At 39.2% G+C, this 458,752-nt stretch overlaps 6 protein-coding genes, 1 long non-coding RNA gene and 1 pseudogene across 23 annotated transcripts; 6 read left to right on the top strand and 2 right to left on the bottom strand.

Moving 5' to 3' along the window:
• The first annotated feature begins 27,464 nt into the window (after positions 1–27,464).
• Positions 27,465–62,111, top strand: SAV1 (salvador family WW domain containing protein 1). Of its 2 annotated transcripts, none has more exons than XM_003831732.5 (5): positions 27,465–27,825; positions 30,086–30,529; positions 50,699–50,969; positions 54,867–55,010; positions 60,372–62,111. In XM_003831732.5, exons 1-5 carry the CDS (start codon positions 27,732–27,734, stop codon positions 60,571–60,573), a joined length of 1,155 nt encoding a protein of 384 aa, XP_003831780.1. In that variant the 5' UTR covers positions 27,465–27,731; the 3' UTR covers positions 60,574–62,111. The 2 variants fall into 2 exon arrangements, with proteins under 2 accessions (XP_003831780.1, XP_034793416.1); XM_034937525.3 differs by lacking the exon at positions 60,372–62,111 and adding an exon at positions 55,240–55,321.
• A 964-nt stretch (positions 62,112–63,075) lies between these two features.
• On the bottom strand, positions 63,076–163,233 carry ATL1 (atlastin GTPase 1). 4 transcript variants are annotated; one of them, XM_034937522.2, is made up of 15 exons: positions 162,906–163,233; positions 135,548–135,720; positions 107,715–107,962; positions 104,700–104,834; positions 104,132–104,236; positions 101,903–101,953; positions 100,163–100,219; positions 82,439–82,531; positions 81,272–81,410; positions 75,046–75,173; positions 73,869–73,925; positions 72,520–72,591; positions 67,299–67,730; positions 65,742–65,756; positions 63,076–63,520 (listed from the first exon to the last, which is right to left on the bottom strand). In XM_034937522.2, the coding sequence occupies exons 2-15, from the start codon at positions 135,579–135,581 to the stop codon at positions 63,410–63,412; spliced, it is 1,677 nt and encodes a 558-aa protein (XP_034793413.1). In that variant the 5' UTR covers positions 135,582–135,720; positions 162,906–163,233; the 3' UTR covers positions 63,076–63,409. The 4 variants fall into 4 exon arrangements, with proteins under 4 accessions (XP_034793413.1, XP_054953543.1, XP_054953544.1 ...); XM_055097568.2 differs by having other exon boundaries at positions 162,412–162,912; XM_055097569.2 differs by lacking the exon at positions 65,742–65,756 and having other exon boundaries at positions 162,906–163,169.
• On the top strand, positions 123,554–127,724 carry LOC129393809 (small nuclear ribonucleoprotein G-like; annotated as a pseudogene).
• On the top strand, positions 127,816–139,750 carry LOC134728958 (uncharacterized). Its single transcript, XR_010109803.1, has 2 exons — positions 127,816–134,809; positions 137,492–139,750. It is a non-coding gene; the product is annotated as an uncharacterized LOC134728958 (long non-coding RNA).
• MAP4K5 (mitogen-activated protein kinase kinase kinase kinase 5) lies at positions 163,137–279,977 on the top strand. 5 transcript variants are annotated; one of them, XM_055097565.2, is made up of 32 exons: positions 163,137–163,334; positions 163,624–163,840; positions 190,966–191,023; positions 209,622–209,712; positions 210,178–210,242; positions 213,383–213,438; positions 219,494–219,541; positions 219,630–219,672; positions 220,648–220,720; positions 226,991–227,122; positions 229,124–229,186; positions 231,624–231,705; positions 232,962–233,078; positions 239,156–239,234; positions 246,912–246,970; positions 248,260–248,327; positions 249,628–249,670; positions 250,557–250,710; positions 251,720–251,817; positions 251,986–252,027; positions 252,941–253,025; positions 255,314–255,393; positions 255,682–255,742; positions 257,748–257,862; positions 258,222–258,280; positions 260,583–260,686; positions 261,077–261,254; positions 266,382–266,450; positions 266,887–266,979; positions 269,664–269,734; positions 272,457–272,512; positions 275,537–279,977. In XM_055097565.2, the coding sequence occupies exons 2-32, from the start codon at positions 163,733–163,735 to the stop codon at positions 275,622–275,624; spliced, it is 2,538 nt and encodes an 845-aa protein (XP_054953540.1). In that variant the 5' UTR covers positions 163,137–163,334; positions 163,624–163,732; the 3' UTR covers positions 275,625–279,977. The 5 variants fall into 5 exon arrangements, with proteins under 5 accessions (XP_054953540.1, XP_063452268.1, XP_063452269.1 ...); XM_055097564.2 differs by having other exon boundaries at positions 163,149–163,382; XM_063596198.1 differs by lacking the exon at positions 269,664–269,734 and having other exon boundaries at positions 275,537–275,629.
• A 19,801-nt stretch (positions 279,978–299,778) lies between these two features.
• Positions 299,779–367,700, top strand: CDKL1 (cyclin dependent kinase like 1). Of its 4 annotated transcripts, XM_034937526.3 has the most exons (9): positions 299,779–299,949; positions 336,416–336,537; positions 350,474–350,546; positions 353,306–353,396; positions 354,278–354,478; positions 356,458–356,540; positions 360,866–360,922; positions 363,068–363,238; positions 365,320–367,700. In XM_034937526.3, the coding sequence occupies exons 1-9, from the start codon at positions 299,779–299,781 to the stop codon at positions 365,425–365,427; spliced, it is 1,077 nt and encodes a 358-aa protein (XP_034793417.1). In that variant the 3' UTR covers positions 365,428–367,700. The 4 variants fall into 4 exon arrangements, with proteins under 4 accessions (XP_034793417.1, XP_008955349.2, XP_008955347.1 ...); XM_008957101.4 differs by lacking the exon at positions 363,068–363,238; XM_008957099.4 differs by lacking the exon at positions 365,320–367,700 and having other exon boundaries at positions 363,068–363,629.
• Positions 365,471–383,327, bottom strand: DMAC2L (distal membrane arm assembly component 2 like). 5 transcript variants are annotated; one of them, XM_034937530.2, is made up of 5 exons: positions 383,223–383,326; positions 373,950–374,061; positions 372,808–373,016; positions 371,358–371,573; positions 365,471–369,907 (listed from the first exon to the last, which is right to left on the bottom strand). In XM_034937530.2, the coding sequence occupies exons 2-4, from the start codon at positions 374,054–374,056 to the stop codon at positions 371,398–371,400; spliced, it is 492 nt and encodes a 163-aa protein (XP_034793421.1). In that variant the 5' UTR covers positions 374,057–374,061; positions 383,223–383,326; the 3' UTR covers positions 365,471–369,907; positions 371,358–371,397. The 5 variants fall into 5 exon arrangements, with proteins under 5 accessions (XP_034793421.1, XP_008955342.1, XP_034793422.1 ...); XM_008957094.4 differs by having other exon boundaries at positions 371,402–371,573; positions 383,223–383,312; XM_034937531.2 differs by lacking the exon at positions 371,358–371,573 and having other exon boundaries at positions 372,721–373,016; positions 383,223–383,327.
• A 130-nt stretch (positions 383,328–383,457) lies between these two features.
• On the top strand, positions 383,458–453,159 carry L2HGDH (L-2-hydroxyglutarate dehydrogenase). 2 transcript variants are annotated; one of them, XM_034937524.2, is made up of 11 exons: positions 383,458–383,597; positions 392,573–392,688; positions 393,422–393,573; positions 401,332–401,463; positions 411,540–411,702; positions 417,050–417,084; positions 426,272–426,439; positions 427,685–427,842; positions 430,120–430,251; positions 448,348–448,560; positions 449,476–453,159. In XM_034937524.2, exons 1-10 carry the CDS (start codon positions 383,458–383,460, stop codon positions 448,541–448,543), a joined length of 1,392 nt encoding a protein of 463 aa, XP_034793415.1. In that variant the 3' UTR covers positions 448,544–448,560; positions 449,476–453,159. The 2 variants fall into 2 exon arrangements, with proteins under 2 accessions (XP_034793415.1, XP_003831781.1); XM_003831733.4 differs by having other exon boundaries at positions 448,348–453,159.
• Positions 453,160–458,752: the final 5,593 nt, after the last annotated feature.

The raw sequence follows: 458,752 nt of genomic DNA, 5'->3' as shown, positions 1-458,752 counted from the left end.
TGTACAAGCTCTTTGCCTGCTGCCATCCATGTAAGACATGACTTGTTCCTCCTTGCCTTTCCTCATGATTGTGAGGCTTCCCCAGCCACGTGGAACTGTAAGTCCATTAAGCCTTTTCTCCTGTGTAGATTACCTAGTGTCGGGTATGTCTTTATCAGCAGCATGAAAACAAATACAGTAAATTGGTACCAGTAGAGTGGAGGACTGCTGAAAAGATACCCAAAAATGTGGAAGCAACTTTGGAACTGGGTAACAGGCAGGGGGTTGGACCAGTTTGGAGGGCTCAGAAGAAGAGAGGAAGATGTGGGAAAATTTGAAACTTCCCAGAGACTTATTGAATGGCTTTGACAAAAATGCTGATAGCGGTATGAACAATAAGGTCCAGGCTGAAGTGGTCTCAGGTGGAGATGAGGAACTTGTTGGTAACTGGAGCAAAGGTGACTTTTTTTTTTTGAGATGGAGTTTCACTCTCGTTGCCCAGGCTGGAGTGCAATGGCATGATCTTGGCTCACTAACCTCTGCCTCCTGGGTTCAAGCGCTTCTCCTACCTCAGCCTCCTGAGTAGCTGGGATTATAGGCATGCACCACCACATCAGGCTAATATATATATATATATATATATATATATATATATTATCCAATGCCTATACCCCCACTGTGTTTAGGAAGTAACTAATTTGCTTTTGATTTTAGAGGCTCATAGGCAGAAGAGACTTGCCTTGCCTTGGATGAGACTTTCAACTGTGGACTTCTGAGTTAATGCTGAAATGAGTTACTTTGGGGGGCTTTTGGGAAGGCATGATTGGTTTTGAAATGTGAGGACATGAGATTTGGGAGGGGCCGGGGAGGAATGATATGGTTTGGCCAAGTCCCCATCCAAATCTCATCCTGAATTCCCACATGTTATGGGAGGGACCCAGTGGGAGGTAATTGAATCATGGGAACAAGTCTTTCCTGTGCTGTTCTTGTGATAGTGAATAAGTCTCAGGAGCTCTGATAGCTTTATAAGGCACAGTTTCCCTGCACAAGCTCTTTCTCTTTACCTGTTGCCATGCATGTAAGAAGTGACTTGTTCTTCCTTGCCTTTTGCCATGATTGTGAGGCTTCCCCAGCCACGTGGAATTCTAAGACAATTAAACCCTTTTTCCTGTATAAATTACATACTACCAGGTATGTCTTTATCAACAGCATGAAAATCAACTAATACATCTAGTAACAGATTCTAGTGAGAAAGAAATTTATGAATACCAGATAAAAATTTTAAAAGAATTAAATAAGTTCAGTGAGATACAAGAGAACACGGATTAAACAACACAAAGGAATCAGAAAAACAATTCAGAATATGAATGAGAAATCTACTGAAGAGAGATATCATTAAGAAGAACCAAACAAATTATGGAACAGAAGAATTCACTGAATGAAATAAATATTTCAAAGCTCTAACAATAGACTAGATCAAGCAGATGAAAGAATTTCAAAACTTGCAGACAGATCTCTTAAGATAATCCAGGCAGACAAAGTAAAATGAATGAAAAAGAACAAACAAAGCCTACATGATATATGGGATACCATAAAGCAACCAAATATTCAAATTTTTGGTATTTCAGGAGGTGGAGATAGAAAGCCTATTTAATGAAATAACAGCTGAAGATTTACACATCCAGATATAAGAAGCTCAGAGATCCGCAAATAGAATTCAGAACAGTTGTCCTCATGGCACATTTTAGTCAAACTGTCTAAAGAAAGCCAAATAAAAACATAATTCTTAAAAAGGGGGAAAAAAAGCATCTAGTGACTTATAAAAGAACCCCAATCAGACTAATAGATTTCTCAGCAGAAACCTTACAAGCCATGAGAGAATGGGATGAGATATTCAATGTGCTGAAAGAAATAAAATTGCCAGCCAAAGATAATATACCCAGAAGAGTTATCCTTCATAGTTGAAAAAATAAAGTATTTCTCAGACAAGCAAAAGCTAAGTGAATTCATCACCCCTAGAGTAGTCCTAGAGGAAGTACTTAAGGTAGTCCTATACCTGGAAGCAAAAGGACAATATCTACTGTCATGAAGACACAAAGGTAGAAAACCCACTGGTAGAACAAACACATAAGTAAGGAAGAGTGAGGACTCAAATGTTGCCACTACAGACAGCCACCAAACCACGATGATAAATAAGAGAAAGGAAGGAACAAAAGATATGCAAAAAATCAACAAAGAAAATGATAGGAATAATCTTCATACATAAATAATGACCTTGAAGGTAAACAAATTAAACTTTCTACTTAAAAAATATAGATGGAAGCCAGCTGCAGCACCTCACACCCGTTATCCCAGTACTTTGGGAGGCCAACCTGGGAGGATCCCTTCAGCTCAGGAGTTCAAGACCAGCCTAGGCAACATAGTGAGACTTTGTCTCTACAAAAAATAAAAATTAAATAAATTATCTGGGTATAGTGGCATGCACCTATAATCCCAGCTACTTGGGAGGCTGAGGTAGAAGGATTCCTTGAGTCCAGGAGGTCAAGGCTGCAGTGAGCTGAGATCATGGCACTATACTCTAGCCTGGGTGACAGAGCAAAACACTGTCTCAAAAACAACAACAACAACAAAAGATAAAGATGGGATAAATGGACTTTAAGTGACCCAATTATATGCTGCCTACAAGAGCTACATCTCACATATAAAGACAAATATAGACTGAAAGGGAAGGGATGGAAAAAGGTATTCCATGCAAACAGAAACCCAAAGTGGGCAGGAGCAGTTATACTTAAGTAAAACAGACTAAATTAAAAACCATAAAAAAAAGATAAAGAAGACCATTATATGATAAAGGGATCAAGTCAACCAGAAGATATAATTCTAACCATATATGCACCCAGCACTGGAGCATCCAGATTTGTAAATATATTAAGTCTAAAGGGAGAGAGAGACTGACACAGTAGTTGGGGACTTCAATGCCCTACTCTCAGTATTAGATCTAGACAGAAGATTAACAAAGAAACATTACATTTAAACTGCACATTAGCCCAAATTGTAACAGACAATTACAAAACATTTCATCTAACAGATATAGAATATATCAGCATGTGGAACATTCTCCAGGATAGGTCATATGTTACAACATGAAACAAGTCAACTAATTAAAAAAAAAAAAAAGTTGACATCAAGCCAGACACAGTGGTTCACTCCTACATTTCCAGCACTTTGGGAGGCTGAGGTGGGAGGATTGCTTGAGCTAGAGTTTGAGGCTAGAGTGAGCTATGATGGTGCTCTGTACTCTAGCCTGGGTGATAGAGTGAGACCTTGTCTCTATGATGAAAAAAAAAAAAAAATACAAGGGGAACTTTGGAAACTATACACACAAATGGAAATTAAAACATGCTCCTGAATGACCATTGCGTCGAGAAAGAAATTAAGTAGGAAATAAAGCTTCTTGAAACAAGTCAAAGTTGAAACACAACATGACATAACCTATAGGGTACACCAAAAGCAGTGCTAAGAGGAAAGATTATAGCAGTAAACCCCTATGTCAAAAAAGTAGAAAGTTGATTTCAAATAAACAATATACACCTAATAGAACTAGAAAAGCAGGAACAAACCAAACCCCAAATTAGAAAACAAATAAGGTCAGAGGAGAACGAAATGAAATAAAAACGTAAAAACCAATACAAAAGGACAAAATGAAAATTTGGTTTTTTTGAAAAGATAAAGTCAACCAAACTGTTAACTAAATCAACCAAGAAAGCAACAGAAGACACAAAATCAGAAATGAAAACGGGGACATTAAAACTGATACTACAGTTGTCCAACAAAACTTACAACACTGATTTGTTCTAAAATAATTATCCACAGATGCTTTCGGATATCCTGTATACATAATAAAGTCAACAAATAGTATGAAAGTTTTATTTTATACTTCAATACGTATAATTTTGTTGGTTTTATTTCTTTTAATGGATGAGCCAGGACCCCAAATATGTATAAAAGTGAATATTCTGCCTATTAAAAAGAGATTTTTAACTCTTGCAAATATAGATAGAATGATCAACCTTAAATGTTTCGATAGCTTAGCTACTTTTTTTTTTCTTTCTTTCTTTCTTTCTTTTTTTTTTTTTTTTTTTTTTGAGCGTCTCACTCTGTCTCCCAGGCTGGAGTGCAGTGGTGCGATCGCCGCTCACTGCAACCTCCGCCTCCCAGGTTCAGACAATTCTCCTGCCTCAGCTTCCTGAGTAGCTGGGACTACAGGCATGTGCCACCACGCCCAGCTATTTTTTTGTATTTTTAGTAGAGACAGGGTTTCACCATGTTAGCTAGGATGGTCTCAATCTCCTAACTTCATGATCTGCTCGCCTCCCAAAGTGCTGGGATTACAGGTGTGAGCCACCTCGCCCAGCCCAAGTTATCATTTTCGTTGCAGTTTTCTCTTGCTATTGAGAAATTTAAAACTATACTGTTAGATTCTGTTGGCCCATATGTGCTGCAGCTTTTAGGTTTGCCTTAAATACAAGCAGGATTATTTATAGTAAAATACTGCAAAACACTGTTTAACAATAAAATACAAGCATCCAAAAGATGAATTCAAACAAGGGCCTAAAGAATGAAGACACCATGGTAAGAAAGATTAGTGGTATGTACAAAATGATTTAATCAGATAGTTAAGTCCCCTCAAAGTCTTTATCATAAGTATAAAGTAGGGGCCGGGCACAGTGGCCCATGCCTGTAACCCCAGCACTTTGGGAGGCCGAGGCGGGCAGATCATGCGGTCAAGAGATTGAGACCATCCTGGCCAACATGGTGAAACTCCATCTCTACTAAAAATACAAAAATTAGCTGGGTGTGGTGGCACGTGGCTGTAATCCCTGCTACTCAGGAGGCTGAGGTAGTAGAATCACTTGAACCCGGGAGGTGGAAGTTGCAGTGAGCTGAGATCGCGCCACTGCACTCCAGCCTGGGTGAAAAAAAAAAAAAAAAAGTATAAAGTATAACAAAAATGGTTTGAACCTTGTCAATTCCTAATAAGAAAATAGGTTATGGATAGCGGAGATCTAGGAAAAGCATTGGAATATCATCATTCTCATCTTTCACCTAAAGGAATCATAGATCTTGTCGAGTATTGAGAACTATAGTTAAATATTACCTAATTACCTTAATATTTTAATATTTTAAATCTGAGCACCTTTCAGGAACTAGTATATCTTATGTGAGAAAAATGACACCTTCATCTGTACCTTAAATCCTTTAATTTCTACTCAAATTTTTTATCTTCTGTTGGGTTCAAAGACAACAGTTTAAATTTAATCATTAAAAATAGCACACCATCCCATTTCACTATAATATTCTTACCTAGCTGTCTCTCCTTAGGCGCTATTTATTTATTTATTCTCAGAGATTCTGCATGTGGTATTCTCCTAACCTTTACAATGGTTCTCTGTAATTGGATATTGTGAGATAATTTTCTTCCTGTATTTTAAGAAATGTTTTTGTATTGCTTTCATAGTTAATGCAAAAAAGTTTTATAAAGATATTTTGATTTTAAAATGGATTTATTAATCAGTTTGAAAATCTAAAGTGTTTGGTATTTATAAATATGAAAAGTTTCAAGGAAATTTTCTGAAAAATCTCATAGGTTTTCTTTATCCTTTTCTTGTCAGAAAAGTGTATTGGTGCCAGCTTTTCAGACACCGAATTGGCATTTGTCACAATATAAAATTAGTACACTTTGTGTGCAAACTCTGTAAATATACTGGCAAAGCATCAGATTTTATTTAAAACTATATTAATGGCAACATTATTTGATATAAAAATACCTGGTACAACTAAAATGCCCATATGCAGAAGTGGTTAAATCATGCTACCTCTACATAAAAATTTAATATATTAATAATTTTCAAAAAGTAGATTTGTATGTACTGATATGGAATGTGCCTCAAGAGACCTATAAGTGAGAATTAGGTTACAGGACAGTGTATAGAGTTTAATCCATTTTCTGTAAATAAAATATGATCAAGGAGAGAGAGAGAAAGGGAGACAGAGAAAAAGGATCATGAGGGTTATAGTTTCTCCCCTTTAGGGCATCACAATGAGACTTAACAGTTAACTTTGATGGGCTAAATAATGCAGCAGATAGATGTTCTTCTTTTTAACTTTTTCTTTGTAAAATGTAATAGTCACATAGAAAAAGTACATAAAACTTAAGCACAACATTTAACAAATAGAATAAAATAATTAATCACCCCAGTTTTTTAGGAAGGTAGAAGTATTACCAGGTTCCATCTCACTTCTCTTGATTCAAAACTCTTTTCCGGCTAAAAATAACTATTAGCCTAGATCATGGAGAGGCGGAGCAAGATGGCAGAATAGAAGGCTCCAATCATTCCCCGACAAAGACACCAATTTAACAACTGTCTACACAGGAAAAAAAACACCTTCATAAGAACCAAAAATCAGGTGAGCCCTCACAATACCTAGTTCTAACTTCATATCACTGCAAGAGGCTCTGAAGAGCTAGAAAAAACAGTCCGAAATAGCTGATGCCACCCCTCTGCCACCCCTCCTCCACCCCTGGCAGCTGGTGTGGTACAGAGAACATCTCTGGGCATGGGGGGAAGGAGAACACAGCAATTGTGAGGCACTCAACTCAGTGCTGTCCTGTTAGAGCAGAAAGGACCAAACTCAGCTGACACCTGCCCACAGAGGGAGCATTTAAACCAGCCCTAGCCAGAGGAGGGAATCACTGATCCCAGTGGTAGGAACTTGAGTTCCTGTAAACCTTGCCACTGAGGGCTATAGCGCTCTGTCTCCAGGTGAACTTGAATGGCAGTTGAGCACATAAGGACTGCAACTCTTAGGTGAGTCCTAGTGATGAACCAGGCCCAGAGACAGTGGACTGGGGGGACATGTGACATATTAAGAGACCAGCTAGGGTGGCTAATGGTATGCTGGCATCACGCCCTCTCAAAACCCCAGGCTACACAACTTGTGGCTCCAAAAGAGGCCCCTTCCTTCCACTTAAGGACAGGAGAGGGAAAAGTGGGGGAGAACTTTGCCTTGCATCTTGGATACCAGCTCAACCACAGCAGGATAAGGCACTGGTCAGAGTTGTGAGGCCCCCGTTCCAGGCTCTAGCTCCTGGAGGACATTTCTAGACACAACCTGGGCAAGAAGGGAACACACACTGCCTTAAATAAAAGGACCCAGCCCTGACAGCATTCATCGCCTGCTAACTGAAGAGCCCTTGGGCCTGAATAACCAGCAGCAATACCCAGGTACTATGATGAGGCCTTGGGTGAACCCCTAAGACTCTCTGGCTTGAGATGAAACTCAGCACATTCCCAGCTGTGGTGGCTATGGGACAAAACTTCTGCTTGAGAAAAGCAGAGGGAAAAGTAAAAGGGACTTGGTTTTATACCTTAAATACCAGCACGGCCACAGAGAGGCGAGCACCAAGTAGGCTCTTGGGGTCCCCCAATTCCAGAACTTGACTCTTAGACAGCATTTCTGCACCTGCCCTGGGCCAGAAGGGAGCCCATTGCCTTGACGGGTGACTCCCAGGACAGGCAGCATTCACCACAAGCTAACTGGAGTCCTAGCTATAGTCTGGCAGCATTCCTCATGGGTCTGTGGTGGGGGCCATGGGGAGAGGCTCCTCTATGTTTGAAAGGGGAGGAAAGAGTGGGAAAGACTGTTATCCAGCTAAGTCGCAGTGCAATAGAACACCAGGTAGACTAAGTTTTTTGACTCTAGTCCCCAACTCCCAGATGGTATCACTGCACCCACTTAGGGCCCAGGCAACCTTGCTTCCCTGAAGGGAAGGACACAGGCCTGGCTGGCTTTACCACTGGCTGATTATAGAGCCCCAGGACCTTGAGCAAACATAGGCAGTAGGCAGGGAGTGTGTTACAGCAGGCCTTGGGCAAGACCCAGTGCTATCCTTGCTTCAGGTCTGACCTGGCACAGTCAAAGTGGTGGTGGCCACAGGGGTGCTTGTGTCATTCTACCTTCAGATTAAGGTGGCTCAGAACAGACAGAGACTCCAGTTGGGAAAAAGTAAAGGAAGAGAAAAAGAGCCTCTGCCTGGTAATCCAGAGAATTCTCCTGAATCTTGTCCGAGACCATAAAGGTGATATTTTGTAAGTCTTCAAGAATCACAGTGTTACTGGGCTTGGGGTGCCCTTTAAAGCAGATACAGCTTAGATCACAACACCCAAGTCCTTTCAAATACCTGGAAAGCCTTCCCAAGAAGGGCAGGTACAAATAAGCCTAGACCATGAAGACTACAATAAACACTGAACTCTTCAATGCCTGGCCACCAAAGAACATCTACTAGATAGCAATACCATCCAGGAAAACATCACCTTACCAAATGAGCTAAATAAGGCACCAGGAACCAATCCTGGAGAAGGGGATATGTGACCTTTCAAACAGAATTCAAAATAGCTGTGTTGAGGAAACAAATTCAAGACAACACAGAAGGAATACAGAATTCTCAGATAAATTTAATAAAGAGATTGAAATAATTAAAAAGAAAAGCAGAAATTCTGGAGCTGAAAAATGCAATTGTCATACTGAAGAATACATTAGAGTTTTGTTTTGTTTTGTTTTTTAAGATGGAGTCTTGCTGCGTTGCCCAGGCTGAAATGCTGTGGTGTGATCTCAGCTCACTGCAACCTCTGCTTCGAGGTTCAAGTGATTCTCCCTCCTCAGCCTCCCAAGTAGCTGGGACTACAGGCGTGCACTACCACACCCAGCTAACTTTTGTATTTTTAGTAGAGATGTGGTTTCACCATGTTGGCCAGGCTGGTCTCAAACTCCTGACCTCAGGTGATCCACCTGCCTTGGACTCCCAAAGTGCTGGGATTACAGGCGTGAGCCACCGCTCCCAGCCTGGAGTCCTTTAATTGCAGAATTGATTAAGCAGAAGAAAGAATTAATAAGCTTGAATACAGGCTATTTGAAAATATACAGGAGACAAAATTAAGAATAAAAAACAATGAAGCATGCCTACAGGATCTAGAAAACAGTCTTTAAAAGGGCAAATCTAAAGCTATTGTCCTGAAAGATGTAAAGAAAAATATATGGGTAGAAAATTGATTCAAAGTGATAATAACGGAGAACTTCCCAAACCTGAAGATATCAATATCCAAGTACAAGAAGGTTATAGAACACCAAGCAGACTTAATCTAAAGACGACTACCTCAAGGTACGTAATAGTCAAACTCCCAAAGGTCAAGGATAAAGAAAGGATCCTAAAAGCAGTGACAGAAAAGAAACAAGTAACATACAATGGATCTCCAGTACATCTGGCAGCAGACTCTTCAGTGGAAACATTACAGGCCAGGAGAGTGTGGCATGACATCTAAAGTGCTGAAAGAAAAAAACTTTTACCCTGGAATACTATATCCAATGAAAACATCTTTCAAACATGAAGAAAAAAAGACTTTCACAGATAAACAAAAGCCGAGGGATTTCATCAACACCAGAACTGCCCTACAAGAAATGCTAAAGGGAGTACTTCAACCAGAAAGTAAAGGATATTAATGAGCAATAAGTAATCACCTGAAGGCATAAAACCCACTCATAATAGTAAGTAGACAGAAAAAAAAAACACAGATTATAATACTGTAACTGGTATGTAAACTACTTTTATCCTAAGTAGAAAGACTAAACAAGGAACCAACTGAAAATAATAAGTAGAACAACTCTTCAAGACATAGTCAGTACAATAAGATACACAGAAACAAAAAGCTAAGAAGCAGGGAATGGAGTTAAGGTGCAGAATTTCTATTAGTTTTATTTTTGCATGTTTGTTTATGCAAACAGTGTTGTTATCAAGTTAAAATAATGGGTTATAAGATACTATCTGCAAGCCTCATGGTAATCTCAAAACAAAAAATATATAATGGATACACAAAATATAAAAAGCAAGAAACTTCAGGTAAGGCATGTCTGACAGGAGCAGAAAGCAATAAGCTATATATATATATTTTAAAATAAATTTAAAAAGGAAAATAAAAATGGAGCAAGAAACTAAACCATATCACCAGAGAAAATCCCCTTTAATAAAGGAAAAAAGGAAAGAAAGAAGGAAAATAAAACCACAAAATAACCAGAAAACAAATAACAAAATGGCATGAGTGAGTGTTTACCTATCAATAGTAGCATTGAATGCAAATGGATTAAACTCTCCAATCAAAATATGTAGAATGGCTGAATGGATGAAAAAACAAATCTGTTGCCTACAGGAAACACTTCACCTATAAAAATACACATAGACTGAAAATAAAGGGATGGAGAAAGATATTCCATGTTAATGGAACCTAAAAAAGAGCAGGAGTTGCTATACTTATCAGACAAAGTAGATTTTAAGACCAAAACTAGGGCTGGGCGCAGTGGCTCATGCCTGTAATCCCAGCACTTTGAGAGGCTGGGAGGCCAAGGAGGGTGGATCACAAGGTCAGGAGCTCGAGACCATCCTGGCTAACACAGTAAAAGCCCATCTCTACTAAAAATACAAAAAACTAGCCGGGCACAGTGGCGGGCGCCTGTAGTCCCAGCTACTCGGGAGGCTGAGGCAGGAGAATGGCGTGAACTCGGGAGGTGGAGCTTGCAGTGAGCCGAGATCATGCCACTGCACTCCAGCCTGGGCAACAGAGCGAGTTTTTTTTTTTTTTCTGACAAGGACTAAAACTACAAGAACAGACAAAGAAGGTCACTGTATAATGATAGAGGGGTCAATTCAACAAGAGGATATAGTAATTTTAAATATATACACACCCAACACTGGAGCACCCAGATATATAAAGCAAATATTAGAGCTAGAGAAAGATAGGCCCCAATATAGTAATAGTTGGAGATCAACACCCCACTTTCAGCCTTGGACAGATCATCCAGAGAGAAAAGTCAAAAGAAACAGTCTTAATTTGCACTATAGACTAAATAGATCCAATATCCAAACTGAATATCCAAATTGAATATCAAAATCAAGAAAACTATTAGAACTGATAAATTCAGTAAAGTTACAGGATACAAAAGTCAGTAGCATTTCTATACGACAACAGCAAACAATGTGAAAAAGAAATCAAGAAAGAAACCTTATTTACAATAGCTACACATAAAATTAAACACCTAGGAATTAAGCAAAAGAAGTGAAAGATCTCTAATGAAAACTATAAAACACTGATGAAAGAAATTGAAGAGGGCACCAAAAAAATGAAAAAATATTTCATGTTCGTGGATTAGAATAATCAATATTGTTGAAATGTCCATACTACCCAAAGCAAGCTACAGATTTAATGCAATCCCTATCCTAAGATGGAGGGGGGCAGGGAACTGGAGGAACAACATTACCCAACTTCAAATTGTACTACAGAGATATAGTAACTAAAACGGCATGGTACTGGCATAAAAACAGATACATAAACCAGCCGGACATGGTGGCTCACGCCTGTAATCCCCGCACTTTGGGAGGCAGAGGCAGGTGGGATCACGAGGTCAGGAGATTGAGACCACCCTGGCTAACACAGTGAAACCCCATCTCTACTAAAAATACAAAAAATTAGCCAGGCGTGGTGGCAGGCACCTGTAGTCCCAGCAACTAGGGAGGCTGAGCAGAAGAATCGCTTGAACCCAGGAGGCAGAGGTTGCAGTGAGCTGAGATTGTGCCACTGCACTCCATCCTGGGCAACAGAGTGAGAAAAAAAAAAAAGAGAGAGAGACACACACATAGACCAATGGAACACCATAGAGAAACCAGAAACAGATCCATACAAGTACAGTGAACTTGTTTTTGACAAACATGCTAAGAACATACATTAGGGAAAAGGCAGCCTCTTCAATAAATGGTGCTAGAAAAACTGATTATCCATATGCAGAATAATGAAACTAGATCCCTATATCTCACCATATACAAAAAGTCAAATCAAAATGGACCAAAGATTTAAATCTAAGACCTCAAACTATGAAACTCCAACAAAAAAACATTGGGGAAAATCTCTAGGACATTGATCTGGGCAAAAATTTGTTGAACAATACTCCACAGGTACAGGCAACCAAAGCAAAAATAGACAAATGGGATCATATCAAGTTCAAAAGCTTCTGCACAGCAAAGCATACTATCAAAGTAAAGAGACAACCCACAGAATGGGAGAAAATATTTGCAAACTACCTAGCTGACAAGCTATTAATAACCAGAATACATAAGAAGCTCCAACAACTCTATAGGGAAAAAAATCTAATAATCCAATCAAAAGATGGGCAAAAGATTTGGATAGACATTTCTCTAAAGATATACAAGTAGTGGCTGGGGCAGTGGCTCACTGTAATTCCAGCACTTGGCCAAGGCAGGTGGATCACCTGAGGTCAGGAGTTCAAGACCAGCGGGGCCAACATGGTGAAACCCTATCTCTACAAAAAAAAAAAAAAATTAGCTGGGCGTTGTGATGGGCGCCTGTAATCCCAGCTACTTGGGAGGCTGAGGCAGGAGGATCACTTGAACCCGGAAGGCAGAGGTTGCAGTGAGCCGAGATCACATGATTGCACTCCAGCCTGGGCGACAAGAGCAAAACTGCATCTCAAAAAATATACAAATGGGAAACAGGCATATAAAAGGTGCTCAACATCACTGATCAGAGAAATGCAAATCAAAACTACAACGTGATATCATCTCACCCCAGTTAAAATGGCTTATATCCAAAAGAGAGGCAATAACAAATGCTAACAGGGATGTAAAGAAAAGGTAACCTTCATACACTGTTGGTAGGAATGTAAATTAATAATGTCACTATGGAGAACAGTTTGGAGGTTCCTCAAAAAACTAGTAATAGGCCAGGCGTGGTGGCTCAGGCCTATAATCCCAGCACTTTGGGAGGCCGAGGCGGGTGGATCACGAGGTCAGGAGATTGAGACCATCCTAGCTAACACGGTGAAACCCCATCTCTACTAAAAATACAAAAAATTAGCCAGGCGTGGTGGCGGGCACTTGTAGTCCCAGCTAGTCGGGAGGCTGAGGTAGGAAAATGGCATGAACCCGGGAGGCGGAGCTTGCAGTGGGCCAAGATCGCGCCACTGCACTCCAGCCTGGGCGACACAGTAAGACCCCATCTCAAAAAAAAAAACGAATATACCTGCTATATGATCCAGCAATCTCACTCTTTGATATATACCCAAAAGAAAGGAGATGAGTATATCCAATAGATATCTGCACTCCCATGTTTGTTGCAGCACTGTTTACAGTAGCCAAGATTTAGAAGCAGCCTCAGTATCCATCAACAGATAAACAGATAAAGAAAATGTAGTACATATACACAGTATATATGTCTTAAAAAGAATGATACCCTGTCATTTGCCCCAACATGGATGGAATGGGAGATCATTATGTTTAGTGAAATAAGCCAGGCACAGAAAGACAAACATTGCATGTACTCGTTTATTTGTGGGATCCAACAATCAAAACAATTGAACTCATGGAGATAGAGAGGAGAAGGATGGTTACCAGAGGCTGGGAGGGTGGTGGGGGTCTGAGGGGTAAGGTAGGGATGGTTAATAGGTACAAAAACATTGAAAGAAAGAATAAGACCTACTATTTGATAGCACAATGGGGTGACTATAGCCAATAATAACTTAATTGTACATTTTAAGAAAACTTAAAGGTGTAGTTGGATTGCTTGTAACTCAAAAGATAAATGCTTGAGGGGATAGATACCCCATTCTCCATGATATACTTATTTCACATTGCATGCCTATATCAAAATATGTACCCCATAAATATATCTATGTACCCACAAAAATAAAAATAAAATACATTTTTAAAAATGAAAGTAATTAGCCTAGCTTTTATAAGTCCTTTATTTTTCATCATGTTAGCAACTGTGAAATGTATTATTCTGCATTGCTTTTTTTATGTAACATGATGATTATAAGATTAATCCATATTGTTTGCATTAAGATATTGTTTACTCATTGTAATGGCTATTCACTCATCTGTGAACATTGCACAATTTATCCTTCCTAACAGAAATATCCGCTTCAAGTTTTATCCTAAAACTAGAATAAAGCTGTTTTTTGTTTTGTTTTGTTTTTTTGAGACGGAGTCTCGCTCTGTCACCCAGGCTGGAGTGCAGTGGCATGATCTCGGCTCACTGCAAGCTCCACCTCCTGGGTTCACGCCATTCTCCTGCCTCAGCCTCCCGAGTAGCTGGGACTACAGGCGCCCACTGCCACGCCTGGCTAATTTTTTTGTGTGTGTGTATTTTTTTCACCATGTTAGTCAGGATGGTCTCGATCTCCTGACCTCGTGATCCACCCGCCTTGGCCTCCCAAAGTGCTGGGATTACAGGTGTGAGCCACCGCGCCTGGCCAGCTGTCTTAAATATACTTGTAGAAAAAAACTGATACCACACATATGAAGAAGATCAGACACTGTGATGAACAGCTATATACCAACAAACTGGAAAACCTACAAGAAATGAATTCCTGGACACATACAACCAACCAAGATTGGAACAGTAATAAAAAGTCACTCAGAGAAAAGTCTAGGACTAGATGTCTTCACTACGAAATTCTACCACAAAAAACCAATACTAATTCTTTTCAAACTATTCCAAAAGATTGAAGAGGGAATTCTCCCCAACTCATTTTACAAAGCCAACATTGCCCCAGTACAAAAAAACCAGACAAGGATACAACAACAAAAAAGAAAACTGTAGGCTAGTATCCTTGAGGAACATAGATTCAATGATCCTCAAAATACTAGCAAACCAAACCCCAGCACATAATACACCATGATCAAGTGGGATTTATCCCAGGAATGCAAGTATGGTTCAACATACACAAATCAAACATGGTACGTCACATCAACAGAATAAAGGACAAAAACTATCTTAATAGATGTAGAAAGAGCATTTAATAAAATTCCACATACCTTAATAAGAATTCTCAACAAACTAGGCATAAAAAGAACATATTTCAACATAATAATGGTCATATATGACTACCCATAGCCAAAGGCATACTGCACTGAGAAAAGCTGAAAACCTTTCCTCTAAAAACTGGAACAAGAAAAGGATGCCCACTTTCACCACTCCTATTAAACATGGTACAGGAAATCCTAGCCAGAGCAACCAGGCAAGAGAAATAAAAGGTATCCAAGTTGGAAAAGAGGAAATCAACTTATTCTTTGCAGATGACATAATCATATTTTTAAAAACTAAAGATACTCCCAACAACTCTTAGATCTGATAATATGTTAGAACAACATAGGTGGAAAAAGAATGAGGAAAAATGTACAATTGTGATAGGTTAAGCATGATCTATGTTCGATTTCTACATATTAATCTGTATTGTATATTTCTATTTCTTTCCTTTTTTTTTTCAAATTGCTTCTCTCATTTTGGTAACAAAATGGCACTGCTAAGCTTACTTTCAAAAACTTTTTTTGTTTATTGACATCCTATCCTATTGAAGGAACTTTTTTTTTTTTTTTTTTAACTCTAACACATGCAGTATCATACTCAACCTAACTCAGAAGGCTCAAAGTAAAATTCATGCAATTCCTTTTTAAAAACTCAGGTCAAGTTTCTTTTGAAGTTTATCAACACTACTGAAGTTTGTCAACACCGTTAACACTTTTGTGAATCTATCAGGTTCAGGATACCTGTATGAGATGAAAAAGAGAAGTATTGGACATGTTTCATACCCTAGAAAAGTTTACAAGCTATTTAAATGAGGACATACCCATTAAAAAAAGGTAAAGATTAAAGAGACATTCAATCATCAGGGAAATGCAAATAAAACCCACAATGAGATATCATATCACTCCAGTTAGAATGGTCATTATCAAAAACAAACATAATAAATGCTGGTGAGGATGTGGAGGAAAGGGAACTCTTATACCCTGTGGGTGGGAATGTAAATTAATATAGCCATTATGGTAAACAGCATGGAAGTGCCTCAAAAACTAAATATAGAACTATTATATGATCCAGCAATCTCACTACTGGGTATTTATCCAAAGAAAAGGAAGTCAGTATATCAAAGAGACATCTGCACCCCCAAGTTTATTGCAGTGCTAGTCACAATAGCCAAAATATGGCATCAACCTAAGTGTCCACTGTCAGGCCTCTGAGCCCAAGCCAAGCCATCGCATCCCCTGTGACTTGCACGTATACATGCAGATGTCCTGAAGTAACTGAAGATCCACAAAAGAAGTAAAAATAGCCTTAACTGATGACATTCCACCATTGTGATTTGTTTCTTCCCCACCCTAACTGATCAATGTACTTTGTAATCTCCCCCACCCATAAGAAGGTTCTTTGTAATTCTCCCCACCCTTGAGAATGTACTTTGTGAGATCCACCCCCTGTCCGCAAAACATTGCTCTTAACTTCACTGCCTATCCCAAAACCTATAAGAACTAATGATAATCCACCACCCTTTGCTGACTCTCTTTTCGGACTCAGCCTACCTGCCCACAGGTGAAATAAACAGCCTTGTTGCTCACACAAGACCTGTTCGGTGGTCTCCTCACACAGACGCGCATGAAATCCACCAACATATGAATGGTTAAGGAAAATGTGGTATATATACACAATGGAATACTATTTGGCCATAAAGAATTAAATCATATCATTTACAACAACATGGATGGAATTAGAGGACATTATATTAAGTGAAATAAGCTAGGCACGGAAAAATAAGTAATGCATGTTCTCACTCATATGTGGACACTAAAAAACTATACTGATTACTAGAGGGTGGGAAGGGTAGGGGAGAGGGGAAGATAGGGAGAGGCTGGTTAATGGATGCAAAACTACAGTTAGGAAAAATAAATTGCAGCGTTCTATGACACTGTAGAGTGACTATAGTTAGTAGTCTATTGTATATTTTCATATAGCTGGGAGAGGACTTTGAATGTTCCCACCACAAAGCAATTATAAATATTTGAAGTTACAGATAATGCTAATTACCCTGATTTGATCATTACATATTGTACACACGCATCAAAATATCACTCTGTACTCCATAATATGTATGTGTCAGTTAAAAATTTAAAAAGACAGGCATTCACACACTGCTGATAAAATTTGGCAATCAAAACCCTGAAACCATTTGCAAACTTTTCGTATTAGTTTCCTGTTGCTACCGTAAAAACTACCACAAACTTACTGGCATAAAACAACACCAATTCATTATCTTACAATTCTGGAGATGAGAAGTCCAAAATCAGTCTCAGGAGGCTAAAGCCCAGGTGTTGTTGGCAGGGTGGCTGCCTCTGGGAGCTCTGAGGGCAGAATCTGCTTCCCTGACTTCTTCAGCCTCCAGACGCTGGCTGCCTGCTTGCCTCACCTCATCAACCTCCTGCTTCTATCCTCATGTCTCCTGTCACCAGTTTCCTGACTCCCTTTTATAAGGACTCTTGTGATTATTTTGGGCATTGGGCCCACCTGGATACTTCAAGCTCATTCTCTCCATCTCAAGATCCTTAACTTCTGATCACCCACAGTTCTATTAACTAATTACATCTGAGATCATTTGGCCCTAAAATGTAAGGCTACCCATACTCTAAATTGACAACAGACTATTCTGGAAGCTCTGAACATCAATTTATCTGAAGACATTAGGCCTCTAATAGCACTGTGAAATTAACAGTAAAGCACATCAGTGAAATACAATATTTGAATATTATTACTAACTGATTTGGAAATCTCAATAGAAGTTCTAGGAATTCAGAAGCCTCTGAGTAATACATGAATCATAAGAAAGAAATCTATTTTTATGCCTTTTATTTATGCCGCCATTCCTCTTCCTTCTCTACTACTTGCAGGACAGTCCCTTCATCCTGTTTCAATGGCTTAGTTTGTTGTTTGTTTTACCATATTCCATGTTTTCTAACATGCGACCTTTACATTCCTTTCTCAATTTCTTTACTTCCACCTCTACTCCAACTACAAGCTAATTTGGTCACACCTGATAACTATTTAAAACTCTGAAATTCCCCTCTGACCACAACCTCCTGTTCATCCCCTCCCATTTCCTCACTCCACTGAATCTGCTCTTTGTCTACATTGTTATTTCTAGTTCCTCAATCCTGATCAGCACGAAATAAACAGCATTGCCAGCCAAAGGCACAGGATTTTGACATTCAATGTCCTGTTTAGACCTGTCTTGACTCAATGTATAATTTTGGTTGTTTTTAAAGATACTGAGCTCTTTAAACTGAAATTTTTTAAGATGCAGTAACATGAGAAAATGCATGACAAAGTTTGGTTTCCTTATGTTTTATTTTTGAAACAGGGGCTCACTCTGTCACCCATCCTGGAGCGTAGTGACACGATCACAGCTCATCACAGCCTCAACCTCCTGGGCTCAATTGATACTCCTACCTTAGCCTCCTGAGTAGCTGGGACTACAGGCATGTTCCACGACACTTGGCTAATTTTTGCATTTTTTTTGTAAAGACGGAAGGTCTCCCTATGTTGCCCGGGCTGGCCTCAAACTCCTGGGCTCAAGGGATCCTCCCGCCTCAGTTTCCCAAAGTGCTGGGATTACTGGCATGAGCCACTGTGCCTGGCCTGGTTTCTTTAAAAACCCTATTTCTCACCATTGTTTAGGCTTTTCTATAGTTAAATGTATTCAATGATTACCACCTGTTCATTTACAGCTACTTCTCCAATCCTGAGTTTCAAATTTTGACTAATCTCTTGGTTTGTCAAAATCAAATCTAATCTCTTTGTTCTCAAAGTAGGTCTTCTCAGAAGGGCCCAAAATGCTGTATTTCCCTGAATTTTCATGTCTCATTGCTTTTCTTTTTTCACTGAATCTTCTGCCTTTATCACCTTCGTAATTTGTTCTAACACAGATTTCTTAAATCTCATCTTTTCCTAGGTAGCTTCCTTTTAGAGTCCTCTAAAGGCCAATTTCACTCTGGATTGATTGCCTTCCAGGCTTGCTATACAACCATGATACTGAGACTAAAATTACTTTCCTGAGTTAGATTCACTATTTCTTGAGTCCCTATTTTTCTGTTTTTGTTTTGTCCTTTGTGTGAGTTTATTCTCTCATTTTTTTAAAACTTATCTTCTAAAGTAACTTACTAGAATAGGATACATGAAAAGTATACTTTCTGAGTCCCTTTATTTCCAAAAAATGTCTTTATTCTTTTATTTTTGATTGACATTTGGATTTTGATTCACCTTTTTTGATGGGTATAAAATTGTAAACTAATTTTCCCTCATTTATTTGAGGGCATTGCTCCATAGTCTTATAGAAATCCTTGTTGCTGATGAAAAATCTGACATTAGTGTGATTCTCATTCCTTCATAATTGATACTTTTGTCTTCTGTTTGCAGGATACACAAATGTCAGAATGCTAAGATCTTTTCACTGGAACCTTTCAGGGTCTTCCTTTTATCCTTAATGTTCTGAAATTTCACAACACATTGAGACACGGATCTTTTTTCATTTATTTCGAAGGGCACTTGGGATACCCTATCAATTGGGAAATTCCTCCCTCTCTGAAAAAATATCTTGTGTTCATTTTTGATGATGGCATCTTGTCACCAGACCCCTACTGATTTCAGTAGGAATGGCACCATGTTTGAGAGGCCGAAGAAGAAACTGGAGCCAGCAAACAAGACATAGGACTTATTGAGGGGACTCATATACAGGGTAGTCCAGTGGCAGTGGGCTGGACAGGAGAACCACTGCCGTCTGTAAAAAGCGCGCAGTTTATGTAGCATTTTCCCTTAGCACCCTCCTCCTAACAACCTCCACCTGACAACCTTCATTTAACCCAAAACAAAGGACCTCAATCCTCCTGGAAGGCCTGTCTTCCATGGGATGGGCTGGGGATTCAGATGTTCCTCATAGATAAGGAATGAATCTCTGGGTTGGCTACTCCCAAATTCCTTAGCTTGGAATTTCGAACACACATTCTTCTGAGATCATAGGGTCATTCTCAGGGTATGTTTAAGTTATTGCTGTGAAGTGAGTCTGCCATATACTTCTCCATTTTCTCTGTTAACTCTTTCTGGAACTTAAGTTTTCAGGATATTGGGCCTTTTGTATAAAGCCTATTTCTCTTTTCTGTTCTTTGAGATTTCCCATCTCAGTCTTTTTGTTCTGTTTTCTGGGAGATTTGCTCAACTTTATCTTCCTAACTTAGTTCTGAAAATTCTACTTTGGCAACCCCTATCTTTAATTTCCAACAGCTCTTTATTGTTCTGATCTGTTTCTTTTTCATAGCTTCCTATTGTTTTATGAGTGCAATATCTTCTTGCAAATCATCCTGTTGATAGTAATAAGCATTGTTGCTTAAAGTACTCATTTATACTCTGAATTACCTGTTTTATTTGTAGTCTATTTTTCTGTTTATGTTGCTATCACTCATGTTGCAAGTTTTCCTGAAATTTCTGGTGATCCTTGATTGCATACTTATATTTTAGAATGATACATTAGAAAAGCAAACACAGGCACGGTGGCTCATGCCTCTAATAATCCCAGCACTTTGGGAAGTTGAGGTGGGAGGATCGCTTGAGCCCAGCAGTTTGGCACCAGCCTGGGCAACATGGTGATATCTGGTCTCTACAAAAATGTAAAGATTAGCCAGGTGTGGTGGCATGCACCTGTAGTCCCAGCTACTTGGGAGGCTGAGGTAGGACGATGGATTGAGCCCAGGAGGTTGAAGTCGAGATTGCAGTGAGCCGTGATTGTGCCACTGCACTCCAGCGTGGGTGACAGAGTGAGACCCTGTCTCAAAAACAGAAACAAAACAAAACAAAAAAGCAAACACTTGTGAGTGTGCTATTTGAGGGATCAGGGCCTACTACCCGGACGCTGCTCTATGAGATTTAGTTCTTTGGTTTGTAGGATATACAAATGTCAGAATGCTAAAATTTTTATCATAGGGCCATTTAATTTATCCAAAAACAGAACCTGAAGATCCCTTTTCAAGGGAATAGGTGCCTAACACCTGAAATTCTATGGGGGTGGACGTCTAACTTTCAATTAATGGCTCTTCTCGGCTCCACGTTAGTTTCCTATCTTCCTTAATTAAACCAGGTGCACGTGATCCCAAGCCTCGCCTCGGCCTCTGGCAATATGTGCTTCCATGAGCATCTTCGGCTGTGAACTAAAATACTTCATCCTGCTTCATTGTCTCTTGATCTCCTCCCACCTCTTGCAACCCTATCACTCTTCATCTTCTAGACATTTATTAATGTCACATCTACTGATCTGATGGGCTATTTTGTGTTCTCATAATAATTATAAGTTTATTCTCTCTATATTCTTTCACTGTCAATTAACTGGGGTTCCAGGAGGGAGAGGAGATATATTTATGTGGCCAGTCTCCACATGGAATGGGACATTTCCATTTTTTTCTTAATTTTTTACATTCTGGCTCTACTGAAGAAGTTCTGTTTAAACTTCTTCCTTGAAACTATTTCAAATAGATGTATTAAATTCAATTTTTAACACAATCTACCTGATAGGATCCCATAGATTGAGGGCTTAGCCCCACAAGATTGCCCCACTTCAGATGCCAATCGCAAGCCCCACATTGTGACCTGTGTTTCTGACCCATCAGCTATAAATTGGTGTTCCCACAACTCCCTTCTTGGGTTTTATTAATTTATCAGAGCAGCTCACAGAACTCAGGGAAAAACTGTGTTTACCAGTTTACTAAAAAGAATAGAATAAAGGATACCTGTGAACGTCGAGATGGAAGGGACACATAGGGAGAGGTATGGGAAAAGGGGCATGGAGCTTCCATGCCCTTCCTAGGAATGGCAGCTTCCAGGAACCTGTGTGTTTAGCCATCCAGAAACTCTCAAAAGCCAGTCATTTGTGGTTTTATGGAAGCTCCAATATGTAGAAATGACTTAGCACATCATTGGCTATTGGTGGTCAACTTAACCTTCAGCCCCTCTCCCGTCCCAGAAGGTTGGTGGTGGGGCTGAAAGTCCCCACCCTCTAATCCTACTTTGGTCTTTCTTGGGTGACCAGCCCTTATTCTGAAGCTATCTAGCCACCAGTCATCTCATTAGCATACAGAAGACACTCTTCTGGAGATTACAAGGGTTTAAGAACTCTATGTCAGGAAACAGAGATGAAGACCAAATATATATTTCACAACATCACGAAGCCAAGTAAAAACTGATAATTGCAAAGAATAGTTTAAAAATAAAGTTGAAAGTGGCTGAAGACATGGCCCAATTCTGGAAGCAAAATAAAAGTTTCTACGGTCAGAGAAGTCAAGATACAGAAAGAACCAGAAGGACAGACAACTGAAGTCCGAGGCCAGTGCTGCCAAGAATAAAAGACTCATTTCGGCTTTCTGTCAAGGTTTCAGAGGACCTCTAAGTCTAGGCAATAACAGTACATAAGAACAAAAGCTAAGCTCAGAGACACCGAATCTCCCAGCTTCGACTCCTTTTCATTAGAATTGTGATACTAAGCTGGGCGCAGTGGCTCACGCCTGTAATCCCAGCACTTTGGGAGGCCAAAGCCGGTGGATCACGAGGTCAGGAGATCGAGACCATCTTGGCTAACATGGTGAAACCCCGTCTCTACTAAAAATACAAAAAAAAAAAAAAAAAAAAAAAAATTTGCTGGGCACAGTGGCGGGCGCCTGTAGTCCCAGCTACTCGGGAGGCTGAGGCAGGAGAATGGCGTGAACCCGGAAGGCGGAGCTTGCAGTAAGCCGAGATCGCGCCACTGCACTCCAGCCTGGGCTACAGAGCGAGACTCCGTCTCAAAAAAAAAAAAAACAAAAAAGAATTGTGATACTAATTCTTTATGTTACTGGGGGGATGATTCATCTTACATAACAGGAGTTTAGGAACCCTACTAAATTGCTAATATTAAGCAATTATATAATATCTTCAGATCTGTGTAGACATTACACACCCTTATCCTTCATAGGAAACAACCAAAGTTTCTGCCTAAAGGACACTTAGGAATTTACCCTCTCATATTTTATTTTTTATTTTTTTGAGACAGAGTCTCACTCTGTTGCTCAGGCCGGAGTGCAGTGGTGCGATCTCAGCCCACTGCAACCTCTGCCTCCCTAGTTCAAGCGATTCTCCTGCCTCAGCCTCCAGAGTAGCTGGGATTACAGGCACACATCACTACACCCCGGTAATTTTTGTATTTTTAGTAGAGATGGGGTTTCACCATGTTGGCCAGGCTGGTCTCAAACTCCTGACCTCAGGTGATCCACCCGCCTTGGCCTCCCAAAGTGCTGGGATTATAGACGCAGGCCATCTCGCCCAGCCCCCTCCCATATTTTAATAGCAAATTTTTGGAGACTTGAAGAGCTATAATTGGCATAATTATTACATCTTCCTGAGACAGATTAAGTTTATCTTGTTATGTGAAGAAGAAGAGTGAGCTGGAGAGTAGGCTAGAAGTTCCTCTCCTTTTTTCCTTTTTTTTTTTTTTTTCTAAGGCGCCATATGTAGGGCTTATTTCCATTTTGGTTGTCTTTCTTGGATAATCTTTCACTGAATGGTTCACCCTTTAAAATTTTACATGCTTCCAAGGAGGAAGTCAACATAGCATAAAGACCTTAGCTGTCTTTGAAAGTAACAATCTGGCACGAAATTTTATTTTTATGCTAATCATGATTTTATATAATGCTGATATTTTAATATTTTCTTTAATACTTGAATAAAGAACAAACTTTTTAAAGTAAGAAAATCACCAACATTTCTCTTATCCTATGAAGGTAAGTTTTTATTTTTGCATATTCCCTTCTGCCTACATGGCAGAAAACTCCAGGACTGAAAGACACTTTAGAAATCAAAGGGTTTGGCCGGGCGCAGTGGCTCACGCCGGTAATCCCAGCACTTTGGGAGGCCAAGGTGGGTGGATCACGAGGTCAGGAGATCGAGACCATCCTGGCTAACACGGTGAAACCCCGTCTCCACTAAAACTACAAAAAATCAGCCGAGTGTGGTGGCAGGCACCTGTAGTCCCAGCTACTCGGGAGGCTGAGGCAGGAGAATGGCCTGAACCCGGGAAGCGGAGCTTGCAGTGAGCCGAGATCGTGCCACTGCACTCCAGCCTGGGCGACAGAGCAAGACTTCGTCTCAAAAAAAAAAACCAAACAAACAAATGGTTCACTTTCTTCATTTTCAGATGAGACAACCAAGAACTCAGAATGCTATGAGGTTAGCCCAGGGTCATACCTTATAGGCTCCACTAAAATAAATTTTAATACTAAATTAATTTTTAAAAAAAGTTGTTAAAACATGAGAAGCTCCCTAATTGCCAGTTTTCTCCACTAAGAATGTAACTGTAAGGGGAAAAAGAAATCTCTATTATGGAATGCAGTATTAGCATTATTGAAGGCAATGTCTGGAGAATTACAGCTCCATAGAACTACAGCAAATCTGAATTCCTTAATAAAAATTCTCAGAAGTCAAGGAATTTCTAGAAAACAAACATGAATTCAAAGCTTTTAGATTTAAGGATTCAAATTCAAAGTTCACATATTTGTTCTGCATTGCTATAGCTAATGCTGCCTGCAGATTGTTGATTCTGGAATGTACCCTCCTTGATAAAAAGGCAAATTAGTTGTCTTAAATAGAGCACCTAATTAAGGCTTTCTCTCTGCTATAATTCACAGAAATTAAATAGCATTGTAAAAGGGAGTACTCTCTAAGGAACATAGACGGCTTTCAAAACAACTGTTAGAAACAGTATGGACTCACATTAGTGGGATTCTGAATGTTCCGTAGCAGTAAAGAGCCCCAAACGGAAATTGAGGCTGGCCTGGTGGCTCACGCCTATAATTGCAGCACTTCGGGAGGCCGAGGCGGGCAGATCACTTGAGGCCAGGAGTTCGGGACCAGCCTGGCCAACATGATGAAATCCAGTCTCTACTAAAAATACAAAAAAATAGCCGGGTGTGGTGGCGGGCGCCTGTAATCCTAGCTACTCAGGAGGCCGAGGTAGGAGGATCGCTTGAACCTGAGAGGCAGCAGTTGCAGTGAGCTGAGATAGTGCTACTGCACTCCTGCCTGAGGGATAGAGCAAGACTCTGCCTCAGGGGGGAAAAAAAAGGGAATTGAAAACTCCAGTTCTGATGCTATTCTGTCATTAACCAGGAATGTAATCTGAGGCAAAACACTTAATTTTTCTCGTTCCTTTTTGATGTTGATGAGGTGAGCCTAGGCAATCTCAGAATTCTTTTTCAACTATAAAATTCTAGGATTCTTTCCTCCGCACATGTGAAAGGTGTCCCCGTACTTCAGGCTCTGGGAAAACTCCAGGTGTGAAGAGTTGCCTTTATTAACAAGATGCTAATATCCTTTTGTCCTTCTCTGAGGTAAGCCTTAGGCAGAAACCTGGCACTTCTTTGGCTCCCCCTTCCTCCTTCAGCTCCCGCCTTCATACCCTGATGTGTAACAAAACCCCATTGTGCTTTCACTTAAGTTTCATCACTCTTTCTTCTCCCTGCACACTATCAACGCTTTAGGACTCGTCCTTATTTCTGAACCACAGGAACAAGTAACTGTTTTTCTAATGTTTCTCTCAGAGTACACTCTGCTTCTAGTGAGTTCCAATTCTGTTTATTAAGATTTTCATACCCATGGCAGTGATTGATACTCCCACACCCCATATTCAATGTCAGCAAATTTGGTTGGCTTTCTTTAAAATATGTCTAAAATATGTCCACTTACCTCTCCACCTATTATTGCCTGGGTCCAAGCCAGCAATAACTTCTGACTGATCTCCCTTTTGCCCTTAGCTCCATTGTCTACTCTCCACACAGCATCCAAAGCAGTCCTATGAAAACATTAACTCAGATCATGTCACTCCTCTGCTCAAAGTAACATTCCTTACAATGGCCTACAAAGCCCTAGGTGCCGTGGCTATTGTTACTCTCTAACTGCATTCCCCATTCTTCTCCCCGTCTTTTCCAGTACATAAACCCTCTTACTGTTCCTCCAATCTGCCAGGAACATGGCCACTTGCAGCGACTTTGCACTTGCTGTTCTTTCTGCCTGGAATATTGTTCCTCCAGTTAGCTGCATGGCCAATTTCCTCACTCTGTCACTTAACTCCAATGTCACCTCCTGATGAGCCTTCTCTGGTCCCTCTATTACCCTCTCTAAAATTGTGAGTCCTCTCTTATTTTCACTTCATCACTTATCACTATCTAACATAGTATGTTTTGCTTATTTTTTGTCATTTTTTTTCTCTTTCCCATGACAGTAGGGATTTTTGTCTGTTTTGCTTATTGCTCTATCACAAACACCTAGCACAGTGCCTAGCGCAGTGGGTAATGAGTATTTTTTGGTTAATGAATGAATTGTGGGAGATCTGCACCAAGGGAACATATGGAGACAGACACTAGATCAAATGTCTCCTTTGTTTGCTCATGGTAAAACATTTGACCATCTTCTTAATCTTACGTGGTAAAAAATTCCATGTCTTTTGTTAATTGTGATATATGTCTTAGATCTCTTGTGAGATGTTTTAGATCTCAGGGAAAGCATTCCTCACTATTAAAGCATTAATTTGGTCACTAGGGGATGAATCCAATCTTATTTTCCAAATGTTATCCTGTACATTTGGCAGTCTTGCTAAGTTATAGAGAAGGAAGTAGAGTCTATTATTTTAGATAGAAAATTCCCGGTCCCGACTCGCAGTGGTCAAAGTCCTCAAAATTCTAAGATCATAACACATAACGTCAGGAGGAAATATGTGGCTATTAATCATACTAATGATAGTGATGATGCAATAAAATAATTGTAATATGCTAACACCAATTGTATCTTAAAAATAGGTACTGGAAATTCCATCTTGCATTCTTCCGTTTTTTCCTGTTATAGAAAAACGCACTCCCTGATACTCAGTAGAGGATCAACTTATTTCTAGTTAATCAGCATGAACGTTTCCAGCAGAATAGATGCTTTGGTGTAGCACTTGCCTGGGGGTCATGGTTAGCATTCCGCATTTTTTAGAGAGCTGAATTCAGCAGCCTAGAAAACATTAGAAAGAACACCTTCAAACAGCGAACAACGTCTTGGGGGAAGACAGTCACTGCCTCCGTTAGAGATCCCGAGGAGATGCAAAAGCAACAACAAAAAAAACTCGTGGAGAGTAGACTCCACGACATGCGCATGCGACGAACTCCCGGACTCAGCACGGCAGGTTTCGTCCTTCATCTTCTCAGTCGGCAGGACCTGCTTCTCGCTGAGGATGAGTGAGGACAGCTGCAGCTCGGCGGGGACGGCCCGTTAGCCTAGAGCGCCGGCACCCGAGTCCCGCCGCCGCAGCCGCGCCTGGAGCCGCGGTGGGGGAGGGGCAGCGGCGGCCCGCGCTGCGTCGAGCTTCCCAGAATTCCCAGCGGCCGCGGGGAAAGTTTACGGGATGTAGGCGGCGGCGGCGGTAGTGGTAGCGGTTATCCGGCGGCCCGCGGCGGACCATGGCCCTGGCCCGGCGTCGCTGGGCTTTCCTCACGGCGTCCCCGAGCAGCGTCGCAGAGCGGGCCGACTTCCGGGAAGGAACTGACCAGCGACTGAGCGGCGGCCGGCGCGCTTAGCGCCCTGAACATGCGGCAGTCCCTGCGGGCGACCCCGGGCTCCGGACAGGCGGCGGCAGAGGCGGCGGCTCGGGAGGGAAGGAGGCGGCGGCGCCGGCGGAGGTGGCGGCGGAGACGGCCGGCGCCCGGCGCGGAGCCCTAGGGAGGCAGTTCAGCGCGGCCTCGGGCCTCGTCGAGAAGGATGCTGTCCCGAAAGAAAACCAAAAACGAAGTGTCCAAGCCGGCCGAGGTGCAGGGGAAGTACGTGAAGAAGGAGACGTCGCCTCTGCTTCGGAGTGAGTGTCAGGCGGGGCGTGCCCACACCTGGCCCAGGCGGCCAGGGGCTGCGGGGACCCTGGCGGGGGCGCCGGCGGGTCTCCAGGGCTTCTCCTTCGTCCTTGGTCGCTGTGAAATACTGGTTTTGAGATTTTCTTGTGTCTGAAGTGGTATTCGTTGATTGAAAGCCCATAAGAGTAAGAAACTTGGGTTAGTCCCCCCCGCGCCTAACCCCCCCAAGAGCACCCCCTAAAAATAACAGACTTCCTCGCCCCACCAGGCAGAGTTGTTGGTTTTGAGTACTGGAAGAGAGAGTAGGAAACATTTAAATTGCTTATCACCTAATGCTATAGGAGTAAAAGTAATTAGACAGGGACACTTTTTACTCTTTTAGATGCGTCGAGATGTGCGTCATGTTTGCAAACATTGCGGGTGTCTCTCGACTGTGCTGCAAGTTGTGCGAACTCTGGGGCAGAATTCCTTAGTCCTGCTGCCGGATGCAGACTTGAGAAGGTGAAAAGCACACCGTCGTTCTTGTAGCCGCCACCCAAAGCCTCATCACTCTTACACGCCAGAGCAGAGAGCCAAAAGCCTTTGTATTTGGCTATATTCGTGAGATTCCAAGAAGGCAACTCAAAGTAATTTCTGTCGTATTAGAGAACCCGCCCCCGAAAAGTTTTTTCTTTTAATAGAGTAGATCCCACTCCCAGTCCTCACCTCCGGTCCCCCGCTGCTTTTCTTAATGTAAGTATTTGATTTTTGAGTTGAATCTCTTGCATTTTTAATTCTTGTGTGTTCAGGACATTTGTGAGGCATGGAGCTGGTATTTTGGTGCTCTTACTGCGCCCCGGGCCCTTTGCGTAAGTTTCCTTCTTGGAAGCTGGTAGTAACCTTGTGACTTAAGTATCACCTCATATTGTAATTGGGAAAGTTAGGTTTCTAGTATTTGCCCAAGATCACACGGATGGGAGAGCATGTTTTTCCATCATAACCACATTGTCAGCCTTCCAGATTTATGGTGGTACTTGCAATACTTTCAACAAAATATATGTCAGTTGAGTACATCAGTAACTCGAAACTTGATTTTTAAGTTTTTTTTTTTTTTTTTTAACAACTTGGTTTTCAGTCACACATGCAGTTAGGTTTCTGGCTGTTTTTAAGTGATAGCTTGCTGTTTGCTGCAAATAAAGTTTATCAGACATTACTTGAAATCGTGAATTACGTTTGTCACACTTTTTTATTATACTTTAAGTTCTGGGGTACATGTGTAGAACGTGCAGTTTTGTTAATGTTTGTCACAGTTAAGCAAATAACTTTTGATCTACTTTGTTTTGTTGTCGTTACATCAAGTGTTGAGCCTTATTTATTCAGATATTTGTTTCTGTCCAGTGTTAGTTTCTGAAGCTTATTAATATGAGTGTCTCCAATATTGTTTACTTGATGAGTAATAAGAGGGTCTCCATATTCAGGTTTTTTTCTTGTTTTAAAGGTATTTGCTTTCTAACTAGGAATGTCTTAAGCTGTTTTCAAGTTTCGTGTTTAAAAGTACTGTATCCTAAAAGCTATTGTTCTATTATCTACTATTTTGAATTATAATTACATAGTTTCAGGCTTGGTTTTTTGAGCCAGTTCTACATTTGTGTGCTTCTTTGAAATGAGAGCTTTTTATTTTCAATTTTCATACATAAATTTTTGGCTTTCTAGCTTTTGATTACTGTGCTAGTGCTAGGTAATTCCAAGAGAAGAAAGAGCTACTAATTTTTTAATTTTTAAAGGAATCCACTTTTACATATTTGGGAGTAGCATTAAGTTCTATTTTTGAAATTGTGTTTGCTTCAAGAAGGATTTTTGGCAGTTTCTAAAATGAAGTGAGAACAACAAAATAAACTACTAGCTTAATTAACTAGAAACTATCAATTTGTTAGATTGTTTCCTATTTTTATACATTAATTCATGAGCATTTCATTAATGTGTAGTTCATAGATAAGATTATTGGTATTTTATCATACTATGTATGGTAGTATGCAGAATACATTTCATTCTAGCTGAGCTTTTACGCATAGTCCATTAATGCAAGTTATATAAATTCATTTGATTGGGAAAATATTAATCTTCCTCAATTTAAAATGCCCAAATACCATCCTAAACCAAAACTTAAAATTGTGTTTTCTTAAGTTGACTGACATTTTGATTTTGGGGTGGTAGACATAAATGAACAACTTTCGAAAACTTTTGTTACTTACTGATGAAAGGGTAATTTTATCCTTTGTTTTATTGTAGATCTTATGCCTTCATTCATCCGGCATGGTCCAACAATTCCAAGACGAACTGATATCTGTCTTCCAGATTCAAGCCCTAATGCCTTTTCGACTTCTGGAGATGGAGTGGTTTCAAGAAACCAGAGTTTCCTTAGAACTCCAATTCAAAGAACACCTCATGAAATAATGAGAAGAGAAAGCAACAGATTATCTGCACCTTCTTATCTTGCCAGAAGTCTAGCAGATGTCCCTAGAGAGTATGGTTCTTCTCAGTCATTTGTAACGGAAGTTAGTTTTGCTGTTGAAAATGGAGACTCTGGTTCCCGATATTATTATTCAGACAATTTTTTTGATGGTCAGAGAAAGCGGCCACTTGGAGATCGTGCACATGAAGACTACAGATATTATGAATACAACCATGATCTCTTCCAAAGAATGCCACAGAATCAGGGGAGGCATGCTTCAGGTAGCTTAACATTATAAATAATATAGTAGTTTATATTTATTGACATGTCAATTAAAAAGATGTTCTTTTCTAGATTTTCTTGGGACACGAACAAATACTACTAGCGAAATGTTTTTCCACTTTGCTCGTCCTGCTTAAGCCTGTGTGCAAATAGTTGTTAACCTACACTGAATGGAAGAGTCCTTGTGACCATTTATTTTATTAACTCATGTTATGTAAACTTGGTATTTACCTCAAGGCTGTCTAGACTCTTAATGCTGTGACCCTTGAAAACCTAGAGAATTTAATGTCTCCAGTTGGGCTGAATTTAGGTTTAGGTTTGGTAGAATAATGGGAAGGGTAAGTCTTCAGAGACATTTGACTGAGTCCTCAGAGACACTTGACAAACTTGGGAAAGGAAAGAAGAATAGGAACAACTGGGCATGCTCAGTGATACCCTGAGCAACCACATTACTTTGCTAGATCCTGCACTTTTTCTCTGAACAAAAAGTAGTTCAAGAATTATTTCCTGAGTTGATCAAAAAGACTTATTGTCATATGGTTAATTATGTATTGAGCATGTCTTTTTTTTATTTTTGTAACAGACAAAAAATATTACCATATAATTTAAGAAAAGAAGGTACTTTCCATATCTCCTGAGTTGGAGATACTTCTGAAAGGAGCAGAGGAGATGGGAGAAATGTACAGTTCTACTTTATTTCTGAAGTCCTGGTTTTACCAGATAAAATGAAGTGAGATGAAAATTAAACTTTCTTGTCTGATTGTTTTTTTCTACCAAGTTATAGACTTTAAATTTTGGCAGGATAAAAATAAAATGTGAGACAGATTTACTTTTTGGCTCACATAACTTCAAATAAGGCGACTTAAAAATGGTTTGGAGCATTAGTATTTTGACTGTAGAAAAAATTTATTCATTTAGTATTAACTGTTCATGTGTCTAGCGTTTTCCTTCGGTCTGTGGGTCTCTGCTTTCTGGTACCTTATTTGTCTAGTACCTTATTTGTGGAAACAAAACCAATCTATACACAATGGTCACAGAACAATTGTTATACTTTGTGATACTAACTGTAAGTGCAACAGGGAATCAGAAGAGAGATGAGTATAGGCTGGAATACTTAAAGAGATGATTCATGGAAGAGGTAGGACTTGGAGTGGGCCTTGAGCTTGGCCTTTAGATTAACAAGGGCCAGAAGAAGGACATTTTATGTGGAAAATTGGGAATAGCACAATGAAAACAGAGTAGGCATGGTTTAAATATAAGGAACAGTGTAGTTCTGCCTGGTTTGAAGAAATAAGATGTAAGGTCGAGTGGAGATTTGTGGTTCAACAATAGGCTTAGATTTGAGTCAAGTGGAAGCTCTTGCACATTTCGGAAAGACAAGTGATTTTATGAAAGCAGTGTTTAAAGATTAGTTTTGTACTAGAATTAAGGGTAGATTCCTAGAGAAAAGAGGATTGCAAGTACCAGTGGGTACCAGTGGTAATAGGAAAAGGCAAATCTAGGATGCTTTTAAAGGAAAAATGAGAATTAGAGTTTAGGAGAAAGCAGATCACTGAAGTTTTAAAAATAATGTGGAATAGTTGGTAAGAACAACTTATTTTATGAAAGCTGACATCAGAGTCTCACTGGAACATTGTAGAAGAGAGGTTTTCTAGGCATGTGGAAATGCAGTAAGAGGCATGGGTAAAAGCACCTTTTAGTTTTTAAGGAATTAGGTTAAAGAATTAGCTGCATGCTTGAGTGTTTATTTTGGTTATTTCTGATATGCAGTTCTGAACCTCAGGAATAATTTGTTATCTAACTAAAATAGTTTTAAAAATAAAGCTCATTTATATTTTCTTCTAGAATAATAACTGCTTATTACAGGAAATTTGCAAAATGCAGAAACGTAAAGGCAAAGTACCTGTCCACCAGAGAGCCTCTTAGTATGTTATTTTCTTCATCTTTTTCCATGCCAAATTCTTTTTTTACATGGATGTGATTATATAATATTTTGTACAGTTTTCTGTTCTTTTTACTTGAATGATTTTCTTCATGTTGTATACTTTTTATGAGTGGTTTTAATGACTGCGTAATCTTCCATTTGGTGCATATTCAGTGGTTAATGAGGACTTGACCTATACTTCAGAAATTTGGAAAGAGGAGAAGTGGGACATGCCTAAATTAATGGGACTTGGCCACTAATGGGGTTTGAAGGACAAAGGAGAGGGAAGAGTCAGATAGGATTAGCACAGCACATGACTGCCTAAGAGATGCTCACAAAAATAAACGGCTGAATGAGTGAATGAACCCAGCGGTTTTAAATCTGGAGGCTTAAGACAGTTTTTGGTAGCTGAGGGAGAACAGAAATAGCTATGTTTACTGTTAATATAGAATATGTGTTATTCTTTGCATTCACCTTTCCCACCTATATTGCAGACGTCACTGATAGCTTGTAATACTTTTCTACCTGAGGTTTAAGTATGTAAATATGAAGAATTAATAACAAGTTAAACTCTTGTTTTGAAAATCTAATTCACCAAATATAATTGAGGAAATACTATAAGAACTAAATCTACTGATCCTCTCTTAGGAGCAGTTTGACATAATTTTTGTAAGTTTAAAGACAGACTTTAAAGCAACTTTCCAGTCACAACTTCAAAATAAAGTACAAGTTAATTGCATACGTTTTCAGATTCAAGTATGTCATTAAAAGAAGAAGATTTCAGGCTGGGCACGGTGGCTCACGCCTGTAATCCCAGTGCTTTGGGAGGCCAAGGTGGGTGGATCACGAGGTCAGGAGATTGAGGCCATCCTGGCTAACACGGTGAAACCCTGTCTCTACTAAAAATACAAAAAATTAGCCGGGCGTGGTGGCAGGCGCCTGTAGTCCCAGCTACTTGGGAGGCTGAGGCAGGAGAATGGCGTGAACCCAGGAGGCAGAGCTTGCAGTGAGCTGAGATCGCGCCACTGCACTCCAGCCTGGGCAACAGAGTGAGACTCCGTCTCAAAAAAAAAAAAAAAATAAATAAATAAATAACAAGATTTCAAAACACTGATGAAAAAAATTGAAGAGCACAAAAACAAATGGAAAGACATCCCATGCTCATGGGTCAGAAGAATTAACATCATTAAAATGACCATGTTGCTCAAAGTAATCTACAGATTGAATGCAATCCCTATTAAAATACCAGTCATTTTTCACAGAAATAAAACAATCCTAAAATTTCCACAGAACCAACAAGGAGCCCAAATACCCAAAGTAATCCTGAGCAAACCGAACAAAGCTAGAAGCATCACACTACCTGTCTTCGAAATAAGGCTATAGTAACCACACATAAGGTTATAGTAACCACAGATAAGGCTATAGTAACCACAGTAACATGGTATAGAAAGACACACATAGACCAATGGAACAAAATAGATAATGCAGAAATAAATCCACATATTTACAGCCAACTGATTTTTTTACAAAAGCACCAAGAACGTGCATTGGGAAAAGGACACTTTCTTCAATAAACGGTGCTGGGAAAATTGGATATCCACATGCAGAAGAATGAAATCTGACCCTTGTCTCACCATATGCAAATTCAACTTGAGATGGATTAAAGACTTAAGACCTGAAATTATAAAAGTACTAGAAGAAAATGTGGGGGAAACACTTCAGGACATCGATCTAACAAAGATTTTATGGCTAAGACCTCAAAAGCACAGACAACAAAAACAAATAGACATATGGGACTATATTAAACCAAAAGGCCTCTGCACAGTAAAGGAAACAACAGAATGAAGAGACAACATATTGAATAGGAGAAAGTGTTTGCAAAAGATTCATCCAGCAAGGGACTAATATCCAGAATATGCAAGGAAGCCAACAGTAAGAAAAACAACCCCATTAAAAAGTGGGCAAAGGACATGAATAGACGTTTCTCAAAAGAAGACATACAAATGGCCAAAAGGTATGTGAAAAAATGTGCAACATCACTAATCTTCAAGGAAATGTAAGTGAAAACCACAGTGAGGTGTCTTACCCCAGTCAGAATGGCTATTGTTAAAAAGACAAAAAAAATACTACTAGTGAGAGTGTGAAGAAAAGGCAACTGTTACAGACTGTTGGTGGGAATGTTACAATAATTAGGACAGGCCCTGTGAAAAACAGTTTGGAAATTTCTCAGAAAACCGAAAACAGAACTACCATATGATCTGGCAGTTCCACTACTGGGTATCTATCTAAAGGAAAAGAAATCAGTATATCAAAGAAATACCTGCACTGCCATGTTTATCATGTCATTTGCAGCAGCTTGAATGGAACTAGAGGTCATTATATTAAGGGAAATCAGGCACAGAAAGACAAGTGTCTCATGTTCTTACTCACATGTGGGAGCGAAACACGTTGATTTCATGGAGATAGAATGATAGCAGAGGTTGGGAAGGATGGGAGGGGAGGTAAAGAGAGGTAGGTTAATGGGTCCAAACATACAGTTAGATGGAATAAGTTCTAAGGTTTGATAGCAGAGTAGGGTAACTACAGTTAACATTTTGAAATAGCTAAAAGAGAGGACTTGAAATGTTCCCAACACATAGAAATGATAAATACTCAAGGTGATGGATACCCTAAATACCCTGACTTGATTATTTCATACTCTTTACATGTATCAAAATATCACATGTGCCCCATAAACGTGCAAATATTATGTATCCAAAAAATGCTATAAAACAGTGTTACCACCTGACTGGGCTCTTGTCTGGTATCCAAATAGAGCAGGACTCTGAGACAGCAGATACTGTAAAGAAGAAAGAGTTTAATTATTGCAAGGCAGCTAAGGAGGATGGGAAATGTTTCTCAGAGTCATCACCGCAAGACTTGAGAAGCTAAGATATTTAAAGATGATTTGGCAGGCAGGGGGCTAGGGGATGGGTGCTGGTGATTGGACTGGCATGAGATCATAGGGTTATCAATGCTGTCTTCATGTGCTGAATCAGTTGCTGGGAAATTGGGGAGTCACAAGACCAAGTCAGTTCCTTGGTTGAGTTCATGGAACACTGGTCCATTTGGTGTCAGTTGGTCCACTTGTAAGCAAAGTCTGAAAAATATCTCGAAACCAGTCTTAGGTTTTACAGTAGTGTTTGTGACTGCCAGTTACTATGGAAAGAAAGCTGGGGAAAAAATGGCAGGTTACTGTTTAAACCTATAGCTTAGCAGAAAAGTTTGCAGGAGGTGAGATCACCAGTGATCAAAGTGGCCTGGCCTGTTTGGCCAGTCCAAATTCTGGAAACCATCAAGGGGGTCTGTGTGATCTAGGATCATTGTTTTCTTGTTCTTCTCTTCTATTTTCTTTTTTGAGACAGAATCTTGCTCTGTTGCCCGGGCTGTAGTGCAGTAGCATGATCACAGCTCACTGCAGCCTCGACCTCCGGCTCAAGCAATCCTTCCACCTCAGCCTCCTGAGTAGCTGGGACTACAGGCATGCACCACCACACCTGGCTAATTTTTTGTATTTTTAGTAGAGACTGAATTACAGTGTTGCCCAGGCTGGTCAAAATCCCAAGCTCAAGCAATCTGCCTGCCTTGGCCTCCCAAAGTGCTGGGATTACAGGCATGTGCCGCAGCACCCAGTCTGGATTATTGTTCTTTAAAAGAAACAGGTTCGTTAATCTTATGGGCAGCCTGCCCAGGGGCTGCCACAGGAAGACAATTATTAGTGACTGCCATTTGTTGAAATGACTTTGCAAGCAGTCATACATGGAGGTGGAAAAAGAGAGAAGGAAAATATTTTATCAAAATTCAGGCCCCTACCGTAATTTTAATCTTGAGGGTGTTTTTAATTTTATGAGGGAGGCTTCAGCAGGAGTCAGCAAGCTACACCCATAGGCCAGATAGACTTGCCTCCTGCAATACAATAGTTTTATTGGAACACACATGCATGAAATAAGATTTGATTTCATGGACTAGCCAAGACCTTGTTATAATGAGACAGTAAACTTCTGCCTTCGAAGTCTCATCCCAGGCTCTTTTATATCAGATTGCGTTAGGTTTAAAGAAAGTTGCAGGTAGTTGAAGAATCTCGGGTAATAAGGTATCTCTCCCAACCAAAAAAAAAAAAAAAAATCTTTACAGCAGTTGATACACTGCTTGAGAGCTTGAGAGACTTCATTTGATAAGATTCATTTTTATCAGGGCAATATAGATTTAATGTTTTACCTTGTAGAAAAAAGTAGTACTTTTTTTGAAGGAATCTCTAAAGTTGCAGGGAAAGATTAATAACCAATTACATGCCAAACAGAAAAGCCTAATAACTGCCTCTTCCACAAGGGAAAAATCTGAATATGAGACAGTAGCTGAAAGTTTCTTGAATTTACCTTGAGAAGACTTAAAACATATTTTTAGGATTTATGCTGAATAAGGTTCAAGGAATTTGAATGACTAGAAAGGAGAAAGTAAGTTTGTAGGAGGATAGGATAGGTTTGTGCGATAGATTTATTTTCAGAAACATTCAGTTTTGATTGTCATAAGCATAACAAGGTTGGAAAATTTGTTTTGTAATGACTTAATGGCAATAGTAATTCCTGTCAATTAGTTATTAGATTTTCAGGAAACACCTTGTGTCAAGGCTTAAATTCAGCTTATTGTATTTAGTAGAAGCACAAAAACAAGTTGTATAATCTCAGAAAGTTTTAGAGCCTAGAAAGTTCTACGTTTAGCTGTAGAACTTTCAGATTAGAAAATTTGACCTTTAATGTTCTTGGCCACATACCAGTCACGCACTTACTGTATGTGCCAAAGAAAGGAATCCTGCTGTTAACAGGAAGTCTTTAGTTGGAATACTAAAGGCAGATTGAATTCCTTTGTTTTGCGCTTAAATTTTAGTTCTGTCTCAAAAACATTTTTAAACGTTTAAAGATGACTAAAGAAATCAGGATACAAAAATCAGACTGAAAAGTGTGGGCTTTATCAAGAAATACTGGATTTGCAATTACTCGGGTAATGTGTAAATATTTGTGTAACCAGAATCTTTTGAGGAGGGGTTGATAATCTTTAGAGACACCACCTTTTCTGTATTTATTTTGCAGAGGAAGGGAGAAAGCATTTGGTTGAGTTTAATACTTAGATCTTTTTATCAACATCTTGATTATAACACACGCTAATAATGTGTAGTATCCATTACTAGGGACCCTGTGGAACTGTATTAGAGCTCTAGATCCATTTTATTGTCTGTAGCCACTACAAAATTTGGAAACCGGCCTATTTGAGTCTTATTCATAATGGTAGATCTCATAAATATCTGCCTGGTTGTATGAGATTTAAGTTTTTTGGCACATCTACTGATAGCTGAGAGAGAAAATAATATTTTATCTGTGTCTTCGACTAAGTCATATGTTTAGTGTATGAATGTTTTACTTTGTATTAATAGAAGGTGTTTGTGCAGTTAATTCCTGCACATAGAAGCTGTTTTGAGGATTGATTATGAATCCAGTTTATTACTTTCAAGGACTACTTGAAATTACAGAAAGGTAATTTTGTTCTTGTCACTCAAAAACTGAAGTTATCATTTTTTCCCACTGATTTGGATCAAAATTGGTGGCTTGCTTTTTCTTTTACTAGTGGTAGTCATATTTTTCTTTAAAGAATAAATAACAATTGATCTTTTGTTGCTGAGATTACATGGTTAGTAACAGGTTTGCATTTGACCTTATACCACCTGTGTGACCACTGGTAAAATAATTCACTTGAACCTGTTTTCTCATCTGTAAATTGGTGGTAATAGTACTACCTCCTAGAGCAGTTTTGGCTATGAAATAAGACATATGGAAAGGGCTGGGGATAGAATACACATCCATAACTGTTTGCACATGTCCTTTGTAAGAGTGAGTGATTCCCAGCACTTTGGGAGGCCGAGGCAGGTGAATCACAAGGTCAGGAGTTCAAGACCAGCCTGACCAACATGGTGAAACCCCGTCTCTACTAAAAATACAAAAATTAGCTGGGCATGGTGGTGTGTGCCTGTAATCCCAGCTACTCAGGAGTCTGAGGCAGGAGAATCGCTTGAACCAGGGAACCCGCGGTGTGGAGGGTGCAGTGAGCCAAGATTGCGCCACTGCACTCCCGCATGGGCGACAGCGTGAGACTCCGTCTCAAAAAAAAAACAACAACAAAAAAGTGAGTGTTTTGTGTTCTGTGCTTTTCCCACATACTTGGGATGTTGGTTATTGAAGTTTGAGCTTTCTGGCTGAACTCATACTGGAGGAATGATTTATTAGAGCTTGACATAGCTTTTTTATTTTTTAATCTTCTGGATCTGTTTTGGTAATGCTTTATGCTTTAGAACAGTGGTTTTTTTTTTTGTTTTGTACTGTACATTTATCTCAATAGATTTTGTAAAATTATCACAAATAATAATTTGAAAAAATATATCACACTTTGTGCTTTCAGAAAGTACAGCTGGGGCCGGGCGCGGTGGCTGATGCCTGTAATCCCAGCACTTTGGGAGGCTGAGACGGGCGGATCATGAGGTCAGGAGATCGAGACCATCCTGGCTAACACAGTGAAACCCCGTCTCTACTAAAAATACAAAAAATTAGCTGGGTGTGGTGGCGGGTGCCTGTAGTCCCAGCTACTCAGGAGACTGAGGCAGGAGAATGGCATGAACCCGGGAGGCAGAGCTTGCAGTGAGCGGAGATCGCACCACCGCACTCCAGCCTGGGCGACAAGAGTGAGACTCCGTCTCAAAAAAAAAAAAAAAAAAAATACAGTTGGGGTATGTTTTGAAATTATTAATAGATATCTCTAAAAAAGTTTAGGAATCATGGCTTTACAGGGCATTGGAGTTTTTTAATAGCGTTAGTAAAGCTGATGTGCCTATTTGCAACTTTTTGGGTACTTCATGGCTCCTTTATCAAATTGTCAGGCTTTAAAAATGAGAGTTTTTACAGAGAGGTCTTTGTGCTTCCTTTAAATATGAATCGCAAATTTATAGTCAGATATGGCTTTTGGTACCTAATGTTGTTTAAATGTAAGAGTACATGTGGTTCTAGATTTAGGCAAGTTCAGTACATATATGGAAATATGAGTTTTCTTGATAGATGAAATTGCCACAAACTTTTAATACTCTCTAAACATGTATAGTTTTTGTTTTTGTTTTTGAGACGGAGTTTCGCTTTTGTTGCCCAGGCTGGAGTGCAATGGCACGATCTTGGCTCACCGCAACCTCTGCCTCCTGGGTTCAAGTGATTCTTCTGCCTCATCCTCTCGAGTAGCTGGAATTACAGGCATGTGCCACCATGCCCGGCTAAGTTTGTATTTTTAGTAGAGATGGGGTTTCTCCATGTTGGTCAGGCTGGTCGTGAACTCCTGACCTCAGGCGATCCACCCACCTCGGCCCCCCAGTGCTGTGATCACAGGCATGAGCCACCGCACCCGGCCCTTGTATTGTTTTTAATTACTATAAAGGCTTTTGTTTTTAGGCAGGGTACAGTGGCTCACGCCTGGAATCCTAGCACTTTCGGAGGCTAAGACAGATGGATCACCTAAGGTCAGGAGTTGGAGACCAGCCTGACCAACACGGTGAAACCCCATCTCTACTAAAAATACAAAAAGTAGCCAGGCATGGTGGCAGGTTCCTGTAATCTCACCTACTCGGGAGGCCGAGGCAGGAGAATCGCTTGAACCTGGGAGGTGGAGGTTGCAGTGAGCTGAGATTGCACCACTGCACTTTAGCCTGGGGGACGAGGCTAGACTCTGTCTCAAAAAAAAAAAAAAAAAGGCAGCTTTTGTTTTTAATAATGCAGTATTTAGAATTTTGTTTCTATTATATATTTCCTGAGGGAAGCTCTGTTAGCCAAAATATTATGGCTTTTATAAGTAACTCATATAAGTACACTGAATTGACTATACATTAGAAAAAATTGTTACATTGTTATGCTTGGTTTTGGCTGTAAAGCATTTTTAACATAATGAACATATTACAATGTAAAGTAATTTTGTGTTTCTACGATGTGATATTAAAGTCATTTGCTGTGTACATGTGTTTCATACATTGGCTTCTTTTCCGTTTAAATATTTTCTCTTTAAGTACTGAAGTTGCTTAAACTATACGTATTAAACTTTCAATTGCAGTTTAATAGAAGCCTAAGGTCAGTTTCACCAAAAGGCTTGTTTTGTTCTGTTTTATTGTCACCATCTTTTAAAAAATTGTATGTTAGCTTTCTTTTGAAAGGGTACCAAACAAGGGTGATCTTTATTCTGTTTTTGTTCTTACATCCTTTTTGCCAGAATACTGCATAGATAATGTTGTGTACTTTCTGTTGCATAGGTTCCAGTGACATATAATGACTGATTTGTCTGTGATGTTAAGATGCAGCCATGGGTACAGATGTCAGCTTAATTCATCCATCATCATGAAGTTCTCCATAAGCCTTTTATCTGTTACTGGTTTTTGGCAGCCATTAATGATCATTGGCTAGCACTATTACAGGCATACCTCATTTTATTGTGCTTTGCTCTATTGTGTTTCGCAGATACTGTGTTTTTTACAAATTGAAGGTTTGTGGCAGTCCAACAGCACGTGCTCATTTCATGTCTCTGTGTCACATCTTGGTAATTCTTGGAATATTTCAAACTTTTTTCATTTCTGCCTGTTATGGTGATCTGTGATCAGTGATTGCTCATGTTACTATTGTAATTGTTTTGGGGCATCACAAGGAATTGCACTTGTGTGCAAACTAAACTAAAATAAGAAATGGAGCCTGATGATGTGACTGCATTGCTGCTGGTCTCATGATAAAACTTGAACAGATGAGTTGCTTTTTATGGATGAGCAAAGAAAGTGGTTTCTTGAGATAGAATATACTCCTGGTGAAGAAGCTGTACATATTGTTGAAATGACTAATGATTTAGGATATTAAATAAATTTAATTGATAAAGTAGCAGTGGAATTTGAGAGGATTGACGCCAGTTTGAAAGAAATGCTACTGTGGGTAAAATGCTGTCAAACAGCATCACATGCTACAGAAAAATCTTTCTTGAAAGGTAAAGTCCATTGATGGAGCAAACTTCATTGTTGTGTTTAAGAAATTGCCACAGCTATCCCAGCCTTCAAACACCACCAGCCTCATCAGTCAGCAGCCATCAATATGGAGACGGGACCCTCCACTAGCAAAAAGATGCTGTGAACTCACTAAAGGCTCAGATAATCATTAGCATTTTTGTAGCAATAAAATTTTTTTTATTAAGACCTGTACTTTTTTTAAAGATATAATGCTATTGCACACTTAATAGACTGCAATATATTGTAAAATATAACCTTTTTTTTTTTTTGAGATGGAGTCTCACTCTGTTGCCAGGTTGGAGTGCAGTGGCACGATCTCGGCTCACTGCCACCCCCACTTCCCAGGTTCAAGCGATTCTGCTGCCTCAGCCTCCCGAGTAGCTGGGACTACAAGTATGCGCCCCCAGGCCCAGCTAATTTTTGTATTTTTAGTAGAGACAGGGTTTCACCATGTTGGCCAGGATGGTCTCGATCTCTTGACCTCGTGATACACCTGCCTCGGCCTCCCAAAGTGCTGGGATTACAGGTGTGAGCCACCGTGTCCGGCCGTAAAGATAGCTTTTAGATTCACTGGGAAACAAAAAAATTCACGTAACTCGCTTTATTGCAATATTCACTTTATTGCAGTAATCTGGTACCAAACCTGAAATATCTCCAAAGTATGTCTAAGTGTTGCAAATTTTGATACTTGAATTCTGTCATTTCTTCTTTATTAGTTGGAATATTATAATTAAGGACTTTATCAATTATTTGGTTGCTGTTCATATAGGAAAGAAGGGTTAAATGCTAGATCTTTTCCTTTGTTTGCTATTTCAGAATGATGAATTGATACCTTAGCCACCTACAAAAGTAACCATGAACTCATGGATTTTTAACGCCAAGCTTTATTTGGATTTTATCATTTTTTTATTAATGTTTATTTTCTGTTCTAGGATTCATTCCAGAGTGTACTGCATTGCATTTCATTGTTGTATGTCTTTAGTCTTATTTAATCTATGCTAGTTTCTCAGTCTTTTGTTTTTTATGACCTTGACAGTTTTGAGGAGTACAGAATGTTTTGTAGATTGTACCTCAATTTCAATTCTTTTTTTTTTTCAGTTTCTTTTTTTTTAGACATCTCCCTCTGTCACCCAGGCTGGAGTACAGTGGCGCAATCTTGGCTCATTGCAAACTCCACCTCCCAGGTTCAAGCAGTTCTCCTGCCTCAGCCTCCTGAATAGCTGGGATCACCGCCACGTGCCACCACGCCTGGCTAATTTTTGTATATTCAGTAGAGATGGAGTTTCGCCATGTTGGCCAGGCTGGTCTTGAACTCTTGACCTCAGGTGATGCACCCGCCTTGGCCTCCCGAAGTGTTGGGATTATAGGCGTGAGCCACTGTGCCCAGCCTTTTTTTTCAATTTAAAAAGTCTGATGTTTTTCTCATGTTCCATATTACCATGTATTTTCCCTGACCCAGAAGCCATTTCTCCAGGATGAGCTGGTAGATTTTAAGATTTTTATACTTAGTTTTAATTATTGGTGTGGTAATTCCTTTTGATGTTTAAATTGCTGCTTCTTTGGTGGCAGGAGCCCTTTCAATGTTGGTTCCTTTTTATTTCTCTTTGCTTTCTAATGTGACTAGATGTTCCAGGCTCATATTGTGCATTTTCTGCCTCAGTCCTGTACTCAACCATTCTAAGGATCCCTGGTTCCTTTGGATGGGGAAGTAGTATTCAGGGGTTGCACGCTTGTACTCATTGCTATTTGGTGGATTAATGCTTGTAGACCTTTTCAATGGACATATCTGGGAAATATGTTTTGTTGCTTTCTGGAAATAGAAATTCATTATGAGTTCATACTGTTGGCAGTTTAAGATTTCCAAGTTTTTACTTTTAGCTTTTTAAAAAAATGTTTAATTGTGATAAAATACACATAAGAAAATTTACCATCTTAACCATTTTTAAGTGTACAGTTTGTTGGCAGTAAGTATATTCACATTGAGCTACCTTCTTTTTGCCTTAGGTTTTTATTTTTTTCTCATACTGAAAATCTTGGTTCCTGTTGACAATTATGTAACTATTCATTTGCTTTATCTGTAGCATAACTAGCTTTAAAAAAAGTGTCATCGACAATATGATTACTGAATAAAACAGAAGATTTCTTTGTAGTTTATTTTTTAAATTTAGGATATTTCCCAATGAGGAAGTACAATTTATTGTGTTGAAAATTCTCTTTGGGCTGGGCACAGGGGCACATGCCTGTAATCCTAGCATACTGGGAGGCCGCGATGGGAGGAATGCTTGAGTCTAAGGGTTTTGAGACCAGCCTGGGCAACATAGTGAGACCCCCCTGTCTTTACGAAAAATAATGAAAGAAATCAGCCAGGCTTGGTGGTGCATGCCCCTAGTCACACCTACTTGGGAGGCTGAGGTGGGAGGATTGCTTGAGCCCCAGAGGTTGAGACTGCAGTGAGCCGTAATTGTGCCACTGCACTCCAGCCTGGGTGACAGAGTGAGACCCTGTCTCAAAAATAAATAACAATAAATAAGTAATACATAAAATTCACTTTGAATTAATTTTTCTGACGTATGCTTTAGCTGCTTCATGTACTCTTAGATTTGTTTACTTCATTTTGTTTTCACTTTTTAGGGATTGCTTTATCTAAATTTTGATTTAATTTTGTTGTAAGTTACATAGGATATTTAAAAGATTGCAAAATCAAAATGATAAAACAGAATACATTTAGAAAATTAATTCTACTCCTGTCCTCTTCCACCCCATTTCCTTCCTCCCCCTGTAAATACCCAATTTTATTAATTTTTGTTACATACTTCATTGCAACACTTTATGAAAATAGATACAAATACATATATATGTAAAATATGTATTCATATTCTCTTTCATATGTGTTGTTTTAGGTTTCTGTAGCTGTAAAACACATTACTTCCAAACTCATTGGCATAAAACAATAAACATTTATTATCTCAGTTTCTGTGGGTCAGGATTTTGGAAGCGGCTTAGCCAGGTCATTCTGACTCAGGATCTCATGAAGTTGCAGTTCACACACGTCAGCTGGGGCTGCAGTTATCCGAAGGCTTCGCTCTGGCTGAAAGATTCATTTCTTTCTTTCTTTTTCTTTTTTTTTTTTTTTTGGAGACAGAGTCTCTCTCTATTGCTCAGGCTTGAGTGCAGTGGCACGCTCTCGGCTCACTGCAAACTCCATCTCCCAGGTTCAAGTGTTCTCCTGCCTCAGCCTCCTGAGTAGCTGGGACTACAGGCATGTGCCGCCACGCCCAGCTAATTATTTGTAATTTTAGTAGAGATAGGGTTTTGTCGTCTTGGCCAGGCTGGTCTCAAACTTCTGACATCAGGTGGTCCATCCACCTTGGCCTCCCAAAGTGCTGGGATTACAGGTGTGAGCCACTGCGCCCGGCCAAAAGATCCGCTTCTAAGTTCACTCACAAGGCTGTTAGCAGGAGGCTTCAGTTCTGGCTGAAGGCCTCAATTCCTCACTCATGGGCTTCTCATGATATGGTATCTGGTTTCCCCCAGAGTGAGTGATGAGAGAGCAAGTACACTTGACCAAGGCAGAAGCTGCACGGTCTTTTATATCCTAATCTGAGAAGTCACACACCATCCTTTCTGCCATAAACTACTGGTCACACAGACAAGGGTGTGAATCCCAGGAGGACAGGGATAATTGGGGCCCAGGTTCACCTTACTGGCTGGCTACTACATATATGTATATATGGTGGTGTACTGTCCAGACTCTTTTTTCACATCATACATCCCTAATATTATTCCAGGGCAATAAATAGAAATCACCTTCATTCGTGTTTACAACTATATAATATAGTACTCTGTTCTGTGCGTGTAATAGTGTAATCATCCAGTTTGCTATTATTGGACATTTGGTTGATTTCTAGCCTTTTGCAACTATAGATGTTGCTGCAGTGACTAGCCTTATGCATATGCATTGTATATTGTATTTAAATAAAAACAGTTTCTTAAACCACATGTCAATAACCCGTATTTATCCATACACTTACATATCCTTCTTTAGAATCTGAGTTTGAATTGAAGCATTTACCTTAATGTTAAAGTTTCTTCTAAATTACCTTTTGTCAGTGGGGTCTGTTTCATTTGCCTTTCTTTAAAGGTAAACTTGATGTTTTCATTTTGCCTTAGTTTCCAGCCAACTGTAATTTTAAAAGCTCTTCAAAGTCAGCTGGGAACTTTTGACTAGTAGATGTTTTGCTCTGGCATGGTACTCCTTCACACCTCAATGGTCACCCAGTCTTTCTTATTTTGACCATTCTGAGATATTCTAAATTTGGCAGTTAGGGCCTTGGGTTGACTGGCAGTCTTCTGTTAACACACTAACTTTTCATTTAAATGCTGTATCCTTGTACCTTTCAGGCACAGGGATTCAAATTTATGTTAAAATTTTGTCTGGGGTGCAACTGTTACAAATAATGAGGATTAATAATAGTATGAACCACATACTGTCTTCCTAGGACTGTGTTAGAACATGCACCAGCAATGATAATACATCTGTATTTGCTGCCTAGTGGCTAACAGATTTACTCTCTTGATTATAAAAAACACCTTCGTTTCAGAACTAGTAAAATGTGGGAGTGAAAGAGGCAAAATAAGTCCAAAAATCAAGGAAAATATTTATGCAGTTTCTGTCTCGTTGATGTGTGTATCTCCTCCACTAATACTACACTGTCTTTATTACTGCAGCTTATTTATTTAACACTTACTATGTGCTTTATTCTGTAGACACTGTCCTAGAGACTGGAGATGTATCTGTGAACAAAACAAAGATTCCCGTCCTAAGAATCTTCTTTGTGGGATTCTTGTAGGTAAATAAACAAACTAAAATTATATAATAAGTTAAAAGGTTAAAGTGCTTTTTAAAAAAGTAAAACGGTAAGTAGAAGCTCAGCAGATGTAGATTGCCATAGTAAGAATAAGCTTCCTTGAGACATTTGAGAAGAGGCTTGAAGAGGGTGAGAGTGAGCCAAGAGAATATCTGAAGGAAGAATCTTCTAGGGAGAATAAACAGCCAGTACCTGCCGTGTTCGAGAACAGCATCCAGGAGGTGAGTGTAGCTGGAACAGAGTGAGCTAAGGGTAAAAAAAATATCAGCTTAAGTCAGAGAAGAAATGGAGGTCTGATCATCAGTAGGGCTTCATATTGAAAGTTATACAAGAGATAACTTTCATCAAGTAATGAGACAGTAAAGATAATTTGTACCAAATATCAAGGAAAAAACTTACTGAGCTCAGCCAGTATCACCAACCTGTGGTGAACCAAATAAATACTTCTTGTTTTAAGCCACTGAGTTTCGGGGTGATTTGTTATACATATGCTATTAGTATTCTCTTTTTTTTGAGACAGAGTCTTGCTCCGTCGCCCAGGCTGGAGTGCAGTGGCGCAATCTCGGCTCACTGCAACCTCCGCCTCCCGGGTTCACGCCATTCTCCTGTCTCAGCCTCCCAAGTAGCTGGGACTACAGGCGCCCGCCACCACGCCCGGCTAATTTTCGTATTTTTAGTAGAGATGGGGTTTCACCGTGTTAGCCAGGATGGTCTCGATCTCCTGACCTCATGATCTGCCCGCCTCGGCCTCCCAAAGTGCTGGGATTACAGGCATGAGCCACCGCACCCGGCCAACTATTAGTATTCTTGTGTGAGAATAAAATTATGCAGCCAGATTATTCTTTTAAAAAATATAGTAAATTTAACTTTTTTCAAGTTACACAGTTCTGAGTATTAACATATGTATAGATTTCATGTAATGCCTGCGTAATGAGAATATAGAACATTTCAAACACCCTCTAAAATTCCCTTAGGTTGTCCTCTTATAGTCAACTCCTGTCCCTCACCTCCAGTTCCTAGCAATCACTGTTTTCTGTCCTAGTAGTTTTGTGTTTGGAAGAATCTCGTAAAAATGGAACTGTACAATTTGTAGCCACTTGAGACTGGCTGCTTTCCCTCAGCATAATACTTCTGAGATTCATCTTTGAGATTCTTGCATGTACCAATAATTAGTTCCATTTTATTCCTGAGTAGATTTCACTGTACAGTTGCACCACAGTTTGTTTATCCATTCTGTTAAAGGACATGTGTGTCGTTTCCACTTTGGGGCAAATATGAATACAGTCATTGTAAATATCCACAAATAGGATTTTGTGTGAAGATGACTTCTCATTTCTCTGGGGTAAATATTTGGGAATGGGATTGCTGTAGCGTATGAAAAGCATATGTTTAACTTTATAAGAAATTGCTAAGCTGTTCTCCAGAGTGACTGTAGCATTTTGCATCCACACCAGCAGTGTATGGGCATTCCATTTGTTCTGTATCCATGTAAGCACTTGTATTGTCAGGTTTTGTTTGTTTTTTTTGGCCATTTTCATAGATGTGTATTGTCATTTCATTATGGTTTTAATTTGCATTTCTCTCACGGCTAATTATGATCCTGAGCATTTTTTCACGCGCTATTTACCATCAATATGTTGTCTTCGGTGAAGTGCCTGTTAAAAATTCTTACCCCCTTTTTTTTTTAACTGGGTCGTTTTGTTTTCTTCTTCTGTTTTTGTTTGGAGAGAAGGGGTTTCACTCTGTTGCACAGACCGGAGTGCCATAGCTGTTCACAGGCATGATGATAGTGTGCTGCAGACCTGAAATCTTGGGCTCAAGTAACCCTCCTACTCAGCTTCCTGAGTAGGTTGAACTACAGGTGCGTGTCACTGCACCAGGCTCAGGGTTGTTTTCTTAATGTTGAGTTTTGAGAATTCTTTGTATATTCTAGGTCAAAGTTCTTTGGCTAATAATGTGATTTGCAAACATTTTCTCCCCGTTTACAGCTTGATTTTCTTTCTCTTAGTGTCCTTCACAAGCGTTTTTAATCTTGACAGAGTTCAATTTAATCAGTATTTTTTCTTTATGAGTTGAACTTTCAGCATCATGGTAAAAAAAAAAAGTACTCTTTATCTAAACTCAACTCATGAAAATTTATTCTATTTTTTTCTTGTAAAAGCATTATAGTTTTAAATTTAGATATATGATCTATTTTGAGTTAATTTGTATGTAAGGTGGCAGGTATAGGTTGTGATTAGGTTTTTTGCATATGGATGTCCGGTTGTTGCAACGTCATTTGTTGGAAAAACCTTTCCCTGCTATTGCCCTTTCACCTTTATAAAAAAATCAGTTGACCATGTCTGTGTGGGTGTTCTTCTGGATTCTCTGTTCGGTTCCATTTATCTATTTGTCTGTTCTTCTGACAATACCGTACTGTCTTGATTAATGTAGCTTTATAGTAAGCCTTAAAAATCAGGTAGTGTGAGTCCTTCAGCTTTATCCCTTTTTCAAAAAAATTGTTTTGGCTACTCTAGTTCTCTTTTGCCTTTCAGTATACATTTTAAAATCTGTTTAATAACTATCTGTATCTACAAAAACTTCATGGAATTTTTTTTTTTTTTTTTTTTGAGACGGAGTTTCACTCTCATTGCCCAGGATGGAGTGTAATGGCACGTTCTCAGCTCACTGCAACCTCTGCTGTCGGGTTCAAGCAATTCTCCTGCCTCACCCTCCCGAGTAGCTGGGATTACAGGCATCCGCCACCACGCCCGGCTAATTTTTGTGTTTTTAGTAGAGACGGGGTTTCACCATGTTGGTCAGGCTGGTCTCAAACTCCGGACCTCAGGTGATCCGCTCACCTCGGCCTCCCAAAGTGCTCGGATTACAGGCGTGAGCCACTGCGCTCGGCCGGAATTTTTATTGGAATGACAGTAGTCTCGCTTTATCCATGGTTTTGCTTTCCACAGTTTCAGTTACCTCTGCAACTGCAGTGTGAAAATTGATGAATATGGTACAAGATCTTTCAAGAGAGAGGGAGAGAGATTACATTCACCCAGTTTTTATTATAATAATTGTTCAGTTTTATTGTTAATCCCTTACTGTGCCTAATTTATAAGTTAAACTTCATCATAGATACGTATGTATAGGAAAACACACAGCATACACAGGGTTAGGTACTATCTGCAGTTTCAGGCATCTACGGGGGGTCTTGGAATGGATCCCCCCATGGATAAGGGGGGACTCCTATAAAGATAAAGATAATTTCAGGAGAATTGACATCTTAACTTTATGTCGAATCTTCCAATTCATTAATGTGATAGGTTTTTTATTTCTTTCATCAGTGTTTTGTAGTTTTTAGCATATGGATCCTGCACAATTCTTTGGAGCTATTATAAATGATATTATCTCAATAACTTTTGTTTCCAGTTGTTGTTTGTTAATATATAAATATTAATTTTTGTATGTTGACCTTAACCCTGCTACCTTATGCTTACTTAATAATTCTAGGGCACAGCCAGATTACTTTTAAGAATTTGTAACCGGGAATGGTTTTACAAGTTCATTTTTGCATTTTTTTTAAAGCTGAAATGTCAAATCTTTAATCAGGGGAAATTTTCTTTTTCCCACTTTTCTTTTGGCAGTATACATACTTAAGTAGCTTTACTGCTACAGGTTGATTATCCCTTACCCCAAAATGCTTAGGACCAGAAGTGTTTGAGATTTTGGATTTTTTTTTAATTTTGGAATATTTGTATATACATAATAAGATATCTTGGGAAGAGATCCCAAATCTGAACATGAAATTCATTTATATTTCATATATACCTTCTACACATAGCCTGAAGGTAATTTTACATAATATTTTAAATAATTTTGTGCATAAAACAAAGTTTTGACTGAATTTTGACTATGACTCATCACATAAGGTCAGGTGTGGAATTTTCTGCTTGTGGCAACATGTCAGCTCTCGAAGTTTTGGATTTTGGAGCATTTCAGATTTCAGATTTTTGGATTAGGGATGCTCAACCTGTTGTTAAGTGTTTGTATGGCCTGTTGATGGAAGCATCAGCCAAAAAACCCTCTACTAATTTCAAAGTCTAGTTCCTCCCCCTTTTTATAATTCCTTAATAGTAATACTGACTAGTTTTATGAAAACCATCATAATGGGCATAATCATGAATTTAAATAGAAGAGTACAATCAGGATAGTTAATGTTGTGACTTTGCTAGCTGGTACATTTTTTGCATTGAATAATTATTCTGTTTCTTCTCTATCATTTTCTCTTTCCCCGTAGGTATTGGGAGAGTTGCTGCTACATCTTTAGGAAATTTGACTAACCATGGTTCTGAAGATTTACCCCTTCCTCCTGGCTGGTCTGTGGACTGGACAATGAGAGGGAGAAAATATTATATAGATCATAACACAAATACAACTCACTGGAGCCATCCTCTTGAGCGAGAAGGACTTCCTCCTGGCTGGGAACGAGTTGAGTCATCCGAATTTGGAACCTATTATGTAGATCACACAAATAAGAAGGCCCAATACAGGCATCCCTGTGCTCCTAGGTACAGTATCAACTTTATTTTCAACTTTTTGTTTCGGGATTGTCTAATGTTGGATTTTGAACTGATATTTTCATCTAAGAGAATAGCATCCTAAAGCTTGAGATTTGAAAGCCTTATATTTCAAAATTTACATTTTTCTCTGGACATACATTTAGTAATAAATGACTTTAATAAGTTAAAAAATACTTTTCTCTTTAAAAAAACCTCAAAAACAAGATCATTGTTCTTATGATCAGATTCTGCTGTAGTAATGCCAGAATGTTTTTGTTATAGGTGTCCAGAAAATTAAATAATTAAAGCTTCTGCCTTCTTACACTTAAATTTTTACAAATAATACAGACCTACCCCCTAAGTCAGAATGTACAATTGAATTATAACATTTTGCTGTTTATTCTATTTCAGACATGATTGTATGTTCTGTTTCTTGCTATTACTAGACAAGAAAGTGAAAATTGGGACTGAACAAAACATCCCATTTCTGTTTAATAAATATAGCCAGTAATTCTTTGTGCTGTTTTGATTGATACTGGGCTGGGTAGATCTGCTTTGTTGCCAGACTTTTAGCCCTGTGCTGCCTGATAGCCAGTTGTCACATGTGGCTGTTGAGCCCTTGAATGTGATTAATATAAATTGAGATGTGCTGTAAGTGTAAATACACACTGGATTTCAAAGTACATAAAAGCTAGTATTAGTTTAGTAATGAAGTTGCAAATATTTCAAATTAACCACATTTGAGCTTCAAAAGCTGAGCCACAAGATTAAAAATGAGTAAAATATCATCTGCATTTTGATAAATGTTGCTTAGTGTCATCTGGCATAATACAGTTTTTTGGTTATAGTGGACATTTGTATTTTCTTAGAACCATTAAAATAGTTATGAAAATGTGTTTTAGTATTATCAACTGGAAAACTAAGCTTTATCATTATTGTGTTGTTTTAATTATTTTACATATTTGGATTTATTAATTCAACTTTGAAAATCTGCTTTTTCCCATGATTCCATGTAGTGGCACCCAATCAGTGTTTATTCAACTACTGAGGTTGTTGTCCTTTGAAAGAATCAAACCTGTGGTGTGGTCATCAGGTGGCAATGATTGTTGCAGTCCAGATAACCAGATTTGAGAGTTTACTTTTCTGTTTGTTGACATGGTTTGGCTCTGTGTCCTCACCCAAATCTCATCTCAAATCGTAATCCCCATGTATCAAGGGAGGGACCTGGTGGGAGGTGATTGAATCATGGGGGCCATTTCCCCCATGTTGTTCTGGTAGTGAGTTCTCACGAGATCTGATAGTTTAAAAGTGTGTGGCAGTTCCCCCTTCTCTCTCTCTCCTGCCACCACGTAAGATGTGCCTTGCTTCCCCTTCACCTTCTGCCATGATTTAAGTTTCCTGAGGCCTCCCAATTATGGAACTGTGGGTCGATTAAACCTCTTTTCTTTATAAATTACCCAGTTTCAGGTAATTCTTTATAGCATTGTGAAAATAGACTAATACAATCATCATTAACCTTATGTTATTACAGAATTTTAATAGTTTTTTAAAAGCAATTTCATAATTAGTTAATTTACTTCTCTCAACAACTTGGTAGAAGTTGAACAAGAGAGAATAAACGCTGCCCTTAAGCTCACATATGTAGTATTAATAGTTGTCTGGTTGTCTATCTTAGGCCAATCCTTATACAAAATTCTTGACTTACATTAGGTCATTTAATCCTGAGAACAACCACCTGTGGTATGAATTTATTATTCCACTTTTACAAGTATGGAGGCTGAGGCTTAGGGATAGGAGGAGTTTTGCTTACATTTACATAGTTTGTAAGTGTTAAAGCTGAGGTTCAAATCCAGGCGTACCTGACTTCAAAGTCCCAATTCTTCTTCACCCCCAGTTGTACTATCAAAGAACATTTTCCTTTGAACCTATTTAGGAAAGAAGAGTTGAAGATAGAATTCGGTTCCATTTGCATATTGATCTTTTAAAATTGTTCACCACAGCATAATCTAACCTTATTTTAATCCCAGTTTAGTAAACAGTGACCTTTTCTAATATACACATGCATTTTTTTCTCCCCATTGTTATATATACACCACATTTTCTTTTTTTTCTCCCTAACTTTTATTTTAGGTTCAGGGGTACACGTGCAGGTTTGTTACATGGGTAAATTGCATGGCTTGGGGATTTGGTACAGATTATTTTATCACCCGGGTAATAAGCATAGTGTCTGATAGGTAGTTTTTCTTTTCTTTTTTTTTTTTTTTCTGAGATGGAGTTTCACTTTTGTTGCCAAGGCTGGAGTGCAGTGGCGCGATCTCAGCTCACCTCAACCTTCGCCTCCCAGGTTCAAGCAATTTTCCTGCCTCAGCCTTCCGAGTAGCTGGGATTACAGGCATGCGTCACGAAGCCTGGTTAAGTTTTGTATTTTTAGTAGAGACGGGGTTTCTCTATGTTGGCCAGGCTGGTCTCGAACTCCCAACCTCAGGTGCTTCGCTGCCTCGGCCTCCCAAAGTGCTGGGATTACAGGTGTGAGCCACCACGCCCGGTCCCTGATAGGTAGTTTTTCAATCCTCATGCTTCTCCCATCCTCTGCCCGCAAGTAGGCCTCAATGTTTATTGTTCCCTTCTTTGTGTCCATGTGTACTCAGTGTTTAGCTCCTACCTGTCAACATGTGGTATTAGTTTTCTCTTCCTGCATTAATTCACTTAGGATAATGGCCTCCAGTTCCATCAGTGTTGCTGCAGACGACATGCTCTTGTTCTTTTTTATGGCTGGGTAGTATTCCATGGTGTCTGCATACCGCATTTTCTTTATCCAGCCCACCATTGATGGGCATTTAGGTTGATACCGTATCTTTGCTATTGTGAATAGTGCTGCAATTAACATATGCACACGTGTTTCTTTATGGTAGAATGATTTCTATTCCTTTGTAGAAATAGTCCCATTAATGGGACTGCTGGATTGAATGGTAGTTCTAAGTTCTTTGAGAAATCTCCCAACTGCTTTCCACTGTGACTGAACTAATTTATATTCCCACCAGCAGTGTATAAGCATTCACTTTTCTTTGCAACCATACCAGCATCTGTTATTTTTTGACTTTTTAATAATAGCCATTCTGACTGATGTGGAATGGTATTTATTTCATTGTGCTTTTGATTTGCATTTCTCTAATAAGCAGTGACGTTGAGCATTTTTTCATATGCTTGTTGGCCACATATACACATAAATCTTTATGTTTGAAGGTGCAGACCCCTTTCGGTCTAAAATAGACCCTTTTGGCCGCTTCGAGTTCAGCTATTAACCTTCAGGTGGTTCAGTGCTTTCCTTACACTTTCCCATATAATATCTCCACTGCCCACAGCATACACAGGCTATTAGAACTAAAGTATGGTCTTTTTTTTTTTTTTAATCTCTGTGACTTAAAATAGGTTCTGATCAACTCTGACTCCCATATGTTCTCTTGAGTTGGTAAAAGTTGAAAAGTTATCTGCATTGGATAGAGATACTTCAAACACAATACTCACTGCTGCGTCACTACATATCCTGACCCCCATTTTCAGCCTACAGGAGGAAGGAAACATCCTTTCTTAGAAACTGTCAACCTTTCTGATATGAATTTACAGCTGATGACTATTTCTTGTGGGAATTTACTATTCTAGTTTTAAGCCTTTGTATAAAGGTTAAAACTTAGTTCTAGCTTTTTCATATCCTCCTTTGAACCTGTTTTTGAAAAGACTAAATACCAGCCAGAAGAAATATCTTAAAAATACATTATCTTTTAGGTGGTGTAAGTCAGTTTGGACAGAAGGCACACTGAAAAATGCTTAAGTATTATTTGTTCTTTATAATTTCTTGTTTAGATTTTAAGACCTTTATCCTAAAGAATGTCACTCCTTTCTTCTTAGTGTACCTCGGTATGATCAACCACCTCCTGTCACATACCAGCCACAGCAAACTGAAAGAAATCATTCCCTTCTGGTACCTGCAAATCCATATCATACTGCAGAAATTCCTGACTGGCTTCAAGTTTACGCACGAGCCCCTGTGAAGTAAGTACATTTACAGCACAAATTTGTTTGAGGAGTGAGTGAAGGGCTGAATGGAGTCTCTGGGCTGCTCGATCCAAGTAGTGTGCCATATTTTACTCTTAATAATATTCGGCTTCTAAGTAATACTTGACTTGAATAAAGGATGTCATAGTTTATAATGTGTGAAAATCATTAATTAGAAATATTAGTTCTTCAGACATTTATAGAATCTTCATTTCTTTGTGTGCAGGCCTCTGCTATTAGGGATACAGGTAAGAAACTTACATTCTCATAGGAGAAGATTAATTTGTAAATAAGTGATACAGTACTTGTGATAAAAGTAAGGACCTGGGCTTGGCACAGTGGCTCACACCTGTAATCCCAGCACTTCTGGAGGCTGAGGCAGGAGGATCTCTTAAGTCCAGGAGTTCGAGACCAGTCTAGGCAACATAACGAGAGCCCCATTTCCACAAGAAAATTTTAAAAATTAGCCAGACTTTTTGCATGGTCTGTAGTCCCAAGTACTTGGGAGGCTGAGGTGGGAGGATAGCTTGATCTGAGGAGTTCAAGTTCAGCCTGAGCAACATGGCAGGACTCTGTCTCTATAAAAAATTTAAAAATTAGCAGCATGCTGTGGTGTATGCCTGTGATCTCAGCTACTTGGGAGGCTAAGGTGGGAGGACTGCTTGAGCCCAGGAGTTTGAGGCTGCAGTGAGCTATGCTTGTGCCACTGCACTCCAGCCTGGGTGACAGAGCATGAGAGACCCTGACTGCCCCCCTACTAGTGCCAAAAAAAGGAATGATAGCAGATGGCATTTTCTTTCCTATTTTCCTCTTTTCTTTCTCCCTTGATACCACCTGACCTACAACTGTATGTTTGTATGCTGATTCTAAATCGTACATAATATCTGTGTGAGTTTTTATTTTCCTTAAATCTGGAAGAATATGTGCCTAACTGTTAACCTTAGTATTTCTGGGGGTGGATATGGTTGAGGAGAGTTATTCTTTCTGTTGTATGTTATTTCTACTCTATAGTCATGTTTAATAAGAAATAGCATAATCTTTCCTTTTGGGGGGAAGAGATAGTACTTAAATGGAATTCCTGGTTTCTTACAGAAAGAAACAGATTCCTGAAGATTATAGTCTTTTTGAATTCTTTGGTTCTGTGAGCTAACTATAAAACTCAAGGAAACTAGCAAATAGGTTGTAACTCTTCCAAAATGGGCCAGACTGACAAAAAGGGAGCAAGTACTATACTTCTTTACTGTTTAAAAACTTAAACAAGAGGTCTAGAAGCCTGTTGCTTTCTAGTTGATTCTAATTAATGTTGCTGAAGGGGATGGAAATGGTTAATATTCTATCAACAAGGGGTGAGTGGTTATCTATGAATTAGATAATGAAGAATCAATTATCACAACAAAAAGAGACATTTTTGCAAAAAAAATTTGCATGTTTCTTCCTTTTGTTTTTCAGACAATTGAGAATCTGAAATTCTTTAATCCTGAAATTCTTTAATCCTATCTCTCACAGTAATTTACCAACACAATTTTTGCATATACTTCTAAAACTCGATTTAGAAACAGACTGTGTTTTAAATTTGTACTTAATTTTTGTAAAGTTATGTTCCTGTGTCTGCTCACAAAAGTCTATAATGCTTGGTATAACTGTACTCAAGCTGAACTATAGGATAAAATTTTAAAAGTTAGGCCGGGCGCGGCGGCTCACGCCTGTAATCCCAGCACTTTGGGAGGCCGAGGCGAGTGGATCACAAGGTCGAGAGATCGAGACCATCCTGGCTAACACAGTGAAACTCTGTATCTACTAAAAATACAAAAAATTAGCTGGGTATGGTGGCATGCGCCTGTAGTCCCAGCTACTCGGGAGGCTGAGGCAGGAGAATCATTTGAACCCGGGAGGCGGAGGTTGCAGTGAGCCAAGATCGTGCCATTGCGCTCCAGCCTGGGTGACAGAGCGAGATTCCATCTCAAAATAAAATATAATAAAATAAAATTTAATCTTTGACAGCAAAAACATTGTCAAGAACATATTTACTTTGTTATTTCTCACACACACACACCAAAACACTAGTCCTCAGCAGTGTGTGGCAGGGGTATTTTTTATTCCAGTGGCTTGGCAGTCCTGTAGTGTCACCATTGACCCTGCTCTGGATACAGGTGAAAAAGAGGGAGGAGTGGACACAGTGTTATGGTGGGTGGGTGCAGGAGACTTAGGCTACATGGTGATACCTGGAGCTGAGGATAGCAGCACTGTTGATCTTGAAGTCAGCATGCAGTGTGGACAGGTTATTTTTGGTAGCATTATAGCAACTGGCATTTGTATATATGGGCTATTTATAAGTAGTATTTGAATAGAATACTGCCCTAGGAAAAACAGAGCAAAAGAGATGCTAGAAGCATGGACTACTGGAGTGTTTTACACCCAATTTTCGGAATGATTTACCTGTGTATATACAGTATAAATGACCAAAAGTTAAACTTGTGGAAACAAATTTCTTGGCTAGTTAAGAAGGAAAGAATGGGAGTTTATACTTTTCAGAAAAAGAAGGAACACTTAGGTGATTATAGGCAGAAGGGTAGTAACTATGTAGAAGCAACAGAGGAAAGAATTTGGAATAGGATTTCCATTCCATGCTTTGCAGTTTTTTCACATCTGTGCCCTTCTTGGAGTGCACTTTCTTCCCCCAGAAGGATTTTCTCTAATCTGATTTTGTTGCTTCTACCCATAATCATACTCTTGATGCTGAATGCTGATTGGCAAGTCAGAAACTTGGCCAGGCATGGTGGTGCCCCTGTAATCCAAGCTACTTGAGAGGCAGAGTCAGGATTGTTTGAGCCTAGGAGTTCTGGGCTGTGGTGCACTATGCCAGTCGGATGTCTGTACTCTTTGGCATCAGTATGGTGACCTCCCAGGAGCAGGGACCACCAGGTTGCCTAAGGAGGGGCGAACTGGCCCAGGTTGGAAATGCAGCAGGTTAATACTACTGTGCCGATCAGTAGTGGTATTGTGCTTGTGATTAGCCACTGCACTTCAGCCTGGGAGACATAGGAGATCTTCATCTCTTAAAAAAAAAAAACCAAAAAAAACCTGACAATATTGTTTGAAGGTTTTTTCTTCCTTAGACAAAACTCGAATACTTATACAGAATGATATTCATGTCTTAAAAATAAGTATAATATTTACCATCTTATTTTTGTTCTTTGTTTTCCTTGCTAGAAAGTACACAGATGATAGATTAGTTTAACATTGTTGTAGTTCACCTGGTATAAATGGTAACCATCTTGATTTAGTAGACATTGCTGAATTGCCTCTTAGCTAACTCTGGGAGATTAAGATTTTTTGTTAGGAATTATGAATTTGTTTCCAAGGAGCACATAAAATCTTAAGTTACAAGAATGGTGGATGTTCTAAGAAATACCTTATAACTGTTTCTTCATGGAGGCTCATTGAGTATTTCTTACAGTATCACTCTAATTTATGTTCACAAGTAGTTGGAGTTTCCCATTAAAAAGAACAGAGCTTCCTACCGAAGAAATCTACATCTATTAATAAATTTGCAGCTCTCAAGTAACTGAGTAAAATTGGGAGTCCAATTAAATATATTTACCTTCCAGTTTTTGCATGTTGTATTACTGACATTTCTGTTACACATACTCAAGTTGAATAGAAACATGTCAAAATGCCAAGTATAGTGGCTCACACTAACTGCTCGGTATGTTTTCTATCTCCCTTTTTTTAAATCTCATTTAAAAATATTAGACAGTCCTTTTGAAAGAAAATGGTATAATATCAAAGAACCACTGGGTAGGAAATACTATAAACGATCATTAAAAATAATGCTAGAGTTTTCAATCAAAGCTTCCTATTATGTCTGCTCTGCAGTATGATTTGAGAGGTATAATTTCGGGTATAACATGCGTTTCCCTAATTCAAGTTCTTTATCTAGTCTTAGTGGATATTAACATTGAAAACCACTATTTTGAAGCATCTTGGTCCATAGTTCTCTTCCTTTTTGAACTTTTAGTCACTAAGCACTTTTGCAAGAGGTAAAGAGCCTCTTTAGGTTTTAGTGTTTTTCATCTTTAAAATGAGAATGTTAATTACAGTGCTGTCTTCATCACATACTGAAATGGAACTATGTAGCCAACTACTAAAGGTACTACTGCTAAGCAGGGATCTACTTACCACTGAAAGACTACTAACGGTCTTCCATGATATATGTAAACAGAATCTTTTGTGAATCCTTCACCACACTGAAACCTTCTATAGTCTACTTATTCTCTCATTTTAAAAAGTTTATTTCCTTCTTTAGTTTTCCTGTTTGTTTTTTTAGATGCTGTGTACTCAGCCTCAAGAATACTTAGAGCCACGAATTGAGGGTTCCTCTTCATTTCTCCTTCTGTTTGGTTCCTTGTTTGCTGTTGTGAATAGCATTCCTCAAAAAGATCCATCAACATGAATGATGCAAATGACTGTCCATTTTTGTGCATTATCATTTGCAAGCACAATATGGTCTAAAGTATTCTTAAGTTCCTGACAGTTAACTTTTGATGAACTTATAAGTAGCACAAAATATGTTCTTCAGAAATTATAGAACCACTGTAGTTTGAAATCTGTGTTCAAGGTTGTCTGGTGTTAATATTAGAATAATGGGTAATTTAAAGAAATAGGTATTCTTTAACTTAAATTGAAATGAAGTAATATTAGCAGTTTTCTCCTTTCCTTAGAAGAATTATATGTAGGCCGGGCGCGGTGGCTCCCAAAGTGTTATCCTAGCACTTTGGGAGGCTGAGGTGGGCGAATGACGAGGTCAGGAGATTGAGACCATCCTGGCCAACATGGTGAAACTCTGTCTCTACTAAAAATACAAAAGTAGCTGGGCATGGTGGCGCATGCCTGTAATCCCAGCTACTTGGGAGGCTGAGGCAGGAGAATTGCTTGAACCTGGGAGGCGGAGGTTGCAGTGAGCTGAGATCACGCCACTGCACTCCAGCCTGGCGACATAGCAAGACTCCGTCTCAAAAAAACAAACCAACAAAGAATTATATGTAAATAGCAGTTAATAACTCACATTTTTAAAAAACTGATTTATTTATTTTTAGAAACAGGGTCTTGCTGTGTTGCCCAGGCTGGCCTCAAACTCTTGGGCACAAGCAGTCCTCCCACCTCAGCCTCCCACCTCAGCCTCCCAAGTAGCTGGGACTATAATAGGCACCACCACTGTGCCCAGTTATTTTTAATTAAAACTTATGGTTTGTTTAGTTATAAATAAAGTTGACATTTTAAAAAACAGACTAGTTTCTTGCTAGAAATACATGTTTATGTATATGTTGTGAACATATATATGATGGTGTTTTAAAACAGATATGACCACATTCTGAAATGGGAACTCTTCCAGCTGGCTGACCTGGATACATACCAGGGAATGCTAAAGTTGCTCTTCATGAAAGAATTGGAGCAGATTGTTAAAATGTATGAAGCATACAGACAAGCCCTTCTTACAGAGTTGGAAAACCGAAAGCAGAGACAGCAGTGGTATGCCCAACAACATGGAAAAAATTTTTGAGCTGATTTTTTAAAAATTTAAGTTTTGTAAGAGCTTTAAAATATTTTCACAGATAAAAAATTGCAAACAAGTACTCTGGTTAATAAATGCTGCTTCCTTTGTGGAAATTATAAAATTCTAACTTTACATGTATTTTGTTATTAGAAATTTTCTTTTATTGAACGAGAAAAATTAGTCTATCATTTTAAGAGCCAATATGGCAAACACTTTCAAATACTGTATATTAGGAAACTGTTTTGGTATTCTTGATGGAAAAAAATGCAGCGGAAATGTCATTATGAACAGATGTTAAATAGGAAATTATTACTTGTTAACTTCTTACAGCAGTAGTACCTTCTTTAAAAAAAAAAGAATCTGCGGTATTTTTTTAAAAAAATGTTTACTGCTCTAGTGTGAAATATTGTCTGGAAAGGGATGGTTTAAATATTACCATGATGTAGTTGAAATATAAAATAGGATTTGGAACCTTATTGTGATAAATATTTATATATGATGTATGTTTGTCTCCCCTCTCCAAAGTAAGGAACCCAGCTGGGCGTGGTGGCTCACTCCTGTAATCCCAGCATTTTGGGAGGCCGAGGTGGGTGGATCGCTTGAGTTCACGAGTTTAAGACCAGCCTGGGCAACATGGTGAAGCCCCATCTCTACAAAAAATACAAAAAAATTAGCCGGGTATGATGGTGTGTGCCTCTAGTCCCAGCTACTTGGGAGGCTGAGGTCAGAGGATGGCTTGAGCCCGAGAGGCAGAGGTTGCAGGGTCAAGATCGCACCACTTGCACTGCAGCCTGAGAGAGAGAGCCAGACCTTGTCTCAAAAAATAAAAAATAAAAAAAAAAAACAAAATAAGGAATCCTTTTAAAGCATGTTGAGAAAGTATTTTTTGGTATGAATGGGTGAAGGGCCTTTTAATCTTTCAGAAATACATATAAGCAGAAATACTTAGCCTGTATTGGGAAGGTGCGGGAAACTCAAAGTTGCTAACATCATCTTCCTTATTTTCAGCCAGTGCTGTTACTGCATTTAGCATGGCTCTGACGAGGCAGTGGAGAGTTCCTGACAGCATAGCATACTGCCTTCTGACAGACTGGGTTAAGCTACCAAAAATGACAATCAGGGATTCAAAAAAAATTTTTGGTCATTAAATCGAATGTATATTATTAGTTTTAATTTTCTAAGTATTTATCACAGGACTTTAACACCATATATTTCCCTCCCAGTGTTTCTCCCCCTTTTGGTTTAATAGTTAAAACATTTTTCATAATTAGCGCTGTACACTTGATTGCAAACAAATTGGTGATACTTCTAAACTATAACTATAAATCTCTAGAATTCTGTGAATTTCAACATTATTTGAAGTAGTTCTTCAGTTATATTTACATGTGTTGTAAATATGTAAATATACTTTTAGCTTAGGAAGTCTTCCAGAATACAAACTACTCCCAGTTAGATATCAGTGAGTTTGAATAACTGAAGAAATGTTGACAATGTTAAGTGTTTGATTTTATATAACAAGCTTATTAAATATATTTTTGTGGAAACTAAGCGCGTGGTTTTTGAGTCCATGTTTTAGACATAGTGCTGTATTTCATTTTTCTGTTCAAAAGGCCATAGACAAAGGAATCAATATAATTGAAAGGGGTAATGAAAAGGGGTATTGAAAAATGAAAGTATGGCTAGTGGAATTTTATCACTGGGAAAAGATAATTTGCTGAACTTGTGATCAGACTTTTCTAAGATGTAAGTTTATATATCTTATGAACTCCCACACTCCTCTGTCTTAATTGTTCTTTCCTGTCACTTCTTACTTTATATCGCTACTTAATTATGGTGTAGCCATTTCTGTGACAGTCTTTAGAAGTTACTCTGTTTTGGACCTCCTAGATAAGTGTTACTTTTTTCATTAACACACTTTCCTTCTTCCTCTAAGAAGTCTGTTCAGTGAAACTCCACTAGAGATTTTAGTCATTAAGAACTAGAAGTTACCTAAAGGAATTAGCATGTTTTGTAAAATAGAAACTAAAGTTTGTACTGATGTCAACATTAAATAAAATGCATCTTGAGTCTAAAAAAAGAGATACACCTTCATCATTCTATATCAGCACCTCTGATTTTCAAATTCAGTAAGCATTTGTTTTTAATCTTAGGAACCAGAGTAAACTTTAATAATAGTTCACATATTAAAATAATAAACCTATGAAGAATACATTCTTTATGTACCAAATGAAAAAATATACAATGCAGTGAAACTCACATATACAAAGTGATTTTTTGTGCATTTTTTATCAAGAGGTTTATATTCTATTAAACCATGTAAAAGCAATATCTGGTTTTTGATAAAGCAACTGAAGAATTCTAAAATGTGCTTAAAAATAAGATTGTGATATATATAAGATGATACAGATTAAATCAAGCCTGCTGAGTTATGATGCTGTGTTTTAACAAATGGCTATGTGAAATAATTTAAAATTTTTTCTGTAGAAATTAAATGAGCATATCCAAACGTGGAATATCACATGATTTAATTATAACCCAGTAGTAGAATTTAGTAAATTCAAGCAGAACACGTGTACTGTTATCATAAATAGACAAATACTTTATAACAGCATTTTTGAAGAAAAATCAGAAAATTGTACATGTTAACAAAATAGTATAACCATGCATACATACATCTGCTTATTAAACACTGAAGTAAAAGAACTAATCCAGTTTGCAGTCTTCAGAGGTGTTTAGTATTTTACTCTGTTCTGATGGAAGCACTTTGAATGTTTGCATGGAGACATAAAACTGAATATTTAATTGACAATTGGTCATGCACCTGTATTTCTTAAAATTTGGATTACATTTTTTTCTTTTCTGATTGTTCAGTAGATTCCGACTTTGGTGTAGGGAAAGCTTGATGATACAGATGTCTGTGGGTTGCTGCTGCACTGTAAAGCTTGTACAAAGCCTAGAATAAAAGCATCAAGATTATAAAACATTTTATTAAACACACAGATGTAAATTTTTTTCCTTTTTAGTTTATCGTACTGTATAAAATTTAGCATGTTGAATTTGAAATCTTTTTTAATCGATATATAAATTAATATCTTAAAATTCAAAAGTATTTTCAACTCCTCAATGTGTGCATTAACACTTTTGTGTGTTGACCTTTGTGGTGAATGTTTTTATTCTCAAACTGTGTTTCCTTTTACCTTGCATACCTCTTGGAGCAGTGAGCTTCTACTTTGCCCCAGGGGTGTGCTGAAAATTCAAATTGTGAATATTAGCAGTTTTAGATGAATTGTAAGACCTCATAACTTCTGATTGGCAGTAACTATTATGCATAGCTAGGCTACTTGCTTTCTGGGCTTCCAGTGTTTTCCTGAGTGGGGCCAATTTTATTCTCCATCATTTACTGATACAGTCATGCAGCTAAGCACATATAGTGTCCTTCCCCCAGCACAGTAGGATCCTTCACTTTACACGCTCTTGCCTTGTTTCCATGACTTAGCTAATATCTTACAAACCTTATTCAAAAACATTACCTCAGCAAGCTTTCCTCATTTAAAACTACCTCTTATTGTTCTCTGTGGGTTTTTAATGATGTTTGAATCATAGGAATTTCTGTGTATTGTATACTGCTTTATATAAGTGTTTATAGATATCTTTGTTTCCTGGCCCCGTTAGCTAGTGTCTAAGATTTCATCCCCTCCTCTGACTTTCACATACTTGACAGTCAGTTACAAATGACTTGTCTGATTTAGTTCTGGAGTTTGTAAAGAGTCTTTGAATATTTTTAAAAGCTGCATAAAAGCTTGAGATCCTTTAAATAGTAATCTGTTCCCAGGAAATTCCATTAATTTTTATCATTTGTGAGTCTGTATACCTACTTTCTTTGGATCTGTTTTTTTTTGTTTTTTTTTTTGTTTTTTTCTACTTTTTGAGTTGGAATCTCACTCTCTCGCTCAGGCTGGAATGCAGTGGTGGCACGATCTTGGCTCACTGCAACCTCCTCCCAGGTTCAAGCTATTCTCTTGCCTCAGCCTCCCCAGTGGCTGGGACTACAGGTGCCTGCCACCACACTTGGCTAATTTTTTATATTTTTAGTAGAGATGGGGCTTCACCATGTTAGCCAGGCTGGTCTCGAACTCCTGACCTAACGTGATCCGCCCACCTCAGTCTCCCAAAGTGCTGGGATTACAGGCATGAGCCACCGCGCCCGGCCTTGATTTTCTTATGGCATTACGTCTGTATGGTACCATCTTCAGATCTGTGAATGTATATTGGTGCAACATAGTATTGTCTTCCATTATATTCGGATTCTAAGGCATTCAGTTTAATTCTAATTCTCTTATATTTTTTCTTCAGCTTTGATTTACAAAGTTGAAATTTGCTTTTGCTTTTTTAATGAACTTGCTTACTGAATTTTGCATAAAATAACTTCTTATTGACTTGTAAATAGTAAATGGTATTTGATTCGAGGACATAATCCAATTATATGCCACAGTAGAAACTGAGGAAAGAATTATCTCTATAGTTGTTCAAGATCAGCTTTGCTTCCTGAAGATAATGACCTAAATGATTCCAGAGTGGTAATTTTTCTTAGTGTAACAGATGATTCCTTCGTGGATGCCTAGAGTCTTTTCTGAGATATGTAGTGTTGCACATGTGCGGTAGGAGAAATGAACACTAATTTACAGGTCAGGCCTGAGGTCTGCCAAGAAAGAATACATACTGGCCTGGGCCCTGCTTAAAGTGGTATGTATTACTGTCAGTCAAAAGCCAAAGTTGAAAACAACTTCTAAAAGTTGTAGCTACATTTAAATACCCTCCAGTAGTTACATTTCCTCAGGTTTCATAACTGCTTGCTTTACTCTGCAGTAGAGCAGAGTCCACCATTTCAGAGCTTAAGAATTTTGAAATTTTCTACACATTCATGAAACAAATACTGATGATATTCAATTCTTACGGTTTTTGTGTGTGTGTAGATCAAATCATACATGATGTCTAGAAAAAGCTAAATATTTTAAGACCATGTTAAAAATTCACAATTACAAATTTAAATGTTAGAAGTCACCAAAGATTGTTCTAATCTACATAAAGACATCTTTTAATGGCTAGTCAGTTTATAAAATAATATCATAATGTTTACAAATATATAGCTCTGAATTTTAAAAAATTTAACTTACCTCATTTGTACTTCCCTGTGGCAAAGGCAGATTAAAAAGAAAAAAGAAAAGTATATATCCTGCTTTATTAACAGCGTTATAATATTCAACTTTGCTTACAATATTAATTTATGAGCATTTAAGAACAGAACAGATACTTCTGCAGATTTTTCAGTTTAGATTACATATTTTATCAGAATCTTTGAAGAACTCAATTCTGTATTCCTCATAGGTTTTAGCATAACATAGTCTAGGAGGGTTTTGACATTGACCTCAACCCCGCTTAAATCTTTTGTGGTTGAGGGACTATTTCAGAAAGTGGCTCAGAGGATCCAGTTTTTATTTCATTCATTTCCCATTGTGCTACCACTAGTTTATCTCAGCTAGATCCTTCAAAGGCACGTTACAATTATGTTATAAAGTATATATAAGTATTTTTTTTTTTTTTTTTTTTTTTTTGGAGACGGAGCTTCACTCTTGTTGCCCAGGCTGGAGTGCTGTGGTGCCATCTCGGCTCAATGCAACCTCCACCTTCTGGGTTCAAGCGATTCTCCTGCCTCAGCCTCCCGAGTAGCTGGGATTACAGGCATGCGCCACTACGACTGGCTATTTTTGTATTTTTAATAGAGACGGTGTTTCTCCATGTTGGCCAAGCTGGTCTCGAACTCCCGACCTCAGATGATCCGCCCACCTTGGCCTCGGAAAGTGCTGAGATTACAGGCGTGAGCCACCGCACCCGGCCATAAGTATGTTCTTAATGCTGGAAGAATTGTAGCTATTACCTGCTGCCTACTGGTACAGAGACAATCTGAAGTAATCTGATACTGCTTTTGGAAGTTTTTAACTAAAAAAGAATGATATGACAACTTATGATAGTGGTTCAGATAGCTCCTAACAAAGCTAATGCTAATCAAATCATAGGTTGTAAATATGAGATAATGTTAACACAAGTCATAATTAGCTAAATAAAAGCTGTTTTCTCTTACAACTTTTAATAGATATAACATTTTTAGAATAATAAAAAGTAGGCTGGGTGGCTCACGCCTATAATCCCAACGCTTTGGAAGGCTGAGGCGGGCAGATTGCTTGAGGTCAGGAGTTTGAGACCAGCCTGGCCAACATGGTGAAACACCATTTCTACAAAAAATACAAAAAATTAGCTGGGGATGGTGGTATGCACCTGTAGTCCCATCTACTCGAGAGGCTGAGGCACAAGAATTGCTTGAGCCTGGGAGGCGGAGGTTGCAGTGAGCTGAGATCACGCCACTGCACTCCAGCCTAGACGACAGAGCAAGACTGCCCCCCCACCCAAAAAAAGAAAAAAAAAGTATATATACTACTAAACTGATGTATTTTTTTTTAAATGCTGAAATGTTAACTGGAAAATAGTTGTGTAGGACTTCACATTTTACACAGTATTATATAGTTAGTTGCTTCTATCTGGGCAGGTCATAACATTCTTGATGACTGGGGCCCAATTCCTGTTGATGTGTATTTCCAAGATCTAATGCAGTGGCTGGCACATGGATGACATTCAAATGTGTGCTGAATTTAGTTGTGAATTAAAGGTGTTCTTACCTGGTCCCACAGAGCTGCAGCCACCTGGTCTATTACAGCTCCCAGCTCTCGGTATTCTCCAGAGTACCGGATATATGCCCAAGTGCACAGGGTGATAAGGGTCAGTCCCATTATCATATTGCATAGGCTAGCTATGATGTCCAAACCAATGAATCCAGTCACACCAGCAATCACATATGTGATAAAGATGACTACAAACAGTGTGGCTGGGGTACGAGCTGCATGGAAGATATTTTTGCTATCATTGTGCTTGATATATTGGATGTAAAGTTCATCTATTTCACTCTCCAACTGCTGCAGGTAACGCCGGCTAAATTCTTCCCCACCCATCTTCTTCACCCCTCGGAATAGCTTCACAGATTCTTCCTTAAGTTGCAGGTGTTTGGTCTGCAAGTCATTTGGGGCCAGAAATGGTTTGTCACCACCACAAATCTGTATCAGATAGAGAAGTATTTGTTTATGCAATGCAGAGTAAAATTGGCAACTGTATCAAAATTTTTCACTTAGCTAGTTGAGTTTGTTAGAATACGTTAATAATCAGGAGCCTGCATATATGTTTTGTCAGCCCACATCTTTCCACCCCCTATCCACGAGGCATGACTATAAATGGGACTGGCATTTTATAGGTGGCTTAAAATCATTTTAAATTTTTCTCTTTTTGACGTGGAAAATAATATTTATTACTTAATCCAAGTCCTTCAAGATGAAAAGACGTGTGACACAACATGAAGTGCAAACTGAGTTCATTCACAGAATGAATCCAAATCTAAGAAAACTACGTATATCCAAATTCTAGGAAATCTAACTACACTGAAGTCATTTTAACCAATGAAGTTTAATAAACGATCAATGCTATAAAGCTCTCAAAGTAAACTGTGAAATACATTCTTTAGCAGTTTTACTGATTTTTGTTTGAATGGAGCCAATTGAGTATTTTCTTCCAGAAACTAAGTTAGGAGTATATTAAATGTTCTTGAATAACATTTTCAATTTTTTGAAAAGTTACAAGGGTAATCTCAGTTAACCATACCATTCACTTTGGTTACAGGCATGCCTCAGAGATAATACATGTTTGGTTCCAGACCACTGCAATAAGCAAGTCACATGATTTTTTAAATTTCCTAATTCATATAAAAGTTATGTTTACATTATATAGCAGTCTAGTAAAGTGTGCAATAGCATGTCTAAAAACCATGTACATAAGTTAAAAACACTTTATTGCAAAAAAATGCTAAGGATCATCTGAGCCTTCAGCACATCAATCTTTTTGCTGATGGAGGCTCTTGCCTCGATGTCGATGGCTGCTGACTGATTAGGGTGGTGTTGCTGAAGGTTGAGGTGGCTGTGGCAATTTCTTAAAATATGACAACAGTAAAGTTTGCCATATTGATAGACTTCCTTTCATGAAAGATTTCTCTGTAGCCTGGGATGCCGTTCGACAGCATTTTACTCATAGTAGAACTTCTTTAAAAATTGGAGTCAATCCTCTCCAATCCTGCCAATGCTTTATCAACTAACTTTATTTCATATTTTAAAGCCCTGGAAAGGAAAAGAGTAGGGGGAAGGGGATGAAGAGAGGTTGATTAATGGGTACAAATAAAGCAGTTAGAAGAAATAAGACAGTGTTCAATAGCTCAGTAGGGTGACTGTAATTAGCAATAATCTATTGTACATTTCAAAATGGCCAGAAGAGAATAATTCGAATGTTCCTAGCATAAAGAAATATTAAGGTGATAAATATCCCACTTTCCCTGATTTGATCTTTACACATTATACGGATGTATCAATTTATCATATGTACTCCAAAAATATGTACATCTATTATGTACCAATAAAAAATATTCTAAACCCTTTGTTGTCATTTCAACACTGTTCACAGCATCTTCGCTAGGAGTAGATTCCATCTCCAGAAACCACTGTCTTTGCTTATCCATAGGAAACAACTCATCCGTTAAGAGATTACAAAATTGAGTCACATCTTCAGGCTCCACTTTTAAGTTCTCTTGCTGTTTCCACCACACCTGCACTTCCTTCCTCCACTGAAGTCTTGAACCCCCCTCAAAGTCATCCAGAAGGGTTGGTATCAACTTTTTCCACATTCTTGTTGATATTTTTGCCTCCTATAAACCACAGATTCTCTTCATGGCATCCAGAATGGTGAATTTCTCCTGGAAGGTTTTCGATGTACTTTGCCCAGATCCATCAAAAGAATCACTATCTGTGGCAGCTATAGCCTTACAAAATGTATTTCTTATTAACTTTTGAAAGTCAAAATTACTCCTTGATCCTGGGCTGTAGAATGGATATTGGGTTAGCAGGCATGAAAACATTAATTTCCTTAAATACATCTCCATCAGCGCTCTTTGATGAATAAGGTCATTGCCAATGAGCAGTAATATTTTGAAAGGAATCTTTCTTTGTAGGTCTGAACAGTGGGCTTAAAGTATTCAGTAACCCATGCTGTAAACAGCTGTACTGTTACATAGGCTTTGTTCTTCCATTAATAGCGCACAAACGAGTAGGTATAGCATGATTTTTCTTTTCTTTTTTTTTTTTTTGAGATGGGTCTCGCTCTGTCGCCCAGGCTGGTGGTGTGATCTCGACTCACTGCAGACTCCACCTCCTGGGTTCACGCCATTCTCCTGCCTCAGCCTCCTGAGTACCTGGGACTACAGGTGCCCGCCACTGCGCCCGGCTAATTTTTTGTATTTTTAGTAGAGACGGGGTTTTACCGTGGTCTCTATCTGACCTCGTGATCCACCCACCTCAGCCTCCCAAGGTGCTGGGCCTCCCAAAGTGCAGGTGTGAGCCATCGTGCCCGGCCTAGCATGATTCTTAAGTGCCTAGAATTTGGGGAATGGTAAATGAACACTGGGTTCGACTTAAAGTCACCAGCTACAAGAAAGTCAGCCTGTTCTTCCAAGCTTTGAAGCCAGGCATTGACCTCTCCTCTCTAGCTGGGAAAGTCCTGGATGGCATCTTCCAATAGAAGACTATTTCATCCATATTGAAAATCTCTGTTTACCGTGGCCACCTTCATCACTGATCTCAGGTAGATCTTCTGGATAACTTGCTGTAGCTTCTACATCAAGATTTGCTGCTTCACCTTGCACTTTATGTTACGGAGATGGCTTCTTAAACCTCATGAACCAAAAACCTCTGCTAGCTTCCAACTTTTCTTCTGCATCTTTACCAACTCTTCAGCATTCATAGAATTGAACAGAGTTAGGGCCTTGCTCTGGATTAGGCTTTGGCTTAAGGGCATGTTGTGGCTGTTTTGATTTTCTATCCAAACTAAAGCTTTCTCTGTGTCAGCAAAAAAGCTGTTTCACTTTTTTATAATCTGTGTGTTCACTGGAGTAACACTTTTTTTTCTTTTTTTTTTTTCAGACAGAGTCTCACTCAGTCGCCCAGGCTGGAGTGCAGTGCAGTGCAGTGCAGTGGTGCGATCTTGGCTCATTGCAACCTCTGCCTCCTGGGTTCAAGCGATTCTCCTGCCTCGGCCTCCCGAGTAACTGGGACTATGGGCATGTGCCACCATGCCTGGCTGATTTTTGTATTTTTAGTAGAGACAGGGTTTCACCATGTTGGCCAGCCTGGTCTCAAACTCCTGACCTCAAGTGATCCACCTGCCTCAGCCTCCCAAAGTGCTGGGATTACAGGTGTGAGCCACTGGGCCCAGCCTGGAGTAGCATTTTTAATTTCCTTTAAGAACTCTTCCTTTGCATCCAACAGCCTGGCTAACTATTTGGTGCAAAGGCCTAGCTTTTGGCCTATGTCAGCTTTTCATATGCCTTCCTCACTAAGCTTAGTCATTTCTAGCTTTTGATTTAAAGTGAGAGATGTGTCTCTTTGAACTTCAACACTTAAAGGCCATTGTAGGGTTATTAATTGGCCTATTTTCAATATTGTTGTGCCTCAGATAAAAGAAAGGACTGCAGAGAGGGAGGGGTGGCGGAACTGCTGGTTGATGGAGCAGTCAGAAAACACATTTATCGATTAAGTTCACCATCTTATAACAGCACAGTTAATGGCACTCCGAAACAATTACAATAGTAACATCAGCAATCACTGATCACAGGTTGCCATAACAGATATAATAATAATGAAAAAGTTTGAAAAATTGTGAGAATTACCAAAACGTGACACAGACATGAAGTGAGCACTTGCTGTTGGAGAAAGGGCGTCAATAGACCTGCTTCACATAGGGTTGCCACCAAACTTCAATTTGTAAAAAGTGCAAGAAAGTGAGGCTCAATAAAATGAGGTATGTATGCCTGCATTTGAGATTTAACTATATCGAGAATTCTTTCATTCTGATTGTCCTTATAAACAATGCCACTCCATATACTACATTTTCCTTCATTCTAAGACTTCAATTTGAATGCAATTTTAATTTCATAACATTTTGTTTTTTGAGACAGATTCTTGCTCTGTTGCCCAGGCTGGAGTGCAGTGGCACAATCTCAGCTCACTGCAACCTCCACTTCCCTGGTTCAAGCAATTACCCTGCTTCAGCCTCCCAAGTAGCTGGGATTACAGGTGCGTGCCATCAGGCCTGGCTAATTTTTTTTTGTTATTTTTAGTAGAGATAGGGTTTCACCATGTTGGCCAGACTGGTCTCGAACTCCTGACCTCAGGCAATCCACCTGCCTCGGCCTCCCAAAGTGCTGGGATTACAGGCATGAGCCACCGCACCCAGCCTAATTTCATAACATTTTCAAGAGAAAATAATATCTATCACAGTAGTACATATACACAATAATTATTAGATCCATCCTAATTTGGAGTGTTAAAATGAGGAAATGTAATAAATAGAAATATTGGCCCTTAGGGTTTTTTTTTTTCCTAAAAGTTTTCATCTTTAAGAGAAATACCAAAATTGTGGAATATAAGGAGGTGTAGTGGCGAGGGTACCACACGCTATTTTGGCTACTAGATTTTATAAATAGTGGAAAGACCTGGCACTCCCCCCAAATATGTGAATAGGGATATATTACAGAGAGAGGCAATTCATTTAAAATGCCTTCAAAATTGTGCACACAATGTTTTTAAAAATATTTCAGGAATATAATAAATAGACATGTGATACAGGCTGAGGAAAAAGTCAAAGCCACCTCATTGCATGTGTGTACAGTGTAACATGGAAGAAAAAAGAGAATGAGTTGCATGAAGAATACTGGTTTTGTTTAAGACAGAATTTAAAATATTTAACTCTTACCTCTTCCATTTTTTTGTTGTATGTATCCTTGGCAGTTGCCACGGCTGCTAAATTGTTAGCTTCTGCTGTGGCCTTTGGACAAAGTACAAAATATGATGTAAAATGCAGTTCATATTGATTAAACTTCCACAGGCAGTTCACATTTCAGAGTATCATGTGCAAGAAATGTGCAAGAAACCAAAGTCCTCAAAATAATTTAAAACTGTTACAATATTTCTACTACACTTTAAAAAGTAGTAAAAAAGTTTCAAAAATGCATAAACAGATTTTTACTCAATACACTATACTTCTAAAATGAATTTTCATTTGGAAGAGTTTTCCTCTCAAAAAATATTTTTTAGCCTGCCATTAAATGCTGGGAAGAAAAAAATCATAAACCCAAACTCATGGGGAATAATACATAGTACATTTTATAAATACTAAAATACACACATATATCTAAGGACTGCTGCTGATAGAAGAGTGTATCACTGATAACAAAAAGGAACTATTAAGAACTTACATTTTAAAAATATGTAAGGAAACTAGTTTCTCCCCTTTTAAAATTTATTTATTTATTTATTTATTATTATTTTTTTTTTTTGAGACTGAGTCTTGCTCTGTTGCCCAGGCTGGAGTGCAGTGGCGCGATCTCAGCTCACTGCAACCTCCATCTCCTGGGTTCAAGCAATTCTCCTGCCTCAGCCTCCCAAGTAGCTGGGACTACAGGCTTGCGCCACCACGCCCAGCTAATTTTTGTATTTTTAGTAGAGACAGGGTTTCACCATGCTGGCTAGGCTGGTCTCGATCGCTTGACCTCGTGATCTGCCCGCCTCGGCCTCCCAAAGTGCTGGGATTACAGGCATGAGCCACCACGCCCGGCCAAAATTTATTGACTTATTTTTTAGATATGAGGTCTCACTATGTTGCCCAGGCTGGACTCAAACTCCTGGGCTCAAGTGATCCTCCTGCCTCAGCCTCCTGAGTAGCTGGTCCTACAGGCACATGCCACCGTGCCTGGCTCATTTTAAAAAAATGTTTGTGGAGACCAGTTTTTTAAAACTTGCACCTGCTTTTCTACTGTGTGTTACATGTGTGAATCTAAATCATAATAGAAGACTGTTGTAAACAAATTTAGTGCAAAGAGAATGAAAACCCTTTGGTATAAAGTGTTTGTGTCTCAACACAAGTGAGGCTGCAATATGTTTATGTGAAACATGTTTAGATGAACACATAAATAGGTAAAGTTATTAGGCAAATAATCTTCCAATAAATTATTCTGTCTAATATTGTTATTTGGTTATTTCTGACAGCCAGAAATCTTAGCCTTAGTCACGTGTCTTAAAACATGCCTCCTCATTAATAAATACCTGTAACATGGATTTGGGATGTGGTAATTCTTCACCTTGATAGATCTTTATATAAGCCTAAAAAAAAAGAAAAAGATTCATGTTCAAGCAATTCCATTCAATATTTCCTCTAATTCTATGAAATTGCATTCTAAGTTCTTGACATTTCAAAAAATATTTTCAGGAACTTATAACTATTTTATCTTTCTCATACTTAAATTCCCTTTTTTCTTAGTTCATGTTGTTTCCCTTTCCTGAAATGCCTTTTTCAAACATCTCTGTCTGCCAATCTGGCCCTTCTTAAAGGCTCAACTCAATGCCACTCCCTTTAAAATGTTCTTAGACCCCTCTGCCGGGAGTAACCGCCCTTTTCAGTTACCTGTAGGAATCTGTACCCTGCTGATGTCATAAGCTTTATGGAACAGACCCTTGTGAAGGTCCTGAATCTCCTACCAAATTGTAAGCACCTCCACAGTGTTACACGCAGTAAAAATTCATATTTTAGATCAATAATATGACATTTATTGCTGACAATCATGAAGGTAAACAGATCACACAGAACCTATATGATAGCATATTAAATGACAAAACATGAATTTTTAAAATTGATATTTTAATCCTTGGAGCATCAGTCCACAAGTGGGTTGGTAACTGAAATTCTCCAGGATATATACGGGTTGGTAAAAAGTATTCAGTGCTGGTAAAAAGTATTCAGTGCTATCTAAGGAAGGTAAACAGGTAAATGCAAATTTAAAATAATTCCACTTCATATTGGCTCTTGGTGCAGAGAGTAAGAAATGGGGAAGTATTTTCTTCGGTAGGAAGGTATCCCCTTGGGGAAAATCTTCAGAATTATGAAGGTAAAATTCAGAATAGACCATGGACCCTGGGAAACACCCCATCCCCCCAAAAGACTTTTCCAACTCTTACATTCATATTTCAAAATATAGTTCCCTCAAGATAAAAGGGGACAATAATGTTACCTATATGTAGTTTCCTCAAAAGAATAATTTCAGAAAGTAAGCTTTCTGAAAGGTTTTGAAAAAGCTTTTTCGAAAGGATTTTTAAAATCCTTTTTATAGATTCCTCGTACCTTTGCTCCTGTATTATCGGGTCTATAATTTTTGTTTATAGAAATTACGATCCAATATATGTCAAATCTAAGTACCCACAAATGCTCTAGAAATGAGAGTGATACCTTGAAGTACTCCACCAGACCCCGGCAGGTGATTTTATTCCCATTGATCTCTTTAATATCTAGGCTCTCGGGACTAAGTAGCCAAGGAATCAGTATTTTCAAGTTTTTGATGAATTCATCATCTATTTCTACAAGTAAAAGCAAATCCATTATTATTTTTGGAATCCTTCCCAGTCCTCCATGCCACAGAATAAAACATCCTTTGATCTCCCCCATTTCCTCCCCAGTGATAACGCCATCACTCACTTCCCCATCACTTAAGCGACTCCTGAAACCTGCTCTTCTCAGTGAATGATTCTCCTTGCCCAAATTTCCACTCCCATTTCATATGTATCTTGTCTTCCACCTATAAGTTAGCTTTCTTGATATTATAAGTTAGCTTGCTTGATTTTACATGTATGTTTTGTATGTAGCCCATTCATATAACCAGTTCAAGTTTTGTTTTTGCTTTTTTGTTTGTTTGTTTGTTTTGAAATGGAGTCTTGCTCTGTCGCCCAGGCTGGAGTGCAGTGGTGCAATCTCAGCTCACTGCAACCTCTGCCTCCTCGGTTCAAGCAATTCTCCTGCCTCAGCCTCCTGAGTAGCTGGGACTACAGGCACACACCACTATGCCCAGCTAATTTTTGTATTTTTAGTAGAGGAGGGGTTTCACCATGTTGGCCAGGATGGTCTTGATCTCTTGACCTCATGATCCTCCCGCCTCGGCCTCCCAAGGTGCTGGGATTACAGGCATGAGCCACTGCGCCCAGCCATAACCAGTTCATGTTTTAAGTCTTGTTTGTGGTTTTATATATATAGGCTCATAAATGGGGAAGAGACCAGATTTTTACTGGCTTATTATAATGCATTCCCTCCAGAAAATGTATCCAAAAATTGCTCCGTGCATAGCGTGCCCACCTTCTAAGAACTGTACAAAACTGGGTAAGCTGTGGTAACTGCACTGCAGAGTTCAAAAAGATAGTGACAATGATGCTACCTCTAGTGGTGGAACTCAGCAACACAAAATAAAATAGCAAGAAAAGGCCACTTAAGCAGATGAGAGGTAGTATGAGTATGTAGCTGTCATGTTTGATATAATTGATTACACATAACCCAAGCTGTAGCAGTAGATTAAAGCTTAACATTACAGACTTAGCAAAGTAATATAGAAAACAGATCACGAGAGAAGTCTTCTGAACACAGGGATAATTTCTTAAATTGTTATTTCAAATATATGGAAAAACTGGGGCCGGGTGCAGTGGCTCCCGCCTGTAATCCCGGCACTTTGGGAGGCCGAGGCAGGTGGATCATTTGAGGTCAGGAGTCTGAGACCAGCCTGGCCAACGTGGTGAAATCCTGTCTGTATTAAGATATAAAAATTAGCTGTACACGGCTGGGTGCAGTGGCTTACGCCTGTAATCCCAGCACTTTGGGAGGCTGAGGCGGGTGGATCATGAGGTCAGGAGATCGACACCATCCTGGCTAACACGGTGAAACCCCACCTCTACTAAAAATAAAAATAAAAAAAATTAGCCAGGCGTGGATGGCATATGCCTGTAGTGCCAGCTACTCTGGAGGCTGAGGCAGGGGAATCGCTTGAACCCGGGAGGCAGAGGTTGCAGTGAGCCGAGATCACGCCACTGCACTCCAGCTTGGGCGACAGAGGGAGACTCCGTCTCAAAAAAAAAAAAAAAAAAAATTAGCTGTACATTGTGGCACATGCCTGTAGTCCCAGCTACTCGGAAGGCTGAGGCAGGAGAATCGCTTGAACCCGGGAGGCGGAGGTTGCAGTGAGCCAAGATTGTGCCACTGCACTCCAGCCTGTGCGACAGAGCAAGACCCTGTCTCAAAAAAAGAAAAAAAAAATATATATATATATACACACACATATACATTATATATATATGGAAAAATACACATACTATGTAAAAAAGCAAGATCTGTCCAGTGACTTGCTTGATTTCTAAGTAAATTCAGTAACTGCCTGTAATTTTTAAAAATCTAAATTTTAGCAGAGTTAGAGTTTTCAGGCTTTGGGGTTGGTGATTTTGAAGGCCTTAAAGATTCAAAATTTAAGACTGTGTTTTCATTTTCCTCTTTATTATAGCCCCAGTTATAACATTGGGGCTACATTGAAATACTATTTTATGTTAGAATTTGTTTTCTTTACTTCTTTTATAACACACACAAGCATGATGCTGGCTATCTTTCCAAGTTATTTTGTTTCATGTTTTGTGCCACTTTGAAATTCTAGTGACCATGATTTACAGGTACTTGCAGTGGAGTTTATTCACTTATTTTGCTGTTTGCATTGTACCAATTTTCACTGATAATTTTGCTTTGTACTATATATAGATTTATTATTGTGGTTTGCTTTTTAGTTACTAGTATTCACTGGACTACAATACTGATATTTGTATTTATGTTACCACGTTCCTGTTTTGTGTTTTATTGCCTGCCATGTATCTGTATTCAATGACACTAATAGGTTTCTTTTTTGCTATATGATTTTACGTTTTTTCATCTTTAGCAGAATATTACTATACATCTAGAATGTATGAATTCTTCAGTTTCTGAATAAAACAAAGTTTTCTTCTTATAAAACCACTTTAAAATCACTTTCAGAACTTGTATATAAATTTCTGCCCCCAAACATTCCTTATACAATTGGAATGGAATAAGATACGACTGTGTGTTAATGCACCAGCAAGTGTGGTAATTAATTATCATTACAGTAACCAGCATCTAACCACACATTTGGATTAAAAATGTGTCTGAAGATGGCAGTAGCCCTCTTTGTTCTCACTGGAACCAATGCTAGGTATTCCAATTTTGGATTCAGAAAATAAGAACAATATATTCATAACATACGTAGGTGGTGAGCTCTTGCTAATGTTAGTTGAACACAGTAAAGACATGAACCAGAAAATCTGCAAACCAGTTCAAATCGATTTGCCGAGGGGCATTAATAAGCTTTGGCCTTGCAAGTGGTCAATTAATATATATGAATAGCTGATTCAGAATTATGTTCAGTAATTTTCTTCAGTAATTTTTTCCACAAGGGCAAAATCTTCCAAGGACTTTAGGGGCTTGGTCAATGTGGTGGTTACCTGACACAATAATTGAGAATACGATGTATGCTTTATAAGAACTCCACAGGGCAGATGCACTAGTATAGTATTGCTGTATAAATTAACAAAGGAAGATATTTTCTCAGGATTTCCTGATTCTGATAAGTGATTGGAAGCACGCATTTCACTATGCATTCTCAAGTCTTAACTGCAGCTGCTAAGGAAGCAGCTCCACATCTTATAATGTGGCTACCTGCTCATTCTACATATGGTACTATAACGCAGAGCAACCTCAAAAGAAAAAAAAAAGGATAACTCCTTGTTATTTAAAAAATTGTATTTGCTATGCTAGGGTAGGTATTCAGTAAGCACCCAGTAAAAGCTGGTTGAATGAAGCATAAATGAATGTAATTCAGTGCCTTTAATCTTTTTCATTTCCTTTTGGGAAGTTCTTAAATTAACAGTAGTTAAACTTAATCATATTATTTATCAGTTTTTAATAACACTAGAAATAGGTAAGACAATAATAATTGCAATACTTTGAGGGACCATGAACAAATAGTTATTATAACAATGATTACTATTGATAATGAGCTAGAAAGTTATTTCTGTGTGTGAAAGAGTATATGAGAAACTATTATCAAAGAACAACTTTTGTATAATTGTTTATTCAGAGACTTTTCTTCACCAGAGGCAACCACTGAGATGCCAGCCCTCTGGAGAACATCACAGTCAGCTGACAAGACATCCTGGATAGAAATCACACCAAATTGTAAGATTCAGGGTGGGACAGAAAAATAATGTAAATAGCAGACTTTCAAAACTGCCCAAAGAAACACGGAGGCAAAGTACGATATTTCTGCACACAAGAGGGCTTTAGCAGCAGTCCTGTAAGACATAAAAGTCTCATTAAAATGGAACTTTTATGGAAATTGAAGCTGCCTTTCACTACTCTTTTTCCTAGGCAAGGCACTTTGGTAAACTCATAACTTATAGTTAACTGTAAACCAATTGTGTAGGTCAATATATGCATAGAAGTGAATAAAATTTGATGGAGAACAGATGTCTTAAAAAGTGGAATTCTGGCCAAGTATGGTGGCTCATGCCTGTAATTTATCACTTGAGGCCAGGAGTTCAAGACCAGCCTGGGCAGCATAGTGAAACCCCCATCTCTGCAAAATAAATAAATAAATAAATAAATAAATAAATAAATAAATAAATAAATAACCGGCCATGGTGGCACACTCCTGTAGTCCTGTTTGGGAGGCTGAAGCAGGAGGATTGTGTGAGCTCAATAGTTCAAGGCTGCAGTGAGCTATGATCACACCGCTGCACTCCAGCCTGAGAGACAGAGCAAGACCCCATTTCTAAAAAAATAATAATTGCCTGGGTGCAGTGGCTCACACCTGTAATCCCAGCACTTTGGGAGGTCAAGATAGGAGGATTGATTGAACCCAGAAGTTTGAGACCAAGCCCTGGAAGCATAGCAAGACCTCATCTCTTCAAAGAATTTTAAAAATAAATTAGCTGCACATGGTGGTGTGTGCCTTTAGTCCTAGCTACTTGGGAGGCTAAGGCAAAAGGATGGCTGGAGCCCAGGAGTTCAAGGTTGCAGTGAGCTAGGATCGCACCACTGCACTCCAGCCTGGGCCACAGAGTGAGACCCTGTATCTAAAAATAAAAAATAAAAATAATAAGTAGGATTCTGCATTTGCATGATTTGTCTTAAACTCTCTCCGTGAGCTCTTTCATTGCAAAATGTATCAGTTAATCTAAGAGCTGTAGCTGTATACTGCAGTAATGGAACAAGCCACAGTAATTTTTAGTTCCAATAAAGGGCTGTTGTTGAAGGCGCACCCCTCCTCTGCCTGTTTATGTCTCCCAACTCCAGAGAAGAAAGAGAAGCTTTCTCTTTATGTAAGAAGGCTTTCTTTATGTAATTTATTCAAAACACATTAAAGCCATTAGGTAATTGCACAATACTGAGATCTGTGCATCCACTAGTGGGTTGGAATTCATAAGTGTGACAGTGAAATTATAGGAGCCTGTCATCCATATGTACCATATGCTTACTGCTATCTAGTCTGTGGTATGAAAGTAAGATAAAATGTATATAACCACCGTGCTGATTAATGATCGAGAAATTTGGTATTGTATTTATGGTACTAACTGCCAAAGTTAAATATAAGGTATCTGAGAGTAAATGTCATGGGTGCAGGGACAAAAATAATTCATTTGCTTTTCAAATCTGCCAGTTTTGTAAAACTGAATACAAGTTATATTGTCCTTTCTTTAAAGTAATTTTAAATCCCTCTGACAACAATTGTGCTGAAAAGCTTGTAATGCCACTGTCTCAATCCTGGCACGATGCACAAAGGCCACAGTAAATTAAACAAATATCTGAATTCAGTGGCATATTCAACACTACGCTTTCAAGTTAAAAAGTCATGTCTTTGAACAATGTCGTACTAACTACAAAGCATATGTCTACAGACCTGGTGGATATCTTTTGGGAAAGATTAACTTCCATTTCCTCAGACTCCTACCTCCCCTCCTGCTCTTGTTTGTTTGTTTGTTTAACAAGTCAAGCTGCTTTGGAATCATGTAACAATCAGTCTTCTATTAAAGACATAATTACATCCTATAAGTATACACTATTTGAAAAACACTCTAGTGCTTTTCTTTTAAGACACTGGTCCTCTTCTTCTTCCACACAAGATTTCATTTTTAGTGAAGTTTTTAATAATTTATAATTAAATTCTTTAGGAGCAGTTTTAAAGAGCATTTCTTTCAATCTCTAATTACATAACTTAATACAGAATTCCAATACTATAGACATCTGTTTTCCTTTTTCATGTAGATAAGGAAAATTAAGCCTAAAAACATTAAGGAGCACTTCTCAGTGCACAGAGATAAGAAGGTGAGGGTTACTGCCTTCTGGCTGAACTCAGGATCCGGCCTATTTTTGCAGGCAGTGTATACATCCAGCGCCCATAGAATCCCACAGTTCACCAAGGAGGAGCACCAGCCCAGGATGCCCTATTCTCCTGACAATTTCTAATCATCAGCCTCCTATCAGTGGATAAACTAAACTATCAGCCATAAGCCCAACAGATAAAATGACATTTTTATAATCAGACTAAGTGATGCAAACATATTCATTAAAAGACACAAACCTTTCAATTTTCCATCAAAGTTTGGATTGGTAGCTACTTTTAAGCCAGGATGAGGTAGCAGAAAACAGGAAATGTTGGTGAAACAGGAATGGATGTGTTTTCTGACATTCTGTAGTTCTTCATGCTGGTTCCCTGAGACCTGCAGTAAATCATTCTGAAGTTTAAACTACTTTCATCACAAATTATGCAAAGGAATTCTGTGGCATCTTATATTTGCTATGTCTGTTTGGTCCCACAATGATGAAAATGACACGACAGGGCTGCTACTAAAGAAAGAAGAAAGTCTTGGGTGGGTTTGCCCACACAGAGCCGTGTCTAAGTATAGAAAACGCATGGCATAGTTTTAATTAACAAGTGTCTACCCTTATGCTAACTCAAATGGACCTTCCCATTTTTTAATACAAATTAGTGGGGTTTTAATCTGGCTAGTTTCTACAAATTCAAATTTTAATTCAAAGCACTCGTAGGAGCCACAAAGAGAAAGTAGGATATTTCTACTTTCTTTTTAGTAGATATTCAAGACAGCCTCCTATCACCTGGTAAGTGTACATTTAAATTCTAGAATGGAATCTGAATAGTTGGGTGTAAGTAAGCTTTTACTTACAAGCTAAATCACCCTCACCTCCCACTTTATGTAAATACATATTTGATAGTTTTTAATACAGACAAACTTTTATGACTGTAAACCTAATAAGTTCAGAGATCCCAATTTTCAAGGAACATTTTTGTAAATTTTGATCTTTCTCCCTGATTTCCCAGTAGGCACTTTTGGTGATATCTGCTCAGTGTAACAATTTGTACAGTATTGAACTAGCACGACACAGAAAGTGGAAGGTCTTCTAATTTTACATTCTGTGCTCTAAGATTGACTCCAGGGATTTCAAAATTAGATATTTGTTACATTGGCTTTGAAACCTCTATTAAAACCTGAATCTTGATATTTGCAGTCAGTCTTGAAGTGGTTTAATTCTTCAAAGTAAAAGTTTTATCTTTAGGAGTAACTTATTGTTTTATAGATATATACAAAGAATTCTTCACCTGTGTCATTAATATCGATAACAAATGAGATTGCGGCTAGTGGCTACTGAGTATCTATTCACCAAATGATCCAACAAAAATAATTCCAGATTATTAGTGAAATTTCATGCACCTAAATATCTAACAAACCTTGAGGCGTTTTTCCAAGAATTTGGCACCACCATCGGCTCCATATGAAAATTCGTATGGGAAACTCCAGTCTCGAACAAGAAATATCAGACTCTAAAAAATAATAAGAAAGGATTGATATGAGGACTTTAAGGTGCCTCCCTTTGCTTTATATGGAAACCAGTTATAATATCACTGTCATTTGAATATCGTTCTTTCCCACATTGCTGAATTAAAAATCAAACATAAAACCTTTGAAAGTGTCTGGGCAGTCTCTCCCCTATGAGATCATCCTACATATTTCCATTAAATGTGAACAGAAGGCTGTGTACAAAATGCCAGGATGAACGCACCCCACTGAGAGATGACAGAGATGACTCCCAAACTGCCTGAATGGAGCTATGTCACTATAATCAGATTTTGTGTAGAATATGTTCCTAGGAATCTTCCTTTCTGATAGGTATGGCTGAATGCAGGCATAAGATATAAGATCAGCTTTTCTTTTATAAAGAAATTGTTTTAATGTTTTTATAGAAATGATATGTATGTATGCTCATCATAAAAAGTTCAAACTAGTTAGCAAAGTCCAGAGAGAAAATTTAAAAATGCACCCCAAGTCCCATCTCCTGGATTTAACGATAGTTAACATTTGGTGAACATCATCCAGTCATCTCCCTAGGTACATACACAAGTGGAAGAGGGCTAAAAGAAAGAAAAAGGAGAAAAACAGTTTTATAAAAAGTAGAACTGTTTTGTATGTGGCATTTTAAATAAAAAGTGTTAAAATGCACTTGAAATTAACTGACTAAAAGGAAGATGAGATGACATTTCAAATACTGCTGAATTTCAAGTAAATGATTTTTTTACCATTAGAAGTTCTAATAAATTCACTTGAAATTAAGAACAAAGATTTTGGAAAACATTGAGCTGGGAGTCATGTGTTTAACCTTTTATACCTTTGAATGGAATATAGTCCACATACAGAAAACTGCACATTAAGTATATAACTTAATGAATTTTCACAAACTGAACACATTGTGTAACTAGCACCTAGATCAAGAAACAGAGAATGTCCAGCACTCCATAAGCCCCTCCTCCTGCCACCCTCCAGTCATGACCCCTTGCTCAAGGTTAACCACGTGCCTGACTTTTAACAGCATCAGTTCGTTTTGCCTGTTTTTATAATTTGCGTAAGTGGAATAATACATGATACATGATACATTCTTTTGGTCTAGCTTCTGTCACTCAAAATTATATTTGTGAGATTATATTATTGCATAATTGTTCATAATTCATAGTCATTACCGCGCAATTTCCCATTATGTGAATAATGATTAATTCATTCTGTAGATGGGCATTTCAGTGTCTCTAGTTCTTGGCTGGCATGAATAGTGCTGCTATGAACATTCATATGTCTTCTGCTCTTCTTTCTGTGTCTTCTTTCTTTTGCGTTTATAACTAAAGCAGAATTACTGGGTAGAGAGTGTGCACATGTTCAGGACTGGTTGATATTGTCCGTTTTCCAGAGTACCAATTTATAACCTTACCAGCAGTCTTAGAGGGTTCCTGATGCTACACATCCTCACCAATGCTTGATATTCTCTGTCTTTTTAATTTTAAACATTCTGGAGGGTGTGGTTTAGTAGCCTAGCCTATTTTGTTCAATATGCATTTCCCTGATGATTAATGAAATTAAGCACATTGTCATATGTTTGTTGGCCCTTTGTGTTTATTCTTTTTTGTGAAGAGGCTGATCAGGTCTTTTGTCTTTACTTATTGGTTTGGAGTCATGCTTTTTAAATATATGTTTCACCTTTAATTCCCTGCCATAAGAAAATCAGCATTCTCAGATTTCCTCTTACCACTCCTCCCTTCCTTCTATGTTTTACATGTCATAACTTTGAGATAAAACCAAAAGCAGTTTGAGTAAACATGTTTAAAATGTAATAAACATTGAAAGATACTACAAATGCATATGGAAATTACAAGACAATTTATATATGTACTATTGCTATGTGTTCCCATATCATCCTGAACTTCCCCTATTATAACACTAGAATTTGGTGGACTTCTTTCAGTTGTAAGTAATGAAATCCAATTCCAACAAGTTTAAGCAAAAAAGTAGATAATTGGTTCTGTAATTGGAAAGGTCAGCGGTGTAGGTGATTTCAGAAGGATTTGGGACACTTAAGTGACATCAAGGCTCTTTCTCTCTCTGAACAGTCCTCTCTACATGATGGCCAAGATGACCACTGAGATCCAGATTCACATCCTGCTAGCTTAGCAACACCAGTGCAAGTCAGTTTTTCAAGACAGCTATGTCAGGAAATTTCCAGGAATGGGCCCAATTTGATCATATGCCCAGTCCAGAAATAATCACTATGGTCAGAGGGATGGGATGGTCTGAACTGTCACCTGTATGTAAGGGGTGAATGTCATCAGGTTCACCTGAACCAGAGGGAATTGGAAAGAGGAGTTCTATTGCTAGAAGGGGAACTAGATGGAAAAAGAAATAGATAACTCCAAACCATAATGTTATGGTGCATTATTTATAGACTGTAAGCCTTCTAGAGGCAAAAATTGAATCTCTTTCTTGATCATTATAGTATCCTTAACATCTAGTACAGCGCTTGGCACAGAATCAGTGCTTAATACAGATTTGTTGAATAAATCATTTTCTCATTTTTTAATTATCAATTTCACAATGTCAGGGTTTAAAATATTTACACTCTGCTCTGTACTCACAATATTCAAAGTTGTTTGGCTTTAGTGTTATATTTAATTGAATTCACTACATCAAAAATCCTTTCACTGTCAACTTCTCCATACCTGAGCTCTTATTTTGAATAAAATAAAAGTGGGCCAAATTTTGCCATATGGTTTTCCAAGAAGCAGTATTAGGATTGCTGTATTTCCTGAGTACTCACATTCTTGAGCATATCTTCTGTTGCTTTCATAGTTAATTAACAAATTGGCAGGATATAAAAATTCTTAGGGTGATTCTTTCAAAACCTTGTCAATTATCATTCATCTGTCTTTTTCCATGGAATATTGCTATGGAAAACTCTGTGTGGATCCTTTCTTCTTAAAAGTTCAATAACTTTACTAAGTATATTCTCATATTGACTGGAATGTATCAGTTTTCCCTAGGGAAATAGTATGAAGATTCAAGTTTTATTCGAGAAAAGTTTTTTCTATCATCTTTAAATATTTTTCCTCTATTACATTTATTGTTTCCTCATTTGTTTCATTTTCTTCTTAAGGGGCTCTCATTATGCGTATGTGGTAGAGAGGCGGGTGTGAATCCAGGTTTTATGGGGCCTGAAGCTTACATAATCTGTGGGGCAGAGTGGGGCAGAGGAAAACCTCTGTAAGAAAAAGAATGCAGAATTAGGCTTGAAAGTGAATATTTATTTAGAATGAGGAATATAAATTACAAATTCAAAAAACTGGCCAGTATCACGAACAAAAAAAATCCAGAAAAATAACTAACATAACTTTATAACAGTTTTCTTTCCCCCAAAGGTGTTCCAAGTTCATTTCCTACCTTAGACCTAGAACGGGCATTTTTCTAAGAAGCACTGGTTTCTTTTAGTAGAATATGGTACTTCAAGATTATAATGCTCAAAGTGCTGCTGCGTTGGTCAGTGTTTCTAGACCTTTCAGTGGGCAGAGCTAGAATAAAATTGTGTGTGGTGTGTGTGTATGATAAAATACCTCATAAATTCATATTGACATTCCCAATTCAAATTCAGGACTATAGAGTTTCCACTGAATGTCTATATTATATCCATATCTCCTTGTCCAAGAATCTTGAATCAAGAATATTGATTCTTAATGCATCAGGGATGGTTGAATTATGATATCCCATAATTACTCATTTTTTCAATGCTCTAATACATACACAACAGCCGCAGAGTAGCAGTACCAATACCACCATCAACTACTATGACTACTTAACGAAAGTTTTTTTTTAATTTGGCACATGCTCTCCTCGTTCTCCTACTTTTTAGTTTATCTATTCATTCATTTATTTAAAGAAAATAGAGATTACATATGATGTTCTCTCCCTTTTGTCCCGCATTTAGTCTAAGTTCCGCAAACAAATATACATTTAATGATCACTCCTAGTCCTTATGTCATCTTTGCTGATCTGAAATTCATTCTTTAGTAGATTTTGCATTAAGGGTCATGGGAACAATATTCCTTGGATTTTTACATGTTGATAATAGTTGTGGCCCTTTATGCCTGAAAGTCAGTTTTGCTGGATGTCAAATCCTTGAATCACATCTTTTTTCCTTAAACAGGGTCACTTTTAAGTGGCGTGTGATTATGGATCTTTCTGGCTCCCATAAGATGGAGCCTCTCCTCCCTCTTATTTTGTTTTGTAGATTCTTGTGGGGAGAGGAGGGATTCTTGTAGAGAAAAGAATTAAAAATACCCACATCCACCCTCTTTAAGTAGTCTGCTAACTTTAAATAGATGTCCATTTTTGCCACAATTTTTGTCAAAATATAATAATTTGTATTTTGAACATTTCTTGCTAAAACATGTATTTTGAAAATAGATGTTAGCTGGGAAGTAATTTTTTCAAAATAGAGGTTCATGAACCAGGATAAATGAAACCAAGTATGTGGATTTGGCTGTATTTTGCATTTTTCTTGGGAGCTTTAGCCTCATTTCTTGGTCTTTTTCACTGGCCATCTTCCCAATTCAAAATAATGAGGACCATGTGTGGTATAGAAGCAAATATAAAGTTTCATTTTTTAAAATTAGCAATATATAAAGTAATCATGAAATTAATGGCAACGTTCCAACTCCCAGGTTTCCTGCCTGATGCTCTCATCCAGTGATGTGCTGATAAACTGGCTCTCTGACAAAAAAACAAAAGCCTTGATTTGTAGCATTTGCCAATTTCTGTGGTGTAAATATACCCATCATGGCTGATTCCAAGCTATTAAGAGTTTAATAACTGGTTTATATAATTCCTGAATATTTAATAATTGGTTCTCATGAATGGGGATGAGCAATTCCTACTGTCCCCCACCCCTCCCTAGATAATTTATATGCTTTTCATTCATCATGTATGGATTTCTATGAAATTCAGTCTTTATGTCAAAATCCATCAGTTTTTCTACACTGCAGAATCTTGATTTGCTCATGTATGAATATAGGTAGAGATAAAAACCAAGAATACAAATTAGCCTAATTTGCTCAGATAAAAACATATGAAGCCACAAACACTTTTTTAAATTAAATTCAGTCAGGCAACTGGGTCAAATGATGGACCTATACTATACTTAGCTTACAAATGAAATAATCATCTAACTTTTTAAAATCATGACAAATTTTATTAGCGTCCCTTTGGAGACTATATCTTTCAGGAAATTATTCAAAAGGAGTATTACAGCATGACTTGGTAACAGTGAAAAACTGAAATAAATCCAAATGCTCAACAATTGAGAAATAGCTATACAAACTATGGTGCATTAATATAACACATAGCTATTAATAAGTATGTAGAATATATCAACACATGAGTTGACTATGTCAGTATAAAAAGCTTATATGAAACAAATGTTATCTGAAAAATAACAGTAAATTTATGTGCACATCCATTATAAATATATGAAATTATTCCTACACTCACCGGGAAAGACTACATGTTCTAAAACCATACAGCCAGTAAATATCTGAACTGGTTTTTAATACATGTAATCAGTTTCTAATTTCAGTTTCAGGTAAAGGTAAACACCAGAACTGGTTTTAAACCCAAAGTAAGTAACACTTACTTCAATCAACAACCCACACAAAAAGCCAACAGAGAGCCTCATTGCTTTAAAAGTCAGTCAAGTAGTCAAAGACTCACTCCAGAAAACTTACTGTTTTCACCTCTACACCCAACACATTTAACAAAAGACATATTCTCAGACTGATGTCAACCCATCTTGCTTCCATAACCCACAAAACTCCAAAACACGCCCCTGACGCCTACATGTGGTCATCAGTTGGCTTTGCTCAATGAGACTATGCCTCACCAGCAGAGCTCTATAGTTCACTAAGCAATAAGTTTAGCTTTGTTTTTTTAAGTCGTATTTTGAGAGATGGTCTTATCCTTTGCCAATTCTGGACGTCTCATTGTACCATTTTTGAATGCCTTCACTTGGCAGCATCCTCTGTGACTCTTAGACTTACAGGTGCATTCTCTTTCTGCCTTGTTCCCAAATTCCATTTGTCCTTCAATTTGCTTCCAGGTGAATCTGTCTCAACAACAATCTGAGTTCTGATTTGCTTCATTGAGCTCTTGTTGCTAAATTAATTTGTTATCCTAGGATTTTGTAACCATATCGGTCTTTATATAGGGTCATTAGTCCTAAGTGTTTGCATAGAGTAATTCAAATTTTAGTGTTGGAAGTACATTCACTTGATAAATAATAAGACCTAATTTTTGTATAAAGTTCTTAGAACTTTTGGTTTGGGGGCACACCATTCAGTGAATATTTTTGCCATTAGCCTGCTTATTCTTTTGCTGCTTGCTTTGCTTTCTTTTATTTGACAATTTGTACAAAGTCTTGTCTCATGTGTTTTTGTTTTGTCTTGAATTGTTTTGTATCACTGAATGAATACTAAAGTCCTCTATAAAGAACAGATGGAAGCATAGGCCTAAGAAGTCTTCAGTCCCATTCACACTGCCCCAAAGACTAATGGTTGGAAGTCTGGTAGGCTGGCAACCAATTTATGCAAAAGTAATTAATCAAATTCTGCCTTAGGTTCCCTACAAAACCTTCAAGAGGACACTCTCTGTCTTTTCAATGCGTGAGTCACTTTGTATAGCACATAATACAAAATCAGTAATTGTCAGATTATTGATCATACAACTCTGTCCTAGCCTCTGCTTGCTTAAAGAACCCAAAACACTTCTCATGAGCACATACTATTGATTAACTTTTATGTTACAGGTTTATATCAAAACTGCAAGCTCCTCCTGGAAGAATTTCTGCTTCCTATTTCTATTAAACAACAACACTAATTTTTGTATCAATAATAGTAAATATACTTTTAAGAAATGAGAATAACTGTGGCCATTATGGTGAACTTTGGACATGTAAGAATAAACAAGTTAAGAGGAGCTCTTTAAATATTGAGACAAATACCAAACACTCATTAGTTAGCTGCTTCAAATAATAAACTGAGGCCTCAAAATAAAATGCTGACTCCAAAATGCAGTCTCTACATTTGACACTGTAACCTTCTGAAACCTGCCCTCCTTGCATTTCTTTTCATTCAGTTTTATTTTTACCACTCAATACATCCCTTCAATTCCTTCTGCTCCTTCCCCTGACCTTCTAAACAAGCTACTTTTTCCTCAGAAATTTTCACAGGAAAGGAGTGGGCACACTGCCCAAATCTACTTAAAACTGCTAGATCAGAAGGCTATTCTACAGAAGTTGAATTTAAACCCTGGTCTTGAGCTGAGTGTTAAGGAATTCTTTTAACCCAGAAAGATAAAAATTTGTTGCAGACTTGTTAGATATTTACTGTCCTGAACTATCAGTTCTGTTCCAACTAGTTCACTTAATTGTTAGACCTTCAGGTGGGAAAAAATGGTTAAAAACAGTGGGATAAGAAAGACCAGGAGAATACTTAAATAACCCAGCTGTTTATTAAAACATAATGATAATACATTTTAACAATTTAGTGGCCTTTAGGGGGCAAGAAAAATAAAAAAAATTACAGAAGGCTATTTCGGAAGACTTTCTCTTAAATATCAATTGGACAAAGGTTCTAAATTATAAATAAAATAGGGATGAATCAACAGGAAACTTTAAAAATTGACTTCAGGAAACTTTCAGACATAAAATATGAATATGGAAGAAAAAACATATGAGGCTCAGATATAAAATATAGACTCAGAATAAAAAGGTTGAATGAGAAATTGTCAATTTAGAAATCTCTAGTATATCACTGACTTTTCATAGGCCTTGGGTAATTAGCAAAATAGAAATCAAGACAAATTTGTGGTCCTTCAGATAAAAACAAGACCAAAATATCCTCTGTTCTCTATGAATCAGGAACCTATAGATAGGGAAGTCTATGGATATTGCAGGCAGAAAATCCACTGGAAGAACCAGTGTCCCAAAGCAGCTAAGTATACCTATAATACGTATGATTTACAAAAAAAAAAAAAAAATGAATCTTTGCACAAACTCTCCAAGGATATGGGCAGAAAAATTAGAGACAAGCTAATAGGAGGGCAGATCAATCCTTCCAAATTATCATAAATCTTTCTTTTTTATTAAAAAGAAAATCCATGATAAGTATTAAATCAACAACATCAAAGACTCAGTGCCTTTTGTAGCCCATTGCTTGATCCAGTAACCAAGGCTTATCTTCCTTGCCTCAGAGCAGTTACAGCCTCATCTAATTACTTGAAGTATCTACAGACCATGCTCTAGGATCACCTTTAAATTTGATGGTACCACATACAGTACAATCACTATTGCTAACTGAAAACACCCAACATTTTTCTGTTAGTCTTAACTAACGAAATATGGTATTTTCTTTTTGTATTACCACCCATCAGTGTGACACTTTCAATGCAGCAACTCTATACCCTTAACCATTGAAGGAGAATTTCATAATTGTGTTTCTCCAGTTCAAGAAGGGGCCATGCCCAGTATAAATATTTTGGACACTCTCACGTCAACTTATGACTTAATATTGTTTGGATATAATTCTTACCTTAAAAGTATAAAGGACATAGTTCTTACCTTAAAAGTATAAAGAGACAATACTGGATATCTAATAGTTGCTCCAGATCTTGAATCCAGGTCTTCCAATTTCGAGTTGTATATGCAAACTATTTACAATCCCAAATATGTATATACTACCCCCTTAGTGAACATTTATCGTACACATGCTTTATGAACAGCATGGTAGGTGCGCTAGACTTCAAAAAGTAAATGACAAAGTTCTTGCTCATAAGTCATTTTTAATTTAATCAATGAGAGGGGATAGGCACATTAAAATGTAAGACAATAAAATACAGCTTAATAAGTGGCTCAGATTAAGATAGCAAAGAGAAGCCCTAAAAGATGGTAGTTAAGTGCAAGGGCCCTGAGCTGTGGCCTAGGTTGAGGTCAGCTCTACAATTTAAAGATACATGTGACCAAGAGTAAGTTTCTCAACTACTCTCAGCCTCAGTACTTCTCATTGGATAGAAAAATTAAAGACGAGAATAAAGAAGGAGTGGTAACATTAGTTGTTTTATAGAACTGTCATGATCAGTAATTTGAATAATGTAAGAAAAATGCTTAGCACAGTGCATGGCACAAAATAAGCATGCAATAAATTGCTGTTATTGCTCTTCTGGACATTTCAGGTACCTAAATGTAGAAATTGGGAGAATCCTAGTCTACACCACTGACCTAGTTCTATGTAGCCAGATAAGCATTTCTTCTAATCCATACAGCTCTCAGATCACCTAAATTGCTCTCTCGACAGAACATGGGATAGGGTAGATAACTTCCTCAGCTGTCTTTTTCCATATCATTTCCTTTAATTTTCAGCCCAAGCAGACAGACATCAGCCTTTCATTTTCTCAGTGAGGTCATGCATTTATCAGGTATGACTTGGCAGTTATAATCATCACAGATATTTGACCAAAGATGTTTTGTTTCAAAGTAGCTTAAATCACTATCAAAGAATTTTTTGTGCAAATGGACATTCTCAAATCATGGGAATAAAGGGTCCTCAAACATAATTAAGCAAACTAGAGTAAAATAATTCCTAATTGTCCTGTGTAGGCCCAATTTGAATAAGAAATTGTGAGAAACAGTACTTGTCCTAATGTAATAGAGTATTATTATATGCTTCCCCTTCTATTATTTTTCAGCAACCTTCAGTTTCACTTAAAACTGGCACAGACTGATGTGCTCACTAATAATTACATCTCCACTGAAAGGAATGTGAAGAATTGAGTTTTTACCTTTATCTCACAAAGATAATTTGAATCTCTGTGTAAGGTCTAAGGTCTTGCTGGGCTTTTAAGTGTATGAAAATGGTTAATAAACATGCTATAGGTGAAAACTGGGCTGAATTAACTCCAGAAAGTGAAGTACTTGACACTGAGGACATGGAAGAGAAGATAATAAATGTAAATAGTCCTAAAATATATGCTCAAGAAAGAAATAAGCCTTCTAAGAGAAGTCAAGTTTGTGTGAAGGAAAGTTTTTTCTTAGGGTTTATGCTTCCTACTTTCCTATTACAGGCCAACCTTAATCTACTAACTATCTGTACACAGAAATGTACATAGAAATGGTGCCCTATCTCTCTGCTACCAGAACCTTCTGCCATAGATGCTGTCTGCTGGAGTGTGCCCAGTGGCTAAATCTGTCCTCAAATATGTGCTTGAGAATGACATAGAGAGTGCAGATTCCCTGGTCTAAACACAGGGATTCCAATTCAGCAGAACTGTGGCATGGCTCAGAAATGATTCTAACCCAGGTGCCTAAAACACCTGCTTCTGCATCAATCATCAAGACTACAGATATGCTGCAGCCCCATCTCTTCTCTGTGAGCCATACAGCCTAAATCCTGCTAAAATTCCCAACTACCTCAGGGCTCTGGGCCTCAAAAAGGTCCAGAAATCATCAAATATATTCAGGACTCTGCCTTAAAGGAACCAAGGCTCAGGAACATCGTGACCACTATTTAAATTTGCTCTAGATTAAACAGGATTTTGCAGACCGGCCTACTAGAAACAGACCCACCATGTCGAAATGCCACTGAGAAATGTATTGACATCTAAAACATGAACTCAAGTGAATCTTGAGACTATAATACACTTTAGTAAATGGGAATGTTTCTATTTCTTCATAGCCTACCTAATTAGAAGGCATGAAGTGATTAAATCGTAAACTCCTGGGCTGCTATTGCCAAAGGGTACATTTACAGGTATAATACAGGGTCCTCTTAGTAAGGGGGATCTGTTTTTAGCATAGACCCCATAACAAGCTTACTGTTGTTAGCACATGACGGAGTGGAAACCCTCTCCACCACCACAGCCCAGTAGAACTGAGAGGACAAGAGTGACAAGCACACACACAGAGCTCCTCAGAGTCATACAAGTGGAAACTGAGCCTTTCCTGGGGAAACAAGTAACTGGCGGCTGGTCATTTAGCAGAGCATTAGAGGAAGACAGCCTTGCTTGGTGTTGATAAGCAGCCTGCATTTAGAGTGAACTTCAAATAATGTCTGACAACATCAAAAATATCCAGAATTAGTCGTAGGGATCCTGCCCCAAGGATGTGATCATCCCAATACAGAGCAATGTGGGGCCAGGTGTGGCTCATGCAAGTCTAAATGACCAAGAAAGAAAAACTCATAATATACCAATATAGACACAAATCTATCGCATGTGACAAGACATTTTCACTAGGTTCTTAGAGCAAACTGGGTGTTATTACTCAAATAAAACTTGCACAGTTATTACATACAGCCATGTTTAAATTAATGGAAAAATATTGTCATTCTCAACAAAAACTGGAAGTCCTAAGGTAAAGAAGCTAATATAAAGAACCTAGTTATTTTATAGATAGATATGTTAATAAAGTAGCTCCTGCCAGATTTTTATACTTTAAATTCAAATGCTCATAGTGAGCAAAACAGGTGAGAAAATAACTAATGTCACTTAGAGAACTCTATACTGTGTCTTAATGTGACTTATACTTCCTGGGCGTGCTACATAGTTTAGAGCTGGCTCATTAGAGCTTGCAAAAAACAGTTGTTAAATTTTGAGGAATTTTTGCAAGTTGGTTGACGTCATGGTAGCTTGAAATTGGCCATGGTAAAAGTATTTACACCATAAAAATTAGCAAATAATATATATCAGGCTCACCTCCTCCCTCCTCCCCAACCAGTTTTAAACATTTTACCAGCACACCACTGGTTACACTTGCACTTCGATATTGCTTTTAAACTGAATTCATTTAGCTTTTAATTCTCTCTTTTAAACCATGGTTTTTAAATACACGAACATATTTTTGTTTGCTTGATTACAGCTTGATATAAATTGGTTTTTTAAAGAATCAAGTTAATATGTTAATTCAGCTATTCATTTTCCTGGCTAATTGTCTTCATATTTGTTGTTTATTATAGGTCTGTTTATTATTCATAATTGTACTGTATTTCAGAGTTAAGAATTCTTCTATTTTAAATTTGTTTAAATTAATTTTGTCTATTTATTTATTTTTTGAGATACGGTCTCACTCTGTTGCCCAGGCTGGAGTGCAGCGGTGCAATCATAGCTCACTGCAGCCTCAAACCCCAGGGCTCAAGTGATCCTCCCACTTCAGCCCTGCTCCAAATAGCTGGGACTACAGGCGCTGTAGTTCTTTGTGGATTTTTTTCTTTCACTTTTTGTAGAGATAGAGTCTCACTATGTTGCTCAGGCTCATCTCAAACTTCTGGTCTCCAAGCAATTTTCCTGCCTCCTCCTCCCAAAGTACTGGAATTGCAGGCATGAGCCACCACACCTGGCCTTAGTTTAATTTTAATATAAAATTATTTTTAAAATTTCATTATCCCCCACCTTACTTTCTCAGGCAATGTTTAAAATTTCCCCACACTTTTACCCAAATGAATAAAGCTGTTAACTTATCAGAGAGAAGAGGATAGAAGTGACCTGCTAAAAAAGATTGCTAAATCGAAATTTCATTTAAAAGTTATTTTACTTTGCAATTTTTTGCTATGCTTTTTCTAATTGAAATTTGAATTATTTAACTCATATATGTTTTGAAATTCGAATGTATTTGCATTTTATCTTTTGATTTTATAATGTATAGTATTTTTTGTTTTGGATTTGGTTGATTTAATCTAAAATACTATAAAATAACTTTGGATGCCATCTTTACTACTTAATGAGCTTCGCATTTCAATTTCAGATAGTTAACAGTTACAAGTCCAAACATGTTTAGGAGTCATTGTTGACTCAGTCAGCGAAAACTTTTTTCTTGTCACTGACATTTCATAATGTCAACAGTTTACTAACTAGGGTAATCTCTTAAAGTTTTTTTCCATTGTTTGTTTTCAACTCTTTTTTTTTTTTTAACCAAAAGCCGCAACTCTATCAATCTTTATCTCTCATCTATTTTATTAGAGCATTGATTGGTCTTTTCCAGTTTTAATGTTTCTGGCAAAATGTAAGGAGCAGTGACATCTGCTGGTAAGACCTAAAGTCTCTTTCTGTAATTTACAATGGAGTTCCCTACTCTGGTTTGCCAGTGGTTCTGAGTAACAAGAGAAGAAAATCAAAACAATAGGCTATTACCATATAGCACTTCAACGATCAACCTAACAAATGATAAAAAAAAAAAAAAGACAACAGTATCTAGTAGATATTGTAAATCACATAGAAGACTGCAAGCAAGACTGGTTTTATTCTACCTCACCTCCTCCCCACACCAGGTTCCTGAGCCCTCGGGAGAATTCATACCCCTTCATCACAGCATACATCATCTCTCCATGCTACTTTACTTCATCATATTTTTCCCAGATCCTCACTCCCATTCCTCAACTATTCATTCCCACCCACGCTCACTTTAATATATATTATTTTGTGTATGTACAGCATTTTAAATATGCATAAATAGTATCATGTTATAAATCTCACACTTTTTTCTGCTTACTTCTGTACAAATTTTAACACTCTATTCATGCTACTCTATGCACTTCTGGTTCATTGCCTTTAGATGTTGCAAAGTATTCCAGAGTATGCTTTTCCCCATATTTTTATGTATCTGCTCTGCTAGTGATGGACACCTAAGTTGTCTCCAAATTCCTGCTACTATTACTCTATCAATAAATATCCTTATATATTTCCTCTGCTCCATGGAATGGCTGCTCCAATCTGCACTTTCAACAATAGGGCCTGAGTGTTCACATTTACCCAAATCCTAGCTTTCATTGGTATTATCTCCATGTTCTACTTTTTGCCTATTTAATGAGTGTAAAGTGGTATTTCATTGTTGTTTTAATATTTATCTAATTATCAGTGAGACTTGACATCCCTTCAAAAATGTATTAGCCATTCAGGTTTCCTTTCTGTGACTTGTCTATTAATATTCTTTGCCTGTTTTCTGATTGGGAACCAGGTTTTGGTTACTTGCAAAAGTTTCCTGTATGTTCTGCTTAGTAATCTTTTGTTGACGTTGACATTGTCAATATCTTCTACCAATCTGTTCATTTTGATTATAAAGTCATTTGATAAATACAAATACTTAATTTTGATGTAGTAATATGCATCAGTTTTTTACTACATGGTTTATTTTGGAGGGTCTAATAAATGTTTCTTCACCTCAGTTCAGAAAAATATTCTCCAGCACTTTCTTCTATTAGCTTTATAGTTTTAACTTGCATATTTAGTTCTTTGATCCATCTGGAGATTACTTCTATTACAGTATTTAGTAAAAATCCAGCTCTTTCTTCAAATAGTGAACTTGTTTTTCCAAACCCAACTATTAACTCATTTATTTCCCACCAGTTTATGATGCCACCTCTATTGACTACCAGGCTCCCATATACATATGAGTGTATTTAAACTGTTTAGTTCCACTGAGCTTTGCTCTTGTATCTGTGTAGGACCTCACCATTTTCATTGCTATGGCTTTTTAGTGTGTATTGAGCCCTCTAATTTAGATCGTCTTCTTAAAAACTGACTTAAGGCCGGGCTCAGGGGCTCACACCTGTAATCCCAGCACTTTCGGAGGCCGAGGCGGGCAGATAACCTGAGGTCAGGAGTTCGAGACCATCCTGGCTAACATGGTGAAACCCCATCTCTACTAAAAACACAAAAAAATTAGCCGGGCATGATGGTGGGCACCTGTAATCCCAGCTACTTGGGAGGCTGAGGCAGGAGAATCGCTTGAACCCGGGAGGCAGAGGTTGCAGTGAGCTGAGATCATGCCATTGCATGCATTCCAGCCCGGACAACAAGAGCAAGACTCCGTCTCAAAAAAAAAAAATAAATAAATAACCTGACTCTTAAATCAAAACAAGACTTAATTCTTCCATATGAGTTGTAGAAAATATACAAAAATCCTATTGTAATTTCAATTATAATTGCACTGAGTTTGACTAATTTGTTGAGAATGAAATTCTCCACAACATTAAATCATACCATCTGTGATCATATTATATCTCTTTGGTTTATACAATTTTTTCTCTATGGTCTTTAATAGACCTTTGAATTTTTCTCCAGAAAGGTCTTTATATTTTGGTGGCTAATTACTAAAGATTTTTGTTTTGTTTTGCTATTGTGAATGGTATATATATTTTAAAACTTATATTTGCTAGCTGTAATTGCTGGTTTTAAGAAACGCTATTGGCCGGGTGCGGTGGCTTACGCCTGTAATCCCAGCACTTTGGGAGGCCGAGACGGATGGGTCATGAGGTCAGGAGATCAAGACCATCCTGGTTAACATGGTGAAACCCTGTCTCTACTAAAAACACAAAAAAATTAGCTGGGTGTGGTGGCGGGCACCTGTAGTCTCAGCTACTCGGGAGGCTGAGGCAGGAGAATGGCGTGAATCCCAGAGGTGGAGCTTGCAGTGAGCCGAGATCGCACCACTGCACTCCAGCCTGGGCGACAGAGTGAGACTCCGTCTCAAAAAAAAAAAAAAAAAACACACTATTGACCTTTTAAAATTTAAAAATGTTATCACATAATATGATACCTACAAAAGAATGCATGTAACATATATATATGCTATTAAGCAGATTAATAAAATAAATACTTGTGAACCCACAAACCCGCTTAAATAATTGAAAATGCCAATAACATTGAAGCTTCCTGTGTGTCCCTTCCTGATACATCCCCATTTCTCCTCTCCGGTAGTAAATACTACTTTAATTTTGCTTTTTAAATAGTTTTATCACACGTGTTTATATTCTTAACATATTGTTTAGTTTTGCTCATTTTGGACCTTTATAAAAAATGCTATCCTACTGTAAATAGTCTTTGGCAACTAGCTTTTTTCCAATCCACATTATGTTTTTAAAATTGATCCATCCTGAGACATATAGCTTTTATAAATGTTCTTTCTTATTTTCATTAGGTTTTGTCTGTTATTCTTTTTTCTTTTTTCTTTTTTTTTGTTTGTTTTTTTGAGACAGAGTCTCACTCTGTTGCCCAGGCTAGAGTGCAATGGTGCAATCTTGGCTCACTGCAACCTCCACTCCCAGGTTCAAGTGATTCTCCTGTCTCAGCCTCCGGAGTAGCTGGAATTACAGGTGCCCGCCACCATGCCCAGCTAATTTTTGTATTTTTAGTAGAGACAGGGTTTCACCATATTGGTCAGGCTGGTCTTGAACTCCTGACCTCAAGCAATCCACCCACCTTAGCCTCCCAAAGTGCTGGGATTACAGGTGTGAGCCAATGTGCCCGGCCTACTTTTTCTTCTTAATTTGTACTTATCACTAATTTTCTGCCTTTCTTCTTTTCTAATATAAAACTTTTATGGCTATATTTTTTTCCCTCTAAGTACCATTTTCATGATAGCATTTAATGTTCAATATGTATGTTTTCTTTCAAGCACTCAATTTGCAGTATTTTCATGTAACTATTATGAGTTTAACTTAACCCATGAATTATTTTTGAAGTGTGTGCTTAAATTTCCAAAATATGCTTTTTAAAATGAGCACTTTCTTACTAACTTTTAACTAAATTGTCCTATGATGACAGAATGAGGTCAGTATGAATTCAATCCTTCGAAATTTGTGGAGACCTGCTTTGTGGCTTAATACGTGGTAAATTTTTGTACATACACCTTGCATGCTTAAGAGTAATGTGTTTTCTTTGTTACTTACACTATTCTATGCATGTACCATAAAGCAAGCTTGTTAGCCCTAGGTTTCACATCTTCTGTATTGTTACTCATTTTCTGTTTACTTGACTTATCAATAGTTAGGAGCTGTGTTTCAGTGGATTTACTTATTTCTTCTTATGGTTCTATTGATCTTTATATATTTTGAGGCTATTTGTCATACAAATTTAGAATTTTTTTTTTTTTTTAAGAGACACCGTCTCTCACTATGTTGCCCAGGCTGGACTCAAACTCTTGGGGTCAAGTGATCCTCCCACCACAGCTATCCGAGTAGCTGGGATTACAGGAATGTGCTACCATGCCTGACTAGAATTCTTGTATTTTCCTGGTGAAATAACCTTTTATTATTATGAACTTCTCTATTCTAAATAATTCTTATAGACTTGAAGTCTCACAAAAATATAGACACTTGTTTTCCTTCACTTAGTATGTGCCTGATATATCTTTTTCTATCCTTTTATTTTCAAAAGAACACATTCTTATGTTTAATACATCTCATAAGATATGGCTGGATGTTTAATTTTTGTACGTAAATGAGGCTGGGCCCAGGGGCTCACACCTGTAATCCCAGCACTTTGAGAGTCACTTTGAGTTCAGGAAAAAAAAAAAGCTGACATTTTGCCTGGAACCAGAATGCCTAATTCATCTTTCATTTCCACATCTCTTTTTTAAAAAATAATTCTTAAAAATTCGATTTCCTCATTTCCATCTCATTCTATATTGCATCAAATAGCATAAAATAGTTCAAAAATGGTTTCTCAATGAAATAAAAAGAGAAGGAAACATGACCCTAATTAATATACCTGGTTACAGTCTTCAGGAAAATCTAGTAAGAATTTACCATCATTTAACACTCGCTCACCTGAAATGGCTTCAGGAATGTTTCCTCCATTGCCAGTCTGCCATACTCAGTGAAAAGCTAGAAAAAAAATTAAACACACACACATACACAGAGAGAGAGAGAGTGAGAGAACTTTAGCACCTGCAAAGTTTTAATTCTTGGCTTTCTTTCATTTACTTTTCCCTCTAGGTATAACAGAATATTATATTAAGAAGATTCTAATAATCATTTTCAGGAAATAAGCATTGGATAGGTAAAGCAGAGCCATGGTAATTAGATATTTAAGAATGAAAGACATAAAGTACATTTAAAAATAAAATTTCCATTTTACTTTTAAAATGGAAATTGTATTTTTAAAATTAACACTTTTATATTTTAAAATGAACACTTTTTATATCTAGAATGTGGGTTAATTTTTTTGTGGGGGACAAAACAGAAGAAGGAAACATGCTAAATGACCTTTAGAAGCAGAACTTGCATAAATTAGACCAGAGAGCTGTAAACTATGTAGGATATATTTACAAAAGCTGTTGCCTGAGGAAATTTAATGGCACAATGGCTTGGATTACTACAAAAGCATTAGGCATTTAGCTTAAGAAATGGAGAGTCCTTTTCCTTTCTTTGTCTTTTTTCTTATTCTTTTTCTTTTTCTTTTTCTTTTTTTTGAGACAGGATCTCACTCTGTCACGCAGGCTGGAGTGCAGTGGCATGATCTCTGCTCACTGCAGCCTTGACCTCCCTGGCTCAAGTGATCCTCCTACTTCAGCCTACTGAGTAGCTGGGACCACAGGCATGCGCCACCACACCTGCCTGGCTAATTTTTGTATTTTTGGTAGAGATAGGGTTTCACCATGTTGCCCAGGCTGGTCTCAAACTCCTGGGCTCAAGCAATCTACCTGCCTCAGCCTCCTAAACTGCTGGGATTACAGGCGTGAGCCACTGCACCCGGCCCTGGAGGATCTTGAAATGAATTCGAAAGAGAAGAAACATATACTGTGCCCAGAGCATAATAAACCTGGAGAGTTGTGCTCCTTAGTCCTGGGAACTTTCTCAGTACTGTCGCCAGTTGTAAACCGAAACTCTGCTTCTTTGTTTCTGCTCCTTTTGGAGCAGTGATTGCTCTGTAGTTTTCCTGAGGCTAGATTGAACCTTATCACCTCAGCTGTGTGTTTTTTTTAAATGTCTGTGACTTGCAATGTGGCTCTTTTTCTAAAAATATATTAAATTTGATGTTAAATTAGGGAGAAAGGTAGTTACTTATTGATATGGTTAGGCTTTGTGTCCCCACCCAAATCTCATTTTAAATTTTAATCCCCATAATCCCCACGTGTCAAGGGAGAGACCAGGTGAAGGTAATTGAATCATGGAGGCTGTTTCCCCCACGCTGTTGTCGCTGTTCTCGCCATAGTGAGTGAGTTCTCACAGATCTGATGGTTTTATAAGGGGCTCCTCCCATTTCGCTTGGCACTTCTCCTTCCTGCTGCCTTGTGAAGAAGGTGCCTTCTTCCCCTTTGCCTTCGGCCATGACTGTAAATTTCCTGAGGCCTTTCCAGCCGTGCTGAACTGCGAGTCAATTAAACCTCTTTCCTTTATAAATTAACCAGTCTCAGGCAGTAATTACCAGGCAGCTAACTGGGCCAATAGTTCCTGTTTAAACAGCAGAATCAGAATCTGATTATGTTTTGAAATCATTCCCCAAAGTTCTGCTATACATGTTCCAAAGACTACCAGATACACAAAAAGGAAAATAAATATTGTTACCTGGAGGTGCTGAAGATCATCCTCCTGGACATTTTGGGATAAGTTATATACCTTGATAAAGAAACAAAATTACAATGATAAGATAATTGGCATCATCCTAAGCACTTACTTCATCATTCCCTACTTTTAGAAATATCAGTTACCACAAAATGGACTCTCTTACATACATGCTTACATGATATTTGTAAGATGTTGAGAGAGACGTAAAATAAGCTTGAGAGACAATAAGGAATGTACAATGATTATAAAATGGTTCCAGAAATACAGTAGTCACCTGCTCTGGAGATGGAATATTAAAATTACTTTATGAACCTAATTTACGCAATTAGTCAAAAAAACTCATTCTTCCAAGCAAGACAAAATAATAACAATCTAAATCTCAGCAAGCCATATGGAAAATTTTGTTTTGAAAAATCATGTTGACTTCTTCACAATTAATCATTTTATTTATGTCTATACAGAGTTTCATCACATGGAAGTTAGGTTCTGAATATCATGCTCACATCCTTATATATATATGTGATAACAGCATTAAGATGACATTTTTTGAGGGAAATAAATATCATTAACTTCAAAGAAAAGGAGGCTTATATATTTATGTACTGATATAAAAAGAATGCTCTGTATACTTATTTAAATAACAGATCATCATTTCTCACATAATTTAAAAAAGTCATTACTAAGGAGTTAGCAGATTTTTCTCTGAAAATATTCAATGTATTCAGGTCAAATATAAATAATGAGTAATACTGAAAAGGCAAAGTCAATCTGGTTTAAATAGGCTTGTATAAGTATGGCTTACACTGTGAATTACAATAAATTAGATTAATTTAGTCAGTATTTTAAAGGCTTATACAATGTGTGTATTCAAAATATCATATTGTACATTATATATATACATATATATACACACACATATATATATATTTACACATATATATATATATATTTTTTTTTTTTGAGACGGGAGTCTCGCCCTGTCGCCCAGGTTGGAGTGCAGTGGCGCAATCTCGGCTCACTGCAAGTGCTCTGCCTCCTGGGTTCACGCCATTCTCCTGCCTCAGCCTCCCAAGTAGCTGGGACTGCAGGCGCCTGCCACCATGCCCGGCTAATTTTTTGTATTTTTAGTAGAGACGGGGTTTCACCATGTTAGCCAGGATGGTCTCGATCTCCTGACCTCGTGATCCGCCCGCTTTGGCCTCCCAAAGTGCTGGGATTACAGGCGTGAGCCACTGTGCCTGGCCAATATATATAATTTTTATTTGTCAACTGAAAGAAAAGTTAATTTTTAAAAGTTGATTAAGTAGGTTATAACCATGACTTTTTTTTTATGACTTTTACTTTAAAGTCCTTTATTTAATAAATTCAGTCTTCCTTCCTCCTTCTGTTTACCCTGTCTTGGTTGTCCTAATCATATATGACGCCCTTGTTGCTGGTTCACTAGCTCCATTCTCTATGCTTGCTTATAATTTTAGTCTTGACTCACTCATCCTAACTGCTTTGCCTTTTCTGCCTTTTTAAGCTATCTTACCTTTTTTTATTGATCTGCCCTGTTCCTTGGCCACTCTCTTTTTGCTTTTGCCAGTGGATTGAAAATATCTAAAAATAGTCTTAAAATCTTTTATGCTATGGATTCTATGGTTCTAATAAAACTCTACAAGGATTTTCAGGACAATTTAGAAAGCCCACAATAACCTCAAAAATAAGACTTTTTAAAAAGTGAAAGAAAAAAGGAAAGGAAAGATAAATTTTATATATAAGATATTTACTTTCCTAAATGTACATTAAGGTGTTTTTAAAAGCTATGAACACATGTAAATGTTTTTACATTTAGAAATGTTTCTACTGGCTATGTAGAACAAAATTTATATTTATAAACACTGTTTCATTAAACATAACTTATAATAGATGGTCTCAATGTATACGCATATAAGATTTATGTTACTGAGTTTATTGTAGGCTTTAAACAACAACAACAAAAATCCCAATAAGATAATATGACCTTTTCTAACCAAAGCAGTCAATATGAAAGTTTGTCAGTAATTAAACTACAGTAACAAAAACAATTCCACTCTTATAGAAATCACGAGAACTGGTATGCTAATTGAGTCAAACAATATATATGATTCCCAATTTCTGTTGTTTATCTCATTATAACATGTATGTAGAAACACATATACTCATAATTTTTAGTTAAAGAAACATCATCAAAATGGGCTTATTTCATACCTGTATTGAGCTGATCATTGTGCTAAGGGCAAATACTGTGGCTGAATCTCTCAAAGTTGACTGACTATCAAAGGTTCCCTGAGTATCCATCAATAACACTGCAACCTACAGGCAAGAAGAGTACATTATTGATATTTTATAGAACATCTAGGTCATTAGGGTTACCATAATATTAATATCATAAGAACTAAGGCAAACCATTATTAATGAATACTATTTTAGATAATTTCTTACACATGCCATGAATGCCACAGAAAATAAAAATATTAACAGCTGATTACTATTATAAGTAATTTTTACTAGTAATCCAACGTAACAGAAACTTTATGTAGCAGTGAAACAAAATACAGATGTTACTTGCTGATCTGCTGTTCTATCATCGTTATAATTTCGCCTACTCTGATCACAAGAAAGGGAAACAAAGATCATGCTATAGGATGCTACCCCAACTTTAAGCTTCATGTCAAATGGTCAAAATTAATTTTCAAAAGTGCAACTTCAAGGATCCTAAAAAGTAGTAACTGTTATAAGTGAAAACTCAATTTTATTTAGGAAGTTAGCATCATACCTTTTTACCATCAGGTTTATTGATAAGGAAGATTTCACTCCATATCTGAATTCCTGTGGTCTCTCGTTCAGATCCACCTCTCCATGAAAAACCAGTCAATGGTTCATTGTAGTCTCCAACCCAATCAACTGATTCCTATAAAATGATAAAGTCTATGATATGGAACTTGATATGTGTGTATAGTTTTTTCCATTCATTCATTCTGATTCTTATCCCTCTCCAATTCTAGTTAAAAGGAAACAACATATGCACATCTATTGCATTGATACAATCACTTTATTCATCCAAAAAATAATTACAGAGGAGCAACCATCTGCCACATTTTTGATATGTCCTGGGGATATAAAAATGAAAAGATATCATTGCAGACCGGAGGAAATTCACAGCCTAACAGCGAGACAGACATGCAAACAAACCATTATGATGCAATAAATGCATGCCAAAATGGAAGTATATATAATGCATAAATGGTAGCATAGAAAATAACTAACTAACCATTGGTCAGGCAAGACCACATAGGATGTTTGAGCTAAGACTTGAAAAATATTTAGGAATTTTCCAGGGAAGCAAATTTGGAGAAGGCATTCCAGAAAGGAAGGCAAGCAGGCAGGCAGGCAGAAAGGAAGGAAGTAGGGAGCATATTATGCTTTGGTTTTGTGGGAGGAGGAAGCAAGTAGCAGGAAGAGGCTGGACAGATGGCCAGATTCTGAAAGACCTTGTAAGGTCCTTAAGGGAGTCAGATTTTATCCTGCAGGCGACGGAAAGTTATGAAGAAGCAGAGATGAATTATCATCATAGTTGTGGTAGAAAGATTCTAGAAGTAGGTAGGGCTGGTTAGTAGGGAAGGGAAATGATAGCTAGAAAAGATAAAGGTGGGGGTGCTATAATAAAGGTCAAAAATATGACTGAAGGCCTGACCAGGGCCAGGACAGCAGGAAGGAATAGACAAGTACTGATACAGGTGGAGTTTGAGAAGCCAAAGGAAGACAGAATAGGAAAAATTATCAATTGTTTAAAGGCTGAAGATCAAGTTGGATAAGGCATGGAAAATATCCCATAGATTTAGTAAGTCAGTAATTGGTGACCTTGGTTGATAGTAGTTACCCCCATTTTGATATCTGTTACAGAGAATAAATTATTAGTTTTTGGAAGATCTCATTAGATAATTGTCCAATCTAAAACCTTACAGTAACGAATGCAGAGGAATTTGGGAGAGGACTACTTGGACTGATAAAAAATCTACATAAACTAATTTAAAGAAAAATGTAGGAAATACATTTTTCCTACATGATAGGAAATTTAATTATATCCTATCTTGTTCTAAAAGGCATTTTAGACCCTTATCGAGAGCTTTGGTTCTTCTGTGAATTTGTTCTATTATCTGGCTCAATAACCTATTCAATCTTATTTCTTCTTCATCTCCAATACTTAATTTCCACTCTAGGGAAGAAGGTGTACACTCTGTTTAATACATATATCATAATTATTCCTCATAGTCCAGAATGTCCATTCTTCCTTTTCTGGTCCAGATCCACACATCTTCAAAATCTATTCTAACTCCCAATATCTCTATGAAGCTTTCTCCAGTTACTTTTGCCTACAATATGCCCTTCCCTGAACTACACTTAGAAATACGTCGATCAGGCTGGGCATGGTGGCTCATGTCTGTAATCTCAGCGCTTTGGGAGGCCGAGGCAGGTGGATCACAAGGTTAGGAGTTTGAGACCAGCCTGGTCAACATAGTGAAACCCTGTCTCTACTAAAAATACAAAAAATTAGCCAGGTGTGGTGGCACATGCTTGTAATCCCAGCTACTTGGGAGGCTGAGGCAGGAGAATCCTTGAACCCGGGAGGCAGAGGTTGCAGTGAACCAAGATTGCGCCACTGCATTCCAGCCTGGGTAACAAGAGTGAAACTCTGTATCAAAAAAAAAAAAAAAAAAGAAAGAAAGAAAGAAAAGAAAAAATATATCTGTCACCATATCACCATGTAATGATGCTCTAAATATTTCACCTATTGTTATTCTGTCTCCTTGGCCAAACCATGAGATGCCTAAGTGCAAAATCTATGGTATGTTTTCTTTGGTATCCACCATAGTGCCTAGCACAATCTAGGACATTTAGCAGGTAGTCAATAAATAATTACTATTGAGGTAGAAATTGAAATTTTTCCAATAAGCTATTACCTGGAAAAATGTCTTGGGATGCATACTTCAATGAATAAATCGTGATTATTATTAATTAGCATAATAACATTCACTCTGAGTCAATGATCTACATTGAGATATTCATAAAAATCCTAAGCCTGAAAAATAACCTTGAAGGACAAGGAAAACATACCCAGCTAATTTTTGTGTTTTTTTTTTTTTAGTAGAGACAGGGTTTCACCATGTTGGCCAGGATGGTATTGATCTCTTGACCTCGTGATCCACCCACCTCGGCCTCCCAAAGTGCTGGGATTACAGGCGTGAGCCACAGTGCCCGGCCAGCAATTTATTTTCAAATGCTTCAAAGAATAACTTGGAGTGATGGCTGGAAAGAGGGATGAATAGATGGAGTCATAAGTGATAAAGCAGGAATACTAATGTTAATGGTAGAATCTGGGTGGTGGATACCAAGATGTTTAGTATAAAATTTTTTTTAACTTTGCTATATGCTTGAAATATTTCATACTAAATGTTGGGAAAAAGTGATTACAATACAAAAATTATGTGACATTTTAAACACTATAACATTTAAGTCTATAATCAGAATATTCTGTGCCTATTTTTAAAAGAATAAAAATATAAGTTATATTCTAAGGGAAATGCAGCAAAGCAGCTTCAGAGAAAATTGGTCTGTGTAGTTTGGTCCCCAAAGCACTGAGGTTGGAATGGTTACACCACAGCATTTCTTTAGCTGGTTCATATATAGGGTACATAATAATAGAAATGAAAATTTTGAACACCATGAAATAAAAACATGAAGTGACAGAAGCACAGAAGAAAGAAAACTTTTTAAAGTACTTCCTGCATACCTGGTTGTACATGTATCTCAACATGAAGTCCATCAGGAATGATTTTCCTTTTCTAAATGCTCCAGCAACAGATACAGCAACAACCTCCTTGTCTCTGACAGCCTCTGAGAGAAGGATCCGATTTAATGCAGTTTCATCTAACTCAAAGGAATGGTCATCTTTGACAATGAGGACTTGGACTGGTCCTGCCTTTTTCACTGGCTCCTCCTCTTCTGAGCTCCATTCATATGTCTTTTCCGAAAATCCACCTGTTGAACAGAGCAGTGACTGGTTCAGCTAATCATCTCAAAGTGCCAAGAAATGTATATGTACCTCTTAACTCTCAAACATCCGACACAGGAGCATACTGGAATTATAAATGCTCATTTTATGCTGGGTGCAGTGGCTCATGCCTGTAATCCTAGCACCTTGGGAGGCTGAGGTGGGAGGATCGCTTGAGCCCAGGAGTCAAGAGCACCCTGGGCAACATAGTGAGATCCTGTCTATACAAAAAATTTTAAAATTCGTCAGGTGTGGTAGCACGTGCCTGTGGTCCCAGCTCTCAGGAGGCGGGGGTGGGAGGATCACTTGAGCCCAGGAGGTCAAGGCTACAGTGGGATATGATTGTGCCACTGCACTCCAGCCTGGGCAACAGAGGGAGACCCTGTCTCAAAAAAGAAAAAGAAAAAAAGAAAGAAAGAAAAGAAATGTTTGTTTTAATGACATATTTTAATGTCATTCACACTATATCCCAGGAGGACTTACATTTGTTCTTTCTGATCATATGGCTGAATCAAAAAAATTTTTCAAGAAAACTCTAAGTCAGTGCAGATGTCTCTGTCTGCTGAGTCAGAAAGAAAATCAAAGCAAAGCACTCTACTTTTGGAGCAGAGGAATAAAATGGTTGTAGTTCACACTTTCTTTATCCCCTAGAAATAGCTTATTTACATAAAGGATCCTTGCAATACTTTTTAAAGCTGAACATATATAGGAAGAAATACCTAGAAGGGCTCAGAATCACAGATTCTCAAGCATGCTATTGGTATTATTATAGATGAGGAAATTAAAGCCAAAGATGTGACTGACCTTGCCCAAGAGATGGAAATGGAATTTAGAAGGAGGGAAATGGTAGACTTCCTCATATAGGATTTCTATATCTTTCTCATGTTATTTATTTAATCTTTGTAATGTTCCAGTACGGTATTTATTATTATTTGTATTTTTGACACATGAGAAAATTAAGAATCTAATTAAATTTCCCAAGAGCACAACTATTAGAAAGTGACAGATTACAGGTCCAAGTTCACATGGACAGTAACTGCCACACTGGGATTAGATTGCAAGAGTCAAAACTTTCATCCCAGATCTTTCTACTACAATAAAAAAAAAAAATTCTGCCTCTTTGGTAGCAATCAAATAACTTTTGGACAACACATATATAGGCTCGTTTGCTTTGTATCATAAGAACAGAAAGTCTATACATACACCAATTAATTCCTCAGATCAGATATATGACCTAGCCTCAAAGAAACCCTCAATAATTGCTATTGTAGAAACCTTAATCCCCAATGTTAGAGATGAGGCCTTTGGGAGGCCTTAGATTATGCTTAGATTAAGTTACAAGGGTCTCCCATCATAGAGTTAGTTCCCTTATAAGAAAATTAAGGAACCAGAGCCCCTTTTCTCTGAATTATGAGGATACATGAAGAAAGCAGTCTATGAACCAGGAGGAAGACCCTTACAAAAAAACCCAGCCCTGCTGGCAGTCTCATCTCATCCAGCTGCCAGAACTGTGAGAAATAAATGTTTGTTGTTTAAGCCACCCCAGTCTATGATTTTCTGTTACAGCAGCCCAAAGTGACTAAGACAATGATAATAATTTTGAAACAAACTGGACTCTTAAATAATCTTTTATCTAAATTTTTGAAAATATCTTTAGGTAGACATTCTTCATGATGTCTATTTGATAAGAAGTTTTATAACTAGATAAAAGCAAGGCAATCATCTCTTGGCATAATTTTAAATAAGTCTTCAGATCACATTGATATATATATATCACATTGATAACTTTATTGCTGTTCATCTATAAAATAATGCTATTGAAATACTGAAAATATATAATTTTAGTTTTGCATGAGTAGAGATAAATATACACCACTACTTTCTGAACAATCATACAAAGCATCTAAAGACAACAGACCATTGCCTATAGCCACGAATCAGAGTTGTTCTCTCTGCAAAGTTAAGAAAAGTTCACTTTTTATCTGAAAGATAATAGCTTCTATATTGCCATTTCACAGGTGCTGGAGTCAGAGAGCCTTTGTTTAAACCCCAGCCTTACAATTTACAACATAAAGTTGTGGAAATTATTTAGCTTCCCAATGGCTCACTATGCTCCATTTTAAAAAGATTCATAATGGTACCCGTATCAGAAAGCCTTTGTGAAGACTTAACAAAGTAATTTCCATTAAATAAAGATTGAAGAATCTGACAAATATTACATGCTTAATGAATGGTGACTGTTATTAATACTATTATCTATTCATGTCTGATTACAGTCCTACCTACCACCTAATTTCAGTCTCAGTACAAAGGCCCTTTTTGAGAATAGCAAATACACATTTTATTTGATGACGCTCCTTGCCTATGATTTAATTATGATCTGAGCACACAAATGTGAATCACAGACCCTAGCTAGACATAATATTTTGGATAGAGAAACAGCTTTGGGGCAGAAAACTAGATCATAACTTTCTATAGACTGAAATAATTGTTTGTAACAAACTACACATATGCAAAAGGTACTGGAGAATGCACATAGAAATGGAATTTCTGGGTTGTAAGTTTTTCAAATATTCAACTTTAAAACATGGAGCAAAATTGTCTTTTTCTAAGTGGCTATATAAATGTTTCACTTCCGCCAGCAATTTAACATCCTATTGATCCATATCCTTTCTAACACTTGGTTTTATCTGACTTTGTTTTTGTCAATTGCAGAGGTATAAAATGTTATCTCACTGTGGTCTTGATATACATTTCTCTAATTGCTAATAAGATAAGTATCTCCTTTTATCCGTTTTTCTATTAGGTAGTTTGTCTTTTTCTTACTGATTTGTATTTCTTTATGTATTTTGAATGCTATCCCTTTGTTAGTTACAGGCATAGCAAGAGTCTTCTAGTTTCTAAGAGTTTGCCTTTTCATTTTCCTTAAGCTATAATTGATGAAAAGGCATTCTTAATTTTAATGTAATAGATTTTATTAATATTTTCTTTTATGGTTAACATTTTTTATACCATGTTTAAGAAATGATTCCACATACAAGATCTGAAAGATAGTCATATATATTTTATTTTATTTTATTTTATTTTTATTTATTTATTTATTTATTTATTTTTTTTGAGACAGAGTCTCTCTCTGCCGCCCAGGCTGGAGCGCAGTGGCGCGATCTCGGCTCACTGCAAGCTCCGCCTCCCGGGTTCACGCCATTCTCCTGCTTCAGCCTCCTGAATAGCTGGGACTACAGGCGCCCGCCACCTCGCATTTTTTATTTTTTATTTTTTTATTTTTAGTAGAAACAGGGTTTCACCATGTTAGCCAGGATGGTCTCGATCTCCTGACCTCGTGATCTGCCCGCCTCGGCCTCCCAAAGTGCTGGGATTACAGGCGTGAGCCACCGCGCCCGGCCAATAGTCACAAATATTCTTCTAAATTTATTTGTTTGTTGTTTTTTGAGACAGGGTCTCACTCTGTTACCCAGGCAGAGTGCAGTGGTGTGATCTCAGCTCACTGCAACCTCTGCTTCCTGAGCTCAATCGATCGTCCCACCTCAACCTCCCGAGTAGATGGGACTACAGGCACACACAACCACCAAGTCCCACTAATTTGTGTATTTTTTGTAGAGATGGGGTCTCACCATGTTGCTCAGGCTGGTCTCAAATTCCTGGACTCAAGTGATCCACCTGCCTTGGCCTCCCAAAGTGCTGGCATTACAGGGATGAACCACGGTGCCCAGCCTTTTCTAAGTTTTAAAGTTTGCTTTTGATACTTAAGTTCCTAGTCCATCAGAAGTTGTTATTTGTAGGGTGGAAGATAAAAGCCATTTCTTTTTTAAATATGAGAAACAAATTTTTTCAGAGCTCTGTCAAAGCCCCTTCTTTCCTCAAGTGGTCTGCCATGAGATCTTTGTCATAAGTAAGAGTTTTACACACATACACACACACACACACACATACACACTGACTCATTTCTGAGCTCTCAATTCTGATCCATTCATCAGTTTCTCTACACCAGCACCAATATGACACTATCCTAATCAAAATAGCTTCATAAAAAGTTATTGAATATAATATGGCAAGCACCTCCTATCCTTCTAATTATTATTGGTCTTGGCTATTTTAACCCTTTCCATATAAATATTAAAATCAATCTGTTAGTTGAACTCTTTACTGAAGTTACATTTATAGATCAGTTTGAAATGAATCAGTACCTTCATGCTATTAAGTCTTCTAATACATTAACATGATCTAGCTCTCCATCTATGTTTGGTCTTTACTTCCCTTTGGTAATGTTTTTATAATTTGGGGGGAGTAGGAAGAGGTTTATTACATTTAGTCCCAGGTGCACTGTAGTTTTTGTTGCTAACTATGACTGGTTTATTTGTTGTTGTTTTAGTTATACTTTCTAGTTGTTGTTTGGATAAAGAACTATAATTAGCTTTAATGCATTGGTCTCATATTGAAGCATTTACTAAACTTTATTATTTCCTGTAAAATTTATGTAGATACTTTTGGGTTTTTTAAATGTAGAAACAGAAATACAATTTTCAAATAATGACAGTTCCCAACTTTTCAATCTTTATGTATGTCTTTTCTTTTTCTTAACTTATTAGACATTCAATGCAATGTTGAATAGAAGGGGTGATAATGGGCATAACTTTTGATTTCAGTAGGCATAACTTCCTGATTTTAAAGGGAATGTCTCCAATATTTGCCTATTGGGGTTACTTTTGTTACAGTTTTGTTGGGCTTGGTTTGGTAGATACATTTTATCATATCAGATGAAGGAAATTCTATGTGTAGTTTACTAAGGGTTTCTAAAAATCACAAACAAATAATGGATTTTATCAAATAATCTCTTCTGCATCTATTGAGGTGATCATATAGCTTTTCGCATCCAACGTATCAATGTAGCAAATAATATATATTTGCACTTTTTATATAAACCTAATAGTCTCAGGGTATAGTATAATGTTGGATTCAGTTTGCTAAGATTTTGTTTAGGAATTGTGCATGTATATTCATAAATGAGTTGCCTATGACTTTCCTTTCTTATTTTGTCCTTGGGTGGTTTTATTATATAAGTTATGCAAGCTTTATAAAATGAATTAGCAGCTGGGCATGGTGGCTTACGCTTGTAATCCCAGCACTTTGGGAGGCCGAGGCGGGTGGATCATTTGAGGTCAAGAGTTTGAGACCAACCTGGCCAAGATGGCGAAACCCCGTCTCTACTAAAAAAAAAAAAAAAAAAAACACAAAAATTATCTGGGCATGGTGGTGCGTGCCTGTAGTCCCAACTACTTGAGAGGCTGAGGCAGGAGAATCACTTGAACCCAGGAGGCAGAGGTTGCAGTGAGCTGAGATCACACCACTGCACTCCAGCCTGGGTGACAGAGTGAGACTCCGTCTTACGGAAAAAAAAAAAAAAAAGATAAAAGTTTGAATAAAAGATTGGAGTGAATGGTTCTTTGAAATTTTGATAGAACTCACCTGTAAAACTTTGTGAACCTGGTGTTTTCTTTGTGAGATGATTTTTAACTGTCATTTAAATTTCTTTTGTTGAGATGGAGACTCACTCTGTCACCCAGGCTAGAGTGCAGTGGCGCGATCTCGGCTCACTGCAACCTCTGCCTCCTGGGTTCAAGCAATTCTGCCTCAGCCTCCCAAGTATCTGGAACTACAGGCACGTGCCACCATGCCCGGCTAATTTTTTGTATTTTTAGTAGAGATGGGGTTTCACCATGTTAGCCAGGCTGGTCTCAAACTCCTGACCTCAAGTGATCCACCCGCCTCGGCCTCCCAAAGTGCTGGGATTACAGTCATGAGCCACTGCGCCTGGCCATTTCAATTTCTTTAATAGTTATGATTGCTATTGTGATATTAGTACCAATAAAGCTTGATAGTTCTTGAGATACTTCTAGTTCATTCTATCTTTCTAGGAATTTTCTTTTCACTGTCTTAAAATTCAGACAAAAATCAGTAAATATGCCGATTTGAACAGCATCATTAGCCAGCCTTACCTATCTGACATCTAGTAATTATAGAACCACACATTCTTTTTAAGTTCATATGGAACATTTACCAAATAGCCTAGGTACTGGCTTATAAATCAGATCTCAATAAACTTCAAAGAATTACAATAAGAAAGAATATGTTATCTCATCATAAAGGAATTAAACCAGAAATCAGTAACAAGAAGATATTAAGAAAATCTCTAAATGTTTGGAAATTAAGCAATAAATCTAAATAACCTATGGAATAAAGAAGAAAGTATAATGAAAACTAGAAAATATTGTGAACTAAATGATCTGATGAATGTTCTGATCTATTTGTCAATTTGTCTTTGACAGCACCAATACTACACTATATTCATTAAAATAGCTTTATGAAAAGCCATTATATGTTAATAGGACAAGCCCTCTTATCTTCTAATTTCTATCAGTCTTGGCTATTTTGACCCTTTTCATATAAATATTGAATCAATATGTTAGGTCATAGTATCTTATTTATACTGAAATATTTAAAATATGACATATAAAAAACTTGCTTAGAGGAAACTTACACTTTGAAATGCATAAAGTAGTAAAGATGTTTGAAAAAAATCATAAGCTAATATCTATGTCAAGAAACAGTAAAAAGAATATCAAATTAGATTCAAAGACAAGAAAAGATAGGAAATAATGGTCAAAAATAAATGAACTAGAAATCAAGATCAGTGAGATTAACTTAATAATATAAGACTGATCAAAGAAAATAAGAGAAAAAACCCACAAATTACTCATATTAGATATAAAAAAAGATACTATAGATCCTACAGATATTTTTAAAATAATATGGGGATATTATGAGTAATTTTATGACAATAAATTTGATAACTGTGATGAAATGAACAAATTAAAAGTATCACTTATAAAAAAACCACATAAGACAAATAACTATGAATACTGTTATACCTAGAAAAAATTAAATTCATAGGTTAAAACCTTCATGCAAAGGAAATTCCAGGCTCAGCTTCCCTGGTGAACTCTTCTAAACATTTAGAAAACAACGAAGAGCAATCTTACACAAACTTCTAAGAAACAGAAAATAAGAGACCATTCTCAACTTATTTTATAATGTCAGACTAACTCTGATACCAATAACTGACAAGGACATTATAAAAAGGAAAATCATAAGCCAGTATCTGTTATCAAGATAAACTCAAAAGCTCTAAACAAAATATAGCAAATAAAATCCAGACATAAATTTTTTAAATATCACAAACACATGGTATCTATTATAGGAATTCAAGGTTAATTTAACATTCAGAGACAATTAACATAATTCACCACATTGCATAACAGAGACAGACATATGATTATTTCAGTAGATGCATAAAAGTAGGTATGAAAATGTAATAGTCATTCCTGATTAAAGAAAGGAAACAAAACCAAAAAAACCTCACGGCAAAGTAGGAATAGAAGAAAAAATTCCTTAATCTAATAAATGGTATCTACAAATATAGCTAATGTTACATTTACTGTTAAAATACTGAAAGCTTTCTCCCAAAGTCAGTGAAAACCCATGTTCAGACGCAAACCTGCCCAAATATGTTTATAGCAGTTTTATTCTTATTTGCTAAAAACTGTGAACAACCCAAATTTCCTTTAACTAGGGAATGGATAAATAACCGTGATACATTCAACTTTAGAGCTGACTCTAAAGACATAGAGAAAATTATCTGGGGTAATGGAACAGTTCTAAATATTGATTGTGGTAGTCATAACGTGATTATATAAATTTCTCACAAGTCACAGAGCAGTAGATTAAAGAAGTTAATTTTACTGTATGTAGATTATAACTTAATTATTTTTAGTGAGAAAAAATATTTACATAGCATTATAAAACCTGATCATCTAGTAATCAATCTAAGTGATGTGTTGGCAAATGTTTAATAACCAGCTCTTAGCAGTGGGTAGGTGGGGAAAAGTCCTGATTTGTGACATTTGCCAATTTCTGTGATATAAATACTACCACCATGGCCCACTTTAGTCTCACAATGTGATTTACTGAATGTGGAGCCAGGAAGAGATGTACCCGATCAGTTCTCATGAACTAGTAGGAGCTGGCTCCAACATACCACTGAAATCTAATGAAAGACATTTAAGACCTCTGCAGAAAAATATAAAACATTACTGAAAGAGGGATATACATGTTCTCAGATTAGAAAGCTCTATATTGTGAATGTGTCGATGCTTCCCATTGATCAATAGATTGATTATAACCCAAATCAAATTTTCAGCAATCTTTCTTGTACAAATTAACAAGCTTATTTCTCTGTTGCATAAATCTTTATTATGCAAATTAATAAGCTTGTATGGAAAGGCAAAAAGCCAAGAATAACAAAGACAACCTTGAAGAGGAACAAAATTGGGGGACTTACACTAACAGACACCAACAGATAATTAAAATCTACAGTAATGAAGACAGAGTGAAATTATCACAAGTATAAACAAACAGACCAACAGAAAAGACTACAGACCCACACATATACAATCATCTGATTTACAACAAAGGTGCCACTGCAATAAATGAGAAAAGGAGATCTTTTCAATAAATGATGCTAAATCAATTGAATATTCATGTGTGGGGAAAATGAGCCATCACCCTTAGCTCTCACCATACACAAAAACCAGTTCCAAATAAATCACAGACCTACGCCTGGTGGAGGAGAAGTGGACAAAAGACACAAATAAGCAACTGACAAAACCCACAATATTAAATGACTCCATACATATAAAAAGATATTCACCATCATGCAAATAAAAATGAAAAAATATATTGATAACTTTTTCACATATTGGATTTACAAAGATCAAAAGTGTAATAATTCTTTTCATTAGTTCAGATGTAAACTTGTACTCACAGATACCACAGGTGGGAATTAAAATGATACAGCATCTTTGGGCTGCAATTTGGCAAATAACTATGAAAAACACATATATATGTATTCCTGACCCAGCAATGCTATTTCAAAGAATTCATTTGCAGATATACTCATACATATGCAAAACACCAGAAACAATGTAAATGTCCATCAATGAGGGACTGATTAATAAATTATGGGTCATCCTCTTGTGAAACATAATTGTAAAGAATGAGGAAGTTCATTTGGAAAAATTGCCCAATATATATCATAAGAAATAACTCAATATAATACAGTGTGTACAATATGGTATAATTCTGAAAAAAAAGTGTGTGGGAGAGTGTGTTTGGCATGTTTAAGAATAGCAAGTAGTACAATATGCATGGAGCAGGTTGAAAAGGTTATGAGGGGCCAGGTCAGGAAGAGTAAGACAGAGCACAAATATGAAAGGATTTGGAACAGAGTGGATATTATGGGTGAGAGTAATGGAAAACACTTCAGTGGATGTTGGTATCTGATTATCCTTTCCTTGTCTGCCTTTGTATACTAGGTGTGGGTTAGGTAGATAACTCTGAACTTTACATTTATATGTTCAAGGCTCTTGAAGAGTTACACATGGAATTAATGAAGAGGAGGGAGATTGTCTATTAACCATGACTTACGTAGGCTACAAAATAAAACAAATACCTGAGTTGTGATATTTGTTTATCACTCAGTATCAAATACTGAGATGCTTTATACAAAGAAGTCTCATTCTGTCTATGTAAGCAAAATACCATATTAAATATTCCTTCTTGGTATAGAGACTTTTAAAAATACAGAAATCATTTGTTATTAAATGAGGGAATAAATAAGAGAATAGAATGAATTTGTGGAATATTTATAAATATATAGCCATTAGTTTGTATGTCACTTAAAGTTAAGAAAGAAACCTATCATTAACATCAGCCCATACATATAATTATGGTAATCAACATTTACATATAAAAGTGTTTAGAAAAGCTACAATCTAAATGTCTATCAACTAATAAATGGACAGATAAAATGTGGTATATCCATACAATGAAATATTATTCAGCAATAAAAAGAAATGCAGTACCAATACATGCTATAATAGGATGAATCCTGAAAACACTATGTTAAGAAGCCAGTACCAAGGACCACATATTGTATAATTCCATTTACATAGAAATGTATAGAATTAGGCAAATTTATAGAAACAGAAAGTAGATTGGTGGTTACCCAGAGCTGGGGAGTAGGAAGGGTATGGAAGGTGATGGCTAACAGATATAAGGTTTCTTCTGGGAGCTAATGAAAATGTTCTGAAAGTATAATAATTTCAGAATTACATATACTAAATATACTCTGAATATACTAAAACCAGTGAATTCTAAACTTTAAGTGGGTGAATTATGTGGAATATAAATTATATTTCAATAAAGCTGTTAAAAAACTATTTAGAAAAACTTCAGTTTCTGTAAAATAACAAAACCGAAAAACTAGACTAAAAATATTTAGAGAGCAGAGACTGTCTTATTCATCTTTGTATTTCTTAAAAATGTATAGCCTGGGCACAGTGGCTCAGGCCTGTAACCCCAGCACTTTGGGAGGCCAAGGTGGGGCAGATCACAAAGTCAGGAGATCGAGATCATCCTGGCTAACACGGTGAAACCCTGTCTCTACTAAAAATACAAAAAATTAGCTGGGCATGGTGGCACACGCTTGTAGTCCCAGCCACTCAGCAGGCTAAGGCAGGAGAATCGCTTGAACCCGGGAGGTGGAGGTTGCAGAGAGCTGAGATTGCGCCACTGCATTCCAGCCTGGGCGACAGAGCAAGACTCCGTCTCAAAAACAAAAACAAACAAACAAAAACTTATAACAGAAGTTTACACACAGTAGGTGCTCAATAAATATTTACATAAATTTAATACAAATAACTGAAAAATATTGGACTTCAGGGTATTACTAAGAACAAATATTATGTACTCGACTCATTATTTGTAACTATATATTATCTACACAATAAATATTATCCTTGCTAATCTAAAATAGGCTGGGCATGGTGGCTCATATCTGTAATCCCAGCACTTTGGGAAGGTGAGGCAGGAGGATCGGTTGAGCTCTGGAGTTCGAGACAAGCCTAGGCAACATAGCAAGGTGCCATCTCTCCAAAAATATTAAAATATTAGCCAAACATGGAGGCACATGCCTGTAGTCCTAGTTACTCAGGAGGCTGAGGTAGAAGGATCACTTGGGTCCAGAAATAGCAGATTACAGTGATCTATGATCATGTAACTGTACTTCAACCTGGGCAACAGAATGAGACCCTGTCTCTAAAATTTTTTTTCATTCAGAAATCCTTTGGAATGCATAACAAGTTTCCTCAGCACCAGATTTCTTTTTTCTTAAATATGTTTTGCTAAATTAAACTCAGTTTCAGTTCCCAGAATACTGTGCAAATCCTAAAGAGAGAGGGGGCAGGAAACAGGTCAGAAGTAAACCAGATGGAAACTAGCACTTTACTATGAATAATACAAATGTACAGCTCACAAGGAAGGAAAGAACCAACTATACAGATGCTCCTCAACTTACAATAGGGTTACATCCTGATAAAACCATCGTACATTGAAAATATATGTTGAAAATGCATTTGATACACCTAACCTCCTGAACATTACAGCTTAATCTACCCTACCTTAAACATCCTCAAAATACGTTAGCCTACAACTGGGTGAGATAATCTAACACAAAGCCTATTTTATAACAAAGTGTTGACTATCTTATGTAATTTATTGAATACTGTATTGAAAGTGAAAAAAGAATGGTTATATGGGTACTTGAAGTATGATTTCTACTGAATAGGTATTGCTTTCAAACCATTGTAAAATTGAAAACCCATAGGTCAGACCATCATAAGTTGAGGATAGTCTGTATATCATTTCACCTTTTTATACACTTGGTCTTATATTCAATCACTATAGGGACTTAGGGAACTTTTTCATTCTATGTGGTGTTCTGAGTTACTGGAAGCTGGCACTCAGCTACTGAATTTAGCCATGTAGAAGGGGAATCTTCAAAAACGTCAAATGTGGAGAATAATCATATTCATATACTAGAAATGTTGTGGAAGTGTATTTCTAATTTTCTTAATTGTAAACTTTGTAAAAAAATATCTATTTTTCCAGCATAAACTAAGTAAGATGACAAACTCTGGGTATATTGCAGCCATCATAGAGAAAAAAACATACCACCAAGGAAACTATCTCTTGGCAACTAAAATTAAAAAGAACTGTTAGTTTTTCTTAAACTATTTATGTCTCTTCCTAGCAGTAGAACTTAAAAAGAATGACATAAAAAACATTGTGTGAATGAAAAACTGAGAATGACTTCCAAAGTAACAGCAAAAGAGTTTATACAGAGACAAACAGAGATAAGGAAACAAAAACAAAATACTAACTCATAAATGTGAATCTTAAGAATGTTAGAGCAACAGTAGAGATATGGGATTATATGTAATAGATCTCAAAACACTTCCGTACAGACTCTCAGATAGCTCTGCTGTTAATGATAGCCTTGAAGAAGAGGGTTAAAAGGATTAATGCAGATCCTGCAACATGAAGGCCCTGGAAGAAGTTAAGTCAGTCATTTATATAACAACCTATTTATTTATATTGGACACAAAAGAATTCCATAAACCATTCAATGGATGTCTCTAGAAGAACAATGACATGATGATGAGGGCACTGTGTGTGTGTGTGTATGTGTGTGTGTAGAAAAGTAAGTCACTAATAAAAATAGAAATATAAATGGCTAATAGACATGGGGGGAAAGCTAAGTCTTTCCAGTAATTAAAGACAAACTAATTAAAATAGATAGCCTTCCTAAATCAAGGACCAGAGACAGGGGAAAAAAGAGATAGTCTTTTTGGCTATCATAACTAGTAAAAGCTTATATATATATGTATATATACACATATATACATATATACACACATATATACATATGTATACACATATATATACATATATACACATATATATACATATATATACACACACTCAGTATTGAAAACAATGAAAAACATTTAAAAATACACATACCTTTTAATAAAACAATTCCATGCGTATTTATTTACATAGAGGTTCATGACAACATTATTTACATAGTGACAAATTGGAAACAATCTAAATGTCTAACTGTAGGATACTGTAAATAAATTATTTCACAGCTCTATTATACAAGATATGGAGCCATTCGAAATCATGGTATAGAAAAAAACCTAATCATAAGAAAATATGTTCACATGTTTTAAGAAGAACAGATGGAAGGCACAATTCCCGCTAAGAAAAACAAATACATATGCCTTTGTAGTCACTGAAAAAAGTCAGTTTTAGACACAGTTGTTTTCTAAAGAATTACCTGGTCCTTTAATCATCTTTGAGTCAGCTATATTGAAAATGGATGATTACTCTTTGTGCTGAATTTTGTCTGTGTCATGCTCAATCATTCTAAGCTGTTCTCTATATTGCAGAGATTGGAAATATACTGCAGAGACTGAAACTACAGCACTACAATTCTTGCAATCCTTTCTTGGGAGAGCTCTTGTTTAGATTTTGCCAGTGAAAAGCATTCATGACTTTTGGAAGACAGGGTGAAGGAAAAGCCATTATTGCCTTCTAACAGAAAGAATAGATAAGTGAACTGACAGCAGCCATGAGACTTGCAGCACATGGCAAAGGCACAGAACTACACCAATTTGTGGACAGTAGCTAACACTTCCACCAGATAATCAGGCACTTGGAAGAAATATGTGATAGAGCTTTGGAACAGGCACGGAGTATAAGGATATTCAGTCCCAGGTGAATGTCCTCCAAAGGGCATTTACTGCTGAGGAGCCTCTAGGTAATTAGGTACACAAGGTGACTCATTTTACGGATATCAGTCAGTCTCCTTCCCCAGCTACCCCAGCTCAGTAGTACCAGAAACTAAACCAGCAAAAGAAACATAAAGCATCTACATTAATATCAGATAAAATAGACTTCAGGGCAAAAAGTGTCATGAGAGATAAAGAGGTTTGTGGCATAAAAATAAAAGGTTAAACTTATTAGGAAGATGTAACAATTCCACATTTGTGTACACTTAACATAGCTCAAAGGTCTATGAGCAAAATAACAGAACAGAAGGGGAAACTGACAAATCCACTTCATGTTTTTTTAAAAAACATATCTGAGAACTTTAAAGTATCTATCAGATATCAGTATTTGGTAGATAAAGCAGTCCAAAATCAGAGTATAGAAGATATGAACAATACTTTTAGTAGGTTTGAGCTAATGGACATATATTGCATACCGCATCAAAAATCAGGAAATATGAAATGCTTTTCAAATGTACATGAGATATTTATAAAAATTAAAAATGCATTAGTACATAAATCGAATTTCAACCAAGTTCAAAGCATGGGTGTTCTATGAACATGAACTGCTCAGTATTGTAGCCAGTAACCATATGTGACTATTTAAATCAATCAAAAATTAAGTATTTGGTCCTCATTCTCACTAGCCACATTTCAAGTGCTCAATAGCCACATATGACTAATGGCTACCATATTGGACAGTGCAGACACAAAACATTTCCATTACCATAGAAAGTGGTGCGATACAACATATATTCTGACTATAATAAAATTAAGTATGAAATCGAGAACAAAACATTAATTTAGAAAAATCCATACTTTTTCTATATTCATGGGTAAAAAAAATATTATGGACACTGATATGGTCTGGCTCTGTGTCCCCACCCAAATGTCATCTTGAATTGTAATCCAAATTGTAATTTCCATATGTTGGGGGCAGGACCTCGTGGGAGGTGATTAGATCATGGGGGTAGTTCCCCCATGCTGTTCTCATGATAGTGAGTGAGTTCTCATGAGATCTGATGGTTTTGTAAGGGGCTTTTACCCCATTAGCTCTGTGCTTCTCTCTCCTGCAACCATGTGAAGAAGGATGTGTTTGCGTCCCCTTATGCCATGATTGTAAGTTTTCTGAGGCCTCCTCAGCCATGCAGAACTGTGAGTCAATTAAACCTCTTTCATTTATAAATTACCTAGTCTAGGGTATATCCTTATAACAGCATGAGAATAGACTAATATGACACAGTAAAATACTTAAAACTGAACAATAATAAATCTACTACATATCAACATATATAGGATACAGCAAAATTGTTATGTAGAAAAAACTTATAGCCTTAAATGCATAGATCAGAAAAAGAAGAAAGGCTGAAAATGTATGAGCTCAGTATCCAACTTCTAAGTTACAAAGAATAAAATATAGAATAAACCAAAAAAAAAGTATAATAATAGAGATGCACAGAAATTAAATAAATAGAAAAGAAAAAAGGAGAAATCACATGATAAAAGATATACTAAGGAAGGTACACATAAACAAAATTAAGCAGAGAAAATAACAGAAAACTTAGAACAATCTTATGCCAGCTTGATGAAATGGATAGATTTCAAGAAAAATGTAAATTACTAAAACTGACTCAAGAAGAAATAGAAAACTTTAATTATTCTATAACCAAAACAGAAATTGAATGAACACTTCAAAATCTTATATGGCAGGTCCAGGAGGTTTAATAGACTAGTTTTCTCAAACTAGATCATCCTAATCTTACATGAATTCTTACAGAGAATTTTTTTAAAAAAGGAAATGTCCCCTACTCATTTTATAAAATTAGTATAACCTTGATACCTTGATATCAAAGTCAGACAAAGAAAGTGCAAGAAAGGAAATTCAGTGATCTGTAAGCCCACAGAAAAGACACCATGAGCAAAGCTTACCCTCTGGATTTAAAAAAATTTATGGACAAGAAGTTATAACTGAAATTAAATGGTGGCAGACATGTCCAAGGAATATTGTGGGGATTTGATCCCTTTATGAATCTTGTGATAGATAAATGTGTGGAGATGGCAACTAGCGGGCAACAAAACAATATTGGAATGGTGGTAATGCAAGGAAATAGTACCATCATGTTAGAAGACTTGGAATGAGTATAAATAATGACCATTCAGCAGAGAAATCCATGTCGCCTCTCCAAAGGGCCTGTTAAGTTAGGTAAAAATTATGTAAAAATTAGGTCATGTACATTTTCATATTAGACTTTTTGTTAAATAAACTTTTGTAATAGTCAAAAAAGAAAATTAGTTGTAAACATGCTTGCAAATATTGTAATCTAAAGATTAGCAAACCCAGTAATGTATTAAAAAAGGAAATACAACATGACTAGCCTGGATTTATTCTAGAAATGCAAGATCACCTCAACATAAAAAATCTATTAATCTAATTAAACATATTAACAAACTAGAAAAGAAAAACCATATAATTATTTGAATGAATGCAGGAAAGGCATTTGTTAAAATTCAATATCCAGTGATGATTTGTAAATACTAATAATTATGAATAAAGGAGAAATCTGATGAAGTCTTAATCTGATGAAGTGAGACTGGAAAGAGTTCTGAGAAGAACTCTGGAATCCATTAAAAACTTGAAACTTCCAGGGATAAGCTTGGATAGTAAATTGCAGTTAATTTCAGTCAATTTTAGCTCTTAGCTTAGCAGGAGCTACGCATCCCATATCTCCCAGTCCCATGGCAGGCAGCCATGCATGTGTTCCTGGAGCAGCTTGAATGCAGGTTGTGGGAGCCAAAGTGGGAATAAGAACCCCTGTCCTCCAAAATTTGGAGATCTGTATTCTGGTTGATAATTGCTGCTTCTGATCATGGAGGTGCAGATACAGGTGAGCTGTCCTTGTTGCACACCCCACCTCTCATTGTTGGAAGCCCCTCCCACTCTAGCTCAAGTGACTTCCAGGGGACTTAAAGGGCAGGTTCCTTTAACTACCCCTTCATTTTTCTTTCCCTCCCACTTTTGAAAACCAGACACTAAAGACTAGGACATTCAAAAGCAACTGCATACACAGAGGAAATTAGTTACTGCCCAGGGAAAGGCACAGGCTCAGAAAAGACCGTGAAGATCTTAAGTTTACATCTCAGGCTGATCCTTGACATGGAGACATCCTACAGCAATTAAAACAAAAAGAAAAAATAGCAAACTGTGGGAAAGAGAGAAATTCTGACTTCCAGAGTTACCACATTATTAGTTTCAAATGTCCAATTTTCAACAAATCACAAAGTATACAAAGAAAGAAGAAAGTACTGGCCATTTAAGGGAAAAAAATAAAACAGAAACTGTCCTGGAGAAAGACAATATGGCAACCCTACTCAACAATTACTTTAAAACCACTGTCTTATAAATACTCAAAGAACCAGCAGAAGACATGGAGAAAGTCAAGAAAATGACATACAAACGAAATACAAATTTCAGTAAAAAGACAGGAAACCTAAAAATAAACCAAAAAGAAATTCCACACTGAGCAAGGTGGTTCATGCCTGTAACTTAAGTACTTTGGGAAGGTGAAGTGAGAGGATAACTTGTGGCCAGGATTTTGAGGCTGCAGTGAGTTCTGATCATACCACTACACTCTAGCCTGGGCAACAGAGTGAGACCCTATCTTTAAAAGAAGAAAAAAATAAGCTTAAAAATATAATAATTGAAATGAAAAATTCACTAGAGGTAGTCAGAGACAGATTTGAGCAGACAAAAAAAATCAGCAAACTTGAAGATTAGGAAAATAGAAATTATCAAGTCATTGAAGAATAGAAAGAAAAAAGATTGAAGAAAACTGAATAGAGCTTAACAAACCTGTGGGACACCATCAAATGAACCAACATACACATTGTAATAGTTACAGAAGAAGAAAAGAAAGAGAAAGTGGCAGAGAGATTATTTGTAGAATAATAGCTGAAAACTTTCCAAGTTTGATGAAAGATAAACATCTGAGAAGTTCAGCAAATTTCAAGTAGGATGAACTCAAAGAGACCCACATTGAGACTCATTATAATCAAACTGTCAAAGGCCAAAGACAAAGAGAAAAATTTGAAAACAACAAGAGAGAAGTGACATATCACATATAAGGGATTATTAAGAAGATTGTCAGCAAATTTCACATCAGAAACTTTGGAAGCAAAAAAGCAGTGGGCAGACATAGTCTAAGTGCTGAAAGAAAGAAAACCTCTCAACTAAAAATCCTATATCCAGCAGCCCTGATTCCTCAAAAATGAGGAATAAATTAAGACATCCCCAGATAAACAAAAGCTGGAGTTTGTTACCACTAGACCTGCCTTTCAAGAAATGCTAATGGTAATCAGTCCTGCATGTTGAAATGAAACGACACTACACAGTAACTTAAAGCCATATGAAGAAATAAAAATCTCAGTAAAGGTAAATACATGGGCAATCATTAAAGGTAGTATTATTTTAACAACAGTTTGTAGCTTCATCTTTGGTATTCTATATGGTTTAAGAGACTAATACTTTAAAAAAAAACTGTAAGTCCAAAAGCTAATATAATAATACTTGTAATTTTGGTCTGTAATTCCACATTTTGTTTTCTATATAATTTAAGAAAGTAATGTATTTTTTTTTTTTGAGACAGAGTCTTTCTCTGTTGCCCAAGCTAGAATGCAGTGGCATGATCACAGCTCAATGAGACAGAGTCTTTCTCTGTTGCCCAAGCTAGAGTGCAGTGGCATGATCACGGCTCAATGCAGCCTCAACCTCCTGGGCCCAAGTGATTCTCCTACTTCAGCCTCCTGAGTAGCTGGGGCTACAGGCATGCACCACCACACCTGGATAATTTTTGCATTTTTTTTTTTTGTGGAGAAAGGGTTTTGCCATGTTGACCCGAATTCCTGGTCTTGAACTCCAGGGCTTGAACAGTCCTCCCACCTCATCCTCCCAAAGTGCTTGGATTATAGCCATGAGTCACCATGCCCAGCTGAGAAACTAGTGCACTTAAAAAAAAACAGTTACTAGTTTATGTGTTTTGGACACGCAATATGTATACTTTTATGATACCAATAACTGAAAGGGGTGAGGATGGACATGTAAAGGAGAAGAATTTTTGTATGTTATTAAAATTAAACTAGTATAAATTCAAATTAGAGTGTTACAACTTTAGAATGTTAAATGTAATCTCCATGGTAACCACAAAAAAAAGCTAGAAAAATGTGCACAAAGGGAAATGATAAGAGAATTAACACATTACACTATAAAAATCAACTGAACACAACAGAGAGTAATGCGCAGTAATGCAGGAAATGAGAGACAAAAAAGCTATAAGACAAATAGAAAACAAACAGCAAGACAAACAAAAGTCACACCTTATCAATAATTACTTTAAATGTAAACAGATATAAACTCTCCAATCAAAAGAAAGAGATTGGCAGAATGGATTTAAAAACATGATCCAACTATATGCTGTCTATAAGAGCTTTGCTTTAGATCCAAAGACACAAGCAGATTGAAAGTGGTAGGGTGGAAAAAGATATTCCACGTAAATATAAACCAAAAGAGACTAGAGGTGGCAATACTAATATCAGAAAAGATAGCTTTTAAAAAACCACAGAAGTTAACAGAAAACAAAGAACTGGTTTTTTTTTTTAGAGACAATATCTTGTTATGTTGTCCAGGCTGGAGTACAGTGGCTAGTCACAGGCCAAATCATAGCACATTACAGCCTTAAACTCCTGGGCTCAAGGGATCCTCCTGCCTCAGCCTCTGGAATAGCTGGGACTACAGGCGCATACCACCATACCTGGCTAGGACATCATATACTAATAAAAGTTTTAATACAGCATTTGAATATATAACAATGACAAAAATCTATGTACCTAGGAACACTGTATCAAAATATATGAAGCAAAAGTTGACAGAATTGAAAGAAGAAATAGTTCTATACTAATAGTTGGAGACTTCAATATCCTATTCTCAATAATGGATAAAACAAACAAACAAAAAGGAAATAAAGACGTGCAAAGAAATAGAGAACTTGAACAACACAATGTGCCAACTAGACCTAACAGACAAATACAGACATTCTAGCCAACAACAATAGAATACACATTTTTCTCATGTGTACCTGGAACATTCTCCAGATAGACTATAAGGGAGTCCACATATTAAGTCTCAATACATTTTAAAAAGATAGGTATAATACTAAATATTTTCTTCAACCACAATGAGATGAAGTTGGAAATCAGTAACAGAATGAAAACTGGAAAATTCACAAATTTGTGGCAATTAAACAACACACTCTTAAACAACAAAGGATCAAAGAAAAAATCACAAGAGAAATCATAATATTAATTGCTAATCAAAACTACAATGAGATATCACATCACATCCATTAGAATGACAACTATTTTTTAAAAAACAGAACATAACAAGTGTTGGCGAAGATATGAAAAAATTTAAACCTGTGTGCACTGTTGATGAGAACATAAAATGGTACAACCTCTGTGGAAAACAGTATAGCAGTTCCTTAAAACATTAAAAATAGAATTACCATAAGATCCAGCAATTCCACTTCTGGGTATATACCCAAAAGAATTGAAAGCAGGGTCTCAAAGGGATACTTGTACACCATGTTCATAGAAGCATCATTCACAATAGCTAAAATGTGAAAGCAACCCAGTGTCTGTCAACAGATGAATGGATAAAAAAATGTGGTGTATACTTACAATGGAATGCTATTCAGCCTTAAAAAAGAAGGAAGTTGTGATATATTCTACAATATGGATGAAACTTGAGGACATTTTGCTATGTGAAAAAGCCAGTAAAAAAAAAAAAATGTATCATTCCACTAACGTGAGGTACACAGAGTAGTCAAAGTCATAGTGAAAGAAAGTAGAATGGTGGCTGCTAGTAGCCATGAGGAGGGATGAGGAGTTACTGTTTAATGGGCACAGAGTTTCAGTTTTGCAAGATGAAGAGTTCGGGAGATAGACAGTGGTGATAGCTACACAACAGTATTTTACTTGTGTACTAGTATCATGGAACTGTACATTTAAAAATGGTTATGATGGTAAAATTTATGTTATGTGTATTTTACCACAAATTTTAAAAACTGAAAAAAAATTAAGTGTAAAATTTTTAAACCAGATAATATAGAAGACGATTTTATAACTTTGAGGTAAGAGAAGATTTTTTTAAAATATAAAAAGTACAAGCCATAAAGGAAAATATTGTTTAAATGGACTACGTTTAAATACATAATGTCTATTTATTAAAATACAACATAGAGATCAAAGTCATGCAAAAAGTGGTAAAAGAGATCTATAAGACAATCAGCAAAGGACTTATATAAAAAATATGTATAAAACTCCTACAAAGCAAGAAGAAAAAGATAACCTGATTTTAAAATGGGCAAAGGGCAAACAGGCACTGAGGAGGAAATGTGAATGGACAATAAATATATGCTCACATCTCACTGGTAATCAGTAAAATGCAGATTGAAACTACAATGAGATACCATTTCAGACCTATCATATTACCAACTATGGGTAAGGATGTGGAGTGAACAAAATATCTTGTGGAAAAATGCACACTCTAGATTCCCTTTATATTAGGCTCTTCAAATGTAAAACTAAATAGTATATTATTTAGGGATATATATATTTATTTATAGCTAAACTGTAAAAATTATCAAGAGAATTAGAAACTTCAAATTAATGAAAGTGTTTACTTTTGGAGAGGGTAAGAACAGGTTGTCCTGGCCGGGTGCAGTGGCTCACGCCTGTAATCCCAGCACTTTGGGGGGCTGAGGTGGGTGGATCACCTGAGGTCAGGAGTTTGAGACCAGTCTGACCAATCTGGGGAAACCCCATCTCTACTAAAAATACAAAAATTAGCTGGGTGTGGTGGTGGGCACCTGTAATCCCAGCTACTCAGGAGGCTGAGGCAGGATAATTGCTTGAACCTGGGAGGCGGAGGTTGCAGTGAGCTGAGATTGCACCATTGCACTCCAGCCTGGGTGACAGAGAGAGACTCTGTCTCAAAAACAAAACAAAAGAAAACAAAACAAAACAGATTGTCCTTAAGGAGAGGCACACAAGGAGTGACAAAATATGGATAATGTTCTATTTCTTTGGCTGGGGGGCACAGGTGCTCATTCCTTTTTTAAAACTGAACACGTTTTACATGTTATTTTGTATACATATATGTTTCATAAGAAATTTTTATGTAAAAGAGGAAGACCTTCCAAATCTAAAATCTTTTTTTATTACTGGAAGTACTACACAGTGGATTATTTCCCTGGTGATCACAGGTTCTGCCTACAGTGTAGCCACTGATTCTAAAGATAATAAAGTCTGCAGAGTCTGAAATGGAGCAAAGGTGTAACCCTTGAGTCATCAAGACAAGGTAAGCAGATGTTAAGTATAAAAAATATACATAGGAAAAGTATATTTGAAAAGATGCAGGGAAGGCAACTTAAAAAATGTAGGGAAGGAAAATCTACAGTACATGTCTTATATATAGTACATATCATACAGTACATGTATGACCCAGTAGAATTTTTTTTTTTTTTTGAGATGAAGTCTCATTCTGTCACCCAGGCTGGAGTACAGTGGTGCGATCTCAGCTCACTGCAACCTCCACCTCCTGGGTTCAAGTGATCCTCCTGCCTCAGCTTCCCTAGTAGCTGGGATTACAAGCATGCACCACCACGCCCAGCTAATTTGGGGTGGGTTTTTTTTTTTGTTTTTTATTTATTTATTTATTTTGAGATGGAGTCTCACTCTGTGGCCCAGGCTGGAGTGCAGTGGTGCGATCTCGGCTCACTGCAACCTCTGCCTCCCAGGTTCACACCATTCTCCTGCCTTAGCCTCCCAAGTAGCTGGGACTACAGGTGCCCACCACCACAACCGGCTAATTTTTTTACATTTTTAGTAGAGATGGGGTTTCACCGTGTTACCCAGGCTGGTCTCGAACTCCTGACCTCAGGTGATCTGCCCACCTTGGCCTCCCAAAGTTCTGGGATTATAGGCATGAGCTACCGTGTCCAGCCTAGACCAAGTAGAAATTTTATATTGTTTTAGAAGAATTAGGTATATAGAAGATGAGGTAGGTAAAAAGAGACAGTCTCATTTCAAGAAAAATAGAATATAGCCAACTGGAAAAGAAAGAAGATCATGAGGTAACTATAGTACACTCAAGATTGTTTTAAATCTTTCCTCAAAACCAGAAACCTAAAAATTAATTTTCCACAAATGGCTTTTCAACAAATAGGCATTTCCTACACTTACTGTGAAGCTAAGATAGTTATTTTTAAAGGTAGTCAAAGCTGATACTTTGCTGCGAATACTATTGTTCTTTTTTCTTTTTCTTCTTCTTTTTTTTTTTTTTTTTGAGACGGAATCTTGCTCTGTCGCCCAGGCTGGAGTGTAGCGGCGTGATCTTGGCTCACTGCAACCTCCGCCTCCCGGGTTCAAGCGATTCTCCTGCCTCAGCCTCCCGAGTAGCTGGGATTACAAGTGCATGCCACCATACCTGGCTAATTTTTTGTATTTTTAGTAGAGACGGGGTTTCACCGTGTCAGCCAGGATGGTCTCCATCTCCTGACCTCGTGATCTGCCCGCCTTAGCTTCCCAAAGTGCTGGGATTACAGGCATGAGCCACCACGACCAGCCTAGTGCGAATACTATTTTTCTAAAGCAGTTTTGCACTATCTGTTTCTGTTACATTGTAGAAAACTCAAATTCCCAGGTGGTATCCCAAGTTTTTAAGCAACTTTGACAAAAACAAACAAACAAAGTATGCATTTCTGTTTTGTTTCTGGTAGCACTTAAGCTCTGACCAAGCAGTGCAAGACTGCTTTCTGGGCTACTGTTTCTGATACTTATCTGTCCCCTTTATTTTCCACACGAGCACATTCTTTGCCTACTTCTCTAGTCCAAGTGATCAAATTTATACAGCATTGATTTCTTATATCAGCTTAATCCTAGATAAGCTTGTTGTGGTACCTTTTGGCATACTATTCCTTGTCCTCATCGCATGGACTGTGGAAGCAAACAACTCTGAATTTGAATACTAGATCTATAACCTAGAAACTATGGTACCTCTGGCAAGTCATTTATGCTCTCTGAATCTCAGATCTCTTATACATTCAAATGATTAATAATAACAATGCCTATTTTGGAAGAATTGACTTTTATATGCTTAAATTTATTCAAACATCTTAAGAGTAGATTTAGGTACAGATGGTAGGATGCTCAGTTCTACTCAGACTCGCTTCCCAGTTTTATCTCTGGGTATGGTCTTCAAACATCGTCCTCAATTCTAGCAGTCAGCAGAGATGCTTTTCTGCTGTGTAGCTTTCATGGTCCCTGTAAGACCTACAGGTCTCTAGCTACTAAGATAAAAACACCTGTCATATGGTCCTTAGATTCCTTATCTAAATTTTAGCTCTCATGCTGATTTTGCAAATATCTTTCTTGCCCTTTTCTTGGAAATCACTGTATTTTCTCATTCTGGATTGTCTACCTTGATGCCTTTTTCTTTCTAACTTGTCTGAAAAATACTTACTTAGCTAGATAAGGTCAGTTCACTGTCTTCTTTTTTAAGCTCTCATAAGATTTTTCTCATGAGAGACCTCTGTCTACTACAAGGATCTGTTTTCTCTATTATCTTCACACCCCACCCCATTCTCTCCATGAAAACATTCCACAATATCATGTTATAGAAAATAAATTAGGAAAAAAACCCAGATTCTAATTTCAGTCCTTTTACTTACCAAATACATGACTTTCACCAAATCATTTAACTCACCTCTGAGTTAGTTTTTTTATCTGCAAAATAGTGATATGCCCTAAGACACATACTTGAGGTTGAAGATCAAATGCAATAATGCAGATGAATATGCATTGAAACTGTAGTTCTATAATATAATACAGAAGGTATTATCCATTCAACAAAGAGATAGAAGATAAAGGAATCTGAATTCAAACTGCCAGAGCAGGAATCCTGGGTCAATCATCTACTAGCTTTACCTTTTAATATGTAAAATGAGTATTACAGCACCTATTTCATATGACATTAGCTTAATGATGTTGGCTACTATTGCTGTTACTAAATGCCTACTGTGTGTTAGGCATTCTATTAGATACTGGTAATAAAATGGAATTAAGACTGACAGGGCTAAAATCTGTGCCAAAACCTCTATCTCCTACTCCATCTACTACGTTTTCTAAGTCATTTATGTCATATGTACTTAACAGCAAAGAAAAATCTAAGTAGTAAAGCATTTCCACAGAACATCAAGATAAGAGTCCAGAATTCCACTCTTTCTTTTCTATAATAATTTCCAGTAAACACTATAGTGATTCTAGTATTTCTTTTCCTAATCCATCACTTGAGTTGAAACTTTCCTGATGACTTCTGGGTAAACTATCTGAGATGTTTCTATCAAATGTAAATAATCTAAGGTAGTATTTCTCAAAGTAACACCTAAAGACCATCTGCTTCCCAATCACCTAAAATGCTAATTAAAAGGCAGATTTCTAGGCCCTCTTTCAGATCTATTGATTCCAAAGCTCTGGCTGGAAGATGGGAGAGTCTGCATTTCCAATAAGTCCCTGTGTGATTTTTATGAAAACCGGATGTGAGAACCATGTTCCCAAGAGGAAAAAACTTCCACTACATAAGAAGTTTATAAGGCCGGGCACGGTGGCTCGCTCCTGTAATCCCAGCACTTTGGGAGGCCGAGGCGGGCGGATCACGAGGTCAGGAGATCTAAACCATCCTGGCTAACATGGTGAAACTCTGTCTCTACTAAAAATACAAAAAATTAGCCGGGCACGGTGACAGGCGCCTGTAGTCCCAGCTGCTCGGGAGGTTGAGGCAGGAGAATGGCGTGAACCCGGGAGGTGGAGCTTGCAGTGAGCCCAGATGGCACCACTGCACTCCAGCCTAGGCGACAGAGCAAGACTCCATCTCAAAAAAAAAAAAAAAAAAAAAAAAAAAAAGTTTATAACCAAAGGAAATTCTGCACAATAATGATCCAAAGCTTCATAAAGGAGAAAAATTTTAATCCTCAGAATACATTTTCACATGCTTCTGTTAACAGGGTGGAGACAACAATTCATGGAGACTGAGACCAAAAGTGACTTGAATATACGCACCCTAATTGTGTGTGTTCAATAAATTCCTATTCTAGAGGCCAAGAGAACGGGTAGAAAGGGGATACACTGCAAATGCTTACTTAAATTTCAGAAGAAGGAAATAAAACTTATTGCAATAGTCAGGTAGGTCTGTTAAAACTGAAGTTTCATGATCTCAGAAAATGGAACCACTTTCTCTTAAACTCAGCTAAGTCATGACAGACCTCCCCGCTCCAACTCTCCATGCCTACCACAAACCTTGGATAATCTCCCAAATGTAAACCTTGTCTACCGTATCCTGTGACCATTAGAACAATCAGAGGCAAGGAGATACACGGTCTTTTGATTAAAGTAAACTGAAATAACCAATTAAAATTTACATTTGTGCCTCTCGCTCAAATAAACAGTTATAGAAGAGTTCTCACTGAGATGTGGAACAGAATCAAGCAGCTCTGAACTTTTCAAATAATAACAATTGTTATTTCCAAATAACAATTTCTAAATAACAAGCTGATGAACAAAATATTTATTTACCCACCAAGCCACAGTAGCCTGAGACATTCTCTGGTTCAGATAATAAAATAAATGCCTTAGAGGGCTTTCGTTCCTAAGATGCTGGTGAGTTTAGCACTGTGACTGCAAGAAATCGGGAACCTACGACAAAAAGACGCCCAGCCTGCCCACACTAACCGTCCAGAACTAGGTCTGGAGCAGCAAAGCGGGCGGGGCCGCGATTTCTCCCGCATCGCTGCGCCCGTTCTTCTCCGCCTGCGTGAGCACCGCCCACCCACTCGCGGTGTGAACATACTGGGTCTCGCCTCTCCTTTCCCCTCCCCTCGGCCTGGTGCTGAATCATGAGCCCAATGTCTCCAAAAGGTAAAATCAAAGAACAAAGCCACCCTTGGGGCTGGTCTGAATGGGGTACCACGTCGGGGTGGGGCAGAAGGCTGGAAACCACAACTTTGCTCTCCTTCTTCCTCAATTCCCCCACCCAACCCCCAAATTAAGAGGAGTACTGCAGTGCTCAGGAATTCCCAAGAGGGTGACCCTTCTCCCAGTTGCTCGGTCTGCTACCGTCCGTCCGGGACCCGGCGCGCTCCGCCTCATTGTTCCAGCGCGCCGCCCGCCGCCCGCCGCCGGGAGCCCGCGCCCTGCAGGGCCAGCGAGTTGGCGGCTCCCGGGGAGGGGGGTTGGGGCTTGGCCTGCTCTAGATCCCCGACCCCTCGCCCCTCTGGGGCCGAGTAACAACAGCCCCCTGCCCACCCCCATAGCCTTCCTCCCAACCGATCGCTAAGGCGGAACCCACAAGTCCCCGGAGGCGCCTGGTGGGTGCTGTCCAAATGCTGGGAGGAGGCGGGAGGGGGGTGGGGAAGAAGGAGCTGGAGGCCCGGCCTGCGCGAAGCTGCAGCCCTCACCCCGACAGCGCGATTCGGTGACGCGGGTACCGCTCGGCCATGGTTCCTCCGCCCAAACAGGGAGCAGCTCGGCTACGGCCCGTCTCCCAGCCGTGGACGCAGGCACCTAGCAGCCCTTGGCCCTCCCTGTCTCCAGAAGCAGAAAGTGGAGGGCCAGAAGACCCCGTGCAGGCTGCAGAAGTTCTCATTTGCTACTCACCCCAACTGTTTCTGTCCCTGCGGTTCTTGGCCATGGTGGTCCAGGAGCTGGTGGCGGTGAGGCGCTGTCACTGCGCTCGCTGCCTTCTCCGGGGCCGCAGGTTGCTGGCGGTGGGAGGCTCCGTGCCCGCGCTGGGCGCAGTTCGCTCAGACTCTGAGGATGTTGCTGTGGCGCTGGTGGGAAGGAGTGGGGAGGAAAAGGGAGGAGAAAGCAGATGAACCAAGCTCAGCATCACAAGCCCGAGTTCACACAGATACCAGCGTCACACCCTCCCTACCTCAGTCCACCCCCAGACCGTGAAGACAGTGATAGACCACGTACTGCAACATTTTCAACGGAAAACACAAACAAATAAACAGCACCCCCCTCGAACACACTCTCAAAGAATTTAACAGCGTTATCAGAAATACACAAACCGACATACTGCATGATTCTGGATGTTCAAATACCTGTTTCAAGCACGGTTATACATTAATACAAACAAGCTGGCAACATTTATATAGCCAAAGTAACTAAAATAATGTGCATTTATCTACGAGGCACCCATTTTTTTTTCCATTTTAAAAGCAAGGTCATGTTAGTAAAGAGGGTATCATGCATTTTTGTATATGTATACTGAGTAGTTTGTCTTAAAATTAGAATAGCAAAATTTATATCAAGAAGATCAAGATAAATGAAAGCTGTAGATTCATTACTATCTGTAACTCAATATCCACTGGGTAAAATTTCCCACTAGATTTGCAAAGATAAGGTCCAGACCTATAGTCCAATAGCAATTATTTGAGCTGAAATCATACTACATAGTCTGGGTATGGGTGGGCCCTGGCAGCCATAAAGGTTGCAGACAATTTTGAAAGGAAAAGAAAAAAAATAAAAATACTTTCAATCTTTCCCTTTTCACTGCTTTCTCTCTGCTACAAACTTAGTTGTTTTCAGTAACCTGGAAACACTGTCCCTTTATACTACCTCGACCTCAAGATACCATCATGCCGTCCCTTACAGTTTCCTTCTGCCATTTGGTTGTTACTCACACTCTCTACTGATCGGTTCTTAGGAGATCACTGCCAGCCTCTTAATTACCAGATCCATGATCTCTGCTAATTCCTCATGGTAAGCAACTCCTCACGCTACACTCTCTCAATGTAATTTACTATGATGGCTTCAGACAGGACCTCCATGCTGATGATTCCCAAATCTATACTTGTAGTCTTCTGCCCTCTAGAAGAGAGGACATTATACCAGAGGTGTGTTTATAACTGCCTAAGGTTATCCTCACGTTGTTTTCCTACTGACATTTGAACATCAACATATCTGAAAACAAACTCCCCCACCACTGCCAAATCTTATGCATTATATTTCAGTTACTGGTTCTAGTGACTGCAGAGCCGTGAACACTGTAACCAAGTTTACAACATGGTTTTAATGAGGTCTGTGCTCAACAGAGTTGAAATGACATTAATGAAACAACATAGGAAGACAGACATTATCTCATCCTTATACCTATAAACCAAGTTCATAGAACAAAAGAGAAGTGTGGTCTGCTTTTCTTCTTATATTCCTTTACTATCATTCTCAGCTTACATTCCAGCCTGAAAATCCCTTTCATATGAATCCCATTTTTAAGAGTACAATAGATTACACACAAAAAAGAAAAAATTTATATAATTCAACACCTATGCCCAATTGAAAAAGAAATTAATTTTTAAAAAACCTGTTGTGTTTATAATTAGTAAGTAATCTGCAGGTGAATACTTTGAGACTGTGTGAATCACAAAAAAATGCTTAAATAAATAGCTCTCTGTATGTGACTTTTTGTACTATTGGCCAATAACTTTTCATCCACTGATTTTAGCATCCATTGATCCTTGCCTGAATCAATTTCATATTAGTGATTTTTTAAATGGAGGCTTTAAAATCATTATCTGTTGTTTGTTTGTTTTCCAGACACAGTCTCCCTCTGTTGCCCAGGCCGGAGTGCAGTGGCGTGATCTCAGCTCACTAAAACCTCCACCTCCCAGGTTCAAGCGATTCTCATGCCTCAGCCTCTCAAGTAGCTGGGATTACTGGCGGTCGCCAGCACGCCTGGCTGTTTTTGTATGTAGAGACGGGGTTTCTCCATGTTGCCCAGGCTGGTCTCAAACTCATGAGCTCAAGCGATCTGCCCACCTCAGCCTCTTGATGTCATGTCTTTTAAATTAAGTAGCTGGCATTCCCTCTCCCACTTTTCTATGTTGAGTCCCTCTATAAATTAATGGAAGCTTTTTAAAAAATTGTGTTATGCATCACCATTCTTTTTAATGCCTAAATTCCCCTAATTTGGCCGAGGGTCAGCTCGTGTGTCCTTTTAACATTGTCCCTTTTTGTCTTTGAGCAGTTCCCTGTATTCTGGTACAAGAAAATGTTTCAGTTTCCTTTGTATTTTCCCTGTCTTAGAACTAGAATAGCCATTTCTCCAAGATGCTCTGGCTCCTTTTAATGAGAAAAGGTGTTTAGAAACCAAGACGTGGGTGCTAGTTGTGCTCATTGCTGGGTGAAGATCACTGTTTCTAGACCCTTTCAGTGGACATTGCTAGAACGCATCTTTTTAATCATAAGTTTAATCTACTCTGAAGAAATACCTCAATAGTATGAAAATATAAACATACGTGGTTATGTATTACATTACTTTTTGTTATTGTAAAATGCTGGAAACAACCTGAATGCCCACATATAGATGAGTGGTTGAATACATTATAATACATATATGCAATAAAATGTTATGTAGGTGTGAAAAAGAATACAGAAGATCTTTATAAGCTAATACAGAGTGATTTCCAGAATACAATGTTAAATGAGGAGGAAAAAGTGCAAATAGTATACCATTCCTGGAAAAAGAAAAGGATATGAAAAAAGTATCCATTCATCTGTGAAAAATAAATACAGCAAGACTAAACCAGAAACCAATGAGATTGGTCACCTACGGGAGATGGGTGGGAATAGGGTAGAAATAATGGAAGAATGGGAAGAGGGTAGTAGGGATTAAGGGGACTGATATTTCTCTAAGTGTAATGCTTTTATATAACTCTGAGTCTTAGAACAGTAATGTTTCACATTCTCCAGAATAAGTTTTAAAATGCTTACTATGATGACTATAATCAAAAAGATAATAACAAGTGTTGGTGAGATGTGGAGAAATTGGCACCCTCATAAACTGCTGATGGAAATATAAAATGGTGCAGATACTTTGGGAAAAAGTCTAGCAGTTCCTCAAAAAGTTAAACATAGAATTGCCATATACATTAGCACTCCTAGATATACACCCTAAAGAAATTACAATATATGTCCACAAAAAAACTTGTACAGGAATATGCATAACAGCATTATTCATAATAGCCAAAAGGTGGGAACAATCCCAGTGCCAAATAACTAGTGAATGGATAAACAAAATGTAGTCTATCCATATAATAGAACATTATTTGATCATAAAAAGTTATTGAGTACCAATATATGGTACAACATGGATGGACCTTGAAAACATTATAGTAAATGAAAGTAGCCAGCCACAAAGACCACATATTATATGATTCCATTTATGTGAAATTTATAGAATAGGCAAATCTAAAGAGGCAGAAAGTAGATTAATTGTTGCTTAGGGATGGAAGAAAGGAGTGGGAGGTTGGGGAGAAATTGGAGAGTGACTGCTAATGAGTATGAGGTTTCTTTTGGGGGCAATGAAAATGTTTTAGAATTCATCATGAAATCAACTTTGCACAACTCTTGGGTATACTAAAGCCACTGGATTAGGCTAGGTGCAGTGGCTCATGCCTGTAATCCCAGCACTTTGGGAAGCTGAGGTGGGAGGATCACTTGAGGCCAGGAGTTCGAGACCAGCCTGTACAACATAGAAAGACCCCATCTCTATTAAAAAAATAGAAAAACTAGCCAGGTGCAGTGATGTGCACCTGCAGTCCCAGCTACTCAAGAGGCTGAGGTGGGAGGATCCCTTGAGCCCAGGAGTTCAAGGATTCAGGCCACTGCACTTCAGCCTGGATGACAGAGCAAGACCCTGTCTCAAAAAATGAAACAAAACAAAAAAACTCCACTGAATTGTACAATCTAAGTTGGTGAATTTTATGGTATGTGAATTATGTTTTTAAAATACAAATGTTTTTAAAAAGTCAAAAGTCAAGTTCATTTTAAATCAGAATAAAAGAAGAAAAGGTATTACTCCATTTGAACTTTAGTACTTTAAATCCTCTCTCTTCCTGACTCTTCCGGGATGTTACTCCACAAACTATTCTCTTCCGCCTGTATCCTCAATTATTTTTTCTTCCATTGGTTCTTTCACCATGCTCATTTTCCTCCATCATAAGTAAAGGGCTCCCTCAATCAGAAGTTTCTCAATAGTTGATGGTTCAATTTGTTCCTTCCCTCTATAAATAGCAATCTTAGAAAAGTATTTATGTCAATTAGAATGCTTTTGGCGGTAACTCAAAATGGCTTAACCAAAAAATGACATTTACTTTCATACAACAATTTGTTTAAAGATAGACTGGTTCTATGGTGGTCAGTTCATCAGCTCAGTGGTATCATGGACTATATTAGTTAGGATATAGCTTTGGCTACTATAAAAATTCTAAGGGCTGAAATAAGACAAATATTTATTTTGGTCTTATGAAATAATCTGAGCATAAGCCATCCAGGGATAATACCGTGGCTTCAAAATATGAAGGAACTGGCTGGCCACAGTGGCTCATGCCTGTAATCCCAGCACTTTGAGAGGCCAAGGCGGGCAGATTGCCTGAGCTCAGGAGTTCGAAACCAGCCTGGGCAACACGGTGAAACCCCGTCTCTACTAAAAAATACAAAAAATTAGCCGGGATGGGTGGCGTGCACCTGTAGTCCCAGCTACTCAGGAGGCTGAGGCAGGAGAATTGCTTGAACCCGGGAGGCAGAGGTTGCAGTGAGCCAAGATCACGCCACTGCACTCCAGCCTGGGTGACAGAGCGAGACTCCGTCTCAAAAACAAACAAACAAAACAAAACAAAACAAAAATGAAGGAACTAAAGTTCTTCATGCCTTCTTCCATCTTTCACTTGGGGCTTCTATCATATGTTCCATGATGGCTGCTGTAGTGTGGGCATTCACATTTTCATTCTAGCCATACAGAAGGGTAAAAGGGAAGAAGTGAATATATCCATTCTCTCTAAGGGTACAACCCAGAAGGCGCACACATCATCTCCACTCAAATACCATTGACCTACCATGTCCCACCTCATTGATAAATATACCGTATATGCAACAAAAATTTTGGGGTCTAATACTAAACAAAGAAGGGAAATAGACATTGGAAAATAACCAGAAGACTTTGCCAAAAAGACAAAGGTGCACTCTACCATCTTCCATGTGTTGGTGTTATGAGAAAAATCCAGGACTGTATAGAAAAATGTTCTCCCAAGCTGGGAGGGAACCAAGAGACGGAAGAATGACTCAGACAAGTCCAGCCCGGCGAGTGGATGAGTTTGTGAGGACTTATACAGGACACTTCTGGGCAGCAGCAGGATAGCTCTAGAGATCCATGCCACCTCCCATCTCTAAACTGCTTTTAAACAAATTTTCTGTAACTTCTTTGCCTACTGTGTTTGAGCAATGAGATTGTTTTCCTTGATAAGTTCTCAGATACCATCTGAGATATTTGGGTTCTCAGGGACACCTGCTCCTCCAGTGGGCATCATGGTCTTGGCTCACTGCCCAGCCTTCCCCATTCAAGCAGTGGATGTACACCTTAAATAACCTAGTGGGGACACATCACACTACAATCCACCCCATTCCCCAGCTCTTATATTCTTCCCACCAATCTTGCATGAAAGTCCTTGAGTGGGGTATGAGGGGAAGAACTATACAGACCTATAATGTATAGCCATGGCTTGTGCGTACAAGCCACATCTACAGTATACAAAACATCATAAAAAGCAGAAGCTAACTACAATTATGATGCCTGTTAGCAAAACGTAACTCCAATGAGTAGGTAAATTGTGTAACCAATTTGAGAATGAGTCAAATAAGCTTAATCGGGTTATATAACGAATTTGAGTTGACAAATGATTTAAAACATTTGTGACACTGTTCTCTTCATCAGGCATATAGGCACAACAGGTAGTGCCTCTAAGGGTACGTATTGGTTTTTGTGGATTAAAAAAAAAAACTTTTTAAAAATTTCAATAGTTTTTGGGGAACAGATTTTTTTTGTTACATTAATAAGTTCTTTAGTGGTGATTTCTGAGATTCTGCTGCACCTGTCACTGGAGCAGAGTACACTGTACCAAATATGTAGTCTTCCATTGCTCACCCTCCCGACCCTTTGCCCGGAGTCCCCAAAGTCCATTATATCATTCTTATGCCTTTGCATCCTCATAGCTTAACTCTCACTTTTAAGTGAGAACATACAATATTTGGTTTTCCATTCCTGAGTAACTTCACTTAGAATAATGGCCTCCAACTCCATCCAAGTTGCTGCAAAGGCCATTATTTCGTTCTGTTTTATGGCTGAGTAATATTCCATGGTGTATATATACCACATTTCCTTTATCCACTCATTGGTTGATGGGCATTTAGCTTGGTTCCATATCTTTGTAATTGTGAATTATGCTGCTACAAACATGCGTGTGCATTCATCTTTTTCACATAATGACTTATTTTCCTTTGGGTAAACACCCAGTAGTGGGATTGCTGGGTCAAATGGTAGTTCTACTTTTAGTTCTTTAAGGGGTATCCATACTGTTTTCCGTAGTGGTTGTACTAGTTTACATTCCCACCAGCAGCGTAAAAGAGCTCCCTTTTCACCACATCCATGCCAACATCTATTTTTTTTAATTTTTTAATTATGGCCATTCCTGCAGGAATGAGGTTGTATCTCATTGTGGTTTTGATTTGCATTTCCCTTATAGTGATTTTGAGCATTTTTTCAATGTCTGTTGGCTGTCTGTATATATTTTTTCGAGAATTGTCTATTCATGTCCTTTACCCACTTTTTTTTTTTTTTTGAAACGGAGTCTTCCTTTGTCACCCAGGCTGGAGTGCAGTGGCACGATCTCGGCTCACTGCATTCTCCTGCTTCAGCCTCCTGAGTAGCTGTGACTACAGGCACACACCACCATGCATGGCTAATTTTTTGTATTTTTAGTAGAGACAGGGTTTCACCATGTTTGCCAGGCTGGTCTTGAACTCCTGACCTCAAGTAATCTACCCGCCTCAGCCTCCCAAAGTGCTGAGATTACAGGCGTGAGCCACCATGCCTGGCCCCATTTATTTATTTTTGTTTTTGTTGCATTTGCTTTCGGATTCTTAGTCATGAATTCTTTGCCTAAGCCCATGTCTATAAGAGTTTTTCTGATGTTATCTTCTAGAATCTTTGTGGTTTCAGTTCTTAGGTTTAAGTCTTTGATCCATCTTGAGTTGATTTTTCTATAAGGTGAGAGATGAGGATCCAGTTTCATTCTACATGTGGCTTGCCAGTTATCCCAGCACCATTTATTGAATAGGGTATCCTTTCCCCACTTTACGTTTTTGTTTGTTTTGTCGACGACCAGTTAGCTGTAAGTATTTGGCTTTATTTCTGGGTTCTCTATTCTGTTCCATTGGTCTACATGCCTATTTTTATAGCAGTACCACGTTGTTTTGGTAACTATAGCCTCATAGTAAAATTTGAAGTCAGGTAATGTGATGCCTCCAGATTTGTTCTTTTTCTTACTACTGCTTTGGCTATGTGGGCTCTTTTTTGGTTCCATACAAATTTTAGGATATTCTTCTAGTTCTGTGAAGAATGATGATGGTATTTTGATGGGAATTGCATTGCATCTGTATATTGCTTTTGGCAGTATGGTCATGTTCACAATATTGATTCTACCTATTCATGAGCATGGGATGTGTTTCCATTTGTTTGTGTCATCTATGATTTCTTTCAGTGTTTTGTAATTTTCCTTGTAGAGAACTCTCACCTCCTTGGTTAAGCATATTCCTAAGTATTTTATTTAATTAATTTTTTTTTTGCAGCTGTTGTAAAAGGGATTGAGTACTTGATTTGATTCTCAGCTTTGTCATTGTTGGTATATAGCAGTGCTACTGATTTGTGTACATTGATTTTGTATCCCGAAACTTTACTGAACTCATTTATCAGGTCTAGGAGATTTTTGGATGAGTCTTTAGGGTTTTCTAGGTACATGATCATATTATCGGCGAACAGCAACAGTTTGACTTCCTCTTTTCCAATTTGAATACCCTTTATTTCTTTCTTTTGTCTGACTGCTCTGGCTAGGATTTCCAGTACTATGTTGAGTAGAAGTGGTGAAAGTGGGTATTCTTGTCTTGTTCTAGTTCTCTGGGGGAATGCTTTCAAATTTTCCTTGTTTGGTATTGTGTTGCCTGTTGGTGTGTCATAGATGGCTTTTATTACTTTGAGGTATGTCCCATCTATGACAATTTTTTGAGGGTTTTGATCATGAAAGGATGCTGGATTTTATCAAATGCTTTTCCTGTGCCTGCTGAGATTATCACATAATTTTTGTTTATATGATGTATTACATTTATTGATTTGCATATGTTAAACCATCCCTGAATCCCTGGTATGAAATCCACTTCATCATGTATATTATCTTTTTGATATGCTATTAGATTCAGAAAGCTAGTATTTTGTTACAATTTTTTGCATCTATGTTCATCAGAGATAATGGTCTGTAGTTTTCTTTTTTTGTTATGGCCTTTCCTGGTTTTGGTATTAGGGTAATACTGCCTTCAAAGAATGACTTAGGGAGGATTCCATCTTTCTTTATCTTTTGAAATAGTTTCAGTAGAATTGGTACCAATTCTTCTTTGAATGTCTGATACAATTCGGCTGTGACTCCATCTGATCCTGAAATTTTTTTTTTGGCAATTTTTAAATCATCGATTCAATCTCACTGCTTGTTATTGGTCTGTTCAGAGTTTCTATTTCTTCCTGATTTAATCAGGAGGGTTGTACATTTCCAGGAATTTATCCATCTCCTTTAGACTTTCTAGTTTGTGCACATAAAGGTGTTCATAGTAGCCTTGAATGATCTTTTGTATTTCTGTAGTATCAGTTATAACATCTTCCATTTTGTTTCTAATTGAGCTTATTTGGATCTTCTTTCTTCTTTTCTTAGTTAATCTCACTAATGGTCTATCAATTTTGTTTATCTTTTCAAAGAAACAGCTTTTTGTTTCATCTGTCTTGAATTTTTTTTGTTTCAATTTCATTTAGTTTCTGCTGTGATCTTTGTTAATTTTTTTTTCTGCTGGGTTTGGGTTTGGTTCTTGTTTCTCTAGTTCCTTGAGGTTGTCTATTTGTGCTCTTTCAGACTTTTTGATGTAAGCATTTAATGCTATGACCTTCCCTCTTAGCACCATTTTTGCTGTATCCCAGCGGTTTTGATAAGTTGTGTCACTATCATTCAGTTCAAAGAATTTTTAAATTTCCATCTTGATTTCATTGTTAACCCAAAGATCATTCAAGAGCAGATTATTTAATTTCTATGTATTTGTATAGTTTTGAGGATTCCTTTTGGAGCTATTTTCCAGTTTTATTTCACTGTGGTCTGAGAAGATACTTGATATAATTTTGATTTTCTTAAGTTTATTGAGACTTGTTTTGTGGCCTAAGGGCACATATCTTTTAGTCTCCATTGAACTGGCAATCAGGCCTCCCTGCAGAGACAATCCCTAGTGAGCCTGGGTTGCCTTATTGGTACTGTTGAACCAGTCACTCCAGTTCTGTCAGGCAAAAGGCAGAATATCCCAAGGCATACCATTGCAACTTAACAAGGGGAGGAATCCACATACCCCACAATAGGACTGGTGGCTGACCGCTGCTGTAGTCACAGCCTAGTTCAGAAGACATTACCAGCTGCCATGGGTAGCAGAAACAAGGCAAACACAGATGTTCAGTAGGGACCCTCATGGGTATATCTACTCCTTGTAACATTATTACTGCTATATTTTCTCCCATTGGCCCTATTAATGAGGCTGCCACAGGCTTCAGTTCTGGCTTACAGTACCACACATGGCTTCCCTCTCTAGGAGTGGGTATAGTAGCCAATTGGTAAGCTTCCAGCCTTGCCTATGCAATCTGCACTATGACCACTCCAGCAGGCATCAGTGCTGCTGATGTTGATATCATAAGGCTCTCAGACCTCTCTCAAAGAGTACAGCTGGGATCACTTATCCTCCAGCAGCCTTCATTCACCCTCCAGCATCATAAAACCTGAAGGTCCATGTAGCCATCGCCACTTGGCAGATCCACTGGTGTTCTTAGGAGCACAGTATGGCTTCTGCTTCAGAAGCACAGCTCAGTGTCTCAGAGGTAACACTGAGAGTTTGCGGGGCATATTTTACAGGCCCATTCATACGGAATGATGCCAAGTGTGTTAGTGGGTAACTCTTTTAAAATTTGTATGGCTTCAGGGAGATTCTTAGTCCAGGGAACTTAGCCATTCTGGGACAGTGCATGTAATTGGGTTTTTAAAAGGCCATTCCTTTTTTTTCTATGAGTCCTGCCCCTGTTGGGTTATATGGTAGTGGAACCTCCAGTCTATGGTTTGTTCTGATGCCCAGTGTTGGATATCGTGGCCCATGAATGGGAGCCCTGATCATTATATATTCTTCGTAGCATGCCATATATGACACTAAGAGCAGTGAGACACTTGATGGTCTCCAGCTGGGTGGCATGTTTTATTGGGAAGGCCCCAATTGTTGTGTAGTAGTAGCCCCATTGTTGTGTCCACACAGGTTAAGGTGTGCCTTTCCCCACAATTCCAGGGCACAGGACCAATACAATTGACTTGTCAGTCCTGTGGAGGTTGTATGGCTTTATATATGTGACTTGGTGCAGAGGGAACCCTTCTAGGTCTCAGCTGTGAGTAGGTCTCACAGTTCTGAACAGCTGCTAGAATATCTGCATAGAGGATGGAGATGCCTGCTGCCTTTGCTGTGGCCCACCCTGTGGCTGCTCTTATGATGTACCTATATGGTTATATGGTGTCAGTATCCATTTGTACCATGACCACTGACCATTGGTGTTGGGTGCCTTTGCTAGACCCATCAATGTACCAGGTCCTAGTGGGTATTGGTGGGGTCCCCTTATATACAATGGTTGGCCTGGTAGGTGGTGCCATTGCCATCTTGGCTCCCTCCACTTGTTCAAAGTGAATGGGTCCAAGCACCTCCTGTAGAAGCTGACTTTAAGGACTAGTACACAGGGCACCCCTTTCTTGTAGACAGGCATGCCATTTCTGCAGGGTGTGTAATTGTGCCACCCCAGAGACGGGCTTGGTTAGAAAGCCTTCCACCCACCTTTTATGGGGTAGGCAGTTTTTATTGTGTGGTCTGCTTTCTGGTGGTGATGGCCTCTGCTTGTTGCAATGCCCTATACACGGCTAATAGCTGTTGCTCTAGGACTGTATAGTGGGATTCTGCCCCCTTTCATAATTGAGACCAGGCCGGGTGCAGTGGCTCACACCTGTAATCCCAGTACTTTGGGAGGCTGAGGCAGGCGGATCACAAGGTCAGGAGATCGAGACCATCCTGGCTAACACAGTGAAACCCTGTCTCTACTAAAAATACAAAAAAATTAGCTGGGCGTGGCGGTGTGTGCCTGTAGTCCCAGCTGCTGGGGAGGCTGAGGCAGGAGAATGGCATGAACCTGGGAGGTGGAGCTTGCAGTGAGCCGAGATCACGCCACTGCACTCCAGCCTGGGTGACAGAGCAAGACTCCATCTCAAAACAAAGAAACATAATTGAGACCAAAACCCTACAGTTACCATTCCCATTGGCTGCTTTTGCCACAAACCCTAAGTCATCCTTGTGGCATCTCTAGTGACTTCTAATACAAAAGGATCCTGTGGCAGTGGGACCTCTAGTGCTTGGGCTTGTTTCACCAATATTTTTGCTTTGTCAAATGGCTCTTGCTCTATGTGTGCCCAATCCCATTTTTTACTCTTCTTCATTAGGGTGTACAATGGGCTGAGGGTTTGTGCCAAATGAGGAATGAATATCCTCCAGTAGCCCAGTAAACCTAGGAAAACCTACAGTTGCTTTACTGTCTGGGGAACAAGCTGCTGTACTATCTTATCAGTGACAGCTCCAGGTATGTTTCATGTCTTAGTTGACCAGGTAACTCCCAGGAATTTGGGCCCCTATCCTGGGCCCCTGTATCTTTTTGGGGTTGGCTTCCCATCCCCTGTTCTTTAGGCCATCCAAGGTGGTTTGTAGGGTAGTCTCCAGATCTGCAAGAGACTCTGAGGTTAGCATGATATCATTAATACAGTGAAACACAGAGACTGAGGCAGGCAAAGAGAGTCTAGATAGGTACTATGCAACTATACTGTGATAGATGGTGGGGTTGTGCAGGTATCCTTTTGGTAGTACCTGGCAAGTCCACTATTGGCCCTCCCAAGTGAAGGCAAACTGGTCTTGTAAATCTTCTGCTAAAGGAATACTGGAAAAGGCATAATCCAAGTCAATCATAGCATGGACACTTCCCAGCTTAAGGACTACTTGCTGTAGCAGTTGAGTAATATTGGGTACAGCAGCAGATACAAGCAGCACCACCTCATTTAGCTCATGGTAGTCTACCATCATTTTCCAGGTGCCATTTGGCTTTTTCACAGGCCACACAGGGCTGTTATAGGGGTTCTGGCCTATCTGTACCTTATGTAACTTCTGGATTGTTTGGGTGATCTCAGAATCTTCCCCTGGTAGGCAGTATTATTTCATCTTCGTTGCCTGCCTGGGCTAGGGCAAGTGTACAGGCACCCATTTGGCCCATCCCCTTTTTGTTCCTTGATTTATTTTCAGACTCCGTCCTTGTTTTTATTCAGCTCACAGAGGTCCACCAATGCTCCCCCTACATAACAGATTTCATTTCCCATTAACAGGTACAGAAGTACAACCAATGCCCTCTATTATAACATTTTTTTTTCAACTGGAAGTCACTCAGACATTCACTGAGTACCTAAAATAATTTTAAGATTTTAAATTACACAAGAGTTCACCTATAAGCATTTATCTCATTCATATCTATTCAATTCATTCGTTTTTAGCAGTTTATCTGGATGACTCATGAGAACTGAGATATTAGACAAATCTAATCACTATTCTAACTTATGTTCCTGTTAACCATTTTTATAGCCTGTAAATATAAGATGTTCACCTAAGTAAAAACCTTTAAGTTCCCCCCTCCCCCTGTGTCCATGTGTTCTCTTTGTTCAACTCCCACTTATGAGTGAGAAACACCGGGGCCTGTCGGGGGGTGGGGGGCTAGGGGAGGGATAGCATTAGGAGAAATACCTAATGTAGATGACGGGTTGATGGGTGCAGCAAACCACTATGGCACGTGTATGCCTATGTAACAAACCTGCATGTTCTGCACATGTACCCCAGAACTTAAAGTATAATAATAAAAAAAAACCTTAAACACATGGGCATTTTGCTGATAATTCAGAAGATTTTGTTACTTTCATTGAACCAACTATATTAAATTAGTCTTATTTGTCAAAAAAAAAAACCACACAAACAAAGATCATTCTGGTTTTGGCTGGGTTTACAGTCTTATAACTTTCATGTCAAACTCTGACATCTTAAAATATCTAGCAGAGGCAAATATAAAACTTACCTAATCAGTAAACCTAGACAAAAATGTATGCGGACAATTCTGAAGACATTTCTATTTTATTTTACCAATAATTTTAAATCCAGCTTGTTTATTAAAGATTACTAAATTTACATAAACTTAAAAAGTACTTGACTTTACCTTAATGCATGAGTACTCATTTACTTATAAGCCAAGTTGGTAGCATGTCAGACATAACATATAACACATGTACATACCTATAAACATAAACATGTATGCTCTCTCACACACACACACGCACACACACACACACCCACTACCTTTTACTTCAGAACTCTAGCCATGAGATAGTATTATAAACTCATGAGACTATAAAGGATAACTGGATCCAAATTATTTTTGACAAAATTGGGACCCCTTCATATGGCTAAACTTTATTTGCCTAATAGGTAATCCAATGAAGGCTGTGGACAAAAATTTGGGGTAAAGTAGTTTTCATAGCAGTTTGATTTTTTAAAAAACTTCTTTTACCCTCTTTTTTTTCCTTCAGTTTCAAATGAGTTTCTAACATTTACATTTTAGTTAGAATTGTCTGAGCTGTGTAAGAAAAACAAAATCCCCAAGTGGCTTTGAATTAGCAGTACCATAAACAGTGAGTTTTATTTCAACACCAGTAGTTTAATAACAACAGATTCAAAGCAGGCAGAAAAGAAAAGAGAGAAATAGAGAGCTTCAGAAGATCTGATGAACTATAGCTGAAGGTGAAACATTTGAGCTCTGGATTTTCCTTGCTGTAATTTGGCCATCAGTTTAAAAAGGTGCACAAGGATGAGTCATAATATGTAACCAGCTGGCGTCCTAGAAAACCTGGCATGCCTTTGAACTTCCCCATGTTTTTGAAAACATAAGCTACAGGAGTTCCAACCCTTCCTCCCTTTTATCTACTTTCTCCACCAAATCCCCAACCAGGGCCGACATGGATACTCGCATGTGCCTTTCTAACTGCAGCTCCTCCCTTAACTTTTGTATCTATTTTTCCTGCTTTAACAATTTCTCAGTAGCCAGTCTTACCACAGCAACAGCACATCTGCTATCCTTATTGTACTTTAACATCTTAGGTCCTTGCATTACATGCTTACTCCCCACTGGAATTTTCTAAGCATCCCTGTACTCAAGCAGCAGCCCACAAAGGTCGAGCAGTTGGACTATTTCACCCCACATGGATGCCGTCGACCACCGTGGGATTCCCACTGCAGACACCCCTTCCTGAATCTCCCTTTGGTCTCTTAGATCCTGTTTGTGATGCCAATTGTTATAAGAAAAGCCCAGGATTTTATAGAATAATGGTCTCCCAAACTGGGAGGGAGCTGAGACCAAAACGTGACTCAGACAGTTCAGATTGGCCAGTAGATGAGTTTATTAGGACTTACATACAGGGCGCTCCTGAGCAGCAGCAGGACAGCTCTAGAGACCTGTGCTACTTTCCATCTCTAAACTGCCTTTAATTTTCTGGCTCTTTGCCTACTGTGTTTGGGCAATGAGACTGTTTTTCTTGGTAGGTTCCCAGATACTCTCCATGATGTTTGGGTTCTCAGAAACACCTGTTCCTTGGCTGGGCATCATGGCCTTGGCTCACAGCCTGGCCTTCCGAGTTCAAGCAGTGGACACACACCCTTCAGTAATCTGGTGAGGGACCTGTTACATTATAGTTGGCTTCCTTTTTTTTTTTTTGAGAGTGGGTCTCACTCTGTCACTCAGGCTGGAGTGCAGTGGTACAATCATAGCTCATTGCAGCATCCATCTCCCGGGCTCATGCAATCCTCCTGCTTCAGTCTTCTGAGTACCTGCATTTATAGCATCATGCCACCATGCCTGGCTAATTTTTTCCCAACTTTTAGTAGAGATGAGTTCTCACTATGTTCCCCAGGCTGGTCTCAAACTCCCGAGCTCAAGCAATCCTCCCACCTCAGCCTCCCAAAGCTGTGAGATTACAAGTGTGAGCCACCATCGCCCAGCCACCTTATTTTCTAATGCTGGCTCCTCTTATGTTTTCAAAATGGCAGTTGCCATTCTAGTCACATCAGAAGCAGACATCCATGCCTAGAGACAGAATAAGTCACGTCTGTGTCTTGTGTACCCTGTTAATAGCAAGGAAAACCTTCCTAGAAGCACTCCAGCAGACTTTTCCTCCTGTGTCGTTGTCCAGAATTGTCCAAGCCTAAACCATTCCTTTAATAAGAAAAATGAGGCTAGACCAATCAAGATTTATTCCCTAAGACAGGGGAGTGTCTCAGTCTCCCCTGATGGACATAGCCACTTGGAAGAGATCAACAAAACTGTGGTTCTGATAGTAAGGACAGAGAAAAGAGGGTAGTTATTGGGCCCAAGGGCCAAAGTGATCATCATGGCTTCCACTTTCCCATAACCCTTAACTCATACCTCATCTGGTGGGGTCACCCAACCTTAGTCTCAGAGGATCCAAGTCCTTAGTGCTCTCATCTTCATTGGGTTGCTTCAGTTTCCCACTGTCCAGTAATATTAGAGATGTGAATACTAAGAGACACCCTAGTGAATACCTGGGATTCCAGACATAGTCTTCCTTGTTTCCTTTGTGGAGCAATAACCAATTTCCCCATGGTAGTTAGAATCAATCACCCCAACCAGTACAATGACCCCCTTCTCTAACTGTTGATTTAGTGATCTGAAGACTCCAAAATAGCCAGATGGCAGTTTCAGCTTCCCATTAAATGGAATTGTGACCATGTCATCTGGGGAAAGTATCAATCCCTTGGGCACTAGGGCCTCCAAACTCACCAAGTCCAATCCTATAGGGACAATATAATAAAGACAAAGTTGTAGAGAAAAAAAAATTCAAGAGAGTTATTAGGAATAATAGAAGAGCCACTCCTACCTCTGCCTCTTGGTTCACAGGCCCATGCATTCTGAATATTGAGTAGATGACAACATATAATGGTGACTGGGTTGAGTCTTATACTACATCCTTACAGGGGTTTTCTCTCAGCCAGCACCACGATTGATCCTTCTGCATACTTTCCTCTATCCTATCAAACTAGCTGTTCCTGAGTGATGGGTAAGATCAGTTAATTCCATGGGCACGACTCTGCTGCCACACTTCTCTCATAATAAAATTACTTTCTTGCTCAAAGATATTTGTGATACATGGTGATAAAACAAGGCATTCCATAAGCCCATGAATTGTGGCACTAATAGAAGCTTTCCAAGCAGGGAAGGTAAACCTCTACCTAGAATATGTATCTATTCCCATGATGACAGGTCACTCTTCCCTCTATAATGAAAGGAATCTAGTGAAATTAAACTGCCACCAGATGGTTGACTAATCTGTCAAGGGAACAGTATCATACTGGGATCTCTGCAATGGCCTCTGCTATAAGCAGATTAATCACTCCATAGTGGCAGTAACTGAATTATCCTTGGCAAGTGGAAGTCTACATTGTTGAATCTAATGTTAGCTTACATTCCTATTGTCACGTAGGCCCACTGAGCAAGCACTAGAGTGACTGTGTAAAGAGGCTGATTGACACCTGGAGAACAGATCTTCTTGTATAACTATCGAGATGGATGCCCTCTGCTGGGCAGTATTGTAGTTCACAGTTATTTTCACATTCTGGGCAATTTTAAGAATCCATCCATAATACTTCTCCCACTGACTTCCTTATCTCAAATCTTCTTCCTTCCAAGTAATTGACCAACCTATTAGCTACTGTGCCTAAATCAGTACAGATCCATACCTCAGATCAACTCTTCTTCCTAAAAAAGAGGACAACCAGATGTATTGTTCGAAGTTATATCCACTGGGAGAATTTCTCCTCCTCACTATCTTTCAGGGCCACCCCATTATGGTGTGGGCACAGAATTCTGTGGCTCTCTGCTTCAAGTTGGTGCTAGCATATTATGCAGACCATTAATAAACCAAGCCTAAACTTTTTCTTCCCCTGCTAAATGGCTATGAGCCTATAGATAATGGGTTGAAAAAAAAACAGGTGGCAAAGAAGTAAGGGCAGGTCCAATGGACATTTGTTCCATATGATTTACTTGTGTCTTCCAGATCATCTCAGGCCACCTCAGTGTATACTCTTCCATTTGACAACGGAATTCTGCTGCCCATGTTCAACTTACGATCCAGTAAATTAGGTAACACCCAATTTCTTTTATTTTTTTAATTTTACTTTAAGTTCTGGGATATCTGTACAGAATGTGCAGGTTTGTTACACAGGTATACATATGCCATGGTAGTTTGCTGCACCTATCAACCTGTCATTTAGGTTTTAAGTCCCGTATGCATTAGGTATTTGTCCTAGTGCTCTCTCCCCTTGCCCCCAACCCCCTCCCCGACACTACAGGCCCCCGGTGTGTGATGTTCCCCTCCCTGTGTCCACATGTTCTCATTGTTCAACTCTCACTTATGAGTGAGAACATGCAGGGTAACTCCCAATTTCTAAAGAGCAGTTAATGTCACATAGTTACTTAGTATCCTGTGGTCAGGAGTCTAGCCTCTACTAAGACCTAGAAGTAAATCAAGAGTTGCCTTTCAAACAGACAATAGCTGTCAGCAGATAACAGCATATTCTTTTTTTTTGAGACGGAATCTCGCTCTGTCGCCCAGGCTGGAGTGCAGTGGCGCGATCTCGGCTCACTACAAGCTCTGCCTCCTGGGTTCATGCCATTCTCCTGCCTCAGCTTCCCAAGTAGCTGGGACTATAGGCACTCGCCACCGCACCCAGCTAATTTTTTGTATTTTTAGAGAGATGGGGTTTCACCGTGATCTCGATCTCCTGACCTCGTGATCCTCCTGCCTCAGCCTCCCCAAATGCTGGGATTACAGGCGTGAGCCACCGTGCCTGGCCAACAGCATATTCTTATACCAAAATCCTAGGGGTCTGCATTGGGATTCTCCTACTGGGGTTGCAAGAGACTCCATACAGTTTCCTGTTTACCATTGGGTCTGCTGAATCCTAAAGCCTAAGTGTCAGGGCAGCTTGCATCATAGCCTTCTCTGTAGTACATTATGTAATTCCAAGTGATATGAACAAGGTGGCAGTCATACAGGGTACATGGGTCAAAGAGTAGCAAATGCAGTACATTGTCTCAAAATACAAACAGGCCAAACAAACACTGTGCATCTTTAAGGTGGGTGATACAAGGTAGAGCACTACTTCCTTGTTAGAAATTTCACTAATGTGTCAGGTTCCTGAACTGGGTTTATCTCTCGTTCTCTGGTATTAGTGGTATTTTTTAAAGTATGTAGGGTGGTTGCTACTTCCTGCAATTGTAGGTGCAATTTGCATAATGTTATCAGGATAAAAGACTACCATGATATTCTACTGGATATCAAGGAAACAAAGGTCCCTCTGGAATGATACTCTATCATAGAACAGAAGTCTTTAAATATCCCTGAGGTAGTACAATGACAGTGCTGTTGCAATCATGTGAAAGCAAACTGCTTCTGATTATTTTTGCTGACGGGAATTGAAAAGAAAGCTACTTTCTAGTTTTCAAGTCAATAGCTACCTTCTAGGTGCCAAGAGCTGTTCTGATTTGCTCTAGTAAAGATCCCCCATATGTGGAACCACAACTATGACTAGCATCAACATTTGATTAAATTTTAATAATCCACATTCTCCAAAACTAATTTGGCTATTGCACAAGCCAAGAGGAGTTAAAAGGAAAAGACTTGTATCTTTCATATCTTTAATGGTGGCACTAATCTCTGTAATTTCCCTGGAGATCAAATTTAATTTTGGTATTCTACTTTGGCATGGGTAAGAAGTTAGCTAGGGAGGTTACACTTGTTCCTACCTATCATAATAGCTCCCTAGAAACCTAATGTAGGAATTCTGCTACTCAATATATCTATACTCACATATATTTTGGGACTGGAAAAATAACTCCAGAGTGGATCTTTAGTCCCACTTGACTTTCTTAAATCTCTACTTTAATCACTGGAATTTTGGCGGTATTTTGAGACTGCAGAGATTAGTATTTAGAGCTAATATCAATTAACCTCCAGAATGTATGAGAATCACCCATTCCTTAGCTCACAATCACCCTGGTAAAAGGCTACAAGTACCTCTGGAAATGGCCTTAGGGAAAAGTCACCGTTTATACCTGGCTGCACTATGGGACTCTCCCTCAAAGACATCCGCCCTCACCCTTAATTAAGGGACTCCAGGTTTGTGAATTGGTTTATGTCTAAGATTCTGGTAATATGTCTTGAATCTCTATTACAGAGATTTCAGTTAGGTTTCTACCAATCAGTCCCAGGATTTTTCCACCTACATATGTCAAATGGCACTTAAGTAGGCTGATGGTTTTATTCATTCCTAGAGACTCAGGGATTAATAGGATACCACCACCTATCCTTGCAATCAAAACATCCTGATTTCACTTCTTCCTGAAGGTTATTATAGTAACTGTGCTAAACATGTCTTTGACAGTTGAGCCACCTGACCTCTACCAGGATATAAAATCATGGATCCCAGTTTCAATGTGGGCTCCCGATCATCATCTCTAATCCACTGAGGGCAGCCACAGAAGAATCTTTCAAGGATATCTGTTCTCCCTCATTCAATGCCTTGAAAAGAGAAAATTGTATGGGCCCTCCTGGGCATGGTATGAATAGAGTTTGACTAAGCAGAATGACTATAACAGAGCAAATCCAACATCCCATCTCCCTAAACCTTGAGATTCTTTCTTCTACAGTATGCCAGGGAAATTCTGGCATCTCAGCACATAGATTGTAAGCTATTATTGAGAACAAGCTTCTAGTAACCCACTTAGAAGGACTTCCAGATGCTCAAGTCAACACAGCAAATCTGAATCCCAGGTAAGTATTTAGCAAGATCCTACAACTTCTTCATTGTATAAGCTCTCCTCCAAGAGCATTCTGTGTACTTCCCCATTAGGGCTATACTGAAACTCTTTCTTCTAACTCATGTTTAAAGTTCTAAGCCTCATTCATATCTGCTCAAATGCCCCCATCCCATGTCATAGGTTCTAGGCCATCTCCACCAGTGCCCTTACCTTAGCATAACAGAACTGGGTCTCACGTTTAATTAACATTGCAACTCCAAAGCCTTTACAGTCAGGCCCTGGACTTGATCCTCAGCCATATCTTCCCCTTAGCTATAAGAGATAATGGATTTCTTCAAAGCTGTCAAGGAAGTTTTCTGATTTTCTATTCATGCCTGGTATTTGGAACCCAAAGCTATTTGTCTTGTTTTCATGTACTCTCACAGAAGCAGTCAGAAGAGCCAAATGACACAATAATTTTAGTAAACCTCACTGTTACAGCAGCTAAGTGCTAGAGATTGATCTTTCAATGTTGTGCCCTACACTGACACTCCATTTCATGTCACTGCTGATAGTTTGAGTAATTGTGATGCCACTCCATGCTATAGAATACCACTGTTCCATTTTCCTTGGCAAGTAGTTTATACAAGTAATCATCAGGTATGTGAGTGATATCATCCTAGAAAGCCATTTTGAGAGTCTCTTTTCTGAGACTAATTCTAATCCCTATAACTTTATCAATCGGGTTTCTGGGAAGAAAAAGCACAGAAAGAGAATATAATAAAAGGACCATTTATAAAAATAAAACTGGGCACAGTGGTGCGCACCCATAGTCCCAGCTACTTGGGAGGCTGAGGTAGGTGGATTGCTTGAGGCCAGGAGTTTGAGGCTGTGGTACAGTATGATAGCACTTGTTAATAGCCACTGCATTCTAGCCTGGGCAACAGAGCAAGAACCCATCTCTAATAAATAAATAAATGATTAGATGACAGGGTTAAGTGAATCACCAATAGATAGTGAGGAATCCCGAGATTAGCAACAGTGGAAAGCCATTATTATCCTTGCTCTGCAGAGACAAAGAAAAGGAGAACTTACTGGAATCCTGCAAGAGCTATGCAGCTGTAAGATAGGATCCCAGCCAAGCATTGTAGCTTTTTCTGCTCATAACACTAGTCTACATGAGGTGTGGGCAAACTTTGGGCACCCTTTTGAACATACCTGTTATTGCGTGAGGAAACCAATAAGGAACAGTGTAAGATTATTTGTAATCTGCTATCTTTTCTTAGCTATTGAATTTGCAGACAAAATCAATTTGTGAGTTGAATACAGAAATCCTTCTACCAATTTTCACATAAACCTTAAAACCACTCTGACAATAAAGGTTAATAGAAACAGCTTTTTAACTGTATTAGTCCATTTTCACACTGCTGATAAAGACATACCCAAGACTGGGCAATTTACAAAAGGAAGAGGTTTAATTGGATTTACAGTTCCACGTGGCAGGGAAAGCCTCACAATTGTGGCAGAAGGCAAGGAGGAGCAAGTCACATCCTACATGGATGGCAATAGGCAAAGGGAGGGCTCATGCAGGGGAACACCCCTTTTTAAAACCATCAGATCTCATGAGACTTATTCACTATCATGAGAACATGACAGGAAAGATTTGCCCCCATGATTCAATTACCTCCCACCAGGTCCCTCTCTCACGTGGGAATTCAAGATGAGATGTGGGTGGGCACACAGCCAAACCGTACCATTCTGCCCCTGGCCCCTCCCAAATCTCATGTCCTCACGTTTCAAAACCAATCATGCCTTCCCAACAGTCCCCCAAAGTGTTAACTCATTTCAGCATTAACTCAAAAGTCCACAGTCCAACATCTCATCTGAGACAAAGGCAAGTCCCTTCCACCAATGAGCCTGTAAAATCAAAAGCAGGTTAGTTACTTCCTAGATACACTGGGAGTACAGGCATTGGGTAACTACAGCCATTCAAAATGGGAGAAATGGGCCAAAACAAAGGGGCTACAGGCCCCCTGCAAATCTGAAATCAAGTGGGGCAGTCAAATCTTAAAGATCCAAAATGATCTCCTTTGACTCCATGTCTCACATCTAAGTCATGCTGATGCAAGAGGTTGGTTCCCATGGTCTTGGGCAGCTCTGCCCCTGTGGCTTTGCAGTGTACAGCCTCCCTCTGGCTGCTTTCATGGGATTGAGTGTCTGCAGCTTTTCCAGGTGCACGGTGCAAGCTGTCAGTGGATCTACCATTCTGTGATCTGGAGGACAGTGGCCCTCTTCTCACAGCTCCACTAGGCAGTACCTCAGTAGGAACTCTGTCTGGGGGCTCTGACCCCACATTTCCCTTTCGCACCGCCCCAGCAGAGGTTCTCCGTGAGGGCCCTACCCCTGCAGAAAACTTCTGCCTGGACATCCAGGCATTTCCATACATCATCTGAAATCTAGGCAAAGGTTCCCAAACCTCAATTCTTGACTTCTGTGTACTAGAAGGCTCAACACCACGTGGAAGCTGCCAAGGCTGGAGGCTTGCACCCTCTGAAGCCACGGCCCCAGCTCTATGTTGGCCCCTTTCAGCTGCGGCTGGAGCAGCTGGAAAGCAGGGCACCAAGTCTCTAGGCTGCACACAGCACAGGGACCCTGGGCCTAGCCAACGAAACCACTTTTTCCTCCTAGGTCTCCTGGCCTGTGATGGGAAGGTCTGCCATGAAGACCTCTGACACGCCCTGAAGGCATTTTCCCCATTGTCTTTGGAATTAATATTCAGCTTTTCGTTACTTATGCAAATTTCTGCAGCCTGCTTGAATTTTTCCTCAGAAAATGGGATTTTCTTTTCCATTGTATTGTCAGGCTGCAAATTTTCCAAACTTTTATGCTGTGCTTCCCTTATAAGACTGAATGCTTTTAACAACACCCTAGCCACCTCTTGAATGCTTTGCTGCTTAGAAATTTCTTCTGCCAGATACCCTAAATCTTCTCTCTCAAGTTCAAAGTTCCACAAACCTCTAGGGCAGGGGCAAAATGCCACCAGTGTCTTTGCTAAAACATAACAAGAGTCACCTTTGCTCCAGTTCCAACAAGTTCCTCATCTCCATTTGAGACTACCTCAGCCTGGACCTCATTGATATATCACTATTAGCATTTTTGTCAAAGCCATTCAACAAGCCTCTAGGAAGTTCCAAACTTTCCCACATTTTCCTGTCTTCTTCTGAGCTCTCCAAACTGTTCCAACCTCTGCCTGTTACCCAGTTCCAAAGTTGCTTCCATATTTTCAGGTAACTTTTCAGCAACATCTCACTCTACTGGTAACAATTTTTTTTTTTTTTTTTTTGAGACAGAGTTTTGCTCTTGTTGCCCAGGCTGGAGTGCAATGGTGCAATCTTGGCTCACCACAACCTCTACTTCCTGGGTTCAAGCGATTCTCCTGCCTCAGCCTCCCAAGTAGCTGGGATTACAGGCATGTACCACCATGCCTGGCTAATTTTGTAGTTTTAGCAGAGATGGGGTTTTGGTCAGGCTGGTCTCAAACTCCCGACCTCAGATGATCCGCCCACCTTGGCCTCCCAAAGTGCTGGGATTACAGGCATGGGCCATGGCGCCAGACCTCAATTTAATGTATTAGTCTGTTTTCATGCTGCTGATAAAGACAAACCTGAGACCGGGCAATCTACAAAAGAAAGAGGTTTAATTGGACTTACAGTTCTATGTGGCTGTGAAGCCTCACAATCATGGCAGAGGGCAAGGAAGAGCAAGTCATGTCTCACACGATGGCAGCAGGCAAAGAGAGGGAGCTTGTGCAGGGGAACTCCTCTTTTTAAAACCATCAGATCTCGTGAGAGTTATTCACTATCATGAAAACAGCATGGGAAAGACTTGCCCTCATGATTCATTACCTCCTACCTGGTCCCTCCCACAACACATGGGAATTCAAGATGAGATTTGGGTGGGGACACAGACAAACCATATCAGTAACATATCTGATGATCAATTCAAACTGGATGAAAGGGATATTGACTGCCTTCCTCACCTCTCCTTTTTAAAACTCTCATCCTAATGACCTGATACTAATCCTGAATGAGATACATGTTCTATTGCCATCCAGAACAAATTATATAAAAATTGCCCTATATTTGGAAAACATGGTTTATGCCTCAAAAGACAAGTGGCCCTAATTAGTAAAACAATAGTTTAATAATAATTATTTAAAAATCCAAATCATAATTGTGGCAATGTCTTCCAACATTTAATTGATTTCTGTTTAACAGATCTATAGAGCAGTCAACTGAATCACAGAGTTACATGTTGAAATTAGTTTATGTTGGCAGATTAATCAGGAGATTACCAGATTGCTTAAATCTGTATGTTCAATAGACTAAAGTTATTGTCCTTATGCTCTGTCCTTTCACACTTGAAGGTTTAATTAGCCATTTTGTCTTGGATAATAAATTGTGAACCTTAGCTTTATATAAGATAAAGCATTTTATGTCTCCCAATTCTTTTTTATTCAGCCTTGGCTAAAGTTAGAGCTGAAATTAGAGGCCACAGATTACAGTCAGCATTTTACTGAAGAACTTTCAAAGAAGGGAAGTACATTACAAAGCATGTGGCAAACCATTATCGTATATTATAATGATAAGGGTAAAAGCTGAAAAATATTTATGTGTCAGCATGAAGATACTAAGAATGCATGACAATTAGGTTGGAATTAAGGACCTATCAAGCCATATTTATTCTTATTCCATACCTTGTCATATGAAATTGGGTGGTTTGTAAGAAACTCTCTGGTCAGTTACCATGACATAACTAACATATTATTACATAAACTTCAACCTTGAAATTGTTTGCTTAATTGTCTAGGATGTAAAATTAAATTTACTCAGTGTGTATTTAAGTAAATTGAATTTGCATTTCTTTACAAAGCAACCCACTTCACTGATCTTGTTAAAATTAACTCAACCAGTATTTTAAAAATCCTTAAGATTCTTTTGGAGTTAGTATAAAACAAATGTTTTCCTCTTTGCATGAATTGCAGTACAAGTAAAATAATGATTATAGCAGATATACAGAGTCTTGACTTTTTAACCACCACATAGAGTCTTGACTTTTTCCATGCTATCTGCCTCTAGGTTGATGGTCAAAGCATATGGATCTGCCATTACTGGCAACATAAAATATCTGCACTCCAGGGTCTTGTTGAAGCCTATGACCTCAAACATTTCACTGCCTAATTCATTTTAAATGCTGTATTTCAAGAATAACATGCTTAAAGGATTGTCAGGATATTTGTCCTCGTCTCAAACTGGGCATTCAGTTTCTACTTTATGAAGAAGGCTCATTAAATAAAATTTTTGGAAGTCTTTGCATTAGGAAAATATATGCCTCTTCTTGATCAATTGGTTACTCTTGATCTCAAAAACACTATAAAATCCTCTGGTTGGCCGAGTTGTCACACTGTTCTGGTTTCGTATTTTCCTTCTCTTTAACTTCATACTAGTTTGCCCACTTATTTTTATCTTGTTTTATAGTAAGTGTTTTCTGTGTGCTGCCTGAAATTCCCTGGAGTAACACAAGTGTAAACATGTAAGAATAAATATATTTCAGACTAGATCAAGGATCAGTGCTTATATGGCCAGAGGAAAAAAATCTCAAATGAATCTATGACAGTAAACAAGTGCTAAGATACCAATAGAACATTTGAAGAGATTTTGAGTCATCGAAGCCAAAAGTATGTGCCCACCAAAACAAGTGCCAAGAATCTTTGAAAGAAGGAACTGTTCTTCAACAATTTTTTCAATGCAGCAAACACATAGGCTTTGTCCATGGAGCATGTAAGTCTGGGCTTACTTATGTTCCCCAAATAAGTGCCCTTTGTGTGTGGAGCACAAGAAAATACATATATGCCCTGTCCTGTTAAGGTGCGAATTTAATTTCTACATTATACAATTATCAACAATAAAGAGTATTGTCAATTACTCCTTATTATACATTATACAATTATCAACAATAAGGAGTATTTTAATTCTCAAGAACAGAATTAAAAATTGGGTGTTCAAAGCCACATGCCAACATCTCCAACTTGCTCTTTTATGATGTTTCAGTCACTAAATGCAGTGGCTGAGTGTTATCTGGCTTTTCTGTTCAAATTCTCTATGAGGCTCTAGAAATAACTTAGCCAGTATAATGTAACACTGGCAACTTAATTTCTACCTTCAGAGCAAGACTGGAACTGAAACTGCAAAACAGCTTGTGAAATATCAGCCAAATTACTTCCCCGAACTCCTGTTCCATATATGCTGTGCATTGTTAAGTATTTTAAGACCTCTTATATTCGATAACCCCCTTTACAATCCTGTAAAACGCTTTATAAACACTTTCCTGGGTGTCAGATGCAAAATCTTACCCTCTTCAAGCTGCAGATAAGGACACCGAGATGTTGCCAAATATGCTGTTTTGTCCCAGAGCACATACTGAGGAAGTGGTAGAACCAGAACCAGTCTGTGACCCCTTTGTTTTACTTTTGCGGAACTCCTGATCTCATTAAAGGTGCAATACCAGCGATGAGACACTGCGTGTGCCCAACAGGGACAAAGGTCATTGAGCAGTCCTAGGAATTCAGACTTTCAGAATTGTCTCAGAAGAACTAAGTAGAAGGCAGGTTGTGCAGGTGTGCAGTGCAGCCTCAAACTGGTACCACCGGGAATGGTTTGCAAAACAGGAAGGTGCAGTAGGGTGTGCCGGGACTTAGTTAACCTGGCACTCCCCCACCTCCTTCCCCGGCGCCCCGCTGCCAGGTTACTTCTGGCCCGGTGCCCTTAACGTACCTTTTCCGTGTTTAACTTGGAGGGCTACGTTCCCATCGCCCTTCTTCCTCTACCCGTCACCCTACAGGCCTACCTGACAAATGTGGGGACGGTTTAGCCAAGGCCCGTTGGCCCACGAATGCCCAGGGGTGTGCCTTATTTCTGAGAGTGGGAGGGAGACAGCCCAGGCCCTGCAAGGACGCGCCCGGCTAGGGGGGCGCGGTGGCGCGGTCGGGAGGGTGTTGTGTTCTCAGCAGGCCTCAGGGCGGCACTCTGGTTCTGCGGCCGGAGTGCTCGGGCGGGCCGCTGGGCGCCGACCCATGCTGGCTGGGAACGTGTCTCCCGGTGACGCAGCCCCGGGTGGGGAACGTGGTGCGGCGGCGGCGGCGGCGGCGGCGACTGTACGCGCCTCCGCCGCCCCCGAGAGGACGCGCCGTGCAGCGGCTGAGTGGCGGCGGCGGCGACGGCAAACCCGGAGCTGCCGGCCGGCGCGGGGGAGGAGGACGCGGGTGCGGTCTAGGAAGTAGGTCCCGGGCTCCGCGCTCAACAAAGACGGGGCCGCCCCCATTAGGTACCGAGCCGGCCCTGGGCCCCGGCTGGCGGGGAGGCCTCGTCGGGCAGTTCGCGGGCGGCCGGGGAGGGGGAAGGGCCGCAGACCGAACGGGGATACGGGGCGCCGGGGGCCCTTCCAGGCCCCTTTCTCTTCCACGGCCCCTGGCGGGACGGAAGGGAAGGGGCCGGGCCGCGAGGGCGCGGGCCGCTGGGGGTCGTAGCCTGCGACGCCAACCAGCCTTTGCTCGTCCCTCGTGCAGACGGAGCTGCGGGCGGAGGCTCCATGTTGGGAAGCGGCGCCGTTCGTGCTTGTTAGCGGGAATCCGGGAGCCGCGGGGTGAGCTGGCGGGGGCCGGGCCCTAAGTGAAGATGGAGGCCCCGCTGCGGCCTGCCGCGGACATCCTGAGGCGGAACCCGCAGCAGGACTACGAGCTCGTCCAGAGGGTCGGCAGCGGCACCTACGGGGACGTCTATAAGGTAAGTGAGGCTGGCCGTGCTTTTTTCCTGCGGTCGACTGCGTCCCGGGAATGGGGCCACTTTCCTGCGAAGTACTGGGGCGAGAGGAGGATGCTTTTACTGTTGCCTCTTGGGGAGAAAGCGGCCGGGGTCCCTTTTACTCGGTTCTGAGCACCCTCGACTCATAGCTTGTTCTAATCGCTACCAACAGGCAGAACTAACCACACAGTTGCAAACCGCTGTTGCACTTTTTTTGTGGTTTAAAGGCTTTTTAATAGGGCTTATTTATGGTATTGAAGGGAATTTGAATCTGCCTGTGGAATTACACCGAAGGATGCTCTAGTGTTAGCATGGAAAAATGCTTCATGGAAGATAGACAGGAAAGAATATTGACATTCAGACATTTGCATTTTTTTAAAAAAAATTGTTTCAATGGATGAGTTTGACTAAAAAAGCCATATGAAACTCTGTCTCTGAGCTTTAACTGTAAGCAAACTAATATTGGTGACGTGTATGCAAGCATTATCCCATATAAAAAGATGCTTTTCCTGGTGGAAGTTTGATCGTTTGTTTTTGGTTGGCGATAAAAATGTGATATTAACTTGCTGGGTTTTGTTTTACTTTAGCGGTTCCTTTCAGGGATTTATAACATCCTATAACCAAGAGTGGATATGAGCTGCTGTCTTTGTATTGTGCTGTTTTGTATTACTTAAGACAAACGATGAGAGTAAGTTACACCTAATTTAGGATTTTAAAAAACATTGTAGAGAAGCAAACCCAATTCCCCAAATCCGCTGAGTTCTTGAATGGTTCAGAGGAAAGAGATTGAGATTGCCTTATGCTTTTTGTTGTGTGTTCCAAAAAGGGAGCATTAGTGCAGCCTATGAATATTAAGGGCAAATTCCTTTGCTTTTTGCAACGGCGTTGTTTATTGGATTTGATCATGATATATATCACATTGTGCCAAACAACACTTCTGCATATCGCTGAAGTGGTTTTGTGTCATTTGGGTAATTAACCAGTAGATTCCTCTGGGGTTAGGTTGTTGTTTTGCACAGGTGGTTCCCCTCTTTCTACTTACTTTTAATTTCCTCCCAATTAATATTAGCATTTCAAGGTAGTGGTATTATAGCCCTAGCACTGTTTGATTCTACTGAGATAGACTGTAATGGATAGGCTTTTTATTCCTTAAACAAGCATTTGAGTCTTCTGTACCAGGCACTGGTAGAGGTACTGAGGTGATGAATTGTGAGCAAGGTTCTGGCTCTTACCTTGTGAATACCTTCGAACTCAAAGTGTATGTTTGTAACAATCCTCTTCTTCTTTATGTAAAATTAGAGGTAGTTAACTTAGTTGTTTATCCAGGGATTAGCCATTTTGTGGAATGCTCTTTAGAAAATTGAAATTCCTATTTCCTTTCTCAGTCTCATTTTTTAGTCATCTTTGTCTTATGATTCACTGTGTGTTAGACGAGTTCAATTTAGTTCATGTTAATTTACAATAGTATAAATTCTACTTGTATATATTCTCTTCTCCCTACTACAATAAAGTTTTAGGAGTGTTTTTCCCATAAAGATCTTAAGACCTCCACCCTTTTTCTTCATAGATATAGTAACTAAAGCAACTCTGGAGCAGGATTTTATTCATGCCTGGGAAAAAGCAAAGATTATATTTAAGGGGCAGCTAATGCCTGCCTTTTACCCTGGTGCCTTCCTGCCCTAGTCTCTCTTCTGCAGTTCCCAAACAGAATCAGAAACCGAATATTCATCATACTCTACCTTCACCCCTTAACACATGGTCCCCTACCCTCACAATGTTGCTTCCTCTACCCTCACAATGTTGCTTCCTCTACCCTCACAATGTTGCTTCCTCACACTTACATGTATATTCATTGCACACTAGGCCAGCCTCTGATTCTAAACATCCTTAAGGCGTTCTTAGCTCCTTGTCTTTTGTTTTCCTTTGTTCTAATTACTTGGAATCACCTTCCACCCCTCCATTTCCACCTGTTGCTGTAATACCTGTCCATGAAAGCCTTACCCAAATGCTCCTGGGCAAGACAGCCCTTCCCTCTTATTTCTCAGCCTCATCTACCACTCTCCTTAGTCATTCTGCTCTAGTTACACTGGCCTGCTTGCTTCTCCTTAAACATGATAAGCATCTCCCCATCTTTGGGTCCTTGTTCTTGCTATTTCCTCTCTTCGTAATGTCTCCCCTTCACCACCGCCCCCCACTATATGGCTTGCTCCCTTCCTCCTTTTTTTCACATCCTCCCGATCTTCTTTTCCTACTCTATTTTTTGCTTTGTACTTATCACCAACATAATGTTTTACTTATTTTTTTCTTGTTTATTATCTATCTTGATTCACTAAAATACTCCATGATGGCAGGGATTTTAATCTCTTCACTGCTCTGTCTCTGATTATGCCTGCCACAGAGTAAGTACTTCCTAAAAATTTGATGAATAAATGAATGAATGAATATCAGACTCTGTCACTTAGTTCTCTGAGCACATGCTATTGACATCATAGCACTAAGTTAGCATTTAATAGTCTATGTATTCCTGTAATGCCTTCTGTTTGTCTGTTTGTTTGGATACAGGATGTCGCTCTGTCCCCCAGGCTAGAGGGCAGTGGCGGGATCTTGGTTCATTGAAGCCTCAACCTCCCGGGCTGAAGTGATCCTCCCACCTCAGCCCCCCAAGTAGCTGGCACTACAGGTGTGTGCCACCATGTCTGGCTAATTTTTGTATTTTTTTTTAGTAGAGAGGAGGTCTTGCCATGTTTCCCAGTCTGGTCTCGAACTCCTGAGCTTAAATGATCTGCCTGCCTCGGCCTCCCAAAGTATTGAAATTACAGGCATAAGCCACCACATCCGGCCCTGTGATGCTGTCTAATGATACCCTGCATGTGTATTTTTATTACAAATTTCAACTATTTGAGTTCTCTGGGGAAATATTTCTGAAAAACTATTTTATAGTATATCCACTATCAGTGATCTAAGTCCTATAGAATTTTGTCAGTTTAAATTTACTCCTTAGTATGCCTAAAAACACATAACCTGAAACTGTAGTGCTGAATTTTTTAAGCTCTGGGCAATTAGAGTAATTTTGCTATTTATCACTGTGTTTCTGATGAGCTGAAAATCCTAGGACGTTTTAGAAGTATTTTCAATGTAGGATATAAACTAGTGAAATACCTGCAGTAAAGAATAATGAAGGTAAATTAGCCACTGTTCTAATCAGATAATATCCCCCTGTGTTTTTGAGAGAGGGTCTTGTGCTTTAGGCTGGAGTCCAGTGGCACGATCAGCTCACTGCAGCCTTGAACTCCTGGGCTTAAGGGATTCTCTCTCCTCAGCCTCCTCAGTAGCTGGGACTACAAGTGTGTGTGGCAACATGCCTGGCTAATTTTTTTTTTTTTTTAATGTAAAGACAAGGTCTTCTTGTGTTGCCCGAGCTAGTCTCAAATTCTTGACCTCATGTGATGCTTCTGCCTCAGTCTCCCAAAGGGCTGGGATTAATAGGTGTGAGCCACCAAGCCTGGATTTTTCCCTGCCTTTTTTTTTTTTTTTACACCTTAGGTATCTTTTGAAGCAGAAGCTTTAAAGGACTCTGGCTTTGAGATTCTTCATAATTTACTTTTATGTTCATCAATACCACAGTTCCCCTCTGAAGCTTCCATCTTTCCTGAGAATCCCCAAGAGGGAGAGTTCAATCTTATATTGGCTCTTCCTTGGTTGAAAGAAGAGGAGGAACATAAAGATTCTTTTAGATAAATGGAGTGAATCATTGAGGGCAAGAGCAGGAAATGGTAGAGGGGAAAGAAACACAGAAGAGAAAAGGAATTTGGTGGATGGTGGATGAAGGATTAAATGTCAACTGAGCAGCTTTTATTTGTAATTACTGTAAAAATGTAGATCTGCCAGCAGGAAGGATAAATCTGGAGATTTAGATTCTCAACTACCTCTGACCACAAGGATCTATAACAACTACAGCATCATGATACAGTTCATAATCAGTAGTACAAGCCATTTGGGCAGTCCTTATCCAAATATTTGTATCAAAATTGCTTCCAGCCTAGATTTCAGAGAAGTTCTGGCAATCTGGCTTTTTATTTTTTTTTATTTATTTATTATTATTATTATTATTATTTTACCTTTCATAGAATATAAATTTAGACTGGGCAATCCTATGAATTTTTTTCTAACCTTTATTGCTTTATCTGATTGATTATAGAAGAATAACATGTTTAGTTCCCAGAGGACAGAAACAGATGTCTCTTGCACATCTTTGTAATGTAACAAACAAATGCTCAATAAATATTTGTTGAACAAATTAGTTGTAGAAAATTACTCAGAGATAGGTACTGCTAATAATTTAATACAGTTTATTTCAGGCTTATTTCCTAAATGTTTTTAAATCAATATTTCCAAAATGGCTCTTATATTTAATTTATGATTGGGAATATGATACAGGTCTTTTTTCTGCTTGATTGAAATGACCAGCATTTTCCCTAGTCGTTAAATATTCTACAAAAGTACATTTTTTTTTTTTTTTTTTTGCATGACAGGGTCTTGCTCTTTTGCCCAGGCTAGAGTGCAGTGGTGTAATCATACAAAAGTACTTTTTTTTTTTGAGACGGAGTCTTGCAGTGTCGCCAGGCTGGAGTGTGGTGGCGCAATCTCAGCTTACTGCAACCTCCTGACTCCCTGGTTCAGGTGATTCTCCTGCCTCAGCCTCCTGAGTAGCTGGGATTACAGGCATGCGCCACCACACCCAGCTAATTTTTGTATTTCTAGTAGAGACGGGGTTTCACCATGTTGACAAGGATGGTCTCAATCTCCTGACCTCGTGATCTGCCCACCTTGGCCTCCCAAAGTGCTGGAATTACAGGGTGAGCCACCACACCCAGTCAAAAGTACTATTTTTAAAGGATCCGTTGAATGAACCTTCATTTAGTTAATCATTCTAAGTTGCATATTTGTTATTTCTAGTTTTTAAACTTTTTTTTTGCAATTATAAATGATGTTATAATTTGCGTAGAAGTCTTTGTCATGTAGTCTTATCACTAACGTGGGTTCCTCTGGATGCTAGATGAATTAGGTCTGCTATGGGGAATCTCCTTTATGTATGCCTTCACTTTCTTTTCCTCCAGCCAAGAGTCACCATTCTGGAATGGCTTTAGGCACTTTGAAACATATCCCAAGATCCCATTTTATAGAGACAAAGCTTAATGTATCATCACACTTCTAGAAGCATTCATTCATTAAAGAAGTATTTATTGAGTGCTGACAATGTGTTAGGATATGGGGATGCAAACATGAGATGAAGTACACTATCAATAAGGAACATATGGTTTAGTCAAGAAAACAGACGTGGCCAGGCACAGTGGCTCACGCCTGTAATCCTAGCACTTTGGGAGGCCAAGGCTGGTGGATCACCTGAGGTCAGCAGTTTGAGACCAGCCTGGCCAACATGGCAAAACCCCATCTCTATTAAAAATACAAAAATTAGCCGGGCATGGTGGCAGGTGCCTATAATCCCAGCTACTTGGGAGAGGCAAGAGAATTGCTTGAACCCGGGGGTCGGAGGTTGCAGTGAGCTGAGATTGCGCCACTTCACTCCAGCCTGGGCAACAAAAGCAAAACTCCATCTCAAAAAAAAAAAAAAAAAAGAAAAAAGAAAGCAGACATGTAAGCAGTCATAATTTGGTAGAAAATTATGTGCCATAGGAGAGAAGTGGAAGAAATGCCGAACTCTGCTTTTATTGGGGATGAAGGAAGGGAGAGAGAGGAGTGTGAACCAAGGAAGATTAACAGAGGAAGGAACGTTAACTGGATTTTTAAAAAGAAGACCAGTGGTTTCTAGGTAGAGAAGATAGGAAAAGATATTCCAGGCTTTGGGTATGGTATGTGCAAACACCTGGAGGCTTGAGAAACCGTGATGAGTTTTGAGAGATCTGCATCTGTATTCATTCCAGGTTCAGTGTGACATCTGGCAGAGATGTCATTTCAATTATTTATTTTTATTATTTTATAGATGGAGAATAGAGGCTATTTTCTGGCAGGAAACACCAGCTAATGGACTCCATGTGTCATATCAAAGAATTTGGACCTTTTCAATTATTTATTTTTATTTTTTTGAGATAGGGTCTTACTTTGTCACTTAGGCTGCAGTGTAGTGGCATGATCTCAGCTCACTAGACCCTCCGCCTCCCAGGCTCAAGTGATCCTCCCACTTCAGCCTCCTGAGTAGCTGGGACTGGCACACACTGCCATGCCCAGTTAATTTCTGTATTTTATTTTATTTTTTTGTAAAGGTGGGGTTTCGCCATGTTGCCCAGGCTGGTCTTGAACTCGGGGGCTCAAGCAATCCATCCACCTCTGCCTCCCAAAGTGCTGGGATTTTAGGTGTGAGTACACTGTGCCCGGACTAGAGAAACACTTTTTAGGAGGAAATATCTTACAGTGTAGTGTAAGGATTTTACAAAGTGGCTAGAAATGTAGAGACCAGTTCCCGAATAATCCGGATGAGAGTTTATGCAAGACTAAATTTAGGCCCTGGTATAGAAGATGAAAGGAGGGGATGGATTTGAGTCATATTTAGAAGATGATCAAAAACACCTGGTAATCGGTGAGGGGCAGGAGGAGAAGGGTAATTGATGGCATTTAGAATTTCTGGCTTGAGTGACTACATTGATGCTATCAACAGAGTTAGGAAATACCAAATATGTGGAGTCTGGATTTTGTGTTTGGTTTTGAACATAAGGCATTGCATAGGTGAATGTGTCTGGTAGGTGGTAGGAAATGCACCTCTGGCCTTGAGAGTTCTGGACTGGGGATACAGGTTTGGGAGTCATCATCACTTTATGGGGTGGTACCTGTGAAATACAGGTGAGGTCACCCAGGAGAGTTTGTAGGAGAGCTGAGGAAAGGCTGTAGCCTTAGAGGGGTGGCAGAGAAAAATAATATATTGAAGATATCTGAGAAGAAACAAAGCGGTATGAGGAAGTTCTTTTCATAGGAACGAAAAGTTTCAAGAGATCATCTCTATCATCAGCTGCCTCCATTCTTGTTCCTGTTTGCTCTAACTGCAATGAGGAAGATGAATTCATTCTCCAAAAAATATAAATCTGAAGTTTTGTGTCATTTCTCCTTTATTTCCCTTGTCCGTAGAATAAATTCTTAGAATAATATTCCTATTAAGGCCCTGCTTATCCCAATACCGTATCCATACTGAACTTTCAGTTCTTTATATGCACTCTACTCTCTGTCTTTCAGATTTTTGCAGGTATTCCTTTAGAACACTCTTTCTCTTCCATCTTATCGCCTACTCTTTGGGTTTCTGTTTAAACATTACGTTTCTCGGTGGGGGGGCTTTTCTGTCCCTTAGAGTAGGTCACATCTAGCAGCTGTATGTTTTCAAAGCTCCATGTACATTTTTTATCATGATACTCATCATTTATCACTTCTCATTTTTGCTTGTCTTCCTGGTAGACTAAAACTGCATGAGAACAGAGATCTTATGTTTACTGTTGAAACACCTATACTAGTATATTGCCTAGTATATAGTATGTGGTCAATAAATATGCCTTGAAGGAGTAAGCAGCATAGTGGTCATGTAAGTAAGGAGTTGGAAGGGTTCATTAAGAGTAGAGGAGTTGAGGTATGATTGGTAAGTGAGGAAGTAGAGGGAATGTAGCCTGCTCTCTGAAGCAGCTTAGCTATGACAGGAAAAAGAAATGAGGCACACAAATGTTTCTTCTTGTTTCAGGGTTTTACTTTCATCAAGACTGAGTGATTACAGCATTCAGTTACCATTCTTTAAGTTTGTCGTATCACCCAAGTGTCTAAGAGGATTGCTGAGTTTAGAGATGGAATTCTACAGAGAAGGAAATCAAGACAAAGAATTTGGGAGGAATTGATAATTCAGAAAGGAGATAAAAGGAAAAAACATAGGATGGATTTTTAGGGACTAGAGTAGGGGATAAATGTAAAAACCTCCCTCCCTTTCTGATCTGGAGCCTTGTTTGTTTATTTCCAGTCCTAGTTGTTCCACTGCGAGCATGGTTAGAGTGAGGCATGTTAATGAATGGGAGCTGGGATGGAGAACTGGGAGGACAGGATGCAAAGGAGTATTTAACATTCAACAAATACTTATAGAAGGCCTCCTATGGGGCAGACACTGTTGTGGGGCCTTGTGATACATCTAGTGAACAAAGTGGACAAAGATTCCTCCCCTCATGGAACTCACATTTTAGTGGGGGGAGAGAGACAACAAACATAATAAACACATTGTATAATACGTTACAAGGAGATTAAAGGTATGGAAAGAAGAAAAGGTTGAATGGTTAAGGAGGATCAGGAATGCCTGAATGGAGTGAAGAAGGCAGGTTGGGGAATTATATAAGGATGGTCAGGGTAGGCCTCATTGAAAAGTTTAGATTTGAACAGACTTGAAGGGCATTAGGGAGTTAACCAAGTGGATAACTGGGTAATCAGAGGAAGTCTTAAATCTCTTTCTTATTGAGTCACCGGAACCTGTGTCTGCAGCTGAATTCTAAGCTTAGGGGCAGGCATATTATCTAAGACACAAGCATTGCCATCATCATGCCTTATTGACTGGTGCAGGACCACAGGTCATTGTGATTTTTATTTATTTATGATTTTTTTTTTGAGACAGAGTTTCACTCTTGTTGCCCAGGCTGGAGTGCAATGGTGTGATCTCTGCTCACCGCAACCTCCACCTCCCAGGTTCAAGCGATTCTCCTGCCTCAGCCTCCCTAGTAGCTGGGATTACAGGCATGGGCCACCACGCCCGGCTAATTTTGTATTTTTAGTAGAGATGGGATTTCTCCATGTTGGTCAGGCTGGTCTCGAACTCCCGACCTCAGGTGATCCACCCGCCTCAGCCTCCCAAAGTGCTGGGATTACAGGTGTGAGCCACTGCGCCCAGCCCATTGTGGTTTTTAATTAAGTTCAGCAGTTGGTTGTAGGTTACCAAGTCTTATGTTATTTTTTTAAGCATAAATTTGTAAGCAAAGAAAATGTAGCTGTTTCTTATGTCTTCTCTCCACCAGTATACTTTGATCTTTAAATATTAAGAGTCTAGTCCAATGCCTAAAAATCTGAAGGTAATAGAAAATAGATGTATGTGATGTTATTTCTCTGACATTTGATATCAAAACATCACCTTTCTTATTTTTTGATAGTAACACAGCTGAACTATATGAATATACTGTCCTTTTTGTGTCCTGTGTCTGAGATTATCAGAGACTCTTGGTTTTCATATTTGAGTGAGAGAGTGAATAACTTGGAAAAATAGCTTAACAGTAGAAAATAAGAGATGAAGGATTGTCCTTCAAAAACTTTAAATTATATTTCTTATTAAATAAATGTTATGTTAAATGTTGTATAAGGTCACTGCGAAAATAAAACATGTTTTATTGGGATGATGTGCTACTGTTGTGGATATTTACTATTTTAAAAGTCATCTGGGTAAAATCTTATTATTTATTTTTCTTACTGTTCAGAGGTAGCCTTATTTTGTGACTGCCTAAAGAGAAAATATGGTTCTAATGGTGAATGTGAAGCTCTGAACCATACCTGGGAGCAAAATACATGTTATGAAAACTTTAAAAGAAGTAAAAAGTACTTTCAACTTGGTGAAGATAGACATAAAACAGTGCCGTCACTAGTGCAAGTATAGCGATGCATCACTAGTATAGTCCCCAAATTGACTTGTGGATACAGCTGCAACCTTGGGCTTATTCATCTAGTATTCTAGTTCTTTGTTTACATAGGTTTAGCATTTTCACTTTGATCTTCATTTCCAGTGTAATTTATGAAGACAAATGGGATAGAATACAGATTGACTTAGATTTCTTTTTTTAGTTTTGCTTTCAAAATTTAAAAGGGTTTCACTTGTAAACTAACATTGTGGTTTCAGACCAAGAACACAGAAGGAAAAACATGAACTCTATTAACAAGCGATACTTGTGTTTTTGGGGCTTTGTTGTCAGTTTGAGAACTTTGACTAAGATAAATGAATTCACTTGGTGGTATTGGACTATTTTGAGTATTTGTATATGGAGAGTGTTATTAGAAGGCTATTGCTTTCCAGTGACGTGAAGTACTAGTCAAGTTTGAGAGGGTAGATGACTCTCTGAGAAGGACAAGATGAATTTAGGCCTAATATAATTTTATTTCTGTTAAATATAATCTCTCATGGAGATTTTGAGGTGATGATGTGGGAAGCCCAGCTGATAGTCAGATCTGTCCTTGGAGGTGTTTGGGCTAGTGAGTCATACTGGCCCCCGCCTTCCAACATTTTTATGAAAATGAAATTGGATTAAAATGACTAAGAATGACTAATGTTTGTATAACACTCTCATGATCAGTGTGTGATTTGTTTCACACGATAATCTAGTGAAGTAGGTGGAACAGATGTGCTATCATCCCTATTTTACCCAAGAAGAAACTTACTGTTACCCTCAATCTTACTGTTAGTAGATGGCACTGTAAGGACTTGAATCTAGATCTTCTGATTCCAGTCTCTGCTCTTTCCATTATTCCAAGCCACCTTAGGACTGCATCTTTAAATTCACTACTCTACACATAGTCCTTAACACATTGTCTGCCATGCTGTAGGCACTATACATAGTATGGTCAGATGAGGCTTAGAAGCCTTACCCCTCTACTGAGAAATGAGGGATTTATGGACTGATTTCAATACTTAAAACTTTAGGTCTCAGCACCAGTTTTCAGATGCACTTCTTCCTGGTTATCACTTGGTCATTACTCTGACCCTCATGTTTCCATTCAGAGCCCAGGCTTGATTTACCTTTACTATCAAGATGACTTTGCCCGGGTGTGGTGGCTCACACCTATAATCCCAGCACTTTGGAAGGCCAAGGTGGGTGGATCACCTGAGGTCAGGAGTTTGAGACCAGCCTGGCCAACATGTTGAAACCCCGTCTACTAAAAATACAAAAATTAGCTGGGTGTGGTGGTGGAAGCCTGTATTCCCAGCTACTTGGGAGGCTGGAAGTGGGAGAATCACTTGAACTGGGAGGTGGAGGTTGCGGTGGGCAAAGATCGCGCCACTGCACTCCAGCCTGGGCAACAAGAGTGAAACTCCATCTCAAAAAAAAAAAAAAAAAAGATGACTTTGCCGATAGCCACCTTACAATACAAATAACTAAAACCAGAAACGGTCCCGTTTTTGGTTGCTGCATGTTCTTCCTGCTGTGCCTTCTCTTGTCCTCATTTTGTTGGAACTTTATATTTATGTTTATTGTTAATTAACTGAGTCCTATAAACTAGGCTCTGTAATGCTGTTATAAATTATAAAATGTGAATTATTTCAGGCAGATAGAATAACCTGCCTTAAGTAGCATTAGCTAGTTTTGTTTGCTTCTCTCTGATTTAGGATAATTAGGACTGCCTGAGAAGGATTGTGACTTCCAGCTTTGTCTTTTTTTGAGACAGAGTCTTGCTCTGTCGCCCAGGCTGGAATGCAGTGCCATGATCTCGGCTCACTACTACCTTCACCTCCCGGGTTCAAGCAATTCTTCTGCCACAGCCTCCTGAGTAGATGGGACTACAGGCGCACGCTGCCATGCCCGACTAATTTCTTTCTTATTTTAGTAGAGACGGGGTTTCACCATGTTGCCCAGGCTGGTCTCGAACTACCGACCTCAGGTGATCTGTCCACCTTGGCCTCCTAAAGTGCTAGGATTACAGGCGTGAGCCACCACGCCCGGCCAAATTTTTGTATTTTTAATAGAGACAGGGTTTCACTATGTTGGCCAAGCTGGTCTTGAGCTCCTGACCTTGTGATCCACCCGCCTCGGCCTCCCAAAGTCCTAGGATTACAGGTGTGAGCCACCACGCCCAGCCCCAGCTTTGTCTTATGAAATAATGTGTTATTTCTCACATGCATGCATCCCTTTGTTGGTGCCCCGTGCCTTCTTGACCCCCTTATTAACTCTTCATGTATCCAAATCAGAAAGAATCATGTGTAACTTAATATATTTTTAAAGACATCTTTTAATGAACTAGTTTTGCATTTTCAGCTTTGGTTCTTCATTGTAATACATGCTAGAGATGTTTGGGTCCTTTACCAGTTTTTTCCAGGAATTGTTTCCTGTTATTCTTAATGTAGTAGTAAAGATCTACAGGTAGGACTCACCTTCCTATATGTTTGTCTCTCTCTTCTTGCCTTGGCATAGATAGCCTTCTTTTACCTACCTTTTTATTTTCAAAATACATTTTAAGTGATACATGTTCATTTTTTATTTTTATTTTTATTTATTTTATTTATTTTTTGAGATGGAGTCTCACTTTGTCACCCAGGCTGGAGTACAGTCGCACAATCTCGACTCATTACAACCTCCGCCTCCCAGGTTCAAGCAATTCTCCTGCTTCAGTCTCCCGAGTAGCTGGGACTACAGGTGCGTGCCACCACACTTGACTAATTTTTGTATTTTTATAGAGACAGGGTTTCACCGTGTTGGCCAGGCTTGTCTCAAACTCCTGACCTCAGGTGATCTGCCCTTCTTGGCCTCCCGAAGTGCTGGGATTACAGGCATGAGCCACTGTACCTGGTGATACATGTTCATTTTTAAAACTATATAGGAATGAAAAATTACTTGTGTCTCCTTTACCAAGAGATAAACATTCCCAGCTTTTAAAAATTCATATTAAGGACATACGTATAAATCATAGAATAGATACGTATAATAATATACAGTATATATTATATAGATGTATATGTGATAACGTGCTTTTAAATTTAACAATATATAACAACTTTTTGTCAGTAAATATACATATTTAATACTTGTGTATTATTTTCTTGTATAGTTATATAATTTTTAATTCATTATATACAAACATACGAGCAATTGCCTCCAGTATTTCTTTATTGTAAATAATGCTGGGATCAGTATCCTTGAACAGATTTTTTTCACACAATCTTAATTATTTCTTTAAATAAATTTCTAGAGCTAAATTTCCTAAATTGTCTTAAAGGTTTTGGTGAATTTTAACCAATTATTCTCCAAAAAAATTTGCACCCATCAACAATGATTGAGAGTTCACATCTTCCCTACCCTGAAACTCAAGCCCTTTCCTCCCTTTCCTTTGCCATTAAGACCTCCAGATAATTAGTTCAATTTAAGTAATCCTCTGTAAGTAATTCTTCTTTTAATAAAATCAGTCTGTGTTAGAAAAGAGTTGGGAGAAACCTTTTCAGAGACAGATGAGTATCCTAATAGATTGGGCGGAAGACCTGAGATTGAAGTCATGTGAACAGATTTTGGGTCATTCTAAGGGAAGGCTTTAGGCTCTGAATCTGTCTGCCTGGGAGTGGGGAAATTGTGCAGTATAGCCTCCTTCCGTGGGATGGGAAGCACCTGTCCAGACCTGTATAATTGTGTGGAAGCCAGCCTGGAAGTAACTTGCTCCACAAAAATTAAGGAGTTTTGCACCGCATGTTCTCGCTTATAAGTGGGAGTTGAACAGTGAGAACACAGGGACACAGGGAGGGGAATAATACACACTAGGGCTTGTTGGTGGTGGGGGGCGAGGAGAAGTAACTTAGAGGACAGGTCGATAGGTGCAGCAAACCACCGTGGCACACATATACCTATGTAACAAACCTGCACATTCTTCTGCACATGTATCCTGTAACTTAAAGTAAAAATTAAAAAAAAAAAAATTAATGAGTTTGGGAGCTAGCAGGGAACCTGTGGCTGGCACATAGTGCATATAACCCCTACCTTGTCCTTTACAAATGGTCATTTATAACTTCTTATTTAAATAATAAGGATATACTGTGTTTGGAAGTAGTTGGTCTTTTTTTTGGACGTTTTAATTGCTAGAGAAAACTTTCTTATATGGATCTAAAATCTGCCCCATTGAAACTCAGGGCAGGTACAGATATTTTTATTCATCTTAGTAATTCCTTGCTGTTACTCTACTAATATTATCCTTGTATCTGAGGTACCTGATGCTTCAGAGGTGCTCAGTGAATAAATGTTAACTTGATGTAGTGATTAAAGCCTTTCTTTTTCCCAAAATGATTTATAATAAAAGTAAAATGAAGCACTTTCTTTACTCTTGTCAGAGGATAAAATATTGCATTCTGTTTTGGATCGAACACTTTCAACATTTATTTTTTGTTTTATTTTTTGAGACGGAGTTTCACTGTCACCCAGGCTGGAGTGCAGTGGCGGTATCTTGGCTTACTGCAACCACTGCAACCTCCGCCTCCCGGGTTGAAGCAATTCTCCTGCCACAGCCTCCCACGTAGCTGGAACTACAGGTGCCCACCCATCATGCCCTGCTAATTTTTGTATTTTTAGTAGAGACAGGATTTCACCATGTTGACCAGGATGGTCTTGAACTCCCGACCTCAAGTTATCTACCCACCTCGGCCTCCCAAAGTGCTGAGATTACAAGTGTAAGCCACCATGCCCAGCCTCAACATTTATTTTTAAAACTTAAAAATATTGTAGGCTGGGCGCGGTGGCTCATTCCTGTAATCCCAGCACTTTGGGAGGCCGAGGTGGGCGAATCACCTGAGGTCAGGAGTTCGAGACCAGCCTGGCCAACATGGTGAAACCCCGTCTCCACTAAAAATACAAAAATTAGCTGGGCGTGGTGGCACGTGCCTGTACTCCCAGCTACTCTAGGGCCTGAGGCAGGAGAATTGCTTCAACCCAGGAGGCAGAAGTTGCAGTGGGCGGAGATCACGCCACTGCACTCCAGCCTGGGTGACAGAGTGAGACTCTGTCTTAAAAAAAAAAAAAAAAAAAAGTATTGTAATTTTGTAGAAACCTGAAAAAAAGAAATGTTGCCTTTGTTGTCATGAATCTAATGTTATAACTACTATCATTTTTGTTGGACATCAAACTTTGAGCACATAATCAAAGTAAATAATAACTAGACTGGTGGGAAGGGTCTAGAATTTATATGGCATGGCATATTGAAAAATTTGTGTTTTGTCTGTAGGTAGAAGCAAACTTATATTTTTATCTGAGCAGAGTTAGAATTAGAGCTTAGGCCTCCTGACTTTCATAGGGACTCAATACTTATTGAATAAATTAATGAATTTAGAGATCTGAATTTGTCATATAGTAGAAGGAGTAGGTTAAGTCAGTGTTATCTTACAAACCAAAACTGGGACCACTGAAGAGAAATTATTGGATAATATATTTGCTTATCGCAGAAAAGCCTTTATACAACTACAGTTATACTAAAAATGAATGTATTAGACCACCATAGATTAAGTAGAAGAGATTTGCTCTTTAAAAGAGAGATTAGATTGGATGACTTTTAAAAAATTCCTGCAAACTGAGATTCCAGAGAATAGTGTCTCTGTAATAGTTTCATTTTAACTTTGTCTATTTTCACTATTCCATAAGTGTGGCTAATTTTTTAGGATTCTGTTCTTGATCCTCCTTTCTTCTGACTACTTATTCTAAGTAATCTCATCCACCTGCCTTCATTCAGTAATGTTGATGATGCCCAACTCTGTTTTCAGTCCAGGTTAGCTCTTGTTAAGCAGCTTATAGGATATCACTAGATTGGTTTTCCATAGCAAGTTAAAATTTTAAGTATGTCCAAAACTGAGCCCCCATCTGTATCCCTCTCCCCGCCACAGAATGTGTGCTTCCTCCTAGGTTTGTCATCTCAGTAAATGGGACTACTGTCTACCCAATTGTGCAATCCAGAACAGGAATTATTCTTGACTTGCTATTTCTTTATGTTTCACAGATAGTTTACCAGTTCCTAATGGAGACAAGCTTGGATTACAGTATGGCACTGGAAATAGAAGGAAGCGTGTGGATTTGGCTTATAAGTTTAAGCTGTCAGGATTTGCTGATATGTCAGATGTGAAGAGTGTGAAGGAAAGAAATAAAGAATGACCTGGATTTTGGGCTTAAGTGAGTGTGGTGGATACGGTAAATTTGATTTAGATTAGGAAGATGTGGGAATGAAAAAGTTTGTGGGAGAGGGATAATCGAGTGTTCTGTGTTAGACACATTAATGTTAAGGTGCCTGTCAGGTTTCCATGGATGTAGGAGTCTGGAGCAAAGTGAGGAGAGAGATGTGCCCTAGAAATAGATGGTTGGCTGCATAGGTGAATGTTAGATAAAGAAAAGATGCAGTTCCGTGATCAGTTAGGATAGGTGAGAGAAGAGGGGTTAACAAAGAGGCTGAGGGATCATTGAAAGTTTGAAGCAAGAGGAGTGGAATAGTTCTTATAAAAAGTGGAAAATAAAACCTATACAAGAAGTTGTAGTTTGGGATTTGTGTTGATTTGAAAGTAAGACCAGTTAGCATGATTTTGTCATTTTTTTTCTAGTAACTGTTAGCTATTTGATGCCAGTGTGGGATTAGTGGATAATTGGAATTAATCAAGATTAGGATTTTGCCAGGCTAGTACAATAGAGGGAAGAGGAAGTTTAATCCTGATAGGTAAGGGAGGATGTATGGAGTTGAGAGAAATAATTGGTGGTCATGGAGAAATGCATTGGCAAATTGATGAGGTGGGAGAATGGCTGGAATGGGAGGACTAGAATAAGTGAGCTGAAAGGATAGGAGATAGTGATTAGAAAGGAAGTATAATGTTAATTAGGTCAGGGAATGAAAAGTCAGAGTAGTTCCGGATATTGAAGTCACTAAGAGTGGTGGAGGCAAGAGAAAGGATAGAGAGGAAACTGTGAACCAGGGGTCATAAAATCTTAAAAGAATAAGGATGACTGGCTAGGCACAATGGCTCACGCCTGTAATCCCAGCACTTTGGGAGGCCAGGGCGGGCAGATCACAAGGTCAGGAGATCGAGACCATCCTGGCCAACATGGTGAAACCTCGTCTCTACTAAAAATACAAAAATTAGCCTGGCGTGGCGGCGAGTGCCTGTAGTCCCAGCTACTCGGGAGGCTGAAGCGAGAGAATTACTTGAACCTGGGAGGCAGAGGCTGCAGTGAGCCAAGATTACGCCACTGTACTCCAGCCTGGGCGACAGAGCGAGACTCCATCTCAAAAAAAAAAAAAAAAAAAAAAAAGAATAAGGATGACCAAGAAGTTAGTATATGATAGCTACAGGAAGATAGGCGGTGATACATTCTGTCCTGAGCGTCAAAGGAATCTTAACTTTCACCATTCCCTCTTTATACCTTTATATTCCCTTAATGCAAGGTAGTTTTGCTCTTTTAGACTGCCCATGTTTTCTCTTGTCTTTACACCTTTGCCTGGAATTTTGCTATCCATAATCTCTTACCCACCACTCCTCCCAGGAAAGTCTTCTATTAGGTCTCAGTTTAAATTTACTTTCTCCTGGAAGCTTTTTCTTCAATCTAGTTTGACTGGGCTCAGAATCCTCCAATGTTGACTTGTGTCATCTTTGAGAGCATTTTTCACACTCTGTAGTATTTACTGTTCCCTTCTCTGTCTTTCTAACTGATAAAAGTTTTCGGAAGACAGGAACTGTTTTTGTTTCATTACATTCCTAGTATTAACACAGTACCTGGCACATAGTAAGTATTAAGTAATGTTTGTTGAATAAATGAACCAGTTAAAAACAGTGTTTCAGCCGGGACTAGTGGCTCACGCCTGTAATCCCAGCACTTTGGGAGGATGAGGTGGGTAGATTACTTGAGGTAAGGAATTTGAGACCATCCTGGCCAATGTGGTGATACCCTGTCTCTACTAAAAATACAAAAAAAAAAATTAGCCAGGCCTGGTGGTGCCTGCCTTAGTCCCAGCTACTCAGGAGGCTGAGGCACGAGAATTGCTTGAGCCTGGGAGGTGGAGGCTGCAGTGAGCTGAGATCACACCACTGTGCTCCAGCCTGGGTGACAGAGCAAGACTCGGCCTCAAAAAAACAAAAACAAAACAAAACAATAACAGAGAAAGCAATGTTCCATAAAGTATTGAGTATAGAGGTTTTACAGCCTATGACATAGTTGACTTTTCACTTTTATTGTGGATTAATCAGCTACTTTGTATTTTTCAAACCTTATGGGTGCTGTGTTGCTTCTTTTGTATTGTAGATCATGTTCTTAAATCTGGAACACATAATTATGACCCTGAGAAACAGTCACTGGCCACTGGAGATAGCTTGTTAAAAATATTGAGATGTCTGGATTTTCTGATGTTATGTTATAGAATAAAGGGGCATATTTAAAACTGAAGTCCACAGTTGGCTTAATGGAAAAGTTTTGTGACCCTAAGAATGTGCTGGGAGAAAGTTGTCTGGGGTAGGATGAGAGACCCAATGTGAAGAACAGAGAAATACAGGAGCTTTTTCATTTTTCTTCATGATGATGGTCTTGGTTGCCATAGCTTTTAGATGGCTGTCCTTACTTGCCGGTTTTTTTTTTTTAGCCCCAGTTTATAAAAAATTATCTTTCAACTTCATGAATACTAGGATGTATTACTATGTATTGATTCGTGTCTTCCAATTCTGTGTTGAAACCTTGTAGGTAAAATGTTTAGACTTTTCTTCATTAATTTTTAGTTTTCATTAAAAATTTTACAGCATGTAGAAGAGTTCATAGTTTACAAAACTGGCAATTGCATAATATTACTGAAGTAGAAATGGCTTAATTAACATCTTTCAATTTTTTTTGTTTGTTTAAGTGGAAATCCATAGGTAACTTTTTACTATTAGTAAGATTGAAGACTGGAGGGCTTGAGTTGAAATACTTCCTTCGTAGTAAATTGACTTGGAAATATGAATTAAGAGATGAAAAGGAATTGCATTAGCAATGCGAATAGAAAATTAATTTAATTGGAATGATTCTATTGTGGATTTTATAGTGATATTGATTCCATTCATTATGAGTTTATCTTTTCCACATAATAATTTCAGTTCCTGATTAATAAGAGTTAAATAAGACCTGTAACTGTACTGTTTTATTAGATTTCTAGGTGTTTAGTATATCTTAAGTCTGAGTATTAGTGTATACCAAAACCCTACTAACATGAATAGGAATCAGAAATATAGTTAGATCTTTTTTGTGTAGTTGCCGTTGTACTCCAGTTAGTTCCTTTTATAAACATAATGCAGGATCTTTCAATTCTTGTGTATTAAAGTTAAAAACAAAAAGAATTGAGAGTATCACATTTAACTTGTTGGAAAGAAATGGTGGATTTCAAAAACTGGTACTCCAAAACTCTTTTGGATTATAGCGCGAATTTGTATAGTTAAATTTCTGAAAGATCTCTTTAGTAAATTGAATCTGTAAGGTCTCTGTTTAGAAGATCTCTTTTTCTGAAAGCCTCTTTGCCTTTCATTATAAAAGAGCCTGGTACTGCTTTCTGTTTTAAAAATCCAGCTGGAAAATTACAGAGCACAAACATTTGCCCATCGGTTCTTCATTTGGAGAAAACAGAAATATGTCTTCAAGATGGAGGCTGACATTTAAGTATTTATTCCTATCAGCGGGAGCTGTAGTTTGTATTTTTTGCATTTTACTTCTGTAACCACATATAATATATCTTGGCTTCTGCGTGGTGTAACTGTAAAACACCATCTTTATTTTATGTCATTTTGTGATTGTTGTTCAAATCCTCCAATGATCTGTTTCTGAGCCCCTCAGAATCTCTAAAAAAATCAAGGTATCCTTGCCTTTTCTTTTTGGCTCCATTAAATTGAAATATAAATGGTTGACTCTAATAATAAAAATTGGCTCATAAATGTGTCTGAAAATGTGTATTCTTTTCAAAAATAATTTATCTTTAAATTAATAGACAATTTTTTAGTGCAGTTTTAGATTTACAGAGTAATAAAGCACATAGTACATAGAATTACATTTAGCCAACCCCTGAATTCCTGTATAGTTTTGTCTTTTATTAATTGCGTTAATTTATAATCTTGCGTTAGTGTGGTACATTTGTTATAATTATTGAACCAATATTGATATATTATTAACTATAGTTCATAGTTTACATAAAGATTCACATTTTGTGTTGTATAGTTCTATGGGTTTTGACAAATACGTAATGAGATGTGTCTATCATTACCATTTCATACAGAATACTTTCACTCTCCTAAAAATCCCCTGTGCTTCACCTATTTGTCTCTTTCCTTCCTCCCCTAAACCCCAGACAACCATTGCTTTTTACTGTCTCTGTAGTTTTGCCTTTTTCGGAATGTCATAGAGTTGGAATCATACACTTTGTAAGCCTTCTTAGACTGGCTTCTTACACTTAACAATATGCATTTAGGATTCTTCCGTATCTTTTTGTGGTTTCCATTTCTTCTATTATTAAATTTAATTTAAAAAAATTGACAGTTGTACATATGGGTAAGATTCATAGTGACTCATAGTGATGTTTCAATACATAAAATTTGTAGTGATCAGGAAAATTAGCAAATCTATAATCTTAAACATTATCCTTTCTTTGTGTTGGGAACATTTGGTATTTTCCTGGCTATTTGAAACTATGTAATATGTTATTGTTAACTATAGCTATCCTGTAGTAGTAGTATAGAACACTAAAATTTATTCTTCCTATCTAGCTATTGTTTTGTATACTTTAACAAATTTCTCCCTATTCCTCCCTTCCCCCTACCCTTCTCAGCCTCTAGTATTCTCTGTTCTACTTTTTACTTTTATGAGATTAACTTTTTTTAGCTTCCACATGTGAGTGAGAACATGTGATGGTTAACTTTCTGTTCCTGGCTAATTTCACTTAACAGAATATCCTCCATTCCATCCAAGTTTCCTCAAATGACAGCATTTCATTCTTTTTTATGGCTAAATAGTATTCCATTTTGAGTATATATAATCAGATTTTCTTTATTTATCATTGTTGGACACCCAGGTTCATTCTGTGTCTTGGCTGTCGTGAATAGTGCTGCAATAAACATTCCACTGTATGGATTTACCACAGTTTGTTTATGTATTCACCTATTGGAGGACATCTTGATTACTTCCAGTTTTGGGTGACTGTGAATAAAGACTGCTTTAAACACTTATGTATAGGTTTTTATGTGGACATAACTTTTTAGCTCAGTTGGGTACATGCCAAGGACTGGGGTTGCTGGCTGGCTCATAAGGTAAGACTATGTTTAGCTTTGTGAGAAACTGCCAAAGTATCAAGGTTTGTGTTCTGTCCATATGTGTTCTTAGGACTCAACCTAATTAAAAGTTTGGAAGGATATACTCTAAACCATTAACAATAGTTATTTTGGAAGATGAGATTGGGATGTAGAGGGACTGTCATCTTTCACTGATTTATATTATTTTAATTTTTCTACCACAAAATCTTACTTTTGTAGTAATTTTTTCCAAATAATTTTCTTCAAAATACTTTAATTCATCATAGTATGACTCAACATAAGTGAAAAAAGTAAGACTATTTAAAATAATGTATTGTCAGTTTCATAGCATTTTCTAGTTGTGGAAGATTTTAATTTTTTTAAGAGAGCAATAACCTTCCTACAACCATGATTGTCTATTCAACAAATTTGTAGAGCATCTACCATGTGGCACAGCCTTTCAAAGGATCATGCCTAGAGCTAAGATGACAACACACTTAATCCAGCCTTAGGATACCAGGGAGACTTCCTGGAGGAGGTGATAACTAAACTGAATTCTGAAGGACGAGTCTGAGTTAACCAGGCCAAACGGGGAGGGAGGCGGGGAAAGGAGAACGTACCAGAATGAGGACAGTTTTCAGATCAGAGACCGAGCTATTCACTTCTGATTAATCTGACTAAAATCAGAATTAATTGTTCCAAACTCTCAGAGAAGCATATTAGATCTTTTCATGTTGTTGACTCTTGTTTAATAATTGGTAACCGAGAAGAATGGAGTCATTTTCTTTTGGTTCCTCAAAGTAAGTGGCAGTGAATGGCAGAATGCATTGCCCAAATGCCTGTTTTTGCTTGGCATAATGAATTGCCTGAAGATATTTTGTTGTTGAAAATGTGTTTTAGCATCAGTCATTGTCATATGAGTTGAACATTGTATTCCTTACCTGAAATGTATAATCTTGAATTTTTCAACCGTCACAATTTGTGAGTGTACTTTTGTAACTTTCTTGTGCCTTTATGGCACTTATACTTAAATCTTTCTTCTCAATTTGTAAACTTATACTGTATGTTCAAAGATGTTTTTCTGTTTTCTGTAGGAGTCCTGCGAAAATTTTAAATGAAAAAACAATTTAAATGATCTCTTAGGTGGATAGGGAAAGAGGGAAAACCAGGGTACTGACATTTAGACATAGAAGTGGCTATTATGTTTGCTAGATTATGACGTGAGTTAAAATGAGAGTTCATTGAATCTGTGTTTTTTTTTTTAATTCCAGTTCTTTAGATGGATTTTAAACATATTAGAAGGCTACTAACTTTTATTCAATAATTTTTTTCAGAATGTTTAAAATACTACTGTTTTCTTTGGATCAAATTCAACTCTAAGATTATTTCTTTAAGACATTAAATGTGTAATAGTTCACCTTCTGTTACATTGAAAATTATCACGGAGAAATTTAATGTGAAAGAGGATTAGTATATTGCTTTGTTAATCTGTTTTCAGTAGATTATTTTGTTAATCTATTTCAACAAAAGTTACCACTGTTGCTGATCTGTTAAATATTACACAATTAATACTTTTCTCTAGTATCTGTTGCATTTAAAAAAGAAAAAGAATTCTCGAATTCTGAAAAGGGGCACTGAAATATTGTCATCAGAATACATTAGGTATTTCTCCTAATGCTATCCCTCCCCCTGCCCCCCACCCCATGACAGGCCCCTGTGTGTGATGTTCCCTGCCCTGTGTCCAAGTGTTCTTTTTGTTCAATTCCCACCTATGAGTGAGAATATGTGGTGTTTGGTTTTCTGTCCTTGTGATAGTTTGCTCAGAATGATGGTTTCCAGCTTCGTCTGTGTCCCTGCAAAGGACATGAACTCTTCCTTTTTTTATAGCTGCATAGTATTTGATGGTATATATGTGTCACATTTTCTTAATCCAGTCTATCATTGATGGACATTTGGGTTGGTTCCAAGTCTTTACTATTGTGAATAGTGCCACAATAAACATACGTGTGCATGTGTCTTTATAGTAGCATAACTTATAATCCTTTGGGTATATACCCAGTAATGGGATCACTGGGTCAAATGGTATTTCTAGTTCTAGATCCTTGAGGAATCACCACACTGTCTTCCACAATGGTTGAACTAGTTTACACTCCCACCAACAGTGTAAAAGTGTTTCTATTTCTTCACATCCTCTCCAGCATCTGTTGTTGCCTTTTTTTTTTTTTATACTTTAAGTTCTAGGGTACATGTGCACAACATGCAGATTTGTTACATATGTATACATGTGCCATGTTGGTGTATTGCACCCATTAACTCTTCATTTACGTTAGGTATATCTCCTAATGCTATCCCTCCCCTCTCCCCCCACCCCACGACAGGCCCCAGTGTGTGATGTTCTCCACCCTGTGTCCAAGTGTTCTCATTGTTCAATTCCCACCTATGAGTGAGAACATGTGGTGTTTGGTTTTCTGTCCTTGGGATAGTTTGCTCAGAATGATGGTTTCCAGCTTCATCCATGTCCCTACAAAGGACATGAACTCATCCTTTTTATGGCTGCATGGTATTCCATTGTGTATAAGTGCCACATTTTCTTAGTCCAGTCCATCATTGATAGACATTTGGGTTGGTTCCAAGTCTTTGCTATTGTGAATAGTGCCACAATAAACATATGTGTGCATGTGTCTTTATAGCAGCATGATTTATAATCCTTTGGAATGGAGGGATGGAGGAAAATCTACCAAGGAAATGGAAAACAAAAAAAAGCAGGGGTTGCAATCCTAGTCTCTGATAAAACAGACTTTCAACCAACAAAAATCAGAAGAGACAAAGAAGGGCATTACATAATGGTAAAGGGATCAATTCAACAAGAAGAGCTAACTATCCTAAATATATATGCACCCAATACAGAACACCCAGATTCATGAAGCAAGTCCTTAGAGACCTACAAAGAGACTTAAACTCCCGCACAATAATAATGGGAGACTTTAACACCCCACTGTCAACATTAGACAGATCAGCGAGACAGAAAGTTAACAAGGATATCCAGGACTTGAACTCAGCTCTGCACCAAGCAGACCCAATAGACATCTACAGAACTCTCTACCCCAAATCAACAGAATATACATTCTTCTTAGCACCACATCGCACTTATTCCAAAACTGACCACATAGTTGGAAATAAAGCACTCCTCAGCAAATGCAAAAGTACAGAAATTATAACAAACTGTCTCTCAGACCACAGTGCAATCAAACTAGAACTCAGGATTAAGAAACTCACTCAAAACTGCTCAACTACATGGAAACTGAACAACCTGCTCCTCAATGACTACTGGGTACATAACGAAATGAAGGCAGAAATAAAGATGTTCTTTGAAACCAATGAGAACAAAGACACAACATACCAGAATCTCTGGGACACATTTAAAGCAGTGTATAGGAGGAAATTTATAACACTAAATGCCCACTAAAGAAAGCAGGAAGGATCTAAAATTGACACCCTAACATCACAATTGAAAGAGCTAGAGAAGCAAGAGCAAAAACATTCAAAAGCTAGCAGAAGGCAAGAAATAACTAAGATCAGAGCAGAACTGAAGGAGATAGAGACACAAAAAACCCTTCAAAAAATCAATGAATCCAGGAGCTGGTTTTTTCAAAAGATCAGCAAAATTGGATTCTAACTCTTGACTCACCCCTGGCAGCCGGATGGCCTTGGGCAGGTCTGCTTTACTAAACTAAGTCTTTTTGTGTTTAAATAAATAGAATTAAGTAATGTATATGAAAGTTCCTGCAAACTGTAAAGCATTACAAACATAATTGCCATCATTATTACGGAATTCATCTTCTAACACATTTTATGATTTACTGAACAATATGCCCAGGAAGTCAATTATCACTGCTTGTTCTGGCCATATTTTTTATACCTGAGTCTCACTGGCATGTGAATTGGCTGAGAGGTGGACAGGCTAAATCTATGTGCACATATCCTTTTATGACCCAAGGGAAATTTTAGGAATTAGAAGAAGACCTGAGGCTAACAGACAATTCTTATGTCCAATGGCAGAAAGAGGAGAGGGTAGGAATGGTGTGAGGCTTCTGGCTGACCCCTGCTCTCCTTTTTGTAAATGTGTTCGTAGTTAGGAGAGAAGTAACTGTAACTATGAAAGAGAGGAGTTAAAACGCCTGCTCTTCTTTCCTGAGACCCCTTCTTACCGTATTCAGTAGATTTAGTGAGGAAAATGTGAACTTATCACAAAGTAGTTGCAACTTCTGCTGTTGAAAATTATTTTCTTGCCAGGCCTGGTGGTTCACTGTAATCCCAGCACTTCAGGAGGCCAAGATGGGCAAATTACTTGAACCCAGGAGTTTGAGACCGGCCTGGGCAACATGGCGAAACCCGTCTCTACAAAAAGTACAACAGTTAGCTGAGTGTAGTGGCAGGTGTCTGTAGTCTCAGCCACTTGGGAGGCTGAGGTGGGAGGATCACTTGAGCCCAGGAGGCAGAGGCTGCAGTGAGCCAAGATCCTGTTGCTGCACTCCATCCTGGGTGACAGAAGTGAGACCCTGTCTCAAAACAACAAAAACCAAACAAACAAAAGACAAATTATTTTTCTTTCTGTTTGTGTCTTTTCCTCTGTATATCTCTCCCCCATTCTATTCTTTTTCTCACCCTCTGTATGTCATTTTTAAAAGGATCTCTTTGAAGGCACTCTTCCCTACTTTATCATTCTTCTATTCCTTTCCCTTTTTCTCTTCTTTCCTCAGATAATTTGACTTATTTAATTTGGCAGATTAGTATAACTATACTTTTCTATTTTATCATGTCTTTTTCTTGTTTTTTTCTGCCATTTGAAAGTTGATATTCAAATCTAATATAGTAAATGAAAAAGGTCATAAATTAGTAAATTCCATTTCCACATATGATATACCACGGGGTACGATGAAAATGAGCACTCATATTAACAAAGAGAGTATAGTGGTAAAATGTTTTTAGACTATTTGATGGTATGTGTTCATATTCACAACCTTTGACCTAGTAATACCGTATCTTAGAATCCATTTAAAACAAATATGTCTTAAATAATGAAAAGACTATATGTAACATCCTTTATGTCCAGCAATAAAGAGGATTATTATATGGACTATGTTATAATCATTTAATTTTCACCAACAATAAGTTTTGGCAGACATGGTTTTAACATCCAAGGTTTTAACATCCAAGGTCGATGACAGTAAAAATTCGCACAGTGTTTTAGAGCAATATGGCAACATACCCATTATAAGTCCACATACCTTTTGGTCTCACAATTGTATGTCTAGGTTGCCTTCCTTATAAGCTGATCTATGGTAAAATATTGGTAATGATATTCATTGCAGTGCTAATTATAGTAAGTTTGTTGATATTTTGTTAAATAGTAAATAGTTTCTCTTCTAGATATTTAACTGAAGGAAATAAGGCTGTGGATAGATACAAAGCTAAGATATATGTATCCCTATTTTTATAACTTGAAAATAATATTAAAATTGTAAATGCCCAACAATAGAGGGTTGGGTAAATTATATATCCTGTCAGTGGAAAATCAGGCAGCATTTGTAATCATGTCTTAGAAGACTATGATGGGGTCATCTTCTTCCATAATGCACATGCATATATATATGTGTACAAGAAAAGAGATGCATGTACACTGAAATGTTCACTGTTTTTCTCTAGGTAGTTAGATACAGATGATTAAAATTTTTAATGACCTATGATTATGTTTTCTGATATAAATAAAACCCATGAGATTTTTAAAATTAAAAATATTAACTAACCCGAGGCTGAAGAAAAGCCTTGGAGGAAGTAGACCAAATTTTAAACAGGAGCTGTTTTTGAGTGGTGGGACTATTGGTAATTTTTTAAACACTTTTGTGTCTTATCTATATTTTTCTTTAATGGGAAAATGAGTTTGCTCAGCATTTTATTGGAAATATTTTGTTTTTTAGTTTTGATGAAAGTATGGTTGATAAGCAATTAACATAGTACCAAGTAATTTTAATGTAATTAACAAGCTTTTTAATTAACAAGATTTTTGTTTTTATTTTATTTTTAGGCCAGAAATGTACACACAGGAGAGCTGGCTGCAGTAAAAATCATTAAATTGGAGCCTGGTATGTGTTAAAACCCTCAAGACAATTTTTGAGGGTTTTCCATATTTCTTTCCTTGTTTCCCTTCTTCCCAAAAGAAGTCTTTATATGTTCTATCAGGTCAGTAGAATATCTTCAATTAAATTACCCTGAAGGTGGTTAGTTAAAGGTAAGTTTGATGTGACAGTTTTGTTGCCAAATAAAATTTGACATGTACACATTCAGAATTGGAAGACACATTGACACTGTTAATTTTCTTTTAAGATGATAGTGAAGTATTTGAACTTCAGGTTTAGCTTTTATGAGAATTTGATTAGGAAAGTGTTCAATGATTTTTTGGGGTGAATATTTGGGATAATGACATTTGTTTGTCAGCTATTCCCTTTGATTGATTTAGGTTTGTTAATTCTGGTCTTAGCTTAATGCTTATTTTATTAACACTTCTGTGTATCAGAAGACTGCTTGTTTCAAAACACATTGAATAGTTTGCTTTGAAAATAAAACTATAGTCCTGGAACGGTTTTATGATTTTGATATCCTAAAAGTTTCTAATGAGTGCAGTAGTAGTTTTTGACCAGGTAAGTGAATATTTGGTGGTATGTTCATTTGCTGGTTCATAAGCGTAGGCACGTAGGATTAGTTTGTGACCATAATTATGCCAGTTTCCTAGTTTGAGCGGTTAAAATGACTTTGCATTTCAAACACAGTATTTGAATCATTATACATGTGATTCATTAGAGAGATAATAGTACTGAGGTAGCATATGCTGGAACACTTTAAAAATAAGCTTTCAGATATGTCCCAGTATCTTTTTTTTCCTGGCAAATAGAAATTGCTATAATAATACTCTTTTAGGATCCTCTTATTAAGTGCCACCTAATAAGTTTAAAATGATCTCCAAAATGTCACTAACACAAATAGGGAATATAACAGAACTATACAAGCCTTTGCCTGTCCTGGAAAAGTCACTAGAGCAAATATTCAAATTATGTTCAAGGATGGTTATTCAAGTTATGTCCAGGTACTGGCATGTGCTCTCAGAGAAAACAAAGATATTTATCCCTTTTCTGTCTTAAGCGAGTGCAGTGGGCTTGTTACAACATGGTTTCACTTACTTGACTTGAGGGTATGGCTTATTTTTCATTAGGTTGATGCATAAATAATTGCAGTTTTTGCCAACCTAATATTATAGCAGTTTTTGCCAACCTAATATTATAGTTCATTATAATGAATTAATGAGTGTATTTTTTAAATCCTGCAATTCTGAATTCTCAATAAGCCATATATTAGAACTAACATAAGAAGGCAATTCAGTAAAAAAGAAAAATATGTGTATGATTACTTAAAATATAAGGATTAAATGCAAGGATCATAAGACTCTTTTGAAAGGCTGGAATTTCTCACTGCCTTGTTTTGTAAAAGCTACTGATTATTTTATGTTAGATGTGACCCATGTATTAAGATTGAGTAATATTTCAACTTGTCCCCCAAAAAAGAATATCATGGAAGTTCAGTAAATATTGATGATGTGATCTTAGTATTTGGCCATTTAAAAATTTTTTTGGTTGCCTATTCTTATGCCTTGCCCCAGTCCTATCAGGTTATTTGTATTTTATTATTGATTTTTAGATGCTGTTTGCATTTTGGGGATAGTGACTCTTCATCATGTATTTTACACTTCCCACAATTTGTCTTCTGTCTTTGCACTCTGCTTATACTTTTTTTTTTCCATGTGGAAGTGTTCTTTTTTCTCTCAGACAAATTTGTCAGTCCTCCTTTCTCTATTCCCTATTTCCTTATACTTAGGCCTTTTCTCCTAGATAATTATAACAATTTTAAACTGTAATTTCTTCCAGTTTTTCCTTTTTTTTCTTCCAAAATTTAAATACTTGCTCAATCAGGAACAAGTTTGTTCTAAGGGATGAAAGAGAACTAACTCTATGTATTTTTTCAAATGGCTAGTCTCCCAAAGCCATTACTATAGATTCAGTCTCTTATCCACAGATTTGAAGTGCCTTGGTTGTCATAAACTAAATTTCCATGTAAACATAGATTTTGTGTTCTGTTCCAGTGACTTTCTTTTTTCTGTTCCTACTTCAACACTATCCTGGTTTTGATTACCAAAACTTTTGTTGCGTATTATAATCTTCATTCTTTTTATTTTTCAGGTATTTCCTGTTTGTAAAATTTTTTTCTTCAGAACTTTAAAATCATTTTTATCAAGAAGAAAAAAGGCACATAGATTAATGTAGGATATTTGGCATTTTGACAATAGTAAAGGTTTTTTCTTATTCAGGTCTTTAGGAAAGTTTTTGCCATGTCTTCATATTTATGGTATTTCTCGCTATTGGGAATGGCTTCCTTTTTCCCTCTTACACTGTCTAATTGGTTATTATAGGTATTTACTTCAGACATTGATTTTATTGGTTATATTTTGTCTCTGGCAGTCTTACAGAATTCATATTTTTCTGGCAGTTTTCAAATGTTTTTCGTTGTTTTTGCAACTATACGGACATATATAGAATGTTATTTTGGCCCAGACTTTCACATCGTAGGATAGTGCTTCCAGTGTTATTAACCCATTTATGCTGGAGTTTGCAGTTTTTTGAATTGCAGACGTGTGAAAAATCAGACCTTGGTGATGACCTTGAGCCATAGGATATAAATAACTCCCACGTGCTTAGCGTTCCCATAATGGAACAGTAGGCATAAATGAGTTCTGACAGAAGTGTTGATCATCTTCCACTAGAGTGATTTTGTCCATTTCTCCTTCCATTTGTGGCACATCTGCTTAATGTATTATATGTGTGTCAGTTGACCCATAAAATTCATGTTATATTTTCATTTCTTAATAAATACTTATTGAATACCTAATATACTCCAAGCTCTGTTCTAGAGGATAGGAATGTAGAAGAGAACAAAAAGGCAAAGACCTTGTTCTCACGGAACTTGAATTCCAGTGGGGGAGTTAGAATAATGGAATAAATGTATAATGCATTAGTCACTCATATTGGTCAATGGCTTCAGTCTTTCCCTTACTATTGTGACTTGCATCCTCCATGTTTAATCATTGACTCCCTTAATGATCTTTGATACCGTTTTTACCTTGAATATAACTTTATCTGACATTGATATTGCCAACCCTCCTTTCTTTTTGTTTATATTTATGTGGCATACAACAAATGGATAGAACTGGTATACTTGGGCCTATCATTATCCTTTCTAGGTTGTTGATGTTTCTCTTGTAAAAAATTATATTTGACTTTTGTTTTATAACCCAATCTGAATCTTTCTTTTTTTAATATGCGAATCTGTCCACTATTATATTGTTTGGAGAGATGTTTAATTTTAATTCTGTTGTTGTTTTTGTTTTTAATATTTTCTTAAATTTTTAAAAAAATTATAGCTGGGGGTTTCTTTTATTTTTACTGCTGATAATTTGTAAGATACAATTCTGTAGTTTTGTCAGAGAATGGCTTGTAAGACCTTGAATAATATACTTAAATTTGTGGGTGTTTTAGTTTATCAGTTTAAGAAATAAAACAGTCATCTATTGAATTCTTGGTTTACAGATTTTGAAATTTGCATATTTATACTCTTCCTGCCTCATCATCCCCCCAATTTTCAACTGTTCATTGGTTTATTTGGGGATTTTAGCCCAGAAACTTTCTGATTGCACTGGGGTATGAGTATGTATTACTATGTGTACCTTCTTTTAAGAAATATAATATTTATAATTTATAAATGCCATGACCAATTATTTAGACTTAGTTTTATGTTTAGTAGATTTACTACCCACCATTGGTCTTTTTATGCCATTTCCTTTCCATTCTCACCTACTTAGTATCAACTATCAATAGGCAAAGTCATATTATCAAAAAGATTTTCCAGGATTAGGAATATTATAATTTAAATCCATAAATTGATTATTCTTCTCAAACCTGCTTTTCTTCTGCATTTTGCTAAGCAGTTAACCCATCCACAAATGTAGGCATTAACCTCGATTTCTCTCTTTTATTTGTGCTCAAGAATCAGTCTGTCAGCAAGTTCCCTCAGATCTACCTCCAGAACACATCCTGAATCCATCTACTTGTCTTTGTTACCCATCTCCACCCTTCTAGTGCCTGTTGCCTTGCCCACACCTCCCATTCCCCACCATCTATTTTCCAGAAAGCCTCTGGAGTGAACTTTTTAAAACATAAATCATATCATCACTTCTGCTTAACACTTCCCTGAAGCTTTCATATCAACTTAGAAAAATACTCAGATTTTTAGCCTCGTTTATAAAACCCTACATGATCTGTTCTATCCACCTCTCTGAGCTCATCGCATATGTTTCTGCCTACTCTACTATGCCTCTGTTTTCTTTTTATTTAAACAGTCCAAGATTAAAGCAATTCTTCCCTTTTGCCTGAGGTAACTGTTTTTCAAGATCTTTGCTCTGAAGGCTCCTGGTCATTCAGACCTCAGCTTAAATAAATATCATATCCTCGGAGAGGCCAATCCCCTTGTTATTTTAGTTCGCTGCATAGGACACGTGAGTGCCTGATACTTTTCTTGTTTGTTTATATGTATACGTTTATATATTGTGTTTGTCTCTCCTAGAATGTAAGACCAATGAGAATAGCGATTATCTATCCTCACTGCTATATTTCACCACTTGGGACAGTGTAAGCATGTAACGGACACTGCAATAAATATTCCTCCTATAAAAGAATATTACAGATGTCTTTCTGTTGCCTTTGAATGAGAATGACGATTTGACTAGGTATAAAATGATTGCATCACACGTTCTTCTCCCTCTACCCTCAAAAAACTCTATAGACATTTTTTTCCCTTGAATACTGTTGGAAAGAAATGTAAGGCCTAACTGATATTTTTCCCCTGGTAGATAACTTGCTGTTACTACCTGATTGTAGCAAAAGCTGGCATTTCTTTCTTTGTCTTCAAAATTAGTAATCTCAACAGAATATAACTTGGTCTCAATAATTTTCTACAGATTTTTCTCCCTGAGACACAATGAGCTGCTTTTTTCATCTGCAGTTTTGATTTTTTCTTTATTTCAAGAAACTTTGTTTTAAGATTGTTGAATTTATTTCATTACTTTGGAAAGTAATGAATTTTTAAAGTCTTCCATATCAGTGACTTTTTTTTTTTTTTAAACAGGGTCTCTTTCTGTTGCCCAGGCTGGAGTGCAGTGGCACAGTCTGGGCTCACTGCAACCTTCGCCAACCGGGTTCAAGTGATTCTCGTGCCTCAGCCTCCTGAGTAGCTGGAATTACAGGCATGTGCCACCACACCCAGCTAATTTTTGTATTTTTAGTAGAGACAGAGTTTCGCCATGTTGTCCAGGTTGGTCTTGGACTCCTGGCCTCAAGTGATCTGCCCGTCTAGGCCACCCAAAGTGCTGGGATTACAGATGTGAACCACCATGCCTGGCCCCCAATACTGCTTCTATTCCTTGTTGGTTCCAATGCTTTTATTAGTTCTATATAAGTATTATTTTTACACAGCTTTCCCCCCTTAACTCTACCAGCATTCTTTCTGTTTCATTTTGTTGCCTTAATTTTCCTGTACTCTTTTTCCCCCTTTCATATCCCTGAGAGTTTAAAGCACTGTTGTCTTAAATTTTCTTTCAAAACAAATTCTTCGTATCTTCAGCATCCTGTATTTGTCTTTTTTTTTTTTGCTGTGGAATTTTTGTGGAAAATCAGTGGACTTTTAGCATTGTCAGTAAAGCCAAAGTAGATGGTATTTTTCACATTTTTGGAACAGACTTAAGGGTATCTTTAGGTTAAAAATATGATGGTATGCTAATGAATTTTCCCAACATTCAGTTCAGATACTTCAAATAATTTTGGAGACTGCTGTATTTCAAAAATGAATTCTCAACTGTATTTAGCAGCTTTCAAAAACTTGCACTAAAGCCAGCATAGTACAAAAGTGCTTTCTTGTATTGATTTAACAGATGAACTGGTTTAAAATTGTATTTAGACATGAAAAGATAATTATTTGCCAGTGTGACTTAGAAAAAACTTATGTCTGGTAATACATAAACAAAAATTTTTTTAAGTAAATGAAATTCCAGCTGTAAACTTAACATGCTTTTCTCCATGGTGAAAAATAGGATATTAAAGTTTATAGTAATTTTAGAGTCCTAAATTGTATTTACTGACTTGCCCCTGGCAATTTAATTTTATAATGCTATATTCAAAATTTTGCTGAAACAGATTGCTTTTGAAGGTCTTCCTAATAGTCAAAAAAATGCTACAGTAAGCCTTAGAGTTGAAAATAGGTTAGCACAGAAAATCGCGTTTATCAATTAGCCACAAAAATATTTGTAAAAGAAAATGAAGTCAGCATTCCTTCCTATGTTTGTATGTTCTTGTTGCTGTTTGTATATACAGGCAAAATGATTATTTTCAGGAATGATTTAACCATTTCTATCTCATTTTTATAGTAGATACTTACTAAAGTCACCACCTTACAAATGGTAACATTAAACAGAGTTTGACTTACCAGTGATTAGCATTGAAAATAATACCACCAGTGATACCATTGTGAGTTTTAGTTGCATTTTTCATCTCTTTGGTTAGACATCCAGAGTGCCCTATAAGCCCAGGCAGATACTGTGATGGTTCATGCCACCATGTTTTCCTGTCTTCTGTCTGAATTTCAGCCTACCATCTAACTCATTTTACAGATGCTCAGTTTGCCCAACAAGTCTGTAGCTATTGGTGGCCAACAGCCAGAGCAGGAACAAAGTTTGTGGGAAAACTTACCATCAGAATCCTACTTTCCCTTCCCTCTCTCCTCCTTCCATTACCCCTCTTTTATGGCAAAACTACAAAATAATATTTTAAGCTTATGAAAATTACAGTTTGTTTAATTATTTTCGGCCTTGCTTACAGGGATGTAATTTAATGCATCACTACCCAGGATGATTAATGCAATACCCTTTTGGTTTGTTCCCTTGCTTGTCTTTTAAAACGGTAAATCGGAAATACTTATAAAATAGTTTAGTATTTTTTAATAAAATAAGTTAAATGTGTTTCTTTAGACAGTTTTTGAAATAAATAGGAATCTTTAAATATCTTTGAATAGATGTTTAAAGCTTTCCTTGGACTTGCAGGGAATACTTTATCCTGTTTCCTGAAAGTATAAGCAGAGAAGGTAGTGTAAATCTTAAAAAGTCAGGAACTATACGGAGGTTTAAACCAGCCATTAGTTTGCCTTGTTCTTGAAAGAACTTGGCAAAGTTCTTGAAAGAAATCCCAGGGTAGGCTGTTTGGCCAAATAGGACAAGTGTCATCTATTCAGGTTACGTGGTATGTTCTTTTCAGACTTTCTATTCAAAAACCTAACAATCTTGATTTTTAAAAATATTCTGTAAAGTAAAATATTTGTATCCTGTCTTCACTGTTTGGACAGTTCAAGTCTGAATTAATGGAAAATGTTAATTTGAAGGCACAAATACATGCCCCAAATGTCATTTTATTGGTTTTAAATAATAGATACAGAAAATGAATAAAGGTTAGTGTTGTTTACTAATGTCTTCTGTTTAACATTGTACGTTCATTATGCTCAATGGAAAAAACCATATTTACTTATTATGAACCAAAACAACCATATTCACAAGATTGCCACCATTGTGTCACTGTATTTTTCATAGTTATTTAAAAATTAGCTGATTGAATATTTAGCATTGGATTGATTTTCTGAAAAAGTACTGCTAATTTATTCACTGTACAATGAACTACCGCTAAAATTAGTTTTCGTTTTGATAACTATCTTTAACATTATTTCATAAACTTCAGAAATGTATCTAGTACTTACTAATACAGAAAACTTTTGCCATTGCAAATATTAATTAAGAGATCTAATTTTTACATTGTAATTTTGCTCTAAATGATATACAAATTTTTAGGTTACTGCATATTTATTTTAAATACTTGTTTTAAAAGTTTTTATTTTTATTTTTTTGGTCTGGGAGCGGTGGTTCACACCTGTTGTAGTCTCAGCACTTTGGGAGGCTGAGGTGGGAGGATCTTTTGAGCCCAGGAGTTCAAGACCAGCCTGGGCAACGTGATAAGACCCAGTCTCTACAAAAATTTTTAAAAATTAGCAGAGCACGGCAGCCTGCTTCTGTAGTCTCAGCTACTCAGGACACTGAGGCAGGAGGATCACTTGAGCCCAGGAGGTTGAGGCTTCAGTGAACCATGTTCACATCACTGCGTTGCACCATGGGCAACAGAATGAAATCCTGTCTCAAAAAAGAAAGAAAGAAATATATATATAATAATATATGTGTGTGTGTATATATATATTCATTTAAACATCCAGCTGTAGTGAAATGATTAAATTAGGCTATGCTCACATCATTTTAATATTTTTAAAATTTCAGTAAAAAACACATAAACTTTACCATCTTAACCATTTTTGTTTTTTTGCTTTTTGTTTTGTTTTTATTGAGTTGGAGTCTTGCTCTTGGCACCCAGGGTGGAGTGCAATGGCACAATCTTGGCTTACTGCAACCTCCACCTCCCGGGATCAAGCCATTCTCCTGCCTCAGCCTCCCGAGTACCTGGGATTACAGGCTCCCACCACGACACCCAACTAATTTTTTATATTTTTGGTAGAGACAGGGTTTCACCATGTTGGTCAGGCTGGTCTTGAACTCCTGACCTCAGATGATCCACCTGCCTCGGCCTCCAAAAGTGCTGGGATTACAGACGTGAGCCACCATGCCCAGCTGTCTTTACCATTTTTAAGTGCATCTTTTAGTAGTTTTAACTATATTTGCATTGTTGTGAAATAGTTGTCTAGAATTTTTCATCTTGCAAAACTAAAACTCTATATTCATTAAACAACAACAACTCTTTGCTGCCTCCCCACAGCCACTAGTAACCACCATTCCACTGTTGGTATCTATGAATTTGGCTCCTTTAGATACTTTATATAAGTGGAATCATACAGTATTTGTCCTTTTCTGACTAGGCTGTTTCACTTAGCATAATGTTCTCAAGGTTCATCTATGTTATAGCATATGACAGGATTTCCTTCCTTTTTAAGTCTGCATGGTTTTCATATACTACAGTTTTATTCATTCATCTGTCAATAGACATTCTGTCAAACTGGGTTGCCTCTACCTCTTGGCTATTGTAAATAGTGCTGCTATGAACATGGGTGTACAAATCTCTCTTTGAGATCCTATTTTCAGTTCTTTTGGATATAAACCTAAAAGCATGATTATTGGTCATATGATAGTTCCACCTTTAATTTGCTGAGAAACTGTTATACTGTTTTCTGTTGCAGTCTCACCAGTTTGCAATGTCAGTAACAGTATACAAGGGTTCTAGCTTCTCCACATCACCTCTAACCAGTTTTATTTTCTGCTTTTTTTAATTGTAGCCATCCTAATGGATGTGAAGTGATATCTCATTGTGGTTTTATTTGAGTTTCTCTGATTAATGATGTTGAGCATGTTTTTATGTGCTTATTGGCTGTTTGCAGGTCATCTTTGGATAAATGTCTATTCAAGTCCTTTCCCATTTTTAAAATCAGGTCATTTGATTTTTTCTTGTGAGTCGTAGGAGTTCTTTATATATTCTGGGTATTAAACCCTTCTTAGATACAGGATTTGAAAATATTTTCTCCTGTTCTATAGGTTGCCTTTTCAACTCTGTTGATTTTGTCCTTTGGTGAACAAAATTTTTTAAATTTCATTTGTAGTCTCGTCTGTTTTTTGTTGCCTGTGCTTTTGGTATCATATACCAGAAATAACTGCCAAATCTGATGTCATGAAGCTTTTCTTCTGTGATTTCTTCTAGGAGTTTGATAGTTTGGGGTCTTACATTTATATCTTTAAATCATTTTAAGTTTTGTGTATGGTTTAAGGCAGGGGTCCAACTTTATTCTTTTGCATGTGAATATCCAGTTTCCCCAAACCGTTTGTTGAAGAGACTGCCCTCTCCCCATCAAGTAGTTCTGATACCCTTGTTGAAGATCATTTGACCATATATACTACATGAGGGTTTGTTTCTGGGCTGTCGGTTCTATTCCATTGGTCTTTAATATATCTGTCTTTATGTCAGTACCCTACTGTTTTGATTATGGTAGCTTTTAGTAAGTTTTGAGATCAGGAAGCATGAGTCTTCCAACTTTGTTCTTCTTTTTCAAAATTGTTTTGGCTATGGAGAGTCTCTTAAAATTTTATACAAATTTTAGAATGATTCTTTTTTATTTCTGCAAAAAAAAATGTTACCAGAATTTTTCATAGGGATTGTGTAGCTATTTATATCACTTTGGGTAGTATTGACATCTTAGTAATATTAAGTTGGGTTGGGCACGGTGGCTCACGCTTGTAATCCCAGCACTTTGGGAGGCTGAGGTGGGTGGATCACGAGGTCAGGAGTTCGAGACCAGCCTGGCCAATATGGTGAAACCCGTCTCTACTAAAAATACAAAAATTAGCCCAGTGTGGTGGCATGTGCCTATAGTCCCAGCTACTCGGGAGGCTGAGGCAGAAGAATCACTTGAACCCCGGGAGGCGGAGGTTGCAGTGAGTTGAGATTGTGCCACTGCACTCCAGCCTGGGTGACAGGCGAGACTCTGTCTCAAAAAAAATAAATAAATAAAATAATAATAATAATATTAAATTTTTCAATCCATGAGCATGGGATGTCTTTCCACTTATTTGTGTCATCTTTAATATCTTTCAGCAATGTTTTATAGTTTTTAGTGCACGAGTCTTTCAGTTCCTTAGTTCAGTTTATTTCTAATTGTTCTTTTTTTTGTTTTTGTTTTTGTTTTTTTTTGCAACGGATTCTCACTCTGTCGCCCAGGCTGGATTGCGGTGGCATGATCTCAGCTCACTGCAACCTCCACCTCCCGGATTCAAGTGATTCTCGTTCTTTAGCCTCCCAAGCAGCTGGGAGTACAGGCGCCCACCACCACGCCCAGCTAATTTTTGTATTTTTAGTAGAGACAGGGTTTCACCGTGTTAGCCAGGCTGGTCTCTAACTCCTGACCTCAGGCAATCTGCCCGTGCTGGAATTACAGGCGTGACCCACTGCACCCGGCCTAATTGTTATTTTTGATGCTATTGTAAATAAATTGTTTTCTTAATTTCCTTGTCTGATTGTTCACTGTGTATAGAAACACAACTGATTTTTCTGTTTTGATTTTGTATCTTACAATTTTGCTAAATTTGTTTATTTGTTCTAATAGATTTTTTTAATGGACTTTAGGATTTTCTATATATATGATCGTGTCATCTGTGAACAGAGATTTTTTAACTTATTTCTTTCCAGTTTGGGTAACTTTTATGTGATTTTTAATGACATGAGAAATGCTTACACAATATTGATTAGTGAAAATAGTCTGTGAAACTCTGGAGTATGGTCCAAATTGTGTATGTGATATGCAGAACTTCATAAGTATAGTACTTACAAGACTGGAAAAAAAATCAAAATGCTCATGGTGTCAGCCTGAGCAACGTAATGGAGATCATGTCTCTACTAAAAATTTTTGAAAATATTAGCCGGATATGGCAGCATATACCTGTAGTCCCAGCTACCTGGGAGGCTGAGGCACAAGGACTGCTTGAGCCCAGGAGTTTGAGGCTGCAGTGAGCAATGATCGTGTCCCTGCATTCCAGCCTGGGTGACAGCAAGACCTTGTCTCTTGAACAAACAGAAAGCTAACAGTGGGTGTCTCTGGTACATTTATGGGTGATTTTTATTTCATTCTCTTTTTTTTTTTCCTTTTTTTTCCTTTTTTTTGAGACAGAGTCTCAGGCTGGAGTGCAGTGGTGCAGTCATAGCTCAGTGCAGCCTCAAACTCATGGGCTCAAGCAGTCCTCCCACCCCAGCCTCCTGAATAGTGGGGATTTCAGGCATGAGCCACCGTACGTGGCTTACATTCTTTATATTTTTCTACATTGGCTTACTTTTCTAAGATAAGTATATTAATGTGGATACAATAATATGGAATAAAACAATTATTTTTAGTTTAAGAAATGGTAGTTTCCATTATTGATACCTATATAAGATAGGCATGAGTCTGATAGTTTTCTTTACATATTCTGGATATTAACTTCTCAACCAGATATATCTTACCAGATACAGGATTTGCAAATAGTTTCTCCTATAGGTTGCTTTTTCACTTTGTTGGTTGTGTCCTTTTGTGAACAAAATTTTTTTTTTTTTTTGAGACAGGGTCTTGCTGTGTTACCCAGGCTGGAGTGCAGTGGTGATCATAGCTCACTGCAGCCTTGAACTCCTGGGCTCAAGTGATCCTCCCAGCTCAGCCTCCTGAGTAGGTGGGGCTACAGGCACATGCCAGCACATCTGGCTAATTTTTGTGTTTTTTTTTGTGGAGACAGAGTCTTGCTATGTTGCCCAGGCTGGTCTTGAACTCCTGGGCTCATATGATCTTCCCACTTTGGCCTTCTAAAGTGTTGGGATTATGCGTGAGCCTCTGCACCCAGCCAAAATTTTGAAATTTGAGGCAGTCTCGTCTCTCTGTTTTTGTTTTTGTTACCTGTGCTTTTGGTGTTGTATCTAGGAAATCACTACCAAATCCAGTGTCATGGATTTATTAATAATTCTGTGAGATTAGTTAAAAATTAGAGGATTAAAATAGGAAATACAACTCGAAGCATCATGTTAATAATTTCAACATGAACAATGAAGTAGAAATACAGTAGACATAAAAAGCATAAACCAGTTGATATTTGATGAAATAACAAATGAAAAATGCTCACTAATATACTTTTTGTAGAATTATTATAATGTGCTAACTTTCTGAAAGCTCAGGCCAGGTGTGGTGGCTCACACCTGTAATCCTAGCACTTTGGAAGGCTGAGTCAGGCAGATCGCTTGAGCTCAGAAGTTCGAGACCAGCCTGGGCAACATGGCAAAACTCAGGCTCTACAAAGAATACAAAAAATTAGCTAGGTGTCATGACATGTGCCTGTAATCCCAGCTACTTAGGAGGCTGAGGTGGGAGAATTGCTTGAGCCCAGGAGGTTGAGGCTGCAGTGAGCCAAGATCGTGCCACTGTACTCTAGCCTGGGCAATAGAGTGAAACCCTGTCTCGGAAAAAAAAAAAAAAGAAAGTTCAGTATGTAATGTTAGAGGATAGTTTTTGGTATTAGTTCAAGCTTATAGCTTGGAACACAATTTTAGGAGTTTAAGAGATAATAAGCTGGGTGCTGTGGCTCATGCCTGTAATACCAGTGGTTTGGGAGACCAAGGCTGGTGGATCACCTGAAGTCGGGAGTTTGAGACCATCCTGGCCAACATGGTGAAACCCCGTCTCTATTAAAAATACAAAAAGTAATCCCAGCTACTCTGGAAGCTGGGGCAGGAGAATCACTTGAACCCGGGGGTAGAGGTTGCAATGAGCTGAGATCACACCACTGCACTTTAGCCTGGGCGACAGAGCGAGACTCCATCTCAAAAAAAAAAAAAAGAGAGAGATAATAGACTTTGTGCTCAGGAAACATAGCTATCCACATAATTATAGACATTGGTTGAATTAATTACCTCAGTATTAAATCTGTGATCTACTGTCATATTTTTGGAAGGAGGGGTGTGATGAATCTTACTGCCTTTTATCTTGGCACAACCAGGTTTTAATGCCTAGTACCTTTTTTTGAAAAAAAATCTGAGGGTCTGCTGCTTTTAATCCCTTCCCAGGTACTATTTGTTAGGACTCATTTGATTGCAAGAAAGTTTGAAGAGGGTATTGAATCCAAATGTAATGCAGAGGACCCTTATACACGAGGGGTGCAACCGACTTACTCCAGTTCATCCCCAGAGTGTGAAGGCTTAACTGCTTTATGTCAACCTGCAGATAGTATTAGGAAACTCTAAAATTCTAATCTTTTGCTTCCCAAGATTTCTACTTTTTTCTTACTATGTTTTTACAAGTGTTTTGAGTGTGGCATTAATAATGTCTAACTTGATCCTGTTTTGATGCACTGATGGTAGCAGAAGCAAGTGGTAGCTAACACTGGCATTGGCTAATTGTATTCAGAGCTGTGAAACTGGGAGCAAAGACCAGCCCCTCAAGGTGACCCCAGATACTAAGGCTGTATCTTTGTAGTGTAACTTGTTTTAGGGGGTTGGCTGCCCACTCCAGTTAATAATTGTAGTTTAGAGTTGCAGTGTGCCTGCTAGGCAGAAGGTGGCTTAGAAACAAGGGGCAGAAAACTTGGCCTTCAGGATCTTGTACTTGCTACACTTTTTAGCAAATCTGTCTCTTAATGTCAGCCTTGAAACACTATGTTGGAGGCTGTGATCATTGCTCTAGTGGTTACTGAACATGCTTAATTTAAACAGTAATACAGTGGTTTTTCAAAAAACTTTAAAACACAAACCCCCAGTGTTAACATCATTTAGAACCCAGCATGCTATAACTAATATCTACATTTCTTAGTTAATTTTTATAGCTACCTCCCAGGGCTCAAGCCAGTTTTAGGAGCTTTTAATAATTTATCATTTTAATTAGGACTAGTTCCAGTGACTACTGTCTCAGATACAGAACTACCATCCCTTTTGGCTCTATATATTTCCCCTTTCTGGCTGAAGGGGGTCATTTTTTTTTTTTTCTAGGAGTATCAGGCTGAGTTCCCTTACACACACACACACACACACACACACACACACACTCTCACTCACTCTCACTCTCTGTCTCTCTCTCTCTGTCTGTCTCTCTCTCTCACACACACACACCCCCATGCATACTTGAGGAGCCCAAGGAAATAAGCATCTGTCTTCAGTGGTTCCCGTCTCTGTCTGCGGTTTGGTAGAACCTGCAACTGCCCTTACAGAAAGGAGGAGAAAAAAAACAACCTGTACTTTCGGTCTCTAGTATTTCTCCCTTTCCTGTGTAAGGATGTACTCAGCAGCCAGGTTTCCAGTAGGACATCTCTAGGAATCTTAGCCATAGTCATTCATGGCCTCTTGTTCTAATATTTCAATTTTATTATGATTCTGCTGGTAACTGACAACTGACCGAGTCTCCATGGTTCACATTTTCAAGAGATCAAATGTGATTAGCTCTTGCCAGGCTATGGATTAGTTCTTTTCAAGTCAGTTGTTCACCCTGGTTCCTTTGGCTAGTAGAAGGTCACATGACACAAACAGTGCCATGGATGGAGGTAGATTTTGTTAGGAGGGCTATGATCAGACTGGTAGTGATTAATCCTTTAGAATAAAGTGTCATTAACACAAACTGTAAAGTCAGGAAGAAAAATTGGTTTTTAAGAGAAGATACTGGTTCTTCAGGGCATGTATTAAATGTAAGGTACTAGCAAGACATTCAAATGGAAATAATAGGTATATAGTCAAAACTGAAGATAAGATAAGGGGCTCTGTGGTTCTCAACTAGTCTCATCCTTACCTTGTCAGGGTGTGAAGAATAAAATTTCTCTTCTTTAAGCAAGTACCTTTTTCTTTGGAGACAGAGTCTCACTCTGTTCCCCAGTCTGAAGTGCAGTGGCGTGATTATAGCTCACTGCAACCTCAAACTCTTGGGCTCAAGCAGTCCTCCCACCTCAGCCTCCTGAGTAGCTGGGACTACAGGTGCATGCCACCATGCCTAGCTTATTATTTTGTAAAGACGAGATCTCTCTATGTTGCCCAGGCTGGTGAGCAACAGGGCTGGAACCTACAAGCCTAAGTTCTCTGAACCTAGTGGATTTTATGCCACATCTCAGTGGAAAGTAATATTAATTTGGCGTATCACCCAGTTAAAAGAATAAAATCAACTATCCTAATTTCAGATTATTTTTATGAGGCTGATGTAGGCCATCAAAGAATAGCTACATCTGTGATAACCATATTTAGCTTACTTACCTCTCAGGATAAACTACAAAAATACTAGCTTTATGTAAGTCTCTTCCATGATACAATTTCAGTTCACAGAAGATTTTACTCTCTTTGCATTAAAGTTTCAAATAATATAATAGTGAAGCAGATATATGAAGAATATATCTGAAGGTGGAGTTCAAACCTCTGAGTTATTAATAACCTGTGCTTGGGAATTCTTGCTTCCAGCTACAGCTGTAAAAAGTTGTCACTCACTCTCACCAAGACCTCACCTTCCGTGATAGAAACCTCACATAGCTGCTGCTGGAAACACAGTTGCAGGGTGGAACCCAGAACTCAAACTACTACCAAGAGTTAGTAGTTTGTTACTAGTAATATTAATTCAGCCATATTATTGACTTTTATGGGTCAGTTTAAGAATTTACACACAATTGAGAAGTTAGGCACCATATTATGTGAAGCTACTCTTGTGAGAAAATCTGTTCTAAATCCCAGACTTAACTGAAGAATTTCTCAGCACAGCTCAGATATAAGGCTTCTGTGCACATTTAAAAGTGAGTAGGTGGGAATCCAAAGAATAACATATTGATATGGTTAGGCTTTGTGTCCCCACCCAAATCTCATCTTGAATTGTAATTCTCAGGCATCGAAGGAGAGGCCTGGTGGGAGGTGATTGGATCATGGAGGTGGTTTCCCCCATGCTGTTCTCATGATAGTGAGTTCTCATGATAGTGAGTTCTCATGAGATCTGATGGTTTTATAAGTGTCTGACAGTTCCTGTAACACACACACTCTCTCACCTGCCACAATGTAAGACTTGCCTGCTTCCCCTTCTGCCATGATTGTAAGTTTCCTGAGGCCTCCCAAGCCATGCGGAGGTGTAAGTCAATTAAACCTCTTTTCTTTATAAATTACCCAGTCTTGGGCAGTTCTGTATAGCAGTGTGAGAATGGACTATATACATATGTGTTAATATATATACACATATATTAACAAAATTATGTGCTGCTTTACTCTTCTTTGTAATTCATGTTTTTTCAAACATGAAAGATGGGCTAGAATTTAGCCAGTTTGAGGGAAATTAGCATGCGTAAAGGAGAAGTTTTAATGCTATGATGGAAAAGGCTCAGATGGAGGAGTGATATAAAAGAAGAAAGTATTCTGGTGCCCGCGAGTGAACATAGAAAGCAGGGCCTTTCCTCTGCACCTAGGTAGGCAGACTTTCTACTGTCACCTTCAGGGCTTACTCACAGCTGCCTAAACTGATAATGAGGAACAGGAGATCATCTTCTATTTTGGATTATCTCCTTTGATCCTCTTTTATTGTAAAACCATTAAGAAGTACATTTTCAATTGTAACAAGTAGCCATTCGTACACTTATGTTTAAGGTATACGTAACCGTTTATGTAATACATGTTTTCCCAGGTTACAAATAAAAGGTAGATTATCTTTAAAGGTTTTCTCTCAGACGTTCATTCAGTTAGAAGATTGTACCCTCATTTGGCTTCCCTAACCCTTTAAAATTGCTAACATGAAATTCTGTAACTGAACTATCAGTTAATGTTTACGTGAATTGACTGTTAAAAAAAGTTCCAATGATTATAAATAAATGTGTCATATTAATGGTTAAACTAAATGTATGTATGGGTTTTTGTTTTGTTTTGTTTTTGAGGTGGAGTCTCGCTCTGTCGCCAGGCTGGAGTGCAGTGGCATGCTCTCAGCTCACTGCGACCTCCGCCTCCCAGGTTCAAGCGATTCTCCTGCCTTAGCCTCCCGAGTAGCTGGGACCACAGGCACCTGCCACTATGCTCAGCTAATTTTTGTATGAAACTAAATATATGTTTAAACCACATCAGTAGTGATAGGTTCTTTAAAAGCTTTTAATGGCATGACAAGAATATTTAAACCTCTGTTTTGGTTTTGAACTGAAAAAGTTGAAAGTATAAAGGGAAAAAATATCTCTGACTTGTGTGAAGATTTTGTTTATTTATCTAAGACCTAATTGCTGAGTTTTTCCTTCTTGGCCTTGTATGTTTTTCTAAGATGACTTTGAGTTAGAGCCAGAGTCTGTCTGGACACCACTGAACTTTTTTTTAGTTGGGAGAGGGAGGCTCACTATGTTGCCCACTGATTTTAAACTTGAAGTTCCATTTCAAGTTTAAAGATTACAGGTGCCACCACCACACCCATCTAATTTTTGTGTTTTTAGTAGAAACGGGGTTTCACCATGTTGGCCAGGCTGGTCTTGAACTCCTGACCTCAAGTGATCCGCCCACCTCGGCCTCCCAAGGTGCTGGAATTACAGGCGTGAGCCACCCTGCCTGGCCTAATGTGGCTTTTTCTAATTAACTCATATGGGTTTGATTGTAAAATACAGACCAAAAAGGAGGAAAGCAAAATTACTTTTGCAATACTTTTTCTATATACTTAAATAATATATAATCTTTTCCACATAATATAAACCTATTTTCATGTCACAACACACTGTACTGTAATTTATTTAACCATCCTTGCATTATTAAACCATACTGTGGTAAACATCTGTCTTTGTACATATCTCCTTAAGAAAAAAAAAATTTGTAAGTAAAATTGTGGGTTCAAAGATTCTGTATATTTTAAAGACTTCTGACTTTATAGAAAGATTCTACCAGTTTACATTTTCATTGAAGTATTAAGAATGCCTCATTCCTCATCTCTAATATTTATCGTAAAGCTTTCCTTCCTTCTTTTCATATGTAGAGATTTTGAGTAACATGATAAACAACTTATTTTGTTTTCCAGGAGATGATTTTTCTTTGATTCAACAAGAAATATTTATGGTTAAAGAATGTAAACATTGTAACATCGTTGCTTACTTTGGGAGTTATCTTAGGTAAGAGAAAAAAAAAGCATCATCTCTCTCTGTATTTTATATATTCTTTGCTACTACACTCTCTCCCTTCTATGTAAGTGCTACTATATTTGTATGTTTTTAAACACGGCAAAGTTCTAAATTTTTTAGGGTTTTCCTATTTCTACGGTTTTCCCCTATTACATATTAATAATGGTACTCCCATTTTTATAGTTGTACCTCATCTGGCAATTTTAATGAAACATTATAAGTGATTACAAGTAAGTGTTTTAACTTACAAAACTGATCATATTCTAAACCACTGAAGATGGGAACAAAGCTGAAATTAATGTGCTTTTCTGTGTATTGTAGCAAGATTACATAGCAGTTTCCTGTTGCACTTCACAGTCCATTCTGAACCCTGGTGTGCTAAAGAGTGAGAGCCTTAGAGTATTTCAGTGACTGAAAATTACTAGCTAATATAATTTTCTTTTTTTTTTGTATTAGTCGGGAAAAACTATGGATTTGTATGGAATACTGTGGTGGCGGATCACTTCAAGATATTTACCATGGTACTGTTAATTTGACTACATTTTAAACAGACTTTGGTTTTAATGATTGTTGTTCGATATTTCCAGTTAACCACGGAAATTAACAGGTAGACTTACTATTTTGCATTCTTCTGTTCCCGGAGCACTGCATAACAGAAATCTGTATTTATTTTTTATTGGTTTAGTCAATTAAACTTGCCTGAGCCCGAAGTGACAAATGCAAAAGTATTTATATAATCCAAATTTTACTCTTTAGATATCTCTAGGAAAGTGTTTTATCTACAAATGAAACTTCCTAAATTTCCTTGTAAAAAAAAAATTGAAATGCAAGGGGTAACTCACAGAAGGGAAGTTACGTGTCTGTCTTAGTAACTTAACCTGCTAACCAGAAAAGCAATTTGCTTGTTACTGTAGTATTTTTGTATTAATATGTATGTTTTAAAGTTTCGAGTATTTTATTTAGTATTCATATTAATTTAGGCAGTTTTCTGAGTTGAATTTGACATTACATTCTAATACTGTTTAGAAAGTTTTGTTTTGGCTCTACTGTTTAGCTTTTAATTTGTTTTGTTGCTGCTGGCAATTTCTTGAATTTCTAGAATTTATGAGACTAAACATAGATCCTTATAATTTTTCTTCTCCTTGTTTAACATGGATATGGGATAGTAAAACTCCCATTGCAGCTACTTATTTTATAATTTGTTTTAAAGAATTACATGAAATATTTTTAAACGTTTCTATGCTGAAATCTTTATATTGGAAACCTTACCAAATTTCAGTCATGCAGTTTACAAATGCAGCCACAGTAGATATAAAAACAGAAGTGCTATTTCACTTCAAATAATAGGTTGTAACTACAGAGCTCAGTTTTAAAATGTCAATCAATAGAGCAGTGGTTAAATAAACTACTCTTCAACCTGTAATATGGAATACTGTGCAGCACTTAAAAAGATGAAGTTACTTCATAATTATTGACCTGGGTATATATCCTTAAGGCTTGTTTTTAAATGGAAAAAGTGAATTGTGAAAGAATATGTATAACATACTGGGTCATATATAGGCTTTTAAAAATTATATTTTTATAAGTATAAATATAGAATGTAACTGTATAGCAAAATGAAAGAATACCTACCAGTTGACTAAGTCATTACCAGAGGAGAGGGAAAGCAAAGCTCAGAAGTAAACTTTTAAATTACAAAAAAAACTTATCAATATAGTACTTAATTATCAATTTTAAAATGTCATAATTATCTAATTTTGTCACAACAAATAATCCATAACAACAAAAATTCTGACTGATGTCTAAACACTGATCACTACCTCTTTATTAACAAAAATGTTTTAACATCACATAAATGTTACAAATACACAAATTACTATGATTTAGGCTATTTCTTAGGCATGTGGATTTAAAATTCTCTGTGCCACTGGATTTAATTTTTTTCTATGATTTTATAAAGAATTGCTATCTTCTCATGCCTGTAATTCCAGCACTTTGGGAGGCCAAGGTCGGGAGTTTGAGACCAGCCTAGCCAACATGGTAAAACCCCATCTCTACTAAAAATACAAAAATTAGCCAAGTGTGGTGGCAGGCACCTGTAATCCCAGCTACTTGGGAGACTGAGGCAGGAGAATCACTTGCACCCAGGAGGCGGTGGTTGCAGTGAACCAAGATCACGCCAGTGCACTCCAGCCTGGGCGAGAGAGCAAGACTGTCTCAATAAATAAATAAATAAATAAATGGAATTGCTGTCTTTTCTGTGAAAAGTTTTTATTCGGTAATTGTAATTTTTGTCCATTCACATTTTTATAAAATGAGAGCACTCAAGATAGCTGGCTTTTTTTTTTTTTTTGCAACTTTTAAGTTTAAAGAATAGCTTTGAAACATTAATTTTATTTTTTCATGAAATTCTGACTTTCTCTTATTAAACCTGATATTTGTTGAATTAAATTGAACCTAAGAAGTACCCATCCCGGTAGTTAGTATACTAGATAGCATAATAATCAATAAAATCTACACTTATAATTAGATGTTGTTAATAAAGTGACTTTTTTTCTTTTACTACTATTTATCATGTTACTAAGAATCAAAAATTTATGTTCCTGAATGGGTAGAGAGAGCCAGTGATTAAAATACGCGGTAGAAATTTCTCTAGGTGAAGAATACACATGACTACCTGATTTGGTTTCGCTGTCAGCAGATACCACCCCAGAGTTACTCTCATGGTACTGAAAGGCATAGTCCTGAAGCCTCTGGTTGAGTTCTTGAAATAAGAAGAATTTTATATTTCATATTAGGGAGAGATCTGGTTGCCAAAAGTGACACGGTTATTTTTTAAATTCTTAGATAAGGTCCTGGATCAAGCCTCTCTTTTGATAGGTGTGGTAAAGAATTATACTAAAGAAATAGCATCTTGATCTATAAAAAAGTATATGATGCCTTTTAATATATTGGACAGTCAATCTCTTTATGATTCTCTATTTCTCTGTATAACTAGTTATATGTATTTCTTTATTTTTGAAAAATTGTTCAGGATTGCATTCTATAGACCTTCCTATAATGCATACCACTATGCTTTGCACATGAGTGCTTAATATTTTCAAGGACCACAGTTGTTACGGAGTTAAATCTTTTAAAGTGCATTTGAAAAAATTCTCAGTGTTACCTTTTGTTTTTGTTTCTTGATGACAGAAATAATATATGCTCACAATCAGAAGAGAAATCACTCAACTCTATAAATAGAAATTGTTTTATAATAGTTCGTCTGTTTTTTTGTTTTGTTTTGTCTTTTTGTTTTTTTCCGAGACCAAGTCTCGTTCTGCCGCCAGGCTGGAGTGCGGTGGTGTGATCTCAGCTCACTGCAACCCCTGCCTCCCGGGTTCAAGCAATTCTCCTGCCTCAGCCTTCCGAGTAGCTGGGACTACAGGTGCGCACCACCATGCCCAGCCAATTTTTGTATTTTTAGTAGAGACGGGGTTTCACCATGTTGGCCAGGATGGTCTCGAGCTCTTGACCTCGTGATCCGCCTGCCTTGGCCTCCCAAAGTGCTGGGATTACAGGTGTGAGCCACTGCGCTTGGCCTAGTTTGCCATTTTTTTAAGTAGACTGTTTCTAATGTTAGGTTTAAATGTATAACAATGTGGTCTCTTTTTCTTTCTAGTTACTGGACCATTATCAGAATTGCAAATAGCCTATGTATGCAGAGAAACCTTACAGGTACTATATTTTCTTAATATAGTTAGAAAGGCAATTCTAGGCAATATTTTCTTAATGTAGTTAGAAAGGCAATTGCCTGACAATTGATAACTATAAAATGATAGTCTACCTTAAAGAGAAAGGGTAAAACAAAATGATTTTTCTGTTAATCTCTTATAATTCTGTAAAACTAGTTATTTTTCTTTCATGAATGAATCACATGAATTCATTTAAGCTGATGCCGACATATACAGTGATCATATGTGGAATTCCACTTTGATGCTGATGCACACCATGGTCATGTGAGGTATTCTACTTTATAGCACTTGGCCCTCAGTTGTGTAAATTGGTTTTCAAGAATGAATTACTAAGCCTCTCAATTGTAACATGTTGTCTAAGCGTTCCCTTCAAGTTTATGGCAGTAAAAGGAATCTCTTCCATGAGACATAGGGGCTTTTACTATTTCTCTTGAAATAAAATAAATTAGCACAGCATTAACTCAAGGTGTTATCTGAAAACCCTAGTTCTATGTGGTATTAAATGTTATTGATAGCAGAATCTCTTTTTCTAAGTTTGGTTAACATTGCATTAAAGAGGTTTCTTTACTTCAGGGCCTGTGAGAACTTTTAGTATGCTAAAATGGGTTATGAATATTCAATAAAGATATAGAGTATGTGGTATTTCTCCCAATTTATTTATTTTTTTCAGTGCCCTGAAAGACTACTCACTGAGAAAATTAGGAATTAACAATTTTGTTCATATAATTTAACGCATTTAAATTTGGAGGAGGGAATAAGTAGTAGTGATTGTGGTTTGTATTTTTGTAATTTACAACTGATAATTGTTAATTAATGCTTCTATCCCTAAATTTCCTATATTGTGTAGTTTCAATTTAGAAAGAAATTGATACTCTATGTGTTGTTCTCTAATATTTTCCAAAATGGGAGATTTGGCTGATCTAGGAAAAAGTTCTAGTCAATTTTGAAGAGTTGGTTCCCACATGCTTTAAAAGACATAACCACTGCCAAATCTTACTGAGAGATAAATCAGATTACTTTATCTAACATATATATATTTATATATAGAGAGAGATGTGTAATATATATGTATGTACGTATGTGTGTGTATATTCCTATAACATTTACATAACATAGAAACCTACTTCATTGTATCTACATAAAATACAAACTTAATTATACACTCATAGCAGAGAATTATTGACAAATTCATTTTCTTTGTATTTTAATTTCTAAAGTTCATTGTTTCCCTAAGTATTAAACAAAGTACTGAGTAGAGGTGAAAAAATAAAAAAAAAAAACAAAGTCGAATTTGCACTCTGGCGCTGGTATGTGACCATAATCTTTTATATAGTTCTAGTTCCCAAAATACAATCTTGTACTGCATAACATTTCAGTCAACAATGGGCTACATATACAACAGTGGTCCCATAAGGTTATAATACTATATTTTTACTGTACCTTTTCTATGTTTAGATATGTTTAGATACACAGTAATTGCCATTGTGTTACAGTTCCTACAATATCAGTACAGTAATGTGCTGTGCAGGTTTGTAGCTTAAGAACAATAGGGCTTTACATATACCCTAGGTGTTTAGTAGGCTATGTGTATATACCATCCATGTTTATGCAAGTACCCTCTATGATAGTTGCACAACAAAATTGCCTAACAATGCATTTCTCAGAATGTATGCATCCCTATTGTTATGTGAGCATGAGTATATAAAATGAGGCTTATTTTCAAGAACAAGGATGGAGCTGGAGATCTTTATGTTATGTGAAATAAGCCGGGGACAGAAAGACAAACATCACATGTTCTTACTTATTTGTGGGATCTAAAAATCAAAACAATTAACTCACAGACATAGGAAGTAGAAGGATGGTTACCCGAGGCTGAGAAGGGATTTGATATGGTCGGAGGGGAGTGGGGATGGTTAATGGGTACCAAAAAAAAAAAAAAAAAAGAAAGAATGAGTAAGTTCTAGTATTCGATAACACAACAGGGTGACTATAGTCAGTAATAACTGAATTTTATATTTTAATATAACAGAGTGTCATTGAATTGCTTGTAACTCAAAGGATAAATGCTTGAGGGGATGGATACCGCTTTCTCCATGATGTGTTTATTTCACATTGCCGCCTGTACCAAACGAATTCCCCATAAATATATACCTACTATGTACCCACAAAAATTAAAATAAAAAAAAACCAATATGAAGCTTAGGAAGGGAATACCTCCAAGATTACTTCCAATTTTAAAATTCTATTATGCAGATAAACTTCCACATCTGGTCAAAATCAGGTAACAAGAAGTAGATTTACCATGCTACCCGAAACAGTCAAATAAAGTAGGCAAAATATATGAAACAGTGATTTTCAAGAAACTGAACATCAGGTAATGAAGGACAATGAGGCCTGAAAAATAGGAAACAAACCAAGGAAGCCATATAATTGCCCCAGCTTATGGCGTTGGCAAAGTTTTCAGGCCACAGTACAGGGAGAAGGAACCCAGGTGGGGTCCCAAGCCAGTTAGAGTATTTAAGGTAGAGTATTGGAGAGTGCTTCAGAGTATTGGAGTATTTTTGAAAATTCAAAAATATACAGCACCCAACAAAGTAAAATTCACAATGTTGGGCATCTACTCAAAGATTACCAGACAAGCAAAGAAGCAAAATAAGATGAAAATTAGTAAAACCAACCCACACTGACAGATGCCAGAATTAGCAGACAAAAACATTAAAACAGTTATAACTGTTTAAGATGCTTAACAAGTTGAGATATGGAAGGTATAAAAAAGGCCCAAGTCAAACTTCTAGAGATGAAAACCACAGTGTCTGATGGAATTAACAAAGGATGAAATTAGCAGATGATTAATTACTGAGTGAGCTTTGGATGGAATTAACAAAGGAATTAACAAAGGATGTTAATTAACGTGTCTGATGGAATTAACAAAGGATGAAATTAGCAGATGATTAAATATTGCAAAAAACGTATATTTGAATTTGAGGGCATAGAGATGGAAAATATTCAAAATGAAACATGGAAAGAAAAAGTAATTTTTTATAAATGAAGAGTATCATTAAGCTGTAGGACAATTTCAAGTGGCCTAATATGGATATAATTGGTGTCCTTGAAGGGACAACAGAAGAAAAAGGGACAAAAATGAGAAAAAAAAAAAGAGAGAGAATGAAGAGACAAAGAGAAAAAAGGGAAACGAAAGAGAAAAGGGAGACAAACTGAAAAGGGGAGATGGCTGAAAATTGTCCATATTTGATGATAACTATTAATATGAGCCCACAGATCCAAAGTGCTCAACAAACCCTGAGCACAAAAAAAAAACAACAACAAAAAAAACAAAAAAAAACTACACTAAGACACATGAATCAAATTGCTTATTTGATTAGAACATCTTAGAAGCATTCAGAACAGGACTCATGATATACAAAAGAACAAAGACAAGGAATATTTATTGTTAGAAATAAGTGAGAAGACAGTGGAAAATCTTTAAAGTACTGAAAAAAAATTGTCAACCTAAAATTCTATTCCTAGAGAAAATCTCTTTCAAAAACAAAGGCAAAATAGAGTTTTTCAGACTTATAAACACTGAAAGAACAAGTCACCAGCAGACCTATCCTACAAGAAATGTTTAAGAAAGTCCAACATTATGCTCAAAGAAAATGCTCATTGGAGCATTTTGTATTTTCTGTTTTCTGATTAGGGATGTTTAACCAGTATATATTCTGCAAGTACTAAAAAATCTGAAATCTGAAATATTTCTGGTCCCAAGCATTTTAGATAGGGATATTCAGCCTGTACTTATAGGGAAATTTATAGCACTAAGCAGAAGCTCTCAAAATCAGTATCCTCAGCTTCCACCTAAGAAGCTAGAAAAAGATGAGCAAATATAATGCAAAGTAAGCAGAGAAAGGAAATAAAGATCAGAATAAAAATAAACGAAATGGAAAGGAAAAAAATAGTAATAGAGAATGTCAGTGAAATAAAAATCTGATTCTTTGAGATGAGCAATAAAAATGATAAACATCTAGACAGATTGATCAGGAAAAAAAGTAAAAAGAGAAGAAACAAGTGATAAGCATCAGAAATGAATGATGGGATATCAAGACAGAATTTACAAATATTAGATAACAAGACAGTATTATGAACAGTATTATGCCAATAAAATGGGCAGTTTCAACAAGAGATACAAACTACCAAAGCTCACTCAATTATAAATAACCTGAATAATCCTATATGTATTCTCACAAGGAAAACTCCAGGCCAGATGATGCCATACAGTAAATTCTACCAGACATATAAGAAAGAAATAATGCCAATCCTATATATACCTATCTAGAAAATTGAAGAATGAGAAATAACTCCCGAATCATTTTGAGTCAGCATTTTTCTGACACCAAAATTAGACAACAATCTTACAAGAGAACAAAACTACAGGCTAATGTTCTTCATAAACCTAGGTGCAAACATTAAAAATAAAAGGTTTAGCAAAGGTAATCCAGTAATATATTTTAAAAGTTAATACATCATAAACAAGTGGAGTTTATTCTAGAATGCAGTGTTGGTTTAATATCCAAAAATCATTTCATCTTAACAACTAAAAAAGAAAAACCACATTATCATCTAAATACACACAGGGCATTTAGCAAAATCCAACATTCATTCCTGATTTAAAAAAGTTCTGAACATGCTAGGAATAGAAAGGAACTTGGTCAACCTGATAAAGCGTACCTGTGAAAAACCTATGACTAACTCATACTTAATGGTAAAAGATGGGATGTTTTTTCCTCCAAGCTCACCCAAACAGGGTGATGAAGTCTGCCTTTACTACTACTTTTCAACATTGTCCTAGAGGTTTCAGCCAGTGCAAAAAGAGAAAATAATGAAATAAAAGGCATCTGGATTAGAAAGTAGGAAGTACAACTCTCTTTATTCACAGACCACATCATCATCTGTGTAGAAAATGGAATAAAATCTACAAAGTAGCTACTAGAACTAATAAATTAGGCTAGAAAGATTGTAATATTCACTATCAATGTACAAAAATCAATCAGATTTATATATACTAGCAACAGACAATCTGAAGTTAAAATAATACAACATATAATAACATAAAGAATATGACATTCTTAGGGATAAATATGACAAAAGATGCATAAACACCTGCATACAGAAAACTACAAAACTCCTGAAAGAAATTAAAAACCCAAATAAATGGAGAACTATACCATGTTCACAAACCAGAAGACTCAATACTGTTGAGATGATAATTCTTCACAAATTGATCTGTAGATTCAGTGCAACCCCAATCACAATTTGAGGAGGCTTTTTATTAAAGAAGTTGACATGCTGATTCTAAAATTGCTGTGGAAATGTAAAACACCTAGAATAGTCAGACAACTTTGAAAACCTGATCTATAGTGCCAGAAAGCACATCAGTGTTTGTGAGGGTTGTGGGGAAGAATGGGAAAATTATAAAGGAGCACCACATAAGGAAACTTTTAGGAGTAATTAATATGTTTGATATCTTGATTGTGTTTAGTGAAATATTTCTGATTTTTATCAGAAAATAAATTAGAAATCTTCAGGCCGGGTGTGGTGGCTCACGCCTGTAATCCCAGCACTTTGGGAGGCTGAGGCGGGTGGATCACTTGAGGTCAGGAGTTCAAGACCAGTCTGGCCAACATGGTGAAACCCCGTCTCTACTAAAAAATACAAAAATTAGCTGGGTATAGTGGCGCATGCCTGTAATCCCAGCTACTTGGGAGGTGGAGGCAAGTGAATCACTTGAACCCAGGAGATGGCGGCTGCAGTGAGCCAAAATCACTGCCACTGCACTCCAGCCTGGGCAGTGAGACTCTGTCTCAAAAACAAAAACAAATCTTTAAAATATAGTAAACATTGATTTACTTATCTAGGTTTTTTTCTCCCCAAAAAAGACATTCTAGTTTTTCTTATTCAATAAGAATTTAAGTAGAAAATTTAGGAGTCACATTTACAGTTTTGCTGATACATTCTTTTTTTTTTTTTTTTTTAACTTTTAGGGTCTTGCCTATTTGCATACTAAAGGCAAAATGCATAGAGATATCAAAGTAAGTTCATTTAATACATTTAAATTGCCAATTCTATTGGAAGAAATTTTATGATGCTAATTTAATTGTATTTGTATTTTTGTTCTAGGGTGCTAATATTTTATTGACAGACCATGGCGATGTAAAATTAGGTATGTTATTTCAAATTCCTAAAATTTTTTCCAAAAATTTAATGACATTTTAATAAAATTTTTATAAAATTTTAAATGAGAATTAACATTATACAGATTTCATTTTCATATCGAGTCGCAGTAATGTTTAACTTTTGATCCAGTAATTTTACTCCCAAAACTCATTTTAAGGAAATTAAACCTAAAGATGGAAAATCCATATTCACTGAAGCATTAACCATAATATTACTTGTGGTAGAAAAAATGCAAACGTAAGTCTAGCAATAGAAAAACTGTTAAACTGTGATAAATCTATTCAATCATTGATATCTATGAATGTGTAAGAGTAACATCTGGTGTGTTAAATGACAAAAATGGACTGTATATTTATTTAGTATTTTACAACCACGTGTTTCTGTGTGTTATTTTGTTTGTTTTGAAGGAGATGGTCTCACTCTGTCATTCAGGCTGGAGTGCAGTGATTCAGTCATAGCTCACTGCGTACTTGGACTCCTGGCCTCAGGCTATGCTCCCACCTAATCCTCCCAAGTAGCAGGGATTACAATACAATCATGTTTAACTACAACACTTAAAAAGTTTATACATAGAAAAAAATGACTGTAAAAAAAATAGTACCAGAATGCTATCCTTGTTATATTAGGATAAAAGGAATACAGGTGTGTGTTTTTCCCATGTGTTTTATTTCTTGTGCTTTTTTTTTTCTCTTTTTCCCAAATTAACTTCATTGTGCATATAATAAAAATATTTTTTGTTAACTTTGTTCTTAATAAAATATTTTCATTCTAGTAAAGTGCCAATAAATTTTTTAATAAGTATGTTGTGAACTAAGCAAGAAGAGATTTAGGTATTCAATTTATGCGCATTTTTCTAACATTAATATTTGAATTATTAATACTGCCATGCCTGAGGGCGAAAGTAAAAATGTTGTTTGGTGTATTGTAAAGAACTAAAATTTTCTGTTTTTTTCCTCACTAGCTGACTTTGGTGTGGCTGCAAAAATAACAGCTACCATTGCAAAACGAAAATCTTTCATTGGCACCCCTTACTGGTAAGACATTACTGTGATTGAATTTGATCCATTTTCATTTCTTCATGGTTTTGTGATCAACCTCGATACTTGGTAATAGAAGTAATAATTAAAAGTAGGGAGATTTGCGTGCTCTTTGATAGTATCATAAGTTCTGGTTGGGTTAGGGAACTTTGATGCTCATATTCATGGTTCAGCCTTCCCTCTGTAGAAGTGCTAATAATTTTTACTATCCCTGTGATTTTATATTGAGAGGGCTCTTAGGTATGAAATTTTCAAAAGATTTGCCTCCTGTAATTTTCTTACCCTTTCTTCTGGCATTCTCTTTTAATCTAGGACTTTTCCACTTTATTTTAAGTTGCGGGGTACATGTGCAGGATGTCTAGGTTTGTTACATAGGTAAACGTGTGCCATGGTGGGTTTGCTGCACCTATTGACCCATCACCTAAGTTTAATCTAGGATTCTTCTTCCTGGTTGTTAAAACTCCTTCATCCTACCTACCATTACTCTCACCAGCCACCCCACTCTTAGTGCATTCCACTGATTACTGACAAAATAATCTTTCTAAAACACTGCTTTCATTATTGATAGATGATAGAAATAAAAAGCCTCATAACAAAACCTTAATATTTAAAATAGTGAATGTTATAAAAGGTGACATTTGCAGTTTGTGTGAAAGGTTGGATTCTTTTTTTTTTTTTTTCTGAGACAGGGTTTCATTCTGTCACGTGGCTGGAGTGCGGTGGCACAATCACAGCTCACTGCATCATTGACCTCCCAGAGCCAGATGATCCTCCCATTTCAGCCCCCGAAATAGCTGAGACTACAGGCATGCAACATCACAGCCAGCTAATTTTTTGTAATTTTTTTTGTAGAGACAGGATTTCAGCTAAAACTCCTGGGCTGGTCTAAAACTCAAGTGATCTACCTCCCAAAGTGCTGAGATTACAGACTTGAGCCACCGTGCTTAACCAATTTGGATTCTTTAATGTGCAGTGTTTGGATAATTTGTTATTTGAAAAGAAATTTAAGTAGCTCCGTACCTCATACCTGATGTCAAAAAATCGTATGTGGAAATAGTCAAGTTCACACCTGTAATCCCAGCACTTCGAGAGGCTGAGGCGGGCGGATCAAGAGGTCAGGAGATCGAGACCATCCTGGCTAACACGGTGAAACCCCGTCTCTACTAAAAATACAAAAAAATTAGCTGGGCGTCGTGGCAGGCGCCTGTAGTCCCAGCTCCTCGGGAGGCTGAGGCAGGAGAAGGGCGTGAACCCAGGAGTCAGAGCTTACAGCGAGCCGAGTGCGCACCACTGCACTCCAGCCTGGGCGACAGAGCGAGACTCCGTCTCAAAAAAAAAAAAAAAAAAGTGAAACCAAAAGAGCCATCAGTAACTATCTGCTTTAAGAGCTGATGAGGAAGGCTTTCTGAACATAAAGAATAAAACCTTAAAAGGAAATGTTGATAGATTTAACTGCATGAAAATTTAAAACTTATTTATGTCCAGCAGCTTAAACAAAATTAAAAGGCAAGTAAAAAAACAGGAAATATTGTCTAAAATATGCCAAACTAGGTTTAATATTTTTCATATGTAAGTTCTTATAAGTCGATAAAAAGAATGTCTCATTAGAAGCAGTTAGTAAAATAATACATATTAAGTATCGTAACATATGATAATGGATCACAAGAAGTTACGGATTTCTTTTTTTTCTAATACCAACTCTATTAGCAAAAACAATGGCATAGACTTAATTTGTGCCAAAAGAGAATACTTTTTCCATAAAAAAGAAAGGTAGAATATATCTAATAGGTGAGGGGTAACCAAAACTTTTTACATGAGACCAGTAAGAAAAGCCCCAAAATTAACAAAGACTCAGTTTTCAATGACACATTCATCACAGACCAATTAAAAAACTACATTAAAATCTTACCTACATATTAGAAATACATTTTTAATTCATTCATAGATCCAACAACCTTTTAGACATATAAAGAAAAATTATTAACTGACAAAAAAACACTACGTATCGAATTCATTTACTATCACTTAAAGGGTGTCTACAGAATTCTCACCTCAATATTTTCATGGAAAATGAGTGGAAATCAATAGTCCAGAGATCCTCATTAAGAATGAGCCACTGATAAACACAATATATTTATAAGTTGTATAATATTCATGTGCATGTTTTGAGCATTAGTTTAATTTGCATCAGGCTTTTCAAATTAAATTTATAAGATTTCTTTTCAATAGGCATTCTCAGATGACTTTTGAAATAATTATTAAAATGGAAACTTACCTGTTTTGCCAAGTACTAGGATTTAGATACAGAATACATTCTTATAAGATTCATCTCCAATGTGCACATGTCATGTGTCTTTGAATGTACCTGAGAGAAACAAAGGCATCCCCACATTCCATATGTTTACAGGGATTTTCAGAAATGACTTCTTTCATGTCTTCAACTAGAACTGGAAACACTGAGGACATTACCACATTGTTTACATGCATATTTTCCCCCCAGTATGAGTTTTATATTTTAAAAGGGAAGTGGTGAAATTACATGCCTTCCCATATTCCTTACATTCATAGGTTTTTCTTCAGTATGAGTTTTCTTAATGTGTTCAAAGGGAACTGGAACATACAAAGGCTTTACAACATTTCTCATATACATATGGTTATTCTCCAGTATAATTTTTTTCATGTTTTCAAAGATAACTCAGATAATTGAATGTTTTCCCACATTCCTTACATTCCTAGGATTTCTATGAAGTATGTTATTTCATGTTTACATACAGAACTGGAATATCTGAAGGCTTTATCGCATGTCTTACAATCATAAGGTTTCTCTCCAGTATGAATTCTGTCATGTGTTTCAAGGTAATTGAAACGACTAAAGGCTTTACCACATTTTTTTTTTTTTTACCTTCATAGAGTTTCTCTCCAGTATGAGTTTTTTCATGTGTTCGAAGGGAACTGAAATGTCTGAAGGTTTTACCACATTTTTCACATTCATAAAGTTTATCACCAGATGAGTTCTCTCATGTGTTTAAAGGTAACTGAAATGACTGGAGGATTTACCACATTTTTGACGTTCGTAGGGTTTCTCTCCAGTATGAGCTTTCATGTCTTCTAAGGGAACTGTATTGATTGAAGGCTTTACCACATTTTTTATAGTCACAGGATTTCTCTCTATGTGTTCTTTCATGTCTTCACATGGAGCAGAAATGACGGAAGACTTTACCACATTTCTTACATTTATAGGGTTTCTGTCTAGTATTATTTCTTTCATGTTTCTGAAGGAAACTAGAAAGAATAACTCCCTTACCGTATTTCTTACATGTAAAAGATTTTTCACCAGTATGAGCCCTTTGAAAGTAACTAAGACAACTTAATTCTTTCGCATATTCCCTACATTCATAGCATTTCTCTCCAGTGTGAGCACCTTTGTGGTTATGAAGGTAACTGGAATATCCAAGGGCTTTATCACATTTCTTACATTTATGAGGTTTTTCTCCACTGTTAGTTATGTTTTTGAAAAGAACTGCAGAGTCTCAAGGATTTACCAGATTTCTTCTGTTCTCGGGGTTTTTCTCCAATGTGAATTACTTTATGTCTTTGAAGTAAATAGGGAAATTTAAATGTTTTCTCATGTTTCTTACATCATGTAGTGGCCTGCAGGTCATGGCTAGGGGCATGCAACCCCTACAGACTTCTTTGTTCCTTCTTTACTCTCACTGTTTCACTTGACTAACCTAAAAAAATATATATTCTGAATAATGTGTCCCTTGATGAACAAATTAAATGACTTTTTTCTATCAAATTGGAAAATATTTGGAATTATGGGCATGCTTACTATCACTAAATATTTGGCAGTGAGAGTAGAAATTGGTACAACAGGGGTTAGGGAGGGAGAGCATCAGGAAGAATAGCTAATGGATGCTGGGCTTAATATTAATACCAAGGTGATGGGTTGATCTGTGCAGCAAACCACCATGGCACACATTTACCTGTGTAAAAAACCTGTACATCCTGCACATATACCCTGGAACTTAAAATAAAAGTTGAAGGAAAAAAAAAAAGAAATTGGTAGAACGATTTTGAAGCATAATTTGATGGTAATGTTTATCAAAAACTTTAAGCAATATTTATCTTCTTTATTCTCAGTAATTCCATATCTAGTAATTTATTAGAGAGGCATACAGATTTGTATATGATAAGCTTTATCACACTATTTTAATGATAAAAATTGAGGGAAAATAATACACAACAGGAAGGGAATTACATTTATTCAATTCAGTGGAATAATATGCTACGGCTCATGATATGTTGTTAATTTTAGAAAGCAAGATTCCAAGTAGTATATGCAATATGATACCATTTTATAAAAGGTGTGTGTGTGTGTGTGTGTGTGTGTGTGTGTAAAAATGGATGAAAATATGTGAAACAGGAACTCTCTTTGAGTGGGATCATGCTTAGCTTGTTTTCTTCCATATTTTTTCATATATTCCAAATTGTTTTCAGTCAACACAAATCACTTTAACAGAAAAAAAGCCTCAATAAGTATCAGTTAAATAAAAGTTAAATGAAGATATAGGTGAGTTAGATAACCTATAGGATTGCCTTCGTCACATCAGAGTCCCTCACTTTCTATGACTGTCCTTTTTGTGAATACTCTTCTAGTCTAAATTGTCTATTTTTTGTATCCTGACTATATCAGGTGAAATACTACTACTTTAGCTTTCTTTACTCTTCCCTAAGATACCCTTTTTCTGTGTTTATCTTAAGTCCTCCCCATTCTTAAGAGGGCCACACTCTCTACCTTTCTATACCTATGGCCAACTGATTGAATACAGTTTCCCACTGAGCCAGGAAGTGCAACAGTCATAGTCAACTTGACATTCCAGTTAGCCACCACTAGTTGATTCCAGTGGGTAGAGGAGATGAATCCTGTTTGCTTTCTCTGGGCTCCACCTCAGCCTCTTTCCTCTGTGAAACTTGCCTTCAATTATCTTGCTCCGTGGTGATTGTTTACTTCTCCTTACTCCTATATCCATTGTTATGTATGTAGCACTTGCATATAGTACACATCTACATGTTCACATTTTTAGTATACATACTTTATATGCTAACCACACTTGAGAGACAGGGTGTTAATATAACTTTTTGTAGCCTAAGTACATATAAAAGCAACTTGTACCTTGTGGATATTCAATTCAAATTAATTGAAGTTAAGTTAGTAAACATTTGAAAAGATAAAAGAATATTTCCCCTGAACAGTATCATCTATACTTTATAACTTCAGAGGCCTTCTACAGTGCTGATTCCCAAACTTGTAACTCCAACTTCAGTCTTCTGTATATTCAACAGTTGTTTAATAATAGCTCTATTTCAATATCCACAAGCATTTCCTCCTCAGATCTATATCTTAAGTTAACCCCTTTCATTCTGTTCCCTCTGCTACTGCCTTTGAAAAGTTCTCTAACATATCTGCCTGACTGATTTCACCTGATTTCACACTATCCTTCATCTTGCCATGCAGTTTTAGATTGTTTGACCTCATAATTAAATCTTTCATTGGGTCCCCATCATTTTCATGATAAAGTCTAACCTTTTTTGTATAAACAGTAGATCATTTATAATCTAGCCTCTACTTCTGAGGTTGATTTCCCAAACACTTTCGAGACTTTCTCTAACCATGTGTTATTTCCTGTCCATTACAGACTTATTTGTAAAATAAGATAAAAATGAATTTATGCATTTGGACAAGCATAAATGCTTACTCTCCATTTCTGTATTTATCACAGACTGGTAGCCAGCAATGTATGGCCCCTTATCAGTTTGCAGGTGATACATTGAGCACTGTCCTGTCAGCTTTGCTGGTCTCCCTGAATTTGTACTCGTTTCCTCTCACTGAAATGTCCAGGCTCCCCACCCTACTTAGAAGTCTCACCTCCTTTAGGAACTTTTCTTTGACCTTCACAGGGATTTAGGTATTCTTTTTCTTTTTGCCTATTATATAACAAGATTCACAAAAATAGAAACCAAACTAAAACAAGATTTTTCCTTAGAGCATAAACATTCGGAGGGCATTCAAGATTCTTAATTAATTTTAAAAGTGTGTATGTGTGTGAAATAGAGATTTAAGCCTTTACTTAGTAATGTTTCTTCTTTCCTAGTAAACACCTCTCAGCTTCCTTCCCTCCAACAAGTCTGGTGATTATAACAGGAAGTAACAGATTCAGATCAATATTTAACAACAAAAATGTTGTATTCATTGATTCCTTCTAGGATGGCCCCAGAAGTTGCAGCAGTAGAGAAGAATGGTGGCTACAACCAACTCTGTGATATCTGGGCAGTAGGAATAACAGCAATTGAACTTGGAGAACTTCAACCACCTATGTTTGATCTCCACCCAATGAGGTGTTCTCATTATTTATAATTATCCAGTTATTGATCAAGTCTATGGGGAAAGTGAAATGCTGGTAACTCAGCATCAAGCTCATTTTTAAGAATGAAAAATAGTAAAGGTATTGTAAGGGATTTAGGAGTAATCTCATCCAAAAGCTATTGTGGGCTAGTCCGAAGGTAGTTACCTCAATTCATTTTTCACAATTACAGATCAAGCTCCTTGTTCTGCTCTTCTCCTTCTCACTACTGTACTTGACTAGTCTTTAAATAAATAAAACCTGTCTTGTATTGCTGCTCCTAAAACAACATAAGAGTAAATTGTCTGTACTGTTTGCAGCTTTTCCATAAAACAAATTTCTCTTCATAATCACACTAGGATATGAGAGTTAACATTATTTTAAGACTTTTTGAGTCTTCATGTTCATTCTTTTATCAATTGATCTTTTTTTTTTGTCCTATGTGGAATTATAAGTAAATGATAGAATGCAGATGAAACTTTTCTAGTTATATTTGATTTTGTTTCTTTTTATTTTATCCAGGAATAATGAAGAGGTATCTATGCTGAATATAATTATCATTTACATTCTAGGATGTATTATCTCAGAAAAAAATATTTGAGGGCATCTGAAAAGTTTTTTGATACTTTGAAGGAAAAGATAGATTAGGCTTAAATTGACACTTTAAATGGTATGAAGCTAAAAAGAAAATTAACAGAATGGTGAAAGTGTTTTGCTAACATGATTGGCAACAGATTGATATATACTATATAAGGAAATCATTCAAAGACTACAAGCAAAAAATAGATTAAGGTTTATGATCAAGTACCAGATACGGGAATCTATTTGAGCTCATAAGCAGCTAAAGATAATATATATTAAAAGATACCTACTTTTAGCTAGAATGCTGATAAGTACAGACCTTTTGGAAAAATACTTTGATGTTATTTGTTATGGGCAATACAAATGTTTCAGTGCTTCCACCGTTTAGGGGATTATAATTCAGAAATTATCTAAGGAAAGAAAATGCTAAGAATTATGCATTTCAGGATAACAAGGGAAAAAATCTAAATATGTAGTAGTTGGTGAATTCTTAAGCCAATTATTTAACAGTTAAGGGCAGCCATTACATATGTATGAACCAAAGCAAAATGGAAAATTGATTATTAGTGAAAAAAATTATAAATACTAATGTGAATATAATTGGTAAGCATTTAGATAAAGACTAAAAAGATTAGAAAAATGTTTTAAAGAGATTAGAAAATTTTAAATAATAGAATGGTGGGAATAAATTTTTTTTTATTTTTCCTTTGAATCATTTAATTTTTAGAAAGGAAAAATGTATTTGTTATGCTAAAAAAGAAACAGGAATTTGCTTAGAAACCTGGGATTTTTGTAGGAAATGCTGAAATAGAGCATTTTAGAACTTCCTTCTTAAATCCTCTATCATACTACCCCCATAGCCCACAAGAAAATGGGTCACACGTGAGTTTATAGACAAAGTTCTCTTGTAGATTGGTTTAGGTATTTAATATACTGAGAGAATATGGGAAATCATTGTCCAAAAAAGGAAAACAATCAGGAAATGGATGTAATTTGCCTATACACCCACCCAAAATAAATATGGAGGCCAGTCTTTGGTTAAATATGCAACCTAATGTTAGAGTAACATGTCATCTCTATGTATTAGAGAATTATATACAATTATATAGACATGTGCTTAAGATACAATACTAGTTACATATGTAACAGTGTAGTAAGAAAACTCTTTTCCAATATTTGGTGGGTTTGCTTTGTGAATAAGGACTTGTTGGAAATTTAAAAATCTTCTCTGTAGTCAAGAGAAATTTTTTGAAAGCTATCTAAAATATTAAAAATTTAATTTCTATATCCCATAGTAGTTTTCATCATTGTCCACTTATGTGGTAGTCTTGTATAAATTCATTACAGAATATTCTTTCTAATTGTTAGATGTAGTAATTTTGATATTGTTCTTTAACTATAATTTTTATTTCAGGGCTCTCTTCTTAATGTCAAAAAGTAATTTTCAGCCTCCAAAACTAAAGGACAAAACAAAATGGTGAGTTAAAGAATATATAGTTTTATAGAATTTTACAATCGAAAGGAGTATAGATTCAGTTTCCATATTTTGCAGATGATTAAACAGAAGTCCATAGACATTAAGCAGTTTTCTCAAAGTTACACAGCTGATTTGCTTGCAGACCTATGGCAAGGATCTAGATTTATTTTCTGGTAGTTCTTTTTTTTTTTTGAGACAGGATTTTGCTGTGTTATCCAGGCTGGAGTGCAGTGTCATGATCATAACTCACTGCAACCTCAAACTCCTGGGCTCAAGAGATCTTCCCTCCTCAGCCTCTTGTGTAGCTGGGACTATAGGATGTGCCACCACAACTGGCTAAGTTTTGTTTGTTTGTTTGTTGTAGAGACAGGGTCTCACTATGTTGCCCAGGCTGGTCTCAAACTCCTGGCCTCAAGGGATCCTCCCACTTCAGCCTTCCAAAGTACTGGGATTACAGGTGTAAGCTACTGTGCCCAGCCCAGTGTTTCTTTCTTTTTTTTTGGAGACAGAGTCTCGCTCTGTTGCCAGGCTGTAGTACAGTGGCGCAATCTCGGCTCAATGCATCCTCTGCCTCCCGGGTTCAAGTGATTCTCCTGTCTCGGCCTCCCGAGTAGCTGGGACTACAGGCACATGCCACTACGCCAAGCTAATTTTTGTATTTTTAGTAGAGATGGTTTCACCATGTTGGCCAGGATGGTCTCATTCTCTTGACCCCGTAATCTGCCCACTTCGGCCTCCCAAAGTGCTGAGATTACAGGCATGAGCCACCTCACCCGGCCCAGTGTTCTTTATAATCCAGTGTTCTCATAAAACTCAATAATTTTCTTAGGTCTTCGGCAGATTGGGTAAGAAGTGTGGTGAGGAAAGAATTAGAAGTGAATACATGAAGATTTTGAAGAATCATCTATTTTTGCCCTATCTTCCTTTACTTCCATTAATTACACATTGACTTTCATGGAAGGTGATATGAAAAGGGTTTCCAGATAACATGACACTTAAAATCAATCTCTGTTGGTTTTTCCCTCTCTTCCTTACGTAATACTCAAAAAGATTATTACTTATTTTCATCTTGATCCCTTCTTTCTCTTACAAAGTAAAGCAGTTTACCTATCTTTATAGTCCAAAAAGATGTCATCAATTGGTTAATAAAAATTAAAGATTATTTTTCTGGTAATATCTTCCCCATACATTTAATAAAAGAAGCTGTGCAAATAAGTTTCTGAGTTCTTAAATTCTAGAATTCCTTATCTAGATTACATGGATCTTTGAGGATCTGTGAGCCCCCAAAATTCTGTATGTATATCCATTTTTCTGAGAAGACAGTCCATTGCTTATTTCAGGTTCTAAGAGGCCCCTCCCCACAAACAGGTTCTCAACCACTGCTTTATGTTTCAGTAGTCTGTCTTAGCATAGTTTTATTTAGGACTCAAGCCATTCTGGGGATGATGGCAGGAAAGAATGGCAAATCACACTGTGGAAAGAAAGGAGTTTATATTGTGCTGCTAATTATATTCCTTTGTATTGACACTGGGTCCTTCCTTTTCCCTGTTGCTCTAAGTTCCTAGACATCTGGAACTGAACGGTTTTACGGCAGGAATGACTGATATTCATTCGGGAATGAATGACTGTTAGCTATAAATGCTAAATTCACAGTCAGATTTCAGAGCAGTTATTACCATTGGAGAACCTTTGCCAGTCCCGATACTGTCTGACTCCGTGTTATCTTTATCGCAAGCCACCAAATGTGATGCAGTGATGTGATTTCTCTGCAGAGAACTGCTCTGTGGTGGTTGTCATTGCTGATAAATACGGTTATTTCATACCTTTAGTTCTTGTCCATTCTCTCCAGTGGAATCTTGGCAATGGTAGAAATACCTTTTTGTGTCATTTCTTAATAATCAAAATGTGATACCTTTAATTTATGTCTTCTTTCTTTCCCCACTTCATCAGTGAAGGTGGCAGAAAACCCTTCTAGTTGCTAAAATTGCTCCCTCCTCTTTGCCTTTTTTTCTAAGAAATTCATCAGCCTCTTTGGGATTTAAATAGTCTCTTATATTACCCCATGCCTACCTTTCGTGCCGTCCAACTCTTTTGGTATAGCACAATATTTACATACTAGGTAAATTATGCAATGAGAAAAGGACATTTTGACTCCTAAGTAGTACCTAGAAAAGAAGGTCATATATAAATGACACAGCCTATTTCTGATTGTTAGTGTAATTTTTGTGGTTGTATATTACTGTTCTGTTACTTAATTGTATTTTATATAAAAGACAAAACTGACACAGTTGTTTCCAAGGAATATATTGTACTTTAACTAAGTGGCCCAATAAAAAATCATGGTGTTTTAGACTAACTGTTCCTAAGTTAATGTTATTTACTAACACCGAAACGTAATAGTAGTGAAATATTTTTGTACGTCTCTTTTTATTTTAAGGTCATCAACATTCCATAATTTTGTCAAAATAGCACTAACCAAAAACCCAAAAAAAAGACCAACTGCTGAAAGACTTCTGACTGTAAGTCATTGAAATTACGAGGGGTCTTCCTATAGTCATAAATTAGACATATCAGTAGAACAAAAGTATTTATGTTTTTAAGATAAAAATATTAGTGATCTCTTACAGCAGGGGTCAGCAAACTTTCTTTTTTTTTTTTTTTTTTTGGAAACAGGGTCTCACTCTGTCACCCAGACTGGAGTGCAGTGGCGTGATCTCAGCTCACTACAGCCTCCACCCCCACCCCCTGGGATCAAGCCATTCTTCTGCCTTAGCCTCCCATGTAGCTGGGATTACAGGCGCGTGCCACTACCACCTGGCTAATTTTTGTATTTTTAGTAGAGACAGGGTTTCACCGTGTTGGCCAAGCTGGTCTTGAACTCCTGACCTCAAATGATCCACCTGCCTCAGCCTCCCAAAGTGCTGGGATTACAGGCATGAGCCACCATGCCTGACCAGCAAATTTTCTATAGGCGGGTCACATAGTAAATATTTTAAACTTTGTGGGCCATACAGCCTCTGCCACAACTACTGAGTTCTGCCATTATAGCCCAGAAGCAGCCATAAACAGTGTATATATGTGGGTATAGTTTTAATACTCAATAAATATTTACAAAAAGAGGCAGTCAGTGCACTAGATTTTCCCCATGGGCTGTAGTTTGCTGACCCCTGCCTTAGAGAAAACTTTAAAATGTTGCTGTCAGCTAAAACAAATTGCTTTTCTTGTCTTCTAATGTAAATTTATAGAATACTCTGCATATGTGTGTGTATAAAACACTTTTATATTAGAAATAGTCAGTGATTACAACAACCTAAGAAGCTTTACTGACATGCTAATATTTAATTATATATGTCTTTGTAAATTAACATAATTTTACAGAATTAAATGTATGCAGATATATGATATACATGCTTTTTTCTTATTGTGATTATGTACCATACCACAGTATTCATTTGCATCAGTATAGTGATATGAGTAATGAATGTCATTGGTATAGCCATATCTAATCTATATTAATTTTAGAACTTAATATGGATTAGATAACTTTACAAAAAGAAATTGCTTTCTAAATTTACCCTACAAAGGCTCTTCAGTTTTATATAATGTGTAATTATGGATTCTCTGATTAATATTTTTACTAACACAGTTTATTTGTATTAGTAGACTCCCATATACTTGTCTCTGCTAGTTACTGAATGAAGAAATGAAGATAGCATTTTCTTTAAGCCATAGATGTAAAGGCATACTCATGAAATTTCATTTTGTTTTCTTTTAGCACACTTTTGTTGCACAGCCAGGTCTCTCTAGAGCCCTAGCAGTTGAACTGTTAGACAAAGTGAACAATCCAGATAACCATGCACATTACACTGAAGCAGATGACGATGACTTTGAGGTAAGAAAGTGTTTGCAGTCTCATAGTTGAAAATAAATGTTTTATAAGGCCTTAAAGTTTGCTTTTTTTTCTTTGTTTTCTGAGTCTATCTTTTAACTTAGTTAAAACAGATTTAGCTACAGAGATTAATAATGTAAACGACACTTTTCCTGCACATAATTATCAGTTGATACTTTTTTATTGTGATATAACCAGTTGATACTTTTTTTATCCTAGTTCTCCTTAGAACTAGGATTAGTTCTTAACACTGTCTCTTTTTATGTTCTTAGTTTGGTTAGCCTGAAGTTTTGGTAGCTGAGATTGAAATCAGGGGTCCCTCTGCAGAAATGCAGAGGTGCTTTCCCTTTTAGTGATTGCCCTTATCTCTAGACCTCAGCTTCTGTAGTGAGTTTGATCATTCTGTGGGATATATATAAACAACATCTGTTTCCAAGGAAATAAAGGTTTTAAGAGCCTTGCTTTCAACTAAGAAAACAAAAGTGTAGCCACAACACATATGCATATTATTTTTCATGAAAAGGACTTCTTCGAAATCCAGCTGCGCATATTTGTAGTTGAATTTGTATTAACAAAATACAAATAATTTTAAAGAATGAAGCTGAAGTTCCTGTTGGAAAATGTTATCCTTTTCAGTATTTCAAAACTATTATTTCTTATATAATTAGTTGTAGGGCTATTCATAACTGTGCTTACCTTCTCTGAAAACATTATAGAATTATTTTTAATGTATTTTCTTTTTTTTTTTTTTTGAGATGGAGTCTCGCTCTGTCGCCAGGTTGGAGTGCAGTAACACAATCTTGGCTCACTGCAACCTCCACTTCCTGGGTTCAAGTGATTCTCCTGCCTCAGCCTCCTGAGTAGCTGGGACTGCAGGCACCTGCTACCATGCTCGGCTAATTTTTGTATTTTTAGTAGAGACAGGGTTTCACTAAGTTGGCCAGGATTGTCTTGATCTCTTGACATCATGATCCACCTGCCTCAGCCTCCCAAAGCGTTGGGATTACAGGCGTGAGCCACCGTGCTTGGCCTGTAATGTATTTTCTATAACAACACAATTTGTCAGGAAATCAGGAATGAGAGACTTCCTCTTCATTGACAGGTATCTATTTATGATTATAGCACAGCTGTATTTTTTCACCAGTCTCTTTCTCTCCTTATGTTCCTTCTTCTCCTTTTATGATTCCATTTTATTTCTAAGTTTTTCTGAATCTGTCTTTTCATGTCCTTTATTTATTTATTTATTTATTTTATTTCCCTTATATCTCTACCTTCACTAAAGGGAATTTTCTATTTCCTGTTTTTCAGCTTTAAATTATTTCCTATAAATATCATACTGTGTGCCAGACATGGTGGCTCACACCTGTAATCCCAGCACTTTGGGAGGCCAAGATGGGCAGGTCACTTGAGTTCAGGAGTTCAAGACCAGCTGGCCAACACGGTGAAACCCTGTCTCTACTTGAAAAAAATACAAAAATTAGCTGGATGTGATGGCAGGCGCCTGTAGTCCCAGCTACTTGGGAGGCTGAGGCAGGAGGATCTCTTGAACCCAGGAGGCAGAGGTTGCAGTGAGCTGAGATTGTGCCACTGCACTCCAACCCCAGCAACAGAGTGAGACTTTGTCTTTAAATAAATAAATATTATAGTAACTACTAGCACTCATTGGGTACTCAATGTGTGCCAAGTATTAGGCCAAATAATTTCTATGTTAACTCATCTAATATCAAAACAGTCCTTTATACTGTTTTATAAATGAGGAAACGAGGGACAAAAAATCAAAGTAATTTGCCCAGCATCATATGGCCAATAGGAAATGGAACCAGGATTTAGATCCAGGCAAACTCCAGAGCCTACTCTCTTAGTTAATACACCATCATATCTATGTATGTATTTAATAGAAATAGTCATTAAACAATCTTTAAACTCCAGTCTTTATTTCCCCATTGCCTGGTATATAGCATAATCCTGTCACGTCATGAGTACCCAGTGAATATTTAGTTGAACGTTAAATGAACTTGAAGTGGAAATATTAAATAAACCAGCCAAACAAAATTGTTTTCTACTTGAACCACTGTTTGCAACTTGGGATTAGTAAATATTTTAATTGTTTAAAGATCCAAAACTTAGTAAAGTTATTCTTGCATAAATGTAGAATTAGATATTACTCTATTCTCCAATTTGCCTTTCACTAGTTATGTAAATAACCAGACAGCTCTTATTTTTTATCTCGTTTTGCTGGGCTTTCCAAATCCACTCTACTTTCTGAATTCTCTATTTCTGTTTAATGATGTCACCATACTTTTCAGTTCTCGAAATGCAAAACCACGTGCCAGGCAGTTGGGGGGGCACAATGGTATATGAGACTAACATTATCCCTGCTTTTATAGCGCTCATAGTATAGTCTCAAAGGAAATTCAGAAGTACCAACGAATAATTTACACATGTGATGGAATGGGAGGTAAAAGGTGCTATGGAGGGATATCATAGGGACTGGAAAAAACTCACTACTGTAGAAGTGACATTTAAGCTGAAAACCTGAAGGATAAATCAGAATTAGAGGAAGAGAATAAATGTAAGTGGCCTGAGCAGAGGTGTTAATAACATGTTTGAAAGCCTAGTGATAAGGGAAAAGGCAGTGTACATAAGGAACTAAAGAAAAGTCAGTCTGGGTTGGACACGGTGGCTGTCTGTAATCTCAGCACTGTGGGAGGCTGAGGCGGCTGGATCACTTTGAATTCAGGAGTTCAAGACCACCCTGGGCAACATAGCGAAACCCCATTTCTACAGAAAATACCAAAAAATTAGCTGGGCATGGTGGCACACGCCTGTAGTCCCAGCTACTCAGGAGGCTGAGTCTGGAAAATCGCTTGAGTCTGGGAAGCAAAGGTTACAGTGAGCCAAGATCGCGCCACTGCACTCCAACCTGGGTGACAGAATGAGACCCTGTCTCAGGAAAAAAAAAAAAAAAGAGAAAGAAAGAAAAGTCAGTCTGACTAGGGCAGAAAACAAGGAAGAAGGAAGTGGTAGAAGATAACGATACAGAGCTAGATACTGTCTATCAAACCGTATTTAAAATGTTGGGCTTTAGTCTAAGGGTAGTAGAAAGCCATTAAAGGGTAAGGGAGTGACATAATCAAAATGTGCATTTTTTAAAGATCTCAGTGACTTCAGAATGGTGAGTTCATTACTGAAAACCTGTTAAAAGACTGTTGAAATTATACAAGATAAAAATAATGGTAAACTAGGATGGTAGAGCAAGGATGGAGAAAAGTGTATTAATTTAAGAATTAGAGAGTTAATGATTGGATGAAGACATGAAGGTAAGGAATAAGAAGAGAATTACTACCAGATTTTGACTTGAGCAGTTGGATGGATATATTTACTATTTACTAAGATAGGAACACTATGGTAAAATCAGGTTTGGAAAGAAAGATGAGTTAAGTTTTATACTGAAGAAGATGTTGCATAGAACTTCCAAATGGAAAAGTCTAGTAAGGAGCTAGATATGTCATTGTAGCTTGGAGAGAAAAGTTTGGACTAAAAATACAGGTTTGAGGCTAGGTATGATGGCTAATGCCTGTAATCCCAGTAGTTTAGGATGGGCCAAGGTGGGAGGATCACTTGAGCCAAGGAGTTGGAGACCAACCTGGGCAACACAGTGAGACCCTGCCTCTACAAAAAATGTTTTAAAATTAGCAAGGCTTGGTGGTGGGTTCCTGTAGTCCCAACTACCTGGGAGACCAAGGTGGGAAGATCACTTTAGTGCAAGAGGTCAAGGCTGCAGTGAGCCATGATTGTGCCACTGCACTCCAGCCTGGGTGACAGAGCAAGACCCTGTCTCAAAAAAATAAATAAAAGTAAATAAAATAATAAAAATATAAATTTGAGAGTGATTAGATACACATGTAGTTGATGCCTTAGGAGTAAATGTGATCGATCACCCAAGGGAAGCATGTAGAATGAGAAGAGAGCCTAGCACAAAACCTGAGATTTCTCCCAAAATTTAAGGATCAAGTAGGCAAAGAGCAATAGCAAAGGAGATTGATAAGGAACATTGAAAGAAGAAGGGAGAGTTTCAATGAGGACATAGAAATTAAGTTAAACTAGTTTTGGCTTTAGGTGGTTAGTGTTTGATGAGTTTAACAGAGATAATTTTCTAATAGAGGAGGGGGAGCTAGATTGAGTGATTTGAAAGATATATATTGCAATTCATTTATGAAATTGAGTTGTGAAGGGAGGGATAGGATAGAGCAGTAGCTGGAAGAGAATAAGCTGGAGAAGGATTTTTTTGTGTGTGGTGGGGGGGGGGGGCATTGCTTGAACAGTATTAAATGCTCGTGAATACTGTCCAAAATAGATAGAAGAGTCAAGGGAAGCAAGATGGAAAGGCAGAGTCCATGAGAAGGAAGCAGGGAGAAGCAACACTGCTCTTCCATTAGAGAAAGGGATGGTTGATAATGCAGTGTAGCTGGTGATTTCTATTTTCTCTGTGAAGTAAGTGGTGAGGTCATCTGTACGGATGAAGGAAAATGGGTAGGTTTGAAGAATGTGAAGAAGGTACAGAATAGTAATTGAGGGGAATGGAGGGTTAGATGACTAGAGAAGTGTTTGTGGGCAAAGTCGGAGCTCAGATTAGATGAATTTTCAGTGTGTTCTGCTGTGTAATTTTCCTCCAGCATGATTGATACCCCAGATGTGTAAACGCAAAGGTAACCAGTTGAGTTTATCCAGGATTGGCATTTTGCTGTCCCAGTGTACTAAAAGACAGTGGGGCAAAGGGAATTTAGAATTTTTGCAAGAAATTACTTGAAATTATGTGCTACCAGACATAAACTGGATAAGGAGAGATGTTGATGGAGAGTGAGAAAATAATGAATCAATGGACTTGATATTCCAATGGGAACATTGAACAAGTGTTATGGGAGTAAGTGAGAGAGTAAGCTCAAAAGATCAGAGATTTGTAATATAGAGGAAATTCATGCGTTAGAGTTGATGACAGGGTCCAAGATGTGATTTTTAGGAGTTGAGAGTACATTGAAATATATGAGAGTGTCTTTAAAGATGGGGTCAGAAAATAAGTCTAGAACAATGGATCCTCCTGGGGCTTTGAATTTATTTGGTGTGTTGGTGGGTATTGAAGTAAGGGGCGAACAAATGAGCCACTTTGAGAGTCATCAGTGAATGACAGTGAGTCATCAGAAATTTGGTAAATAGGGGTTGAGCTGAAGGCCTAAGGGGCAGGAGGTTCTGCGTGGTGGGTAGAAGTATTATGCTTCTCACTTGGCTTACTACAATATTCTTACTCAATCTCCCTGTATCCAATATTTCTCCCCTCCGTAGTCTCATACATACTTAATGATAACTCTTAAAGCTGACACTGGCAATGCCACTTCCTTGCTGTAAAGTCTCCAAAAAATTCCTTTTGCCGAGAAACTGAGGTGAAGAGCCCCAGGCTGACATTCAGAGCCTTTGTCGATTGGGCTCACCCTCGTGGTCTGTCTTTCCATCTTTGTCATCTCATCACCTAATCTTCACTGCAAACAAATAATAATCAACCCCCACTGCCTACAAACACTCCACAATTTCCTGTTATTTCTTACATCACTTTGTTCTTATTCTTTCTGCTGTCTAAAATGCTTTTCCCACATTGCTGCATATTCAGTACATACTGGTACTTCAGAGCCCCAGATGAGATTAGAGCTTTCATGAAGAACTATACCCCTTCAGGTCAAAGTCATTTCTCCCTTCACTGGGCTTTAATAGTAGTCCATTTATCCTGTTAATGAAAGGCACTTGCCATTTTCTTATCTGTATTTGTGTGTCTTATCTTCCTAGACTGTAAGCTCTTTGAGGACAGGATTTGTGTCTGTCTTTGAATCTCTTCGGTATTTTATACAGTATAAACATGGAACAAGTGAAAAAACTTCCGAAGTATTGTAGCGTTCATTGTATTTGTTTTATGTTTATCCTATAATTTACTAGTAGATATTCATATTTATCAATAAATGATAAGAAAGTTTGACCTTTTAACTTTCTCATTGAAATTTGTTAAAGTATATATATTATGCTTATATTCACAGCCCCATGCAATCATTCGTCATACCATTAGATCTACAAACAGGAATGCCAGAGCTGAACGGACAGCTTCAGAAATAAATTGTATGTGTTTGGTTTACATTTTCCATTGGTGGTTTTGGAGGGTTGTGCTGCGTGTTCTTGTATGTTTTGTAGAATAATAAAATTTCAGACTAAGGCTACATACTTCAACATATCAGAATACTTTTAAAACAGGGGTTGCTTTTCTGGTTTCGATGGAATTCCCTTGGTTTGTAATTTCTGAATAATTTTTATTTTCCAGTTATGGACAAAATCATGCCCATTGCTGAAAATCTGCAAGAAAGAAAAGAGAAAATTAACATTGCATACAATCACATCACCCAGAGCCAACCCATAGTTAATATTTTGCCACATTTCTTTCATTTTCCATGTGTATTTTTACATGGCTGAATTTATGCTATGCATAAAATTTCACTTAACAATAGAATTAATTTCCATATATTAGTATAGACTTTATAACCATTCTGTTTAGCGATTGCATTCTGTTTCATTAATTGATACATTGTAGTTAGCCAGTTTACTCTCACTGTACATTTGGGTTGGTTTCAGGTTTTAAAAATCAGATGAGCACTAGGATGAATCTTTCTAAAGGAAATATTTCAAAAGCGAGATTAGTTTTTAATTTAATAATCATTGACATGAAAATTTTCTATCAATATTTGTCACCTTAGCTAAATTAATTTAGAACTACAGATTTGTAAAGAAGTTTTAGTTCTCTGGTTTATTGCCTTAAATGAATACTTGTTCTGAGAGATTTAAAGTAGTTTATATTAAAATAAGGTTTATGACTAACAAAAACAAATAAAATTGTAAACCATACTAGAGGAAAATAATTCATCAAATATTTGAGCTAATTAGAATGATTGCCAGTGTGCATTTTGTTTAAGTCTGAGTTTTCATAAACCCAAACATTTCTAGCTTTCTGGACATAGCTTTAAAACTCTTAGTCACTAGAGAGTTAGAGTATCTTTCCCTTCTCAGTTGTTTCAATCAGGCCTTTTCATAATTAAGCCAGTAATTCAAGATTTAGTGTCTTTGTTAGTACCTAGATTGATGATATCTTATGCTGTTCTCTCCTTTTATAATCTGAGATGAAGTCTGTGGGCCTCAAATACTAAAGAGAAAAGTAACAAAGTTGATATTCCATTGTAACATCATATTCTTTATTTTATGCAGTTCTGTAGTATTCCATTAATGTAGTCTATTTTATCTATCTTTTCTCGTATAGTTTTGGGTTTTGTGTCATATTTAGAAGGCTTTCTCGATTCCAAAGTTATCAAATAATTTTCCTATTGTTTCTTCTTGTGTTTTTAGTTTCTTTTTTTAATATTTAAAAACCTGATATAAATTATTTGGTAGAAGGTATGAAGTATGGATTCAACTTGAGTTTCTTTCTAGATGACTACTCATTTGTTTCATTATTTATTGAAAATGCAATCTTTCTACTCATGGATTTGATATGCCATCTTTATTATATACCGAATTGGCATAGATATTTTAGGGTTGTTTCTGGAAATTCTATTCTATTCTGGAAATTCTATTCTGTTGCATGTCTGTTTCTGTGCCAGTAGCATACTTTTGATTATTATATCTTGATAATATCTGTTAGAACTAATCCTACTCCTACTCTCTGCCCCTCCCCACAACACACACATATGTACCTTGTCACACTTCTTTTTCATTATGACATTTGGCTATTGTGCCTTCTTCCCCACATAAACTTAAGAATCAGCTTATGTGGTTAAAAAAAAAACAGAAAAATTCATTGTTTTTACACAGATCTTATTACTTTGGGAGAGTTGACATATTTATGATATTCAGTCTTCTTAATCAAAATAGGCTTCTTCAGAGATAAGATTTAGTTCTTTTATATTCCACAATATTAGCCCAAAATACTAATATCCTCATAGAGTAAGTTCTGTGTGCTTAAAGCACCAGACAAAGCGGTAGAGTAGAAGGTCACTTTATTAATAGCTTGTCTTTAAATTTTTGTGAAACTTCTTTTGTATTTATCAGGAATGTTTTACCACTTTGCTTTTGTTTGTTTGATAGATTTTATACTATTTATTTCTACTCTGTTTTTTGTTTCAGTGTTTTAAATTGAAGTGGTAACTTATATACAGTAAAATGCTCAAATCTTAAGAATACTCCAGGGTAAATTTTTAAATATATACACTCATATAACTACCACCCAGCTAAAAATATGAGTTAGAACATTATCAGAATCTCAGAAGGTTCCCTCACGAGAGCCTTCACAATCAGTTTTCTTAAATTCTATACTCGCCTGCCCTCTCTCTGCCCAGGCGAATTACTATTCTGATCTCTGTCACATAAACTGGCTTTTACCTGATCTTGACCTTCAGGTAAATGGAATTATACAAAAAGCAACTTTTGTTCCTGGCTTCTTTTACTCAACTTTATGTCTGTTAGAGTCATGTGTAGTAATAGTTCAGTTTTCACTATACTGTAGTATTCCATTGTATGACCATACCACAATTTATCCATTCTTCTGTTGATGAGCATTTGATTTATTTCTGGTTTTGGGCTATTATGACTACTGTAAGCATTTTTACAGTGTATTTTTAGTGGACATAAATGATTATTATGAATCACACCCAATCAGTCTAAGACCACCAGGGGCAAATGTGTAGTCCAACAAAGTCAGGTTTACTGACTCCTTGCAGTGAGAGAGAACACACACCAGAGGAACCAAACCATTCAAGATTTCATCAAACAAGGGAAAAGAAATACAGGATTTTGGAGAGTAGAGTTCAGGTGAATTTTAAATGATGACTTAATGCAAAGTAGGGATGTATCTGAAAGGGTGAACATCAGGTCTCTGCTGTTAAAGTAAACCCGGGAGTATGTTTCCTTGGAAACTTTTCGAAGTGTTGTGTTCAGAAATGCCTTTATTTGAAGCTCTGCATCTGGACTGGAAATTGAGTCTGTTTCTCTGTGTCAGTGATTTAGTCCAGGCAAGAATAGGATGATTCATTCTAAATGTGATTTCATGTAGCAATGTTTCTAGCAGTCAGTGATTTTAGAGAGAGAGAGATTTCTCAGTTAGAAAGCAGAATAACTCAGAGGGGGTCATTATATGAAACTTTACATGTACAAAGTATCCTTGGGAGAAACATTGTTTCCTGTTGACTTTGCATTTGGATTTGTGTCTGTCCTTTCAGCTTTATGAATGGCAAGACAGATTTCCTACTTTCTCAGTCTGATTCAAATATGAGTGTATTAGCTAAATTACCTAATTTTTTTTCTTTTTCTTTTTTTGGTTTGTCATCTGAAGAGTGTATTGGTGGTTGAGTCGTTACCTAGGAAACCAGCTGATTACAAGGAATTGGCACCAAGGGAAGGTAGGAGGTATTCACGAAGAGTATAAGCCTAGCAGTTAGTTTAATTGTATAGTTTTAGCTGACTCACAAGTAAATTTCAGCCAGGTGTTAGACTCATACTCCAGACTGACTAAGGCTGCAAAGGGCAATAGTAAGAATAGGGACTCTACAGGTATCATAATAAAGAAGTAACAAGCATCTGTCAACAGTCCAAAACCTCCAGCTAGCAAAAAGTGGGGGGAAATGTGACTAAGAAATAAAGTACTGTTGTTGCAGTTTAAAGTAAAACAACCAGTGGCTCCAGTTATCTTTCCATGGGTCTTGGGCAGACTTTTCATGTAGTTATCAGTTTGGTCCAACTGACTTGGGTGGAAGCCCTCTTCTTTTTGTAGTCATCTGCTTCAGAAGGATTCCTTGTCACCTCTTTTTGAGGTGTCCTGCTGGGACAGTCTTCCAGCAATTTAAGATTGGTGCATGTCTCTATGTTTGAGAGACATGAATACAGGGATCAACACCCTATTTTACCGTTGCATTAGTTATTAACAGTACCTGGCAAAATTCTATTTATTGAGTTTAGAGGGCAGTTTTCCAGAAGACAGTCTCTGAATTTTAATATAAAGGTTGTTTCAGAGGAAATGCTTCTTGGACCTGTTTGAATGGAAAACTGTGTGTACTCTGAGTTCCAGTTAATAACTGGAAATGTAATAAACATAGTAACTTGAGATGATGGCAGTATTCCCAGATGTATAGGATGCCCAGATTTTGGTTCATAGAGTTAATGAGCTCCAGGGGAACTGCCGTCACTTGTCATTCAGGCAAAAGAGAAAAACAACAACAAAAAATCCTTTAGGCTAAGGAAGTCTCAGGATTTCTGAAAGTTTAACCAACTTCAGTTTGAGATTTCTATTTGTCCTTTTTATCTTACCTGAAGGCTAAGAGTGATAAAGGCAATAGAGATTTTGAGTGAGATGTACAGATGCTCCCCGATTTATGATGGGGTTACATCCTAATAAACCCATTTAAGTTGAAAATATCATAAGTCAAAAAAACATTTAATATACCTAACCTACCAAACATCATAACTTAGCCCAGCCAGCTTAAACATGCTCAGAATACTTAATGTTAGGGTAGCTGACTGGGAGCTGTGGCTTGCTGTCGCTGTCCAGCATCTCAAGAGAGTATCATACTGTATATCCCTAGACTGGGAAAAGATCAAAATTCAAAGTACAGTTTCTACTGAATGCATATCACTTTTATACCACGAGAAAGTCAGAAAACTTGTAAGTCAAGCCTTTGTCAGTTAGGAAGCATCTATATTGTCTTACAAATCTCTTTAGTAACAGTTCTAGGGAGGTAAGTGTTTCTGTCTCCAGAGAAGTAATCACAGATTTCCCAAGTAGGGAGCACAAACTCAAGACACGTTTTTTTTTTTTTTTTAACCATTGGTATAGTTGAGGCTTTTCAACAAGCTATATTCATCCTAAAAATAGACTATAATTACCAAATAAAAGCCTATATTGACAGAATAACTATTGTTGAAAAAAAAAACCTGTAACATATCTGTAAGTTCTTCTACATGAGTATTTTTTAAAGCTGCCAATTATAACCCAATTCATGACATCAACTCAGTTTTTAAAAAAAGATATGAGGTACTGCAGTATGAAACTTTTGTGGGTTTTGTTTTGTTTTTAAGCAATTTGTGATGTGTCTGCATTTTTTTCTTTGTATTCTATCTTGGGCTGATTGAGCCTCTTAGATCTGTAGGTTAATATTTTTCATCAAATTTGGAAAGTGCTTGGCCACTATTTATTCAAAATTTCTGCCCCAGTCTCTCTCCTCTGCTTCTGGGACTCCAGTTATATATGTAAGAACACTGAATGTTGTCTACAGGTCGTGGAGGCTTTGTACTCCCACTACACTCTTCTTCATGTATCCACACATAAGTTTTTTTTTTTCTTCACTGTACTTCAGTTTTGTTTCTGTTGCCCTGACTTGAAGCTTATTGATCTTTTTTACAGTATTGAGTCTACTGTTCAGTGAATTTCATTTCAGGCAAGCATTTTTTGGATCTAGACTTTCAGTCATATATGTACTATACCTGTATACACACACATCCATATATATAATTTCTGTTTTTCTACTGAGCTATTCCATCTGCTCACTTACTGTGTCTATCTTTTCTCTTAAATCCTTGAACATATTTATAGCTGTTTTGAAATTCTTGTCTGCTGATTTTTACATCTGTGTCACCTCTGGGTCTGTTTTTACTAATTTGTTTTCAACTGGTTATGGTTCCTATTTTCTAGCTTCTTTGGTTGTCTTTTTTATTGTATCTTGGACAATGTAATACAATGTTGAGCATCTGGATTTTATCCTCTTTCTTTAAAGAGTTAATTACCTGGTATGTCTACTTAATCCTTTCAAGGCTTGTGTCAGGTTTTAGTAGAGTATTCAGCAAGGTCTTTCCTCTGGTAGAAAGCCAAATTTTTCCTGGTACTGTGGGATTTCCAGAATCTCACAGCACTCTGTTAGCTGTTTTCTGAGATAACTTGCATACTCTTGCTTTGCCCTTAGTATTCAGCCAAAGACTTAAGAAAACTTCTTTGCATATTTTTGGAGTTCATCCTTCATACAGCTTATTTTTGGGACTGTGCCCTCTACCTAAGCAGCGCTAAATTCAAATCCTTGTTCCGTTCACCTGTTGAGACTGTTACTTTCTCTGTGGGCTCCATTTTCTTGTGTCCTAGTTTGGAAAGTGCCCCCAGGCAGAAAGTCAGGGTAAATATGGCTCTTACCACCATGTATTTTCCTTCTTTTAAGAATCACAGACTTACAGTGTCTGTGGTGCATTGCCTCCAAACAGTTGCTTTAGTTTGTACACACACAAACATGCAGACATATATATGTTTACATGTAGATAGCTGTTTATACAGAAGGGTAAGTGCAATTTCTGTTATTTAAAAATGGCCAGGTGTGGTGGCTCACACCTGTAATCCCAGCACCTTGGGAGGCTTAGGTGGGCAGATCACCTGGGGTCAGGAACTCCTGATGTCAGGAAACCTCATGAGATGGTGAAACCCCATCTCTACTGAAAATGGAAGAATTAGCCAGGCGTGGTGGCGGGCACCTGTAGTCCCAGCTACTCGGGAGGCTGAGGCAAGAGAATAGCTTGAACTCCGGAGGCGGAGGTTGTAGTGAGCTGAGATTGCGCCACTGCACTCCAGTCTGGCGACAGAGTGTGAGACTCCATCTCAACAACAACAACAACAACAAAAAAGTAATACATTATTTTCACATTTTATGTAATGTGAAATGCAGCTCTAGACCTGCTTGCCAGTGTTTCTTGTTGTCACAAAAACAAACTTTAGCTCATCTCTGTTTCAGAAGACTAAAGAGGTTCTTTATGAATAGTAGTAGTTCTTGAATTCAGATGTTTTTTAATTACGTTAAGTCATGAATGACCAAGGACTTTTTATTTTAGATTATTTTTTAAAGTAGATACTGTATTTTATGGAATGTCTTCTAAACTTTTATTGAAAAATTTATGACATACTGTTTTTGTTTAATGTGATGAATTATGTCAGTACTTTGTATTTGCTTTTTACAAATCTTGTTTTTAGGAATAAGGACAACTGGATCCTATTTGAAAGCGCTTTTAAAAAATATTTTGTTTCCTAAGATTGTATTTAGGAATTTTGCATCTCTATGATGCAAGTATGAGTGTTTAAAAAAATCTGGGGGGCTTTTAATCACATTAGATTTTAGAATTTTTAAATTTTAAATACTTTATGAGGAAGTAATAAACCCTCCTTTTCTACGTTTTAGAATATTTTATAGAAAAGAAGTTACTCTTTGAATATTTTGAATAACTCTGAAGTCAGTATGACTAGGCCAAATAAAATACATATTTAGCAAAATATATCAGATTCCTGAATGCCATTGTGACATTTAATTGAACAGAAGTCATTTGTTCTTTTTAGATAATTTTTAGGTAGTTTTTCTTAGTTCATCTCTGCCGTGAAGCTGTAGCTTAAACCGTCTCAAAACAGAGTCTACAGCATAGAGAAAATTCTTAAAGTTTTTACTTAGTCATTTATTTTTGATGAATTTTTTAAAATCTCTTTTATACAAAAAGAACTGTTTAATTTCCTGATTCCAGACAAGAATTAAGTAGAGATGTTAGGAAGATCCCAGTTTGTTATTTACTTTTGGTAAGCATAACAAAGGGGTACTCTTGTAGTCAAAAAATAACATATTTTTTGTCTTCTTTCCCCTCTTCGTTCTCCCTCCCCCACCCCATATACAAACTTGTCATTACATTTCTGAGATCAACCCTTTGAGATGCTGAGTTTGTACATACCTGTTATATATTTTGCAGTTGACAAATTACAATTTGAACCTCCTCTGAGAAAAGAAACAGAAGCACGAGATGAAATGGTAAGAATTCATTTTTAAAGCATTATTTTCACATTAAGATTTGAGAAAACTTTTTTTTTGTTAGTTGTACTTTGATTAGAAAACAAAGTAATATACTCTTTTAAGCATTAGTTTTGACAATTTTTCCCGTATTAAAGTTTTTAAAAGTTTATAGTTAGTTTTGTTTTTACTAGAGTACGATGTAATACACTATTTCAATCATTCATTTTAACCTCCTTAGTCTTTTGAAGGTTTTACATGATGTTATTAAATACGCAGAATTTGATTCTTAGCTTTAAGCTCTTAGGACCTTTTTTTTTTTTAACTGATTCTGTTTGTTTTATAGTAAATTCTACATTCTGTATTGCCTTACTATTTTTTAAATGTATTTTATTTGTTAATATAGTTTCTTTTTTAACCATTGCTGCTATTTTGAATTTACTGTTTAGTTACCTCTTTCCTTATCTGAAATGAAAAAAGTGGCCGGGCCCAGTGGCCAACTCCTGTAATCTCAGTACTATGGGAGGCTGAGGCGGACAGATCACCTGAGGTCAGGAGTTCCAGACCAGCCTGGCCAACATGGCAGAACCCTGTCTTTACTAAAAATACAAAAATCAGCCAGGCATGGTGGCATGTGCCTATAAACCCAGCTCCTCAGGAGGCTGAGGCAGGGAGAATTGCTTGAACCCAGGAGGTGGAGGTTGCAGTGAGCCAAGATCAAGCTACTGCACTCCATCCAGCCTGGGCGACAGAGTGAGACTCCGTTTCAAAAATAAATAAATAAATAAAAAGAAAAAAGTAATGAAGCAAGATATTATTAGAGTTAGCCTAACCTAGCCTATTGAGTTCATCCTTAATGTTTGGAAGTAGTGCTCTTCTTACTGTAAATGTTGCTGTATGATAAAACCCCAGTTTCCATGCTAAGAGGGAAAAGTAGTAGCACCAGTAAATTCATGACAGTTTAGTAATATGATATTTAGTTTTCCATGCTAATGGAGTGATGATGTAGATAATTCAGTTGTTTTCTTTTATTGTTTGCTTTGGAATATGCTCACATACTGATAAAGAAGGTTTGTCACATTTGAAGCTACCTTTAGTATGTTTATGGAATTTCTTAAGTTCAGGTCGACTGATAATGAGTCATTGACCTAAATATGTCAAATGACAAAGCAAATCTACCTAGAGATTAAAAAATTGATTGAATGCCAAGATGATTAATAATCATGACACTGGAATGTTTTCTTGAATCAAATAAAATGGTTAATACCTATTACAAAGTAACATTTTAAACTATATTTTTATCTTTACAGGGATTGTCATCAGACCCAAATTTCATGTTACAGTGGAATCCTTTTGTTGATGGTGCAAATACTGGCAAGTAAGTTGTTTTCTAATTTAATAACTATATTTTATTTGATTACATAAGAACAGTATGGGGCATGTGATTTATTCTAATAAGCTTTAATTTGCATTCTTGAAAAAGTTATGCCATTAATGAAGGTAAAGCTTTTGAGTTTTACCAAAAAGCATTATGTATTGATCATTAAGGTTTTTTATTTGTTTTTGTTTTTAATCAGAATATGCTATGTAATGATAATATACTGAAAAGTGAGTCACATGATGTCCATGTCTCATGGAAAAAATACTGTAACAGAGTTAAAAAGCCCCAGTTCATCTCTCCAATATAGTTACCTCTACAATTAAGTGAGGGGGCTGGCCTTCATGAGTTGTTCCTAACCTGTCTGTGTACTGCAATTGCCTACAGAGCTCTTTAGAAATGCAGGTTCCTAGGTTCCCACATTAGGCCTATACATTTGGAGTTAACAAACTATGGCAGCCCACAAACTAAGAATAGTAAATACATTTTTAATGGTTGAAAAGAAATCAAAAGAATAATTATATTTTATTACACATGAAAATTACATGAAATTCAAATTTCAGTGTCCATAAATAAGTTTGTTAGAATATAACTATGCTTATTAGTTTATGTATCGTACATGGCCGCTTTCACACTATAACAGCAGAGTTCCATAGTTACAACCACTGTATGCCTTGCAAAACCTGCAGTATTTACTCTCTGGCCCTTCATAGAAAAAGTTTGCCAACCTCTGGTATAGAATACAGTCTTTGGGACTGGATCTAAGAATCCTGAAAGCCGCCTAATTGATTGCAATGACTGTGGATAAGTGTGTGGGACCAGTGGACTAGATAAGTGCTTCTCAAACTTATTGACCTGGAGAGCTTATTAAAAGGAAGATTCTGTGCATTTAGAAAAGTTCCCAGATGATGCCAATTCTGCTGGTTTGAGGATCCACTTTGAGTAACAAAAGGTTTGATGATATACCCACTTGAATCTATGGGTCCCAACTCTAAAATTCTGAATCAGTTTTTTAACCAAGAAGTTAATTTAGTTTTTATTACATAAGAAATATAGCAAAGCATAACCATAAAAGTAAAAGAAGACTTTGTGTTCACTTTTTAAAATCTTTATTTTATAGACATACAATTTGACAATATGAGTGAGGTCTTAGGTCTTCCTAAAGATTTTATACTCTGCATCGTGATCTGTCTTTTACATCCTCTGTATAGAAACTGATTTTAATACATATTTAATAGTATCTGTGTTTTCGGTTATGGTCATTTATCGTCATCTAAATTGCATTTCTTCTTTGTATTAGATCAACCTCAAAACGTGCAATACCACCTCCCCTACCTCCTAAGGTGAGCTACTTAATGATTTTGAACACTAAATCCTTATTTAAATAATATAGTTAAATTTTTAAAATAATTTTGAGTTTTTTCAAAATTTTCTTAAATGTATTTTAGATGAATAGAGTTTTCTTCAAAAGAAGTGTATGATGGTGTAAAATATATAGTAAAGAAGATTTCATGAGGAATACAATATTTTTAATAGCTATTAGAAAAAGGCGGCCAGGCGTGGTTGGTGGCTCACGCATATAATCCCAGCACTTCGGGAGACAAAGGCAAGTGGATCACTTCAGATCAGGAGTTCGAGACCAGCCTGGCCAAGTGGTGAAACCCTGTCTCTACTAAAAATACAAAAATTAGCTGGGCATGGTGGCGTATGCTTGTAATCCCAGCTACTTGGGAAGCTGAGGCATGAGAATCGCTTGAACCCAGGAGGCGGAGGTTGCAGTGAGCTGAGATCGTGCCACTGCACTCCAGCCTGGGTGACAGAGCGAGACTCCATCTCAGTAAAAAAAGAAAGAAAGAAAAAGGCAAAAACAGGTTATTGCTTATTGAAGAAAATACTTGACTACATGGAGGGGAAACAGTTCATCATTTATCATTCTTATGACTACAATTTGACATGTTAGTGGAGTCATTTTTCTTGATTGTTTCTAGTTGTTTTGTGGATTTTTATATAATTATATTAGTTATAAAAATTTTATCAGTTTTAAGGCTGATTAAAAATCACATGGCAAGTTGATAGTTGTGTTGGGCAGTAACTCACCTCTTACTTTGCTCACTTAGCCCAGTGAATTGAACTGTATAGAAGAAAGAAAAAAGGTGCATTTCCCTTTCCCTAAAGACTCTGATGCCTAATGATAACTGTTAAAGTACTTCTTTGTCTTTGTACCACTAGCCAAGGATAAGCAGTTACCCTGAAGACAACTTTCCGGATGAAGAAAAAGCATCAACCATAAAACATTGTCCTGATTCAGAAAGCAGAGCTCCCCAAATTCTCAGAAGACAGAGTAGCCCAAGTTGTGGGCCTGTGGCAGAGACTTCCTCTATTGGTATGGCTAGCATTATCAGCAGCCATGGGGTACATATGGCTAGATATTGTTATCTGGGTGAATAAATCAAAGTGAAAACTGAAATGAGAGTAATTTGTTCCTATTTCAAAAAATATCTTTTTTATTTAGTCAATCCTGTTATAGCTTAAAGCTTTGTAAAGGCTCTTTAATTCTGCATGGATGGGCTATAAATAGATTTCAGTTCACTTCAATCCTAATTTGAATCCTTACTAAATATTTATTATAGGATCTAGAAGGGTGAATGCATGTTTCTGCCCCCAGAACTTCAGGGTCTACAGCAGAAGGTATACCCACATACACATAACATTAGGAAAGACAGTTTATGTATGTGTCTTCTGAAATAATTACCTGGATGTAACAGAAGACCAGAGATTTCTGAGGGAGATAAAGATGGGGAATAAGGAAACTAAGCTCTTGCAGGATTTTTTTTTTCTGTAGAGACGGGGTTTCGCCATGTTGCCCAGGCTAATCTCAGACCCCTGGGCTCAAGTGATCCGCCTGCCCCGGCCTCCCAAAGTGCTGGAATTACAGGCATGAGTGACCGTACCTGGTCCTTCCTGCAGGATGTTAAAGGGCTTGGTGAGCCCTCAGTAGGTAGATGAAATGCACTGAAGCTGGGAAATCTGAATTATGCAGTCTATTATAATAGAAATGTGAGCTTTTAAAGGGTATATACTGGAAGATACAACTGAAAAGGTGGATTGAAGTTCAATTATAAAAAGCCTTGCATATCAGAGTCAGTAGGTCAGATTTTTTTTCTTCATGATACGGAAAAACATGGATTAAGACCACTGCTAAAGATGCAATGCTACCTCTATAGAATCTAGAGGAAGGCACCAAAGATAAATTAACTTACCTGAGAGTAGAGAATATTCCCCAATAAAGGATCACCCAAGTGAAAGACAAATAGTGGGAGAAAGGGGAAATAATTTTTCAAGGAAAGTGCTTATTTGTGTGGTCATTCAACTTTTAACATGATTCTCTTTAGGAAATGGTGATGGTATTTCAAAACTGATGAGTGAAAATACAGAAGGATCAGCACAAGCACCACAGTTACCACGAAAAAAGGACAAACGAGACTTCCCTGTAGGTATAACAGGCATTTAGCAATTAGTTGTAAATAATACTATATTTATCATGCAAGGGGCATAGTCTGTTTAATTCAGTAATTCAAGTAACAGAAGTTCTAAATGTCTCAAGTTTCTTTTTAAGACTTAGGAGGTCTTACACTAGTAAATTTTATTTTTCCCATAGAAACCAGCCATCAATGGCCTTCCACCCACCCCAAAAGTTCTGGTAAGGAATATTTTTATGTGAACTATTTGCCGTTTTTTCTCTCTTTAGAAGCAGCAATATATTGGCTATCAATATACTTGAGCCTTTGAAAGTTAAGATATCATAAAATACAAAGATATTGAATGCATTTGGATATCTCATCATGTATTCTAATTTGAGTGTGTGAATTGGAATTGACAGTGTTTCACTTTTTGTAAATACTGGCAATTGAGTCATCAGATTAGCCTACAAAGGCCTATTTAATTTTAATGCGATGATATTAATAGTACTGTGTCCTCTTCTTGATGTGGATTAAATATCTTTCTACCTCTAAAGTGATTTTCACATTGGACTATATACAATTAAAAGGAACCAGGGAAGCTTATATTAATGCATTTTTCCTGGCCAGTCAGTGGAACTTATCTGTGAATGGGAACCCCATGATCCCATGAATGGGATGGGAACCAATCGTATGAATGGGATGCTTTATACATTGTCCTTTTTTATTCAGTGAAAGTCTAATGTATAATATAAATATCAACCTTTTTGTCCCTTATGACTATTAAAGAGTTATACTGCAATTGTAATCACTATAATGTTACTGAATAAAATTATCCATTGTTTCACATTAATAATTGTCAGTCCTAAAAAATAGTAGTAACTTAAAATTCCTAGACTATGTTATTGATGTATGTAGATCTTTTGGTAAATTTGATATTTGTGCCATAAAATAGTGGATTACAAAAGGAAAGAATATGAGACTGTCTTGGTAGTAGGGGTTTAATGATGTGAAAATATGAATTTTGTTTTGGAATGAAACAACAAGCATGCGCAAATAAGAGTTAATTTGGTATTTCAATGATGTTAGTTATTTTCCAAGAATATATAAAATTTTCTAATCAAGTAAGTTAACATTTCTTTCTTTATAAATAAGATGGGAGCATGCTTTTCAAAAGTTTTTGATGGCTGTCCTTTGAAAATTAATTGTGCAACATCCTGGATACATCCTGATACAAAAGGTAAAATGTTTGAATTTTATATACATCTCCAATAAAATATTTATTATGGGAAAGATCTTTATGATCAGTGACTTGAAGTTGTTTATTTTAAAAATACGACTTTAGAGACCTAATGGTATAGGCACCTGCAACAACCTAAATAGGTCAATAGGGTTTTGGTTTAAAGGATTTAAAATTTAGGAGTGTATAGGAGCTATTCTTGATTAAAGGACTAAAGAGAAATCACAACTGATTGCATCCTTAATTTAGAATTTTCTTTTACTGTAAAAGGACGTTATTGGGACAATTTATAATCTCAATTAGTAAGGATTATAGATAACCTTGTTTATTGTTTAAGTATTAATGTCTTGTGGTTATATGACTTTTTTTTCCTTAATGTACACAAATATTTCAAAGTAAAGAGGCATCATGCTCATAAGTTATCTTAAACAGCTCAGAAAACAAACATTTACATAAGGAAGAGAGAAGGATCAAGCAGAAGTAGTAATGTTCAACATTTGTGGAATTTGTGTTACAGGTATTTAGGAATTATTTGTACTATTACAACTTTTCTGTACGTCTGAAATGATGTTAAAATAACTTTTTTAAAATTTAGACTATGTTCCTGAAGTGAGGAAACATTTTCAGAGGCAAAAATTTGGAATCAAATAGATCTGGGTTTGGATTCCCACTCTGTCATTACCATGTGACTTTGAAAACAAACATAACACCTCTGCTTTTCAGTGTGATTGTTTGAAACATGAATCACTCCCGATATTTACTTTATTTCAAGGAAGGAACAAGCCTACCCCAGTGTCTAGCAATTAGCAAACAGAAGCTATTAGGCAGTAGAGGATTTCAGGAAATGTGTGTTTCTACTTAATAATAAAGACAGGTTATAATGATTGGCTTTAAATGCCACTATTAAAAAGTATGACAGAGGGGGTATATATGTGTGTGTGTGTGTGTGTGTGTGTGTGTGTGTGTGTGTGTGTGTGTGTGTGTGTATAAAATAATTTTTTTTTAGAGACAGGGTCTTGTTCTGTTGCCTAGGCTGGACTTCAGTAGTGCAGTCATAGTTCAGTGCAGCTCAAACTCCTGGGCTTGGGCAATCCTCGTGCCTCAGCCTCCCAAATAGCTGTGACCACAGGTGTGTATCACCTCTCCCAGCTGATTTTTTATTATTTAGTCTCTTTTAGTGTAAAACAATTCCTCAACTTCTGATGTCAACTTTTTTGAGGCCACTTATTTTGTAGAATGTCCCTTAATTGGGGTTTGTATAATGAGTCCTCATGCTTGAATCAGGTTATGCATTTTTGATGGGAATAACACAGAAATGTTACTGTGCATCTTCTCAGTATATCATATCAGGAGATACATGGTATCAGCTTGTCCAAATACTAGTGATGTTAATATCGATCTGTTGGTTAAAGCAGTGTTCACTAGCCTTCTCCATTCTCAGGTTACTATTTTTTCCTTTCTGATTTATAGGTAATTAATATGGAGATGCACTGAGATTATGTTTATAATTATACTATTGCCATTCAGAATTTCACTCACTCAGTTTAGCATCCATTGACAATCCGTTGATAGCCGTTGACAGTTTATCTTCTTTCCCACTTATTCATTCATTTATTTGTATCAGTTTAAACTTATTAATTCTTATTTTATTCCATGCGATATGATCTATCTCTATTATTTATTTTCACACTTAAATTGTCCCAGAATTTTTGAGCAGTGGGAATGCCTGTGTTCTTTTTTTTGAAATGTCCTCATCATTTTTTAGCACTTCTTTACTTTCTGGCACAGCAAGATTTCTAGGCTCAGCATCTACTTTTATTGCCCCAGAATTGGAAGCAGTCTTTCTCTAAGAAGCCCTGGTTCTTTTTAGTGGAAAGTAATATTTAGAAACCAAGATCTGGATACTAGGTGTGCTCATTATTTCTAGTGTGTCGTGATTTATAATTTATATTAATTTTTTGTTTCCTTGGTCAAAAGAGTGTTTGAGGTGTCTTGCAAAAATGTGTAACTATAAAAATCTTAAAATACAAAAATTATGTTGAAAGGCAGGGTTATATAGTAAGATAAAGTCAGAGTGAGTTAGTCTAACATAGAATATGTCTGCTTTTAAAAAATAAGAAAGGAATTGGGGAAAGAGGTAAAGAAGGTGATACAAATTTAAGAAAATAATTTTATTTTAGATGGATAGGTGGCTAATTCTTGATGCCATTACAATGTAAAGTCATTATTTTAGTGAATGATTTCAGAAGATGATGGTAAATTCTGGTGATTTATCTCAACTATTTTAGATCAGTACATTATTTTTGGAACTGAAGATGGTATTTACACGCTGAATCTCAATGAGCTACATGAGGCAACGATGGAACAGGTAATTAGGCATTTTAATTCAAGAAATTAATTTAAACAAATTGAATAAAGAAGTGTCTTAATTTTAAATCAATCTGCGTAGGCCCCAATTTTAATTTTTATGATTTAAATATTTAAAGGGATAAAACTGTACTCTTTACATGTTCATGTTGAAAGATTTTTTTTCCTAAGGGTTTGATAATTACCTGAAAGTTAGAAAATAGTTATTTTTATACGATTTCAGAATGTTGGAATTTAAAAGATTAAAATAATGACAATGAGAGAATCTTAATTATCTTCTTTTTCTTAGTTATTTCCACGGAAGTGTACTTGGCTGTATGTTATCAATAATACTTTAATGTCATTATCAGGTATGTATGTGATGATGAAAAATAAACCATAGATAAGCAGAGAAATGTAATTTTAATATACACCATTTTTAAATGTTATTTGTAATTCTGGATGACTATAATCTAATATAGTAACTCTGGGACTTGTGGATATTTGCTACCCACCTAGAATGGGAAGAAACTTTGGGAAGGGATCCTGTCTTCAGTTAGGGCTGCACTTTCCAAACCCACCCAGCATCTAAACACCTGAAGGGTATCACAGTGCTTATCACTAGAGGCCGTTCCCTTCCACTCAGCCTCCTCCACTATCACTGTCACCACTCCTGGCCTCCTTTGGGAATTAACAGGAAAGAAGCAGAGGATCACACTATTTTCTTTCTCTGCGATCCTGAACAAGTCACTGTCTCTCAGCCTCGTTTATCTTAATTATAAAATGAGGATGATGGGGTAACAGTACAGCCTTATGAGGTTGTGAGAGTTAAATGAGATAATATCCAGAGTGCTTAGTAAACTGTAGAGTCTTATACAGATGTTTGCTGGTGAAATTCATGTTGTTCTGGACACACATTAACTATCTTGGACTGATTCTTTAAGGTCTTCTGAACAAGATTCCAGGGTAACCTCATTTTATTCTTTCTTGGTTATTATTAGGGGTGAATGGGTGGGTAGGTGGTGTTTTAGGCTTTTTTTTTTTTTTTTAATTCTTACCTATGAAAAAAATATTTTCTTATATTTTAGATTTAAATGACTACCAAGAAGTTTGCTGATTGCTTTCATTTTGGTAGTAGAGTACAAGATAGTTAATTATTATTTCTCTCTAGTAGAGATTTTTTAAGAATCTGTATATTTGAGCTAATAACACTGTTTATGGAGAGCATATTATTTGATTGTGTGTTAAATGGCTTCTAAAAAGCTGGAGTCCTCAAAAGAATATTTAATATATTTTAATTATGCTTCCCCAAAATCTTTTTTACTTTTGTTTGGTAAAATATTAATATGTTAATATTTTATATTACTGTTATGAAAATAAAGCCAATTCTGTTTGAGTTGACAATTATGAATTGTATCATATAAACTTTTCTCTAACTCTCTTACTGCTTATCCCTACTCATACTTGTCTTTGGAAATAAGCTTAAAAATTACACAGGGTACATCTTAAATAGCAACGCCCAATAGGAGGCATGTACATGTGTGTTTAGCTGCCTGGCTAGCTGGGTAGCAAACTATGTAGATTGGGGAAATGGAGAAAGGAAGGGTGTTTAATGTTTAGGCAGAATATTTCTGTTCTGAGAAAATACAGATAATTTTGTTGAGGATAAAACTGTGTATATGTGTGTGTATATATGTATGTTTTCTAATAATAAAAAGATAAATATTGTTTTGTATTATTATATTATCGTACCATATATAATGAGAAATCAGATGATGTTTACCATATCCATCCCTCTTACTTAATACAGCCATATTTTTTATTATATGGAATTGTAGCCCTGTTATCCTTGTATCATGGCTTATAATATTGGTTGCTTTTACTTTTTTAAGTATTTCCGTCTGTTATATTTAAGACTTCATTCACAATGATTTTTAATCCAAGGTAATTTGTTAAGTTATTGATAAATAGGTCTGTCCCAGAGAAATAATAATATAGCTTTATAGAATTTTCCATCTTGTATTAAAATAATCACATGTACATCATTGTAACTCAGTCCATAACATAAGATTTTGTACAACAATTTCTTTTTATGTGCTGGCATCATTAAGGTTTAGTCTGCCCAGATCACCTATTAGTACCTAATTTATATATTCTGAATTAAAATTATCTGTTAATTTAAAAAACATTTTATCTATTGTCTTTCAAAATAGTATTAACTGAGGGTTTTTTTGTGTGTGTTTTTCTATTTTGCTTGGCTTTTTGAACATTACTGGACTCCTCGTTTTAGAAGGTAATTATGTTTTCTTTTTCTCGAAAATTGTATTTCTCTGCTGTAAATGATTCTCAAAAAGGTAACATGTTTTTCTTTTATAGGAAAAACCTTTCAGCTCTACTCTCACAATCTTATAGCTTTGTTTGAACATGCCAAAAAACCAGGATTAGCTGCCCATATTCAAACTCACAGGTTTCCAGACCGAATACTACCAAGGTACAAAATATCATTTTGATTCTACTGAATGAGGGGAATTAGTGTTTATTTTAAAAATAGCCCGTATTTCTTGCCCAGTAAAAAACTATGTCTTAATTTTCAAAGGTAGTTTAAACTAAAGTGTATTATATCTGGAAAAGCTGAATGTTTTCTGAACTTGACCATGAGAATCAACTGTGGAAGTTTTATAATACAGACTGTCAGGCCCTTCCTCAGTCCTATAAGATGAGATAGTGTGGAGTTAGGATCCAAGACAGTTTTTTAAGCTCCTTTCTGTCTGATTCTGATGCAACTGATTTACAAATCATTGTGTTGTAACCACTACTGTAGAGTGCATTTATATCGTCTTACGTTTTCAGAAAATTCGCTTTAACAACAAAGATTCCTGATACAAAAGGCTGCCACAAATGTTGCATAGGTGAGTAAATGGTATTTCTCAAACTGAATGGTTAGAACTTTTAACATCTTTATAATTATCTGAAGAGTCATATGGAATCAAATAGGAAGGAGGGTAGGTTTTTAAAATTTGTTTTTAGTAAGAAGTTAAGCTGCCATTGAAGTACAAGAATATAGACAGACATGGCATAGAAATGCTTAGAGATAATAACCTTAGCGTTTTCTCAGAGCGTAGTGTTCCTAGAGTTTTTTAACCATAGTCCCTGAGGCTGTATCTTTGCTAATATTGTAACTTTCATTTATTTAATATTTGCCATCTACCAGTTACCACCCATGTTTTATGAACATGTTTACAGGAGTTGAGCCAACTATGCAGTTAGAGGGAACAGTTCACACAAGAACACCCTCACTTATGATACCAATTGCAAGTTAGGGGATTCCCAAAACTACCCCCAGAATAAAAAAATTCACTAGAAGGTATCACGGAACTGGAAGCAGTTATACTCATAGTTACGATTACAATTTAGAACAGGGAAAGAATATAGATTTAAATCATTACCGTTTAGAACAGGGAAAGAATATAGATTAAAATCATTACCGTTTAGAACAGGGAGAGAATATAGATTAAAATCAGCCAAGGGAAGAAGTACATAGGGCAGAGTCCAGGAAAAATACCAAACATGGAGCTTCTGTTGTCCTCTCCCTATGGTTAATGGATGGCGTTACTTTTCCAGCATTGGTGTGTGGCAGTACACACAACCATTGCAAACCACTGCCAACCACAAGCTTATTCGAGCCTCAATGTCCAGAGTTTTTATTGGGGCTTCATCACAAAGGCATGATTGATTGACCACCTTGCTGATCTCAGTATGCAGCCCCACTAAAGGTCATCTGATGTTACATGACCCAAAGCCCCCACCCAAAATCACATTTTTTGTATTTCTGGCATGACCAGCCCTCACGTTAAGACTATCGAGTGCAGCCAGTCCCCCCCCTGAATCATTATTGTTATATTATCCAGTGACCAGAGTCCCCCAGACAAAGACAGTCCTGTCAAGCATGACATTCCAAAGGCTTAGCAATTAGCTCCCAGAAGCAGGACAGAGACCAGACCTCTTTTTTGGGTGAGGTTAAGTTCTTTACTACATAATTATCTCATTTAACCCTTAAACAACTCCATAATACTGATTTTGTCACTAGTAAGTAACAGAGCTTAGGAATCAGATTCAGGTTCAATGACTTCAGATCTTAAGTTCCTAACTTCCTATTTATTCTTTTGTTTGATCAATGAATTTACACATTGATCTTTGTGCCACATAATAGTTTCACAGCATAGTCCATACTGTAAAACAAAAATGTTTAACCACAAATGTGCTATAAATATTATTTTTCTAGGGAGAATCATGTCAATATCTATTATCAGATTCCCAAGATCTGTGATGCACAAAAGGCCTAGAAACTTGCAATCTAAGATAAAAACTCATAAATAATACTTTAGAGTTTAATGCAAATAACTATTCTTATAATCAATGATTATAATTATTAATGGAAATCAAATTTGGGAGAAGGAAAGAGCAATATGAATTTTTATAGATTTGAGTCAAGGAGATTATATCATGATAAATTAATACATACAAGATGAATTATTTTCATCTTAAGTAGACATCTGTACACTACTATACCAAAACGAGGTGCATTTTAGTTGCCTCCTAGACCTTGTCAGAACTCATTCTTTGAGTTTACTAAGAAACAGCTTTTTGGGGAGGCTAAGATGGGAGGATCGGTTGAGTCCAGGAGTTCAAGACCAGCCTGGGAAACATAGTGAGACCCCAGCTCTTAAAAAAAAAAAAATTGAAAAATTAGCTGGGCATGGTGGCATACACCTATAGTCTCTGCTACTCAGGAGGCTGATGTGGGAGGATTGCTTGAGCCTGGGAGATTGAGGCTGCAGTTAGCTATTACTGTGCCACTGCATTCTAGCCTGAATGACAGAGCAAGACCCTGTCTCTTTAAAAAGAAAGAAGGAGGACGGGAGGGAGTGAGGAAGGGAAAAAAACAGCTTTTTAGGTTGCATGTTAGGTTGTTATTGTGCTTGTCAAAAGTTCTTATGTTTAACAACCTAGTATATGCAAGTTGTTTAGAAGTAAACATATATTATTTAAAATTGAGATAAGAAAGTAAAACGGAAAAGGCAATGAAGCCAAAAGAAAAGACACAGTCTTTTTTTATTTTCTGCCCACTCTTGTCACCCTGGTTAACAGATACAATGAAAGTATTCAGTATTTTGAGTGTGTCTGGGTTTTTTGTTGTTTATTTCTTTCCAGTCAGAAACCCTTACACGGGACATAAATACCTCTGTGGAGCTTTACAGTCTGGAATTGTTTTACTTCAGTGGTATGAGCCAATGCAGAAATTCATGTTGATAAAGGTATATATTATTTTGTTCACATTTTTTTCCTTTAGAAAACACTAGTGTATAACTGAAGCTAAAATTAGCAGATCCCAGTACTACTATCTAGGGTCAGAACATTTATAGTTATTTGTAGTTGTTTATTTGATTTAGGGGTTTTTGTGTTCTTAGGATTTACTCTTTAACTGATAATAAACTTCCAGAACCATCAGTCATAAAGATTAATATGGCTAATTATCTAAAACACATTTTTATAGAACATTCATCCTTCTTATCATCTTAGAGGTAATCCTTTTTAGAACTAGATAAATGAAGAAGATAGGAGTCTTTCTGTTGACTTCATTCAACAGTGGTATGAATGGGGAGATTGTTTCTGAATTATGGCTCTATTGTTTATTTTTTTTGCAGCACTTTGATTTTCCTTTGCCAAGTCCTTTGAATGTTTTTGAAATGCTGGTGATACCTGAACAGGAATACCCTATGGTCTGTGTAGCTATTAGCAAAGGCACTGAATCGAATCAGGTAGTTCAGTTTGAGACAATCAATTTGAACTCTGCATCTTCATGGTTTACAGAAATTGGTGCAGGTAAGTATTTTTTACCTTATGTTAGAATATTGATATTTTTGCCTATAAAAGAAGCAAAACACCACCTATAAAAGAAGCAAAACACCAGTGTGGGCTCTTTTAAATATTCAAAACATAGTTTCCCAAGTAAGCCCATAGAACCGTGTACGTATATTTATGATCTCTATTTGCCAGAGGTAGTTTGATACAAATTATTTAAACAAAGGAAATTTTTAATGATTCCTGACAGTGAAAAGTCTTGGTTCTTACCAGTGAATCTTTGGACTTGCTAAGTAAATACACTTTCTAAGCAGTTCTTAAAATTTTATCAACTTCTCAAGCCTCAAGCAAAGAGCTTCACTTATCCTGTTTTATCCTGTCTTCCCCGCTCACTTCTTAGAATCAGTGAATATGGCTTTCAGACCTGAATAGAAGCTTCTTAGGTGTTGCTTCCGAGCCTTTCCATTTAAATCAGACATATCTCAGTGAAAGATCTGAAAAAAATGGGAAGTTTATTCCTAGACTTTAAAATTAGAACAAATCATTCAATAAATCATTTTTTAAATCTGCATAATATGTGAAGTGGGTGAGGTGGGGCCTCCATTTTGCTAGTTTCCTGTTTGTTGTGCTGGTGTATTTGGTCATTTATAATCCAGGTTTATTAGGCCATTTTTACATATGCCAAGCAAGCTTTAGTTATGGCTATTTCATTACTCACCACTGTTGTATTCTTTACCGCCTTTTGAAGAAGTCTGTTACATATATTATAAGTTTGATGCTTAATGCTTCTTATTAAATAACCTTTGGCTTTTGATCATTTATAGGCTAAGTTACAAGAACTCATTATAATATAGAACCTACGCTAAATTCACTTTCAACATAAGAATCAGTATGAACCAGTGATACCCTGGTAAATGTCTAACAACAGGCTCTTGAGGTGCAACCATTTGTTAGAGTTGCCTATTTTTTGTGGTACAAATACTCCACCCATGGCCAATTTCAAACTACCAACCTGATGTCATTTGGCTCACAAAATTCCTGAAAGTTTAACTCAGTACAAGCCAGCTCCAGCATGCACTGGTCTATAAAACATACTCTTTATGGAAGAGGTCACATTATGTACCCTTCTACCTCCACCTGCACTCTGCCTTTTAAGTCTATTGATCAATGCTTTAGGTTGAGTTGGATGTATGCCTGCTGTTACAGCTAACAGAAAAGGTACAAATGCATTGCTTTATTATCGTGAGATATAAACTGCCCAAATAGAAATATTTCCCCAGGCTGGGCACAGTGGCTCACACCTATAATCCCAGCACTTTGGGAGGCCAAAGTGGGTGGATCACCTGAGGTCAGGAGTTCGAGACCAGCCTGACCAACATGGTAAAACCCCATCTGTACTAAAAATACAAACTTAGCCGGGCGTGGTGGTGCATGTCTATAATCCCAGCTACTAGGGAGGCTGAGGCAGGAGAATCGCATGAACCTGGAAGGCAGAGGTTGCAGTGAGCCGAGATCGCACCATTGCACTCCAGCCTGGGCAACAAGAACGAAACTCCGTCTCAAAAAAAAAGAAAGAAAGAAATATTTCCCTGTTCTTATTGCTCAAAGGAAAGGTTATGGATCAGTTTATTTAAAGACAAGTTTTGACTGACAGCCCAATTTTTTTTTTTTGCTCATCAGCATGGTATAAAGCAGGTCATTTAATACAACTATTTAATGTATATTTGCGACCACTTTCTTCTGGATTGTATATTAGAAGGTTATATTGTTCAAGGCAAGAGTTCATTGAGTCCTGTTTTTGAGTTCCTTTTGGGGTATGTTTGAGTTTGCGTTTTTGTTTTGTTTTGTTTTTTTTGAGAGTTTTGTTGTTCGCTTTGTTTTTTAATGCGTGAGGTATGCTATTCTACCTACTTTTAACATTGTCTTGGCTAAAATTAAAGCAGACCCCCAACTACTGTCTGACCTGGGGTCAAGGCTGTTTAAAGACCCAGATTACTTCCTGAGGGAGTAAAGACCCAAATTACTGCCTGAGGGTAATCATTGAGGTCACCTTCAGGCAGAGGTGAGGCAATCTTTCTAGTCCAGCACTTTGTCCTCATTAGGTTTCCCCATTTTTACAAGTGATTTGTTAATCCAACTCCTAGCTGTGTTCATTGTTGAACAAACAGGCTATGCCTTGAACTGGCAAGTTATAACATTAAAATAAACTCCTATTCAAGACTCTTTTAGGCTCAGTCTGATTTATTATTGCTATATCCTTATCTCCAAGGATGGTGCTTAGCATATGGTCAGCACTCAGTAAATATCTGTTGAATGAGTGCCTGAACATAGAGTAGCTAAGAAAAACTATTTTTGAAGTGTTACCTGAGGGACAGTTTATCGATTCTGTAGATATGGATTCTTCACCATGTATAAGCTTTAGAAGGTCCACAAACACCCCAAAATATTATATAAAATTCTGTGTTTATGTTTGAATGTGCAGTTTTCAAGGGAGACAATGCATAGGCTTCCCAAAGAGGTATAGTTAAGAAGGACTGCTCTGTTGGTGGGACTGTAAACTAGTTCAACCATTGTGGAAGTCAGTGTGGCGATTCCTCAGGGATCTAGAACTAGAAATACCATTTGACCCAGCCATCCCATTACTGGGTATATACCCAAAGGACTATAAATCATGCTGCTATAAAGACACATGCACACGTATGTTTATTGCAGCATTATTCACAATAGCAAAGACTTGGAACCAACCCAAATGTCCAACAACGATAGACTGGATTAAGAAAATGTGGCACATATACACCATGGAATACTGTGCAGCCATAAAAAATGATGAGTTCATATCCTTTGTAGGGACATGGATGAAATTGGAAATCATCATTCTCAGTAAACTATCGCAAGAACAAAAAACCAAACACCACATATTCTCACTCATAGGTGGGAATTGAACAATGAGAACACATGGACACAGGAAGGGGAACATCACACTCTGGGGACTGTTGTGGGGTGGGGGAAGGGGGGAGGGATAGCCTTGGGAGATATACCTAATGCTAGATGACGAGTTAGTGGGTGCAGCGCACCAGATGGCACATGTATACATATGTAACTAACCTGCACATTGTGCACATGTACCCTAAAACTTAAAGTATAATAATAAATAAATAAATGAAAAAGATAAAACCCATAGAAAAATAAGCAAAGTACTTAAAAACAGTATGTTTGTGTTGAATCTCATTTATAAACATGAAAGTATGTGAAAGAAAACTTGTATAAATCAGTGCAATGAAATATTTACCCAAAGAACATTTTAAGTTATATTGATTTCCACTATTTCCTAATTAGGTGAAAGTTGCCTCCTTCAATTGCATGTTTGCCCGTGGCCTTGGGGAAACATGTACTTTTTACAAGGAAATGGGGGAAGCAGGCTCTGACTCTTAGGCTTCTAAGTAGGAATTCTGTTCAAGGAATAAGAAGAGAAAGGAATATGTTATTATGAGTGCCCTCACTCCGGCAAATAGCTGTGCTCATTACCACTCACTTTCAGTTTCCCTCACACAGTCATGAATGATGCTATCAAAATTTTTATCAGGCCCTAATTCTACTTTTCCTAATTTTGGTCACAGCTTGCCTGGATTTAGGACATAAAGAGCTTAGAAACTCTTAATTTTAATATTAGAAATGTAGCTCAATCCTATATCAGAAAGTTTATAAAACCCTTTTAGATAATAATGATCAGTTATAATTTATTTTCATAGAAAAACATATTCTAAGATGCTCTATACAATTGTTTTTACACTGAATTGTTTTACTGAATGGTGCCTGTATTGAAGGCACTATCAGAAAGGGCACATTGAAGTTGAGGTAACTTCAAAAGGTAGTGAATACCTGCTATTTGGCAATCCTCTTTTCTGCCTGCCCCCAATCCGCCATTTGAAGGAAAAGTCATACAATGAATGCGTCTGCGTTAGGAAAAGTACTTTTAAGAATGTGGCCCTGTCTCAGTGCCCTAAGCTTGTGACCTCAGTGTCTCTAGAGAGTTCTGTATTAGAAATCACAGTGGCCAATTAGCAATTTTTCTTTAAAATTAGTGGTCACCAAGTTCTTTGTAAATATACAGCTAAATGAATGTAGTTGGGCATGTTTAACTCTTAAAAGTTCTAAGAGAATGAAAGGTAACCTAGATGACATTTTGTAATCAGAAAGAAGTACTTCTAATGGAGCAACTCAGGTTAAGGACTCTTCTGTATTTGTCTTAGTATATATGTGTTCATATATATATATATGTGTGTGTGAATATGTTCAGAAGTATGAAATGTCTGTGTAGTACATTTATTATCACTATATTCCTTAAATCAGGTTGATTGGTGATGTTTTTAAAATTCTTCAATAAAAGCACATACATTTAAAAAAAAAAAGGACTGCTCTAAATAATCTAAAATCTTTTCTTAGATTCAGCTAGACCATTGAAACAATCTGAGTGCTTAAAATGCATTGTTTTATCAAAAAAATTTTTAATGTTATTACATCTGTCAGCAGATGTTAGAAGCAGCCCTTTAAATATCAGCAAAACGATGAGAGTTGTATCCTGCAAAGATGTTCTTGACAATATTGTTCATTATGTTACTCAGTGTCCTCTTTGTAAAAGAACTCCCACCCACCTGTAAACACATACCTATACCAGGAAAATTTCTGTCTTACTATAGATTCATTAATCCTGTGCCCTTTTGAATCACTGGCTAATTTTTAATTTAGGTTTGCTGTGATTCACCCAACTGATCGTGTTTCTATCTCCCATTGGCTATATAAAATGCAGAGCAAAATCGAGCCATTGTGTATAGCATGCATGTTACTTTTCCTCCTCATATTTTACCTTTGCTTCATTTTATTTTTGTGACTCACCTTTGTAGATCTAGCTGAGGCTTTAATTAAAGGCAATACTGAGGTTTTTTTCAGCTGAGTTAGCCATGCTTAGGACATATTTGTCCTCTTAAATTGATTTACATGCATTTTTTGAAAGATAACATCACAAAATATAAATTCTGTGTTAAATTTCAAAGATCAATTTTAAGTCACAGCAAAAGTCAGAATTTATGTTTATTTTCTAGGCTCTAGGTTTTAAAAGTATAATTGTAACCTTGTTTTTTACTCCCTAAGGCAGCCAGCAGTTAGATTCCATTCATGTAACACAGTTGGAGAGAGATACCGTTTTAGTGTGTTTAGACAGTAAGTACTATTTTTAATTTTATTTTGAGTATACTACTTGATAAAGCAATCTTTTTATTCTGTTAAACCATAATTCAAGATTTTTACTATTTTTACTAAAAATGTTACTTATCATGTGTAATTTGTAAGCAAAAAAAATCACCTCTTATGGCTAAATAGTTGAGCACCAAGGTAGCCATTTTTAAAGAAGCATACATTTTTAAAAATGAGAGTGTAAATATTCAGTATATACTATATAAAAAATAATAGCAGAATTGCCATTTGCCGATGGAGGCACTCTTACAGTATTTTTTGCCATTTGGCATACTTGACTCAAGATAAATAGTTGAACTTTATTAAGAATATTATTTGATATCCATGTAAAATCCACATATATCGAGTTACATTTATTTAAGCAGATTTGCATGTCCAGTCTTGACTTGTTTTTTTTTTTAAGAATTTGTGAAAATTGTAAATCTACAAGGAAAATTAAAATCAAGTAAGAAACTGGCCTCTGAGTTAAGTTTTGATTTTCGCATTGAATCTGTAGGTAAGTCTCCTTTTTTTCATAAATCAGTTTGCGATACTTAATGATTATTAAAATTCATTCTGTACTTAGGGTTGTCTAGACCAGCACTGTCTCACAGAAATTTCTGTAAAGGTAGAAATGTTCTACGCCTGTAATCCCAGCACTTTGGGAGGCCAAGGTGGGCAGATCACAAGGTCAGGAGTTCAAGACCAGACTGGCCAACATGGAGAAACCCCGTCTCTACTAAAAATACTAAAATTAGCTGGGCATGCTGGCGGGTGCCTGTAATCCCAACTACTTGGGAGGCTGAGGCAGGAGAATCGCTTGAACCCGCGAGGCAGAGGTTGCAGTGAGCTGAGATCATGCCATTGCATTCCAGCCTGGGCAACAAGAGCAAGAAAAAAAAAAAAAGATAGAAATGTTCTCTATCTGTGCTCTTAAATACAGTAGTGATTAAACATATATGGCTGTTAAGCACCTGAAACATGATTAGTGCTACATTTTCATTTTTTAGATTTTAATTCAAATTTTAATGTAAATAACAACATGTGGCTTCTTGCTCTCATATTGCACAGTGCAGGTTCAGACCATCATAAATCTTTTATTGTTTCCTGAATATTTAAAACTTGTAATCACTTTTAACATTTCTGTTCATTATTCCCTTTGCTGCATTAAGTGAATTATACTTCCCCCAATTCTTTCCCAATCAGGAAGGTATTTGTGTGATGTGATAACAGTGTTAGATATGCCATAATTCTTTGCCATGTAAGATTCTGGGTGGTGTGTGTTGATATTACTGCTTTTGGATCTATTTTTATATAAATAGCTAGTTCTCACAGGACTTGTAAACTTTTATGCCATTTAATTTGCTTCCTTGTCAACGAATGTTTTACTCTCTAATACTCATTGGTTTTATGATGAAAATTATTACAATTTATTATTGTTTGCATGCTCATTGATCATATGTCAGTATCTTCCCCAGGAGTGACAGAACTTGTGAAAAAAATGATGAATGGAAACATTTTTAAACATTTCATGATATGATTCTACCATAAATCAAAGGCACTAAAATGAAGTTGGTAATTTTTATTTGGGCCATAAAAAATAACATGTACTTTATAATTACATATTTTTAAAAACACGATTTTCATTACTTAGTTTTTTATTTTTAAGAAACATTTTAATATGTATTTCTCAATTGGAGTTTTATCCACAAAATGTTTGTGCCTCTGTGTGACATTTTACATGAAAATAGTTTGCTTATGATTGGGAAATTTAATTTATTAAAGCAGAAAACCTAAACTTTCTGTAAATGTCAGGACAAAAGAAATTTTGGAAACTAGTTTCTTCTTTTACTCCTTATATTACATGCCAATTTGGATTTAACATTTTTGAGAGATATTCTGACATAGGAATCCTTAATTCCTCTTCACTTTCATTGAAACACACTGATACCTCAACTTTTTCAGATGTGCCAAATTATCTTCGTAATTTTAATTGTTACACAAAAGTTTGTTCCTCCTAGGCTACCATCTTTTCTTGCCAGTAAACCTTGGAATAATTACAGGAATCCTCCTGGGGAAAAAAAAAATGCCTTTACAATACCTCTTAAAAATAAAATCAGTAACTAGGTTTTTTATTTGTCACAGTTAGTGAAACACATGTGATTTGTCATTGTCAAATACTTTTATTTTTATTGAGCTTAATTATGTTCCCAGAACATTCTTACATTAACTTTTTACAAAAAGTTAACAGTCTAATAAAACAGTTAATTTTCAATTACTTTCCTCCATCACTTTTAATTATGCTTTTCTAACTCTAATACTTACTTGTAATGGTTAAATACTAAGAATTTTATGTAAGAATTGACTCACAGATCCTAAATATTCAATGTGTGGTTAAATGTTGGATTGTGGGGCAGGTTTATTTTATTTTATTTTTTATTTATTTATTTTGTTTGAGACGGAGTCTCGCTCTGTCGCCCAAGCTGGAGTGAAGTGACGTGATCTCGGCTCACTGCAGCCTCCACCTCTGGGGTTCAAGCAATTCTCCCGTTTCAGCGTCCTGAGTAGCTGGGGCTACAGGCGCAGGCCACCACACCTGGCTAATTTTTGTATTTTTGTAGAGACAGGGTTTCACCATACTGGTCAGGCTGGTCTCCATCTCCTGACCTCAGGTGATCCACCCGCCTCGGCCTCCCAAAGTGCTGAGGTTACAGGGATGAGCCACTGCTCCCGGCCAGGTTTATTTTTTAAAATTTCTTTTGTTACAGGGAAAATATGAACATAAAAAATGCCTGTTTAAAGCTACTTCTGAATATGTAACAGTATTTAAACAACAATGCTTTTAATGCAAAAACCCAGTTATATATGTTTTTATGATTTTATTCATTTAAGACAAAAGATACACTGTATCTTTTGTATGAAAGAAATGAATATGCCAACATCCACCTTATCAGAAGTTAGTTCATGTTTAAATGAACGGCTTTTATATGTATCTTTGAAGGCTTGCATAACCCTACCTCAGTAAATTACTTGAACTTAGGCATGTCTTAGCCACAAAAATGTTGAGAAATCGTGGTCTAGACAGTGGAATTTTGCACTAGACACTTGAATAGGCTTATATTATTTATTAAAAGTAGAGAAAATTTATAGTGAAATGCTCTGTGCTTTATATTAGTTTCACTTCTCCCTTATCATTTTTAGTATGCCTTCAAGACAGTGTGTTGGCTTTCTGGAAACATGGGATGCAGGGTAAAAGCTTCAAGTCAGATGAGGTAAGCCTTCTCAGATTACCTCCACTGACTCCCACTAACAATTTTAAATGTCGAAGCACTCGTTTTATGCATTTCCTCTCTGAACCTACATTACTGTGTTTAGTGCTTTTAATGCTATGAACTGGTAGAACAAAAAAGCCAGTATTTTCCCTTCAACTATGTTCACTTCTGTATCATAGTTCAAAATTCTCAGTGGCCACCAGGAATTGCAAAATATAAGTTCATGCAATTTCATTTATCTAATTTGTAATTTGTAAATATGGTTGCTAAGCTTGTAAAACTTTTCTAAATTTATTAAGTGTTTTCCATAATCTATAAATATCTGGCTTCTTTTTAAATATATTTTAAAATCTTAATTAATACATAATGGAGCATAAGAATAAGGGAATCTAAGAAAATTGACTCATTTAGTAACTATTGAGTACCAACTATGTTCAAGACACTATTATTGTAAATAATATCAAACTTTAAATAATACCTACTGTGTTCCAGGCACTTTACAAATATTTGCTTATTTCAGGCTCAAAATAATCCAGTAGAAGTAGATACTATTCATATTGCCATTTTTACAGCTACAGAGTGGTTAAGTAACTTGCCCAGAGTTACATAACTAGTGAAGTGGAAGAGTCTGGATTTGAAGGGTCTCTTTAAATCACTTCTAGCTGAGATAATTACGTTTCATGCAGGAGATGGGATTTGGGCCTCCAACTTGAGGAATGAGTCCTACTAGCTAAGATGATACTAACAGAGACATTTCACATTTACGTGAATACTTGTGTGATTCTTCTAACTGTGGCCTAACAAGTTTGTGAACTTACTTAAAGCTCAAAAACTTCTTCTGTTTGCATTTACCTTTAGTTTTATCCACACTCTTACTTATATATAAATGAATATTCCTACCTCTTATATGAATGCAGAATTAGAATGCTTCCAGGAGGAAATGACGTAAATCAGCTGTCTTTGAATATATAAGTTTATCTAGTTACTGATACGTGTCACTAAATGTCACCAAGTCCCTGCACTTGATGAAACCTACAGTCCTACTTATTATCATATGGTTAATTATTCTTAAATGCTATTTTCATTATGTCACTCCTATGGTTAGAAATCTACAGAAGGTCCTTGTTTCTTACTGTATCAAATATTGATTCCATTTCCGAAATATCTATTTTTAACTCTTTTTTTTTTTTTTTTTTGAGATGGAGTCTCACACTGTCGCCCAGGCTGGAGTGCAGTGGCACAATCTCAGCTCACTGCAACCTCCACCTCCTGGGTTCAAGCGATTCTCCTGCCTCGGCCTCCTGAGTAGCTGGGATTACAGGCATGCACCAACACACCCAGCTAATTTTTGTATTTTTAGTAGAGATGGGATTTCACCGTGTTGGCCAGGCTGGTCTCAAACTTCTGACCTCACGTGATCCACCTGCCTTGGCCTCCCAAAGTGCCGGGATTACAGATGTGAGCCCCACACCCGGCCTATTTTTAATTCGTCTTGATTACCTTTTTTTCAGTTTATGTTCTCATCCTTCAACTTCGGCCTAGCTAAAGTCTTGACCTCTTTCATAAAGTAATACTCAGTCATTCCAGGCACAATGATTAGAACATCTCTGAAATTAATACTCTGAAAAATCAGCTCCAACTAGTATAACACCTAATTTATTTTCTGATTCAAGCTTTTTTTTTTTTTTAACTTACTTTATATCTACACTATCTTAGTGTGGGTTCCTCTAAAAGTAGACCCTAAGACAAGGACTCAAATACAGATAGTGTATTTGGGAATAGATTCCAGAAGACAAGTGATGGAATGAGGAATGGAGAATAAAGAGGGGCAAAAAGCCAATAAAGAACATATTAATAATCTAGTTCCCACTAAGAGCAACTGGGGCTTAATCCAGTAGGGACCACTGAGGAATGGGGTAAAATACACCTCAGAATTGACTCATTTGTAGATGACGAGGCTTGAGCATTTATGCAGCAACTGCTGTCCCATGTTGGTTAAGGCCTGCCCCCAGGTATACAAACTGCGGGCACTTTGGCATAGTACCTGCACATGGCTGAGCACCCTCTGCAGCTTTGTAGAAAACAGAGTATACAGGGTCTTGCTCTGTTGCCCAAGCTGGAATGCAGTGGTGCAATCATAGTTCACTGTATCCTTGAACTCCTGGGCTCAAGCGATCCTCCTACTTCAGCCTTCTGAGCAGCTAGGACTACAGGCATGCACCACTGTGCCCAGTGCCTGTTTTTTATTTTATAAATTTTTATTTTATAAAAAATATAAAAAAATTTAAATGTTTTTGTAGAGACAGGGTCTCACTTTGTTGCCCAGGCTGGTCTCAACTCCTGACCTCAAGCCTTGGCCCCCAAAGGAGCTCTGCAGTCCAACAAACCTGTATTCAAGTCTTGAGTCTACCCATTATATGAGATTGAACAACTTATTTAACCTCTTGGAGTCTTAGTTTCTTCTTCAATGATATGAGAATTATAATGCATATCACAAAGAGTTCTTCTAAGTAGAGTACCTGACCCATACTAGATGTTCCATAAATGTGGGTTCATTTCTAATAATATGCAATCAAAAAACTTACTAAAATTTCTTTTATTTGAGGAATTAAGTCTACCAAAAAATATTTATTGTGTTAATAATTGCTCTAAATTAATTTTAAATTATTATTAAGGCAATATGGGGAGTAAGATGTTACTGATAGGTATTTTTCTTTCCTAGGTTACCCAGGAGATTTCAGATGAAACAAGAGTTTTCCGCTTATTAGGATCAGACAGGTAATAGTTTGGTTGTATTAATTTAATTACCAAAGGAGTTCAAAGATCATACTCTTAATTATACTGTCAGTCTGTAATTGTTTCAAACAAAACTCTTAGAAGCTCATTGACTTAGATAAATTTCTCTGTGTCTTTACTGAGAGAATTAGTAATATTTTAATAAGTTAACTAAGCAACCTTTTGTCAGTGTGAGGATTGTTATTCTAGAGACAGTTATATTCAACTGAGACAAAATGTGTTGATATAGATGTTGATGTCCCTGGTACTATGAGAGCTATTTCGGGCCCGTTTGTCTTCATTTCTTCGTGGTGTGCTGCCTTCCATTAACTATTAGGAATATGTACCTCTTGATGATATTTGCTTTTATATTAGAAAATGCCTGATTCAGTTTCTAAAGTTAATCTAAGTTAAAAAGAATTATATGGTCTCTTTTTACCCCAAATAAAAGACAAGTTGCAAAACTGTCATCTTATGAAAAAAATGTAGTAGCTGTAGCTTTTGATTTCCAAAATCTACTGCCTACTTCCTTTTTTCTTTTTTTTTTAAGACGGTCTCACTCTGTCGCTCAACTGTCTACTTCTATAGCTAATAAAATACCCATTCCTTCCTCTTTTCCCACCAAAAGTTGTTACTAAAGCAAAATTGGCTATAGTGGTATGCATTAGTCCTGAGACAAGGATTGGGAACCTCTGGTCTTCAGGTTCACATTGCTTAAGTTTTAGATACTTGAGGAAGGAGGGGGAAATGGAGTTATAACTCCATAAAAATTTTGAAGAGAGTTTTATAGGAGAACAGGAATTTTCAAAAAGTGATGACTACCTTAGTGAATAGAAAAGGTAAGCCCACAAAGCATGGCAACTTAGTAAGTCGTCCAACCAACAAAAAGAGAATTTGAGGATCATCTGGTAAATGACTCTAGAACTAAAATGAGAGGCTCTTTGCTTCTCCAGGAAGGGCTGAGAAAAGAACTGTGGGCCGGGCACAGTGGCTGATGCCTGTAATTCCAGCACTTTGGGAGGCCGAGGCAGGTGAATCAGCTGTCTCTACTAAAAATAGAAAAAGTAGCCAGGTATGGTGGCGTGTCCCTGTAATCCCAGCTACTCGGAAGGTTGAAGCAGGAGAATTGCTTGAACCCAGGAGGCGGAGGTTGCAGTGAGCCAAGATCGCACCACTGCACTTCAGCCTGGGCGACAAAGCAAGACTCTGTCTAAAAAAAAAAAAAAAGAATTGTGGATCATCCATTGATCCTGGTGTAGATAATCCTTTAATGAGACCAAGTGTGAGAGAATTCAGCTTGGTAGAGGGTTGGCATCAGAGGCTGTTTTTCTGGGTTGCTTGTTTCCTTCTACCTACTCTGCTCAGAGCTTTGTCCATCACTTTTCCCTTCCCTGTTCGTATTCTCTGTCCACTCTATCACTATTTGCTCTGAAAAACTACTTCCTTCAGACTATTGCCTTGCTCTGCTTGTCTCTTACATGGGCATCTCCTTGTTTTTAAGATACATATCTAAACAGAGTTTTTGTTTTATCTTTACAAGTGGTTAAAAATTTATTTTGTTGCCGGGCGCGGTGACTCATGCCTGTAATCCCAGAACTTCAGGAGGCCGAGGCAGGTGGATCACCTGAGGTCAGGAGTTCGAAACCAGCCTGACCAACATGCAGAAACCCTGTCTCTGCTAAAAATACAAAAAAAATAAGCTGGGCTTGATGGTGCATGCCTTTAATCCCAGCTACTCGGGAGGCTGAGGCAGGAGAATCACTTGAACCCAGGTTGCGGAGGTTGCAGTGTGCCGAGATCACGCCATTGCACTCCAGCCTGGGCGACAAGAGCAAAACTCCATCTAAAAAAATAAAAATAAAAATAAAAAAATTATTTTGTTGCTTAAGTATAGATACTTGTGTCTAGGAAAAAAAAACTAAGCATGTCAAAATTTTAATAACAGTTAACTCTGGGCAGTTGGATTATAAGTAATTATATTTTCCCTTTCTACTTTTCTGTAATGCCTAATATAAAGTATCTATGATTTTTTAAAAATGTTTTCATTATTAAAGTAATAACATGCTAATTATAGAAAATTCATACACTAGAAAAATAAGTGTTACGTGCAGGTTTTTTTCTCCCATTCCTCCTCTAGAAACTTTTTTCTCTGCATGGGTATATTATTTTTTATTTTGTTCTCAAACTCTCTTCCCCACAACTAAAATGTTTGGAATAGTACTTGTTTTTTTTTGTTTTTTTGTTTTTCCTATCAGTCCTTTGATTGAACTCTTTCTCCACTTTTGTTCCAGCAACTAGGGAGAGGGGCCCCATTTCATACCATTTTTAAAAAGCTATTTCAAATACCTTGAAGAACAGTTTGGACGAGTGTCTCTTAGAGTCCTATTTTATTCTCTTGGCTCTTCCTCCATCCTCTTCCTGTTAGTGAAATCCCTAAAGTATTATATTATACCTTTTGTTGGCATAAATGAGTAAGCAAATTTTGTTCGTTGTTTTTTATTTGAGAAGGGGTCTCACTCTCTCACCCAGGCTGAAGTACAGTGGCACAATCACAGTTTCCTGCATCCTCAAACTCCCGGGCTCAAGGGATCCTCCTGCCTCAGCGTCCTGAGTACCTGGGACTACAGGTGCAGGCTTCCACACCCAGCTAATTATTTTATTTTTTTGTAGAGTTGGGGTCTTGCCATCTTGCTCAGGCTGGTCTCAAACTCCTGGGCTCAAGCGATCCCCCTGCCTCAGACTCCCAAAGTTCTGGGATTACAGGTGTGAGCCAGCACACCTAGCCCAGATTTTTTAGTTGGAATAAGATAATGAGACTATCCCAAAATGTCTTCAATATTTTATATTCATCAATTCTTATTGTGTTTTAAAGCTGTAAAATGTAAAGCTGAATTTGATTGTGCGTCTGTGATCCTTATGTAATCTTACTGAAATGTGAACAATGATATTCTTTCCTAGTTTGATGTTAGTATTTGATGTATGAAATCTGTAGTTACTCTTAAGCCCTTTGTTTTGGTTTAATTACAGGGTTGTCGTTTTGGAAAGTAGGCCAACAGAAAATCCTACTGCACACAGCAATCTCTACATCTTGGCTGGACATGAAAATAGTTACTAAGCAACAGAAACTGATCTCAAATGACAGGAAAATGAATATACTCCATTGAAAGGAAAAATAAGGAAATTCAATACAAACTGCACTATGATTTGCTTTAACTATTATGGGTTATATTGCAAATGATCTGTACTTTAGGGTAGAATTCAATATTTTCTGCAGCTGGAAACAGCTAGTCTATCTCTTGCCACTGTGTGGTGGTTATATCAAGTTTGCTTAATAAAAGCTATGAGACAAATAGTCCTCTAGTTCCAGGAAACACAGTCTTTTTTTAAAAAAAACAATGTTTGTAACAAGGGTGCCATGGTATTTTTAGATAACTCATGATTATCTTAAGAGAGGTAAATTTAGTGATCATTTTATATCATGTCTTATTCCTTCTTAATGAACATAATTTGTTAAATTCTCAAGCAAGGTTTTCACTTTTATATTGGCCATTCTGTATGTTTTTGTAAAACAGAATATTTAATCCTTATTTATTAATCTCTTGCTGGAGTGGTGTAATGTATCTAACTTTTAGCAAAGGAGGGTTGCAGAGCAGCTTAAATTTTTTTTATAATGTATAAGAATTTTGTTTATCTTTTAAGAGTAGTAAAGTACTTTGAGTGTTTGGGGGTTCAACACACACATGCAATTTTGCTTAACAAAAGTATTTTATAATAGTTTCATACAGAATTACCTTAAAAGGGAGTCTTATGTTTTCAACTACAGATAGTTGTAAGGGATCATACAGAAGATATTGATGATAGTTGAAATATTCTTAGAAGGGGTGTGTATGTCTAGCTGTGTCTACCATGTGTATGTATTCTTGACAAGCAGTATAAAATACCTGTGATTTTTCTTTACATTAGGGATAATGCATAAGGAATTAATCTTCATATATATTATCGTCCCTAATGTAGCAGGGGGAAGTATTTAATTGCCCATGATATGTATTTTACTTATACTATGCCAGAGAGGAAACTATAAAGTAATTACACATGTAATCTTGGGTTTTTCACATATGTAGGTATTCATTTTGAGTAGGTTGAAGAAGAAAAAAAATATTTAAATGAATTGAATTCCTGATGGGATAGTATCAATAAGTATTTAAAAGCCAGTATTCTAAAAATAATAAAGGGTAGGTTCATTTTTGAGTTTGTTTTTCTTTTGCTATTGTTAATATTCAAAATTAAAGTGTTACATTGGTACCTGTTGTCTTAATGCATTTATTGAGAACAGCATTGAGATGATGAACAAGGGGTTAGCAATAGCAAACTCTATAATTATTTTGACTAATTACTTAAGAGGAAAACAGTATAAGTATCTCATTCAGTATTTAGCAATTCTGTAAAATAAGTATTATCTCTATTTTTCAGATGAGGAAGTAAGGGTTTAGCAAGGTTAAGAGATCTATGCAATTTACACAGCAAGTTAGTAGTTGAGCCTGACCATGAGTCTTCTGACTCTGTTCTTTTCACTATGCAGTACGCAAACAATAAAATGTTATACAAATGGAATATAAAGTTATTTATTCTTTAAAAATGCACATATGATATGATTTCAGTAAGTGTGTGGCTGTTTATTTTGGCTATGTTAAGAATACGGGATACAGTAGATGACAGGGGAACCATCCTCAAAACGGGGGACATTTACATGATGGATAAGAAAGCCAGAATCCTCCTTTTCTTACTGAATCCTGGCAGCCAGATCTTTACCATCCCACGGTGGAATACCGAAGAGTCTTCTCTGTGAAATCTGACCAATGCAAGTGAAAAGGCCTCATTAAGATCTTGATGTCAGACATGTCCCGGCTAAACTGCCCAGCTAGATGACACTACAGTGAAAATCATAGTTGGCAATCCCACCATCCCACGCATTATGTCTAGACCTTGCAGTTAGTCTTTTAGTCCTGTGCTCTTAAAAATGAGCAAACAACCAAGGATTACAAATAAATGAAAGAGAAAAAACAGTCTGGGGAAAACAGAGGAAACAGGCTATGAAGGGTAAGGAGAACATCAAAAGAAAAAGTATTTTCAGAAGGATGTTGCAACCATAAGTGAGTCAAGGGCAGGGTACTTTTAAAAAGTTGGGTTTCAAAAAAACAAAAAGAGCTCTTAGAAAATAATATGATAGCATAGCTGAATAATTCAACTAGATGGCTTAGAATATAAAGATGAAATTTCTCAAAAAAATTTTTTAAATGGAAATGTTGAAAAAAGTTAAGAAAATTGACAGCCCAGGAGGTCTAATATGTAATCTCCCAGAGTTCCAAAAAGAAAACAGAAGAAACCATTAGAGTGTTTCAATAATTTTTTCAGTATTAAAGAATATCAGAGTCTAGATTGAAAGAACACAGTGGATGAAAAAGACCTTTACCAAAGCACATCATTACGAAATTTCAAGGACACTGGAGTCAAAAAGAAGATCTACATTTCCAGAGAAAAAGGTCAGGTCAGATACCAAGGAATAAGACTCAGGATACCTTTATTTTTATTTTTTGAGACAGGGTCTTGCTCTGTCACCCAAGCTGGAGTGCAGTGGCACAGTCTTGACTCACTGCAACCTCCGCCTCCCAGGCTCAAGCCATCCTCCTGCTTCAACCTTCTGATAAGCTGGGACTACAGGCACCCACCACCATGCTCAGCTAAATTTTTTTGTATTTTTTATAGGGTTTCACCATGTTGCCTAGGCTGGTCTCAAACTCCTGTCTGCCCACCTCAGTCTCCCAAAGTGCTGGGCGTGCAGGCGTAAGCCACTGCATCCAGACCCGAATAGCTTTAAATTTCAACAGAAGCAATGCCTTCAAACTTGTGAAAGAAATTTCCAACCTAAAATTCTGTATCTGACTAAATGTAACATAAAAGTCAAATGAAGAGTATAAAAAAATTTGCCTCCTATATATCCTTTCTCAAGAAGCTACTAAAGGATGTGCTTCATAAAAAGGGCATAAACCAAACAAAATGACATAGGATGCAGGAAATGGGATTTAGCACAGGAGAGAAATGAAAGAAATCCCCAGATGATGAGGATGGAATATCCAAGGATGACCACTACACCAGGCATAGAGAGTATATTGAAGCGTATCAGAAGATCCTGGCCACACGTTTTTAGAAAGATTAATAAAATATCCAATGTATCTCAGTATCTTAAGAGTGAGGCAACCAGCAAACTAAGAGGTTCTTCCTGAAACAAAGCCTGAGTCAAGAACGTGGGTTATTTTAGAGATCCCAGAAACTAGGAGTGAGGGACTTGTGATATTGCGAAGGAGAAAGGGGAAAGTCAGTATAAAACATGGTGTATTATTGAGGTCATTTCTGTGTAGACAGTGGGAGCTTGATTCCACCAGGTCCTCAAAGAAGCTATGTGATAGCTCCCCGAATTGCCTCCTGAAAGACAAGTGGCTGGAGCATTTAACCGTACGCTGTCATTTTTCACTCATCAAGTTGCTGCCAAGGGCATTATCTCCTTGCACATGGGGCAGTTTGCACATGGGCACAGTAGGCTCCTTAAGTGTCAAAGAAGACCCTGAGACAGAAAGCTGAAAGAGTAGGAAATGGGTCTTCAGTTCCCATGGAACTGTCCACTGATACTGGCTGGAATCAGAAGGTGGGTGGAGGAGATGCTTTTCAAGGCTCCAGGGTTCAATCAGAGATGACGGTGATTCTGGAGAAAAACTAACCAAGCCAAACAAAAAACTGGCAGTTAACTCCAGGAAAGCAAAATGGGCAAAAAAAAAAAAAAAAAAAAAAAAGACCACTGGATGAATGGCATAACAATGTTTGTTAACAAAATATTCATCTAATCAAAATTGCAGCAACTATATTGGGAGAGGACATGGTATTGTGGAGGTTAGAAAAGTTATCAAATTCTCATTTTCCACAGTAGGAAATCAGTGGATAATACCTAAAAACTGAAAATCAAGGGATTACATCGAACAAAATCTGCACAGCAAAGGAAGCAATCAACAGAGTGGGAGAAAATATTTGCAAACCATACATCTCTTAAGGGGTTAACATCCAAAATACATAGTGAAATAACTCATAGCAAGGAAACATCCCAATTTTAAAATGGCAAGGCCAGGTTGCATGGCTCACACATGTAATCACAACACTTTGGAAGGCCAAGGCAGAAGGATCTGTTGAGACCAGTCTGGGCAACATAGTGAGACCCCATCTCTACAGAAAATTTTTTAATTAGTTGAGTGAGGTGGTGCACACATGCAATCCTAGCTACCCAGGAGTCTGAGGCAGGAGAATCACTTGAGCCCAGGAGTTCGAGGTTCAGTGAGCTGTGATTGTGCCACTGCACTGAAGCCTGGGCAATAGAGCATGAAGACCCTGTCTCCAAAAAAAAAAAAAAAAAAAAAAAAGCAAAGGACCTGAATAGACATTTCTCAAAAGAAGACATACAAATAGCCAACAGGGCCAGGCGCTGTGGCTCACGCCTGTAATCCCAGCACGTTGGGAGGCCGAGGCGGGTGGATCATGACGTCAAGAGATTGAGACTGTCCTGGCCAACATGGTGAAACCCCGTCTCTACTAAAAATACAAACAAATTAGCTGGGCGTGATGGCCGCACGCCTGTAGTCCCAGCTACTCGGGAGGCTGAGGCAGGAGGATCGCTTGAACCTGGGAGGCAGAGGTTACAGTAAGCCAAGATTGTGCCACTGCACTCCAACCTGGCAACAGAGCAAGACTCCGTCTAAAAAAAAACAAATGGCCAACAGATATATGAAAAAATACTCAATGTCACTAATCAGGGAAATGCAAATTAATGAGATATCACCTCACACTGTTATTATCAAAAAAATGAAAGAGGCTGTGGTGGCATATGCCTGTAATCCCAGTGCTTTGTGGGGCTGAGGCGGGAGGATCGCTTGAGGCCAGGAATTCGAGACCAGCCTGGGCAAACATAGCAAGACCCTGTCTCTATTAAAAAAAAAAAAAATTTAAGAAAAATTACCTGGGTGTGGTGGTTATGCCTGCAGTCCCAGCTACTTGGGGGGCTGAAGTGGGAGGATCCTTTGAGCCTGGGAGTTAGAGGCTGCAGTGAGCTATGGTCGCACCACTGTACTACTGCCTAGACACCAGATCAAGGCACTGTCTAAAAAAAAATGCTGGAGAAGGAAACCCTCGTACACTGTTGGTAGGAATATAAATTAGTGCAGCAATTAAAACAGTATGGAGGGTCCTCAAAAAAAATTAAAAATAGAACTCTGTGATCCAGCAATCCCACTACTGGGTATGTGTCCAAAGGAAATGAAATAAGTATGTTGAAGAGTTACCTGCGCACCCAAGTTCATCACAGCATTATTCACAGTAACCAAATAAATCAACCTAAGTGTCCATCAGTGGATGAATGGATAAAAAAAAAAAAAATAGGGTATATATACACAATGGAATACCATTCAGCTTTGAAAAAGAGAAGGAAATCCTGTCATTTGTGACTACATGGATAAACCTAGAGGACATCATGTTAAGTGAAATAAGCAAGGCACTGACCCACAAATACCACATGATTTCACTGACATGTGGAATCTGAAAAAGCAGAACTCATGGAAGTAGAGAGTAGAAGTGTGGTTACCAGGGCCTGGAGCTGTGCTGGGGGATCTTAGTTTGGGGATGGGGAGATGTTGGTTAAAGGATACAAAATTTCACTTAGGAGGGTTTGGGTTTTTTGTTGTTGTTTTTTTTTTTTTTTTTTTTTTTTTCGAGACGGAGTCTTGCTCTGTCGCCCAGGCTGGAGTGCAGTGGCGCGATCTCGGCTCACTGCGAGCTCCGCCTCCTGGTTCACGCCATTCTCCTGCCTCAGCCTCCCGAGTAGCTGGGACTACAGGCACCCGCCACCATGCCCAGCTAATTTTTTTGTATTTTTAGTAGAGATGGGGTTTCACCATGTTAGCCAGGATGGTCTCGATCTCCTGACTTTGTGATCTGCCCGCCTCAGCCTCCCAAAGTCCTGGGATTACAGGTGTGAGCCACTGCGCCCGGCCAGGAAGGTTTTTTAATCAAGAACATTATTTCGTGGCATGGGGATAATATAATCTGCCAAAATAATGAAAAGTTGTTTTTGAGGAGAGAGATGGAAGGGCATGCTTTGTGATAACAAACTTTTACAGGTCTATTTGATTCTTTATGTGCATGCATACGCTTGATTTTTTTCATGTTAAAGAAAAATGTAACTTTAAATAAAAGCATGAACCCCTGCATGACCAGAACAGTGTGACAAAGCCAGTTTCTTACACTGTACTTTGTACACAGTAGGCATTCAATAAATATCAATTGAGTGTAGCTAATGTATGCATCATGTGGAAGGAGGCAAAAGTAGCTGGAGACAAAAAGCTAGGTGAAGTAAATCCCATAAGGTCTTGTGAGAAAAAGCAGTTTCATCAAACTTCTTTTCTTTGGCTAAGCCTCCTCTCCAGCCTTCTCTCCCACTATTCTGCCAAGCACCCTGGGATACTGGCACATAGAGGCCATGATCACTCCAGTTTCATTGCTGGGCTCATAATGGCTCTTCCATCCTACAGTTCTGATTTATTTTATCAAACCTTAAATCCTTTACCTTAATGATACTCAGTTCAAGCCATAACTTTTCTATGACAGCTCTGACCACTTAATCCAAATCCAAATCGTTTTCTGTTTCTCAGAATTTCTACAGCACATATGGATTGTACATTTCAGTGTAACATTCAATTGTTACCTACTAGCCAAACCACTTAGCACTTACCTTAGACAACTTATTCAACCTGTCTAGGCCTCCATCTTTTTCTCTGTTGATTGGAAATAATGGCCCCTTCATTGGTTGTTAGGAGGATTAAAGGACATAATGTGGATTAGTTTCCCGCTCATAGCAGTAACTCAAGAAAAACAAAAAAAGTTGACTTATTTATTTTTCACCAAGAAGTTCACTAAGGGCATAGGTATGTTTTCATTCTTTAACTGTTCCTTTCAGTATGTCACATATTGGTGGACTTAGCATGGGGCTTTTAAATTTTTTTTCTAATTCCTTTGGGTATATATTCAGTAATGGGATTGCTGGGTCAAATGGTATTTCTGGTTCTAGATCCTTCAGGATTCACTACACTGACTTCCACAGTGGTTGAACTAATTTACACTCCCACCAACAGTGTAAAAGTGTTCCTATTTCTCCACATCCTCTCCAGCATCTGTTGTTTCCTGATTTTTTAATGATCGCCATTCTAACTGGTCTAAATGGGGAAAGGACTCCCTATTTAATAAATGGTGCTGGGAAAACTGGCTAGCCATATGTAGAAAGCTGAAACTGGATCCCTTCCTTACACCTTATACAAAAATTAACTGAAGATGGATTAAAGACTTACATGTTAGACCTAAAACCATAAAAACCCTAGAAGAAAACCTAGACAATACCATTCAGGACATAGGCGTGGGCAAAGACTTCATGACTAAAATACCAAGGGCAATGGCAACAGAAGCCAAAACTGACAAATGGGATCCAATTAAACTAACTAAAGAGCTTCTGCACAGCAAAAGAAACTGCCATCAGAGTGAACGGGCAATCTACAGAATGGGAGAAAATTATTGCAATCTATCCATCTGACAAAGGGCTAATATCCAGATCTACAAAGAAATTAAATTTGCAAGAAAAAAACAACCCCATCAAAAAGTGGGCAAAGGATAGGAACAGACAGTTCTCAAAAGAAGACATTTATGCAGCCAACAAACATGAAAAAAAGCTCATCATCACTGGTCATTAGAGAAATGCAAATCAAAACCACATTGAGATACCAACTATAGCATTTTTTAAAAGAAAATATCTTCATGAACTTGAGGTCTGCAAAGATTTTTTTTGAACAGAACATTAAGTTTTGACTATAAAAAGGTTGGTATGGTGGCTCACACCTGTAATCCCAGCACTTTGGGAGGCCGAGGTGGGCAGATCACTTGAGGTCAGGAGTTCGAGACCAGCCTGGCCAACATGGTGAAACCCCGTCTCTACTAAAACTACAAAAATTAGCTGGGCATGGTGGTGGACACCTGTAATCCCAGCTATTCAGGAGGCTGAGGCAGGATAATTGCTTGAACCTGGGAGGTGGAGGTTGCAGTGAGCCAAGATCGCGCCACTGCACTCCAGCCCGGGCAACAAGAGTGAGGCTCCATCTCAAAAAATAAATAAATAAAAGTTGGTAAAATAGGCATCATTAAAATTAAGATTCTCTACTCAAGACGAGTAGAGAAAATCTTCATTTTATAAAAATGAAGACAAGCCACAGAATGGAAAAAGAGGCTTGTATTACATATAGCCACAAAAGATCTCCCAGAAGACATTAAGAACTACAATCAATAAGAAAAAGGCGGACAACCCGGTAGAAAAAGGAGCAAAAGATTTCTAGCAGGCATTCCACAAAAGATAGCATCCAAGCAATCAATAAATATGTGAAAATGTATTCAGCTTAATTGGTTATCAGATAAATGCTCCCTTCAAATGGATGCTGGACTGCTAAAAACACCAGATGTCCTGTATACCATAAACAACCACTTGGTGAAGCTTAAAAAAAGCAAAACCACTCACTGCATTTGTGTGAAATGGTTCATTAAATCATCATGATACTCAACCACATATTCTTTCCTCAGTAATTTTGCTAAGTGTAAGATTTAGCACACTGTAAATGTGACATTTGATTTTGGGTATCTGACTTTATCCTGGTCATGTTTCTTAAAGCTAAGTCTTCCTGGATTAGTTACCACCATGATTATCTTACAGTGAATAAAAGACACAAGAGAATCCAGAGATTTCTGTTGATCATGGAGCACCTGCCAGGGTGCCAGGGCATCCTGGCCATTTGACATGTAAATGATCTACATAAAGCACTGACTCTGGGTCAAACTTTCAAGTCCATAATTACTTCTCAGTTTGTGGTTTCTGAAAACCCACAGTGAATAACAATGTCCATTTAAATTCCTTAAAGTCCAGTTCGCAATCTCCTCCAGGATTTCACAACCTTGATATGGTTTGGCTGTATCCCCAACCAGATCTCATCTTGAATTGTGAATTGTGGCTTTGCAACTTCTAAAGATCAGAAGCTAAAGTAATAACATGGAATTTTATGTTAGATAGAGTATTAGGGGGGTCATAGAGCTTCCTTGAGGTTCCTAAAATCGTATTATACAGCTGCCTACACTAATAGCCTATGTCATATCAGGAAGTGATGCTTACATTTTATTGAGAGAAAAGAGAAAAACAACATTATTGGCACCTGCTCTGGGCCAGGCACTGTGTTAAACATTTTACATGAGAGATCTCATCTTCAAAATGAGTCAGTGAGGCAGCTATAATTATCCCTATTTATAAGTAGAATAGAAAAATACAGTAGATACTTCTCATGCTTTATGTTTGTCTTTGAAGACCCTTCCAATATTAGAGTAATTTCCCGCCTTGTGACTCTCGTGTCTCCAAAGAAGAAGCCCAACTCCCTTTCCCAACACCTAGCAGCTAGGGTGCAGATTCCTCCAACCAGACTTACTCACACAAGTCTCAGTCTGAAAGAGAGCAGCACAAGGAAGTACGTGCTGTCCTGAACCATTGTTCTGGCTTGGATGGTGGAGAGGAGTCTGGCCTTTGTGGGTAGGAATGATGCAGAGTCGTGGGTATAGCATCCAGCATTAGCAGAGCCAAGTATAGTGCCAGCAGCAGCAGCGGCAGCTCTAAAGTCTGGCTGAGGCAGTCCTGCAGAACAGTTTTGTTACTGTTTCTGTGTAGTCTCCAGATCTGGCTTTCTGACCCTTCTGGAGATTCCTCAAGCTATTTAATATCCTTGAATAAATCCCTTTCTGCTTAAACAAGCTGAAGAGACTTCTGCAGTTGTCAGCTAAGATCCCAGAATACAAATGAAAACCACACTGAGATACCAATTCACACCCACTAGGATGGCTACTATCAAAACAAACAGAAAACAAATGTTGGTGAAGATGTGCGGGAATTAGAATCCTTGTATACACTTTTGGTGGGAATGCAAAATGGTGCAGCTGCTGCATAAAACAGCAGCAGTTCCTTTAAAAATTAAAAATGGAATTACCATATGATCCAGCAATCCTACTTCAGGTATATACCCAAAAGAATTGAAAGCAGGGTCGCAAAGACATTTGTACACTTGTGTTTATAGCAGCATTAATCAAAATGGGTGGAAGCTTGGGTGGAAGCAACCCAAGTGTCCACTGGAAAATGAATGGATAAAGAAAATGTACATACATGCAATGGAATATTATGCACTCTTAAAAACTAAGGAAATCGTATGCTACCTGTGTACACCTTGGATGAACACAGTTGACCTTGAAGACATTAGGCTAAATGAAATAAGCCAGTGACAAAAGGACAAATACTGTATGATGCTACTTACAAGAGGTACCTATAGTAGTCAAATTCATAGACACAGAAAATAGAATGCTGGTTCCCAGGGGTCAGGAGAATGGAGAATTTTCTTTAATGGGTACAGAGACTTGGTTTTGCAAGATGATAAGAGATCTGGAGATGGATAGCATTGGTTGCACGATAATGCAAAAGCATTTAATACCACTGAACCATACACCTAAAAATGGTAAAGATGGCAAATTTCATATTATGTGTATTTACCATATTTTTTTAAAAATAAAGGTTGACAGTACCAAATGCTTGCAAGGATGTGGAGCAACTGAAACTCTCATATGTTGTTGATGGGAATGCAAAATGACACAGCAATTTTGAAAAAGCCTATAGCAGTACCTTAGAAAATTAAATATCTATTCACCATACAATCTAGCCATTTCAATTCTTGGTATTTACCCAAGAGAAAAAACACATATACCTACAGAAAGACTTCTTCAATAGCCAGGGGTCAGGGATGGGGGACACGGCAACATGTGGTATGCTTATGAGGGAATGGTTCTACATCTTGACTTTATCAATGTGAATATCCAGTTATAATACCGTACTCCAGTCTTGCAAGATGTTATTACTAGGGGAAACTGGGTAAATAGTATACAAGATCTCTATGTGTGATTTCCTTTTTTGTTGTTGTTTTTTGTTTTTCGAAACAAAGTCTCTCACTGTAGCCCAGGCTGGAGCGCAGTGGCGCGATCTCAGCTCACAGCAACCTCTGCCTCCCAGGTTCAATTCTCCTGCCTCAGCCTCCCTAGTAGCTGGGACTACAGGGCACGTCACCACACCTGACTAATTTTTGTGTCTTTAGTAGAGACAGAGTTTCACCATTCACCATGTTGGCCAGGCTGGTCTCAAATTCCTGACCTCAGATGATCCGCCTGCCTCAGCCTCCCAAAATGCTGCGATTACAGGCGTGAGACTATGCCTGGCCCTCTATGTGTGATTACTTACAACTGGATGTTTACAATTATCTCAAAATAAAAGCTTAATTAAAAACAAAAACAAAAACCTTAAAAGCCAGGTGTGGCAGCACACACATGTAGTACTAGCTACTTGGGAGGCTGAGGCAGGAGGATTGTTTGAGCCCAAGGAATTCAAGGCTGCAGTGAGCTGTGATCACGTCACTGTACTCCAGCCTGGGCAACCACAGCAAGATCCTATCTCTAAAAAACAACAAAATTTTAGACATATTCTTGACCAATACACAAAGTAACTTTCCTGGTTTCACTCAGCCAAGAAAGGGTAGAACCCAGATCCGAGCCCAGGTCTGGTGGGCTCTCTGGCCCTTGCTCCTCCACCATGTGCTGTCTCCTTTCTAGAGATTCCCCCATGAGCAGATGCACGATGTGGTGGCAAGAGTGCTGCTCTGGCAGTGGGAAACATTGGGTTTCTCCAATAGAAACCCTGGGAGTGTGGATTAGGACTCTGAATGACTAAATAAATGTTTTTCCTTGATTGCTAAGCCTGAAATGAATCCCAAAACTTAAAATTTAAATTGTTTTCAGTGGAGTAGGGAATACATTTTAGTAGTAAATAAATTTCTCATCCAAACAGAAAATAATACACAGGGATTATCATCGTCATGATGATAAAAGCTAACATGGGGCCGGGCACGGTGGCTCACGCCTGTAATCCCAGCACTTTGGGAGGCAGAGGCAGGTGGATCACCTGAGCTCAGGAGTTTGAGACCAGCCTGGCCAACACGTGAAACCCCGTCTCTACTAAAAATACAAAAATTAGTTGGGCGTGGTGGCACATACCTGTAATCCCAGCTACTCGGGAGGGTGAGGCAGGAGAATCGCTTGAACCTGGGAGGCGGAGGTTGCAGTGAGCCGAGATGGCACCACCGCACTGCAGCCTGGGCAACAGGTCAAGACTCCATCTGAAAAAAAAAAAAAAAGCTAGCATGGATTTAGCACTCAATCCTCACAACGTGAAGAGGTAGCTCATTTCAATGTTGCAGACGACACATATGAAACATCAGGAGGTTAAGGAACTTGCCCAAGTTCTCACAGACAGTTACTAGCAGAGCTGGATTTGATCCCAGACAGTCTGGCTCCAGAGTTCACACTCTTATTGGGGAAATCAGGTCAGATGATATTGTAGAAAAATGAATAGGTTGTTGTTTAAGGTGAAGGATTTATTTTATTATTTTCGAGGAATACTGTTTAAATGCATGTTTTTTACAAGGACCGACATGTGGATTCACTTTCGATGCCTCACAATAAATATCTCACTCCTAATATTTGACAATGAGCCATTCCTGTGAAAGCTATTTACAATAATAGAACTTTCACATGTGGTTTTAACTATGATCTTCACACAATCCTTGGCATGCATGCAGTTTAGAGATAATCTTATGGAACTATGTAAACTTTTTTGATCAATACATGACTAAAAATTCAACGGTTGTCATGGAAAATGTATCTTGGGTGCCAGAGGTTTTTGTTTGTACAACTAGCTTTATAGACGCTAATGAATAAGCATCACAGAGTTTCTGAAAGGGAGGAGAAAGGTGATAGGACTTACAGTATTAACTCCATTTAAAAAACAGATGCATTTCTTAGAAAAAAAAATCATCCTAAAATTCCCAGGGAGTCTCAAGGGGCCCTAAGTAGCCAAAACAATCTTGAAAAAGAAGAACAAAGTTAGAAGCCCCATACTTCCTGATTTTATAACTACAAAGAACAGTAACTAAGAAGGTGTAGTACTGGCATAAAGACAGATGCATTAGTTCATTCTCATACTGCTATAAAGATACTACCTGAGACTAAGTATAAACTACCCGAGGCCAGGCGCAGTGGCTCACGCCTATAATCCCAGCACTTTGGGAGGCCGAGGTGGGTGGATCACCTGAGGTCAGGAGTTCGAGACCAGGCTGGCCAACATGGTGAAACTCCGTCTCTACTAAAAATACAAAAATTAGCCGGGTGTGGTGGCGGGTGCCTGTAATCCCAGCTACTCGGGAGGCTGAGGCAGGAGAATCGCTTGAACCCAGGAGGCAGAGTTTGCAGTGAGCCAAGATCGCACCACTGCACTCCAGCCTGGCGACAGAGTGAGCGAGACTCCGTCTCAAAAAAACAAACAAACAAACAAAAACAAAACTACCCAAGACTGGGTATAGGCTTTCTTTATAAACGAAGAATGTTTTATTGACTTACGGTTCCACATGGCTTGTGAGGCCTCAGGAAACTCACAATCATGGTGGAAGGCAAAGGGGAAGCAGGGACCTTCTTCACAAGGTGGCAGGAGACAGAAGAGAGAGAAGGGGGGAGAGCCCCTTATAAAACCATCAGATTTTGTGAGAACTCACTCACTATCAGAGGAACAGCATGGGGGAATCACACCCGTGATGATCCCAATCACCTCCCTCCCTTGACACGTGGAGATTACAGGTCCCTCCCTCGACATGTGGGGATTACAATTCAAGATGAGATTTGGGTGGAGACACAGAGCCAAACCATATCAATAGACCAAGCGAGCAGAACAGAGAGCCAGAAATAAACCCTTGCATCTGGACAAATAATTTTTGACAATAATGCCAAGACTACAAAATGGGGAAAAAACATGCTCTTCAACAACTGGTGTTAAGAAAACTGGATACCCACATGCAAAAGTTGGAACATTATCTTACATCATATACAGAAAGTAAGCCAAAATGGCCAACATGTAAGCCCTTCATGTAAAATCTAAAGACCTAAATGCAAGATCTTCAATTGTCAAACAAAGCACTAATGTAAGATCTTCAATTATTAAACTTCCAGAAGAAAACAGGAGAAAAGCTTCAGGACATTGGATTTGGCCATGATTTCTTGGATATGATACCAAAGGCATAGGCAATGAAAGAAAAAATAGACAAATGGGACATCAAACTTAAAAACATCTGTGAGTCAAAGGAATCAGTCAACTGAATGAAAAGGCAGCCTACAGGAGAAAGTAATTGTAAACCATATATCTGAAAAGAGATTAATGTGCAGGGTATATTAGGAACTTCTACAACTCAATAACAACAAAAACATAACCAAATAACCCAGTGAAGAAATGGGCAACAAACTTGAATAGACATTTCTCCAAAGAAGATATACGAATGGCCAATAAGCACATGAAAAAATGTTCAGCATTACTAATCATTAGGAAAGTGCAAATCACAACCTCAATAGACTATCACCTCACATCCATCAGGATGGCCACTATCAGGAGAACCAAAAATAACAAGTGGTGGCAAGGATGCAAAGTTAGAACCCTTGTATACTGTTGGTGGGAATGTGAAATGGTGCAGTCACAGTGGAAAACAGTATGGCAGTTCCTTAGAACATTTAAAATATGTTCACCATATCATCCAACAAGTCCACTTCTGGGTATATACCCAGAAGAATTCAAAGCCAAACCTTGCAGAGGTGGAAGCAACCCAAATGTCCATCCACAGATGAATGAAGAAAGAAAATGTGGCTGGGTGTGGTGGCTCACGCCTGTAATCCCAGCACTTTGGGAGGCTGAGGCGGGTGGATCATGAGGTCAGAAGATTGAGACCATCCTAGCTAACACGGTGAAACCCTGTCTCTACTAAAAATACAAAAAATTAGCCAGGCGTGGTGGCGGGCACCTGTAGTCCCAGCTACTCGAGAGGCTGAAGCAGGAGAATGGTGGGAACCCGGGAGGCAGAGCTTGCAGTGAGCCGAGATCGCACCACGGTACTTCAGCCTGGGGGACAGAGCGAGACTCCATCTCAAAAAAAAAAAAAAAAGAAAATGCAGTGTCTACACACAATGGAATATTAAGCAGCCTTAAAAAGAAGGAAATCCTGTCACATGCTGCAACATGAATGAACCTTGAGGACATTGTGCTAAGAGAATTAAGCCGGTCACCAAAGGACAAGTACCATATGATTTCATTCACATGAAGTATCTAAAGTCATGAAAATCATAGAAACAGAAAGTATGAAGGTTAGGGTTAGAGTAACCAAGAGCTAAGGGGAGAGGGAATTCCTGTTTAGTGGATAGAATTCCACTCTTGCGAGATGAAAAAGTTCTAGAGATCTGTGTACAACAATGTGAATGTACTTAAACTATGAAACTATACACTTAAAAATGGTTAAGACAGTAAATTTTGTGCCTGGTGCAGTGGTACGTGCCTATAGTCCCAACTATTCAGGGGGCTGAGATGGGAGGATCACTTGAACCTAGGAGTTCAAGACCATAAGCCGGACACAGTGGCTCATGCCTGTAATCCCAGCACTTTGGGAGGCTGAGGCAGGTGGATCACCTGAGGTCAGGAGTTTGAGACCAGCCTGGCCAACATGGTGAAATCCCGTCTCTACTAAAAATACAAAAAATTAGCTGGGCGGTGGTTGAGGGCGCCTGTAATCCCAGTTACTCAAGAGGCTGAGGCAGGAGAATCGCTTGAACCCTGGGGTTCATGAAGGTTGCAGTGAGCCGAGATCAGGTCACTGCCCTCTAGCCTGGGCAACAGAGCGAGACTCTGTCTCAAAAAAAAAAAAAAAATACTGTAGTGAACTATGATCATGCCTGTGAATAGCCACTGCACTTTAGCCTGGGCAACATAGTGAGACTTCATGTCTAAAAAAAAAAAAAGGTAGTACATTTAATGTTATGTGTTTTTTACCACAAGAAAATATAATGAAAGCATTTCAAAGAAAAAAAAAGCAATGGATGCATTTCTAAGATAATCTGTATGAAATCTATTTTATGTAAAGCGAGAAATATTTTTAAATGCAAATAATTCATACTTCTTGCCCTTTCCTCTCTTCTTCCCCATTTTGTCATACTTTATTTTATGTCTGTTTTAATATTGGGTTCCCATAAGGTAGATTTATATTTCTTTAACCATAATTAGAGCTACCTAATTTGAAGCCAACAGTACAGTAGTGTGAGAAGAATGCAACTTGAAATTGAGACCCAGGTTCTAGGCCTGTTTGTTGTCACAGATTTGCTTTTGGACTCTGAATGAGTCATTTAAATTTTCTGTATCTGTTTCCTCAAATGCCAGATGTGCCTTCTCTCCTTCACAGACCCTTGTGAAGTGTTTTGAAAAACAAAAAGTACAATGTAAACACCAGCCCTCCAAGTCCTCCTATCTAGTTTCCTCCATGGAGGAACCCCTCTTGGGGGGAGGCAGGAGAGTTTGCTCTGCAAGGAAACACAGTGTTTCATCTTGACAAAGTGGCTTCTGAGTCTCCAGTGCCCAGCATGGTGTCTGACACATGTCAGCAGGAAAAGTTGGCTTTCCAAACTGCTGATTCTGTGTTACAGCTTTAAGCTAAATTCAGACAGTAATTAATGTTCTTTCCTATTTATTCGATCTCAAAAATGTACACTTTGCAGGGCTTTTCTCTAGAATATAATGATGCCAAAGTCATGATAGTGCAGAAATGTTCATAGATGGCCTTATGATTAAGCATGTTTAGCAACCAACTGTCCAAAGTGGCAAATAGATGTATAACTTGAGGTTTTGAGACTTATTTCCTGGAGAGGATCATATTCATTGACTCACTCACTGGTAGCCCAGGGCTAGCCACGTAAACCTTCCAGGGTTTTAGTGTTAATATTGCTGAGCTCTCCTGGCATGTGGGTTTGTTGATGAAAGTACTGGGTGGTTCTTTGAAAACCTGGAAATGTGAAAACAGTGTTAACACTCAGAAAAGAGGCCAGGTGTGGTGGCTCACACCTGTAATCCCACCAATGTTGGGAGGTCGAGGTGGGTAGATCACTTGAGGTCAGGAGTTCAAGACCAGCCTGGCCAACATGGTGAAACCTTGTCTCCATGAAAAACACAAAAATTAGCTGGGTGTGGTGGCACATGCCTGTAGTCCCAGCTACTTATACCACTGCACTCCACCCTGGGTGACAGAGTGAGACCCTGTCTCAAAAAAAAAAAAGAAAAGAAAAAAAGACTCAGAAACAAAAGATTTTAGAAGAAAAGGTACTTTAAAAGGACTAGCTCATCATATATAAAGTACAATAAAGGCCGGGCACAGTGGCTCACGCCTGTAATCTGAGCACTATGGAAAGCTGAGGCGGGTGGACCACTTGAAGTCAGGAGTTTGAGACCAGCTTTGCCAACATGGTGAAACCCCATCTCTACTAAAAATATAAAAATTAGCCAGGCATGGTGGTGTAGGCCTGTAATCCCAGCTACTCTAGGAGGCAGAGGTTGCAGTGAGCCAATATTGCACCACTGCACTCCAGCCAGGGTGACAGAGACTCCATCTCAAAATAAATTAATTAATTAATTAAAAAGTACAATAAATATTTAAAAGGAAAAATACATACAGAATAACTAAGGTTAATTAGAGAATGAAGACATTTTACTTTACTATTGGCTGAGCCTATATATAAAATCAGAAATGCTAGGCTCCTTTTAAAATTGATTTTCCCATATATTTACATTGATTCAGCAATCTTTTTTTTTTTTTTTTTTTTTTGAGATGGAGTCTTGCTCTGTCACCCAGGCTGGAGTACAGTGGCACAATCTCGGCTCACTGCAACCTCTGCCTCCTGGGTTGCAGTGATTCTCCTCCCTCAGCCTCCCGGGTAGCTGGGACTACAGGCATGCACCACCATGCCTAGCTAATTTTGTATTTTTAATACAGACGGGGTTTCACCATGTTGGCCAGGCTGGTCTCGAACTCCTGACCTCATGTGATCTGCCCGCCTCGGCCTCGCAAAGTGCTGGGATTACAGGCATGAACCACCATGCCCAGCTGATTCAGCATTCTTTTCTATCTCCAGGTAAGGGGAAAGTTATTTGCATGCCTGGCTTTGTAACATTCTAGCAGTGACTGGTCAAGAAGAATGCGGCTGACACCTGGCTTCTCTTCAGGATGTTGTGAATTCGGATTGGACCAGCAGGTCTGCCCTGCTGTTAGCTCTCTAGGGCATCCAAGGACAGAGGATCATTCTCAAGGCATTCTTAGTTGTTCTAACTCCATTCACCACTACAAGAGCATGGGCTTTGGAAATAGGCAGAGTTGGGCCTGAAACCTGTGTTCAGCCCTTGATAGCAGGGTGGCTTTGTCTCTACTGATCAATCTCTCAGAGCCTCAGCTTCTTCTTTCATAAAATAGGCCAGTTAATAATCCCAGTCAGTTAACAAATCCATGTAAGATTGTCATAAAGATCAGAGATAATGTGGATACTGAGCCTGAAATGCGTCCCTAAATGATAGTTATTAGCTTTTGTCTGTATGGACTCTGGAATCAATTTCTTTCCCAATTCCACTTAAAACAGAGACAATAAATTCAAGTATTTCCTCAAGCTGCTGTAGAGTGTCATTTTAAAATGACATTGACTCAACTCCCCTTTCCTTACAACATAATTGGAAAAAAAAAAAAAAAAAGCTGGCTGGGCACGGTGGCTCATGCCTATAATCCCAGCACTTTGGGAGGCTGAGGCGGGTGGATCACGAGGTCAGGAGTTCGAGAGCAGCCTGGCCAACACAGTGAAACCCCATCTCTACTAAAAATACAAAAAAGTAGCCAGGTGTGGTGGCGGGTGCCTGCAGCCCCAGCTACTCGGGAGGCTGAGGCAGGAGAATGGCTTGAACCTGGGATGCAGAGTTTGCAGTCAGCCGAGATCGCACCATTGCACTCCAGCCTGGGCAACAAAGCGAGACTCCATCTCAAAAAAAAAGAAAAAAGGCTTCAAGCATTGGCCCTGGGTTCTGCACTCAGATGAGGCTTCAGTGTTCTGCCCAATCTCATGGAAGTTCATTCTCCTGGTGCTGGAGCTGCACACACATGAAGTTGCTGAGCTACCATGAGAAGGGAGCATATAGACAAGATGAGTCTTCCCGGTAGCCTAAAAAAAAGGAGGAAGGTGCTACACTGTGCATCATTTTAAGTGCTCTGCGCCAGCTCTCAACGTCCTACACATTAACTCAATAATCCTGACAACCACCACAATGCATTAGGTAGTATTAGCAAAATGGTTAGGAGAAAAGATTCTGGAGTCAAACCACCTGCATTCCAATACTGACTTCACACTTCACTAGCTGGGTGTCCTTAGGCTAGCTACTTATCCTCTCCAACTCAATGAGAGTCATCTGAAAGCTCAGGATGATATTTAATGCCTATCTCCTGGGGTTATTGTGAGGCTCATGGGTCAAATATTCTTAGCATAATGCCTGCCACAAAGTAAGCACTCATTAAATAATGTTGTTATATAGGCAATAGTAATTATCTTGCACAAGATCAAACACCAGTAAGTAGGTAGAAATCCTGGTCTTCTGACTCCAAATTCCAGGCTTTTTCTGTGACCATATGTTACCCTACTGAATGTTTATTTTTCCTTAAATGATTAAAATACCATAGTACGGTTTGTGCTGTTCTAAGAACACTGAAGTATTCTCGCTAATTATACAAACTGCAAAGAAAAGATCACTATTAGCAGAATATAATGCTGTTTCACTTTGCACTGGCTTGAGAAAAAGCCCCCACATAACAGACCATTTCTGAGATTCCCAAGAGCTATACTTTCCAGGAGTTATATACTTCTTTGATACCAAAACCAGTGTCGCACCTGCCAATGGAAAGGACTGTCAGTTTGACTAGTCTAGAGGCCACGTTACCTTCTCTCTTTTGTGCTAAGTGGTGACAGCTGACTGTTTATCTCCCTTTTAAAGTTGTTCTCTAATATTTTATTTCAAATTCCTCCAAACAAAACAACTTGCAGCTGCAAGTCATGCTAGCTTTCTGGTTCACTGCCTACTTGGGCATAAATAACCAGTACACTGGCTCCTACTTTAACTACCACTAGGCCTGGCACAGTTCCAGGCTCTTTGGGTACTGAACCTTGTGGAGTCCATAAAGTTAATTTTCCAGACAAACTTGATTTAACCTGGTATGAACTTCAGACGATGCAGCTCTGGGGAAATTCACACTGACTTTCTCACTTCATTTCAAAATATTTTTTTTAATTGTCAAAAAGAAACATTCATGAACATAGACCATATTCTTTCTGGGTCATAAAACAAAATAAAACATTTCAAAGAATTTAAGTCATATAAACTGAGTTCTCTGAAAATAATGGAATTAAACTAGAAATCAATAACAGAAAGATATCTTTAAAAATCACCAAATAGTTGGAAATTAACACACTACAAAAATAATCCATGAGTCAAAAAGGAAGTCACAAGGAAAATATTTTTGGGCCAGGCACGGTGGCTCACATCTATAATCCCAGCACTTTGGGAGCCAATGCGGGAGCATCATTTGAGGTCAGGAGTTCAAGACCAGCCTGGCCAACATGATGAAACCCTGTCTGTACTAAAAATACAAAAATTAGCTGGGCATGATGGTGCATGCCTGTAGTTCCAGCTACTTGGGAGGCTGAGGTGGGAGAATCGCTTGAACCTGAGAGGCGGAGGTTGCAGTGAGCCGAGATCACACTATTGCACTCTAGCCTGGGTGACAGAGTGAGACTCCATCTCAAAAAAAATATATATATATATATATATATTTTGAACTGAATGAAAATGATGATACAACATATTAAGATTTCTGTGATGTATTTAAAGTGGTGCTTACAGGAAAAATTATGGCATTAAATGCTTATATTAGAAGGCGGGGTGCAGTGGCTCATGCTTGTAATCCCAGCACTTTGGGAGGTTGAGGCAGGCAGATTATCTGAGCTCAGTAGTTGGAGACCAGCCTAGGCAATATGGTGAAACCCTGTCTCTACAAAAAACACAAAAATTAGCCAGGCGTGGTGGCACACCTACTTGGGAGGCTGAGGCAAGAGGATCGCCTGAGCCTGGGAGGCAGAGGTTGCAGTGAGCCAAGATCACACCACTGCACTCCAGCCTGGATGACAGAGCAAGACTGTCTCAAAAAAAAAAACAAAAAAAATTCTTCCAAACATTTAAGGAATTAATAATACCAATTTAATGTAAACATCTCTAGAAAATAAAAGGGAAGATAAACACTTCCCAACTCATTTTCTGAGATCAGCATTATCCTGATGCCAAAATTAGCAGATATTACAAGAAAACTATACATCAATATCTCTCAAAACATGAATGTAAAAATTTGCAATAAAATATTACTGATCAAATCCAGCAATATATTAAAATGATAAAATCATAAATAAGTTGGGTTTATCCCAGGAACAAAAGGTTGGTTCAACATCTAAAAATCAATATAATTCACCGTATCAACAGACTACATAAAAACAATTAGGTGGTGCACACCTATAATTCTAGCTACTCAGGCCTGGCAGAAGTGGGAGGATTGCTTAGGCCCAGGAGTTCAAGGGTACAGTGAGCAGTGATAACACTACTGCACTCCAGCCTGGGTGACAGAGCAAGACTCCCTCTCAATTAAAAAAAAAAAAAAGAAAAGAAAGGAAAAGGAAATGATCACCTCTAGATGAAGAAATGCATTTGATAAAATTCAACATCCATTCATAATTTTAAAAAGCAAACAAAAACACTAAGCAAACTAGGAATGAAAGTGAACTTTCTCAACCTCCTATTAATAAAAGGCTTCTGTGTTAGATACATATGGTTGCATAACAAATTACCCCAAAACATAATAGCAAACATATTTCAGTTTCTAGAGGTCAGGAACCCAAGTATGGCTTAGCTGGGTGCCCCTGGCTCAAGGTCTCTCACAAGATTGAACGTACATTGTCATCTGGGGCTACAATCTCATCTGAAAGCTCACTGGAGTTGGGGTGGTGGGGGAGATCCTCTATCCTCAAAAGGCTACATACGGTCTGATTCCATTTTCATGACATTCTGGAAAAGGCAAAACTATAGAGACAGAAAACAGATCTATGGTTGCCATTTGCAAACAATTTCTGTTCACAGACCACCTCTAGGCCATCCTTGTACTGGGTTTCCAGGGCAGCCACCAGCCCTCTCTCCTCAGCTCCAGGCTCCTTTCTGAACCTTCCTGGGTTTACATTTAGTAGCATGCTGCTTGACACGGGATTGGCCCCTGTTTCATAGACACTGTGTTAATTTTCTCTCCTCGGGTACTGCTTCCAGGACAAGTACCCGCATTGATGCTGGCACTGGGAACGGGACGGATGATAAAGTGTGAGGCACTCTGCCCAGTGGCAACTGACATGATTTCATAATTTCCCCAGGTCCATCCGCTTCCCGCCAGTGTGCTCAGATTTGAGCAGTAGGAGTCCGTTGGGAGAAAGAAGGGGGAAAGGAACCAAAAACAATTAAGGCAGGCTCTGTAAGCTTCCACCTCCCACACCAGAAAAGTCCCACAGCAGAAGACTGCCGTGGAACCTTCCCTGCTGTAGAGGAAAGTGCTGACTTTAAGCAATTTCTGCGGTCACGCCTTCCTCTTCTTTCCTTTCTCCCTCTCATTCATTCACTGACGCCGCAGCACTGATCAGCACAGACACAGAAGATGCCTCCAAGGGACCAAAGAGAATAACCGCGGTTCTGAGGTGTGGGGACGGCTGTTGTAGGGAAATGTGGACCGCTCAGGAGGGGCTCCTAGCGCAGGCGTCTTGCTCCGCAGACGCGGTTACAGCTGCGCTTTGCACGGCCTGCGGAAGTTTGCAAATCTAGCAGGTCTGCTCTCCCGGCAGCAGGACTCGGCCCGCGGTCAGGACAGCTCCCATGGACGGAGGGCGGCCCTCCGGGGCCTTTCCCTGCAGCCGGGACGGCGGCCGGGCTGGGCCGGGCTGGGTCGGGCCGGGGGTGGGAAGCTGGGGCGCGGCGGCCCCGCCCAGGCAGACCCGGGGCGGGAGCCGGTTCCCATAGGGATCGCGGGCCGAGCCACGCCGAGCCGAGCTGGGCGGAAGAAGGCGAGGCGGGAGCCAGGCCCGTCACTGACCGCCGCGGCGCCGTGAGTCCCGGGCGGGCAAGGAGGCGCGGGCCGTCCCTGGCCAACACGTGGCACCGCTCCATGCTGCGCGGCGCGGCTGAGGTGCACGTCCGGGCGCGGGAGGGTTTTCCCAGTCCCGGGGGCGTGGGGCGCGGGGCGCGGGTTGGTCTCCTGCGGCCAAGCCTCGCCGCCGCCTCCGCGGGGAGCCGGGAGGTGTCTTCTTGCCGCAGGGAAATGAGACCCGAAATTAGAACCGGGGAAGCCCTTAGCCCTCCCCGTGCTCCAGCCAGCTCAGGTGTCTTAGATCGGATGAACGATAACGTTAAAAAGATAGCTTATCTTACAGCTCGGCTCGTTTTAGGATGGCAAGTTACATTTTAACTTACAGGGTATTTAACGGGCGATTAAAATCGGGTTACTGGAGGCAGCTAACTCTAGGCTGTTACTCCTGATCGCGTTGCCATTGCCGACACGGGTACACTCTTCATTCCTTAACGTGTGCTGTTCTGTTCTAGGACCGTGACAAACACTCATCGTTGGGTGGGGCTCTAGTGCAGTCCGTTGGTGCCAATATTTTATAAGCGACGTTTTCAAACTATGTGAAGATCCTTTCTTTTCTTTCTTTCTTTCTTTCTTTCTTTCTTTTTTTTTTTTTGAGACGGAATCTCGCTCTGTCGCCCGGGCTGGAGTGCAGTGGCGCGATCTCGGCTCACTGCAACCTGCGCCTCCCAGGTTCACGTGATTCTCCTGCCTCAGTCTCCTGAGTAGCTGGGACTACGGGCGCCCATCACCACACCTGGCTAATTTTTTGTATCTTTACTAGAGACGGAGTTTCACTATGTTGGCCAGACTGGTCTCGAACTCCTGACCTCAGGTGATCTGCCCGCCTCAGCCTCCCAAAGTGCTGGGATTACAGGCGTGAGCCACCATTCTCGGCTGAAGATCCATTTTAAGAAGATTTATTCATCTATGATGGAGAAGTATGAAAAAATTGGGAAAATTGGAGAAGGATCCTATGGAGTTGTTTTCAAATGTAGAAACAGGGACACGGGTCAGATTGTGGCCATCAAGAAGTTTCTGGAATCAGAAGATGACCCTGTCATAAAGAAAATTGCCCTTCGGGAAATCCGAATGCTCAAGGTAATTGATTCACTTTTCCTTTTTTTTCTTTTTCGAGACAGGGTCTCACTCTGTCTCCCAGGCTGGAGTGCAGCGATGTGATCATAGCTCACAGCAGCCTGGAACTCCTGGGCTCAAGCCATGCTTCTGCCTCAGCCTCCTGAGTAGCTGGGATTACAGGTTCTAGCCACTGCTCCGGGATCCACTTTTTCTTTAAAGTGAATTTTTAGGGATGAAAGAAATAAAGTGAGTCATGTTATGTTAAAAGAATGTCATGGGACATGGTTATATCTTACTTCATAGCCTTTTGACTTCAGTGACACAAATGGGATATCTGTGCACAAGTCACTAATTATATAATGAACTAGAAAGCAGAGACAAAAGTGCCAGGTAAGGTGGCATTCACTTTTAGAGATGCTGTGGGATATTTATTTTTCTTCCCAATAGTTTCTCTCCCACCTGTAGACCTGGGTTTTCAAGGACCATCACAATTTGATAGTATAGGAATGTAAGACAATTCAATTTTGCTGGCATTGTTGATTTTTAAACTTCTAAGGTATTTCCTATTGGTATACTCAGTCTATTAAGAGAATTAATCATTTACCTGTTTTCAAACTGCTAGGAAGCTCACAGATTCTCATTACACCTCATATGTATTTACTGCTGAGCATCATCATGTCCCGTTTCTAAAAAGAAGCGTTTTTCTTAAAGAAGTGAAATGATCACTTTCTAATTTTTTTTAACATTTTTTAGAGGTGGGATCTCGCTATGTTGGCCAGGCTGGTCTCGAGCTCCTGGCCTCAAGCGATCCTTCCACCTTGGCCTCCTAAAGTGGTGGGATTACAGGCATGATCCATCGAGCCTGGCCTGATCACTTTTCAAATGTTTATTAGTTAACCCTAAAAATAACATGATATCAGAGGGGGGAAAGATATTTATTACAAGCTGAAAGTGTGTTTTTCGCTAGTGGAGAGACTACAGAACTTCTGTGAAGGTGAAATCCAAATCGCAATGTGAAAGGTGACATGTAATGAATATGGTGGAGGTCAACTTTGTTTCAGTTATGGCCTCTCTGTTCTGACCTGTATAACTAACTATGTGACAAGGGAAGAGCTACTTGGTGAGAGACAGATGAGTGAAACTTCCAGGGGATTTACATTATTCTTGCTTCTCCATTTTCTCCAGATCACTCTACAAATCTTGTGCCCATGGATAAGTGTGTGGGGTCACTTCTAGATAAGGAACCTAAATGGAAAGTAGCAAGCTTTGGATAAATTGAAATGGGTGGGTAACAGGGCAACTTCTCTATTTAGGTTTGGAATGTTCTTAACCAACAGGATATTATCTATTGAGAGGAGATGCTTCCAAAGCCCCGCAGGGGAGTGCCCCATAGGCAGGGGTGAGACCTGCAGTGTTTTGACCATCCCCCTGCCCGGGTCACCCTACCCTTACCCTCTCTGTACACAGGGAGAGGCTGTTGGGCATTTTCACTTCCTCAGGCTTTCCCAGGGGAGGAGGTGATCATTACATTTCAAAGGGTTCATTTACCTGAAAGAAAATCTGTTTCTTGCAGAAAGATACTCTTTTTCTGATTCTGAAGATTACTTTTGTGAATGCTCCTTTCAAATCTCTCACTACACTTTATCAATACTACATTAACAGTGATAGCTCCCCAAATTCATTGAGTTCTTCTGGGATGGAGACCTTGCCTCTGTAGCTCTGTATCCCCAAAGCACACTAGTTGGCACATCTAGGCCTCCAAAAAATGTCATTGTTGGATTGGAAAAAAAAGTTAACAAAATAAACTCTTAACAAAGATGGATGTTGCCAATAAATGGGGAAGTCAAATGTGTTCTCTTATCTGAATATTGATATCCTCCAAAGGATGGGGTTGTGTACACATGAGCCTGATTTCAAAGCATGCAGCACCCCACTCTCCAAATTAAGTGCACAGATGTAGACACCACTGATCTCTATGAAGTGGTGGGACTAGATTATAGGTAGAGTCTGTTCTTTAAAGCTGTAACTTTTCAGAGTTGTGTGATATTCCTAACACATAATACGTACTAGGCTGGGCATGGTGATGCGTGCCTGTGGTCCTAGCTACTAAGGAAAGAGGCCAAGGCAAGAGGATGGCTTAAGCCCAGCAGTTCAAGGCTATGGTGAGCTATGATTAGGCCACTGTATTCTATCTAGCCTGGGTGACAGTGAGACCCTGTCACTTATAAAATAAAGATACTTAATAAATATTTGTTGAGTAGGTGAATTGAGGGTATGGTAAATGAACATTTTATTTTCTCCATTTATGGATTCAGTAAATACTCATAGAGCCCCAGTTGTGCCTAAAACGATGTTTATGCAAAGTTGTACACCCTGTCTTTCAGAAGCTCAGCTCTTGGAAGGGAGGTAAGTTGAATTGCCCTTTGGCTCTCACCCCTTATAGACTGGGTTCCCAGTGAGCAGGGCATGTGTACCCTTGCCTGGTAAGAACTCTTTAGGTGCTTGTTGAATGGTGAAAATAAAGTGATTGGAAGCATGTTTGAGCTGAACTTTGAAATGTTTAGGGAAACGTGGAATGAGAGATAAGGCATTCCAGGCAGACACTCTATCCTAGGAAAAGGTGCATAAGTAGAAAGCACCCTATATTGAGGGAACACAGGTAATAACCCAGTGTCTTAGCCAAGATGCCCAGTGGGTGCTAACAGGCCAGGGGGAGAAGGAAGGGGGAAGCCAGGGTCCAGCAGGATCAAGTCATATTCTAGATTTCTTCTGAAAGAAGAGCACATAGGAATCTAATGATTGGATGAGAAATCAAGAACAATTTCAAGGTTTTTGACTGATTGACTGGAAGAATGAGGAGATTGTTCACTGTGATAGAGAGACCCAGGTGCAAATTTAGGGGAAAGGAAATAAAGAGCTCTGTTTTGGACAGGTTAAGTTTGAGTTGTGAACCCAAGGAGACTTGTAAAGTAGGCAGTTGACTACACAAGTCTGGCATTCAGGGGAAGTCCAGGTTGGAGACAAAGTTGGGGGACATAAGCATATCGATGGTATTTAAAGCTGTGGGACTGGAGGAGGTCACCATGTGGGATGGAGGGACAGGTACTGAAGGTGGAAGCTTAGTGTACCCAGCCTTTGGGGGTCAGGAAGATGAAAATGAACCAGCAAGGGAGGCAAGAAGAGGTGATCTGCATGGTAGGAAACCCCATAGAACAATGTTCTTTCTTTATTATTATTATTATTATTATTTCTTTTTTGGAGACAGTCTCACTCTGCTACCCAGGCTGGAGTGCAGTGGCACAATCTCAGCTCACTGCAATCTCCGCCTCCCAGGTTCAAGAGATTCTCCTGCCTCAGCCTCCCAAGTAGCTGGGATGAGAGGTGCCTGCCACTACACCTGGCCACTTTTTGTATTTTTAGTAGAGATGGGGTTTCACCATGTTGGTCAGGCTTGTCTCAAACTCCTGACCTCAAATGATCCGCCCGCCTTGGCCTCCCAAAGTGCTAGGATTATGGGCGTGAGCCCCCGCGCCTGGCCATAATGTTCTTAAAAGCTTAGTGAAGAAGATTGTTCAAAAGTGAGGGGATGCTCTGTGGTGTCAAAGGTCTCCATTAGTAGATTTAGGATTAGCCATTGGCTTTGGTCATGTGAGGGTCTTTGGCGACCTTGACAAGAGCTGTGTGAGTGGAGAGGCAGGAATGAAACCTTCATCAGCATGGGATTAAGAGAGACGAGAGGAACAAAGTGGAGATAATGATATGGGCAACTGTTTTGAAGAGTTTTATTATAAAAGGAAGACAAAAATGGGGCAGAGGTGTTCGTAAAGATGTGGGCTGAAGACAGGTTTTTTTTGTGGTTGTTTTTATTATACGAGTGAGAAGTACATTTGTATGCTAATGGTGTAAATAAATCCAGTAGAGAAAAAACTTGATGTTAGGAAGAGGGAGAGAATTGCTGGACCCATGACCTTGAGTTACTGCCCTGAACCATACCAAACATAAATATCATTGCATAAAAAAAGACAATTTAGGCCAGGCATGGTGGCTCACGCCTGTAATCCCAGCACTTTGGAGGCTGAGACGGGCGGATCAGTTGAGGTCGGGAGCTTATGGCCAACATGGTGAAACCCCATCTGTATTAAAAATACAAAAACTAGGCAAGCGTGGTGTCAGGCGCCTGTAATCCCAGCTACTCGGGAGTCTGAGACAGGAGAATCGCTTGAACCCGGGAGGCAGAGGCTCCAGTGAACCAGGATCGTGCCCCTGTGCTCCAGCCTGGGCGACAGAGCAAGACTGCTAGATTCTTTACATACACTCTCCTTAATCTTTCTGTAACAGGATCCACAGCTGGCTCTAAGCTATGGGGTGGAACTTCTTCTACCAGGGTATTCACCGTCTTCTGATTTGCATATGACACATGGACCCTACCTGAATTCAACTCCTTTCCATAACTCAGGTTTAAACATACTAAGGATTTATTGGATGAGAGGTAGGGTGGTCATAACAGAAGTCAGATTACAGAGAAAGACAAGGTAACAGGAAGAAAATCAACTTAAATCAAGAAGTCAGGAGCTGGGTGTGGTGGCTCACGCTTGTAATCCCAGTATTTTGGGAGGCCAACGTGCTGATCTCTTGAGCCCCATGAGTTCAAGACCAGCAGGGGCAACGTGGTGAAACCCCATCTCTACAAAAAATAGAAAAATTAGCTGGGCATGGTGGCATGCACCTGTAGTCCCAGCTACTCAGGAAGCTGAGGTGGGAGGATCACCTGAGTTCTGGGAGTCAAGGCTGCAGTGAGCCGTGATTTGTGCCACTGCATTCCAGCCTGGGCAACAGAGTAAGACACTGTCTCAAAAAAAAAGAAAAATCAAGAAGTCAGGCACGATGGGCTGGAGTATCACAGGCCCTGTCGTGGGAAGTGGGCAGTGGTTCTGCATAAAGCAGGTGGATGCACTTGAACTCCATGCAGCCCCTAGGGGAATATCTGTGTGTCCGGCAAGGGGCAAGGAAAGGGCTATGTGGTTCAAAACAAATACAAACCAAAACCAATACAAAGCAAATACAAACCATACAAATACAAAGTAATACAATAGAATAATTGTATTACTAAGGCCCCAAGCCCCTATGCTGCTGAACCTGCTCTCTGTGGAATGAAAATGGTAGGAAGAGGAAAGAAAGAATTTCTGCCAGCAGTGGCAGAAAAAGTAGATGCTCCTAGCGGAGATGGAGGTCAAGGACAGGACAGTGTCACTGTGGGATCCCTGGGCAGACGTTCTACCTATGGCAGGTGGTATGGGGGCGTTAAAATATATTAGACCAGCATTGGTCAAGGGCTGAAAGCAGCAGCTGGGACATTGTCTATGACATGTCTCCCTCCAGAAAACAAGAAAAAGAAGAGAGACAAGGAGAAGGAATCATCTACTGCTATGTGGCAGGTAGGGGCAAGGGACCTAGTAAATTTGGACAAACTGCCAAGTATCGTTACCTAGGATGCACAAATTACACTAATAACAACCTTAGAAGGTAGATATCGTTACACTAATAACAACCTTAGAAGGTAGATATTGTTATCCCATTTTACAAATGGATTCAGTATGGTTAATGATTTGCCAAGGCCTCCCGGTCAGTAAGCTGGAATGCAGACACAGTTCTGTCTGTCCCCAAGTTCATGCCATGTGGTTTCCCCATACCAGAACCATCCATCACTTTATACCAAACACCATACTCTGAAGTCTCCCAATGACTGGTCGTCAGAATTTATACTGCCCGTTCTCCAGCAGGGCCTTAGCTGTGAGATTTGTGGCTTCTGTGGAGGCCTGAGTGCAGATTCTGGCTGAACAGCCGTTCTTTCCATATCTCATTCCATAACCCTATGGACTATTTTAGAAGGCTAAAATAGCCTTCTAAACCTTTGTACAAACCTTTGTAGGTTTGCCACCTACCAAGATGAGAATAAGTGTGAGGGGAAATGTCCATTTGAAAATTAATTATAAATATCACAACGTAATGCAGAGATTCATAATGAGAACAAGGTCACTCCTAAAGGGTGAAAATTGGTTCTTGGCAGGTGGCAAAAAAATCTAACTTTTTTATTGTTTAAAGCACAGATGTACATATGGTTCATATACAGATATATAGTATATTTGTGATATTAAAATTTCATTGGTAAGTGATTAGAAAAAATGTGTAAAATGACTCTTTGAGGGAGAGAAATGAAAAAAGGTGCATGGGGTATGGGCGAGTGGCACTGTTGAGTGTATCCTAGGTGCCAGAAGTAGGCTCTCATTTGATTTTAATTCATCATGAATAGTAGTAACCTGCAGAATGTCCAGAGCATCCTTTTTTCCCTGCTGTCCCCTTTCATCAGTAGCCTTATAGAAGGGACAGGGGCTGTGTGACTGCATGGGGACAGGAGCTACAGTTAGAGACTTCAGTTTTCTTTTCTCTCTCTCTTTTTTTTTTTTTTTTTTGAAGACAGTCTCACTCTGCTGCCCAGGCTGGAGTGCAATAGCACAATCTCCGCTCACTGCAACCTCTGCCTCCTGGGTTCAAGCAATTATCCTGCCTTAGCCTCCCCCAGTAGATAGGACTACAGGGGCGTGCCACCACACCCAGCTAATTTTTGTATTTTCAGTAGAGACAGGGTTTCACTGTGTTGGCCGGGCTGGTCTCAAACTCCTGATCTCATGATCCGCCTCCCTCGGCCTCCCTAAGTACTGGGATTACAGGCATGAGCCACCACACCCAGCTATGGAACTTCAGTTTCTGATCATGCTTGAAGCTGTGGAGTGACCTTGGGCAAGCTCTGGTGCTTCCTGGAGCCTGGCGTGCCTTATCGCTATGATTTATGTCCCTGTTTGGCATTGCTTTGCTGATTTTTTGCTGAGGAGGGCAGAGGGCTCTTGGGCCAAACATCTAACAGCAGTCAAGCAGCCTCAAGGATGCAAGGGCAGGAAAGTAGAGGGTCAAAGGGAGTAAACATAGAAGAGGAAAGCACAGACAGAAAGGCAGAAGGTGGGATTTTAACATAGTGCTACGGCCAACGGCCAACGGAGGCGCTGGAGGCAAAAGCTCTTCACACAGTCCCCCAAGAGGCTCACTGTCTTCAAAGAGCAGACCAGAAGTCCTGCTGGGCACATTACCATCGTGGTGACAGGCACATGCTTTAAGAAGTAGGACTGTCAAGGTTGCCTGTTATCCAAAGCATTTATTAAGTGCTTAACTGAATGTGCTCTGTGCAGTGCCACATCCACTAAATGCTAAGAGTACCATGTAAATGCTCCCTAGCATTAGAATCTAATTAGAACTTTCACAGTTGGAAGGGCTTCTGCTCCTCAAATATTAGTTGAAGGAGTGTTTCCTCACTCAATAAAAACCTCAGCCAGCTGCAGTGGCTCATGCCTGTGATCCCAGCACTTTGGAAGGCTGAGGCAGGTGGATCACGAGGTCAGGAGTTTGAGACCAGCCTGGCCAACATCCCCGTCTCTACTAAAGATACAAAAAATTAGCCAGGTGTGATGGTGGGCACCTGTAACCACAGCTACTCGGGAGGCTAGGCAGGAGAATCGCTTGAACCCGGGAGGTGGAGGTTGTGGTGAGTCGAGATAGAGCCATTGCGCTCCAGCCTGGGCGACAGGGCAAGACTCTGTCTCAAAAAAACAAAACAAACAAACAAACACCTCAGTGGAAAATCCTGTGACGTCTTTAAGAATTTCATCCTGCTTTTGCTAATAGGGGTCATTCTAGGCTCCCTCTCTTCAAATTGTTTAATTGGCTTGTTGAGGTGGATTAATAACATATGTCTATTAATTGTTTTAGCTGAGTTCAGCATTTTCTGTTATGGATTATGGATTAACAAACCCAAATGTCTGTGGAATCACACTGTTAACATAAATGAGGGAAGCAGTCTGAATATAGGGCAAGATGGAGAGGTGGAGACTGGGGCAAACTGGGGTCCTCATGTCTTATCTAAAGTGGACAGCTACTGCTCAGTGCCACAGACTGCAAGCCTAAGGTGCTGGGTTTTCAGTCTTTTTTTTTTTTTTTTTTGAGATGGAGTCTTGGTCTTGTCACCCAGGCTGGAGTGTAATGATGTGATCGGGGCTCACTGCAACCTCTGCCTCCCAGGCTCAATCGATTCTCCTGCCTCAGCCTCCTGAGTAGCTGGGATTACAGGTGCCCACTACCATGCCTAACTAATTTCTTGTATTTTTAGTAGAGACGGGGTTTCACCATGTTGGACAGGCTGGTTGTGAACTCCTGACTTCAGGTGATCCACCTGCCTCGGCCTCCCAAAGTGCTGGGATTACAGGCATGAGCCACTGCATCAGGCCCACCGCCTCCCCCATTTTTTTTTTTTTTAAGACGGGGTCTCATTCTGTTGCCCAGGCTGGAGTGCAGTGGGGCAATGATGGCTCACCGCAGCCTCAGTCTCCAGGGCTCAGGTGATCCTCCCACCTCAGCCTCCTGAATAGCTGGGACTACAGGCATGCATCACCACACCAGGCTAATTCTTTGTGTTCTTTTTTTTTTTTTTCTTTTTTTATTTTTGAGACGGAGTCTCGCTCTGTCTTCCAGGCTGGAATACAGTGGCGCAATCTTGGCTTACTGCAACCTCCACCTCCCAAATTCAAGTGATACTCCTGCCTCAGTCTCTCGAGTAGCTGGGATTATAGGTGCATGCTGCCACACCTGGCTGGTTTTTGTGTTTTTAGTAGAGATGGCCAGGCTGGTCTCAAACTCCTGACCTCAGCCTCCCAAAGTGCTGGGATTACAGACATGAGCCACTGCACCCAGCCAGTTCTTTGTATTCTTTGTAGAGATGGGGTTTCTCCATGTTGCCCAGGCTGGTCTCAAACTCCTGTGCTCAAGCAATCCTCCTGCCTCGGTCTCCCAAGATGCTGGGTTTACAGGCATGACCCCCCCATGTCCAGCCAGAGTCTTTTTTAAAAAGCCAGAAATCAGAATTTTATGTAAAGTGTCCTGGGATTTTTCCTACAACCTTTTATTCTGAGAAAAAATTCAAAATATACAGAAGTGGAGAGAATAGTGCAATAAATACCTGCATACCCTTAGCTAGATTAGTTCATCAACTGTTAGAATTTTGCTGCATTTCCTTTCTGTCTTTTTTTCATTCTTTTTAGCGAGAGAGTCTCACTCTGTTGCCCAGGCTGCAGTGCAGTGGCACAGTCATGGCTCACTGTATTCTTGAAATCCTGGGCTCAAGTGATCCTTCTGCCTCAGCCTCCTGAGTTGCTGGTATTACAGGCATGTGAGCCATAGTGCCTGACTAATTTATTTATTTTTTGTAGAGATAGGATTTTACTATGTTGCCCGGGCTGGTCTCAAACTCCCAGCCTCAAGCAATCCTCCCACCTCAGCCTGCCAAAGCCCTGGGATTACATGTATGAGCCATTGTGCCTGTACTTCCTTTATCCCTGTTTCTGCCTCTCTCTCTCTTTCTTTCCCCCTCTCTCACACATACTTTTTTGGCTGAGCCATCTACCTAAATATTTAGCATAATCTCCTGAAACAAAGATGTTCTTCTGTATAATCACATTATGATTTCCATACTCAATAAATTTATCATTGACTCAATACTATTATCTAATATATAGTCTATGTTCAAATTTCTCATATTGTTCTAATAATGGTTATAGAACTATATATATAATGAAATAACTATATATATAAATGTGTATAGTTATTTTTAAATCCAGGATCTATTCAGTGACTGTACATTGCCATGACTTTTTTTTTTTTTTTTTTTGGGACGGAGTCTTGCTCTGTTGCCTAGGTTGGAGTGCAGTGGCGCAATCTCAACTGACTGCAACCTCCACCCCTTGGGCTCAAGCGATTCTCCTGCTTCAGCCTCCCGAGTAGCTGGGATTACAGGCACCTGCCACCGCGCCTGGCTAATGTTTGTATTTTTAGTAGAGATGGGGTTTCACCATCTTGGCCGGGCTGGTCTTGAACTCCTGACCTTGTGATCCACCCGCCTTGGCCTCCCAAAGTGCTGGGATTACAGGTGTGAGCCACCACGCCTGGCCCATTGCCATGACTCTTTAGTCTCCTTTAACCTGAAAGAGTTTTCCACCTTCTTTATTCTCTTATTTCATCTTTCAAGAAACTGACATTTTTGAAAAGTCCAGGCCATCTGTTTTGCGGAATGTGCCTCGACTTAGACTAACTGGCTGTTTCCAAATGATTTGATACAGGTTAAATGTTTTCAGTAAGAACACTGCATGGGTGAAGCTGTGTTCTTCACACTAGCTCCCATCATAAAGTGTATGATGTCATTTTTGTCCCCTAATTGGTACTATCAGTTTTAATTCCTTAGTTAAGATGGGTCTGCCATATTTCTCAATTGTAAAAATGATTTTCTCCTTTATAATTAATAATCTGTGGGGTGATATTTTGAAACTGTGGCAACCTTGTTCCCCAACAACTTTCACCCAATGGCTCTTTTTTTTTTCTTTTTTTTTTTTTTTTGAGACAGAGTCTTGCTCTGTCACCCAGGCTAAAGTGCAGTGGTGCAATCTTGGCTCACTGCAACCTCCACCTCCTGGGCTGAAGCAATTCTCCTGCGTCAGTCTCCTGAGTGGCTGGAATCACAGGTGCCTGCCATCATGCCTGGCTAATTTTTGCATTTTTAGTAGAGATGGGATTTCATCATGGTGGCCAAACTGGTTTTGAACTCTTGGCCTCAAGTGATCCACCCACCTCGGCCTCCTAAAGTGCTGGGATTACAGGTGTGAACTGAGCCGCCGTAGCCAGCATCAACGAATGGTGATGTAAAACAGTTATTGTAAAATAGTTATTTTTCTACAATTCTTTCTACACTCATTAGTTATCATTTTTCTGTTAAAAAAAAAAAAGAAAGATTTTCTTCCCCTCTGCCCCCACCTCTCCTTTTCGTATCACTGTGGATTCATGGATTTTTAAAAATTCAATATGTTACAAACCATCACTGTCAGTATTCTTTTTGACTCTCAGTTGTCACACATTTAGCATTTGTGGCTCCTTCCATCTAACTCCTGTGTCCTGACAGATGTCCATCCTTCTTTGAGCACTTGCTTACTATGTGGCACAGCCAAATGTCCCAGGCTCATCCTGCCCCAGCCCTGTATCAGCCATTTCTCCAGAGACCCCTGGTTCCTTTTAGTGAGAATGAGATCTCTTGACCTTAAAATGTTGACAAATAATTTTTTTAAATTTTAAACATCATTCAGGCCAAGTAAAACACATCTGCAGATAATGTTTGCCATATAAGCGGCCAGTTTGGGGCCTTAGGGATTGGACAGTTTTCATTCTCTGCACATGTTCTCTTAAGAGACTCACAGAGATCTGGCCCATTGATGTTCATTACTAATGTATAGATAGATGCTGGGAGTTTATGTAAACTGGTTGTCAGTAGCATAGGAGACAAAACAGAGCATTCCCTTGCCCACAATGATAGAAACCAAACAATCCTCTTATCATTATCTCTCCCTATTGGTTCAACAAGTGGGGACCTGTTGAATTTTATTTTTACAAGATAATATACTAACTGCAAATAGTAACAGGCTGTTTTGTTTGTTTATTAGAAGATTTTTGGTTGAGCTCTTGATGTGTTTATCTAGAAAGATTATATTCCGGCTGTGTAGTGAACTCCTAAGTGATAAAGCTGCCACACAAATACTTTCAGAACAACAGAAGCAGAAACCAACAAGCTGGCTCGTTACCTTCTTAAAGACTCCCAGTTTGCAAGGAGATTAAGCATATACCACCATCTGTCAGTGTTCTGCCGCCACTACAGACACCCTGCCACACACCGTAGACTCTAGAAAACAAATGTCACAGAGCAAGAGGAGGCAGGATAAGTGATTTTTGTAATTCACATTGATAAAAGACATAATTTATGCTATTGCTTTTTTGCCCCTTAAATTATTTTTATTTCTAACCTGTAAAATTTCTAGGTGGACAGCGTTTTGTTGTTGTTGTTGTTGTTGTTTGTTTGTTTGTTTTTTGAGACAGTCTCACTGTGTTGCTCAGGCTGGAGTGTAGTGGCACAATCTCAGCTCACTGCGACCTCCTCCTCCCCGCAGGTTCAAGCGATTCTCCTGTCTCAGCCTCCTGAGTAGCTGGGATTACAGGCACATGTCACCATGTCCAGCTAGTATTTTCAGTGGAGGTAGGGTTTCACCATATTGGCCCGGCTGGTCTCGAACTCCTGACCTCAAGTGATCCGCCCGCCTTGGCCTCCCAAAGTGCTGAGATTATAGGCATGAGCCACCACGCCCAGCCGACAGTGTGTATTACATATCGTTATTATAAGACTCCAAACCGGCCAGACATGGTGGCTCACACCTGTAATTCCAGCACTTTGGGAGGCCGAGGCAGGTGGATCACGAGGTCAGGAGATCGAGACCATCCTGGCTAACACGGTGAAACCCCGTCTCTACTAAAAAATACAAAGAATTAGCCAGGCGTCGTGGCACACGCCTGTAGTCCCAGCTACTCTGGAGACTTAGGCAGGAGAATGGCGTGAACCTGGGAGGTGGAGCTTGCAGTGAGCAGAGATCACGCCACTGCACTCCAGCCTGGGCGACAGAGCGAGACTCCGTCTCAAAAAAAAAAAAAAGAAAGACTGTAAACCACACTAAAGGTAGTAATTATTGGCTGGGCATGGTGGCTTACGCCTGTAATCCTAACGCTTTGGGAGGCCAAAGCAGGCAAATCGCTTGAGCTCAGGAGTTCAAGACCAGCCTGGGCAACAAGTGAAACTTTGTCTCTACAAAAAATATGAAAATTACCCAGGTGTGGTGGTGTGCACCAGTGGTCCCAGCTACTCAGGAGGCTGACATGGGAGGATCACCTAAGCCTGGGAGGTCAAGGCTGCAGTGAGTGTGATTGAGTCACTGCACTCCCACCTGGGTGACAGAGTGAGACCCTGGCCAAAAATAAAAAAAAAGAGAGAGAGAAAGAGAGGGAGGAAGGGAAGGAGGGAGGGAGGGAAGGAAGGAAGGAAGGAAGGAAGGAAGGAAGGAAGGAAGGAGTAATTTTTATACAGAATGAATGGAAACATTCTTAAAGGGGCAAGGCTTGTGTCTTTCACTTTAAATTTTTGAAAAAAAATTTTTTTTTTTGAGATGGAGTCTTGCTCTGTCGCCCAGGCTGGAGTGCAGTGGCACGATCTCAGCTCACTGCAAGCTCCACCTCCCGGGTTCACGCAATTCCTACCTCAGCCTCCCGAGTGGCTGGGACTACAGGCGCCCGCTACCACGCCTGGCTAATTTTTTTGTATTTTTAGTAGAGACGGGGTTCCACCGCGTTAGCCAGGATGGTCTCGATCTCCTGACCTCGTGATCCGCCTGCCTCGGCCTCCCAAAGTGCTGGGATTACAGGCGTCAGCCACCGCGCCCGGCCTTGAAAAATGTTTTAATCCACCTTTTTACTTGGCAGAATTGGTGTTTTAGGCCACAAATTTCCTTTCAACAAGTATATTTTCTTGCTAATTATTAACTTTCTTTATTGCTTATTAACCTTAAAGTCCCTCAGTAAAAACACTCTTGGGTAAAATTGCCTGGTTGAAAATCTTTGAACTCCATCTATTTTTTTGTCGTTGCTGGAATAATGAAAGGTTAAGAATTTCTAAACTGGCCAGGCACAGTGGCTGACTCCTGTGATTCCAGCGCTTTGGGAGGCTGAAGCAGAAGGATAGCTTGAGCCCAGGAGTTCCAGGCTGCAGTGAGCTATGATCACACCACTGCCCTTTAGCCAGGGTGACAGACTGAGACCCTTTCTCTAAACAAACAAACAAACAAACAAGCAAGCAAAAAACCACACAGAATTTCTAAACCAACAGATGTTTTCAGCCACACATAAAAACCAATGAAATAATTGACTTTATCACAGGGTTGCTGCATTAATTCTTGGCTGTGTCAGTGCCATTTTTCATTTTTGTCACAATTGTACTATTCCTTCTCTCATAGTACTTTCCACGTACTGTGTTAGTCAGTAAAACAGGTCAAGCATCCACGGTGCACATCACTGGCCTGTGCTGGGTCTTGAGAGGAATGCAGAAGAGACCCGTGAGCCAGGTGTGAGGCTTTGTTCCTCATACACGTAAGCTGAAGGAGAGGTAACAGGGCAGCAACACAGATGACTTGGGAAAAGGAGCTACCTCTTTGTCACTTGCTTGTTCCCTCCAGACCTGCTCGAGCCTGATTCCAGATGTTTTCTTAGGACAGTGGTCAGTAGATCTCTATTATCCAGCTCACAGTGGGCAGCTTTGGGTTACTCAGTCACTTGATGTCCTACATTCATGTGCTCACTCTACCAAGTCCCAATGACATGCCAGGAACTGGACACATGTACACAACTGGGTATGCCAAGTCATATGGCCTGAATAGTAGGGCAGCTTTGACCTGCTGTGCAAAGTTCCCTCTTGTCCTGGGTCCTACTCAGTGTTAGCAGCCTTCTAAATCACTTGGTAAATTAGGCAGAGCAGTGCCCAAGGGCTGTATATGCTGCCTCCAAAATCCAAAGACACCCACCAGGAGCAATGCCCTTTTTTAAATGGTAGGGGATACAAGGTGCAACAATTTGTCCTTTAAAGAGGATACAGCTGGGCATGGTGGTGCCCACCTGTAGTCACAGCTATTTGGGAGGCTGAGGTGGGAGGATCACTTGAGCTCAGGAGTTGAAGGCTACAGAGAGCTATATAGTGCACTCTAGCCACTGCACTCCAGCCTTGAGGACAGAACAAGGCTCTGTCCCAAAACAAACAAACAAAAAAAAACAAAGGAAGTCACAGCATGCCCCAGGCCATTGGACTCCTAGAATACCACTTATATGCCATTCCCCAGAGGGTTTTCTTCCACTCTGTGGTACACACATATCTTAACTGGACAGCCAGAGTACTTGCCATTTCTGTTCACCAGGAGATCCAGTTAACATGATGTCATCAATACAGTGGAGCAGCATGATATTCAGTGGAACGTCAAGACAATTAAGGTCCTTGTGGATTATATGGTGACAGAGTGCTGGAGAGTTAACTTAGGCTTCAGGCAAGACAGTGAGTGTGAACTGCTGTCCATCCCACACAAGGTGAACTGCTTTTGATCTAACTTACTGATTGGCATTAGAAAGAATACATTCAAGTCAATAGTTGCATGTCAAGTGCCACAGCCTGTGTATATCAGTTCCAGGAAAGATATCATATCTGGCCCAGCTGCTGCAATTGGAAGTACAGTTGGGTTGAGTTTATAGGAGCCTACCAGGTGAGTTGAGGGGGTTAGCATGGGCATCACCACCTCTGCATTCCTAAGTCTTTGATGGTGGTACTTATCACTGCATTTTCTCCTGGGATGCAGTTTTGCTTTGGATTTACTATTTTGACCAGGGTTGTGTTGCAGGGAGGAAGAGCAGTTTCAGGAGCTTGTATTTGGCCCTTTCTGCCATATTGGCTCTTACTTCACAGGTCATAGAACCAATGTGAGGGTATGCTTAGCCGACTGTTAAGCATACCTATGCCAATTTTGCATTTCTCAAGTGGAGGAAGTTATCTCAAGAATGGATTCATGGACCTGTTAAGCCCAGTATGAAACGGTGCTCTAACCGGAGGCCATGGTAGCATTTGGGGTCCCCACATATCAGTGCCAGCTCAGACCTTGTAGCCACAGCCCTTGAAAGGTCTGAGTATTTTCCTTTCCCAGTTACTCTGGTAAATAGCCACAGATCCCTTTGAAAAGTGAGGAATACTCACAGTGGCATTGCAGGATCCTCCTTCAAGGTGACTCAGTCAGCAACACTTTGGACTGGAACTGACTTAGATCTAGAAACTGGGCGAGGAGCTGCAGGTTTCCACTCCAGCTGTTGACACCAACCTTCTGCTTGCTCAGTTTCTTCTGGCAATGCAAGTCGGGTGACACACGAGCCAGCTGTCCTTCTATCTCACCTATAGGAACTCCATGGCATTCCTGTGCATTATTAGCACAGATTTCTGTGAAATAAGGTGTTCTGGCTTGCTTCTCATCATGGTAATTTTACGTACCTTGCCACTGTAAGCACCTGGTCTCTGCCACTCTGGAATCTTATCACTTTCATCAGAACCAGAAAGCCTAGTTCCGTGGTAGCATCTCCAGCCTACTGAGGACAAGCCTGTCTACCCCACCCACAGAGGACAGCAGTGATGAGCTCTTGAAGATGCCACTGGGCTCCTTTCTACTCCTTACTGCTTCAGTGGAGGGAGTATCCTCTGGTCCTTCCAAGAAAACATAATCAGGTGGTAGGTCCTGCAGTCCCACATCACACATCCTTTCTAATATTTCCCCCTCCTTGAGTCCCCAGGCCCCTTCCTCAATACTCTGCCAAGGCACTTCCAGCATGTCTGCCTTACCTACTAAAAGCCCAACCTTCAAAGAGCTATGCCAGCAGCACATTTTAAGACTGTCTCCTGTGCGCTGTGGCTCACACCTGTAATCCCAGCACTTTTGGAGACTGAGGCAGGCAGATCACTTGAGGTCAGGAGTTTGTTACCAAACTGGCCAACATGGCAAAATGCTGTCTCTACCAAAAATACAAAAATTAGCCGGGTGTGATGGCGCGCACCTGTAGTCCCAGCTACTCGGTTGGCTGAGGAGACAGAATCTCTTAAGCCCAGAAGGCAGAGGTTGCAGTGAGCCAAGATCGCACCACTACACTCCAGCCTGGGTGACAGAGTGAAACTCTGTCTCAAAAAAAAAAAAAAGATTGTCTTGACAGGCACAGTGTCTCACAGTATCCCACATCTGTAATCCCAACACTTTGGGATGCTGAGGTGGCAGAATCGCTTGAGGCCAGGAGTTAGAGACCAACCTGAGCAAGATGGTAAGACTCTGTCTCTACAAAAAAATTTTTTAAAATTATCCAGCCATGGTCATGTGTGCCTGTGGTCCCAGCCACTGCGGAGGCTGAGGCAGGAGGCTCACTTGAGCCTAGGAGTTCAAGGCTGCAGGGAGTGATGATCACGCCACTGCACTCCAGCCTGGATGACAGATTATGACCCTGTCTCTATAAAAAATAAAAGTAAAATTTAAAAAAGAACTGTCTGCAGGTGTCCTTGTCAAGAATTAAGTCCCAAGTTATGCGACAGTGTAGTGCTCTCATATTAATGAATTCCCCCTTTTCCAGCGTTACATTTTACTACTATCACAGCCCAGCCCCTTCAAGACGGCTGCTGGTACCTATGAGGCAGTTCTTGTCATTCTTGAGTGCAGTTATTTCCTCGCAGAGCAAGAACCTTATTGCCCTACTCAGGCACTGCAACAACCTCATTCTATTATAGGTCCGTGGGCCCTAGAAGGAGGTGGGGTAGAATCTAAGGAGGACAGGCATCCCCCTCCTAAGGAGGCACCTGCATCATGTGAGGGATTTTTAGGGTCTGCAGGTAAAGGAAGCAGCTAACCTACAGCAATGGAACTGAGTCGCTTTTCCTAGCCCTGAAGGTTCAGGGAAATTTGAGAATTTCAGATTCTCAGGCTCTTTCTTGTAGATGTCCCTATCCTAGATCTCAGGATGATTTTCTTTTCTCACCATAGCCCTGACTTAGACATGAGAGACCTGTTGAGGCTGGATATTGTCCCCTTTGTAGCTCTGCTGCTCTTTAAGTCCTGAGATTGATTTTTTGGCACAGCCTGTCCTGTCTGTAGGAGATAAATGTCTCTGAATACTGCCAGCAAGGCCTCCTGACTCCCACAGATGACTGTTCGTGGCTAACCTGACCCTGTCATTTTTTTTTTCTTTTTTCAGTGATTTATAGGTGTTAACAAGAGCCAGCTTATTCAATACTTCCCATAATGACCATTGCCGCATACCACTCATGTGCCACTGCAGTGCCGAAGCAAGCTTACACCCCATTCAAAACCAGCCCTGACAAAAGGCTTAGTGACTGTGTTGCTACAGCTCCCTGGGCTTCCTCCCACCCCACTTATCATCAGCAGTGGGGTCCTTGTTGCCATCTGCTCCATGATTGATCCAGTTCCAGAATTCCATTCTGAAGGTCTGCTAGCTAAGGCCACTTCAGGTACCAATGGTCTTAGACCGTGCACCTCCCAGAAAGTAAAGTCTGAGACAGGAACTGTGTGTTAGGAGTTTATTTTGGGAAGTGATACCAGAAAGCAGGAGTAGGTGACAGGGGAGAAAACAAGGAAGGAGGAAACCCAATGTAACCGGGAACGGGGACTCATCCTGCCAGGCCTCTTTAAGGAGCCCAAGGAACGGAAGAGAGGACACTGAAGCACCCTGTCCCCCATTGGTCCAAGGCTCCCCTATGGAGTGTTAACTCCTGCAAGTACCGAATCCCAGCAGCATCCCACACCTCAGCATCACACAAGGCCTGGGCAGAAAGCAAAAACCAAGGACAGCTGGGGTGAGGCTCTGTCAGGCTACAGGCGCACAAAGCTAGCTGCTGCAGTGGTTTCAGCAAATCTTAATTAAAAGATGGGCTGAAAGAATGGGAAACAAGACAAAAGAGGCGACTAAAACACTGACCTCCTTGCTGTTCTAGAAACACTCCAGGCAGAATCCCACATAAAAGCCTTTGGAATGATTGCTCCTACTGCTTGGAACGTTTTCCCAAACATCCTTAAGACCTTTTACCTTCTTCAGATCTTTTTTCATTTATCATCTCAGTGAGGGCTTCCCTCATTTAAATTTCACCATTCCACCACGCTATGCCCCTATCCACCTTGTTTCTTTCCATAAGACTTATCAACATCTGGGTGCTTGAATATAAGCTCATGAGAGCAGAGATTTTTGTCAGTTTTGTTAAGTATATAATCCCAGATCTTACAGTAGTGTCCAGCAGAGCAGAGGGCTCAATATAGTGTTCTTAACGATAATATATGACAAGTGAATATATGAAAATGGAAGGATTTTAAAATATTTTTTCATATACTTCCTATTTTCACATATTTTAATGAACATTTATTTTCATATATTTTTTATAAAATTACTCAGTAGCTTGCTTTCTTCACTCAGCAATAACATCGTGGTCATCAGCCAATAGATAGGCCTCTATTAATTGTACTTTCCTAATACCTGCATAATATTTATTATTTCCTGGTCTGAATATAGCACAATGTATTCAGCCATCCTCCTCTATTACAGGATATTCATGTTGTTTCATATTTTTTGCCTCCACAGGCAGTGCTGGAATCCTGGTATGGATATTTTTATGCAATGATGCTTTTATTTATGGAAAGTATATTCTCAGAAGTGGAGTGCTAGTAAGAGGACGTGTCTGTGTGTGTTTTCAATAAATTTTATTTTTAGAATAGTTTTAGATTACAGAAAAACTAGAAGATAGTAGAGTTCCCATATACCCTGCTCTCAGTTTTATCTTTTAGTAACATCTTATATTAGCATGGTATAGTTACTATAATCAATGAACCAATGCTGATGCATTATCATTAACTGAAGTCCATCCACACTTTATTCGCATTTCTTTAATTTTTTGTTGAATTTCCTGGTTCTGTTCCAGAATCCCTTCTAGGAAACTACATTACATTTAGTAATCATGTGTCCGCAGCCTCCTCTTGGCTGTGACAGTTTCTCAGAGTTTACATGTTTTTGATGACTCTGGCAGTTTTCAGGAGTACTGGTCACATATTTTGTAGAATGTCCCTCTATTGGAATTTGTCTGTTTTTCTCATGATTAGACCAGGGTTATGGGCTAGAAGACCACGTCCCATCCCATCAAGTGTACATACTATCAACATGACTTACCGCTATTTTTTTTTTTGAGATGGAGTCTCGCTCTGTCGCCCAGGCTGGAGCGCAGTGGCACCATCTTGACTCACTACAACCTCCGCCTCCCGGGTTCAAGCGATTCTCCTGCCTCAGCCTCCCAAGTAGCTGGGATTACAGGCGCCTGCCACCACACCTGGCTAATTTTTGTATTTTTAGTAGAGACGGGGTTTCACCATGTTGGCCAGGCTGGTCTCAAACACCTGACCTTGTGATCTGCCCACCTCAGCGACTTACCACTATTGATGTTGACCTTGATCACCTGGCTGAGGTAGTGTCGTCAGGTTTCTCCACTGTAAAGTGACTTTTCTTCTGCCATTCTATTCTATGCTGTTTGGAAGGAAGTCACTACCTGCAGCACACTCCTACAGAGGGTGAAGTTAGGCTGCCATCCCTGAAGGTGGAGTATCAACATAAATTATTTGGAATTCTCCAATATAGGAGATGTATCTACTCTCCCACTGACTTATCTTTTATTTATTTGTTTATTCATTCATCCAGTCAATCATTTATTTATATTAGTATGGATTTGTGGATATTGTATCCCTTTGATATACTTCCATCAATGTAGGGTTTGCTTTGGTTTGGGTTTTAGCACTTTATTATTTTCTGGCACTGCAAGATGCTCCATGTTCATCTTATATATTTCCTGCCCAAGTTCTAGAATTGGGTATTTCTTTTTTACAATTTTTTTAAAATTTTACTTTAAGTTCCGGGATACACGTGCAGAATGTGTGGGTTTGTTCCATAGGTATACATGTACCACAGTGGTTTGCTGCACCTATCAACCCATCATCTAGGTTTTAAGCCCCACACACATTAGGTATTTGTCCTAATGCTCTCCCTCCTCTTGCCCTCCAACCCCCAACAGGACCCAGTGTGTGATGTTCCCCTCCCTGTGTCCATATGTTCTCATTGTTCAAGTTGAGTATTTCTCCATGGATCCCTGGTTCCTTCTATTAGAGACTAGTATCAAAAAACGAGATCTAAGCACTTGGTATACATATTGCTACTAGGATGTGGTTGGTTCTAGGCCCTTTCAGCTGACAGAGCAAGGTAATATATGTGTGTATACCAACCTGTGTACATACATATATCTAGAGTTATTTCTATATGTAATCATCTGTATCTTTATTAAGCTAAACAAGAGTTCATACTGATGTATTCAACTATAATCTGTGGACAAATGAGATGGGATTAGCCCACAAATCTAATGGGTCATTCTAGCCTCATCTCACTGCTTATCTGGAAACCTGTATCAGCTTTTCCTCTACCCTCTTTGGTGAGGTTGTTTCATACATTTGTAATATAGTTAGATTCTTTTTGTCACAGTCTTCGTTCTATCCTAGGATTCCCCAACCTCCTACATGATTTTTTAACACTTTGCATATCTTAAGGTTCACACATTGTGTTGTAAAGTTCTATGCATTTTGCCCAATGCATAATGTCACATATTCACTATTACAGTATCATATAGAATAGTTTCACTGCCCTAATAAATCCTGTGTGTTTCACCTACTCAACCCTCCCCACATCCTCTGAACCCCTGACACCTGTTATTGTTTTTACTGTCTCTGTAGCTTTACCTTTCCAGAATGTCATAGAATTGGAATAGTACAATATGTAGCCTTTTCAGACTGGCTTCTCTCACTTAACAATATGCATTTAAACTTTATACATGTCTTTATACATATATAAGCTAACATATATATATGTTATACATATAACTTTATACATATATAAGCTAACAAGTCTTTTATGGCTTGTTAGCTTATTTTATCACTGGATGATATTGCATTATATGAATGTAGCACAATTTTTTCATCCTTTTTCCTATAGGAAGACAACTTGGTTGCTTCTAGTTTTTGGTGATTATGAATAAAGCTGTTAAAAACATTTGCTTGTAGGTTTTCATATGGACATAGTTTTCAACCATTTGGGTAAATACCTAGGAGTGTGATTACTGGCTCATATGGTATAGCTATATTTAGCTTTGTAAGAAACTGCCAAACTGTTTTCCAAAGTGGCTGTCTGATTTAGCACACCCACCAGCAGTGAATGAGAGGTTCTGTTGCTCAGTATCCTCACCAGCATTTGGTATTATCAGCTTTTTGGGGGATTTTAGCCATTCTAATAGGTGTGTAATGGTATCTCACTGTGGTTGTAATTTGGAATTTCCTGATGACAAAAGATGTTAATCATCTTTTCATATGTTTAAAATTTCCCATCTGTATTATATCTTCTTCAGTGAGGTATCTGCTCAGATCTTTTGCTCATTTTTTTGGTGCGTTTGGTTTTAATGTAATAAATATTGCCAGTAACTTTCCCAAAAAAGTTACAGCAGTTTGCACTCTAATTGGCCATGTGTGAGAACACCCCTTTCCCTATGCCCTTGTCAGCACTGGATGCTGCCAATCTTGCATGTTTGCCTGCCGGTTAGGAAATAAGTGGCATCACGTTGTTTCTCTAATTTGACTTTCTCTTACAACCAGTGAGACTGAGCATCTTTTCATATGTCCCTTTATCATTTATATTTCCTCTTCTATTACCTATTGACATATTTTGCCCATTTTCCCACTGGGTTGTCTTTTTCTTAACAATACATAAATAAGACTTCTTTGTAATATTAGGAATATAACCCTTTGTTGTAACTTTAACAAATATTTCCCAGGCAATTATTTGTCTTTTGGCGTTGTTTATAGTGTTTTTTTTAACATAGTGAATTAATATTGTTAAAATGTCCATACTACCCAAAGCAATCTACAGGTTCAATGCAATCTTGATCAAAATTCCAATGTTATTTTCCATTGAAATAGAAAAAACAATGCTAATATTCATATGTAACCACAAAATGTCCCATATAGCTAAAGCTATCATGAGAAAAATGAACAAAGCTGGAGCCATCCCACTACCTGATTTCAAACTATTTTATAAAAATATAGTAATTAGAACAGAATGGTACTGGCAAAAAAAAAAATTAGACACACTGACCAGTGGAACAGAATAGAGAGCCCAGAAATGAACCCACACCTGAATGGTCAATTGATCTTTGATAGAAGCATCAAGAATACACAGTGGGAAAAGCATAGTCTTTTCAATAAAAGATGTTGGGAAAACTGGATGTCCACATGCAGAACAATGAAATTGGACCCTTATCTCACACAATATACAAAAATCAACCCAATAGATTAAAGACTTAAACTGTAAAACTTCTAGAAGAAAACATAGGGGGAAAATTACACAGCATTGGTCTGGGCAGTGATTTTTTTAAATTTGACCCCAAAAGCATAGGCAACAAAAGCAAAAATGGACAATTGGGATTACATGAAACTAAAAAGTTTCTGCACAGTAAAGAAAACAACACTGTAAAGAAACAACCTATGGATTAGGAGAAACTATTTGCAAGCCCTACTCCTGATAAGGGGTTATATGTATCCAAACTATGTAATGAACTCGGGCCGGGTGTGGTGGCTCACGCCTGTAATCCCAGTGCTTTGGGAGGCTGAGGCAGGCAGATCACCTGAGGTCAGGAGTTTGAGACCAGTCTGGCCAACATGGCAAAACTCTGTCTCTACTAAAAATACAGAAATTAGCCAGGTGTGGTGGTGCACGCCTGTAATCCCAAATATTCAGGAGGCTGAGGCACAAGAATTGTTTGAACCCAGCCAGGAGGCAAGGGTTGCAGTGAGCCGAGATCTCTCCACTGCACTCCAGCCTGAGCAACAGAGTGAGATTCCGTCTCAAAAACAAAACAAAACAAAACCAAAATACCCAAAACATATAATACACTCAAACAGCTCAAAAACTAGATGTTCCCCTCCCTTGGCCTCCCTTGGCCTCCCTCCTGTGCTCAGTGGTGTCCAAAGTCCAGAGGGGTCCGAGGCAGCAGGGGGCTGGCGTGTCAGCATGTCCCTGAGCATGTGCACACCTGGCCGGGTCATGACAGTCCCTGGGCTTGGCCATAACTTTGCTCTGAAATTGGAGCGGGCAACAGGAGTGGGGAGAGGTCAGGCAGTAGGAGCAGGCATGGCACTTCTGAGCCTGCAGGGGTTGGGGGGCCTCCCAGGTCCCAAGTGTGCAGAGATGCCCGTGCCTGCAGCCATGACTGGGTGGCTGCAGCTGCCTGGGAAGGTGGGGCTCCTGCCCCTCCAACCTGAGGCTCCCATCTGTTCCCAGCTCCTGCCAGCTCCAGGGAGCACACAGCCATGGCTGCGCCTCCCCCACTGCAGCCGGCATCATGGCAGCAGCTGCTCCAGATGGGCCACTGGTGCCATCACTGTCTCTAAAAAAGGGGGAAAAAAATAAGCCTGGGATCTGAATGGACATTTCTCAAAAGAGGACATACAAATGGCCAACAGATATATGGAAAAATGCTCAACATTTCTAATCATTAGGAAAATGCAAATTTAAACCACAATGATATATCATCACACACCTGTCAGGATGGCTGTGATAAAAAAGATGTAAGATAAATGTTGGCGAGGATGTGGAGAAAAAGAAACCCTTAAAGTTGTTGATGGGAATGTAAATTATGGAAAAATGTATGGAGATTCCTCACAAAACTAAAAATAGAATTACCATATGATCCAGCAATCCCACTTCTGAGTATTTACCCAAAAGAGTGAAATTTGAAATGTCTGCCCTCCTATATTCATTGCAATACTGTTCACAATAGCCAAAGTCATAAAATTAACCTAAGTGGCCATCAGTGGATGAATATATAAAGAAAATGTAGTATATATACACAATACAGTACTATTCAGCCTTAAAAAAGGAGAAAATTCTGACATTTGTGACAACATGGATGAAATTGGGAAACATTATGCTGCTGAGTAAGCCAGGCACAGAAAGATAAATGCACATGTTCTCACTTATATGTGGAATCTGAAACAAGTGAATTCATTGATATAGTTTGGATATTTGTCTCCACCCAAATCTCATGTTGAATTATAATCCCCAGTGCTGGAGATGGGGTCTGGTGGAAGGTGTTTAGATCATGGGGGCAGATCCCTCATTACTTAGTGTTGTCTTCGTGATAGTGAGTTCTCGTGAGATCTGGTCATTTAAACAGGTATGCCCCACCGCCAATTCCCTCTCTCTCCCTTGTTCTTGGTTTTGCCATGTGACATGCCTGCCCCTCCTTCACCTTTTGCCATGATTGTAAGCTTCCTGAGGCCTCCCTAGAAGCTAAGCAGATGCCAGCCCCGTGTTTCCTGTAAAGCCTGCAGAACCATGAGCTAATTAAACCTCTTTTCTCTATAAATTACCCAGTCTCAGGTATTTATAGCAATGTGAGAACAGCCTAATACATTCTTAGAAGCAGAGAGTAGAATGGTGGTTACAGAGGCTAGGGGATGAGGAGAATGGAGAGATGATGGTTGAAGGGTACAAAATCTTAGACAAGAGGAATAAGTTTCATTTCCAAGATCTGTTGCACAGCATGGTGAATATAGTTGTTAATTATGTATTGTACACTTCAAAATTGCTGAGAGAGGCTGAGTGCAGGGGCTCATGCCTGTAATCCTAGCACTGTGGGAAGCTGAGGCAGGTGGCTCACCTGAGGTCAGGAGCTTGAGGCCAACCTGGCCAACATAGTGAAATTTCGTCTTTACTAAAAATACAAAAACTAGCCAGGCATGGTGGCAGGCACCTGTAATCCCAGCTACTTGGGAGGCTGAGGCAGGAAAATCACTTGAACCCAGGAGGCAGAGGTTGGAGTGAGCCAAGATCGTGCCACTGCACTCCAGCCTGGGTGACAGAGCAAGACTCTGTCTCAAAGAAAAAAAAAAATTGCTAAAAGAGTAGATTTCAAATGTTCTTACCACAAAAAAAAAGGTAAGTATTTGAAGTGATGGATATATGTTAATTAGCTAGGTTTAATTATTCCATATTATAGTCATAAATCCTAACATTAATTTGAACCCCATAAACATATATAATTAGCCAGGCATGGTGGCTCACGCCTGTAATCCCAGCACTTTGGGAGGCTGGGGTGGGCGGATCACTTGAGGTCAGGAGTTTGAGACTAGCCTGGCCAACATGGTGAAACCCTGTCTCTACTAAAAATACAGAAATTAGTTGGGGGTGGTGGCTGGTGCCTGTAATCCCAGCTACTCAGGAGGCTGAGGCAGGAGAATTGCTTGAACCCAGGAGACTGAGATTGCAGTGAGCTGAGATCGTGCCACTGCACTCCAGCCTGGGCAATAGAGCAACTATATATATATGTGTGTGTGTGTGTGTGTGCGTGTGTGTATATATATTATATATATTATATGTATATATAAATTATAAATGGTATATTTACAATAAGTTTACAATTTACAATAAAGCTTTAAAAGAACAACAAAAAATTAAATATACCTCTATTGCTTGTACATTTTTCTACTTTTGATAGAAACATGGACATATTAAATATTTCACTTTTAACTCTAGTATAAGAAAGTCAATAATGCAAGAGTGATGATAAAGAGCAACTCTCACTTGGCATCATGATCAGGGAGCAATAGGGAGTGGGTGACTGCGGTGACCTAAAGCATACAAGCCTTGTCTAAAGTGAACAGCTGCTCTCAGCCCTAGCTCATTAGTGCCACAGAGTCTACAGGCCTAGACCTGCTGATCCCCAGCATTTGCAAGAGACTCTTGGTAACCAGGATTTTAAAGTAACATTTCCTGGTTAAGGGTAGCGGCCGGGCGTAGTGGCTCACACCTATAATCTCAGCACTTTGGGAGGCCGAGGTGGGCAGATAACTTGAGGTCAAGAGTTTGAGATCAGCCTGGCCAACATGGTGAAACCCTGTCTCTACTAAAAATACAAAAATTAGCCAGGCATGGTGGTGCACACCTGTATTCCCAGCTGCTTGGGAGGCTGAGGCATGAGAATTGCTTGAGCCCTGGAGGTGGAGGTTGTGGTGAGCCGAGATTGTGCCACTGCACTCCAGCCTGGGTGACAGAGCGAGACTCCATCTAAAAAAAAAAAAAAAAAAAAGGTTGGCAACTAGCACAAAATTCTTCAGAATCTCATGGGCTAAACAGGCCAAGCAATTGACCTTAGAAGATGGAGGGTCTGAGCTTATCAGAACAGATGGGTGCCCAATGAAGACAGAGGGCTGACGACACAGAGAGGCAGCTGCCCACGTAGGATACGTAGCATTCTCAGCTCTGCAGGGAAACCAGGTAGGGCTCTGGCTAAATTTAACCTCAGAAAAATGAAGTCCTTTTTTTAATGTCACAGAAAATACTTGACTTGGCAACATAATATGGAACATCAGTATTTGAAACACAGAGAGAAGGCTGGGTACAGTGGCTCACGCCCATAATCCCAGCAATTTGGGAGGCTAGGGTGAGAGGATTGCTTGAGCCCAGGAGTCTGAGATCAGCCTGGGCAACATAGTGAGACACTGTCTCTAAAAAAAATTTAAAAATAAAAAAACTAGCTTGTTATGATGGTGTGCACCTGTAGTCCCAGCTACTGAGGAGGCTGAGGGAAGAGGATCACTTGAGCCTGGAGTTTGAGGCTGCAGTGAGCCATGATCATGCCACTGCACTCCAGCCTGGGTAACAGAGAAAGACCCTGTCTCAAAAAATAAAAAATAGACTGGGCACAGTGTCTCACGCCTGTAATCCCAGCATTTTGGGAGGACGAGGTGGGCGGTTGGCTTGAGCCCAGGATTTCAAGATCGGACAGGGCAACGTAGTGAAACCCTGTCACTACACAAAATTTTAAAAATTAGCTGGGCATGGTTGTACACATCTGTAGTCCCAGCTACTTGAGAGGCTGAGGCAGGAGGATCACTTGGGTCTGGGAGTTCAAGGCTGCTGTGAGCTGTGATTGCACCACTGCATTCCCACCTGGGTGACAGAGTGAGACCCTGTTTCAAAAAAGTAATAATAATTTAAAAATGAAAATTTTAAAAAACACAAAGAGAAAATCAAAGGAAGACTAAAATAAAATAGCAGCAGCAAAAGTGGAAACTTTTGTACAAGAGAAAGTAAATCTGAGTCCGAGCAGGCCCGTGCTTCTAGATAGAGTATTAACTGAAGGACAGTGATACTGGCCTGGTAAGGAGCACCAAGAGCTTCAAGCTTAGCCCAGCACAGACGCCCCAGACCTGAGGCTTTGGCTTCACAGACTTGTATATAGGAAGGAATTGTCATTAAATGAGCCCCAAACATCTTTGTGGTATATATGGTAATTTAATCTGTTCTGTCTATTAAGTTTACTTGTATGTACCGTGAACGTGTTGGGTAAGCCTGTAACAGTTTGTCCATCATGTTGCTTAGTTCTTCTCATCTAATTCCTTTGTATGTCCCGAAAGAACTCCATTCAGCATTGAAGCAGCAACATCCAAACCCTTGTGAATGCAAACATTCACAATGTTGGGGCTATGATGGACACCTCCAGCTATTCGCTGCAGACTGGTTTGAGGATCGGAGGTGTCCCTTTGAGTTCTACCCCTGAGGTCAGTGGGGTCAATACAGAGAGAGGAGTAAGGTAGTTTGAGATGTTAAGTCCACATAATCTGGCTTCTGGTCTCACCACTGCACCGATACCGTTTCCAATAAGGTCACTCGACCCCAACCCAGGGAAGCCCACCAGGCATCTCTCAGCCCTCTGTTTCCATCTGACCTTTCAGCAGCATCTGTCAACACTGACCACTTCCTCCTCCCATGATGCCCCCATGGCGCCTGCTCTGCTGTCTTCTCTCTCATCTTAAGGGGCCTTCTTCCCTTTCCCCTTTCGTGTTTCCTCCTCATCAACCACACATCTGGGTGGGAGGGTTCTTTAGACAGCTTTCTCATCTCACTCTCGCTCCTTCGGGGCAATCTCCTCTCTCTGTCTATGGCTTCGCTTACACACATGCGGACTCCCTGGCTTTTATCTTCAGCTCAGACTCTGGCTGACATAACAACTCCACTTTGGTGTCTCAGATCCCCACCAATTCAATGAGACAAAGCTAGTGACTTCTTTCTCCCAGTCTTACTCCCCCTCTCTGTGATGGCATCACCATCTGCCCCAGTGTGTAAACCTTTGTGTCATTTTTGACAGTTCCAGTGTGTAAACCTTTGTGTCATTTTTGACACTTCCTTCTCCCCTGTCCCTCACCTCCAGCCGATCACCACATCCGGACTATTCTGATAACAAAATACATCTCAAGAGAATGCTTCTCACCGACTACCCTGCCTCTGCTCTGCTCCAAGTCACCACAATGTCAGCTATCAACAGCCACTTCATCCATTTTGCGTCTCCAAGCCATTCTATATCCTGCTGCTGTAGTGAGCTTTTAAGAGCTCCATGGTATCATATCATGTCTTGCTGAAATCCTTCCAGTAGCTTCCCATTGCACTAGGATAGAGTGAATTGCTTAGCGTGGCCTGCAAGGCCCTGTAGGATCTGCCTTCTGACTGGCTGGCCTTGATTCCACGAGCTTCACCCACCAGCCACACTGTCTTTCAGTTGCTGAAGTGACCCAAGTTCTCTCCTGACTCAGGGCCAGTCACTGCCTGGAAAGCTGCCATCTGTGCCTTTACCACCACCCCTGCCCTTGGTTTGGTCAGACCTTTACCCTCTAGACTCGGCTCAAGGTCACTTCCTCAGGGCCAGTTTCTCTGAGACAGCCTAATTTCATAGATTATTTTTGGCACTTCTTTGTTTAATGCCTGAGTCCTCTGTCTCTTTCACCAATGCCTGATGCAGAGTAGGTGCTTATATTAGTCAGGGTTCTCTAGAGGGACAGAACCAATAGGATAGATGTATATATGAAGGGGAGCTTATTAGGAGAATTGGCTCACACGATCACAAGATGAAGTCCCACAACAGGCCGTCTGCAAGCTGAGTCCCAAAACCTCAAAAGTAGGGAAGCCATCAGTGTAGCCTTCTGTCTGTGGCCGAAGGCCGGAGAGCCCGTGGCAAACCACTGTGTAAGTCCAAGAGTCCAAAAGCTGAAGAACTTGGAGTCTAATGTTCGAGGGCAGGAAGCATCCAGCACGGGAGAAAGATGAAGGCCAGAAGACTCAGCAAATCAAGTGCCTGCATTATTCTAGCTGTGCTGGCAGCTGATTAGATGGTGCCCGTCCAGATTGAGGGTGGGTCTGTCTCTCCTAGTCCTCTGACTCAAATGTTAATCTCCTTTGACAACACCCTCACAGACACAGCCAGAAACAGTACTTTACATCCTTCAATCCAATCAAGTTGGCACTCAATATTAACTATCACAGGGCTCTAGGGATATTTGTTGAATATATGAACACAGCCAGACGGGGACTGGCTTCATAAGGGTGCTATGCCAGACCACATATCTGCTGCTCTGGAGTATTTTCGGGTCACCTGGAATCCTGGCAACCCAGTGAAAGTTAATAATTTATTTTAAAATATTGATAATTTAATATTTATAACCCCTCATTAGGATTTAGTATTAATGATCATCTTTCTATATTAAAATTATCCTAAAAACAGGTTGAGAGATAAGTTATCAGCTATTTGCAATTATTTGAAGATCATCTCATGGAGGAAGATGGGAGAGACAAGTTACACCTTCCTGTGTTGCCAGAGGCACTGTAAGCCCTCAAAGGAAGCAATTTGGCAATATATATCACAAGCCTTAAATTGTCTATAGGCTCCTTAAAGCTGGCCATAATATGGTAAAAATACTGTCATACTCCTGGCCAAGGGGTAAATATTCACAATCCTTTTGGAAAGCAATTTGACTCTATCTAGTTAGAGCCACATTTCTGGGGCTCTAGATGGTGCCCAGTTAACTTCAGGTCATTCTCAGTTAATGAATCATTAACTTAATGGCCACTTCCTCAAAGAGATTTTCCCTGAACCACACCTCACCCTCAAACCAGGTACACTTTACCTCATTTTTATAACATTTATCATAGCTATAATTACTTCTCCAACATCTGTCTCCTTTCCTAGGTTCTAAGCTCCAGGCCGGTAGGGGCAGTACTTGCTTTATTTGTCTCTATATCCTTAGGGCTAACACAGTGCCATATGCACCTTAAGATATATAAATAATTGTTGAATAAAATGAATAGAGAAAAATCATTCTAAATAAAAATAGATTTAACCCAAAGGTAACAATATCAATAATTAACCTTTACAGAGAGGTTAATATTTACCTGACCCTGTTGTATGTGCCTGTGTGTAATTGGCAGTACAGCCCTTGCGCTTCTTACTCTTACAGATGGAAAACTGAGGCCTACAGAACTTACCTAATTTGGTCCAAGTGAGGCAACCAGCTAATAAGTTGCTTATCAAAATCTTATTTATAATAGCAAAAAATTGGAAAGAACCCACGTTATTTGAATATTTAATACATGCAGTTATCAGAACCTCAGTTTTGTTTCCTTTTTTAAAATAAATTTATTTATTTATTTAGAGACAGAGTTTTGCTCTGTTGCCCTGGCTGGAGTGCAGTGGCACAATCTGGGCTCACTGCAACCTCTGCCTCCTGGGTTCAAGTGATTCTCATGCCTCAGTCTCCCGAGTAGCTGGGATTACAGGTGCGTGCCGCCATGCCCAGCTAATTTTTGTAGTTTTAGTAGAGACAGAGTTTCACAATGTTGCCCAGGCTGGTCTTGAACTCCTAAACTCAGGCATCCGCCTGCCTTGGCCTCCCAAAGTGCTGGGATTACAGGCATGAGTCACCACGCCCGGCTAAGAACTTTGGTTTTCAAAAGATGTATAGTAACATAGCAAGGTGGGTGCAATGTAACAGTTACTGGTCCCATTCAGACAAATGGATATGGCTGTGACAGTGTCCTTTACTGGCACAGTGCTACTCCTTGCTTGGGTGCCCAGATCATAGCTCTTGCGGTACATACCAGCTGTGTCAGGGTGGAGCAGAGGAAGCTGAACAGAGAAAGTAACATCTGGAGGTGGGGCGTGCTTTAGAGACAGGAAACTGAACACATCCTGAAATGAAAGGGAGTGTGAGCCTTCTAGGAAGTGAGAGAAATTCAGTGGGTCCAGAAGGAAGTTGTAAGTGTTGGGGCTGGAGAGGTAAGCAGAGGCCAAATGGAGAGGACCTTTGGGCCTTGTCCTGGGGCAGCAGTGTCCTGCTGTGATCACTGCACGTTTGGACATGGCAAGTGGGAGGCACCAGCCTTGGCATCCAGAGAAGGTCGGGGGATTTGTTTGGGTAGAATTGATGCATTTCTATTTTTGTTAGAAGAGCCAGCTGGAGACATGAGGACTAAATATGGAATGTGGAAAATGGAAAGAGAATTCTAAGATTCAAAGTCTTGGCCTCAATGTCACATCCTGTCAAGGGAGCAAATAGTGTGAAAATGAAAGTAAAGCCTAAGGATGATTATTTTTCAGTCTGAAAGAAAACTTCTGCTTTCTGCGAATTCTGTCATAAAGTTAGTATTTAGCCCCTTTTAACCTGGTTGTTTACTCTCTGGTTGAGACATCTTGGTCAATCCAATTCAGAGGTTTAAGACAGTAGTCAGTTCTATCCTACTATGTTTGGAGAATGTTAGTTCAGGCTAAGGGTTTTCAGGTATGATAACAAATGTGGCATTTTATAGCTTGGAGTGCCCTCAGTTCTAAGATCCAAACGTGTCCGGGATTGGTGGGTTCTTGGTCTCACTGACTTCAAGAATGAAGCCACAGACTCTCGCGGTGAGTGTTACACTTCTTAAAGGCGGCGTGTCCGGAGTTTGTTCCTTCTGATGTTCGGATGTGTTGAGTTTCTTCCTTCCGGTGGGTTTGTGGTCTCCCTGGCTCAAGAGTCAAGCTGCAGACCTTTGCAGTGAGTGTTACAGCTCTTAAGGCAGTGCGTCTGGAGTTGTTCTTTTCTCCCAGTGGGTTCATGGTATCCCTGGCTTCAAGAGTGAAGCTGCAGCCCTTTGCCGTTAAGTGTTACAGCAGTGCGGACCCAAAGCGTGAGCAGCAGCAAGATTTATTGCAAAGAGTGAAAGAACAAAGCTTCCACAGTGTGAATGGTGCCCAGGGTAGGCTGCCACTGCTGGGTCGGGCAGCCTGCTTTTATTCTCTTATCTGGCCCCACCCACATCCTGCTGATTGGTCCATTTTACAGAGAGCCAATTGGTCTGTTTTACAGAGAGCTGATTGGTCCGTTTTGACAGGGTGCTGATTGGTGCATTTACAATCCCTGAGCTAGACAGAAAAGTTCTCCACGTCCCCACTAGATTAGCCAGATACAGAGTGTGGACACAAAGGTTCTCTAAGTCCTAACCAGAGTAGCTAGATACAGAGTGTCGATTGGTGCATTCACAAACCCTGAGCTAGACACAGGGTGCTGATTGGTGTATTTACAATCCCTTAGCTACACATAGAGGTTCTCCAAGTCCCCACCAGAGTAACTAGTTACAGAGTGCCAGTTGGTGCATTCACAAACCCTGAGCTAGACCCAGGGTGCTGATTGGTGTGTTTACAAACCTTGAACAAGATACAGAGTGCTGATTGGTGTATTTACAATCCCTTAGCTAGACATAAAGGTTCTCCAAGTCCCCACCAGACTCAGGAGCCCAGCTGGCCTCACCCAGTGGATCCCACACCGGGCCGCAGGTGGAGCTGCCTGCCAGTCCCATGCCGTGCGCCTGCACTCCTCAGTCCTTGGGTGGTCGATGGGACTGGGTGCTGCGGAGCAGGGGGCGGTGCTGATCGTGGAGGCTCGGCCGCACAGGAGCCCACGGCGCGGGGGGGGGGGGGGGGGAGGTGCGGAGGGGAGGGGAGGCTCAGGCATGGCAGGCTGCAGGTCCTGAGCCCTGCCCCGCAGGGAGGCACCTAAAGCCCGGCCAGAAGTCGAGCACAGCAGCTGCTGGCCCAGGTGCTAAGCCCCTCACTGCCCGGGGCTTGTGGGCCAGGGGGCCGCTAGAGTGCCGGGCCCGCCAAGCCCACGCCCACCCGGAACTCGCCGGTTCCCGCCTGCGCCTCTCCCTCCACACCTCCCTGCAAGCTGAGGGAGCCGGCTCCGGCCTTGGCCTGCCCAGAAAGGGGCTCCCACAGTGCAGCGGCGGGCTGAAGGGCTCCTCAAGTGCCACCAAAGTGGGAGCCCAGGCAGAGAAGGCGCCGAGAGCGAGCGAGGACTGCCAGGGCTGCCAGCATGCTGTCACCTCTCACAAAGGTGATTAATGGGCTGCTCTGTTTCAATGATGGTGGTGCGTCCTCCAAAATTCATGTTGAAACTTCACCCCCAGTGCAACTGTATTAAGAGGTGTGGCCGCTGGGAGGCAGAGCCCTCATGAATGGGATTAGCACCCCTATAAAGAGCTCAAGGTTGAGGGGGGTGCTCTCTTGCCCTTCTGCCTTTTGCCATGTGAGGACACAGCAACAAGGTGCCATTTTGGAAGCAGAGAGCATGCCTCGGCAGACACCAATGCCAGCACCTTGATCTTGGATTTCCCAGCATGTGGAACTGTAAGAAAAAAAATTCTGTTCTTTATAAATTACCCAGTCTCAGGTATTTTGTTATAGCAGCACAAATGGACTAATAAGACATGAGCTTTAGAAATATCTTGAATTTTTTATACTTGTTCATCAAGTATAATATCTGGAGCAGGAATTTCACATCTTGAAAATACAGAGGGATTTTACAGAGAAAATGAGGAAAGAAAAAAGAACTTTCTTCTTTAGTATCTCCTTGTGGGCTGCTTTTATTTTGTCACTGCCCATACAAATGTGCTGTAGCATGCAGTTCAAGAACTTCAATTTTCCTCCTTTTACCTTTTATCGCTGATGGAGTAGCCTGCTTGTGTATGATTAATACCTCTGGATACACAGTGAATCACCTGGGGAATGTAGGTGAAACAAAACAAAACATGTGCCTGGCTCATTCCTACAACCAAAAGAATTGAAAGTAGAGTCTCAAAAACATATTTGTACATTCATGCTCACAGCAGCATTATTCACGATAGCTAAAAGGTGGAAGCAAGCCATGTCCATAGATCAAAAGATGAATGGATAAACAAAATGTGGTATATTCATACAATGCGATATTATTCATGCTCAACCTTGCTACCACTTGGGTGAGCCTTGAGGACATAACGTTAAGTGAAATAAGCCAATCACACACACACACACACACACACACACACACACACACACACACAACTCTATCATTCCACCTGTAGGAGGTACCTAGTCAAAAATCTGAAAGTGGAGGCTGGGCGCGGTGGCTCATGGCCGGGTTCATGGCTCAAGCCTATAATTCCAGCACTTTGGGAGGAGAGGCAGGTGGATCACCTGAGGTCAGGAGTTCGAGACCAGCCTGACCAACATGGTGAAACCCTGTCTCTACTCAAAGTACAAAAATTAGCTGGGCATGGTGGTGTGCACCTGTAGTCTCAGCTATTCAGGAAGCTGAGGCAAGAGAATCACTTGAATCTGGGAGGTGGAGGTTGCAGTGAGCTGAGATCTCACCACTGCACTCCAGCCTGGGCAATAGAGTGAGACTCCGTCTCAAAAAATAAATAAAATTAGATAAATAAATAAATAAATAAATAAAAAGTGGAATGGTATTTGGCAGGGACTGGGGGAGGAAGGAATGGGGAGTTAATGGGCATAGACTTTCAGTTTTGCAAGTGAAAAGAGTTCTGGTGAGAGGTGGTGGTGATGGTTGCACAATATGAATTTACTTAATACCACTGAGCTGTACACTTAAAATGATTAAGATGATATATTTTGTGTTGTATGTATTTCACCACAGTTCTAAAAATCAGGGGGGAAGTTAATGTGATAAAACAACATTTGATTGTAAAATTCTTATGGAAAATTATCTGGTGGCACTATAAAGAATATTTGGAAAAAGAGGAGCAATCTGCCAAGTGTTAAATCGTACAACAGTAGGTAAAAGGGACTGTAATTGTGATCTGATAGTGAATGGGCATTGCAGAAGGGGCTCCATGATTGATATGTTTTCCTGTGACTTTTTTTGTCTTTCTTAGTGTAAGTCTCTTATTTTCTTCTGCAGAAAAAAAGAGACCAGTGCCTAGTTGTAGTGTTTCTGATAGCATTATGTCCAGAAAGGGCCAGGAAGCTAGGTACAAGATTTATCTCTGCCAAAGCTAACATTCAGTCCTGGGTTTTTGTTTTTTTTTTATCTAGACACACATTTTCAGGCATATCAGATTGGAGAGTAAATAATGACGGAATGCCTGTTATGTACAGGGCCTGGTGCTAGAAGTACAACAACACAATTTTGATAAACAAAAGAACACAGACCCTGATGCCTTCGTTCGTATATTCTATTGAATTTATCTATTGTAGCTATTGATACCAGAAGACATTAAACAATTAACTGAACAATAATTACTAAGTAAGAATTACATATTAATTATTTATTAATTACTTGGTAATTCTGAAAGAGTCATACTTCAGGGGGGCTTTTAGACATACAAGGCACTTAACCAGTGTGAGATTAATGGAGACCCTAGGAAGGGACATTTGATCTGAATCTTGAAAGCTGAGTTTGTATTACCATCTCCCCTCTCTCTTCATTCTTTTTTATTTTCTGGCCTTCTTATACCTCTCTTTGCCCTCACCAACCACCTCTGTTATAATCATCTTTGACTTACAAGCTACTGACAAATAGCTTGTTAAGAGGGGTAAGATGATACTGTTTACAGCCTCCTTCAATCTAAGAATGAAATTCTTAAAGGACAAACAACTTACTTTTTATTGGATCAAGATTAGAGAAAGCTGTCTTTCTCAAGTCAAATTTAGTAACTTGTTTTTTTGTGTTTTCAGCAACTCAAGCATCCCAACCTTGTTAACCTCCTGGAAGTCTTCAGGAGGAAACGGAGGCTTCACCTGGTGTTTGAATATTGTGACCACACAGTTCTCCATGAGTTGGACAGATACCAAAGAGGGTGAGTGATCCATCCCTTACAAGCAAAACAAAGACACACTGGGATTTGTGAGCGAAAAGTGGCAATGACTCTTTTTAAGACTAGGTAAGGCCAGGTGCAGTGGCTCATGCCAGTAATCCCAGCACTTTGGGAGGCCTAGACGGGTGGATCATCTGAGGTCAGGAGTTCAAGACCAGCCTGGCCAACATAGTGAAACCCCATCTCTACTAAAAATACAAAAATTAGCTGGGCGTGGTGGCAGGTGCCTGTAATCTCAGCCAGTCGGGAGGCTGAGGCAGGAGAATCACTTGAACCTGGGAGGCGGAGGTTGCAGTGAGCTGAGGTTGCACCATTGCACTCCAGCCTGGGCAACAGGGTGAGACTCTGTCTCAAAAAAAAAAAAAAAAAAGACTAGTTAAAAACAGCCAGTGTTTGTACAACATACTCTGCTGCCAAGGTGGACAGCAGAAAGATTACAAAAAATGTTACAAAAGGATAAAAAAAATAGTCACTTTAATGAAGAAACCAGCAGAAGCATCATTAGATTGAACTTAATTTCTTTGGTACTTTATCTCTGCATAGAAGTGATCTCAGTCTCTAAGAAAAGGAAGGATATTAGTTAGTCCGTGCCTGACCAGGGAGGTAGAACGGCTTGGAGATTGAAAGGAAGATTCCAAAGGCAATGGCTACTAGGAAGTTTGAGACTAAAACAAACATGGTATTTCACTGGGAGCAATCCGGGTGTCTACTCTGCTGTATTACTCAGGATTTCTTTGGTTTCAAGTGACAAAAACCCAACTGAAGCAAGCATAGGTGAAAAACAATTGTGTTGTGGCTATAACTGAGAAGGGTGGGAGTGACTCCGGGGGCTCCGCTGATCTTACCACACAGCTCTCTCTAGCATATGCAACATCTTTGTGTGCATTGGAAGAAGACTTGGTGAGCACACAGAGGCCTTGTCCAAGAAAAAGAAAAAAGGAGGAGGGAGTCCCTTCCTGCAGTTGAGGGCAGCCTCTTGCAGGGTGAGAGGACTGGATTCCAGCTCCCACCCACTCCTCAGCTGGGTGTTTTCAGGCAGGGCAACGTAGGTAGTGGCTGTTCTTTCTCACTCTCTCCCAGCCCTAATTCTTCTTCATTGTGCCTTGCAAATAAGCTTCCCTTATATGGTGGATTTGGGAGGGCATGTGGGTGGCATGGGCTGGAAGTTTGGAAGGGAAAAGTACAAAATAGAAAGCATGGCCACAGGCTTATATCAATCTATATAGCTGTTCTAGAAGAAAGGAATTCTAGAAGGTAGCATCTGCACATTAAGTCTAGTGGAACTCTGACTGGCTCAGCTCAGGTGACGCAACTATCCCTGGGGCCTATTACTGTTGCTAGAGAAAGAGGATGGAATGATTAGCAGGTCCTGGGAGATATTATTCAAAGAGAGCTTCATGGTGAAGGTGGCCTTGGAGTTGAAAGAGGAGGAGACTTTAGATAAGTTGACCAGGGATGAAAAATATCCCATCCTTTCCTTTTTTGGCTGTGTTCTCGGGAGCCCAACTTTGGCTGGGGACAATATGAAGAGTGGATTATAGATTAGAGCCACAGAATGGTGTCCCATCCCATGGACTGTGAATGGCTCCCATTCACACTTCAGTGGCTGGAGGCTGAGGCTCCTCCAACAACTCTTTCAAGTCTTTGCCAGGGGCTTGCTCTGCCACGTGGTGATGGTTATATATGATCTGCCGTGACCTCCAGGCAAATGGAATGGAAGTGGCTTGTGGTTTGTTAGTGACCACAGCACAGACTTTTCATGTTTCAGAATGTTAATTTACATAGCCAGAGAGAGCCAAGAGGACAGACACCTTCCTTCAGAAAGTCATCGATACAGAGAAATTATGTTTTCAAAGGAGAAAACATTTCGTATGTTGATATTTGATCTTTTTACAGCTTGCAAGTGACACTTCAATTAAACTTGTTAATATAAGTAACTCATGGCTATGTGGTACCAGAGGGATGTTACGGGGAATTTGATTAATCATGTTGAGTGGCTTGGGAACACTGATTTGTGGGAGTCAAAAGCAATGAAAGTCAGCTCTTTTTTGGCATATAGTTTGAACAGAATAAAAAGGGTGATTACAGTTTGAAAGCAGATTTTTAAAAACTCCACTGGCCAAAATATGTTATATATGTTCCAGGAAACAGAAAATGCTTTAATATGGGAGTTGCAGAAAACAGAAAGACCTGTAGATAAATGTGTGATTAATTACAAGCAACCTCATTTCCAAATGGTAAAATGCTATGATTTGCCAAATATAAGATTTACTTAAGGAAATCTTAAGGAAATCAAATATAAGATTTACTTAAGGAAATCAGCCCCCAACAGGCCTCAGTATGTGTTGTTCCCCTTCCTGTGTCCATGTGTTCTCATTGTTCAGCTCCCACTTTTATGTGAGAACATGTGGTGTTTGGTTTTTTGTTCCTGCATTAGATTGCTGAGGATAACAGCTTCCAGCTCCATCCTGTCCCTGCAAAGGACATGATCTCATTTGTTTTTATGGCTGCATAGTATTCCATGGTGTGTATATACCACATTTTCTTTATCCAGTCTATCATCGTATGAAACCTTTTTAATTTAGAGACATAATACCATAAAATAAAATTTTGTAAGCACATTCACAGTAAAGGTCAGTTAGCATTATCTGTGTGACCTTGGGCAAATTGCTTACAGGTGTCTTCACCTGTAAAAATGAGCGTTTAGGACTAGGTAAAGTTTCAGGGGACTTCTAGCTGTATAATGCTATGAATTGATAATCAAGTACCTTAGGGGTCAGAAGACTTCGGTTATCTTTCAGTTTCATATTTGATCTATTAGACAATATCAACAAAGCATAAGCTACTGATGCTGGTGTTGCCAGGTTGGGTTACCAGCCTGCTTGGTGCCAGGTGGGGTCCCCTTAGGTTAGTATACTTAGAATGTCCTGTGATCACTTCTTATATTTCTAAGTACAGATTTCTTAAAATACAAAGTTGAGCATGCCACCCTCTACATAGAATCCTTTAATAGCTCCCCAAAGCTTACTGGTATGGGGAAATCCCCCCAGCATGAGATACAAGATCTTACTCACTCTACCACCCCACTCCCCACCAGTTTGCCCATAATACATGACCCATCCTACCAAATTCCTTGCATTCTAGGTTCAGGACATGCTGTTTGCTCAGCAAACGTGGGTTTCCTTACTTTCTCTCTTCTACCTGGAAAACTCCTGCTGTCCTTCCTACATCTCACATATGACTCCTTTATGATGCCTGCCAGCACCCTGGCCTCTGTAACATCTTCTGGGATTGTTTATTTACATATCCCATTTGCCCAGTAAAATACACAATCCTCAAGGGCAAGAGCTGGGCCTTCCTCACCTGTGGATTCTCAGTGTCTTCTAGCTGCATATTTGGCACTTGGTACATACTCAGTACTTGTAGAATGACTGAATTAGCAAACCAATAAATTGATAGTTACAAAATGATTTTAAAGAAGAATAATCATAACAAGGTTTGGATTTTCAATTTAAAGGTTACTTTGATTTAAAATTTCTAAAGCCTAATATTGTCAAAAGAGATTATGAAGTACTCTACCGGAGCAACCTGTCCAGAAGGCAATTTGGCAATCAATGTATGGAATTAAAAATCTTAGAGGCATTATCTTAAACCCAGCAAGTCTACTTTGAACAATTTACCATAAGAAAATATTTGAATATATGTGCAAAAACTTAGTTACAAAAGTATTTATTGTTATGGGATATTTTTAAGTATTGTTTATAAAGAAAAAATTGCAATCAACTGAAATATCCAACAATAGATAATTAGTTAAGTAAATTATAATAAAGTTTTATGATAGAATACAGTGGACCCATTAAGAATAAAGCTTATGTTAATAGATAAAACATATATTGACATAGGAAAAAGTTCATGAGTGGTTGTCAAATGAAAAAAAATTATACTATAATAAAAATACATATTATTTCATTTTCATAGAATTTATATGTAGATGGGAAAGAAGACAAGTAATCTGAATATTACTAGTGATTAGTTATGATTGTTATTGATATTTTTCATTTTATTTGTGCTTTTATATTTTTCATGTTTATTACTATAGTAATGTTTTAATGTTTAATTATTAAAAATAATTCTTGCCAAATCAGACTCAAAGACTTCTCATTTGAACCTGAAATGGACACTAATTCATCTTCTTATTAACATGCTTGTAACTTCTGGTACTCCCTTGGAAAGCTTTTGGAGAAGATCCAACTTCATGTTGCTACTAACACAAGCAAGTTTATACCATGAGATATGTATCCTGTTACAGTAACATGAATACATGTCAATTATAATTCCCAGTGCTTAGGTTTATGTTTTTATAATTGTCCCCAATCACAACCATTCCTTATCTTATACAGAATTTTAAAAACTTTGTATCTATTATTCTATAAATGATTGGTCTCCCTGTGTCAAAGTTTTACAAATAACTGGTTTGGATGTTTTCTCCTCATTTTTCTGCCTACCTATATGTTCAGCCAGACATAAGACTTCATTTATTCTTTCCTGCACAGATTTAATTACCACCAGTTCCTTCTCTGAATAACATAGTTTGTTCAAAGAACATCTCCTGGGTAATGTACATTACTGCAAGTTTTCAGTTTCTGACAGTGAAATTCCAGAAATGTTCTCTCTCTTTTTTAGATTAAAAATGATATGTTGTTTGTTGCAAATTTTTAAAGCAACACAGACATTGAAATGAAGGGCTGGGGGTGGTTGCTCACACCTGCAATCCCAGCACTTTGGGAGGCCGAGGTAGGCGGATCACTTAAGGTCAGGAGTTCAAGATCAGCCTGGCCAACATGGTGAAACCCCGTCTCTACTAAAAATACAAAAATTAGCTGGGCATTGTGGTGGGCGCCTGTAATCCCAGCTACTCGGGAGGCTGAGGCAGGAGAATCACTTGCACCCGGGAGGCGGAGGTGGCAGTAAGCTGAGATAGTGCCACTGCAGTCCAGCCTGGGTGACAAGAGCAAAACTCCATTTCAAAAAAAAAAAAAAAAAAGAAAAAATTGAAATAAATAAAATCAATAGCTTTACATACTGTTCTGCATTTATTTTGTTTTTATTTAGTTAAATAAATTAGTTAATATTAGAAACAGGGTCTTGTTGCTATGCTGCTCAGGCTAAACTTGAACTCCTGGGCTCAAGCGATCCTCCTGTTCCGGCCTCCTGAGTAGCTGGGACTACAGGTGTGCCCAGCCACACCAGGCTGCATTTTTTTTTAAATGTACTCTGGAGCTTTCTCCCTATCTATACATATCTACCTTTATATTTTAAAAATGGCTGTATAGAATTCCATTGTATGAATATACCATGATTTCTTAGTTCAATCTCCTATTGATAAATATTTAGATTGTTTCCAGTTATTTTCTATTACTAACCATGCTACAGTGAAAAACCATTTTCGTAAATATTTCTTTAGGATAAATTCTTAGTAATATATTCTTTTTTTACAAGAGTTTGGCCAGACCCCCAGCCCTTCCCATCTTTGTGATAGCCTTGTGTAGAAATGAAGTCTTAATGAATGCCAACTACTTGATAATCTGTGTCACAAATGTTAGACAAGCAGCAGTGGAAAGGATGACTTCTGTAATTGAGAATGCTGGAAAGGGATACATGTTATTTCTTCATCATCTCCGAAGAATTTCACATTTTTGAAGAATTTTTAAAAATCGGTTTGATGTCTTCACTTTCATATGGTAGTCATTTACATTTCTGTCTGTCTGATTTTGTTATTAGGACATTAGGGTCACAATACAGCCTCCCCTAAAAACTTGGAGAGACAGAGATTGCTTTCTGAAAGTTATTTTGTGAAACGAACACATAATGCATCAGGGCGGAGGTATGTAAAGCAACCTTAAACAGACAGAATGGCTTCTAGGCTTGTTAGATTTGACTGACTCTATGTTTTATCTAATGATAAATTATTCCTAAAGTCGAGATGGATGCAGTTAAGCAATCTCAGTTTAACAGCAATGAAGAGTCAAATTGCCTACTTTCCCTCATCCAAATTCTTTGCTCATCATTCTGATTGTCTACAAAGAAAGCATGAGCTAGTACTCAGAATTTGGGTACGGGTGAATACGTTGGCACTCTAGTTTTATATGACAGGCTAGTTAATTTGTTTAATGTTCACTTGCCCCTTTGAAATGGATACTGTCTTGGTATGCTGACAAAATTGAGTGTCTGTGTCTGCAAGCCTGAAGACGGCAAAGGCAGCCAAGCTTTTCCAAACGAAGCACCACATTCTCTGTGTTCTGTGATGAGATGGCTGTTTTCCCCCTCAATTCTATTCTTCGCTTAATATTCTTTTCTATGTATTTTCTATATATGTTGCATTATAATTTTTAGATCTATTGTCAATGACTGTAAAATATTACATTAAGTTTATTATGTCTCACCATTCCTCTCTGGTTGAATACTGAGGTCATTTTCAGTGTTTGGTTTGATAATGATTCTGGTATAAAATTTTCCTACAAATAGATTTTTCTTCTTTTGTAATTTTCCTTTAGAAGTTCTCAAATTGGTACTTTTGAGTTGTAAATTTTGCCAGACAGAACCAATTTACTTTCTCACCAAAGATATGGATTTATATATATATATATTTTTTCTTATAATTGTGCTACCTTAGGTTCTATTATTAAAATATTTGATGTATGAATTCTATCAAACATATAAGGAAGAAATAATAGTAACCCTACCCAAACTCTTTCAGAAAATATGAGAAGGAACATTTCCCTAATCATTTTATGAGGCCACTATATGCTGATGCCAAAACCAGACAGACATTTCTAGAAAAGAAAATGACAGATGAATATTCCTCAAGAATTTAGGTAAAAAATCCTTAGCAAAATTATTAGCAAATCAAATCCAGCAGTATAATGTAATGTAAAAGAGTGATTAATATATCTCAAAATATCAATTTTTAGACATCAAAGGCTTTCTATTGTGAGAGATGAAAATTTAGCTCCCTGAAATCACTATCTCCTCTGCTTCCTGTTCTAATCCTCCAAAATAGTTACATTAATGTTCACTGTTCCCATTATTGTGCCTATGTAAATATTACTTATAGCTGAGCATTGTACCATACTATGGCTTCCTTTTGTACTTTTTCCCTCAAATTAACACTTGCCTTGTTTTAAAATTTGCTTAACATTCTTTAATCTTGTTGCTAATTCCCTCTCCCGACCTTTTTTTTTATTTTTATTTTTTGAGACAAGGCCTCACTCTGTCACCCAGGCTGGAGTGCAGTGGCCCAATCATAGCTCACTGCAACCTCCGCCTCCCAGGCTCATATAATCCTCCCACCTCAGCCTTCTAAGTAGCTGGGACTACAGGTGCCTGCCACCATGCTTGGCTAATTTTTTGTATTTTTTGTAGAGATGGGATATCACCATGTTGCCCAGGCTGGTCTCAAACTTTTGGGCTCAAGCAATCTGCCCACCTCAGCCTCCCAAAGTGCTGGGATTACAGGCATGAGCCACTCACTGCGCCCCACCCCAACTCATTTTAATAGCCTCTCAATGTACATTTTCACAGGATAGTTACAGCAGGTAATCCATCAGTTCCATTTTTTTTTCTTGGTAATGTCTGGCCTTTAAACCTCCTTTTCCTTCTGTCTGGCTTGTTGTACTCAAGACCTGCTGTCCAGCTGTATCCCTTGGATTTCCCTTTGCCATCATCCTTGTAATTCCTGCCGCATTTCTCTGTGGTCAGATTGATTACTTCCTGGATTTCTTGTCTTCCTCTTTCTGGGTTTACTTGCTTATTTTGACCAAGTACATCCATCTCTAACTGGTTAAAAAGATGATATAATCACACAGAAATCTAGACTCCAGGGATTTCAAATGACACCCCCCTCTCCCACCCACACCCTTCCTTAGAATCAAGCAGTTGGGAACCCTTTATGTTCCTGGGGGGTGAAACAAAATTCACAAAGCAGGCAGGAAGAATGCCATGAGGTCACACCAGTGGAGAGCTCAGCAGTGTGCCCATTCTCCACATCTTCCCACTAGCGAAAGATGGATTCCATTCTGCCCTCCCCAGAAGGAGTGCCTCTGGGGAGCTGGGCAACAGCCCAGTGGGCTCTGGAGGAACAACTGGAGCTCTCAACAAGGCAACTGAACTGAAGGCCTCGAGGAAGACCACCTGACTACCTATGGAAGTGCCTTCTTGAGCCCCTTCCATCTTGGTGTGGGACAGAAAAGAAAGGGAGGATCCTTGCTTGATTTTCTCATACCTTGCCCGACTCTCATTTCTAGGTCGGGGGAGCTGATATCTTCAGGATTTTACAGCCCACCAGACCAGGCCCAGCTGGCTGGGAGTCCAAAAGGCCCAAGTTGGATCCTGTCCAGCTCCCTTGGAGTACTATTTACTAGGAAGAAAAGCTGGGGATATATATGGCTCATCTAAAGTTCAATCACCTAATCCCATGGCAGAGAAGAACCAGGCCCAGGAGAAAAGCTCAAGCCCCTTCTTCTCTCATAGGTTAAAGTTGAGCTTATGTATGATTGCTCTGAAAGAAGAGCTTGCTTTTGAGCTAGAAGAGCTATTAAAGGGAGTAAAGAATGAGAAGGAATTGAGCCCCTTTTCTTCATACCTGTTCTAGCCCTTCCCCACTCTGCCCTAGAGCTCAGCCACAACCACTATTTACCACCAATGTGGAAACAAATACCTTAAGGTGGAATGAGTTCCCTAGCCTTGCTAGCACGGGCTACAATTTTAAGAACATCTTCCTTAGGCCAGGCATAGTGGCTCATGTCTATAATCCCAGTGTTTTGGGAGGCCAAGGCAGGAGAATCACTTGAACCCAGGAGTTCATGACCAGCCTGGGCAACACAGCAAGACCCCCATTTCTGCAAAAAAAGTATTGGCCAAGCACGGTGGCTCACACCTGTAATCCCAGCACTTTGGGAGGCCAAGGCAGGCAGATTACCTGAGGTCAGGAGTTCGAGCCCAGCCTGGCCAACCATGGCCAACATGGCGAAACTCCATCTCTACTAAAAATAGAAAAATTAGCTGGGTGTGGTGGCGTGTGCCTGTAATCCCAGCTACTTGGGCGGCTGAGGCAGGAGAATTGCTTGAACCCAGAAGGAGAAATTTGCAGTGAGCCAAGATAGCACCACTGCACTCCAGCCTGGGTGACAGAGGGAGACAACGTCTCAAAAAAACAAAACAAAAAACAAACAACAACAACAAAAAGACAAGAGAGAAGAACAAAGAACATCAAAACATCTGCCTTAGCCTGAAGGGTCCAGCCAGTCACCCAGACTCTTCCAGAGCTGTTAAGTTTGTTGAATATATTCATATTTATTTAAGATTGCATGAGGCAGAGGGCATGGCGATGACACCCCTTACTGTGCATGGCTCTTGGGTCACACTGTCCTGTCAGGATGGGTTGCTTTTGCCACCTGGAGTGCAGTTATCCCGTCATCTCCCTCTGCCATCCTCCCAGAAACTCCTGCTGCTTCCCTCCTGCATTGGGTCTCCAGCCCACATAATCTTCTTTGATAATGGACTGCTCCTTTTTGGTGGACTGCATCCACGAGGGGCTTCCTGAGAAAGAGTAGATGAGAGGTACAGGAACAAATAAGAGGTTGAGACCTTGCCCTCACATGCTTTATTCTATCCTCACACTGGATTGGTATTTTGTTTGGATATAGGCTTGTTTGTTGGTTTTTGGTTGAAGATAATATTCCTTCAAATTTTTGAAGTCATTATTTTAGTGTCTTCTATCTTCTAGTGCCAAGAAGCCTGATGCCATTCTATTTTCTGCTGTCTTGTGAAGTCCTGTTTCTTTTTCCAGAAACTTGTAGGAGATTCTCTTTGTGCTCAGTGTTTTTGATTATGAAACTCATGAGTGTGTCTTGATTTTCATCCATTATCCTGGCACTTGCTGGGCCTTTTCTGCCTCAGAAAAAAATTTTTGAATTGTTTTGTTATTGACTTCCTGTTCATTGTTTTACCTATTTTCTTTTTCTGCACCCTCTATTATTGGGATGTGGACTCTTGAACTGGTCCTCCTATTTTCTTATAGTATCCTGTTCTTGTTTCATGGATACAACAGCTTTCCTGTTCTCTCTGAGGATATTAATGGTATTTAAAAATGTTCTCTTCATCCTCCATAATTTCTGTTTCTTTTAAGTTGCTTTTTTCTGTTTGTTCTGGTCTTCCACTTTCTTACTAGAGGCTTTTCTTGGGCATCATATAATCTCTGGTTGTATGCTCATAGTTAAGAATAAGGAACTACTGGAAGCTCTGAGCTTCACTATGGTTTTCTAGCTGGGCCATTTGCTGGTGGAACCCCAGTGTCAGAATCTTCAGAGCTTTCCCTCTGAGTTTCTCCCAAAAAAGTCTTTGAATATTGTGCCTGGAGAGTGAAGTCTGCCTGCTGGGTTTCCCAGAGTCTAGTGAGGGAAGAGGGGTGGGGAATCCCAGCATTCAGCATTTTGTATGTGTACAGTCCTTTAATCCCCTGTTTTCAGAACAGTATCCACATTTTCAGAACGGTATCCACAATCTCACGTATGCCAAATGTCCTCTGCTTTATCCTCTCCAGAAACAAAGCTCCAGCCTTCTGCCCGGTAGTGGAGAGTGTTTCCCTATGGGCAAATGATAGAGGAGGGGATCTAGGGATTTAATTATTTTCTAAACAGTTTTTTCCATACTCCTCAGCTCCTAGTTCCATAGAGACTTTGGCTGCTACTTCCCGAGCCTTTTGAGGATTCTTTCTGGATGAATTGGTTGGTTCTCCACCTTCCCTCTCCTGGCTTAGATTTTCGCTTTCTAGGATTGTTAAGTTAATTATCTTTCATTCAGTTGCTTTGTGGATTCCACATTGTGTTGCTGTTATCTCTTCTCCTGTCCTCTCTGACCTTGTGAGGTTTTGTCTTTAGAAGTCTTCAGCGTAGTTCTAGTTAGGTTTCAGGAGGGAACGAAATTAGCTGGGCTTGCTTAATCCATCGTCTTAATTCAGAAGTCCTTTGACACACTTTCTTCAGTTGGTCCTGTGATACCGTATTCTCCTGAGTGTTGTCTTATTCACTTGATGCTCTCAACTCAGGTGCCCTTGTGGGGTCCCCTTCCTCTTTCTGCCCCTCTGTGGGGAAGGGTCTCACAGCTTCCTTCCGAGCTCCTCTTCTTTAGGTGGATTCACTCCTTAATTGGCTTCATTCAGTCCTAGGCCCCAAATACCACCCATATGCTATGCTTCTCAAACTCACATTTCCAGCCTGACCTTCCTTCTGAATGTAGAATCGCTGACTCAGAGTCTTCCTTTGGGTGTCCAGTAAGCATTCCCTTCCCCCAAACCAGTTTCCCCTCCAGTGTTCTCCTGAGTAAAAGGCACCACCGTGTACCAGTTACTCAAGCTAAAAACCTGATGTCATTCCTTGATTCTTTTTCTCCCACATCCAATCCCTCAGAAAATCCTGGAAGCTCTATTTTAAAAATATAGCCCAAATCTGGCCACTTCTCACCACTTAACCACTATTTTAGATGTTCCCTTAACCAGAGAACCTTTCTGGGCCATCCTATATAAGGTGATCAACCCCTTCTAGCACAGCACTCTCACGCTGTCTCTCTCTTTCTCTCTCTCTCTAAATCCAACACCACAGAATATATTCTATCTATTTTTCCCCTTTTTATAGTTGTAACTCCCTTCTCCAACAGTGAAAAACTGGCCCCTCTTATTATGAGTGTTTCAGCTAAAAGGGATCTCAGAGTCTGAGGCCTCTGCATTACAGAAAAGAAACTAAGTAAAGAAGTGAAGTGAGTAGCCAATTCAAGATGGCACTAAGTAGTTTGTACAGAGTTTTTACATTTGAGAGTTTTGTAATTCTGGGGATTAGCTGTGCTGGGGATTAAAGGAGCAATAATGATATGCAACTATAATTTACTTTTATATGCTTTTATATAATTTATTTGGGGAAATGTTTGTAGGAACTAAAGTTGCCTGGTACTGGTAACCCTATATTAATACTTAATTTGCAGGCCGGGCATGGTGGTTCACACCTGTAATCCCAGCACTTTGGGAGGCTGAGGTGGGCGTATCACTTGAGGTCTGGGGTTTGAGACCAGCCTGGCCAACTGGTGAAACTCTGTCTCTACTAAAAATACAAAAATTAGCCGAGTGTGGTGGCACACACCTGTAATCCCAGCTACTGGAGGCTGAGGCAGGAGAATCGCTTGAACCTGGGAGGCAGAGTTTGCAGTGAGCTGAGATTGTACCACTGCACTTCAGCCTGGGTGACAGAGCAAGACTCCATCTCAAAAAAAACCCAAAAATTTAATTTATTGAATAATCAAAATATATTCCATTTTTCTGGACAAAATGTAGAGGCTACTTGGAAGGCTGAGGCAGGAGGATCCCTTAAGTCCAGGAGTCCAAAGTTCAGTGAGCTATGATAGCACCACTGCCTCCAGCCTGGGCAGCACAGCAAGACCCTGACCCTAAAAAAAAAAAAATTAAAAGTGGAGGCTGGGGAAAAGCATTCCCCCTAATGTCTCATCTTAGTTGCATTTTTCTAAGCCTTTTTTCTCAACAGTGACTTTTTCTAGCATCTATGCCTATATGCCGCTCAAACAAGGAAAAGAGAATTTGGAGAGAAGCAACTTCAAACACAGGGACATAGCCCTGGTGCAGCAATGTCCCAACTAGCCTTCCTGGAAGTGGCCTCTTCCTTTTCTTCATGTGATCCCACTCTCTGTTCAAACACCCCCTGATCTGCTTGAAAGGATTTCCTGAACGTCTGGCCTGTGACAACAGTGGCCTTGTAGCCTCTCTCAGAGGCTACAAGTGACTTTTTGTAGTCCCCTTAACACAGCTACTCAAGAGCTTCCTCCCTGATTTACTTATTCGTTTTGGCTGAGGACCACAGCAACACTGTGGAATGTTTATCAAAACAGTAAGTCCAGCCAGTGGGTTGGGGTCTCAGAAAATAAATGCACTCTCTCTGTGGTTCATTTCTTACACTCCCTGCCTTGGTTTGTTGTTGTTTTAAATGTTTCCAGGCGAGGTGCCTCTTTCTAATTCACATGAAGTACCTGCTGGAACTACTGGTTGCCCTGGTAATATAAAATGTGAGTCAGGGAAGAAGTACTGGGAGCAGTGGCTTGAAGTTTAGCTGTGGTGATGGAGGAGAGAGTAGAAAGATGTAACTGGGGTGCAGCTGGCTGCCATGGCAGCATAGGGAAAGAACCAGGATGCCTCAGGTTTTTAAATTATTATTAACATTTAATAACAATTTACGATGGGGGAGCAAGAGAGACTGCATCAAGACCCTGGTAGGGCAGATCTGGGATGCTAAAAACAAATAGAATGGTTTGCAATGTAAAGCTCTTTGCTATAATCAGTAAAGTCTTCATTATCTAAAAAACCAACCAAACAAACAACAGCAATGCTGCTCTGAGAGACCACATGCCCACACATGGAAGATGAGTCCTGCTTCAAGGCTGTCTGTTTGGGGCAACTTGAGAAAATAAACAGCATCTTTTGTGCTGAATAGTAACTTAACTTTACATCAATAAAAAATTCCTTGTGAAAATGGAGCTTAAGTTACCAGGCAGTTTCCCAGTGGTGTCACAGATGTTTGAGATAGGTGGTTATAAATACTTGTTGAAATCCCTGTAGGTTTTCATGTCCTTACCAAAGAAGTAGATGTTTGCATTTTTGTTAACCTGTTGTCCCTAGACTTCAGTGGTGTGCTGGTCGCATATTTTTACATTTTGGATTCATGGAATGATTGATGAGTAAGATGACTATGTGTCACCTAAGATTTTTCACTACTAAAGCCTATCTTGGTTTATTTTTTCTTTTCTCGAGCTGAATTCCATGGTTACACTAAAGAATGTGTTTGTGCTGCTTTATTTTTATTAGGGTACCAGAACATCTTGTGAAGAGCATAACTTGGCAGACACTGCAAGCTGTAAATTTTTGCCATAAACACAATGTAAGTCTCATGATCTCTTTTGAAAAGCAAGAAGGCTCCCCTTAAGCTGAGGTGGAGCCTTGTACAAAGTTTATATCACACTTTTGTGGGTAAAATTTTTTACCCAAATCTTCATAAGCCTGGTTGGGTAAGTATAGGCTAAAAATGCCAACCTAGCTATTCCTTCTTGCTCAGGTTATATAAAACATGCATTTTTATGATTTTAAGAAACTAGTGCCAGGCATGGTGGCTCCTGCATGTAATCCCAGGACTTTGGGAGGCCAAGGTAGGCAGATCACTTGAGCCCAGGAGTTCGAGACCAGCCTGGACAACATGGCAAAACCCTGTCTCTACAGAAAATTTAAAAAAATGAACTGGGTGCGGTGGTGTGTGCCTGTGGTCCTGGCTACTCAGGAGGCTGAGGTGGAAGGATCGCTTGAGCTGGGGAGGTCGAGGCTGCAGTGAGTCAAGATCATGCCACTGTACTCCAACCTGGATGACAGAATGAGACCCTGTCTCAAAAAAAAAAAAACAACCCACAAAGAACAAAAAATTAGTCATACATTTATACTGCTTAGAAACTACTCAGATTTAAGGTAGAACCCCATTCACTTGGAGTCTATGTGGTCTTGTACTCCCAAAAGGCTATGAAATTGGGGAAAACCCCAGGTGATTCATGCCTGCTTAGCTGCAGTATGTCAGTTGCAGTAGGTGGAACCCCAAACCCAGTGCAAAGTGCCAGTGTCTGCTTTGGTGAGATATGAGTGTTGAGTCTCGAACCAAGCAACCTATTGAAAGCCTGTGACACTCCTGGCCACAGGCGGCTGGTAGAGGCATAGTAGACTATTGCCCAGGTGACGTGACTTCACAGATGCTGGGAAGCCTGCTGCCCCATCCAATACAATACTGCCCACTGTGCATAGAAACCAGATTCCAAAGTTAGAGCTTCGTTTTGGCCATGAGTGCAGTTTCACTGCAATGTTTTATCCTCCTCAACTGCCAGGGTCAATTTAGGTGGTAGGGCTAAATCTCCTTCTTTATATTGTTCCAAATGATTATTCCTGATGCTGCATTCCCGGAAGGAGGAAGTATGAGAGTAGACAGCACTTCTCCCTGAGGAGCCTCCAACTAGCTAAAGGCTATAATCCTTGTAATACACAGGGGAGAGTGGACACCCATATTGTAAGTTACTATGACTTACCACTCTTTCAAGAGCAGGTTTTAGGATGGGGGAGCAAGAGAGACTGCACCAAGACCCTGGTAGGGCAGATCTGGGATGCTAAAAACAAATATAATGCATACCACAGTTCCCTGGAGAGCCCCAGACACCCTGTTTGGCTCCATGTGCTGATGGGGGTGGGTGCAGAAACTTGTAAAGAATTCCCAGAACAGAATAGGAGCACATGCTTGCTTACAAGTACTTCTGACCATATGTCATCATGATATTCATGGTGTACCCATTTATAGCAATATGTGAAGCCAGTGGTAAAAAGAATAGAGATCTCAGGATGTTAATTGCTAAGAACCAGATCGATTATAATAAAATCCCAAAGTTGTTTTATTTCCCCCAAATTTTCCAGAATAATAAATACCCATGGGGAAACATTGACACTGATCTCTCATCCTGAAGGTCCTTTGGAGTGAGAACTGGTCATGCCCAAGAAGAACCCAAGTCCTCTCCAGATTCTTAAGAATAACCCCAGGGTTTCAGGCTGCAGGCCAAAGAGGGTCTCTCAGGTTGCAAACGATCTAGCATTCTCCTCCTAAGAGGAAAACACTTGGGAAAGAGGAAGATTATTAGGGACCCTGAGCAGTATTTTGAACCAACTCAAAAAAAAAAAAAAAAGTAACTCTTAATTAGGTTGTTGATTTGTTCTTTGCCAAAGAAATTGTCATTTAATGAGAAAATCATGTGAAGATTCTCAAACGTTCTTTTCTCTAAGATCACCCTGTTTAAGAATGTTGGCTGTGGGCTGGAAACCACAGGTGATTTGAGTCTAAATTCTGGAAGGGGGGGCCGCATCTCGAGGGGTGGCTGCAGCTCTCAGAGCACTTGTGTGTGGGACAGAGCTGACATCTAGCGACTCTCCCCAGAGGGTGAGGGCTGCTGCCTACTCTTGTTTATCTTGTCGGGATGAATGTCAGAGCTGGAAGGGAAATCTCTTGGCAAGCTGTGGTTGCCGCCCTTCTCTTCCCAGCTTATCTCAGCAGGCCCAGGGCTTGTCCTGTTTACGAGGCTGACTGTGTTCTGTTCACAGTTAAACAACTGAATTGTGAATTCTGCTTATGCACCAATTTGCAGCTCCTGCAACCATGATGCAGCCTCACTTGGACCTTTCAACATTTTCCCTTTCACCTAAAACTGTCAGATTAAATACAGGACACCCTGTTAAATTTGAATTTCAGATAAACAAGCATAACTTTTAGTATAAGTACATCCCAAGTGCTTCATGGGATGTATTATCCTAAAAAAAGTATTTGTTTATCTGAAATTCAAATTTAACTGGGTGTCCTGTATTTTTCTCTGCTAAGACCGGCTACCCTACTTTCATTTTCCTTTCACTCTTCTTGGTTCTTTTGGGCCTTTTAGGAATTTGGGATGATTCAGGCTCTGACAGGCATGGTACTAGATTTATTTTAGGCTGCTCTTTTGCTGTTGTCCAACAGGCCAAGGAGAGATTTAAATGATTTATCCAATATTTGCTAAATAGTCATGTGTTTCATTTATCCCATATATAGTTCAGCCTTAATATTGTTTTTGTTTTGATTTGTTACACTAGTGCATACATAGAGACGTGAAGCCAGAAAATATCCTCATCACAAAACATTCCGTGATTAAGCTTTGTGACTTTGGATTTGCTCGGCTTTTGAGTGAGTATTGACATTTTCTTCTGTTAAGTATAAAAAATGAAAAAGTTCTTGATACAACAAAGGATCTAAATGCTCTAGAAGTATACAAGCTAGTACTTGTATATTTAGGGCATAAGTGTGCTATAAATTATAATTTTGTAATTACTGAAAATGTGTAGATAATACAATGGTTTACCTATGTATGCTATCCATAAATTATACCACAGTAGTTATTAAAAAGTATCTTACCTCCCTGATTTCTACCATTTCTTGCTAAAATACTTTTCAGAAGTGCTACTTTAGAATAGTGGCTTTCAACCTTGGAGGCAGATTAGAATCACCTGGGGAACTTTTTTTTTTTTTTTTGAGACAGGGTCTCACTCTGTTGCCCAGGCTGGAGTGCAGTGGCACAGTCACAGCCCACCACAGTCTCGACCTCCCCAGTTCAGGTGATCCTCCCACCTCAGCCTCCTGAATTGCTGGGACTACAGGCATGAGCCACCACACCTGGCTAAGTTTTGTATTTTTTTTGTAGAGACGGGGTTTCACCACATTGCCCAGGCTGGTCTCGAACTCCTGGGCCGAAGCAAACCACCTACCTCGGCCTCCCAAAGTGCTGGGATTACAAGTGTGAGCCGCTGTGCCCAGGGAACTTTAAATTCTAAGCCAAATAACCCCCCCCAGACCCTCCCCAGGGATTCTGTTTTAATTGGACTGGAGTGTGGCTTGAGCATCAGTAATTTACAAAATATTTAAGTGATTTGAATGTGCAACTAGAATTGAGAACCAGCGATATAGAAAGGCCACAAAATTGGGCACAGGCTTGACTTCTGAGATCTCCCCCTCAGTTTTGATTCCAGCCTTCCGCTGCTGTTTGTTTTCCATGTTCCATCACTGGCCAGCTGGACCGAGTGACTACTATACAGACTACGTGGCTACCAGGTGGTACCGCTCCCCTGAGCTGCTGGTGGGGGACACGCAGTACGGCCCCCCGGTGGATGTTTGGGCAATTGGCTGTGTCTTTGCTGAGCTGCTGTCAGGAGTGCCTCTGTGGCCAGGAAAATCGGATGTGGATCAGCTGTATCTGATTAGGAAGACCTTGGGTAAGTGGTGTTTTTGTCCCACCTTTTGGAAAACTGGATATTTCCCCAGGTTGGGGCAGGGCAGAGCCAAGTTCTCAGTCTCACCTAATGCCCTTTAAGGCATTAGTTAGGAAAGAGGAAAACTCGAAGCCTCATTTAAATGACTCCATTAAAGGTGGCCATATTTGTTTTAATTAAAATAGTTAACAATTATTGAGTACTTATTGTCCAAAAACAACCCAAGATTCTTGAGCAGTTTGGATCAAGTTAAAACATTAATAATGACAATAACAACAATAAAAACTCACATTTCTGTAAGGGCTTAGCAGTTTACAGAATGCTTTCATGGTTTACCTTGTTTATGACGATGGGGTAATTCATTTGGATGTCCTTAATCCCAGCCTGCCTGACTAGTTTGGATCATTCAGACTCTATGGAGAATGATTCCCAACCTTCTAAGTGTCAGGAGGAAAGCTAGTTGTAATGTCACTCAGTCCGTCTTGCTTTCCCACCCCAGTGCCCTTTCCTTTCTCTCTACCCTCGGAGGCGGAGGGGAAGGGCAGGGGAGAAGGGAGGGAAGATGAGAAAAAAAAACCCATCAGTAGTGATTGCCCTCTTCCAAAGTCAGGGAGTTTAGACACTACTCGCCTGAGTATCGCAGTTTAAAGTAAACTTTTCCTCCTCTAAACTCTTGTAGGAACTGCCATCGCCATGCCTTCCCTTGTAATCTTATCTTCCCAAAGATACTGTAAACTTCCTGATGGTGAGACCATGTCTTATATTTCTACTTACCCTCCACCAGTGTCTGCACATTGTAGGCAATAAATGTTTGCTGATAGCTTGACTTTGTTGGGTGACATGGAAGGTGCTTTGTAGACCTTTCTTGGCTGTGTTTCCTCTAGTGATTTTAGGACAGCCTCCCCATGTCACCCCTCTGGCACTGGAGGAAGAAGGTTATTAAGGTGCAAGGAATTGTGCTCATGATGCTGCTCACTGAGATCTGGGGCAAGGCATTGAGGGTATATTTTGGTTGCTCACCCAAAATGAGGCGAGGCAGCAGTTTTTGCATTTGAGTGAGAGGTAAATTTCTAGGATGCATCAGTAATAATTTGATACCCTGGAGTAGGAACTCCCACAGTGCTCTGGGAAATGGGCCTGGTTGTGCCCCAGGAGAACACCTTTGAGTATCTCCCTATATTCTCTGAACAAAATCCCTCTTCAAGTGTAATATAGAATTTTACATAAAGGCGATTTTAGCTGATGTGACGGAAATGTGGGCAGGAGGAGCTTCCTAGAGTCCCCTGAAATATAGAAATACTCTTCTTGTTTCATTATGTCACATTGTAAGTGCTTCTAAACAGTAGATGAAATGGGATTTCCATGTGATTGCTAACTGGTGAAATAAGAAAAGATGGTCCCAATGTGGAAATGTATTCCTTCTAGCTAGAAAATCCGTGATTTCTTCCTTCCTTCCCTTCCCCTCCCCTCCCCTCCCTCCCTCCCTCTCTCCCTCCCTCCCTCTCTTCCTTCTTCAAATATTTATTGAGTGCTTGCTCTATGTTAGACACTGTTATAAGTGCTAGGGCAATAAAATTTTATCTTCACCTATCAGGATTCAGTTAATATGATTTTGATTTGTGGTTGTTGCCGTTTTGCTGTTTTTTAAAAGGCATTATTTTATTTGTGTGCATGTGCTTCTGAGTTGTTTGGTTTGGGTTCCTTCAGTACACTGTAGGCTCTGAGAACAAGAACCTGAGAGCAAGAAGCTTGTAGCCCTCAGTTTCTGTTGCTTGCCTCCTCTGTGCCTAACACAGTGTGCTGTCCACCGTAGGGATCAATACAGGTTGCTGTGGGTTGCCTGAATGCCTCTCCTTCTGATTGCCCAAGAACACTGCAGTGTCCATGCATATGGGCACAGACAAACACAGCATTGATGGAAGAAAACCATAGATCAGTGTTTGCTAACCAATTTCACTTACCTTTTTTTTTCTTGTCCAAAGGGGATCTCATTCCTAGGCACCAGCAAGTGTTTAGCATGAATCAGTACTTCAGTGGAGTGAAAATTCCAGACCCTGAAGATATGGTGAGTTACCCATTTTGGAGAGAGCTCTGTAGGCCAGGCTAGCTAGGCTTTGGTTGTTATTCACCTCCTGAGCCCCATGGCTCACCCTGCATTGGAGGTCAGTCTAACAGAGAAAAAGAAAATTGGAGCGAATTGGCTAGCGAGACTTTAGCCTTACTGCTAATTTAGAGGCTGCTGATAACAGAGTCTAGCCAGCCTGTTGCATAGGAGTGCAGCGCTGCCTGCCTGCTGGAGCCACACCTGTCCTTTATCATTTTTTAGCAGTTGAACCTAGGTAGCTTAGAGCCAACCAACTTTTAGACCTAGACCTATCAAGGTAAAGTTAACTAGTTTTTCCCCAGCATTGTCCAAATTCCCTACTCTACTATGCCCATGGTCTCCAGACCATGGGAAAAATCATAATGAACTTCCTTGGGCTGGGTGCAATGGTTCACGCTATAATCCTGGTACTTTGGGGAGGCCGAGTTGGGCAGGAGACCTCACCTGAGGTCAGGAGTTCCAGACCAGCCTGGCCAACATGATGAAACACTGTCTCTACTAAAATTACAAAAATTAGCCAGGCATGGTGGCACATGACTGTAATCCCAGCTACTCAGGAGGCTGAGGCAGGAGAATTGCTTGAGCCCAGGAAGTGGAGGTTGCAGTGAGCCGATATTGCACCACACCACTGTACTCCACCCTGGGTGGGCGACAGAGCAAGACTCTTTCCAAAAAAAATAAATAAATAAAAACTTCCTTAGCCAGCCTTACTCTGGTGCTTGCCCTCTATTATGGCCAACCCAAATGGGGGAAGCCCATTTTTTAAAAGCAGGAAAATTTGAAATGTTTATACCCCTAATCCACTTCCAACAATTTATTCCTGTGAAACCATAATCCAAGAGCATAAAGATGTGGCATTATTTAATAGAAATTATTTCCTTTAGTATTCCATCAGTAGGGGATTATGTATGGTACATCCTTACAATAGAAATACTTCATCAGGCCAGGTGTGCTCATGCCTGTAATCCCAGCATTTTGGGAGGCTGAGGCAGGTGGATCAGGGGCTCGAGACCAGCACGGGCAACAAGACAAAACTGTCTCTACTAAAATACAAAAAGTTGGCCTAGCATGGTGGCACGCACCTGTAGTCACAGCTACTCAGGAGGCTGAGGTGAGAGGATCACCTGAGCTTAGGAAGTTGAGGCCGCAGTGACCTGAGATCGCTGCACTCTAGCCTGGGCGACAGGAGTAAGACCCTGTCTCCGAACAAAAAAAAAAAAAAAAGAAAGAAAAAAAAGAAATACCATACAGAGCCAGGTGCGGTGGCCCACACCTATAATTCTAGCAACTCAGGAGACAACTGAGGTGAAATATTGCTTGAGCACAGGAGGTCTAGACCAGCCTGGGCAACATAGCAAGACCCTGTCTCTACAAAATATTTTTAAAACTAACTGGGGTTGGAGACACATGCCTATAGCTCCAGCTACTTGGGAGGCTGAGGCAGGAGAATCACTTGAGCCCAGGAGTTTGAGGTTACAGTAAACTATGATCATGCCACTGCATTCCAACCTGGGTGACAGAGCAAAACTCTGCCTCTAAAAATAAGAAATACCATGTAGTTAAAAAAAAAAAAAAAAAGACGGTTATAAAACAGTGTAGGCTGGGCATGGTGGCTCACGCCTGTAATCCCAGCACTTTGGGAGGCTGAGGCAGGTGGATCGCTTGAGCCCAGGAGTTCGAGACCAGCCTAGGCAACATGATGAAACCCTGTCTCTACTAAAAATACAAAAATTAGCCAGGCACGGTGGCACACACCTGTAGTCCCAGCTACTTGGGAGGCTGAGGTGGGAAGACGGCTTGACCTTGGGAGGTAGAGGTTGCAGTGAGCCGAGATCACGTCAGTACACTCCAGCCTGGGCAACAGGGCCAGATTCTGTCTCAAAACAAAAACAAAAACAAAACAAACAAAAAAACCAGTATGTATAATTTGACAAAGTTTTAATAAAAATGTAATATGCACACAATGCATATATACATGTATTTACATATATAAATACAAAATAATGTGACAACATCTGGGAAATCACAAAGCTTTTTTTTTTTTTACATTTGTGAAATAAATGGCTGCAAGGATATATATCAAAATACTAAGAGTGGATATCTCTTTTGGGTGGGATTTTGGGGTAACTTTATGATTTTTTATATTTTTGAATGTCTTCTAATGAGCCTGTATTGTAATCAAAAACATTTCAGAGCATAATTAAGGTCTGTGAAATCTTGAGTTTCTACTGAGGAAGGTATCTTAAAAATGAAACTAACCCTCCAGTTGCTCACTAAACCCTTCAGTTTTCAGATGGAAGTTCTGTCTCTACCACTTGTGTTTTGTTTGTTCCCTAACCTCTTGGCTTGTCCCACAATGAAGGTTTCTGCTTCTCCACTGCCTCTTCCTCCTGTAGCACTAGCATTCAAAGTGGGTCTTGCTGGGACAGAGGGGCAGGAATGACACCTGACATATGGGAGGTGACCCATCTGGCTTCCTTGTGATCTGGACATTCCCAGTTGTGCACTAAATATCCCTAGTGATTTCCTGTTCACTTGTCTGTTGGTGAAGCCTCAGAAATAACCCAGGTTTCATAAATGTAAGAAGCTTCCCATGGTTTCCCAGAGATTGTCCTGCAGATTTCCTGTTGACAGAAACACAGGAACAGGCAGTGCGGGGGCTGCACTGGTTGAACATCTGTGCCCCAGTCCCTCTGCCTGTCAGTAACCCTGACAGAGGGAGGCCTGCTTGCTTCTGGGGCTGTGAAACGCTCACAGGATGGGCTCCAGCGTATCACAGGCAACCAGTTGGCCTCATCCAGACATTGTTGCTGAGACAGCAGAGCTCGATGATATAGCAATGGCACGTCAAACCCCAGTGATGCTCAGATTCAACCGACAGAAAGAACAAGAGAAATATTTAAGCTATGGAGCATGAGTGGAAGTATGAGGGTGCAACAGGGGCTACTGTCAAGGGCCAATACAAACCTACTTTAGGATTTTTTTTTCTCCTGTTGACATAGGGAACTCTGAAACAGAGGCTCTTCTCTCCTACTCTTATCAATGATTAGTATGTGTACAATCCAGAATTGGTTATTGGGAGCTGGTTGCCTGTCCAAAATAATACTGTACTGTGAAAGTTGGCCGCAGCACCAGGACTGTTTGATTAGATGAGCCTGGCCAGTCACTCCAGTCGGCAGCTCACACACTGCCACTTTTATACACACAATGCACTGCAGTCACTTATTTTGCTCAGCTTGGCTGGCTCTTATTTTCTCAGCCTCTCTGCTCAATTAGCCTTTGTCAGTGGTATGTCTCTTTAACTGGCCTGTTTGTCTGCCTGACATTCGGCATTCCTCCCATTTATAGTGTTATTCCTGATTGTCTCCAGCATGTGACTGGCGCAAAATCGCCTTATACGGCCAAAAGGAGATTGACGAATGCCCCACAGGAGACTGTTTAAACAGCAGGCTGAGAAGGGAAGCAGCAGGCCCTAGTGGGAGGAGACAACAGTGTTTATTCCAGAAAATCAAGAAGCATCTGTTCACCTAGGTAGGGGAAAAACATCTATTTTGCAGCTCCCTTTATATAATTAGAATTAGAGCTGCTTTTTTTTTTTTTTTTTTTTTTTTTTTTTTGAGACAGGGTCTTGCTCTGTCGCCCATGCTGGAGTGCAGTGGCACATTTATGGCTTACTGCAGCCTCAATCTCCCAAACCCACGCCATCCTCCCGCCTTAGCCTCCCAAGTAGCTAGTACTAGAGGCGCACACCACCACCCCCGGCTAGTTTTTTGGTATTTTTTTTAGAGAGACAGGGTTTCATCATGTTGCCCAGGCTGGTCTCAAATTCCTGGGCTCAAGCCATCAGACTTGGCCTGAGTGGATTATAGGCATGAGCCACCGCACCCAGCCAGCTACCTTTTTATAAATCACACTATAAATGCCAAAAATTATTCTCAGGAAAGGCAAGTTATATAAATTGAGCCCCCCACCCCCTCAAAAAAAAAACTGCTCAGAAAAGTTTTTTTTCATTAGTATTTTTATTTATAATTTGCTATCTCCATTGGTATCAGAGCAGGAAGTTAAGGGAGTAGTTAGGAAGCAAATTTGGAAAAGCAATTTGGAGGTGGGGAGAGAAAGCTTGTGAAAAAGGCAAAGGGAGACTGTTTTGGGCAGGAGGTTGGGTGGGCAAAGGGTGGAGGACGTGAGGAAGGTGCCAGGAAAATGTTTCTATCAAAAGATTTAATTTGAGGTAACCTTAATTTGAATACATGCTGTAAATTAAAAACCTCTTTTCTTTTCAACAGGAACCACTTGAATTAAAATTCCCAAACATCTCTTATCCTGCCCTGGGGCTCCTAAAGGTAAAAATCATGGCTTCCAACAGACCAGGAAGCACACAGCAGTTGTCATCACTGGGGAATCTGAATTACTTATGTCAATCCATGCAATGAAAAGTGTTCCTTTTAGAATTCTTCTCCTGGCTGGGCAGTGGCTCACACCTGTAATCCTAGCACTTTGGGAGGCCAAGGCAGGCGGATCACTTGAGGTCAGTTCAAAACCAGCCTGGTCAACATGGTGAAACCGTCTCTACTAAAAATAAAAAAAATTAGTCAGGCGTGGTGGCGCTCGCCTGTAATCCCGACTACTCAGGAGGGTGAGGCGGGAGAATTGCTTGAGCCTGGGAGGCGGAGGTTGCAGTGAGTTGAGATTGCACGACTGCACTCCAGCTTGGGTGACAGAGCAAGACTCCGTCTCAAAAAAAAAAAAAAAAATTCTCCTTGGAAAAGTATATTTTCAATTTTTTAAAATGGATCACATTCTATTAAGTGAAAACATTTGCAAGTATTTTCCACTTTAAATAAACCTAACATTATATTTGAAGTCTAAATTTACACAAAACAGAAATTTCAGGGGGGTGGTGATTGTTTTACAAAGAGAACTTTTTCTTCAGAAAATCCTTAGCTGCAGGATCCTTTTAAATAGCTAACTCCCTGGTACATTTGAAGTACATTTAAAAACTTGATATATATATTTATATATATATATTTTTAGAAATATAGCTCTTATGTAAAACGAGGTATGGTATCAACTAAAATGTTTGCAAGTTACAGTCAATGTCCCACATGGTTTAAAAATTATTTATTTACTGATGTATTAAATAATGAGTTAATATAAATGATAATGTAACTGTTACCTGAAAGGGGTCCCAATCCAGACCCCAAAAGAAGGTTCTTGGACCTCATGCAAGAAAGAATTCAGGGCGTGTCCACAGAGTAAAGTGGAAGCAAATTTATTAACAAAGTAAAGGAATAAAAGAATGGCTACTCTATAGGCAGCAGTGCTGTGGGCTGCTCAACTGAGTATACTTACAGTTATTTCTTGATTATATGCTAAACAAGGGGTGGATTATTTATGAGTTTTCCAGGAGAGGGCAGGGATTTTCTGGAACTGAGGGTTCCTCCCCTTTTTAGACTATTTAGGGTAACTTCTGGGCATTGCTATGGGTATTTGTAGACTGTCATGGTGCTGGTGAAAGTGTCTTTTAGCATGCTAACACATTATAATTAGTGTATAACGAGGAGTGAGGACAACCAGACATCACTTTCATCGCCATCTTGGTTTTTGGCCGGCTTCTTTACTGCATCCTGTTTTATCATCAGGTCATTGTGACCTATATTTTGTGCCGACCTGCTATCTCATCCTGTGAGTAACAATGCCAAACCTCCTGGGAATGCAGCCCAGTAGGTCTCAGCCTTATTTTACCCAGCCCCTATTCAAGATGGAGTTGCTGTGGTTTCAACACCTCTGATATAACCAACAAAAATTGAGTCAATTCCTTGGAGTATGTAGTTGTGAAATTTAATCTATCCAAGAATGAGCTCCATGGCCTACTTAGTTGCAACAAAAATAGTTAAGAATGATGTAATATAAAGGCATGTACATTATGCCTCTCCTTATATACATGATCATATATACTTATAATGCATCAACTATTTCTGGAGGGATACACCAAAAAAAAAAAAAAAAAAAAAAGTAGCTGATTTTAGAAGGATGAAGGAAACACCTACAGTGGTGGAGACTTTGCTGTATGCTGTATGAACTGTATTTGTTATCATGTGTAAATATCATTTTTAAAATAAAAACACTAGTTTTTACAAAGTACATGCAAGGGACCAAACTGGCTAAATGGATTACCCCATTTGGCCACTGAGGTAAACTCTAAAATTATATCTTACTCTCCCAGGGCAGAGTACCAATTCCTTCAAGAACAGAATAAGGTGGAGAAAATAATTTTTCATTACTACTTTTAGAAACTGTTTATTTAATATGTGAGTGCCATTTAGGAATGACTGGAAGGAACTAAAATCATGACTGGTGTGTTTTCCTGCCTTTTCCCCCTTCTTATTGCAACTGAAGAGTTTCATCTTTCAAAGAAGAAAAAAATGACATTAATAAGTTAATACAATTTTGAAGAAGTAAGAAGAAGGAATTTTCTGTTCTTTTAGGGCTGTCTCCACATGGACCCTACTGAAAGGCTGACATGTGAACAGCTGTTGCATCACCCATATTTTGAAAACATCAGAGAAATAGAGGATTTGGCAAAAGAACATGACAAACCAACAAGGAAGACCCTAAGAAAGAGCCGAAAGCACCACTGCTTTACAGAAACATCCAAGGTTATAATTTCAAATGATCTCCTACCTGCCACCTGGTACAGAGAGTTGGAATCTAGACTTGAGGATGGCAGTTGTGGCTTTCAGCTCCAGCATCCTCATTCCAGCACTGGGAGACAGGTCATAGGATCTATCAACCAGGGCCCCAGGGACATCTGTCTCCTGAAGCCCCCTCTCCCTGAATCCTAAAGGTGCCCTTGTCCTGCTGCTTCCTGATGCCACACAGGGGCCAGGGTTTCCGGCCTGCATGAGCACAGGTCTCAACAAGGTACATGAGTATGAGTCCAGCTAAGCAGACTTTTTGGGCTTTGGAAAATGAAATCAGATTTTCCCCATGCAGTTCTGTGTCATCATGTACACCTTTAGTATTAAAACTAACACTCCAGGTTTGTCCAAAAAAGGAGCTGTTTTCCTCCCTGATCCTTTGTCAGAGTTGGCTAGGGCAAATACAGTGATGAGTGCTTTTGGTGCTATCAGCTGAATACATTTAACCAGAGAACAGCATCCAAACTGCACACTGGGAGACTGTGAAGAATCCTGATTGGTATAAAATGGCCTTACATTAACCATCTTGTGATAAGCCAAAAGCTGTAATAATTTAGAATGAACTGTAGCTGGAACCACAACTGATCCTGGGTAACCTCGGGATCTACCTAGGTACTCCTTAAGCTATACATTATCTTGCCTTAGTCTTTCCCTTTGCAGCTTCCACTGCCCAGCATGCTGAATGGTACCAGGGTGTTGTGTGTGAGGCTGGGAGGAGGGAAAAGGGTGAAAAAGGTCCATGAGGAACAAGTACAGCATGAACTCCAGGGCCCTAATGTAGATCACAGTTACAAAATTAATGTTTTATTCTCCATCATATGTGACCCAAGTAGCAAAACAGGCCAGAAACAGATTCCTCCACCCCCACGCCATAATTATTCCTTATCTCAGTATTAGTTTGTATTCAAGAGCAAAAGGTTTTGATGGAAATATTTCTACTTGAAAAAATAATAGGGAAACTCCACTATTTGGTGTATTGCTTTTTTTTGAGACCGAGTCTCACTCTGTCGCTCAGGCTAGAGTGCAGTGGTATGATCTTGGCTCACTGCAACCTCTGCCTCCCAGGTTCAAGTGAGTCTCCTGCCTCAGCATCCCCAGTAGCTGGGATTACAGGCACGTGCCAGTATGCCCAACTAATTTCTATATTTTTAGTAGAGACAGGGTTTCGCCATGTTGGCAGGCTGGTCTCGACTCCTGACCTCAGGTGATCCATCCGCCTTGGCCTCCCAAAGTGCTGGGATTACAGGCATGAGCCACCGCACCTGGCCTGGTGTACTGCTTTTAAATCCTGAAAGAATCAACTGATTTAAAAGTACTAAAAAGCACTTTTCTGAGGACAATGGCTGAAAAATTTTTTTCTAGAAAGTAAAAGTACTAAACAGTTCCCTTTTTAGGGATACTGAAGGACATATAGTGCAATACAAAAAATACAGGTGTGTTCTTTCATTTGACATTGACAATAAATTCAAACATTTTCAGGAAGCTTGAAGGAAGCAGTTTGTCTTTTTTCTTTAGAGATGGGGGTCTTGCTATGTTGCCCAGGCTGCTCTCCTGGGCTCAAGGGATGCTCCCACTCAGCCTCCCTTGTAGCTGGAACTACAAGTGTACACTGTGCCATGCTTGATTTGCCTTTTTAACTAAGGGAAGAGAGTAAGTAGGCAAATTGCCTAGGTGCTCTGTTTATCAGTTTTCTCCGCTATAAGACAAGGCATTGGCTTAAATGATCCCTAAGATCTCAGCAAGCTCTCAACTCCTGTAAATCTATGTTTTCTTCCCAATAATGTTAACATGTAGATTTTCCCCTTTTCATATTCTCTAAATCTTCTTTAATGTGAATGTTTTTCCTTTTTAATATAAACATTTAAAAGGAAAAGCCAAGACGAAATTGAAACATTTAATCCTCTCTCAAGTCCTGGATTGTGTGCAAAAAAAGTACTTCTATACTAAAAAGCTTAATTACCTCTTTTGTGATATATTCTAAATAATGAAAAAAATGCATGGCACAGTTTTGAACCTAATTCTGTGTTTTGCATTTTTAGTTGCAGTACCTACCCCAGCTAACTGGCAGCAGCATCCTTCCAGCTTTGGATAATAAGAAGTACTACTATAATACCAAGAAACTTAACTACCGTTTTCCAAACATTTAAAGGAGCTAGGAGACATGATTTTAAAAAAGGAATCAATAGATGCTTTGAAGAAAATAAAACTTATACAGTTGATTGAAAACAATTACAATGTTGAAAACACACCAGGAGAAAACATAAGCAAGAAACTGGGAGGCCAACTGGCAAGATATGAAGGGAAATTCCAGATCCAGTCTTCCATGCTTGATGATGGTGTCCAGAAAAGAAAAAACCTGTTTGGAGTTGCACTTGTATTTCAGTTTATGTAAGTAGCCGAACTTATGGACAGAATATGAACTGTCCCATACCTCTGGCAAAACTAGATGATATCAAAAAGATTTATGCTTCAGTTGTACCACATGCCACACAAGAAAAATGAACCACAAAATGCCCATATATATTTCCTCGGATCTCTGTTGCCTGAGTCCTATCTCCTGCCTCTCAGATTGTTTCAGCATCATATTTAAGATAGTTCTATTTCTTGAAATCAAAATGTTTAAAATCCCATTTCCTGCTTGCTCTATTTCTTGATTTTTATATTTTAAAACATTTTGAGGGTAACACTTAGGTTCAATATATTTAAAAGCATATGAATTATCACAAAAGCCTGGTAATTTATATATTTAATTATATGTTTCCACATTTCATCCTTACTTTATCAGTAAAGGATACACCTTAGTCACTTTTGCAGGCAAGGTGGATTTACTGTAATCTGTCTACATTTATTCACCCAATTCCCCTTCTAAACAATGGCATGAAGCTCGGCAGCTGATTAAGGCAGTCAAAGGGTAGAGCAAGACCTACCGGCTTTGCAGGAACTGAACCAATCAGCCTGAAAATAATTAGTATTTCATTCTCTCTGGCACAGCCTTTGACCTGGTACATCTATAGGCAAACCTGTAATTCAGTGATCTGGGTTTCAGAAGAAATTACTTGTGAGCTTTTACTTGAGTCATGAAAGACATTATGTTGTAAACTGATGTTTTCCCTGAAACATCTTTTTGCACTATGTATGTGTATGTATGTGTATGTATGTGTATGTATATATATATATGCTATTCTAACAACTAATATATTACACTAAGTAGTCCAAAGTATTGAGGACTGATAGCTTTGCACAGCGAGACTTAAAATGATGACACACACACACACACACACACACACACACACACACACACACACATATATATATATATATAAAACCTCCCACCTCAGCCTCCTAAGTAGCTGGGACTGCAGGCATGTGCCACTATACTGGCTAATTTTTTTGTATTTTTTGGTAGAGGCAGGGTTTTGCCATGTTCCCCAGGCTGGTCTTGAACTCCTGGGCTCACATGATCTGAGCGCCTTGGCCTTCCAAAGTGCTGGCATTACAGGCATGAGCCACTGCGCCTGGCCAAAATGACATAATTAGCTTTGATTTGGTCTACTGCTCTTAATCAAAAAGCTTTTTCATCCTTGTCCCCTGGACACAAGGGCAATATGAAGCCTGACGTCTGTTTCTTACAGCTCAACACCATTTCTGGTTGATGTGCTGCCACTATTCCTAGCACTTCTCAGCATGGTCTTCAAAGTTGTATTTCACTCTATTTTCAAAACATTTCTTCTGTACTCTCATTTTCTTCCTGTTAATTTTCTTCATGATGACATCTGACCCCATTTACTTAAGTAATCCACTGAGGTCTGGTGTCTATTCAATAATTTTGACTACCCTAGGCAGTTTAATGATATCCTAAGGCTTCCTAATGTATGTCGTTTCTTGCCTAGACCTGATATGGGTTAAATGCTAGTCCCTGAATTATTCAATTCCTGTTAGACGGCCTTGATTCAAATGACAAGGAAGAACATCCAGCTTCTGTGAATAGTTAAAAAAAAATTTTTTTTTTCCTTAACCCAAGAAAATACACTTGACGGAGGCAGATTACTATAACAGCCTAATAATTCAGCCAATAGTTTTACCAAAAACTATTCAGAATAGAAAAGTAGCTCTAGACTAAATCGTGGTGAATCAGTTGTCTCACCATACAGTAATGAAACAAACCTGAGAAAAAAGGCTTATTTTTTTCTAATGAGTTCCGTTAAATTTATGCTTATGTTCAATTTAACCATATTTATAATGCTTTTATTCGGTATGAAATCTCCACTGTATCACATGAGACTCTTCCACATCCTTTTATTTACTATTTTCTGATTTTTAAAATGACAGTGGCAATTACCATTTATACTATGTGTTATTTGTATAAGCTGTTAAACACAACGTTGTTCAACACAACGTAAATTCATTTTTCTACCTGAAAGCTGTATCATAGAAAATTATTTTCAAGTTTATATTCAACAGCTTAATAATGTTCAAACCAGGCTGGATGCGGTGGCTCCCAGCACTTTGGGAGGCCGAGGCGGGTGGATCCTGAGGTTAGGAGTTCAAGACCAGTCTGGCCAAGATGGTGAAACCCTGTCTCTACTAAAAGTACAAAAATTAGCTGGGCGTGGTGGTGGGCGCCTGTAATCCCAGCTACCTGGGACGCTGAGGCAGAGAACTGCTTGAACCCGGGAGGCAGAGGTTGCAGTGAACTGAGATCACACCACTGCACTCCAACCTGGGCAACAGAGTGAGAGTCTGTCTCAAAAAAAAAAAAAAAAAAAAAAAAAAAAAAGTTCAAATCAAACACACAGAAATCTATAAACAAGCTGGCATATAAGAGTAATAGAATCAGGGCCATTTCTCACAGGTAACAATGAAGACCTGTTTTATCTATTTTTGACTTTTTTTTTTTTTTTGAGACAGGGTCTTAATCTGTTGCCCAGGCTGGAGTGCAGTAGTGCCAACATGGCTCACTGCAGCCTCGACTTCCCGGGCTCAACTCTTCTCCTACCTCAGACTCCTGAGTAGTTGGGACTACAGGCATGTGCCACTACACCCAGCTATTTTTTATTTTTTAATTTTTTGGTAGAGACAGGGTTTTGCCACGTTGCCCAGGCTCGTCCTGAACTCCTGGGCTCAAATGATCTGCCTGCCTTGGCCTTCAAAAGTGCTGGGATTACAGGCCAGCCCTTTTTTTTAAGAGACAGGGTCTCCCCCTTTCACCCAGGCTACCAGGCTGGTGTGCAGTGGCCGTGATCATAGCTTACTGCAGCCTCAAACTCCTGAGCTCAAGCAATCCTACCACCTCAACCTCCCAAGTATCTGAGATTACAGGTATGCACCACCATGCCTGCCTAATTTTTAAAATTTTTTTAGAGATGGGGTCTCGCTGTGTTGCCCAAATTGGTCTCAAACTCCTGGTCTCAAGTGATCCTCCCACCTCAGCCTCCCAAAGCACTGGGATTACAGGCACGAGCCACGGCACCCAGCCTAAAGCAATGTTAGGTTTCAAGAAAAACCTAAGCATAGCCCACTGGTTTTGTTTCCTTTATTATATTGCAATCTGCAAAACTATTTGTATTCAGCCAAGTATCTATGTCCAGTTTTAATAAAATAGTAGCCTAAGCTTACAAAATAGACAAATTAAGCAGCAACTGTTGATTCTGAGAAAGTCTGTATGCTATCAAGAACACAAGAATGCAGGATCATGGGAAATGCACGCAAATCCTGTTGAAGCAATGCATGCTTCAACAACCACTGACCACTTTGCATAATTGACTCCATCAATGAATCTGTAATTTACCTTCTAATTTTTCATAATTGTGCATTTATGGTAGTATGCTTCACTAACTTTAAAGTTAAATGTAAATTACTGTTATAATAAAAACATCTGTTGTACAAATAACTTTAAAGGATTCTAAATAAATATCTACATCAAGAGATATCTATAGATTTACATATTAAATGAATATATTAGAATTAAAATGTTACCTAGTTTACATTTTTCTTTTTTTTTTTTTTTTTGAGACAGTCTCGCTCTGTCACCCAGGCTGGAGTGCAGTGGCACAATCTTGGGTCCCTGCAACCTCCACCTCCCAAGTCAAGTGATTCTCCTGCCTCAGCCTCCAGAGTAGCTGGGATTAAAGGTGTGCACCACCACATTCAGCTAATTTTGTTTTTTTAGTAGAGATGGGGTTTCACCATGTTGGCCATGGTTGGTCTTGAACTCCTGACCTCAGGTGATCTGCCCGCTTTGGCCTCCCAAAGTGCTAGGATTACAGGCATGAGCCACTGCGCCTGGCTGCACTTTTCTTAAAATGAATTAATGTTCATAAATTCTCACTTCCAACTTAGTAACATTAATGAGTCACGTCTGAATATTTATTTTCTACATATGATGCACTCTCCACTTCTAAAATGTCATGATATGGCATCCTTATAATTCTACTGATGACTATATAATATTAGTTGATGTTTGGAATCAACAGTTTCAAATGATCCTTTATACTGAAATAAGACACATTATTTTACTTCAATTGTAATTTTAGTTCCAGAGAAGGCAGTGCTGTCTTAAAGGCTTGGACAAGATTTTCTTTTTCTCTTACTCCAGGAAGATCACTTAACAACAAATATTTGAGGTTTCTGCAAATAAAGAAAAAAGTCACTTCAATTTGGCCAAGAACATTAAAAATAAACTCAATTTACTGACTTAAAGAAAGAAAATTATGTAGAAAATGAATCTATATCACCCTATGCCTTCAAAATTACTTTTAGAGCAGTAGCCTTAGAGATGAAATTCATGCCAGGAAGTAACACAGACTTTGGGTTACGTCAATATTTCTAGCTGAATCATTCTAAATAAAATATATATTTATAATGATGTAGATATTCTTTGCATGTGAAACATGAAATGTGAATCTCAACCCCAAAAGGGCAAAAGCTGGGAAAATTCTTAGATACTAGAGTTTCTACTAAAAGATGAAGCTTTGAAGCTTCAAGTAATGTAAGAGATGAACAATCTAGTACTTTTGGTCCTAATGTTTAAAATTTCTTAAACTTCCTGTGATACTGAGGTTACTGGCAGATCCATTATATATTAAAGCAGAACTACATTAATTAGATACGTAATTTGAATGTTGAGATCTCTAATACAGGGATTTGATTAAACAAACTTCTAGGCCGGGCACGGTGGCTCACGCCTGTAATCCCAGCACTTTGGGAGGCCGAGGCGGGCGGATCATGAGTTCAGGAGTTCGAGACCAGCTTGGCCAACATGGCGAAACCCCATCTCTACTGAAAATACAAAAATTAGCCGGGCGTGGTGGTGCACGCCTTTAATCCCAGCTACTCAGGAGACTGAGGCAGGAGAATCGCTTGAACCCAGGAAGCGGAAGTTGTAGTGAGCCAAGATCATGCCACTGTACTCCAACCTGGGCAACAAAAGCAAGATTCCGTCTCAAAAAAACAAACAAACAAAAAAACTTCTATTCTTTTTTCATCACGCCGATGAGACTCAGAATCTTACAAATTTTAGAATTAAACATTCCTTGCTAGTATTATCTGTTTTTGCATTTGGGATTAGGTGACTTGCTCCAGGCCATGGCATGGGTCTGGTTGGTGGCACAAGAGGATGTAGAACAGCTTTCCTAACCAGTGGATGCATGCTTTTGATGATTATTACAGTGTCAGGCAGTGTTCTAGGCTCTAGAGACAGAAAGGTGAATATTTCAAGGTTTTTTTCCCCTCAAACAAAATAATTACACAGTAAAATGCTAATAGGTATATACCAAATGTCTTGAAAATATTAAAACCATAGGAGAAATTGCTTTAAAAAAAAAAAGGAGAGAAAGCATAATCGTTGATGCTTACTGAGGGCTTACTGTGGCAGGCACCATGCTAGGTGCTTAATGTAGATTTAATTTTTTAAAATATACTCTATAAAAAATTCAATACAACATTAATGTATTAAGGTTGATCATTTTAGCTGTTTTAAAGTATTACAGATGAAAGTGAGATCATTTTTAAAAATTATCTTTTTTACAACTAAAAAAAGACACCACCCCTCACAGTCAATTAAATTCTAACTATTCACCTTAACAGCATTATCAAGTTTCCACTTTGGCTTTGATCATCTACCTTAAATGACGCAAAGCAATGATGCCTTTGTCTGTGATATTCCCACAGGATATTATTTCCATTTCCAATATGGTTTTTTGTAAATTTTCAAGTTGACTAAGTCTCAGCAAACAGTCATCCTCGATATAATGACACTTGCACAGCCTTATTTTTTCAACATGCTCTAGGCCCTCTGGGGAGAAAAAGTACAGATTAAGATTCTGCTTTACCACTAAGATGACAAACTGTCCTGGTTTGCCCACGACTGACTTGGTTTTAGGACTGAAAGTCCTATGTCCTGGGAAACCTCTTAGTTCCATGAAAACTGGAATGACTGCTCACCCTATTAACCATATAAGGAATTCACTATAGAGCTTGTGCTGATGGACAGGACCATTCCACAGTCAGATGCCCACACACTGGAGGAAAGAAATGCCCACATAGGGCCAGGCCCAGTGGCTCACACCTGTAATCCCAGCACTTTGGGAGGCTGAGGCGGGTGGATGACCTGAGGTCGGGAATTCAAGACCAGCCTGGTCAACACGGCAAAACCTCGTCTCTACTAAAAATAGAAAAATTAGCCTGGCGTGGTAGTGCACACCTGTAGTCCCAGCTACTTGGGAGGCTGAGGCAGGAGAATCACTTGAACCCAGGAGGTAGAGGTTGCAGTGAGCCAAGATCGCGCCACTGCACTCTAGCCTTGGTGACAGAGTGAGACTCTGTCTCAAAAAAAAAAAAAAAAAAAGAGGCCGGGTGCAGTGGCTCATGCCTGTAATCCCAGCACTTTGGGAGGCCGAGGCAGGCGGATCATGAGGTCAGGAGATCGAGACCATCCTGGCTAACACGATGAAACCCCATCTCTACTAAAAATACAAAAACAAAATTAGCCGGGCATGGTGGCGGGCGCCTATAGTCCCAGCTACTCAGGAGGCTGAGGCAGGAGAATGGCGTGAACCCGGGAGGCAGAGCTTGCAGTGAGCTGAGATCGCGCCACTGCACTCCAGCCTGGGCGACAGAGCAAGACTCTGTCTCAAAAAAAAAAAAAAAAAAAAAGAAAGAAAGAAAGAAAAAAAAATGCCCACGTAAGCAGAAGCTGTGTGGATATAATTATTCCTGCATTATTGAGGGCTTCTCAATGACAGAAGTTTGACAAAGATAGTTTGACAAACAAGGCCCTGGATTTTAAGTCAATAAACCAAAGACTAGAGACATATAGAAACAAGCTTAGTGAGAGGAGGAAGGAGAGGAAGGTGTCTGTAACCTCAATTTAATTTGAAAATAAATATCAAACACAGGAAGAAACAAACTTGACTATAATGAAATGGGCAAAAAGGACATACCTATGACTATAATCGTGAGTCAACTGCAACAAAATGGTCACTGCAAATCATCTGCATTTTCTATTAGCAAAACGATAGGGTAGTTACCCATGTGATCAAATCCAATGCTCATGATACAAGAGTCGGTGGCGTCGATCGCCTGAATCTTGTATTTGTCCAGAGGGCCTGTTGGAAGGTGGTTGTAGTCCTTCTGCCACCTCTCCTGGCCATGGTAGCGCACCATGGCCCCGCAGCGCAGCAACCACTCGGATGCCGCCCTGTCAGGGCCAACATCCCTGATGCGATCATAATCCACCCTGTTGGCAAGAGAAAAAAAGCAGTTTGCTTTTACAATAATCACCAGCTTGTTAACTATATTAACTGACATAAATAATACAGAACACAACAAATTTTCATTTCAAGTGACTGAGGAGGAAGATAAATGTATTAGTGAGATCCATGCAAAAAAACAAAAACAAAAACAAAAAAACCTGCAGTCTATCTGCTAACTTTTTTAGTTTTGTTTTTGTTTCCAAGTGAACGCTGTCAAGGCGTATTATTTTTATATGAATTTATCAGACACAACGTTTCACTGATTCACATATAGTACAGTGCTTGACACCAGAGATACTTAGTAACTGTTCTACGAATGACTATACTTGGTTAGAATTTGTATTAATAACAAAAGATTAAAGAGAAAATAATTCTGAATCTGTGGTCAAATTAATCTCATTAAGTGATATTTATTAATTTCTACATATGCTTTTTTCTCTAGCTAGTGATCATAATGCTGTATTAAGTAATTAGAAGGTTAGTTTCAAGTTTCAAAATGACATTTCTAAGTGTGCCACTCACTAATTTTCTGAAAACCCAAGTTACTTTGATAGAATTCAAAAGGTTAACTACATTCCTTTAAAAAGCCATAAAAATAAAATACTTTAAAATTATATTTAATAAGTTTTTCTGATTATAAAATGTTTTAGAAAACTTGAAATATATCAAAAGGACAAGTAAGAAAAATCATTGAAATCCTGCAACCCAAACAGCCACAATTAATATTTTGTAATCTGTTTTTCTGGTGTTTTTTCCATGTTTGTGTGGGTTTTGTTTGTTTGTAAACAAAATTAGGATCACACTGCACAAACTGTTAAAATAACATTTGAAATATGAGAAATAGCCAAACAAGCTATTGGGAACTTATTTAGCTGTAACCATCTCCACATTTCTTCACTTTATTTAGAGTAACTTACTTATTAAACACTGCATTCAACCAGCCCCAGAAGTATCTGGAGTCACATGACCATGGGAGTTTCTTTACGCCACACAACTGCTGGGAAATTTTTCCAAACAGCATCATTTGATCTAGACACACAAAACAGTACTTACATTAGATCATCATCCGAGTCCCATACATATAGCAACTTACTTCAGAGTCAATGCTCTTGTACTGATAAAGCTGATGACTCACTTGCCACTCAACAATTACTGAGCAAGTCACTCCTGTTTCTTGTTCTTGGGGTTTTTTATTTGTTTGCTGCAAAAAAATGAGGGGTTGGACTGGATGGTGTCTAAGGCTCCTTCCGGCCAGAACGTTAAGTTCCACTGTTGAAACCTCAATTGGAGTCTGTCTGTCGTACTGCCATCTAGTGTCCATTCAGGCGCTGTAGCTATGAATTTGCTGAAGCTGGCTCCTCTATTCCCCATCTATATTTCCAGCATCAAAATGACAGACTAAAATCACCAAAAGAGCAACGTGTCAAGGTTAAGATGCTTGCATCCAGGAAAGAAGAGGAGACATGAAAGTAGATCTACCTATGACAAGGCTGCAAGTGGTGTTACCAGAGCAGTGTAAACAAAAAAACTGTTTTAAGGGCAGCCGGGAAAGACTGGGCAAGTAACTTCACCTCTCTGACCTCTGGTTTTCTCATTTGTAAAATGAGATGATTTGCTTAATTTCCAGCTGTCAAAATGTATAACCATAATTTGAGAAAGTGATTCCTGGAGTAGGTTTCGATTTGATTGACCTCAATTCAAGTTTCCCTAGTAGTATGCTAGGTGTGTGCAGGGGACTGGATGTGGCAGGGAGGGGGAGATGGAGAGACAAAGATAAATGAAACATGGTGTTTGCTTTGAGCATCTGACAATTTAATGCAGGATGGAGTGGGCTAAGACACGTTACCGAGTAGTTAAAATAAGTGACAGAACTTGATAAATGCCTCAAAAGAGTTAAAATAAGGACAGAAAGGATTTCAACAAACAAAGGTGCCAGGAAAAATTATGCCAGATTATTAGCTGAAGCAGGAACATTTAAGGCATGTTATTTTCAGTTTCACTAGCACATGTGAGTCATGAGAAGAGGCAGGCAACTTGCACAGTCAGGTCGTGAAGTGTTTTGCATGCTCAGCCAGGGAATTTGGACTGTATTCTGTATGTAGCAGGGAGTCACCGAGGTTTCTGAACAAAGCACTGGCCCTTTGGGAGGCCGAGGCAGGCAGATCACGAGGTCAGGATATCGAGACCATCCTGGCTAACACGGTGAAACTCTGTCTCTACTAAAAATACCAAAAAAAAAAAAAAAAAAAAAAAAAAAAAAAAAAAAAAAAAAAAATTAGCCAGGCATGGTGGCATGCGCCTGTAGTCCCAGCTACTCGGGAGGCTGAGGCAGGAGAATCGCTTGAACCCGGGAGGCAGAGATTGCAGTAAGCTGAGATTGTACCACACTGCACTCCAGCCTGGACAACAGAGCGAGACTCCATCTCAAAAATAAATAAATAAATAAAATAGAACAAAGCATTGGCATTGTTACGGTTGTGCTTCAAGAAATTTACTCAGCAGCATCAAGATTAAGGGTCAACAGAATGGGACAGCCAGTCAGCAAGGGCTTCAATCACATGAGGCCATACGAAAGGGCCTAGTTGGGGAAGGATGGGAATGACATTACATAGTTAGTTCCATATGACTCAGTTAAGTGAGATGTAGGGGCAAGGTCTAGAAGAGTTGAAAATGACACCAAGTTTTGGCCCTGGGTCACTGGTAGTAGGATGGTGATGCCATTAAAAGAAATCACATTAGGAGAACAGGGTTATAGGTTCAGATTTTTTTCTTTTAGTTTTTCATAATCTACATACTAAGTGTTAGCAGGATTTCTAAGTGCAGATGACCAACAAATCATTGGAATCAGAGGTCACAAAACATTAGAGCTGTAAGGAATTTAGATCACCTGGATGAAATCTCTCATTTAAAGGTGAGGAAACTGAAGCCCTGATATTAAGTAACTTCCTGACATCCTAAATCCTTTCTGAAACAAGGTGGGGTATTAATAAATGCATGTGTTTAAAGGGACTTGCTCAATGTTTCATGACTAATTGGTGGCAGTGTTGAAACCTGAACCCAGTTCTCTACCAGCCCAGGGTCCTTTCCTCAATCATTACATGGTTCTGGAATTCAAGAGAAAGAAGAGGACTAGAAAGATGCCTGAGAGGGAAACACCTTAGAGCTGAGGAAGTGATTGAGGATGCTGAGGCCGTGGAACAGTGAGAGATGTGAACTGAAGACAGAACCAACTACCCTTTCATCCCTTTTCCACCATAGCCGTCTTCATTACTGCAAGCCTCTGCTCCACTACCTCTTATCATGTTCTCAACCCTTTCCAACTTTTTGTTAAAGCGCTCTCTGCCTGTGCCCACCTTGAATAACTCTATTAGTTGTCAATCTTATTTACAAATATGGGCTTTCCCAGCTTCTACTCAGGCTGTTTTCTCTTAGCCTCCTCCCCCATCACCATCAATCTGTGGAAATCCCACCCAACCTCAAGACCTTACTCAAATGCCATGTCCATTCATTCATTCGCTCAAAAAATGTTTATTGAATGTCTGCTATACTTAGTGCAAAGGCAACAATGGTAAGACAAAACAAACAAAAGCAAGAACAAAGGAGAAAGAGACACACAGAAAGACAAGGTTCCTGACCTCATAGAACATATAATTTAATAAAGAGAGATAACATATAAAGAGATAAATAACACCCGACGTGGTTGGATAATAGAGGTGTGAACAAATGCCATGAGAATCTAGAGAAGGGAGTGAGAAGAAGGCCTTCACACTAGAGGTGTCTTTTGAAATGGGTCTTAATGATTAAGAGTTTTCAGTTAGTCTAGAAGCAGAAGCAGAATATGAAAAAAAAAATTCCAGTTAGAACGAAAAAAGAGTATGCAAAGTAAAAGAACAAGGATGGCATCTTATTCATTTCCATTTTTCTCAGCATAATGCAAAAGTTTAATAAATATTTGTTTATTAATAGTCTTCAATGGTTGACATGTTTCCATGGAGAAAGGTAAAACCAGTTAAACTGTTATTAAGCAGGTGAATTAGAGTGGTCTTTGAAAACTGAATATTTTTGCTTGATTCATTTTGGCCCATCTTATAATTTAGCTTAAACAAAAGGCCAAATTTACTTCGGCTGTAATCTCTAAAAACACAAGATATTAGATTTAAAATGTTTTAAACATAAAAATTAAATTTATATTTGGCAAAAGAGGTAACAAAAATTGTTAGGTTTTTACATTTCAACTGCAACTTTGCTAATGATTTTGCAAATTATTCCTGCTTGAGTCCAAACAGTTGCCTTTGGGAACGCTTTCTATAGGGAAAGAGGAGACCTCTAGCGGTAAGTTAGTGAATCTAGCTCTAATAAATTAAAAGAACCCAGTTAAACGCAAATTAGAAAATAACCACTACTAAATTACTGCTGCCATAGATAATCCACCATGATTGAGTTTCATACCAGGGATGCACAAATGGCTTAACATACACAAGTCAATAAATGTTATATGCCACATAAACACAATTAAAAACAAAAATCACATGATCATCTCAATAGATGCAGAAAAAGCATTTGACAAAATCCAGCATCCCTTTGTGATTAAAACCCTCCGCAAAATTGGCATACAAGGGACATACCTCAAAGTAATAAATGCCATCTATGACAAACCCACAGCCAACATAATATGAACGGGGAAAGTTTAAAGCATTCCCTCCAAGAATTGGAACAAGATAAGGATGCCGACTCTCACCACCACCACCCCCCTTTTTTTTTTTTTTTGGAGATAGTGTTCCACTCTTGTTGTCCAGACTGGAGTGCAATGGCATGACCTCAGCTCACTGCAGCCTCTGCCTCCTGGGTTCAAGCGATTGTCCTGCCTCAGCCTTCCGAGTAGCTGGGATTACAGGCGCCCACCACCACGTCCGGCTAATTTTTTGTATTTTTAGTAGAGATAGGGTTTCACCATGTTGGCCAGGCTGGTCTTGAACTCCTGACCTCAGGTGATCCACCTGCCTTGGCCTCCCAAAGTGTTGGGATTACAGGCTTGAGCCACGGCACCCAGCCCCACTCTCATCACTTCTATTCAACATAGTACTGGAAGTTCTAGCTAGAGCAATCAGACAAGAGAAAGAAAAGGCATCCAAATCGGTAAAGAGGAAGTCAAACTTGCTATTTGCTAATGATATGATTGTATGCCTAGAAAACCCTAAAGACTCCTCCAAAAAGCTCCTAGAACCAATAAATGAATTCAGCAAAGTTTCAGAATACAAAATTAATGACATAATTAGTACCTTTCGTATACACCAACAGTGACCAAGCTGAGAATCAAACCAAGAACTCAACCTTTTATAATAGCAGCAAAAAAAAAAAAAAAAAAAAAAAAAAACTTGGGAATATGCCTAACCAAGGAGGTGAACGACCTCTAAAAGGAAAACTACAAAACACTGCTGAAAGAAATAACAGACGACATAAACAAATGGAAACACATCCCATGCTCATGGATAGGTAGAGTCAACATTGTGAAAATGATCATACTGCCAAAAGCAATCTACAAATTGCTTCAAGTTCATTGCAGATTCTGGATATTAGTCTTCCCATCAATACAATTCCCATAAAAATACCATCATTCTTCAGAGAACTAGAAAAAACAATCCTAAAATTCATATAGAACCAAAAGAGCCCACATAGCCAAAGCAAGACTAAGCAAAAAGATAAATCTGGAGGCATAACATTACCTGATTTCAAACTATACTATAAGGCCATAGTCACCAAAACAGCATGGTACAGGTATAAAAATAGGCACATACACCAATGGAACAGAACAGAGAACCTAGAAAGAAACCCAAATACTTATAGCCAACTGATCTTCAACAAAACAAACAAACATATAAAGTGGGGAAAGGACATCCTATTCAACACATGGTACTGGGATAACTGGCAAGCCACATGTAGGAGAATGAAACTGGATCCTCATCTCTCACCTTATACAAAAATCAACTCAAGATGGATCAGGGACTTACATCTAAGACCTGAAACTATAAAAATTCTAGAAGATAACATCAGAAAAACCCTTCTAGACATTGGCTTAGGCAAGGGTTTCATGACCAAGAACCCAAAAGCAAATGCAATAAAAACAAAGATAAATAGTTGGGACTTAATTAAACTAAAGAGCTTTTGCGTGGCAAAAGGAACAGTCAGCAGAGTAAACAGACAACCCACATAGTGGGAGAAAATCTTCACAATCTATACATCTGACAGAAGACTAACATCTAGAATCTACAATGAACTCAAACAAATTAGCAGAAAAAAACAATCCCATCAAAAAGTGGGCTAAGGACATGAAGACAATTCTCAAAAGAAGATATATGAATGGCCAAGAAACATATGGAAAAATGCTCAACATCACTAATGATCAGGAAAATGCAAATCAAAACCACAATGTGATACCACCTTACTCCCCGCAAGAATGGCCATAATCAAAAAAAAAAAAAAAAAAAAAAAAAGATGTTGGCGTGGATATGGTGAAAAGGGAACACTTCTACACTGCTGGTGGGAATGTAAACTAGTACAACCACTATGGAAAACAGTGTGGAGATTCCTTAAATAACTAAAATTAGAACTACCATTTGATCGAGCAATTCCACTACTGGGTAGCTACCCAGAGGAAAGGAAGTCATTATACAAAAAAGATACTTGCACACGCATGTTTATAGCAGCACAATTTGCAATTGCAAAAAATGTGGAACCAACCCAAATGCCCATCAATCAATGAGTGGATAAAGAAGCTGTGGTATATATATATGATGGAATACTAGTTAGCCATAAAAAGGAATGAATTAATGGCATTCGCAGCAACCTGAATAGGATTGGAATTTATTACTTTTTTTTTTTTTTTTTTTTTTTTTGTGAAACAGAATCTTGCTCTGTCGCCAGGCTGGAGTGCAGTGGCACAGTCTCAGCTCACTGCAACCTCCGCCTCCCAGGTTCAAGTGATTCCCCTGCCTCAGCCTCCCAAGTAGCTGGGATTACAGGCATGTGCCACCACGCCCAGCTAATTTTTTGTATTTTAGTAGAGATGGGGTTTCACCATGTTGACCAAGATGGTCTCAATCTCCTGACCTCGTGATCCACCTGCCTTGGCCTCCCAAAGTGCTGGGATTACAGGCGTGAGCCACTGCACCTGGCCTGGAGTTTATTATTCTAAGTGAAGTAACTCAGGAATGGAAAACCAAACATCATATGTTCTTACTCAAAAGTGGGAGCTAAGCTATGAAGATGCAAAGGCATAAGAATGACATAATAGGCTGGGCGCAGTGGCTCATGCCTGTAATCCCAACACTTTGGGAGGCCGAGGCGGGTGGACCACGAGGCCAGGAGATCGAGACCATCCTGGCTAACACGGTGAAACCCTGTCTCTACTAAAAATATAAAAAATTAGCCGGGCATAATGGCAGGTGCCTATAGTCCCAGCTACTTAGGAGGCTGAAGCAGGAGAATGGTGTGAACCCGGGAGGCAGAGCTTGCAGTGAGCTGAGATCATGCCACTGCACTCCAGCCTGGGTGACAGAGCGAGACTCTGTCTCAAAAAAATAAATAAGCAAATAAATAAAAAAGAATGATACAATAGGCTGGGTGCAGTGGCTCACACCTGTAATCCCAGCACTTTGGGAGGCTGAGACAGGCAGATCACTTGAGGTCAGGAGTTCAAGACCAGCCCGGCCAACATGGCAAAACCGCATCTCTACTAAAAATATGAGAGTTTGCCGGGCGTGGTGGCATGTGCCTATAGTCCCAGCTACTCAGGAGGCTGAGGCAGGAGAATTGCTTGAGACCAGGAGGCAGAGGCCGCAGTGAGTTGAGATTGCACCACTGCACTCCAGCCTGGGCAACAGAGCATAACCCTGTCTCAAAAATAAAAATAAAAAATAAACATGCACTTCCCATATGACCCAGCAATTGTACTCTTGGGCACTTATCCTAGAGAAACAAAAACAGGTTCACACAAAAGGCTGTACACTCATGTTCACAGCTGCTTGATTCACAATAGCTAAAAACTAGAAACAACTCAAATGTCCTTCAATGAGTGAGCAGTTGAATGTACTTGTATTAGTCCATTTTCACACTGCTGATAAAGACATACCCGAGACCGAGAAGAAAAAGAGGTTTAATGGACTTACAGTTCCACATGGCTGGGGAGGCCTCACAATCATGGTGGAAGGCAAGGAGGAGCAAGTCACATCTTACATGGATGGCAGCATGCAAAGAAAGAACTTGTGCAGGGAAACCTGCCGTTTTAAAAACCATCACATCTTGTGAGGCTCATTCACTATCTGGAGAACAGCACAGGAAGGACCTGCCTCCATAATTCAATCACCTCCCACCTGGTTCCTCCCACAACACATGGGAATTGTGAGTTACAATTCAAGATGAGATTTGGGTGGGGACACAGCCAAACCATATCAATACTGTAGTACATCTACATTATGGAATACCACTCAGTAATAAAAAGGAAGGAACTACTGATACATGTAACAGTTTGGATATATCTCAAGGGATTATGCTGAATGAAAAAGAGTCAATAAAAGTTACATACTGTATGATTACAATAATTACATTTATGTAACATTCTTGATATAGCAAAATTTTAGAAACAGAGAATAGATTGGGTGGGGCTGCAAAGGTAACTTGTGGTTATAAAAGGGCAACTGGAGGAACCCTTGTGGTGATGGACCTGGGCTGTACCTTGACTGTGGTGGTGGATACAAGAATCTACACACCTGATAACCATATAGAACTAAATATACACAGAGAACACTAATACAAAATGAGGAATCTGAATGAGATCAGTGGATTGTGTGAATGTCAATTACCTGGTTGTGATATGGTACTAGTTTTGCAAGATGCTACCACTGGGAAGACTGGGTAAAGGGTACACAGAATCTCTATTCTTACAATTGCATGGGAATCCACAATTACCTCACAAAGTTGAATAACCATCTCTTTTTTTCATCTGTGATGGAACAAGCAGGCAATATTCTACATTGTTTTAACAAATAAAGCAAACTATGTACCACTGTTCTGGTGGTAAAACCCTTTAACCATAATAAATGTCATCACGTAGCAAATGCTTCACTGTGCTAAACACCTGCTGACCTTATCTCGTGTAATCTGCTCGACGGCCCTAAGACTAGGGAGACACTGCTATCATTCCTAGTTCACTAAGGAGGGTCTGAGGCAAAGAGGTGAAGTGATTTCCTGGAGCTACCTGACCAAAGACTGGAACCAAGATTTTTAGAGGCACACGAAGTCCTTCTGGTAATAAATCCGTATAATTCTATTTGTTATGTTCAGCTGTCCTAACCCTAAAAATTAAAAACTGCCATCAAGCATACAGAATGAGTGTTAGCAACACTGGCACGGTGATAATTTTAAAGAGTTAGAAGGTCCTTTAGAGATTACACAGCCCATCGCCCTCATTTTTACATAAAGGGAATCAGGTGAAGTGACCTGCACAGGTGAGTCGCTGCTCAGAGACCGCACAGCACATTTAAAACTGTATCTCGGTTCAGTACTCAAGAAAAGGACACAGACTTATAAATGGTGGCAAAAACCGAGCTGTCTGGTTCTTCCGGTACCCAGTGCCGGGTCCAGTACAGAGCAGGCGCTCGATATTTACAAGACCAATCAATGACTGAATGAATAGCACCGCCAGGAACCCCATAAAAGAAGTCCAGAAGACTGCGGGCTGTCAGTCTTCGCTGTGACAAAGAGCCTCCGTGAGGAGCGAGGGCTAGGGCCGGACAGGGAGCGCCCTTCTAGTGGATGCTCGACTGGGCTGGGGCCGGGATGGAGACGGTGGGTGCCCAAGCCCTCCGTCTACCGCGGGCTGCGTGCGCGGCCGAGCGAGGACCCGGCTGGAGCTGGAGCTGGAGCCGGAGCGGGGGCGGGGAGGGGGGCGGGGAGAGGGCGGGGCCGAAGGCGAGCCGGAAGAAAGAAGCAGCTGGGCCCGCCCAAACAAGAATTTTCACCGTAATCCCGCCCAGAGTTTCTCCCACAGCCCCATGTCCGCATGGCGGTGAAGGTCGAAGACGCGCGACCCAAAGGGCCAGGTTTTCAGTCAGCCCAGCGTTGGCGACGGGCGAGGGCAGAACACAACCACCACCCTAGTCCCGCCCGGCTCGGGGCCTAGCTTTTCTACTCACAGCATCGGAGGGAGGGAGGGAGCGAGCCAGCGTCCCCGCGTCTGCGGCACCCTGGCCGGCCCTTCGCCCTCCGACGCGCGCGCCTATTGGCCACCGCAGCCTCTCCCACATGGGGCGAAGGCGCACCACTTCATTGGCCCCCGCGTGAGGGGCGTGGCTAAAGAGCGCGGGTCCTCGGCCGTGGAGGGTCAAGTGGCTTCTTCTGAGCGCTGAGGGAGGGGAGCGTGCGTAGGGGATGGTGCCAGCGCTGCGTTATTTGGTTGGTGCCTGCGGACGGGCCCGCGGGAGTTTCGCCGGTGGCTCCCCTGGGGCGTGCGGGTTCGCGTCTGGGAGGCTAAGACCGCTGTGTGGAGGTAGCCGCAGCGCCTGCACCAGGTGAGTGGCCGCTTGCTCCCCGCCGCCTGCGCTGCTGCCCCTCGCGGAGGCACCTGGTGGTGGACCTGTGCCCCTGTTCCTATTTCCCTGTCCCGGGGTGAGAGCAGGTTGGGGTCCTGTGGCACTCCAACCTCGGATCCCAGGAGCTACCAACCTGCAGGTTCATTCGTTGTATTTACGGGCCGGAGGAAAGGCAGTGTATAGAGTAGAGGTCAGGAGTAGCTCTGGCTTTGAACAACCCGTCCACTTTCTGTTGAACTCTGGGCTAGTTACTTAACCTCCTTAAAGGTTCAGTTGTGCATTGGACCTTAGTCTCTCCTGTAGGTGGTCATTTGAAGGATAAAAGGACCTAGCACACAGTATAAGCAATCAAATATGCTGTTTATAAGCTGGAGTCTTTGGCGTTGCTTGGAAGATCTGAATACAGTCTTAAATCAGTTCCTGGCACACCCCGCATAGTGTTGCCCCCGTCGGAGGCAGCTCTTATGCTAATGAAAGCCCGCAGAATTCAGTGTCCTGTGATTTATAGTTTGGACGTCACATTCGAAACCATTGTCTTTCTCTGTCCTCTGTAGAAGAAACAGTTTGTGTGAAGGCTGTAAGGCTTGGAGAGGTTTTGGCTATTTTGACGACTAGAAGGTGGGCCATATGAGTGTGACTGAAGTTTAGTGGAAGACATATGGTGTGGAATGACCCGGTAGAAGGACTACATCACAGCAAGGTTTTTAGTTTATTTTAACCACACGTTGACTTTTATTCTAAGAGCCACGGGAAGCTATTTAAAAGGGTTTTAAGAAGAGGCTACGCTTTAGGAGGCCGAGGCGGGCGGATCGCCTGAGGTCAGAAGTTGGAGACCAGCCTAACCAACATGGCGAAACCCCGTCTCTACTAAAAATACAAAAAAATTAGCCTGGCGTGGTGGTGGGCGCCTGTAATCCCAACTACTCCGGAGCCTTAGGAGAATCGCTTGAACCTGGGAGGCGGAGGTTGCAGTAAGCTGAGATCGCACCATTGCACTCCAGCCTGGGCGACAGAGCAAGACTCTGTCTCGCAAAAAAAAAAAAAGAAAAGAAAAGAAAAAAAGAAGAGGCTAATGATTAAATGTTGATGTTCTAAAAGTTGACTCTGGCTGCTGCGTGTTGGTGGATAGGGGGAGTAGAGTGGGATACCAGTAATAGCGATTGTGATTTGTTATGGGGCATGTAGACAGTTCTTTTGGGAAGCTTTTCTTAAGGAAAGAAAAGTAGGGTTAGTGAAAGTTTTGTTTATACTTAAAATGTTTTTTTAAAAAAATTTTTGGAGTCAGGGTCTCACTGTGTTGCCAAGGCTGGAGTGCAGTGGCACAATCATAGCTCACTGCAGCCTCCACCCTCCTGGGCTCAAGCGATCCTCCCTCCTCAGCCCCCCTCCCCAATGCTTCCTGTCCTCCAGGAGCTGGGACCACAGGCAGCTAATTATTTTCCTATTTTTTTGTAGAGACGTTGCCCAGGGTGGTCTCGAACCCCTGGCCTCAAGTGAACCTCCCTCTTCAGCCCCCCAAAGTGCTGAGATTACAGGTGTGAGCCACCGTGCCTGGCCTATACTTTTATTTTGAAGTAATTATAGATCCATTGGAAATTGCAAAAATAGTACAGGCCAAGCGTGGTGACTCAGGCTTGTAATCCCAGTGCTTTGGGAGGCTGAGGCAGGAGGATCACTTGAGCCCAGAAGTTTGAGACCAGCCTGGGCAAAATATAAGATCCCTTCTCTACAAAATAAAAAATAAAAATAAATAAACAGTACAAAGAGATCCCATGTACCCTTCACCCCATTTACCCCAATGAAAACATCTTATATAACTATAGTACAATATCAAAACTAGGAAATTGATATTGGCAAAATCCATGGACATTGTTCAGCTTTCATCAGTTTTACATATATTCATGTGTGTGTGTGTGTTTAGTTCTATGCAGTTTAATCATATGTATTAATTTGTGTAACTACCACCTCAATTAAGATATGAAAATGTGGCCAGGCATGCTGGCTCATGCCTATAATCTCAGCACTTTGGGAGGCCGAGGTGGGAGGATAGGTTGAGCCTAAGAGTTGGAGACCAGCCTGGGCAACAAAGGGAGATGGCAAAACCCCTGCTCTACAAAAAAATTAAAAAATAATTAGCCAGGTGTGGTGGCTTGCTCCTGTAGTCCCAGCCACTTGTGGGGCTGAGGCAGGAGGATCGCTTGAGCCCAGGAGGTTGAAGGTGTGGTGACATGTGATTACACCGCTGCGCTGAAGCCTGGACAACAGAGCAAGACTCTTAAAAAAAAAAAAGGGTGGTATAAAAATATTCTATTGCCCCAAGGTTATCTGTTGTGTTACCTATCTCTTTATATTCACACCTTCCTCTCCATTCTTCCTAACTCTTGGCAACTGTGAATCTAAATTTTTTTTTTTTTAACATGAAGTCTCGCTTTGTCACCCAGGCTGGAGTACAATGGCATGATCTCGGCTCACTGCAACCTCTGTCTCCCAGGTTGAAGTGATTCTCCTGCCTCAGCCTCCTGAGTAGCTGGGATTACAGGCATGTGCCACCATGCCCAGCTGCTTTTGTATTTTGAGTAGAGATAGGGTTTCACCGTGTTGGCCAGGCTGGACTCAAACTACTGACCTCGGGTGATCCACCCGCCTCAGCCTCCCAAAGTATTGGGATTACAGGCATGAGCCACTGCACCCGGCCTGAAATTTTTTATATCACCAAATATTCAGTATAAAACTTTTAGAAAAAGGACAAGATCTTTGGACATAGAGATGACATCAAAAGCATGATCTCTAAAAGGAAAAAATTGACAAAATGGACTTCATCAAAATGAAAAACTTTTGCTCTGCAAAAGACTGTTAAGAGAATGAAAAAACTACCAAGATGTGGGAAAAAATACCAGCAACTGCATATCTCCCAAAGGACTAATACACAAAATACATAAAGAACTCTCAAAACAAGCCTTTGGAGATTGGCTTTTTTTCACACAGCATACTATCCTTAAGATCCATGCAAGGCGTCGCCTGTATTGATAGCAGGTTTTTCAAAATTGTTGAATAGAATTCCATGGTATGGATACATCACAATTTGTTTAACCATTTACCATGGGTTGAAGAACATCCAAGCTGCTTCCAGTTTTTGGCTATTATGAATAAAGCTACTATGAACATTCATGTTCAGGTTTTTGTATGAACATAAGTTTTCATTTCTCTGGAATAAATGCCCAAGACTGCAGTTACTGAGTCATGTAGTAAGTCCATGTTTAGTTTCTTTTTAAGAAACTGCCATACTCTTTTCCAGAGTGGCTGTACTATTTTACATGCCCACCAGCTATGTGTGAGTAATCCAGTTTCCCTTCATTCTCACCAGCATTTGGGGTTATCACTTTTTAAATTTTAGCCATTCTGATAGAGACGTAGTGATATCTCATTGTGGTTTTTATTTACATTTCTGTGATGCAATGGTGTTTGAACAATGCATTGACTAATGGTGTTGAACATCTTTTCATGTGATTCTTTGCCATCTGTGTATCTGTCCTCTTTGATGAAATACTTGTTCATATCTTTTGCCCACTTTTTTTTTTTTTTTTTTTTTTTAAGATGGAGTTTTGCCTTGTTGCCCAGGCTGGAGCGCAGTGGTGCGGTCTCGGCTCACCGCGGAGGCCTCCTGGGTTCAAGCAATTCTCCTGCCTCAGCCTCCCGAGTAGCTGGGATTACAGGCATGCGCCACCATGCCCAGCCAATTTTGTCTTTTTAGTAGAGATGGGGTTTCTCCATGTTGGCATGGCTGGTCTCAAACTCCTGACGTCAGGTGATCCGCCCGCCTTGGCCTCCCAAAGTGCTGGGATTAAAGGCGTGAGCCATCGCGCCCGGCCTGCCTACATTCTAAATGGCTTGTTTTGAGAGTTCTTTTATGTATGAGTCCTTTGGGAGATATGCAGTTACTAGTATTTTTTTCCAATTTCTTAGTTTTTTTATCCTCTTAATAGAGTCTTTTTGCAGAGCAAAAGTTTTACGTTTTGATGAAGTCCATTTTATCAGTTTTTTTTCTTTTATGGATCATGTTTTTGATGTCAACTCTAAGTCCCAAGATTTTGTCCTATTTTTTCCTAAAAGTTTTAAAGTGAATATTTGGTGATGTAAAAAATTTCGTGTTAGTTTTTTTAACTATAATGGTAGTGTGTGTTTTTAGAGATGCCTTTTAGAAATAACATTGAAATATTTACAGATGAAATAATGTGGTGTTTAAGATTTGCATCAAAATAATATAATACAGGAGGGGATGAAATAGAGTATAGAAGAAGCAAGATTTGCTGTGAGTTGATAATTAGTGAAGCTGGGTGATGTATATGTGGGGCTTCATTGAACTATTTTGTCTAACTTTGTGTAGGTATGAACTTTTCCATAAAAAGCTTAAGAAAATTATTTGTTAAACCATTCATTGGTGTTAACTTGAGATTAAGTGAGTTGTAGAGAAAGATGTCCCTTTCAGCCTCCATGGTTAGCTTGGCCTGCAACTGTCCTCCAGCATTCATCTATGACTATTGTTCTGTTCACCTGTCTCCATAGTGGATGCTTGGAGATTTGTGCTTTTGTTTGTGAAACATATTTCAGTGATTTTGTGTCACTGGATAAAACAGTGATTCTTCAGATTTGAGAAGAGGGAGTGAAGGGTGGCACATGTAGTTGGAAAAAGCATATTCAGTATGATAGTTTTATGTTTGAAAATAAGAAGGGTTTATTGATAGTTGTAATATAATCTGCAAAGACAATATCTTGGCTGGGAATCTGTACCAAGGTAATAATTCTAAGTGGAAGATCTACCTCCCCAAAAGCTTTTGTGTTATAATTATCAAAAGGCAGCAAGGGGCCAGGCGCAGTGGCTCACGCCTGTATTCCCAGCATTTTGGGAGGCCGAGGCGGGTGGATCACCTGAGGTCAGGAGTTTGAGACCAGCCTGACCAACATGGTGAAACCTCGTCTCTAGTAAAAATACAAAAACTAGCCCAGCATGGTGGTGTTCGCCTATAATATCAGCTACTAGGGAGGCTGAGGCAGGAGAATCGCTTGAACCTGGGAGTGGGAAGTTTCAGTGAGCTGAGATCATGCTGCTACACTCCAACCTGGGCAATAGAGTGAGACCCTGACTCCAAAATTAAAAAAAAAAAAAATTTCAGTATAAACAAAACTTTCACCAGCCCTGCTTTTCTTTCCTTAAGAAAAGCTTCCCAAAAGAACTGTCTACATGCCCCACAAAACAAATCACAATCACTGTTACTGGTATCCGACTCTACTCCCCCTATCCACCAACACGCAGCAGCCAGAGTCAGCTTTTAGAACATCAACATTTAATCACTAGTCTCCATCTAAAAAAAAAACCCCAAAAACAAACCCCCCCCCAAAAAAAAGGCAGCAAGGATGAGAAACATTATTATGGAAGTCAAGACCACCCCTGTAAGGGCCAAGGTTATGCTACCTTTTACAGAAAATGAGGCTTGAAGGCAAAACATAGCATCATAGTTGAACTTGAAAGTAAGAAAGAAAAACAGTATGAAAGATATCTCTCTCATACACACACTGCCATGTAATTGATATAGATATCAACTTGATAAATTAAAAAAATACAGCTGGGCACGGTGGTTCACACCTGTAATCCCAGCACTTTGGGAGGCCGAGGCGGGCGGATCACGAGGTCAAGAGATTGAGACCATCCTGGCCAACATGGTGAAACCCCGTCTCTATTAAAAATACAAAAATTAGCTGGGCATGGTGGCGTGCACCTGTAGTCCCAGCTACTTGGGAGGCTGAGGCGGAAGAATCACTTGAACCCAGGAGCTGGAGGTTGCAGTGAGCCGAGATTATGCCACTGCACTCCAGCCTGGCGACAGAGCCAGACTCCATCTCACCGAAAAAAAAAAAAGTCAGTCAAAACAGTCGGTCCTCGTTTTTGTGGGTTCTACATCTGCAGATTCAACCAACTATGGATCAAAATATTTGGAAAAAAACAGTAAAAAATAACACAATTTAAAATACAGTATAACAACTATTCACATAGCATTTACATGGTACTATGTAGTATAAGTGATCCAGAGATGACTTAAGGTATATTGGAGAATGTGTGTAGATTATATGCAAATACTGTGCCATTTCATATACAAGACTTGAACATACGTGGATTTCGGTATCCATGGGAGTCCTGAAACCAATCCCCTGTGGATATTGAGGGATGACTGTATATAAAATATGATTAAGTAATACACATACAAATATCTTAAGTATTTGTAAATGTTTTGAACACCTACCTTAGTGGAAGATTATAGAAGTTTCGAAAAATAAAAAGCCTATCTTAACAATAGTTATTCTGGAATTCTTAAAAGCCAGGATATTTTAGAATCCATAAAACATCTGTTTATTGTGAAAGTTGTATAAAGGGTCAATCTGTAAATCAGTGTAAGTACCTAGTGGAAGTGAATGCTTTACCTTTTGTCCACTGAACTTATGTTTTTTTAAAACCTGCTTAAAGGCTTGGACTTCTAAATACATTCTGATCATATTAGTAATTTTTTAGTTGACCACTGTAAGCATTTGCCAATAACTAGTATTAATGTAGTGGACCCAGAATCCCATTTTATTTGTGCTGCTCTTTTTATGCCCTCTCTTTTAAAAAGTGGGCATCATTCACCATCCTTGACAAACATTTTATCCAATCTAAAGCTGCTGCAGGAGAACCACCTGCTGAGCATCAGCTGGAGGTTCTCCCTGTTCAAGTATAAGGCTTATGCTCTGACAGAGGGAACTTTATCCACTTATGACCCCCAAGTTAATTTAAGATGCAGGATTTGATTTATCAAGCTTACGTGTTAGTTCCTAGTTGTCTAGGATCTGTTTCTGGTTCCAGATACAGCCAAAGATGTGGTAGCAATCCTAATCAAATTGATGTGCTTTGCTAAGGATTTTGAAATTGAAACTTAGATCACTTTTCAAAGAAAGGGCCTAATCTCTGAAATTTCCCTCTGTCTACTGTTCCTATAAGATCCATATTTGTTGGCTATCAGGTCAGTGTTAAAGGTAATCTTTTAAGCTTCGAATTGCAGATTTATATAAATTATACATGGTTGTTCTAAATTTTTTTTTTGAGACAAGAGTCTCGCTCTGTCGCCCAGGCTGGAGTGCAGTGGTGCAATCTTGGCTCACTGCAAGCTCCGCCTCCTGGGTTCACGCCATTCTCCTGCCTCAGCCTCCCGAGTAGCTGGGACTACAGGTGCCCGCCACCACGCCTGGCTAATTTTTTGTATTTTTAGTAGAGATGGGGTTTCACCGTGTTAGTCAGGATGGTCTCAACCTCCTGGCCTCGTGATCCACCCGCCTCGGCCTCCCAAAGTTCTGGGATTACAGGCGTGAGCCACCACGCCCGGCCCTAATTTTGTAAATGGTTGTATAATCAGGATTTGCCATGGCAAAGATTGTGGTTCCTAAGCCCATTTCTGGACCAATTATTGCCCCAAGGTTTATTTTCTTGGAGTTGTTTACTTCTCAAAGAAAAACTTGTAAAAATTCTTGCACACTAAAGTGTTAAAGCTTTAATGTGTTAACACATTGTCAAGAGTACTACATTGGAATTTTAAAAGGATGGGTAGTAGAATCATGACTATGCTTAACACAAAGTATAGTCATGCACCGCATAACAACATTTTGGTCAACCACAGACTGCATGTACAGTGGTGATACCAAAGATTATAATACCATATTTTTTCTGTACCTTTTTTATATTTACACATTTTTAGATGCACAGATACTTACCATTGTGTTACAGTTGCCTTCAGTATTCAATATAGTAACCTGCTGTACAGGCTTGTAGCCTAGGAGCAATAGGCTATCCCATATAGCCTAGGTGTACAGTAAGCTATATCATCTAGGTTTGTGTAAGTACATTCTATGCTGTTTGCACAAGGAAATCGCCTAGCAATGCATTTCTTAGAACCTATCCCTATGGTTAAGCAACGCATGACTGCAGTCACTTATGTAACCAGCCCGGCTGCCGTGCTATGGAGATAAAGAGCAGATTGGGCAACCAGCTATCCTGCCTGCCAGTAAGCTGTAGTTGGTTATACTACTGACCAGCGATGCGTATAACTTTTGAGGTTTTTTTTTTTTTTTTTTTTTAATGCGTATAACTTTTTTTTTTTTTTTTTTTTTTTTGAGACAGGGTCTGGCTCTGTCTCCCAGGCTGGAGTGCAGTGGCATGACCTCGGCTCATTGCAACCTCCGCCTCCCAGGTTCAAGCGATTCTCCAGCCTTAGCCTCCCGAGTAGTTGGGATTACAGGTGCCTGCCACCACACCCAGCTAATTTTTGTATTTTTAGTAAAGATGGGGTTTTACCATGTTGGCCGGGCTGGTCTTGAACTCCTAACCTCAAGTGATCCACCCGCCTTGGCCTCCCAAAGTGCTGGGATTACAGGCATGAGCCATCACACCCAGGCTTGATTAGTATAACTTTTAAGGGTTGTTTTTTTTTTAATACATGTGAAACCAAACAGCACAGGGCCCAATACATTGCTCTGTCGCCTTGCTCTGTCGCCAGGCTGGAGTGCAGTGGTGTGATCTCCACTCACTGCAACCTCTGCTTCCCAGGTTCAAATGATTCTTCTGCCTCAGCCTCCCAAGTAGCTGGGACTAACAGGCACGTGCCACCACGCCCAGCTAATTTTTGTATTTTTAGTAGAGACGGGGTTTCACCATGTTGGCCAGGATGGTCTCGATCTCTTGACCTGGTGATCCGCCCCCCTTGGCCACCCAAAGTGCTGGGATTACAGGCGTGAGCCACCGCGACCGGCCGCCGAATATGTTTTAATGATTACAAATTAATGGTTTAATTGTCCATTGATGAAAATTATGCATGTGAAGTTTGGCGAGGTCTATTGTAAATATGAATTACTTTAAAGATGACTTTCTTTTGAAGCTCGTTTGATATAGTCATTGTTGGTGGCGGAATTGTGGGGCTTGCCTCTGCCAGAGCACTCATCCTGCGACATCCATCACTTTCTATTGGTGTTCTGGAAAAGGAGAAAGATTTAGGTATGTATATAATCAATGTTGTTCTTTGGGCTTACTTGGGCATCTGCTCATTTTGTCTGTTCTGAATCTTTCATGCTGAATGTCAGTGTTAGTATCTTAGTTTGTGTTCTAAAAGCAGAGTGTGGGACAAGGACATGGCTATAGGTTATTTGAGAGGTTAAAGCAGAGCGTGGGACAAGGAGGACGTGTCTATAGGTTATTTATTTGAGAGGTTATCTCAGGAAACAGGAGTGAGGGGGTGAGGAAAGTAAGACAGGGAAGGAGGAAAAGACATGAGAACACATCAAGATTGCGGCTGTGAGCTTGATTCCACCGGAGCCTCTGAGGAGCAATGTAGTATTTCCCAGGATTGTGCTCACTTTATCCATCAGCTCTTCTCCCTATTGGTTGAGGATTGCCGCTAGTGATGTTGAGCACCCCGTGTCCTTCTCTAAAAAAGTTACCAGAGGCCCCAAGGCAGAGTGCAAAGAGCCCTAGGGGGCCCCTGAAGTGGTTTGCTGGTAATGAGAGGTGAGTTTGTGCACCAGAGTTGTAGTTGAAATCAGAGATGGGCTGGAGGGATGTGACATGGATACCAGGGATGTTAGAAGAAGTTACCAGTGATCTGAACAAATTCAGGCAGAGTTTTACATGATGTGGTCTCTAATAGCTTCAACTATAAGTTTGTTCTCTTACCTCTTATGTTTTGTATGAATCATGTACTTACTCTTACCCTGTTTCTCTTCTTCTGTAGCTGTTCACCAGACTGGACATAACAGTGGTGTCATACATAGTGGAATTTATTATAAACCTGAGTCTCTGAAAGCCAAATTATGTGTACAAGGTGCAGCCCTCCTCTATGAGTACTGTCAGCAAAAGGGAATTTCCTACAAGCAGTGTGGCAAGGTATGGCATTTTACTAGAGCCTTGACTAATTTCCAACTAGCATTTGCTTAGTGATGTTTAATATTACATTTTTAAAAAATGTATTTTTTTCTTTGTATCTATGTAATTTTTCAAATCTGATCTTAGGGAATAACTAAAAAAAGATGGTGTGACGTTATGTAATTTTCTAAATAAAAGTTTTATTGACATATGATTTATGCACCATACAATTCGCCCTTTTAAAGTGCACAGATCAATTTTTAGTATATTTACAGAGCTGAGCAATCATCACCACTATCTAATTTCAGGCTTTTTCATCACCCCAAAAAGACACCCCATACCCATTAGCAGTCACTTCCCATTTCCACCTCCCCCGATGCCCTAGCAACCACTAGTATACTTTCTGTCTTTGTGGATTTGCCTGTTCTGCACTTTTCATATAAATAGATTCATATAGTATGTAGTCTTTTGTGACTGGCTTCTTTCACTTAGCATAATGTTGTCAAAGTTCATACATGTTGTAGCATGAATCAGTACTTCATGCCTTTTATGGCTGAACAATATTCCATTGTATGGATATACCACATTTTATTTGTTGATCAGTTGATAGACATATGGATTGTTTCCACCTTTTGGCTATTATGGATAATGCTGCTATGAACATTCATGTATAAGTTTATTTGTGAACATATGTTTTCATTTATATTGGTTATATACCTGGGAGTGGAATTGCTGGGTTGTCAGGGTAACTCCATGTTTAACATTTTGAGGAACTGCCAAATTGTTTTCCAAAGCTCTGTACTATTTTACATTCCCACCAGTAATTAATAAGGATTCCAATTTTCCATGTCCTTGCCATCATCTATTTTGGTTTGTCTTTTTTATTTTAGCCATCCTAGTGGAAGTTTTGATTTGCAGTTCCCTAGTGATAATGATGTTGAGTGTCTTTTATTTTTTCCTTTTTAGAAAATAGTTCTTGAGCCCAAGGGTTTGAGACCAGCTCGGGCAACATAGTGAGACCCTATCTCTACAAAAAATTTAAAAAGTTAGCCGGGTGCGGTGGTGCACAACTATAGTCCCAGCTACTTGGGAGGCTGAGGTGGGAGGACTGCTTGAGCCTGGGAGATCAAGGCTGCAGTGATCCATGATTATGCCACTGCACTTCAGCCTGGGCAACAGAGTGAGACCTTGCCTCAAAAAAGTTAAAATTATTATTTTTTAACTTTATTTCTTATTTAAAAGTTGAGACAGGATCTTGCTTTGTTGCCCAGGCTGGTCTCAAACTCCTGGCTTCAAGCACTCCTCCTGCCTTGGCCTCCTAAAGTGCTGGGATTACAGATGTAAGCCACTGTGCCTGGCCTAAAATTATTTTTTAATTGACAAAAATTGTAAATATTTATCATGTACAACATGTTGTTTTGAAGTATGTATACGTTGTGGGCCGGGCAGGGTGGCTCACGCCTGCCTGTAATCTCAGCACTTTGGGAGGCTGAGGCAGGCAGATCACTTGAGGTCAGGAGTTCGAGACCAGCCTGGCCAACATGGTGAAACCCCATCTCTACTAAAAATATAAAAATTAGCCGGGTGTGGTGGCACACGCCTGTAATGCCAGCTACTCGGGAGGCTGAGGCACGAGAATTGCTTGACCCTGGGAGGCAGAGGTTGCAGTGAGCCGAGACCACACCACTGAATTCCAGCCTGGGCAACAGAGTGAGACTCTGTCTCAAGAAGTATGTGTACATTGTGGAATGGCTAAATCAAGCTCACCAACATATGCATTACCTTTCATACTTATTTTTTTTTTATGATGCAAACACTTAAATCTACTGTTTGAGCAGTCTTCAAGAATATAATACATGATTAACTATAATCAACATTTTGTGTAATAGATATCCTGAACTTATTCCTCTTACTTAACTGAAATTTTGTGTCCTTTAACAAATATCTTTCCACACCACCCCTGCCTCCCTGCCACCCCCAGCCCCTGGTAACCACCATTCCACTCTACCTCTGTCAGTTCAACTTTTTGAGATTCTACATATAAATGAGATCACACAGTATTTATCTTTCTGTGCTTGGTTTATTTCACCTAAGATAATGTCCTCCAGGTTCATCTCTGTTGTCATTTGTGGCATGGACCATTTGTGACAATAGAGATGAACATGGAGGATATTATCTTAAGTATTTCTCATTATCTTAAAGATTTTCTCCTTTTTTAAGGCTGACTGGTCTTTTGTTATGTATCCACCTGAACTGGCCTCCCACAGTGTTGGGATTACAGGTGTGAGCCACCACGCCTGGCCTGATTGTATGGTTTTTGTCATTCATCTTGTTGATATGATGTGTCACATTGATTGATTTACATATGTTGAACCATCCTTTGCATCCCTGGGTTAAATCCCACTTGGTCATGATGAATGATCTTTTTAATGTGTTGTTGAATTTGGTTTGCTAGTATTTTGTTAAGGATTTTTGTAAAGTGTTCATCAGGAATATTGGCCTATAGTTTTCATTTTTTTGATGTGTCTTTGTCTGGTTTTGGTATCAGGGTAATACCAGCCTCATGGAATGTGTTTGGAAATATTTCCTCCTCTACTTTATGAAATAGTTTGAGTATGGTTTAGTATTAGTTCTTCTTTAAATGTTTGGTAAAATTTAGCAGTGAAGCCATCAGGTTCTGGGCTTTACTTTACTGGGAGACTTTTTATTATGGCTTTGATCTTATTGCCTTTTATTGGTTTGTTCAGGTTTTGGATTTCTTCATAGTTCAATCTTGGTAGGTTGTATGTGTCCAGGAATTTATTCATTTATTCTAAGTTTTCTAACTTATTGGCATATCTAGTTGGTCATAGTAGCCTTTAACAATTTTTTGAATTACTGTGGTATTGGTTGTAATGTCTCTTTTTTCATCTCTGATTTTATTTATCCGGGTCTTCTCTTTTTCTTAGTCTGGCTAAAGGTTTGTCAATTCTATTTATCCTTTCAAAAAACCAACCTTTCATTAATCTTTTGTATTGTTTTCTTTGTTTCAATTTCATTTATTTCTGCTCTGATCTTTATTATTTATTTTCTTCTACTAATTCTGAATTTGGTGTGCTCTTGCTTTTCTAGCTTTTTAAGACACATTGTTAGATTATATGAAGTTCTTCTGCTTTTTTGATGTAGGTGCTTATAGCTATAAACTTTCCTCTTAGTACGGCTTTCGCTGTTTCCCATAGGTTTTGGTATGTTGTCTTTCTATTTTCATTTGTTTCAACAGATTTTTAAATTTCCTTCTTAATTTCTTCATTGGCCCACTGGTCATTTAGGAGCGTATTGGTTTTGTTTGCTTGTTTGTTTATTTTTTTTGAGATAGAGTCTCTGTCTCACCCAGGCTGGAATATAGTGGCACTATCTCACAGATCACTGCAGCCTTGACCTCCCGGCCGGGCATGGTGGCTCGCACCCCTAATCCCAGCACTTTGGGAGGCTGAGGCGGGGGATCACCTGAGGTCAGGAGTTCGAGACCAGACTGACCAACGTGGAGAAACCCCATCTCTACTAAAAATACAAAATTAGCTGGGTGTGGTGGCTCATGCCTGTAATCCCAGCTACTTGGGAGGCTGAGGCAGGTTAATTGCTAGAACCTGGGAGGCAGAGGTTGTAGTGAGCTGAGATCACGCCATTGCACTCCAGCCTGGGCAACAAGAGCGAAACTCTGTCTCAAAAAAAAAAAAGTCCTCCCACCTCAACCTCTGGAGTAATGGGGATCACAGGTGCACCACCATGCCTGGCTAATTTTTCTTTTTTTTTTTTGAGACAGAGTCTTGCTGTTACCCAGCCTGGAGTGCAATGGTGCCATCTCAGCTCACTGCAACCTCCACCTCCTGGGTTCAAGCAATTCTCCAGCCTCAGCCTCCCAAGTCGCTGGGACTACAGGCTCACGCCACCATGCCTGGCTAATTTTTGTATTTTTAGTAGAGATGTGGTTTCACTATGTTAACTAGGCTGGTCTTAAACTCCTGACTTCAAGCAATCTACCCACCCAAATTGCTGGGATTACAGGCGTGAGCCACCATGCCCAGTCATTTTGTTGTTGTTGTTCGTTTTGTTTTTTTTTTTGAGTTAGGATCTCCCTCCGTTGCTCAAGTTGGTCTCAAACTCCTGGGCTCAAGTGCTCAAGTGATCCTCTCACTTTGGCCACCCAAAGTGTTGAAATTACAGGTGTGAACCACTATGCCTGGCCAGTGGCATATTGTTTAATTTCGGTGTGTTTGTATAGTTTCCAAAATTCCTCTTGTTATTGATTTCTAGTTTCATTCCATTGTGGTCAGAGAATATACTTGATATAATTTCATTTAAAAAAAATTTTAAAGACCTGTTTTGTGGCCCAACATATTGGTCTATCCTTGAGAGTGATCCATGTGCTGGGGAGAAGAATATATATTCTGTAGCTGTTGGATGAAACTCTCTGTAAATATCTGTTAGGTCCATTTGGTCTGTAGTGCTCAGTAGTTTATTCTTTGTGATGCTTTTGTGAGGAGAATTGTTTTCCTACTTTCATTTTTTATAATTCATTGCTAATGCATAGAATATGATTGATTTCTGTATGTTGATTTTTTTTAATCCAGTGACCTTTCTGAACTCATTTTGTTCTAATTGTGTGTGTATGTGTGTGTGTGTCTGTCTATGAATTCCTTAGGCTTTACTATATGCAGGATCATGTCATCTGCAAATAAGTTAGTTTTACTTCTTTTCCAATTTAGATGTCTTTTAACTACTTATTCTGCTTGCCTGATTTCCATGGGTGGAAGCTCCAATACTGTGTTGAACAGAAGTAGTAAAAGTGGACCTTCTTGAATTGTTCTTGATCTAATAGAGAAAGCATTCAATCTTTTACCCTTAAGTATGATGTTAGCTGTGGATTCCCTTTATCAGATTAAGGAAGTTCCTTTCTATTCCTAGTTTGTTGAGTGTTTTCTATCATGAAAAGTTGTTGAATTTTCTCAGATGCCTTTTCTGCTTCTATCAAGGTGATCATGTGGTTTTTATCCTTTATTCTATTAATGTAATGTATTAATACATTTTTGGATGTTAAATTGATTTTACATTCCTGTGATAAATCCCTCTTGGTCATGGTGTAAAATCCTCTCTATATGTTGCTGCATTCAGTTTATTAGTATTTTGTTCAGGGTTTTGCATTAATATATTTAAGGGATATTGGTTTGCAATTTCTTACGATATCTGGTTTTGGTAAAAGGCAAAATATTTTTTCTTTCTGAAGAGAAACCAGAGCACTGGTTTTAGTATCAAACTAATATTGGCCTCACAGAATTAGTTGGGAAGTGATTCTTACTCTTCTGTTTTTTGGAACAGTTTATGAAGAATTAGTATTAATTTTTTTTTTTTAACATCTGGTAGCATTCATGAATAAAGCCTCTGGGCCTGGGCTTTTTTTTTTTTTTTAATGTGGGAAGTTTTCAATCACTTCATGTGTTATAGGTTTATTAAGTTTTTCTTCTCAAATCAGTTTCAGAAGTTTGTGTCTTTCTAATAATTTGTTCATCTAGATTTTCTAATTCATTGCCATACAGTTGTTCATAGTATTCTTTTATAAGTCCTTTTATTTCTGCAGTGTTGGTAGTCATGTCCTTCATATAAGTTTTTTTTTTTTTTTTTTTTTTTGGAGACAGAGTCTCACTTTGTCACCCAGGATGGAGTGCAGTGGTGCAATCTCTGCTGTCTGTAGCCTTGACCTCCTGAGCTCTAGTGATCCTCCCACCTCAGCCCACTAGTAGCTGGGACTACAGGTGCACACCACCACACTCCGCTAATTTTTTTGTATTTTTTTGTAGAGACAGGTTTTGCTATGTTGCCCAGGCTGTTCTCGAACTCCTGAGCTCAAGCGATCCACCAGCCTCAGCTTCCCAGAGTGCTAGGATTACAGGCATGAGCCACCGTGCCTGGCCCTTATAATTTTTAAGAATAAAAGCTCATTGTCACCATTAAAGATGCTATGAGGCTGGGTGTGGTGGCTCACGCCTGTAATCCCAGCACTTTGGGAAGCCGAAGTGGGTGGACCACCTGAGGTCAGGAGTTTGAGACCAGCCTGGCCAACATGGTGAAACCCCATTTCTACTGAAAACACAAAAATTAGCTGGGCATGGTGGCAGGCGTCTGTAATCTCAGCTACTTGGGAGGCTGAGGCAGGAGAATCGTTTGAACCTGGGACGCAGAGGTTGCAGTGAGCCGAGATCCTGCCATTGCACTCCAGCCTGGGTGACAAGAGCGAAATTAAAAAAAAAAAAAAAAAAGATGCTATGAAAAAAAATTGTAGGGCTGGACTCAGTGGCTTATGCCTGTAATCCTAGCACTTTGGGAGGCCGAGGTGGGTAGATTGCTTGAGCCCAGGAGTTTGAGACCAGTCTGGGCAATGTGGTAAAACGCTGTCTCTACTAAAAAAAAAAAAAAATTAGCCGAGTGTGGTGGCACATGCCTGTAGTCCCAGCTTCTAGGGAGGCTGAGGTGGGAGAATTACCTGAGCTCGGGAAGTCGACGCTGCAGGGAGTCATGACTGGGCCACTGCACTATAGCCTGGGCAATGGGAGTGACACCTTGTCTCAAATAAATAAATAAATAGAAATTTTAAAAATAGATACAGATTTTTTTAAGAGACAGGGTCTTGTCCTGTTGCCTAGGCTGGAGTGCAGTGGCACAATCACAGCTCACTGCAGCCTTGAACTCCTGGGCTCAAGTGGTCGTCTTGCCTCAGCCTTTGAAGTAGCTTGGATTATAGACATGAGCCCCTGTGCATGGCCACATTTTAAAAAACAATTCAGTAAATTGGGCCTGACATAAGTGAAAAAGGCAAGATATAAAAGTCTAGTTACAGTTTTTATTATGAGTTGTAAGAATTCTTTACATATTCTAAATACTAGACCTTTATCAGCTACGTGACTTGCAAATATTTTTTCTCATTGTGTGGGTTGTCTTTTCACTTACTTGATAGAGTCCTTTGATTCCACTTCTCTTTTTAAGGTTAATTATTTATTGATTTAAATAGCCTTTATACCTTGATTAAAAGTGTCACCTCATGAAATTCTGTTGCCTCTTTGGTATGAAATAATGACTTGTGAATTCTAATATACCTTCGAATATGCACCTGTGTTTTCCTTTGCCCCTTTCTTTAAGTAAAGAAGAAACTGTACCTCAGATATTTTTCCCATAAATAAATAGAAAAGAAATAAATAAGTTGATGAATTGACTGTTTTCCCCCTGCAACAGAATGTTTTGTAAATACTTGATAATATATTACAAAACTAAAAGGGATTGTTTTGTCAGTTATGTTCCATCACATTCAGTACCAGTTGTCTTTCTGATGTGCTGATATTTTACATTTTCCTGAAGAAATAAGAAGGCCATTCTGTTTTGGGGGGGAAAAAAAGTAAAGTCCAAGCAACTTATGCTTCTCTCCTTTCTGAGATTGAGAATGTGGTAGTGATGAGTTGCTTATGGCCAAGATGCACGTAGAGACTATGATAACAGAAGTGGAAATTGAAGCTACATTTCATTTTTAGGGAAAATTTGTTTTAATAACATTTTCTTAAGACAACTTTTCTTGGTGGAGGAAGAAAATAGTCATGAAGAAAGGAAGAATTAGATATGTGAAGAAAAAATAATTTTAAAAAATTAACCTCCTTTGGGTCATACAATAGTTGATGATTTTCCATTGACTTTATCTTTCATCGCTGATGATACATTCACCTCTATCCATGCTCCTTACCTTTTTTTTTTTTGAAGCTTATAGTAGCTGTTGAACAAGAAGAAATTCCCAGACTTCAGTCCCTATATGAGAAAGGCCTCCAGAATGGTGTCCAGGGCCTGAGGCTGATCCAGCAGGAGGATATAAAAAAGAAGGAGCCATATTGTAGGGTAAGTGATTAACAAAGGGATGTTTTTATTTAGGGCTTAGTCCTGAGACATGGAGGCTGAGGGTGAGTGTATAGGAGGCAGGAATAATATAAAATCAGTTAGATAATCCTGTCACAGAAGTAGTGAAGTGACAGACACAAGAGGGCATTGCCACAAACTCTGGACACCTGATTTCTTTCTCTGTGAGAAAATACCAGGTCTGACCAACATGAAGACAAGAGGAGGCCTGAGACCACATGGCATGTTTGGAAAACACTGAGCAGTGAGGTATGGTTGGGAGCATTGGGTATATAGGGAAATACAAGAGATGAGACTGAAAAGGCAGGGTTAGGCCCACATAAAGGGTTTGGCATTCATGTTAATAACATTGAAGTTTATCCAGTAGGCACGGGGAGCCATTGAACATTTTTGGAGGAGGGCAGCTGTAGTGTCTGATCTATACGATAGGTGGATAAGGCTGGCATGAGTTTGATCCTCCTGCCTCGACCTCCCAAAGTGCTGGGATTGCAGCATTTCACTTTCTTAATATTGTCTTCAGATTAACAGAAATTCTTAATGTTATCAATTTATGCATATGTTTGTTTTTTTATGGTTAGTGTTTTTTGTGCTCTAGTTAAATTTTCTGGATGCATTCAAAGACTTGGTAAGAAAAATAAAATAAAATAGAAAAAAAAGAAATCTTTGCCTAGCCCAGGGTCTAGAAGATATTCTATGTGTTTTTCTAAAAGTTTTATTGTTTTACGTTTCACATTTAGATCTACAGTCCATTTGGAATTGATTTTTATATATGGTATAAGTTAGGGGTCAAGGTGTATTTTTTCCCCAAACAGATATCCAGTTGAGTCAGCATCACTTATCAAAAAACCATTATTTTCCCACTGTGCTGCAGTATTGCCTTTATGATATCAGGTATGTGGCGGGTCTATGTCTGGACTCCATTCTGTTCCATTGCCTCTTCTGTGCTACTACCATAATGTTTAATTATAATAGCCATTTTTTTTTAAATGGGTTCTTACTCTGTCACCCAGGCTAGAGTGCAGTGACGTGATCACAGCTCCCCATGATCAGCTAATTTTAAAATGTTTGAAGAGACAGAGTCTCACCATATTGCCTAGGCTGGTCTCGAACTCCTGGGCTCAAGTGATCCACCTGTCTTGGCCTCCCAAAGTGCAAGGAATACAAGCATGAGCTATAGTAGCTTGGACTATAGTAGTTTTGTTTTTTTTTTTTGAGATGCAGTCTCTCTTTGTCACCCAGGCTGGAGTGCAGTGCCACCATCTCGGCTTACTGCAACCTCCATCTCCTGGGTTCAAGCAGTTCTCCTGCCTCGGCCTCTCTAGTAGCTGGGATTACAGGCACCCGCCACCACGCCTGGCTAACTTTTGTATTTTTATTTATTTTTTTTTTTGAGATGGAGTTTCACTCTTGTTGCCAGGATGGAGTGCAATGGCGCAATCTCAGCTCACCGCAACCTCTGCCTCCCGGGTTCAAGTGATTCTGCTGCCTCAGCCTCCCGAGTAGCTGGGATTATAGACATGCGCCACCATGCCCGGCTAATTTTGTATTTTTCATATAGACAGGGTTTCTCCACGTTGGTCAGGCTGGTCTTGAACTCCCGACCTCAGGTGATCCTCCAGCCTCGGCCTCCCAAAGTTCTGGGATTACAGGCATGAGCGCCTGGCCCTATAGTAGCTTTTTAATAGGCCTGAATATCTGGTAGAGTAAGGCCTTCCGTTTTTTTCTTCAACATTGTCTTGGCTACTCTTGGATCTTTACATTTCTACATAAATTTTGGAGTTAATTTGCTAAACTCCACAAGATAACCTGTATGATTTTGACTGAGATTGCACTGAATCTGTATGTCTGTGTGAAGACAATTTACATCTTTGTAGTGTGGAGTCTTCCAATCCTTGAACTTCATATATCCCTCCCTTTGTCTGGATCTGTTTTAATTTATTACATAATGTATTTTAATTTTCAGTATGGAAGTCTTGCATGGCATGTCTCTTATATTTATTATCTACCAAGAATTTGTATTTGATGTTTTCTGATACTCTCATTAATAGTATTGTTATTTAAAGTTCACTTTTTATTTGTTTGTTGCAGGTATGTGGAAATATAATTGATTTCTGACCTTGTATCCAACTTTCTAGTTAAATTCATGTATTGGTTCTAAATAATTTGTCTAGAAATTCTTTTGGACTTTTTATACCCAGACATTTTATCTGCAAATAATAACTATTTATTTCTTCTTTTCTAATTCATATACTTGGTTGATCCAATGTTTAATCCTAGTTTGTATAGTTTTATATGTGTTTTTTGTTTATTTTTACAAGGCTGCTTCATCCTTTCTGCAAAAAGACAAGATAGAAATGTATTTTTTCAAGTCCAGAAAAAATAAAAGCTTGAAGGAAAAAAAATGTATTTTTTCCCTTTATCTCTAGTTGTGAAATTAAAGTTGGGTCAAAATATGCAAGATTTTCTGAATTCATGTAAAGCTCCTAAGATGCTGCTGGTATCCAGGAGTCTAAATAGTGTTGAATGAGTTCTTCCTGCAGAGGTTATAGCATCTTCGTCTCCAGCAAGCCACCTATTCCTTTCCTGGCACCCAGTCAGGATAATCAAACTATTTTGCTTGTGGGATACACTAGGTCTTGTTACTTCCCATTTCTCTCCTCAAATATTTCTTATCTCTCTGAGATAGTGAATTAGTGACTGATTTTTTTAAGTAGAATATTTTCATTGACCATCTTATTTTGGCCACCTGCTTATTTCATACTCTGAGCAAATTCTAAATGGTCAAAGTCAAGGTTGGCAAATTCTGTCCTGTGGGCCAAATTCATCCTGCCACCTGTTTTTGTATGGCCTGAAAACTAAAAATGTTTTTTGTTTGTTTTTTGTTTTTTTTTTTTTTGAGACGGAGTCTCAGTCTGTCCCCCAAGCTGGAGTGTAGTGGCACAATTTCGGCTCACTGCAACCTCCGCCTCCTTGGGTTCAGCGATTCTCCTGCCTCAGGCTCCCAAGTGGCTGGGATTACAGGCACATGTCACCATGCCTGGCTAATTTTTGTATATTTAGTAGAAACAGGGTTTCACCATATTGGCCAGGCTGGTCTCAAACTCCTGACCTTGTGATCCGCCCACCTCAGCCTCCCAAAGTGCTGGGATTATAGGCGTGAGCCACCGTGCCCGGCCATGCTAAAAATGTTTTTTACATTTTAAGTGTGTTAAAAAAATTAAAAGAAGAACATTATTTTGTGATGAATTAAAATTATATGAAATTCAGCCAGGCGTGGTGGCGTGTGCCTGTAGTCCCAGCCACTTGGGAGGCTGAGGCAGGAGAATTGCTTGAACCCGGGAGGCGGAGGTTGCAGTGAGTGGAGATTGTGCCACTGCACTCAAGCCTGGGCAACAGAGAGAGACTCCATCTCAAAAAAAAATATATGAAATTCAAATTTCAGTGTCCATAAAGTTTTATTGAAATACAACCGCAAATATTCAGTTATGTATTGTCCGTAGCTGTTTTAACGCCAAACAGCCTCATTGAGTAGTTGCAACAGAGATCATAAGCCTAGATAGTCAAAAATATTTACCATCTGTCTCTTATAAAAAAAGGTTGCCTACCCTTGATCTAAATAGCAAGTAGCTACCGAAGGACTTGAGCAGAATGCTGACAGGCAAAAGGTACTAATTTAGGAAAGTTAATCAAATTTGAATACGTAAGATGGAACTGGACGTGGGGAGAGGAGAACCAAAGCCACTTATTGTTATTTTTGAATTATCTGATTCCAATAATTCTCAGTCTTAAGGGAGTTTTTTTGTTGTTGTTGTTGTTGTTTTTATGAGACGGAGTCTCACTCTGTCACCCAGGCTGGAGTGCAGTGGCGCTATCTCGACTCACTGCAAGCTCCGACTCTTGGGTTCACGCCATTCTCCTGCCTCAGCCTCCAGAGTAACTGGGACTACAGGCGCCCGCCACCACACCTGGCTAATTTTTTTTGTATTTTTAATAGAGACGGGGTTTCACCATGTTAGCCAGGATGGTCTTGATCTCCCAACCTGAGATCAAGAACCTGATCCGCCCGCCTCAGCCTCCCAAAGTGCTAGGATTACAGGCGTGAGCCACCGTGCCTGGCCGACTTAAGGGAGTTTTGACATATTATCCTTTACTTTATCTTGCTGTATCCTTCAACTTTTTGAAATTAACTTGCATCTAGCATAAGGTGAGCAGTATAATGTAGCTGTTGATAAGTCAGACAGACATAAGCTCCATTCTCACATCTGCCTCTTTAATGGCTATTAACATTGAGTGGGTTATAATCTTTCTAATCCTCAGACTCATTTGTAAAATGGAGATTGTTTTGAGAATTAAATGAAATACTATATATAAGGCATTCGGCTTAACGTTAATCCCTTAAGAAATGGTATATATTATTATATGCTTTTTTGAACAATCCTAGTAAATTCAAATTGGTTTCGTTTGAAATATTTGGGGACTTTTCATTTCTGCTTTCTTTAGCTTTTTTCTGCCTATAAAGCCAGCCTCCTCTGGTCAGCTCATTAGAGTGCTCTTTCTAAATCTTTGAATGAGGTGCTCCCTGAATCATGAATTGCTAATAAAGCTAATTAGATCTTTAAACTAAATTTGTTGTAATTTTGTCTTTTAACACACTCAATGGTTTTGTAACGCACTGTGTAGATAAGAAACAGGATAATAGATTACCCTGTTAAGATAATTAAGAATATTTAATTATGTGTATTCTTCCCCCTGTTTATATTTCTCCTTTTCCTGATGTGTTACATTTAATTTATTATTTTATTCTGTTTATTTTCTTTAAGGCATATCAGTCTTTTTTAGAGTGAGATAGCCTCTTTTAAAACAATAGAGATCCTAGCATATTATAAAACTAGGGTTGTGAATAACTGATATAAGGGCTGGTTGTTTAGACTGATGTTATGCTTCAAGGAAAAAAAATGCTAGTATTAAAATTAAGAAATTAGGAGGCTGTTATATATGTGGGAGCAGAGAGTATATGGGAAATCTCTGAACTTTTTGCTCAAATTTTCTATGAATTTAAAACTGCTCTTAAAAAAGAGTCTACTTAAAAAATTTAGATTAAACCCACTTTCTGTTTCTTATCTATACAGTGCATTACAAAATTATCGAGTGTGTTAAAAGACAAAATTACAACAGATTTAAAGACCAAATTAGCTCTTTTAGTGATTCATGAATTAAGGAGCATCTCATTCAAAGATTTAGAAAAGGCACTCTGATGAGCTGACCAGAGGAGGTTGGCTTTATAGACAGAAAAGGGCTGAAGAAAGCAGAAACAGAGAACAAAAAGCAGATTGGTTGTTTCAAAGTTACTTTCCTATAAGGTTAAAACAGAGGCCAGGCACAGTGGCTCACGCCTGTAATCCCAGCACTTTGGGAGGCCGAGGTAGGCGGATCATCTGAGGTCAGGAGTTCGAGATCAGCCTGACCAATATGGTGAAACCCCATCTCTACTAAAAATACAAGAATTAGCCGGGCATGGTGGCGCATGTCTGTAGTCCCAGCTACTCAGGAAGCTGAGGCAGGAGAATCGCTTGAACCAGGGAGGCGGAGGTTTCGGTGAGCTGAGATCGCGCCATTGGACTCCAAAAAAACCCGAGAAGACTTCGTTATCAAGCTGGCTAAAACCAGCCTGTTTGTGAACTTGGCTGTTAGTTATCTCTTGTGATTTCTTAGAAGGTCATATAAACAACTTGGTTTCCATCTGGTGAGGAGGATTTTAGCATGAGAGACTCCATTTTGGTTTGGTCTGTAGAGGTCTAATACAGAAGCTCAATGCAAAACAACAGCTTCCTATACACATTATTAAACATGTCCTTCCCAAAAATAGACTAAATCTATTGCTGTTTCATAGCTTTATATGATTTTGATGGAATTCGATTGTGAAACTAATATATCAGAATCTCACATATTTTCAAAAACCCAGAAAAAAGGATTTTGAATTTTTACAACACAAAGAAATTATAAATGTTTGAGGTGATTGGTATACTAATTACCCTGATTTGATCATTACACATTGTAGACACATACTGAAATATCACTGTGTTCCATAAATATATACAACTATTGGCTGGGCATGGTGGCTCATGCCTATAATCCCAGTACTTTGGGAGGCTGAGGTGGGTGGATCATTTGAGGTCAGGAGTTCGAGATCAGCCTGGCAAACACGGTTAAACCCCGTCTCTACTAAAAATACAAAAAATAGCCAGGCATGTTTTTGGGTGCCTGTAGTCCCAGCTACTTGAGAGGCTGAGGCAGGAGAATCGCTTGAACCTGGGAGGCAGAGGTTGCAGTGAGCCAAGATCGCACCACTGCACTCCAGCATGGGCAACAGAGTGAGACTCTGTCTCAAAAAAAAAAAAAAAAGGAAAAAAATAAAAATATAATTATGTGTCAACTAAAAATAAAAGTTTCAAAAATTTTTAAAAAACTTTCATTGATATGCTCCTATCAAGTATTACCTTGAAGAATGAAAGAATTGATAACCTCCTTCAAAAGGACATGCCAATTTTTAAAACCTTTTAATTTTTATTTGCTGATGAAAAGTCTTTCAAATGTAAGATGCGTATCAAAAAAAAAAAAAAAAGTACATCTGAGCTGCTGGCCCCATTATAGATTTGGTCATGAAAATAATTTAATTGTAGAGTTTGAAAAACAGGATTACTGGTATCCTAATGGTACTGAAATTTGGAGAATTGGTCTATCTGATTGTTGCCTGTTGTGTATCCTTGTTAAGGCTTTAAAGAGAAAAAATCGGAACAGGAACCCATGATTTTTTATATTATGCGTTACCGAAAAAAACAAAACTTTTCAGATGTTGTAAAAGTTATGGATGAGTCTGGATATTGTTCTCTGTACCTGATGAGGTGACCATCACAGGTCCTTGGAATGAGGTCAGTGAGATATGTGTGCATAGGTAATGAAATTATATGTATTACACATATTTTTGTGTCTTATAAATGAAGAAACTTTACTTTCCCAGGGTCACACAGCTCCCAAAGAGTTCCCCACCTCAAGATCTGACTCAGAACTGGTATTTTTTCTGTTTGGTTCAACCAAAGGTTTTTTGATTACTATGTGCCAAACAGTATGTTAGGCACTGTAGATAGATAAGAAGATGAATAAGGCATGGCTGTCAACCTGAAGGAGGTTATAGTGTAAAAGAAGATATAGTGATAAGTATTCTGATAGAGCTGGTACTCTCTCTTATACCAATGTTAAGGGAACACTTTTAGCTTAGTACAATTGTTTAAGAAAGCCTCAGAGACAAACCCCCACTTGAAAGATGAATGAGTAAAATAACTTACAAAAGAGGCATATTCTGCTTCTCTCTGAGGCCTCCACAGAAGTGATATATACTTTATATGATTCCAAGTTGTAATCATTAGTGTTTCATATATTTAGGGATGGCAATATATAGTGGAACATGTAGTTTGATTATTTTCTAAAGATGTTTTGAATAAAGTCCTTCCTTCCCTGCCAACCTTACCACTGCTATAGGAATATTGGGTAAAATGCCCATTTTACAGGGTCACTTCTTTTTTTTCCAGGCCACCCAGAAAGAAGTTTACCAAGGCAGCTCTAAAGAGCTTCTTAGACCAAGTCCCTTTAAGAAAACCAAGTATCATCGGGGAGAGGCCCTTGGAAAATTTTAAACTGCCTCTGTAAACTTTGACTTGGGAGGATAACTCTTTTTATTTTTTTTTAAAGTACTTCTTGCAGAGCAGGGCTACCCCATAAGCGGTATGCCCAGAGTAGCCGAAGGTAACTCTTGACTGCTCCCTCTCTGGGCAAATCCTCACTGCTACTCTGCCCTCTGGTCTGCTTTTGCCATTTTGTTAGCACTATTGGTCAATCACATGTTCATCTGTTCCTCTGTATCCTGACTGAGATCTACTCTCAATTTTCCCTGTCCTGCTTGTCTGGTTCTTGCCTGGTTCTGATCTGCCAAGGCCTCAGATTTCAGTCTCTGACCTGCTGACCTGGACAGTTCATGCCCAACCTCCTGGGTGACAGACACAGCCAGCCTGTCTACCAACACCACCCCAACTTGGCAGCCTCTACCTTTGCAGCTAGTCCCAGGCCAGAGCATTGGATTGCATGGTGATGATGTCTCTTTTCACCTTTCTACAACACACATGTATAGGTGGGGCACACCAGCATCTTAGGAGGAGAGGAAAAGCCAAGACTAGAAAGAGAAAAAAGAAGAGACACCTTCTAGGGAAGGTCTGGAATGGAGTAAAGGGGATCTTCTATGTTTAAACACAGCCCTCAAATTCAATCCTTCAGTAAATGTTTGAGTGTCTTCAGTGTGTCAGATGTTGTGCTGGGTAATAGGAGCATAAGATGAATAAGGAAGCTATTTGGAATTGCAAAAAACTATTGATTGAGAATTAAGCACTTTTACAGAATGTTTTTATCCCTCTGTTATACTTGTCACATAATTTTATGGTAGGTAAGGAAGTTTTCATGGACTAATCTCTTGGTATTATCCTAAGTGAGCTTCTAAGATTATTGTACCCAAAATATTGTTTATAGATTGAAGTTGAGTTACTGACATGTGAATTTAGTCAATGACTAGGTCTTATGTTTACTGACTGTATCAAAACAGAAGGAATGATTTCCTATGCTTGGCAAATACTCTTATATTCTAGAAATGAGACTGTCAGGAAAATGATGAAGTTTGCCAAACATTGCTTTCAATTTGTTAAAAAAGAGACTGTTGATGTTTTGGGAGTCTTTACCCTCAGTGTGACCTGGTCATTAGGAAACATTGGTCCCAGTGGGATAGCAAAGAGAAAATCTTTTTTTAAAGACGAAGTCTCACTCTGTTGCCCAGGCTGGAGCGCAGTGGCATCATCTCGGCTCACTGAAACCTCCGCCTCTGGGGTTCAAGCAATTCTCCTGCCTCAGCCTTCTGAGTAGCTGGGTCTACAGGTGCCCGCCACCACGTTCGGCTAATTTTTGTATTTTTAGTAGAGATGAGGTTTCACCATAATTGGCCAGGCTGGTCTCGAACTCCTGACCTTGTGATCCGCCTGCCTCAGCCTCCCAAAGTGCTAGGATTATAGGCGTGAGCCACTGCGCCCGGCCGCAAAATGAAAATCTTCTAAGGGCCAAGCAGGTGAATATGTTGGGGTGATGGTCAGGTGGTGAATACAAGAGTGAGATCTTTACAATAGTATTATATCAGATATTATTTTAAAACCACAACAACAATAATGCTGTGCTGGCCAAATGAGAGGATGGCAGAATTTATTAATAGCACTCACCGTCTGGATGTTATCCTGGATACCAGGCTACCCTCTTGGGGAAATTGATTGGGAGAACTGATATATACAAAAAAAGGCAACAGAAAATGGTGCTATTAACAATGATCACCAAAATGTAGTCAGTACTTAGTGTGTGAAATTCTCCTCTTATCCTTTTCTTTAGAATTAGAAACGGCCAATGACACGTTTAACATTTATTCTAAAAAAATAAAATAAGCATGTGTTATATAGGTCATTCATCTACAGATTGATGAACATTGATTTGGACATGTCTTTAGGGACAAAAACAGAAACAAACAAAAAAATCCAGGCTATTAATTTCTTGTATTACCTGAAGAAAAAGTTTGAGTTAACCACATAAAATCTCCATTCCGTATTTGTAGTCTCAAAGATAGGGTCTGGGCAGCAAGTCAAAGCAATGCTCTGGAAACATTGTGAGTAGCTAGAACAACTCTTGAGTTCTTACTAAGTATGGACAACATAGTATATACTACTGGGAAAAATCTCACTAGAGCTTATTTAAAACATAATTGTTTGATGATACGTAATTCAACTCAGAATCAGATATGAATCAAATCAGAATCAGGTATGGTGAGGGATAATAAATGGAAAAAAACTCATTGTAGCAGCAAGAAAAGCTTGGCAAAATCAACTCCTCTAAAGGACAAAATTGTTTCTTGATTATAGAGATTTTGTTATTTAGCAAGTATTATTTCTCTTATCTGTTATCTTTTCATAATTCTGTTTCAGGGTCTAATGGCCATTGATTGTCCACATACTGGCATCGTGGACTATCGGCAGGTGGCTTTGTCATTTGCCCAGGATTTCCAAGAAGCAGGTGGCTCTGTCTTGACCAATTTTGAAGTAAAAGATATTGAAATGGCTAAAGAAAGTCCTTCAAGAAGTATAGATGGTAAGCCATCCTTGTCTTTTCTATTGAATATAGTCAGCCCTCCATATCCATGGGTTCTGCATCTGTGGTTTTAACCAACTGAGGATGAAAAATATTTGGGAAAAAAAACAATAAAAAATAACAGTAGAATAATACATAATACAAATAAAAAAGATAGTATAACAAAAAAATAGCATTTACATTGCATTTGGTGTTATAAGTAATCTAGAAATTATCTAAAATATCCAGCGTATGTGCATAGGTTATGTGCAAATGTTATATGCATTTTATATAAGGGACTTAAGTATCCTTGAATTTTGGTATTTGTGGGGTTCCTGGAACCAATCCTCCTTGGATACTAAGGAACAGCTGTACTTATATTGATTTTTTTTTTAATTGGGATATTTTAGGGGGTAGTGCTGGTGGGAGGGCCACATGGAGCTAGGCTAGAGTATGGTGCAGAACCAGAGGTAGGTACAGAAGGTGCAGACTGAATGTGAGAGAACTGGGACTCCTGGAGGGTCTTGTGCTGGTAGAACCAGGCGGTGGTCCGACACTTCTGACTGGTGCTAAAATCTGAACTGCCAAGGCTATTTATGGAAAATTTGTCTCCAAACACTTCCCTACCCTGTAGATTACAGTCAGAATCTCTTGACAATGCTGGTTAAAAATGCATTTTTTTTTCCCTTGGGGCAGGGTCTTGCCCTGTTGCCTAGGCTGGAGTGCAGTGGCATGATCCCGGCTCACTGTAACCTTCACCTCCCAGGCTCAAGTGATCCTCCCACCTGAGCCGCCCAAGTAGCTGAAACTATAGGTGCTTGCCACCACACCCAGCTAATTTTTGTATTTTTCTTTTTTTTTTAATTTTAATTTTTATAGAGACAAGGTCTCACTGTGTTGCCCAGGCTGGTATCGAAGTCCCGAGCTCAAGTGATTTTCCCTCCTTGGCCTCCCAAAGTGCTAGGATTACAGGTGTGAGCCACCGTGCCCGTCCCAGTTTTTGTATTTTTTGTAGAGATGGGGTTCCACCATGTTCCTTATGCTGCTCTCGAACTCCTGGACTCAAGTGATCTGCCCACTTGACCTCCCAAAGTGCTAGAATTACAGGCGTGAGCCACTGTGCCTGGCCAATAGCTAACATTTATTAAGCACTTGGTCCTTTCCAAGTATTAACTCATTTGACTTTTACAATTCTCCGTGGCAGGGTACCATTATTACTCACATTTTTTTGGGGTGAGAAAACAGGCACAGAGAGAGTAAGAAACTTGGCCATGGTTGTACAAGTAGTAAGTGGTGGAGTTTGGATTTCAACTCATAGTCTGTACCTAAAGCCCACATAGTTAATTACTGAACTATACTGGACCCACACCATGTTCCCCACAAGCTGAATAACGAGCAAGAATTTCAGATTAACAAAGATGTCAGGTGGAAAGCTTCATTGGTTTAATGAAGACAGAAGAGTTCCAGAAATTGGTGGTTAGAATGAAGGAAAAAGACTGGCTATGAAGCACAACAGGAAGGTGGAAGCTAAGAGGCTGGACTAGGAAAGTAGGACACCAAGGTAATTGCAGAGGGGAGGTCTAGGAAAGGGTGTCTTGATCCTGACACTATTGATATTGGGGCCAGATCGTTCTTTGTCGTAGGGGGCTATCCGGTGCACTGTAGGATGTTTTGTAGTATCCCTGGCCTCTGTCCACTAGATGCCGGTACCATCACGCCCCCAAGTGATGACAATTAAAAATGTCTCTAGGCTGGGTGCAGTGGCTCACGCCTGTAATCCCAGCACTTTGGGAGGCCGAGGCGGGCAGATCATGAGGTCAAGAGATAGAGACCATCCTAGCCAACATGGTGAAACCCCATCTCTACTAAAAATACAAAAACTTAGCTGGGCATGGTGGCTCACGCCTGTAGTCCCAGCTACTCAGGAGGCTGAGGCAGGAGAATAGCTTGAACCCGGGAGGTGGAGGTTACGGTGAGCTGAGATCATGCCACTGCACTCCAGCCTGGGTGACAGAGCGAGACTCCGTCACACACACACACAAAAAATAATAAAAAGTGTCTCTAAATGTTGGCAAATGTTCTCTTAGAGTTGGGGGTGAAGGAATCACTCCTGGTTAAGAACCATTGCTCCAGACTTACAATTAGACTAGTTTGAACAACCAGGAATAGAGATAAACCAGTAGACTGAAAAAAGGACAAAGAACCATGAACTGAAGAATTTTGGAAGTTCCTATAAAACCAGAATTTTATAACTATGAATGATAATTTATTTTTATTTTATTTATTTTATTTTTTTTGAGATGGAGTTTCACTCTTGTTGCCCAGGCTGGGGTGCAGTGGCATAATCTTGGCTCACTGCAAACTCTGCCTCCTGGGTTTAGGCGATTCTCCTGCCTCTGCCTCCTGGGTTTAGGCGATTCTCCTGCCTCAGCCTCCCAAGTAACTGGGATTACAAACATGTGCCACCCCATCTGGCTAATTTTGTATTTTTAGTAGAGACGTGGTTTCACCGTGTTGGCCAGGCTGGTCTTAAACGCTTAACCTCAGGTGATCTTCCTGCCTCAGCCTCCCAAAGTGCTGGGATTACAGGAGCGAGCTACTGCACCCAGCTTGAATGACAATTTATTATACTCCTGGAAAGGAGAGAAAAAAATTTTCATGACATGACATCTCCTTTTTGGCTTGTCTATATATATCAACATGTAAATTAGTCTTCCAGTGTGCTAGACTTTACCACTCCTAAGGAACACATACCATTCTGGAGAATTTTTTTTTTCCTTTTTCTCTCCCTTAGAAGTCTGGACAGCAAATCTAATTGTGAAGTTAAAATTTGCACAAGTACTTTGAGAGGCCAAGGAAGGAGGATCACTTGAGGCCAGGAGTTTAAGACCAGCCTGGGCAACATAGCGAGACCCTGCCTCTACAAAATATTTTTAAACGTTCACTGGGCATGGTAGCACACACCTGTACTTCCAGCTACTTAGGAGGCTGAGGCAGGAGGATTGCTTGAGCACAGGAGTTTGAGGCTGCAGTGAGCTATAATTGCATCACTGCACTGCAGCCAGGCCGACACAGTGAGACCTTGTCTCAAAAAAAATTTTTTTTTAGGGCTGGGCGCAGTGGCTCGCGCCTGTAATCCGAGCACTTTGGGAGGCCAAGGTGGGTGGAGCGCTTGAGCTCAGGAGTTCAAGACCAGCCTGGGCAACATCGCAAGACCCCATCTTTACTAAACATAAAAAAAATTTTTTTAATTAAATAAAATAATTTTTTCTTAATTTGCAAAATCCTATGGGACTCAGATGTCCAGCTTACCGGTATAACTATTCAGTTTCTGTATCTCTAAATGGCAAACGTAGTCAGTAGGAAAATTGGCAAACCTGGTGTCTATGTGAAGAGTACAGGACTGAACTGATCCTTTTTATTGATAGCTGTAAATATGTCTATATAAAGCAGTGACCTGGGAGGCACGTTGGCTCACGCCTGTAATCCCACACTTTGGGAAGCCAAGGCAGGCGGATCACCTGAGGTCAGGAGTTCCAGACCAGCTTGGCCAACATGGTAAAACCCCATCTCCACTAAAAATACAAAAATTAGCCGGGTGTGGTGATGCGTGCCTGTAATCCCAGCTACTCAGGAGGCTGAGGCAGGAGAATTGCTGGAATCCGGTGGGCAGAGGCTGTAGTGAGCTGATATTGCACCAGTGCACTGCACTCCAGCCTGGGCAACAGAGTGAGACTCCGTCTCAAAAAAAAAAAAAAAGCAGTGACCCATGTGGCTCAGTCTTAGAGAGGTGTCAGGATCACAAAGGAGTAATTTCAAAAGAACTCTTTTGCTTGTATATTTCTTTTTTTTCTTTTTCTTTTGAGACAGACTCTCACCCTATTGCCCAGGCTGGAGTGCAATGGCGCGATCTTGGCTCACTCCCATCTCTGCCTCTCAGGTTCAAGCAATTCTCCTGCCTCAGCCTCCTGAGTAGCTGGGATTACAGGCATGCACCACCATGCCCAGCTAATTTTGTATTTTTGGTAGAGATGGGATTTCATCATGTTGGTCAGGCTGGTCTCAAACTCCTGAACTCAGGTGATCCACCCACCTGGGCCTCCCAAAGTTCTGGGGTTACAGGCGTGAGCCACCATGCTCAGCCTGCTTGTATGTTTCAAGAACCATGAAAGGGATCCAAGCAGTCTTTTTAAATATGCTTTTTCCTCTTTTCTTTCTTCCTTCTTTTTTTTTTTTAAATAATAAAAAGAGATGAGGTCTTACTATGTTGTCCATGCTTGTCTTGAACCCCTAAGCTCAAACAACCTGCCCACCTTGGCCTCCCAAAATGCTGGGATTACAGGCATGAGCCACTGTGCCTGGCCCAAAATGCAAATGTTAGCATCACCCATACTTACTGAATCAGACTGTCTGGGAATAGCACCTAGTAATAAGCCTTTAGTGATTCTTAGACACATCCAAGTTTCAGAATGTCAGAATGACAGCCTAAGGTCATAAAATGACCTGGCCATTTGGAACTCCCCCCACCTCATGCCCAGCCCCCACAGTTTAAGAGTTCACTTAGAGTTTGTTTTGTTTTGCTTTGAGGGCATTAATTTTTTTTGTCCAAATGATAGATTTGTGAGCCTTCTATTTGCTGTTGAGAAATTTGAAGGAGAAAAAAAGTAGTGTTCTGTTCTTTCTTCCTTGACAGGTTTTTAAGGAGATCTAAGCCATCTGAATCATTCTGTCTTTCTGAATTCTAAGATGATGAGCAAAATTGTTAAATAATTAAGGTTGTTTTAGGTAGGTAGCATAATAAACCAAATTTGTGATACAAGTAGATTGTATTTATCTGCTCTACATATGCTTTATAAAACTTTGAGATCCCATGTATCTGAGTGGGAAGTAATTTTAAAAATGGTCAATTTTTTATTAGAAGTTTTTGTGTTACGAGAACTCTTGCTTCTCTAAACAACGTAGAACCTGCAAGGAATCCAGTAACCAACACTTGGATGACAAGGTTTCTCATATCATAGCTTTAGTTCTGTGGGAAAATACATACTGATTTATGATTGTCCATTTTACATTGTGGTTTCCAGGATTATAGTTCAGAGAATAGCTATGTCTATATTGGAGGTCAGGTGGCATATGGTTTATAAGCATAGATTAGATGAGTTAAAATCAAGCTAAAAACATGCTGGAGTTTTATATGTTGTTAAGTATGAACTAGTTTAATTGTTATTTGGTAAAAAGTTTCAGAATGAACTGTAAGGTGCAATCATAGTAATGACAGAAAAAGGTTATTTAAGTTTGTTTCTAGTATGATATTTCAAATAATGTTGGCCTTTTGCTAAAAATAAATTTTTCACTTATTCTTTTTTTTCAGGAATGCAATATCCAATTGTTATAAAGAATACAAAGGTAAAGATTCTTAAGCAAAACTGCTGGCTACTTTCTTTCCCTCCCCTTTATTAAAAATTAAATTAACCCACAGGGCTGTATTTTAAGTTATTGAATGACATTTGTCTAATGTAAAAGTAATTCTGAGAGAATTTCTTTTAGGGAAGTTTAACAGCTTTTATTCTAAGGAGGGTTTCAACTTGGGAATGTCCTAATTAAGTGGCTCTGCTGGCAAAGAACAGGATTATAAGCATATGGAGTGTTTAATTTTAAGGCAAAACTAATATTTTATCACTCTATCTACTGATCTCCACTAACTTATTAACTGTCTATAAATTAGAAGACTTCGGAAGAGGGAGTATGCAGGTAGTCCAGAGGGAGATGGACTGCTTTTATTCATCTTCACATGGACCTAAAGCAAGAACCACTGAATGGCATAGAAGCAGTGGATTCCCTGTAGGTTTGCTGCATCAGGTTGTACTCAAGAGAGCAGAGTCATTAATGAGTGCTATAGGATTTATTATAGGAATAAGACCTTACACAATTGTGGAAGTTTCTGGGAAAGCATAGATTCAGAAGAGAGTTGATGGATCAGTAATTGGGAAACAGAGCTGAATGCGGAGCTGGAATTCACTGGACAGTGGGTATCTGTCTGTCACCTCATTGGACTAGGATGACCTTCAGAGAATAATACCTGCTGATTTACTTCTGCCACCAGATTATTATTATTATTATTATTATTATTATTATTATTATTTTGAGACGGAGTCTCACTGTGTCGCCCAGGCTGGAGTCCATTGGTGCAATCTTGGCTCACTGCAAGCTCTGCCTCTCGGGTTCACACCATTCTCCTGCCTCAGCCTCCCGAGTAGCTGGGACAGGCGCCCGCCACCACGCCTGGCTAATTTTTTTGTATTTTTAGTAGAGACGGGGTTTCACCATGTTAACCAGGATGGTCTCGATCTCCTGACCTCATGATCCACCCGCCTCGGCCTCCCAAAGTGCTGGGATTACAGGTGTGAGCTACCACGCCTGGCCCTCTGCCACCAGATTATATGCATCTCCTGTTTTGACCAAGTTTAAGTTGGAACCATGAAGAGAAGGGGATTCTGTCAAGCATAGTTCCTAGCTTAACCAAATGGACTCAGTACAAACCCCTACAGTCCACCCTTTGTCAACCTGACATCTGTCCACGCCCCTTATAACCTTATAATGATATTTAGCTTCCAAATAAAAACAGAAGTAAAAGTATGCTTCCACCTAACAAGGTGTAACTGTCCTTCATAGGACTGAAGACATGCTAACTAACTCTCAAAAAAAAAAACAGTCTACTTTATCCATCCTGGATTATGTTTAATTTCTACTAGCTGAGTTACACTCCCCCTTTGAGATCCTGTCACTTAAATACCAAGATATAAGTTTAACCACTATTTAAGCATTTTATATTAGATTAGTAGTTCTCAACGAGAGGCAATTTTACTCCTCGGGGAACATTTGGCAATGTTTGGAGACATTTTTGATTGTCACAACTGGGATGGGGGAGGGACACAGCTACTGGGATTTGGTGGGTTGATACCAGGAATGTTGCTAAACATCCTTCAGTGTGGGGAATAGGCCTCCAAAACAAAGAAATGTCTAGCCCCCAAAGTCAGTAGTACTGAGGTTGAGAAACCCTGTGTTAGATAATGTGGGAATGGTAGAGATGAGTGTATTAGTCTTCTCAGACTTCCATAACAAAATAGCACAAACTGGGTGGCCTAAAAAGCCCACAGTTCTGGAGGCTAAAAGTCCAAGATTAAGGTGCTGGTAGGGTTGACTTTTGGCTTGTTAATGGCTGCCTTCTTACTGTGTCCTCACATGACCTCTTGTCTGTGTGTGCCAGAAAAGAGAGCGCATGATCTTGGGTGTCTCTTCCTCTTATAAGGACACCAGTCCTATTGGATTAGCCCCTACCCTTATGACCTCATTTAACCTTAGTTACCTCCCTAAAGGCCCTGTTTCCATATACAGTTCACATTAAGGGTTGGGACTTCAACATATGAATTGGGGTGGGGGTGGGGGGCACAATTCAATCTACAGCAATGGGAATAAAAAAAGAATTAGGTAATGTATGGAGAAATGTATTTATTATTTTAAAGTAAAGAAGATATACTCAGATGAACATCCCTCATTTCTGTGACTAGTCATGTGGCCATAGCCAATATTTATAATTTCCTTCCCCTACTATGCATTTCATATTCTCTTTGCCTTTGGCAAGCATCTCAGCTGGTCATGGTTTCTAGTTTGGTGGTGTAGCTCAAACTTTCATTCCTGAAGTCTGTGCCATTAGCAGCCCTGGCTGTTTTGGGTCGAGGTAGTTTCCAGTAACTTTTATAACAGTATATGGGAATACTAAGAGAAGCGTCAGGAGATGTGTATTCCAGGAATATTCCTCTTTATCATCCCCAAGCCTAGTTGTGGTAGCAACTCATTTTCTTGAGAGTCAGGATTAGTTATCCAATTCAGTATAGCAATCCCCTCTTTGATTTACTGGCAGGGGAACCCAAAGTGGCCAGGTGTTGCAGTATCAACCTCCAGTTTAATGGAACCACTGTCATTCTCTAATGGAAGTACTTCTCCCTTGGGAACTAAGACCTCTAGATCATAAGACCGAAGTTGTGGGGATAGAATGCAAAAATTTCATGTAGTAGATGATTGGGGTAATAGTAAGGAACCACTCTCATTTCTACCTCAATTTCCAGACTTGTGAATTCTGGCTGTGGGAGAAACAATACCATATATTAGTCACTGATTTAGAGCACATGGAGCATCCTGGAGGACATTGCCCCAGCCCTGCAAGGAGTTGCCAGCCAGCTAGTGCTATTACTTCTAAAGCCCATTCCAGTTTCTGTCACCCAGTGGCTTCAGGGTGATGGGGAAAATGGTAAAATCAGTGAATTCCATGAGCCTGAGCCTATAGCTGCATTTCATTTGCTGCAGAATAAGTTCACTGATTGGAAGTAATGCTTCTCTGTAAAATACCATGATGGTGAATAAGACATCTCATAAGTTCACACATGGTGACTTTGGCAGAAGCATTATAGGCAGGGAAGACAAATTTATATTCAGAGCAAGTGCCTATGCCAGTGAGAAGTAAGTGCTGCCTTTTCTATGATGGAAGTGGTGCAGGGACCACGTCAGTGGCTCTGTTGGTATCTACTATTGGCAGATTGAGCACTCAGCATTAGCTGTAGACAGATCAGCCTTGGTGAGTAAGTCCATGTCGCTGATCACCTCCATCCTTTCTACCATAACTATGTTTTCCAGTTCTATGTTTACATTGTGAAATGATTATCACAATCAAGTTATTTGATATCACATCTGCCACCTCACATAGTTACCATTTATGTGTATGTGATGAGAACACTTAGATTTGTTATCTTAGCAAATTTCAAGTATACCATACAGTATTATTACCTGTAGTCACCATGCTGTATATTAGATTTCTAGAACTTATTCATCCTATAATTGAAAGTTTGTACCCTTTGACTGGTATCATCCCATTCCTGCCCACCCCCTTCCCAGTCTGTAGCAACCATCATTGTACTCTCTTTTTCTATGAGTTCAACTTTTTTAGATCTCACATGTAAGTGAGATCATACAGTATTTGTCTTTCACTGTCTGGCTTATTTCACTTAGCACAGTATCTTCCATGCCCACCCATGTTGTCACAAATGGCAGAATTTTGTCCTTTTTATGGCTGAATAATATTGCATTGTGTATATATATCACATTTTCTTTATCCATTCATCTGTCAATGGACACTTAACGTTGTTCTCATGTCTTGGCTGTTGTGAATAATGCTGCAATGAACATGAAAATGCAGATATCTCCTTGAGGTACTGATTTTGTTTTCTTTGGGTATATACCCAGAGGAAATCATATGGTAGTTCTATTTTTAATTTGGATCATATGGTAGTTCTATTTTTAATTTTTTGAGAAACGTCCTTACTGTTTCCTGTGATGGCTGTCCAATTTACATTCCCATCAGTAGGGCATTCTACATCCTCACCAATGCTTGTTTTCTTTTGTCTTTTTGATAATAGCCATCCTAATAGATATGAGATGATATCTTATTGTGGTTTTGATTTTCCTGATGATTAGTGATTTGAACACCTTTACATATATCAGTTGGCTATGTGTATATTTTTGAAAAAATACATAAAAATACATATTCAGGTCCTTGGCCCCCCCCCCCTTTTTTTTTGAGACAGGGTCTCTGTCACCCAGGCTGAAGTCCAGTGGCATGATCATGGCTCACTGCAGCCTCAAACTCCTGGGCTCAAGCCGTCCTCTTACCTCAGCCTCCCAGGTAGCTGGTATTACAGGCACATGCTGCCATGCCCGGCTTCTTTGCCCATTTTTATTTATTTATTTTATCTTATTTTATTTATTTATTTATTTATTTATTTTTTGAGATGGGGTTTCACTCTTGTTGCCCAGGCTGGAGTGCAATAGCACGATCTCGGCTCACCTCAACCTCTGCCTCCTGGGTTCAAGCGATTCTCCTGTCTCACCCCCTGAGTAGCTGGGATTACAGGCACGTGCCACCATGCCCAGCTAATTTTGTATTTTTAGTAGAGATGGGGTTTCTCCATGTTGGTCAGGCTGGTTTTGAACTCCCGACCTCAGGTGATCTACCCGCCTTGGCCTCCCAAAGTGCTGGGATTACAGGCGTGAGCCCCTGTGCCCGGCCTTTCTTTGCTCATTTTTAAATCGGCTCTTTTGTTCTTTTGCTATTGAATTATATGAGTTTCTTACATTTTTTGGATATTAACCTGTTATCAGATATATGGTTTGCAAATATTTTCTCCAATTCTGTAGGTTGTCTCTTTATTGTCATTTCTTTTGCTGTGCAGAAGCTTTTTAGTTTGATATAGTCCCACTTGTTTATTTTTGCTTTTGTTGCCTGTGCTTTTGGTGCCTTATATATTAAAAAAAAATCATTGCTGAGACCAATGTCTTCCCTGTGTTTTCTTCCAGGAGTCTTAGTTTTCAATCTAAAATCTTTAATCTTTTAATCTAAATATTTAATCCAGTTCAAGTTAATTTTTGTGAATGGTGTAAAATAGGAGTCCAATTTCATTCTTTTGCATGGGGCTATCCAGTTTTCCCAGCACCATTTATGGAGACTGTCTTTACACCTAATCATGTAATTCATGATGCCGTCAGGTAAAGACAGGGGTGCCTGGAGAAAGAGGCTAACTAACATCCACAGGGCAGGTCATCTTTTTCTAATGATTATTAAAATTGTCCTTGGCCAAGATTTCTCTTCAGTGAGCATTCATATGGAGCTTGAATATCTTTACTCTCTGAAACTGTTTTGGAGTGGTCCGTTCATATATCTTTCTCCAGAGGTCCTTTCCCTGTCCATCTAGCCAAACCATTAGTTGTTGCACATGAAACAGTGTAGATCCATATCTTTGGCCATCAGTCCTTCTAAAGTAAGATGAACAGCTAGGTGTGATGTTCAGAGGTCTGCCCACTGAGAATATTTTCTGCACCACAGTCCTTCAGGGCCACTCATGAGTGGGGCTCTGGTGCTGTGGCTGTTCAGTTGTGTGTGGTACCAGAATATTGTGCAGAACCATTTCTAAACCTGGCCTATATTTCTTCTTCTTTGGTCAACTGGTCATAGAGAACTCCCCATGGGTCTATAGAGGCAGGTTGATAGGAAGGAGGCAATTTAGCAGGAGTAGGGGCCATGGGAATTTGAACCACTTGCCTCTGCCACTTACGTGTGCCAGCAGGACCTGTACAACCCTTATCTTACAATTTTTCTTAATGATGGAATGCTGCTATATACACCCAATTTTGTGGCTTGATGAGTCAGACACCACCACCCAGTTAATAATGGGTAGCTCATATGGTAAACTTAGTGACCTGTGGTCAAGTGTTCAGTCAAAGCCAGAAGCACTTTCTCAAAAGGAGGTTAGTTATCTGCAGAGGATGATATAACTTTCCTCCAAAAACCCTAAAGTTCTGTGCTGTGATTTGCCTACAGGTGCCTTCCAAAGGCTCCATAAAGCATGACTATCTGCTGTAGACACTTCGATTACCATCAGATTTGCTGGGTCATGTGACCCAGGTGGCAGGCTTTCCATTCAAAGAAGAATTGAAAATCTGTTTCTGTGCCTGCCCTCATCTAAGGGACATTTTCACTAGAGTATAGCATCATATGATAGAATATATACAGGTGCCTATGGCATACCAGTGGATATATACTTTGTACCCAGAGTTGCCATTCTTTATTTTGGCATTTTCAGTAAGTATAATTTTGGGGTTCACATTCAAATTGGGGGGTCCACTTACCAGGTTGAAATAATTTTATGAAAAGTTTAAAGAAATTTTTTCTTTTTGAGACAGTCTCACTCTGTTACCCAGGCTGAAGTGCAGAGGCACGATCTTGGCTCACTGTAACCTCTGCCTCCCAGATTCAAGTGATTGTTGTGCCTCAGCCACATGAGTAGCTGGGATTACAGGTGTGTCTCACCACGCCTGGTTAATTTTTGTATTTTTAGTAGAGACAGGGTTTCACCATGTTGTCCAGGCTAGTCTTGAACTCCTGGCCTCAAGTGATTCACCCACTTCAGCCTCCCAGAGTGCTGGGATTACAGGTGTGAGCCACTGCGCCTGGCCAGGGATTTTTAAAATAAATTTTTGCAGGTAGGATTTGCTAATTAAAGGTTTATACATTGGATATGGGGAGGGGGGAATCTGCTTCACTTATGAAAGAGCAACAGACATGCATGGTTTATTTCTTCGTCTTCTTTTTATTTATTTATTTTTTTAATTGGAGACTTTATCTCTAATAAAACATAGGGAGACAAGGTCTCCCTGTGTTGCCCAGGCTGGTCTTGAACTCCTGGGCTCAAGTGATCCTCCCACTTTGGCCTCCCAAAGTGTTGGGACTACAGGCGTGAACCACCGTGCCAAGCCTAAAAGAAATTTTTGTTGAACTAATGTATCATTTGATGGTTACCTAAATTTTAATTTGGTGGTAAAATTAATATGTTACTGAATTTAATTATTGTTTCACATATAGCATAAAATGATTTCAGAGACCTGTGATAGTTTTTGATAATTTCTTTCTTGGGAACTGTTGCTTGAGTTTTGAAAGAGAACTATTAGGTTATTGCATGCTGGTACCATTTTATAAATTCTATTATTATCTTTACATCTATCATAGGACTTATCTGCATTTTTTTTGTTCCAAGAACGAAAGAACTGCCAATCTTTTGTGTAGGAGCTGATGATTTATATCACAAAAATACTTCTCATATTTCTAGAATATAACTCTCGATGAACAGGAAAGATATTAACCTATTTAGAAGAAGTCATTTTTGGCTGGATGCGGTGGCTCACGCCTATAGTCCCAGCTGTTCATTTAGGCAGGAGAATTACTTGAACCCAGGAGGTTGAGGCTGTAGTGAGCCAGGACTGCGCCATCGCACTCCAGCCTGGGTGATGGAGCAAGACCTTGACAGCCCTTTTGACTTCAAAGGTCTTAAAACAGTCATGGCTTAGTCTAGCTAATTTGAATTCATTATGGAGAAGTTTCATCTAATTTTTGTAAAAACTATGACATGTATAACTCCTGAAAAGAGGCTTAACTTTCTAGCAAGGGCAAAAATAGAATACATATAGAGGTGAAAATTTAGCTCAATAGAGTAAGGCTAAACAGTAAGGCCTGGCCGGGCGCGGTGGCTCACGCCTGTAATCCCAGCACTTTGGGAGGCCGAGGCGGGTGGATCACGAGGTCAGGAGATCAAGACCATCCTGGCTAACACGGTGAAACCCCGTCTCTACTAAAAATACAAAAAATTAGCCGGGCGTGGTGGCGGGCGCCTGTAGTTCCAGCTACTCGGAAGGCTGAGGCAGGAGAATGGCGTGAACCCGAGAGGTGGAGCTTGCAGTGAGCCGAGATCGCTGCCACTGCACTCCAGCCTGGGCAACAGAGTGAGGCTCCGTCTCAAAACAACAACAACAACAACAACAACAAAAAAAAGAGTAAGGCCTGGAAAGAAAGAAAATGTTGAGACAGGTGAGAACTCTGAGGCTTCAAAAATAGGTCATCTGGGAAGAAGATCTAAGAATAAGAACAGAATTGCTAGGTGTTTACTCTGTAAGAAGTAAAGAGATGGGAATTCAAGTGTGGTGGTGAATGCGGGATAAATGAAGTCATTTAGGAAATAGGGTGACAAATTGGCTAAACTTAGTGAGTAAAGTTAAAAATAAGCAGATGATAATCACAAAATAAAATTTATAGGAAATCATAACAGCCTAACGTTAGCAGTCTAAAGCTGGTCACTAAAGCAAACGTTGAACGTAGTGTGTGCTCTCCTTAAATGTGCATTGAATGAATGAGATTTCTAAAGTGTCCTCAGTTTGCAAAGTAGATATTGATTAGGAAGGAGAAATTGCTTGGTGGGTAGGTTACAGTTGCAGCTGGGCAGGATTATTGAGTGTGAAGCAACCGAAGAGTAACACGGTAATTGCTCAGATACAGGAGAAGCTGGTTGCAATACAGAGATTGCCTTTAAATGAGAGGGTTACAGGCCCTTCGACTTCAGTGCCAGAGATGTTATGGATATAATTATCAATAGGTAATAACTTTATTTTTTAAAATGATTTTATGTGCTTATATTTTTAATGTAGGAAGTTTTGTCTTTCTTGATATTCTGCTGATTGGGTAAATCCTCATATTTGTGATTGGTATATTGAATTTTTAATTAATCCAAATTAAAAGCTGTGGGGTGGGTGGGGGAGCAAAAAAAATTGGTGGAGGCTGTCTAAATGACATTTGCTTCCTCTTGCAGCAAATAGTTAAGAAGCTCCCTGCTAGGTCCTAATAAACAGATTTGTATGTATTTGTATGTATGTATTTGTGTGCATGCATGTATACCTTACTAAGCATCCTTGCTAGGTTGACCATTATTATCTTTAAAGTACAAAATTTAAGGTGACATCCTCTTACATGCCACTATCCTAAGTTTCTAGCTGCCACCTAAATGCTAAAGAACATATTTTGCTGATACCTGTATTGAATATCCTCTTTTAGAAAAAATTCTATTTCTGTACCTTTTTTTCTTTTCTATCACCTGTTTTTCCCCTCTTGACCTATTCTACTCCACTTTATACAAATAACTGTTCTTTTATTTTGCGCTAGGGAGAGGAAATTCGATGTCAGTATGTTGTGACATGTGCAGGACTTTACTCAGACCGTATTTCAGAGTTGAGTGGCTGCACTCCTGATCCTCGAATTGTACCATTCCGGGGAGATTACCTGCTTTTGAAGCCAGAAAAATGTTATCTTGTAAAAGGAAATATTTATCCGGTAGGTAATGATGCTTCCTACTTCTCATTTTTTTTCAAGCAGGTGGTGATCATAAAGGAGATGAAAACAACTTTCACTTGGGTCAGAAATAAGAGTAATTTTGAAGGACCGTTTTTGTAAGCATTTCATCGGTTTCTCTTGTGGTTAAATCCCTAAATCTTTATCCCTGTATCATGGTTATTAAATTGTAATTAATTGCCTGCAGGTACATGTCTCCAGAAAGCATGAGTGCACTGTGGGAAGTGCTATCAAGAAGGAACTGAATTCTACCTTCTCTCTGGTGGAGGGAAAGGGAAAACTTTCCCTTATGGAAGTCCCTGATACCCAACCCTTTTCCTCAGTTCACTATCTGTAGGTACAGAAAAGGGATGTGGCCACTCTGTAGTTTCAGGGAGTAGAAGACAGAGGTATTTAAATGAAGAGTTCATTCTTCTGTCTGGAACTACCCTGGAAATGAATGAATCTCTTAAAATATATTAGGTCGAACCAGATGAAATAGTCAGTATTCGGCTATTTGATATTTTTGAGCTTGCCGAAACATGAATTTCATCTGCTTCAACCTCATGTATTTGTACTTTGCAGAAGCCTGTGCTATGAATGTGTATTTTTTTCTGGCAGCTCTGATTTTACTTGCCAGTCATAGACATCCCTTGTGAAAGACCGAGAATAGCCTGAAGTAAGACAGTTCATCTTTTTTTTTTTCCTTTACCCAGAAAGATGCATAGATGGAACAATGTGTTAGTGTCAATAGCATCAGAGTTTCTTTTTTTTTTTTCTGAGACAGATTCTCACTCTGTTGCCCAGGCTGGAGTGCAGTGGCATGATCTTGGCTTATTGCAACCTCCATCTCCTGGGTTTAAGTGATTCTCATGCCTCAGCCTCCCAAGTAGCTGGGATCACAGGTGCACACCACCACGCCAGGCTAATTTTTGTATTTTTAGTAGAGATGGGGTTTCACCCTGTTGGCCAGGCTGGTTTTGAACTCCAGATCTCAAGTGATCCTCACGCCTCAGCCTCCCAAAGTGTTGAGATTACAGGCGTGAGCCACCACACCCAGCCAGCATCAGGGTTTCTTGTGTGCATTTCTAAGCAGAAGCATGTTAATGGAAAAGTATATCTGGGTACAGCTCACAATACAAATTAAATGCATGAGAAGAAAGTGTTTTATGTTACCAATTGAATGTTTGCATCTCTGATAACATGGAATGTGAAATGAGGCTGTTATTTACTATGTTAAATTTATAGGTCCCAGATAGCCGGTTTCCTTTCCTAGGAGTTCACTTCACACCAAGGATGGATGGCAGTATTTGGCTAGGGCCTAATGCAGTTCTTGCCTTTAAACGAGAGGGTTACAGACCCTTTGACTTCAGTGCCACAGATGTTATGGATATAATTATCAATAGGTAACATTATTTATTTTTAAAAATGATTTTATGTGCTTATATTTTCAATGTGGGAAGTTTTGTCTTTCTTGATACTCTACTTATTGGGTAAATCCCCATATTTGTGATTGGTATATTGAATTTTGTATTAATCCAAATTAAAAGCTTTGGAGTGGATGGGGTAGCAAAAAAACAAACAAACAAACAAACAAACAAAAAAAATGCCTTTTGGAATAAGCATAACATTTTAACTACTTTAAGAAAATTCTGATGAGCTGGGGTTAAAAAGAAAAGGCTGGCCGGGCGCGGTGGCTCATGCCTGTAATCCCAGCACTCTGGGAGGCCGAGGCAGGTGGATCATGAGGTCAGGAGATCAAGACCATCCTGCCTAACACGGTGAAACCCCGTCTCTACTAAAAATACAAAAAATTAGCTAGGCGTGGTGGCTGGCACCTGTAGTCCCAGCTACTTGGGAGGCTGAGGCAGGAGAATGGCATGAACCCGGGAGGCAGAGCTTGCAGTGAGCTGAGATCGCTGCCACTGCACTCCAGCCTGGGCGACAGAGCAAGACTCCATCTCAAAAAATGAATGAATGAATAAATAAATAAATAAATAAATAAATAAATAAATAAATAAATAAATATAAAAAGAAGATAAGGCCAAGAGTCATTCATATATCTGGCAATCCAAATCTTGTATTGCTAAGTTTCCAGTTTTATTTGGTGGGGGGGGAAATAGATTCTCTCAAAATCAGTAGATGGCTATTTTAATAAAATCATTTTGAGCCAGTCTCCATCATTTTGTAAGCCACTGGAGAAATTACTGATGACGAAAGTAATTTCCTTGTGTAGGAAACTAACAGTACGATTGTGTTGACCTAAGATGCAGATTCTTTACTATTGTAAGAAATACTGAATTAGGTATTTTGTTTGGTCCTTTTACCAATGTTTCTCTCTAAAGGGTTTCACATGAAAATCACTAGATTTTCCTGTTTAAGTCACTAGATTTAAAGCTATACTTGAGTTTCACCCTCTATGGATTCTGAAACAGAAAGTTTAGGATGGAGCTTCCTGGCACATGTAGTTGTAAAAATATATACATATGTGCATCTAGGCTTTGCAGAGTCTCACTTGAAAATCACAACTAAAGTTTTTTTGGTTTTTTGTTTTGTAATTTTGAGACAAGGTCTCACTTTGTCCTCACTGCAGCCTCAACCTCCTGGGATCAATCAGTTCTCCCACTTCAGCCTCCAAGTAGCTGGAACTACAGGCAGATGCTACCATGCCCGGATAATTTTTGTGTTTTCTGTAGAGACAGGGTTTCGCCATGTTACACGGGCTGGTCTCGAACTCCTGGGCTCAAGCAATCCACCTGCCTTGGCCTCCCGAAGTGCTGGGATTACAGGCATGAGCCACCACACCCTGCCTAAACAACTAAAGTATTTTACCTCTGGCTGACTAAAGAAATCTAGGGTAGATGTCCCATTTCTTTCATACCCTGCCTTTTAGGTGTGTTGAAGGCATCTAATATTTCCATTAGAAAGCCTTGATGTTGGCAGGCTTTATAGAGTTCCAGTTTGAAACCAGCACTCCTTGGGAATTTGAGTTTAGAGGGTGTTTACCTCTGTATTTTTTTTTTTTTTTTGAGTCAAAGTTTCACTGTTGCCCAGGCTGAAATGCAGTGGCACAATCATTGGTTACTGCAGCCTCAAACTCCTGGGCTTAAGCGAGCCTCCCACTTCAGCCTCCCTAGTAGCTGGAACTACAGGCACACACCACCATGCCCAGCTCTGTTTACCTCCTGAGCTGATGAGGTTTCCTTCTGATATTGGCCAAAAGTTGATTTTCATTGATTCATTGATTGATTGGTTGATTGAGAGAGGGTCTCTCTCTGTCGCCCAGGCTGGAGTGTAGTGGCACGATCTCAGCTCACTGCAACCTCTGCCTCCTGGGTTCAAGCAATTCTCCTGCCTCAGCCTCTTGATTAGCTGGGATTACAGGTGTGTACTACCACACCTGTCTAATTTTTGTATTTTTGGTAGAGACAGTGTTTTGCCATGTTGGCCAGGCTGGTTTCAAACTCGTGACCTCAAGTAATCCGCCCGCCTTGACCTCCCAAAGTGTTGGGATTACAGGCGTGAGCCACCACTCCTGGCCTTGATTTTCTTTTAATCTGTAGTTTTTCTGACTTTGCCTAGAGTTTTGTGATGACATAAAAAAAGAATCTAATAATTATAAAGGTATTTTACGTAATAAAGAATTCCTTTCTCTCATAAAGATTTTTTTTCTCTGTTTTCAGTGGCTTGATTAAACTGGCATCCCAGCATTTTTCCTATGGAGTTACTGAAATGTATAAAGCGTGTTTTCTTGGTGCAACAGTGAAGTATCTTCAAAAATTCATCCCTGAAATTACTATCAGTGATATACTTAGGTAAGGAAAAGGGATAAGGAGTGTAAATACAGTCCTGACCTATGTGAACTTGAGAGGTGGGTCTGACTTGGTGATTAGTAAGCACCATTTCAGAGTCAGTCTGCATATGCACTGAATTTTTGTTTGCTTTCTTTCCCAACATGTTGTTGAATTCCCTTTGCAGTGCATTTATTGGGCATTGCTACATCATGGCCCTCAGTGCTGGTCCATTTATAATTATCTAGACTGCCTTACAGCTCTAATCTGAAATCTCTATGACAGCTTTATTGTGATGCTACCTTAGCCTTTTTGTCTAACTATCACTCCTGATAAAAACAACTTGCCTGAATTTTTAAAAATCTCTCTGGCCAGTTAGTCTTGTGATTCCAAAGCCTTTTGGCCTTAATTTTGTATAAGATTATTGATCACTATGTTAACTAATTAGGTAATAAGCACATTAAAACATTATATTTTGATTGATTCTTAAAACTTAAAAAAAACCTTTTAGGTTTGGGGTACATGTGAAGGTTTCTACATAGGTAAACACATGTCATGGGGTTTATTGTACATATTATTTTATCACCCACATATTAAGCCCAGTACCCAATAGTTATCTTTTCTGCTTCTCTCCTTCCTCCCTCCCTCCCCACTTAAGTAGACTGCAGTGTCTGTTGTTTCCTTCTTTGTGTTCATGTGTTCTCATCATTTAGCTCCCACTTATAAGTGAGAACATGTGGTATTTGGTTTTCTGTTCCTGTGTTAGTTTGCTAAGGATGATAGCCTCCAGCTCCATTAAAACCTGTTAGAAACGCACTCCTAGACCTGGCATCTCACCTTGCTTCTTCTCTACTTCTTTTGTTCTTTCTTGGACCTTACTGCACTCAGGGACTCTACTTTCAGGATAGAAGTGGAAAGCAGTGTGGTAACAATCAGAGTCCTTGCTACAGGGGTGTGGGGCAAAGTAAGGACAACTTACATCTTTTATTTTTATATTTTTTCTGGAATGGAGTTTCGCTCTTCTTGTCCAGGCTGGAGTGCAATGGCACCATCTCAGCTCGCTGCAACCTCTGCCTCCTGGGTTCAAGCAATTCCCCTGCCTCAGCCTCCTGAGTAGCTGGGATTACAGGCATGTGCCACCACGCCCGGCTAATTTTGTATTTTTAGTAGAGACAGGGTTTCTCCTGTTAGCCAGGCGGGTCTCAAACTCCTGACCTCAGGCGATCCACACGCCTCGGCCTCCCAAAGTGCTGGGATTACAGGCGTGAGCCACCGCACCCGGCCACATCTTTTATTCTTAAAGATAAAAGACTTTGGCACGGCGGCTCACACCTGCAATCCCAGCACTTGGGAGGCTGAGGCGGGTGGATCACCTGAGGTCAGGAGTTCGAGACCAGCCTGACCAAAATGGAGAAACCTTGTCTCTATTAAAAATACAAAATTAGCCGGGCATGGTGGCACATGCCTGTAATCCCAGCTATTTGGGAGGCAGAAGCAGGAGAATGGCTTGAACCTCGGAGGCAGAGGTTGCAGTGAGGCAAGATCACGCCATTGCACTCCAGCCTGGGCAACAAGAGCAAAACTCCGTCTCACAAAAAAAAAAAAAAAAAAAAAAAAGATAAAAGGCTTTCTAGACTTGATCTGTAGATTATTCTTAATACCACCCAAACCTACTTTTTCCCCTCTTTGGTAATGTTTTTAGTGTTCACCTTTTTTCCTGGGCAAGCCATTCGTTAGGCCTAATCAGCAGTGTACTTTGAGGTACTCTCACCCTCCATTTACAATCCATCCCTCCATGAATTTTCTTAGCACTAGATATCTGCTTTCTCTGCAACAGCTGCTGAACTAGCCTGGTAAAAAATGTCAGCAGGCTTGACTGTGTATCTGTGAAGAGAGCAATAATCATGTCAGCTGTCTCTCTTAGGGGAGCGTCCTCGTTTAAATCTGACTCTAATGTATCATTCTGAGACCAGCATGTTTGAATCCTTAGAAGATTAAAACTCAGCTAACGTTTTTCCTCTTATCTCTTTCACTCCTCTATTCACCTTCTGAAATAGAAGGGATAAAAATATCTAGCCATTATTTTCTTTCACTCACTTATAAGTAAGGGCTTTTATGTTTTCAGTGATCTGCTTTAGCAAACTTGTGATGTTTTATATCTGAAAATAGACTGGTCAAATCTGGTTTCTATTACTGCTATTAATATTCCTTGGAAAACAAACGAGGTGAGCATAGTGAATTCTGTATAAAAATAGTTGCAGTGAATTCACTGCCTGTATTCAGTTACCACCCTTTATAGAAGCCTGAGGAAAACTTTTTAGACCACTGGATTTCATATGGTAGAACTGGACTTCGGGCTTGTGGTTATTAGTGAACTCTCCTGTCTCTGGGTGTAAGGGTGTGAATTTCTGTTACCAATTTCATTGGCATGTAGTAGAAAAGGGCACAGCACTGCAGGCAGGTGCATTTGGGGACAAATTCAACCCAATCACAGATGAGTTCCTCTTTAAAGAGAGAAAAGCTAACTAATTCAGCAATTCCATTTGCTTCGTCTCTTGATTCCTATAGTTATTAAGTGCAGGAAATTATTAATAACAAAAAGGAAGCTGTAGAAGATATGTTTTTGGGTTTCTCGGGGGGAAGATACGTTTGATACCATTTGTATAAGTTTTAAAACAAGTATAGCAAAACCATATATTGCTTACGGATTACACATGTAGTATGAAAATAAAAATGAGCAGGGGAGTGATAAACACCTAATTCAGGAGAGTGGTTACCTCTGGGGAGGGAAGAGAATGGGATCTTGAGAGTTCTACAGAGGCTTCTATCATATCGGTAATGCTTTGTTTCTTAAGCTGTTAGATAAGAAAATGGGTATTCATTGTGTTATTCTCTCTTCCTTGCGATAGCCTGAAATATTAAATAATAAAAATAAGATCAATAGACTTTTTTTTTTTTTTTTTTGAGACAGAGTCTCAGTCTGTTGCTAGGCTGGAGTGCAGTGGTACAATCTCGGCTTACTACAACCTCCGACTCCCTGGTTCAGGCGATTCTCCTGCCTCAGCCTCCCGAGTAGCTGGGATTACAGGCACGTGCCACCATGCCCAGCTAATTTTTGTATTTTTAATAGAGACGGGGTTTCATAGAGAGCCAGGATGGTCTCAATCTCCTGACCTCGTGATCCTCCTGCCTTGGCCTCCCAAAGTGCTGGGATTACAGGGGTGAGCCAATGCGCCTGGCCAAGATCAATAGACTTTTCCACAGCTTGAAGCCTAAGTCCTGCCTTGTCTCCTTTGTCTTGCAACCAGTATACTAAACCATAAATGCCCTTAGTATTGCAGTGAAAGCACATCAGGCATTAGTAGATAGTAAAAGATAGTTGAAGCAACACTTTCAGTGGGGTGTGTTTCCCAGGATGGTGTCCTTAAATTTCATTAACCACTGAAGGGCACCCAGGTTGACTTCTCATTGCTTAGCCAGAGCATTTTGGGCAATAATTTACTGGTGAACATGAGATTGGAATATAAAGTTAAAATCTGTTAAATATTTGCATTAGATAAACTTCTCATTGTTAAATGATGGTCTCTAAGACTCTTAATGTTAGCTCTAGGCCAGGCACAGTGGCTCATGCCTGTAATCCTAGCGCTTTGGGAGGCTGAGGTGGGAGGATCGCTTGAGCCCAGGAGTTTGAGACCAGCCTGGGCAATATAGTGAGATGCCATCTCTACAATTTTTTTTTTTTAATTAGCTGGGCAGGTGCATGCCTATAGTTGTAGCTACTAGAGAGGCTTAAGTGGCAAGATCCCTTGAGCCCAGGATGCTGAAGCTACAGTTAGCCATTATTGCACTACTGTCCTCCAGCCTGGTGGAGAGAACAAGACCCTGACTCAAATATATATATAGCTCTAAACTTTAAAAATTTGTTCTGTGATTAATTTTGACATGTTAATCTAACAGCAGTTTGTATCTGTTAGCACTGTAAAGATGTAAAAGACGAAGACATATATGTCACAATTTCCCCATTTTCAATTTGGAAAATGTCTTCTGTGGGGAATTCTAGAGTAAACTTTTAGGCAAGATGTTTTCATAGCAAGTGATAACTAGAGTGTGTGAAACACAAAGGTGCAAAACTCAAACATTTCTACAATAAAGTTGTAATGGCTTATGGTGATCTAGATTAGGGTTTCTCAGTCTTGATGCTATTGACATATTGAGCCAAATAATTATTTATTGTGGAGGAGTGTCCAGTTCATTGTATAATTTTTTTTTTTTTAGATGGAGTCTCACAGTGTTACCTGGGCTGTAGTGCAGTGGTGCCATCTCGGCTCACTGCAACCTCTGCCTCCCGGGTTCAAGCGATTCTCCTGACTTAGCCTTCTGAGCAGCTGGGATTACAGGCGCCTGCCACCACACCCGGCTAATTTTTTGTATTTTTGGTAGAGATGGGGTTTTACCATGTTGGCCTGGCTGGTCTCAAAGTCCTGACCTCAGGTAATCCACCCGCCTTGGCCTCCCAAAGTGCTAGCATTACAGGTGTGAGCTACCGTGCCCAGCCATTGTAGAATGTTTAACAGCATCCCCAGCCTCTACTCATTCTCCTAATTGTGGCAACCAAAAATGTGTCGACATTGCCAGATGTCCTGTAGGGGGCAAAATCTCCTTTGGTTGAGAACCACTAGTGTAGAGAATTTGGTAACCTTCACACTACAAAATAGTAATAAGAGTCTGGAGGAAGTATGATAAACATCCTTGAAATACATATAGCTGAGAGTAAGGGAAAGTAAGGGGCATCCCAGAGCAAAAAACAGAAAGAAAATTAAAATTCATACTAAAAGGAGTTGGTGCTGATGCTGACTTGGAGAGGTGGGGATGGTTTGCTAATTTTAATAACTGAGGGGCTTGAGTTATATTTTTAATTTATGTGTGACTCACGTATAAAATATGTAGATCTTAAATGCTTAGTAAATTTCGATAATTGTACAAACCATATCCACCACTCAGAACAAGATATAGGACATTAGGGACTTGTATTTTAATTGCCACTCAAGTGCTGAAAAAGAAATCTTAGGTCTATACAAGGTAGAAAGTTGGAACTGAGACTCTAATGTAAGGCCCCCTAGGGGCTCTTGAAAGGCTATACCCTCAGAAGAAAGGAAGTCTGGAAAAAAAAATATTCCCCTTGGCACTGGGAAGTATTAAGGAACTTTGTCTATCTTGGTCTTGGGGATGGGGAGTGGGAGGAATCTTCCCAAAAATCTAGAATCCCTCAAAGCGCTTAGATTTTGAACGTATACCACCAGCTTGGTTTAGGAACTGTAAGCTAACAAATTAACTGAAAAAGTGGCGCCAGACATTTCTGGATCCTGCTTCAATCAATCAATCTCTCTCTCTCTCTCTCTCTGTCTTCTTCTCTCTCCTTCTTTCTCCCTCCCTCCCCTCCCCACCCCCTCTAATTCAAGTAAATTAGAGAGACTAAAAATCAGATAATTTGACCACAAAATGACTACTGACACTAAGCAATTATTGGTTTATAATTATTTTTAAGAATTTTTTTTTTTAAGAGTCTCGCTCTGTCTCCCAGGCTGGAGTGCAGTGGCGCAGTCTCAGCTCACTGCAACCTCTGCTTCCCGGGTTCAGGTGACTCTCCTGCCTCAGCCTCCTGAGTAGCTGGGATTACAGGCATGTGCCACCATGGCTGGCTGATTTTTTTTTTCCTATTTTTAGTAGAGATGAGATTTTACTATGTTGGCCATGCTGGTCTGGACTCCTGACCTCAAGTGATCTACCCACCTTGGCCTCCCAAAGTGCTGAGATTACAGGTGTGAGCCACTGCGCCTGGATAATTTTTAAGAATCTTTTTAAAAGAAATACACATTGAGGCCGGGCGGGGTGGCTCATGCCTGTAATCTCAGCACTTTGAGAGGCCGAGGTGGGTGGATTGCTTGGGCAGCCTTGGCAACATAGTGAGATCAGCCCAGGTGACATAGTGAGACCCCATTTCTAAAAAAAAAAAAACAGAAAGGAAAGAAAACAAATACACACTGAAGTGAAGTGGTATGCCATCTGGGATTTGCTTTAAAATAATTCAGTGGTGGTGTTGTGGCTCATGCATATAGTCCTAGCTACTTGGGAGGCTGAGGTAGGAGGATTGCCTGAGCCCAGGAGTTTTAATCCAGCTTAGCAAGACAACATGTCTAAAAAATAATAAAATATGGTTGGGCTCAGTGGCTCCTGCCTTTAATCCTAGCACTTTGGGTGGCTGAGGCAGGATTGTTTGACCTGAGGAGTTCAAGACCATTCTGGGCAATACGAGACCTTGTCTCTAGTAAAAATTTAAAAAAAAAAAAAAAAAAGAGCCTGGCGTGGTGGTGCGCATATGCCTGTAGTCCCAACTACTCAGGAGGCTGGGGCAAGAGAATTGCTTGAGCCTAGTGGTCGAGGCAGCAGTGAGCCATGATAACACCACTGCACTCCAGTTTGGACAACAGAGTGAGACCCTGTCTCAAAAATAAATAAAATTAAATACAAAATTATAAAATACTAAAATAAATAGGTCAGGCACCATGGGCTCACGCCTGCAATCCTAGCACTTTGGGAGGCTGAGTCAGGAGGATTCTTGAGGCTAGGAGTTCCAAACCAGCCTGGACAATATAGCAAGACCCCATCTATACCAAAAATTTAAAAACTAGCTGGGTGTGGTGGCATGTTCCTGTAGTCCCACCTACTCTGGATGCTGAGGCAGGAGGATTGCTTGAGCCCAGGAGTTAAAGGCTACAGTGAGCTATGATCATGCCAGTGCACTCCAGCCTGGGTGACAGAGCAAGACCCTGTCTCAAAAAATAAGACTGGGCGTGGTGGCTGACACCTATAATCCCAGCACTTTGGGAGACTGAGATGGGAGAATTGCTTGGGCCCAAGAGTTTGAGGCCAGCCTGGGCAATATAGTGAGACCTTGTCTCTAAAAAAATATTTTTAAAAAACAATTAGCTGGGTGTGATGGTGTCCACCTGTGGTCCCAGCTATTCAGGAGGCTGAGAAGGGAGGATTGCTTGAGTCTGGGAGGTCAGGGCTGCAGTAAGTTGTGGTTGTGCCACTGCACACCAGCCTGGGTGACAGAGTGAGGCCTTTCTCTAAAAAAAATAAAATAACCCAGTGGAGAGACATTGGTGTTGGATTGGTACATAGATGAAACAAGATTGGCTGTGTGTGTATAATTGTTGCAAGTGGATAATACATACATGGGAGTTCATTATACTGTTGGTTTTCTTTCTTTTTCTTTTTTTTTTTTTTAACTTTTTGATGTGTTTAAAATTTTCCATTAAAAAAAAAGTGCTCTCAGGATAGTAATAGAAGCAAATGTAAAACCACTGCAGAGGGACACACCCTGAATCCAACCCCTCCCAGATGATTCCCACAGATAAAGTCGTACTGAACAGAAACTCACAATCAGAAGTTACAAACCACCATAAGTGACAGTCAGCAGATAAAATAAGTGGCAGAATTAGACTTCCAACAACTATGGGTAATAGTAATAATAGAAACTGTAAAGTAAATATGCTTCAATTAATCAAAAACAAGGTAATGAAAACATGAAAAAAAAAACAAAGAAAAAAGAACTAGGCAAATTAGTTGGAAACCACCTAATGAGAATTTCTGGAAATAAAAATATAGTTTTTAAATTTTAAAACTCAGGCTAGGCTTGGTGGCCCACTTCTGTAATCCCAGAACTTTGGGAGGCCAAGGTGGGAGGATTGTTTGGGTCCAGGAGTTCAAGACCAGCCTAGGCAACATAGTAAGATCCTGTCTCTACAAAAAGTTTTAAAAATTAACCAGGTATGGTGGTACACACCTGTAGTCCCAGCTACTCTGGAGGCCGAGGAGGGAGGATGGCTTGAGCCTAAGAGGTCAAGGCTGCAGTGAGCTGTGATTACACCACTGCCCTCCAGCCTGGGCAACAGAGCAAGACCCTGTCTCAAAAAAAAAAAAAAATTAAAGGAAAAACCTCAGATGACTAGGTTAGACAGCTGGTTAGACCTACCTTAAGAGGAAATTATCGAATTGGAAGGTAACTCAGAAGAATTTAGAAAGCAATACTGCAAGATAAAGATGTATCCACAGAAGTTAGAAGACATGGGGTTGGGCATAGTGGCTCATGCCTGTAATCCCAGCACTTTGCCAGGCCATGGAGGGTGGATTACCTGAGGTTAGGAGTTTAAGATCAGCCTAGCCAACATGGCAAAACCCCGTCTTTACTAAAAATACAAAAACTAGCTGTGGTGGGCACCTGTAATCCCAGCTACTTGGGAGGCTGAGACAGGAGAATCACTTGAACCTGCGAGGCAGAGGTTGCAGTGAGCTGAGATGACATCATTGTACCCCAGCCTGAGTGACAGAGTGAGACTCCGTCTCAAAAATAAAATAAAATAAGACATGGAAAAGAAAACTGAGAAGATTCCAGCCTATCTCTCATAGGTGTTACAGAGAAATTGAGAAGAGGCAATCCTTTGAGGAGAGAATACTTAAAAATTTTCTAGAATTGACAGACCTCAAATTCAAGATGTACAGTGCATCCCATCTGAGTAAATAAAACTAAATACAAGATGGAAATAGATTTCCAATTTAGTAGAGAAGGAAAAAAAGAATATAGAAAACTCAATAAGTGAAGAAAGAGGAGATAGAAACCTTAGAAAATCAGGTTAGATAGCATAAAATAATATGGTAGAAATCAAGCATATCAGTAATTACAGTAAATGTAAATGTATTTAATAGTTAAGACAGATTATCAGGTTGGATTTTAAAAAATCTATGTGCTAGAAAAATGCTTTTAATTTTTTTTTTTTTTTTGTAAGACAGGCTCTCGCCCTGTCACCCAGGCTAGAGTGGAGTGCAGTGATGTGGTCATAGCTCACTGCAGCCTTCAATTCCTGGGTTCAAGCCATCCTCCTGCCTCAACCTCCCAAATAGCTAGGACAACAGGTGTGTGCCACCACACCTGCCTAGTTATTATTATTTTCCTAGAGACAGAGTCTCCCTATATTGTCCAAGCTGGTTTGGAACTCCTGGGCTCAAGTGATTCTCCTGCCTCATCCTCCAAAAGCATTGGGATTATAGGCATGAGCCACTATGCCTGGTATGGACTTATATATTTAGATTAGCAGTGGAGTTTTATAAAATACTAGATTGTCTCATTGTATTTGGAACTGGCTGTGAAGATGCCTGTTACCGCTTTTTGTAGCTGTTTTTCCAACCTGTAGTGTAATGCTTGACATATGACAATAATGTAATACAAGACTTCTCATGAATGTATGTATTTAGTTACACATTCAGCTGTTCTTGTTTCTGGACATATTTTTTTTTCTTTTTTTGAGACGGAGTCTCACTCTGTCACCCAGGCTGGAGTGCAGTGGTGCGATCTCAGCTCACTGTAACTTCTGCCTCCTGGGTTCAAGTGATTCTCCTGCCTCAGCCTCCCAAGTAGCTGGGATTACAAGCATGTGCCATGATGGCTGGCTAATTTTATGTTTTTAGTTAGAGATGAGGCTTCACCATGTTGGCCAGGCTGGTCTCGAACTCCTTGACCTCAAGCGATCCACCCCTCGAGCCTCCCAAAGTGGGATTGGGCCTGAGCCACCCTGCCCAGGATATATTTAAAAATAAAAATTAAAAAAATAGAAATTTTAAATTTTAACTTAAAGCTTTAAGTTTCTAGCCTTATTGAATGCCTACTATGTGCAAGACACAGATCTGCACATGTGGGTGATGTAGGGGTGTTGACACCATACTTGCCCTCAAGACATTTATGGTTTATGTTGCCTGAGATTTTCTTTCCTTTTTCTTTTCTTTTCTTTTTTTTTTTTTTTGGAGATGGAGTTTCGCTCTTGTTGCCCAGGCTGGAGTGCAATGGCTCAATCTTGGCTCACCGCAACCTCCACCTCCTGGATTCAAGCGATTTTCCTGCCTCAGCCTCCCGAGTAGCTGGGATTACAGGTGCCTGCCACCACGCCCCAGCTAATTTTTGTATTTTTAGTAGAGACGGGGTTTTGCCATATTGGCCAGGCTGGTCTCGAACTCCTGACCTCAGGTGATCCACCCACGTTGGCCTCTCGAAGTTCTGGCTGAGATTTCAAATAATAATACTTACTTCAATTTGAAGTGTTCTGAGGGGAAAGCATATGTAATCCTACAAAGAAAAACCCTGAAGTTGCCTTAAGTGCTTGAAAAGGGAATGAAAAATTTGGTAGTTTAAACATTTCATGTTAAAAACTTGTTTGAACTAAAATGAAATCCTAGGAAAAACATCATTATTATTTATTTATTTATTTGAGACAGGGTCTCACTCTGTCACCCAGGCTGGAGTGCAGTGGTGTGATCACAGCTCAACTGCAGCCTCTACCGCCGTTAGCTCAAGGGATCCTCCCACCTCTGCCTTCCAAGTAGCTGGGACTACAGACACTCAGACACTCCCCACCACCCCTGATTGATTTTTTTTTTTTCTCGTATATATGGGGTTTCACCATGTTGCCCAGGCTGGTCTCAAACTCCTGTGTTCAAGTGATCCACCTGCTTTGGCCTCCCACAGTTCTAGGATTACAAGCATGAGCCTCTGTGCCTGGCCAGAAAAACATTATTATTATTTTAAAATTTGGATTGTAGGGTTTTCAATATGTGGACAAGAGTATAGGGGACATTGAGAACATAATTTTTGTTTGTAAGAAAACTAAGTGTAGACATTTTTAACTGTGGTTAATCAATTTTAACCTTTATGTGCCTAGAAGGAGCAAAGGGAATGTACTGACTGATTCTCTATACAGCAGAGTTTTACATTGGACACTCAACATCAGTGGCTGGTCCTGATGTTGAGGGGAGAAATGCTACTTCGATTAGTTCAGATAAACTATAAATAGTATACAAAATAGGCCACATACCAGCTGATAAACATATGCGTCTCTACCCCAAGAAGTTTCAGCTTTCAGTCCCGTCCCTTCTTTTTGTGTTCTATGTGGTATATCTGATTCTTTAAGATTTTTTTTTAATTTTTATGGGTGCCTAGTAGGTGTATATATTTTTGGGGTACACGAGATATTTTGCTACAGGCATGTAATGCATAATAATCACATCATGGAAAATTGGTTATTCGTACCCTCAAGCGTTTATCCTTTGTCTTATAAACAGTTCAATTACACTCTTAGTTATTTTTAAATGTACAATTAAATTATTATTTACTATGGTCTCCCTGTTGTGCTATCAAATACTAGGTCTTATTCATTTCATTCTTTCTATTTTTGGGGGGAGGTATCCATTAACCATCCCCACCTCCCCTGTAAACCCCCACTCCACACTACCTTTCACAACCTCTGGTTACAATCTTGCTCTCTTACCTCTATGCGTTCAATTGTTTTGATTTTTAGATCCCACTCATAAGTATGAACGGATGATATTTGTCTTTCTGTGCCTGGCTTATTTTACTTAACATAATGACCTCCATGTTGATGCAAATGACAGGATCTCATTCTTTTTAATGGCTGAATAGTACTCCATTGTGTATAGATACCACATTTTATTTATTCATTCATCTGTTGATGGACACCTAGGTTGCTTCCAAACCTTGGCTATTGTGAATACTGCTGCAGTAAACATGGAAATTCAGATATCTCTTTGATACACTGATTTCCTTTCTTTTGGGTATATATCCAGCAGTGGGATTGCTGGATCATGTAACTCTAGCTTTTTGAGGAGCCTCCAAACTATTGGCCACAGTGGTTGTACTAATTTACATTTCTATTAACAGTGTATGAGGGTTCCCATTTCTCCATATCTTCACCAGCATTAGTTATTGCCTGTCTTTTGAATAAAAGCCATTTTAACTGAGGTGAGATGATATCTTCTTGTAGTTTTGATTTGCATTTCTCTGATGGTCAGTGATGTTGAGCACCTTTTCATATGCCTGTTTGCCATTGGTATGTCTTCTTTTGAGAAATGTCTATTCAGATATTTTGCCCCTTTTAAAATTGGATTATTAAATTTTTTTCCGATAGAGTTGTTTGAGCTTCTTATATATTCTAGTTATTAATCCTTTGTCAGATGAGTAGTTTGCATATATTTTCTCCCATTCTGTGGGTTGTCTCTTCACTTTGTTGATTGTTTCCTTTGCTGTGCAAAAGCTTTTTAACTTGATATGATCCCATTCTGGATCATACTGTTTAATTTCTATGTGTTTATATAGTTTCCAAAATTCCTCTTGTGATTGATTTGTAGTTTCATTCCATTGTGGTCAGAGAAGATGCTTGACATTATTCCAAATTTTTTGAATGTTTTAAGACTTGTTTTGTGATCTAACATATGGTCTATCCCTGAGAATGATCCATGTGCTGAGGAGAAAAATGTGTATTCTGCAGCCATTGGATGAAATGTTCTGTAAATAACTATTAGGTCTATTTGTTCTGTAGTGCAGATTAAGTCTGACATTTCTTTGTCGAGGTTCTGCCTGGGAGATCTATCCAATACTGAAAGTGGGGTGTTTAAGTCTCCAGCTATTATTGTATTGGGGTCTATCTCTTTAGCTCTAATAATATTTGCTTTGTATAGCTGGGTACTCCAGTATTGGGTGCATATATATTTACAGTCATTATGTCCTCTTGCTGAATTGACTCCTTTATCATTATATAATAATCTTCTTTGTCTCTTCTTACAGTTTTTGTCTTGCAATCTATTTTGTCTGATATCAATATAGCTATTCTAGCTATTCCTGCTCTTTTTTCATTTCCATTGTCATGGAATATCTTTTTCCATCCCTTTATTTTTAGTCTCTTTGTATCTTTATAGGTGAAGTAAGTTTCTTTCAGGCAACAGATCATTGGGTCTTGTTTTTTCATCCATTCAGCTACTCTATGTCTTTTTGACTGCAGACTTTAGTCTATTTACATTCAGTGTTATTGATAAGTAAGGACTTACTCCTGCCATTTTGTTATTTGTTTTCTGGTGGCTTTACAGTCTTCATTTCCTTCTTTGCTTTCTTCCTATCTTCCTTTTAATGAAGGTGATTTTTCTCTGATGGTATGTTTTAATTTCTTTCTTTTTATTTAATTTTTTGGTATCCATTGTATGTTTTTCTATTTTACCATGAGGCTTGCAAATACTATCTTATAACCCACTGTTTTAAACTGATGACAGTACTGATTGCATATGCAAACAAACACACAGAAAGAAAACTAATAAAAACTCTACACTTTAACTTTGTTCCTTGGCTTTTAAATTTTTTGTTTTTTTCTCTTTATATCTTATTGTACTGTCTGTGTCTTGAAAAGTTGTTGTAGTTACTATTTTTGATTGGTTCATCATTTAATCTTTCTATGTAAGATGAGAAGTTTATACACCACAATTATAGTGTTATACTATTCTGTGTTTTTAATGTGTGCTTGCTGTTATCAGGAAGTTTTGTACCTTTATATGATTTCTTCTTGCTCATTAACATCCTTTTCTTTCAGATTGAAGAACTCTCTTTAGTATTTCTTGTAGGACATATCTAGTGTTGATGAAATCCCTCAACTTTGTCTGGGAAAGTATTTCTCCTTCATGCTTGAAGGATATTTTCACTGGATATACTATTTTAGAGTAAAAGGGTTTTTTCCTTCAGCACTTTAAATATGTCATGCCACTCCCTCCTGGCCTGTAAGGTTTCCACTGAAAAGTCTGCTGCCAGACATATTGGAGCGCCATTGTATATTATTTGTTTCTTTTTTCTTGCTGCTTTTAGAATTCTTTCTTTATCCTTGACCTTTGGGAGTTTGATTATTAAATGGCTTGAGTTAGTCTCTGGATTAAATGCTGTTGGGGTTCTATAATCTTCTTGTACTCAAATGTTGATATCTTTCTCTAGGTTTGGGAAGTTCTCTGTTATCATCCCTTTGAATAAACTATTTACCCCTATATGTTTCTGTACCTCCTCTTTTAGGCCAATAACTCTTAGATTTACCCTTTTGAGAATGTTTTCTAGATCTTGTGGGCATGCTTCATTGTTTTTTATTCTTTTTTCTTTTGTCTCATCTGACTATGTATTTTCAAATAGCCTGTCTTTCAGCTCACAAATTCTTCTGCCTGATCAGTTCTGCTATTGAGACTCTGATATATTCTTCAGCATGTCAGTTGCATTTTTCATTTCTAGAATTTCTGTTTAATTCTTTTTAATTATTTCAATCCCTTTGTTAAATTTATCTGAAAGAATTGTGAATTCTTTCTGTGTTGTCTTGAATTTCTTTGAGTTTCTTCAAAACAGCTATTTTGAATTCTCTGTCAGAAAGGTCATATATCTCTGTTTGTCCAGGATTGGTCTCTGGTGCTTTATTTAGTTTATTTGAGGAGGTTATGTATTCCTGGATGGTGTTGATGCTAGTAGATGTTCTTTGGTGTCTGGGCATTGAAGAGTTGGGTACTTATTGTAGTCTTCACAGTCTGAGCTTGTTTGTGCCTGTCCTTCTTGGGAAGGCTTTCCAGGTATTCAAAGGGACTTGGGTCACAAGCCCAATAACATTGTGTCTTTTGTAGACTTGTAGAGGTACCACCTAAGTGGTCTTGGATAAGATCCAGAAGAATTCTCTGGATCACCAAGCAGAGACTCTTGTTCTTTTCCCTTACTTCCTCCCAAATAAATGGAGTCTCTTTCTGTCTGTGCTAAACCCCCTGGAACTGGGGGGTGTGGTGATGCAAGCACTCCTGTGGCCACCACCACTGGGACTGCACTGGGTCAGACCTGAAGCCAGCCCAGCACTGGGTCTTGCCCAGGGCCCTTCCCTTCAGGGCAGTAAGCTTCCTCAGGCCCCAGGCATGTCCAGAGATGCTGTCTGGAAGCCACAGATTGGGGTCAAATACTTTAGTAGTTTACCTGATGTTCTGTTCTACTGCGGATAACTAGCACTCACACTACAATACAAAGTTCTTCTCACTCTTCCCTCCCCTTTCCACAGGCAGAGGGGCCACTCCCTGTGGCTACCACCACCTTTGGTCCACAGGGTTTCTGCCAGGCCACCACCAATATTCACTTAAAGCCCAAGGGCTCTTCCATCAGCTTGTGGTGAAAGCTGCCTGGCCTGGGACTTACCCTTCAGGGCAGTGGGCTCCCCTCTGGCCCAGGGTAGTGCTAGAAATGCCGTCCAAGAGTGTTGGCCTGGGCCAGACGCGGTGGCTCATGCCTGTAATCCCAACACTTTGGAAGGCCAAGACGGGTGGATCACCTGAGGTCAGGAGTTCGAGACCAGCCTGGCCAACATGGTGAAACCCCATCTCTACTAAAAATACAAAAATCAGCTGGGTATGGTGGAGTGCACCTGTAATCCCAGGTACTTGGAAGGCTGAGGCAGGAGAATCGCTTGAGCCCAGGAGGTGGAGGTTGCAGTGAGCCGAGGTCACGCCACTTCACTCCAGCCTGGGCAACAGAGCGAGACTCTGTCTCGCAAAAAAAAAAAAAAAGGAGTGTAAGCCTTGACTTGGGGACCCCAAGAACCTGCTTGTTGCTCTACCTCACTGTGGCTGAGCTGGTACCTAAGGTGTAAGACAAAGTCCCCTTTACTTTTATCTCTGCTTTTCTCAAACAGAAGGAGTCTTTCACTGTGGCCACCACAGCTGGGAATGTGCTGGGTCACACCTGAAGCCAGCACATCTCAGAGTCTCATCCAAGGTCCATGACGCACTCCTTGGGTATCGCTGCTGGTTATTCAGGGCCCAAGGGCTCTTTAGTCAGCAGGTAATGTATCCTGCTAGGACTGGGTTTTTCCCTCCAAGGCAGTAGGTTCCCTTTTGGCCCGGGGTGGGTCTAGAAATGTTGTTCAGGAGCTAGGGCCTATAATGCGGGCCTCACAACTGTGCCCAGTGCCATATCCTACTGTGGCTGAGCTGGAATCCAAGATGTAAGACGGTCCTCTTTACTCTTTGCTCTTTGCTCCTTAAGCAGAAGAAAGGAGTCACTTCTATTGCAGCTGCCTTGGTTTGGGGGATGGATGATGCAAGCACTCTTTTAGCTACGCCAGCTGGTATCTCCCTAGATCACATGCCACCCTAGTCCACTGACTATAAGCCCAGCCTAGTGCTAGTAGCTGAGGAGTTGGAGTCCTTGTGCCCTAGACTGTATTTCAAGTTTATCTAGGACCCCAGAGCTTTTCAGCCCACGGTGGTGAGGCTTGCAGGGAAACTCAAGTTCTGACCACTGGGATGGATGCTTCCTGTCTAGCTGGGGCAGGTCCAAATGCTCCCTTCATGTGCTGGCGCTGGCTGAGCCCAGCACAGCTTTATTCTCCACTGTGACAGGGCAGCACTGAGTTCAATGTAAAGGCCCCCAGCCACTGTACCCTCCCTTTCCCAAGTGCATAGGTTTTGTCTCCACACCACATGGCTGGCTGCTGCTGGGGGTGAGGGAGGGGTGGCATTGGCGATGCAGGACCATCTTTTCTGCCCTCCTCAATGCCTCTTTCAAAGATATGAAGTCAAAACCAGCCACTGTGATTGCTCACCTGATTTTTGGTTCTTGTGACGGTGCTTTTCTGTGTGCAGATAGTTAAAATTTGGTGTTCTAGCAGCCGAACCAATGTTTGTAGGTTTCTTTTCCACCGTCTTGCTCCACTCACTCCCATATCTGATTCTTACTTGGAAATTCTTACAGCTAAAAAATCTCTTGTCCAGATTCCCTGCAGGATTCTATAGGGAAGATCACTTAACTTTATCGTACAACCTTTCACTCTTACTGTTATAATTCTTATTTACCTCTCTACGAATGAATAGTATAGCTCTGTGATTTCAGGCAAGTTACTTAATCTCTCTGTGTTTCTTTGCTGTTAAATATAAACTGTGTCAGCCTCTTAAGAGTTGTTTTGAGGATTAAATGAGGTAATTCCTAGCACCGAGTAAGCACTTACTAAATAATAGCTATTACTATTATCTCTCTTCAGCCAGCTGAAGTCTTAGAGGGCAGTGCCTTCATAGTGTTCTTTGTATCTTCTGCAAGTACTTATCTGATTTGTCCCAGAATTAGTAAAAAAGGTTTAATATTGTTTCCTGATTTCTTGAGCCTTGCTGGTGTGTATAAGATAGAATTTTTCACACCGGGCTTCCTTGGACAAGTTTCATAAGAGGTGCTTTTTTGTAGTTCAAAAACATTGGATTCAAATTTCATCTGTAAATTTTAACTGTTTTAAAAAACAACAAAAATCTGTGAGCTCAAATGTTATAAAATAGAATTTTAAGTAATAAAGATTATCAGTGTCTTTACAGTTGTTCACACCTATAATCCCATCATTTTGGGAGGCTAAGGTGGGAGGATCACTTGAGGCCAGGAGTTTGAGACCAGCCTGGGCAACGTAGGGAGACCTTGTCTCTACAAAAAAAAATTTTCTTTAATTAGCCAGATGAGGTTGTGTACACAACCTGAGCAACAGATCAAGACTCTATCTCAATTAAAAAAAAAAAGACTCTCATTTTATTAACATGCTGCTAAATTTATTTTTATGCTTTTCCTATCATCTTTTGAAATTGAAGATGATCCTGATATTGAAGGGTAAACTCTTAAAAACAAACTGCGAAACAAGAACTTGTTGCCATTTGCAAATATTTCTCTCCATAAATTTTAATTGTGTGAATTTTAAAAACAAAATAAAGTAGAAACAAATTTTAAAAACAAAAATAAGTAGAATAGGATACAGGAATGCAACTGACACATAACCTTTGCTTTCATTGATTTGTATTACTCAGATGAGGCTTATTGTTGCCATTGATTGATTTTTATAATAAATTCATTCTATAAATTTAAATAAAAATATACCTGTTCTAATTAAATGTGGATTTACCTACTACCTTTGGAAAGAGCAGACATTGATAAATAACTTACTTGTTTTTTATGTATTTCTTTGATAAGCGTTTATTACACTATTGTTACGTAATAGGTTTTAGGCTCTAAGCTAACAATATAGGTTTGACAGGCTACAACTGACAGCCTTTTGTTAAACATAAACTCATTGGGTTTCCATATAATTGTGCATTTAGAAGAATACTTTATTGCTTTAAGACTCTTTGGAAACACTGACTTGTAAAGTATCTTATGTCTTTGAGTCAGCTGACTCCCATCTTTTACTTTTGCAGGGGCCCAGCTGGAGTAAGAGCCCAGGCCCTGGATAGAGATGGAAATCTGGTAGAAGATTTTGTATTTGATGCAGGAGTTGGGGATATTGGAAATCGCATTCTTCATGTGAGAAATGCACCTTCTCCTGCTGCTACTTCTTCCATTGCAATTTCTGGAATGATTGCAGATGAAGTACAACAAAGATTTGAATTATAAATAATGAAAGGAGCTAGGTATGCACTGTAGTCTTCATGTCAGCAACAAGAGTGTACTAATTGCATTCTTTAATTTAAAAAATGGTTTTTAAACTTTCGTTTTTAGGTCAAAGATAACCACTGCATTGTTAAAATGATGTAACATAGAAATAATAATTTTCTACAAAAATTAGCCAGGCATGGTGGCGCATGCCTGTGATCTCAGCTACTCAGGAGGCTGAGGCAGGAGAATCAATTGAACTGAGCAGGCGGAGGTGAGCTGAGAGCTGAGATTGCACCACTGCACTCCAGCCTGGGTGACAGAGCAAGAAAAAAAAATAATAATAATTTTCAAGATGTTAGGCTGGGGGCCGTGGCCAGCACTTTGGGAAGCCAAGGCAGGTAGATTGTAGCCCAGGAGTTTGAGAACAGCCTGGGCAACATGGCAAAACCCTGTTTCTACACAAAGTTAGCTGGGTCTGGTGCCTCTGTAGTTTCAGCTCCTCAGTAGGCTGAGGTGAGAGGATCACTTGAGCCCAGGAGGTCTAGGCTGCAGTGAGCTTATGTTCATGACACTGCATTCCAGGCTGGATGATAGAGCAAGATCTTGTCTCAAAAAAAAAAAAAAAAAAAAAATGCAGCCTGGGCAACATAGTGAATGAAATCCCATCTCTACAAAAAATACAAAAATTAGCTGGGCATGATGGTGTGTGCCTGTAGTCCCAGCTACTTGGGGGCTGAGGCAGGAGGATCGCTTGAGCCCGGGAGGTCAAGGCTACAGTGAGCTGTGTTCATGCCACTATACCCCAGCCTGGGCAACAAAGTGAGTCCCTGACTCAAAAAATAAAAACAACAACAAAAAATAAATTCCATGCTTATTTACTTTGCGAATAAAGAGGCAAGGTACAGTTTTATCTGTCCGAATCCCTGACTTTTTTTTTTTTTTTTTTTCAGACGGAGTTTCACTCTTGTTGCCCAGGCTTGAGTGCAATGGTGCGATCTTGGCTCACTGCAACCTCTGCCTCCCAGGTTCCAGCGATTCTCTTGCCTCAACCTCCTGAGTAGCTGGGATTACAGGCTGGGATTACAGCCATGCCTGGCTAATTTTTTGTATTTTTAGTAGAGACGGGGTTTTGCCATGTTGGCCAGGCTGGTCTCGAATTCCTGACCTCAGGTGATCCACCTGCCTCAGCCTCCCAAAATGCTGGGATTACAGGTGCGAGCCACCATGCTCAGCCCTGAATCCCTGACTTTGTTAATGACCTGTCCTTACCAACCATGACCTAGAGAAGATTTGGCTTTTTAAGAGTTTTGGAGAAAGATGGCATAAAAATGGATTATTTCCTTAAATCAGTTTTTTAGCATTACGCTACCTAAGCTTGTTTGGTCTCTCATAGACAAGAAAATACATTATATTGTAGGTTACATTCTTTTAATTTTGAAGAGTCACAAAACTCACATTATTTAGAGCAACAATATTTGTATTTGGAAATTAAAAATTCATGATTTCAAGAAAATACATAAAATTTACATTTTTGAGTAGTTTGAATAAGTTTCTATCTTAATTATAATATTTGTAGGAAATAACAAAACAAACTCAAAGCCTTTATTATTTCCAGTCTCTTTGTAACTGATGTGGTATGGTATCATCATGAAATCTAAACAGTGGTACACTGAGTGGTTGTCCTGTTCTTTAATCTCTGTGGCTGAGAACTGAAATAACTTAGAAGAGACAGATTTTTATGAGAGCAGTTTTAGAATCCTGACACTGATGTATAGAACTCCAATTTTAAAAAGTTATTTATCTATTATATCTCTGATCTTTAGTCACACTAAGGCTCTCAAAATGTTGGCCAAGATTGGTAATGATTCATATGTACTTGATTTTTCAGGGCTCCTATAAACTTGTATAGGGATATTTTTCCATTTTTGATAAATATCTAACTTTGAGGCATTCACTTTTGTAAACCGCGAAAGTGCCTTACATTCACCTCATGAGTATTTTAAGTTGATGCCCAGTGCTGTGGTATATCCTGTATATATGTGTTTTGTGGTATCTATCGAAATTATTCTTATAATTTAGAAAGTTAGAAAATAGAAATTGTAAATGAAAATGTGGCGACCTGACTGCAGAACTTTGAGTACTGAACCACATTTAGGTGAGGCATTTTCATCCATTCTCTCTGATTTGCTCTCTCAGGATTCATCTTCTACTGTGTATGTCTTCTTTCCTCTTAGCTCTCCAAAGCTGTATGATGGATGGGTGAGAAGGATGTGCATTTTGGTTGATAGGAAAAATGTTTCTGTTTTCTTCCTTTTCTCCTCACTTCAAGCATTGATGATTACATTGATTGAGCTACCTCATCCATTAATTTGAAAGGCTACACTTCATCAGCTCATGTTCAAGAAGTAGCACATCCCAGGTAAACAGAGTAGGCCATTATTCAACTCTTAGGATGAGTATATTAAAAGCATTCAGATATCAATGACAGAAGAAACAAGCCCTAATGTTTCTTTATAACAGCTGATTCCTGCAAGAAATGCAAACACAGGATATTTTTCTGTTCCATTACAAGATTACTAAGAGATGGAAAATATTATCATTCTCTATTTTGTCAGTAGTACGATTGCATACATACTAAGTTGTAAACATTGAATTACAAAAAATGATTGTCCTAATTGAAGCAGTCCTCAATCCATTTGAGTCTGTACAATACCCTGAAAAGGAAACAGGTGCTGGAGAGGATGTGGAGAAATAGGAACACTTTTACACTGTTGGTGGGACTGTAAACTAGTTCAACCATTGTGGAAGTCAGTGTGGCGATTCCTCAGGGATCTGGAACTAGAAATACCATTTGACCCAGCCATCCCATTACTGGGTATATACCCAAAGGACTATAAATCATGCTGCTATAAAGACACATGCACACGTATGTTTATTGCGGCACTATTCACAATAGTAAAGACTTGGAACCAACCCAAATGTCCAACAATGACAGACTGGATTAAGAAAATGTGGCACATATACGCCATGGAATACTATGCAGCCATAAAAAATGATGAGTTCATGTCCTTTGTAGGGACATGGATGAAATTGGAAATCATCATTCTCAGTAAACTATCGCAAGAACAAAAAACCAAACACCGCATGTTCTCACTCATAGATGGGAATTGAACAATGAGAACACATGGACACAGGAAGGGGAACATCACACTCTGGGGACTGTTGTGGGGTCGGGGGAGGGGGGAGGGATAGCATTAGGAGATATACCTAATGCTAAATGACGAGTTAATGGGTGCAGCACACCAGCATGGCACATGTATACATATGTAACTAACCTGCACATTGTGCACATGTACCCTAAAACTTAAAGTATAATAATAAAAAATATATATATATCAAAAAAAAACCCTGAAAAATAAAAATGAAAAATTTGTTGAAAGTGTTTTGAATATGTAGGTTATTCTGCTTGTAAAACATTTTATATGTATGTCAATAGGGTTTTTTTGTTTAATACTGATATAATAAAGTTTTATGTATTTCTGACAGAAGAAATGTTTATTAATATTTAAAATATTTTAATGAGCCTTGGTGTTGTAGAGAACATATTTTTTAGTTCCATAAAAACTTTTATGCAAATAAGTTTTTTTATGTGTAAAACATAAACTGTTTGCTTTAGATAGATAGCAGCCAACCTTTTTAAAAAACTCATTTCTGTGTTAGTATATAATACAAAATGAGGTTGAGTCATTTATATTTTGGGTAAAAAGTGGAGCATTTTAGATTTTAACTTCAGGGTGTTTGTGAGGAACTCTTGATGTACCAGCAAGTATATTTTTGGTGTTTCATGTTACGTAGCTTAACTCTTTTATCCATACGTATATGTGTATATCAAAGTCCTTCCCTTGATCCTCTCAGCGTTAGCACTGTTTGGGGAGTTGCCTTTACTGTTGGCAGAATTCCACTTTCCCTGAGGCCATTTGGAAATCTACCTAGTAGCCTGTGGGATAACCTTAACTCTTAGAACTTTCTTCAAAGGATGGTGGTGAGAATGGGGTATACTGCCAGGCCCTGGCCTACGGGAGTTTGTAGGGCCTACTTTTGGAGGCAATCCAACCCTGATGGCTGTACCTATGAGCTATCCCTGTAAACACAGGAGACATGGTGTCTATATTGTTTAAGGACTGGCTCTTCCCTCCTGGGCCCTTGATCTGTGTCTAGACTTCTTGGTCAGAGGTTTCCTCATCTTTCTGCGCATACACTATTATCTAAAGATCTTGTAAACATTTTTGAGTTGTAATCGTAAAGTCAGTTACTAAGCTTTTCTAACACACTCAAAGGGAGTTTTTGAAATCTCTTCATCAGGGCTTAAGGTAGAAGGACAGGGTGAAATGGTTGGGAAAGCAAAAGCTGCCTCGAGATGTTTTCAAATAGTTTGTACTCATTAAAGAGCTTAAGAATGGAAATAAACCCTGAAGCCCTGAAGGGAAGAACAGTGTTGATACCAACCAACTCTACTTTTCTGGCCTCAAATCCTAGAAAGTATTGTGGGTTTGTTGTTGTTGTTGTTGTTGTTGTTAATTGCTTGTATTTTCTGCTTATGGGAAGGATCTCACATTAAAGTTATCTTATTTTAAGTTTCTTTTGTCCCTGGGATAAAATGAGAAAATTTACCTTTTAGATATGGCAAGAGATGGCAGGTCTTGGGTTGCTCAGGAAGCCCAATTTTGAATATTAGGAAAGACCTGAGGGACAATGATAACAGAGGGACCTCTCTCACTAGAGAACCTTGAATTCCAGCCAACTTCTGCTTAAAACTGTATCTTTAGAAAAACCTCTTGTAACTTTGTTGCTCTGAAGCACAATGAAATGGCTACAGCAGTGGTTGTTTCTTTTACGCCTTTAAGGTTTAATTTTCTGTAAATTTGTCCACTGGGAATATAAGAGATGTCTTTTAGGGATATCAGTTTATTTTTTAATTTTTATTTATTTTTCTCTTTTCTTTTCTTTTTTTGAGATGGGGTCTTGCTCTGTTTCCCAGGCTGGAGTGTAGTGGGACCACCTTGGCTCACTGCAACCTCTGCCTCCTGGGTTCAAGCGATTCTCCTGCCTCAGCCTCTCGAGTAGCTAGGATTACAGGCACGCGCCACCACACCCAGCTAATTTTTTATGTTTTTGGTAGAGATGGGGTTTCACCACGTTGACCAGTCTGGTCTGGAACTCCTGACCTCAAGTGATCCACCCACCTTGGCCTCCGAAAGTGTCGGGATTACAGGCGTGAGCCACCACTCCCGGCCTTTTTATTTTATTTTTTTAAGACAGAGTCTCACTCTGTCACCCAGGACCCAGGCTGGAGTGCAGTGGCATGATCATAGCTCACTGTAGCCTCAACATCCTGGGCTCAAGTAATCTTCCTGCTTTAGCCCCCTGAATAGCTGAGACTACAGGTGTGCATCTCCATGCCCAGCTAATTTTTTTTTTTTTTTTTTTTTTTTTTTTGAGGAGACAGGTTTCACTATTTTGCCCAGGATGGTCTGAAACTCTTGGCCTCAAGCAGTCTTCTTGCCTTGGCCTCCCAACGTGCTGAGATTACAGGCATGGGTCGCCACACCTGGCTGTGATATCAGTTTATAATAATAGCAGGTTCTTTAGTTTGTTTGGGTTTTTGTTGTTGTTTTGGTCTCTGAGTAGCTTCCCAAGTCACGGGGGCCACGTACTAATTGCTCTTTCCCAGAATGCCTAGATCCTTAACCTTTGCCTATGTTTTTCTTAGATGCTTTTTCCCCCCCTTTTTTTTTCTTTTTGAGATGGAATCTCACTCTGTTGCCCAGGCTGGAGTGCAGTGGCATGATCTCAGTTCACTTCAACCTCCGCCTCCTGGGTTCAAGCGATTCTCCTGCCTCAGCCTCCTGAGTAGTTGGAACTACAGTCACACACCACGATGCCCGGCTAATTTTTGTATTTTTAGTAGAGACGGGGTTTCACCATGTTGGCCAGGCTGGTCTCGAACTCCTGACCTCAGGGTATCCACCTGCCTTGGCCTCCCAAAATACTGGAATTATAGGCATGAGCCACTGCACCCAGCCTTTCTTAGATTCTTGATCAGTCATTCCAGCTAGGACCTCCTGGATCCTTCTAAAAACTCAGAACCAAGCATGTTGGTTATGTTACAGGCCAACAGGAAAAGGTTGTCTTCTGACATCCAACTTTGTGCTTTGGAATTTAGGGATATAAAGATGCTTTTTGCTTCTACTTTGCATGTTAGAATTTTGTGGTTGGTAGTGAACTTTTGAATATACTTTTATTTTTGAATTCTCTCCAGAATTACTTGGTAAGTTTTCTGGAATTAAAGAAAAAGCCTAGTGTTAAATGTTATTTTAAAAGAGTTGATGCGACATTGAGGATTTCAAGGTTCTACCAGCATTTCTAATTGAGAGAATAGTAGTTTCCTCTGGAAGGAGACTTCCTATGAAAGTCATATAGCGATGGCATTTATTCTAAGAGTGGATATGGTAGGTGAGAACCACAGAGTTGAAGGGAATCTGGAGGGTCATTCTAGGCTACTCAGCTTCCAGAAATCATATAAATGGATAACACCAAAGAATCACACTTTTTTCAAGTAGAGAGTAAATGATTATATATTTGGGTCAAAAAACTGAAGTTTGGTTATCAGTGAATATAGTAATCACAGAACAAAACAACACTTTGTTGTGAGTTAGTGATATAAACTAACACAGTAGTATAAACCTACCCCAGAGAGAGGGGGTTTGCCCTGTTTGGTTTATTATTTTGGGTTCAGTTGGAAGAGAATAGAATCCATTCTAGCTAAACAAAAATAAATTTATTTTGGGCCAGGTGTGGTGACTCTCATGCCTGTTATCCCAGCACTTTGAGAGGCTGAGGCAGGAGGACTGCTTAAGGCCAGGAGTTCGAGACCAGCCTGGATGGCATGGCAAGACCCTCTGTCTACAAAAACAAAAACAAAAAATTAGCCGAGTGTGGTGGCATATGGCTGTAGTCCTAGCTATCTTTTTTTTTTTTTTTTTTAAACGTAGTCTTGCTCTGTTGCCGAGGCTGGAGTGCAGTGGCACAATCTTGGCTCACTACAACCTCCGCCTCCCAGGTTCAAGCAACTCTCCTGCCTCAGCCTCCTGAGTAGCTGGGATTACAGGCATGTGCCACCATGCCCGGCTAATTTATTTTGTATTTTTAGTAGAGATAGGGTTTTGCCATGTTGGCCAGGCTGGTCTCAAACTCCTAACCTCAAGTGATCCACCCGCCTTGGCCTCCCAAAGTGCTGGGATTACAGGCGTGGTGAGCTACCTTGCCTGACCAGTCCTAGCTATCTGAAAGGTTGAGATGGGCATCCCTTGAGCCCAAGAGTTCAAGGCTGCAGGGAGCTATGATTGCACTGCTGCACTCCAGCCTGGGTCACAGTGAGACCCTGTCTAATAATAATACATTCATTCAGAGAATACAGAATCATTGGAAGGCTAATGAAGTATATTCTGGTTGAGCTTTCAGGAACAAGTCCCAAAGCCACACCACAGAACCAGGCCACTAAGAGAGTAATTTCAAAACAATTATGATCCACAGAGAACTGCCACACCATGAGTCTAGCCATTGCTGCTGCCACATAAAACTAGTGACTGAATGGTGCTTGCTAACAGAAATATCAGAGTGGAGGCTTCCAACTCACTTCTGCCTTCTTTTTTTTTTTTTTTTTTTTTTTTTTGAGAGGGAGTCTCGCTCTTGTCACCCAGGCTGGATTGCAGTGGTGTGATCTTGGCTCACTGCAACCTCCACCACCTGGGTTCAAGCTATTCTCCTGCCTCAACCTCCTGAGTCGCTGGGATTACAGGCGCCCATCACCACGCCCGGCTAATTTTTGTACTTTTAGTAGGCAGAGTTTCGCCATGTTGGTCAGGCTGGACTTGAACTCCTAACCTCAGGTGATCCGTCCACCTCGGCCTCCCAAAGTGCTGGGATTACAGGCGTGAGCCACCGTGCCCGGGCTCACTTCTGCCTTCTATATCTCACTCTAGTGTATCTGATAGGCTGGGAGCTATACTGAACAGATTACGAATACGTTCGTTGTTGACAGCTCAACTTCATTAACTGTCAGGAATTTGAAGGATTCTATTGCGATAACATAAATAACAAAAATTTGAATGATGCTTTGCCTTTTTTTTTTTTTTTTGAGACGGAGTCTTGCTCTCCCAGACTGGAGTGCAGTGGCACGATCTTGGCTCACTGCAAGCTCCGCCTCCCGGGTTCACACCATTCTCCTGCCTCAGCCTCCCGAGTAGCTGGGACTACAGGCACCTGCCACCATGCCAGGCTAATTTTTTGTGTTTTCAGTAGAGACAGGGTTTCACCATGGCCAGGATTGTCTCGATCTCCTGACTTTGTGATTCGACCGCCTCGGCCTCCCAAAGTGCTGGGATTACAGGCGTGAGCCACCACGCCCGGCAATGCTTTGCCCTTTCACCTTTATTATAGGAGATGGTGTTTGGAACAGCTACTTCCCCCATGTACAATGACTTTCCACCTGGTGGTGGTGGCAATATTTGGATGACCTCGGTGGCATCTTCATACCTTGGAGAACCAGAAAACACTCTTTTTGTTCAATAGCACGTTGTATGTAACATATAAACATACAATGCCTTTTTTGTGGGGAGTGGGGAGGCATACTTTTAAATCGATCTTTTGGAGTTTCATACAAAATTATAGTTCCTCTTGGGAAGACCTTTTAGGTATGCTGTCTCTTACAGGGGGTTGGGCATGAGCCTCCCATAAGGGTCAGAGGACAAAGGCCTGTCTGAGGGCCTGCTTCAACTTCTTTCAGGCAGGTGGCTGTGAGAGGACCCAGCTGGCTATGGCAGCAACCCATGAAAGTGAGTGATAACAACATTTATTGTTTCCTGTGGCGTTGCTTTGCTTTGCTATTGACTGGTAGCACTTGTAGCTTTAAATAAATTGAGGAAGTATGAGAGAGTAAATGGAAGCAATGTTGAGTAAGTCCTTCTTGAAAATGTTTTTAAGTGGGAGAATATTAGTGGTAAATTTCTAACTGTCTTTTAACATTTTAATTGGGCTTGGATCATTCACATTTTCCCCAAATCCTTTCTAAATTAAAAAAAAGGTAAAGGTCAGGTGCAGTGGTTCATGCCTGTAACAGGTGCAGTGGTTCATGCAGTGGTTCATGCAGTCCCAGTACATTGGAAGGCCGAGGCAGGAGGATCGCTTAAGACCAGGAGTTCAAGACCAGCCTGGGCAACAGAACAAGACCCCCATCTCTTAAAAAAAATTACAAATTACAAAATAAATTAGCTGGGCTTGGTGGTGCATACCTGTAGTCCTAGCTACCTGGGAGGCTGAGGCAGCCTTGAGCCTAGGAGTTCAAGGCTGCAGGAAACTAGTATGATCACGCCACCGCACTCCAGCCTGGGTGACAGAGCGAGACCCTGTCTCTTAAAAAAAAAAAATTAATTTAAAAAGGGAAGCAAAATTACAATCTGTCAAATTATTGGCTGGGTGTGGTGGCTCTCGCCTATAATCCCAGCACTTTGGGAGGCTGAAGAAGGCGGATCACCTGAGGTCAGGAGTTCGAGACCAGCCTGGCCAACATGACTAAACCCCGTCTCTACTAAAAATACAAAAAAATTAGCCGGTCTTGGTGGTGTGTGCCTGTAATCCCAGCTACTCGGGAGGCTGAGGCAGGAGAATTGCTTGAACCTGGGAGGCAGAGGTTGCAGTGAGCCAAGATTGCACCACTGCACTCCAGCCTGGGTGACAGAGCGGGACTCTGTCCTGAAAAAAAAAAAAAAAAAAAATTATTAACATGATAATTAGCATATTTCAGTACAAATTTGTGATTAAGCTTTTTGTTATGTATACATATGCCCTCCCTCTTATAGTATCAGTGTGTTTAATACTTGCATTTTTTTGTTTTATTTTTATTTTTTTGAGATGGTCTCCCTTTTTTGCCCAGGCTGGAGTGCAGTGGCGCGATCTCGGCTCACTGCAACCTCCTCCACCTCCTGGGTTCAAGTGATTCTCCTGCCTCAGCCTCCTGAGTAGCTGGGATTACAGGCACCCACCACTATTCCTGGCTAATTTTTGTATTTTTAGTAGAGATGGGGTTTCACCATTTTGGCCAGGCTGGTCTCAAACTCCTGACCTCGGGTGATCTGCCCGCCTCAGCCTCCCAAGTGCTGGGATTACAGG

This window comes from Pan paniscus, chromosome 15 (assembly GCF_029289425.2).
Source record: "Pan paniscus chromosome 15, NHGRI_mPanPan1-v2.0_pri, whole genome shotgun sequence".
Classification (NCBI taxonomy): Eukaryota; Metazoa; Chordata; class Mammalia; order Primates; family Hominidae; genus Pan; species Pan paniscus.
This window is presented reverse-complemented; position numbering and strand designations above follow the sequence as displayed.

Excerpts from the sequence above, each read along its gene's own strand:
- L2HGDH (XM_034937524.2), top strand. The coding sequence starts at position 383,458 with ATGGTGCCAGCGCTGCGTTATTTGGTTGGTGCCTGCGGACGGGCCCGC. Across the intron at positions 392,689-393,421 it reads GGAAAAGGAGAAAGATTTAG|CTGTTCACCAGACTGGACAT; the intron begins GTATGTATATAA and ends CTTCTTCTGTAG. Across the intron at positions 401,464-411,539 it reads AGAAGGAGCCATATTGTAGG|GGTCTAATGGCCATTGATTG; the intron begins GTAAGTGATTAA and ends ATTCTGTTTCAG.
- ATL1 (XM_034937522.2), bottom strand. The coding sequence starts at position 135,581 with ATGGCCAAGAACCGCAGGGACAGAAACAGTTGGG. Across the intron at positions 82,532-100,162 it reads CATTCCTGAAGCCATTTCAG|AGTCTGATATTTCTTGTTCG; the intron begins GTGAGCGAGTGT and ends ATTATTTTTTAG. Across the intron at positions 73,926-75,045 it reads GTCTGGTGGAGTACTTCAAG|GCTTATATAAAGATCTATCA; the intron begins GTATCACTCTCA and ends CTTTTTTTTTAG.
- DMAC2L (XM_008957094.4), bottom strand. The coding sequence starts at position 374,056 with ATGATGCTGTTTGGAAAAATTTCCCAGCAGTTGTGTGGCGTAAAGAAA. Across the intron at positions 373,017-373,949 it reads TTGAATGCAGTGTTTAATAA|GGTGGATTATGATCGCATCA; the intron begins GTAAGTTACTCT and ends TCTTGCCAACAG. Across the intron at positions 371,574-372,807 it reads CATTGGATTTGATCACATGG|AGGGCCTAGAGCATGTTGAA; the intron begins GTAACTACCCTA and ends TTTTCTCCCCAG.
- CDKL1 (XM_008957099.4), top strand. The coding sequence starts at position 299,779 with ATGATGGAGAAGTATGAAAAAATTGGGAAAATTGGAGAAGGATCCTAT. Across the intron at positions 299,950-336,415 it reads GGGAAATCCGAATGCTCAAG|CAACTCAAGCATCCCAACCT; the intron begins GTAATTGATTCA and ends TTGTGTTTTCAG. Across the intron at positions 356,541-360,865 it reads TTCCAGACCCTGAAGATATG|GAACCACTTGAATTAAAATT; the intron begins GTGAGTTACCCA and ends TCTTTTCAACAG.
- MAP4K5 (XM_055097565.2), top strand. The coding sequence starts at position 163,733 with ATGGAGGCCCCGCTGCGGCCTGCCGCGGACATCCTGAGGCGGAACCCG. Across the intron at positions 219,542-219,629 it reads AAATGCATAGAGATATCAAA|GGTGCTAATATTTTATTGAC; the intron begins GTAAGTTCATTT and ends TTTTTGTTCTAG. Across the intron at positions 260,687-261,076 it reads AGAAATTCATGTTGATAAAG|CACTTTGATTTTCCTTTGCC; the intron begins GTATATATTATT and ends TTTTTTTTGCAG.
- SAV1 (XM_003831732.5), top strand. The coding sequence starts at position 27,732 with ATGCTGTCCCGAAAGAAAACCAAAAACGAAGTGTCCAAGCCGGCCGAG. Across the intron at positions 50,970-54,866 it reads AGGCATCCCTGTGCTCCTAG|TGTACCTCGGTATGATCAAC; the intron begins GTACAGTATCAA and ends CTTTCTTCTTAG. Across the intron at positions 55,011-60,371 it reads TACGCACGAGCCCCTGTGAA|ATATGACCACATTCTGAAAT; the intron begins GTAAGTACATTT and ends GTTTTAAAACAG.